The following is a 576,716-nucleotide window of genomic DNA, read 5'->3' as shown; positions in this document are numbered from 1 at the left end:
CAAGTCCATTAGAGCTCCCTGGGAAATAACTCGGATTCATGCTGGCAAACCTCGGAAATCGTTTTAAATTAAGTACCAAAACCCAATGCACTGCAAGACTCCCAGCATGTAATTCTGAACCCATTAGGAGATTTGTGCTAATTTTGAAAATAATCTTCCTATTTTAAATATTGCTTTGAATGTATTTTGAACTTGACTATTTGGCAGAAGCGGAGCAATTAAATCCAAGGGAAGATTATATTGTGTTACTTTAATTGTGATGGATTGAGTCATTTGCTGAAGGAAAATATCTACAAAGCATGTCTAAGTGCAGAAGCAAAACTGAAAACTGGTCTTGGCTGTTCCCTGTGATGAATATGTATTTATGTAATACATTCCTTCTCATACCTTGATAACCCCAGGGGCCCACAGTGATGAATGAACTCCACTGAGAGCTGCAGGGAGATTGTCTCTGAGCCTGTGCGAGCACGAGGCACCAACATCCAGGTCCTGCATGCATTCATTTGTGATTTACGGCTTTAAAGCTGCATTAGGGGGAGGAGGAACATCCCTGACTATGCATTGCACCGCTATCTATGCCATTTGGGGTCCAGAGGACTGTCCCATGGCTGTTGCCAGTGCTTGCTCCCGATGCCTGTGCCAAAGGCTGGCAAAGGAAGGTTGGGGCTTGTGGGATTTTGTGAGAGGCCTGCATTAGACAATGGGTTCCTCTTCAAGAGCAACTGGTGAACCCTGCCTGATTTCCACCTTCAGAAAATTAGGCAACAAATGGTAGACAAGTGATGGTTTTATTGAAACTGTCCTTTTTGGAGGTTTAAATTAAATGTAGTTATTAATCTGTGACAGTGTTCACAGGGGTCTCAGGTTGAGGGAAGAGATGAGGATCTGACTCCAAGTTTCAGAAGGCTTGATTTATTATTTTATTATATATATTACATTAAACTATACTAAAAGAATAGAAGAAAGGATTTCATCAGAAGGCTAGCTAAGAATAGAAGAGGAAAGAATGATAACAAAGGCTTGTGGCTCAGACAGAGTTCAAGCCAGCTGGGCTGTGATTGGCCATTAATAACAAACATCCAACACGGACCAATCAAAGTTCCACCTGTTGCATTCCACAGCAGCAGATAATCGTTGTTTACATTTTGTTCCTGAGGCCTCTCAGCTTCTCAGGAGGAAAAATCCTAAGGAAAGGATTTTCCGTAAAAGATGTGTGCCACAATTAATCCATACAGCAGACTGTGGTTTTGGTGGCTCGTGTTTGGTGAGTGCTGGGCACTCAGTGCTCCCAGTGCCAGCAGCAGCCAGCTGTGAGTGCTGGACACCTGGGGGACCAGCACAGGAGGAGCAGGGCCAGCTCGGAGGCTGTGTGACCTGTCTGATGCCACCACGCTCACTGAGCTGCCCTCAGGGCGTATCATCTGTCTGAGCCTTTCCCATTCCTATTTCTGCCCACAGGCTGCTGGCAGCTGCTGTCATTAGAGCTTCTAACTCGAGCAGAAATGGTGCTAAATGCTGCTGGGGACAGGGAATGGCTTGGGCCAAGCTGGGGGGAGTTTTGTCCAGCAAGTGATGTCTTGTCATGAAAGGATCCTATGTGCAAAATTACAGGAGCTTTTGCTTCTAATTAAGCTGCACCTGTGGAGCTCCTGGGGTTAAGGGAACAGAGCTGCACTAGAGGTTTTTAAATCTGTGTGCTGTGGTAATAAAGCCATCAGTATTTGAGGATGGTGTTGGCTGTTAGCTGTCCCTCTCTGACCCTTCCTTGGTTAATGAAAATAGCAGTTGGATAAAAAATGCAAAGATTTTGAGTTGTGAAAATGTGTGTTTGCACCACTAATCACTTGAAAAATCAATCTCCAGACCTTCATTTGTTAAGAGCAGCTGATTAGCTGCTCTCTATGCTTTTTCCCTTTTAATAAAACCCCTGAGTGGAACAACAGAAGGGCTATAATTAAGGAGCAGTTTTCCCCTTTCTGTGTGACATTCTGTCAAATGTTAGCCAGTGGGTAGCTGGCATACACAGGACAGAAATGCCTTTGCCCTGTTGGGGCTTCACCTGTGACAGGGAGATGGGGCTTTGCTCCTCTCTGCAAAGACAAACTTGGGGCTGGAATGTGGCTGTGCTGGGTTTGGCAGCACTCTCTGTCCCTTGCTCAGCTGCCCTGGTGGGGATGATCCTCCTTTGCCCCCAAACTGCGCCTTGGAGGGGACAAAAGGAGCTACAGCACACCCAGGCTCTTGGCTTCCATGTGCTTCTGTCTCAAGGGCCTAGGTTAGATGATGATGATGGTGACACAAAGATCTTTTGACATAGCAAAAGAAAATTCTAAGGTTAATACTCTGTCCTCCCTGTGTTTTACCCTGGAGAGTGATGGCTTTGGATGAAAAAGAATTATTCTGAATTGTAAAGATTTGTGTGTCTCTTAAATGACTTCCCTGCTCAAAGGCACACAGTACAATTTTTCTATCCAGGCTGCAGGTTAAAAGGAGCTCAGTGAACAAAGCTGAGGTCTTTGTTTTCTGACTGGTACCTTCTGGTTTCTAAATGGCCACATATCAGCCATCTGGCAACAGGAAGGGTTTAGTATGAAAAATTAATTAGATAGAATCTAAGCATAATTCTGCCTTGATTTTCTGCAACACAATAATAGTTTGTACCCATAAAAGACTAGTAGGAAATATGGTGATAAAATGACCACACCTCTTAAATTTATGTTGATTTGCTACTTTTTTTAAAAAAAGTGAAGAATTGTCCCAGCTGAAGATATGCCCTGTGCAGGTTCTTGCTGTGCTGCCCAACGCAGCTGTACTGCAGGTGTGCCCACCACAGCTGCTGCCTTGCCCAAACAAGGGTGGCAGATAACGACAATAATGACAATATATGGCAGTAATGACAGACTGTGCCATGATGGGTTTATGGCGTGGATGAGTAATTATTATGGACTGAAGCAATTCCACAAGCCTTGTGACTGAGGCTCCAGAGATAACAAGACAAAATGTCAATACAATAAAAGAGTGAGATGGGGAGAGACTTTTGGTTTTCTTCCTTCTTTTCAAGACTGAGCCAAGAAAAAAATCTGATTGTTGCATAAATTCAGGCTCTTCATATTAACATTGGGGCCACTAGGAGAAAAATACAATTTCAGCTTTACTCACATAATAATGAGCATGATGTGGAACTCAGCTCAGGGAGCTCAGGCACAAAGCTGGTCTGGATTCTCTCAGGGTTTTGTCTAAATGCAGCTGTATCAATTCGTTGATAATGCTCACTGTCTGTAGCAGTGTTGGTGTAAGGTGTGGCAATTTAGCAATCAGAGCTCTGGGTTTCTTGGGAAGCAGGGCTGGTGCAGGAAGAGCTGCAGGTACTCCAAGAAAATGCAGAAAGGGACTGCTGGGAGACAAAGCAGAATGAGCAAACCTGGGCAAGGATCTAGAGCTGAGTTTGTCCTGACCTTTGGTTACACTTAAAACGAGGGAGCTGATCTGCAAATGTGTGTTCTTTGTGATATCCAACACCTTCACATTTTGGAAGTGTTTAAAGAGCAAAATTCATGCATGGGGAGAGTTGTCTGACCACGTTGGCAGGACACTGATTTCGCTAGGAAAGTTCAAGCTGATGTTGAGCTGGAGATCCCAAGGATGCTGATGCAAACTTCCAGCTGGTGCAGTTGTGCTGACCCAGCCCCTGTGCCAGGGAATGTGGATGTGGGGTGTGCTGAACCTGTTGGTAATGGTGGGAGGGGAGATTCCTTGGCTTATGTGTGCCTCACCTCTGCAGAGGTGAATAGGGTAGAAAATGTCTTTTGAGGAATTCCTGTGCTGCACTGCAGGCCCAGTGTTTCTCGAGAGTGTCAGGTGTGCTGTGGAAAGCACAGCGCTGCCAAAATCTCTGGGAAGGAAAAGGATGAGTCTGGTATTTGGCTGTTTAGTGTGCAGGAATTCTGCTGCCAAAAATCCCATTACTTGCTTAATAGTGCCAAAAATTGATCTTTGATTCCTGATGCTTTGTACTAGTGATTTTTTAATTTTAAAAATTACCTAAGTGGATGGAAAAAGACTTTTTCATGTATACGTAATGGCCGGTACAAGTTCCAGAGTGTGTTGGTGCTTTGCTGTGGTTTTTGTCTGTGAGATTTATTATTGTGTTTTGTGTTTTTTTGGTTCTTGTTGTTGTGATTTTTTTTTGGTGGGTTTCATTGGGTTTTCTGTCATTGGGGATTTTTTTGTTTGTTTGTTTTTGTTTGGTTTGGGAGTTTTTGGGGATTTTTGGGTTTTTTGAGGGATTTTTGGTTGCCTTTGTTCCCCCTGCAAATCAAACCTTCAATTTTCACTGTCCTGATTGATATACCTGAATTACAGGTTGTAAAATCCTGGTGCTGCCTCCTTGTATCATGTAGATGTTCTTGCTAAATCCTGTGAGAAATATGATCTCTATTCTTTCCCAGTAAGCAAGGGAGTGGTAGAGAGAAGGGAGGGAAAGGGAAACTGAAAATCCAGGTAGAGCAAACTGAGCACTGGAGGATTCTAGAAATGTGATGAGCTTTGAGAAGGAGTAATCCATTTCTCATATACATTTCAGAATATATATATGCAGGAATACATATGTATATATGACTACATAGTATATGACTACATAGGTATATATATGAATACATGGGGGGATATATATATATATATATATATATATATATATATACGAAACATATATATATGTATTTTGGAAACTTAGCCCAGGAGAAACCTTCCTCTCTGTGTAACCATCCCAGATAATAACACATTTCCCACCTCTGGCACCAAAGTGGCTCATTTTTGATGTACTCAGTGCTGTGTGAGCCAGATTTCTGTCTTGGCTGTGGCTGGGGACATTTAAGAGGGTTCCTTGCTGTGTGAAGGAGAAATCCATTGTACCTCTGTCACCCCCTGGGAATTCTGGAGCCTTTCAAGGCTTTTTGATTAGGACTGCAAAGTGTTCATTTTTGCAGGAGGATGACTGCTGAGATGTTAAAACTAGATGGGAGATTAACCTAAATGCTGAACAGTAGGGTTAAAAGAATGGGTTTTATACAGCCTGAATCATTTGATTTGAGAGGAATGTTTGGTCTACCAAAAATTCTTTAGAACAATTTAGAAATGGATGCTCGTAGGGGAACGGTTATTTTATATTTAGTGCTGCCTAAAGCTGGCACTGGGATGTGGGCAACTTTTGATAAGAAGGAACTGTCAGTACCTGATTTTCCACCTGACTTTATGTGGAAGCTGTGCCCAGAGGGCTGGGCAGGGGCTGGGGAGCACAGGGTGGCCAGGTCTGCCTGTGCTGGCAGAATGAGCTGTTCGAGGAGTGAAGGACTCATTTCATTGCCTAGAGTATAAGTTAGCTTTCTTTCCATCTGGTTAAATAATGTCAGAGCCAAAGCAAATTTAAATCCAGACACACAGGTTTGCAAGAAGAGCAGGAGAGAAAGCAAAGTGGGTAAAAGTACGTCTGAGGACTTGGGTAAAGGAAGAGCAGGGAGTGTGAACCTGTGCTGTAATAGCACAGTGCTGATTCAACTACCTGCAAGGAAGGTTTATGGTGTGCTGAGCAGACATCTTGGCACCAAAGCCTTATTTCTAAATCTCTCCATCACAATCCCAATAGAGCTGGGAGCTAGAAATAGCGGAGGTGTAGCAGGAGCAGCATATGGTGAGCAAGGCCCTCTCCAAGACAGGGCTGGAGCTGGGGCCAGGCTGTGAGCTGTGTTCACATCTCATTTCCATGCTGAGCACCAGGCTCCAGCTTTTGGAGCAAACAGGTGCTGATCTGACTGTTAAAGGTGGCATGTGAGTAATGCCTGCCTCGGGGACCCGCTGATTGCTCTCCTGGTAAAGCAAGTGAAGTCAGTATAAAAGGTTGACAGATATTCATGGAGATCAAATTTGACAAGCATCCTCTAGATATATGTAATATAAAATGCAGATGGCAGTAATTTGCAGGATTTCTGGATTCTGCTTGTCTAAGGTGGTTCTGCTGGTGTCTGTTTCTCTATCGAAATATCAACTTCCAAACTCATCAGGATCCCAGAGATGAAGTGGGCAGGAAATGAATTTCTATTGATTTCAGTCCTGCTTTAGTCTCTTGCATGACAAAAAAAAAAAGGAAAACAAAATTATTTTTTTGCTTGGTACATCTGCCCAGATGTACCAAGCTCATTCCTCCTCCACCAGCAGCTCCTCTTCATGAATATCTGTTCACCTCTTACACTGATCTCTGCTCACCTCTGCCTTTGTGCTGGCAGCTGAAGTGGTCTCCACTGAGAGATTTTGGTTTTTCTGAGAGAATTCAGCTCCCAGTTTGTCAGCAACATGAACTGGGACAGAGGAAAAAACCCAATCCTTCAGAGTGGGGAGGCCCTGAACCAGAGCAGCACCAAACATCTGGTGGGGTCAGTGGTGGTTCAGCTACACCCACCCAGAGCAGCTTCCTGGTGAAGTTTTAATTATGTGAATTTATGATTATACTTCAGAAAAAGCATTTTATCTAACTGAGCATGGGGGTTAGATTAGATGATATCAAGAGGCCCCTTCACATCCTTAACAGTTCAGTCATTCTGCATATTTTAAAATTCTACTTAATTGTTAAACTAGCAGCTGACTTTTTTTAGCTTTTCCAAGAAAACAAGAGGCAGCTATTATTTCTTAGCAGCAGATGTACAGTAACCCTTGATTAAATTAATTTGACTGTTCATAGTTTTTCTTTGTTCATAATTTGTTTTTGCTCATAACTTGCTGCTGCTATTCTCAGATGCTTTTTGTACAGCTGCTGCAGATCCCCTCCATGCAGAAACACACTGAAAATATTTTAACACTCACCTCAGCCTTTTAGCATGGCTTGAGTACTCCTAAAATCTTAATACACTGTATTTTTCTTTAGAAAGAGGCAAGAGCTCAAAGCAAAAGCTAATCAACTCTGTAAATTGATAAGTCACCAAAGTAAATTAGGCTAACAAAAAAACCCCAAAATCAACTTTTCCCTTGAAATAGTTGATTTTTGTGTATCTCAATGAATAGTTTAACAGTATACTTGGACTTCCATGATTGTTGGGTTTTTCTTGCATAATGCCCTCAGTATGTCTCTGTCTGGTCTCTTTGCATGATGGGGATGGGAAGAAAGAAAGTTTTTGTTATCATTCATCAAAGGCTTTCTTTTTAAATTTAGTGTCAGAGCTTGGGTTTCCTGGAACATCAAGCAGCAATTATCCCCCTGTGTTTGCTGACCTTCCAGTCAACTCAGATTTTGCTTTTGGATTCAATGCTAATTCTGGGGCAAATTTTTAAAGGAGTCTCAAGTTCATCTTTAGTGGGAAGCCAGGAATCTTGTTCCCAGTCAGTCACAGGACTTCCCTTCCTTCAGCCAACGACTCAGTGCAGTATGCCAGTGGTTTTCTTTGAATGCCTAAGTGCAAGTGAAGTTTTAGCAGGTTTTAGTTGATAAAGAACATTTCAAAAAGATGGTTATGCCCTCAATGTGGGTCAGGTTTTGGGGGCTCTGTCTGCCAAGCGTTGGAGTTGTGGAGAAACTGTTCTGGGATCTCCTTTCTTCTATTTACACAAAGATTTTTGACTTTTGCCTAGGTTTACTTCTCACGTGTAAGGATTTATGCAACACGTGATTGCATTTGTCTGAAAAGCAAACAAAACCCCAATACAACTCCCACCCCCAAACCCAATAATCTGATGGGGACTGAACAGCTTCCACTGGCCAAATTTGGGGATTTGATCAGTCATGGGTTGGCTTTTAATAGTTTTCATTTTGGCAATTCCTGAGGTGGCTTCAAGGTAGAATTAACACATGGACTCATCTGACACAACTCTACCACCCAAATAAGTGCAGTCCTAAAATAAATAATTTTGTAACTTGTTAGTAGACAAGTCTGTTGGCCCTTACTGAGGACAGGAGAGATTTGGGTGCCCTGGGCAGTGCCGGGGTGCCCTGGGAGATCTGTGCCTCTGTACTGCAGGTCTGAGTCCATGCAATTAAACACTGCAGGAGTCTCCAACCAAAAATGGAGCTGCCAAGGGGGGTTGAGAGATTCTCTTTAGAAGGAACTCAAATTTTCAGAGTTTCTTGTGGCTCTAGTAGCCATTCCTGGCTGGAAGAACTAATTCATGGATTGTTACAACCCTGACACCTACGTGAATTAGCAGGTTTTCCTCACCAGGTGTGAGGGTGAAGTGAATTCTGCAGAGAGCAGCTCCACACGTGCCAATTCCATCACATTATGTAAATAGCCTGTGACTAATGGAGAAATCTATGAAATGAAATGAAAGAAATGAAATGAAGTGAAATGAAATGGAAATTAAATAAAAGGCATCAGTCAGTGCATTTGCATGGAAACCAAAGGAACCTTGTTTAAAAATGAGTGATAGTAGACAAGATAATTCTACAGTTGCCATTGTGGAATATTTCTAAGAGTCTTATTAGCATAGAATTGAAGGGACAATGTTGTTTATGGAGTCTGTGAGGTTCCACTCAGTTCTGCAGCTGTCTGACCCTTCCTTCATTGTGAGGTTTCTCAAAGCTTCGCTACAGATTCGTTCTCCTCTCATTTTTAAAATTGCTTTTCTGTGTCTACTTTTATCTATTTTTCTGTCCCTGTTCTCATTTTTTTTCTTCCTCTGCCTTGTACCTTTTAGCTTTTAAAAGTTTTCTTTCTGTCTCCTTTAATTGAGCTGGCTTTTCCTATTTTTTAGGGTTTTTTCTTATTTGTCACATACCCTGTTGCTTTTTAATTTTATTATGTGTCTTTTTTTTTTCCCCTCTTCTCTCATCCTGATGCTTTAGAGGATCACCTTAGCACACTGCTATCTCTGGAGTGTGCTTTGTACCCCTCTGGGTTTGTCAGGACATCTCTGGAGGTCACCCCTTCTCCTCAGAGCAGTCTTTGTGTCCTCTCCTCCTCCTCATTTGTCTCCTGTGGGTCAGCAGCTCCCTCACACACCTGAAGTGTGCTCTGGTCCCTTCCTGAGTACCTTTGTGCCCTCCAGGGCCATCCCTTTGATCTGCAGCAGACTCTGCTTCTTTCTTGGAACTCTGGATCTTCCTTTGGACCTTTTGGTGATTCTTGGTGCTCTGGTGCCCTGTTCGAATGAGAAATGTCCTACCCCAGTTACAGACAGTACAATTCACAATTCACCAGCTGGCCAGGGGGATGGTTTTGCACAGGGCAATATTTATTTGTCAGTCAATGGGAGAAATCAAAGTCTTTAAATCACACACAGCACTGGCACTGCCTTTGTCCACAGACAGGATTACAGTCAATAATCAACTGAGCTCTTTGCTCAATGGAATAATCTCCACAGTCAATGGCAGTTCCCAAGTATCTAACCCTAGTTATAAGGTTATAGGTGCTTAAAGTGAAACCAATCCACCATAAAATACAAAGACATATAAGGACACAGTTCATTTACAAAGATGTTTATAAATACATCGGTCTGGTGTGCATGACCAAACCACTCAAACAAAGCTCTGACACAGTTTTTATTTTTTAAAAAACAAAGACTTTCTATGCTGGAATAGCATTGGGAGTTCAGGCTCCCCCTCTAGGTTTCTGTAGTTAGCTCCAGGGTGCTGCTTCCCCAAGGCAGCTCACAGTTCTCCAGCTGGTTGCATCAGGGAACAACTTTCTGCTGAGAAATGTTGTTAGTATATTTTCTACTTGGCTATACCAATAAAACAAGGGAAAATAAAGTCATCAGCATTACCCAAGACAGGGCAACATTTGCCAGTTTAGCTTGAGCAATCTTTAGTATCAGGTATTGCAGTTCCATTTACTGCCGTCACACACCATGTTGGAGTCCATAACACTTATGCTTTAAAAACAAGTGATTCCTCTTTGTTCCTATTCCTGTCACAGTCAATTGGCTCCTCCTGACTTGCTTGGAAGCTCAGGACCAGGATGCAGAGGAAGGCAGTGGATGAGGGAGAGAATGTGCAGCACTGAGAGCGGCGTCTGGGACAGTGAGGATCCTCTGCTCTGTTAACAATGACTGCTGCAAGTGCAGCTCTGAGGAGAGATGCTTGATGATTGAATGCTCAGGACAGAAATGGAGCATCCATCAGCACTTGAGTCAAGTGAAATTGTGAGAAAGAAATGAGAAGGAGAAATCAAGGCACAAGTATTATTGTTCACTTTTGATTCTGAAGCAGTGTCATTGCTCAGAGAGCTCCCACCTGCTAATGAAGAACCCTCTTATGCCAAGCATTTCAGACTGGAAGGAAAAATTGAGTGCTTAACTCTGATCAGGATGTCAGGAGTAGACAATTGCTACTACAAAAAGTGATGGCAATCTCCTTTTTTTTTTGCCTGTCTAATACATACTGCCCAAGCGCTTCCATGGAGAGACAGCAGAGAGACCATCCATCAGCATCACATTATCTGAACCAGAATTCATTTCATGGCTGCTTTAAAACCACTTGGAACATGACACTGAAACCACCTCTGCTGTAAAAGTAAGCACACCTGGGCTTGGGGACGGGATGGGATGGGATGGGATGGGATGGGATGGGATGGGAGCCACTCAGGCCAAGCTCACACATGGGAATCTCAGCTGGGCCTGATTCAAACTTTAAATACTGTCTGAGACATTTGCCAATGAGAGTAATCTGAACTATCCTAGTATTAATAAATTAGAGTAAATTGTGAATGTCATGTGCTTGTAAAATGTTTTAAGCATGGGCCTTGAAGCTGTAAACAGTGGACTTAAATTTGAGGAAGATGGTGATAGACATTTGTGTTCCAAACCCAGGGAAATTGAGTTGATAGCCCAGCCTCTGGCAGGTGTGACACCAGCATTTGTTACAACACTGTTAGGAAATGACCTTCTGACAGGAGTAGATGGTTTTCAGTGCAGGCACTGGGATCCCCAGGAAAAGTGAAGTTCCTGGATCAGATTTGTTTTCAGTTTACCCAAGTGCAATGAAGATAGTGAATCACTTTGTTACCCAGGGGTCTCAGGGGTGAGAGCAGCAGCTCCATCCTCTCCCCTTGGCCAGAGCCCAGCTCCTCTGGCCATGCACAGCCCCAGGGTCACTGACTGCAAGTTGCTGCTCTTAACTCAATGAAATGCCTGTTGTGCTGAGCACACAGATGAAGAGTATCAGCAATAAAGGCAGCCCAGTGAGCTGGGTGGAAGTTCACAGGAATAGTCAATGCTGAGATACTCTCAGCAGTCAGATCACTGGGCTTTTTTAGTATTTAGCTGTCTCCTGGTTTCTTTTCTATGATGTTAAGGTTTGTGTAATCAATTCCAAATGCATGATATTTGATTTAATTAGAAAAACCCCCTAAATTATGCCAAAGCTAATCCATACCTATCACTCAGATACTTGATTACCATGTCACTGATTCTGCCAGCCTTGCTATTGTGATGGGGCTGCCCTTATGACTTCTAAGGGCTCAGACATGAAGAGATTTCACTGAGATCTTTTCCCTCAGTTTGGATCTGGGGGCACTTAACAAACCTGAGCATCTGCAGGAGCTGCTGGGGCTCTTGTGGCAGAGCTCCTGTGATGAGCAGGGTGGTGCAGACACTCTGAACTAATGCTGGAACAACAGAGCTGTGCCCAAACCCTTTAGGAACGTGATGCCTGTGGAAAGCAGTGTTTCCTCAGCTAGAGAACTTCACAGCCTTAAGGTGAGTTCCATCACAGCTGAGTCATCAAGGAGATCACTGAAATGTGAATGTGAATTTTTTTTGCTTAAGTGGGCATTCATAAATTGCTAAAGTTAGAGAATACTTCACAAGGGACCTTATGTACATGTGTTAGAACGAGGGGTTTTGAAACTCAGAAGAAAAAATAGAAGGGGCTTTAGCAGTAGAAGTAATTAATTATATTTAATTTGATCACGAGGAAGCATGGTGAGCTTTTGGACTAAAGTGTTCTAAGTACTGTGTTTAAACAGCTCAATATTAACTGATTATTTATGTTGTCACTATATCATGGATGAAGAAGAAGTTTGGCTACTTTTTTATGGCCACATTGGAAAGTGGTTTTTAAAATGTTTTAGTTTAAAAAGAGTTGTGTTCAGTATTATCCCTTTAGGCTTCTCTGCACTCTGTTACAAAAGAAAATGTTTTCAAATACAGAAATTGTGTTTCTGTGAACAGAAATGACCACATCTGCTCGAGTGTGCCCTCTTGCTACTGCAGAAATATGGGGGAAAATATTGCTGAAATTTAAATGCAAACTTAATTTTCTACTGAAAGAGAAATCTGAGTAAGTAGCTAGAATAAAATTGATTCTGAGTTCATAGTGAGTTGTTTTGGTAATGGAGATTCTAAAAGGTCTGTTGTGAGGAGCAGTGATGATGGTAAGAGAGAAAACAATGAATCTTTACTGGTGCTTTGGAGAATGCAATGCTTTTAGGAGAAATGCTAAATATATATTTTGTCTTGAACAACATCATTCTGAGTGAAACTTGCAGTACATCAAATGGGTTCTGTTTTAGTGTTCATTTAAAAAAAAAATCCAGCTCTTAGCTTTTCGCTTGTTAAAATACAATTTCTGGACTGAACTGGTACTGAGCCAAAGCAAACTGCATGAGGGGGCTGAAAGGAAGGTGGTGGAGTCTTAGGATAACTTCCAGGGCTTTCCTTACAGTGTGAACTGCCTCTAACTGCAGATTGGTGTAGGGCTGGAAAATAAAAATGCCAGAAAACTGTGTGTGAAAGGATGCTGAAATTAGGAAACATTTTTATTGGAGTTAAGGTAGCACACCAGTGACTTCAAAACTGGATTTAAAAAAGTAAGATGTTAATACTGTTTGTAATTTATTATGATTGATCTTTAGGGCTGTTGGAAGTGGTTTTACCAGCATTAATACTATCATAAAGTACCTGCTAAGACTGTGCCTATGGGAGCATAATCCTGGTTTTGCTGAACTAAATGGCAAAGACCTCCTCTAAACTTGGTGGCAACATGACCATGACCTGCAGAAAAAGGCCATCTGCAGCAAAATACAGAATTTTGGAAGCTGCAATTAGATTATTTTATATATCCACATGGGGATTATTTAACTTCAGAGATCCCTTAGATGCATCTGTTTGCAGGTTTGAAAGGGCAATATTTTCATATTCCTCTTGTGATGCTGAACACCTGCAGTGGTGAGCTAGCACTACCAAATCCTTCTGAAAGTTCCTGTTCAGAAATCCATAAAAGATGGGATTGATACATGTCGAGGTCATGGCCACAAGGTGGCAGATTGTAAATGCCAGGTTGTGATTACAGCTCATTAGTGCCTCGTAGTTCCAGTCAAAAACCACATTGAATATATTGAGAGGCAGCCAGCAAGCTGCAAAGGTCACCACGATTGACACCAGCATCATATTGATCCTTTTGTTTTCACTCAGCCTGTTCTCATTCTCTCTCATCCTGTCTATTTTACCCCTTCTCCTTCGAAGACACACGAATATCCTGAGATAGCAGACAAAAATAAAGCCCAGTGGGAAGCAGTACTGGAAAACCAGCAGGCTGGTGGTGAAAATCAGCCTCTCTGTAAGAGATGGCCATGCCTCGATGCAAGCCACCTTGTTCTTGTAGAAATCACTGTGGAAGGACAAATGTTTGAAGGGCTCATCTGTTATTTGGTGGAATACTAAAAAAGGAGTGGATATGATGAGGGAAAGCCCCCAGATGAAAAGAATTCCCCAATAAGCATGTGAAATATTGGGCTTCCAGCCACGGGGGTTCACAATTAACTGATATCTCTCAATAGCAATGAGTACAAGTGAGAAAATGGAGACTGAGACAGACAGGCTTTGTATGAAAGAGCCAATTTTACACATTGCCTCCCCAAATATCCAGTGGTCCATTAAGGTGTATGCCACTGTGACAGGAATGCACATGATACAGATCAGGACATCTGATAAAGAGAGGTTGGCAATCAAAATGTTGGTGACATTTTGAGCTTCTTTCCGTCTCTTTATTATAACAATTAAGCAAAGATTTCCAACAAGCCCCACCAGTGTAACCAGTGTGTAAGCTGTAATTAGCAAGAATTCTGCAAGGGAGGAAAGGTGGCATGTATCAAAGTTCAAGAACTGGGAGAGGCTAATGTTAGAGAAAGTTTGGTTCAGGATCTCGCTGGGGTGCTGAACAGCTTTATCCATCCTGAAGCATCTTCCAACCTATGGACAAAACCTTGCATTATTTAGAATGTAATGCATTTAAATTTTAAATGTATTTAAAATCACCTTTGCATGGAGATTTTCACAGCAGTGAGTACTGTGGGTCTATCATAGTCAGCGTCCTTAAAGTTTGGAGCAAATCTAACATGATTAATTAGAGAACTGGAAAAGCAGATGGTTATCAGTGGGTTTATGCATCCCTGTGGAAGGAGGTTGGTGCCACCTCTCTGAGGTTCTGCACTCTCAGTGCTACAGATCTATAACTGATGCACAAGAAACAGCTGTGATAGCAGCTCTGGCTGAACTTGAACAGACACTCTCCCACAAACCCTCTTTTACCAGCTGAGGATGAAGTTTGCTTTTCAGAATAAAGTATTCTAAGATCTGTCCCTGCTGAAGATTTAAGAAGGTTTAATGGATTCCAATGAGGATAATCTGTTGCTTTTGTATTACCAGAAAAGAAGAATTGGGTCCTGCCATCACTCTGCTAGCTTAGACATCACACTTAGATTTTCTTTAGAACTACAAAGCACTGTGAGTTAATACACTCAATCCTCCTGAATTAATCAAAGTTATGTGTGCTTGAGATCAAATGGCATTCAAAACCTCTATGAATGATAGCTAAAAGGGAGTTTCCTGTTCTACTGATGCATTGAAGATAGTATGTCCTTTTTCCTAGATCTGACCTGAGAAAAATGTAAACAAAATAAAGCTCACATTGTAGTTATACAGAAAATAACTCCTCTTTCAGCTCTAACTTAAACAGGAGTCAAGCAAAAAAATCTGGGATTAGAACAGTTCTGTGGTTTTAAAACTTATATTAATGGGAAGAGTTATATTCAACATAACATCTTGATGGGTTTGAATTTATCACTGAGTGCAAAACTTAATTTAAAGGCTCACCAGCTCTCTGGCCAGAAAGGGGTTATTTCCAACCCGAGAAAGGAAAAGCGTAGTATGAAAAGAGCTATTTTAAAATTTAAAAATAGGTAATTGATATATATTCCACACATATATCTTTCAAAACTCAAGTTTAACTCACCTTAATTCCCCTGTGAAATTACTGGAAAACTAGCTGGAAGGAGATCATTCTTCACTCCCAGTAATGGTGTTGAGAGCCTGTGGAGAAAGGAGAATGAAGAAGCAGTGGGAAGTTAGAGGATACACAAAAAGAAGGAGAGATGGGTGGATGTTTTATTATTACTAGAAAAAAATCTGCAGATTTGTCAGCCCTTTCACAGAAATGGTTGCCATTATTTAATCACTAAGGATTCTTAAAAGTTTGGTTGCCTGTTGCAAAATTAAACACTAAATCCAGGTTTAAACTGGAATTATGATTCTGTAGTTGTTTTCCCATCGACACTCAAAGAATATTCCAGCCAGAGTTATATCCCGGTTTGCTTTATCCTGATACTTTTCTTTGACATAAGTTTGGGTGCTTCAAATTAGGATCCTAAAAAAATCTCCAAAAAACACCATGCTCCCCTTTGGAGCATCTATTATCACTCTCATTCTGATTAAAATAATCTTTTCAATCAGCTTATTCAAGTGGGAAGTGGCTGTAGATAAATGTGACTGTGTGTGGCCCTGACATCCCAAAAATGACTTGAATTGTGGTCAGGGCTAGCACTAAGCCCTGTAGTCTCCCTACAGAATGTACTTGGCTTGGTTAAAGCTGTATTGGGGTACAGGAATGTGCTCTCTGTTCACAGAGTGACAAAAGTATCTTTTGTCTCCTTAAAAAGGAAAAAAGCTCAGAAGTAAAAAGACACCTCATAGGACTTTGGGGACTTCACTTTAAACTTAAGGATAGCCAATTGGACAGGGGCTAAAAAGTCTCACCTAAGCAATTTACTAGAAAAAGAAGAAAACCAAGAAACTAATTGCTTTTGTGAGGTGTTTTACAAGGAGCAAGAACCTCTTGCACCTGGCTCATTTTTTTTTCTTTTAAGAGTTTTGTTATTTTGCCTTTTATTAAAACTTTTCTGTTTCCAACACTACTACAGAAGCCATCCTGCTGATTTTCTGCATCCTAAGGTAGCTGAGCTGTCTCAGGTGTGATATAAATCTCCAAGAGCTTATAAGACCTGGCTTGAGGAGACCTTATATCATTGGGGAATGACATGGAAAACTGTACAATCCTACTGCAAAAACTACGGAATTCTGGAGGCTCTGATAGATTTTGCAGTCCCTTGCAGGTGTCCCTAGTTCAGTAGGGTCAGAACAAGAGCTGGGTACTCCACAGTGTGCCCACCAGGCTCCACAAACTGCTCTGCTCCTGAGGCCAGGAGAGAGGCCAGGGACTGTGACTGCCACGTGCAGAGCCTGATGGTGTGGCTGGGTATATATATATATACACATATATAAATAAATCACAAATAGACTGAAATACATGAGAAGCAGCCCCTTCAGGAGGGCACTGTCACCACCTTTCCCCGGGGCAGCTCTGGCTGCCTGGCTGGGGTTCTCACACCCGAGGCTGTTTGTGCTGGAAGGACAGAGGCACTCAGTGGCAGATTGGCAGCTGTTCCCCAATGGGATTTGCTGCCACTTCAGAAGGGTGAGGATCTAAAGCCTGGCTGCTTTGCCCAGGGGCGATCTGTCTCTGCAGTGCCCGTGGTGTCCACCTGGCTGGCACAGACCTGATCCTTCAAAGACAAACTCTGCTCTTCCCTGCTTTTTATGTGAGCAGGAGAAGCTGTGGGGGACTCAAAAGGCCACGAGGCTGAGCCAAGTTTGTAATATTTTATGCACTATTTGCTAGGCTTGTTTATTTCTCCATGGATGCACAACACAGTTTGATAGCAAATTCTGAGTGTCCTCTCCCAAGAATTCAGGACGGTAGAGCTTCTCTGGCATTTGGGAAAAGTCTCTGTACTGACCTAACCAGTTCACTTGCTGCATCAGTTTGAGGCACACTCTCCATCTACACTGTCCTTTTCTCAGGAAAATGTGCAATTTCTTTTCATTCTTTGGTTTGTGCTGGGAGTTAAAGAGTGCAGTCTTTAGTACACACCATTCTGTGAGGCAATTTAAACATTTCCTTGGCAATAAAACAAATCCACCTGTCTTGGTAAACATCTCATAGCATTAAAAAATAAGTTACTCGAATATTTACTACAGCATGTTGAACTATATTGTAATATATATTGGCATTTTTTAATCTAATAAATAAATGTTATTGGAATCAGCATCCTTGGATCACAGCTGATACCAGAATTGAAGTGTTTAACAAAAAGAATTAATTGCTTCAAGCCCTAATCCATGCATTTTGGAAAAGATTCTCTACCACAGTAAGAGTTTAACACTGTAAGATATTTTAAACCCCCAGTCTTGTTTCATTCCTCTGTCTACAGAAACATTACTGAAATGTTCATAAGCAAAAGAAAGGTTTAAAATAAAATGAGTTTTAGAAAGGCTTTCTTTCCTAAGTATTTTCTTACCTGTGTTAAAGATTAACAGTCCCATTCTTTCAAGGTGACCAACAAATGTTTCAATTACAAACCTTAAGTTCCTAAGTATTGCACAGATAAAATGTGGAGGAAAATTTACATTCAACTTTAAATATAGGTTATAGAGAATAAAATAATGCTTTATAAGATATTTCAGTAACTTTTGCCATAGTTCTATTGATTTTCTGACTTCTTACCTGATGAAAAATTCAAGTCATATCCACACTGCTTTAACAATTTTTCTTTTCCCCCAGAGCCAGCAAACACATCTTCTTTCTGTATGAAAGAGTCCAGAGCAAAGCCATGTCTCCTAAAGCCACACTTAAACTCTCCTTCCTTCTGTGTGTATCAAAGCCCAGATCCCCACTTTGCAGCAGTGCTGAGGCTGCCAGGCTGTGGGAAGGCAGCTGAGGAATAAAACCAGCTCTGGAATCCAAGAGGAGACGAACAGCAGTGAGCAGGGAGGAGGAAGGACCAGTAGTCATGGGGATGGATTTTCCTCCACTGTGCTGCTTCCCTCCACCCTGTCAAACACCTTATCATGCAATTTCATTTTCAATTATTTAATCTGTTCTCTAGTTCAAATGTTTTCCCTCTGCAGGGTTTCATACATAAACATCTGCAGATGGCATGTTGCTTTCTTAACTGATACAGCAATACAATGAGCTGCTTGGAAAGAGCATGCACATCCTATTAAGTGTATCATTTGCTTTATTGCAATTAAGATAATCAGATTTTTATTATAAATTGATATTTTAGCTTGCACTCCTCAGATAAAACCAGTATTCCTGAAAAGCAAGGCATGGCACCCTGCACTAGCACATGGTGAAAAGGGGCTTTATTTTTCTTAGTGTTTTTTCAGTAAGAGTCCATATGTTTTGTAGACATGTTTATAAAATAGGCATTCAGCTTACTCACTCAATATTTAGAATGAACATTTATGGAGTGGGAAAGGAACTGCTTTTCTTAGGATTTGCAGTCTGGGATGTTGCTCTGTAAACTTGCATTTTTACCTGGGTCCACTTAACTTTCAGTATTTCAGTCAGTTTTTTAAGAGAATGGTCTTTCAAAAAGCAGTAGGATTTTTGGGATGAGCAATACTGATGCTGTACTGAAGTGCCATTCAGAACTAATTATCTAAAATATAGTTGGTTGTCATTCTGTAGTATTTGAATAAAATAGGTGCAGGGGGGAAAGAGCCTTTGTGACCCTGTGACCAGATGAACATCCTGCTTTTCATGTATTTGAGTCTACTTGAGATATGTTTGTCCAGATTTTTTTTTAACTATCTGTGAGATCTTGGATTCAAGTGCCTAATTGACTGCTAGGAAGACTGCCTTAACACCTCCCCATAAAACTTCCTTCTCTGTAGTTTAACCCAGTGCTTTTTATTCTAGGGGTGGCTTGGGAATTCTGATATTTTCAGAAATGTGAATATATTTTTCTAAAGCATTTCTAGAGCTTGCTGGGTTTGATTATGTCAGTATTACTATAAAAACAAAGCTTTGCCAAACAATTTTAGAAATTCTGCTTCTGGTTTTAGTGTAACCCCAGGAAGTTAATCAGGACCTGAACATGCAATGTGATAGATAAGCATCAGAACAGGCCATAAAAATGCATATCTACTTATGAAGCAAATAAGTCAATAAAATTAAAAGATGTTCTGATTCTATTTCTAAATTTCAAAGGTCATTTTGCTTATTTACACATGCCTCTGTTTCCAATATAATTCTGCATGCAGTCCTTCATTTGTGGAAAAAGTGGAGTCTTTAACATATGATCCATTGCTTTTTACAGTTGTATCAGCCTGCTGCCTCGTGTGGACTTTATTGTGCTGTAAGTTGTTGTGAATTAGATCATATCCAGCATCAGAGGCTTGTGGGTGTAGCTGCTCCTGGTGTGTTTAATCCTGATGTCAAAGGTATGTGTGCTGAGTGGGACCCATGGCTCTGGAGGAGGGATCACAATGTGTTTTTTCAGCCAAATGCTGGAGTGTCTGTTTGCAAAAAAGGTTAATGGATAGCAGAATTGTATTTACTTTTTATCAATGGTCTTGTCATTTCTAAATTGCTCAGTATTAAGTGACAGGTGAAGTGCCATAATAGGTTTTTAAACTTAAAGTTTGTAAAATAACTTGTGTAGCATTGGCAATAACCTGTTGGTGGAAAATAACATTTAACTCCTCAAATAACATTCAACTCCTAAGTTCACCCTTTGCTCCGGCATTTACATGATTCCTTGGCCAGCAGGAATCTTTGCTGATGGTTGATCACTCTCAATTTTTGCTTTTGCTTAGTTGTTTCTCCTATGTACCTGTGCAGTCATCCTTGTTTCTGCCTGTTGCATTCTCCTTCTTCAGAAAGCAAGATTTAGTAGAGATGTACATGTACAATTTCTCTGCTTCCCACATGAAGGAATTCTTTAACAGCAGATTGGCCAAGAGGTGGTGCAGACACCTGTAACATCTCTGAAGGGTCATGGAATCACAGACTGGTTTGGGTTGGAAGGGACCTTAAAAATCACCCAGTTCCAATGGGCAGGACACCTCCCACTAGATAAGGCTGTTCCAAGATCCATCCAACCTGGCCTTGGACACTTCCAGGGATGGAAGTCACTTCCAGGACACTTTCAGGGATGAGGCAGCCACAGCTTCTCTGGGTGATTTCTTCCATTGACTCACCACCAATACAGTCAAGAATTTCTCCCCAAATCCCACCAGACTCTGCCCTCTGTCACTACAAAGCCATTCCCTCTTGTCCTGTCATTCCAGGCCCTTGTCCAAAGTCCCTCTCCAGCTCTCTTGGAGCCACTTTAGGCACTGGAAGGACTCTCTGAGGTACCCCTGGAGCCTTCCCTCGTCAGGCTGAGCACTCCCAGCTCCCCCAGCCTGGCTCCAGAGCAGAGCTGCTCCAGCCCTTGGATGCAGCACTGCAGGTGGGGTCTCAGAAGAGTGCAGCAGGGAGGGAGAGTCCCCTCTGTCATCCTGCTGGTCACACTGCTCCTGATGCAGCCCAGGACAAGGTCAGATTTTTCAAATGCACTTTGCTGGCTCGTGTTGAATTTCTTATCAATCAACACCTGCAAATCTCTCTCCTGGATTATTGCTTCCTAATAAATACTGTTCCTCATAGCACTTCAAAGAGGCATAGAAAAGTAAATAAGAATAATTGGAAATCTCATATGTTAGTGTTGGATGTGCTGGTTAATGCCATAAAAGTAAGATAATAAGCTGTGATGGAGGAAAAACACACTCCCCTCACATTTTCCTGTTCTGTGGAGAGATCAACAGCCCAGTAAGGGATTCTCAGTAAATAGCTCATAATGTGACCAAACTAGCAACAGCTAAGTATGCACTGGGACTTTTTCTCCATGGATGTACATGTGTAAGTTGAAGCCCTGCTCCATGACTCAGAGGTTTTTTCCTAATTGGAAATAATTGCCACAAAAATAATTCATGTTCACTACCTGGAGTTTAGGTTTCACTTCATTATACTGCATAGCTCTAAGGGACACCTTTGCAATATCCTTGATGCCTGGTCTCAATTTGAATTCTCAATTAGCTCATGACTAGAATGAAAAGTCAACTGTTTAAAAATCTGATATAACTATAAATGAGTTACTTATAATAACATATTAATTCTTAAAATTGTGTCATGCCATGAACTGTTGGCTAATTTCTGGAGCTTATTCAGTTGGCACAGAGCTGAGATGGAGAAGAATAAACTCCCTGGCTGAAAGGTTAGCATCTTAATTTTTTGGGTCAGCCAAGTTACTTTTCTCACTGAAAAAGAGATAAGATATATGAGTAATTGTAATAGGAGTGTGACTGCACAAATTCATATTTTATAATAGGTTCCACTTTCCAAACCCTGATTCAATTCTTTGTAGTTTTTTAGAACTTCTCCAACTCACTTTTACCAAAAGTCATCTCTGCCAAAAAATTATTTCAATAGCTCACAGATTTGAGGGGAATATGACAATTTGTATTTGTTCTTTCCCATTCTAGAGTCTTTTCATAACAACACTGTGAGCACAAAATCCCGCTGTTCTCATGGCATGGCCTCTTGCAGGGTCTTAATTGTTAATTAAGAAATACTTAAATAATCAAAAGGTTTTTCCCATTAATCTTAGTCTGTTTCAGTTTTCCAGCATGTTTCAAACTGTAACAAGCATTTTGATTTTCTGGATTAAAACCAGGAATTCTAGATTGCTATTTCTTGTCTAGAAAGTCTTACTTTACACCACCTCATTTAAGATTCCTTGAATAGCATGGATGTCTGTCAGCTAATTTCAGGCAGGTACTTACTGAGCTTCAGAGCTCAGCTCTTCCTGCTATGTTCAAACAAAGTTCAACATCAGTCATGCAAAAGCACCACAAACCCACCCCACAGAGGTTCTGTAGAATGAGAAAGAGTTGGAGTCTAGGAACAGCTAAGGGGAAAAAAATAAAAGCAAGTAGATTTTAATTTAATTGGAAAATACATAATGAAAAATTTGCAGGTGAAAAAGATCAGAGTGTGGCTGAGATTGTTGCTGGCTCCAGGTCTTCCTTTGGCAAAACCTAGGATTGGATCCTGGTGTGTCTCAGACTAAGATACAGTGAAAATTCTCCCCTCTCACATCTGTGACAGCATCACTACATTCTTTGATCCTTCACAAGAATCTTGACTTTTGAGACCGTATTTTGCTGCCTTGCTTTCATCCCATCACTTCAAATTATGGCCAGTTTTTATACACAATTTTAGGAAAGAGAAGAAAGGAAATAATGAATTATTAAAGAAGAGGGAAAAGATGAAAGAGGAAAAGAGAAATTGAACTTCAGAGGGAAGAGGAGGGAGGGCAGGGTTTAAGGAAGAATGGTAACTTAAATCCAAAGAAAAGGATGCAAATTCAATTCTCTGATGACTTTCCACTTCACCCTTCACAAAGGTGTGTTTCTTTCTTTAGCAAACTCCCCTTAAAAAAGGCTCCAAGAAGATTTTGTTTAACAGATAAACTTTGATACTACTTACTGAAGAAATAGTAGCTGTGGGTTATCCTGTTACCTTTTTATCTGTAGGTTATCTTCTTTTGCATTAAGCAAATACAAGAGAGGGGTAGTGTTTTATTCCCCATCTGAATTTACACAAGGCAGAGATTTTTATCCTGAGGAGTGTCATGTTCAGACTTTAGGGGGGTGAAAGTCTGTCTAATTGCCTCTCAGTATTTTTTAATCTTTTTCAACAAAAACCCCTCTCCTGGTCACTTCTAATTCATGAAAGTCTCCAAAGTAAGATCACAGGTTTGATGTTTATGCAGATGAAAGTGCAAACAGTAGTACAGAGTGAAAGAGAAACTTTCGCCAAAAAGGCAAGACTTCCCAAGGACAGCTGTACATCTTGCAGAAGTTTTTGCACCTGTAACTAAAGCAAAGTGCCAGGCTGGGAATGCTCATGGTGTTGCTGTATTTTTGCAATGCTCCCTGTGAACAACACAATTACACTCTGCCTGACGTGTTGGTTTGGGTAGGACTGAGCCTTCCAAAAGTCTAATAATTATCTCATTGAAATGATGAAAATAAAAATCTTTGCTTCTGTGTGTATCTCAGAGTGATGTGGGAATTTATGGTTGAATTCCTTGTATTCCCAACTGTTCCCACCTATATGGAGTTAGAAAAATCTGGGTGAAATGTTTGTGTAGCTAAGGTGATATTATTACAGTTTTCAATGTGAATGCAGAACTAATTCAGCAAACAGTCTGCATGAAACTTCAAAATGCTTTCTGTCTGCTGAAAGGTCAAACTAAACCTAAGTCTAGAGCCTTGTACTATACCAAAAAATTAGTTAAACTCATTAAAAATTCAAGTAATACACATAAATTGCTTAAAAAAAATCAGTGCCTGCCAAGAGTAGAAGCCAGAGATGTAACTAAAGATGTTGAAGCTAGTTAAAGAGATATGACTTTGCATTTATATGAGGGTTTAGATATTTATAACTTATGAACTACTTCTTACTTCATTATATTTTTCTATTGCCCTTCATGCTATTTTCCAAAACTTAATTATTCCTTTTCCATCCTGGCAGTTTGGACCCATTAAATAGAGTGAAAAAGTTATGTTTCTTGAATGACAAAAATTGATACAAAGAATTCCTTAATAGTTTATTCTGCATCAGCTTTTACTGAGAATATTTGGTAACACAGGAAATTATGTTGGAAAGCTCAGGTCTCTCTCTGGTTTTCAATCTCTTAAGCAGCAATGCCCTCCTGTGGACTCTGGGTAGAATAAGTTCTTCTGAATAACTAGAAAGGTATATGGATGAACATGATTTGGTTTTCCTTCTTCCTAACACATTAATTAAAAGGTCCCATGAAGACATTTTATTTGATTGGCATTATTTGGCCAATGTTTCTGGTTTGAGAAACACATTTCCTCTAGGTAATGATACAGGTGGAGCTTTTATCTGAAAAAGCAGCTACTTTAGAAACTTCAGCTGCTGATTTTTTTATTCTATAGGTTGCTATCAGAATTGAAAAAATGTCACGCTGCATCTGCGTTGTCAGAAAGTGAAAAGCATGTATTTCTTTGGCATGACACTTTCCTATGGATTTTTATATCCATAGGCTGATATTATGCATTTACTAGTTTAGAGCAAAAAGCAGTTTAAAATTCTGTGGGAAGCTGCTGTGGCTGCTGCAGTGTTTCTGGTTTACATCTCACACACATTGAGGCTCATCTTTGCCTCTGCACTCACACTGTGGCAGCACCTGGGTCTTGTGGGCTCATGTAGCTTGAAGGATGTCTGGGTTTTGGAAGGACAGGTTTCTGCGAAGGAAGGCATGAGCCTGTCCTGAAATGGAAAATGTAAACCTCCCCCCTCCAAATTGTTAAAAATTTGAAATGAAGGGTCTCTCAGACAAAAAGTATGGGAGCAGGAAATAACAGTTCTTTAATAGGGAAGAAAATAAAAAGATAAACAATGCAGTAAGCCAAAACAACAACTGACAGAGTCAGAACTCAACCTGACACCCTGTGGGTCAGGGTGCTGGTAGCAGTGCAATTGGAATTGTGGCTGCAGCCCTCCTGGAGTGTCAGGTGTGGTTCTGCTGGAGCAGGGATCCTGGAGAAAGATGCAGTCTCTTCCTCTGAAGATCCAGTGGAAGAGGCAGCTGCTGTTCCTGTGGGAAATCCAGTGGGGAAGCTGTGCTGGTGTTCCAGAATCTCAGATTATAACCAGGTAGGAATGCTTGGCTCCTCCCTCTGGGTGGAACATCGCCCAATGGGATGCTGTAGTTCTTATCAGCCATGCAGTGACAATCAATAGCCTGTTATCAGCTGATGTGGAAGAGATAAGGAAAACTGCCCACTTAACAGAACACAACTGCCATCCAGATGGCAAATAGAATACAATTTGCTTGGCAATCCAGGACAAAGGAAAAGCACATTCCAGGAGCACAGAAAGGCACCTAGCTCCTGGGAATGTGTGCACCAAGTGATGACTGGGTACCTCAGCAGGTGTGAATCCAGCAGAATTTGAAAGGACTGGCTGGAGCCTCCAGGCAGCTGGGGTGACCTGGAGGACTGCAGTGGGGTGTGCAGGAGAAGCTGGTGTCCATCTGGCTGTTCTGCCTGCCCCAGAGCCTGGGGGATGTGTCAGGGCACGTGGATGTGAGCAGGCTCTCAGCCCTGCCAGGCAGGGACTGAACTTGGAGCAGGATTTTGAGTGAAGGTGTGAATGAACATGAGCTCACTCTGGCAGCTCGGAAAGGCAGGGGCACGGCAGGACAGAAGGACACCAGGCCAAGTGCAGTCTGGCCTTTGTGCATTTCCAGAGGAGATGTTTCCACCTGCAGGACATGGATATGTATGTCTTAAAGTGTTTTCCTTTCATTTACCAACCAGTTAAAAGTGTGAATGAAGAGGAAGAATTTGGGCTACACCTGAATTGAGTCAGCAGCTGAGTTTTCCTACTGATTTGCTCACATCTTAAAGAGCCTCATCTGCTCCTGATGCAAGCTGTGGCTGTTTTCTTTGATCTGTTCTTGGCCTACTTGCCTGTCTTGCTTTCAGGGAGAGAAAGTGCCTGAACACAAGCTTTGTTTTCTTTGTTATCTCTTGAGGCCATAATTTATTTTTCAACCTTTTTGCTCTCAATTACTATAGGACCATAAAACTCTCATGGATTATTTTCCAAGTGACACATACTAATTTATCTTGGGAAGGGCCATACAGCTCTTATAATAACTAGTACACAAAATAGTTTTGTATTTCCTGTAATTTATGTGCAGCTTGCAGACAGCCTCTGGGAAGATTTTTATTTAATACAGTAGGATATGTTTGTTTATTTTAAAGCCACAAATATTTCAGTGGCATTATGGGATATTCTCTTTTCCTAAACTACATGAAATGATGGTGTCAGTTTATGCATGGAGATAAATGGATTTAAACAACTTTGCTTGTGACTGTCAAACACAGGCATTTAATAGGTTACTCTTACTATGCACATGGCTATAACATAAAAAAATCCAATCTGAGTAAAATCTGTATTTCTGTATTGCAAGTACCAATGCTACAGGCAATGATAATCATAGCCTGTGAGACAAAAGCACGTTCTGCTTCTCTGGATTTCCTCTGGGGCTGCGGTTAACCAACCTTCCAGCACAGCCAATGTTCCTCTTGTGTCTGTGTCTCCAAGGGAGCATTTCCAATTGATTCCCATCAAGGGGATGCTGCAGTTCTGCTTCCTCCCTCCTGCCAGCACCAGCAGGTCACATAAAAAAATGTTTCAGAAAGCTGGAGCAGCTGAAAACCAAGTCCTTTGTCGTGATAAAACCATTTATGCCTGTTTCAGTTCTCTTATGTGGATCGCTGTGTGTTTGCAGAAGCATCAAGGCTGGCACATGGGAAAAGGCAGGATCAGTTCAGGAAACTTGGAATATACATCCTGACAGTGCCTAATGCAAAACAGCAGCCATTCTTAGCTCCTGCTTAATTTTTAACATAAACCCTCGTGGCTGCAAACCAAAAAAAAAAAAAAATCTTTCTAATGAAAAATTCTCTTAAGTTGAAAGTAATGCTGCAGTCTTCATGACAGCAATGTTTAATGCACTATAAAAGTAAGAGGGGAAAAAAAGGAAAATTATTTCACTATTTGTCATTCCACAGAGCTTGCGCAGTCTTCAAAAGTTCTAATTGTTTTTCTGAGAATATGCCTCCTTTTCAGAACTAAGGAGAGATCTAAGGCTGAGTAGGCTGTGATAGGGCTGGAAAGAGAAAGGGAAAGCAGGGGAGGAATCGGTAGCAGGAATAGTGAGTGAGAAGGAATCACAGAAAGGTTTAGGTTGGAAAAGCCCTTCAAGATCATCGGATTCCTTCAGCACTGCCAAAGCCACCCCTGCACCGTGACCCAAGCGCTACATCCGCGCTGCCTTTTAAATCCCTGCGGAGACGCGACTCCACCACTGCCCTGGGCAGCTGCGCCAGGGCTGGACAGCGCTTTCCGTGAAGAATTCTTCCTTTATATCCAACCTAAACCTTCTCTGGCACACCTTGAGGCTGTTCCTGTCATCCTGCCCCGTTGGGAGCGGGCTGCCAAGGGGACGGGGGACACAGACGAGGAAAGAGCCGCGGCTGCCAGGAGCAGACAGCAGCAAGGCGGAGCGCAGGGTTAAACCCCGGGGAGGGCTGGGGAAGGCGAGGGCGCGGTGAGGTGTGGGCACGGGAGCGGAGGGTTAAACCCTGAGGAGGGCAGTCCGGAGGGTTAGGGAAGGCAAGGACAGGGTGAGCACAGCGGCGGCCCAGAGGTTTAAAGCCCGGGGAGGGCAGGGTGAGGTGTGGGCACCGGGGCGGAGGCGGAGCCCGGCCGGGGCCGTGTCCAGCGGGTACCAGCAGTGTCCGTGTCCCCGGGGCGGTGCCCAGCGGCGCTGGCCGAGCTCCGCCTCACGGTGCCAGCCACGGCAACACGAGGCAGCGGCAGAAATGGATGCACAGAGAGTTTCAATGAACGTGAGGAACCTCTTTAGCAGTGACGAGTCCTGGGACAGATGGGGTGTTGAGTCTGCCTCCCTGGGGACACCCCAGACCCGTCCGGCTGGGTCCATGTGCCGTGGCTGGAGCTCGGGCCAGCAGCGCCCCGGGGCTCTCGCCGCGCTCTGAGGGGAGGCCCCGAGCCCCTGGCGGGCTCCGCCATTGGGGGCGCGCGCGGGGACGCCCAACGGTCCCCGTGGTTCAAACGCTCCCGCGCGCCCCGCCCCCCGCTCGCTGCCCTGCCCCCCGGGGCGGGCCCAACCGGGAGGGAGCGCGCGCCGGGCCGGAGGCGGCGTCCTATTGGCTGCCGGCCGCGGGCCCGGCGCATTGACGCAGCACGCCCCGCCCCCCCGCCCGGCGCGCGCGGAACGCGTCCCGCGTCCCTATTGGCTGTCCGACGCGTCCGTCGTCGGCGAACGCCGGGACTTTTGCGGAGGTCGCGCCCTTTCATTGGTTGCTGCACACGTCCACCGCTGCTTAAACCACGCCCCTTAAAGGTGAGTGGCGCGCGCAGACGGCGCATCGCTCTCATTGGCTGCCACGGCGGGTGAGCAAGGCTCGGGGGGCGGGGCTCCCGGCGGCCCCTTTGTGTGGGCACCAGTCGCCGGCCGCGCTCCCGAGAAGCTGCTGCCGCCATTTTGTGCGCGCCTGTGTTCGCGCCCACCCCCGCCCGCCTTTCCGGGGGAGCGGCGGCACCGGGGACGGCCCGACTGTGCTGCCGGTCAGGTGAGGCGGAGCGGAGGCGCCGGGCCGCGCCGAAGCAGCTACCGCCGGCGGCCGCCGCAGCCGTGAGGTCGCGTTGCTCGCAGGGGGAAGAAGCGGCAAGACGGAGCAGGAGGGGAAAAAACCTCCGGAGCTGCCCCCGAACAGGAGGAGGAGTCTCGGCGCCAGGCCCAGGCGCGGCCCCGGAGGCAGCATGGAGAACTCGCAGCTGTGCAAGCTGTTCATCGGCGGGCTGAACGTGCAGACCACGGAGGCCGGGCTGCGGGAGCACTTCGCGGCCTACGGGACCCTCACCGACTGCGTGGTCGTGCTGAACCCGCAGACCAAGCGCTCCCGGTGCTTCGGCTTCGTCACCTACTCGGCGGTGGAGGAGGCGGACGCCGCCATGGCCGCGTCCCCCCACGCGGTGGACGGGAACGCGGTGGAGCTGAAGCGGGCCGTGTCCCGGGAGGACTCGGCCAAGCCCGGCGCTCACGCCAAGGTGAAGAAGCTCTTCGTGGGCGGCCTCAAAGGGGACGTGGGCGAAGGGGACCTGGTGCAGCACTTCAGCCAGTTCGGCCCCGTGGAGAAGGCCGAGATCATCGCCGACAAACAGAGCGGGAAAAAGCGCGGCTTCGGTTTCGTCTACTTCCAGAACCACGACGCCGCCGACAAGGCGGCCGTGGTCAAGTTCCACCCGATCCAGGGCCACCGAGTGGAGGTCAAGAAGGCCGTGCCCAAGGAGGACATCCAGGCGGGCGGGGGAGGCGGCGGCTCCTCCAGGCCCTCCCGGGGAGGTAGAGGAGGAAGGGGTCGGGGCGGCGGCGGCTCCGGCAACCGGGATCACAACGGGCTGTCCAAAGGAGGCGGCGGCTACAACAGCTACGGCGGCTACGGCGGGGGAGGAGGCGGCGGGTACGGCTCCTATGGCAGCGGTTCCTACGGCGGCGGCGGCGGAGGGGGAGGCGGAGACTACGGCAACGGGTACGGCGGGTTCGGCAGCTACAGCCAGCACCAGTCCTCCTACGGCCCCATGAAGAGCGGCGGAGGAGGTGGAGGAGGGGGCGGCAACTGGGGGGGCCGCAGTAACAGTGGACCGTACAGAGGAGGCTATGGTGGGGGAGGCTACGGGGGCGGCTCTTTCTGAGCTGGAGCGCCCATACCCATTGATGGGGGGGCGTGCAGAGCCCTCCCTTCGATACGGGGCAGCTTCCAAATGGTTTCTCCCCTCATTCGCCGAAGGGCAGCTCCTTTTAAATGCCTCCCTGCTGTGGGAGCGGCTCCTAAATGCCCCCTGAGGGTCGCCTCTGCTGCCTGTGCCACTTCGTTCTCTCTGAAGATGGACTGGGCCCCACATACACATATTTTGTGTTACAGTCATTGATGGACTCTATTTTTTTATTATTACTTGGACCTTGGTCGTTTTTATACTAGCAACGAAAAATGTCTTGTTTTAATTTGTTTTTTGGGGGGTGCGGGGTGGGAAGTGTCTTGCTGATCTGGAGTAAATACTGGGGAGGGTTGGGGGGAAGTACCTTTGTTGTAAGGACTCGATGCCTGGATACTACGTTTTTTTCTACAAAAGCTACTCGGATCCCATGACTGACTTTTAACATTTCTGTAAAGGAAGAAAAAATGGTTTTTACGTTTTTTATTTTTTAAATAAATCATTGTGTTCATTGACCTTTACACGTCTAATTTTTTTTCCTAGGATCAATTCCGTACGGTTTTAAGGCTTTTCTAGGTTTGAAGCAAGTGTTCCTCTGCTTTAAAATCTCTGTGTACTTAGAGTAGTAAATATTTTGTTGCCAGTAAAGGTCCTAACTGACTTTTTTGCTAGTGGCTTTCAAACACTCGACAGAGAAATTTTTGAAGTACTAATCCGTGGATGTGGTCTGTTTTTTAAATACTCACTCGTTCTCACTTTGGGAGTTTGTGTGCATCCACCATCTTGTACTAGGCAGTTTGACGTGCTGACATGGTTGGTCAATTTTTTCTATAGGACTTTTCCATCAACGTATGTACTGTGTAGTTTTGAAGAAATAGTTTGTGTTAAGCATGTGTTTCATTCATATAAAATGTTCAGAATTTCTTACTGCTTAGTTTTGAAGTCCTTGGTTTGTCTTGTGTGTGATTCCTTCCAGGAAAGGGTCGACATTTATCCCTTCTATTAAAGGCGTACTTGTTTTCCTAGCCCCGGGTTAACAGATTTCACTCAGAACTATTGTCCTTCCTGCAAGTTCCTGAGAACCCTCGCAGCTCCATCTGCTGTCAGCATGGCAGCCCCGTGCTGGGGCTTCCTTAAAGCAGGAGTAAAACTGGCTTGCTGACCATTGTACCAGACTTTGGAAAGTTATTTTATGCCGCTAGATGACTGGTGTAGAGTGCAGTGACATCTGCATGTGAATAAAGATGGAGTCCCTGACTGCTGGTTGGCTGGGAGGGGAAAGGAATGGATTTGCAATACCTGCCTCAGCACATAATTGAACAAACAATAATTGCAGTTTGCCCGTATTTCAGAAAGTGGTGATCTAAACTGGGCAAAGAGCTCTGAGAAGTGAGCCAGCAAGTGTACCACTAACATAGGTGCCAGTTGTAAACAAAGATATCTGTGTAGTCTGCTTGATTAAAAAATGTATATTTGTAGCCCTTTCACGCAATAGAATTCAAGTTTGTTGTTTATTAAAAAGCTTAATGTTTTAGGGGAAAACTGCCTTCCTGCATAGAAATATAGAATAGCAACGTTTATGGGTTTATGGATATCAAATAAAAGATTTGAATTCCTTATATGCTTGAGTGAGAGTATATATGGTGTAGGGCATGCATTTAAAAAGTACAAAGTTATGTTGACTTCAGGTTTCTAAGCTCTTAGAATGCTGATGTTTCATGGGGCTGTATCTTAAAAGCTGCTTTTTGCTTTCCTCCAGATATGCAAGATATTAGGCAAATAATTCCCACTGGTTCCAGTGCAAAGTTAAATGTGTAGGGCTTGGTGCTTCTGGGCTGAAGAATTTCGAATGAAATTTCAAGGTATTGTTACTATTTGTTACCAGTCTAACTTGATGATTTAAATTGAAATGAGCTTTGTTGTTATTATTAGTGAAACTGCATCACCTTAATTGCCTTTGTGAGCTTAAACAGGGCAACCTCTTGGTATCATCAGGATTTAAACTGAGCTGTTTCCTCCTGATTGTGGTTGTTTGTGGCTCTTATGGAGACTGGCTTTCTTTGGCTTAGCTGAGCTTTTATGAATGAATAGGTTCCAAATAACTTGCTGTTTGCAATTATACTGTAATTTTTCTATCTCAAAAGCCTCTTAGTCACTGTTGTGCACCAGCATCTCTTATACATTGTTGTAAGTCAAGTTTCAGAGTCTGAGTTTGTAAAACACTGCAAGTGCCAGCTCTTGCCTGTGCACACCTTCAGGTGGTTTTATATCATTGAAGGCTTTTTCTGTACCTTTGCACTTTACAACCATGTTGGACAGTCATCCTTGAACTTCATTTGAAGCACAGTTTTCATGTTCTTAGCCGAAATGAGCAGCAGAGTTCTAGGTTGTGTGTTAGTTCTAGTTTGGGGGTATGATTTAGTCCTTTGCAGTGTTGTTGCCTTAACCCTATGAAGGAACAGCCTGGCTTGCAGAGAAATAGTTAAATTCACTTTTGTGATGTGTCTTGTCATTTGATTTAGGAAGTTAAAGGTTTATGCACCAGCTGTAGCTTTATGGTATTTTCATGTTATGTGCTGTGACAGAATATGTTGATACTAGGAACAAGTAGGTTTTAAAAAAAGTGACTTTGTGAAATCTGAGGATTTGGGAAGTGCTGTGCTGAAATGTGCTGTTACCTGTGTGCAATAGTCCTCGTGGGACTAAAGTCTGCTGGGACAAAGAGCTGATCCCAAAAATCACACATGGATTAGGGAGTGGGCTGCCTAGTGTCACCCTCAGGAGATTGTCCCCTGTTTAACCATGTGGCTTGAGTAGGTGGCACCTGCTCTGTGACCCCTGGTGTCTTGGGAGTGAGAAGTTGTGACCCTGCAGGTGCCATTGGAGAGGATCCTGTGAGGGATCAGGGAAGGGGCAGCAATGCCAGGGTGTACCAGGAATACAGAACAGTGCAGATCTCTATTGGGTGGCATTAAAGACACTGTGACTTCAAGACTCTTGGAATATAAACCTGTTTCTAGGACAGTGATTTGTTGATAAAGCTTTGTTCATGTGTTTAAAGGTATTTAATGATTTTCTGAGCCCTGGGTCTGCATAGAGGTGCATAGGAAGAACTGAGCTGAAATGAGGTGTGTGGCTGGCATGTAAATAAGTTTGTGACTTCACAGTTGCTTTAGGAAGGTCACAAAGATAGAAAAAAAAGTAACTTTGCTTTCCTTAGTTTGTAGTTGAGTTCTTAAGTTCCTATGTCTGAAATAATCTTAATGGCCTTCTGTTCAGGATGAAATGCTCCATTGTTTTGATGTCACCTGTGAGAAATAGAAAATAAGAGCAATTAGTTTGCTTTCAGCATTTAATAAAGTAAAAACGTGGTAGTTTTCTTAAAACACAGATGTCCTTTTATTTTTGTAATCTTCATGACCAAAATGGAATTCCCAAAACCAAACTTTCCAGGCTACAGTGTCACTGAACTCTGTGCGTTGTGATGTACATACAGTTTTTTAATAGTAATGGGTGTTCATGTCTGCTCTAAAATATAATTTGTTCTTGACTTGTAAATTTTATTTGGCTAATAAAACTAGCCTAACTTAAACTTTCATAATACTGACTACTACTGCATTAAAAAGAAACATGCTAAACACCTGTACATGGAGTGCAGTGATACTTGCACAAGGCTGTGCAAGTACCTCCCACGTGTTTGCTGTAACATCAGATGCTGGAAAGGTGGTTTAGAGCAGTGCTGACAGCTCAGACAGCTTCCATGGCAGTAAATCTCTGTGGGTCACTGATGGAGTGACACACAAAATAAAAGCTGTATCGTGTCCTGCAGGCTCCTGTAGTGTAACAATCCTTACCCTCCAGAGCTGGGCAAGCTTTTGTGTTGAATTTACAGTAGCTGCAGTCCAGGCTCCAGTTCTGGCTCTGGCAGTCCCGTGCTGCTCCCAGGAGCTCTGCCCTGTGGGGAGGTGGCACTGACAGGAGGTGTGTCTGAACCCTACCAGATACTCTGCACATCTAGACTTAACGACCTGTGAAGCAGAAATACTTAAAATGGCTAAAAATGTAAAGTTCTCAAATGCTTTGTGGTGTCCTCCCCCCCCCCCCCACCCTCAGCTGAGATCTCTGTAAAACAAATTTTGCTTTCATTTGGCATTGGAAGGTCTAATTGGATGGTGTAGGTCAGAAAAGTGGTTTATTGCCCTGCTCTGCCAGCTGATACTGCCATCCCAGCATGGCATTGCCACTGCTGCCAGAAAGGCTCTGAGTGGTGCTGAGGACCTCAAGCTCCCATCTGAGTGTGAAAAGAGAGCAGCTTCCTTTCTCTGCATGCCTCAGAATGTTTATTCTGAAATGAAAAAGCTTGGTTTAAATCATTATATTGTTAATTAATCCCTAACAAATGGCCTGAAGGACACCCCTCTGATGTGCACACAGTGAACAAAACACGAGGTGTTCTGTGAGAATGGGGTTTTGCTCCTACAGTCTGTCACAGGGCTGGGTTCCTGATAGAAGGCAGTTTATTCAAACCTTTAGATTAGGATTGTTTGACCTGTTGTAGCTACTATGGATTAGTTTATCATGTAATCCAACAGTTTATACCACATTTATGTGGTTTACATTGTTACAGACCTTTACTTTCTGAGGTATTTGGAAAAAGGCATTTTCAGTGGATTTTTCAAACTCTATATGGGTAATACCTTGGATTAATATTAGGCGATTAAAAGTGTAACACCCAATTTTCAGTCTTTCACACTAGCCAGAGGCATACTTTACAAAACAATGGGTTATTTAACGTGTTTTGCATAACTGATTTTGTGATCTGGTGTATGTGTCCCTTAAAAAGGAGTTTTCTGGTTGTTATTTTTGTATTTCTTAATGAATAAAACAGTTGTATCCCTGATTCCCTTGAAAATGTATTTCACAATGCAAGCACACCAAAGGAGTTTTGAGCTAGCCTGAACAAGCACTATTTGCTTTTGTTGATGGGCATTTTTTTGGTCTCCTGTTGAAGCATTACTGCTCTGTTATTTCTGGAATGTGCATTTATACACACACACAGATGTTACCTCTACTTCCACTTACCTTTAATGAGTATTTATTTGTGCTGTAATGTAAGCAGTACTATTGATGAGTGTCAGATGTGTATTTCTCATTACAAGATGAAAGTCTTTCTGCTATGTATGTTTTCTTGGGAATTTTGTATATTTACCTGTATATGAGGACTTTTAAGGGGCTGATGACGTTGGGTGCTTTTCTTGTTGCTGTTCACTTTGACAAATCCTAGTCTTTTTACCTTCTCTGCTCCCAGAAGTCTCACCAATTTTTATTATATATAAATGGGTGGAAATAGTCACTTTTGAACTGATAGCTCTTGTTCATATGGCTCTCAGAGTGTTTTAATCCTATAAAATCTATATTCCCCTTAAAAACATCTCTCTGGGAAAATGGGTAGTGGGAACTCAGAAGGAACAGCAGCTGTAAAGCTGTAGTTCACTGCAGAAGAGAGACATTCTTCAGATTTTTCTGTTTCCTGTATTACCTGCTGGGTAGACTGAACAGTTAAAAAGATGGTACAGTTCAGGTCTAGGCTGTAGCAAAAAAAAAAAACCCAGCCAGCTTAAAACCCAAAATTCAAGTTCTGTTCTCCGTGGTTCAGCCTTTGCCAGTAGGAGTCCTAACCTAAAGCTGCAACAGCATTTTTTCAAGTACATTCTCAGTGTGGTTAATCTTGGTGTAACTTCTTTTTGCTAAAAGTCTTTGAGGCAAAGCTGCAATGTTGCCTGTTGTTGTTACAGTAAACTGAGGCTTAGAGCAGAGCTATTCTCAGATTGTCAGCCATCCAAGGAACCAAAGCTCCTTAACTTGGAAAACTAGATGTCAAGCCCAGGCAGACTAATAATGCCATCTGTCTGAGGCATCTGGATATTAACCCTCTTAGCATGATGCTTAGGGTTTCATTCCCAACTGCTTTTGCAGATGGAAAGTACACAGATTTGAAAGAATAGCTCTTCTTTTTTTAAAAAATTAAATTGGGCTCTGTTGAGCTGTGTACAATTTTGGTGCATATTATATTCATCAAACTACTATAAATACCTCTTTTCATGAGTAATGCAGTGAGGAATCTATGCCAATTTAGAAGGGAATTACATTTCTGGCTGGAAATATGTCAAGATGCACATTTGCTCACCACCATCAAAGTACCTATCACTGATTAACATTGCAGAAAAATTCCTTAGAAGCAAAATGAGCTGACGAATGTGAAAGTACATAATTTGTTCAAATGCTGCTTTGTACCTTGGAATTGCCAACTGGTTTGTCTCAGAGAAGCCCTGTTCTCCTGAGAATGCTCTTTGAATTTAAAGACATGCAAAGGCACACATATCTGAAAACACACTGTCAGTCTGTAATCTAGTCAATATAAAAGATGAGTACCATGTCAGTCTCTTCTGTCATTTCTGTAATTTTTGTTGCTTTCTGTAGCTTTACAATGGACTTTCCCTCTTTTGTTAGAAAATTTGCTTTCTACAGAACCCTGAGGGGAGGGAAGCATGAGTGCAGTCACTCATGTGACTGACAAAGTTCAGGAATGCTGACCCTGTTTGCAGCACAGGTGTGGATTAAAGCAGTGCTAGGTAAAATGCACAAGTAGTTTGGGACTGGAAGTTGATGTGCTTTTTACTTTTTCTCTGTGGATCAGTAATTGTTTTCTGTACTGCACACTAACCCAGCTGCAGTGGGAAGCCTCCCTCTCCCAACCACACACTCTGATGAACAAATTGCAGCATGGGCAGGGCATGGCCCTGGGGGAGGCTGTGCTTACCTTGTTATTGTATACAAGCACAGCACTATCAGCTGTGTTTTGAAATACTTTACTCCAATTTCATCCTCCAGATCCTCTCCCTCCTCAGAAGAGCTGTCCTCTGGTTTCAGGCTCACTGGCTCTCCCTGGGCTGGGTCACAGCATTGTGAAAGATTGCTGATGCTAAATCCCCAGTTCTCTCCTTGTGCTTATTTAGTACCTCTTTAAGTTTTAGTAATCTTTTAAGTTTACTGGGTAACAAATTTGGCCAAAGTCCTTCACTGTGAAATTTCATTTGGAGTTGTTTGTTTTCTTTCCACCACTGTAATAATGATGCTCTGTTTATTGGAAGGGGCTCCTTTGAGTCCTGATTGCAAGGTCAGGACTTCTCCCCCAAGACCACTGCTGGATGTTTGGAGTGGTCATTGCTCATGCCTCTTGCACAGGGTGGTTAGCAGCTGCATTCTGCAAGGGTAGTGCCACCTTTCTCCTGTTACTTTGATGGAAGAGTGTCCTCCTGAAAAAGAGAAATCCCCAGCAGCACAAGGAGCTGCAGCCCTTGCAGTCACTGTGCCTTTTCCCTCTAGGCCCATCCCTCCATTCCTTTCAGCAGTCTTAAATGCAGGCAAATTATTTTTTTCTCAAATGACATCATTTAGATGTTATGGGAATTTTCTTTTACTCACCCAGGACCAGTTAAAACCTCAACTTCCTCTGTGTGGTATCAATTTTACTTTTAAATCTTCGAGGCGTGAGCTTGGTGGTGAATCAGCACCAGTGTGTTTTGGAAATGTTAGAGTGGCTTGGGGTGTAGGTGGTGGCAATGGGGAGCTCTTGTTTTTCATATACTGGGGAGTCAGATGAGAGGGAGTTGGGAAACATCACCTTCAGAAGGAAGAGCTGGGCTTGTTTTATTGCTGGAGCTGCTCTGTGCCAAAAGTGTTGCAATGAGCTGATGCCACACACTCTCTAATGCCTTTCTAAAGTGTGGTTTTTTTCTTTCACAGGGTGCACTTCTGTGTGAATGAGAGGATGGGAAAGCTGAGCCCTGAAAAGCACACCACAAAAGTCGAGTAAGTGAACAGAAACCTGAGCTGAGCCCCTGACATACAGTTCCCACTCTGAATAAACTATGGAATATTGAACAGAAAAAGAGGTATGTCCAGAAAATACCAGGCAAGATAATGAAGGTCAGTTACCTGTGAGGAAGATATGCTGCCTGAAACAGGTTTTTCTGTTCTGGTAAAATAATGTGCCTGCAGAAACAATCCTGTCTAAACTTTTGTGTATGACATCTGTGGGTTTCACTCATTTGTGTTGATGTTGCAGCACATTATGTTACAATATGAGGGTGGTGGGCTGTGTTTCTTGGCTTTTGCAAAGAGCAAGAAATGAAATGTTTTAAAAAATTCCAAGAAGAGAGCAAGACAAATGAGTGTGCAGGGAATAAGAGTAACAAGAGACTTGGGTTATGGTGTTGAGATCCTAAATGGGAATGGCTTTGTTTATGCTGTTCTCTCTAAGTTATAGTATACAAATATTAATTAAGCCATACATCTTTATGAAGCATATGGATAATTTCCCCTTATTACAGAAGGTAATAAGGAAGCATTAAGGGTTGTATTTTAAAGATGAAGAATCACATTAAAATGATATCTAATTAAAAAAAAATGTTGGTAAAAATAATCCCACTTTTTGGTCCACAGCCTGAATTTTTCTCAAGTTCAGTCTTTTTCTGAAGAAAAAGTTTGTTAAGTTTGTTACTTTTTTCTGAGCCCGTGGCAAGAACTGTACACTCAGTAGGTGCAGACTCTAAGGAGACAGAGAGACTTGGTAGATTTAGGCAACCTTTGCCTTTGTTCCAGTGCCCACAAGAGTTGTTTTTACAGCCTTCTTCCTGATTTTCTTTTCATTTTGAGCACTAAATTCTAAACAATAAAATCAATCTGAAAATCTTCCTGCAAATTTCTGATAAATATGTAATGTGACTGCAGGGCAGGAAGTGTGTGCCTCTGACATAGGTGACTGCAGTGACATCCGTGACTGATGCTCCAGGAAAGAGTCAGGAGGGCAGCGGGGAGAACATTTTCAGCTGGTGGGTAACTGCTGGGTAGGTGAGCAGTGGAATGGCTCATGCCCCAGGAATCACAGATGGGGGTGAAGATGGTCTGGGGTCGTTGCCCTAAAGGTGGTAATGTTATTGTAAAATTGTTGCAATAAACCCACTGTTTGTAGGAATTGTGATTTGTACAAAAGAGTAAAGGAAAATAATGTTCTGAAGGCAGATTTTGCTGGTCTGCAGGAGCTCAGGAGTGGGATGTGTGCCAGCAGAGGGCAACAGCCCTGAGCGCCGCTGGACAGGCTGGTGCTGCTGCAGCATCCACCGGAATGCTCATCCCGGGGAGTGCTGGCATCCACCGGAATGCTCATCCTGAGGGAATGCTGGCATCCACAGGAATGCTCATCCCGGGGAGTGCTGGCATCCACAGGAATGTTCATCCTGAGGGAATGCTGGCATCCACAGGAATGCTCATCCCGGGAAGTGCTGGCATCCATAGGAATGCTCATCCTGAGGGAATGCTGGCCTGGCTGCTCCTGCCCTGCTCTCCCAGTCACACACTTCAGAACACAGCCCACCGGTGGGACTCTTTCACTGCCAGAGCATCCCTGGGTCCAGCCCTGGGAAGGTCCTTACCTAGGAGGTCTCCCAGAGCATCCTTGTGAGAACTTGTGTTCCTGTGAGCTGCTGCAGTAGGTAAATTGTAGCTGCTGATTTGGGTTTGTTACTGAATTCTAGCAGCAGCAGGGCAGCAGATAGATACCCTCAGGTCTCCTCTGCTGAGGCACCTCCATCTCCAGGTCCCTTGGGAGCCAGTACCTGAGTACCACCGCCAAGTGACTGCACTTTGTGCTACCAAGGCAGCTATTCCAGCAGATACCCTATATATTGCTTTTCTTACATTAATATTCTTAGAGAACCTTTTCCAAGAAAACATATGGTCTAAATACAGACCTATCTGAGTATCTACTTAATTAAGATGACAAAAGAAGTTTATTTAGAAGGGACTCCTGGAATTAGTCTGGTTCAAAGAACACTCAAAGCAGGACCAGCTTCAGGGTGAGATCAGTTTGGTCACTCAAAGATAAATATATAACTTAATATATATGCATTAAAAATAAATATGTTTATATATATATATATCAACATATATTTTAATCTAAATATCTGTATCTCTAAAAAACCAGAACGAAAAATAATTTAGGCTGCGAAGATGTAGCTTGAGAATCTTCTGTAAATGCAGTGTTATATTTACACCTTTCCCAGCTCTTCAATGCTGAAACCTTTTTTGGAGCAAGATTTTTGAAGAAGATTTCTGAAGGAAGTTGATGAATAATTTCAAGGAAGAGATTATGCAACTAAACAAGAGCTGCTAAAGATAGGAATTTCTCGATATAGGTCTCTGGAGCTTGAACATTGGTATATACCTGGAAACAGGTATGTGCAGGGGAGTAAAGTGTTCCTGAATTGTTGTTTGCACTGTATTCAGGCAGGATGATCCAGTGATTCACAACTCTTGCAGTTTGCCTTGCAGAACTAGAAGGATTTTTCCCAATTTGATGCCATTTGCTTTCTGCTGGGTTTTTGGGAGGTGAAGAGTGGCCTTTCAGGCTTCTGCAGAGACTGTGGAGATTGACAAGGTGCTGTCTGATTGTATTGGGGCTCTTCACAGAATTAAATTCTTGTAAGCACTCGGTGTCCTTTCCTTATAACCTCAGCATTAAACCAGCTGCTGGATTTTGGGCCAGGAGAGAGTTTTGGATCAGATTGGTAGTGACTGTTTTTATTCCCTCCTTTTGTGCCACTTTTATTGAAGAAATTCCTTGCTGCTGTGGAGACACTGGCAATGCTTTTCTCTCCCATCTCCCTGTGGTTCCTTGGAATTGGGGGCTTTGGTCTTTCACTGTAGATCTGACGATTGTCACAGGAATCTGTGAAGGTTTTGATGGGCTGAGGGATGGTGGGACTGGCTGGAACAGGTATTTGGGGACCTTTCTGCTCTGAGAATTGGTTATATGGTTGTCAGTGATTGAAGGTTGATTAGATGTAAGGTAATTTTTGGCTACTTGAGACTAGAAATTTTTGAAAGAGGCTAGAAAAATTCCACCCATCAGGTGTCACTAATTCCTTTCAGCTGAATGCTTTTTCATGCTACCAGTCTTTGCTTAAAAATAAACAAGAAGTTTTTGCCTTGGGGTTGTTACCAACATGATTATTTTGCAAGGCTGCTGTAAAGATAATCTCTGATTACTGGAACATGCTTTTGTTCCACTCCAGCAAGGACTATTCACTGTTTTGCTTGTCTGTCACTGAACCTTTCAGGATTTGTACACAAGCCTGTGGGGCAAAGCATGTAAGAAGGTATTGCTGGTTTGGTTCAATTTAGGTGCTTTGCTCGCAGGCTGACTGGAGTGAGATGTAAATTTTTAAGGTGAAAGCCTAATATTTTGTTGTTGAAAAACTTTGTGTTAATAAAAATACACAGGCACTTTGCAGCAGTTTAAGGACTTGCTCTTGTATCTGGACTTTTTGTGATTACTGAGGGATTTACTCAGAGGAAACAAGTTCTAGCCCTCATTTCCGAGGTAAATTCTACTATTTTTATATAGTTGCTTTTTCTCTGGTTTGAGCTTGTGTCTTGCAGTTTTGCATGTTGTGCATCAACAGTGTAAGACTGGACATGAGGAAAGTACTAAGGGATCTGGATGTTTTAAACTGATAGTTTAACAGGATTGTCTAGGGAAAACGAAGGAATTTTGCCTGAACTCTGTGTGAGGTTTGACTTCATGGCTTTATCTGTATTTCTTCTCTTTAGGGGTAGGCTGCCAAATGGTGTTTAAATAGCAGGACTCTCAATCCCCATGTGTCTTTGATAAAGTCCTTCAAGTTTCAGGTGTGTTAAGTTTTCTTACCTGAACAATTAGGGTGATGAGTAATTAAGATTCTCAACAAGCTTTTGAAACCCTCCTGTGGAAGGCACAATAGCATCTGTTCATCATTGCTGATAGGTTTTAAAAAGATGTATGAAACTTGGGCTGAGGACATGGCTTGAGGAGAAACATACAAGAGTGAGGTAATTTTATTTACAAAAGAGATGAAATGGCATCTTCAAAGAGAAATCTCTTGATACTTCTAGTTATCTCTTCCTTTTGCACAAGAACATTTTGTGAGTGGATGAGTAATGAAGAAGGCAAATGTTTCTTGTCTTTAATACAATTAACCTCTAAGGCCTCACTGGTGCAGAATAGAACAGAAAAATTCTTTTAATAAAATGAAGGGGGAAAAAAGATTTATGTAGAACTCTGTGCATTTGTATCAATTGGAATAAAAATGACAAATGTAATTTAGTGTAGTGCTTTAGGCTAAATAGCACCTGCAGTTGAGGACCCATATTGCCTGTGCAGGGTCTATCTATAACAAATCTATCTATTTGGCCTGATAGATTGCATAAAGGACAGGAAGGCTTTGATAAATTGGGGAACCGGAGGCAAGATCCTGCTTTCTGCCGTGGGAGTGGGGAGACTTTGGGGGACTGGGACCCCCTCCTTCCTCACCATCAGCGCTCCTCTCCTGCGGGCTTGCACTCGGCACGGGGGATGCTCAGCCACTAAACTCCTGTCCGGTCCGTAGATCGCAGGGACTGCAGCAGTTTGGGCCGCCCGGAGGACAAGTCCCGGGCAGCGGGGATGGATGCGGTGCCCGGGCGCTGCCCCGGCGGGTCCCGCTCGGCCCGGCCCGGCCCGGGGCTGTGCCTGACCGATGTCGCTGCGGCAGCGGGGCCGTGCCGGGCCCGGAGGGTGCGGAGGGCGGTGCGGGGCGGTGCTGGCGTTGCCCGGAGACGCTGGCCAGCCCCGCCGCGGAGGGGAGGGGGCTGGCGGCGCGGGGAGCGGCGGCGCTCGGAGCGGAGCGGAGCGGGGCGCGCCCGGCACGCAGCGCTCAGCGCTCCCGCAGGAAGCGGCCCGCGGCGGGGGCGGCCGCTCGCAGCCATGCCGGGCCCGGGGCGCTGAGCCGGCCCCGCCGCCGCCCCGCACAATGGAGGAGGAGAGGTGCGTACCGCCGGCAGGCAGGCAGGCAGGCAGCCTTTGTGTGCGCCCGGAGCGCGGCGGGATGGGGATGCCCTTGCCCGGGCTGTGCGCAGGAATGCGGGGCGCGGCTGCGGGAACCCCGGCGGGGATGGACGGAGCCCGCCGAGCCCCGGGGATGTTGCAATGTCATGGTGACAGAGGCGAAGCCGAGCAGCCGAGGGGCTTCCGTGCGATGTGCTTGGGGTGGAATTAAGGACGTGAGGGAGGCAGGTCGGGGGGTGTTCGCTAAAATGGAGGTGCGGGCCATGGGGCTGGGATGCCGGACAGTGGGCTGAGATGCCGGGCAAGGAGGAAGGGTGCTGGACAGAGGGGTGGAATGCCGAACACAGAGGTGGGATGCAGGACAGGGGTTTGGGGTGCAGGACAGGGGGGTGGGGTGCAGAACAGAGGGGTGGGATGCAGGACAGGGGGGTGGGTAAGCTGCCCCGCCGGCACAACGTGCTGGGTTTGTGTGTGCCCTGCCTGCGCCTGGAACCTCAGGCAGCCGACTTTGGCATTCTGCTCAAGACAGAGTCGCTGATATTCGCTGCTTTTCTGAGTCACGAGTGAAAATCCCTCACGCCCGTGGGTGCTTTGGGGTCGGTTTCCTGCCGGCGGTGTGCGGTGCTCGGGCAGTGCAGGGCATCCCGCGCCTCCCTCGCACCGGAGCTGGACTGTGTAGACTTTATTTCCTGCCAGGCAGATATTTTGCTCCAAAACCCGCGTGAAGAAGTGTTTACAGAGTCGACCTAATGTCCACTGAACCCATAAAAGATATTATTCTGCGCAGGGACCTCGTGCATGCCAGAGATGTTCAGTGTTTTGGCTCTGCCCTCATTGCTTCCCTCTGTCAGGTGCCTTTTGCACACCAGAAGCTACTTGTGCTTCTTCAAATGAAGCGTTAAACTGGTCTGGGGTTTTTACAATATTTTTTAAGAACAGGATATGCTGAGTGCTTCCTCTTGTGCTGGTGACCTTGCAGGGAGTGGGGGAACAGAGAGGGGGCTTGAGCTGCTGGTAGGACTAAATGTCAGGGCTTGACAGGAGTTTTGTTTGAATATGATACATTAGAAAATTAAGCTGGAGTCAACCCCCAAATTCTGGAAATTTTCCTTCTGTTGAGGGAAAACATTCACAGCAGCCTGTAGGAGTTGTTTTCCAAGCTCCAAAGGGCAGCTTTCTACCCTTCTGTGACTCAAGGGTTGCAATTGTTTGTGTATTTAATGTGCAAAACCTTTCATCCTGCCACGTTTCTCATTGCAGGGCTTCTGCTTTCCCTAATGGTGTGAACAGTCACCTCTGAATATTAATCCAAATAATAATTAATTTCAAGTGCCTTGAAATCTTAGTTTGTCACGCTAGATGCCAGCTCATGGAATGGGATTTCCTTTTCTTGTTTGTTTTTTTTCTTTTTTTCTCTTTATTTGAATAAATGAGCCTGTGTTTGAGGAAATGGAACAGAGCTGTTTTGATACCCCAGGCTGGGCTCATCCTTGGCACAGTTGTTTGTTAATTTTTTTTTTGATGGCTGCCAGCAATGGTCTCATTTTGACTGGGGGCCTTTTTCTGGGGATACAGTGGTGAAAAAGCCACTGGGAAAATACCTGGAGTGTTTTACCTTATCCTGTTTTTTCTAGACCATCTGTTTTTAGGGCATGAAGGGCTGTCCTCATCAGCATGTTCTCTGCCTCTGGAAGTGAGGAATGATTACCCAAATTGTTGCTTTCATTTCTAGTTTTTGGGAAGAGGAAGGCGGTCCTGAACTGGTTGTGGGCAGTAGTGATGTGGGGTTTGACTCTTGGCAAGAAAAGCTGGAAATATTCACCTGCTTTCTGGTTAAAAGGGCACAGTGTGTGGGGCTGTGCTGGAGCTGCTTTGGCTGCTCAGAGGAAGCTCTGGGAGGAGGTGCTCAGAAATGAGCTTGGTGCTGTGCCTTTACCCCCCATTTAAACTCAGATCTGTGTTGGGCAGACTGCTCCTCAAATTTTACACTTGGTGGCTTTCACTATGGCAGAGTTCCCCCTGGTTTTTAATATTATTGCATTTTCCCTTTTCGTGGTTGCTGAGGATCTGTGCTGTTGGTGCTCACTTCACCTCTGACTCTGGTCCTGAGCCTGGCCAGACTCAAATATCCTGTTAACTTGCACACCAGGACACTCAGTGGTATCATGTGCCCATGGCATTGCACCTGAGCAGAAGCACCTGAGGGCAAGGGAGATTTAACCTGAAACGTTCACATGAGGCAATAAAATATTTCAGAATCCTGCTTTCCTTTTACTGAGCTTATAGTAAAATGATGGCACTTCTACTTTATGGAGAAATTGTGTAAGGCTTGTAGTTAGGCGTGGTACTCTGGTTCTGAATTTGCAAGAGTTTGAATAGGAAAAAACCCTCTGGAATGCTAATTTTTGTTAAAATATTAAAACACCTGTGGTTTTATATTTAAGTGAAGGTAGTCTGTGGTATCTGAGAAATACAATACTTGTCTTTGAAGGCCAATGGTATTGTCATATTTGACTTATTTTGTGTTGTTTCCATTAGTGTCAGCAAAGACTTTTCTTCTCACTAGTTCCCAAAGTCTTCTTTCCCCCTGAGGTCTTGTTTGATATGAATACCCTTTTGGGGATCTGCTGTATGCCAATTGTGTGTTTTCCTAAGCTAATGTTTCCATGTTGATCTAGGCACTGAAAAAAATCAACAAAATACGAAAATAATATTGCTATTAAAAGAAAAATAATCCTTTCCATTACGCTGCCTCCCATATGTTTTAATGATAATGCATTTCTCTGAAATCCTCTCAAAACCCAGTTCAGTATGTGGATCCCTTCAGTCACAATTTTTTTAATGTCTTTGTATGTACCTAAAGACAAATTCAAAAATTGAGATTTTTATAAATATGCCATTACACTGACATGTTTTCCTTACTGTGTCTGCCTAAATACAGGCAGACACAGTAAGGAAAAGAGGAATAAAATACAGGAATAAAACTATTGGGCATAATGTATTTGTCCTGTGATTTGGGGTGCTGATTCTAAACAGAGAATTAGGCCAGTTAAAGTAAAATGATTTTTCATTGTGCTTAGACTAAAACTAACACTAATTCTGGTCTCCGTTGATCTTTGTAGAGGTATTCACGTTTTGAAGACTACTAAGTGCTACTGGGCATCTGTCAGGTTTTTAGGCCAGAGTGATGTCAAACCTCTCAGAAACTGTTGATTAACATTTTCTGGTGATGATTCTTACATATCCCCAAAGAAGCTCCACAGACTTTGGAAATTCATGGTTAGCAGGCACTTTTAAGTGAATCCAGGGCTATGAAGCTGCTACAGAGGTGCTGGATTGTCCGTGCAGGACTCTGAGCCTGGGTGCCCCAGCTTGTGGTGCTGAAGCTGTGCAGTGTTGGGGACCAGCCAGGAGAGCAGAGCTGAGCCTGTGCTGCTGAGGCAGGAGAGGAGAGCAGCTCCCAGGGATGCACAGTGGGATGGGGCTGGGCTGGACATGTCTGGTGTCCCATCCCCAGTGGGAGAGCCTGGTGGAGGGGGGCTCTGTGGTGTTCCTGTTGGGTTGGGAGCTGAGCCTGGAGGCTGTTCTCCCAGAAACATGAGCAGAACCTTGCCCCTCTGTGCTCTGAAGGAGACTGCATTTGAGATCTGCCCTTCCTCCAGGGTGAACTCCTGGCTCCCATAAAGCCGGTGTTAGAACTGGATTTGGCAGAGCTGGGATTTTTGTTCCTGGGATTTACCAGCTCTCTGCACGGCAATAATCTTGCCAGGGGACACTTTATCTCTAAGGAAGGCTTTTATTCTTTCACATAATCTACAAAGACATCTGTAATTATTGCTGGTAACTAAGGCAACCCAACTTTACAGTTGGTACGTGCGGGCAGCAGAACGGTGGGGTATGGCTTTTAAAATACCTTCCTGTCAGCTGGGTGGTGGCCACACTTGGGCTGGGAACCCTGGCAACCTGTGCCCAGCCCTGCTAGGGGGTCCTGGAGAGGAGGAACACGGTGTCAACAGGATGGTGATTAGCTTCACTGCCTTAATTGGGCACTCTCAAATAGGGGTTCATTTGTTCTACTTGGGGACATCACTGAAAGGCCACGCAGGAGGGGGCAGTGGGGCTGGCACTGTCTGAAACTAAGAGCCTCTCTGCTCATTTTAGGAGCATCCTGCTGTGCCTGTAAAGAGGATGTTCATCTGGCCCAGGGAAATTAAATCATTTGTCCATTCACTGAGTGCACGGCCTCGGATAGCCCAGGAATAGAACAAATTGCTCCTGGCAGCTGCTCACGAGTCCTGCTGCTGTGGTAGGACATCAGCTTGGCAAACGTGGGGACAATGTCCCTGTGCTCATGGGCTGCAGGGGCTCTGGCATCTCCAGTTGGTCTTGGCTGGCATCTTTGATCAGAGGACCCTATTCCTCCTTTGCTTTAATCCATTAAAATAACAGCAGTGTAATAAATGTAATAATTCTCAGCCTTGTGGGGGGACAAATCTCAGAAAAGGCTGTGAAATGTAATAGTTTGGTCTTCTCAGGAGCAGCTTTTGCTTTCTGTCAGGGTGCATTTGCTTGGAGCATTCAGGTTCTTGCATTTTTATGTTGGAAATGTGTCAGTGATCTCTGAGAGTATGTGCATGGGAGTGTAAAATATCTCTCCCAGATAAAATCATCCTCTCTCTGTTACTGGAACACAATTCTATCGGAGCTGAATCAGTCTTTGAGATGAGTTAAAGGCTCTAAGCCATTAATTCTTCAAATTTGGTTTTTTGATATGAGTCACTTGGAAAAAACTTTAAATAGCATATCTTGATCTTTTTTGAAATAAGTTTTCAACCAGACATTCTGCAGTATTTTCTCTTTGGCAAATTCTGAAATCTGCCCCTTTTAATTAAGCTGAGGGTGTCTCTTAGGATGATTTTTAAAAGCTTATCTTTCCTGCTTTTTAGGAAGAGCTGATTGATCTTCTTCCAAAATCCTGAAGCAAGTTTTTTTGCTTTTAAAATACACAGACAAATGTTGGTGCAGTTGAGGCTTTATGAAAGCTTGACATTTGACCTGACATTTACTTTGGTGTTCAGTGAAACTTGCTGTGTTCCTTGAACTGTATCTTTTGCCAGCAGAAAAGTTTGAACATCTTTGGTCCCTGGCACTGGAGAGCTAATAAACAAATCTCAGCAGTGTGCTTGTTCTTATTAAAGAGCCCCCATGGTTTCTGTGTGCATGGTTGGGTTTTGGGTCCCTGGGGTGTCTGTGAGGCTGCCCAGGGCAGTGTCCTGTGGTGATCCAGATGTCCTGCCCTGGAGCAATGGGAGTGGCTCTCCCTGATGCTTCTTTTGGTTTCACTTTCTTTTTATTTTTTATTTTTCCTTTTTTGTTTACTCTGCTTACTTCCTGTACGTGTTCCAGCTTTGGAGCCCGAAAGCTCCATGAAGTCACTTCCAGCACTTCCAGAGCCTTTTTTCCCCTTCTTGCCTCAGTGGTGCCACATGGGCAGGTTTAGCTGTTTAAAAATCAAGGTTTTATGCTGGGGTGTTGAAAGCTGTGGTCACCTGGCCTGAAGTCCCAATGAAGGTTTGTGACAGACCCTGCACTGAGGCTTAGCTGGGTTTGGCTGTGTCCCTGCAGCAAGGAGGATTCCTCACTGGAGTGTGCAGAGCTGGGGAAGAGCCAAGTGCCAGCACAGCTCCATGGCCAGGGACACCTCTGGCAGTTTGTGTGGCACAGAATGAGTTCAGTGTTCCTCAGGGACAGAAAAGCTGTTTGTGTTGTTGCCTGGTACCAGTCCCTTGAATGCTGAACATTGAACACGAGGAATTCTTTCTGATTTTTCCTCTTTTAACCCAGCCACACTAAGCTAATTGGATGATGAGTGTAACGGAGTTGGGAAGTTGTCTCCCTCCCTGGGACATGTGCTGAGGGATGTTCTGCTCAGCCTTGTGGCTTCACTTACGGCTGAGAATATTCCACTCGCTCAGCAAAGTGAAAGAATTGGCTGGTTTGTGGCATTAACCTTTGTCTCAGGCACAAAGCTGGAGGCTGCTCAGTATGCAGGCTGGATCTGAGCTGTGTGCAGCTTGGCTGCTGCTCAGCCTCTGGCCTCTGCAGGAAGGAGAGTGCAGCCCCCAAAGGCTGCTGGGGGGCAGAGAGCTTTGTGTGCTGTCAGGGGACATGGTGTGGTGACAGCCACTGGCCAGGAGCAGGCAGGGTGTAATGTTAGCCAGGGCTTCACACTGCAGGGGTTGTAAACAGTGAATGATGTGTTTTTCAAAGGGAAAGTCAGTGTGTGTAAGTGTGCTTGTGTATAGAGATATATGTGCATGCATGCACACCTTGACAGGAGCTGACAGGGTGTTGTGGGAAGGATCCTGCCACACTTCCCTGCTCTGTGCCCTCCTTCAGACATCACCCTCTGCTCACCAGAGAGCCAGGATGCTGGGCTCTCCAGACTGCTGGTTTAGCCCAATTCAGCCTTTTTTATCAAGCCAGCCCAACTAAGAAGGGTGGTGGGGAGGAGGGGACAAAGGTGAAGGAGACTGTCCCTTGGAAGGAAAAGCTCTGAGAAGGTCTCCAGTCAGGCACATGAGGCAATGAAGTTGTCTCCTGAGATCTACCATTCTCTTGGGGTTGGTTTTAGACAAGGACAGCCCTCCTTGGCTTGTCTTGTTTGCCTTTGCTGCCAGGGTTTGAGGGGTCAGCAGAACAGAGACCTGCCTCAAAGTGCTGCTCCCTTCTCAGGTGGGAGCCTTGAGCTCTGAGTGATTTCACAGGCTCTCAGACCAGGGAGGTGGAGATATTGACCTGCTGTCAGTTGTGTGTAAAGAGCCAGTGCTCCCAACAAAGTAATGAGGCCACGTGTGTGCCTTAGGCACCTGTTGGCCTGGTTAAACACAGCACAGAGCTGAGTGCCTCTGGTTTGACATTACCTATGGAGCTGGTGCTTCTGCTAGGAAGGTTTAATAATTCATTCCATATGTTTCAGTGGCAATAAATAGACTATTTCTGAAATGGAAAGCAGCTTCACTAAGGCTTTGAAAGCTGTGCAGGGAGATTTAATAGCCCTTTTCTACTTGCCTCTAAAGAAGATACAAGTAATGTATTGTGTGCTTGCCTTTTTCAGATGGGACATTGAAGGCTAAACTTCTTTTTCTCAGTATGAATGTTAAAAAAATCCATGGTACTCTTGTAGTTCCCAGTGTTGAAGTCCATTTCTATTCAGTGAGGCAATTATGTTCTGGCTTGAATTTCAACTTATACTGCTTTCCTGGCCTGAAGCCTGTTAAGACTGGGCTTTGTCCTCAGGTGTTTGGCACTTCTTTCTTTTCTTCCCTGCTGGCTGAAATGTGGGCTGAGTTGGCTTTCAGCATCCATGCAGAAGTAGCTGCATTTTTTGATGTGCTTCATGTGGGGAACCTAAACTGACTGACTGACTTGTGAGTAGCTCCATGCTTAAATACCCTGTGCTGCAGTTTTAGGATGCTTGTTTTTTAAAGTGCCATTGAATCAAACCTTCTGCTCCTTTTTTTTTTTTTTTTTTTGTCCCTGTTTTTAGCATTAAGCAGAGTTCCCGTTCCTCTGAGGCAGCTGAAGATGAAAAGGACCAGAGGACAGTGACAGTCAATCCCTCTCACATGAGAAAGGCTTTCAAGGTCATGAATGAATTACGGAGGTACACTTTTGACTTACTGGGCTCCCTCTCTGGTTTAGCAGAATTGTGCTGATTGAGGGACATAGAAAATAGTCTGTGCCATTTTTATTACAGCTAATGGTTGCATGTGGAGGATTAATCACAAATAATGATTAATCCTGAAAGTCCTTTTGTGGTGGGCTGCTCTCCCCAGTCTCAGACCCCTGTCTTCCCAAAAACGTTATCTGAGCCATGGTCTTCATTTATAGATGATAATTCATTTAGTTTTTCCATTACTTACAGCAAATTCAGATGTAAACTATGTCCTTAACTGAGATAAGGGTCTGAAACCCAATAATAGAACATTACAGACATTAAGACACCTACACATAATTACAGACCAAAGATTATTAATGTACTGTTCTTAGCCTCTTTAACTAGCAGCATCACTCAGTCTGGGCTCAGCACTCCAAAGTAAGGGGTGAAACAAAGCAAGTACTCAGGAAGAATGTCAGCTCTCTTCTTGCAAATTGAAAAATTCCCATATTAGTTAAAAGAGAACACCTTGGTCTTTACACAGCTGTGTGGGTACAGGGAGAACAGAGGCTGAAAAAAACATCTGTGAACACAGCCTTGAAAACTGCTGTCATCACATCAGCAAGGTGGTGGCAGTGGTTCAGCCTCAATTGTTTCTTGGTGGCTGTTATCCCGCTAACCAGACAGAAGTTCAGTGAGCATTTCTCTGACTAATTCATTAGACTTTTCACCTTTCTAGTTTTAAAAAGAATTCTTATGTAAAGTATGTGTGTCACACTCATGAATGTACGTGCTCCCTAAGTGCTGAGGGGATGTGATGAAAGCAGGTAACAAACACCCTCTGCTCTTCTGCACACTCCAAGTAATCAAAAGATGCTCTAATAGCTAACTCTCCATGGATTAAGTAGTTTCCTAATACACACTTCTCTAGTGTGGAGAGGGATTGGAAATGTTTCCTTCCTCAGATATCTGACAGCAATTCTCTGTTGCATAGGAACAAAATGGAAATATTGTAACTATTATATGAAGCAGGGTGTGTTTTTTTTTAACTTTTAACTGGCATCCTTCTGGTCCTTTCTTTGTACTGAAAGCAAAGGATCTGAAGCTTAAGTTTTGTGCATCTATATTCAGAAATCTATTGTGCTACTGTTATTCCTTTGTTAATTGAAGCAGAGTGGGAATAACTGGAGATAGACAATGTTTCTTAGTGCCTGTGGTTAGGTATCTTGTGCAATACTGAAAAGATAAAATATAGAATAAAATATAGAAGAATGAAAGCTGCCATTAAGCACCTGTATGAGTACTGGGTTGTTTTTTTTTTTTTTTTTTTTTTTTTTGTTTTTTTTGTTTTTTTTTTTTTTTTTTGTTTTTTTTTTTTTTTTTGTTGGCTCCTGTTGCTGTTGTGGAATATACAGTTTTCACATCTCTTGAATGTGCACTGAGCTTGGGATCTGTTAAGCTCTCAGCAATCAGTGTTAATAGATGCCTTGGATAATAGTTTCTCCCTTTACATGCATCCAGAAATCTCATTCAGAGGGTCTAGAAAAATCATGCTAAACCTTTAACCTATATACTATATAGAATCATGGAATTGTTTAGGTTGGAAACACCTCTAAGATCATTGAGTCCAACCCTTAACCCAGCACTGCCAAGGCCATCACTAAACCATGTCCCTTAGGCTTTTAGTTGGCAAATGTGGATGAAATTAATTTTATGAATGGTACTTTAGATTACTATAGCCCAAAATGGAATTGAGCAGAGCACCTTTTACATAAGCTAAAAGAAATGAGGAAGCTTCCATTAAGAGGCTTTTAAAGAGGTCCCATCATTGCCCCTCCCCTTTCCAAACTGGAATGAATGTAGGGTACAGACTGCCAGCTCCTACTTTCTTCTGTATTCCAACTATAACCCTCCATTTCACAGCTGTTTTTTCACATATTTCAATATATGGAGAAGAAGAGACATAGCTGGTCCATTAGAAGCTCTGTGTATGTTTATTTGATAATGCAGTTTCCTAAAGACAAAGTTCAGTGTGGAGATAAGTATTTCCAAAGAGAAGGCAGCATCTAGATTTACAGGACTGATCCTTTTTTTGGGCTTGACATTTGAAAAGAACACCCTTAGTTTGCATTTGTATGCTTAAGCATCTTAAACCAACTTATTGGGAGGCTGAGCACTTCTTGCTGTCGGCATCTGCGGAGCTCTGTGCAAACATTAACTAATGAATCCTCAAAGGACAGACGTGGGGCAGGCAGAAAAGGTCACTCCTTAATGAAGTGACTTTTCCAAAGCTCTACAATGAGTCAGTGGGGGAGCTTACAAGGTATTTTTTTTGGTTTCTCTCTGGAACCCCGTTCTTTATCCCAGTGATTCTTAATCCCAGACTAATTCATGAGGTAAATGAAGTCCTCAGGCCCATGGATAAACTCCAGTGATTGATACCTCTGCTCTGGCAGATCGCTGAGGCAGCCTCTGCACAATTATTTTATTTCTAATTTTTGGTCATATTTTGGTGGCCACTTTCCTTTGTGGCAAGCATGGAAGGGAGTACAGAAATCACTTCACTTTCCACTCCACCTTTTCCCTGTGGAAAGACAGAAGTGGTGCTGGTGTTCCCTTGCATGGCTATTTCTTGTCTTACAGATCTACTAGAGCCTGACCAAATCTTGTAGTCGGTAGTGCCCAAATCTTTAAGCTCTTCTGTGCCTCCTCCAAGCCCTGCTTGTTTGAGAGGGGAAGGAGCTGCTTGTCCTTTGTTCTTTGAGCAGCATGTATGCCTCATTTGGCTTCCAGGTTTTGTTCCCCTGAGGAAAGCAGAAGCACAGGCAGGGCTGCAGCCTCAGGAGGATTCAGGCTTTGCTGTGTAGGCAAACAGTGACAGGAGCTGGTACTGAAGCATTAGAGAGCCTTCCCCTGGGCTTTGGCAGAAGCTCAGGTGCTGTGTCTGTAATGGTGGGTCGTCCATTCTTTTGGGGCTGTGGTGATGTAGCTTTTAGCCTGACAGGGAGTTCTGAAATGATCTTTGTCCTCTCTGGTGTCTCCCCAGCAAGCGGCTCCTGTGCGATGTGGTGATTGTGGCCGAGACCGTGGAGATGGAAGCTCACCGGGTGGTGCTGGCAGCCTGCAGCCCCTATTTCTGTGCCATGTTTACAGGTACTGCTTGTGACACCAGACAGTGTGGGCTGAGCAGGCCGTTGGGCTGTGTCTCTGTCAGGAGCTGCAGCACAGGCTGCTGAAGTTTCCTTGAGAGAGAAGGGGCACGGATGGGTCTGCAGTTTGCTGTACTTGATGGGTGATGCTGGTCACCCTTGACTAATTCCTGTGGGGTGAGTAGATAGCATGTGGGGCACTGTAAGGTTACTGGAGAATTTGGCTCACTCCTTTGTGTGTTATTTTTTTTCCCCCCTAACAAGACCTTGGATCATGAAAACATTACCACTGAGCACGTGTTCAGTGCCCTAAATGTTCATGGTGCACATCAAAGAAGTTGCTGGCACAGGAGTTGTAGTTTCAAGGCTCAGTCCTGCCGATACTGATTTGGCAGTCACAGATGTTTAATCTCCCATGGCACTTTTTTCTGCTGCCTGAAGTAACACCGTTGTTCTCTTGATCCCAGTGTGTTTTAGCAGCCCAGCTTTTTAACAGGGTGAGTTGCTGCAGCCCAGTGTGTTTTGGTAATGACAGAAAGGAAGAAGAGGACAAAATTCCTGCTCTGATCACCTGATCCTTGAAGCAGGTGCCCTTCAAAGGCTGTGACCAGATGGGTCAGCAAAAAAACCCAAAGAAAGCTGGGTCAGTCCTGAAGAAGGGGAGTAAACAGCTTATTTAAGTCATTCTAGTAAAATTAGTGTGGTCAGAAACTCCTGAGCTTCATTCCCTTCTTTGCCCTCATTTTCAGGATAGGAACTGACAAATACAAAGAAAATTATTGTACACCCCAAGGAATGGTTTTTACTGCCCCTGAGCTCCAACATTAATAAGGTTCAGGGTTTTTTCCCTGTTTCATGTTCATTTGCTTGTGATCTGGGCCTTGTTTTTTCCTTTTAAAAGCCTTGAGATTAGACCTAGTTTAATTCATTTTTCTGGAAGCAGAATGCAGCATTTCTCAGGAAAGAGCTTGTTGTTAGTGAAGCTTTTTTCCTTTCTGTGATGGAGGTGGGGAGAAAACCTCAGGTGTGAGATGTGACACTGCCCATGGTGGCTTTATCAGTGTGGTGAGCTAAGGTGGGGAGCATTTGTGTTTTCTGGTACTGGCTGCATGGTGAGGCAGAGGAGCAAATGCTGCTCAGAAGCAGCTCTGTGTGTGGGCAACTTGTGGTGCTTGTTCCTGATGAAGATTTTAATAAAGAAAAACCCTTGGAAAAACCCTCTGATCCTTAGAGGTCATCTGAGTGGGAAGGTGGTTGTGCAGGGCTGCTCATGTTTCCATGCAGGAATTCTCTGGGCCGTGTAATCCCTCACTCTGTGAGTTAAACAGTAATCAGCTCACCCATCATGTGGCTGCCCTGGGCTGGGTGACAGCCTGGCAGCCGCCTGTCCCCTCCCCCTGACGAGTCCCCGGGGCCAGAGGGTCAGGCAAAGAGCAGCTCTGCCTTTGCTTTCAGTCTGCCTAGCCCAAATTCCCAAGGATGGCTCGTGTGACCACACAGAGTGTGTGATCTCCTTCCAGCTGCACGGGGACAGTTTAAAATCACACCTTCAGCACCAGCTGGGTGTTGTAATTTGGTTTTTTGCACTGTGCAGCAGTGATAGAGCCAAGGGCTCACGTTCAGCTGCTCTGTAGGGGTATTTGCAGGAGCTGCTTGTGCACACTGAATTCCCTCTGGAGGGTCCCCCAGCAGTGAGTGATCAGTGTGGAGCTGTGAGCACTGGGAACCACACTGGGACCCACAGCTCACCCACCTTCACCACTGCTTGCCCTGCAGGCTCTGACTGTCAGCTGGCCCTGATTTTGGAGCCATGAATGACCTTGTCATGATCCTGGGGTCTTTCCTAAGCCATGAGTGTCCTCTGGTTAGCCATTCCTCTCTGAAGTATTCCGGGAAAGTCTGAAATGGGGTAGGCACATTTTCCATTTGTATTTCCAGTGCTGAAGGAGAGATGGGACCAGCACTTCCTGAGTGTCCCTTTCCATGCTGGCTTTCTAGATCGTTGGGAGGTCCAATTCTAGAGCATTTGGTTGCTGGTCCTTATTGGCACTATGCTGTGGGGAGGATTTGGGACAGTGATGTCTGTCCATTTAGAAGAAAACAAAATCATTTCAGAAAGGGTGACAATTACTCCAGTGACACTGCTAGGACTGCTTCTGTCAGATACCTTAGGAATTTTGGAAGTGCAGAAGGAGGAAGCAGAAACCTCCCTTGCAGGTTTTATGTGCTGCTTCAAAGCACTCACCCCATGTGTGAGAAGCTGTGGTTTTGTTATCCAGTGCACTCATGCACTCACATCTGTGACTTAGGAAACAGCCAAAGCTGTGGCTTTGCCCTGGGAAATGCAATGTGTAGGAGCAGAGCAGGCTGCTGTGCTGGGTAAACACAGCACTGTGGGCTGCTGCAGTTTGGAGTGTGGTTCATCCTGTGACAAAACAGAGCTCTGCTCTCTTCTTGCCCTGATGAACAGAGGGGAGTGGAAAGGGCGCTGCTGGGGTGCAGGAAAGGAATGCCTCCAAGAGGGGCAGGTGTGTGCTGTCTGTCCCCTACAGAGGTCTGCTCAGAGCCACCCTGCCTGTTTTGCCTGCCTTTGCTCCCTCTCACCTCATCCCTGGTGTCTGCCTGGCTGCAGTGTGCAGGGATGGGGTCTGTGCAGTGCATCCTGTGAGGCGGCCCTTCCTCATGTGTGAGAGGTGCCAGTGATTGGAATTATTCTGTAATTAAGGTATCAGGTAGGGCTGGAGTCTGACTTATGAAAGACACCCTAGGAGTTGTGTTTTGTGGGGTTTAAGGTGTAGGGTTTTTTTCTGAAGAGATGTGAGATGAGATGCCCTCAATGATCCAGCACCCAGCTGCCCACAGGCTGCTCCCCAGGCTTGCCCTGGGTCTGTTGCCTGCTCCTGGTCTGCACCAACCCCTGCCTTGGTTCCCTTGTGGTGTCTCCAGGCTCTTTCCCATTCGCCAGCCCTGGAGACTTGTCCCCCTGTGACAGTGGGAGTGGCTGGATGGCTCTGGGTTGGGTCCTGTCCAAAGGTGGGCGCAGCACACGGGACCCTCCCGGGCTGGTCCTGCAGCAGAGCCAGGGGAGGCTGTTGGTATGCAGGGCTGGCAGCTTGCTGGTGGGTGGGGAAGCCCACACAGCTTTTATTTTTGTTGCTTGTGTCACATGGATGCCACCAGGAGAGATGATGTTATCAGATTGGTCCCTGCAGGCTATTTCTGCATTGATCTGTGTGTGTGTGTGGCTGAGCCCCTCCCCACACCGAGGGTCCTGCAGGGCTGGGGGTCTCACTCACCCTCCCCATGCAGGGGGTCACTGGTTGCTCCTCACAGGCACCTCCAGCACCACAGGGCTGATAGGGACTGCTCTGTCCTCAGAAGCACCCTTTCATGTTTGGGGATTTTTAGGGGGAGGAAGTATGTGAAGATGACATTTTGTCAATTAAAAAGTCCTACCTGCTTTGAAGGCCTCCCAAACGTAGGCCATTTATCCCTTTGTACTGGTACATTTGTATTCATGAGCTTCTCTGAATAACATTTCATTATTCAATTTTAAAAACTGAATTTGGGGCAAATATTATTTCAGTTCTCGGGATGTTGTTGACTGTTCTAACACTCATGGTCCCACCCCACTCCTATTATTCACCTCCTTATTCACATAGGGAAAGTCAGCAAAGTTCAATTAGCAGGATCCAGGTTCTGCTCAAGCTTGGGCCCTCTTTAGCATCTGACTGTGCTGTGCACTTACTGTGCCTGGCCACGTCCTGTGGAATGCTGCACAGAGATGTAGGCTGTAATTACTTCTATAGGCTGCAGGAAATATTTTTCCACTTAATCCCACAGCAGTACTGAGTCACCGGATTTCTGAGAGTAGTGATTATTCATGCCCAGGTTGAAGAATTGACATTTATTCGTGCTCTCCTTTGTTTAGCTTTGTTTTTCCACCTATCATTTTCTTTCCGCTTGGGAGTTTGTTCTTTCTTTTCTGTGGAGGTCCTGGTGATTAGCTCCTGGGTGAGGTCAGCATGTGTGGGGATGCTGAGAGGGCCTTGGGGAGTCCTTTCTCCTCCCCACTGGATGTTTTTGTTATTCTGATGTGCTCCTGTTGCACGGGGAGTGTGGAGGTGTGCATAAAGCTCTGGGTCATGAATAGGCTCTTACACAGCTATGGGGCTTTGCTTTGTGTATTCAGGGAGGAAATTATTGCTCTAGTTCCATGTACTTATGGGTTTGGGGAAGGGAAACAGTTTGCATCCAGAGGTGTGAGGTTGGGAAGGGGAGAGATGAGAACTGCATCTTTCAGAGTGGATGCTTTGCACAAGGTGTAAGTGATGGATAGCTTACAGCAGGGTAATTTAGGAGAGAAGCTTGCTGCATGCTGGGTGTAACTGCTGGTCTGTGTGCTTGTTTTTCCAAGCAGGTTTCAGCTTCTTTCTAAAGAAAGAGAATAACACTGCATTGCTTTTAATGTAGGGTATACAAAAAAAATGCTCTACTGTCGCTGTTATAACATATTCATTCATATTAATTCATATTCATTTATTTTCACTCATATTCTTTTAGCTTCTTTCTAAAGAAAGAGAATAACACTGCTTTGCTTTTAATATAGGGTATACAAAAAAAATACCCTAATGTTGCTGTTGTAACATATCAATTCATATTCATTCATGTTCATTCATGTTCATTCATATTAATTCTATCCATTTGTATATATATTACAAAACATTAATAAATAGATATAAAACTGTTTTTCTCAAAGGCCTTTGTAAGACACATCCACAGTCTCTTGGAGTCTGTCCCTGTTCTGAGACATGATTGAGGGACATACTGGGGGTTTATTTTTAGCTCTTATATTTGTTTGAACACAGGTGAACCATGGCAGGTTCTTTTCTGTCAAGAAACTGAGTTTTTTGCATTTATTGATTTATGTTTACACCAGTGTCCTCAATCTTGAGTTGTTTCTTAGGTGGCATTAGGAGGCTTCTGGGAATCTCACTGGTGGTTCCTCAATGGTGAGGGACAGTGCCAGCAGTCAGACAGCAGGAGAATGTGCTGGGTGTGTGGGGAGCAAGCTGTAACTGTCCTTCTGAACTGAATTCCAGGAGACATGTCTGAAAGCAAGGCCAAGAAGATTGAGATCAAGGACGTGGATGGGCAGACCCTGAGGAAGCTGATTGATTACATCTACACGGCGGAGATCGAGGTCACCGAGGAGAACGTGCAGGTGGGTCTGCTCCAGCAGCTCCTCTGCAGAGCTTGGAACTCAGAGGCACAGGTTCTTCAGGGGTGAGGGGTCTCCTCAGGCTGTGGAAAGTAGTTGAGCTTGAAAAGAGCTGCTTCCAGCCTGTGTTTAGTCTTGGGGCACTTTAGTGCTTTCCCCACGCTTCAGTCATGTTGCATTTGGCTTTTGTGTGGAGCTGTTGTAACAAGAGCAGGCATCTGCCTTCCAAGAAGCTGTGCTGACTTGTGGGTCAGTCTGTCGAAGGTCAGAATAGACTCAGACAAGCAGTGAGTCAAATGTTTTAAGGCCATGGCACAGGAATGTGGCTGTTAGTTTTGAAATTCTTCTGGGTAGTTTGAGTTGTTTCACAGAGCTTTGAGTGGAATACATTGTTCAAACGAGGACATTCTTCCTTTTTTTGTGTATGCGCTCTGTCTTGAATTTCTGAGAGGTAAATATTTGTTCACAAGTGGAAAGAGTAATTGAAAGGCAGCCTTCAAATAAAGCAGGGTGCTCAGGAAGAGTGTTTTGCTGTGTCACTTGGCTGTAGCTGCTGGTAGAGCTCTTTCTTTGACTCTGCTTGTATTTGTGGTAAGAAAAAGGCTCTGCACTTAGCCACTGATGTCTGGGAGGGATGCTGAGAGCTTGTGTGTGGACATGCTTTTCAGCTGGTCTGTTTTGTTTGCAAGTGGCAGTTTGAGCCTGTTGTCTTCCTCACTTTGCCTTGGACATTGCCAGGGGAGCAAGTCTGTGACAGTGATGTTGGGGAGAGTTTTGTTGACCTAATTAACATGGCAAAATTAGAGTGGTTCTGCTTGAAATGAGGTTCTTGCTGTGAGCTCTTCTGCTCCAACCCCTCAGGCAGAGTGCAGTTCTTGCTGCCCTGTCCAGGAGCTTGGCCAAACCCCTGAGCCAGTCCCATCCTTCATGACCTACATCTGTGGGGGCCTTTTCTTGCCCCTTCTGCCCTCTGGTTTCACAGATGTGACTGTTTGGTGTGCTCTCAGCCTGGCAGTGTCACCCTGGTTGGGGTGTGGAGCCTGACTGCCCGGCAGTGAGGAGACCTTCAAGGTGCATTATGGCAAAGGAGCTGAGACTCAAACCCAGCCCTGGGTGGCTTGGCCTGGCTGATGCTCTGTGACCCACGTCAGGGTCATCAGGAGCTGGCACAACATCACTCACTGGGGGACTGGGGTGGGGCTTCTTCCACCTCTGGGGTCTCCCATTGCTGGAGGAGAAATGACATTTACACACCCTCAGGCTGTAAATTTCCCTGTTTCTGTGAGGAGTATGCAGGCTGTATCCACGTGCTTTGTGAAAGGTTTCCTTTCCTCCCATGCTGCTGGGTCTTGGGTGCTCCAGAAGCTCCCACTTGGCATTTGGGATGTGCAGAGCTTGGGATCCCATCTGCTGAGCCTGCCTTGGATGGGGCTGGGGCAATGACCTCAGCTGCATTCCAGTTTTGGTGCTCCAGCTGCACTGGGGTGTGAGCAGTGCTGTGGGAGCAGCTCCATCCTGCCCAGAAGGTCTCTGAAAATCCAGGTGTTGCCTTTCCTGAGCAACTAGACAACCATATTTTTTAGTAAAACATAACCAATGCCTTCTGTGGCCCAGGGATTACAGGGAGTTAAAGCAGATCTCTGGCTACATTATGGCTTTCATCTCTCAGACAGTAAGTTAAGAAAATATAAGTTTTGAATACTAATTTTTTTTTCCAAGTCTAGTAAAGCAGGTCCTTTTACTGCAGGATTTATTTCAATGTCCACTCTGTATTAACTCTTCAAGCTAGAGGCAAATTAATTCATAGGAGCTAAGAAATGAAGCTGATCTACTGCAAGATTAACTGACTATTTTAAATTTTATTACATGTTTAAAGTGTTCATCCTGAAAATGTTTTATGGCATTTAATATAATTGTGTTATGAAACCAATAGAAAGAGAAATTTGTATCCTCTCCCTGGGTGTTTTACTCTGAACAAAATGCCATAAACAGGTTAATATTCACCTTTGGCCACAAGAAGAAAAGGTTACATAAGTGAATATTCTGTTATTTATTGGAAAGTTTCACATGAAGGCTAAAAACAACAAAAATTAACCTTCTTATAGTCTTTCATCTAAATTAGTAGTGTCAGTGTTAGAAAGAAGTGAGCAGGTTTGGTCCCTTGCATCTCCACATCCTCCTGCTGCACAGCTTTGGGTCATCCATCCATCCATCCATCCATCCATCCATCCATCTGGAAGGACACCTCAGCAGTGTCTCTCTGTGCTGTTTCAGCAATGTTTCTTTGCAGCCCTGCTTGGACACAGTGAGAATTTCTCTTTTCCCAGCAGGTATCTCCTGAGCTCTCCTGTTTCCTTGTCACATGTTCTGAATCTGTAGCTGGGCAAGGATGCTTTTTTAAAGGAGTTCTTCGGACTTCCTCAGTGGCTGGAAGAAGCAATTTCTGGGTACAGGTGCCAGGTGATGTCATTATAGAAATTATGAAAAGACAAAAAAACTGCTCAATGGCATTGACTGAGCAGGTGCAGCCAAGGTATCAAACCTTGTGAATAAATGAAAAGACACTGTCTTGTCAGTGAGAAAAATAAGATGAGAGCAGGATAGAAATGAGAAAAAGATGAACAGCAAAGGTAACATGGAGTGCAGAATGAATGTTTCTAGGCTTGTTTGAATGCTGAGCAGTGCCCAGCCCTTCACAACAAGAAGCCTTTTAACAACCTCTTTTGTTGTTTCTTTCCTAATGGAAACCTGTAATTTTTTTTTTTTTTTTTGCTTTTATAGGCCTGGTATGGGCTCAGGAAGTGAGACTCTTTTTCTAAGCACGTATTTCTGTAGCTATTGTGCAATGGAATGACACAGTGTCTTTTGTTTTGTTTTTTTATGGAAGGATAGATATGTGTACCAGGGGCCAAGCCTGTGTGGCCAGTTCCAGTCATCATCTATGTAGTGAGTTCCTGGGGGTGGCCATCCAATTCCTTCTCAGATTATGTCCCAAATGTGCAGGCAAAGGGGATTTTCAGCTCATCCTGAGCCCATGAGGAGGGAATACTCTCTTCTAACCCTGCAGGGGTACCTGGGTGAGAATTACCCCAGCAAATGCAATGTGCTTTATCTATTGGAGCTTCATTCTTGGAGTGGGATTTCAGGGCAGTAAAGGTGCAGCAGTAGGAGGGCTCAGGGCTGATGGATGATAGAGAAGTTTTACCTGTGAACATGTATTTGGGATTAAGCCTCCCACTTGTTTGGAAGGCATGGAGCAGAGACAGAATTTCTGTCTTTATTGCAGTCGTGTTGTACTTTCAGGAAAATCCATCCTGGGATTTCTACACCTGCTGCCTTCTGTTGTTCCTCCTCTGTTGCATCCCACATCAAGGTTGGTTGTAAATTTTGATATGCATGATATAAAGACCTCATTCATTTGAAGATGGAGTGTGATACATATATTTAGAAAGAAGTTGTATCATGCAGTTTCTGTAAAAGGAAGGAAAACTAAAGTGAGTGTCTCAGGGAAATTCAAAGATGCTCAGGTTCCTGGGCTGATCTCAATGGAAATCATAAACACACATCAGAACACAGGGTCTGCTGCTCCCTACATGTGTGGGGTAGCTGGTGATTTTAACACATTAATTACCTGAATTTTTCAATTAGGTCTTGATTTTGCAGCTGAAGTGGTTACGTTGCTGCCTGCTTTCCAACACTCATATCAAACTGCCAGCTCAGTGATGGAGAAGCTCTGCATGGTGTCCTTGAGCAGAGCTGAATGAAGAGATTTGGGAGCAGGCTCCTCCCTGTCCTGGGCAGGGAAAACACCTGCACCTCTGGCTCTGGACAGTGAATATCTTAGTGTATTCACTCCTCAGTGTGCCCCAACCAGCCTTACCTATGACACCTCATTACTGGTGGGCAACCTGAGAATTACCCTCCTGATTAAGAAAGTCATTATCATTGGGGTTGTAATGATTCCCTGGAAAAAGTCCTGATTAACCTGGTTTCACAATTAAGTTGTTAGGAATGATGTGCCGTGGACCACATGTGAGGTGTCCTTGTGCACTGCCACAGTTTGAGATATGGCTCACACAGAGAACAAATCTGAAATCAGCTGTCTGGAGGAGGTAGATATTGAACCTGTCAGCTTTTCAGGCATAGTAATTGTCATAAAAAATGTCTCAAGAAAAGAGGAAAAAATATTTGCTAGGAGCTGCAATATTCCTGTTTCAGAAGTGCTTCTGCACCTCAGCTTTTCCTGCACACTTAGGAGTTCAGAGCAAGGAAAGAGAGTTCTCTGGCAAGGGCAGTTTTGATGATAAAGGGTTTATAATGGATCAGTCCATCTCTCTTCCCCCTGTTCAGTCCCAAAGCTGCAGCTGTAGTAGGTGCAAGCCCAGGGTGGGGCAGAGCACCTTTCAGCAATAAATCAGGGCTGTTCCTCCCTGGAGCCAAAGCTCCTTGCTGTGCATCTCCCTGGGGTGCAGGGTCCCTGGGCCATTGCAGGGCTGACCCCTCTGGGCTGGGAGCCCTTCCTTAAACGCATAGAAGACTTTAAATTGGCTCAGCCTTATAGAAAGCTGAGGAGAAACTTGTGGATGTGGCACCAGAGCACTCTGTTGTGCCTGATGCATGTCTTCACTTTTTTGTTTCACTGTTTAACCAAGGCATGGTGTGTCTGAAGTTGGAGAAGGCAGCTCAGGAGGGAGGTTGCCTGTTGTTCCCCTGTTTTCTCTCTCATCTCTACATCCTTTGTCCATCTCCTGCTCCTGACAAGGTTTCTTGGCTCCCTGATGCTGTCACACCTTCCTCTGTCTGGGCTATTTCACCTCAGGTGGAGCATTTAAGTGGAAGCACAGTGATCAGCCCTGATGTGCTGCCTGGGAGCAGCTGGGCTGTAATAAAGCCTGATTGCCACCCTTGCACTCAGAAGCCACATTAAGCTAATGCCATTTTATCTCCACTATTTGTGCTGTTCAGAGCAGCTTGTTTAAAACTGAACATTTTACCTGCCTCGCAAGCACAAAATCCATTTGTTTCTCTGGGCAGGTGCCTGGGAGCTGTCTCCCTGTTTGGGCAGATGTGCAGTCCCAGCTGTGGCCCTGGATGTGCAGCTGAGGCTTACAGCCAGCACTTTTATTTGGCTCCAATTTGGTCAAATTGTCAAAGCTGCTTATGAGCTTTAATACATCCCCTGCCTGGGGGAAATGCTCCTTTCCCAGTTTTGCAGAGCAGGAATGATGTAAGTTGAGTTAACTTTTGGCCAAGGCTACCTGTAAGGCTCTGTCACAGTAGGGAATTAACCCCAGCCTCTGCAGTCCAGCATTAATGAATGAGCCTTATGTATACAGAGCACTTTTGGCTGAAAGATGTTTCTAGTTTAGAGACATCAAAGGTCTCTGGAAGTAATTGCCCAGGAAATGTTGTGTTAAACTTGAAATTTGTGTGGAGTCTGCAGAGCACAGCTGGTGAACTAGATGTTATATGTATATATAAATATATAAAAATATCTCTAGACACACACCCATAGATGAAGCTCTGGACATAAATTAGGCAAAGCAGTCAGTCTTAGTAGTGATAGCTGATAATTTTGGCATAGTTTCAAAAAATGAGTGGGTTTTGATTTGGAGGCAGATCTGGTAGAGAAGCCAGGTCTCACAAAATTGTTCATGGCTGTTGAATGCAGATATTAAGAGCCAAATCCAGACCCATGTGAGTGACTTGCCTGGATATTAATGGGGTTGCAGTTTGGTCCTGCTGCCTGTTTAGGCAGGGCATTTCCTCTTGTTATTTCTAAAGGAAACAGACTTTGTTCTCACGGAAATCCTTTGCTTGCTTTTTGCCTTCCCTGGTAAAAACATGAGGAGTGTTGAGACGTTCAGCTGGGAAGTAAGAAAGAGAAAAATCGCCTCATTTCTTGATAGGCTTTTTATATCCTATTTCTGAGAAGTGCTGTATGACAGTGCCCCTTTCTGAAGGCTGAAGTGGTGTCAGGCTTCTTCTGCACTGCTTCTCAAGCCAGCACAGGCCATGGCAGCAGCACTGGCTTGTCCAGGGGCTGGTGCATGTGGGGATGGTGGTGAGCCCACCTGGACTGGCAGGGATGCAGCCTGGATGGATGGGGGTGCACAGAGGAGGCTCTGGCTGTTCGGTACCCAGAGATGGCTTGCATGGAGGCTGACTGGGCTACCCAAAGCCTTTATGTAGCTCAGGTGTTCAGAAATGGTTCAGCTAGAAAGAAAGTGGTTCACAGCCAGGTTTAAAAATCCTAGAGCACTGCTATCTTGACTTAATCAAAGCCACAAACTAATCTGCTCCTGGCATCAAGAGGCTTGGGCCAAAACGGGCTCCTGGGTTAATTGACTTCTGTCTTTATTGTTGCCTGCTGGGGTGGCTGCTTGGCAGGCACTGTACAGCTGGGCTGGAGTGGAACACAGGAGTTCCTTAGAAAGACCTGGAGCAGGCTATGAGTGTCCTGCCCTGGTGTGAAATGGGGCTGTGGTGGCAGGGACAGGGAGGGAACCTCTTTATCCCTTTGCTGCCATCAGGATGCAGGGAGGTGAATGCTGTTAACCTATTTGTTTTGTTTAACAGCTGCTTTATTTTTTTGAGTTGGCAATAACTGTCCGGAAATGTGTGCTCAGATGGTGAGCACAGATGCCCAGTTGGAAGGACGTGTGAGAGGCAGCCAGAGCTATGGAAGAGCTGGAGTAAGACATGTCTGCAATTGCTGTTGGACATAAGAAAGGAAGTAGCTGATGTCACGGGCTGTAATGTCCTGATGGATTTTGTTTTCTACTTCCTGTCCTTCTCATTGGCCTCAAAGGTGGTTTTTTTTTCCCCAGTAGATGTCACATTCATCATCCATTTCTGTCTCCTTTTTTCTGTGCTTAATTTTGGAGGTACAAAGCAGTACCTCATTTTCAGATGCAGCCACGATCCACAAGTGTCCCCAGGATTTTGTGTAAGTGCAAATGAGAGCTGCTGATTTGAACAGTTGGACCTGTCTTTCCCAAGAGCCTTGCTGTCACCAAAACCTGCTTGAGCTTCTGGGAGCCCCCTCTCTTACATGACTGCTTGGGCACTCTCCTCACAAGCAATAAGCTTTTGTTGGAAGTAACCAAGTCCAGGATTTTGAGGACTGCTTGGCTGCTATGGGCTTTGAATCTGGTGGCAGCAAATAATACAAATCTGGCTTATAAATAATATAAAGCCCTTTGGGTGAAAAAAAAAATAAATCTTTGTGCAGGACCTACCTGCAGCAAAGCCAGAAATTCAGGAGCATCTGCAGTTGCTTCTACCTTGTCCTCACTTTGCCTTGAGGTCTTGTGGGGAGAAGCTGGGAGAAGCTGTGAGAAGAGTTCCACTTATAGCCCAGTGTAGGATAGCTGTTTTCATGTCTCAGAGCATGAACAGGGATCTTCTGCATATGGGTAAAGCCAAGACTTGAACCTTCCCTCTGATAACCCCACAGGGACGTGTCCCTGTCTGGAAGGGAATTGCCTCCGATCTGTGCAGGCTGTGAACCACCCCTCACTGCTCACTTTCATTCCCCTCTCGTGCCTTCGCAGGTTTTGCTGCCAGCTGCCAGTTTACTGCAACTGATGGACGTCAGAAAGAACTGCTGTGACTTCCTGCAGTCCCAGCTGCACCCCACCAACTGCCTTGGCATCCGCGCCTTTGCCGACGTGCACGCCTGCAGCGAGCTGCTGCAGCAGGCCAACGCCTACGCAGGTCAGGGCACACGGGGGAGAGACAGGGGGTCTGTGCAGCTCAGCCTGCCCCAGGCACTGCAGCTTGGGGCTCAGCATGTCCTGCTTGGGCCCTTCATGTTTCTGGTGTTGCAACAGGAAGGGAATGATTTGTTTAGTTCAGCGGTGCTGCGAGTTGTGAAATGCGGTTTGGTCACAGGGGAGGTAAAGAAGGAGGAGTTTAGGAGGTAAAAAGGTTTGATCCTCTGGATCTCAGCTCACAAAACAGTTCCTGAGTGTGGTGCTAGCAAGCCCTTGGTGTGCCTGTCGAGCAGCTCAGTGTTGGTGCTGGTTCCCTGCCCTGGGAGAGCAGCAGGCACTGCTGGGCGTTTCCACTGTGGGAATAAACAGCAATGGGCAAAGTCAAATCCTGGGGTGGGAGCTGGAACACTCAGCTGAAATTGCCATGCAGCCTGAGGCTCTGATCTGTGCAGCAATGGCCCCTTACCCCAAGGGAGCACAGATAGGCTCCTGTTTCTCTGGGAGTGGATGTGTTTGGTTGCAATAAGCAGGTGCAGGCAATGGCTTTCAGCATTTCTCCTCTACATCATTAATGTAAAGCTTTTTTTCAGCCAGCCCCAAGCTCTGATTTGTCCAGCACTTTCCAGTCTCCTCCAGCAGAGTTGCCCTTGACCTCTGCTTGGGAGAAGCTGATAGTTTTCTCCCAGTTTGTTTTTCTGTTTTCTGATAATTTGTATAGGGACACATACACCTGCTCTTTCCCAGAGCACCTGCTCTGTCCTGCAACATTTTCCTTTTTAACGGTTTTGCCCTTAATTGGACCATAAGTAGGCTCAGTGGAATAAAAATGTATCCACTGAGTCCTCCCCTATTCTCCTGCAAATAAAACTAAAACCTTTTCAGCTGCTCTGGCTGTATTATCCCCTGGAGAAAAAGGTACCCTGGAAGGAATGGTTAATTGTATAAAAGCTTGCTTGTAATATCTCATTATCCTTGTTTCCAGGCCCTGTTTAATCTTTAACCCAACAAGCAGTGCATTCACTGTATATTTATTTGGTTGTTTGGCAATTAGAAGGTCTGCTTTGTTGTTTTATTGGCCTTCATAGGTCCCAGTTAGTACAGCAGCCCATGTAATGTTAATGGAACTCCATTAATAAAAATGCCATTAAAATTCTTTTCACTATGTTGTTTATGTAACAGCCTTAAACCAAGACAGAAGTCCCCAAGCTCAAGAGTCCATGCATTCATGAGCTCAGTTACTTGAGAAATGCTCAGTTCTGGCCAATGGATAACTTTAGTAGGTGAAGGAGCCTTCTTGATGCAGGCACCAGTTCCTTTATTAAAATCAGTAAATGTTCTTCCCTGCTTCCAACTAATAATGAGAGATCAAATACCTTTCTGCTGCCAGATGCAAGTCCAGAATGAATGAATATCAGATTTGGCCCAGAAGTCAGAGTGCATCCAGCTTATTGTGTGGGGAGTGTTTCCTGCCTCTTAAATATTTAAGGCCTAAAGAGTTCATTAGATCATATGTATATTTCCAGTATTAAATTTTATCCACATGCTGCTATTTCTAATCAGAGCCTTTGCCTTAGCTGTGGGGTTTTGTCCTCAGTAGAGCAAGGAGGGTCTGGCACTGGGGAGTCCAAGTCCAGGGTCCAACTCTGCAGCAGCAGCTTTGGTGAGGGGGGCTCCAAAAATCTCCTCTCTGCAAGTTATGCTACCTCATGTCCCTGTGGACCTGCTTTTTGTCAGGAAAAGCACTTTGCAGATGTGAGAACTCGAGGCAGATTTTGCTGCAGAGAGAGCTTTTTGGATACAGGAGTCTGAGCTTCTCAAAGCTACAGAATTAGAACTTGAAAGAAGCTGCTTCAGATAAAGTGTCTGAGATTCATGTTTCTGTAATTCAGCCAAAGATAAACGGGGCTTAGCAAGTGACAGGTGAGATTAAATTGGCAGTATATGTAAGAAATTCTTGCAAAACTAAAATTGCTGCAGCTGGCTAATGACATATTTGACCTAGAAATTATTTTTTAGGAAGTGATTATTTTGTGTGCCTTTTGGCTAGATATCAAAGCTTGACAGATTTGATGATGCTCAGTCATTATTCTTCCAGATTGGGGTTATATTAATGCTTTTTGTTTCCAAGTGGCTCCCAGAGTTACAGTATGGAGGGATCTGGAGGTAAAAAAGGGAGAAATAGAAATTTGTATAATTAAGTGGAAAGGGGAAAACTACTGGGAAGGTGGATGCTCTGGTGGCCAGGTTATTCACTACTGTGGACATTGGCCCTTGTCTCAATTGCCACTTCTAACTGTGTCTGCCTCTGGAATATTCTCAGTGGCTTTTCAGAAAGTTTAGCAGCATTTATGAAAGCATTTCATGGGGCTGGTGCTGCTTGGAATAACATCAGGTTTCTCTATGCTGCTCTGGGGCTGGTTTGTGTCTGTGCTGCACTCACAGCTGCTGTGGGTCTGAATGCTCCTGCCACGTGCTGAAAACTTGGATTTCATTATAATTTTCTGTTCCCCCTTTTCGTTTGTTGAACAGAGCAGCATTTCCCTGAGGTGATGCTAGGAGAAGAATTTCTTAGCCTTAGTCTGGACCAGGTTTGCAGTTTAATATCAAGTGACAAGCTCACAGTCTCCTCTGAAGAAAAGGTACAGTAAATTGTATAGCAAGAGTGGATGTGAGAATGCTGGAATGTTTCTAGATCTTACACCAGGAACTGTTATCATGATATGCTCCTTTGGGGCCATTCTCCAACAGAGGTCATGTGGAAAGGAAAATTAAAATAATGTGAATCCTAAAAGCACATAAAAATGACCTTCACTTGGTTGTTCTTGCAGGAAGTTATGACCCTCAGATCCATATCAAGCTCAAAGCCCTGGGGCTCAGAACCAACTACTTTCCTTCTCTGGAAAACTAGGAAACTCCCGTCTGCTGTTGTGTAAAGCATTTAATACCTGCTGTAAAACCTCAAAAAAAAAGTGAATTTCATTAGGCGGGGGAGGAATATTGGTTTCTGTTACATGTTGGCTAGAAAAACAAAAGGAAGCCCAGAACCAAAAGGAAGGAAGGAAATATTTTTCTAGTATCTTCAGTGTTTTTATTAAAAAAGGGGAGAAAGGCCTGGTTGATACTGTTTTTGTGGTTGAAACGTTCAGCACATCTTGTGTAGTCTGGGCTCCTGGGGAGGAGGGTGAGCAGGGTTTGTGGTGCTTGGTGAGCTCAGCCCCATTCTCTGCTCCGAGTTTCTTGTGTGGCCTGCTGCAGGTTCTGGGGACAGGCACGTGCCTCCAGTCCTTCAGCTCATCTCCAGATTGTCACTGTGGGGAGATGGTAAAGTCACAGAATCAGTAAGGTTGGAAAAGACATTTGAGATCATTGAGTCCAACCACTAACACAGCACTGCCAGGTCCACCACTAAACCATGTTCCTAAATGTAAATGGTCACTTGTGAGAGGCTACAGAAGAGCTGGGGGGTTGTGTGGTTTGTAATTTGAGGGCTCCTAATGAATGCCTGCATTTGGGTGGGCTGGGGCTGGGCCTGGGTGTGGTGGTGCTGCACATCCTCATGGGTGCTCTGCTCCTGCTCAGCCCCTCTGGGCTGCAGACACACGAGTGCTCTTGGGCCCAGAGGGGCTGTGAAACTCTGCAGAAATCCTGCTGCATGTGAGGTGTGGCCTCAGGGGTGCTGCCTGCTGATCCTGAGCCAGCAAACCCAGAGGCTCCAGAGGCGTGGGGCTGCGAGGTGCCCCTGGGGCAGGGCCAGCAAGGGAAACAGCAAATGGCACAAACTCACAGCTCAATCCCTCTGCCTGAGCACGGCAGCCTGCAAAGGGAAGTGCAAGTTTAGTAACCAATTTTTTCCAGCCCTGTGCAGCATTGTTCAAAAGCTTTTATTGGCCTTGTGCCCAGGGGAATCAAAATGCTCCTTCCCTCATCTGAGCTTTACACAATCAAACCCAGTATTTCTTTAGCTGACTGTAAAAGAACTTGTAAAAGAAAAGATTGTTGAGAATGCAAGGCAGTGGAAGGAAATGTAAGCATAAGCTGCGCGTTCAAAACAACAGATCTGAATAACAGGAGAGAGGCAGAAAATGAGAATGGAACATAAACATGAAATGTGCTGGAGTTCAAAGAAGTGCTGGAAATTGAGGACAGACTTGGAGGCTGCTGTTTCATGTTAACTTCATGACAGACAAGCCATTTTCCTCACTTTTATTCTTCCTATCTGCTAATGTTTCAGTTATATATTATATAAAAGTCTATATGTGTGGATACCAGTCTATACATACACATGTATATCTCTGTGTATGCATGTTCAAAATATTTCAGAAATCTGGCAGCTTAATTGTCACAGCCAGATTTCACAAGGAGTTTTCTTGTTCCTCTCCTTGCTGTGTCTCATACCAGAGCATTGCCATCCCTGGATCAATGGGAAGTGTTGGATCCAAGTCCTGCCAGGATCAGGGAGGGAGAATTGCCCTTGGAATGCCTCAGAAATTTGTGTGTTCTCCCCTTCCTCTGCCACCCCACAACTAATACCAACTGGCCTAATAAAATATATCCTTATCTTCACCAATTTTGGTTTATTTATACCCCTAGGCCATCAGGAGGACAAAAATTCTCTGCTAGCACAGAAATCTATTTTAATTGTCAAGTGGTGACAGCATTTTCTCATCACTCATCTCCTTTCTCTTCTGTCACTCTTGTTGTACCAACCTCTGGAGTTACACAAGCCTTTTAAGAAAAGGGCAGAGGTTTGCTGTCCCTGCTTGCTCTTTTTGCTGTAGCCAGTACAGTACCTGGAAGACAGTTTTATTAATGTTTTCTGACCCAATTGGCTCATTTTACTGTTTGCAAGCTAAAAAAAAACATATAAAAATAATAATTATTTGTTATTTACTAAAGATGTATGAAGTGGAGGGACTTGACAATGGTCTCCTGCCAACTCAGAACAGTGGCTAAAGAAATTTTTTAGAGGGTTGGGATTTTTTGGATTGGGGATTCTACGCAGAGTCTGGTAATTGATTCATTGCCTCATGCTGCTGACATGCAGCAGAAGCTGATGCAAGGTTTGGCCCTCACTCTTGGGAGTCTCTAACAAATGGATTTTTGGCTGAAGAGACTGGGAAAACATCTGGGCTTGCTCTTTCTTTAGGCAGCATGCAGAGAGGGGATATTCCAGGCTTTTACCCTTCTCCTCCACAGAGTGGGAAATTTACTTCTCCCAAGCTCGGGACTGCTCCTGCAGCCAGGCAGGTGCCAGCTGCCACTTCAGCCCGTGCCCCAGCTCTAAATCAAGCTGTGTGGGCAGCTGCTGTGCCCATCCCAGCCTGGCAGCAGGTCCTGCATGGCTGCAGGGTCCCGGGGGAGCGGCAGCAGCTGCTCGGGGTCTGCAGCGGGCGCGGCAGGACTGCAAACAGATGTGGCCTTTAAATAGAGATATTGCTGTCTTGGATTAAAGCCTTTTTCCCTTCTCTGAAATTAGGAATCAGAGCCAATGGATGGTGCCAGAATATGAATTTTTTTTTTAAATAGTTATTTTTAGAGTAGGCACAGCAGGGAAGCATCAGTGCTTGCCTGACTCAGGAGTGGACGCCAGCACCGAGGAAGCAGCTTATTCCTGGTGCACATTCCTGGTGCACACTTGCCTCACCTTCCTTTACACTTGCTCACTGTCCTCCTGACCTGTAGCTGGGTATGCCTCAGCCTTGTAACCCATTTTGCAGCTCAGAACTTTCTGCACACTCTCTTTGTGCAGAAGAGGTTAATGAAAAGCCTGTTTGTCGGCTAAACATTTGCTTTATCCTCCTTCCACATTCATTTGCAATTAAAAAAAATCTCACAACAACCCAGTTTCTACTTTAAAGGCCTCATAGCCAAAGTTGAAATGTTTGTTTGCTTATTTATTTTAATTTTAAAGTACTGAAAGTCTCTACAGTATTTATTCTCCTCAGCATTTGCTGTGGTTTGATTACACCGCTCCCTGTTGGGTTGCTTAAATCCTCATTGCAGTGTCCTGAATTCCAAGCAGTTCAGCAGGAACTTTGTTGGCACAGGAAATGAGGCTGGTGCTTTACTGCATTTTAAAAGTATATAGCTTAGCCTAAGAGGAAGAAACCCCTTTCTGCTCTGCATCTCCTTCATGGCAGGATGTGTCTGCCAAGGCCCCCTGCAAGTACATTTACCAGCAAACAATTGGGGACTGAAAGATGGTGCCCTCATTTTTGGTTGATTTTGTCAAATTAGTGACCTTGGACCAAACAAAATGGTCTCTTGGGGAGTGATGGGCGGGATGGAAAGAAAGAAATAATTATCTGTGCAAATTGGCCTGACCATTTGGTGACCCTGGAAGGAAGCTGAAACCAAGGGTGCTTGCCTGGCATGCTGGAGGATGGGCCAGGGATGCCTTTGGGGAAAGCATGGACAGATGGAGTCTCTGCTCAGCCCCCGAGTGACTGGGCAGTGAGAGGGCTTGGGCAGTGGTGCCTGTAGATGTGGTTTATGTGTCAGAATTTAATTCTATCTCTGTGGGGATGCTCCACTGCAGTGATCCAGATCCTGCTGTGCAGCATCCGAGACTGCATCAGCCCCTCTTCCTGCCTTGCTGGCTGTTTCAGGAAGCCTTTCCCACTGCTGGTGACATTTTTAGGCCTTTCTTTTGTGAGAGAGGCTCCCAGTTACATAAGCACATGCATATTCATCCAGGAGCCCACATAGGAGGCTTCTCCTGGGCCAGGGCTCTGCCCATGGGGCTGTTTGTGAGCACTTTGTCACGGGCTCCAGCTCTGGATGCTTATCTCAACCAGCTGGATCTGGAAGTAAAACTAGATTTTGGTTCAGACCAGAAGCCCAGTGTGCCCTTGTTCCCCAGCTGGAATATCTGAGTATTTTTAGCAGGGAAATGCAGGCAGTGCAGAGGCCCCATGGCTGCAGGCAGGGCTTGCCCTGTGTGTGTGGGGAACTTGTCCTCAAGACTTTTTGCTTTCTGGGGGCTGGTGGAACTGCTGCAGTGATTAAATATGAGTGTAGTGACTTTACTGTGTGGCCAGGCTCCTGGAGGAGGGAGATCTCTGTTATCAGGAGTAATTGTTGTGGCTGATTTCATGAATAATGTCCAGTGCAAATGTCAGCAGGCTCATTAAGTTTCCTGGCTGCCTTCCAGTGCTCATGTCCAAGAGGTATATGATTGTTCTGGACATGCACTTAGCTCTGGGAGTGATACAGCACATCTAGATGTGAGGCTGCTTGTTAACATGCATGGTCAGCTCAGCTCTTTGCTACAGTGCTGCTTGTGCTCTGTGCAGCCACAGCTTTTTCATCTGTTTGATAGAGATCTTGCCCCCCCCTTCCTCTGATGCTCTAAAATCACTGTGCTGCTGATTTTGGGTGGGTGACTCTGCAAGGAAGCTGTCTCTTCCCCGTTTAATTGTATTTATCTGTGCAGGTGTTTGAAGCAGTTATCTCTTGGATCAATTATGAGAAGGAGTCTCGCTTGGAGCACATGGCTAAGCTGATGGAGCACGTTCGCCTGCCCCTCTTGCCCAGGGATTACCTGGTACAGGTCAGTCTGCAAAGAAGACATCAATGCTCGCACTTAAGCTGCTGGCTGCTCCTTAATCAGTGGCTGGGCTGTTTGTGTCTGAGATGGGTAATTTGGTCTGTTGCTGAGTCTGTAAACAGAAGAATAAAAGCAAACAACTGAGTGGACTCTGAAATCAATGTGTGCTTCAAAAACCTTCTTGAAAATGGGACTTGTGCTCTGCCAGGCACTGCTGAGAGCAGAGCTGCTGTCCCTCAAGGGGAAACATTGATAAGTGAATATCTTGTGATTTTTCACCCTGAAAATACTCAAGTGGTGGTGTTACAAGCTCGTGCAGCTTTTTTCTGTCATGCACAGGCAAAACATCATAATGGAAACACATAATGTGTGATAAGTTTGGTTTGAGATGTGTGCTGTGCATGCATATGGGTCTGTGTGGCTGGCAGGGGAGGCACTCTCTGACTCAGTCTGACTTGGAGATTGCTCTTCATAAATGAATTCCTGGCATCTGGGCCTACATAATGAGCTGAGAATTCCCAAAGAAGGGGTTGGCATTTGGGCTCTTAGCCTATGATGCTTTTATCATACATCTAAAAAAAAATCAATACAATTGGTATAAAATTGGTATTCACAAGACGAATCCATCATGGTTTTGCTTTTCTTTCATCTGTGTCTTCTAATGGAATAAAAGATACTGCCTCTCCTTAAAAATTCTGACTCAGATAAAAGAAATCACTTTGTATCCAGACTCCTGGTGAGTCAAGTGCATCAAGTGTTTGGCAGAGGGTGATAAAATACTCACTTCTTGTGAGTGATCTTGGGAAAAAGTGAGAAACTTGGATGTTACTGCATGTGCTTCTTTGGGAGGAGCTAGAAATCTGTATTTGTCTCCTGAATTTTTTTTTAATGTTGGTACATTTGAAGGGAAATTCCAGGTTACATGTTCTTTCCCCAAAGCTCCCTGTGACCTGTGCCAGTGTAAATGATCTTTGTTGTGTGTGCATGTTCTCAGACAGTCGAAGAAGAAGCTTTAATCAAGAATAACAACACCTGTAAAGACTTCCTTATTGAAGCCATGAAATATCATTTGCTTCCTCTGGATCAAAGGCAACTAATAAAGAATCCCAGGACAAAGCCAAGGACCCCTGTTAGCTTGCCAAAGGTAAGCTGAGCTTGTCACTTGGTGTCACCTCACCCCTGTGCCTGGTGCCATTTTCAGTCCTTTGACAGGAGATCCACAACTTGCTGAGTTACTCTTTACTGACTCAGTGGTTGTGCTTGGAAGTGTTTTACTCCCTCTTCTGGCACTGCCTGTGCCCAGCAAGGAGACATAATTAAGTTGAATAAGCTTAGATAAGCCCTTAGGGGAAGGGGTGTCTCTGCTCTTGAAGGGTTTTGTCGGCCACAAGTGGCTGCTGGAGTGCTGGGAGGGCTGCCTGAGGTGCTGCTGCCTGGTAAGGGCGTGTGGAGCCCTGCTGAGGAGGTCACAGTGGGTGTCTCTTCCTTTCCTGTATCCATAATCAGAAGCCAGGAAAGCAGGAAACAGCACCCAGCCCCGTGGGCAGGAAGTCTGAAGTGAATTTCAATGGACTCAAAGCAGCAACTGAATAAATAATCCTTGTTACTCCCCACGTTTATCCTGCAGGCGTGGGATGCTCCAGCACCACTTTATTAGTGAAGAAAAAAAACGACCACAGGAGCTTTTCTCTGTGCCCCAGAGATAAACACAGTGTGGCACAGTCTCTCAGCAGACTGCCACTGAAGGTGCTAGTAAGCAATTGGAGATTCCAGGACATCAAAAGCACAGTGTGTTATTTTTCCAAGCACAAACAATAATGAGGTTGCTTTGTGGGATGGTCTGTGAGATCTGTGCTGTTTCTGATGTTTGGATACTGGACTGTCCTTTGAGAAGTCATGGTTTTGCAGCATGTGGCAGTGTGTGTCAGTGTCCTATCTGCCTGCTGTGGCTGAGATGAAGTTGGTAGAGCACAGCTTTGGGGCTATCATGGAGGGCTGACCCTCATGGCCCTTGTTCAAGGACTAAAGTAGTTAAGGATAAAAGGAACAGCAAATCAGTGAGTTCAGAGGTTCTCAACATCTTTTATAGCATGACCTGTGAGTACAAACCCAAATCCTTCTGCAGGTTTCTCCTCCCTTCTTTTGAACTGTGAAGAAAGGGAAGGAGGTGATGATCTTTCAGCAATCCTGTTACTGAGAAACTTTCATCTGGCCTGTTGGTCCTGCTGATGAGGGATTATTGTCTGCTGTGGAATCCCTTAATTCTGTAATCGCATGAAGCCCTGTGGCTTCCATGGGAGACTGTTACACAACTATAGTCAGGCTGTTAATTTACACTTAATTTGGTTCCTAATATCATGTTCTCATCTTTGTAGATCAAACAGGCGACTATTTCCATGCTCTTCAAATTCTTTAAATTGCTGTCTAGCTCTCTACTTTTAAAGCAACCTTGCTTGGAGTTGAGTTTATCTGAGTGTCCCAAGTGACGATCTTATCCCCTCAGCTACTCCCGGCTGCCTTGCAGAGGCTAAAGCCAGTTTTCCAACCACTCTTTATCTATATTTGAAGGCCTATAATCTTGTTTCTAGCTCCTTGGCCTTGTAAAAATCAGATTGTCTTGGGTGATGTTTGATTTGCTGTGGTAAGGGGAGCCAATCCTCCCTCCTGATGGCTGTGGAGGGTTGAATGAAATGTTTGCTGAACCAAGTGCAGGTCCAGCTGCTTGCCAGTGCAGGTGTTGGTTTGCAGTGCCCAGCTGGGGCTCAGAGCCATGGGGCACCCTCGAGTGCAGAGCTGCAGGCTCCTGGCACCCGTATCCATGGGGAATTTGTCTTCTGGCAGCAGATAGGGCAGATTTGGGAAGGATCACACTGCATGCTGCCCAGATCTTCTGATCTTCTCACTTTCCCATCAGTGTCCACCCCTTGCTGTTGCTGGTAGTGGAGTCTGGGGCTGGATGAACCCTTAGCCTGACCCAGCAGTGTGGTTCTTCCACTCCTGAGGTTGCCCTTGACCACCTTGACATAGCCCTTCCCTACCTGTAAGGAATTCAGGGTTTAATTCCTGCATTTCCTGCAGTACCTGTGGCAGCCAAAAGCCTTAATGAAGCTGACAAATCACATCCTTCAGCAGCCCAGACCCCCCAGGTCGTGACAGTTGTGGTGATTTCCCCGAGTGTCGCCTTCCGCGCAGGTGGCACCGCAGCTGTCACGGTTTATTTGCTGAGTGGCATTGATTATTTTTAGCACCACCATGGAGATAATGACTAAACAGTGGGCTGCCAGTGGAAATTATGCTGGAATCTTCTTCACTTAAAAATACTTTTGCAGTGAGTCTTGGGTATGCTGTGGTGCCAAAAGGTTTTGTATTTCAAGGGGAAATTGGGCAAGTTGCCCACCTTGGACACAGTGAGGAAGGGTAAATGGGGTGGCATTTAGCATGCATTAAATTGGAGAGAAATTTAGCATGCATTCAATTGGAGAGAAATTTTTCCCCCTTGAAATATAATTGCCTGAAATAAGTGTCCCTGCAGAGGCTTCCAGCTGACCTTCAGCACGTTTTGGCAGCTGCTCTTGATCGGGTTGTGTGATGATTTCTCTGCAGAGACCAGCTGCCCAGGGTCATGTCTGAGGTTTTCTAGCTCTCCTCTTCCCCCTGCAGGTGATGATTGTGGTGGGTGGGCAAGCACCCAAAGCCATTCGCAGTGTGGAGTGCTATGACTTTGAGGAGGAGCGGTGGGATCAGGTCGCTGAGCTTCCCTCACGGAGATGCAGAGCAGGTAAAGGGAACTTTTGCTGCCACCTTCTTTGTTTCCCTAATGCAGCTCTTCAGCTCCGGATAAATGTCCTTAGTCCTCCCTTTAGCTTCCTATTTGCCTCTGGCCTCAAGCAGCTCTTTCTTTTTGCCATGCCTTCTTTTTTCCCTACAGCCATCTTTCCTTTCTTGTTTAGGTGGATGTCCTGCTGTCTAGTGGGGCTGCTCCTGCCTGTCAGCCCTCCCACTGTCTCCCCTTCCTCATCTCTCTCTCCTGGCTATTCCTCCATCAGTGTTTCCCCTCCTCCTCCCCTGTTGCTGTCTTGGCAGCCCACAGGGGTCCAGCTTTTCTTGCTGGTTTCCTAGTGAAAATCAAAGGAGCTGAGTCAGTCCCTCTTGGTGCGGAGGAGTGGGTGATGGAGAGCAGATCTTTAAGCTGAAAACATCTGACAGGGCTGTGAATGTGGCTCACCATTTGGTGTTCCCTCTGGCTCACAGAATTACTCACTCAGGTGTGAGCTCCATCTGTGCCTTGTGCTGCCATGTTTTCATGTGCATTCCACCTCCCACATGACACGCATGTTTTATCACGCTCGGCATTAACCGGCAGAAAACGCCGATTGACATCGACCCGCATTCCGCTCTCCCCCGCCGCCTTTCACACCCTGGTGGCAGCATGTGGGCAGCTCCAGAGGGCTTGCTGTGACCCCCTCTCCCCTTTCCAGGCGTGGTGTTCATGGCTGGCAGTGTCTATGCCGTGGGAGGTTTCAATGGCTCGCTGCGGGTGCGCACGGTGGACGTGTACGACGGCGCCAAGGACCAGTGGACGTCCATCGCCAGCATGCAGGAGCGGCGCAGCACGCTGGGCGCGGCCGTGCTCAACGACCTCCTCTACGCCGTGGGAGGCTTTGATGGCAGCACTGGTAGGTGCTGGGCAAGCACCAGGCACTGCCTGGCCTGGCAAAAGGGTTTTTGGAGGCCCTGCAGAGATTGTAGAGCCTTAGAGTGGTTCTTGTGCTCTTCCCCTGGGGTTCTGTAGAGAGGGAGCCAGAAATGGGGTTTGGTGTGTGTTGTAACTATCCATGTGCACGTTCTGACCTGTCAGTAGTTGCAGAGAATCTCACCCTTATTTTCTTTTCCTTATTGTTTTCCCTATTTCTCTGCAGTAAACCAAAATTATTATATTGCAGAGAATCGCACCCTTTATTATTTTCTTTCTTCTTATTTTTAGAACTGTGATACAGTTCTTTCAGCCTCATTCTCTGTGTGATTAAGCTTTTTCTGGGCTGAAAAGGGATTTTTTTCCTTGTTTCAGTTAAATTTTTCATAGCAACATGAATAAAATACTAGCAAGGAATCTTACAGGGATTTGTCTTGGCATGGCTGCGTGTTTAGATTCACACCTCTGCCTCTGCTGTAAAGCTCTGCCACTTGGTTAAGCCCTGAACTAACTATTGCAGCAGGGGCTGGGGGAATTTTTAAACCTTTGCATGGATGTTTTGGAATGCTTGAAAGGATGTGGGGCTTTTGGGCTTGGAATTTGGACTCTGCTCACCTTGGTGGCCTCAGCACATTGGAGGGGCAGCAGTCCCAGGACAGAGGTGATGGGGTAACAGTTTTCCCAGCCACTGAAGAAGTGGCATTGCCATGCTGGTCCCAGCCTGAAAGGCAGGGTGTTAGGAAGTGGGATTGCAGGAGCATGGTGGGAATTACGGGCTTGGGAGGAGGTGGAAGGCAGATGAAAGTGCAACACCAATCTTTTTTTCTTCTCTTTTTTTTTAATTAGAAAACCTGTGTATCCCCTTTTTAACTAGGTCTGGCATCAGTTGAGGCCTATAGCTATAAAACCAATGAGTGGTTTTTTGTGGCTCCCATGAACACAAGAAGAAGCAGTGTTGGAGTTGGAGTTGTGGAGGGTAAGAAAATGAGCAGCCATTTCCATCAAGCAAATGTTACTTGTCAAACAGAAGCCTGAATGGTTAAGTGCAGTAGGAGGGAATGGCAAGAACTGTTCCCTACCCCAGTTGGGAAAGATTGATTTTATATGATGTAATTGCTGCAACTTTTTCCATTCTCCTCTTTATCTTGGTGAAAAATCATGTGTAGCTTTCCAAGAGCCTCAGACCTGTATCAGAATAGCCCATGCCTCCTGTGAATGCAATCAGGTATGTGCAGGTTTCTTTGAATCCTAATTCTGCTGGGCTGGTTCTGGCTGGTGAGAGCCAGCACTGCTGTGTGCTGTGTGATGCTGCTGCTGCTGGCAGATGCTGCGTGGATGGAATACCCATCATGGAAAATCTGCTCAGCCAGAGCAACAGCAACAGAGTTTGTCCCACAGCCCCAGGCTGGTGGTTTGACAGGAATACTAAAACCTGTGTTTATTGACATCAGGCAGAGCTCTGCTGGGGTTCCTGAATGAGCAGGGGTGATGACAGCACAGGCTGTGGCAGCTCAGAGCAGGGTGGGAGGCTGGGCAGGAGGGTGGCAGCTGCTGGCACCTCTGGGTCAGCACCAAACTTGGGGCAGCTGGAGCTGAGCAGCTCGGTTTGGACTCTGGAGAATGAAAAGTTTAAGTAGGAATCATTTATTCCTTTACAAAATCTATTCTGAAGCAAGTGAAAGGCTCTATTTGAACTTGTCTTTAGTGTGGCATAGCACTTTCCTTAGTGCAGAGCAGCTTTGGCACAAGACTTATTATAAACCATATAAACCATGATTTACAGTGCTTTGGTTGGACCTGTTTGAGTGGGAAGTACATGGAATATGTTAGTGTACATGAAATATGTTTATGTGAGAAGAACAAGGGAGATAAAGTCAAAATAAATAGTGGTCAGTAACTTAAATTTGCATGTTTAAGAAGCACCTCCTTCAAAATTGGCCCATGCTTGGGAAGTGCTGGGCTGCTATCAGTCATTGGAATTTATTCAAGTGACTTGAATGCAGAAAAAGTATTAAATATGGACCTGAGAGATGCATTTTCTACTGGAGACTCATGAAATCCTTTTCCTTTCCTTTTTTTGAAAACACAAGTAAGTGTTGCATATGTTGGAGTCCATGATAAAAATAATAAGGGCATGTGATGGGCACAAGAGCTGATCACACTGGTGTGGGGAACAAGCTGCAGCCTGCAGTTAATCCACAGGGTTCATCTGAATGTGACAAAAATTGATCTGATGATCAATTATACACTGAAAGTACCTAATAACCTATGTCAGCCAGGGAAATTGATCTTGTCTTGCCTAGATTGGCACTCTTGTCTGATTCACTGACAAAACCCAGGCAGGACCAACAGCACAAGTAAGAGTTTGAAATGTTCCTAGAGACAGGAAGATGCAGAAAGAGGCCATGAGTGGGCCTGAGGGAGAAAGAAAAGAGCCAGCCTGTTCTTGGAGACTTGCAAACATCCAGAATCAGGAGGATGCAAAAGCCTGAGGCTGAAGATAACTGCTGGTGGGAGTCTTGTGCATGCAGAAAATTGCACAGCTCATTCATGGCCAGATTTTGCTGTCATTGATTGAGAATTTATATTATTTCTAGGTTTTGTGCAAAAATTTAGGTTAGAATTTTTCTACATGTTTGTCGAGCTTATTTTATGATATGACATTATATTAAAGAATACCATACTAAAACTTTACTAAAGAGTAGAGAAAGGATACAGACAGAAGGCTACAAAGAATAATGAAAACTCGTTACTGCTTCCAGAGTCCTGACCCAGCTGGCTGTGATTGGTCATAAAGTGAAAACAATTCACATGAAGCCAATCAAACACCTGTTGGATAAACAATCTCCAGACCACATTCCAAAGCAGCAAAACACGGCAGAAGCAAATGAGAAAATATTATTTTCATTTTTCTCCGAGGTTTCTAAGCTTCCCAGGAGAAGAAATCCTGGCAAAGGGATTTTTCAGAAAATATGACAGTGACAGGTTTAGACATGTCCCCTAGAACCACCTGAGGCAGGGCTGGCTGTGCCTGTGGGTGAGCCTGGCTGTGTAAGAATAGAGATGTGGGACTCCAGGCAGCTCTTCAAAATGCAGTTTATTACATCCAAGAGGTTACAGCAGATCAGGGTCATGGGTGACAGAGCCTGTGCCTACAGCTGTCAGCTCCAGCTGCAGGCAGGCCTGGAGCTATTTTTGGTTACCTTGCATTATATACTTTTCTTTCCTGAGCATCTTAATACAGTAGAACCAATCGATACCTTAACTTTTATCTATAGCCTATCATAACTGCTAAAATTACCATATTCATGTTACTGTTCTCCAACGGCTAAAAGTATGTCACAGTTCAAGCCAGAAGTTGTTTTTCAGTTTTCTCGCAGTGGAAAATTCTGAGACCATTTTTATACCTGCAACATTTGCTGACTTGTTTGTCTGTGCTATCTTTCTGCTTGGTGAAAACATCTTCTTGTTTATCCTTTGCTCTAAGTCCTAGAGGTGGGTTGATCCTTTGCTCTAAGTCATAGAGGTGGGTTTATCCTTTTCTCCAAGTCATAGAGGTGGGTTTATCTTTTTCTCTAAGCCATAAAAACCCTTCCTAACTAACACACTCTTTTCCTCCTTGGTTATCCGGTAAGACCGTCTCAGCAATTCTTTCCTTCTACATGAAAACTTGCTTCCATCTCTATTCCTCCATGAGACTCTACATTCAAAAGTCTTTCTGCCAGGCATATCTGTGGGACTTTGTCGCCACACGTGCACCCTTGCCAGCATGGGGAGCCGTCACCTTTCCCGTGTGTGTTGCAGGGAAGCTGTACGCGGTGGGCGGCTACGACGGCGCGTCGCGGCAGTGCCTGAGCACGGTGGAGCAGTACAACCCCGCCACCAACGAGTGGACCTACGTGGCTGACATGAGCACGCGGCGCAGCGGGGCAGGTACTGCTCGGCACGGGCTCCACTGTGGGCTTTGCAGGCAGCCCCGAGATGAGAATCTTGACTCTTTCAGGAGGCTGATTTATTATTTTATGTTATATATTATGTTAAAAGAAAGTGATATAGCAAAATGACAGTAAAAGAATAGAAGAAAGGATTTCATCAGGAAGGAATGGTAATAAAATCTTGTGACTGACCAGAGAGTCTGAGACAGCTGGACTGTGATTGGCTGTTAATTAAGAACAACTGTCGCAGACATCTTTTTATGAGAAATCTTTCCTTCTCCTGAGAAGCTGAGAGGCCTCAGGGACAAAATGTAAACATCGGTTATCTGCTGCTGTGGAATGCAACAGGTGCATCTGTGATTGGCCCATGTTGGATGTTTATAATTAATGGCCAATCACAGCCCAGCTGGCTTGGACACAGTGTTGGAGCTACAAACCTTTGTTATTCTTCTTTCCTTTCTATTCTTAGCTTAGCTAGCCTTCTGAGATGAAACCCTTTCTTCTATTCTTTTAGTACAGTTTTAATGTAATATATATCATAAAATAATGAATCAAGTCTTCTGAAATATGCAGTCAAATCCTTGTCTCTTCCTTCAACATAAGACCCCTGTGAACACCATCACAAACAACTACATGAGACCAATCACAGATGCACCTGTTGCATTCCACAGCAATAGATGATCATTGTTTACATTTCGTTTCTGAGGCCTCTCAGCTTCTCAGGAGAAAAGATCCTAGGAAAAGGATTTTTCATAAAATATGTCCGTGACACACCGCCTGCTCTGCTCACACACAGGGAGGGAAAGTGAGATTTTCCATTGCTGGGCTTGCAAGTGCCACCTCTTGTGTGCCCTGCTTCCCATGAGGGGTGAAAATGTAATGGCTTGGAATCTTTCAGCAGCTCTCGTGGCTTGTTGTATTGCAGTAAATAGTTATTTAGTTGTTTGCACTGGGTGTTTTGGTAGTTTGTGCTGTTCACATGATTTGTATCCTGTGACCTCGTGGTTTTCCCTTTTCCCCCTCATTTGCACAGTGTGTAGGATAATAAAAGTAATCTCAGATTTTCCCTTCTTAGCTAGTTTTTAGTTGATTTTTTGCAAGAGCTGGTGATCTGGAGTATTAGAGGAAAGGATCTGTTGTGAAATGATTGGATTCTAGTCTTGATGGTTTCTAATTTCCTACATGATCTTGGGCCAGGTAGTAATTTGTCTTCTTTGTGATTGTTCCTCTCTGAAAGGGAGAAGAGCTCTTATCCACTGCATTAAAATCATCTTCAGGAGAATGGGCATTTGTCATTGTTGATCTTAATGCTCAGTGTGTGCTGTGAGTCCTCCCTGATATTGAATTGTGCAGGAACCCACAGGAAAGCCTAGGGGCTGCCCTTTGGGGCTGAAATGGCCCTGCAGGTTACGCTGTGGTGGGAGTTCCCTTTTGAGCTGGGCAGGTTGAGGCTGCTCTCTACACCCTGTGTCTCTCTCCTCACTCCAGTATCTTTTCTGTAGCTCCAGGTGAGGTAAATATGGACACACTGTTGGTTTGAGTTCTGTGGAAAAGGTATGTGGTATCTGCTTGATGCTTAAACCTAGTCCAGTGCAGCCTTCCAGGAGAGCAGAATGAGTTTCTCCTATTGCTGGCAGTGTGTTGAAACAGCAAGAATTCTGTGGCTGTAGTGAGATGGGTTTTAGTGAGCTGTCTTTGTTGGAAACACTCTGAGTGCTGCTTTACAAGTGTTTCTCCATGTAGCCAAGTCCTTTGTTAGGAATGCTCATACTCCCCTGCCAAACTTGGCAGTTTTCTGTCCCCACCTGACAGCTGAGCTCCTCAGGCTCTGGTTGTCCTGCAGAGGCCCCTGCAGCAGGGATGGAGGGGACTGTCCAGTGCCACTGCCACCAGCAGTGCTGCAGCACAGTCTGCTGTCCAGCCCCAGCAATGACACCGTGCTCTGCTCTCCCTGTGCTGACATCTAGTGGGGCTGGGGACAGGTGTCCCCAAGTCCCTGGAGGCACTGGGGCTGAGGGGATCTGCAGGTTCTGCCCAGCTTTTGTAGAATCATAATTTTTTTTAGATTGGAAATGACCTTTAAGATCATCAGGTCCCACTGTTAACCCAGCACTGACATGTTCATGCTAAACCACATCCCCAGGTGCCACATCTGCACGTTTGTTGAACATTCCAGGGTTTGCTGGACCAGCTGTGTGGTTCACTTCCCCTGTCCCTGCATGCCCTGTCTCACTGCACAAGGAGGCAGTTTAATGGGAAAAAGCTTGAGCATTTCTGACTCTTTTATTCTCTTGCTGCTAAATTAGTTTACTCATTAAATTATTTCTTACAAGTATAAGATTTCCACTAACAGCTGAATATAATCAAATGCCAAGGTGCTGCACAGCCAGGCTGCTGGGCTCACATGCAGTTAAGTGATTTTCCATTTCCCAGTGACCTGGGAGACAGCTGCTCCAGCTCAGGAGCCAGGACACACATGTGGATGTGTTCTGCTCTTCCCAAGTCCTGCATGTTGGAGTACTTCAACCACACCAAGGATGTGGCCCAGTAATGTGGATATTTATGGCAGTTAGAGATTAATTGTATGTTTGCCAGAGGTGAACCATGAGTCCCAATGTCATATTAGGATTTCAGCACCTCCTGGTACAGTGCGAGATGGCTGGCCCAAAACCAAACCCAGCAGTAGCAGGCTAAGATAATTTGGAGACGGGAGAGGTGACGCTGTACCTGTGTACCTGTCCCCAGATGGGGATGCTCCTGATGGAGCTGCAGAGCCTCAGTGGTGCCTGTTCTCTGGCTCAGCAGCTGTTCCTGCCTTCTCCTTTCCTGACCAGGAGAGATCCTTGCACGGGGACACCAAGTCAAAAACCTGTTGCTATCAGCCTGGCAGGACCCCTCCCTGCACACTGGTTAATGCCCATGGTTGAAATGATGTGATTCAGATCTGTTTCTGTTTTACTAACATCCCACCTTGTTAATTTTAATAGAGGCCTTTGAACCTATTAACAAAGATATGTTGCTGAAAGTTTTAACTCTCATGGATTGGTGAACATTTTAATTAACTAATTTACTTAATATTAGGCAGAAGTAGCTTTAAGAACCCTATCATTCCCACAGTGGCCAGGGGCCTTCAAAAATGGCTGAGAAGGTGGCATTGGCGGCACCTTGTCTGTGCCACGTGCTGCCAGGTTTTGGGGTGGGAGTGGGAGGAGAGGAACCAGGTGGCAGCTTCAAGAGCTATAAATTGTTGAGGAGAGCAACATCATCCAAGGGATGAAGTTGTGTGTCACAATGGCAGCAGGAAAAACAAATGGCCTGGAAGGGGAATCAGGCTAAAAGCAGAGGGTCCCATGGTGGAAAATATGAGGCAGATGGAAACTAAGAGGGGTGGGAGGCAGAGAGGAAGTCAGTGCAAAGAGATGGAATAAGGGCAGAGGAGTGTCCTGGGACTAGACTGCTGGTCTCGGATAGCCTGACAGCTTCCTGGGAGGGGACATCTGCCAGGCACTACTGTGCAGGGTGCTGTGGTGCCACGGGGTGGGTGGGTGCAGAGCTGACCGTGTGATCTTGGTGCACATGTGGCCATGCTTTTGGAAGTGCCTTGGAGAGGCCAAGGCCATGCCCAGGGATGAAGCAGGGATGTGCAGCCCTGTCCCTGTGCTGTGGCTGACCTGGCTGTGCTTGGCAGGTGTTGGTGTGCTCAGTGGGCTGCTCTACGCCACCGGGGGCCACGATGGGCCCTTGGTGAGGAAGAGTGTGGAAGTCTACGACCCAGGGACAAACACCTGGAAGCAAGTAGCAGACATGAATATGTGCAGAAGAAATGCAGGTAACCATGATAAGCCTTTCTGTGGTGGTTGGCTCGGTTGTCTGTGTGTGGTTTTTGATGCAATTGGTGTGCTCGTGGTGTATGTGATCAGTGTTGTAGAAGATAAAAATGGGAGTTGAGGGATCTGCTTGGGGGTGAATCGGAATGTGGCAGCAGCTCGCTGTGGGGGATGAGTTGGCTCCTGTCTCACCATCTGTGCTCTGCTTTGAGGGGTGTGTGCTGTGAATGGTCTCCTCTACGTGGTGGGAGGCGATGATGGTTCCTGCAACCTGGCCTCGGTGGAGTACTACAACCCCAGCACAGACAAGTGGACGTTGTTGCCAACCAGCATGAGCACAGGGAGGAGTTATGCAGGTAAACAGGCAGTGGGAGAGTGGGCAGCAGTGGGGTCATCCCTAAACTTGAGGGCTGTGCCCCCAGAAGCTTTAATTGTACTTTTTTTGTATGTTTTACGTTGATTTCAGTAGGAGGAACTTTCACAGAAGTGGTAGACACCTCCTCATTGCTGGCCTTAGGCTTTGCAGGATGATTGTAGCCACGTGGCAACCCAGGAGCTGCTCCCACCATAACTGTGTCTGTCTGTTCTTACAACAGGTGTGGCTGTGATTCACAAACCCTTGTGACACACGATCAAGCCAATGTGAGGAGCAGAAGTGAAGTGGATCCAGCCAGGTGGTGTTGGGAAGATGACTGACCTCTGACTTGACCCATCTCATTGCTGTTAATGTCTTAGCATGACAAGTGATACGTTTCAAGCATCATCCACTCTGCAGTGGATTGCATAGCCAAGTGAAAATCCCTCTGGGGACGTGTTCCATGCTAGACACGAGGTGTTGCTTGTTATCTGTGGTGCAATCAGCTGTTCTTCTCGATGGCATGTGTCCTGAGATAAACACTGTGCTTGGACTGCAGGCACGGGATTTTTTGTGTGAAACAAAACTGCTACGTTTGGGCATGTGAGTAAAAACGAATGTTTCTGGATTTCTTCCCTACTGATGCTCCGTGCACATTGCTGGTTGAACTACTTACTCACTGTGCCTGGAGGGTGGACTTTAATACTGGCAGGGGAAACTCCTGAGTTCCAGCAGAGAAAAAACAGCAGAAATGGACTGGAACAGGGTGGTCTGGCTCGAGTGTGACGCTGTCTCAGCCGTACGTTTGTACATGCCACTGGACTGCTGTGTGTATCCCTGAAATGCTTGTGGAAATAAACACCATGTGGTTTTTCTACTTGCCATGGATGCTGTGTGCTGTGCGTGCCGGGACCTGCTGGGCAGTGCCTTCCCTGGGGCTGAGCTCTCTGCACCTGAGCCACACTGCACCCACAGCCCAACACTACACATGCTGCTCCCACGGGCTTTGTTGCTCCTGTGAAACCAGTGTTGCTTGAATAGAAAATGTTCCCAACCCACACTTTTCAGCTGTGCTGAAAGCTTCAGTTCTAGCTCTGTCCAGCATCTCAATGCCATTTCATAATAGAGCATTTAGATGTTAAAAAAAACCCCTATGGTGCCATTAATGTAGAGACATTCCGTGCAGTGAGAGCCCTCTGTCACCCAAGCAGGGATTAATGAGCCAAGTAAAATACCTGCAGTGTTTTAATGCTTCCAGAGCAGGGAGATTAACTAATCACTGTCACTGTAATTGCTATTTTAGTCTTGCCCTCACTAAAAGCATTCCTCTATTAGTATGAAGAACTCATAAGATTATTCCAAACAGACAAATCTAGATCCATATGTAAGAGACCTGTCTTGCTTATATACCAAATTCTTAAAGTTTCCTGTTTAAGAAGATGTTTGACTTTAAAATACCTTTTTGTGTCTCCCTATGGGCTCTGACATGCTTCTGCATACAGAGGTGAGCTCCAAAAAGCTCCTCAACTAAAGGGAACTAGTGAGGAAAAATATTTTCTCTACTCTTTTTCTTGTTGTTTGGGTTTGGTTTTTTTTCTGTTTTCCACTTGTAGATCAGCTGAGGCTTTTTGTTGTGGGCAGCTGTCCAGAGCTGTTATGCTGGTTTCTGTCTCCATAGATCTGCTCTGTGTGACCTTTGACAGTAGAAGAGAAAAATACTTAAAAATTTATTTCAGAGGGATCCAAGCTGCATCATCTTGTGCTGCTTTTGGAGAGGAGTGGGTTTCTTCTATAAATATGTGTTCTTTGGTGTTTACATGCTAGATGGGTGCCTGCTCACTGTGGAGAAACAGCCCCTGCCTGTGTTGTGTCACTGCCTGCAGAGGGGCTGGCATTCCCTTCATGGGGAATGTGAGGTAGCTCCCACTCCTCTTGGGATGTTCTTGTTCACAAACAAAGGCAAACTGTCTAAAGAAAATGCATTACTACTCTTTATGCTACCCTTCCACTGTATGTGAGCTGAGAGGTCTTGAAAATAATAATAAAAAAAAAAATTAGTCCTTTCCATAATACCCGTTAAACCTTTTGCTTTGAGTTTTACAACCTGCAGTGAAATGTGCCAAAACCAATACTGTGACATACTGCTCTCCTGTGAGATGTTGCTTACTGCAAAAGCCATTGAGGCTGGTAGGAATGTACCCTGGCAGGAATGTACATCCCAGTAGGAATGTACCCAGTAGGAATGTACATCCCAGTAGGAATGACCTGAGTAGGAATATTCCCCTGACTGCAGCTGCCTTGGGGTCAGAGTCCTGAGATGCACCTTTATGGTGGCATCATAAGGAAGGTGATGAGGCCTCAGCTGGGACAGAATTCCAATTCAATTCCAATTCACTGTCCCAAAAAGTGCTTCCCTTCCATGCAGCCTGGGAATAAAGGATAAAATGGGACAAACAAAGCATTTCAGTGCAAGGTAGCATCTGTTGTTAGGCAGAGGTGACTGGACAAGGCTGGACGAGCATTTGGGCACTTGTTACCTCTGGTACAGACATAAAGCTGAGTAAACTCCTCTATAAGCTACTGTGCAGCCCAGCTGCAGCTCAACAGTTGGGAACAGCTCCCAGCCAACATTCTCACACCTCTGGCTTCACTGGAGTAGAGGCCAATATTACCCAGAGACTATGAGTTTATGTGGGCTGGAGATAAAAATTGGTAGGTACTGCTAGAGAGGGGCAAGGCTGCAATTTGCTGTGTTTGTCAGGTGGGCAAAGTGGGTACAACTGGAGGTGGGATAATTTTATCCCCTGCTCTCCATCTGTTCACAGACCTTTCTTAATTACTAGGTTTTGGTGGTTCTCTGCTCTTGTAAAATGGCATTTCTGCCCAGTGCTGGCCCGGAGCTGGCATGCTGGACAGGGCTAGGACTCACAGCCCTTGCCGGGGGTGGGGGATGCTGTTCCCAGCCCAGCCAGTGCATCTCGTGCTGTTCCCTCCCTTCCTTCCCAAACGTTGCAGTGTTATGCAAGTCAAGTGACCTCGTTCTCCAGCTATGCAATACAAACAACGCGTGATGAACCAGCTGTGCCCCCCCACCCCCAAAATGCTTTTGGAATTTGTCTTTGATGTGTGGTTTCGTGTTTGTATTGTTCATTTTGAGCACCTGAGCCAGATCCTTTACAGATTGCCTTTTTCTAGGACTGAAAACGTAGCATTAGTACTAACAAATTTTATTGTAAATATTTTTATAAGACGATTTAAAATAATTTTTGGATTGCTTTTTATGGTCTTCAGTGACGTTTCTGGATCTAATTCGTGCACTCCAGTGTGGTTTCTGCTGGCTGTGGTGTAGGTGTGACTCTGTATGTTCTCTGCACAAGAAATGCCATGTTGTAAGGAAGATCTGGGGTAGCTGCTGTGTTGGTTTGAATGTTAGAAGGACAGCCTGGGTTCCACATTATGAGATAAATTCAGACCCATTACCTCAGTCACCAGTAGGCCCTTAGATTATTGGTTATTTTACAATGATTCCAATACCCTGATTTAATTTCCTCGTGCCATGAGTTTGGTTCCTGGGCAGTTTGGGGGACAAGCTGTCACTTGGTGGTTCTGTTTCTTGGCTCCTGCATGAGCTGCTTGAAGACAGAGATACTGCCCACAACAGCCTGGGCACAACCCCCAGAATGCCAAAATCAGACAAATCATTGCAGGAGTTTTAGTAAAAGCTTTACAGACCAAACTTTAACCTCTTCCTCATGTTGGTCCTTGGTGAATATGAACACTTTCCTCAGCTTCATTCTGTTGTAATCTCTTTTTGGGGTCACCCTGTGCTTGACTCCTGTGGGTTTCTGGCCCAGGGTTTCCTCAAGGGGATTTTGCTGCTGCAGAAAAGCCCCGAGGATGAGCCCCAGCCCCAAGAGCATCATGTGTGGTGCACACCCTGCTGGGCTTGCAGCAGATTTAACTCAAGCAAGCTGTTGTTTAAACAAGTCTGAACGAAGTCCATCTTTTCCATTGGTGCCTAATAGATAAATTGGGGGTGTTTAAAATAAATTTTCAGTTCATTCAGTTTATCCAAACAGTGTCTTTTTATGGATGTGTACAACAAGTAATTACCATAAATACACTTGGCAGTGTTTGCATGTCACCACCATGAAAGTTTAATACTCTTCTCTGGTTTACAGTGTTTGGAGACCAAAATCCTTAATATCCAGCGAGGTGTGGTGCCTGTTCATCAACCAATGATGGCTCAAAGGATAAATGCTGTATATCAGGCTACTGTGATGGTTCAACAGATGAATGCAGCTTGGTCTTAACCTTTGGGATTCATTATTTATATATTGTCAAAGCAGTTGCCCCCTTTGCCCACATCATGCCCAAAAATCACTTTCATGTGAGCATTGTTGCTCAAAGCTGCAGTGTTTGGGAGTGTACTAGATATTATGGTCTGAATATGGGCTCATCCACTTTTTTCATCCTCCTTTATCTTTGTTTATGGATTTATAAATTATTTTCCTCTTCAGTGATAATAAATAAATATTGATAATTTTAATTTGTATATTTTATGTATAAAGACCCTCAAGGGTAATGAATGATTGTGAAGTAATTTACTTGGGTGTGAAAAAATTTTGGTTTTGTAAACCAGACTACTTTGGTTCAGTAGCTGACAGTATACTCTAACAAGTTGGTTGACTGTTTAAGCTAATTTTTTAAATTAAAGATTTTTTTTTGCATGAGTGTGGAGGACAAAGGACTTTGCAAAGTAACTCTCTTGACAGCTGTCTTGTCCAGAGCGACGAACAACTCAACAAACATTCTTCACTGACATATTTCTATTATGAAAGAAAATCACACTGTAGTTCCCCATCATTTAATTTGAATAAAAACTGGACTAATGAAACTTTTCTGGGTCTGATTTGACTTTATTGACTTCTGACAATGAGGAGCAATCTCATCATTCCACATGGCTTTATTTGTCCCCTATTTAATCACAGCAGATGCCAGCCCTGGGTCACTCTGCCCCTTGCTGTGGGGTGGTGGCACTCACACGTGCTGATGCTGAGATGCTGCTCTGATGATCTGTCCCAGATTCTGCTCTGCTCCTTTTCCAAGGCAAGTTAAAAGCATTTCTCCTGGGGCTGGGGAAGCCCTTGGTTCAGGGCATGGCTGGTAGAAGACAGAAACTTTTAGGGAATGCAACTGGGAAGAGAGAAATGCAAAAAGTTTAGCACCAAGGGCTCAATATTTCTTAATAACACCATAAAATAACACATTAGCCAAGCCACCCAACTCATGCTGCTTTATGCTCACAAAAAGTCTCACTGAGCTCTTTGGTTTTCCAGAAATGCTCCTTGTGCCTCCCTTGTCTGTTAATACCAATGTACAACATCAAATCTACCATGTGGGATCCTGAAATTTAATTACCTGATACACAGATAATGAATGACATATTGTGGGTTGCTCTAGGCAGCTGGGGGACTTTGCAATTATTCCTGATTTCATTTCAAAATGACTTTTCTCTTGTGCAGCTGGCTCCTTTTTATTCATGTTTAAACTGATGAATCTATGAACCTGCAGCTAAAGAAAAGCCTTGGCAATCCAGGGAGAAATCTCACTACCTTGACTTTGCTGCCTGATTTTTTTTCTGCTATTATTGTTTCTTTTTTTCACCTTATATTATATATCACCAATCTTATATTTTCACCTTTGGGCATGTTTTCCACCCTACATTTCACCCTTGACAGGGCAGAAACTGTATAGCAGTAGCTGCCACCTTGCCTCATTCACCTCAGAAGGGTCAGGGTTTTGCAGTGAGGAAAGGAAAGAAAATGGGGAAGACTCCCCCAGAGAGGTTCTAAGGTCAGAGGAGCAGCTCCTCTCTTTGCTGTTGGGTGTCACACATGCTGGAATAACCCAGGGTGTGATGAAGCCTCCTCTGCTGCAGAAAGGTTTTGTGATTTGGTGCCTGAGTCATCTGGAACCGGAATCAGAGGTAGGGCAGGAAACTCCAACAACTTCAGCTATGGAAATTCCAACACCTGATCAAAGATGAACCTGTCCATTTGTGAATAAATGAGGCCAAAGATGAATCTGTCCGTTTGTGAATAAATAAGGCCAAAGAGGAATTCCCTGTGTCCCTGTCCCTGAGCTGCACTGATGATCTGAGTTGGAGGTGGGATGTGGCTGTGGAGGGTTCAGATGGCAAAATTGCCTCTGCTCTGGCTGGAATCTTGTTCTTTGGCTGTGCTAAGGGTGGATGGCAGAGAAAACTGCAGTTAAAAAATAACAGAATCTGTTGGATACTTTTGAAAAAGCCTCTAGGAGGCAAAGGACCACTACAGAAACATTGCTAAGAGCCACCCAGGGTTCCCAAAGCATCCCACAGTTGCTCAGTGACTGATGATATTGCCTCACAAAATGTTATTCTGCACTGCAAACAGGCTCAAAATCACTTAACTACTCAGTGACACGAAATATTCTAAGAAATTTGCCAAAGTGATTAATGTTAACGTTCTTGTTCAGCAAATTGAATGAGATTTAATTGGCACAGCTGCTGAGACTCAATGCATTTGATTTGGCCTTGATTTACAAAATATGTTATCATGAGCCTCCTCCTTCTTTCACTGCAAACCTCTACAGCCTCTGCTAAGCACATTGCTCAGTGAATTACTGGTCTTAAATGCTAGAGGGATTTTTTCCTCCATTTAGTAAGACTTCTGAAAGGGCCCTTTGAAGTATGAGTATCTGTCCCAACGGATCTGTTCTTCTTACCCAACCACAAGAGGTTTAAATGTTACTTTTCAATGTTTTTCTTATACTTTGTTACATTATATTCTTTCTACAATATTTTGTCACTTATTATAACTTATTATTCTTAAAATGCTCCTCATCTTTGACTTAGGATAGAGAAGATGCTGCAGGATACGTGGTGCACTATGGTCTAGTCTCAACCCATGGACAACCCAAGAAAAAGGGGCTTTAAAATCCTGCAAGAGCAAGGATTTATGTCTCAAAAATCAGTCGAGTTACTTGTTAAATAAGTTGTTTTTAATAGCTGTATCTTGAACATAAAACATGCTTTTATTTTTCAAAGCATATGTGACACTGGGAGTAGCTTGGCCTATCTAACACAAAATGAAACCAATATCTTTACAATCTTAGTTAAATAAAAAAAAAAGGTGGGAAGTCAGGTGGAAGCAAGTGACTTAAAGCAGGATCACCTGCTTGATGACTTAATGCCATCAATTGGTTGAAGCACAGGAGTTGGCTGCTCGCTTGTACCCATCCCTTCAGCCTGGGAAAGCAGGGAAGCTTTGATCCCTGTTCTGGGCTGTGTCCCATTATTCTCTGCAAGAAATACCTCAGACACCCAGCTGGTCCCAAAACCCTTGTCCCAGAAGGTGCAGTCAGGGGCTGGTTTCTGTGAGAGCTGCTGTGAGGTATAAATTCAGTTGGTCCCAAACCCCTTGTTCTAGCAGGGGATGGTTTCTGTGGAGCTGCTGTGCTGCACACACCCAGCTGGTCCCCAAACCCCTGTCCCAGCAGGTGCACACAAGTCTGGTTTCTGTGGAGCTGCTGTGGGAAGCTGTGCCCACTACGAGGAGGATTTGGCAGAGCAGGTTCCACAGGACATCGTACCCCAAACCAAAGGAGAGCAGGGTGGGTGAGGATGGAGCTGCAGCAGAAAGGGCAGCCACAAAGCAGGGGGAGCTCTCAGCCCCATGGGGGCTCCCTGGCACACATTGGGGTGTTTGGCAGGGTTGGTGGTGGCACCTGTGCCAGGTCACAGGGAATTCTTGTGTTCTCTCCTTTGTGCTTCGTCTCTGCATCTCTGATGGTCATGCCGTAGGATGAAAAAATTCTGGGATATTTTCCTAGAGGGAGATGATGCACTGAGGATACAGCACCACAGATTTCTCTTGGCTTCACCTGTGCTTGGAGATGGATATTTTCTTGAAAAGCTATTCTGTGTCTAATGAGTTCCAGCATTTGATATGTTTGTTTATGGACAAATATTGCAGCCTCAGGTGCTGGCTGCAGGAACGTGATGCTGGAATGTGATGGTCCCCAGTGCAATCCTGTGGCAGCAGGATGCACTGAGGGGCTGGATGCAGCCAGGGTGCTGGGCTGAGGCTGCAGGTTCAGGTGGGACTCCTGGCCTGGCTGTCCCAGCAGGGGTGATCCATCAGTGCCATCAGCCTGTTTGCTGATACAGGGCTCCTGGGGAGCCCTGGGTGATACATCAAGTGATAGCTCTCTCTGATTCCTTTCCAGGCTGTTATTTATTATGACTTTTTTTTCTTTCTCTCTTTCACACTTCAGCACTTTCCCTTTGTCCCCTGTGTGTGCACGGTGTCAATGTCACCAGTCCTGCAGCTGGTGTCCTCCGTGCTGGTGACAAAGGGGAGCCAGGGGGGTGTCCCTGCTCACAAATGTCTCTCAGCTGCTCGGTAGCTCAGGGCACAGTGTCAGCCTGAAGGGTGGTGCAGAGCCAGGCAGAGACTGGGGAGCACCAGAAGAAGAAAGATCCTGTCTTCACAGAAGGGTATCCTGAGACAAAAGAGATTAATCAGGTTGTCATTTGCAAGGGGGTAGACAGAAGATAATTCCCATCAGGGTTGTGAAAAATGCCCGTTACCTGAAGACAAACTAATTTTGTTTTTTCTAGACTGAAGGTCGCAATGAGCTTTAAAAGTTAAAAAATTGTGTAGGTATTTTAAACTTGCTTAGAAAGCAGCTGCAAACCTTCATCTCAAAGGAGACCTGAATTTGGGTAAAGAAAACTCTATGATTTTTCAGTGCTATGTGCAAGAGAAGGAAACTTCATTTATTGAAATAGGGTTCCTCTCAAAAAAAAAAAACAAAAAGTGAGCAATCACAGCTTTCAGTGTCCCCTTGTCCTGGGGAAATTTTAGTGTCTGTCATAGTGATTTTAACATTTTGACTGTGGTCTAAACATTTTCTCTTGTGCAGCAACTACCTAAGAATAAATTAATCCCTCTCTATTTTTTGTGTGTTTTTAATAATGTCTGGTTGCTATGTTTGATAGTTAATATGGCAAACAGTTTTTTCTGAAAAATGGAATTAGAAAGTCCTAAAAATGCATGTTAGAAAATGGTATCAGCTTTCTCTAGACTCAAGTAGCAGATATAAAGAATTCTTTCTGCCCCAGCAGGTGCTTATCTAGTGATAATTCAGGTTTTGCCAGATGTGTGGCTGGAGATATTAGATATAATCAGGCAGCTTCTCCACGAGATTCTCTATGTGCTTTATTATAAAGCCTATGTAATTTTTCCTCCCTTGATCTAGTTAATTCTGCAGTTTCAAATGCGTGCAGCAATTTGAGTCAGCGCGGGGTAAATGTCTGTTTTCTCTGCTGCTGGCAGGGTGCAATCATCCCCAGGCTGTGGGAACAATCACTCCAGAAAAACCCCTTTGAATCAGTGGCAGTGGGAGGAAAGAGGCTGAGGAGCCTGGAGGGATTTGGCTCAGGATGTGCCATGCAGAGCCCTGGACTCTGGGGGTCAGCACAGCCAAATAAATGAGCGTGAGCCTGGCTAGTGAGAGCCTTTGTGATTCATGGGGAATTCCTGAGAACAGTGTTTGGGGAAAAAAATATAAATATTTTCTTCTCAAGCAGTGCAACTGCACGATTCCAGCATCTGTGTTGTATTTTGCATGCAGATTGGGATGAAAAGTACTGAAAGTGACACAAATCCTTCCTGCTCTGTTCTTCAGTCATCACATCTGAGCCTCACATTAAAAATGAGCTGGAGTTTTTGAGGGTTGTTTCTTTTGAGCCATGTACTTTGTCATCTCTTTTCTGGTAGGAGGTGCCTGAAGCTGCAGTGAGCTGAGCAACAGCTGATGTGTGGGGCAGCATTTGATTGATCTTGGGGGCAAAATGTGTGCACTTGGAGCTGCAGCGTCAACCAAGCCTCAACATTGGCTGCCTGTGAGCTCTGAGGGGTGTCATGAACTGTTTTGTGAACTGAGCTGTGTAAAAGGCACTGGGGGGCTGGAGTGGGCCCAGAGAGGAGCAGGGCAAGGGTCTGGAGCACAAGTGTGATGAGGAGCAGCTGGGAAAGGGGCTCAGCCTGGAGCAGAGGAGGCTCGGGGGGACCTTGTGGCTCTGCACAGCTCCTGACAGGAGGGGACAGCCAGGGGGATTGGGCTGTGCTGCCAGGAACAGGGACAGGATGGCAGGAGCAGCTTCAGGGTGTGCCAGAGGAGGTTTAGGTTGGATATCAGGGAATAATTCTTCACAGAAAACCCTGCCCAGCCCTGGCACAGCTGCCCAGGGCAGTGGTGGGGTCACATCCCTGGAGGAATTTAAACGAAGTGCAGAGGTGGCACTTGGGGACGTGTTCTAGTGCTGGGGTAAAGTTGGACTTGATGATCTTGGAGGGCTTTTCCAACCTAAACAATGTCATGGCTTACCCCACTTCACAGTTTGATTCTCTGCTAATTCTCTTCCCCTCAAGAATCTCAAAGCAGAAACCATCCCTTACGCATGGAGATAAAGAGAAGGAGGTTTAGGGTCTCTCTCCAGCTGGGACATGCCAAAGATGCCTGGGAGAAATTTGGCTTTTTGCCTTCTGCATCATGATTGAATCCTGCCAAAGCTGCTGATCCTTGAGTGCAGGTGACAGGGAAGGATAAGAGGATGCTGCTCTCCAACAGCTGAGTTCTGGGATTCAAATCTAATGGAAGCAACATTTAAATTTCAAGTCTCAATGACATCACCTACAAGCTCCTCAGCTCTGTAAGTAGCATTTAGTAATTTCTGGATGCCACAGGATGATTTTGTTGAGCAGGTACAGTTGGTAGCAGGGCAAACAATTACTCTTGGTAGAAATCACAGCCCCTTATTTATTTCACTCTGCCTCCTGCCTCGAGGGCTTTTTTATTTGAAACTCATGAAATAAGGCCCCAGAGGTTATTAGCATCTCCCTTTTCTATCATAACCCAGAAGTGGGCACTGCCTAGGAAGGCACTGATTGCCTATGCTGTCACTGGCTTGTTGATGAACCAGAAAAGCTTCTATTAGTTTATGGAAATGAGACTGAGACTTACACAAAAGCTTGACACCATGCCATGTTTTTAATTAGTTTTTTTGAAAAGATATGCGAGTTGAGACACGCATACACTGCTGGTTCTTAATGTGGCTGCTAAGGAGCAGGTCCTTGCTTCTGAAATCTGTGTCTTTTTGCAGTGATCTCATTTTATAATTACCATTTAAACAAATCAGGCAGGTTCCTCTAATTCTGCCCTTTCTAGAAAATACCTCTTCAGTTGGCCTGCTTCTTTCAATGAGAGATTATCTGGATTTGTTCACAAGCAAATGTAAAAGCAAATGGTAAAATCAAGATCAGGTACTTGATTATTTGCATAGATAGTTTTAGTACTAACTGAGGCTTTTCAATTAAATGTTTTTCCTTGACATTTTTAATCTTATGCAGCTACAACAGATTCCTCAAATCTTGTGGTTTATGGATAGGATTATTAGTGGAACCTGGCCCTATTTGTGGCTTCTTGAAGGGATCACTAAAATTTTTAAGACTTTTTCTTTACTTTTGTGTCAGGAAGCAGCTTTACAAAGGCGAGTAAATGTGGAAAAAATCTAACAATACATTGCCTGATCACCTTAAAATATCCCCTAAACTGTTCAGTTTCAGATTGTGACAGATTAACAGATGACAGTTTGTTTCATCACCTTTGGTAAATCCAGCTTTAATTAACTGACATTTTAATGGGTCCTTAGTGGTCACAGGCTTCAGTATAACTGAATTTAATTTAATTTGTTGGGCATGATTCTGCACTGGGGAAGTGCACAGCCAAGCCTGTGTTCTGATCCCTGCTGCAGCAGTGCCAGCCCACAATCCATCACTCACAAGTGCCATTGAGAGCTGGTCCAGAGCCCAGCTAAGGGCTGGGTAGGGGCAGCAGGAGGCTTCCCCAGCTCTCCATGTGACTGCAAATTTGTAAATAGCTGGGAGGTCAGGGTGGTTTATTGTCGCACACATCTTTTTATGAAAAATCCTTTCCTTAGGATTTTTTCCTCCTGAGAAGTTGAGAAGCCTCAGGAACAAAATGTAAACAATGGTTATCTGCTGCTGTGGAATGCAACAGGTGCGTCTGTGATTGGTCTCATGTTGGTTGTTTCTAATTAATGGCCAACCACAGCCCAGCTGGCTCAGACAGAGAGTCCGAGCAACAAACCTTAGTTAGTCATTATTTTATATTCTTAGCTTAGCCAGCCTTCTGATGAAACCTTTTCTTCTATTCTTTTAGTATAGTTTTAATGTAATATATATCATAAAATAATAAATCAAGCCTTCTGAAATATGGAGTCAGATCCTCATCTCTTCCCTCACCTGAAAACCCCTGTGAACACCGTCACAGTTGATTTATTTATTTAAAAGAAAAGGCACATTCCCATTCCCTGCAGGAGTGGTGCCTGGCAGAGGATGTCACCTGGAGGTGACACTGAGGGTCCCTGCACAGCTCCCTCCTCCCCAGCTCAGTTCAACACCAACCCAGGCACAGAAACCTCCCAAGGACCCCAGAAGTTGCTGGTTTGTAACACTGCACATTTCTGAGGTAGCTTTTTAAAGGGATCTGGAGGAAAAGCAGCCCAGCCCAGTGGACACCTTTGAACTGCCAGATTCACATCATGTTGAGGTGACACTGAATTCTTCCTCTTGCAGAATTCAATATTTGAACAACCCTTCTTCTCCAAACCAGGTATTATAATCTTAGAATAATAACCATCTCTCTCTTTCACCAAATATATCTTCCATCCTGTGTCTGGGCTCCAGTGTCCAGAGAGACACTTCACCTGCTCTTCTAGTGCAACTCATATTTGTCCTCTTGAATGAAGCTGTCTGCTGCTTGAAAGTACACAGATGTGCAGAGCATAAGCTGTACAAATGTTAGCACTTGAGTTTGAAGGCCTCTATTAAATTGGCCTGCCTATATTTGCATGTGTATTTACTTAATTCATTTCTTTACCAAATATATTCAGCATGCCAGGGGAATATTTCTCTGTTTTACCTGCTGGCAGGGCATCTGTATCACTTCCCACCTGAAAGTGATGTTGCATCAATCTCTACCTCTTGCCAAAGATATTGATTTATTAAGAAGCTAAAATATTGTGTTTAGAGCACAAAATTTAATTTAGTAATCTTAAAAAAAAAAATTGCTGTACTTGATACCTTAGCTGCTCTGCTCCCTATGCCTCTAGCTGGAATATTTACAACTATTTTTATTAGCCATGTACTTGTTCTTCTCAGTGGTCACAGAGCACAGAAATGTTCTTTGTCACAGTGATCTGGTTTGGTGTGCTATGTTTATACAGGGCCTTTTTGTTCTGATGGTGCTGTATGGAAGCTTTTATAAAACTGACACAGATTGAGACTCTTCACTTTCATATTATTGAAATCATATAATATCATAATTCATATTATTCTTGAAGGGCATCTGGGAGGGTGTGAGAGGGTGGGGGAATCTCACCAAAACCATGCTCTGCAAGCAGGTACTGCCCAGAGTTTTAAAGATAAATGGTGTGACAGCCCATTTTACTAAACCACAGCTATAATGAAAGATGATTTGGTGATCTTGGCCTGGAAGGGTTGGACCTGCCAGCCCTGATGTGGTGGCTTTGCTGTGTCTGGATTCATCACCTACAGCACCTGGGGAGCTTCTCTGAGCTCATGACCTCGATGGCTCTGTCCATCCTTCACCTCCATCTGTCTGTCTGTCTGTCTGATCTCCTGGCCACTTCCAAAGGGGTTTATATGAAATGGAATTGGAATATGGGGGAATAATGCACAACTTGGCAATGCAAGGCACTGTCAAGAGCTGTGGAATGACAAAGACAATTTGGTTAGAGAGCCCTGGCTAACAGGAGAATTAACAAACTCAGCTGCTGCCAGAAGTGTTTTAGCCAGTGAAACTCATACCCCAGGGCCCAAGAAACCCCCATGGCAGCAGATCCCAGTTTCTCCAGGCATGCAGGAAGGACAATGCTCACCCAGCCACCCTCTGGCAAAGCTCTTTCATGATTCCTCTGAAGGCCATTCACTATGCCTAGCATGTACTGAAATTACAACTAAATAAGTAATAATATTAATTTAATTTAACTATTAGCTGAATATAGCAAGGATTTAAAGGAAAATTTAATTTCTTACTCTTCGTGGTGTAATATTGCTTCAGCAAACTCTTCAGCAGAGGATGGGGAACCCTGGCAAGACTAAATATTGCTAAATGCTGCCTTTAACCATGTCTCAGCACACAGAGGATGAAATTAATAAATCTGATGATAATGAAGGTATAACAACAAGATGAGTGTTGTGCCTACAGGTTAATTATCAAGTAATTCAAGGGAGGCTGCCTTTATAAGATTGATTTGTGTGATAACATTGTGTGTTGGTTTTGCATGGTCTGGTTTTTGGTAGTGGGAGGCCACAGAGGTGGCTTCTGTGACAAGCTGCTGGAAGATTCTGCCATGGCTCTGAGGATGGATATGCTGCTGGCCAGGGCTGGGCAATGAGAGAGGCTGGTAACACCTCTGTGATAACAGATTTGGGAAGAAAATCAAAACAAAGTGGGACACAGGTTTTTTTCCTAGCCGGAGAAGAGGAGGAGGTGAGAACATGTGAAGGAAACAGCCTGGAGACACCAAGGCCAGTGGGGAAGGAGGGGCAGGAGGTGCTCCAGGGGCCAGAGCTGGGATTCCTCTGCAGCCATGGTGAGAGCAGGGGAGACAGCTGTGCCCTGCAGCCCGTGGGGATCCAGAGGGGATGCAGAGATCCATGCCCAGCCCGTGAGTGTGACGTGCTCACAGGGCTTCTTGGATGAGGGAAGAGAGGAGGATCTGACTCCATGTTTCACAAGGCTTGATTTATTATTTTATGATATATATTATATTAAAACTATCCTAAATAATAGAAGAAAGGATTTAATCAGAAGGCTAGCTAAGAATAGAAAAAGAAAGAATGATAACAAAGGCTTGTGGCTCAGACTCTCTGTCCAAGCCAGCTGACTGTGATTGGCCATTAATTAGAAACAACCACATGAGGCCAATCACAGATGCACCTGTTGCATTCCACAGCAGTAGATAATCAATGTTTACATTTTGTTCCTGAGGCTTCTCAGGAGGAAAATTCCTAAGGAAAGGATTTTTCATAGAACTTGTCTGTGACATCTGGGGATCCACAGGGATGCAGAGATCCACTGTAGGGGGACAGAATATAAGAAAATAAAGGTGGTATAGAAAGTAATCTTACCCCTAAAGAGTTGCAGCTGGGCTAATTATCAAAGGTTGCAAACAGGCCTGACTTTAACAGGCCACAGCTGTAAGCAATGAGAAGAGTGCTATAAAAGAGTGGATTGGTTGGTTGAGGGGGTCCTGGAGTCATTTGGCTGCTATGAGATGAAGGAAGAGTCAGGGCTTAGAGGCGCTGTCCATGAGAAACACCAAGGAGGTATGGAACTCTTGCAATAATAATACAGCAACATGGAGCCCTTGTGATGTAATGACAACATCCACCCACAGCCCGTAGGGATCCATGGGGGATGTAGAAATCAGTATGTTGAAGACATAGTTTGGGAAAAACTGTGACAGTACAAAAAATGGGAAAAAACGTGAGTAAAGCATCTGTAAGTCAGTGAAACTCCGCCGGGTGATAAAAAGGAGAGGCACGGAGTGTTGTGAGCTGTAGTGGCATTGAAAGAAGCCAAAAGTAGGGCAGGAGTGCAGATGTCTGAAAATGATGATTTTGCAAGAGGAGGACTCAGCAAACGAAAGGAAATTGAGTTGTTTGCCATGAAAGATGGTGGTGCTGGGAGTAGCAGCCTTGGTTTGAGCTGTCCACGCAAAAGCTCTGGCTGCAGGGCTGGCAGCTGGCTCTGAATGAGGCAGAAATCTGCATGCAGTTTCAATATCTAAAAGCTCACACTTTGACTGATTTCAGTGCTGGAATAAGCATGTGGAGTTTAATAGAAATACAGTTCTGGAGGATGGGCCACCTGAGGAGACATTCCTGGTTTGGAATAAAGTCTCTGTTCCTGTGACACTGAGTTAGTCAAGGATTATTTTGGCCATTAAAGGAGACTGAAACCCTCAGGAAAAGGAGTTTTTTCCACCACAAGATGGCATTAGTTTTGCAGAGATAGGTTTGTAAAAGGACCTTAGGCTGGAGAAAAGAGTGGGTTTAAAATAAAAACAACATTTAAAAATTGATATCAGGTACGAACCAAGTATTTGTCTCACAAGTGTCCCTTGGAAAACTGTGTTACCTAATTTTGGGTGCATAAAATGAGGGTCCCACTGATCAGATTAGCCAGTGCAGCTGCTGATTGTGATCCTACTGGCATGAACCAAATTTTGCCTGCAAATGTTTTCTGCTGTTTGTGCACATCAGATCTAAGTGAGTTTATATTTCCCTCATAGGGGTCCTAAAGCCTTTCAGTTGTTTGCTGTAAGCTAGCAACAATATTTACCCTCATTTAAAGCTCATCTGATGTGTTCTAGAGGTCTTTATTGTGGTTTGCTTTACAGAAATCCTCATTTACATGTTTGATGCTTCACATGTGTATTTTCCAAGCCTTTTTCAGGACTCTATTTTGGCTCTGTGTGGCCTCATAAAGTTTTTTGAGGTAAAATCCCTCTAAATACTTGTGTTTCCTCATAAATCTGTGCATATCATCAGCTGGGATGCATTTTATATTAATTTAGATAATGTTGTAGTTATTATTGTAAATCCAGGAGTAATCTACTAGTAAATTCAGAATATATTGGTACTTCTTAGACTTCTCTGTTCAGAGTTTTGATTTTTTTTTTTTCATTTTATGCTATGAAAAATGTCCAAAATCCTGTTTTGTACCATAGTTCTGTGGTATTTTCTAAATAGAGGCTCTTTACAGCATTCCAGGATGGTCAAACTCCTCTAACAAAAGCTAAAAATAAAAAAATCTGATTACTTTTTTTTTCTTTCTATTTTTTTCTCCTTCATTTTGTCTTAAAAGCACTTCTCATAGTGTCACACTGGAGACTGTAACTCATGGTGTCACAGGGTTATGACAAGGAATTTGGAGATTTATCAAGTGCCACCACAGGTTCTGCTTTGCCATGTTTTACAATTTAGAGCTGCCAAAGGATTATTTCTTTCAACTGTTGTGTGTGTGTTGCTTTGGCTTCCGTAAAACTCTCAAGATTCATGCTTTGTTTTCCTGCTTTTAGAAAAAGTCACAGGTTTTGATGTGTGCTTGTGGTGGACAGTGAATTGTCTTGGAGCCCTTCCTCTACCAGCAATGCTGAATCTCCATTCACTGCACAATAACGTTCACCTTCCTTTGCTCCTCCTGCAGCTCTCTGGTTTTTCCTGAAGCATAACAGGGGGCTGCTGAAAGCATGATGGTTGTGTTTGATCTTGCATGTACTTCACACATGACATTCAATGGGTGTTTGCGCCAGCAGGCTCCCAAACTTGGCTTGGGAGTGCTGTTTGTTACAGCATGCAGTCCCTTAAAAACCAAACCCAAGAGTGTGGTGGTGTTCACAGGGGTTCCTGGATGAGGGGAGGGAAGAGATGAGGATCTGACTCCATGTTTCAGAAGGCTTGATTTATTATTTTATGATATATATTACATTAAAACTATACTAAAATAATAGAAGAAAGGATTTCATCAGAAGGCTAGCTAAGAATAGAAAAAGAAAGAATGATAACAAAGGCTCTGTCTCGGACTCTCTGTCTGAGCCAGCTAACTGTGATTGGCCTTTAATTAGAAACAACCACATGAGCCCAATCACAGATGCATTCCACAGCAGCAGATAACCATTGTTTACATTTTGTTCCTGAGGCTTCTCAGCGTCTCAGGAGGAAAAATCTTAAGGAAAGGACTTTTCATAAAGGATGTCCGTGACACAAGAGGTATTGCTTGACTTGATGTGTTTTTGACATGGCTGATCCTGGAAGGCTGAACAAGATTAGACTGAGGGACAGGGAGGAAGAAGGGCCTTTTCAAAACGATTACACCCTGACTCCACAATTAATTTTGTCTATTTTGTCAGATGGTCTGACAGAATTGCCAGGTTAGCACCTCAAACTAACCAGGAGGTGGTGGCGTCCACAGAGCAGCCCAGGGCTGCTAATCAAGGAGGAAATTACCTTTGCTCTGAGAGGCACTCCAGGGCTGAGGCCATTTCATGCTGGTCTCAAGGTGTTTCATCTCTTCACCATTTTGCACCAAAAACTGACAGAGCATCAAAGCAATGCCCATGTCTGTGCCCTGGAGGGTGCCAGCAGTGCCTGGTCCTTTTCCCAGGAGGATTTGCTCAGCTGGGGCCCAACAAACACCACAAAGGAGCAAAGGAGGCACCTGCACTTTCCTGTGCCCATCACTGACCCCTGGCCATGCTGGGCCAGTCCCAAACAGTGATGGCTTTGCCTCTCAGGGCAGGGCAGGACTGTGCCGTGCTGAGGAAAGCCAGGTTGTCCTAGCACAGGCTTGCCTGTCCAGTTTAATGTGGTTGGGGAGTCATTGCCTATTTCTCCCTTTTTGTGCAGAACTTGGGGATTACAGGTGTGGTGTCCCTCTGTTAACCTGGCAGTTGGGAGCCCTCCATGGTATCTCCTGCTGGAGCAGATTTGAGGGAAGAAAAGGTTCATTTCTGGTGTCAGTTACCCTCCTCCCTGCAAGCAGAAATGTTCCTTTTAACTTTTAACTCCCCAGGAGGCAGGGTTTTTGTCTTTTGATCTTTGGAATGTTTGACAACTCATGTTACCAGACTTTTGTTTGAAATGTGCTGGAAATAGGTCTATTATTTTTCCTTCAATACAACCTTTCTTTCATAGACCATTTCAACTACTTAATCATGTAGAGGTAGTGCATCATTATACCATTTTCCCTCTGCATGTCCACTTAATGGCTTTTTTACTCTTTTTAGTTCAAGGCACTTCTTAATTAATCCTTCATCAAAATATTTTAAATATTTCTTTCCTCTACATTTTAGAAAAGTAGATAAGAAAATAAAAAGGCAAATCATTTAATTGCAAGCCTTGTATTTTTGCTATCAAAGCTCTTTGACAGAAAACCTGCAGGACCCAAGATCCTGGTGTATGAGGGCAAAGTGTCCATCAACTCTGAACCTGTTTTAGACACATTTTGTGGTAGATTTTGCTTTATTTCTGCAGAAGCTCTGCCCTTCTCATTGGGCAGACTGTGCACAACCTTGTGTTTCATGGCATGGCAACTCACTTTGGTTTTGTATCAGTTCTTTATTGGTGGCTGTAGCAAGGACTGAGTGCAAAGGCTCCTTCTCATGGGCCTGTTCTTGGCTGTGAATTTTCCTCATGGCTAGGAGGCATCTGATGGAGAAAGTCTTTGAGAATTCTACCATTCCTTTTCTGACAGTATACAGTTTATATTGCCACCTGCCAATCTCCAGTGCTGCTCAATACGTGTTCACATTGACATCATAAATTTCCTGTGTTGGAACTGTGGTATGTGGCAGGGCAGGTAATTTGACTCTTCCCTCTCAACATTCAGTTTTTATTATTTTTTTTTTCTTTAACTCCATTTGGATAGCTGTACTCTCATACATAATGTATTCCTAAAAATGTATTCAAGTTTGAGCTGGCTGAACATGGTCCCCAGAGTCAGAGTCAGTGCTACTTACAGCCAAATAATCTGATGGGTTCCCCCTGTGTGGGAGACGCTGGGGGTATGGGAATGAACTTCCTCCTGGCTTGGAGAAGTGAAGCAACACTTCAAAAATAATGGAAGGGTTCCTGAAAGTTTTTCTGGGCTTCAGAGGAGGAAAAGAAGGGCTTCACCAAGGCTGAGCAATGCATGTGCAGCACAGTAATGGAGAAAGGAAAGAGGCCATGGGAGAGAGTCCAGGTGCTGAGCCCAAACAGGCTGGGAGCTCAGATGTGAAACAAGAGGGACTGGTGGAATTGCTTAGCTAGAAATGAAAGTAGTATTAAATTAGATGGAATTCAAGGGATTTGAACCCAAATGTACCTAGAAGTTCACCTGGATTTGGGTTCTGCAGGTGCTGTTTGCACTGCAATCCTGTGTGCAGTGACCTGCAGCTGCTGCTGTTACAGCATGAGCAGTCCCTGGAGAATTGTTAAGAATCAAGAAAGGCATGGGCCTCCTCTAAAGCCTGCACAGCCTGATGTTAAGCAGGTTTTGGGGAGGCACCATGTGGGTGTGATGACCATGCGTGGTGCTGGCTCCTTTGTCTCCAAGAAGCTCCCCTGGAGTGTCCCTGGGGAAATGCAGGAGAAGGACTGACAGATCCCTCTCTGTTCACCTCCCCCTGGGTGCTGGAGATGGGGCTGCTCTGCTGGAATTGTTGGGATGTTTTTCCCTGTTGTAAATGAGGGAGGAAAGCCATTTCATCCAAGGAAATGATCTTTCCATGTTAATCAGCAAGGGCCTTGGCCAGTCTCTGAATTCTTGGAACTGACTTTAAAGAGGGAGATATGCATATGTTTGTGATTATTGTACACCAGCATTATTTTGCAATGGGACTGTTGGCAGAAGCTGTTATTGGGAGTTTTCCCTGTCTTAATTTAAACTGAGACTCATCAAATTAAATTGAACCAGGCATTCTGAGTTCAATATCCTTCCTCTCCTTCCTCCTCCTCTGCTCCCAGTCCCACAGATAACGTGAGCCCCAGAGTCCCTTGGCCAGCAGCCCTGCTCCAGGCCTGACAGAGTTTTCTCTATTTGTGAGAACAAAAGCTGCAGTGAGCCTGGAGCAGTCCCCCCAGACTGGCAGCATGCACACAGAAGGCAACAGATGCTGGCATTTTTTGTAAACCCAAAACCTAATTATGCTTGGAGCAATCCCACAAGTCTGGGGGAAAAAACACCCCTCCAGATTTATGGATTCCAGTCATCACTGCTGGGTTTTAAAGCAGCAGAATATGATTTTCAGTGATGTTCCCTTTCCTCAACCTCAGTAAAAAGGCAGGAGTGAGTGGGGATGATGAGTTTGGTGCCTTCCCACTGTAGGGCTCTGTGTTGGGGCACTCCTGATTACCAGAGGAAGCTGAATTCTCACTGGGGCATGAAACAGGGAACCTGGCATTTAGCAGGCAGGTGTGACCCCCGCAGCTGCATTTAGTGGGTGTTTGGGGCTGATGAAACTGCTTCCAGAGTGCTTTTAAGGATATCTGTCATATTATGATGTCAAAATCCAGTGTGACTATTATTTTTGCTGTTTCAGAGTGGGTATTTCTTGTTTTCATCTATATTGAACGGACACTTTATTCTTATCACAGTATCTGCCCTGCAAGCATGGATAGCTGGAGAACCTTGACCCTTTTATGATCCAGGCTTCCAGAGACCCAGAGGCAAAAAATATGAAAACTGCCTTTCACAAAAATGTAAATTATAAACTGAATAGCAATTTTTTCCCCCATCAGGATAAAATTTGTGTATGCCTGAAGCAGGAGAAAAGCTGCCTAGAGGAGAGGGAAAGCATTTCCCAGAGCCTTGGAAAGACTAGCAGGCTCTGATATACCTCCGGTTCAACTGGACTAACAGCCCATGGCAGCTTTTGGACACCTTTTGTGTCTCTACAGATCTCATTTTAGGTGCAAAAGAAATGTTTTACCTGTGAAGACTAAAGAAAATATATATTCAGTGTGCTCTGCTTGTGGATGATGGGGAAATGCTGTAGTCAAGTTTCATTGGAATTGGACTTGCAAAACAGTTCAGCCACAAGCAGAAAGTAGAACAGTGGCTTTGGGGTGCAGAGGAGGTGAAGGGCTGTGGAAACTGGGCTTGAGGGACAGCTGAGAGGAGTCTGTGTGTGCTGGGGAGGGCTGAAATCCACCACGGCGCTGTGCTCCAGCACAGGCTGGCTCTGGAGATGGACAGACTGACAGACAACAGCTTCTGGCATGAGGACTTTTGGCACAATCATCCCCTCCTCCTTTGGGAGTTTCAGACCCCTGAAAGCTGATGTAACTGAGGCAGGGATGTGGACTTCAGAGGGTGTTGGTAGTTTGTAGAGGGCTGAGCTCTGACTGGAGCTGACACTGCACTGGTTGTGAACCTGCTCCCCAGGCTCCTGTTTGCCCAGGAGAGCTCTGTGCGTGTGGATTTGTCTGTGGTGGTGCTGTGGTTGGGGTGACAGGGCTCTGTTGAAGCAAATCCCATGGTTGTCCCACTTCTTGTGCCCTGGTTTGCATGGTAGAGCCATCTCTGAGTGCTCAGAGCAGGATCCCTTCAAATGAACCCAGCTGGGAACCGGGAATGTGCTCCAGTCCTCCAGTGCATCCAGAGAAGGGCTGCTGTGACACAAACCCCTGGGACATCTCTGGTTTACCATTCCCCAGCACCAGGGCTGCCACACTGCCCATCCCCTTGCCATCCCCTTGCCATCCCCTCTGATGCTGAGACAGCAGTTGGACAAAGCACCATCATTCTTTTTAGTACCCTGGCATGATTTGTTACAGCTGAGTCTTTCCAGCAAATCCTGAAGATTTTCAGCAGCTATAAGCTTTTATAGCAAATCAGATTTTTCCATCTGGCTGACCAGTTATAAACACACATTTCTCAAGTTGGCTTGTTGCACTGTGTTGGTATTAAAAAGAAAACCCATGATAAGCAGTGGAGTGTTCATCTGTGCCTGCTCCTGATGACTTGTGCCTCTTGCAAATGAACACAAATAACCAGGAAAATCAGTTTGCATGTGAAATCTCAAAGACAAAAACAAACAACAAAGAAACAAGTTGGTGTGGGGAAGTGTTGAAGGAGGCTGAGCCTGATTGCTGCTCTGAGAGAAGCATTCTAGAGCAATAAAGAGCTTATGGAATATTGATAGGGAGCTGCCTGGATTTCAGAAGTGCCACCATCCACCAGCCTTGTCAGGGTGATGAGACTGACTTTCAGCATCTGTGTTCAAAAGTATTGATCTGGACCTTCAGTGTGAGCCTTCACCCAGGGATAAGCTGCACTAATTAATTTTCCTCGTTTCTTCTGAATCTAGGTAATTTAAGAAATGTCTTATTGATTGTGATTTTGATATGTAAAATTTGTATTTTGTGTGCTGTGAACATAATGAGAAGGGTTTGCCATCGAGGGCTGCTGTGGGTGGCAGTGTGGTGTTATCAGGTGTGGGAAAAGAGGAATATTCCACTTAGTGCTCCCTCCCACTTGTTCTGACATTTTTATTGCTTTTGTGCCTGTTGTGGGCATTTTGGACGGATTCAATGATCACAACTAGAAAGGATGTGAAGTACTTTTGACACTAAAATCTAGCAGCATACCTACATTGCAGTCATAGCAGATTTAGGAGATCTCAACTCAAAAACAGATTTACAGCTAAGTCCCACAGTGTTCCATCAAACTCTGAATTTCTCCAGTTTAAGGTATGGAAAGGATACAGCTGGGGAACCTGGATTTAGTTTGCTGTGGCTTGGCTGGCCTAATTCCCAGTCTTTGGTGGTAGTTGATATTAACCTCTCCCCTAGCACGTGTTTGATTTTGCACCATTTGAAGTAGAGAACGTCTGAGGTTTTAATGCAATTTATTAGAAAAACATTATTTCCACAATGGACTGAAATCAATTGAATGAGCAATTCACTTTTAATCCTCTGTCCTCCCCACCCACCCTGTGCAAGAGGGAAGTCTGGAGGAATTAAAGCAGAATGTGGTCTGGCAGTGTGTGGCTTCTGGCTGGCCTCCAGCAGCCATGTGTTGGGCTCATCACCTGTAGGATGTGGAGTGCCAGGGAGAGTGGCTGCCACATCTAACTTGGAATCTTTGATGAGGGAATTCACTGTGCAGGAGACAACTCCTTCCATGGGGCCTTTCAGGCTGCTTGGCAGTTCTGAGCTTTTTATAGCGAGTCAAATTTCTTCACCCATCTGCTTGCCTGCTTATGAAAATGCATCCCTCTGGTGCACTTGTTACATTTCATTACTGTTAAATAAAATCAAAAGTCAACATACCTTGGCCACTGGCTTAGTCATCTGTGTCGGTTTTTGGTGAGGTGCAGCTCCCATCAAAAGCTCACAGATGCTCTGGACACAAACATCACCCCCTGTTACAGTTCCCAGGTCTCTAATCATGGAATCAGCTTCATTAATGATGAGTGTAAAGGTAATGCACACCAAAGAGCAGCTGCACTGGGAGCTTTCCAAGTGGAAACGTGATGGATACGTGATGCAGATGTTGTCTTTCATGAACAATTACATTTCCCTTGATTACAGCCTCTTGAGAAGGAAAACCAGAAAAGGAAGCAAATAGTAAACTTTTGTCCTGATTGCTCAAGTGCCCTTCGTGGAATAAGATGCAGTAAAAACATTTGGGGGGAAATGTTAGAGAGAAATTTCCTCAGGCCTCAGATATTCTGAACATCAAGTCAGTCTCATGCCTTAGCAATCATTTGCACTGCCTCTCCAGTCTTTCTGTCTTGCTCCACTTCTCATGGGGGAAAGAGGAGCACAACGCTCCTGATCTCTAGGGGCAGCCTAAATAGCCTCCTCCAATTTTGCCTTGTTATCTTTAAAGTCTTAAAAGTTAAGAATGCGTTTTATTGTGCTCTGTATAAACAGTCAGCTCCCAGTGGGAAAGTTAATTAAAATAGCCAATGCATCATATTACCAACCATCTGATAGTGCTCAGTGCTCTCTTTTTTATGGCCTCCTGCACATAATTCAGGTTGCACAGATGCAGGTGCATACAGCCAGAGATGTAAGATGCTCTTAGTTGTAGGTTCATCACCTGTTAAAACACAACTATTATTTATTGCAAAGACAAAAATGTCAGGTCTAGCCCAATACTGTGTGAAACAATAAGACACAACCAGTGAAACTGTGACTTAGATTAAATACTAAACCCCATTCCCTTTCCTTTTTCCTTTCTCTTTCCTTGTATTGAATTATTTTCAAGTTTCCAGGCCCACTTGCTTGCAATTCCATTCTGTTTTTCTTTCTGTATCTTTTCATCATCTTAATGGTTTTTCTTTTTATTTTGCTGGCATTTCTTTAGCTGGTTGGTGTCTAAAGTGGATTGTTCAGAACTAATAGGCACCAATATCCACTCCTGATGGCTTCAAATCCCATTTTGGGTGAGATGTTCTGCCTCCTTGTGCTTCCTTGCCATCTTCTTGGGAGCAGTGTCCTCTCCACCTCAGCTGGCTTGCAGCAATCTGGCTGCCTCTGGTGAAGCCATTCCTGAGGGTATTTAATTTGGAAAGCACAGTGCTTTTCCTCCAGGATGATGGGCAAATAGAAGGGATCCTGTGGGAAGGCAAGGTGGCACTGTGTATTCATCATATGGAAAAGCCTCTGTGCATGCTCCAGTCTTTCAGGTGCTGCTGATGGGACACCAAGCTTTATTTAGCTGGCTTTATAATAAAGTTGTTACCCAAGGCTGTGGGCAGCAGCTCACACCTTTAAATGAGACAGTGCCAAAAGTCAGTGCTGCAGTACAAAAATTTCCCCACCCTGCCCACCTAAATCTCAATTTTTCCTTTAAATAACATCCCATTTTACAATAATAATCAAACCTGAGGCCTCTTCATAATGCCACAGTGCTGTATTCTGGTACAGTCACTCTCTTTTTGCAGGGGGTATCTTAGCAGGCTATGACTGTGCTCTGTTTATTTATAGGCTCAGGATTAATGTAGTGTGGATGAAAAACATGTTTACTTATAGGATTGTGACTAATGTAGTGTGTGCGTTCTACATCAGTAAACATTAATGAATATTCCTCTGTGAGAGGCTGAATAAGCAAGTGGATTGTGTGATTCCCACACAGAAAGGCTGGAGCTGCAGCCCTGGCACGGGGGATTCTGTCTCCAGCACAGCAGGATGGGGCACTGGACCCATTAAAGAGGCCAGAAGCTGATGTTCCTTTAATGAATAATGACTTGGGGTGCTGAAATGTTTATTGAGGTTAGCCAGGGGTGACATTAAACCCGTGGGATGGCACCAGTAGCACAGAATCCATTTTCTCATGTAAGTACTACTCAGATTAAATAACTGCATATTGAGTATATTGACAAGTAACTGAGGTTGAGTGGTTGGGCACTGTGGCAGCAGCTATACCTGTCATCATGAAATGAGATGGGGAGCAGGGAAAGATCTGACAGAAAGCTCACAATCAGTGATAGCACAGCACCACCCCCAAGGTGCAACCCAGTCACTCCACCCCAGCCCAGCCCGTGCTGTATTTGCCCATTTGCAGCACATGCAGAGCTGCTTCTCCCAAGATTTGCAGCATCTTCCTTTTACACAGAAGCCTTGGCAATGCTGGGAAAAGAAATGATAGAGAGACCTGAATGGGAATTTGCATAAATCACCACAGAGCACAGCTGCATTTATTCCCTTGCAGCAGAGCCAGCAGCCACAATGAGACAGGAGGGTCTCATCTGAAATGTTCCTGCAGCTCAGCACCTCTGCTGTCTCTATGCAATGCAGATGCTGGCCATGATTGGCACCCTGTGACTTCCAGCCCCCAGCAAGAACTGCTGTCTGAGCTATTCTTCAGCTTTCTTTTCCCCTGACAGCTCTCCTCACAGCTTTCCAGCCAGTCCTACATGTTTGAATTCCTCAAGTAGGTTTGAGTGTGGTTCCTGCAAATTCATCTCAATGCAGGAGCATGGGCTGGTGCTGAATACCCAGGGCAGGTGCATGTGTTGATTTAAGAGATCAAACTGACATGTTTGTGCATCAAATATTGACTGGGGCAGCTCTCTACCTGAAAGGGAGAAGCATTTTTGGCTGCAGCTTGTATTTGCAGAGGGTCTGGCTGGCAGGCACAGCCTGGGATGGTATGTGCATCATTTCTGCATTCTCTTGAGGAGGCTTTAAGCCATACCCTGTTCTGGCGGCTCTTGCCTCTTCCTTCATCCCTCCCAACTTGTGCCCTCATTGCTAAACCCTCCCAGGTGTGAAATGAAGGAGCCTCCTCCTCGTTCTCCTGACACCACCTTGATTGGGAGCTGTAAAAGGAACAGAATATGTGGGTAAATACTTCCAGTCCCTGGTCACAATTTGGGAAAGAAGACAGAGAACTTCCTGCAGGCAGCTTTATTAGGTAACCTGCAAGAATAAAAGCTGCCAGCCAGGGACTGTGCTGCATTGGAGCCCCAAAAGGGTTCTTGGGATTCTGTGTGATGTCACCATGCTTCATTAGCCCCATTAATACTTTATCAAGCAGAAGAAGAAAGTTTTCCTTTGAAGTTATACATTAGGAAATCAGCTTATTATAGCATTAAAATAGTGACAGTTTTGCTTGGGGGAAAGGAAAGCAGGCAGCCCAGCTATAAATACTGCACGGGAGCGATTAATAACTTCAGGAATAAGCAAGTGTTACAAACTAGAAATTTGCTTGCTGTGGCCCCTAAAGCTGAACCTGCTACAGCTCTGATCTTGTTAGTTCATTCTTTCATCCTTTCTGAGCCCGATGCAAGCCCTTGGGGGAGCACTTCAGGCCTAGCTGGTGCCAAGTACTAAGGCACCATAAAAAGAACATTTTCAGAATGATGTGATGGACTAGTTGGGAATGGAGGCAGAAACATACTGGGCTTAGAGCTACCTTTTCTATCAATTACTGTAATATGGCAAAATGTGTATATATCTTTATTGTATGGTTACAGATTGTCTGGGAAAAAAATAAAAATCTCTTTGCTAGTGGACACAAAGGAAAGCACTTTGTCTGGTAAGTGTAATAAAAACTGACCAGCACACTGTGCTGTAAAGATGAAAAGTGCTGTAAACGTGTCACTACCTGTTATGTGGTTTATATGAGAGATTTGTAGCCATCGAGACAAGCTGCCCATAGGGAGGACACTGGGAATTTGGGAGAGGGGATTGTGCTTACAGGGGTATTGGACAGACAGATCCTGCTGTAATCCTTCCCATTAAGGACTTTTTTGAAATCTCTCTTATCAGAGGCAGGACAGTACAATCTAAATACAGACCCAATGGTCTACAGGGTTATCTCAAGTTCCAGGATCAAAATAGGTCTCAACAACAGCTCAGGTCTAATCACAGAGAGAAAACCCCATTTGCTCTTGGGTCAGTGCAAATGCTGTCGCTGAGACTGGGCAAGGCTTTGACATGTTTGCTGGAGTAAGGTGGAAAACATTTTAAAACCCTTTAATAAAAACTAGTTGTCCAAGAGATGCTTTGCAATGAAATCTGTTTTGATGCGTTTTGCTGAGAAGAAAACTTCATGCTGATCAGCTGATGGCAAGTTTAATTTAGTCTGGTGTTCCCTCAGGAGGCCTTGGCTGCCCCATTTTGTTAATCCTCTGTGATTTGTTCATTTGGGAAGGACATTTTTGTGGCTGCTTGTTTAACTGCATGTTTGCATAGCTGCTGGCATAACCCCGAGTGGATCTGTCAATAATGACTATTTCATACACTATTAACAAAGATGTGTCCTGTGCAGACATGGGGAAGTGCTTTGGTGTCTCAGACATGAAGCTTTGTCCTGCCAAAGCCTCCTGCCTCTTTTCCCAGCCCAGGACAGCCCCCTGCTCTTCCCTCCTGTCCCCAGCATTGTTCTAGGAAGAAAAAACAACATCTTTATGGGGATTTCATGCTTAACTTCAAAGGCCCTTAATGATTAGAGCTGAAATCATGGCCTGTCTTATCTCTTGTTATATCTAGCTAATGTGTTATCCCTAACAAAAATGAAGTGAACGAGGTAATCCTTTAAGTTAATAACTTCAGGAATCAATAATAATTCTAGATGCTGTGATTTGCTTTCTGCTTTCAAATTTAGATCAGTAAACTATGTCCCTTCAGCTCCTCTGATAGAAAATGGCCAGAAGATCCCCTTTGAAGTGATGGGCTTTTATGGCTTGTTATCTGTTAATAGTATTTATAATCTAATGGAAACAACTTTCCAAATCTGTTTGAAATATTTTGAAGCTGCTTATCATGATGTAGCATTATAATCCAGCACTAATTCACATTAGCCAAGGTTTGGATTTCAATTTACAGTTGCGGTATTAAAGTTTATTTAGCCAAACTATTGGAATTGATGTGGTGCTCACACAAACAAGGTGCAGTTACAGAGCTCTCTTCCACATTTCCCTCACAACTTTTGGGCAGATTTTCTAAGTTTTCTAAAGATGAGATTTTGGGGGTTTTAAAGTTTTTAAATCCAGAGGGTTCTGAAGAAAAACAAGGCACATATTTCCTTGGTATCAAATCTGCCTCTCTTGCTGTCTCCAACCCTGACAGAAAGAAGCAGCTCAACATCCCAGGCCTGCCTGGTGTGCTTGTGGCCAACCTTGCCCTGGTGGTAACAAACCCAGGCTGGGAAGAAGTGGCAATGTGCAGGTGCAGGAGGAGCATTTCCCCATGGCCATTGGGCTGAGTTCAAAGCAGTTCCTTTTACCATTTCATCCTCTAAATTACTTGAGCAGGATTCACTCATTCTCCTGGCATTTCTGTGCATATTGCACAAGTGCCCTGCAGTACAAAACGCAAATAAACATCAAAGCAGGGAAAATAATTTTACTTCCTCGTCTTTTTGGATGTGCCTTTTTAATTTTTTTATTTTATATATATAATTCCTGAAGTAGCCTGTGGCTGATATTAAAGTGCAAGCAGTTGAAATAAAGTGACAGTGAGTGAACTTCCCAGGAAAAAAGGAACCTTTTAGAGTGTGATCAGATCCTGAAATCTGAAAAACAATATAATAGAAGAGAGGAGGCTTCCTTTCAACAGAAAGAAACTGAACTAAAAATGAAAATTTTCCTGGTTTTACTATTTTTTTGTCAGCTTTGTGCTGTGGGGTGGGACCTTGACAGTATCCCTGGGGAGCAGATGGATGAGGAGAGTAAAGTGCCTGTAGCTGTTCTGCTGCTCTTGACCTGTCCATATTTTTGTTCTGTTCCTCTCCCAGACACTCTAATTTGGGTGGTATCTCTGTCCCACGAGCAGCTGCTGCAGCACCTGGGCAAGGCTCCTGATCTCAGGGTGTTCATGGCTTGGCAACTGGCAGCAATGGAATCCAAGGAAATATTTCTTCAAAGGGAGTGTTGGCAAGCAGCACTTCTGTGGGAATGGCTTCACGTAGACTCAGATTTATACAGTGCTTTAAAAATAAATCATAAATGGAAAGTGGAAAATTATGTTCCCTTCTGTGCTGGGAGGGCTTGGGCTATTCCAGCCTCCCCTCTCCCTGGGCTCACTGCCCACCAGCCTGTCTGCTCTTGCTCCTGACACCTTCTTTATTATTATTAAGAGGGTTTGGGATGCACAGGCGTGGTTATTGTGTCAAATCAGCTAATTGGGGAATTGCTGAGAAAAAATGGTCTTTTTGGAAACTTTCCTTCTGGGTGTTGACACTGCTGTTTCATACCTGTGAAGCTGGAAAAGAGCTGCTGAGGCTGCTTCTCAGCTTTGGGCACATTTGGCCTTTGTTTGCATTTCCTTGTCACCATTTGACTCCATGGATTTCACAGAATGGCTTGGGTTGGAAGGATCTTTGGAGATCAGCTGGCTCCAACTTCCCCTCCCCTGCTGAGGAGACCACCCTGGGTGCCTGAGGGCCCATCAAACCTGGCTAAATAATTTTATGGCCAGCTTTTCACTTTTGTTTTCTCTTCCAAGGTGGGAACCCCTCAGTGTCTGGGTACCCTGTGCCTGGTTCCTGCCACGCAGCTCTGGCTCCCTGTTAGCACACCCACCCCTCCTGCTCCTCGTGTGACCCCACAGCCTGTTCCAATGAAGCCTTTTCATGCACAGGGATGAACCTGGGAGAGGCCCCGAGCTCTGTTAGCACCTGAGTATGATGGTGTTCACGGGGGTCTGAGGATGAGGGAAGAGATGAAGATCTGACTCCATGTTTCAGAAGGCTTGTTTTATTATTTTATGATATATATTACATTAAAACTATACTAAAATAATAGAAGAAAGGATTTCATCAGAAGATTAGCTAAGAATAGAAAAGGAGGTAATGATAACAAATGCTTGTGGCTTGGGCTCTCTATCTGAGCCAGCTGACTGTGATTGGCCATTAATTAGAAACAACCACATGAGACCAATCACAGATGCACCTGTTGCATTCCACAGCAGCAGATAACCATTGTTTAAATTTTGTTCCTGAGGCTTCTCAGCTTCTCAGGAGAAAAAATCCTAAGGAAAGGATTTTCCATACAATGTGTCTGTGACACCTGAGCACAGATGGGGTGTGGCAGCCTGTCCTTCCCAGCTGGCCTGGGATGCTCTGGGGTGACAGGAGCAGGGAGCACAGCTCCTGCCCTCCTCACACAGCTTCTCCTCTCCTCACACAGCCCATGCTGTGGCACAAGTTGCTGTCTCAGCATCCCTCCATGCCTGGCTCCATCTGCTGCCCAGAGCTCTGCCTGTGCCCATCACTTGGTCACCAGTGGAATGGCCCCTCAGAAGTGTCCTGCTCTCCCACCAAGGCACTTGGTGGGAGCTCCTCACAAGCCCATTTACACTTGGTTATCCTCTGCTGTGCTTTGGGCTCTGTCCTGCTGCTGCAGACCTGGCCCCAGGCTCTGTATCTCTGCTGGCTCACTTGCATCACTCTCAATCCAGGCACAGCTCCCAGCAGCAGCAGCTTTGATATTTGCAGGCAAGGGTAGCACAGACTCATCTAACTTTAGGTGTTTCATTACTCCAATTGCACTGGGGAAATATAATGTTTAATGGCTTTGTGTCACTTGATCTAACAGGCCCCTCTTGGGCTGTGTAACATGACCTATAGAAATGGTGTTGAATTTCCAGCCTGTTAAAATTTTTCCTTGCCCTGCCAGGACTTGCTGCCTCCCACTGCTCACCAGTTTGCAGCAGGGTCCATGTGCTGCCCTGGATGGAGCCAATCTGGCAATATGAGCAATATGAGCTACTGGCTCTCTCCTCCTCCTCCTCCCTGACTGTCAGATGAGACAGAGTAGAAAATTACATATCTGCTTTCCACCAGCAGCTACAAGTCATTGAACTCCCATAAAAACCGGCTTGTGATACTCTGCTTTTTAGCTTGTCTTATTTGCTTGTTTACTCACTAATTTTTTTAGCTTCAGCGGCTTGTAATGGAATATTGGTTATTAGCAGGAATTAGCAGGATTTGGCTGCTTAGCTTTCCAGAGTAGACTCATTTGCTTCTGTGTATGTTATGTGCAAATACAAAATCTGAATTTAAACAACCAAAAGTTCATTAAAAATACTGGCAGCATATTCTAAGCATCAGGACCATTTTCCTTGTTCCTTCCCTCTGCTAGGTGCTTTGGAACCATTCCTCCTTTGAAACACCCCTGATTTAATTTACCATTCTTGCTCTAGGTGATCTTTGCTCCCTGTAATTAGTAGATGTCTTGAGCCCCTAACATTTGTGGGGGACACTGTCAGAAGGATCCTGTTTGGTGTGTGCTGATGGGCATTTCAAATGCCCAGTTTATTCTCTGTGCCCCCAGAGTTCTTGACTCCTGTGAAAGGCACTAATTAAGACTTGAGACCAGCTCCTGTTGGAGCCACAGAGCTGGGCAGGGAGATTCACCTGTACTGGGTGAGGATGGAGCAGTGTAAAGGTTCCTCTGTCCCTGTGGGTATTGCCTACCTGGGAAAGGCACTCCTCACAAAGGAGGGAGGTTCTGCCTCTCTGCACCCTTAGCCTGCAGTATCCTCCTTTTCTCTCCATAAATGTGTCCTCTTGTACCTTTTGGACAGGATGTGTGGCATTGCAGGTGCTCTGCAGCACAGGAATTTGGGTTCTGCCTCCATCCATAGCACAGGCACGTTTCCACACTCTTCAGTTTCCTTTTTACACTATTTGGAACATGTTTTTGATGTGAGCTTCTCCAAATGCACTGTAGAAACGATTTCAGGAACAGAAAACATGATGGGTGTGTTAATCCTCGTGCAATGCAGAATGCTGGTGGGTTCAGTTAGGAAAATTATGAAAACTGCAAAGAATGGTTCAGATAAAATGAAGGAATTCTCTTGGTAATGTTATGTATTCTTCATAGCTTTGTATGTTATTTATAGCAATATATTTGGCAATCCAGATTGAATACATTGTCCTTGCAACTTTCAGATTTGGAGCTGGTAAAACAGGGGGATCTGCATGTCTGTGTGCAGCTGCACTTGAGTGCTGAGATTGTATTTGTGTGGGGGGTTCTAGATCTTTTTTTAAGGAAAAAGCTTTTGGGTTTAGTTTGGCTTTGTGCATGTCAGAGATCCCATTTGTCTCTGACTTTGCAGTCTGTCAAACAGAGGTCTCATTTTGTTGCTTCTTTGGAACCACCACCTCTTGCTCTCTCCTCAGCTTTGCTCCTGGAGGTGTGTTCAGCTGAGCTGGGGCAAGAAAAGGCATTTTGCCTCTGACTGAGGCAAATGTGGCTCTGAGTGAGGGAGAATCTTTGCTGCCACTGCTGCTGCAATGTTTTCCACCTACTACAGACATTCTCCTCTGCCTCCTCTAATTCTGGCAGATTAAAGATTTCATGTGTTCTTAGGAGCACCTTTGCTATCAAAAGCAAAAGGGACTCATGGTTCAAAGTCATTTAGAAGTGTAGAAAAAATGCATCCTGAATCAGATCTTGATTTTTTTGAAGGTTGTGACAGTGGCATAAGTAAATAACAATGAAGAATTAGGAGAGACCAAAATGGGAAGAGGCTGTGCCAACACCTGTGGCTGTGCCAAACATCTGTGTGAAGCTAAGACAATCTCTTCTATATCATACATATCTTATCAAAAATTCCTACACATTTTCTTCTTTGATAATAATAAACCTTTTCACCCAATATATTTCTCAAGGCTATAAGCTTCAGACTTTATTGAGGTTCAAATCTGGGGCTGGGCTGCTCATCCAGTTTGCTGTCAGCCATCATTCAAGCCTCTGATTCCTCTCTTGAATCAAAAATGTGCAGTCCCCTCCTGCTTTCTTTTGGCATGCTCTGCACATTTCCTCTCATTTTCTGGCTCTCTAGAGCTTTAAGAGTATGCTGGGAAATAATAAGAGAGAAGATAAAGAGTTGATTTAATGCTTAGCAAATATTGGAAGGATGTTTGTACGTGTGATTAGAATTTATTTGTTCTGTTCTTAGGTAGCAGAGGAGGGTTTGATGTAATAGCTGAGAACATACATGGCAGAAGTTGCTGAGGAAGGCCTTTCAATGGTGACAGCTATGAATTTAAAATTACCAACTGCAATTCACACCTAAAGAATCCTTTATGGAGCGGAGAGGGGTTTCTCAGCAGTGTGGATCAATAGGCACAAATCCATTGCAGGTGGGTGCAAGGAATTTGAGGTGTGCCAGAAATTTCCAAGGAAAGGCAACAGTGAGAGAGGTTTGGGAAAGGGAGAAGAGATTATCTTGTATATTAAAAAGTTTCCTTCTTCTCTTATTTGGGCTGGGGAGCAGTGAGGGGTCACAGAGCCATAATGGTGAGTTCTGGTGTGGGCCAGTGGCTTCTGAAGGATCTCCTGGGCTCATGGGTGAGTGTGATACAGGAATCTGGAAATGCTGAGCTGCTCTGATGTCTGAGCTGTGCTCTGGGGGTGTTACAATAATGCTCTGAAGGAAAGACCTCATTGGTCTGCAATGAACAGAAGGGAAAGAAGAAAGGAAGGAAGTCAAAGGTGATGGGAACTGGAAAGAGAATAAAAACCTGGGTATGTAGGAGGAGAAGAGATCTCTGTTTGAACAGACAGTCTTGTAAGAAAGTGATGTAAAAATAAACCTAATTTGCTTCCTAACATGACATTGCAGCAACATAAGGTTGGAATAAATCCTGAAATGGTTTATTGCAGAGAATATAGAGTAAAAATCAAATCATTTGGGTATGAAGAATGAAGGAATATGTAGGAAAATGGAGTTGTATTGCAGAAAAAAGTCTGTTGCAGAAGGAAAATAGACATGTGGTTCCACTTCAGCAAAGGCTGTAAATGATGCTTTCATCTTTCTCTGCTGAACTTGAGGGGAGTTTGTAATGAGCAGGCAGCAAAGAAGGTGCAGAGTCAGAGCCCAGAGCAGCTGGAAACTGAGGAATTGAATAAAGGGAGTGGGGATGCCCAAGGGACACAGCCACCCCTTGCTGGCTTCCCTGGGCACAAAGGTGACCCCTGAGTCAGCTCCAGCCCCTTCCAGGATGAGCCCTTAGTGATTCCAAAGGGAAATGAGAGCAAATAACACTTCACAGTCCAACAAACCAAAAAATTGAAAACATACCTAAAATGGCTATCAAATAAGAACCTTAGTACCTTTTAAAAATGTTTTGTTGTTTCTGGTTTTGATGGCAGTGAGAGCAAAGAAATCAGAGAAATTAATGGAACACATTTGAAGTAGAGACATTGTTGGCAAAGTACAGTGGTTTTTTGGGGTTTTTTTTTGGTTTTTTTTTTTTTTTTTTAAGATTTATGGATGGTAGGGAAAAACCAAAAGAAAGAGAAAGCATAGAAAGCTAAATGAACTGTCAGAGCTAAAAAGTGTCGTCATTCTGGAACTAGCTGAAAAAAGTCAATAGAAGACAATTGACTTTAGATAAATTGTCAAAAAAATGTCAGCACTTGAGGCTCAGAGAAAGGCCTCTTGACAGTGGAAACTTATCATTTTCCTTGATAAAAGTCTGTTAAGATTATTAGAAATGCATTGATAAGAAGTTTATAGAGCAGCTTTGAAAATAAATGATGAAAGAAAGATGACAAAGAGCAGCTCTGCCAGAGGTAGGAGTGCAAGTGCTCTGTAGCAGAATGACCTCTGCTAGAGAGGGAAAAATGGAAAGCAAGGATATGAAATACATTTTCCTTGATCTATAATTTTTTATGATCTCAAAATACTTTGATATGGAATGCCAAAGACATTTCTTATAGAATTGTAATTCCCTAAACCATAGTGACCACTATGAAGGTTGAGATTGCCAAGTGACCGCTCTGGTAGCAAGATTGCTGTACCTCCAGAGGCTCATTGCATGCTCTCAATGGATGTTAACTCATGGGAATTGTCCATTTGGTCTCTTCCATCAAAAATGTGGGGAGAAAACCAGATTTTTACAATACTTTCATTCAAACAGCCTGGGGTGCTGCAAGACTGGAACCAGCAGGAGCAGCATGGAGAAACCCTGGGTGGGCCAGACTTGTGAGGCTGTGAGCTGGGACACACAACAAATCAGAGCCCTCTTTAACCCTTTGGGAATCACTTCTGGGGGATGCCCCTATGGATTCACTGCTCCTGCCCAGCAGTGCTGAAGGCAAGATGTCAGTGCTGAAATGGTCCAGACATTTCTGTGGATGCTGTGGACCCATTGGGCTGAGGGAGGAAGAGTTGAAACAACTGCTGTGCTTTGAAAAGAAAGTCCAGAATTATGGAAAGGGTATAATTAATCTTATCCCAGTGCCTGAGCTTGAGCAGCTGCAGGAAATCTCCTTACAGACAGGTTCTTCTGATGCCTTTTTTGAAATAGTAACTCCCAGAGTGCTGCCCTGGGGGACTGCCCATGTCCATCACCTGCTGCTTCCTGGGATCCACATTTCCTTGGGTTCCACTTCCCTGATGCCAATAAAGGGGGATGTGGAGTTTCCTCTGCACTCGTGTGAAGGAGATTTGCAGGCAGAGTGAAACTGTGGTTGAAGAACTCTATCTTGATGTGATTTATTTAACTCATGAAAAATGTAAGAAGACTGAATTATATTGGCACCATATATCACATTGCTGGGTGAAAAATTAAGATATATTAGTGGAATTTAAGTGACTAGTTTATCACTGAATTTGCATCATGATTAGCCCAGCTGTCTCTTCAGAGTGCTCTGCCCTGGGTGTGGGCAAGAAAGCAGCAGGCAGGATGTCCAGGTGCTTTAGGAACTTCAGACCACAATAAAGCACACAGAGGTGTGTGGCTATCATGGACTCATGTCTTAATCTGCATTTTGATGATATCAGACTTGAGAGAATTAAGGGGGAGGATTTGCACCGAGGAGGAGGCATTAGTGAAACTCAGAGGGTTTTGTTAAAGATTGAGGAACAAAAGTGAGTTAAATTGCAGGACAAAGGGAAATTTAAAGTGTGTTCTCTGAAATACTGTAATTTGTCAGTACCAGCAGGAGGAGAGACAGAATTCCAGTAATTAGCAAGAGAGGAATAATTTGTAAGAAACCATGAAGAATCCTGTTCATTCAAAGGTTTTTTGCTTATTAATAGAAATTAGGGAAGAAAAGCAAAGTAGTTAATGAAAATTGTAGATTAGATTATTTTATTATTTTATATTATTAAGATTAGATTATTTTCTAATCTTAATTTTCAGTTATATATTTATTTAACTCATGAAAAATGTAAGAAGATTGAATTATATTGGCACCATATATCACACTGTTGGGTGAAAAATTAAGATATATTAGTGGAATTTAAGTGACTTAAGGGTAATAATATAAAATAAAATAATCTGAAGAGAATTGCATTCTAGGAGTATTCAATACTTCTATATTATAATTTTTGAGAAACACAGATTTTAATTCTCAATTTGAACCTCCAAAACCAAATGAAATCTGTAATTTAACAGCACAGTTTATTATCTTTATTAATCTCTACTTTTGCCCTCATCCCTTCTGCCATGTTTGAGTCATTGGTTTCAATTTCAGGTTAAAAAGCAGAATAAAATGGTGTCTAAATGGTGCAGTGCCCATCCAAGCATGGCTGGATGGTGCTGGGCTTCCTCTCCTCACAGGTGCTCACACTGCACAGCACAGAGAGCTTCTGAAAATGTCATGTGAGAAGCAACTGCCCAAATTACCAATTCAAAGGTTATGGATGGAAAAGCGCTGTCCAAGGGAAAACGCCATCATGTTTAAAATCTAGACTGACTAAGTGGCTTAAGAGAGCAAAATTTAATTAAATGCCTGGAGCCAGCCTGAACTGTCGGGAATAAATCTAAATTAAATATGATTACAAAGTGATCTAATAGAATGAGATAAGTTATAAATAAATTAGACATTGCCTGTGCGACAGAAACAAATCAACAGAAAGTCCTTGGGTGTACATCAGTCCTGGTACATTTTTATGACACAAATCAAAATAAGATGAGAATTCCTGACTGTGCAGCAGAAAGGAGCCTGTAAACATGATTGACAAATCTGCCAACAAAAGTTGAGTCCGTGGGGGGTGGAGATGGATCATGCAGCAGTTTCTGTGTAACATGCTCCTGGTTGCTGAGAGGTTATGAATTATTACAAAAAAAGCCTGGGTTGCTGCTCTGCTTCTTTTAATAGCAGAAATGGTGGCAGATTTAAATGGAGAACTCTTGATACAGAAATTAAATGCCATTCCCAGAGCACACTTAATGGTTTTACCTTACTTTCTGCCAGTGAAACATGGCTTGTGACTGCAAAAATAAGCCAGGGAAATTGTCTCCTAAATTGGAATACTCTCTGTGGTTAATCCAGGTCACAATTAACAGAGTAATCCAAGGATTTGAATCTAGATAAAAAAAAACATGTGCTGCACAATTTTGTGTTGCAAAAAGCAAACTGTAATTAACTTGTAGCTGTTGCTTGAGATGAGCCAATAAATAAATTAAGATGAGGTTGGCCGCTTAGCAAATTGTATCAGCAAAAAGACAAACCAAATCAAAAGGCACCTCAACAGTGGCAAATATCAATGTTTTAACAGCTGGCAAGAGCCAGCTCTTCCCCAATTAAAACAGCTTCAAAGAGAATGCCTAGACTTCTGTTATGAAAGAAATAACCTTAGAGAAAGGAAACGTGTACAAACATGGCAAATCTTGTTGTTCAGCCTCTTGCCCTCTGAATATTTGTGTGTTAATTCTGATTTTGCCTGGCAGGATCAAGGGATAGAAGCATGTAAAGGGCACACTCAAGATAAAAAGAATGAGTGTAAACAAATGTTTGAAATCTGACTAAATCAATGGTTTTTTTAAGGAAAAATGTGACCAGAAGTGTCTGGAGACAGGTGAAGCTGCCTGTGGGACCAGGGAATGCAATGTCCCATTCTGGATGGCAAAATGACAGAGTTTGGTGGTATCAGATCGCTCTCTCCTGAACAGATGCCAGATCAAAACCACCCAGCCCTTTTGCTGAGCTCCTGCAGAAGGCTGTGAGGGTTTCCCAGGGCAGGGCAGCCTGGGGTGCTGTGTGCTTTAATCCATCCTGCCTTGCCACGAGTTGGGGGGCTCCGGGCTCCCTTTGGGGGTGCCACGTGTGCTGTGCAGTGCCAGAGAGGGTCTTGTTCTCTGCCTACAAAAGGAAATAAATGTCTTTCTGATATAAAGGCTGCATCTGTTTCAAAGCTAGAAGGAAGAGAACAACCCCATTTCTGGTCTGCAAGTGCCACATTGCTCATGGGGATGTTTACCATGGTCCCTGGGGCAGGGCAGGGTTGCCTGTTGTGTTCTTTCCACCCCAGCACTCACATTTGTGTGGCTGCTCAGCACAGACACAGCTCCACCCCACGTTTATCTCTGGATTCCAGTGTAAGAGAGGTCAGATTTCTTATGAAATTGTGGTTCCTCCAGCCTGAATTTCAGTAGTTGGTCACAGAACCTATTGCAGAGACTGATGATCAGCAAAATAAGACTGTCAACTCCCTCTAAGCTACCTCTTGCTTTTGGGTAAAAGCACAATGTTCCCTTTTATTTTCTAGTTCTTATCTTGCCTTTTTAGTACAGTGTGAACTGATGCTGGCATGGAAAAACATGACAGTTCCCTGAATCAGCAGACATAGGTTTTAGAATGAATAGGGCTTCTGTGGGAAATTTATTAGGTTTAGAGACAGAATTACAATGGTGCTGGATAAAGTAGAGAGGAATATAACCTTGAGGAAAAAATGAAGTCTACTTCCCAGTTCCCTGCCTATTTTTCAAGATGGCTCTGTACAAACTCAAACAACTATTTCCCAACCATTATTATATATTATTATTATTATTATTATTATTATCATTATCATTATTATCATCATTATCATTATAACTATTATTATTGAGATATTTCTGCATTTTGCTCTGCCTCCCCCATGCCCTCAGCAACAGGGTATGTTTATGGCAGTGTTACAGGAACAGTGTCTGTAGCTGTCTTTAGTGGAAGAGGGAAGTGAGATGAGTATTTTTAAATGGGAGATGTAACTTGGTGTCCTCTGCAGGAGGGGATGCAGGGGAGCAGACAATCAGCAATTGCTCTACTGCTTCCCTGCCCAGAATGGGACTCAAATCTCAGCAGGAAAAATGTCTTTTGAGAAAAGGCTTCACAAATCACACTCCTATCACATTAAGTATGTTGTAGCCCCAGGACCTGAATTTGTCCAGTGGGTGTGACTTGATCCACACTTTGCACAGCTGCTCCTATTTTAAACAGCAGTCTCAGCCCTGGGGAGGTCACAGCTGCTTTGCTGGGGTTGAGCTCAGGCCATGTGGCTGAACATGACAGTGGGACACACAGGATGTGCAGGTGGAGGCACCTGGGCACAGGTGGGACAGGCAGGACTGGCCCCAGGCACTGCTCCACAGGTGAAACCCTCCTGTGGATGCAGCCCTGAGGTGCTGAGCACAGCAAACACTTTCTGCCAGCTCCATTCCCTGGGAAATGCAGCCTCTTTCTCCATGGGAGTGTCCCTAACTGGGCTGCAGTTTGGGTTTACCCCATGGTTGTGGAGGACAGAAATTAGGAAAATAAAGACAGTGTAGAAAGCAGTCTCACACCTAAGGGGTTGCAGCTGGGCCGATTATCAAAGATTAGGAGCAGGCCTGATTTTAACAGGCCACAGCTGTGACCAGTGAGAAGCAGAGTGCTATAAAAGAGTGGGGTGGCTGGGTGAGAAGGGAACTGGAGTCAGTTGGCTGCTTTGTGAGAAAGAAAGAGTCAGTGCTCTGAGGAACTGCCCACGAGAAACACCAAGGAGGTTTGGAACTTTTGTGATAAGGAGACAACAGCATGGAACCCCTGTGATGAGATGACAACACCTGGTGGCTGTTTTGGGGGGCTCAGCTGGAAATGGGAGCTGTGCTCTGTGGGTGCTGGCACAGCCTCTGCTGTGCTGATCCTGGCTGGCTGTAGGAGCTGGGGGAGCACAATTGCAGGATTATTGGATTAAACCACATTTACATGAACACCTGAGGAGAGAAAATACGGAGCTGGCACAAATGCTGTCAATAGAAGCTATTGCGAACAAACTTTTGCCAAGCCACCACAGGGACCTTTTTATTGTTTTGGTATTGGAATCCTTTTGCCAGCCTTATTGTCAAGGGTATCTATACAGGAAAAATGCAGTGCAAATACTCTGAGGTACAGCTGACTTTGCTGCCCTGCTTCATCTGAGGATTTGTCCTTGTGCACTAAGGTAGAGGGGACTTGTTCCTGATCAAAAACTGGCAAAACACATTCATAATTAGATGTAAAATGAATTTACTTACAAGGCATTAGTCATGCTCACCATTTCAAGTAACTAATGCCATTGGTGAAGTTTACTCTCCTTAATTCACACACAGAGAAAAGCCAGGATAAGTAATTGTCTGTTGTTGGCATCTTAATTTTGGAGCTCAGTGCAATATATTTGGTTGCTTGTTTCATGGATCTAATCATTGCTTTATTTGATATCCCTACCCTAGCTGGTATTCATTCTAGAGTTTCATTAAAGAGCACAGGATATCAAGATAAATCAATCAGCCTTTTCTCTTCATCATGGGGCAAGTTTCCTCCTGCAGGGGAAGGAGCTCTTTGTCACTTGCTAAGCTTTGGCATCCCTTAGCTGCTGTTTCATTGCACCTTGGGTGCTGCTGAGCTGCCCTTGCATGGACTGGCTGGTCTTGGGTTTAGAAGCTTTGCAGAGCTGGTTTTATGAACTTGGTGATCTTAAAAGTCTTTTCCAATGGAAACAATTTCATGATTCTAAAGTGCTGCTGCATATGTTGTCAGAAAAAGCTGCAGCTGCTGCCCTGCTCCCCTAAAATCAGTGTTCTCCTCTAAAATAGTGTTCTCCCCTAAAAACAGTGTGCTCAGGTTGTGCCCTGGCTGGGTGAGCTCAGTGTGCCCAGGGCTGGAGGGAGGATGCTCAGCTCCTGCCATTGCCCAGCTCCTGGGGCCAGGCTGGGCTGGGCACGGCGCCCACATGGGCTGTGCCCACTCGCTGCTGGCCAGGGCTTGGCAGCAACTCCAGCTCTGGACCTGATTTCCATTTTTATTACTGCTGCACTTGGGGAAAATGAGGAAGTTAGTTATATCTGCGTTCACATTCACATCTCCATTGTTAGCCATGACCCAACAGCCACGTTCTGCTGCTGCAGCACCCAAGTGAAATTGCATTTCTTAATAGGGAAACTCGGCTACAGAGTCTGCAAGGGGCTCTGCAGAGATGTAATAACTGCTTGTTCACCTGTCAAAGTGGAAAGGAAGTTTGGTTGTTGCTTTGAGCATAATTTTTGCTGCTTCTGTGCCATGTTAGACTTGGATTCAATATTAAATAAATCAGAATTCATGAAAAAGGCTGCTCCTTTTCATGGCATTAAATGGATTTTGAATACTGCACTGAGCTGACAAAAATGGCACTGAAGGCAATGGTTGCACAGACTGCAGACCTTTAAACTACGCTTGAAAAGGACATAAATATTTTCTAAAATTTTCTTTCAAATATTTCTGTATTTTCTTACCTTTTCCTGCCCCACTCTCCCTCTCCCCCCAAAAATAATGAATGTGATTTCAAATATCCTGGGAAAGTTTCAGCATAAATATAGGTAAGTTTTAAACCTCTTTAGAGGGATATTGTCAAATGTGTTTCATTAATTAACTTCCAACATTTTTGTTTACTTCTCTTGTACAGTTTTTAAAAGCGCAGAAATAATCCTCCTTGACCCACTGAAGCCTCTTCCCATTTATCAAACATTGATTTTTGTGTTTTGTGCTACAGCTTGAAATTAGCAGAACTGTGCTGATAATTAAAATACAAATGATCATACCAGTACCCTTTGCATATGCAGATCACTTCATATAAACATCATCAAGATAGTGATCTGTAGCTGCTACGTATTGTTTGCATTTGCACATAAAAACAGAGGGGAAAATTGTTTAATGCAATAAAATGTTCATTTAGGGAAAACCCACCTCTCCTCTGCCTGGACAGAGATGAGGCTCCCCCTGGGATGGCCAGGCCCTGGCTGGCAGCAGTTTGGAGCTGGAGCTCCTGCTGTGTGCAGAGCAGGAAAACCCTTCACTGTGCAGGGAGAACGTTTGTACCTGCCTCGAGTCCTCCCTGCTCCTGGCAGCGCCAGAGACTCTGCCCTGCCCAGCTCTGCTGGTTTCTAAGGCAACCATCCCCAGCACATCCATCTGGACGCATTTCAGGAGGCAGAAGGAAATCAAACCCACACCCAAAACCTCCTGCTTGTCCAGGTGTGAATGGCAGAAAATCATGGAACAGTGTGGAGACCGACATCTCTGTCACTGAGCATCTTCAGCACATCTCACATGTGTGCAGCCCTGTCCTGAGGATGCTCAGAGCTGGAGGTGGAGGTAAATATGCTGCAAATGGGCATTATCAGATAAAAACCAAACCAAATAGGCATTATCAGATAAAAAAGAAACCAAACAAACCAAATATACATTATCAGATAAAAACCAAACCAAATAGGCATTATCAGATAAAAAAGAAACCAAACAAACCAAATATACATTATCAGATAAAAACCAAACCAAAATGAAGTTTTCAAGCACATGGACTCACGGATTGTTGCCATGCACTGGGTCACTGCTGTCATGTCTCTGTGAACGGAGACCAGCACCCTCTCTGTAACTGGAAAAAATCCATGGTGGGATGGGGGCCCAGAGCTGAGTTTTGTTGTTTGACTCCACTTTTTACAGGAGGCTGCAGATCTGGGAGCTCACACCCTGCATGTTGTGTGTGAGTTACACCATGAAGGGTGGTAGGAGATCATGGACTGTGTGAGATGGTGCAGTTTGAAATCAGTAGGTTGAAATTTGAAGAGTAAAGTTTGAGCAATGACTCTCACACTTGGACAGTAGAGGGTTTTAACTGAATTCAAGCTGAGGAGGTGTGTTCCCTGGACTGGCTACTGGAAACCTTATGTTGGAGCAGCAAACATTTTCTTGTTCTTTTATTCAGGGTGCAGCAGAGGTGTGAAACACAAAGAAGTGCAGATGGCATTGCTTTGCAGGATTCCTGCTGAAGATTTTAGGTGAGAGTCAGGTTGGGAATGATGTTCACTCTGCTTTGGCAGTGGACTGCAGTGAGAGGCATTTATGTTTTGTGAACAAAAGCTTCAATGACCCAAGGGCCCCATTAAAAATAAAAAGATTTTGGTTTAACAAAACAATCTTTATCCAAAATAGGTGAGCTAAGGTGACCTTCTGTCCTGGTATTTTGCTTCATTCCTTTAGGAAGAAAGTACTTGAGTGCCTTTCACAGTGGGAGGTGAGCATGCATAAAACTGTCCATAACTCTTAGAATAGCATGTCAGGGTGGAAAAAAAAGGAAAGAAAAATCAGTAGGGTGTGTGTGATGGTGTTCACAGGGGTCTCAGGTTGAGGGAAGAGATGAGGATCTGACTCCATGTTTCAGAAGGCTTGATTTATTATTTTATGATATATATTACATTAAAACTATACTAAAATAATAGAAGAAAGGATTTCCTCAGAAGGCTGGCTAAGAATAGAATAACCAGGAATGATAACAAAGGTTTGTGGCTCAGACTCTCTGTCTGAGCCAGCTGACTGTGATTGGCCATTAATTAGAAACAACCAACATGGGCCAATCACAGATGCACCTGTTGCATTCCACAGCAGCAGATAACCATTGTTTACATTTTGTTCCTGAGGCTTCTTAGCTTCTCAGGAGGAAAAATCCTAAGGAAAGGATTTTCCATAAAAGATGTCTGTGACAGGTGTGAGTGGTCTGTTGGTTCCTTAGGCAGGCAGAGAGTTCCTCGGGTGGCTGTAAGCAAGGAGCTTTCACCCTTTCCCAGGGTCGTTCTGCTGTGCCCTGAGGACACTGTTGGTGGCAGCTCTGCCCCGAGGCTGGGGCTGTGTCACTGGGAAGGTCACTGCCGCCTCACCCAGCATCGATTGTGCTGCTGCACCTTGAATAAAGGTTAAAGGAAAAGTTTTCTGCGTTATGAAGTGGGTATTGATTTCCTGAAGGCTACTGGGAATTGCACTATGGCTACACTTTCTTTTGCTGAAATAGTGTCACCTTTTTTCCCCTTTTCACTTTTATTAAGGGCCAGGATGTTGCTTTACTCAAGCTCTCTGCAGTCTTTAGTTGTTAAGTGGTTGGCTTTCTGGTTTTGTGAGGGACTGAAATGAGAGTATGATTTTAATGTTCCCTGTTATACCACCCACCAGTTCTGTGTCTATAAAATTTCATTAACTTTAATGATACAATAAAGAAACTCTTAAGAGCAATAATGCGGTGATGATAGAAGGGGAGTAACTCAGAGCACTCCTGTTGTTCATGCACTCCATATGAGGCGACATCTTCAGGAATTCAGAAAGCAAATTTGATTTGATTCATGTTGGAACCTCACAGACCAGCATCACAGGGTGTGTGTGCAAACCCCCCTGTGCAGGGGGAAATTTGGCTTTCACTTGCTGGGGTGCCAAGGCTCACCCCCTTCATTCCCAGCACTGATGCTTGTGATTCAAAACTTCTGCTTAACAGGGCACAACTGCTGACTTATTTTCCAATACACAGCTTATTCAGCAGTCCAAGGCAGGTACAAAATTATTGCATGCTCTCAAATTCCTCTTGCAGGGAAGGTTTTGTTGTTATAGAAATTTAACACTTGATACAGCCTTGCCTTGAAATTGTATGGCCCTGCCAAAAACCAGCCCAGCTGTCCTTTCACCATGACCACTCTGTAAAGAAGATGATTTGTAATTTATTTTTGCAGTGGAATTGCACTCACTATGAGTGGGGACTGCAATTTCGCAAGGCTGATTTAATTTGTTTTCTTGTTTCAAGGACAGATATAATCCCATATTTACAAAGTAATTACATAGTCTTTCATGTATGACTTAGACTGTGGAAGTTATTCATCATCTAATTAAATGAATGGTTATCCTTTAACATTTATTTAGGTAACAGGTAAAAAGTCCTCCAAATTTGTGCAGTACTAAATACAGCTTTACCTAAATTGCAGGTGCTGGTTAAAGTGACCAATAGTTTTGCTACTCTTTAGTTATGTATTCTTTCCATTGCTTTTCTTTGTAATTAATTCAGGAGCATGAGTATTTAACTAGAATTGTTTTTTTTTCTATTTACTGGTATGCTGAGGGGGGTTATATCTGAAACTGAGGATTAGAAAATAATAATTTTGCAACCAACTGAAGTGCCCATGTCACTCATATCTGTCCTGTAATGCCCAAAACCTTTGCCAAGCGTTTAGAGCATTCAAAATAATGATAACGATTTTTCTTTCATTTAGTAAAAGAGAGGGAGAAAATAGAGAAGAGAAACTGAAGTGACCTTTTATGGTAAGCAGAAATGTGCCAATATTGAAACACAATTATCTGAAGTGCCTGTGGGTACCAGCTTCCTGTTGATAACCCGTGGTGCTAATTACCTGCAAGAATTCAGGGCAGATATTTGTGACTTGAATTAATGGGCTCTCAGGAAAGACAGTGCCTGCAGAGGCTATACAGAGAAAAAAATACAAAATTTCAAGATGGAAAAGGTGCTTGTGGTGATGGTGGGGCCTTTTGGTTCTGCTTTCCAGCATTCTCCTCCATGCGTGTGGTTGTGCCTCAGCCAGTCTGTGAGATGTGATGTTTGATCACACCCCTTCAACCTTCCCAGTGATTAGAAATGTGATTTGGTAGCTTCTCCACCTCTTTGTCCCCCTATAGCCTTGGAAACCTGTGGGGCAGAAGCAAGCTGGCCACTTAATCAAAATACAATGTACTGAAAAGGTCAAAATAGTGGAGCAGACTCCCTATATTTTTCCTAGAATGGGAGGCATTAATATTCTGTGTCTTTATAGGCCACAGTGTAATGTCAAGGACTGCAACATCAGAGGAGAAAATAGATAAAAAGCAATAGATTCCCTTGACAAAGATTTTAATTAGAGTGAGTAATGACACAAAATTAACTAGTGGGTTTTTAGCATGTCTCATTTTGGAAGATACATGGAGCTCTGTGAAGTGGCTTGGAGGTTTTTCATTTTGCAAAAACCTGAGTGATTTGCACAGAGAATAAAGTCAGCAACTTTGCTTTTGGATAAAAATGTGCTGAAATGCCCTCTGATGGTAGTGAAGGTAGGACAGCATCACTTCTGGGGTATGAGGTGCCCGTGGCAATTCTCTGCCTAAGCCTCCCTGCTCATCTGCCATAGCTGAGTTAATTTGCACATATCCTGCTGGAGAAGTAAATTGGTGTTACATTTTAAAAAGGATTAGGTGGGATCAGGTTTTTCAAAGAGCTTGGTGCCCACCAGGGTGTTAAAAAGCCAGCAAACTTTTGTGAGGGCTTGAGTCCTGCTGCCTTGAGCATCTGGCTGTGGAGAGCCCCAGAAGATGATGCATAATCCAGGGAATTTTTGCAAAGTTAATCTTTACTGCCACACTGCAAAATGCAGCTTGGTTGCTTTCACATAGCTGCTGAGCCACTGAAGATGTGCTTTGAGCCTCAGAAATGCTCTGCTGCCCCCAGCCCAGCCCCTGGGAGGGCAGGTGAGTCCATACACAGTGACAGCAAAACGAGGGCACCTAATTAGGGACCTCCATCTGCTTGGTTAATGCAACCTGAGCATCTCCTGGTAGTCACACCCCACGCAAAGCCAGGGCTGGGCTGACACAGCTGTTCTGACCTGTGATGCCCCTATAAAGGTGTATTTTGGCCCCTGCTGCCCACTGAAGCCCTGTCCCCTCGCTGGGCACAGCTGGATGAGCAGCACTCAGGGACATTGACCTTTTCTTCTGCCCTGCTGACAGATGTTCCTCACAGACACGTCAAAATATGTTCTTTCTACTCCCTCTCTTCTTTTCAGAGTGTCTTTTTATTGATTAATCCGGGCAGGTAAATCTGAGCCTAAAGTAATTACCTTCTCTTTGTTTCATAAGGTCCCTGGGCCCGATATATTTTAATGACTTTCCTCCCCTTTAATGGATATCAAATGACTCTTCATGACATCCATCATTTCTCCTCAGTGACCCCGTTGGCTGGTTACAGCTGGTTCAGACAATTCTGGGCAAACAGGCCTTTTAAAGATAATTAACATTCAGAAAGGTCAGTTACCCTTGCAGGCCTGCATGCTGATGTTCAGCTGTGAGTTAGAGAGTTTAGCTACTCTTTATTACAAACACCCAATTGAACACCCTGAGCACAGCCAAATCCATTTGTAATAATCCCACACAGCTCTGGCTTTCGCCTCACAGCATATGAATATTGAGCTTTTAATTTTTTCCCAATTCCTGCTACCAGCAAAGGGCTCAGCTATATCAATTCCCATCAAATTGTTACAAATATCAGCTTCTCCCATTGCCTCCTGCCTGCCTACTCCAACACTTGCATCCTCAGAGAAATATTTGCACTTCTTCATTCCCCAACAGCATTGATGAATGATCTTAGAGCTGTAGGAGTTCTAACCTAAGAATTCACTCTCTGGTTTATCTCAGCCCACTTCCATGCTCCTTTCTCCAGGAAAAAACACTTTGGATCTGAACATTTATATCTATTTAGATTTATATATATTAACATAAATATATTTACATATATTTATCTAGATGTGCATATGAATATATAGGCATGAGGAGAAGCATTAGATCTGTAAGATGAGGGGTGCTCTCCTGAGCTGGAACCATCGCAAGAGGAGTTCTATGTGATCTGGTGATACAGAATGTCCAGCAGAACATGTTTAAGGATTGCAGGGCCTGGAGATGGTGATCAGCTGGCAGGGTAGTTTTGAGGACACTGTCTAATCAGGCTGAAGGAAATGGCTTGGTCTTTTTGCTTCTAAATGGGATCGAGACAGATAAGGATTTAACCCAAATTGCTGAGGTGAAAGAGTCTCGAGGCTGAGTGTTTGGAAAAAGCAGCTTTCCCAGAGAATAACTGCTTAAACAATTATACACGTGACTCAAGTAAAAGTTCCCATTATGACCTGCAAATGGAAGCACTTTCTGAATGCACATCCTCCTACAAACTGAAACTGAACTGGGATTTTTCCTTCTTGAGAAAGCTGTGTCTGAAAACAAATGCTTTTTTTTTTTCCTCTTGCTGCAAGAGTAGCTCATTAACACTGAGCTTCTGTGCTTTATTATTCCAGCATTACATGTTTATCTGCCAGGTACTTGTCAGATCAGGCTGCTCTGTGGACGAGACAAGCAAGGGGGAAATGTAATTGTTAGCAAGGGAGGTGGGTTATGGCCAGCACTCCAGTGTCAGCATGTCTGCTGTGTCTTGGATTTTCTTATTTTTTAGCTTTTTTTTGTTTGTTTGTATTTTTTGTTTTGTTTTGTTTAAAGAGAAGCCTATGCTTCTCTTTAAACAAAAAATTTTAGCTCTCATGATTCTCCGCCCAGGGCTTGCAGGGCTCAGCAGGAGCATCTTTGGAACAAGCAGATGTGGAGAGGTGGTGGCTGCACAAGGTCCAGGCAAGTTTGTGATGGCCACATGGTCATTATCATCATGGTCAATACCTGGGTTTCTGTTGGATGGTTAATGTGCAAGCTTACATGTGTATAAATGATAAAATGAAGGATTTAAAGGTTTTTGACCAAAACATGGCTTCTATCTCTTCTACTCTTATCACTTCTGAGTAGACCCAGTCTGGGCACTGACACTCCCAGCCCCAGCTGGATGTCCAGCATGGCTTTGGGAACTCTCCCAGTGATTTCTAAAGAAATTTTGTTTCTGCAGGAGCTGCTTGTCTGCTCAGGTCACCGGAGGGCTCAGGGGCTCTGATTTTGGGGCATTCAGAGGATCCCAGCTGTTCTGAGCACTGCAGTGAGGGCTGGTCATTTGAGAAAGAGATCTGGAATTTGCTTTATTTCTCAGACTGAACAAACCCACAAGAACATAAAATCTCAGCCTGTTTGTGCAGACTGTCTTTATTTAAACTACAGCTCCAGGTAATCAGTCAGAGCTGCTCCAATTGCACTGGTGGCTGCAGGGAAGTCTCTGCCAGCACCAGCCTGGGCACTGTTGGACAATATGTTAGAGCAGGAGTAGGTGTCAGTTCTCCTCTCCCATCCCTGCTGATGGTCATTACTGTGCTCTGGCACTCTCCCTCCCACTGATGGCTGATCAATGAGCTTGGCATGGCTCCAAAAGGACTCAGAGGTCAGTAGTAAAACTGCAGCCATTAGTAAGTTTGCCTTTTGTGCCAAGTATTGCAGAATATTTCCCTACCTCCTCCCCAAATAGTCTGCTTATTGAATTGTTACTTTTTTTTTACACTAACAGATGGTTCCTAGTGGCTGGCATCTGCAATATTTGGGAACAGATTGATAAAATTGATAATGACCAGTTTCTGCAACAGATGGCTTATAGACAGATTTGGGTGTAAACTGACAATGTTACATCTAAAGAGAAGTTTCCAATGAACCCACACATTACAGCTATGATTACAACATTATTTAGACCCTGAAAAATGAATCTAAGCTTAGCATGAGCATTATGCAGTGTCTAAGACAAAGGTTAAGAAAGATTGATTAGATAATTAGCATTGCTTTATTAGCCTTTCACCACATCTGCACGATGTTTTTACATAAACATTCCTAGCCTAAAATTAAAATGATGATGTTTTAATATTTATTATGTAGATAGTTGAGAACTCAATTTACTTTATAAAATAGAGTTGTCTCAGATTTGCAAACCCCCTCTGACAGAAAATGATACGTAGAAAACAATAAACTGGCAAGAGTGAGCCCCAGGCCTGGAGGGGTGGAAGAACAGTGACTGCACTTGTGGCTTTTCAAGCCTGCTCCCACTTTGAGCAGGGCACTCTGCAGTCTGGACAGGTCTGGAGGATGGCTGGGGATGCTGAATTGCATTTTTGTGTTGATCCTCTACAGGAACCTGCAGGGTTCTCCTCAACAGCTGTGGTGTGTGTCCCCCCATCTGGACAGCAAATGTAAGAATATCCTTGTGGTGTGTGCTGATACCACTTTGACAAGGGATTGTGTGGTTTCCATAGCATGAGAGGAGCCCAGGTTTGCAGCACTTGGCAGCTGAAGGTTCTGAGATGTCTCCTGGCTCCTGCTGAGCCCTCTGACAGCACAGGGCCAGGCTGGTGGTGTGCTGGGTTTGATGGTGTCACTGCATGTGCTGTGTCAGAGCAGAAGCTCTCAGGCTGTGGGCTCAGAGAGACCCCAGAGCAGGGTTCAGGGACCCCAGAGCAGGGTTCAGGGACCCCAGAGCAGGGTTCAGGGACCCCAGAGCAGGGTTCAGGGACCCCAGAGCAGGGTTCAGGGACCCCAGAGCAGGGCTGGGGGCAGAGCAGTGCTGCTGAGCTCAGAGCAGGGCTCCATGTGCTCGGGCTCTGAGCTCACCAGGGTGGGTCTGCAGTGCTTCCAGGGAGACATGCAGGAGAATGGGAATGCCCAGCACACCTTTACTTCTGTTGGGGACTGTTTTTCACTTCTGATGAATTGCTTTATTCTCCCCAAAACTGCTGAGGCCTTTGAAGTCCTCCCTGTGTGATGTTGCCAATCATTCCTACAAGCCACTGGGCCAGCACGTGCCACCTCCTGGAGATGCTCTACAGCAAGAGGCCACCTCTGTGGCTCTTCTCCAGAGCTGGAGCACTTTGGCTTCATCCCTCTTGGGTTTCTGTGCTTGAAATGACCCCTGAGGTATTAGAAAGTCTTTTCTTTCCCAGCCCCATGACCGAAGAAGTCGAGATTTGTTGGTTCTGCTTTTCAAGGCTGTTTATTGTCTCTTATCTGTTACATTCTTTCTCTGACCTGCTGAGATCTGTCCAGCAGGTGTGGTTGTGGCACACTGTCTGCCCTTGGGGTGGTGTTAGCTTTTTATACTAAGAACTATATGTACTTTATTTACAATAATTTTCCAATACCTATCACCTATGTTATACAGTCTATCTCTACTCTAAACCAATCCAGAAGTGCCACCATCCCAGCAGAAGATGGAGGACAAGAAGAAGGAGAAGGACAGGATATGCCCAGATTTATCCATCTTGCCCCTTGAACCCCCATTCTAAAAACCCCAAAAATCTACTTTTCCACCCTGTGACAAATTATCATTCTACTCAAACTCTTGTGGCTTGTAAATCTTCACACAAAGTTGGTAATTGTTTCCATGGGCTGAAATGGAAAGCACAGGTGTTTTTGACTCTGTGCCAAGGTCTCTGAGCCCCTTGCCAGGGTCTGGAATCACCCAGGGCAGCCAGAGGAATGTCCTGGGTCCCATCACATCCAGCACTAAAGGGTTGTTGTGGTCCCTCTCAGGGCATGAGGCAGTGTGTGGGTGCCCTTTGAGCTGGCAGAGTGTCTCTGGAGTAAAAGCTGCAGGTTCATCCATGCAGCCCCTCAGCCCATCAGGAGCCCCATGGTGTGAGGGACATTCAGCAAGTGCTGTGTGAGGACTTGGCCTTGCTTGGCTCTGGGTTTTCCTACCTCCATCTGGGACTCTTGACTCTGTGAAACAGATTATTCCAAGCTTGCCTGGACACCTGAATTTGTGCCCAAGTAAAACAAATTATTCAAATTATGTCTGGACACCTTAATTTGTGCCCAAGCTCTCAGAGGGGAGCTGTGCTGGAGCTGTGAGATGGGTGAGGATGATGTGTGGGGTGGACACTGCTGATAAATTCACCTGCCCAAAAGTGCCCTGCTGGGCTCAGCTGCCTGGGGCAGACAGTGCAGGGACAGCTCTGCAGAAGGAGTGCATTTCCATCCTTACTGGTACAGCTGTGGATTTCTGGGTTGTTTTTCTAGCAGTGAGAGAAGAGAGGTACCACAGAGGATAACACCACATGAGGAATCCAGATTTTTGTTGGTACAATTGGCACCATGGGACAGTTTTGTTTGTTCCCAGCAAAGGTATTTATAAATCCAGGTGCTCTTCCTGTAGGCAAAGCTGGAACAGTTTAACTAAAATTAGTGTAAAAACAAAGAAAACTGGAGCAAAACCCCTTAGGGAAGAGCAGTTTGACTGAAAATAGTTCTTTGCTTCTCTTAAACAAACAAACTTTAAAACTGGGCTGCATTAATTTAACCTGGAACTGCATGTTTTGTGGTGTCTTACAGTGCAGAAGTGCAGTTAGGTGAGCTCTCTGCAGTTAGGTGAGCTCTCTGCTCTGCAGAACTGCATGTCTCTACTATTTCTCTCAGTAGCTTTTTAAATTAAATTTAACTTTTAAATTTTATAAAAAAATAAATTTATTAAATTTAATTTTTAAATTTAATTTTTTCCTTCTTATTTTTCTTCCTTAAAAAAAAAAAAAAGAAAACTGGTTTGTTTTAAACAGCTGCAGGAGTACTGCTATGGACAGTCCCAGGGTCTCACAGGAGTAACAGCTTCAATCACCTTCACCTGTTTTTTCTGAGTGGCAATTTCTCAGAGCTTTTTGTAAAATATTCCAGCTCTGGTTCTGATTCAGACATTGTGATTGATGTGCAGTTTTCATTGGGTTTGAGTAAATGTGGCTTTTGGATATCAACCTGGAATTGCATTGGTAAACACGGAACTGAATTTGACTGTAACTATTTGCATCTAGTATCAGATTGTGGAAAATAGTGTCCACAAAATGGAAGTGAAATATTAAAATTCTTGAAGCTCTTTAATCCTTTTTGTTCAACACCCATGTGCAATACAAATGTATCCAAACAGTGAGGTTAGTTTATTTACATAAATGCTGCTTTCCCTGCCTTCCTGAGATTATTTTCAGTGCAAATCGCTGTTGTTCGAATGTGCAGTGCTTATAATGACTGAAAAGCTATTATGGCTTCTGCTCTGAGGGATGATCAGCTTCTGTAGCAATGCCCAGAGAAATGTTCTGCTTCCTAATTGTCGCTCAAGGCAGCTAATTTGCCTTTTTTCCCAGTGTCAGGTGAAATGAGGCATTCCTGCTTTGGTTTTTATTTATCTGGCTTGCCTGGAGCAGGCTGAGTAGGGAAGGGAAGGGACCTGGAGCCCTTCTCAGCCCAGGAATCTCCTCTGGCCCAGCCCTGGGGTGTCCCCTCCATGGGGACGAGGCTGGAGGCGTTTCTGCCTCTGGCACTGCCCAGATCCCAGCCTGGGTTTGGGCCCTGAGCCCCTCCAGGCCTGGTCCATGGGGAGCAAGGCTGGAGGCATTTCTGCCCCTGGCACTGCTCAGATCCCAGCCTGGGGAGGCTTTTCTGAGCCCATGGCACTGCTCAGGGCTCAGCCTGGGTTTGGGCCCTGAGCCTCTCCAGGCCTGGTCCATGGGGAGCAAGGCTGGAGGCATTTCTGCCTTTGGCACTGCTCAGATCCCAGCCTGGGTTTGGGCCCTGAGCCCCTCCAGGCCTGGCCCATCCTGAGAATGAGGAAGGTCCATCCTGGCACTGTTTGAGTTCAATCCTTTCATTTTGCTTTCCCAGGAGTTCTGACTTCCACACCCTCAGGGAAGGGCTCTCAGCACCCAACAACTCTGTCTGGAGCTGGCTGGGATCTGTTCCTGGCACTAAAGATAAATCTCTTCCCAATTTATAATTTTTTGATCAGGATTCAAGGAAGCCTTGATTTATCTCAGCTACCCCACATCTCCCTGTTATTGACCAGCACAGCCATTTTGGTGAGATATCCCACAAGATCACATTATGTGTATAATTGTGACACTGGTCACAGGGGTCTTATGTTGAAGGAAGAGACAAGAGACTTATGCCTATTTGTAAAGCACTGACTCCACATTTCAGAAGGCTTGATATATTATTTTATTATATATATTACATTAAAACTATACTAAAAGAATAGAAGGAAATGTTCTCCTCAGAAGGCTAGCTAAGCTAAGAATAGAAAGGAATGAATGATAACAAAGGTTTGTGGCTGGGACAGAGAGCCGAGCCAGCTGGGCTGTGGTTGGCCATTAATTATAAACATCCACATGACACAATCACAGATGCACCTGTTGCATTTCACAGCAGCAGATAATGTTTACATTTTGTTCCTGAGGCCTCTCAGCTTCTCAGGAGGAAAAAATGCTAAGGAAAGGATTTTTCATAAAGATGTCTGTGACACATTATTATTCTATTCTTATTCTCCAGTTTGATGAAAGAAAAACAATTGAACACAAGCATAAACTGAAAACCAGCTAAGACACTGAGTGTATTGTTTTTTTCACTTGTAAAAACTGAAGATATGTGAGGTTTTATGTGGTGTGTGAGACAATGATCAAATGTCATCTTTGCAGTGCAGGATTAAACACTGACTCAGGTGCTCTCTCCATATTCTAAGTCCCAGATTCTTCTTTCTGTCCTTATCAGATGACAGGCTCCCAAACTGGGAATTCATGCCCAGAGGCAATGGGAAACTTGGGTTGATTTTCAGGAAGAATGAGAGAACTTCTGTCAGTAATCACCTCCTGCTGTAGAAATAAAGCAAAAAAAAAAAAGGTTTGCCTGGGGCATAAGTGATGGTTGTAATGGTTTTGCACAGCTGGGCTTTTGAAAGAAAATATATAGAGGAAAAAAAGGCTCATTTCAGGAAAATGTCACAAATAGGATGTTGGCTGAAAACTATGGTTTATGCCCAGTGTTACTGAGCATTTTTTAGGTTGTCAGGTGGCCCCAGATGAACAGAAAATGGCACCAAGGTCCAACACTGAGAGATTCTGGTGAGGTTTTGGGTGGGTGCTCCCTCTCTCACATGCTCACACTCACATCCATGTTCATGCAGCTTTCAAGGAAGTTTGAACCACAGTGAAATATCAGCAAGAATGAGCATAAAGTCCGCCTGACACACAAGAAATTTGGGCTTAAATAAAAAAAATACTCGAGGCATGCTGCTGAAATGAATATTGAGTTGTGCCCTGGATTCCTAATAGACACCTTAAAAAAGGATATATTAAAAGGGCAGCCAGTTCCTATTACTTTTAGCAGATTTCATGGTCTGCTTTCAGGCTATTGCAATGAATAACAAAAATAAAATATTCATTCTATTTTCCTATTTGCTTTTTCTAACCTACAGGGTCCCCAGAGCACTGTGGAATTGAAGTGCATCTCTGATTGATAGCAGTGAGAAAGCAACTGTAAGTCAGTTTTAAATTGTTCTAAGTGCAAGATTTATAATTTAAGAAAAATATAGGTAAGGAGCATTGCTTCTTGTTAGTGAAGGAATTTACGGGTTTAATATGTAAATGGCAAGGATCAGCCCAGAGAAACAGAGCAGGTCTCCACAGAAAGTTCACTCAGGTTTGGCTGCAGCCCCCAGGCAGAGCTTGGTCAGGCTTGGTAAAGCCACACTGGAACTTGCAAAACCAGGGGTTTAGGGACACGTCTCTTTTGGGAAAAAATATGTATTTTATATTTAGTACAGTATATTTCACTGGGGCAGCTGCTGCAGCAGAAATTCAAGAGCCATTGCAAAGGAGCCAGCTTTTCTGTGTTTAGGACCATTACACTGCTTTCTTTCTACCTCTCTCTTGGTTAGGGCAGGTACCAGATATTCCCTGGTGCTTTTATTCCTGTAGAAAACGTGTTCACACCCAGAGTCATAAGGACTTAGGTAATAACAATTATTCTGGTAATTCTGATTTCTGGTTTCCTGACCCTGCTGGCTTGCAGCTCCTGAAGGGGCAAGGAAGAAAGGTTCCTCTCCCTCTCCGGTGCCTGTGACAAGCATAATCAATAAATGCTATTGGCTGCACTTCCTGAGGCTCAGAAAGGGATTTGCTTTAGATCTAGTAGGGCAGTGAAACTTAATTAGCAATTGATTATTAAAGGAGTTCACTGATGAATAACAGCAATTTTACAGGTGTAACTTTATCTAGATATAAAATGTGATTCACAAGCACTGGTGGATTTTTAAAGTCCTTGTTGGGACACAGAATAGTTTCCAGGGCTCTCCTTGCTGAGCATCCTGGTCTGTTTGCCAGTGGTGATGTGTGACATCCCAAGAGGGTGACAGGGACCTGGCAGGGACAGGTCCTGGCTGACAGGGTCACAGCAGGGCTCTGGGATGGGTTTTGTGGCAAGGGCTGCCCACGTGCCCTCACCAGCAGTGCAATCAGGGGCTTGGGGGGAGTGACCAAAGTGGCCATAAAAACTGCCTTTAGAGGTGGAGCAGTGCAAATGCTGTGCTTGGGACAGACAAATAAATTCTATGTTTGGGACAGATAAATAAAGCTTCCCTGGTGGCAGCTGAGCAGTGGCTGAGCTGTGTTTGTGCTCCACAAGGCTCAGTCCTCTCCATCCTCCCTCCGGCAGGATGGAAACACAGGGGAGACTGTCACAGACATCTTTTATGGAAAATCCTTTCCTTAGGATTTTTCCTCCTGAGAGGCCTCAGGAACAAAATGTAAACATTGATTATCTGCTGCTGTGGAATGCAACAGGTGCATCTGTGATTGGTCTCATGTGGTTGTTTCTAATTATTGGCCAATCAGCCCAGCTGGCTCAGACAGAGAGTCCAAGCCACAAACCTTTGTTATCATTCTTTCCTATTCTATTCTTAGCTAGCCTTCTGATGAAATCCTTTCTTCTATTCCTTTATTATAGTTTTAATGTAATATATATCATAAGATAATAAATCAAACCTCTGAAACATGGAGTCAGATCCTTGTCTCTTCCCTCAACCTGAGACCCCTGTGAACACCGTCACAGAGGGCCCCCAGGACCTGGTGCTCAGCGCCCACCCTTGTGAAGGTTGTGTGGGGTCATCCCCTGCTTTATCTTTTGTGCCCTTCATCTTCCTCTGCTCCCCATGTCCTGCATCTCCCTCTGGCCAAGGGCTGCTCTGTTCTGCCCCCCTTTTCTGCCTCCACTTGTGTCATGGGTTTCTTTGGTTTATGTATATATATTTTTTACTGGTTTGCCTCCATCATTTTGTCTCATAGGGACTGCATTTAGTACCATCTCACTACTTCCTTTTTATGCTTCCTACATCCAAATTGCTCAGTATATCACCAAATATCATCCTGTCACTCTCTCCCATACCCATTTACTGCTGCTGCTGTTTGAGGCTGCAGCTCTGTGTAAACAAGGAGGAGGATAAATTACCCAGAGGGTTCATGCTCACCTCCCATCACCCACTGGCCATCAGGCACATCACACTTTCCCTGGACACGAAATGGTCCTTTCCCATCATGGGCTGTGGGGTAATAAAATAGTTGCTTACAATAGAGTGGGCTTGAGGTGACAGCAAACCAGGAGTGATTTACCCGCTCTGTCTGCTTTTATTTATAACTTGTGGCTTCTCTTCTGAGGGGGAAAAAAAAGGTGTGTTTTGACTTTCCATTTCAGGATTATGGACCAGAGGGTCAAACCTGAGGTTTTGACTTGATGGTCCCATGACCTGAAATAATGTGACAAGAGGAGCAAAATGACAATTTGCCCTTTAAAATGTTTGCAGGTGTCACTGGGAGTAAATTGGGCACAGAAATTGATTTCATGGTATTTGCCTCCAATGTCGAGGTAAGAGCCTCAGCAACTTATTCAGATTTTCAGTAATTTGGGGCACCTACATTTCTTCCCAGACTTGCAAAGTGTATTTTGCATGCAACAGCCTGGGAACTAACATGCAGTTACTGCCTACAACCAGCAGCATTAGCAAAACATGACAAAAAATGGGTATTTACCATCCAGGCTTACAACTTGTATCACTGTGCACATTTTCAAAGAAATCAAAGATTTCAGGTCAGGTTGGATGGGGCCCTGAGCAACCTGTTCTTGCTGGAGATGTCCCTGCTCATTGCATTTGGACTTGATGACCCTAAAATGTTCCTTCCAACCCAAATCACCCTGTGATTCCATTCCTCATCTCACCATTCTAAAATCCACAGCAATTCCCAGTAGAAGGAGGCTCTGAACCAGCAAGCTCTCACTACAGGCTCATGGTGTTGTGCCTTCCTGAAGGAACATCGCCCATGGAGCAGGGTGATGGGACCATCTGCTCACTAAAGCCTCTTGTGCTCCTTTGGATGTGCTGCAGCAGCATCTCCTGGGATGTTCCTGTTTTACTGAAGGGGATTCTGCATTTCCATGTCCTGTATGGGCAGAGCCAAGCAATTTTCCCAGTGCTGATGACAATCCTGCCAGGTAACTGTGCTCCCACATCCCAAACAGCTCTGCATGGAGCAGGGAAAGAGCTGGAGCTGGGTCCCAGCAGGGATGGGTGAGGTGGGGAGCAGCTGAAGGGGGAATTGGAGATGAGGAGAGCAGGAAAAGGAGGAATTGGAGATGAGGAGAGCAGGGGAAGGAGGAATTGGAGATGAGGAGTGCAGCTGCATCACTGTGGGGGCTGCTAAGCCTGTGAGCCTTAGATAAACAAAACTAATACCTTCATTTCCAAAACTATGTATTTTCCCTCTTTTCATCTCAAAAGGATAAATATTTCAATTGATTCTGAGATCCTGGAAAACTGAAGTCATCCTCAATCACAGAGCTCCTCTTCTTGCCTACCCACCAGGTGAAATTGCAGAAAAGGACATCAGCACTTTGCTGTTTGGTGTCTCCAAGCAGGCTGATGTTTGTGCTGGGGTGGGATGGCAATTACAGCAGGGCAGCAACTTTAATTGCCAGCTCTTATGAAATGCAGCAGAGCTCTCTTTACAGAATTTGATTCTGTGGCAAATGTAGCTAGGAAAGAGATTTTCTTAAGTGGACAAAATAGGTCATATATTCTTAAGTGACAGAGGGTGTTTTCACTTGTTAAATAATGTTTTCAGTCATTTAAGTGGATTTTCATCACACAAAGTGGATCCTGAAAAAAACCCAGCACTCACATTATGAATTTATCTCTGCAACCATAAGAAAATCTTCATTTCTGCTCAGTTTAACACAGCAAGTTCAAGCAGCTATTTTGCTTGACAAGGACAAATTTTTGTTCACTATTCACAAAATGGGTCAACTGTGTTAAACAACACCTGTTCTAGTGTGACTTAATCACCAGACACTGAGTTTGTCCCCCAGACCTTTCTGGGAGGACAGGTAGGGTGTGCTAAAGGAGAAGTTGTGTCTGAAAGGATAAACCCCTTTCTGCTTGTGGCAGGGTCAGTCTTTGTGGAAGGAGAGACAATGAAGTCTCCACTCTGTGACACGAGAGCAATCGGCCAGACAACTTAGAGCAAAACCCAACCCAGCTCATGGGAACAGGAAATGTCATTTATTCTGGAGCCAAAGCCCCAGCAGAGTGCCCAGGGCAGCCAAGGCTCTGCTCCATCCCATCCCATTCCCATTCCCATTCCCATTCCCATTCCCATTCCCATTCCCATTCCATCCCATCCCTCTGCACCCAGGTGTGCTTTACCCTGCTGATAACCTTCCCCTGTCCCCAGCAGTGCCCAGGTTCTGCACTGGATGGCACAGAGGGATTTGGATCTGCAGGCTGGGCTTAGGACAAGGCTCTGGGCACTCACAGGGACCTGCTGAGGAAAATTTGGGAATTTGGCAATTCAGTTCCAGCAGTCTCCACAGTGGTGGGCATGCACAAACAGAGCTGATGGAGTTTCCTCTGCCTGCTAAAGGAAGCATGAAACAAATTATTTTGTGTCAAAAGTTTGTAGTAGAGCCATGAGGGACTTCTAATTAGAGAGCTAATGTGCACTTTCCCAGTGATTAGGTAAACATATTTTTTTGTTATTTATAATAGCTTCCATCACACAGATTCAACTAATTACAAAAACTTCCCTTGTAGAAACCATTTACAATTTTAATTCCAATTATTTTTTGATAATTCAGAAACATTTTTCCTATTACTCATCGGAAAGCAGAAAGTTAATCCATTCATTACCATGCTGAAAGGCTGATTTGAAACCAACCACGGATTACAAAGTCAGAGTGAAGGTGAAAATGCAGGAGTTTGCTGTGCAGAGAGTTGAAGGGGGTGGGAACAGCTGTAAAAAACCCCCAATAGCACAAGGCTGAGAAAAAGAAATATTTTGCAGAGCTGAAAAAGGAAATGTTTGCAGTGGTGAATTTACAGCCTGAGCTCTCCTATGTCCTGGGAGCTCCTCTGTTCTGCTCTGTGCCAGCCAGGGATGTGCAGGGCTGGAGCTGCTCCTGCTCCTCCCCTGCCAGAACTGAAATCCAGCTGTGTAAAATCCAGATCTCAGCTGGATCTGCACCAATTTCAAGGAAACCAGAGTGGGAGAGAGTCCTAAGGATGCTGGAAGGTGGAACTTGAGTTTGCATCCCCCAAATCCCACAGAGACATAACCCACAGCACTGTTGGGAACTGCAGGAGTCTTTCCTGTGGCAGCTTTGCCTTTAGAAAATACTTGTTTTACTCAAACCCTAAAAAAGGCCAAACATTCAAAGTGTCTTTCATAAGCACTGTGGGATGACAGTGAATCTCCTGGGATTCTTTTTGACTCAAAAAAATAGAGGTCAGGTCCTACCCATATCCCTCTTCTTAAATTAGATGCTTTCAGCGGAGCTGCACTGATTTACAGCCCTGGACAAAGAATGAATACATTTGTTTTAACTGAAATGACCTTTTTGTAATGTACCCAATCTGGAAATTAAACATCCCATCTGATGTCCCATTTGGAATTTCATTATATGAAGCTGTAAGACGTTTACAGCTTTTTTCTCTGAAAAGTGATTACGCTCTCTGTTACAAACTCCTATAAAATCCTACAAAATTTGCTTCTGCCTCCCCATTTTACATAACAAACTCCAAATTCAGAAGCCTATAAAACCACTTTATTGAATTCAGTGTGAAAAGCTTTGATTTCTGTACATAAATACTTTCAGAGTTGCATTCTTACTACCTCTTATCTTCTCCAAATATTTACTTAAATACACATTCTGAAAGACAGTTTCAACCTTGAGAAATGAATTGCTCACTAAAATGGGTTTGACAAGCCATGAATGCAGCATTCAGGTTAGAAAAAACAAAGTGTTTTAGTTTTGAAATGCATCTTGCAAAGCAGGTGTGTGTCTTTTGGAGGTGCATGCTCAAAGGTCCAGCTCAGCCCACGTTTCTTGGCCTGAGAAGGGATTTTTGGCAGCTGTCTGTCTGGGGATGGAGACACTTGGGAAGGGCTTTGCAGGCAGAGAGGAAAAGGAGGGACATGAAGAATGTCACATGTGAAAACAGTGGGGGCAGATTTGACCTTTCAGACCTTCCAAGACAATGTTCTCAGCTGGGAGGGTGCCAGACCCACCCAGCAACCTTCACCTCTCCAGACAGAAAAACAGCTCAATGGACACCCATTGTCTCACCATTCCACATCCCCTGTGCTCCTCCCCAGCCCTTTAGGGATCTTCTAAAAGTCTTTTTCAAAAACCAGCCTGGGGGTGAGAGCAGCACCTCTGGCCGCTGTACAGCAGTGCCCAGGTTGATTCCATCCAGCCTTTGCTGAGGAGCCTGGTTTGCTCTCACAGTGAGCTGTCTCACAGTGAGACTGTATCACCATAAATCCTCCCTCCAACATGGGCAGAATAAATTGGATCAAGGGAGGAAAACATTCTGAACAGTATGGGTTCAGTGAGAGAAACCATGCAGGAAAATGGGTCTGGGGCTGTGGCACAAACCACAGAGGAATTTCTGGTGCATACTGGGCCTCAGAAGAGCAGGGTGAAGGGATTTTCTCTGGGCCTGAGTCCCTGCTGAGCTGGCACTGCTGTGCACACTGTGACAGGTCCAGCAGAGTCCTCGCTCCCTTCCTGGTGTGCCATGGCTCTGAAAGTGAGCCTCTCACCCAAAACAGTCCTTTCTTCTTCCCTCACCTTCCTTTGGTCATGGGATGACCAAAACTGGGAGCATGGTTAGTGTTGTCACTGCTTGGAGCTGCAGAATGGTAAATTGAAGCTCAATATTGGTGAGTATTTCTGAGGATGCTGGAAGCACAGAGAGCTTGTGCTGGAGAGCCAGAGCTCAGCCTGGCTCATCTCTGGCAGCTGATGAGCATGGACGGGAGGCAAAAGGGATGGATCAGCTCTGCCAAAGTGTTTTCCAGCACATCCCTGCACTCAGCTGGCCTGAGGAGCTGCACAGGGCCATGGCTGTGGTAAAGTGCTGAGGTGGCAAGGGTGGCAGCTGACTGCACTTGCCAAGCTCTGGCCCTGGGATAGAGACCTCTTAGAGGGTAAATACCAGCAGATATGTTTGTCCTTGCCTCTTTGGAGAGGCAGCATTGCAGCAGAGGCCAGGCTGCCCCAGCCCATGGATGCAGGCAGGCAGTGAGGCCCAGAGAGGGAAGCACACGGGGCCTTCCTTGCAGGGTGCTGGGAGGGTCTGTGCCTTTTGCCTTTCACCTCCTGCCTTGCCAGCCTGTAAAGCTGTGAAAGCAAAAGCCTGACAGCAGGAACAACCCCTCACTGCTGTTAATAAGCAGAGGACTAACGAGGGTGAAGCTGAGTGCATTAAGAGCCCACCTGAGCACAGAGGCTCTTCCTGACAGCACTTTGCCAGAAAGGATCCATTTGCTTCCCCCAGTGATGGGCAGGCAGGCAGAGCCTGTCATCCTTGTCACTAAAGATTGCTCCAAAGGGAGCAAACACCATTTCTGAGACCTGCCAGGGCCAGCCAGGCTCAGCAGCCCTGCCAGCCCACTGCAGGTGCTTTAGCAGCCTCCAAAGTCACCAGAAATGCTGCCTGATGGGGCAGCAGCACTGAGAGAGCACTTAAAATTTCTAACACTGCCTGGGGAGGAGGGAAACTGAGCCAATGTGGAGCAGATGAGCAGGTCAGCAAAGGCTGCCAATGCCACGTGCATGCTGCACATGTAAGTACAACTCTTCAGAGCAAAAAGCTTCACAATTTTGTATTCTCTGCCCTAAAGTCATTGTCATCTTAAGATTCAATGCAAGGATGAAAACAAATCATACTGTCAAAAAATCATGCATTAGAAGCAAATTATTCTCTCTAAATGCATCTTGGCAATATAATTGATAAACGGTGAGTATGTGAAATAATTGAAAAAGCAGGGTGGGAACATACAGGATAAATGACTAAAATAAGAAAGTAATGAACACATGTAAATAAAAGCCACAATCAATAAATATAAATTACAGTGTGACAAACTGTAAATAATCAGAGCATTTCAGGCCTGGAATGTGATCCTTCTTCAGGGAAAACTTGTGTTAGCAAATCTGCAAAAGCCTTAAGAAGAAAACAAGAAGACGTGAGGTTATCAGGGCTGTTTGAAATGGCAGACACGATGGATTAGTCCCTGGATTCATTACTCAAAACCTTCACCAGCAGTGTGGAAGTAAGACATGATACCAGCCCACTTCCTTCCTCCACCCCAACATACAAATAATCCTGGCAGGAGTGATGCCCTCAGCCTTTCTCACACTGTTACAGACAGATTAAAAAAAGGGATAGCATTTTTCCTTCCTGATTTAGCCATTTAGAAGGGGCTTTTGAAGGCTAACTCTGGTCTCTTGATTGACTGCACTTTCTCCCTTCCCCCTCATCTCAGGCATCCTTGTGCTATTCAGAAATAAACACCCACTGCTCCCAGCTTCTGCAGATGCATGTATTGAGGCAGTTTTTTGTCCACCATGGAGGATTTTATCCCATCTCTGTTTCCAGGTCCTAAATCCTTTCCAGATCCTGGGGATTAAATTATCATCAAGACCAGACCATGCCAAGACCCTTCAGCATGAGTGGGCATGCAGCCTGCATCAGGGATGAGCTCAGCCACTGCTGCTGAGAGCATAAAGCAGCGAGAGATCAGCACTGAGAATGGACTGAAGAGATTTGGGATGGATGAGGGCTGGTGGATTTATACCCTGGCCTCCTGGCTGACTCCTGAAAATGCAGGTGAGGGATGACAGACCTTCATTTGCTGTTTCACAACATGGTTGCTTTGCCTCAGGACATCCTTCACTCATTGCCCAGAGCACAGCAGGAAGGTTTCTGCTCACCTGCCCACTGTGGGTGCCCTGAATCCCTGAATGTTTGGGGAATCATTGAAATACAGAATGGTTTGGGTGGGAAGGGTCCCTAAAGACCATCCAGTTCCACCCCCTGCCATGAGCAGGGACACCTTCCACTGTCCCAGGCTGCTCCAAGCCCTGTCCAGCCTGGCCTTGGACACTCCCAGGGATGGGGCAGCCACAGCTGCTCTGGGCAACCTGTGCCAGGGCTTCACCACCCTCACAGGGAAGAATTTTCTCCCAATACCTAATCCAGTCCTGCCCTGTCTCATTTTGAAGCCCTTTCCTCTTGTCCTGTCACTCCAGGCCTTTGTCCAAGTCCCTCTCCAGCTCTCTTGGAGCCCCTTTAGGCACTGGAAGAAACTCAAAGTTCTCCGCAGAGCCTTCTCCAGGCTGAACAGCCTCAGTTGCTGCAGGTTTATGTCACATTAAATGAAAGTGGGTTAGAACTGGAAAAAAAGTTTTCTTAGTGCACAGATTTGAAGGAAAGTATCTGCTGCTCTCCAAGACTGAAGCTCCTTTGGAAAGCACCCTCAGGAGCAATGTTTGGGCAAAGATTGCAACCTCCACCTTGCTGCTGGCTTGCAGACAATATTATGTGCTAAAAATACATCATGCTCTACATCTAGGAGTAATAAGAAGAAATGGCATTAAAATGCAAAGTATTGTCAGTGGTTATTTCCATGGAAAGTCCATTTCCATTTAATAGCAGAGAATCCATCACGTTCTGCCTTATTTCAGCTGTGATGGCTCCCAAGAAAAGATGTACGTCACAGCATGTTGAAGGCAGTGCCTTTGAGAGGAGCTCAAGGTGTAGTTTCCAGGTAGTTGAGGGGAAAGTTGCTTTGTCACTTTCCTTCACAGCCATGCTGGCACTCACCCTTCCCCAAAAGTGCCAGAAAATGTCACTAAATTTGCCTGTGGTGCAATGTGAGTGGGGGCTGAGGGAGCCTGCAAAGAGCTGCTGCAGGGGGTGTGGAAAGGAAAAATGGGCAGAAGGTTTGAAATTCTGGGTACAAGTGAAAGCAAGGCTCACTCAGTAATTCTGCATCTCTACAGGAGCCCAGCTGGGTCAATGCTGTGCCACAACTTGCACCAGAGTCTGGGGCAGACTGAGCAGCCAGAACGCCCTGATTTTAATGTAGCAATGGTTTGGGACTTACCCTTGTTCCACTATAGCAGAGGATTTAATGAGACTCAATTAGCAAGGTAATTAATTAATCAATTATGTAAAACAGATGAGCAATCCGATATCCTGTTCTACAATGATACAGCTCTTTGTTGAAACTTAATTAATACACAGGCTTGGGGACAAAATAAAAAAAAGGAAAAAAAAAAAATAAAACAACCCAAATCCTAGAGAAGAACCAGTTGGGGAGAATGATTCCAACAGAGGATGGAAACTGGGCTGGAGACCAGATGGGATGACAGTGGAGTTATTCTGGGTAGTTTAACAACCAGGCTGATGTTTGTCTCACCACTGCAGCCAGCTGAGCCAAATGGGGCTCTCCTGCCTGCCAAGACAAATCTGTGGTAATTCCTTCTGTGTGACTGCTCAGTGCCCACCTCCCCAAGCTGGCTGGTGCTGTACATGATGAGGGAGGTGTTCAGCAGATGTGTTTGTTGTTTCTGTGCCTCCCAGCTCCTCTTGCAGTACCAGGGGGGCTGCAGGGCTGAGCTGCAGCTTTAGGGTCTCTAACAACCACCAAAGCTCTGCAGGTGCAGGGTTCCTATGTGACCTGTACCAAAATCAAGGGAGGTATTGATCTTCTGTAACAGCTCTTTGTAACCCAAAGTATTTCAATAGCCTACATTAATCTGTGAAAACATATATCTTGTTACAGTCTCTGTTTTATTTAATTTTACTTTAGGCTAATAGTTATTTGGGTCAATTCTTTGCAGTTGTGATAAATTGACACATCATCTGTGATGGAGAAAAACTGTGTCAGGGCTTCTGCTTTCACAGACTCTTACTCCAACAGTTTTGCATTAACCAGATTTGTGATATTCAATACAGAAAAATCAGTGTCAAACCTGCAAGCCTCTCACACCCTCCAAATAGTTTTAGAGATAATGTGTTTCCAAAGCTCAAACCAATGTGCTTATGGGCATTTCCTTTAGCAATATGCTCTGGAGTCAATTTTCCCATGTTCAAGGGCCAGATTGCAAATGTGTTGGCTGGGAATGGAGCAGAGTCATGCTCCAGCAATGATTCTTATTGAGTAACTATGGATGAGAAAAGGCAGTTACTGCCTGGCAAAGACCCTGCATTTTAAGTTTTCTTTACAAACTCTCCCTCTGCCCAAGTCTTTAGTGTGGAATTGCAGGAATTTATAGCAATATGTAGAAGAAGCTGATGCTCAAGCGCAGTGGTTGCCAGGGACTGTATTTCTTCCTAAGGCTGCTGTCAGAGGGGTTTTTGCACAGCTACAGCTGGAGGGTGACTGCAGAGCCCCTGAGCGCTCACACCAGAGCCTCTCCCTCATTGCTGGGTTGGCAGAATGCTGCACCACCAGGATTTGCTCCTGGCCTTGCTCTTCCCTTCCTCCTGGAGTGCCACTGCGTGGTTTGTGTGTTTTAACCTTGTTTTCAGGGATTCACTTCAAGCAGTTACTGGCATTGCCCAGGCTGTAGCAGGAATCTGCCTCTGCCTCTTCCATGGGCTGACCCTGAGCTGCTCCAGGCACTGGGAATTCTCCACTGGGAAAAACTAGGTTCAGTCATGGAAGAAGTGGATTGGACTTCTCTGTCCATGCTCAGGGGATGCATCGTCCTCATTCACAGCTTACCTAAATCCGGTTTCACTGTTTTCCTTCTCTTTCCAAGATTACACAAAACCATCTCTTCACTCTGCCTCCTCACCCCCTCTAAAAGAGCTGGTCTCATTCCAAAAATGGGAGTGTTCAGAAAGTCAAAAGCTTATTAATAGCTCTCTGCCTCCTTTTAATCTATTCAAAAAGCTGTACAGTGTGCAAAGCTGTTGTGACATGATTTTTCTTTTTTAATATCTCACCCTTTGACTGTCAGTATTTAAGGAAAAATGAAACTAATCATCAGTGAAGGCTGTAATGCTACTGTTTTATAGCTGCTGGGGAGCTCAGAAGAAAATTTTGCAAGAGAAGATATAAAAGAGAGCAAGAGAGAGAGGAGGCGTGTGTGTAAGTGTATGCATGCAGCTCACATTAGAGGTTTCACAGAACAAACAAAAAGTATATTCATTGGCAAAGTAATATTAGTAAGATAAGGTAAGTATATATTGGAAAACAGTGAAAAAAGGGCAATTTTTGTAACTTTGTCCTGAGTGCTCCTTTCCATGCAGAGGAATGACCTCCATCTTCTATTGCCCAGCCTGGCAGAATTTACTGAAGATGCAAAGTACAGTATTTGGGTATGGATGAACTCTACTGTCCTCCAGGTAAGAGTTGTCCTTGATAACATTTTACTTTGAACCCCAAATGACCTTTTATTATTACTGGAGCAACATTTCAGTCACAGATACTCTTCAATATCAATGGGGAAGCACAGGATGTATCTCCTGGGAGGGAGCTCATGGAAATTACTCCAAGATTCTCCTCTGAAAATGGAGGACAGAGTCATGGAGAAGGTAAATATAAATCAGTGCAGCTTATCAGGACATGACAGGTGGGATATATTAATCTACTACAAGTATTTTAATGCATGAAACCAAAGTACAGCATTAAGCCCAGTACAGGAGGGAGTAGCAAAGCAGGGGTGATAAAACATGAGCTGAACATTATGTGAGGTGTAGAGGGAATTCCCAGAAGTGGATATCCCAAAATTCCAGTGGATATCCCATGCCCAGGGGGGTCTAAAGACATATATAAATACATACATACAAACATATTTATTTATTTATTTGTGCATGTATTATGTATCTATTTATATACACGTTTGTAATTAGAAGGGAGTGGTGTGTCTGTGTAGAGCTATGTATGTGTAATACAAAACAAAGCTTGAAAGTGCCAGTAATTTGAAAGCTAGAAGGAATATTAAAAGAAAAAAACAGAGCTCCAATCATCCACCCTTTCTGACAACTAAAATCTCATTTACAACTCACACACCTCTAAGCTCTGGATTTCTTTTGCTTTGCTCCCAGCACTCAGTGCCACACACAGCATCTGACATCTGGAACAGCTGAGACACTTCAGCACAGAAGATCAAACACTTCAAAGAGTCTCAGAGTGGCTTGGGAAAGGGAAAACCCAGTTGTTCTCAGAGTCAGGTAAGTGATGTACTGCAAGTGATGTGTGGTACCCACAGCAAAAATAAACTCATGAATGCAGGCACTTGAACTGAAATTTCAGGCAGGTTCTGACCCTTGATGGCCCAGCTTAGCCAATGGTTAGATATATTATCAGTGCATACCTGATGAGATGACAATTGTGAAAATGCCTGCAAATTGGTTTCTGTTTTCACCTGGTACTTTTAATATTCCACATACAGGAAAAAGGTGATGAAATAACATTTTTAACTCTGTAATTAGCACTGCAATAATGCTGGCTGTTTAAATTGGTTAATAATATTAAAGACAAGCTCTGATTTAATTATAGAGACACAAACCCAGGTATTTCTAAATGAGGATGGCTTTCCACCAATTGTATTTAATATAATTTTGCCTTCATTTATCATGTAGATAATGGCCATTGCAGAGTGTGGCTGTGTTTGTGGAATTGGCCTGGATATCTTCAGAAGAGACAGAAAAAGGTGACAATTTTCAATCTGGAGAGGAAATAAAAATGAAAGCTTCCCCCTCTGCCCTTGCTAGTTCCTCAAAAATCAATTTTAATATAATTTGAAAAGTTCTGATTTTGGTACAGTTATTCCATTCCGTTTGGTTTCATTTCTGCTTGTGAAATAGAGGTTTCTGGAGACCTTGCATTAACTCCACAGATTACAGCTGGCATTGAACAGAGGTATAAGTTATGAAGCAAATATAAAAGAGCATCCATTTCCATGTATGATTAAATGCTTACTCAAGGTAGTGCAGTATTTTTGATCCCCTAAGTTTAATAAAATTCAGGACAGGCAACAAGGAGTCGCAGACAAATTAAAATTTATTGAGACAGACAAAAATGCAACTATTTCAGACTACAGTTAAGCATTTACAGTTAACCAAAGGTAGCAAAATGCTCACATTCCACTTAACTCCTTATGGAAAAAGCATTCAGAATTTACTATGCAGTTCTACTTACTATGATAGTCTACATCCATCTACAGTAGGGACATCGAACTGAAACACGCAATATTTGGATTTCTCCTTACAGATCTACACATTGAACAGTAATAGACATCAACAGCATTGAGAAAAGTATAAAAAGACCAGAACCCACCTACTGTAGAAAGGGCTTTTTGATGTGTAGGAACTGTACAAGGCAGTCTGTGGGTGGCAGGGTGGGACACAGGAGGGGCTGCAGAGAAGCCAACAAATGGAGGGAGCGAAGCTCGAGCGACCTGGGCTGGGTCAGGTGCTGACCTTAGATCTACATCAGTTGCTGCTTGAGGGAGAAAAGGCTACAAAACTCCTAATATCAAAATATTCCCATGCCAGAAATGTACACTGAGACTAACAGACTAGGCTGGGGAGGCAAAGAGAAGCATTCACTAACAAACAGTGTTGTTTTAAATATAAACTTTACATCTTCAATATAAACTGTAGAATAAATATTAAATAAACAGTTCAAATGGTTAAAAATAATAGTACAGAATAGCTTAAAAAAAAGGCAAAGTAAATAAAGAGGATTCTTTGTGTTCACAGCAAAGGCCAGTAATGACCAAAAAAAAATCCAGCTGTGCTGAAATCTGAACTCAACATTTTGATTTAACTACACTAGTTAAAAGGAACATAAAGCAATGCCTAACAGTACCTCATAGACTGTAATTTGAAAAGAAAATGAGGTTAAAAATTGGTTTGTGTTTCTAAAAGAATGGGACAACTCAGATTCCATTTTTCACAATGAGAAAATGTTTGTAAGGTCAATGACTTGATTCAGATGGGAAGTAAGTCTTGCTTGGTAAAAAAAAAAAAGGAAAAGGAAAGAGAAAAAGAAAGGAATTGAATTAAATTAAGTTGGAAGCAAATTAATTCCTTTACAAAGCATGAAAAATGGAAGGGGCTTGATCTGGAGGAGCACTGGTTCTTGGTAGAATTGCTGGTTTCTTTATTACTATTTCATTAAATAGAAGATTTTCTTAATGCATCTCCCCAAACTGGACACACACACACACACACACACACACACACACACATATGCACACACATATTTGTGCATAAATGCATATCTACAGTCACACTGAGTTATACATGTGTATATATAGGCTCCAGGTCCCCACCATGGGAGGATGCCAGTGGATCACAAAAGGGCTTTGTTAAATATCTTTGCAGGATTTTGGAACTTGCTCTCAAAGCAATCCAGACTCTGAGCTGCCCTTCCAAGCATGCTCCTGCCTGCTGGACCCTGGGACTGGCCAGGGCTGCCCTGCCCAGCTGCCCCAGCCCATAAAGGGCACATTTCCCACTCTGGCTGGAGCCAGAAGAACACTTGCACGAGTCAAAGAGGTGACTGGAGAGTGTTGGGGGGGTGTGCCTGGATCCAGACCAGCATGCCTAGAACAGTTTGTGTGTGTCTGTGTGTGTTTCTGGGCTCTGGGGATGAGCTACCAGGGGCCACCCAAGCCAGCCAAAGCACCTGACCCTTCACCAGGCTGTGCTGGGCATGGAGCTGTTTCACTGGGGCTGTTTCACCACTCCATGTTTGAGCTGTTGAGTCTGACAGACAGTAATTGGTTTACAGTTAAATATAAAGCTCTGACTTATAATTCCAACTCTGATTTGGAAGTATCACATGTAAAAGATCACAGCCCGGAGACCACCAGTGGGTGGTGCTGCCATGTCTGCACATGTGAAGATGTTCACATTCCCTTTTAAAGGCTTATTAAACAGCTTTAATTTAACCATATTGCATGTTTACACGGGACACAGCCCCCTGCAGCCTCAGACCTGGTGCTGCCTGCAAGGGCTCAGAGTGCCAGGCTTTGCTCTGTGACCTTTGGTGGAAGGCACAGCCCAGGATAATCTGTGTTGTAGGGACACAGGACTGCCAAACTCCCCCCTGGCTCTGTGTGGAGAATGAGTCCAGCCAGGACAGGAGGATCAGCATAATCTGCTGATTGTGGAGCTCAGACTTATGGCAGAATGAAATGGCAGCTCTGCGCCTCAGGCAGGTCTTGCACAGGACAGCAGAGTCAGGCCCAGAGAGTGTGGGGTTAATTAAGAAAATACCAGAGGAAAACTAGACAGGATGTTTGAGAAGGAACCTACTGACAGTGTTCAATTGCTTCTCACAAAATCATATTTAGGGAGACAGAAATGCTGGGTTTTCTGCTCCTCCTGCAAGTTGGCAGGATTTCTGTGAAAGGCAAATAGAAAAAGTGTGCATATGTGTGTGTGTGTCTCTGTGTGTGGTGCAGCTCATGGAAAATGATTATTAAGTATATTTTTCTAAAGCTATGGGAAAACCAAAGAGATTTATTTGAGGCAGGGCAGATTGCAGGCCTTTTGCAAATGACTGTGATGGCAGATTTTTAGGAGGATGCAGGGGCGTGAAACAACAAATTCCTCATGGTTTTACACATCCTTCTGCATTAATAATGATTATGTAGGCTTGCTCTTTGTTCTCAGGTCATTGATCTGGATAAATAGGAAACAAAAGAGGAGAAAACAGGAGAGCCCCTGCAGCACATGGTACCTGAAAGTAATTCCACTTCTGATCACATCTGAAAGCAGAGGTCCTACCCAGAGGGCTGCCAGGCAGGCACTGGCTTTGGAGAGGGCTGAGAGCCAACATCCCCGGGCCAATGTACCTAAAAACTGACTTCTGCCAACCTGTGTGGCATTTTCCAGCTTTCAACTAACTATGTAGATAACCATGTTGTGACTCAATGCTGTCTCCACCTCTATATCCACCATTAACTCAGAAAAAAAATCTAATTAGTTTTTGTTATAAAAAACACATTTTTCATTCTGCAGAATAACTCACTGGCCAACCACAGGCTCTGCTAAAATATTTACACCTGCATCCTAATGCAAGAGTGGGGTTAAGGTTCCTCTTACTGCTTCACAAAACAGCAAAGACAATAAAATATCACCACAGCACATTACTGCATCTGAGAACTGCCATGGGAAAGGACACTGCAAATAATGTAATGTCAATATGCTCTGATACAAGAGCTTTGAATATATGGGAGGTATTGAGGGAATCACAGACTGGATTTTAATTCTATTCTCTTTCAGGAGTGTGCATTACAAGTGTGCAGCCACACTGAGCCAAGGGGTTTTGCTTTTGCAATATCACCACCTAAAGCTGCTTTTTTGAACAGGTATCTGTATCTGTATCTGTATCTGTATGAAATAAGGGACAGTTCCTTTTGAGGGCTGGTGTCTTGGGCAGCATTCTGGCTTTGGAAGGAGGGCTGCTCAGTGGAGAACAGAGAGCTCTGAGGTGTGTGAGCTGGGAGCAGAGCTGCCTGTGTGTTATCAGGGACCCTCCTGGTGCAAATGAGCAGCTGAGGAACAGCTCTGGGGGTGCTTATGGTGCAACAAATTCACCAAATGCTCTCCCCTTAAACACCCTTGGTCCAGGACAGCTGCAGCATCTCTTAAGATCAAGAAGGTCATGTTCCTTTATCAAATAAAGAGTGTCAGTGAGCTGATTGTGCCCTGGTGGGAGTTTTGCCTTCAGTGTGAGCTGGACTAAACCTGTTGACTCATGCTCAGAGAATGGAAGGAAGGGAAAGTCCTGCCAGTCCTGGGTTTTCCTCTGGATTGAACCCCTGGTACTGGGCAGCCACTGTCCAAAGATACTTACTCTTCACTGGGACATTATAAATATATACTGGAAAACGAGGCACGTACTTTTCCTTCTTCATGAAAGAAAAATCTTTTTTCTCATATGATCCAGGTAACAATTTATGACACAAATTCTCTGACATGAGAGGGGCTTCTTAGCCTTTTTATTGTTTTTTTTTTGAGCCCCTTCCAGGATTTCTTCACAAGATGGATTTCATAAGTGGTGCAAATGAGGATTAAGACACAAAATGGTTTTGAAACAAAACTCATTGCCCCTGTGGATAGAACAAAAATCCCCTAAACCAACTGAACAAAAGCTGTATTCCAAACAGTCCTTTGCTGGAAAAAAAGTTGTCATCCAAATTAAATTGGCTATACAAAATTAAACTCAGTAGAGAGGGAATTTTTGTGCCAGGTACTCTCAGATACAATTGCAGAGATATGATGTGAGTTGCAATATTGTGCAAAACGTGAGTCCTCATCATGATGGGCACTACCATATATAACCAATTTCATCATCCTTATCATCATCTTCATCTTCATCATCTTCATTAGCTGCTCTTACATGAATCTTCAGTTTCCCTTCTTTGTCTTTTTTTGTTGCTTCAGGTTCCTCTTCCAAATCATCCAACAATACAACAGATCCACCACTGCCAAAATCCCCTGAGGTTTCTTGCTCTTCTTCTGAAACAGGTGAGCAGGAAAGGTCATTTCCTCACAGAACACCAAATTCCACATTAATCACCATCCTTGTCATGCAAGCCACTGTCATTTGCAATGTTATTTTTTAAATTAATAGGTTCAGCTTTCATGAAACAACCTTAAAATTTCAATTTTCATTCTGAACTGGGAAAAATACATATCTATAGACTCTGCTATTTTTTTTTTTGCATAAAACACCCCCTTATGCATTGTCTTCCTCCTAGAGGCTTGACTGGAAAATTCCAGAACATGTGCATGCAGCCCAGAAAATCATTATTCCTTTGTAAATACTTTCATTCCATCACTGCTCTGTATACCATGCTAAAAAACCCAAAAAAGTGGTTTCATTTGAGTGAATAAACCTCACTCTGCAAATATAGTTATTGAAGCTAAGATCTGTGATGTTATTCTGGGCATCCTGGACCTTCTAGGTCTCTGTTCCTTCTCAAAAAGGAAAGCTGCACTGAAAACCATCCCTGAGGCACTCTGAAGGACTGTAGGTGACATCTTCCTTGTCTGGGCACAACAGCTAATTGGTGATTTCACTTACCTACACAATATTGTCCTGTCAGCAGTTGTATTGGGCTTGGTTGCTAATGCACACAATTTTACACATTTAGGCCTTCCCTTGTCTGGAAATTTCCAGTAGGTGTGCATTCCAGAGTATACAGAACAATATATTTAATAACCATGCAGAGCAACCCCAGTTCCTTAATTTTAATATCACTAACTGCACTTTCCAGGCTTGTAGCAAAAATACCTTAACAATGGTTATTGCCTGCTAACTTGTGCTGCACCCCTGCTGTCCAAAGGACCCATGAGGGTACCCATTTGTGTGTGAACAGGAAAACAGAGGAGCTACTTTGACCTGTGCTACTCGTGTTTTCCCTGTTGTCATCATCCTCGGTGGTGGCACAGCAATGGCAGGGTTACAGCAGTGTTAATTCCCCCATTGTCTGAGGAAAGCAGATCATTACTCACCACAGCTGACTGTGCCTTGCTTTCTGGAGCCAGCTATCTCATTGCCATACTTATCAACACACCAGCACTGCCCCGTGCTGCCATGGCACTGGGTGGCTTTGTAATAACCTTCCTCATTGCAGCGGGGGATAAAAGCACCTGAATAAAATATAAGGTGTGCTCAGTAATGCAATCCTCTGCAGGAGCAAACACACACACAGGGTATTATGAACTTAGCACTTATACACATGAAGATCTTGACAATGTTGGCAAGGAAATACGTGTGATTATCTGGTGCCTGAAAGGGCGAAGGAATTATTTCTGGTGAACTCTTTTCAGACAGCCTGGTCACAGAGTATAAATGTTTGTTCATATCCAGCACACAGAGGAGACTGTCACACAGCTCTAGAGAGAGCTTCAGTCTGCCCTGAATGATTGATATTCCCACAGAGCCTTTTCACATTTAACTCCTGATTTTAAAACTTTTCTTCCCAACTGGATTATTACCCCAACTTCATTAGTTCTGCATTTCCCTCCATTTGCACTCCTTCAGTGTTTATCACATGAGTCTTTCCACAACACTGTAATTATCCCTGGAAGGTATCTGCCATCTGCTTGCTATTCATACTCATCTCAGGCACATCCCCGGACTTACTGAGAGCTCCCATGTATAAAAGAAGAAATAATGCACAGGCTTTACAGAGAGGGACAACAGGATCTGAATCAGTAAGTCTTAGGATTTGAAGCCCAAGTTTTGTCTCACAATAAAACCAATATATTTCAGCCTTGTAGAGTGTGGTTCATTCTGGCTTCTGCAGAGAGGGAAACTCTCAGGAGAAACCTATGTTATTGTTCCCACCATTTTCAGCAGATACAGCAAATGTACTTCAGTATGAAAAGCCTCTTGTTCTTGGAGATGAGTTAGCTTTATTCCCACTGGAGGTCAGTACATTCATTTTTCCCTTCTTTGTCAATTGCTTCAATTTGAAACATGACATAAACACCCCCTTGCCCCCAAATTTCTTGTCTCAAATGATTTTTCTCCTTTGTCAAAGATACCAGTGATTTACTGGTGGTTCAGTAAAGTTTTTTAACTAGTTCCATGTGTAGCATCTATTCAGACAGCACATGTGTCAAAGGGGCCACTTCCACTACATTTCTCACAGGAAAAGATGAATGAGAAGGTGCTGCCCAAATGTCACCAGATTTCCTCTATAAAAGACATAAAAGTGGAAGTCAGTCAGTCTCATGCACACAGAGAGTGAATCTGAAATTCACACAAAGTGAATCTGAATATCCAAACTCATTGCTCTGCAGATCTTGTCTAAAGTTTGAGTGCTGCTAATACAGATCTGGCAGATGAGAAGAGAAACCTTTGAACATCTGCAGAAATCTTTGTTTATCAGATCAGTTTTGGAGACCACATCCATGAGTGGGAATATTTTAAATAATGTCAAAGCATGATCTTGTAGCAGGTTTGCTAATAGGAATCACCATTATGTTCATGTACAAATGTAAGCATGCTAGCAACTATCAAAGATTAATTTTCACTATTTATAAGGCAATATTTTTAATAAAAAATATATGTATTTGCCTTGGCAGTTTTTTGTAAGTTAGTAACCAGTGTTCAAAACTTCATTTCAATATAAATTAGGAAAGAATTTTTTTTCATATTTATGCTCATGTCCTGCTTCTGATAAGCACTGCAGGTGTTTATCAAGCCATACACAACCTTGGGAAAAGTGCTCACGTGCTGACTTGGAGCTGGTGTAAATCAGCACAGCTGTACGCACACCACTAGAGCTGCCCTTTTATATCTGATCAACACCTGGCTCCAGGGAAGGATCAAAGGGGCACCTCAGGGACATTATAGGGTGAGCAGAGAACAGCTTCTGCATTTTAAACTGTCTCATGCTTTCTCTTTTCCTAGGGCAATGCAACCTTTTTCTTCTTTCATACAGGCCTTTTTGCATAGTTTCACTGTTTCTTGTAAGGTATGAAAATGTTCCACGCTGCCTGTAAAAGCTTTAGAAGATTTAAAAATAAATTGTGGCCCAGGCTCAGTGCCAAGATAACTGTGTGTGGCATAGATTCACACTTTGGGTCACAGTGAAGAGTGGAAGGTGCTTTTCCTTCTGCGTGGGAAATTCGTGCCAATTTGTATGTAACACTGGAGCTTTAAATATTTATCTATGCATACTAATGTCCCAGTATTTGCCAACCCTCAGAGGGAGGATGCAGCATGTCCTGTCTGATGTGTCAGGTGCAGGTGATAATCTGGAGAGGATAGAGAGTGGCTGGGAACAAGTGTTGCACAACGTGATGATTCTCCCTGTGAACTGTACACAAATGTACACAAATCAGCCTCTCTGTTAGAAATGAGCTGGCTGCAAGCTCTGCTATCCTGGAGCATGGCACCCAGACAGGCCATTTGCTGGGTTTGGCATCAGGGAACATCTGGAGCTTTCCTCTCCAGAGGTTCCTGCACAGGCAGTGCTTCCCACAAGCCTGGACTCACCAAATGTGAGTCCCTCCCCACAAAGTGCCTCAAGCTACTGAATCCTGCCTCCCCATCTGCCTTTGTCCTGGGAAGGGTTTGGTTATTCCACACAAACTTGAACAGCACTGTTGCATCTGTATCCTCTATGGACTCAGACCTAGACCTCTTTTTTTTTTTTTTTTTTTTTTTTTGCATAATTTCCTTATCTATATAACACTCCCCTTCCTTAGAGAACAGGAGGAGAATAATTATATGCTAAAGATAGAGGTAAAAGCCTGTCAGAAGTAAGTACTAGCCAGCACACAGCTCCTGGTATTAGCTATTATATTAGCTAAATCCAAAGGGTTGATATAGGAGAAAACAGTGATGGGAGCAGAAATTTATTACTTTAGTGGAGTGGGAGAAGCATTATCAGCCTGCACAGTTGTATGCTCTAAAAGTACAGTCTCTGCAGTTAATTGTACTCCAGATAAATCTGGCAGGAAAAGATGAATAGTGCTGTTTACTTTTTAATTCAGTCTCCTGGGATGCTAGACTTCATTTGAAAGCCTCCAAATTCAACATATCTAATGGCAATGGCTTTGAAGTACTTTGTTCCAACTGTCATGTGTTTTGAAAAATATACAGAGAAGGAAATATCAAAAGTCATCATTTTTATCAATGGATAAGAGTTAACAAAAACATTCTTCATGCTGGTGCCCAAACTGTAAGTGCTGTGCTCTCTATGTCAGGGTCAGAGGAGGAAAGAGAATAATTAAATATTACTTTCTCTGAAAATACTCATCTCCCTTTTCCAACTTTACCATTGCTACCAGTTATGTGTATGTTTGAGCTTCCATTTCAATGATTTTTCAGACAGTGAAGAGAAAAGACAATGTTTTCTGCTGTATAAATAGCTCTGATATCAAATTAAAATCTCCATGACAGGTGTCATTATGCAGGAAGACTTTCAGGGTAGGTGAAGCAAAGAGTTCCTCTTTATATTATAGTTTTCTAGCTTGTGGAACAACCTGTGCCTGACACCTTGATTTGTTGAGCTTCACCACTTTCATTCTTCTTCTATTTTTTTTATTATTAATACAGTTGACTAGAAGTTATTTGTGCTAAGGGACCATTCCTACTGCTTTTACTTTGTCATTTTACTCCTGCTACTGTGCTCAGATCCAGTGACATGTGCATGACACCTGCATGTTGAACTACCTGCAACCCAGGCATCATTCTTCCCACACACCAGAACAAACTACTTATGTTCCAACCTAGATGACATTTATTGCACGTAGAAAATAACAGCAAAGCATAAAATAAATATGGGATAGTCAAAGCTATCTGTTAAGAACTGGGCTTCTTATTCTTTTAGGTGACTTTGAAAATCATGACGCCCATGAGACAGAGAACATTGTGACTTCCTTTGCCTCAACATTCCCTTGAACACAAATTCAGAATATTTACTGAATGGAGCACACACATCCCAAGTGATCAATTCTCCCTTGGCTCCCACAGCTAGGAACAGCAGGAGCTGTGACTCTGAAACATCCTAATCTTCATGTGAACTTGCTATGAAAGGACGATGGATCTAAACCACAGTCCCTGTGGCCTTTAGGAATGTTTATTCATTTAAACCAACGAATCCAGGTTGGGATTGTTCACCAGGCACCAGAACCTTGAGCCCAAATGGCTCTGGGAGAGGCAGGATTCGGCAGAGCTGAGCTTTGCAGGGTGTGCTGAGTGTGAGGAGCATCAGGCTGCAGTGTGGGAGGCACGAGCAGCCCTGCAGCAGAGCTGAGCACACCCTGGGCTGAAGCTGGGGATGCTCTGGGAGCCTGACATGCTCTCCATGATGGGGCTGACAGCTGGGCTGAGGTCAGCCACTCCTCAAGGGTGAAGTGCAGGGCTTGCATCTGTCCTGCTGTGCCTCAGGGGCTGGGCTCTGTGTGCACAATGTGCTGGGACACAAGTTTTGGTAAAACACCAGCACACAAACACCAGGCCACACATCACTGGGTGATTTTAGGGTAGGGAATTAGTCACTTGAATTTTTTTCAGTTCAGCAACCTGATTTTCCAGCAATTAATTGGGAAAATACCAGATGGGGATTTATTTAACCTAATTTTAGATATCCATCAGAGTAAGTCATGAATCAATTCAGGCTCCCAATAGGCATGAGAGAGAGGGACAGGCATGACCACATCTTACAGCATGAAGCATCCGGCAGGCTGCCTAAAACGAGGTGATATGAATTCCTGTTTTCATATACACACAATATACTGAAATATTTTAAAGAGTAATTAGCAAAATTGAACCCCAAGGAAAAGCCTGCATTGTACCATAACTGGAAGGAACATGAATGCATTGGCTATGCACCTTCAGTCACCCTTCAAAAATGGGAGCCTTGAGTATCAAGCAGCCTCCCAGTTCTTACTCTGACCTGTGAGGTGGTGAAGGCAGTATTAAGCTCTGTGCAGACAAGGCTTTGCATTTCTGGAGAGCTGTAAATTAGCTCTGAACCCGTTGCCATGCTAACACCTGTTCTGTGTGTTGCTATCTCATTATTTGTTTAATTTCATAGTGTCAGGCCTACGCTCCGTGCTGAATATTCCCGACTCAAAACATTAGTCTCTAATTGAAAAACCATTACTGCATATAAAGTTACAATAATCACAGAAGCTTTAATTAGTTGAGCAAATGAATAGCAAGTAATCGAACTTACCCAACAGACTCTTCCCTCTACTTAGCTTTTGAATTCTATTCATTTCATTCTGGCAAGGAAGACCTAAAATATAATGTATAAGAATCAGTTTCCAGATGGCACGGGACAAGCTCTGTAATGACTGGCTTCACTGCTGACATGAAATGTGGGCTACTGTACACCTGGGACTGAGAGAAGCCCATATGCTGGTACTGTACTGCAAAACAAATTTATGTCATTAGCTCCACTAATTAAAAAAAAAAAAAAAAAAGAAAAAAAGGCAACACACTGTAGTTGAGAGTAGTGTTTGGGGGCCATTTTAATTGTTAAACCATTCTACCTCTCTTTTCACCAAACTGACATCATGCCAGCTCCCTGATTTATGACTTGTTAATTGGCTAAATTCTGTGTTAATAAAAGAGTAAATTCTTGAGCTTTCTGTCAGCAACAGAGCTTATTTCTAGACTGTGTGCAGTGACACTTACTACTTTATTCGCTTTAATGATCAAGGGATGTTAACATAGGTCATCTATGACAATAAACATGGTTCCAGAATGCCCTTCACACTGGTGCTGAGCAAAAGGGCTTTCAACACACCTGCCTGCCAATGAGCAAACTCTACAGGCAGGCCCCGAGACACAGGGAGAGCCAAACAGCTCCTGTTTGCATTGCACATGGCCCAGCTCACCTCCTGGCTTCTGGAAGCAGTAGCACCACTCGTTGTTGGAAAGCTTCCCGTCCTTGAAGGAGTCGCAGGAGTTGAAGAGCGGTTTGACACACGGCTCGTACTTGTCCAGGTAAATGGCACTGATCTCCGAGGGATCCAGCAGCAGGTCATAGTTCATGTCAAGCTTGTTGAACATCCAGCCTAAGGAATCCTTACAGATTGGTAGGATGCTGGTGTCAAATCCTGTAAGAAGACAGGCAAATATTCCCCAGCTGAACCCCAGTGTGCCCCCAGCACAGGAACCACTCTAAGGTGAAGCCCTGCCAACTTTTATTTTGTGACTGGACTCTGAACTTTGAGCTGACTTGCCCAAAGCAGAACAAAATCCTATGACTGAACTCACTGTGTAAAGCTTAAACCCAAGCACAGCTACAAACCAGAGCACTACTCACACTCTGTGGGAGCTGTGAGGTAGAGAGGGCTGAGGTTCAGAACTGATTTCTGTAATTTAAAGTTATCTCTACTCAAAAAATTCTTGCTTTTTAATTTTCTTCAGTCCTCAGTCCAAGTGTCTTGGCCTGGTTCCAGGAAACTGAAATGTGATGAGAAAAGGCTGCATCCACCATATTTTCAACCTAGACTGTATCAGAATGCAATTTAAATCCTGTTTCCCAGACTCGTTTCTAGTTGCCTGATCACATTCTTTCCTGCTGTGCTCTTACCTTCTACCTCTCATCCTTGCTTTTCACTTTTCAAAGGCCTGTCTGTGGTTTGTGACAACAAACTGCTTTGATCTGGACTGTGAGCTGTCTGGGGGAGAGAAGAGGTGAAGTGTCTCTGTTCCTCACATCACTCTGAGGGCGGGCACAGCCTCAGCTGGAGCTGCCCATGCTCTCGTATGCTGTACCAGCACCTTCCTGCAGCAACACAGGATTCTGCTTCTCCAGCGCTTTGGAAACCATCACCATCATTCATTTTAATAGCCCAGATTCTTCAAAGACTGCAGCAGCAGCAGTGGTTATCACAGAAAGCCCAAGTCATGCATATAGATACCCACTGTGTATATGAGAGACACGTTCCAGGATCCTGCAGTCTCCAGAAAAAACAGTGGTGTGGGGCACTATAAATCCACTCTGTCATGGTATTTTTTCAATGCTTAGACTAAATTCCAAGTTATCTACAATGTAAGGAAGTATATTTGTAATATAGAGATAATAAATCTGATAACAAGGGTATTGGTTTCAACCAGGACTCAGAAACATGAATCCATTGGTTGGGGATTTGCAGGGACAGAGGGCTCCTGACACCCCTGGTGCTCACACTGCTCCAGCTGGGAGCAATAACCTGCCTGTGCACTCTCACTCTGCTTTGGGCCATGTAGAGAAGCCTGATGAGCTTTTTCCTTCAGCTGCAACTTTCACTGAAAGAGGTTAGGCTTAGCTTTATTTGCTGTATGTGTTCCTTTCAGGATGCTGCTTTGTTGAAGTGAAAGCTGAGATGTTGCTGGAATCATGCTGACAGTTTGCCCAAGCTCTGCACCCTACTTGCTATTTTAGGCATGAATCCAAAGGAGAGCAGGGCTTTTTGCTGGAAGCTGTGGTTTTTGTATGCAGCTGTGGCTGAAGGTTGTCAGTGACACAGAGGGACAATCAGAAGGGTTAACTAATGGGAAGGTTTGTGTCATTCATAATACATGTTTCTCTAAGGAAGGAAGAAGGTAAAACCATTTCCTCAGGGCTAGAGCAGCTCAGAAAGGGAAGAGAGAAATCATGCTGAACATTTCATCACATTTTTATGCTGTTATCTCCCATAACATTATCTAATCATGTTTGAGCACAGTGAAAAAGAACAAGGCTGTGTGAATAGATGTAGGGGAGAGCTGCTTGCCTTGCTGAAGCAATTAGAAATATTCACTTAAATAATTGAAGTCATCTAAAGAAGGCAAGCAGGATTTGGTCACTGTGCAATCTTCTGTCAAGTGAAAGGATTTAAGACTCCTCACCTTTGCCTTTACAGAGCAACAGGAGCAGGGCACCCAGTCCTGCCCTGTGCAGGTGTTTGGTGCCAGATTCCCCAACCCAGGGCACGTTAAAAGTAATCAAACAGGCTGGAGTGGATAATTCAGCTGCAGGGTGGAGCTGGGATCAGCTCCAGCTATCCCAGTTTATCAGTTTTCAGGAGAAAAAGAGTTAGTTTCCAATGTCTGCTCTTTTTCTGCAGAGAGATGCTCTCTCTGACAATGGATTTTACGTGCTGTGGTCACATTGCTGAAAAAGATGAGCAACTGCAAGGTGTGCTGTATCATCAGTTGAGTATGGTATGTGTTGCTCAGCCCTAATGGTCCCTAAAGTCATCTGTTAACTGGCAGGGACAAAAGCAGGGAGATCTGGAATGAGCATGCCCCTACAGTGCCTGTAGATTGTTTCTGAGACTTGTTGCCCTCCCTGTTGGGAAATCTCCACCTGTGTGTGCAATGGGGATTCACCACCAGCCCGTCCTCAGCATGGATCTGTCTGAGCAAATCACCAGCAGTGACTGCAGGGAGCACAAAGCTGCTCTGGGACCCACCAGCAGGGCTGGATGGGAGATACAGCTGGGAAAGGTCATTGAGAAGACAGTTAATTACAATAATTGAAGAGGTTTTGATTATAATTTCTTATTAAAAAGAGAGCTTTCACTGTTGTGACCTGAGTTCCAGATTAGATTCATTAAGAGGCTGGTTTACTAAACAGTGCTGGATTACCCGACAATGTGGCCTGGAAGTCCTTAAATATGGAAGTGGTAGGTGCGACAGAAAATCCTTACCTAGATGGTTATTATCAGTGGAAAGTTAATTCTTTCATTGTCCCCCAGTATGTTGTTCAAGGTAAACAGCAACTCCATATTGTCTCCTGGTAAAAGGTACTGCCCATAAATTGCATTGGCAGCCCAAACCTAACAACCCTGGATGTTCTCAGCACCCAGCACCAGGAGTGAAAGCCAAATGTCCCCTAAATGTCCAGCACAGGCTCTGATTCATGGCATAACCAGGGCAGCTGATGGAAAATGGCTTTTGGAGCTCACTTACCTTCATGTGCTCCCACCAGCCTGGTGAGGACAAGTTGACTGAATTAACTTATTTTTAAACTCTTTTGATATACTTATCTATAAATATGATGAAATTTTCTGGATGAAACAAACCCCATACTATAATCCTGTGAAGAATTCAGTGCTTGGTTAACAGGCTGGATTTCCAGCACAACAGACCCAGAATAAGCAACCTCAGTGAGAACTCTGCATTTTCTGTTCATCAGCTCAGTGCTGCAGTGCCTCTGGTGAGAAGCAGGAGGATGGTGCAGGCTCCACATCCCTGTTGGCTCCTTGGCAGAGGCTGCCCACACAAATGCCAATTAATGTCAGCTGAGGTGGTGGCTGCTCTCATTTGGACACCTGCTCACAAGGACCTGGACTAAGACCATCTTGTTCCTCTTTGCAACTGACAGCTGTTCAGCATCCTGACTACTTTCATTCACTACAGAGCTGGAAGGAAATCAAGCTGGTGACCTACATGTAAAAGTCTCTCATCCCATTAAGACAGAAAATGCTCCACCTCCTCTGAACTAAAATGGAATTAAATTTAAAAAAGTCTTTAGGTGAAAATCCTTATTAAAATAAACACACCTTCTGGCATGAAAGAATTATTTTCCCCCTTCAAGAGTTGACTTACATCAGCCATTTTTTATTTTATTAAAGCATACCACAATTAAATTAACAGGGGTATAATTAACCTAATTTCCCCCATCGCTTAAAATAAAAGAAGGAGAAGAAGAAATGTTCCCCAGAAAAAAATCCTTTATATTGCATAGACCTCTAGTAAAAGAAAAACAACACCCACTCCAACCAGGGAGACTATCTGGATACAATATGGGGATGTTATGAATTATCAACAGGCTCAGGAGCAATTTGAATCTGATCTTGCTACCTAATTAGTTCCATTATTTCCCTATGTCAAAACATGTCCCTGAGTTTCTTACATCACTTATTGAGGAGATTTTAATTGCACAAAGCCTTCAGAAGACAAAGTACCTGGCCCATAGTGCTTTGCTGGGATCAGAGAGCTCAGGGAAAGAAGGTTTGAAATCTAAACACAATGATCTTCCTCCTCCTTTTCCTTTCAAGAGACTTACAAAGAAAATAAGAAGGAGTGTACTTTTTTTTTCTTCACCTGGGGGTGAACATAATACACTCAAAATGCTTATTTACACTCACACTAACATCTTGAAAAATTAATGTAGCACAGAGAAATCTCTGCTGGAAAACCTTCTCTGGACAGCTGATGCGTCCGAGGCACTGGAGTCATGGCATCCCACCATCTGCTCCTTCCACTGCCACGGGGGCACATCCAAAATGGATTATTTGGGGATGTTCAGCCTTTTCAAACCCTGCAGGCACAACCAAACCAGCTCAGTTTAATGAAGGGAAGTGTGTGGTGAGGAGGGCAACACAGGCTGAGCCATAAAAAAGGGCAATGTGTACATCAGTGTGGGCGTCCTGTGTGCCAGGATTCACAGACATCCTTTTCCACAGCTTGGGTATGTGAACTTTGCTTTGAATTCTGAGCCCTGTTTAAGGTGTCTTTCCTTTTTACAAATGTTTGAAGTTGGAGAGAGCCAAATACTGCTGTCCTCACCCTGTTTGTATTTTCAGTGCCACCAGGGAGAATGTGAGCTGCAGAATTTGGCACATGCAGATTAATTCATGAATTCTGTTGCAAAACCTCAAAAAGAAAAACAAGCCCAAGTTTTGTGGTATTTAAAACTGGCTTAGGTATCTAAACTCATAAAGTTTCTTTCTTTCTTTTTAAATTGATATAGAAGAAAATAAGAAAATGTAGAAAATGTGCCAAACTAAGTCAACAGTCTAAAAACGAACATTGTTGAGATCAAGTGTTTAAAATCATCAAGCAGCCTTTCAAATAAAAGCTGCCAGGAATCAAACTAAACTAAAAAGAGATAACAGCTCCTCTGGGAATCAGCGCAAACACTGCAGAATTACCAGGAATATTTTTCTCACTGAAATTGCTTAAGGAGAAAAAACCCAAAAAACAACTACTCAACACCTTCAGGATTTGGTCTCTGGCAAGGTCACCATGAGGATGCCATGAATCATCTGCATGAAAACATCCTTTTGACAATCTGATAAAATGAGATTTCCTATGATTCTGTGCCTAAAGGACTTCAAATAAAGTTTAAAGCCTCTAAGGGTTTCTGTCATGGGGTTTGAAATGAATTCACATCTGGAAGCCATGATTAGCGGTACATCCAGTTGCTTTTTGCACTGTGGCTCGGATCCTCTGCATGAGAATATCTTTTTTTGGAGCACTGTTTCAGAAATAAGTAGGACATACAGTTTTAAAGACACTGACTTTGTTGTAAATACTGTGCAAAATAAGGGACACGTGAAAAAAGATCATTTACACAGAACATGACTTGTTTCAGCACAGAGTTTTAAGATGTGTGGGGGAATTACTGGGTTTGTCTGTAGTTTTGAGCAATACTGCCCATGGTATATTCTCTTTAGGAAGAGCTAATCTGCTGCTACCCCAGCTTAGATGTAGCAAAACATTGGGGCTGTGGAGACCTGGACCAACAGAAAATGCCCTCCCTGATGTGCTGGGTCTGCTCTGGTGTTCCTGTAGCCTCTGTGGTGTCATTCTACAGGGACATCAGCTGAAAAAAGCCATAAAAGCAGCAGCTGCTGGACCCTTCCAATTGTGGGTTTGGACCCTGGCTTTAGACAGCTCACCCCAGAGAATCAGTGAAGTGAAGTGAAGCACACACCTAGATAAAACTTGTGCATCCTGCTTTGCAGTCCAAGGGCCCACGTGTTTGGGGACACTGTTTGAAAGAATTAATGAGTCCTTACAGAAAGTGAATTTGCATCTTGTCTCTGATGAGCATGACCTCTTTAAATGCTGTTATCTGAATCCTTCCCCTCCCTGGTGGCTAAATGACATCAAAATCAGTCATGTTGGCTTAACCCACAGAGAGTAAATGTCCTCTAGACTGTTCGTATTCTTTCTTTCTTAAAAAAAATGCATCAAAGAAGGCAAAGATGGTGGTATTAAATACCCAGGACACAATGGGCTCCAGCTTTCTCCACCATTTAACTCTTCTAGCTACATGGCTCAGATGTGGATGTTTTGATTATTCTTTCCCTTACATAAACTGTTAGCAGGAATTTTTAAAGTAAAATCTAAGTGAGTTTTTTCCAACATTGGCATCATGTTCCCTATGCTTGTATGCCATATTTTCATCTTATGCCACTGACAATGTGTCAGAAAATACCTGGTGATAAAACTGGTGGTTAAGCAGTGACCAGAGTCCAACCCCAAGGAATGATTTGGATGCAGCCACGCTGAATTGGAAGGTGATGGAGTTTAACAGTACAGACACAAACTACACCACAATAATTAACCCCAGCTCTTGAGAGAACTCCCTGAGCAGTTTCAGTTCCTCATACAGGGGTGTTCTCCATGGCCTTCAGACATTTATTAGCCTGATTAACTTGTGAAAGTCTCTCTGCCTTTGACTGCCGGTTTCTAGGGCAGTTTGGGGCAGAGAGAGGGGACAGAACGACTGCAGCTCCTTCAGAAAACAGCAGGATCAGGACTCAGGTAGCTGCTTATTCACTGGCACCTGCCTGACAGGATGTTGCAGCGGTGCTCAGTTAAATTCTCAGGTTGGAAGCTCCTACAACACCCAGAGTTGAAGGGGAAAGGGTTTCTTACTGCCTTGTGCTGTCTCCGAGCTCGTGGGTTTGATGACACGATTGGCATCCTCGTGCAGGGCTCCAAACCAGTCCTTCAGCCTCGAGGCCAGACTCCTCAGCTCCTTGTCTGTGCAAGCTAGGAGAGAACAAAGCAGCAGGCTGAGTCAGGGCCACCAGGGAAAAGCCTCTCCCCAGAGAGTCCATTAGGAAAATTGTGTTTATGGTTGTAAAGTTCTCCTCATTAAGAGCTCTGAAGGAAAAAGAGAAGGTCAGGGAAAAGGATGCAAGATAAAAAGAAAATGTAAGTCATGCTGAATTTTAAATTGTGCTCAAGTACTTCCTTGAAAGCTGACATGAGTGGTGATGGAAGAAGTGCCATGCAGAGCTCCCTGCCAGTTGGCAATTAGAGCTATGTGACTATTTAACTTAAATGTTTTCACCTTTTAGGATTTCAGAGAAAAATACCAGTCAAACAGATGGGGAGGAGGGACATCCTTGCCTAGACATGCTACTCGAAAAAGATGCTAGGGATAATTTATAACTACATTTGGCTTTGTATAAGGCTATTATCACAGTAATAGAAAAAAATATATACTTATTTATATACAGAAAAAATTGTTATGTTGCTCTAGTTCTACTGCAAGTGAGATTCTACCACCTCTGAAGGTTGTCAATTCCATTTTGTTATCTTGGTAAAACATTTATTTTCTTATACATTTTACTGAGAAGTATCTAATTTTCCCAGAAATTTATTCCAAGAGATTAATGTTCAGCTGAAGCAAATATTTTTAGGGAAGAAAGCTGCCTTTGCAATGAATTTCTGTCAAAAAAAATTTCTTATTTCTGTATCATGTTTAGTGCTTAAAATTGACACGCTCAGGCAATTTTATTATTCCTACTGTGCACTCATTCTACATTTTAAATGACATTTCTTGAAATACAGAGCAAGATTTTATGCCATAGAGGCAGACATCCTTCACAGTCACAATAAGTCTTTTCCATCTCACTGCACATTATAATATTCCTCCTTCCACCTTATTGAAGAAAATTGAGTTCCACAGCTCTCCCAAGTTTAACTCACTGCTCCAATGACAAGGAACTTGCTGATATGTCACAGCTGTTCTGAGGATTTGTTTGTTCTCACACTTTAGTTTGGGACAGGAATAACTCTGAAGTTAAAAATAGAAATTATAGTATTTTCTAAATTTCAGGGGGAGAAAAAGAAAGATTTCTCCTTTTTTTTTTTCTGTAACACTGAAAGGGTTTGATAAATTTTCCTATGAAAGATAAAGATATGAAGATCAATATCCCTCTAAAGCTGAGTTCAGGTAAGGAAAAATCAGGTCTTAAACAAAAAATCCCATCAATGTAAAATAAATGGAGGACAACACAAAAATAATTGTAAAGTGGCCAACCTTGCTGAAAAAGCTACCACTTTATTTTCTCACTTGAATTAACATCACATTTTACTCATAGTAAACTATCTTATCTTTCCAAGTTGGGTGAAAAAAAAAAAGACAATTCATTCATCCAAGAAATGAATAATATAGTTTTACTGTGCAAACATGATACTTATTAAATAATCATGGTGGCACATGGAGGCCAAGGCTGGAACTCTGGGCCACAAACATCCATTCTTGTGCCTTCTGGACAGGTACACTGAGCTCACAGACAGTCAAGGCCCAGGAAAAAGAAATAATAATAAAGGAAAATACCTTCCAGATTTTATTTTCCTGATTCAGATTTGTGTACTTCCAAACACAAAGCCAACTCCAGACACCACAGCAACCCAAATTGAGCCAAATGCTGTGGGGGACACTGGATTTGCTCCCAAACTCCCCCTGTAGGAAGGCAGGAACAAGGAGCACAGCCTGTGCCCATCCTCAGCACCCTGCAGGATGCCCTCAGCAAATTAAGTCTCTAAAATAAGCTTCACAAAGTGGTCATTTGGTGTCAACTGACTGGGGTAATTGGAATCCATGCTTTTAAACTGCAATACAAACCAGGATTGAATGCACAGCATAGGTGGGACAGAAGTAGTTAATGAATGGTAAACAGAAGTAATTAATGGCAAATCAGACTTGGAACAACTTGTCTCTATAACTGAACCAATCAAACATGTCAGGGTCTGTAAAATGCCATTTCTAATGAAGCCGTTACAGATTTTTCATGTTTGGAACTTCAGCCATGTTGAGAAACAGCTTTTTTTGAGGGCAGTGTTTGAGAGTGAACCCTGGGTAAATTTATTGTTTTTGTTTTTGCTGACCACAAACCCTGCAGATTTCCTTTGGAATTTGATCTGAGGCATGATTGACAGCAAGTCCAGAACTGGAGTTTTCTGCATTCTGGATAGATTTTCTGTGAATAAATGAGATATTCCTTGAGTATGCTGCTTAAGGATGATTCCACAGTGAGTATGAGGTTGAGGTTCTCTCTTAGGACTGCAGTCTTTCTTCACTAGAATAAATACTGTTTCATGAGTCAAACAGCAGCCAACTTTGCTATTAATATGGAGTGAATAATAAATTTCTGGACAAGACTTCAAAAATTTAATGCAAAGTTCAGTTAATTTTCTATTCAAGTATTTAATGCCCTCAATCTTACTTTTGCCTATACATTAAAATAGAGGAAGCATTCTTTTATTTTACATTTCTTGCATTAAATTTTATTTTAATGCTACCATGTCTGGTTAAAAAAATCCTGCCTTTCTACCCAATGGAACTGCATTCCATTTTTATTTATTTCATTTGAATTTCATTTCATATTAATTTATTTAATTATCAGAGGCATATAATAATTCTGTATTTTTTTGGTTTGGGGCACATTTGGGACAGGAGTTTCATACAAACAAAATCAGTGCTCTGGCATCTAAGAACCAGAGCACTCAATGTTTTATTTCTGGTGGTAGGGCCCATTAGTTATATATCAAACAATTAGCTTGGAGGAGCCCCTCATCTGAGATCCTTACATATAAATTTACATTAGTAGAAGTTATAAAGCATTTTTAAGAACCCTCTTCATGAAAAATGCAGTGCAAATGTACCTCTCCACTATTAATAGAAGTTTCAAGTCACATTTCTCAGATAAGAAGCACAGGGCTGTAGGAGGAATGGATGTGATAATGGGTCTCTTGCTATTTGAAGATTTATAAGGAGAGAACACCGGGGTTGCAAACAATATGGATATTGACATGACTAGAAGCACTGATTTAAAAATCCAGCCTGAAGAGAATCACCAAGGGAGGAGACTCTGCACAGCCCCTCTCTCACAACTGGAACCTGTCCAGTCAACTGTCAGCAACCATTTAAAGCTCTGGTGCTGTGAAACAGACCCAAGTGCACACACATGTAAATAGGCATTTTCACTGGTGTGTGTCTTCTCTGAGATAAGAGACCTGGGCTTCAATTCATTTCCTGCCCCTCTTAAAGAGAAAACAACCCACACTTCCTCACCCTTGCTATTTTACTGATGTCAAATGCCTTAGCAGCCATCTGATATCAGCCCCTGTGTGGCATTAATTCCTGGATCCTCCCCTGCTGATGGCTGTGATGATCTGCTCAGAGCCCATGGCTTTCCTGAGAGCAGCAGGGTGGGATGGGAGCTACTGCAGCCAGGGATGAGGAGGAAGGCTAGGTAAGAGCTGGGAAAGAGCTGGGTAGGAACTGGGTAAGAGCTGGGTAAGAGCTGGGAAAGAGCTGGGTAGGAGTTGGGTAAGAGCTGGGTAAGAGCTGGGTAAGAGCTGGGTAAGAGCTGGGTAGGAGCTGGGTAGGAGCTGGGTAGGAGCTGGGTAAGAGCTGGGAAAGAGCTGGGTAAGAGCTGGGAAAGAGCTGGGTAAGAGCTGGGTAAGAGCTGGGTAAGAGCTGGGTAGGAGCTGGGTAGGAGCTGGGTAGGAGCTGGGTAGGAGCTGGGTAAGAGCTGGGAAAGAGCTGGGTAGGAGCTGGGTAGGAGCTGGGTAGGAGCTGGGTAGGAGCTGGGTAAGAGCTGGGTAAAGCTCCCAGCCTGAGCCCAGAGCACAGTCCCTGTCCTGGGGTGGCACTGGGACCTGGAGCAGGGCAGAATCTGCCCCTTCTCTGAGTCAGCAGTGAGAATGCAGGGGAGGATATGAGAGCTGCTGGACCCAACAACATCCTCAGACCTGCATCTGCTGATGTGACAAATTATCCTGCAGAAAGTGATTTATTAACAAGAAGCCAAAGTGCAGATTTATTCCCGAGGGTGAAGCACTTGGTCCAGCAGTTATTTATTCCTCACAAACTGAAAGCACTGTTGCTAAATACCTATTTTCACCAAGCAGAAAGCATTAATCTGACCTAATGGAAAGCCATTAGCATGCTGTAAAGGCTCAGGCTTTTATGGGCCTGCTTTTGTTATGGACTTTTGCAGCACTACAGATACCAATCTAAATACATTGGTGGTGAAAATTAGCAGTATAATATTTAATTTCACTCTTTCAGATAGGGACTTTCAATAGTACTTAGTGATAGAAATCAACATTAAAACTGAACTTACCTGTAGATTTACAAGATTAAATCAATACTGAATCACATCCCATTTCTACTCCAACCTAGCAAAGCAATATTGTAAAATCTCCATCCACTAACAACATAAAACCCCCAAACCTCACAACTCCTACTGCAGTGAATTCTAAACAAGACTTAATACATAGGAAGCCCATTCCTGCAGGATCATATTAATGTCTCACCTGTGCTGGAATATTCTGGCTAACAAGAAGTCCATATTGTCCAGGAACAAGTTACAGTGATATGTTACACTACTTCCCAACAAGCAAAGTGTGCAACCAGATTCACAGAATGTGTACAAAAGGTTTTGTGTCATTTGACTTTCCTGGCATCTCTCTGGCATCTGTCTGTTGCCTTCTCACTCCTACTGTTCTTATTCTAATAATAATTCTTACAAATACTACTACCAATTTCTTGTAGAGTAGTTTTACTAATAATTCCAATTCCTATTCGTACCAATTACTTGTAGAGACACTGGTTCATATTATTGTTATATAATACTAACTAGTCTGTTGGGTAGAGATTGAGGAGCCCTGAATGCCAAAGGGACACACCCCTGAAAGGTGGAACAGCTTCCACTGTTTCTGTACTGTAGAAGGAAAGAAACTGCAAATGCAGAGAAATAACAAAAATGAAAAAAAAAGAAAAGTTGGAACTTTAAAAAAATGAATATTTAGTTAGTTTAGTGAGGTTAGTGTTCTTCCCATGCAAATTAAATCTTCAGCTTGGGGACATGCCACTTCTTTTTAATAACCTGCTTAAGGATGCATATGTGCTGCATGGAGCAGAGTCAATGGGTTGTGGTTGAGGTGACCAGCCACAAAACATAAATAAAAAACAGAAACCTTTGCAAGAGAGCCCATGGACTGAGATACTTTTTATTCCCTGAGCACCAAGAAAGAGGCAGTGGATGCATTATTGGAGCCCAGCCCTGCCTGCTCACAAGCAGAACACAGCTCTGCTGGTAGCACATGTGATGGTAACAAACTGCCCACTCATTTGTCCTGTGAGCCTGGAGGACAAGTCTGTTTAGATTTGATTAAAATGTGATATAGCACAAACTTAAATGACATTGCCCAATAGTGATATATTCCTCCTCTTAGAAGTAGGACAGGCATTATTTCAGCAATTCAGAAGGGAAAAAAACCTCTCATTTTTTGCATTTTTGAAGACTAACTCAACAAAATTATATGGTAAAACATATTTGAAAACAATGTGGCAACACTTCTTAAAAAGGTTTGACATAAATGTACCTTAGCATGGAGGTTGACAGGAGTACTAATTTTTATATTATCTTTGATTTTTGCATGCTTTGTAAAAAGAAAATGCAGCAATTTTAACCACGCTGTCTCTGACAAACATCATTACACTTTCTTGCAGGTAAGTCAGCATCTTATTTCACCCTGATAGCAAGGTCCATACGTGTGTGGATTATTAAAAAAGGCAGTTAAAAAAATTGTAGCATCTTTTGGGCTAAGAGGGTGGATCTGTCCCAAAAATGCAGAATAGTGCTCTGCTGCTGCAGGAGCTGCTTTCAAAGTAAGCATCAAGATAAATTCAGGGCTGTGCTAGCCTTCCACTTCCAATCCAACCCCACACAGATGCATATAAACATACACACATCTGTGTGACTTGCAGATGACTCCCAAGTGTTTTATATGTGATATTTGGGTGATGCAACTCTGGCAATAATGGCCTCCACAAATATTTCACTGTTCGTGGTTGGAAGGAGTAATGCTCTAATTTGCTCTTTTCATTGAGGCCTCAGGCAGCTTCTTATAACAATAAAAAATGAAGTATTATGCCAATAATTTTATGAAGTAGAAAGGAATGGATTGTTTGCTGTTACTATAAGGAAAGGTTGTGCATGTCAAACATGCCTTTGCTAGTCCAATCAATGAACAGCTCACCTGTAAAACTGCTCCTGAGGTCACCAACACCTCATGACAGAGCTCTACATGGACATATTTGTCTCACTGCATTTTTGGCACTCACTGGCTATTCTTTCACAGGGTTGACACCTATGCTGATAACCACCTCTGATCCTGCTGTCACTTGTTTTGCCTTGGCTTACTTATATACACAGCAGCAGATGCCAAGATCCTGCAGTTCAGACTTTGAGATGATTACAGGAGCAGCTGAGTTATTGGGAAGATGAAATAGGCTTTGATCTGGAGCTCCTTTAAAAAGGCACATTTAAAACACAAAGCTCAGCTAGAACTGTGTGAAGCAAGATTGAGAGCCACAAAGCTTCCTCAGCACTGGAGGCAAAGTGTACATCTGCTTTCCTAGTGCTTACTGCTACTTCCTTTTGTGCTCACATTAATTGTGGGAACCCTGGAAAGTGCATCTTTGCCAGGTGATTAAGAAGCCTGGAGTTTTATTTTAAATACATCCAAACTATAATGATGGTGGGGGACTTTCAGAGCCAAGCAGGAAGCCTGTGGGAGTAATGTCCCTTTTGACATTCTGGCCATGTCAGGTACTATTTAAAATGTTATCTCCTGCATAGTTCTTAGCCTACCAAAATTCATTTGCCAGCTCACTCTAATGCCCTCATTCAACTCTCTCACAACAGCTGAAAGGTGGGATAGAGTTACATCAACTGAAAACTAAAGCAGAGCAAATAAAAATGTCTGACTGAGTGGACTTTTCAACAGTTCATGGAGCACTCTGGATAAAAAAAGGCTTTACAGAGTCATCATCTCCCTTCTTGCCTTCCTTCTTCCCTCCCTCTCTCCCTCTCTGTTTTTCACTCAACTCTGAACAGATGTCCCCAGCAGATCTCAAAGCACAGACTCCAGTTGGCTTTAGCCATGGCCTGACCAGCACTGGCCAATCTTTCCAAGAGGGATGAGTTATCAGAAAAACTGACCATTGCTCTGAGATTAAAGCAGTGTTTAAAGTAAACACACAGCTCCCATCTCATGGGAGGTTTTCACAGATACTTGACTTCACTGCTGACAGCTCAGTAGATATTGCACTCCAAGGCATTGGGAATAACAAATCAGCAAAGCTGGAAGAATAATTAAGAGTAGAAACAAATTTACTGTGATTAAAATGAAGGAATTATGGGACAGGTTATCACAGTGTGAATATTTGGGTTTTAAAAGGAATTGTTTCCCACAGACCTTCCAAAGCCACAGCTGAAAATGTTGGAGACAACCTGCTGAACTTCACATCCAGGAGGTCGTTTTGCTTCACTTGCTGAACAAAGAGAAATTTTAGATTCTGATCTTCAGTAAAAATGTTCTGAGTTACAGTAGTTGGAAATAACTTGAGCTGGTGATGTTAAGGGCAGCTGCTACTTTCCATAAAGAAAATGGCTTTGAGCTGGAAAGAGCAAAATTCAGGAAGTAAAATTAGTAAATTGAAAGTATTTGAGAAGAAATGGGCAGATCTATTTATGTCCAATTGAAGCGGGAAAGCAACATCCAAGAATAAAAATGAAGAGATTATATTTAGGGGAAAAAAGTGAAAACAGAGGGTGGTTTCACTGAATCTTATGTTGAAGAATAAGCTCATGCACCACCTCTCAAAAAGAAGTTGAAAATATTACTATATATGAAATGAGCTGTAAGAGACCTCTAATTTTTACAGTTCTTTGTGCAATCATAGATAGACCTAAACTGGTTAGGAGAAAACTCAATGGCAGTAGATAATTTTTGTAAGGTGTCATAGTAAAAAGAGATATTAATTATTATTTGATACCATTCTTTTAAAGCACATGAAAGTTGTTCATAGGATAAAACCACTTTTACACAAGTCTGTTCTTCTGACACTACTCCATCTCTTTAAGTTTGTTCAAATCTAAAATTAAGGAGCTCCCAGCTGATCATTGGGGGTTTTTTGTTTGCTTTAATGTGAAAAGGTATTATTTTTATGGGCAGCAAGATCCAAATGCTAGTGTGTGCTGGGTATGCTTGTTTTGGGGTAATGTTTGGGCTCTTCACCCTCCCAGTAATGGCCATTGCTCTACCTGAAGAAACAAACTGCAGAATATTGTAGAAAAAGACAAAAGCAAGACCCTCACTGTGCAGCCTGACTGGATCCAGCACAGGACATTTCCAGAGTGACAGTGAACACTAGGACTGAGCTGCTTTCTCATAGGAAAAAACTCCACCCCAAATTCTTCCCAAAATCCCTGCCAGGACACCAGATACTGCCTAAAACCTGCAAAGAAACCCAGGAATTGATTAGAAAGACTCTTTCTTCCAGGAACTGGTGCTCTATCAAACAGAAAAGAAAGGGGAAACCACTGACTAGATTCACTTAATTTTTACTGGAGCCCACTATCCTTACTCTCCTCCTGAGAGACCCTTGAAAAGGGACAGATAAATCCAATTTGCCTGTGCTTGAGCAGGATGGAGAGAGAGATACTCGTGAGTCAGCATATGCCAGCAGAAGCTGGTTTTCCCCCTCATTAACTTTTTTGCACATCAGCTGATTTTTACTTTATACCGAGTCTATCCCTGTGCTTATTTTCTCTGTTCCCTACAGAATGTCATCATATCTGATACCACCAGGGCTTCATTAATGTAAAATGTTGTCATGTGGTGAATTATTCTTAAATGAGAAAACACAGAAGAGAAAATGAGGAGTTGTCGGACGGCCTGTGGCTAGGAGCATTTGAAGGTGTCCCACAGGAATTCCTCCAGCAAATTGTTGGGAAACCTGATTGAAATTCAATAAGAAAGTGCAAATGAGACAACATAGCTCCCCTGTGGATTGCAAAGATCCCCTGACTATGGGCTTGCCTGTGATTTTCTAAGGTTCTGAATTTACATGGGTAGCTGAAAGTTCCAGGTGTCACACATTGAAAGAATTTTAGAATTATTTAGTCTTCATTTTAGTATTATTTTTAATCTTCCTCCAAAAGTTGCCTTATGCCTTTTAGATTTCACTATTTCTTTGGTGCTCTTTAAGAATACAGGGATATAATTTCACATTCCATACCTTTTATTTTTTTTAACTTTTAATTCACTATAGAGCTTGAAAATACTTTCCCCATTTTGCCACACCTTCCTGCACACTGAAGTATCTGCAGACGTCAGGACTTTAGTGCACCATTTACTATCCTTGTCACTGTCAGGAAAAGCAGTCATCCCACAAAGGCAACAATCTCATCATGTTATTGTGAGCTAATAACCACAGTGTGGTTATTATCTATGTGTGTCTCAGTGCTAAAGATCAAAAATTATTCCCTACTTCACTTGGTATGACTGATCATAGAAATGCACTTCTAATGTTAAGAAAATCTTGGAGAACTCATTGGAAATTTTGTTTTGGTCTTCCTGAAGCCTTCCCTGAAAGCAACAGGAGCCTGGATTTAAATATCTGTGTTCCAACATGTGGACACACATTCACTCTTGCTCACAGACTCTCAGAGCTGCCTCCATGCAAGTAATAATGCAAAAGAATCTTCCTCCTTCAACTGTTGTAAAGGCAGGCAGTAAAGAGAAAAAAATCACTCCTGGATTCATACCCTCTGTCTGTAAAAAGCCCTGCTGAAAGCCCAATTATTTTGACAGATACAGGGGAAAGCCAAAAAAATAAGGACTTAGGTAAATTACAATGTAAGAACTCAATGTATATCTAAAAGTAAATAATGCTTTCAAAGGAAATTGTAATCTTTCTGCATTGAAAGCTTCTGATCTTACCATCTTTACTTCAGATCATATTAGTACTGAGCATCATTACAAGAATGTGCTCTTTGAAGCATGTGTACTCTATTTTCCTTCTATTCATCATAAATACTCTCTCTGTGAAAGCATGCTCTGCCACTGTGCACACATTTTTCTTTCTAAGATTTAATTCATTTCCTAAAGAAACATCATGCTAAAAATCAATCTTGCCAGTTCAAGTTCACAAGGCCTGATTCATTTAACAGATGATTTATTGACAAGTGCGAGATAGAAAATAATGGAATGTTGTTACTAAGAGCAACATTACACATTCCCAGCAGAGTGTACAGGGATGGTACACACAGAGGGCATTAATGCTCCTTCATGGATGAGTGACACATTGCAAGAAGAAAGAAGAGAGCTGGCCATGGCTCAGGGTGCCTTCCAGCCTCTATTCCAGCTCCCCTTTGCACTCCCACCTAATGTTATTGCATAAATCCTGACCTTTGCTGTTGTTGGTTTGATTGAAAAGCAATAGTTTGTGGAGAGAGAGATAAGAAAGCAAGTGTCCTGTTACATAAGCAGTTCTGCAGAGAAAATGTGAAGGTTCCACCAAAACCGCACACGAAGGAGCAGACCACAACTGAGTGTGGTAGTTGACAGTTTGATACCTAATCTGTAAAGTGCTTGTCTAGGTAGTGTCACAGACAGGAATTAAAGACTTCTCTTCCTTTTCTCTTTCCTTCTTTCCCTACTTTTCACAGTGCCAAAGAAAGCAGAGTCTGCAGTTCTCCAGGTTGAATACACCTTGGATTTCTTAATATAGTGTATAGATCCTTTTTATCTTCTACTAAAAAAGACATGGTGAAAAGAACCATTTCCCTGCACCTCCCCTCTACCTATACATTCCACAAGTGTGGTGGGATCCTGGACTGTCTCATAAAAATAAAGAAGATTTCCCCTGAGCTGTCTTACGCTCTCATATTCATCACGACTCGAGTGATCGAATGTGACCTTCAGCAGGATAACTACTTTGCTGTCCCCAAGTCAGGCATTAAATCATCCAAATTCTAGTTCAATAGCTCTTGTAAAAGAGTCCAAGCCCTAATGTCAGGTGCTCATGCTCCTGATTCAAAGTACCTGCACACACCCTGGGCAGAGAGCATCTGGTCCCAGGCACAGAAATGGCTTTGACCTCTTGCTTGTCCCTGAGCACTGAGGAGCTGGGGCTGAGCTGGCAGAAAAATGCCCTGTGTGCTCCAGATCTCATGGCCAGAATCCTCATGGGGAACACAGCAAAAAGACCATTTAACTCCTAGAAAGCAGCAATGAAGCACGGCTGTGCTGCATTAGAAAGCAAGCAGTTCTGGGCACAGCCTGTCCCTCCAGATTGGTCCCTCAGAGATCTGACCCTTTGCCAGACTCCCAAATCCCAGCACTGCATAGCTGAGAAGTTGGTTTCTGTAAGTAACCCATCATGCTCAATGCTAGACAAGCATAGGAAATAACTTCTCATGCATGAAAGACTCTATGCTTTTTGGAAAAAATAAAAAAGTAAAGCAAACCCTTAATCCTTCTTTCTGAAAAATAGCAAGAAAAGATAGCAGGGAACTCCTACAGATTTCTAAAGTGCAAAAAGTGAGGGATGTTTGACATGCTTCATTAAATAGACAAAAATAGGAAATATTTTGAAAACACAGAGTTGAATACATCCATGGGACTCCATAGGAAAAAAAAAGAAGGAAAGATTTAAATCTGTTCCCAGAAAGATAATTTAAAACCAGAATGATACATTCCCTCCCTAGTAATCAGTCTTCAAATAGGATGATTTAACTGAGACACTCAAAATCTCTGTAACAGAAACTCAGGAAAACCCGATTAATTCAATTGTACTGTATTGCACTGTCAAAATTATAAAGTGAAAATGTTAACTCAGCCTACAAGGCCTTTTTACTGTGTAACAGGATTCAGCTGTAATTAAAAAAAAATCTCAAGCACCCACATTTCATGAAAACAAGTCTATATATTTTCCTGTGTCAGAGGAATGGGAAAGCCAGGAGGCAGAACTCAGGCACTGGTGTATTTGCAGGCAGCAGGCACAAGGGAGCAGCACAAAACACCAGTCCAAAGGATTTCCTGAAGATCCCACAGAGGTGCAGGTGACAGGACTCAGCTCTAAGTGTGCAGGAACACAACTTGTGGCAATTGAGTGCTTAGTGGGGAGGAAGTTCCGTGCCAGGGTAGCCTGTACCAACCTCTGAGCCAGCCAGCAAAAGCCCAATAAAAAACCTTTTTTTTCTGGATTTCCTTTAGGTGAGAGATGTGGAATGTGACCTGACATCAGGGCACAGGGAGAGTGGGGAGCAGAGGAGGTTTGGCAGGGTCATGAAGGGAAACCTTACATCTGACAGGGTCTCACAGCTTACAAATTGGCTGCTCAGTTCCTGAGCTGACTGCTTTCCAGCAAGAGCTGACTGTTTTCCCCTTTCAGTACCCTCTCTAGGCACTTTGAAAAGGAAAAGGATTCATATCAATTCTCCATATGTTAAGCTGTATATACAGCATGATGGAATATGTATGCATGCACAGTAACTGGGGATTTTCAAAAGTAAATCTGTATTCTAGGACATAAAAGTAGAGGTCAATAGGTCAACAAAGATTAATAAATTCATTCTTTAGCTCCTATAAGGGATGGAAGGACTCTCAGAAATGAACTGTGATCTGCAACAGAGTTGTAGCTGAATATTCACATATTTCTCAAGAGCTGGATTTTTTGGCTATTGATCTGCCAATCACTTTTCTGTCAGAGGAAATTCAGTTATCCACATCTCACTGAGCCTTTTTCACCTAGTTGCTTTTGTAGGAATTGTGTTTGTTGTATATCTGTATCTTTTATATTATCTCAGAATGAAAAGTTCAATAGCTGCTGTGTTGAATTCTAAAGATCATTATTCAGCTTGTTTAGAAAATGAAAATGACACCCACTTTTCTCTCCTCTTGCTCTCACCATCAGTTTACTTTCAAACAGCTTGGTATATTTTACTAAATTAAAAAAAATGTATCTTTTGTTATACTGGTATTGTCTGCACAAATGCTGCAGCTCTGGCATTGTCCCTGCCAATAGAATATATTTGTAAAACTGCTGAATAAAAGCTGTCCAGTGCAGGAATAGCTAAAGTGACTTCTCACTTTAAGAATGTTGCAATCATTCTCCTTTACAGTTCTACCATAAATCCCAGTGACCTCCCCATTGTCTGGGAACTCACTCAACCCCCTCTGGTGCCTTGGGTCCTGTTCCAAAGCACCACCAGAATTTCCTTCTCAGCTCAGCATCCCTTCTCTGCACACCACTACAGACAGACTCATCCATTCCAAAAAGAGCACGTCCAGCCAATGTTGCTGCCACCCCCTGTTCCTCCATTTCTTCAGCTCTCAGCTACCTTCAGGCCAGTTTCCTCAAGAATCTTTTTCTGCCAGGTTTCTGCTCCTACATTTTTCTGCCTGTCCCATTCCTGCTCTCTGCAGCAATCTGGGAGATGTCCTTGGTCCCCACTCTCCTTTTGTCCTCCACAAACACTAACTCAGTTCAGTTGGCAAGACACACGTGAAGGATGGATGGATTGACTTCTTCCCATCAAATTGAAATTTCTGTCTAAATTTCATACACCTCAAAAATGCCAGCTGGTCAGCCTACATTTTCCCACAGGCGGAGCTGAGCTCCTCATTGCTCCTCTCTAGTGTTTAGACCCCTTCACTGCAGATTTTCCCCCACCCTTCTGTATACTTTTAGTGGGGCTGCAGCCTTTCCTGGGACTGTCTCAAGCTTATCTCTGCCTAAATGTTGTGCAAAGTCAGTAAATGATACTTTAAAACACCATTTCCAATCCATTCTCACAGGTAAGGGAATGTATCAGTTCTCCTCCTGCCTGTTCTCATGCCCTTTCCTCTGGCCTTGCTGAGTTTCACCATCTTCCCTTCATTCCCTTCCAGAATGCTTCTGCAAAGACAGTTTTGCCAAGATAACACAGCCCAGCTCCTCATGCTGACCAGGCCATCTCTGCTCCCTGCATTTTCCCACTGCTCTCCCAGTCCCCACACACACGAGCTGTAAGTCTCACTTTTGAGCCCTTTACATTTCATGTCTGATCACACCTCCACTGAGCCACCCCTGACTCCTCTCTGTTAACTCTGACAGCCTTTATTACCCAGTCACTAAATTTTGAAACAAGTATCTTCAGCTTTTCTTGTCACACCTGTCAGAAACTCCCTGTAAACACCTGCAAAGTCATGTTCAGGGACTTCTGAAACTCGAATTTAACATGATGCCTACAAAAAACCCAGACAAATACATGACAATTCTTGTCTGAGGCACTGACTGTAAGACTGCACATACTGCTGACCCGTGCTGGCACATTTTTAATTAGCAGTGCTAGTGTTGTTCCTTCCCTTTGCTTTATGTGGGTTGTAAACTTTTTGCTTAGAAACCATATTTTTATTCTTTTTACATGAAATGGGCATAGCAAATATCTGACTACTTTATTAGCTAAGCAAGGAAATTGTTAAAAGGGAGGTGTCTATAAAATACAGAACTGTATAACCCCTTCCAGATGCATAAAATGTATCTTGCAAAGGAGATGAAGATGAATATAACAATTTGGCATTGTGTCAGAAAGAAAACCCAGTAATTGGGATGGATGATGATAAAGAGAAAATCAAAAATTCATGGCATGATTTAGTTCAATGTAAATCTGAAAAACACCCCAGCAGTGTCAGGGAAATTATTCTATATTTGTTTAAGCGAGAGGCTGCACAGGATGCAATTCAGCCATCTGTGCTTGGCCCATCTGTACTTTGAAAAGTACTGTAGGACTGAACTGCACCATTTCTGCTGTCAAACCTGGGAGACGTTACAAGAGATGCCAAGGAGCAAGAAGGGTGGGTGACAGCACATTGACTGAGAGCTCTTTTTCAAATTGTCTTCTCTCTAGTCTCTTACAGATGCATTTCAAATCAAAATCACTGACTAAGACTTCCTAAGAACTCCTTGAAATTACTTTTTTTTCCTAAATTGTCCAGCTATTTCTACTCTTCAATGGAAAGACAAAGTACCACCATCAGTTAATGATTATATATTAAAAAAAATAAATAGTGCTCTAAATAACAGAATTAACAGTCTGCTTTGCTAACAAAGTCAGATTTGTTTCCTATGTCCCCAATGGCTTTGAGCCCACAGAACTCTCTAAAATCACATGTGCCAAAGTCATGCCAAACTTCTTTCCCACAAAACTAAATTTCTAAGGAGCAGCTATGGGGACTTACCTGCTCTCTGCAGGACTGGGGTCAGGCCAGGGAACTGCCAAATCTTCCCCCTGGGCCTCCCTTTTCAGCCCATCTCTCAATTTTGTCCCAAACCAGAAGGAAATCACCACTTCCACCTCTCAGCTTGAGCTGATTTATAGGTTCAACAGGTGAGAAAGGCAGTTCAGCAAAGAAAGTTGCGCAGCTTTTGTTAAAAAAAAAAAAAAACTCAAATATATTTAAATGCAATAGAGGAAAATAGTTCTTGATTCAGATAATTCCTCTGCATGGGTTTATTTTAAAAGTGGGGAAAATTGTGTTAAAGCAATTAAAGTACTGATGTTGAGGCTTTTTCCCCCCACTCTTGACTGCTGTGAGGGAACAGCTCTGCTGCATTTTCCAGGGACACAGGGACAGCACTTGCACTCCCTGCCATCAGATGGGATCTCCTTTCAGTATTCCTTTCCTCTCAGATACAACAAAGGCAGCTGCCATGAATTCATATCTATATATTCAGAAAACACTGCAGTTAAGTGTGAGTGGGCTGATACAAAGCCTCACTAGCAGGGAACTATATCTGCTGCAAAGAAAGTGGTAAAATCCACTTAGCTGTGAATTCATACATCATGAACAACTGACAATAATTATTTTAGTCTAGTGCTGCTGACCTGCTTCAGCACTTCCTTCCTTTTTTTCTAATCATATATTTTAGATGGTTTTGCACTTGACTTCTTAACCACAAAGGCACTTAGTAGTTTGTGTTTTCCATTAATTCTCTATATAATAGTAAGTATTGCTTACCCCAAGAGAGAAGTGTAAATGACTGGCTCTTTTTTATTTTTATTTTTTGTATGATAAGAATGCAGACCTTGTGACTTAGGGCTCAGCAGAGCTCAACACATCTCATGGAGCTTTACTCTGATAAGACTTTGCTACAGAATGAGGGAATTCAGTCAAGTGTGGTCAGTGTAATTAAAATTGTGTTATGCTGTTGATCCACAGGAAGATAAATTCTATAAGAATTAAATGCATTGGTTTGTTAAAAAAATTGGCTGTTTGTTTCCTTGTAAAAAAACAACATCAATTTAAAGATGGTGAATCTATAAATCTGAAATGAATTACAGTAGTTCACAAGCTCTCAGAATAAACAGAGGGCTATTTTCTCCCCTACCAAGAGACTCCACATTCTATGAAGGGTGCAGTGAACCAGTTTAATAACAATTACAAACCAAAGGGATCTACATGCACAGATTGCTGCCTGCTGGCACATTAATCCACTTTTTTTCCAACCAGAGAATCAACTTAGCAGAAAATACTAAGATTTTCTGGGAGTGAAGGTCACAGGTTTAAATTGAAATGTTCTATTCGTAATTTTTTATTTGCCATTTGTTGAAACAAATATGATTAGGTGCAAATAAGCCTGGCATCAAATGTCATGATGTGGGCAGATCTCTTTGCTCTGAGTTGAAAAAAAATTCTGGTTATTTTCCTTGTGTATTAATGGCAATATTTCATCATCTTTAGGAGTTTAATCACAATATGTTCTATCTGGAATATTATAAATCAAGAGTTCTGCTTGCTTGTTATGTGGACCTGAAGTTTAAAGAGACTGGCCTTTTGGAAAAGTTAGCCTTTATCACATTTATCAGTCTGTAAAAATCAGAGTAAAAAGTCACCTGTTACAATCTTGTCTAACAAAATATTAATACATACTCTCTCATAGACAGCAGCAATTACTCACAGGGCTGTAGAGATAATGGGAAGAAACTAATTGAAATTACTTTGCACATGCAAGCAAATTCTTGAATTAAAATCAGATGAAAGTCAGATAAAATTGCATCAGGTTTGAAGCTGAAGCCATGTAAAAAAATTTTTAGTTAATGGGCATGCCTTCATTCTGAAAAGAACATTAGCTCATACTGGGAAGTAATCTGTTGCAGATTTATGTGTGAATATTTATAATAAAGTGAATAATATGTATTATATGATCTTTTCCTCAAGTTATTTATGGAGTTGAGATGAAGATAATGTACAATAAAGATTATACAAATAGGATGAAAGATCAGGGCTGAAGAGCAGGAGCAGCTCACACATAGAAGAGAAGCAGACAGACATTTTCTGGAAAGAATCAATTTCAAAAGCCTTGTGCTCATGAGAAGAGAGTTAGGGTCAAACAAAGGATGTGGGGCAGGAAAGAGCCATGTGCTCAGGCAGCTGGTGATGAAATGAAGTTTTTGGTGGCACACAACACATTCAGAAATGTCTTTTTTTGCCAGATCAGGTGGCACCAGAGCTGGGATAGCAACACAGGAGCTGGGAAAAGAGGACAGAGCAGGATGCTGACACACAGAGCTCCTGTAAGAGCAGGATGTTGACACACAGAGCTCCTGTAAGCCAGCCAAGGAGTGACTGAGTGTGAAAAGAAAGGGACTGAGGTGTGTTGGAAGACAGGAGAACACCTTAGGACAGAGGATGTAATAAGAGGGATGAGGAGATGCAGACTTTCCTTCTGCTGTTTCATTGTTATGCCACACATTGCCTCAAATCTTCTCATTTTATCATGATTTTCCAACTAAAATAATCATCTTTAAGGATAATGTCAATAGTTCTGGAGAGAATCAACTGAAGTTTGCCATTTCCCCTTTAATTTAGACTCTCAAAGTTCCAGTAGCTAACAGTGAGGAAAAAAGAAATCAAAAGATGAGGCCTGTGATTTGATTATATCAAAAAACTACATTTTTCACTTCCAAAGTTGTAACTCTGGTAATTTTTTTCTTTCTTTCACCCTTAAATAGGTATTTCTGAAATCTGATATATACCTACCTTGTTCCTTATCGTACTGTTTTTCATACAGGTGGTAAATCTCAGAGGGAACTTCTATTCACTGTGAGCTGTTGCCATTTATTTTTTTTCTAGCAGATGTATGTCAGTTCTTTAAGTATGTTATTTATTACTAAGCTTTTAAAAATCTCTTCTGCAAATCTGTGGGGGTTTTTTACTACATGTTCTCAGAATACTTGCAGGGTGTCAGTAAGGCTTATTTATGTATGAAGTTTTTTATAGACAGGAAACAACACATCTGCTTCCTTCAAGAATGATTCCATGTGCAGATAAACCCAATATTATATTCTCAAGGAATTCTCAGAAAGTTAATAATGGTTAGAAAGTGATTTAGGGAAAAGTATCTTGGTGTCTTGTTAGAATTAGGTTACAGTGACATTAATCTTTTCCTTCTTATCTAGGTGTGTATGCAACATCTGAAACACTAGTGAGCCTTTTTCTGGAAAAGATGTTTCAATATCCATCAACAACAGCAACAAAGGGTAAAATCCAGATCACTAGCAGCTTTAGGACAGCAGCTAGTTGCTTTGAACTACACTCTAACAACTGGTTTTTCAAAACTGTTGACAGCACTAGGTATCACACAGATATCACAAAGCTACTTGTGAAAGTGGGTTTGTGCTTATTCTGCTGAAATTAATCCCTTCTAGAGGCAGATGAAAACACAGCACTATCACTGCAGTATCTGCCTCACTTGTTCACTTGAAACTCCCCAGTTCTCCTGAGACAGTATCAGATCATCCACATCCCTGCACATTTCCTTCTCATCCCCAGAATCACATAAGGAGGGTGCCAGCATTCTTCTCCCAGAGGAGAATACAGTACTGAATAAGCAAAGTAGGTTATAGAGGTATGCAAATAACGCAGGCCTGAACCCAAACTGCATACATCTATATTTTATTCTAAAGCATGATCTAAGCTAAATTCAAAATTGTGTTTTCTTCAACTGCAAGATTGCATGGACACCAACAAGTTGCCCAGGGAGCCCAACATCTCGAGAAATTTCATTTTAATTTGCTTGGTTTTCACCTCCAAGCTCAGTTAGGAGCAGTTGTGCTGGTGATAGATTGGCTTACAGCGATGAAAATATTGGCTTGGCTTCCTTCAACTTACCCATTCAGGCTCTTTGTTCCCTCTGTAACTACAGGTGTGCCAAGCATGAGGTGAGATGAGTGCAGCTCCTACATGGGGAATGCTCAGTCCCCAGCCCAAGCCTGAACATGCTGGGAATGCTAAAACCTGGAGCAGCACAACACTGCAACACTGCAGCAGAAGGTTTAGTGTAAAAAGTAGTATTTGAATAATTTCTCATTCTTACTACAATCATTAATATAAAATCAATTTATGTTGTGACATTTTCAGTTCTCATTATGATCTCTGTCACAAGAGGGAGGTTTTTAATCCCCCATAAAGTCTTTAAGAGACAGCAGAATAATATGCACTAAGTGTATTATACAGTTTCTAATGTGACCTTTTCATGGTTCTGCAGTTTGACTGCCTGGTCACTGCTGTTTCTTGGCTGTCTTGGCAATTTGAGAGGAACAGGTGGAATGGTAAATAATCAAAATACTAAATCTTTAAAAGGTTAACTTCATACTGCAAGTGACTTGCAGGTTATATATACATTCTGTGCTCTTACTCTGCAGCCCAGAAAAAAGCAGGAAGAGAAGGAAATGACAGACAATAACTGTTCTTAAGTCAGTGACAAAAAGAATTTGGGAAAAGAGGAAGATGGGTATGTAATAGCCACTAATTTTATTCTGCTAGTAGTTCACATGTATTTATGCTGTGTGAAATAATCTACTCTTGATGGAGATGTGGAGGACTCTGGTCACCCTTCACCCTTAAAAGTATATTATGACCCAGTGCTAATTCTCTTCCTGCTACCACGGTTTTAGGGTTTTTCATTTTGTATGAAATTTAAAAGTAATCAAGAGTGAACCTAGCACTGAGTAAAGACGTGGCAGGTAATCATCTTCTCCTGTTATTGTTTTAAATGGGAGCATTTACTGCAAAGGGAGTCAGGGTCATGCAAGAAATGAGGGGACTGCAAGTGCTGAAAGAAAACAGGGTGAAGCCAACCTATCCAGCCAAGGAGAGCATGGACAAACAGGGGTGATATGACCCATCAAACAGGGGTGACATGACCCATCACCTGAATGGATTGCTCTAAACCAGAGCATCTCCTTTTCCCTCTTTGGGGCTGCCCTGAGTTACTGTCCCATAGCCAGGCACAAGAATTCTCCCAGGAAAAGGGATGGGGAGACAGGCTAAGAAAGTAGGTCAGTCTCTAGAATGAATTCTGTGTCAGGAGCAAAAAAAAGAAAGAAAAAATCATTCTAAGAAGGGCTGGACAAAGGGTACAAAATGTCACATGGAGTGATAATGTATCCCCACAATACCCTCACAGATATAGAGAAGGAAGGGAAGGGCAGTAGAGATGTCAAATGATTAATAAAAAATATGATGGTCACCATAGTACAAAGATATAAAATTTTCTATAGCGTGCTTTTCTTACAAGAGAGTGCTTAGAAATGAACAATAACAACAACAAAAACCTAAAAGGGAGAAAAGCCTCCTTTAATGAGATTTTAGAAGGAATCCCATTACAGAGAGAGAAGTGCAGCTCTGGCTGGAAGGGGCCTTTGTGAGGGCAGGGGAGAGGTCCTGCTCAGTCTGCCTGCAAAGCCTCTATGAAGCTCTAACTCCACATCCTATTTATTCATTCTAAGAATGCGGGAACAGAGTTTTTCAAGTATTCAAAACTCATAAGCAAGTTAACTTTCTGCTCTCTTGTCTGGGAAGACTTTCAGCAAGGGGAACAGCCACAACCACCGTGCAGAGCAGCTCCTCTCTATTCCCTCCTAAAGTGGCAATAATCTCTATTGCTTTGTAGCCTATAAAGCAATAAAGAGCTGCTAGGATTAATTAAACTCTGAAGAGAAACTGAAGTGTTTAATCAATCACCAGTGCTGTTTGCTGCTGCTATACCATTCATAGGGATTATTATATAGCAATGTGAATTACAAAGCAAAGCAAAAGCAATATAAGAAGGGCATTGCTAGTCAATGTTTGGATCTCTAGTTCCAGCTATTGAGGACTTGCTTTTCCATAGTATTTGAAAACTATTAACAGGTCCACACTGACCATTCCCTTCAGCTGTGAGTGCTCAGCACTTCTGCAAATCAGGCCTCAGGGTTTCAAATCAGGAAACTGGAAAATTAGAAGATGCAGCTAATGACCCTTTGTGAAGAATCTGGCTTAGCAAGATGGGCACCATTGCAAAGGAAATCAGAGGCAGGGACTGCACCAGAATGAAATTCTTCAGGAGAGCACACATCAACTACGTGATGCCTACGTGAGGTTTTTGCTTCATCCTTTGCAATTTTGCTGCCTCTTGGGCTGTGCAGCTTTGGAAAAATATGATGGAACTGTTGGCTTCTATACCCTGCAATGTGACATGGCCAAAACAACACTCTGTACTGAGTGAGAAAATTCTGCCATGGACCAAATGGTAGAAAATATGCAGTGAAAACCACATCATATTGCATACAGAAAAGAGTTGAATTAATCCTATCTAAAAGATGGACTTGGTAACCTTTCCCAATTTCAAGTGTACTTTCAAAACTAAACAATTATTTGACAATGATTTCAAATATCAGAGGTATTTAAAAACATATTCAGGAAGCTTCAAAATACACTTTTCTCAAAAAAAGTGAAAACATGGCCTTGCATAATTCCCAGGCTGGTGACATTGAGGTGTGAGATAAGAAGAGAATCATGGTAATAAGCCTTTGAATTCATGCACAAAGCCTGCATTTGTTAACAGTGTGTTTGCTCTTACATTACATGTTAACAGTGGTTAACATCTTTATTGTAGCTATGGGAACATATCAGCAAATTATACATAATTCTAATTTTTTAAGATCATTTACAGAACCCTAAACATGTATAATGGTGATGTAGATCCCTACAAATTGGTATGAACTGCTTTAAACTCTTGTTCTTACAGAGCTGGCTTTATTTCTGTTGAAAGGAAGAGGACATCAAAGCTCCAGGATGGGTCCCTCTGATACAAATCAGCCCTGACTTTAATGGAGCTCAGTGGATTTGCAGCAGGCAGAGATCTTGGCTATCTGATTTTCCAACTGACAACTCTTCTTTATGGAGAACTCCACAGAAAATAAGTATTCCCTACAACCTACAGACCTATGTGTATGGTACAAGCCACGAATACTGAGAAATCTAAAGTCTAGTTGAAATTAAACAGTTGTGAAAAGACAGAGAAAAATGAGTTTTCTGTAATGATAATAGCACTTACTGTATATTATATATGCTAAATACTCAAACCACTTTAGTGAAAAAAGCCATTCATTTCCTTTCATAATATGGTCAAGAGTAATTTCTGGCACAGAGATGTGAGAATCATCAGTGCAGCTTTGTGGAATTGATTACCATGTACTTCAACAGAGACCAGCAAATGCTATTTAAGGAGCAATTTGAATCACTGATGTGGTGATGCAGGAGCTGGTTATGTCTCCTTGATGTGGAAGGATAAGCTGTCACAACACTGACAATGCACAGAGCAACTATGAACTATCCTTAAATTACTCCAGTGCAGGACAGAAATGGAAGTTTGCTTTCCTGTCCTTGTGCTGGCTCCTTTCCAGCCCAGTGACAAGGACATCTGAGCACCATGTGAGCACGTTCCCCCTGAGCAGAACCAGGAAGGATTAATGGGCATCTCCTGAGACCCAGGGAAATGAACAAATGCCTGAGGGACAGGATGTTAAGGGATAAAAGAATATGGCATGGTCACACCAGGTTCATTTAGCCTAATGCACTGTGATGGTGAGAAAAAGTGCTGTTGTTATTCTCCAGAAATTTCTTTCAACTTCCCATGATTTTTTCACTATTTAGAGCTGAGATAGATCAAAAATATGAACAAGAAACTAAAATTCCGATGCAATGACAAAGTGTCTTTGAAGTACACCAGGAACTCAAAAGCCTACATGGTAAGCAGAGTTACATGCAAAATCATTGCTAAAAGAAAATAATGAGATGCTACTGCACTCCTTGGCAGAAAAGAATTATTATTATTATTATTATTATTATTATTATTATTATTATTATTATTATTATTATTATTATTATTATTATTATTATTATTATTATTATTATATGGTTTCTGTGCTGCAGAAAATGTAGTTAATTTAGTTTGAGATTATCAAAATAATTTACAAACTGGGATTGACAAGCTGAATCACCGCAATACTGACATTTATCTTGTTCATTTCAAAGTGATGTCTCTGCTTCAAAAACTGTCAGATTTCATTTTTTAAAGAGTTTTTCAAAAGGTCTTTTACTTTACCATGAAGAATTACCCCCTTAAATCCTGACTCTCCAGTCCAGTCAGTAGACTAAAAAATCAATTATTTGCAGAGTACTGGTTTTGGGGAAGAAGGCCAGAAGATGAGACAACCACATACAAAAGTCATTGCAGAATCAAATGGAGAGTGAAAGAGAACAAATATGGGATTTATCCATAGGGCAGACAGAGCCTTACAAGAAGCTGTCTTCTATTACTAAATTATATTTAGAAATGTATGGTGAAAGGTAGGAGAAGAAACTTTGCTGTGAGTGGAGAAGTTGGCAGTGTCACAGCCACGTGGAGAACCCAATACTCCAGCTTGGCAAGAGGGCAGATGGTCTCTGCAAACTATTTTAACACTTCTTGGCAGAAGACAGCCATTAGATAAAGTAAGGGAGAAGTTGGTCTTCAAAATCTGAAAAGAAATTAAAAGCATGTGCATGACACAACAGTGCCTGGAGCAAGGTAGGTGTCTACATAAAAAACTGGAAAAGAGCCCTCTGGAAATCCAACTGAAATGTTTCTCTGTGGAGGACAGTAATGTTGGGAATTTAGCTGCTAGAGAATGGAAAAGTACAAAGCCGTGGCTAATTCCAAATCCTACACCTGCTAGATAGTGTGTCCTTGGGCCTAGCTGTAGTATGATAACAAGTGGTGAAGGAGACATGAGAAAAGAGAGGTGTAACCCCTAAGGAATGAGGAAGAGTTCATGGTATAGTTTAACCAATAGATTGCTTGGATTACAGAATATTCATAAGCTTATTATTTGCTGTATAAGTGTTTGATGCTTTCTTCAATAAACTGGACCTGTGATGAACCAGCTGGTGTCCTGGTCCCCTTCCTATGACACAGTAATTCTTGTTTTGGAAATCAGATGAGTACAGCAGTTGAAGCTGGAGCTTTAAACCTCTGCTGGAGGTTTCCTGATGTGTGTGTGAGTCACAGGAGCTGGGTCTGCATTTGTTTACCTGTGCATTAATGTGAATCCCCAAGGCAATGTGAGGCTGAATCCATTAACATTAGCAAAGAGCATAAACAACTCAAGTAAAGGGGTTTGGTGGCACAAAGTGCTAAAGTGCCCACAACAAGAATGTTGGTTGGTATTTGACAACAGCAAGAGGAACTGAATTGAGAACATAGCCAAGCACCTAGACTGTGTTTAGTGATATTAAAATTATGCAATTTGTTTAGGACTTTCTGTAGCTAGGCCATGTGGCATCCTTCCAATTCCATTTCTTTATGCAAAACAAATAATTTCGCATAGATTTGCATGTTACTAACAGGAGAAGAGACTTATTAACAACATAAATTACAACTCACTTCTATTTAATTTATTATCTTGAATTAGCTGATGAGTGTCCTCGAGCCTTATCTCTGTGTTTAGACACTAACAGAGCACTTATCACTGAGGCATCAGTGCCACTCTTCAGCCTTGATACAGAGCCTGGGATATGGACTCAAAACAGTCAGCTGTGAAATAAAGCAAATTGAATTTTGCCTTGTATAAGGAGGACGATAAGTCATTTGCAGAGGTCCAGGGCATTCTGTTCTATTAAAATAAATTTCCTAAAAGTATTGAATCCTGTAACTGCTTTGCCCCAGAGGATTAAGAGGAGTATTTCCAGTAGAATGTGTGCACCCAGCTGCTTTGTAGGCACCAGTCTAAATCTGAAACCAGTCCTTTACAGCCAGTCTAACAAACTGCCCATAAAACCAGCCAGCTGGCTGGATCTCTTCTGGCTACTTTCTTCTCCTCTCATTCATTGTGACCTACAGCTAAGGATGTTTTTCACACTGCAGACCCATGGAAAAGGCTCTCATAATCTTGTTAAAGGCTGGCATACTTGACTCGCACTACAGAATCCTGCATTTGTCTCTCCAGGGAAATAAACATTTTAAAGAGTCTTTGGACTTCAAAAATGCCTTAGACAAATACAATGGCCACTCCAGTAATAAGTGAATCACTTTTCTGCTCCGCACAAAAATGTCTACAGCCAGGAATTTGGATTTTATGTGCCCTTATACAAACTCATCTACAGCTTGTTGTTTTTTTTGTTTTTTTTAATGCTCACATGTTCTCAAGGGAAAGCAATTTCTCTTTCAAGCAGCAGTGACTTTAGGAAGTCAAAGCATCCAATTGCTAGAGGACGGTTTACTTTACCTCTCATCACTGAAACCCTGCTGTGGAATACAATCTGTTTTCAGAAGAGCAGAGAGGTGAAGGACAAAAACAAATGGCAATTACTCAAAGCCTGTGAAGAGCTTAGAGACTGGTATTCTCTTGCATCAGAATAAGGGCAAGAAAATACACTGGTCAAAATGTTGCCAAGGATAATGCTCTAACATGAGCAGACTGAAATTTGTCTTGCTGTCATGGAGAATATTAAGCAATAATATAATACTATGTAACATTTGCATTTATGGCTGCTTTTTAAGAAAGACTGAACCAATTTGTTAACTTGCCTTTAGGACAGATGTTCGGCAAGGACATGATAAAATATTCACAGTTTGCACTACTAACTCTCATTCCATTATTTCATAATTAAAACATTTCTTGCTACTTTCAGAACCTTGCCATACCAGTGAAAAGAGCTTCTGAATTTGCCCCTTGACTATCTACTTGAAAAATAACTGCATTTCAGGCCAAATTCATGCAACACTTTTCTCAGAGATTCCACCAGTCCAAAATGTAACACATTTAATCCATATTAGGGTATTTGAAGCACCAGGAGAAATAAACCACAGTATTTTTCACTATCATAGTTGCTAGAGAAGCACTGTCTTTAGCATTAGTAAAAAAAAGTTGCTCTAACAATACTTTTATAAACACAGTGACTCTGCCACAGAGAACCTCAAACTCACATATATCTGCAAAATTTCCAATTACAGAAACTGAAACTCCAATGATAATTGCAACACTATTGGGAATTATTTACAAACTTAAGGCATAGGTATCTACAAATAGAAGCACTTCTTGTAACATCTGCTGATAAAAATGATGCCCAAGCAAAACGTGTTTGGATTCAACACAGAAATGTGTTTGGAACCAACCAGAAACGCGTTTGGAACCTGGTAGCAGTTTGCCATAAAATAAGAAAATAATCTCTTTGTATAGGAAGTTAAATGTAGGAGCAACTTTGTGGCCTTCACTAATTCTTAGAGTGTGACACACGAGTCCAGGCTTGTTTAAAACATAACCTGCATTAATGTAATTCAGTTTCCCAAGGTCAGGAGGAGTTTATTTCCAATGCCTTGCTCTTAACAGTGCTGTCGTACCACATGAAATAACAGCACCACATATCAGCAGCTCCTGAATTTCTTTTGAAACACAAAGTCCTGACAATGAATCTGCTTCTCAGGAGCTTAATATATTGTTTGCACTTGCATCTTCTTTATTGTAGCTCTTTTATACCTGTACTTCAATTGCACATGGCATCTTTCCTTTATTGAGGGCTGCAGTTAATCAGCTGGTTCCATAAAGCACCATATAAATTCTGTTTTATGAATTCTTTGTCACAAGAATGTAGCCAAATGCCTCATGTCCCAAGACTCAGCAGTAACACATCACCTTTGCACAGCCTTGCAAAACCATATGGAAATTACAGCAGCTCATGAACAGAAACACCTCAATCACCTTTACTGTGTTAGGGATGGTAAGGAAAAAATAGAAACCAGTGATGTTTAACAGACATGTCTTAAAAAAGAGTGAGGAAAAGAAAGACAGAGAAAGTCAGCCTGGGTATGAGTGGATAGACATTTGCAAGGTTGCCTTTCAATGCAAGAACGTTGGCAGTGTGAAGTGCTACCATGAGCTCCCATTTTCCAAAACCCTTACAAGTAGCAGATGTCTTTCCCCTTTCCTCATTCATCTCACACCCTAAGCTATATGACTACAAGAAAAAAAAATCTAAAAAAATTATGTGCAAAATTAATTCTTTTTCCACTTAATGCATACTGAGAGAATTGACTTAAAGCTGTATTTATATTATCATTTAAATACCTATACCAGGCTTCTTTCTCCCTTTAGCTTCTCCAAAGTAGCTCTAACAAATCTTTTCAGTAGTGCTGTAGAGTTAACTTTTAGGAGACAGGACTTTTTATGAGGTTTTTGTATCAAGAGCAAAGAAGTCTGTGACAGGAATGGCTCAGCTCTAGACTAAAGCAGTGAAAAACTCACTCAGTCTCTTATTTCATCTTGGAACTCTCTCTGATAGAGCATTGCTGATCTAAATATACAAAAAAGCCCCAGACAAAGCCTTACCAATGTCCTGTCAAGAATTTCCAGTATTTCTGGAGATGCCCCTCCTGACATCCCTGAGGTTTAAATGTCTTTTTCACAGCCCAGGGCTGCTCACAGTTATTCTGTGACCAGCAGCACAACTGAGGCCTCTCCTCCTCCAGACATTTCTAACCAAGGAGCACTTAGACAAAGCAGATGTTCACATTATTACACCCCAAGTGTATAATTATGCACTTTGTGCTAATGAACTTCTTCTCATTTCTATTGCACCAGCTCCCAAGGACATCCAATTGAAAATACAAAAAGGAACCTTTTTTTAAAAAAAGTGAAATACTGTCCAGTGTTTTTTGCAAACAACTCAATTTCTTGGCATAATGTAAACTGAACAGATAACAATTCCTTCCACTTGCTTGTTTATTGAAAAATCCATTTTAATCATTTATTGCCTTCAGGGTAACAGCATTCTCAAATGCATTTACTGTATTCACTATACAGCATAATCCTCATACAATTAAAAAAAAAATCAAAACAGTTAAAAGTTATATTTGCTGGTAAAAAAACTCTGAAAATTCTGATCTTGTATTTATTTTTTTGTTCAGAACTTCTTATTGCTCATGGGATTTTACTAAATTAAGGAAAATGATTAATATATAAGCCTCATGTACCAATCTCAAATGTACAATATCAAGATTTCTATGAAAGATTTTTTTATTTGTAATGTCCAGAATGCTGGTGTCAATATTTAAAATGAAAAGGAAGCATGATATATAGTTCATAACACTGGTTAGTTTTGTGCCTTTGGCAATTTCCCTCAAACTGAGTCTCCACTGCCCACCTAATAATCTAATTTAGAGATAAGAAACTTCATATATGAGATGCTTCTCCCAGTGCCTCTGCAGCCCACCAGGCTCAGAGGAAAGGACTGCAGATGTGGGAAGGATTTTTTTACCCAGGCCAATCTCATTGCACTTTGTCCCCATATCCCAGTGCTGAGGTATCACTCCAGCACATTTCCTGCCAAGAGCTTATGGAAAATACTGAATTCACAGGGATGGTTTGCAGACCTTGAGTTTTCCATGCATGAAACCCAAGGTTTGTTTGTTTTTGTTTGGTCCCATCCCGAAAACAGGAGATCCTGCAGTTCCAAAGTTATTTCTGGCGTTTTTGCTGGGTTTCATTTCAACCAAACAGCTCAGGCAGGAGCTAATTAATCCCTTTGTGAGAACAACAAACCAGAATGAGGCACCTTTTTCTTTATGTAACTATTTTTTTAGCCATACCTGAATGTTATTGTATAACATTACCAGAGGATGCAACACACTTGAGAAATACGTGGGCATTGCTTTTTCACAGCGAGTTATTACAGAGATAAACAACCATGAACCAGAAGTGTTGGGAAAATCATGATAAAGAGAGAAATATGGATATTTTGTTGTCACTTCACAGTCCCAAATGAAGCCTAATTCTAGTGGTCTCAACCAAGATTTTCAAAAGATGGTATCCCTTTTGCTTTTCCTTTTGCATCCTTAACTCTCCATGGACATCTGAAACCTTTTCAAGAACTGAGAGCTTAAATCTGAATTTCAGTCATGAATGATCAACGAGGTATTTGTAACATGCATCCTGCTGTCTGGAATGACAGTGACATGATTTTATTTTACCCAGTTTTCATTTTTCCTGCTGACAGGGATTCCCTGATAAGCAAGTACTTGCTGCTACAGACTATACTTAAAATTTGGACAATTTTTGACTGTTGTCTGTGCCTGATAACACCTGAACCCCAACTATCTTTGTAAACAAATAGAAAAATAGGTCACAGTGATAGTAAAATCACCTTCAGATAAGCAAGATGGAGCTAAGACTATAAATTATTCAATCCAAACACATAGTGATATCATTGTATAGTCTCATAAAAGAAAATGTTTCCCTATAAACACAGCCTTCTAAACTATTAATGAAATTGGAATACAATATTATAGAAATGTAGTTAAGACCAAGTTTGAAAATCAGCACAGAGTAAACAGATTGCTTAGACATAATCTTAACCACTCTGTATGTTATTATTAATTAGAAATATTATAAAAGCTTGTCTGAATGCTTGTAGGGTCAAAGAATTTATAATTCAGCTCCAAATTTGCGATTTGACTGTCCAAGCTAATGCCAAGGACTGCTCCAAAGAGGCTGCATCAGGAAACCTGCAGGGAAGGTCAAACTGCAATTTTGAGTGACCAATCCAGTTTCCAGAGTTTGACCCTGAATCTGAAAAAAATGTTGAAAGATTGATATTTTAATATTTGGGGCATAAAAATCTATGGTGGTTGCCTAGAAGCTTCTCCATCATTTATTTTTTTGTGTTGCAGGATATTTTAGTGTTTTTGTGTGCATGTTGGACTCCTATTTGACAGAGATGGGCCTGAGCCAAATCATTCAGATTTTAGTAATTTAGTAAAGATTCTCATTCTAGTCCACATCTAAGACAGCTACTTCAGAGAAAACAGATAACATTATTTTTTGATTTACATGCATTCCATTAAACTGAATTACAAAAAAATGCAATTCTTCAGAGGCAAATTAATGTAGAAAGGTCCCTGTTGGGTCAGTGGAAGCTATAAAATATGCAAGGATATATATTTGGAATGAGGTGGTGATATCACAAATGCCATCTTCCTTCTTCTGCATTAATAAAGAATTAGAAATTGAAAAAACCAAGAACTAATTTGCCACAATGCTGCATAAAAAGTTACAACCTGTCTGGAAAGATCAATTAATCTCTAGGCTATACTCATTTATACCTCTATAGACTCAGAATAACTTAACCCAAAGTAACTAGCTCAACACTGTTGATGGAACTATTCCAGATTTATACTGGAATCACTAAAGATGGAATTTAGTCCTCAAGACAGCAAAAGGAAAAAACCCAAACAACCCAGAAACTAGAAAAATATGTATTTGAAACATCCTAAGTCTTATTTTCCTCTGTGTTTTACTGAAAAGGTTTGGGGCTTTTTTTTTTCCCCTCACACTGGGATGTTTTACCTTTAACACCACAATGATAAGCACTATAATTTATTTCATTGTCAGGTTTCCAGAGATTTTTCAAACTTCTTCTTGGAATAAATGTTAGGGAAATATTCCCAACAATGCATAAATCAATATCCATGAGAAAAAGCTTTATGGAACCAGTCTTATTTATTTGATTTTGTTTATGATGAGAGAAATTTTAGTGCTCTAATTATCATTATCAGCACACAAACACCTGCTGTTACTAGATGGTGTTTCTATTAACACAGTGTGCCACTTCAATAGTTTTTTGTTGGCAATCCAAAATCAAATTACTTCTTGTCTGAAAATTATTGTTACTTGCTGACACAAAGTGTTTACTATGTCTGTCATTTTCTAACCTTTTATTTATGCCAGAAAAGGAAATCAATAGCCATTTAAACTTTTTTTTTTTTTTAATGCTGTTTATGAAACCAACAACCATTGAGCTGTCTCAGTGTGTTTTCTTTGGTTTTGTGGGTTTATGCATCCCAGTATCCTTTGGGATCCTGTATCCTTTGTGTGTCCAGGTAAGAAGTTGTCTGCAGGGTCAGTGATCCAGGTGATGTCCACACTGCCCTTGGGACCTGTGGCCATTTCAGATTTGGATTATGTATCAAATTTAATGTGGAACTGAGCAATCCACAGCTACTGGTTACATGGATGAGACCCACCAAATCAATTTTTTCAATATTGTTTCTATTTTAGCAGGTGACCACTCCAGGGGAAGGGGTGAAACCTGTATTTACTGCTAAGCCTGGGTAAATGAACTGCTATAAAAGCTTTAGAAAACATAAGACTTGACTCAGCCTCAGAGAGATGCCAGGGATTTAACACAGCCTTAAAAGTTCTCTCTGCAAAGATTTCAAAAGGATTGAAAAGAATACCCTACTGTTTTTAATATAATTACACCACAACACAGTTATTTTTATGCAGTTCCTGTCTCCTGCTGCCATCTGGGATTAGTCCTTATTTAGCAATGATGAGGAATTATGTCTCATGTCCTGGTTCAGCCTTGAAAATTGTGTCAGGAATTTTGGCCCAACGTGATTCTCTTGCCATGAGAGCCTGTTAAAGAGATGCATTTACCAAAAGGGCAAATCCTGCTGACAGGGATGTTGCTACTGCACTCAGCATCCTCTCAGCAAGCACCTGAGAGCAGCAAAGTGCTGCCTGCTCCTCCCTTCTGTCAGTGCTGCCTCTAAAGCAGATGTTGTCTGCTGTATTTTGGAGCCTGCTATAATTTGATCAAATCCATAGAAGATCATGCCAAAAAGTGACAGCTAGTCAATGGATGGTATCATCCTTAACTTGTTATCTGTCTGGGGCCTGCTGCAATCAATGCTTTTGTGCCAAGTTCCAAACCTTTAGAGCCAGATCAAAACACAACATTTCTACAGGGGACACTTCTGTCTCCTTTTCAAGTTCATGTCAAAGCAGCCTTCACAAAGCACCTGGATGCTTTCTGTGCATAAATGCTGAAAGCACAAAAAATATTTTAATTCATATTCCTTGGTAAAAAAGCATTAAGGCATCACAGATCCAAACCAAAATTTACTCTCAGGCCTAACCAAGTTTTTTTGGCTGATTTTCCTTTAGGACACAATTATGATGGAAAACACAGAAACCTGAAAATTTGCTTTTAATTTCCATTGTATGAATACTTTGTAAATACAATTCAGAACATCAGTATGGGAATATTGAATGGTGGTGAAAAATCCAATAGTATTTGCTCAAGTTGAAAAGTGATTTTAGATTTGATGTTTGAAATCTCTCTATATTCCTCTTTAACAGAGCTTTGAGCTCTTAAATCCTACCATTTTGGCTGTTTGTACCTACGTGCTCCAATATGCTGCTCATATACTGGTGCAAGAGAAATTTAGACTTGGTTATTCAATGATAAAGTTTGCAATTCACATTATGTGTTGTCCAATTATACACACAGTCAGTTGTATTTGGGAACAGGAATAAACACTACATTAATTCTATATCTGGCCTTTCCCCCATCAGCTCTTGCTTTTGTCCAGTGCACAAAAGGAGGATTCATGTGAGGTCAAGCAGCAGAACAGCCCTCAGCCATCACTGCTCTGCTCCTTCTTCTGATGCTTGCAAGAGCTGGATTTTTGACTGACTCAGTCTTGGAGCTATTGGCTTTTGCTTCCACGAGGAGTGGGTGACACCAACAGCCATCCAGGGGGAGCAGAGGGATCTGTCCTTGCCTGCTTCCTGACTTTCTTTAATCAAATATTAATTGGGTGCAGTCACTTACTTTGCTACTCACAAACAGTATCCTGAAGAGGTGAAAAAAAGTGAATCTTTCATGCTTTGGGGATGCTTTTCCATGCTTTTGGCATTAAGACCGATCTGCTTGTGTAAAAGCTTGCAAGCAAGGAAAATTGTATTGGTAATAGTAATTATTATTTACAGAAACTACATAGCTGAGATTTACTTGAGTAAGTTCATTTCATCATGTAACATTAAAAAACTGAATTGCAGTATTCACACAGAAAATTTTGGAGCAAAAATATCAGATCCTGCATAGTTTAGAGCTAACAAACCTACTATTTACTGATGAAGTCCAGAGGAAAAAACCCACCTGGTTTTCATGAGGTATACTAAAGCTTTGAAACCTTAATTTTGGAATGCTTTTCTTTTATCATTCCCAGAGTTTGCAACTCAAGTAAGTAACTTAGAAATCTACCTGGAAATTCAGTGTCAGAAGGAGCCTTTTTTCAAAGCTAAAGCCACAAAAGGAAACATTTCCTGACAAATCTGCACCAATTTCAAATCAACCATGTTCATGACTCATACTTCATTTTCATAAACTTTAAAATTATCTACTCTGCAATGATGAAAATCTGTGAACAGCAATTTGAAGCTGAAATATTTGCTGAAAGTGGATTTCAGGACTTTAAATTTTTTAGTTGTCAGTCATTCAGACACAAGAAGTAATACAACTCATTTGGGAAACAAGACTGTGGTTTCTTCCAATGAATGTCATGCACTGAGTGCTCTTTTTATATAGGAAAGGAACATTACACCTTCTCATCCATCACACCCAATAGGGCTGGTAGTTAAATGCTACAATTCATACCCTAAACAGTGTAGATTCTTGATCAAGCTTGCCAAGACCTATTCTGCAACTTAAAAATGTTCCCTTGATTCTCCTTAGAAATTTAAACAACACTTGGCATATTTGAATATATTTCCTTCTGCCTATTGACTTTATATTCCTCTTATCAAGATAATAAAATTTCCTCAGAAGTTGCCTTGGGCATTTCTGCAAGGTCAGAAGCACACAATGCACAGACAGGGATAAACCTACTTTAAATTACTGCATCCACTCATGCTCCAGTGGCTCTGCAACCCTGATGGCAACAAATGAAGTCTGGTGTGCTGGGAGCACAGCACTTTGAAAGCACAGAAAGGGTATGGTCAGACAGAGCCCTGACAGGCTGTTAAACATTTACCAGCCTGCCTGAGCACCTCCACCACTAACAGAGACCAAACAGCAGTCACAGAGCAATGGGAGAAGCTGACAGAACCATATTATTGCAACCACAAATTCACACCTGCCAAGACACAGCCCAGTCATTGCACTGCGTTGGTGTTTTGATAGAATGAACAGCACATTCAAGGCAAGAATCTCTCCACTTGCCAGGAGCTTCTGAAGAACTGAAACAGTTTGTTTCCTATCTGAACTTATTTAGGGTGGGTTTTTTGGAAGCTTCTTTTGATCTAAAAATAAGTTCTGCTTGATGAGGACTCAACTTTCTATCGCAAAGAGGTACCTGAGAACCACCAGCAGATAAGGTTCTGTGCCTTAAATAATTTCTGTCACTGAGAGACAGAAATCACTAGAGTTTCTAGTCCTTTACTTTTGTTGAAATTATAGCCTTATTCATTTTACAGTACTAAATCAGAGGGCATACACACTCTGGAAGGGCAGCTAACCTCAGGGCAGTTTACAGCTCAACCTCTGTCTCTGGGTAGCCAAGTTGAAAATCAGCAGCTATCATAAAAGCATATTGTAAATCTGGGATGCTGCTGTGACTTATGAAGCATATCAAGTGTTTGGATAAATCAAAGGAATCTAAATGGCTTAAAACAGCAAAAAGTAAAAGCATTAGGGCTTGTCTTCTTTGCCAAAATCTTCCATTAGTACCTTCACAGAGACCTGTTTTCTACCTCTCAGACACTGATTCAAAATTCCATTTACGAAAATGAAGAACATGATCCTGCCATCTCCTCAAAGATTTAACTTTATGGTAGAAAGATTTTATTGTTGTTAGTTGCCATTAAAGGTAATAATTCTGGTGTAGTTTTCTTTTGCTTGCATTCGTGCTATTTTATTAATGTCTCCATAGCAGCAGTTAGCATTGGAAAAGGAATTCCAATTTTTAACATGATTATTAGTCTTCATTTTCATCCTCAAAGCTGGGATGTTTTCGAAGCAGCTCAGGGAGGAGGAAGGAATAAGAGTCAAACACCACAGCCCATTGTTACCTCTGAGCACATACACTTACATTGCTTTCCTTTGATGCTGCTGCCAATTTTATTCACAAGCGTATAAAAAAAAGGTCATGACATTTAGAATTACACTACTTTGGAAATTAAATGTTCCTTTAAATTTTTAATTTCTGAAAGTAATTTATCATGGAATAATATTTGAATATGGTTCAATGAATGTGTAAAGATTAATGCAAACTTTCTTCAAACTGCAAGTTCACAACCACATATGTTTAACCTTGTTGTGTAATAGGCATAAAAATGTTGATATGTGAGCTTGAAGAACTGCATTTCCATTTTGCTGGAAGCATTTGCACTGTTATTCTCCTTAGTATTTTTCCATTGGCATGTCTGTATAAGGCATGAGGTTTAGCTCTCAATAATTTTCTACTTAAGATTACACTTCACAAACCTGGCAACTAAATAAGGAGCAAAAATGAATCCCAATGGTCTGCAGAGTTTTTTCAGAGTTTTATGTGAGAAATCAAACTACTGATCTTTAGGCTAATTCAGCAATATTAATGATATTATTGTAGCATATAAGAAAATAAAATAATTTTGTGTGAACACGTGAGAAAGCACTAAGATACCACACAACCAACATTAATAATAGTAATAATAATAATAGTAATAATAATAATAGTAATAATAATAATAGTAATAGTAATAATAATAATAATAATAATAATAATAATAATAACAATAATAATAATAATAATAACAATAGTAGTAGTAGTAGTATATCCTTGTCACCAGGGCAATGGCAGGAGCATTGCTAGTTCAAGTTTGGCCTCTTGAAAAGCCCTCAGGAAAGTTGCTCTGCAGATCACCCAATTCATTAAATTAATGCTTTGTTGGCTGGAGTTAAAGTTTGAGTCAGGCAAAACAAAAGCCTGGGTTTCAGAATACATATACCCTGTCAAATTGCATTTATCAAGATAAGGGTTATTAGAATCTTTTTTCTCTTGTGTGAATGAAATTGTAAGCTTGAAATGTCACTGAAGATTTATTAATCTGATACTCCTTCTGATAAGGGCAAAGAAATAGAAAGGGCAGAGAAAAAGAAATATTTCTTGTGGCCTGATAAGGACTACAAGAAATAGAAAATATGAATAAGGCAATTTATCAGTGGGCATTCTGTAACTAAAAGACTCAAGCCACACAAAGCGATAGTACAGTTATATATTGATTTCAGAACACTGCCATCTACAACACTTGGTCAAAGTTTGAGAGCTGTGCAGAAAAATGTCTGCAATTTTCGAAAAATGATACTAAACCTGAATTTTCAAACTGTAGGCTGGAGTAACACTTGTTCTAGAAAGTAAATGGAGGCCTGAAGTATATTTCCTTTTCTACTTTCTTTTACAATTTTTCAATATTTCCATTTGAAATATTTGCATTTAAAATATTTCATTTGATTAGCCAGGATTTAGTTTTCCTATGATACTCTCTCAAGTAGGAGTTAGCTTTGCAGCAATTAAAGTGTTTGAAAGCATACCTGTTTAAAAAATGATTAGTTGTACCATACCTTTTTCTCAGAATGCCTTACATAGAAAAGATGCCAGTTAAGAAAAGTCTTTCTTACATTTTTATAAGAACACAGCAGGAGCCAAATCATCTGCCATGATTTCATTAACAGTTCAACTTACCAGTTTTCTCTGTCTTGTGTTTTAAACTTTCAGGTCCTGGCAGGCAGGGGCAGGGCCCTTCACATCGAGCTGTGATGGCTTTGCCAGAAGTACAGGCATGGAATTCCATCTTGCACTACAAGCATAAAAAAAGAGCAAGGATACTATTTAGGACAAGATATAAAATAGCAGCTGTCGATTAAATGAGAAATTGTGTTATCAGTAATAACATTGGATAGATTGCAAAACTTCAGTCTCTACTGCAAATACTTGTATAAGATAACACTGACTATTCCTAGTCTTTCTTGTTTTCATTACCTACATTTTAGTTCTGACTTTCCCCAAGAGCTTTGTACCTGTGTAGTTGCCCTTTGCTCAGTGACTGCCCCATGGGTATTTCCCCATTCTGTGCCCAGCAGCACCAGTGGCTGGACACTGGACTAATGCAGTAATAAAATGAAGTGAAAGAAACACAAATGATCCCTTTGGCTTGATACCTAGGGAACCAAATTCAGCTCTATTTTTTGTCTTCCTCAAGTCATGCTTTTACAAGACCAGAATCCAAGGACTTTTGATACACAGGGGAGTGCTGCCTGTTGTGCCCAGGCTGGAACTCCTCCCTGCAGGGATTGCCCCCTGCCAAGGAAAATGGGAATTCAGGGCTGCAAAATCCCTTTGATCTGAGTTTTATTGAAGATTATGATTCATTTAAAAGCAGGCCAACATGCTTACACAGTGGGACAGGATGTGTTTTGACACAGCTGAAGGACACAGAGCCTGGACCATGGTGTTACCATGGAGGATGCAGTGGGCAACTGGAGCTCACTGGGCAGCAGCCACTGCTGAAACCCACAGCACCATCCTCTGCAATTCTGGTACAGGGGAGCCAAGAGAATGGATGTTGTCACAAGATAAATACCTCCTGCTTTGAAAGTACGGCAAATACCTTGGCTTTGCCAGGGTTTATTTTTGTTAGAAGGGCTCATGGTGGCCCAAGCTTTAATCTAGCAGCAGGGGACCATTATGCTGTGCCTACATCCCATTCTGTTGACATTATCCCCCCACCATCCTCACCTTCAATGCATCAGGGTGATTCTGTGCTCTCTGTGATGTCCTGCCCTTCTCATTTAGAAAATGCAGGGCCACACACAAGCTTGCAAGTGTGCAAGCTTAGCTTCTACTTTGCACCAATTTCTCCCAAGACTAAAGGGAATATATGTACTTATTTTTCAACTGTTTGCTCCATAAATACACTTTGCTCAGAGCACAAAGACAAGAGAGAGCACATCAGAAGGAAAGGAGAACAGGAGAAAGGACAACACTGAGTGCACTCCTGAAGGCAATGACTTTCTGCAGCATATTTTGATAGTCAATGTGTTACTATAAATCTTCTTCCTGCAGCTGGAGTTGATCATTTAATCCCTTACAGAACATCAATTACTTACATATTTTATTATGCATAATAAATGTAAATTATGTATCTAAGCATTAGCAATTATACTTCAAATACCAACCTTTAAGATGGCACCAGCCTATTTCAAGCCTGTGCAGTTAAGAAAGGAAGAACTTTATACTTAGAAACATCAAGGCAAGTTTTTCCTCAGCTATCCAGACAATTGATAAAAATGACACCCAAAAAGCTAAACACAAACCAAAAAAAGAAGCTGCTTAAATGGTTTGTATTGACTGAGGGCAAGGAGGAGAGCCCAGCCTGAAGATCACAATGCTGCAGTCATTAATCACATGTGAGTAAGATTACACACATGATTAACCACACGATACTCCCACCGTGCTTGTTTGGGATATTTGGTGTTGGGGGATGAAGATTAAAGAATTCCGTCATTTTAAATATTAAATTAGGATAATACTAACTACTTTTCAACACCTAATCACTGTATGTAGCTCTTTATTCCTTCCCTAAAGGAAAAGATGGAGATCTCTTACTTTGCATGTGATGGTGTGCTTACTCACTGTAACAACCTACACAAGTGGCTCAACTTTGGATTTAATGACTTTGCCTAAGCCTCACTAAGTGATATTCAGAGGCAGAGTGGCCACAGAGGATGTCTTGTGGAGCAATAATGACTTTTTGGATTATTCTGCCACTGGATCTACAGCATATAAGGAGCCTACTGGCTTTCTCCAGACCATGGACAATAAAATGATACACTGTGCTTGGAAACACTCTCAGTCTTTCACACCAAAGGGACATTATACATTTTGCAGACATGAGTCACAAAGCTCCTTGCAGTGATTGTGCACAGGATTCTGTGGGAGCAGCCCCACAGTTTGGGGCCAGTCCCTCTCATTTCAGGGGAATCATTTTGCCACTGATATGATTGGAAATGCTTCAACTCTCTGCTGAGCTGCTCTAGTAGAGCTCCCTAGGTTGTGCAAGCTTTGTATTTTTCTGCAGCCTCCCTGGTGTGTGAACTGCATTTGTTTACTCTGAACCCCAAGGCCCACATAAACATCTCTAAACTATTTTACTGCAAATGGAAAAGCAGCTCTGTTATTTGTTGCTAAATGTATATGGAGATCAATAAAGTATATGAGGGGAGAAATGGTTGAACATATTCATGGAAAATTCATAAATTAATTTATTCAACGAAGATGTGGGAAATTACTGCAGAGTGTGTTTTGGTTAAAGTGTTCCCCTGAGAATCCACTACTCGTATAATGATTCCCTCTTTATTGTCAGTGAATCTACAGCAATGTGTTTTGCATAAGCATTCACATTTGAGGGAGAAAGGAAATAGCTACATAAAATTTATTCCTAGCTATTTTATTCTTGTCTGTTAGTCTCCAGCCTCCAGTCCCTACTAGAGGAGAATCTAGATTTTTTTTTTTTAATGATATAATAAAACAGTGAATCTCTGCCTTTATTCTGGCTTTCAACTTCTGGCAGTCAGCTTTTCATCTAACCTGCAAGTAAGTAATCCTGTGGAATAAGTTCCTGTGATCTTATCTGCAAGGGTGTGTATTTGACTACTGAATGTGTTCATGGATAGCTTGTACAGCCCAGTGCATTAATGCTGTGAAGAGCTTTGCACCCCGACACAAGCAGCTCATGGATTTGCTTATAACACAGCCAGGTACAGCAGCACATCCCAGCCCTGATGGCACCTTTCAGTGGCAAAGCAGAGTGATTGAGATGTAACAGGATGGCCCAGGGGGCCTGGGACATTTTGTGTGATTGATTCACAAGCCAAAAATCAATAACTGAAAATTTCTTGTAGTCATGCTAACACAGGAGAAAGTGCTAGGTTCCAAACTTCTGTTGCTTCTATCGTTAATTTAATGTGAATTAACCAGGAGGGTATTAGGAATTAGCAGACAATATACATGACAAAGATAAACATGAAGTCTCATTTGAGGAAGAGTGAGCACTGAAACAGGAGGCTAAATTTTATAGTATACTAATTAGCATAAAACTCCTGTGATATTACATCATATTAATGGCAGTGTCTCTAAACTTGTTGTTGAACAGTGCTCTTGCCTGGAAGACACTGCATTTTTATCACCCTACAGCTTTTTACATTTTCACCAAGAATGATTTCAGGGCAGAGTTTGTTTTGTGGTGCATCTTTTGTTCACTCACAATATGTCTCTTTGAAACTACACATACAAATAACAAAAGCTCATTATTTTCTACCTTATCTTTTACCCAGTGGCTGCCACAGGCAGAAGCTAAAATTTCCTAAAATTATAGCATGTATATATTTTTAGTCCATAGTTTCTTGATATCAGTAGTGTTCCCTACCTATCTGTCTTAGCAGATAATTAGAATCCATTGGAATTCAGACACCCCTTTGAGAGGGGTTGTTTGTTTACAAGCTTTAGAGCTGTGCTTGCCATTGCTTCCTTAGCTGGGACTCTTATCACCATTTTCTTTATAAGCCTCTCCTTCCAGTTTTCATCAGATGGAAAACAAAATACAGTATTTGGAACACACTCAGATCAAGTGTGTTTTTTTAAAAAAACCTGTCACAATAAAATGGTTCAGTATCTCTTCTACAAATCCCAAAAGAAATGTCAGATGGTGCACTCCCATTGCTGAACATATACAATAAGTTTTAATGGGAATTCTCCAAACTTTTCAGGCTCTGTAAAACCTGAAATCCTGAAATAAGGATTGAGAGACAGCAGTCAATCACATGAATTCGTGTTCGTTAAAAAATCAGACACTAATGTGAAGTCTGGAGGTGAGTCTCAGATTCTGGGCTGAGGACAGGGCTGTGTGGTCCCTGAGCACTTCCCCTCCCTGCCCTGGGTTCTGCTGCCTTTTTGCTGCTCTGCAAACCAGAGCCCCCCTGTCCTGTGCCCTGGGACACAGCACCTCAGTGGGCACTGAAAATATGGGCCGAGCTCTGTCCCCAGGACTGGCCACTTGGGCAGCTGTCTGGTGCCATTAGGGGCTATTCCATGGCCAGACCAACACTTGGTGGCTGCTGCAGTCATCTCATTTCTCTGGGCACCCTTCTGCTCACAGAGCACAGCTCCCCACTGCCAGGCCCCCTGCCCTGCACAGACATTACTCCAGGATGGGATTGGCTTGTGCTGTTGCAACAAAAATTAAAGGGAGACTGGTGGAAAAATTAACTATAACAAAAACACCATTTTTTTCTTCTTACAACAGCTACCAGGCAAGCACACTTAATCTTTGCAATAAAAGCTGTACAAAGATATCTTAAAATCCTGGAGCTCTAATTAGGAGCTATGTTCTCCTTATGAGAATACATAGTTGGTGTTGATATTAATGGGAGTTATGCATGCATACCAGTGGTGGAATAAACTCTATTGTGTAAATACATATTAAAGGCTTTTAAAAATGTGTGCTAGCTCTAGCTTTGAAGCAGATGTTATAGCTGATGGGCTCAGAAATTCCCCTCTCTGCAAGGAGTGACATGAAGAACCTTGTTATGTCTCAGGTAAACAACAAATATTTGAGAATGTCTTTCACTGCACAAGTAGCTGACAGGCTGGTGGTTCATAATCTGCTAGAAAAAGAGAACAGCAACCAGGTGAGGGTCAAGAAGAGAGAGACCCAGGTGCAAGGCCACTGATATTAAAGGGGCTGAACAGATTTATGCAGCCAAATGCAGTAACACCAAAGGTCTCACAGAGCAAAGCTCCAAGGAGCAGAAATTGGTGCACACTGCACAGCTCTGCCCTCTGCAATCCTGCAGCTCTAATGAGGGACAGCTGCAGGACTTTGCCCTCTCAGGAAAATTACCAGGGAACAGAAGGAAAGCATGAGACCCCAGCAACCTTTAAATATCAGGGTAGGTCAGGGAGTCACATCAGCAACTTCTCCAAGCACATGGCTCAAGTCCTTAAGATTAGACTTCTCCAAGCACATGGCTCAAGTCTTTAAGATTAGAATTGCCAGGTTTAAGATTTTAAAATTAAACAATTTTTTAATTATTAAAATTTTTAGCAGCTATTTTTGTTAGATACAATCAGAAAGTGACATGTTTTTCATACTTTGTGTTTTAAACAATATTACAGCATAATATTGTTTAAACCACAAAGCACCATCTTCAGAGCAACAGGAAAGTCAGGAGATTAATTTTTCAAGAAGAAACAATTGATTCTTGGGCTTCAGAAAAGAACAAGCTGAGTTGCATTTGGCAGCAATCATGCAATTCAGGATGGCAATAATTGCATATTTTGTGGCTTTGCATTACAATTAGAACTGTACACACCTCTCTAAAAATAGCTTTCAGCTTCTCAGGAGGAGGAGAACAGAAGGAGCTCCTTCTTTTCATCAGCCAAAGACAGAATGACTTTAGAAAACACAGAGCTTGATTGCTCCATAGAGGGTCAGCTCTGCTCCTAAGCAGAGTCTATGATTTGATAAATAAATAAAGAAATAAAAAAAAAATTAATAAGATAAATATTAAAGACTTCATTAAAGAAAGAAAAAAGAACAGTTTTCCAACGTGACTGATGGCTGAGGAGTTAGTAGGATGACTGCTTGTAGGCATGTTGAACCATCCCAGTGTTTGACTGGCAGGGCAGCAAACTAAGCAAATGATCCTGTACTTGTGTTGCTGCAAACTGCCCTTACAGCCAGAGCAGAATCAGCTAATTTGGGGACTTCTGGACAGACCAATGAAGCACAAAATTCTGTTTTATAACAAGGCACATTGCCCCAAGAAACAAGTGGCAATCAGCTCAATGTGAAGCAGGAAATTCTAAAAAATGCAGTTGATGGCATGAGCTGGATGATATGGCATTCAGGCCACAAGACCATGTGGAGGTGAAGGACATTCAAGGGACCATTTATTAATGTAATGTGACAATGAAAACAAATGGTTTCCTATTCTGTGATCAAGCAAGAAAACAGTTCCAGGCACCAAAATCTACTGCATCATAAAGAAATTGAACTTGTTTTTACAAGTCATTTAGATGCCAGTTCTGGAAACACCTAGGTCAAGGGGTGTATGTGGGAATCTCTCAGTTGGTTTATCATCTTTTAAGAAATCTGGGTCCTTATTGGAGAAGTACAGACCAAACAGAGCCAGAACTTGACAGAGAAGAATCCATTCATAAGTTGAAACATTTGTGCCATGTTGATTTCAACTTTTCCTTCACTGGCTGATGAGACCCCAATGAGTTAAATGAGAAATGAAGACAAAGCACTTCTGTCCCTTATATAAATAAAGACACCCATCCTCCCTTCTCACTGAGATTTAACACAAAGCACCAGCCTGGCTTAGATCTGCAAACCACCCTGCTCTCCTCCCATTACATATAATGCAAAGGCTATGGCACTTTGATTTTGGTGACTATTTCAGAGTACCAAGGTCATCCTCACACTCTGGGCTGTACCAGATGGTTCTGTTTCATAGATGCAGGAGTTGAGGTGCTGAGGAGATGATGCACAGTCACCCAACCCCATATTCTACACTCTGTATTCAGTCACAAAATCTTTTTCTGCTAAATGTCCACTCTGCTGTCTCCCTGCAGATCTGCATGACAGGTCACTGATGATGAGCATTTCTGAGCTGCACTTGGGAGTTTGTGCTTTCCAGTACACTACTCTGCTGTATCTCAAGCCATGGACTTTTAAAAATCACTTTCCTCCTGCATTTGCTTTCCTTCATTTCTAGATTTATATTGTATTGCTTTTGCCTCTGTGAAATTATTCCCTATTCTAATGCCTCATAATCATGAGCTGAGAGTTCATAGCTAATAGCACTATTCAAAGTGGAATGAAGCTACAATTTTTTTCCCCTTTAATAGACCAAAGCCATCTTAGAATAAAAGTAAAGAAAATCACGGAAAAACAATTGGAGATTTGGAGTGATCGATGCTGCTTGAAATGTACTTGCCATGTAATTGAGATGCATTCTCATTCTCATTCTGCAGCCATTTACTGATCACATGAGAAGGATGATTTGTCATTTTTACTTGCTCCAAATTACTAAAGGCAATTTAATTTCTCTCATGGAGACGACACATCAGATAACGTGAACATAATCAAGGGGTAACGATCTGTGGCTCTGTGCACACACTGCTGCTCCTGTTACCAGCTAAACAACCACCTGCATATGGCAGAGGGGAGGCAACACCAGGCACTCAGATCCCCAAGCACAGGATCTCCACCCAGTCAATCACATTATAAACACAGCAATTTAGCTATGCCACTGACTACACTAATTTAGATTTCAGATGAGGCAATGCTCCATCTACAGTCATTCCCATACCCATCTGTCCATACCTGGACCAAAAGCAGCAGCTGGTGACCACTATAAAGGGTAGGCATGTTCCCTGAAGGCTCTCATGCAATTGGTATGGTGGCAATATCTTAGCATCCCAAAAATCTATCGGCTCTCCCTATCAATCAGTAATTACAAAGTGTTTAGTACTTTATTTGCAGTTACTTTTGGGATGTCTGATAACAACAGGATGTGACTGGGGATGGAATTCTGACCACTTATGGCTGTATGTACTGAATATCAGGAAAAGTCTGGATAAGTCCTGATATAATATCAGGATAGGCTCAACCCTCTCTCTGATGTATCTAAGTTTTCAAATTAAAGAAAAATTGCTACTATACCTGCTTCCCCTCTTGAAATGTTGGTGAATGAGTCTTGAATTTGTTCTATGCTGGCCATTTTTTCTCTTGACACAAATATTGAGTAACAGCTGGGGTCTTGTTTTGCTCATTTCTGTTCAAGGCCAGGTAGGATGTGGCTCTGGTCTAGTGACAGCTATCCCCACCCATGGAAGGGTTAGAACAAGATGCTCTTTAAATTCCCTTACAACCCAAATAATTCTATGATTTTTGTGGTCACAAAGTTTTGTGCTTCCCAGGGCCATTGTTATAAAATTATTGGGGAGAAGGAGGAAGTACATGGAACCATCTCATAATCCATGGAAAAGGTCTAGGGGGCTCCCAGGAGAGACAGAGCACAAGGGTCAGACCAAGTGCTGTACTCTGGGCAGCAGAGCTCATCCATCCTGCACTAGCAAGGATCTCTTAGAACTCACTGCATTTTTTTCCTAGAAAATGGTGGGAGGATAAGGCTGGAAATATTGCAAAAGAACACCCTGACTTGTTTGACAAGTTGGTGGTGCAGCAAGCAGCAAATCAGGAGTTCACTTGTGCTGCCAGCCATAGGCCAATCATATCACCAAGTCCTGAAGTCCCTCTGCAAAACTGGACACACCAGGTTTTCCAGCATGCATGCTTGGTTTTCAAATGTGTCATCTTTTTCTAACCAAACTTTGTCTTTGCATGCAAGAGGTGAAAGCCAGTCTGAGTTTTTCTGTTCCCAAGCAGCTCCTTGTTCTCTGATAACAGATTTCAGGAAGCCACGGGAATATTTATTCCTGCTCTCTAGAATAGTTATCCCATCCTAATCATTACATCTATTAGATGAACTAGTTCACAGTAGGATGGACAGATTTCACGGACCATGATGTGGCCCCAGCAGTGTTCATTCCTTGTTACAGATGTATGAAATGTACAGTATCCAGCAAACTTCCAGCTCTCAGAGACACTTTTTGTCTGTTGATTAGAGACAGAGCAAACCTGAAGTGTAAGTACAAATATAAAATACTCAGCATCCTGTAGTACCCCTGCTCTGCTTGCTTTTAGATTAGCAACAAGACTGAAGTCCTAAGAATGCCAGCATGCTTTTTAATTGACTTCTCAGAATTTTTATTTTGAAATCAAAACAAAAGCCAAACAATCTCCAATGCTAAGAACAAAACATATGACAGTTACTCGTAAAGAAGCTTTAGGAATGTCTTTTGGAGCATAGCAACCAAGGGAGAGTAAGCAGGCTTAAGCTTTGAAGTTAAAGCTTTCAGCAACATTTCTGATTTCTAAAGAACACAATAGAAACAACAAAAAATTAAAGAAAAAATAAAAAATGGAAAAACCAAACCCCAGGCCTAGTTCAGTGCTCACTGAATGGACTTGCTGTGAAAGACACCCATACAAAGAAAGCAGAATTAGCCTGTTTGCTTAGAAATCAAGTACCCACAGCTAATCCTTTTGCAGTATTATCCTGTTTTGGCCTTTAATAAATCTGCTTTAAATTAAAGATGTACCCAAGCCAAGAAACACCTCCTTTGATGTTTCAAATGGCTCAAATAAGCTGTTTGCTAGAAAAAGCTCAAAATATGAATTCTGCAACTGAAAAAATAAAAGTCCTTCTCCTTTGCTACAAGGCTTGCACCTCTCAGGAAGGTCAGAGACCATTTAAAACCACAAATCTGAAGCACCTCAGGCACTGGTCCCTCTCGAGTCCCTGCATTAGGAGGAAAAATCCTGAAATACGTCTCTTACAAGCCAGTTAGCCAAAAGCAGCTAATCGTGTTTTTTTTTACAACCATTACATCACATCACTGGAATACTGAAACAAGGAATTTTACAGGTTAACTGAATGCAGGCATAGAGCTTGGAAAAAGCTTGGAACAAGGTAACTAAATTACTGCAAATGATATTTGTATTTAAGCTTGTATAATGAGCTGCAAGCTGGTGCAATAAACTCTATGTTCTTGTTTCCTCTTCCACTCAAGAACACAACTTTCAGTACTTGAACTGTATCAGATGACTCATCATGTAAATAACAGTTTTCTCCTGTTTTGACCTTGACTGCAGAAAGAAGGATTTTAAAAATAATACTGGTTTTACCCACCAAATGTACAGCAGGCAAGTGGAACTAACACCAGCAGCAATCCTAAGGCTGTCCTTAGTGCAGGAGTTTACATAATTGATGGGTTTTTAAGTTCCGACCATCATATGCCAATTTGTTTGATTTGGCAGTCACAACTGTGATTCTAATCAAGTTAGAAAAGCAGACCTGTGATTACCATCATCAAGATTGGTAGCTTTCCCAAAAAGAACAAATTGTGTATTTGCAATCCTCACTTAGTGCTCACTTCCTTTCGAAGGGGGTGTTCTCGCCCAGAACTGTTCCTGGCACAGGGCAGGTCACCAGCCACAAGGACACAGAGCTGCTCAAACTTTCTGCTTCATGCTTTGATCATCTACTTCAGGGAAAATTGTTGCAGCTTTGGGGGCAGGCATGGGAACTTCTGGGAATTTTCCACAAGCCATACAAAAAATGCAGGTTCTGGAGGGGTCAGGGTTAAGTGCAAGGAAGCCAAATCCCTGTCCTGTGCCCCTTCTCAGTGTTCTAAGTAACTGGGCTGGCTAAACAAAGGTAGTGATGGGAGAAAAGAGCAGCCATAAACCAGCACCCACTCTCATCAGGATGTGACCTGTCCCTGCTGCCATTCTCAGCCATGAGACCTTGATCCCATGCAGTCTCATACAAGCAGATGCAGAAATCCTTTTCCCTTCCAAGCATGCAGGCTGAAAGACTCATCCTGAATATTTTTTGGCAAAATGGTTCATCCAGTGAGCACCCATCTTCTAGGTCTTCTGCACCATGAACCAAGAGATATTACCAAAGGAGGTAATATCCAGTACTGGATATTACCAAAGGAGGGAATTGCTCAACACATTTTTAATTTCATTCACTGCAGAGTTTGTGAACACCACTGTTTAAGACAAGCCAAATTACAACTTACTCTGGTTCCATGTAGTTTTCATCTATGTATTATTTTCCTTCTTGCTGCCTTCTGAATTCTCATTAACCTTTCTGTCAGAACTGCATTAAACATGTCCTGTTAATTCAACTTGTTTTTCAAGAAATCTGACATGGAGATGACAAATGCTCATGTAAATAAAACCCTCTAGTTAATGAAGTGCATAATAAGAAACACAAAATTCTAGTTTACAACACTTTTTATTTCAGCTTTGCTACTCCAGTGAGTTCAAAAGTGAGATTTTCTGAATAGCTTTAGCATCTGTCCCTATGGGAGCAGAAGAAAAGGTCATGGACTCTGAAGAAACCTAAAGACTTGAAGAACTTCCTCCAAAGCTTTAGCATTTTTGTTATTTTAATATGATATTCTATGGCATACATATTTCCTAAATAAAACCCTTTACATGCTACTCTTACCAGGGTAGTAAATTTCTCAAGAAAGTTTATAACTTTGTTGGCATTTCTAATGAGAAGATGCAACCTTGATGCAATAAACATTTGTATTCAAGTAAGTTTTGTGACAGAAATATCGCATGTTCTATAAACACCAGAAAATACTTGTTAATCCTTAAAAAAATCCCAAGGAAGTTTAATTGACTAGAATGATTAACTGCCTGATGTACTACATCTATTCTCCTAAATATTATTTTGAAAAATATTCAGTAAGACAATTATGCAATAAAATTACCATTTATATGACTCCTTTCATCCACAAAGGCATCAAAGTCCTATGTATGTATAAAGGTATAAATACCCAGTACTGCTCAAGTGCAGCCAATCCTGCAGCAGGAAATATCAAATGCTCTAAACCAGCAGAAAATATAATGGGATGTTCGAAGGGAGCAATGCTATTTAAATTCAGAGAGATGACAACACCCAATTAACCAGATAAGAGTACTAAACCTGCACTCAAACACAGGGCTTCTTTTCAGACTATTGTTTATTTCCCAGTTGCTGAAAATTAGGCTTCATAAAGCAGCTTTTCTTTTCTTACACACCTCTCTTGACCAAGCAAGGTAGTGCTCAGAGCCTGTGTCAGGAGCCCACAGATGCCCTTTCAGAATCCACTGCTTGCTTTAAACATAAATCAACAAGAATGTAAACATTTTCCACAAACCCATCATTTGCACACTACTAAATGGGTTCTTGGCAAGTCTCACACTTGTACCTGCATTAACTCAGCAGTGGCATTGAGTGGCACAAGGACTGGTAATAAAACCACAAAAGGAATGGTTGGAACCAAATGATTTCAAGTTGGAAAAGCCCATGAGCCACAAATTCTGTGAAAGCAACCCCTAAACCTTACAGCTGAATTGCTACAGGAGTTTGAGAAAAGTAAAACAGTGTTCCCCCTCCCTTCTGCTAACAGTTGCACATAATGAGCCACACAAATGGGTCAAAACTTCTCAGGTTTTCTCCATTTAACATACCAACTTAAAATCCAACAATTTTACTTTAGGAAAACCATAAAGTAGAACTGCAATGTGGCTCATAGTCTGGACATTAGCAAAATTACGAAATACTAGGGCTAATACAGTCTCAGTCTCCAGATGGCCACTGGGCAGATGAAGTTTGTGGCATAAATCTTCTCATTTGCCACTATAAATTCATCAAGCATGAGTGAAGCTTATTAGCAAAACTTAGATGTTATCTCCCACAGAACTCTAAGGCTCCAGAAGATTAAAAATGTTTTCCTGCCATGACAAGTACAATGACCTCATAAATATTAGTAGACCCTTTGGCACTGGAAAATGCCATCTATTCCTGCTTCTGTGTAATACAGGACTGAGCAAAAAAGAATACAAAGATGTTGCTGCTAAAGTTTACCCCCATAGAAGGCAGTCTGAAAACTGCAGTCTGAAGTCATATTTCTGTGCTTCAGAAGTCCATGAAAAACATTTGAAGAGTGCATTTACCCTTTTGAAGGGAATTCAGCCCATTAGACTAAGATCTTTTTTCTGAAATATAAATAGTTCAAGAAGCAAAAGATCTAGCTAGATAATAAATGAGTATTTTTCACATAGTATCAAACAGCCAGTTATACACCATTGATATTTGAACTGCTTTCGTCAGAAAGAGATTTATTTAAACTTCTTTTGAAAGAGCTATTTCCTAGAATAACACAGCAAAGCTCTCATGTCTAGTACTGTACAGTTTGTTGACCAGTTAGTTACTCATCTATTGGTACGTGCATTTATCCCCCATTTATGTGAATGTTCCATTTGTTCCAAATGGCTGAGCTCAAAGCTGGTTGCAGATGCTTGTGATGTTCCAGACAAACCCTTCCTTTTTTCCCCCTCACAGGTCTGCAGCATTCCTGAAATGTCCATAAATAGAACTCAGAAATTACACTTCTAAATGACAATTCATCACATCTCCTGCAGACTGTAACAGTATTTTAAATTCCTACTGAAGCCTCACCACATTCAAAGTCAAAGATGACTGCTTTTTTTTTGGAACCAGTTTTTTGAGCTCTTCTGTACTGAGCCTGGAAATTACTTCTTGCAGTAGAGAAAATCTGTGTGTGGCTTCTGCCACAGTACCCCAATTGTCCAGAGGATGCCACTTTTGATTTGTAAGGACTTGAGGCATCTTTGCCTCATTGAAACTCCAAGCTCAGCGTTGGTGCCTGCTCAGAGGACAGGCTGGAAATTGGGTCCTAGAGGCAGCATTGGCCAAGCACTGCAAAGTGCCTTGGACAGAAACTGCAGACTTGCCTTTCTTGTCTGGGTTTGGAAAGGGTCCAGCTCCCCAAAGAACGAATAAAAGTGAGGCCAGTCCAGCCAATAAGTGACTGCAGCTCAGAATTAATGCCACAGTGACTGATAACAAGTGCTCAAATGAATTTTGATATGCCCAACCTGCAGACATTTAGTGCCTGAAACAGACACTGAATTCTCAGGCTGGGTTTCTACATGATTCCCAAGCTTCAGACTTATTCTCTCATAGAGAAGAGTCTTGTCTCTCCTTGTCTCTCCTTTGCACTGGTGCCAGAAGGGCCAACTTCAGCATTTGAAGCTTCACCTGCCATTTTAGCAGTGATATTTTTCTCTTGAACATTATGGAGACTGAGTATTTTGATAGGTCAACATTGCTGAAGATAGAAGCACAAATTAACCTATTTTATCTGTTCACTGTCATATATGCACATATTGAAGAATTAATTGTATTAAAATATTTAAAATAATGCAAATACTTTGATTGACAGTATTTAGTACACTGGCTGAAGGTGCTATGAGAAGAATATCTGAAATAAAGAGTTGCTGTGTTGCTTTAAATCAATCACTTAATGACTGTGGAGTTCATTTTTGCAGCACCCAGTGGTTTGCCCTGGACAGCCTGGCAGGGGCTCTGAGCCCTTACTTCCATGGGGAAGCATTTAAAAAATCAGTGAGAATTGGCCTCCATCCTTCAGGAAAGGCCTCAGTCCCTCCTTATTCCCACCACAGGTTGGACAGCCTGATGGGTGAGAGCCTCATCACCCTTCCACGTTCTCCTGGTCTCTGGGTTGTCTCACCTCAGCTGGGAGGGCTCCCGTCATCAAGGTGCTGTGAAGGAGCCATGATCAGGATCATTTGGTTTAAAAATGAGATGAAAATGGGTGAACTGTGCTGTCAGAGTGATGCTGAAGGACGACAGCAGCATGCAGAAGGCTGCAGCCTGTACATGGCATCACCAAGGAAATCCATCCCCGAGCAATGCACGGGCTGATGGCTGGAAACTGAGGGGACGTGATGGATTTGCACTACTCCCTCAATAGAAAAAAACCATTTAATTTAGAAAGATTAGATTGTCACAATCGCCCCTGACAAGAGTGCCTGTCTAGCAAGGCCTTGAGCCTATATTTTGGGCTAGAAGTGTGCCTTAGCCAAGACCTTAGAAATATTCACAATACAGGCTGTCACCAGTGCTACATTTCCTTGTCACTCTTTAAGTGTGACTGATTTGCCAAGATCAAGACTAAATTCACAATCAGTGGCAAGGGCACCCAACATGAATTATAAAACTGCCTTTCCTTCCCAGCCTCCTGGATATGCTAAGGAAAATGCTTTCCCTGTATTCATTGTTGCTTTTTATATCCACAGCATATCCTCTGTGTAATGATGCAGGACTGCTTGGTTCATCCCACATCCTCCACCCTGCTCCCACAGCAAAGGTGATGCTCAGTAAGAGGGAAGCATTTAGCTATTAAATATAAAACCTGTATTAAAAAAATGTATTGATTTTATGGCCAAGTGTCTTGTGCTCTGAGATGAAATGGAAATAGAGGTGGTGGTAGAAGTGGAGACAATTTTTTTATAATTTTTAACACTGAGGGAAGTGCTGGTTGTTTAGTGCAGCTCCGAGGAGGCTGGGGCAGTGCCTGGGCAGACTCCGTTCACAGATTCAAAGCAAGTAGAGAAAATAAAACCCGAAATCATGAGGACCAGCTAGAGGGAGGAAGGAATAGGAAAGGACCGTTCCTTTCTCTTCACCTTCCCAAAATCATGCAAGCAGAGGTGAAACTCAAGTCACTAAACAGACAAACCATGCATCCAGAAGAACCTGTGAAGTCAAAGGATTAACTTTTAAAATTTCTAAAAGTGGCTTCCTGGATCTGAGCAGAAGCAGGGAAATTACTGCTGGTACAAAGGAAACAGGAGGCTTAGAGCACATCCGACTTTGGGTGGCAACTGATACTCTCCCAAACCCAGGATTCAGGCCAAAGCTAAAGTTGTAAAATAAGGGAGGCAGAGAAGAGCAATGAACAGAAAACCCTAGATAGTGCTCCCAGCTCCTACAGTGACAGATGATGTCTTGAGCATATTAAGAAAGCAATAAATCCCACAGAGTGATCTGCCACCCTTAAAGCACAGTGTATGCTTAGCCTTGAGGATTTTGCCCAAGGGAAGAAAATACTGGAGTTCCAGTGCCAGCTTAAATCTCAGATTCTCTTCCACAGGTAGCTCTAAGTGGGTCACAATTTATTGCTAGACTAAGATATAATGCTGAAGTTGCAGAGAGCCTTCTCTGCAGAAGAATTAAATGGTGACAGTTCAGGTACTGAGGAACTGGGTTTCACTAATCACAGCACTGTGGGTAATGAAGAAAGCTTTCTTCTAAGTCACTTTACAGAAGTTTGTAAGCTTCAGTGCTTTGAAAGTCACAAGACTTACTCCAAGCTTTCACATTCTGTGCTGTGGGCTCACTCACACAGATGACATGGAAAAGTTTATGATAGTACATCAAAAGAAAAACACTAATTAAAAAGGCTTCCCATTAAAGAAAATGGAAACAATGACAAAAACTAGATTTAGAGTAAATTTTTAGATTAGTCATAAGAAGGAGAAAAATTCCATAACGTTATAGTAACTGTCTACTTACAGAAAATAAAGGCTCCAAGTTAAACTAACAGAAAACCAGAATGAATGAGATTTAAGGTTGAAATACCAGGAAACTGTTGCTGACCATCATTCAAATGCTGTGTTGCATCAGCCTGTGAGGGTGTTCCACACTGACATAAATGAAGAATTCTTCTCATATCACTTTTCTAACCAATACAATTGCTGTTGTTTAGTCACAGACCAGCCTGGATGTTGCTCAGAATCATATCCTACTATTTTGCAGTTATGATTTAGGTCTGAAAACTTTTCTAATGGAATCAACAAACAGAAAGAGCTGAAATTTAGATAATAATGCCAAATTTATCACCACAGTAGGAATATGATTCACCTGTAAATCTTCAAGAGTTTTTCACCCTTCACTCCTGAATTACAGCTGTTGCCTCATCTAAAGCCCTGCATTACTCATACTTTATCATTGCAGTAATCTGACAAAGCTCACTAAAAACCTAACAAACTTCTAATCAACCTGTATTTCACCATCAATGAGCAAATCTATGTCAAATACCCCTGGGATCACAGCACTACCTTCACAGTGGTGCACTGGGCACTTCTGGAGTCTCAGTTCATGGCTCCAATCAATGGCCTTTGTGCCTCAAAAATCCTGACTGCCTTTCTTGCTAACTGCACAGAGCTAATGGAAAAATGGCAAAAGAACATCTCTGTTACTATATTTGTTGATGCTGTGAGCTCTTAGCCAGATGGAAGCTGTTTATTGCCGATTATTTTCAGGTATTCTTAATCCTAAGATCTTGTTGTAGCCATCAATTTATACATATTATTTTTACCAATCTAATATTTATCCAATATTTCACTGTATTTGACAGCAAAACCTATCTCTGTGTATGACCACATGAGCTCACAACATTCTTGGTCCATAAACACCCCTGAATTAATCTATACCTGCCTTATTTCCTATTTTCATTTCCCAAGGAACAGCTTCTTTTTATTTTTATAGACACTATATGGTCCAAAGAAACAGCTAAGTGAAAACATAACAGTTAACTGCCCTCAGCCTGCAGCCCATATCTTTTGGCATCACCAGGAACACTTAGAGCTGCAAGACTGGATTCAGGAGCTCCTAAAAGTAAAATTACTGCTGCAAAGAAAGTACACAAGCATCTCTGAAGACAGAAGTGTCCTCACCTGACCCCTTTCTTAAACACCAGCATCTACAGCTTTAACAAAAGCACTGGTAGCCCACAAAAACCAAACAAAACCTGCACACCAAAACCCTAAAGGTTGCTTGTGCCTCCTCTTGTGGATGGGTGCAGAGTCCCACTCCAGCTCTGGTGCACTGATGAAACGGGAATTCCAGGGTCTGGTTAAACTCTGTTGGATCAGTCCCATTGACACCTCCCAGCAGGGCAAAACACTGACCCTGCTGTGCCTGAAGGTGTAAGGGCTGACACCACTCACGGTGGTGCCTCCTGCAGGAGCCCAAGCCCTCACTCTGATCCCTGTTTCCCCCAATTCAGGTCTGGCTGGTGACATTCTTTGCCTCCCAGTGCCACCACCTGGGAGAGCTGCCTCACAGAAGGCAAAATGTGTTTCAAAATGTGAGTCTGAGTGCCTGCAGGTGATGTCACTCAGTCTGGAAATATGGGATCAGGCCTATCAGATAAGTGTTCAAACTAAATACAACAGGATTTAGAACATGCTTTTAGATTTAAGGAAAAGTGCAGTCTTTAAATTACTGCTCTAGAATTTACTGGCTTAAAAAGAAAGACCTTAAGGCATCCCATCAAAGAGTTATATAACTCAAAAGGGTTTTCCTTGCTCAGTGTTGCTTGTGCAAGATAGATTTAAGTAATAAAAAGTGCTTCTGGCACTAACCCCTCTATATGGGCTTTATGATGACAGATTTCAGATTTGAAAATAGAGGTCTCCATACAGGCTAGCATTCTTCTTCTGTGCCCTTACAGAAGCTTTGACTGGTCATTTTCTACTCTTTATTTATTGCTTTGAACTGAAAAACTTTTGCTACCAACTTCAGCAGGAATTGGTCATGATGTGGATCAGATGGTCCCAGGTTTTGTGCCCAGCTCAAACCAGACCCTACCCCAGCCTGGTGCAGCACAGCAGCTGAAAGAGCCTTTTATTTCAGTCTTGCTGCAATTTAAATTGGCTACATCTGATCTGTAAATATCTTCAAACTTCACACAGTTTGTAGCAGCAATCATCCCCTGGGTGGCAGATGCCTCTGACATATCTCTCTTGAGAACGTTAAACACAGAGACTTTAAAACTGGAATATCTAGCAAACAGCTTTGCATTGGCATGAAAGGCAAGAGAAAATACTTGAAATTCTGAAGTTATGAGGAAAAAAGTCCATTAACAAGTTGAAGACTTTATCTGTAGGAGGCTTTAAAAATTTTATCTAGTCTAATTGGTATTTAATAAGACAGGTTTTTTCAAACAGTGCATCCACAGTCCCCAGTAAGAATCCCTGTGAATGAAATTAATTATTTTGTACTTTCTGCAGATTTCAATTTTACATCTTTAGATATTCTGCTTGAAATGTGTAGATAGTCTGGTGCTGCTTTTGCCTGGCAATGATGTCATTTCCACAGATAATTAATCCCATTGATTAATTGGATTTGTTACTTTTAGAGGGGCAGCTAAAAGAAGTAGTCACAATTTGTGCCAGTTTTATTTGTGAACTTCCATTTACAAGTCTATTAGAGTTAGGTCAAAATCAAAAAGTGGCCCACAAAACCCAAGAACTGGCTGTTGATCATGATCTGTGTCAAGAAGTCTTGCAAGTTATTTATGCACTGAATCTTACCCAAAAGGTGGAAGCACAGTACACATATCAAAACAGGTTTGAGAACACCATTGGTTTGACAAGCTAAATAAGTGATTTCATACTTATCTGAGGTTTGAAATATGCTGGGACACAAACAGTTTTAACTTTTTCTTTTAATATTCTATTTATTTCACTGGTGTGGCCTCTCACTCCCATGTGCTGCTGTTGGCTATAAAAATATAAAGATCTCCATCCTTGGATATCCTCTCCCAGAAAAGCACTTGGCACCTGCACCTGCCCAAATTGAAGGTGCTGAGCAGTGCCCCAGCCCCCAAAGGGAGCTGCACCCCACACTCCAAGGAGGGGGGAAGCTTCAAGGATGTCATTTTTTTTGGATTTGCTACTGGAAATGCAACTAAGGGCTTCAAGTCTTCAAATCTCATCTCTACCTTAAGCTTGATAGAGAGAGAGCTCCTCCAGTACATTTACAGCCAAACCAGGTTTTTACAGACATTATGCTGTGTCATTCTAAGCCAGGGAGGTGTGAGAAAGATGTGCTTTACCACAGCTAGGAGAAGGACAGCTACTGACTTACTGAAAATAGCCAGATTCCTCCTCTCCAGTCAGCTGGGACTAACCCAACACTTCAGTTAGCCTGTGTACAAAAGAGAAAAAAGAAACCCCAAAGAGTCACCTAAAACCAAATAGTACATGGTGGCAGACAAGATGCATTACCTGGTGTGATTACATGTGTGCACAAAAAGGAATTCTGAGTCTCAACATAAAATATTAAGACTGCAGGCAAATTTTCAAGAACCATGTGTGGTGCACAGCTGCAGACAGATATGCAAGAATAGGACAAAAATATTCCCCTGCTGACTGAGCCCCATTAACAGTTTCAGCTCACCCCCAAGAGCTCAGGCAGGGGTGGATATAATTTGCAGGAGAGACAATCCAGCAGGGAGAATTTGTGTGCTGCTGCCATGTACTGCCCCAGGACACGAGAACTATTTGCAGAGGTCCTGCAGGGTTAACTCTGCCAGGCTGGGCAGAAATCCAGATTAGAGCTGCATCCTATGAGGGTTTCCTGTCTTTTCTAACCTATACAGGAATTGGAAGAGACAGCTTGAATAACTTTGCCATCTCCCCTCTGAAAGCCTCTGCTATTCTATTAATAATATCTTACATTTTACAGCTCATTCTCATCATGCAATGCAGATGAACCAGGGCTGTGCCTACGTCACTCACTGAAGAAAGCCACCCCCATCCCCATTCAACTGCTGAACTTTCCAAAGGCTCCTGACCCTGCCTGTGCTGCCTAAAGAAACTTCTCTTTAAAAGACATTTTGGTACTTTCTTTCCAGCATCTCAGTAGTTTTTAAAAAGTTGGGGTTTTTTATCAGACAGTGCGGGTTACCATAACTCTTTTGATATATCTGCTCTAGCCAGCTGCAGAAATTCATACTGAGATCTCACAACCAGCACTGCTGAAACCTGAACTTGGAAACTTCCATCTCTCCTTTATTTCCCTAGCTTTCCATCAAGACCTCCTGCAAGAAAAAGGGAGTACAGCCAGCTAGACCCAAAATGACCCTGACCCACTTCACTTTCTTTTCTCACTTTGAAAAGGTAAGAACAATGAAGGCATAACTTCCATTAATAAGAAAATATCTGCCACTCTCAAACACATGTAACAAAACATATACTTTTTTCTCCTAGGAAAAATTATAAAAGTATATTTGCAGCAGGAACTGCTTGTACTAAGATTACATTACATCAAACTACAAGGATCACATTAAAACATGCAACATTATTTCTCCTTACATACTTATTTCTATCTGTAACACATTAAAATGGGAAAATAAGAGTATAGGTCACTGGAGAACAATCCAGAGCATGTGGAAACAAAAATTAAAAAGTATGACTACATGTATTTTAAATTCTCTTCTCTGCTCTCCTCTAATTATGAGGAAAATATCCTGGATGAAGGGAATGCAACTAGTTGAGCTCTCTGATTCTGTTTTGTGTAGTACTACCTCTGGGAAGTAAACCCTCAGTGAATCAAAAAATTCCACTTGTATCATCTAATTGCCAGTGACTGGGCACAGGCCCAGTTTGTTCAAGGTTTTCTGCAAACAGTGAAATGGAGTCCAATTTTTCTATGGATTCATAGAAATGAATCCTGATGTCTTTCCTTTCCCCTATAATATTCTCAGCATTGTTTTTTCTCCTTCCCACAGATCCTCTCCTAATACCACCAGTCCAAAACCACCTTTGACATCCTCTGCAATGCTCTCAGGTCAGTCAAACCTCTCCTGACATTTCCTCTCCTTGGAAGGAATAAACACTTTAGAGCAGAGTACATGAGGTATAGGGAGGGGGAAATGGGGAAGGGGATTTGAACAGCCCTTGAAGGATAAGACAAAACCCTCTGGAAATGGCCCAATGCTTACAGCACTACCAAAAGGTAATCTGGATGACTCCATGTTCGCATGGTTTGGAGCACTCTGTCCCACCTCCACCACTTCACTCTAACAAAACCAAACCAAACAAACACACACATAGCTCATCACCCCCAACCTCCCCAAAGCCACTCCCTATCTCCTCAGGAAGAACTGTCAACATGCAAGTTATCATTGGGCAGGCTCTCAGCGGATTTCCAGCCCAGGGTACAACTATTTTGAGGGTGAAGAGACATTTCTCTCTGAATTATGCCTTAGATTCAGTGAAAGTTCAGGATACTGATTTTGATGAAAACTCTGGGATCTCAGACTGACATTATGCTATAAAATGCTTTCACTGGAAAATATGCACATCATTCTACTTGCAACAACTATCACAATATCTCCTCAATATTATGTGTATAATATCAATGTGATCTCTTTCTAACACCAACTGAACATATTTAATATGATAGAATTACTTTGTGCACAGCTATTTAAAAGCCACTTTAGTTGTGGATTTACACAGCACAGATTTTTTCAGCTATGAGGAATGTGTTCAGTTAAGCACCTCATGCCACACTGACAAATCACTGAGTAATGTCAACCCCAAGAAGTGTTTTCTAGTCCTGTTATACTACAGGGGCACATTTGAGCATAATGTAGAATATGAAGAAGATAATAATGAGATTTATGTGTGTAATGGAAACTATGTGCATTGCACCTCCCACACACTGTTTAAGAATTATGCCCCACAAAATCATTTAAAATAACTCATATTCTACACACTGTGAACATCTCATCTGAAAACTACTCCTCTGCCTGCTCTGTTATACAGGGCAGCTCACAAAGAACAAGCATTATGACTTCAGTCCCTTTGAGTTTCTAGGCTTTTCTTTTGAATGCTAAAAATGCAAACCAGCTGTATCACTCAAATAATCTGATTTTCCAAACCACCTACATTAACATACTGGCTGAAGCCAATTACAAATGCCTTAAGGCTTCTAGCCTCAGAAGCACAACCTGACAGGTCAAATTTTATTGTTTGCTCCATCCATCATTACTGACACAGTAACTCCAAGTACACAAGTCACAGTCAACTCACTGCTGCTTCTTTCTCCCTGTGCTCCTGCTGTAATTTTAATGCAGAGGCTTATTAATAAGGACATTGCCTTCTGTCACTCAGTGCTGGCTCCTTCCATACATGTGGAAAGAAAAAGCTCCAAGTTCTGCTTTTATTTTAACATCTAGTGCTCCTTGCTTTGGTGTAATGTGCCCAAGCAGTCATTGCTGCTGCTATGTTTCATCCAAAAATACTTCTTAGAAATCTAATGAAATGTTTTAATAAGAATTAAAAATATACCTCCCCCTGCCCCCCCAAAAAATCAGCCACATAATAACAAACACCAGGAAAAAATCATGCACTTTTGGAAAATCTAGAGAAATTATGTTCTAAACAAGATGTTCATTTACTGTGTAAAATACAGCTGACAGGCCTACATCTTCCAGCCTAAAACAGGCACAGAACTGCATTTTTCAAGATGCTAACAGGATTCATTCTTATTTAATTCAGTAAGACTTCAGCACATATATTTAAACACATTCCCTAGAAACCCCCTGTTTTTCTGGGTTTTTTTTGAATAATGAGCAGCCAGCAGCAGGAATGTTACATATTCAGACTTCTAATTATTGGCAGCACCTACCTGGGTGCCTAAATAAAAACATTGTCCTCAACACTGCAGAAGTTCATAAACAGGAAGGGGGAAAATCAGCAACATTCTAAACATTATTTCATCCTTCTGAATAAAACACATGTGGGGAAATCAGAAAAGCATGGGGACCAAGCTCTCTGCAAGAAGCTGCCCTTCTCCAGCATTAACCCTTGCATATAAAAAAAGGGAATGTGCAATTTCTCTCCCTTGAAAGGAATGAAAACCCCACAAAACACCAAAACCAGAAGGAAACATAAATCTGTATTAAGATTATTTTAGAATGCTAGAAATTGCCATAACAAAACCCCAAATTATTGTTGTTGGTGGATACCTTGGTCAAGATATTTTAGATATGTATAACTCAGCCCCACACACATCTTCCCAGTCCATTCCTCTTTTTTTTTTTAGTGTTTTTGTAACAACTGATTTGAAAATATGAGGAGCTGCATCATCATGCAGCAGGTTCTAGATACACTTGGTGGGTAAGCATGAATCTAATCTATTTAAGGAAGATAAATTTAAATGAATCCTATCAATGAAATCTGGTCAATCTAAATGAACACAATACAAAAAACCATAAAACTGCCAAAAGAGTAGATTTCTTCTTTTACAATTTATTTAGAGTTTATTGTGCTGTGTGAGCACTGGTGAAACTCAAAACAACCAGGCCAAAATCCTGCACTTCTGCAGCACTATAACATGAGCACACTCAGTTGCTTTAGAGAGCCCTGAGTATTTTCAAAGCCATTTGGGAAAATGGGCTTGTACAGAATTCAGGGGAGTCGGATGTGAGAGAAGCAGCCTTGTGTTCCTGAAGCTTCACCTCTGCCTGTGCCTCAGTGATGGGGGCTGTGGGCTGGAAACCTGAAGGTTGTTTTATTCTGCATAGGTTCTCATTCTGCCTTTCCCAGCATGGTATTTATACATCACTACTGCAGCTGTATATTGAGAAGGATTTTTTAGGGAGCTCAGAGCAGTTTTTCTCTATAGTGAAGTCACCAAAATAATATGAAGGAAGAGTTACCACTTGCAGCAACCCACCTAACAGAGGCATTTAATCATAATCTTCTCCAGAGTCTTTAGGCTTGACTTGATAATTAAAACATTCAACTCTGACAAGCCTTAATATGGCAAAATAACAGATTCAGGAATTAAAGAGAAAATATGGATTTAGAAAGTGACACAATATGTTAATCACAAAGAACCCAGTCTGTGCAAGGCTAAATTGTTGTGGACTGAGAAACGTTAGAATATGGAAAAACAAACTAAAAATATCTTTTCCCTGCTAGGCAAGGTTAGAGAAAGGAGATAAACATCAGCATACCCCAATTAGATCAGCCTGTTTAGCTCATAGTTGCTAAAACTTTGGCACACAACTTTGCATAAATTTTGAGTTCTGTCAGGGCCTTTTTGCTCACTGACCCCAGCACAAATTAAAGCAGTGAAAATTTTAAGTGATCTCTCTTAATAAATATTATAGCAAGGAAAAACAAAACCAGGTTGTGATCCATTTTAATCTATTCCCAGAATATCTCCAGTCTTTCTCTGTCTTGCCTTTATGCAAGAGCAGAGAGATCACCAGGCTCCAGCAGGACCAAAGCAATCCCCATCTCCTTCCCACACTGACCAGTGGCTTTAACAGAGCTTTAAGTAGCTAGTTTCCAACAAAAAGAATCTGTATGTTTGTAAGAGGTTCATTCAGGGAATTAAAAATGCCTTTTTTGTTGTTTTTCCTTTCTTTGTTCATTTTTTCTTTTCTTTACTTTCCTCCCCCAATCTGTTTTTGCAAAGCTGCTTTCATGAAGACTCCTCCAAAGACTAAGGGGATAGCAACAACCAGTCCCTGAAGGAACATCATGTCCTGGGCCACAGCAATTTCTCATTAATTCACAGAATCTCAAACCTGGCAATATGACAAAGCAGCCCTTACTCTGTAAAAATTGCCCAGAGCTCCCTGCTTTCCCCCTCTATCTGTTGAGTCACTGCAGAAGCCTCTGTTCTGGCTGTTCTCACAATTCATACTATGTCAGGTAAAAATCCTTGCAAACATGTATATATTCATGGGCTTTAGCTGGGGAGCTGTCACAGAAGCAGCTGCAGTGCACAGATGAGTGGTTATGCAGGGCTATTTTTTTCCTGGTTAGGATGTAAAATTGGTAGAGCATTGTTTGGGGTTTTGAATTTACTATCTGACACCACTGAAAAGCAAAAGCTTCTTCACTTCAACACAGAACTAAATGGGATTTGAAAGGAAGCTCAGGAATTTGCAGAACTGAATGATTATGTGAGCAGAGTTCAAAAGTGCTATTTCCCAGCTCCCTCAGAATTTAACAAAGGTTACCCCAGTCAGGGGGAAGCACAGATCTTTGTCCTGGATTGTTAATTTGTGGCCAAGACACTCTCATGAGGCATCACTGGCAAGACTGTAAGAGGCAGAAAACCATTTCTAAAGCATATTAATTTACCAAAAGAGAAATGCCATTCTTCAAGCATATGCAAAAATGCCCTTTACAGTTAACTACCTTAAGACACTGACATGGATTACAAGGTACAGAGAAATACAGATCTACCTTGTTCCCAATTTTCTGCTCATTTCTAGAGACCATGCAGAGAAGAACACCATATGAACAACAGGATGTCTTTAGGATACACAGCACTTGATCAAAAAACATTGCTCATCTCATGCTTCAAGCCAAATAAAACTGTGCAGCCCTGGATGTACAGCACAGAACTCTGCCTGTTTTGCCTTCTGAGAGACAAAATTTATTATTTAGGAGTTGATTATGCAATAACAGCTTCACACAGCTTTTGGATTACACAACTCAAGTCTCACAGGCCCAGAGCACAGGCTGAGGGAACATCTGCCTGTGGGAATGCAGGAGCCAGATGTGCCACAGTCAAAGGAGGGGATACACAAAGGTGCTCAACACCAGGCCAGCTCCAGCTCTCCCACAGTCCTCTGAGTCTCCCATTTGGGAGAATAAAGTCAGCAGTGCTAAAAGCCTCATGTCAGAGGTATTGCTGCAGTTAGGAACTCCCCTGCAACACATGGAATCAAACAACACATGGAGTCAAATATCCCTATTATCAAACAGGGATAATGCTGAAAATCTGCTGCTAGAATAAGGAAGTAGTTAAAATGCTGCAAAATCTTTTTCCTGTAGAAAGTTCATTCAGAATGGTTCACATCCCATAAAATCTATCAATTTTCACAAAGAGATATATGAAAGAATAATTTATTCTTGTACCTCCCACCAACAATCTTTAAAATGTATACAGGGAGCAGATGCATAAGGATGACTTGATTTTCTTGCCCTGGAATTCTTTAATCATATCCTGTTACATCTCACTTTCCTCTCCCCCACCTCCTCTCTTATTCCTTAGCTTTCACTTACAAAACCAGACCAAAGCTAAAAGTTAGCAGAGAATTTAACCTAACCCTTATTTAAGTGGGCACACAAGAAGTGTTAAGGCTTGCTGAGTCTTTGAGTATCTTGTTTTCCATCAGAAGAGGCCAAGCAATCCCTCAGACAAATGACAGAGAGGAAAGGCTGTGTAAACCACAGCTGAGGAGCAGCACCCCAGGGCTCCAGGACAGGCAGTGCAGCCAATAGATTGATTATGGAAAACCAAACCACATGGCACTAAATGCTCAACAGTTAGACACTTTAACAAGTCTTTGCTAATTGTGTTTCTGCATACAGACCCCTCCTAATTAAATGCAGCAGCCTTCACTTTGCACACATTTAACTAATAGTGGCTCATTATTTTGGTCGTTATTTTTTTCTTCTGTTTCACGATTGTTGGAAATTTTTTTTCTTGTACATCCCTTAATATCAAATTTATTACCTAATGTTATGACAACAGGACACGATTTTTACATTTTCAAACAGAAAGAGACATGATTATGGACTAAATTAGTTCACAATGATTTAATTAAAATTTGCAGAACAACAATGTACCTAATTAGAAACATAATAATTATGCCAATGTACCTTTCCATCTTTGAAGGGACCATTAGTCATTGAGGTGGTATGTTTTGTAATTTAAGATGATCCTAATTTTCATTTTCTGACTAGTTAAGTACAGTCATCGTCATGTTCATGTAATTGCTTTATTAACAAGCTTAATTAAAGTTCCTGTAAAACTGACATCTTCAAAGTTATTCTTCTTAATGTGTTGCTGACAAAAACATTAACTAATTACATTGAGCTCTTTACAGGGCTTACGTACCTCATAAGCTTAATTCATTAGTACTTTCAAGAGCTTTGAAAATCTGCCTGTAATAACCTATGGAAGTGCTTTGTATTGTCACAATATTAAATGAAGCTGTTACACCCAGGAAACTTCTTTGTACAAAGTTATTATGTGCGAGATGGAGTACATGTTAAAATACCTGCATTTCAAGCAGTAACTAGAAAAAAAAATCAGTGCAATCTTTGATAAACCTAAGCTTCTTAGAGTTCAAAGCCCACAGGGAAGAGTGATCATTTATCAAGTTTTCCAGAAAGACAAGCAAATTCTGCAAGTTCAAAAACCACTACTTTTTCAGTTGCTGTAAACAGTGTACAGGGACTGAGTACATACAGACCACATCTGTGTTCAAATTTTGTCATGCAGAAGTGCTGAATTATTGGTGCAACTGAAGAATTCCATTGCTTGGAAGAATTAGTTTTTCATCTGGAAAACAGAACTAGAATAATAAAAAACCCAACCACACAGCCTAATGAGGGGTCTTATCAATTTTCGTTTTAGCACTTACGGATAGCAGATGAAGAAATCCAGATCAAGTTCTCAAGATTTCAGAAAAAAACCCAGAAAGGTTTAATGCCTAAAAGCTGGTGAGATTTTTTAAGCAGTACAACTCCCAAACAGGAAGCTAAATCAACTTTAGAGCCATCAAAGTTCTCATTACCTTGTGTCTCCTATAGTTTAGGTGACACTTAAATCATTGTAGCACAAGATGTGGGCATGGCATTTTTATGATTTTTAGCATTCTATCATTTGTCTTTGTGCTAGAAATCAACACCTCTGAATATTTTCCAATGGAAGATTAAAAAGACAGGATTCCTTTGACTAGCCCTCAATAAATTAATTGTGGGGCTGAAGGCTTCCATGTCTTTGGTGGAATTCAACAAGGCTGAGTTAAACATCCTGAACTTCTGTCTACATCGACCAGTAAGCTCAAAAATTGAGGTTTAGTTTATCTTTTGTTATTTTTTCCCCTATAACCCTTGCATTATTGATTTGGTTGACTTTCCCCAATTTTGCCAAGAAATTCTTGCCTCTAGGTCTACTACATTTCCTGAGAAATAGCTGGAATTATTCCAGGATCAAATGGCTAAATGAGAGCTTGTGAGATGTATATTTAGTACATGTGCATTTTCTTGATGTGAATTACTGGGCATTTTTTGACACCCAAGTTTCACCTGCATTTAATCACCCAGTCATACTTGTGTCGTATCTTTTCCTTTTCATTCATTTTTTATCCTCAGATTAAAAAGTATGGGAAGGTCCATTGCTGCTGTAGGATGGCAGCCCCAGGTCATCACTGAAACACTTTGATGCTGCCCTGCCAGGCCAGGAGCCCAAATCCCTTTTCCCACCTGAGCTGTACCTGCAGGAGAGCCCAGACCCACCTGCAGCTGTGTCTGCCTGTCCCACCTGGCTGCCAGCAGCAGGAAAAGCCCAATGTGCACTTTCAGAAGATTTTTTTCCCCCCAAAACTTTGTGGCCTCTCTCCAAGTTTTGTTCACAAGCTCAGCAGGAACCTGCCCCTTTTCCCAGCTCATCACTGCCCATTTAGAGATGCAGAGCCAGGACCAGCAAACACATCCCTGCACAAAGCAGTGCCCACACTCCTGTCCCCCTGGGTGCCTTCTCACAGTCAGTGCTAGAACATGGCAGCACTGCAGGGCCAGAAATAATTCCTGCTAACAGCACTGGCATGGGAAAGAAAATTACGGAGAAAACTTTGATTTTAGTGACTTGAAGGCAAGAAAAAGGGATCACATAGTCTGGTGAATTCTAACAGTGAGTTTGAGGGAAGCAGTATGTTATTTTTGTAAAAGATACTAGATACTCATGATCATTCCTGATCACAAACACTAATACATACTATTATTACATACTATATTATTATTATTATTATATTATAGACTAATATTATATGTTGGGACACTAACATACACTATTTTATTTTAATTCTCTCCCCGAAGTATTTTCAGCTCATTTACTAAAATTAATCTTCTAAAAAAAAAAAAAATAAAAAATTGAATTTTGCTACAACGGGAGCAATTGATTGTAAAACATACAATAAATAAAGATGAAACTAAGCTGTTTCAGAATAAATCTTTAAAAAATCTCCTTTGAAAAAAACCCGAAACCCAAACAGGCAACTTCAGGGAGGTGTCTCTGACAGTCAAACATGTCAGCACCAGGAAATGTTTCATGTCTTCATTGTAGCTGTCAGGCTTATATCATAATGACAAAAGCTCAGTGAATTTATAACATTGGCAGTATGTTGATGAAAACCACTTAGATCTTATGGTGAGAAACAGAGTAGGCCAAAATCCCTTTTGGAGCTAACAGAGAGGCAGGTACAGTGTGTTTATACAGTGAGAGAGGCAGGTGAGATGCACAGAAATGAGTGCATAGATTGACAGAACATGAAATGAAATCTCTTTACTACAGAATGTCTTATGGACTCAAGAGTTCAGACAGAAAAAGTTGTTTTTAAAATGATCCCACCTTAACCATAAATACCAAAACTAAATTACTGCAATACACACTCCTAGAGAGAATTAAAGAATAACTTGTTTAACAGGCAAAATGTGGCCATTTTTCCTGCAGTCTGTGTGCACAGATGAGAGTTTCTGCTCTCATTTGCTCCTTCTGGCCATGCAAATCCTTCAGCCAGAACAGGAGAGAAGCTGAAATTACCAAGGCATGGCAGCATTTTAATATTTGTGTCCATTAATAAGTGGAGAATTCAAAATGCCCAGCTGAGAAAATAATGTAGCTGTCACAACACACCAAAGAAATTTTTTTTCCTGATAGCTTTATTTTCCTGTTTGTTTGTTGAGTTTTTTGGCTTTTTTTTTTTTTTTTGGAGAAGGCTATTTTTGGATTTTAAAAGGTAGTTTTACTGGCTGTTAAACATTAGTTTGTATGCATGAATTTAAGAGAACCTTAAGGGTATTCCCTAAAAAATGCTTTCCAGTGCCTGAAGTGCTGCTTTTGGGACATGTGTCCAAGGCATGGAAGGCTTTATTTGCTAATGGGAGATCTGGAATGCTGAATGGCTGTGAAGACATTTTCTTTTATTGAGTCAAGCCCTAAGGTGATCGTATTTTCAGTATAACAATGAGTCAATTTATCCCCACTGGGTTATGGGAATTTTTTTATGGTACCATATATGCTGCATCTGGCACACAGGCCTATTAAAGCCACAGGCTAAATGAATTGTAATATGTTACCCATGCAGTCTAGGAAAAAAGAGACAATTAAAAATAAATCTATCACTGAAGAATGATTCTGCTAAGTTACTTTATGATTTGGAGACCAAGTCTTAAAAAAACCCCAAACAAACTATCCCCAAATCCTCTTGTCTAAACAAGCCAATCTCATCAAATGATATTTCTTTTTCAGTTGCATCATCAATATTAAAATTGTTCTACTTCATTAAGAGAACAGGCTATTTAGAGAAACATGAATCAAGAAAGTCACAAGATTGCAATTTGGCATTCTGATTTGCTGTTTGTCAAATATGGAAAAGCCTACATTTATTAGCACTTTTTACATGAAAAAACATTCCTAGGGTAACAAAGAGTGTAATTCAATACTGCCTAACAGCAAGAGGCATTTCACCTTCACCCCACATCCCAGCTGAGTGCTGCTCAGGAGCTGGGGCTGCAGGCAGAGCTCACCTGGGTGCTGTGGGTGTGACCCCAGGCAGAGTTCACCTGTGTGCTGTGGGTGTGTCACCTTACCTGGATGCTGTGAGTGTGTGTCCTCACCTGGCTGCTGTAGGTGTGAGCTCACCTGGCTGCTGTAGGTGTGTGCTGTAGGTGTGTGTCACCTCACATGACTGCTGTAGGTATGTGTTGTAGGTGTGTCCTTACCTGGCTGCTGTAGGTGTGTGCTGTAGGTATGGCCTTACCTGGCTGCTGTGGGTGTGTGCTGTGGGTGTGTGTCACCTCACCTGACTGCTGTAGGTGTGTGTTGTAGGTGTGTCCTTACCTGGCTGCTGTAGGTGTGTGCTGTGGGTGTGAGCCCACCTGGCTGCTGTGGGTGTGTGCTGTGGGTGTGTCCTTACCTGGCTGCTGTAGGTGTGTGCTGTAGGTGTGTCCTTACCTGGCTGCTGTAGGTGTGTCCTTACCTGGCTGCTGTAGGTGTGTTCTGTGGGTGTGTGCTGTGGGTGTGTCCTTACCTGGCTGCTGTAGGTGTGTTCTGTAGGTGTGTCCTTACCTGGCTGCTGTAGGTGTGCCCGTCGGAGCCGCAGACAGCGCTGGCATGTGCCACAGGGCAGGGTTTGCACTTGGCCACGTTGGCTGCTCCAGCCCAGTGCTTCTGGGCCAAGTTGCCTTTCTTTTGTCGAAGGCTGTAAAATAAAGACACACCACGGTTTTTGAGTAGTTTGTATAAAACGGAAGAATTAGAGCTTCTCTGAATAAAGCTAGATTTTCAGAACAGCATTAATTTAGAATCATTTCAGTTGAAAAGACCTTTAAGATCATGGAGTCCAACCATTAACCCAGTGCTGCCAAGTCTACTAAACCATAATTTAAAGCAAGTCAATTAAATACAGCTCCTAACAATGCTTTTATAATATGGCATATTACAGCAGGCAATCTAAAAAGTCACAAATTGGTAGGCAGATCTAGATTTACAGCACTTGGTGGTTTAATTTAGATTTATAACTACAGATGATTTAACTTCAGAATATAGCATTTCTTGAGCCACACATCATTTCTGGTGATGCAGGCAACATTATACCAGGTTGTATTTAGAGACACTTTCACCAAGCCTTCTCAGAGCTGCCAAACTGGTGCTAAGGTAGCAATGATTTTAAAACAAAATCCTTCAGAAAACATTGCAATTTATACTGTGCTTATAGCAATATACAGAATCACACTTTTGTGTGTGATTCTGTATATTGCTATAATATAAAGAATATAATATACAGCCAGGAGCCCTTTTGACACACCAGCTACTGAATGATCAGCTGAGGTTCTCAGATCAATCACAGTCCCCCAGGAATGCCATAAAGTCACAGGGAGCATCTCCAAACCCACCAATGTGTGTCCCTGGGGAGTGACTGCACTTGTGTTCAAGTTATAGAATACTCAATTATTGCATTAAAAATGTCTATGAAGAAAGACATCTGCTCCAAAAACTTATTGCAAAACGTGCCATTGACTCTAACAGCTCATTTTCCTGTCATAATGAACTACTTGACTGATAGGACATTAAGTAATTATCACCAGCCTAATGCTGCAAGCTGATGAAAAGTTTGCTTTAGATACCCCAATCCAGTGTTACAATGCAGCTTCATTTTGGTGGTGTGTACTTGTCTTTCACTTGAAAGCATTTACAAGGGAAGGCAAAGCATTGCAGCAGCTTTGCTGGAGACTGGTAAGAAAAATAACTGCCATCTGTTCTTGTACCACAGGAAGAAAAAAGATATGATATAACAGTTCAGCTAGAAATGCATTTCAATGTGCTGCTGCTGAATGACTTTATCACAGTTTTAGGAAAATATATACAGATATTTTTTAAAGCAATTTCACTGCAGCTTGCAATTTGCTACACAATACCAACTCTGATGTAATGACACATCCAGCTGCTAAATAATATAAATTCTATTCTTTCATCTCAGTCCTAATTTCACTGAAGTCTAACCTTTGCCAGAGATGAATAGTACTATTAAGAAGATTGGGTCCACAAAAGGAATCCAATCATGATATAATAAACTGTGAAAATAGAAGCCAACTATTTAAGACTAAATTCCCTTGTAATTTTGAAGAAGTCTCCTTAATGCAGAGAGCAGCACTCCATGTTTCAGATGCATTCTGCCTACAAAGGAACCAATATACCAGGTGCTAAATGCTGTGGGTAAGGATGTTTATTGGCTCTGAACCCCCTGAAGCAGCTCTGTGGATCTGATGCTTAGTTATCAAAATGTAATGATTATCTTATTTTCTTGACCTCTTTGGATTACAGGCATGACTTTTAGTTTTTTTTTCAGCTTGACAGGAAAATTTCCTCATTTACTTTACTTACAGCCCTACACTTCTAGAAATGCACAAACTCAGAGTCAAAAATATGTTTGAATGTTGTACTGTAGATACTGATGGGCACAGTTAGGAGACAAATATGAAAGGAGCTGTGCCTTTCCTCTGGAGTCTGCAGAAGGTCAGAGCTTAAAGCAGATTTTTCACTGACTTTAACTCCTACAATTTCAAAAGATAGCTCCTTTGCTATACATAAAATTGTTAAGAAAAACATTTAGGATTAGTTATAGAAAAACAGCCAAGAAATGCTAAACTTGAAGTGTATGATTCAGTGCCATCATCATCAAAGCCATCAGCCACGAAGCGTGGAGGATGGAGAGGAGTGAGTGAACTAACGAGCACCTCATCAAAATTAAATATATTGCAGTTCTTAGCTAGACTGATGCCTAAAAAATCACAGGATCTGAGAGGGAAGTATAAACACATTGTACAGCATTTGTGGACCACACTACATCAGATATTCTGCATTATCACATTAAAAGAAAAGTCCACTCAGGACAGGGCTGCTTGTCCATCTCTGCACGGCCTTACACTCCCTTGCTCTCAATTTATTTAATCCTTTGATCCCTTCAAGATTCATATTGCAAAGCCAATTCCTACTGGAAAATTCCTCTGAAGCTGATGATGTTTTTCATTCTCCCATCATCACTTAAAAAAAAAAAAAGAAAGAAAAAAGTAATTAAATTTGATTGTTTCGAGCATTCCAGCAGCTCATTGAGCCTGGTGGCCCTTTCCATCACTTTACAGAGATGATAAAGAACATGCACAGCCTTAGGCCTGAGCTCTGTTCTCAGAGCAGCTGTCTGGAACACAACACCAAGCCTGGCATGTCCCCTCAGCTGGGGACCTCAGCAGGTTCACCTGAGCCCCATTTGCTGTGTTCTGCCTGCAGACACTGAAGGAAACATTTACTCTTCCTAACCCCCCCAGTTGTCTTCAGGATCTTCTTTTAATAATAAAGGGAAGTTTATTCTCTGAAAGAGTGATGTTTTATAACAAGAATTTACAGTGGAGTAGATCCCAAAGCATTCCATTAATATGAAATAAAGACTAAACAATTTTAGTAGGACTTCATATAATGTGTGCAATGAGGCAGAGAATGCTGCAAGGAATCTGAAGCTCCCTCATTCCTGCAGGTGCATGGAACTGGTAGCACAGCAGCCATTTCTGTGCAAGAAACAATCTGGCTTTCAAAACCTAATATATTCTTCTCAAGCTGCAAGTTTTTCCAAAATGAGAGTGCAAAGTGCCACTGTATTTGAAATAAGTCAAAGTAATTTTTTTCAGCTTGGCCAAGTGACCAGCAGCTGAAAGTTTTAACTGGATACCCAGGTACCCCAGCAAAACCACAGCTGAGAACATATCTTGTAAAAGGAACATCAATTTTCCAAACACAAACATGTATTTTTCTGCAGTAGTATTTTTGAGAGGCTAGATAGGACTTTTGGAAGCTTTTCAATCCTATAACTCCTAACAACACATCAAACATACAAACAAACAAATTAAAACCTAGACAAGAACATTGGCTGCCATAAGCAGCCAGCCAGCAAATCCCCTCTCAATGGAAGTGCATATTCACATACTCTGGGAATGCTCTGCTATGCTAATTACCTTGGTTTGGAACGAATGTGTCAGGAGCAAGCCAGGCCAAAGCAAATTAGGCTTTTTTTTCCTGACAACCAACTTTAATCCTGCTCTAAGATTCAGAGTTGAAAGGATCCACGACTATTTTCAGAAGCTGGAACACATGAATGTTTTGGTCAAGTATTAAGACTTACAGGCAAACCATGTCAGCTTTTGTTTTGCAGACTGGCGAACCAATGCACCAAAAGGAAAAAGAATTATGGAGTTAGTAAATTTTACAGTATTCAGCCTCTTTTATTTTGTTACATAAAGAAACGTCAGTGGTCTCAAGCATTCACAGTTGCACAGTGACTGAAGTTCATTACTCTTTACACAGACACACTGCTCACCACACACTGTGACAATCCTGGGAGCTGCCATCTGCTTGGCTTGCACAGGAGCAGGGACAGCGCCTGAGGCTCTGCAGATGCCACCAGCCAGATGCCAGGAGGGTGCAGGGCAGCTTGGGGCAGCCAGAGCACAGACAGCTGCACATCAGCACACAGTTCCAAGCACAGAGCCCCAGCCATGCAAAAAGGACCTTGAGGAAAAGTGGCTCCACTCAAGGTTTTATGGCTTCCAGGTGTGCCCAGGGGAGCCAGCTCAGCCCAGCTGGGTGCAGCTGGCAGCCCCAAGGATGGGAAGCACCTGGCCCCATCCAGCCTGGCAGGGAGCGTCAGTTCTGGGCACTGATGGGGAGTTTGAACTGTGCTTTTGAGTCAGCAAAAGTTTCTCAAACAAAACACCTTAAATTGACTCAGATTAAAAAAAAAAAACCAGCAATGAAACCCAAAAATATAAAGCCTTAATTCCTGACCAACCCCTGATTGCATGACAGGCTGAGCTATTTAGGGAATCTCTGTATTTTTCTGGTAACGTTTTCAGAAACAGTATAGAAACACATATATGGAAAAACCTCTGGCAAAGCCAAAATAAATGCACTTGCAGAGAAAAAAAAGATGTTTTGTTTCTTTACATCTGCAGTCTATTTACATTTAATTTTATATTTAACACATGTTCAGACTTTTCATTAAGATGAAAATGTACAATATTGAGAGTATGTTATTTGGCTTCAAGATCAGTTACTCCCAAATGCACATACAGTAAATTAGCAGATTAAGCATTGATGGGTTTAATGCAATTATAAATCAGGCTCCTTTGGCAGGCTACTGTTTTGAAAGTCCTGAAAAACTTTTAGGATGAAGCAGACAGTAAATAGAAATTTCTCCTTGGGACTTTAGAACTTATTCAGTAATTTTATTGGACAAGAAAAAGACACTTTACCCAAAGGAGTTTTTGTTAGGTGAGTTTTCAAAGGTGTGCTGCAAATAAGAGCAGAAAGTTTCTCAAAAACCCCAACAAATAAGTTACACAATGTCTTCTGACAGAAAGTATCAGGTAAACAAATTGTGAGATTGGTACTGTCTCTTCTTGTTCTTTAACTTGGTGTTTCAGTGATGTTACACAACCATAGAATTTGGCTCAATTCACGTTGTAAATTACTTACACCTATCTTGTTTTCTGGGCTTAAAATCATACAACTACTTTTTTCAGGTCCTATTGAACAGGACTGAGCTGGTTGGGATTTTTTTTTTTTTTTTTTTTGATAGAACAGGCCTTATGTACAAAATACGGACTTGACAAATCGAAATTATTTCATGGGGTAAACTGGTGTTACTGAACTTTTATTGACGTTGCCACTCCTAGCTGGGTTGGTTGCAGGAAAGGCCAACTCTTCCCAACAGTCTCTTCCAGAGATTTCTTCCCTGGAAGGCAGGTTTGAGTTAGGCACCCACAGGAGGGCCCACCCACTGCAAGGATTCTCCAGGTAAACCTGTCTTTGGACTCTGTGAGTTGTGTACTGCAGATTCAATTATAGCTCTCACAGACATATTCCTCAAGATTAGGATTAACTTCATCCATCCATCCTTCTTTCTTTTTGGATGTTAAAGCAAAGAAAAATTCCTAAGTCACATAAAACTATTTTAAGCTGTATTAAAACAGAATTGAAAAGTTCAGTGCACCAGAGCAGGTACCAGAAGCTGGAAGGAGCTCTGACAGTAAACTTGAATGGCTTCCTGAAGCTGGAACAATTCACAGTGAGAACAGTTTAAAATGTACTGTCTGTACCCTCTCCATGCCTCATGCATAGTTTGTTCATGTCCCCCTGAAGGAAGCTTATCACACTGAAGATAAAGCCAGCAGTGCCTGCCTGTTTTTATCTTTCCTTTGCATAAGTTGTTTCTCTTGTTCTCGAGGAAAAGAATGACAAACCTGAAATTTACCAGTATAAATGACAGTGTTCTCTTCTCTCTGTATCATTTTGGTATTCTGCTAGAGTTAAAAGCTTGGCCTCATTTCTAGAACCTTTCATATTTTTCACAAGAGCTGTGTGTACCTTGAGCCACTACCAGACAAGATTTGTGAAGAAAATAGTCTACACATATTACCTTGAAAAATAAAGGTACTATGCTATTGAATCTGATACAGACTCTTTATTTAATACAAACACTGTAAAATGAGAACAGACATATGATTACAGCAATTTCTCCACCTGGGTTTTACATTTTCAGAAACAAAGAATAACAACATGCAGCCTTGCATGTCAGCATCATCCCACTGTACTAAGTACCACTTTCCCTGATTTCAATATTCAAAGAAATAACTTCACCTAACTGGTTTTACTTTCTCTTGCTGCCTTCATATCTTCTCCCCAGCAGATCTGGCTTAAAAGAGCCATAAGAAATAACAAGACCACTGCTCACTGGTAGATGTGCAAAGGTTTTAATGGGGCTTGGTGATGGCTGGGGACCCTTCTGGCAGAATGGAACTCATTCAAGACTGGCCCCCACAGCAAATGGATACTGTACTTACTAGCTATTCTTTCAAACAATGACATTGATGAGATTATATTAGTAATTAAGTCTGTCCAAAGTGTTCCCAGAAAGCAACTGGTTACTCAGAAGACAGGGTTAGAGATGACAAATTTAGGGAAGAGTTAAAGCAAAAATCTCAAGTGCTGAAGAGAAAGTGTACCGGGTGTCATTCCAGTGAAATGAAAACATGGATTTCCAAGGGAATAGGAAGAGTTGAGCCTCCACTTCTTACCAACAGTAAGAAGACATTTTGAAATAAGCAAGAGGGAAAAACATTCCAGAAGGAACCTGTCAGCTGGATGTAAGGAAGGTTGAAAGATGTTGTACAGTGTATGTTTTGCAAGAACACCCCCTGACACATCTTGCAGGGAAAATGCCCTGAAGATTCCTGCATGGATCCCACTAGGTCCAGCTGGCAACCAGCTTTGAAAAGAGAACAAAGGGCCTAGGGACCCAGGGTCCTCAGGGTTATTGGTTCTGCAAGATGAAAGAATCTTGTTATTTTTTTACTTTCTCTGTGTTTTAAAGGAAGAAATGACTTGGAAAAGCTGACACAGATTCTGAGGGCCTGGAAGACCAGAAAAGCTCTAGTGAGTTTGATTGAGTTGAGGCAGCTGCTGCAGGTGACTTCTGAGATCCTGCAACACCAGTCAGGGAACCCCAAATGCAACCACTTGAGCAAAGCTACTCAGAAAGCAGCAAGGTCTGTGTCTAAACAGATATAATATGTAATTTCAATATGGATACTCTGAAACTGCCAGGACAGCTCTGCACAGTATCAGGGTTTCAGTACAAGTATCTTTCTGAGATGTTAGTTCTGGCTTTACTTATTCCTGGAGACTAAAAATGATAAGGTTGTTTATTAAGGCCATTGGAGAAGCGTAAGGATTTCTGCTTTTGAGCAGTCAATGCATAAAAATGGTGTTTGAAAGTTCCACTTACAGTCTTAGCTAACAGATTGTTGTGCTTATAGGCAATTCATTTTTTAATCTGAATTCTAAATGATTTTCAACTTTTAGACCTAATACATATGCTCAACAGCTGCACAGGTATGAAAACAGGCAATGTACACAAAACAAAAGAACAAAACCAAAAAATCCACACAAACATAAAATCCCAGTGTTCTTAAAAGTCATTGTGCTCTCCTGAATAAATAACACAGCTTCTAAACTCTGCCTGTTCTCATGAATTTTTATAAGAGAATTATTTTCCTTTTCATCGTTATTTTTCCACTAACATGAAAAGGAATCTCAGACACCAAACTATGTAAAAATAAAATGAAGTGCCTTGAATTTCAAAGGAGGAGGGCAGATAGCAGGAAGTTTGTAATTAAAGCTGAAACCTTATTCACCACTCATCAGTTTGCAGGATGAGTCCTGCATTTCATATGCTGGATGAGATGCAAGAACTTGGCACCAACCACATAACGGTGAAGGGTGCAGCACAAGTACTACCTTTATTTTGGCACTGGCCCTCTTTATTTCCTTCTAGGACAACTTATTGGTTTTTCCCCTATTACCAAAGAATACATTTTGAAAGGATAAAGGAAGCTTTTCTCTGCCCAGGATCTGATTACCCTGATATTAAAATAATGCGTTGATCAGGTCTGCCTCCTCCTGCTGGCAGAACTCGCCAAGATCTCCAAGGAGGCTGAATTGCTGATGGTGTGTGAGATTAATCTGAGCTGTCAGGTTGTTTGGGGAGGAAAGCTGATCCTCCCTCTCTATGCACTGTTTCATGAAATTAGACAGGTTCAAAATTGTTTTCACCAAACCTGGCAGAGCAGTCATTTCCCACCAGTTCCCTGCTCCAGCTCATATTTCTAGTTCCAGTGTTGAACCCTGCATATCCATGGCTGTGCAAACAGGTGCAGGTTACTTAGTGAGGCTAAAATTCAAGGCAGATTTCTTGGCAGCATTTAATAACATTTTAAAGCTCCAACCTGACTGATGAATCCCACAGAAGCTGAGGGTAGAACAGCTTTCAAGCCACCCTCAGTCTTGGCCAAATGCAGAGGTCTGTGAAGTTTAGCACCATCAAAGCTCTGATGTCTCCCCAGACATTCAGCAGTTTGGCAGAATGGAACTGATGGAACAAATGAATGGCCTGAAAGAGGTGACAGACTCACCCTGGGGTCTTGCTCAGCTCCATGTCCTTCAGTTCAGTTTATAACCCAGCCTTATTTATTCTGTCATGTGCAACACAATCCTTAATTCTACATTCCAAATGGCTCCACTACCCAAAGTATGAGAGTTTTTTTTTCTGAAGCAAAAAAGTTCAGAAATCTTATTGTCACGTTGCAACTCCAAGGGAAAAAAATCAATGCTGCCCCCCCAAAGCATCCTCAGACAGCTCAGCTGTGTTCTGCTTCATTATGTTGCTTTTGCTTATCCTAAGGCAAATAACATGCAATCCTCAGAAAAAAAAATTGACATTTTGCTGGTAGGGGATGGGAAAGTAAATGAATTTTAAAAATATTGTAAAAATTCTTGCCCTTCAGGCACTAAATCAAATGTTTCTGTTTAAAAATGACTACACAGTACTCCTGTTCTTGAATACTTGGTGCCATGGTTCAGACAATCAGTTACAAGCTGTGCTAGCAAAATATTTGCCCCTTCTGACACATTTTATTATGAGATAGGCTTATTAAATTCTCAAGAAAGCTACAGCAGATTAAGCTGCTGAGGATTTTTACAATTAGCATTGATTACCTAAGAATTCATGTGTGATTTCTGAACAGAATTGGCTTGTCAAACAACAGACAATTAAAAAAAAAATCAATCCCAAATCCACCTCCAGAGTGTAGTCAAAATCCACTATTCAAGGTAAGTTCAGGGAAATAATCAGAATGCAGTTTCCTATGTCAGAATAAAATGAATGTTAGTGAAGTGCATGCAAACTAAACCAGTTATAAATACTATAAGGAGCTGAGTAATTTTAAAATCCCATCCTTTTTAGCATCTAAATAGGCTAATGCCCCTGTTGCTTATTCAGCACTGCTGATTTATAGAGCTCAGTACTATGAATGTCTAAACATTCTGCTGAATTTCTCACACATTCAGTGCTGTCTGTCTGGTTATTGGATGCTGGAGATGGAGTTCATAATATCTATACCATTCCCAGCTTCTCAAATGAGGCCATCAGGAGCATTAACCCATCTTATATCAGGCTGTGTCTTAATGAAAGGTGACTACAGCTTCAGGAAGGGCCCAACTGATGGACAGCATTTACATAATCACATTAATTTATGACACAAACTGAATGCACATGGTCCAGTGCAGGGACAGCACACAGTGAAACACACCTTTGGGTAAAATTTGAAGATGAGTTCAATTGACATACTTGCAGAAACTGCAAGATATACATTTCATGAGGTACTTCCACGGAGTGTTTAAGGTCTCTCTTTGCTGTGACCTTGAATCTCAAAGCCCAGCACCTGTGCCTTACAAACCATCCCTTCTTCCCATATTCTTTCACCAAGTAGCTTCAGAGGCCCCTCTACCACAGAGATTAAGGTGGTCTTAAAAGGCAATGTATCTACTCATACTTTTGATATTGTCAGCATTTTATAGCTGCTTCCTCAAAAGTTTACTTTTGATTTTACTGTGTAAAAAAGAAAGACTCAATCAGCGGCATATTTAGATAGAAAGCATAACATTACCTGGGACTTTAGCAGGTTGTAAAAAAAAATTAAATACTTTGCTGCTGAGTTATTACACAGGAATCAGTTTCGGGTGTTGTTGGCTCAAGATGTGCCCCTTTGCTTTCCATCACTTCTTGCCACCCAAATTTCACTTCAGGTACTCACATTGATTCCTTGGACTCCATTCTTATTCTTTCCACAGTTTCTCTGCTGCTGTGGTAGAAACATAAGGACTGCACCAATTCTTTGTCACTGTAAATTAATGCTATTATTTTCCCCCAAATGTTGTTGCATTTCTTCAAAAAACACTTTTGTTTACTCAAATCCTACAGACTCTGGTCTATCTTCTGCCTGACCGGCTTGGCTGACTTTCTCCTCTAGCCCTATTTTCCCAAGATCTGGTCAGCTATTTTAAGGACAAATTTTATAAAATTGTGAAAAAATTGCAGTGTCCTTTCTTACTCACTGCTGTATTTAAACATTTTGATTTTAATCTTTCAGCCTGACTGCTTTGCCCTGACATCCTCCCCCTCAGTCTCCTTTTCCTCACACTTTTTCCCTCTTACTTCTGAAACTTTCTTCTGCTTTATTCAGCCTCAGAAATAAGGCCACTAGGAGAAGCAGTTATTTCTTCATCTACTCCTGACTGTTCTTTTCCTCTCTGCTAGGATGTATCATATTAAGTGTTATATTCTCTCTAAATTGTATCTCAATGTCATTTTGGTGCTTTACCTGTAATAGTTTAGTCATCTTTCTACACTTGAGTCCTTGGAAGTCTGAGAAACTTTATAGGAGTCCTCTCTGGCTTATCCTTCCATCTCTTTGCACTATTATTGCCATTTCCTCTCAGGAACATCTTGTCCACATTAGAAGCTCACTATGTCAAGACCAAATATCCTGTATTTCTTCCCACATCATCTTTTTCCTTTTTCAGCTGCTGTTTCCCTGTCACATTTATTTGGATTTATTCTTTAACCATATCCTCCCTTCCCCAGCTGCAAACCAGAGCACATTATCCTTCTGCTTTCCACAATGCCCAAGAGGCAATCATGATTTTAGCTATGTCCTATATCTTCCTAAAATTCTTTCAGATTATCTTAGCAATCATTCTCTCATTTCATTTGTTTACAATCTATTATTTTATTTTCTGTCTGCACATTACTCAGGGTACAAATGTACTTTTGGATTTAGGGCTAATTAGTAAGCAATACTTTTGGTGAGGGCAGAACATATTTGCAAAGGTAAAATACAAAATATGAATTTTTTCTTTCCAGAGCTGAAAACATGCACTGGGATGCTTTCTTCATAAGCCCATTTCCTTCCATCTAAAGGAAGGCAGAGGCTGGTTAAATCTTCCTCTGAGGGTTGCATGATAGCAGCTGTAAGGCTGTTTTTTGTATTGATAACTGTGCTTCAGATTCATGCTCTACTGATCCTCATTTTTTTTCCACCTTTTGGAATTTAGCAGAGGGCCCTCTAAACACTGAATATCTGCAGCACTGAAAATTCAGCTTGTATTTCCTGACAAGGCAGTTTATCTCATCCTGATGGTGATCCTGAGGTGTCAGTGTCAGAGCAGCTCTCTCCTGGGCTGGGAGGAGGGCAGGGTTTCCATTTCAGCACTCACATTTCTGGTGTGCTGCACAGGGCTGGGTGAAACCCTTTCTGAAATGAAAAACCTCTCATTGTGATTCATCCATAGGAGTTTCTAAAAGCACTATGAACCTGTTACACAGGCAGGCAGCTGGTTCAAAATGAAGCAAAAATTTCTGAACTAACGAAGGTACTAATTAGCAAAACCCCCAGATTTCTGGGCTAAGATAAAGTGTTGTTGCAAATGAAACATTTATGCACAGATAAAACATAGAGGCTCAAGAAATTAACTATGGATGAGGTGCTAAGCAGGGATGACCGTGGTGTAATTCAGCTTGGCAGTCCTGGGCTCAGGGTAAACTGGGGTAGCTAAAACCACAAAAATCTGTCAAGGGACTTGAAAGAGATTTAAAGCTACCCAGAATAATGGCACACACATTACAACATAGGGCAATGAATAATGGACAGAATAATTGATGCAACAAAACTATAAAGTGTCCTTTTTGTTCAACATGAACCATCTATTTAAATGCCAATAAGGTACAAATTCAGAATTTATAAAAAAGAGGAAAGAAGAAGCAGAGCATGTGTAAGTTTCCTGTGTTTCTGTCTGCTGAACTGCAAGGCAAGGGACTGGATGCAAGACTAGAGGAGCAGGTTTGGGTCTTCATTAATGTTTTCATCTCTTTTAACCAGCTCTGTTCACCTGAATTTTTAACTCATTACGCAAATGAACAAAAACCTCACATTATGTCTTACTACTAAGGTTAATTAATTTTCTACAGTTGAAGATCACTGATTGTAACAACCAATTAATCAGAATTATTTGGTTTGTTTCATAAAAGAAGATGGATTGCATGGTGACTAAAGCTAGAGGCCAGATAAATGAAGCAAAATTCCCTACTCTTACTCCCCATATATATTAAAGAATATTTTCCTAGATATTGTCATAATAAAGCTGACAGTAGCAGTTGCAATAAAATAAGAAGCAGAAGCTATTATTTCTTACTAATATTAGTAAGCAAAAAAAAAATTGAAAGGCTCAAAATATTTGCCAGTGAAAGGAGAAAAAAAAGGGGAAACAGAAGAAAAATTGACAAAAATGCAAGAGAATCTGAAGTTACAAGCTGCAATGTGCATTAGTGACAGGCTGAATGTTAATTCTGAACAAAATATGTTAAATTTGAATGCAAACAGTGTTAATAAAAAGTTTGTAAAGATTTCCTTGCAGAAGTGACATAACTTCAATACTTGAAATATGTTCAGCAAGATCTCTACAAAACTATTCTTTTCTAGTAGACCTGCTGCTTGAAAAATTTACAGATTAATGATTCAATCTGGGTCAGAACTGTGCCTGTAGTAGAAAACTCTTCTAATCCAAATCAAAACTGTTGTGACCGTCCTTCCATGACCCCCTTAAAAAAATCAGCTGCACAATCCTTTAGGTTTGAAGGACAAAAAAAATTACAGTGAAAATAATTGAGATTTCAATGAAATGCACAGCATGTTTTAGCCCTTGGATGTATTTTTCTTGTTTTCTTTTTTTCAAAACTTAACATAGTTTTGAAATTTGACACGGTTGTAAAAGAGCCTCTAGGTAAAAACTGTTCTTTATTTTAAAACTGCATGACATTGTATAGGAGAGTGTTCATTCAGATGTGTGAGATAACATAAGCCCTCACTAAGGGAAAAAATAATTTCAGAGTGAAGACCTAGAAAGGAGAAAGCACAGTGACAGAGAATGTTTATTTCATGACAAGTTTTGCTGCTGGAGTTAAAGTAAAATGTAAGCAAGACACTGCAGTAATTAGAGCGATCACATCACTAAGTGTTCACAAGATTTGTGAGCTTTTTCTCTTTCTGAATCCTGCAGGTGTAGTAGGAGGTCCTCAGAACACTGAAGCATCTGCTTTCCCTGGAAAACTCTGCAGAGAGGTAATGACAGAAATTGCCTATTCTCCCTAGGCACAGAACAAAGATAAGTTGAAGGCTATTGGGAAAGTATATTTTGCAATATTATTACTTATTAAAGATACTGTCCCAGGAAATGGAAAAGAAAGAAGACATGGGATGTTTTTTTGTAGCTGGCATTCATTAGAAACCAGTGAAGACCAAGGCAAAGGATTTCATCTTTCACAAATCATAATACAGTGTGTTTAATAACTATCATTTTAGAAATAAAATATGAAAGCACCAATGCTGGATCACTTCCAAATAATGAAAAGAAAAGAAAAAAATATCTCTAACACTTTTCCAGGAGCAAACTCATACTCTATCTCCAGAGATGATAATGAAAGATAATGTTTTATTTTCTCTAGGTGCAAATGATAATTGAATACTCGAGTCAGTTGGAGCTGTCTATATGCTACTGACTCTCTTCACAAGCTTAGCATGAAATAAATTTGTCACTCCACGAAGATGGGAGGTGATGACAGCACCATTCTAATTTGACTGACTTCTCAAAGGTGTGCTGGGAAGTTGTGGGAGTGGATTTTATTTCCAACAGCACTAGAGACTCAGTGAATCCTGAGTGCCAGCTGAGTGCCATAACCATCAGGCTGCTGGGTGAATTTGGCATAATTAATGAAGAGATCAATCTCTTCTCCAATTAACACCAAAGGAAAGGACTAAAACCTCCAGACTTTCAGGGAAAGAGAATTCAATAACTACTCAGAGAAGATCCAGAAGTCTATTCTACCTGAGTGACAAGGCTTGAACCTCTCTTTTTCACATTCTACATTCAAGGTCTCTTTGTCATCCTACTCACATTTGTGAGGTGAGAGACTTTCTTGTCAAGAACTATTCTTTAAATTGCTAGAAAATGTTTTGTTGAATTGACAGGAAAAGCAGTTTGTCAGAAGACTCCAGCACACATCTACTCAATGCTTAAAGCTGAAAGCTTGTTTTCATTTTGAGCTTATTTCTATTTCCACTTTCTCAAAATGTTCCAATGTTCAAAAAAAATCTCAGCAGGGAGTCAAGTCCAAACTGAGCAAATCTACAGAGATAATTTCATAAAGTTAAGAGCTAATCCAAGAACAATAAACCCCCCAGTTTTAAGTATTTTATCTAATTGCAATACTTGATTTCTTAGAGGTAGCAATTTTACACTGACTGCAGTGACTGCAGTGCAAGATTTCAGCTTTATTTTTTTTTACCACGAGTTGGAGTAGGAAATAACTCTATGGGATGTGTCAGAATTTTTTATTTTTTAAAATTGTAGTTACTGAACATTCTGTATTTGCTTGTAATGAATCTTTTAGGATTTCATTGTGAAAGTAGAGAACATAAATGCAATAAGAGATAACAAAATGAAGGCTTGTTAATTCTCTCTTAACTAATTTGAAAACTTGTTAATCTTCCTGCCCTTGCTATTTCACAAAGATTTAATAACACAGATCTGTAGAAATGTTTTGTGATAATTATGCTCCATTAATGTAATGGAATCTGTCATGATGTATTTCCTATTTATTTATTTAGACAGCTCTATGCTGTAGCTGGTTAAGCAGCTTAGAATGACTATACAGATCAAAGACACCATAGAATAGTTTCAGTTGGAAGGGACTTGTAAAACATCATCGAGTCCAACCCCCTGCAATGAGCAGGAACATTTTTCTTATGCCCGTGATTTTTCTGCCCTGCCTCTCAAGACGTAGAAGGTGCTCATAGGAATTAAATTCTCATATATTACAAGACTGCTTTAAACCTTGAGAGAGAACAAATATTCTTTCAAAAGTTCTCAGGTATTACTCTTTGTGCCTAAAAGGTGAATGGCTCAGCGTCACCTATCTATACATAATTTGGGAGTAGAACAGTGATACCTGAGCAAACACATTTAAAGAAGCAAAATACTCGAGGTTGATTTCTAATCATGTTTAGCACTGCCTACATACAAAGCTTTGAGCAGAATGTACTTTGGTGGCTCATGTCCATAAATAATCTCATCTGTGGTTCATTGGTTGAAGAAATCTGATACAAAATGACTAAATTGAAAATCTGTAGGTAGAACTCTTGATGAGCTCTGGCCAAGCACTAAGGAGGTAATCATAAGCTTGTTAATAAAAAGAGAATGATAGAAATTGAAATATTAAAGAAGCCGGAAGTAATAGATTAAAAGTTAATTTTGATAACATAACATGCACCAAATAAGAAAATGATTGATGCAAGAAGCTCCTTTTCATTGTTTTCATGTGCTATTTCTTTCAGAAGAATGCCATTAGATGGAACTGCATGGCTCTGAAAGGGATCAAACACCAAAGACTATCTTTTTCAATTTTCTACTTTAGCTGACATTCACGTCTTTGTTGTTAATCTAGTTTGGAACTGGCAAACCTCTGTGGAAATATCTTCACAGCGCAAGTTTTTTGCAAGCTTCAACTCAAAAATGAAAGCTCGTTGATGAATTCCTTAGGGCAGTCTTGGCTATGGTTTCATCATTTTTCCTAGTGAAGTTTTGTGCCTGAAATGAAGGATGTTGAAGGAGATGTGAAATTTAGCAGAACTCTGCTGGAAACCACTCTCAGCTTTGGTGGAGCCAAAGCTCTCCCCCAGCAGAGCCCTACATGTGGGTAGGAAGCTGTGAATACTCAAGGCAGGAGGTGTGGAAGAGTCTGACCCAGCTGATCAGAATTTTAGCCTTTGTTATTGGTGCCTTTCACTGCCAGGGAAAGGCTTCAGAAGCAATAACTGGCAAATCTCAGCAGTGCAAAGGTAAAATAAAATAAAAAAAATAAAAACAGTTTTGCAAACAATAAAGATCAGTTTTTGTTGGTTTAAAAGCTATGTGTGTTGAGTCTGCACCACATGGAAGACACACAGTTGGAAAAAGCAGTAAACTGGCCAGCATCAAATGAAATGCAATATTTTTAAGGCCTAATTTGCAAATTTCATACAAAGTATATTGTTTGTAATATTGACTGCAATTGGAATGTATAATGCCATTTACCAAAAGGCAGATTTAAATTTAAATGCTGCATGTCTAACATTTTTCCAATATAACAGGATGCTGGAAATTGAAGAAAAACTTCAATAAAATTCCTTTACTGTAAACATCAGTCCCAATCTTACAAAAGCATGGCTTTTATTAGCACTAAAAAGACTTCCACTGAACACATTTATGTCCTGAGGCTTCTACAGCAAAAACCAGCAATAAATTTAGAATCTCCACTAAACAGATTATTGTATAAACACAGGATAATTTTTTGGTGCATTGGAGGTAATTTGTGAACATTAAATAGTAATTTACAACGGACTGGATTACTCAACAGATTTAAGATAGGGATAAAAAGCAAAAATACAGGCCCATATTAAATATTATCACAAATTTGCTTCCAGCAATTCTATGGTTAAGATTTTTATAAAGAACACAAAGAAGGTGAATCAGGAAATACATCCTTAACTTACTGGGCTGTGATAAACCCGAAAATATTGCAGATTCCAAGTCATGTGAGGATTAATGTAGTCATAGAAGAAGTCAGACAACAGCAAAGCAAAACTACATCCATGTGACCACCAGGGCCAGTGGTGAAATGGAATGGTGCTGACAAGAATCCAATGTGGAACTGCCCTCCTGGACCCCACATCCTCTTACAACAACCTGTTTGTGTTTTCATGATAGTGATGATGATGTATGAAGATTGATTGAAAAAGCATTGACAATCCAAGAATTATGAGGCTACTCCATATGCAAAGCCTAACAGCTTCTTAGAGAATGAGGATTCACAGGCAGTGAATCCCTTCCAATTTTATTCATTTGTTCACTATTCATTTGTTGGCAGATCTCGTGACATTTGCCAAGCATATGACATTTATATCAATTACAGTTTTCATTTCTTGCTCACTTTAAAGTGAGCAAGAGGAGCTTTACAAACAACAAAAAAGCCAACATCCCTTATGCTATCAACAGCTCACAGTCCAAGTCAGGAACAGAGAAATGCCATGGAGGAGGTGACTGAACTTTTAACTCTGCCTCCTTCCAGTTATACTGAGGGAAACAGGAACTTTTGGATGCTAACTTAGCTTTGGATGGTGGCTCTTAACAAGCTGATAAGAGCTATGCCAAGGGGTTTATATATGACCAAGATATAGTCCCCAAAAGAACCCACTGAGACAGTAAAACCACTGAAGAACAAACATGATGTTGTCCTTGTTTTACCTTTCATATATTTGAGTTTTCCTGCTGGCTTGTGTTTCCCATGAATCTGCTGCACAAACTTACATTCACACAGTAACTTTCAGACATGCATATTCCATCATTATACATTAGCTTACATATTAGTCAGAGCTCAGAGCTCTAAACACTGCATTTTATATATGGTTTGTATGTAATGCTGAACTAGGTATGGCATTTACTTCAAACTCTTCCCCTGGCCTCCTTTTTGTTATCGTGTTAATAAAAAAATGTTTTACATTACAGAGAAAAGTAATTAGTGTGTGTTTCTAAGAAGGATGAAACAAATACAGAATATTATGCAGGAGTATTTAAAGCAGCAAACTGCTTTACTGCTTTATATATTTACAATATATATCAATTTAGAGATCACAAAGTGTCAAAGCCAGAGCTGTCCTCCAGAAAGCTCAGGTGAAAGCACAGCTGGAATAAAGACTTCCAAGCTGCACACATTCCAACAGGAGTGATGGAAGAATCATCAGAGGTTTAAAGCAGGCATGGATAGAACAGCCATTTTAAAAAGAGGATTAATTTCAGAAATAAAAATTAAGAATTAAAATCTTAACATCTTTTTTGATAACTCAGAGTCACTGCAAAACCAAAGATCTAAAAAGAATTTAAACAGCAAGAAGATGAAATGATAATTTTGGGTTTCTTTCTTTATTGATCTTAGCAGCCAAACCCAATGATCTCTGCTACAAAGGAAAACTGAAACAGGCAAGAGGAATGTCTTTGTAAGAGAGCTTGATTTATAAGAAAAGACTATGAACATTTGCCAAATCTAGCAAAACAATAGAAGGTAATTATTCCAAAATAAATATTGAGGAACCATTTAGAAAAACTCCAAAAGTTTTAGCTGGATTTGAATAGACTTAGGCTAGATATTAGCCAGTTTCCAACAAGAAAGGTTTGGATGTTCAGGATTCACCCAAATGGAGTAAAGGAGGCAAAAAACCTTATTATCTTTAAGATAGAACTTGATAGGCTTATGAAAAAGTTTATTTTATACTTTTGCAGAAAGATTAGACTTAATGATCCAAGAAGTCACTTCTAGTCCATTTTTATATACTGCTAAAAGCATACAACTAGAAATATTATAAGCGGGAATATTGCAAAGAGGTATTAAACTCATTCAGTAATAGTATCTTTAAACGCAAAAAACTATTTATCAATGCCAATTAAAGTGCAGAAAAAAAGAAATTATTTTCTCATTCTGTTCAACATGAAAGTGCTCTGATGATAGCAAAGGTACCCAGAAGTATTCAGGTGGTTTCAGTGAGTGCTCTGAAGCTGGTCTGAAAGGAACAACCAGCAGGAGATTGTCTCAATGCCCACTGTGCCTCCTTTGTGCTTGCAGCTCTCTCTGGGGAAAGCAGAGCACAGTGAGGCAGGAGCTGCAGGGTAGAAGCCAATCACCTCAGCAGTGAGATGTTCACCCAGCAGCCTGGAGCTTGGTGGCTGTGAGTAAAATACCCTGAATCCCCTGCTGACAGCAAGAACAACTTCATCTCCTGGCATGGCCAGCGCAGACAGGGATGAGGATGCTCTCTAAAGTCTGTTATTAGAGAGCTGTGCATTACCATATATTTAAAAAATTACTCATGTCTAGGAAGAGCCCATCACCGTGCACTACTCTAATGAGGCCTAAAGCTGCTGGAGTATGAAGCAGTTCTGTGGAGAGAGAAGCAGAGTGGCTACCTGGCCTTGGGATGCAGAAAGTCCAGGATGTTGGTGACAATCTTGTGCAATTCCCATGGGAGGTGTCTGTGCTCTGCCTGACCATGGTTTTTCATGTGTACATTTTTCTGTAGAAGTTTGGAAATTCATGGAAATACCAATATGCATGGTGTAAAATTTGAGCTCTTTTTTGCTTTGAGTCAGTAATCCAATATGAATTTAAAGATGACTGCAGTCATCTTTGACTTAAAGCCAAGGAAGGATCTTTCATAAGTTTGTGAATTGTTCAGGGGTCTTTGCCTCCGAGTTTTCAAATATACCAAAGTCAACAACATACCTAGAGCTTGGGAAAGCCAGAAAACAGCCTAAAAGGAACATGATTTCTCATCTGTTGAGAGGACAGACCATAGCCAGCTTCCTCCAGAAAGCAATCAGCCGGAGGGTGTTTGTGCAGAAACCCCTGGCAGCAAGTAGGTCACTGGAGGCTCAGAACTGAGTCAGCTCACATCAACGTGTGGGATGAAAGCCAGTCCCTTCACAGCCTCTCCACATGGTCTCTTCAGTTAAAAGCAATTTAATGCAGGCAGAGCTGAAACTGAGAAATGGACCACTTTGAGGGGGAGACCTACAGTTTACAAATGACCCTGGCTCAGTAGAGTAATATCTGCTTTTAACACCAGTGAGTGCTGTTCCAATATTCAAGCATCTTTGGACTGAATCCTGGGCAGTTACTGATGGAAAATCTCTTGGAGGAAAAGCTATTAACCTTTGGGAGTTCATGCTTAGATCATAATTTTCATAATCAAAATTTTAGAAATAATGTAATGGGGAATAAAGGATAGTGCCAGACTCGTATGCTGTTCTCTCTTAATAGTCATTCGTCCCCTCGAGCACTTATAGATTGATGGCACATCATGCCACGTGCTCTCTGTCTTATGAAAAGGCAACTTGGACTCCATAACAAAACAAACATTCCTTATTTCCATGTGTCTGTTACTTGCCTGTTGCAAAATCCCAAGCTCTTGTGCTGTAGTGGAGGCACCTTTGTGGTCAGGCAATCTGGAGATGAAATACTTTTAAAAGCTTTCAAGTTTCTTCCAAGGACTTGCACATATCACTTGCACACCCCTTGCACATCACATTATCTACTGCACTTGGCTGTGACCTCAAAGGCCCCTCTCTCCTTGATTTTTCTGCTTCTCATTTCTCTTTGTGGACAAACAGCATGAGCCACAGTTAAACTGTGCAATGTACCGTGAGGGATTGGATATTAGTAAGAATAACAGTCTTTACAGAGTAATGCACTGGAGTTAACAACTTACAAAAAATACCCCAAACAACAAACATTTACTCAATCCTGTTCATGTCTAGAACTTTCATTCACTGAGGATTAAAGTAACTCTCCAAGATTCTATCAGAGCTGCCCTTGGGAATAATATGTCTAAATTCTGGCAATTTCCCCAGTACAATGGCTTTGTTTGAAAGTAACTTAATGCAATCTATTTGGTCTTGTGGTTGCATGTTTCATCAAATATTTCAATGCTCTTTCTTCATAAGCAACAATTTATGCCAGTAGATTAATCAATACTCAGCACTAGAGGTAGATAAAATGTTTTTCATAAAAACATTCCTTTTCTTTTTTTCTGTTTATTTTTTTTCCTAGGAAAAGTCAGATTTAGAGAGTTCAAATCAGTTTGCAGATATGTGTAAATATTGTTGTATTGTTATTTGGGAAAAAATCCAACCTATTTGAAATGGCTTTCTTTTATAATAAAACAATGGTCAAAAGATTTTCTTTTGACTCTGAACTGTTCAGTTTTCTTCCCTCAATTCTGAAAACATTAATCAGCAAAAGAATTAATTGATGCTCATAAATAAATCTGCAGGTAAAAAATAACTCATAACTGTGAATTCATCCCAAAATTCACCAAGACCACTGGAGATACATAAAATAATTATGATATTTATGAAGTTTTGGTTGGATATTAGGAGAAGTTTGGGCACTGGAAGAGGCTCCCCAGGGCAGTGGTCACAACATGAAGCCTGACAGAGTTCAAGGAGTATTTGGACAATTCTCTCAGGCATGTGGGGGGATTCTTGGGGTGTCCTGGCAACTGGACTCTATGTTCATTGCCCAAGTTTGGTTCTCCTATGGATTTCTCACCTACTCAGGCTTTGAAAAACATTACCACATAAATCAGGCAGAATTAAATGAGCTGAGGACCAAGCCCTCCATGGCACCAGTCAGGGCACTGGGAATGTGGGAGCAGAATTTCAGCACAAGAAGCTGTAACCCCCAGAGGAGCCCTTGGTATTGTGCCAACCCTTCATTAGCATTAGCAATAGGACAAACAAGAAAAAACACAAGTCAGAGAGAACAGTAAAACAACAGGGTTGAGTTTTTAGGCCCTATTTTAGCAGCTTTTAAAAGGTGATTGTTGATGTAATCATAGGCATTGAGGAATAGCACTGTTTCAAATCCTTGCTTAGGTGCACAACTTTTCAGTAAATCCCTAAAAGTGCATTTGCTGTGGTCAGAGATTTTTCTGTAATGCTCCCAGCAGCTCTCCAAAGCAGGTGGGTCACTGATATCCTGGCAGTGATTGCTTTGACTTCCCCTTTTGGATACAATTTAAAGCACTCACTGGCAAACCAAAGCAATGCTATAAAAATGCTCTATTTCACATATGGGGATGTTTTACTTGACTTGTTTTGAACAGGGTCCTTCCTAACCAGAAATGGTGCATCAGCTGCAGGATTTGTAAAGAAAGAGAGGGAGATTTGTCTGCTCCTTGTGGGTAAGTGTAGTTGCCAACACTGGCATGCTGGTCAGACCAAGGCATTGACGTGTAATTTAGAAGAACAGATGTTTTATCTGGGAACTTGTCCAGATCTTAAAAAAAAAAGTGAGAAACTCAGTAGTAGACTCTTTTGTCAGCAGCATTATCCTTAAAAGTCCTGGAGAAATAGTGAGTAAGTAGCTGGATTTCTAAGACACAGCAGAGAAGCAGGGAAGATGTGTGACTATCTTTGTGAGTGACTTCCATTGCAGTGATGAATTAATTGGTCATTGCTGGCCAAATTGACTGAACAAAGCTGTAAACCCTGGACATGTTAGTATGGCCATTATTTTCACATCAATCCTCTCTTCTCACTCTGTTCTTTTGAAAAGAGCCCAAGAGTGACATCTTTCCTTCCCATCCGCTGCACTGTCAGCACCAGCAGCACAAATGGCTTAAAGTAAAGGGACTGAGAATGCATGAGATAACTTTGAGAGACATTAACTACTGCCTTTCATGCAAAACTGAGCTAATAAAGACTTCTCCTCATAGATGTCCAAATTGAAAGGGGTTTTAATCCACTCAAGATTTCATAAGACTCTATCACTAGTACAAGGACTATTAAGCATGTAAGGAGGCACCTCCAAATTTATCTTTTTCACACTCTTCAATTACAACTCAGTCTTGCCTTTTCTCTAATTGTACTGTCCAATTCATACTGTAAATAGTATGTGCTGAGAGGATGTGCTGACAAAACTCTATTATCTGTCTGAAGTACCTCTCAGACATCTTCTGCCTTAACTTCTGAAGTACTAACAGCTTACTAGAAAAATTAGTTGGTTAATGCCCATGGAGAAAGACAAAAAAAAAAAATAAACTACCCAGTGGTACTCCCCTGTTATTGTTTGGGTTCTCCCATCTTTCTGCTTGTGACAGGCTCTTCAAGAAAATACATACAAATAAAACACAAACAATTAACAGGGATAAATATACCAACAGGAATCCAAATGATGCTATTTTGCAAAATTCCCTTTGGGCTATGCCCTTTTCCCTGAATTGTACATAGTAATCAAATGAAAACCAATTATTTTCAGAATCAGTATGAAAAGGAACAAGAGACTGAAAAAAAAAAAATCTACAAACACAGCAAGGTTAATTGGGGAACCAACTGATAGTATCAGTAGATCCAAAGGGCAGAGGGTTGGAATTGGATGATCTTTAAGGTCCCTTCCAACCCAAACCATTCCATGATTCAAGACCCAGGGCTGCTCACGAGGTGACTGTGCAGGGGAGGAGGAGCAGGGAAGGAGGAGGCTGCAGATGCTGCACAGGAGAGGCCAGACTGCCCCTGGGGCAGGGTCTCAGTAGCTCAAATAACACATTTCCATGCAACTCAATTTTCTACACTGCTACTGAGCTCCTGCAGTGGTTTAAAAAGCAGGCATTCCAGCAGAAAGGAGATGAGATGGGAATGGTATCGTGCTGGCACTGGTGATTTCAGAGTTTGCAGCACACTGTGCCTGGAAAACCACAGCTCTCCAGCCAGGCAGGCACTGGGGGACACAAAGCAGCACAGCTCTGTCTGGGAGGCTCAGCAATAACAAAGGTGTTGCTCTCCATTACTTCTTGCTGAGCCAACATCCTGTGCAAAGCCACTGCAGCAAGTTGATAATGATGCATGAAATGGAAAATCCTCCTGAGCACACCCAAAAGCACCTTGGATGTGCAAAACAATCACAGCAGCACCGTGTTATTTGGTAATTGTTACTACATGTGCCCTCACTAATATATTCAGATTTTAGCTGGTTTTACATAGGTGCAACTCCACCCCTTTTAATGTGTTTACTCCTGATTAACACAGCATTTAATATGACTGGAGTCAGATGTACAGCAGTATTCAACTCAGGCACAGAAAAAACCAGAATGCTGTGGGACTGAAGATGAAAACCTTCAGGGGGTGTCACACCACTGATTCAAATCAACAGACAATTTGCCCTGGTTACTTCCCTCCTTGACCTGTGTACCCTCTGAGGCCAGGCTAGCAGGGTACATGGAGAATAAAATCACTGTAGGGTTATGTGTGCCATGGTCACATATCAGCAGTAGTTCTTTCAGCATTGCAAAACTTGCTGGAAATTGTTTGGAGAATTTTCAAACTAAGTTTTCAATACTTTTTGATTTATCTCCATAGTCACAGTGCTACTCAAAGGTTTGCTGAAACAGCTGCAGGCAGTGGAGGAATCATAGAGAGATCACATGAAACACAGCTTCCTTTCTGCAAAGAAAGGATATTCAGGTCCTCTGCACCATTCCTCTGAACATTTTGACTACTTTGGAGACGTTAAATACTGGAAATAGCTCAGAAAGCATTTGGCTCAACATCTGTGTCTATATATCACAAGGACTACTATATAATGCAACGATTTAAACCAGGTTTCAATCCATCCTCACTAGAAAATATAAGCTACATAATGTCAAAAATATCATTAGAGTGTGAGCACTGCACATAGCAGACTCCTAACTTCCTTCCAGGGATCATTCCATACTGAAAACCAAATACTGAACACACTGCCTCATGCACATTACACCATTAACTTTGGATTATCAATCAAGGACTAATTTTTCTTACAGGATTAGCTTCCTCAACCAGGTGACAGTGAGGAAAGATGAGATGTAGTACATGGGAATCAGATCATCCTGAATTCAGTTTGGCTTAAACTAAATTCAATGCAATATTGGCTGATAACAACATTTGGGGACCTGAGCTGTGTCACAGGCAAATTTTTTCTTCCATACTAAACAGAGAGAGAAACTGAATAGCAGTCCCCAGATTTATCACTCAAACACAATGAAAGCAAGACAATGTATTCTCCTTAAAGTGCAGACCAAGCATTCAGAGCTGCTCATTACAGCAGTACACGATTTATTCTGTTCTATATCTGCAGGCAGGTGGAGGGGCTGATAACTCCAGTTTAATTCTGGGTCTTGACTCATGCTCTGGAGATACTCAACTCTAATTTCCCTACTGCTTCTACTAGTTCTCCTTCCAAAATAGGGCAAAGTTACCTTTTTTTTCCTCAACATTTGTTTATAAATGTCTCAATTCTTGGTTGTAACATATCTCAACCCATGATCAGTAGGCTTTTCTTCTTCTATTTGTAGCTTCTCTCAGTGAAGTTCTGTGGTCTAATTTGAACATTTTGGCCTTGTCACATATTAGCTAGGCCATTTGCTCTTAATTCAGTCATTCAGCAATCTGATCTGCCGATTTCTCTAGTTATAAGACTTCTCAAGGAGTTGCTCTACAAAATTCCACCAACATTTTTCAGCTCTTTAGCAAATTTAGGCAGACGTTTGATACACTTAAAAAGAAATCCTTATTAATCTCCTGCTAATTACTTCTAATTAAGTTACCAGAAGTGTAGATATTTCTGGCACAGTGTTTTCATATTTCATGTTTTCAGTTTTTAAAATATGCATAATTACTTCTCTCTGGGGGGAGCAAATCCCTCCCAGAACTGGGAGAGAATTCTGCAATCCACACCACAGGATACAGCATGTTCTGGGTCATCTTTTTTAAATATCCTCAGCTATAAATACAAAACATCTGTCTTTTTTTTTTTTTTTTTAACCCAAATTAAAATTTAAAAAAAATGTTGCAAAATGATGGGGTTTTTAATATGAATTTTGGAGTTTTCTCATTTTCCTTCTTCTCCCACACTGGATGTCTGTGGCAGACACAGAAGCCTGGAGGAAGGGGAAGGTTCCTCACCTGTGCACCAGCTGCTTGCGGCTCACGCAAATCGCGGTCTCGTAGTCGTGGGTGACACACACTTTGTGTGGGCTGCACTTCACCTTCAGGCAGGGATCTTTGGATGGATCAAGGGCTATAAAAAATTAAAAATTATTATCACTAAATCATTAAATTATTAAATAATTTTAAAAAAGGTTTATCATTAAATTATAAAATCATTTAAAAAACAAAGTGAGAAATGCACACAGAAGGCTCTCCCGGCAGGTGACAACTGGTTAGAAGGAACATTCCCACACGTGAGTGAACAAATACTTTGATATTTTATAGTATGTGCTGCTGTTTTCAGACTGCATGGGAAGTAGAGAAGTTTACACAGAAAAGATAGATGGAGAGCTTAAAGACTCATTACTGAGCATTACTAATTGGTGTTCACATTAATATTAGACATGAGACTTTGGGATGAAGTTCTGGTTTAACAATCTATATCATGCTGTTTATTTCACAGAAAAGCTATGTCTGCATAAAATGTACTCAAATAATAAAATGACCAGTATTTTAGAAGCTAACTAATAACTGATATAATGCAGAGTGCTAATAAATTTAATTTCACAGCTGCTGTAAAACAGACATAATATTTTTAGAGATAATTTTTAATTTTTTACAGCTAAGCATCCCCTGTATTCAAAATGCTTGAGTAGAAAAGCTACAACAAAATAATCCTGGCTTTCATACAACAACCTGCAGCACCAGCATGCTGTCAGAGTTGGGATCAGACAGCACCATGACTTGCCATCTCAGAGCAAACATGTCCAGGCTCTTGTCCCATTTGAAAGGTATCTGTCTAAATTCATTCTTCTACAAAAGAAGGTTTCTAAAATTAGCAATAAGACATTTTCTGTCAAAATGAATTACAAGTATTCAAAATATGGTTATGTTAACATGTCAGAAGGAAAGTCTCTGCCATACCAGTCACACAGAGAAATTTCACTTTTGTTTGAGAAGTGATTTTTAGAGAAGCTCTTTTTGGACATTCTGTTGCCATGGATTTGACTTCTGTTCCTCTTCAATGTCTTTAAATCCCATTTTCCCTCTCCCATACCTCCTCACATCTTGGTCCATTCTTGGAAATGGGCAACTCTTGGTTTTATCTTGGGGATGGTATAAAGCTCTTTCTTGCCCTTTACAATAACCATTTCTGATTTCTACTGAATAATCAGAGAAACTTTCAAAGGAGACTATTTGAAATAGAAGAAGTTTCAGTTTGCTGTGTACCAGATTTCTCTGAGAGCAAATATATTTCCAACAAGCAGAGGATTCTTCTGTTTTCCTTTGGGTCTGAAGTGCTGCAGCTGTTCTGTGCTGGGTTAAACAGCCACAGCTACAAGCTCCTGCCACATTAACACCCATTACACATTTGTGATGGGCAATTAAGCTTCACTAGTGCATATGTATTTACTGGAATGCCTTTGGTGCAAGACAGGGGGAAACCGTAAAAACAAAGCAAAAGTGCTAAAAGCTTTTTCTTTTAAACCATTAAAACTGATAGAAGAGGTGAAGTGAGCAAGGAAGGAGAAAAGACCATCTGTTTCCTACACCATAAACAATAAGGCAGCAACATTCAATGTGTTGCCGTTAGGAAAATACATAGGCAGAGTTTGAGGAGACAGGGTCTATCCCACTGGAAAGACCAAAGGCTGTCAAGGCTCTTCAGGGATGTTTTGCTGTTGCCTTTTGGTGTCTTTTTTAAAGCCAGACAGATGAGAAGTATATGATTCCCTGCCCTTTACATTTCCAGAACACAAACAGTGAGAGACACCTTCTTAATCCTCTTACTTCACTCTCACTGGGGGCTGAGTTAAGGACTGAGGGAGATCTTCGACAGGGATTTAAATGGCAAACCACAGTTTCCTGTGCTGGCTGTCTACTTGGATGTTCTTGGACTGCAAACCAGTGAAACACCCTCCTTGTGCAAAGCCTGTAATGAGTGAGCACCACTTGGAGCGTGCATGGTCACCACATCATCGTTTCAGTGCCTGAGGTGGTCCAAAGGTCATATCCACACACAAATTAATGACCAGAACTTTTGCTCTCTTGCAGCTGGCCTTGCTCTGTTGCTGGAGCCCATGAACATTGTTTGCTTCTGCTGGCAACACATCCTTGATGCAAAATGCTGCATCGACAAAAATCGCTGTGCAAACTGGCTGGGAGCCCAGGGCTAAGAGCTGCCAGGAGCTCTGGGCTGCTGGTAAGCACAGCCTGGCCTTGTGCTCAGTGTTCCATCAGCCAAAACCTGAGGAGTGGGGATGTAGCTTTAGCCTGGAAAGTCAATACTAGTTTGGCATGAATAAGGAGCAAAATTTAGGCCCACATGGTCTATGAGACATCATGCACAGCTACAATACTTAGTGTTTTTTCACAGCAAAATTTACTCTAATCGGTGAATCCATTCCAGGAGCTATTTAGGTCTTCCAAGGCAATAAAAATGCATGCAGTTCTGAAATAACATCACACTATACATTACTGGTAAAAGGAACACAACTTTCAGTATTTTGCAATCTAAAAATTTTCTGTCCTAAAAGAAAAAACACTGTTGAATAATCATCAGGAAGGAAAGCAATGGGAAAAGATGTGGTTGGAAATCCTAGCCTCCATTTCCTTACAAATCTGGCCTCAAATTTCTATATCTTTGTGACTTGCTTCTAAAATCTGACAACAATAATAATGTTGACAATAAATCCTCCTGATTTCACCAAGTATTGAGAACTCTATAATTTCATCATCACTGTGCCCCAAGTGGCCTCCAAGCACAACATCTCCCACCAGCCCTCTCTATTTGCAAACAACAGGTCTAACATAGTCCCTCACTGAGACTGGTGGGCTCATCCACCAGCTGTGACAAAAAGTTGTCCTCCACACACTCTAAAAACTTCCTGGACTGCCTTTTTTCTGCTGCATTAAGTTCCCAGCAGATGTCTGGTAGGTTAAAATCACTGACAAGAACAAGGGCTGGTGATCCTGAAACATTCTCTAGCTGTTTATAGAATGAGTTGTCCACTCTTCCTCCTGGCTGGGTGGACAATGACAGACTCCCAGTAAGATGTCAGCCTTGTTGGCCTTCCCCTCAATTCTCACCCACAGGCATTGAATCTCATTGTCATTAGTTTCAACACCCATGGCATCAAAATCTTCCCTAATATAAAGGACCAATGGTGGAAAACCTCATGAAAACCCTTAAATGGAACACATAATAGAAACATCATTTATTATTCATTACAAACAGCCCTTACATGCAGTTCAAAACAGTAATTTATCAAATAAAAGCCAAAGCGTGGACTTTGTCAGAAGACAGCAAAACCCCATGATGTGGATTGTTATTTCTGGATATTTTTTCCCTTATGCAGAATACATGATCCATATGAACATAAAAGTTCAAAGCATGGATTTATAAGTCTACAAAGTTCCTCAACATGTTAAATCCATTTGGAAGGTTGTTCTACTGCTAAGCAACACAAGCCCTAAGGAGAGTTTGTAATAAGAAACAATTTCTGAAATATGCTAATCAAAGATCATGCTTTGTTAATCAGATTTCTACATGACTAGGAGCAGATGCTCATCACTGGGAGAAGAACACACCCTTGGGAATAAGACGAAACATAACAACCATATTTGTCATTACAGTTCTTTTTGTCCTAAAGCAATGAGTATGAACTCTTTGAAAATGAAGAGCTAAAAGTACAAATAAACAAAGTGACAAGAAGATGTTACTTTATCAGCTTGAAAGGAAAACTACAGCCATCCCTTCACTATGTCAGAGAGTCTGCACTCAGCTCTGGCTGCACAATAATAACAAAAATACCTTAAACCTGGCTTTGAGATGTGAACATTTTCCCAATTTTTCTTTAGGCTGAGTCTGAAGGTGAAACTGATATGATTAATTAATCTCACTTTAGAGTGGCTGAGCATTCATTCAACATTTATGTAGGGAGATATGTGTCCAGCCAGTACTGGAATTAAATGTTTCACTTGGACAAAAATTCTCTGATGAAAACCCCCTTCAGTCATCCTCCCTATCATTTTTTGAACCCAGGCTCCATGGTTTCCTGTTCTGAGAATTTTCCATGGATACTGGGTCTCCAAGGGAAGGATCCACCCCAGGAGGCAGCTGCCTGAAATATAGTACTGGACATCTCAGTATAATCATTTTCAGAAGATTTTTATCTTGGAAAGATGTAGGAAATTAGAAAAAATATCTTCTTGGCTTATAAATCTCACTCTTCCTCACTTCACACCCAGAAGTTTCTGTTGCTGACATTTACTTTCTGGGAAGCTGGCCTGGTAGTCAGAGCTGAGAAGTCTCTTCCTTTTTTATTTTTTTTTTTTTTTTTCTGGCCTAGCTTTTATTATGCAGGGCAACCTAAATTCCCCCTTAAAATGATAAATCTTCTATGGTAATATCAGAGACAGACCAAAGTAATCGGTAGATGATAAATACCAGGGATTGCAGGATTGCATCATTCTCTAAAAACCTCCTAATGATATGGTGACATTGCTTTCCAATACCAAAAGGGCTACAAACACCAACTGCATCCCAAATCTCTTTCTGTCCCAGCTCCACACAGCAGTCCAGAGAACTTTCCCCTATGGACTGAACACACTTTCCCTCTCCCCTCCTTGCACCATTCACCAGAGCTGTGGATTTGCAATATAAATCAACGTTGGACAAAGACCTACCAACAGTGTTTGAAATACTTTTCTATTACATTTCACATTTTTATTTATTACCACAATAAAAAAAGACTTATGACTTGCAGGAAATCTTAGTTCAGTCAATGGCAGTAGAGGGGGAAGTTGCTGTGTAAGGATGTAGTCCCATATGCTGTGCCAGTGGGTCACTGTGTTAATCACAACAGAGCCAATTTGCTTTTCACACATTTGACTTTAAAAGGGTGATAACAAATAAATACTTTCAGTGTCTCACAGCAATGGATGTGTAATCCTGCAGAAACTGTACAACTAGTTCACAACAAGATTTATGAGGTTGATTCTGTTTTTATGACCATTCCTTAGGGGGAAGAGAGTATTTTAAAAATGTAGCTGTTTAGTGAAGCTGAAATGAACTGCACAATAAAAAAGAGACAGTGCTATGTAAATATTGGGGGGTTTGTATTTAAAATTGCCTGCCAATAAGCACTATGATCATTCAGTGACAAAATAGTCCTGCATAATGCAATGTCAAGAGCAGTTGCTTTTATGCAATCCCCTTGAAACTGTTCTGACTATACAAGAAAAGAACATCTGCTGGGGAGGTATGATGAAATGGAAAATGAGACCTGCTGTTTTCAATACAAAGATCCTAGTGTGCATTTTAATACAAAAGAGATCGATAATAAAACGAAGTCAATTAATGATGCATTACATGATATGTGTGCATTTCAATATCTGTGTGCTACTTGATTCCAGCTATGCTTCACAAGCAGGCAGGAGAAGGAAAGCACAGTTCCTGGCTGTAGAGGCCAGGAGATGGGCAGGGAAGGGAAGGGCAGGAATGGGAAAGCTGCGAATGAACAGCTCTGGGCAGGCAGTGGACAGAAGGCTCTGACTCCTCCTGCCCTCTCAGCATGAAGCTGAAGTGACATCTAATGTCAACCTGCAGATCTAGGAGGGAAGGTTTCAAATCAGCATCATGTGTCCACTTCCAGCAGAGTGAGGACCAAAGAGAAAGTGACTGAGGCTGCTGAGTAGGGCCTTGGAGGAATTTTACTCTATGCTTCCATGAAAACCATCATGGAGCAAATGTGAGGGAGCCATTAAGCCAGCTGAAACATGTTAATAAAAATTCCTACAAGCTGCCTTGATTTTTGCTAGGGAAAGGACATATTTCCAACACATGCTGGCTAAGACCAGCTTTGGCTTTAACATTTTGGTTATTTGAAGTACACCACAGCCTTCCTATCAGAGTTAGAGCGTCATCAGTTTCATGGTGAATTTATGCTATTTTTTCTGAGGTGAAAATGGTAATACATATTAACGTAAAGAGCATTTCTCTGTGAAGGCATGGTAAGTTTCCAGCGCTCTAGTGGTAAACTGGAGCCAATCCATGAGCTGGGGTTAGACTGTCACTGGGGCTCCATCCAGGTGCAATGGGAATCCCCCTTGAATGGACAAGATGTCCCAGGAAGCCCCCGATGGAATTTCAGGCTTTTACAGATTCAGAAGAATTTGTTCTTTGTTGGAGCCAAGTGTAACATTTATTCTCAGAGTTGATACTGTTAATAATTCTGGTCTTACAAAGTGTTATTTAACAAAGGATTACAAGACCCACCCAGCATATAAATGTAAATAATACCAATGGTTTTATTCTGCTTCTGCAAATCTTGCCATAAATCATTCAGCTTCATTAGGGAGAAAATTTGTGTTAGCCCACCCCCAAGTTTAGGAGAGAACATGTCCTCCAACCACCAGCTCTGATATTTAAGTCTCTCTCTCTCTCTCTCTCCCCTCAGAGCAGTTTGGATACAGAAATCAATCCAGCTTAACATTAATTACTGAATGTTTCAAATACGTATATGAATTATTTTCAATAAATGGAATTTCCCAAGGCAGTTAGGCAATAACATCTCAAACTGTCAGCATTTGCTCCATCCCTGTGTAGTATTTTTGTACAGCTTTGTTTTGGAGCACTCTAACATCTGAGAGGCTGAAGATGCTGATACAGTGCACAGAAACATCTATTTTAATTTTTACAGACACTTTAAAAATCGCTTTTTATAACTGACATATAATTGGTTTTGACATTGCTGAGGGCCATCCAAGGCAGAAGATGCTTCAAAGGACTCTGCAGATTTCCTTTCTGAAGAAAAGGATAAGAACCCTTGGTATTTAAATTAATTTTTCTGATGAATATACAGAAATCCAATTCAGTGGAAAAATTAAAAAAAAAAAAACAACTGAAGAAAAGAGAAATAGGACAGGACTGGAAGTTAGGAAATGTGCTTCCACTGGTGGGTGTGATAATGAATCACAACCCTCAGTGCAGGGGCCCTTTTCACAAACAACTCTCCTGCCCTCCAGGCAAGGTTTCCCCTACGTGCAAGGATGGCTCACTGCCATCAGTGCAATGAGTACAATCCTGCAGCAGAGCCACGGTGCTCCCTCAGCTCCAGGCAATTCCACTGTTGGATAATTTGTGCTTGCACGTGTGCCCGAGGGTGTGTTTCTGCATATCTCACTGAAGGCAAAACAGACTTAAAAAAGGCCCCTGACAGAAACATATTGGTCAGATGTTACATTCAATTATTAATTCCAGGGAACAGTGGGGTTGTAAAAATCACCCCATTCTCTGGGACTCAGAGGGCTTTGGCAGATGTTTAATGACAGCAGCTCTACTGATTCTACTCTGGTTTAGAGTTCCCAAAACCCCCAGGTGGTCCAGCTTCAAACTTCCTGGGATGGAAGTGAGAGCTCCAAAACACTGCTCTATACTTTAGTTAGTGGAACGGGAGGAAATGCTGAACCCTCTGTGCCTGCCTTGCATGGAGGGCACAGTTCTGCAGGATGGGCTGGGAGAGACCCTCAGGACAGAAGCAGAGCTAAAGGTGACAATTTCCTACCACTGCTCAGCTCTGTGGCCTCTCACCAACACAGGGAGGACACAGTCCCCGTCCCCAGGCTCTCCAGGGATCTCCAGCACTCCAGCCTTTCCCTGCTCTGCCTCAGCAGAGAGAGAGACATTGGGAGAGCCATGGGGAGAGCCATGGGGAGAGCCATGGGGAGAGCCATGGGGAGAGCCATGGGGAGAGCCATTGGGGGAGAGCCATGGGGAGAGCCATGGGGAGAGCCATGGGGAGAGCCATGGGGAGAGGCATTGGGGGAGAGCCATGGGGAGAGGGCCATTGGGAGAGCCATGGGGAGAGCCATGGGGAGAGGCATTGGGGGAGAGCCATGGGGAGAGGGCCATTGGGAGAGCCATGGGGAGAGCCATGGGGAGAGGCATTGGGGGAGAGCCATGGGGAGAGGGCCATTGGGAGAGGGCCATTGGGAGAGCCATGGGGAGAGCCATTGGGAGAGGGCCATTGGGAGAAGCATTGCTGACCTGGTCCCCCTGGGTGCTCCAGGCCCTCATCCAGGATGGAACACCCTCCCTTGCACTTCCACTTTCAATTTCCTGGCAAATGAGTGTGAGGAAAAGAGAGACAGCCTGGGAGCTCTGCACTGGTAGATCAGGCTGGCTGGTAACACCTTGCCAAAGGATTCTAAGTCAAATTTAAGTTTTGTAAGAGGCTGAGGCTGCGTTTTGCATATCTGTCATTGAACTGGGTCCTGTGACACCACCTGATCCCCTTAAACCTTGAGATCCCAGCGCCAGAACAGAGCTCTGCTTCTTTCCAAATACCTGAAAGATTTTATTCTCTTTGCTGCTGGGAAAATACTGAGAATAAAAACTAAAAAGTTATAATAACATCAAAACCATACAAAAGACTCTATATCATCATAAATAAATTAAAAAGGAGAAAGTATATTTAACTTAACTTTGAGATTTCTGAATGCTTGGACCTAACAACCCTATGGTAAGTTTGAAGTACTGAATATAATTTCTCCTGTGAACTGACTTAGATTATTTCTGCTTTCTGTTACACTGGAGTGAATTATAATTTATTTAGTGGGATTTAATTTAATAAAAATTATGTTATTCCAAGGCCAATGAAAACAAACCAGGTTATACATTCTTGTGAAAATAATATTTGAAATTATTCATGCATAATTAAAAATATACCATTCCCATTTCAGATTAATGCAAATATATATTTTAACATACTCAGAGAGGATTTGCACTGCATGTTGTGAAACACTTCTGTAATACTCCTGAAGTTGTTGGAATTTATACTTCAACTGAACTAGTAATATAATAGGTAGAAAATTGCTATGATTTAATTCAGATAGCTAACTCATAAGACACTGAACCCTTTTACAACTCTGATTAAAAGCTATAATGAAGTTTAATACTATGAACTATGACTAGAAAAAAAAATGAAACAGTAACTCTTTTATATTTTTCACAGAGGAGAATATTTAACCAATCACATTTTATTATTCAATAGATTTTTTGTCATTAAATCTCATTTCAAAACATGAACAACACGTATATTTTTAATGCTTGTTTTTAGAGGTAAATGCAGAAGAAAAACTGCATCACTATTAATCCCGATTCCATCAGCAAATAGTAAAAAATAAGGACCAAACTGGTTTTACAAATCAGTATTTCAGTATGCATAATTACAACTCTTTTCTAACACAGCACTGTAGAGAGCTAAGCAAGCAATAAAAATTCTGGGTATGAGTTCTCTGAAAGGCTGACGAGGTTGCTCTATTTGTCGACTGAATGTCAATGTTGTTACAGTTACAGCAATTCCAGCTAGGCTGCTGCCTATCTCCACATGCCTGGATTTAAATGTGAGGGAAGACATTCTGCTCTGGAAATGAGAAAAAAATCTACTTTTCCCATTAAGTTCCTAAGCTTATTCTCTAGGATAAATGAAACAGAATTTGGCTGCAAACATTATCAGCTATTGCATATAAAGTTTATAAGCTTGTCCCAGGAAATGTTCAAGGCCAGGTTGGAGGGGGCTTGGAGCAAGCTGGTGTAGAGGAAGGTGTCCCTGCAAATGGCAGGGGGTTGGAACTGGATGATCTCCAAGTTTCCTGCCATCCCAAAACAGTCTATGCTACTGGGATTTTCTACTTCATGAATAAGCCAGAACACTGATAACATTCTTTAAAACAATATGTCAGGGAAGAATTCTCAAATTTGCACTTTTTCTTAGTGTTCTTAGCACCTTAGTGCACAGGCAGTGGCTGTCCTAGTCAATGGGGCAGCAAGAACACCCTTATACTGTTCTTGTTCTATTATTGCCTTTTTTATCCCTTGAGATAAATGAATTTGTCACTCTGTGCCTCAGTATCTTTCCCAGCATTTAAAATGGAGATAGCAAAACTCGTCTAGAAATCAGCCTGGGACTCTTGGGAAGCATCACAGAACACAAGCAAAGGAGCCTGAGAATGACTTGTAAGGGAATGGTTCCAGAACAGTCCAACTCTGCAGAACTAAGCCATTTAATGAGCATTTATGGCAGCCTGATTGTCTCCATGGAAACATGAGAAAAACACTTCATCTTGTTCACCGACAGAAGATTTATTTCCATATTACATTAGTTTTAGTGCACACTGAGCAAAACAAATACTAAAATAAAAGGCTCTTGAAAGAGTGATTTCATTATGAAAACAGCAGTTTCAGTCCTATGATGTGGAAGCACCTCCTGCCAAGGTGATACCACTGTGGAAAACCTTGCAGATGGGCAGTGGTCTGTGAACACCTCTGGAAATGGAAAAAATGGAAAAAAATCACAGAATTGTATGTTTGCAGGTAAAGAATTTATGGTCAGAAGAAACCACTAGAATCATTCAGTTATAGAGATTTTAGCCATCAGACAGAATCAAAAATACCCCGAATGATGAGTGCTGCTTCTGATGCTGCACATGGCTTGTACTTAATCCAGATAAAGGAAACACATCAGAAGTGGAAATTGGCTGGGGCTGACTGGTGTAATAGATTGTTGCCTAATGGAATTTTCATTGCTTCTGAGAGGAATTACCTAAGCAGGAAAAGATGAAGCTTCTCTATGGATAATCAATTAGTCATATAATTGATATCTGGAAGAGGTTTAAATGGGAAATAAATGAAAGGACAAACACCCAGCCTGCCTGGTTCTAAAGTATAGCGAACATAAATACAGCATAGAGAATTCCTTCTTCAAGCATGAGTTTAACAGAAACAAGTTCTGGGAAAACCAGTGTCTGATACCATTGCTCACTCCAAAATGCAAGAGAGAAACTCTAATGTGAAACAAATAAAGATGAAAACTCCTAAATTACAAAATCATTTTGTAAAAATTAACTCCACTCTGCTGGAATTGAACAGTAATTGCTGGAATTGTGTTAAAGGTAAGAATTTTGAGACTGGGCATCTCTAAAAGTAGGAGAACAGTGACTTTTCTGCACAGAATGAGATGAAAGGGTAAAATTAGCAGGTAACCTCAGGAGTGGAAAAAGCAGATTGTCAAATGGGCTGGAAGACAGAAAGTGGTCACAAGGAAGAGAATTGCCATTGCAGTTTAGAAGTGTTGAGTGGAATGACAGCAACGAAAAGATGAAGTCACAGGACTTGTACCACACTGCAGAATTTATGTACAGAAGGAAAAAAAACAAAAAACAAGCTTAGGTTCTTGCAATTTTTTTTCCTTGCTACAATTTAGTTGCTGGCATCTCATAATCCAATATTTAATTCACACAACCTGAAAGTACTATCTAGGTTTTGAGACTCCAAAATTAATTTTTAACAATGAAAGATCACCTCTAGAGAGCTGCTGCTAATCAAAGTTGTCTTTATATAGATCTTTGACAAATACTACAATTCTTGTCTCATTAATGCATTGCAGGGCATCATGATAGGTCTTTTGATAAGTGATAATTTTTAAACCCAATGTTTAGAAGACTTTCAAGGAATTCATAGTTTATTATGGAATTAATAGTTAATTAAAATGTTTTATGTTTTTAAAAAAATGCATTGATGAAGATCTCATCTGACAGAGGAGAAATGTTTTGTCTCTTGCCACTATTTAGGTAAAATAATTCTGAAAGAAGATCCTTCATGAAGAATTAAAGTTTGAACAGTTCCTTTTTCGAGTAACTGTGGAATAACTAAAATGTTGTTTTGTCCTTTTCCTACAGAGAAAGAGCTGAAGCTGCCTCAGGCAATACAACAGCAAACTCTGTAACCTTGCACTCAGCATGGTAGCTAAAATTGACTTCTACAACAGAGGAACAACTGTTCATAAGAGAATTGCTTGATTTCTGGAACACCTAGGCAAGAATTTCCTTGGAAAAGAGCAAGGTCCCTGAGTTATGAAGTCAGACTGAATTATTCAGGGTTCCTGATGTACATGATATTTTTTATTAGAACAAGATAAAACAGAGTTCTAATAAAAAGGAACCCTATGTATTAGTAAAGGTGAATAATTTAAACACAAAGTAGCAATGGAATTGGAAAGTGGGGTTTACTGAGTTTCAGGGAATATATATTATATTTCCAGAGTCAACTTGTCTGATCTGTCTCTAGACATATCTGGAGGCATTGCACCAAATACTTTTCAGTTCCAAAAAAGATCCTTATGGGAAAATGACAATTAGAAACGGCACAATTGACCTGAGTATTAAGGAGATTAAAAAAATGCCATTTATATAAATTTGATATTACGTTGAGAAAACATAAATTGCAGCATAATTTATCCATTCCACTGCTTCTCTTGCAGAATATATTTCTATTTGCTTTTAATCAGTAAATTGCCATTTTAATACTTCACTACAAAGAGGTCTTCTATACTTCCAGAAGAGGTTGGAGCAAGGTGTTCAGTAAGAAACTCTCAGTGAGGGCGTATCTCACATCTCTGCTCCTTTCTGATTCCTCCTCTCTACTTCATAGGGTTTGCAGTAAGCCCCTGTGATATTTGGGCTGACACTGAACTGGAAAATGAGTTTAGCTTGATTTTGCCATAGTCAAACATTAAAATCTGTTCAGAGAAAATGTGTTTGTCTGACATGAATACTGAATTTGCATTTATAATTTGGGCAAGATCATTTTCCAGCTGATGTCACAGCACTTTTCAGGATACAGATGCTGACAGAAAGCCTAACTCAAAATTTTTATCCACTCAAAACCACATCAGAACAAAGACTGAAGACAATCTGAGCATGCCAGGAGTGCAGAAGGGAAAAAATAACTGAGAGATTCATGTTCTGTGCTCTGACCCTTTTCCAACACTTGGGATATTAAAGAAAATTTCCTGAGATCCAGAGGTGGGGACAGCTGTACAAACTAATAAGCCTGAGCAGCAGTTGAATTCCAGTCCAGTCTTCTCCATCACAAGGAACACTGGCACATCACTTCAGCTGCTGCCTCAGTGCTGGGTACCATTAAGTTCATCAACAACAGAGTAAAAATGTAATTCTGCCCTTGCAATTCTCTTGAGAGCCTTTATGTTATACATCACAATTTAGATGCAGAGAGTCAGCATTTCAGTGCAGGGTATTCAATTCAGCTATTCACTTTAACTATCCCTTGATTAGACAGTACATATGGATTTTTAAAAAAAGTAAAGACATAAAGAAAATATAATTAAAAGAAATAACAGGATTTTAGTGTATTATTCCATGTGCATTCCTGGTACCAATGAGTTATGAGGAAATATCACAAAACCTCAGATTAAACTACAGTAACAGCTATTGTACTAATGTGCAAGACCTAATGAGGGAATTCCTTTCTCTCTTTCTCACACAGTATCAATTTCATGCCCTATAGATTTTTAAATGGCCCACAAATCTTCGTGATTTTTTTTTTGTTCTCTAAAGGAAGACTACCATAGGAGGTTTTTTAATGTGAGTTGAACAGTCAATAACAATCAAGATATTTATTAGGCATAATGGGCTCCTTGAACACGGCAGATTCTATGTGGGACGTGGCCATTAGTGCACATGTGTAGTAGCCCTTACTACTGGTCCCAGTCCGCTGAACTGGATGGTCCCACACTGACATTAATTTATATGTTGATTTTTTTCAAAGGCTTGCCAAACACTTCAGAACAGGAGGTGTCGAACTGCCAATGTCATTGTTTCCAAAGAAACATCCTTCTTTCCTCCTTCCAGTGGATTGTCTCAGTGGCTCCTCCTTAAAGTTTCCTATCAAGCTAATTAATTTAGCAGTCTTCCAGGCTGCAGGATGATTTGAAACTCAGCATATTCTCCTACTGATAATTTGCTAACATGTCTAAATTTCACATCATTAACTACGTTTCAGGTAGATTTCTGGATCATTTGGCTTTTGAAGGAAACAGGACAAAGCCAAAAGGCTGCAGCTAAAAGGCTTTACTGACCCTTCTTATTTCCTTGAAGCCTGAGAAATCAAACAGATGAAGAGGAAGCTTGGCAGGCTCATGATACAAATACAGAGAAGTGAAGTGTATTTTTACAGACAGTGGATTGTCAGGTTTTTGTAGTGAAATAAAATGAACATATAGTTGCTTCCTTCTGTGAGTAATCTGAAATAAGGTATTCATCCTGCTTAAAATCCCAGAGTGTTACAGTTGGAGTGCTGATCCTTTATAAAGCTGTTTATCCACAACTTCCTCTGCTGGCATTCACTGGCAATTAAAACTTGCTATAGAAATGTCATCATCCATGAAGAGCCATTACCTGCATGGGAAGTACTAAGTGCCTCCATCAGAAAATGTGCAAATTTGCAAATGGCCATATTTTTACAGATACTTATCTTTCAATGATGAAACACCAGACATTATCATAGACTGGTGGAAGATTTGCCTTCTTTGGGATGAGGATTTCACTTTCTGCTTTCAAATGGGCTTTGCTAAATGATTCATAAGATAGAACCAACAGGAAAGTAGGGAAATGCTTATCTACACAGTAGCCTTGGTCACTTACAGGACTAAAATACCTTATTGTACTGCTGGCACATTCGAGAAAAAAGTGCACACCAGAAAGTAACAAATCGAAATAGAATAACAGTAGACACAAACATTCCTGCCACCATGAAAAAGCTGTTAGCTGAGCAATACATATCACTGCTCCCACCATGTTTTAAAAGAAAAAAAGCAAATCAAACAGTAGGGACAGGTTGGGTCAATGACCCCATCTCTGCATGCTGTTATAGTGCCAATATCTTTGTCTCTCATGCTTGATAGAGCTGTCAAAAAGAGGAGACTGGAACAGCTAGAATCTTTCATTCTCCTGTAATGCATAATTCACAACTCTGGTATTTGCTTGAACTGCTGAATGCTGGGCCTTACAACCAGATAATTAAGTAATAAAGCATAGGGGATGTGTTGCATGGTTCACTTACCAGTTTCCACAAGTTCATGTAAAGATGACAACGCGCATTCCTACGTGTGCGTATACACAAGTAGTGTAGGTAGACGAAATATAAAAGCTTCACGTGACTGCTAACATCTAGGTAATGCACATAGCTTCCAAATGGTGCTCAAGATTGTCCTACACCCCAGTTGAGGATTTGCCATATAACACACCATTATACTGTCTGAAATGATCCCACATGGAGATGAGGAAACTCACAGTTGAACACACTGTTTACCAGAACAAGCTTTGGGCCCTCCCCAAGAAGAAGATCAGCTGGAAGCCCCTTTATTGCATTAGATTACACATTTAATTACATTATCCATCAACACCTAAGAGCTTCTAGATTCCTTTTACTATTTCCTTGGGATTAATTGTGCCTATTATCAACCGTCCTAGGTCAGATTGTAAGAATATGCAAATGCACAGTACAGCCTCAGATTTAGGGGGAAAGACAGAAAGTCCTTAACAGAGTATTGCTGCCCATTAATGACATCTCAAGCTGTGTCCACACTCCCATGTCAAGTTTCTTCCTCTCTAGGACCATGAATTTTCTGCATCCAGTATAAAACCAAGTAGTTATGCTTGTTTTATTAGAAAGGAAAGAGTGCATTTACTATTTTGGTAACATTTGAAAGAAATGTCCCAGATAAAATTTGTACATTGCAGAGAGAGGGAATTGGGCAGGAGGCCATCTGTCTTCTGCCTGAAACTGGTAAAAGCTTTCATGGGGGTACTCTGGGGATCTGGCTTAAGTGGGCTGGCAAGAGAAGGAAATAAATGAGAAACAGTTAATGAAGCAGAATGTGAGTGAGCATCAACCAGTGTGATGACTCTAAAATAAAGATACGTGCTCTTCTTGTAGATTTGCCTCAGACTCCTGAGGCAAATCTTTAGCTGAGAACTCCTACATGAACAGCCCCCGGGGAGCACTTAATGTTACGTGAAGAACAGAAGGCTTCATATACTGGCAACTGTGCATTTTCCAGTAGAAAAAAAGCCCCAGACCTAAAAAATATCAATCAGCTAATGCTCTTGGAAATGCATGAGAGAAGAGAGAGAGAGAAGTACTAAGAGACAGAAGTACCAGAGATTCTTTCTGTCACATCTTCTGTGGGCTCACTGACCCCACTCCTATCTCTAGCACACAGATTACTTGAGAGCTTGCAAAGGCAAATGAAGTCCCCCATAAATGCTGTTTCTCAGCATGTCAGTGTGTTTTGCTACTTTAACCACAGGCTGCCTGGTTGATGGCATAAAATAATCCTAATTTTCCCCTCTAGAGTTTTGCCCAGATCCCATTTGCTAATTCAACTTGCAGCCAGCATTTAATTTAACTCTAGGCTGTATCCTCTGCTTTGAGGCTTGCTCATCTCACTTAAAACAACTCAAAGGATTCAATATCCAATTAACTTTCTGAAAATCTAGTTGTTCCCCAGTTTTGCCAGTTGGAATGAGTAAGTGCTAAATTTACTTACCAACACAATCTTTTATTATAACTTGACATCCTATCTCATCAGCACTGCCTTGAAATATTGACCTGGGAAACGATGCTGATGTTTAATTGGGGTGGATGTGGTGGGAATGTGTGTGAGTGGAATTTCATTAAGTAGCACCTCTCCAAGAGGGAACAAACATAAATGATAATGCATTTCCTAGTTGGAAATGTCCTAGACATGAAAATATGGGAACAGGCAGCAATTAGAAGATGCCAGAATTTGGCTTTCAAGATCCCAAGCTATTGTAATGATTACACTTCATTAACAGGTAATAATTACCAAGGACAGTTGACTACATGTCCAATTCAAGCTCTTATCCAAAGTGTTTGGCTGAATGCCTGCTTTGAGAAATCTGTGATATGGAGAGCTATGACACAGAGCTTCTCTGTGCAGGGGCTGCTTGTGGTGAGGGGAATTGCCATTTCAATAACACACTTTCAAACTAAAACATTCTTTCTAGTAGCTGCAGCAATCTAAAGCACTTGGTGTCCATTTCATACAAGGGAGTGTAATCCCTTAATACATTCCGTTCCACATTTCCTTGCAGTCTGTATAATTCAAAGGGACAAAAGTGTGAGTTGCTCCATTTGAGAGACTAAAACAAGAAATGAAAACATTTATATCACTTAAATCTGACTCATTCACACTTCTATTTAAATCTGAAAAAATCAAAAGTTCTCCAGTGTTTGACAACTACCAGCTGGGAAATTATATTGATATGGAAATGTCAAGACATAAACATACCAGGTGGGAAGCCATCTCATTTAACATTAGAGTCCCACACTGTAGGCATCTAAAACCCAACCACTCTCCTGACTTGTTTTTTATCAGCAATCTGACTATGAGCTGAATTACACCCTGGAGTATCTATTGCCTGTACTGATGAGAAACAGAATCCAGACAATCAGATCCATAGTAACAAACACTGAAATGTAGACAGATGAATCTCTGCTGCTGTGATGATACACCCTAAGGATACTGCAACAATCCATACAGGGAAAAAAGAGAACTTTGGCAAGCTCCTATGTTACTGAGGTATTGCAATTAAAAATATTTAATTACTAACAACACTATCATGGAAATAAAAACAAACAACTCGACCAGAGGGAGTCTCATACAATTTGCTTGTGAAGAATTCACAAAATCCATCCTTTGGCTATTTCATACGGGCAATTTTTAAAGTGCTTTCCTTAGATAAGAAGAAAGAGAGGGCTATCTTATCTTCCATTATTCATCAAAAAAATTCAAAAAAGCATTTATGCTTTGAATTTAGTCAGCAGATATATCAACAGGTACTATAGCTATTTATTAAAGAAGCAGCATGTTCATCCCTGTACCTGAAATCAAGGACCTGTCTCTGAATGTATCTTTTGAGTGTTGAGGTTTATAAGCTTGGTAAGCAGGATTATGGATTCCCTGTTTAGACTACATGATTTACAGTGACTTTGTTAACCTGAGCTTTTATATTCCAGTTATCTATCAGAACTGGTAGCTTGTTCTGGTAGATACAGCCTAACACTATTAGCACCTTAGGAAGATTTTAAGTATCTTAAGTAATCCCTCAAGAATGTTTTAAAATTGCAGCAGTGGGCCACTTTAGCCTGTGGGGAAAATGAAAGCAAGTTTATCAGTTTTAGGCAAGGAAATATGGAGAAAAACAGGCAGAGCTGGACAGAGAATTCTGGTATCCCTGGCAGCCAGTTCTGTGCCAGTTCACTGAAATGTGCTTCTCTGTCATCATGATTTAGCCAAATTGTAGGCTGCACTCCGCATTTGCAAAAGTTGGATATTTCTGGATGCAACTGCATGTGAGAAAGACCTCAGTTACCAGGAGTGGCTTGTCCTGGCTGGCTGAAAGACTGGCAGTGTCAGGATTAAAGAGAGGATTATTTTATTTGTGCTGTAGACAAGAAAAACCCCTGTATATTCACAGAAATGTGAATATGACACAGTAAATCCTGGGGCAGATGCAGGCTCCATCCCAGAGCTCCCTGGTGAGGCTCTGCAGGGATGGACTGGGCAGCAATTCCTGAGTGCGCAGTGTCACACACGGGCAGCCACGCCAGGAGTGCTGTGCTGCCTCTCACACTGCACTGGGCTTGGGGGAAAAAGACAAGGACAGGAACATTTCCTGCAACTGCAAACTCTGCTGGTTTGGGGGAGAATTTCCCACCCCTCTGCAGAACTCACAAAGAGAACTGACACCCCTTATACACACAGTACACTCCCTACAAGGAAAAAGGGAAAGAACCAGTATCAATGGGAGAAAGAATTAGGAATAATAGGTAAACTAGAATTCACATGGCATTAATAAATCATGGCCAGATTTGAATACAATTAGCTTAATGGACATCAAGCACAGGAAGCAATAGAAAGTGAATTGTGTTGCCAATGCCATTAAAAAAACATTTGTGCTCTTGGGACTACTGTAGCTGGACATGTATTTCATATTAGGCTGACTGGCGCATTTCAAAACGAAGTTGCAAACTTGAGAAAAAATATTTTCCGCATCTCCAACTAAAATCAAATTCCAAATATTTTCTCTGTTATGAAATGCTGAGTTTTTAAGTAATGATCCCTTCAAAGTGTGTCAGACAGAGAAATGTGCCTTCTGACAACTTCTTGTGAGGGCAGAATTGGATCAGAAGATTTTAGGATTAGCAGAAGCATCCCCATATCCCCATGCCTAGTGGGAGGCTTTATCTCCAAGAATATCTTCTCAATAAGAAAGTTCATTATTTGTTGGTTGTTTCAATTATAGATAGAAAAAATTAAATAAAGATTTATTTATGCCCTGAATGCTGACTGTATAAATATTCATTCTTTCTCCTGTTGTCTTTTTATTTATGCACTTGCTTCACACCCTAAGAGTTTTTAAAGGCATGAACAGTCCCCTTTGGGAAAAGAATTTTATAAGCAAAAGGATTTTTAGTTTATTACACTAATAGCAACAAAAAATATGATTACTGCTGAAGGAGATTTGTGCCCCTCCAAATCCTTCAGGTATTTTTGGAAACACTCAAAATGGCAGTGTTTTTTCCCTCTGTGGAGGAAATCTTTCATACCCCAGTGTAAAAGCAGAGTGGATATTCCCACTGAGCAGGTTAAAGAGCTCATCGAGTTTGGTGTTAAACCAGGGGCATCTCAAGGAACAGAGTGTACACAGAAGGCAGATGGAAACAATTTCAAGTCCACTTGAAAATTCCCAAAGCAGTAAGGGGCACATATGTTTTTATTTCCCTAGGCACAGGCTAGGAGAGAACTGTTCCTGATGTGCCTATGGAAAATTTCAATTAGCATGAGGAACACCAAGATTTTGCTGAGGATGGGTTTGTGGCCACCCCAAGTGACACTGATTTTGGGAGACACTCTGTACCTCTGGATCTGAACTGCCTCAACTCCTTTGCCAGACCTTCCTACAGATTTATGAAGAGGCAAGCAATATGGTTTGTCATAAAGCAGTTTCACACTCTCTCTGTAAAGATTCCTGCTGCTTTATTTGGATTCTCAGGCACAGCTATCCTGCCTTCTTTCTGTACTGCTGCACAGTTCCATTCCATCTCCACAGTAATCTATAACAATTGAGTCTGAAGTGAGGCTATTAGGGAAAGACAAAAGCATCTTGCTTCAGGACTCTCTATAAATGAGAAACATATTCCTAATTTCATATTGGTATTTCATTTATTTTAGGCTTGTAAAGGGCTCATATTCTCTAATCATGCAAATGGATAGTGTATTTCCGTTTCCATCAAGCTTCTGATGTCAATTTTTTCTTCAGTGTTGGGGTAATGGAATTTTTTATTATTTTTTATATATTCCACTGTGGATATTTGGTCTTGATTTGTACATAAATAGAACAATAATGGAGGAGATAATTATTGCTTTTACAGAAAAAAGGCTGCCTAACTATGGAGTTGTCTTTCTAAGTATGCTGGATTCTACCAAAGAAAACCTTGGAAGGTTGTAATTGAAAGCGAGTGCACCCCTGGCAGACTTTACACTGATAAAAAAGGGCATGATAATTAATCACTTGCCTTATTAGAAAGAAATGATTCTACACAATGATTAAAAATTACTACAAGAGCTGATACCCTGTTACCTCCTCAGGAAGACAGCTTTGTGGATACAAGAGACAATAACTGCAATTTCTGTCAGTAACAGAACACAGACAAACTGCAAGGGACACAGTAAGGGCAGTGCTAACACCAAGGAAGAGATTATTAAAATACAATATAGCCTAAAACCATCTCCTGCTGAATGAAAGGAATGCTCTAATAACATATGTGATTAGCTGGAAGGAAAATCTCAATAGAAAACTTTCTCTAATTTTGTCTTCTCAATTATGTATTTTTTCCTTAAGCAATGAACCCACAGACCTTACCTATGGACTATTATCTGATTAAATAATGGTATATTTGGTTTCAAGATATACCACATCATACTCATCATCACCTTGGACATTGTCTCTAGAAACCATTTTATGCACATGACTCAAGCAAAATCTAAGACATCTGAAAATGGTCAGCAGCCTTGAAATTCTGTATAAAGCAAAAATAGTTTTGGCACTACTAAAAAAAAACCCAACAAAACCCAAACTCCCAAACAGAGACCACTTTGCTACCTCAAATGAAAACTGCAGAATTTTGCTGTGACCTGGTGACACCTTTCTGGTTGGTCATGACTGATAGGGATGCTAAATACTGAGTAATTTCTTTCCATGATTCTTACCTTCTCTTGATGAAACAACAGATGAGAGGAAAGAGGCTGAAGGGGAAGAGTGTGTTTGTGGGACTTGGTGCTATTACATAGGCTTAAATTTAAGATGAAGCTCAATAACCTTTTCAGCAGTTACAAAGTCTGAAAACAGAGTCAAATCAGCACTGAAATGAAGCTACCCTAAAAAAACACCCTTCCTTTGAATATTTCAGACTAAGGACAAAACCAACCATTTAAACCATTTAAACCTTATTTTGGAATCAGTCTGATATCTATGACCTTGAATTTTCAGAAATCAAGGCACTGTGATTTATCAATGGCACTGCTGTAACTGTCTGACAGACCACACAGGCAGATTAGAATTAACCTCTGGCTCTGAAAATGCATCTTTTCAGTGTCTTCTCTCATGCCTGGGGAATAAAAGCAACAGGAATATACTTGGGATATTAATGACAAAGAACTACAGCAGTTCACACTTTTTGCTGACTGTGACTCATTAGCCTTGTCTGCCCACCCATCCTTTATCTCCTCATAATTTCTTACTAATTATCTTCTACATCAAAGCTTTTGGGTGGTTCTAATACTGCAAAATCATCTAATGAAGCACCATACTTCAAATTACATTTTATGTAACAGCAGGTTGCCAGATGAGTAAAACATGGCAGGAAAAATGCCCAAGTTTCAAACCATTGGACTTTTCTTGTAGTCACAACCCTGGAAATAACAACTGAAATATTCAAGTACCCAACTCTGCATTCTGGAGGGACTGGGAAACATGCAAGTGTGGAAGGTGGTGGATGATACCTGCCACAAGTGAGTGTTAAGCCTTGATTCATTCAGTATGAAAACAACTATCACAACTGGGGAGCTGTCTCTTAAATCCTCTTTTCAATTCTGTCCCCAAAAGCTTAGGTATCTTGGTCAAGGCAGTGTCATAATAAATATGAAGAAATTACAAAAGCAATGGTTCACCAAAGCTGCTCATTGTCTGGAGCCTTTAATATGGAGCTCAGTAACCTCAAACAGACCTGAAAGAGGTGGGCATGCTGCCACCTCTCCTGCTATGGAAGCGATCCCTCTCCCAGCAGTGCTCCTCCTGCCCGAACACGGGATCCTGCTGCCTGACAGCACGGCCGGCTCGCACAGCCAGGCAGGCACAGGAACGACAGCGATGACATTAAAGCAGCATCTCTGCTGTCACTGGAAACAAAGGCCCCATTTGCTGTTTCCTCTGTTGAGGCAGGTGGTAAACAAGCACTGCAGAGAGCTCCCAGCACAACAGGGCACCGGCAGCACGGCAGATTTTCCATTGCCCTGTGTACTGGCTTTTGTAAGAAAGCTTTAGGGTTGAGGCTGGTATCAACACTTCTTGCTCTTCAGGCAAAACACAGGCAAGTCTTATTAAAACAGCAAGTAGAATTTTCCCCTGGGATGTTCAAACAAGCTGCCCTGGAGTGAAAAAAACCCAGTCCATTTATAGTTCCATGTGTGCAAGATGCCCTTCTTCAAACTTGACATTTGTGCACATGAACAGAAGCTCAAATATCAGGTAAACAGCAATTCTTTGCTCAGTTTCTCAGAATTCAAAACTTTGGCTGCTGTATGGAAATTCACAGATAAAAGGGCTTTTTTTTTCACACTGACCAGAACTGCAGCATCACTGTCACAGGAAAGTGATGAAGCTAATAACTTAACGAGGTCCCCAAAGGATTGAGCATTTATGCAGACAGCAAGAATACCTGGAATTATCATAATTAACCACACAAAGGATTTTAAAGCTTAACTATTTCAAGGCTTAATCTGGTATCTGTGAAAGCCCAGGAGAAGACCTAATGGGAAGAAGTGTGCAGCTGTGCTGGGTGGCTGTGACAGATGACTGTGACAGTGGCTGTGTGTGGCTCCTTTCTGGTTCACTTGCTCTCTGCACACACTGGCATCCCAAACCCCTCACTGGCACATTAAGAATCCACATATGATCTGGCTACAGAAGGTCCTCTTTTCTCTGCATCATTCCTGCTGGCCCTGCTGCCTGCAGCTATAGGGAATTTCTCTGCTTCTGAAGGTGTCTTTGAAGTGGCCTTCAAAGGACAGTGCTGTGTGTGAAGGAAATTCCTGCCTATTTGCTTATTGTTCAATTTTAACACACTTTTTTTTCTAATGCATCTGCCTCAATCCCCTGTGAAAAAGGGGACATTGGACTTGCTCATGTAATTTAGAAAAGAAATTCCCATTTTCCTCTGTTGTTTTTATCCAGCCAGCATGACAGACATTTGCAGACTTAAAATCCAAATAGGCTGTGCAGGTGGCTGACTTACTCAAAAGGCAAAACTGACCTCACAGAGAGAGAGAAACAATTTCACAGAGAAATTTCACTTTCACAGAGAGAGTGAAATAATAAAACAAATTAAAATTATAAGTTTCACTGCATTTATAATTATTCATAAGAACAACTGGAGAATCCAGGAAATGCCAACAATGCTGTGTCAAACATGCATGAAATGGGAAAAGAAGCTCTAGCCCTTCAATGTTTAGTTAAGACCAGCAACCACTGCCTCCCATCTGGGCCTAAAATTATTGAATAATTATTAGAGACATGCCAGTGCACTGGGATCTCAATGTTTCTGTGTCACAGCTGTGAGCCAGGAACCCAACAAGGAAAGCCCAAGACATGTGCAGTGGTTATTTGTAGCCATATGTGCATGGCAGCCAATCCATCTGGAGCCTGTTGTGCATGCCACATATTTTTGGGAGACTGGACTGGAAATGGGGCCTGTCAATATCCAGAGTTAATTAGTAACATTCTCTTTGCCTTTTATCTTCTCTGCCTTTCATCTGTGGATGTTTTGCTACATGAGATGCTGAGGTGCCCTTAGACAGAAGTAGTGTTACAGTGGCTTAAATATAATCCCCAAGTAGTTTTAAAACATACTGACATGTGGGGGGGGTCACCTCTTCCATGAAGTTAATATTGGTAGACAGGGTATTAAAACAAAATAGCTTCTTTTGATGTGCAGATTGGCAGATCAAGGAGTTGTAATCACTGAACTAAATCTCTCTGAAAGCTCTGCAGAATACATATGCTCATTAGAGCACAATATTGCTACTTAGCAATTCTCTGAGCAATATTTATAAAAGGAATAAATACAGTTAATGTGAACAGTTCCATGACTTCAATGCCTGGGCAATGCATTTGATGAGTTTTAAAGAGGAATAAGATATGCCTTAAGCCTTAATTTACCTCAATATAATTGACTCTTGACAACCTAGGCAACTGCTACAGATTGTGATCAGAAACAGTTTATTGTACGACTTGCTTGTCCTTAGTGTTTTACAAGATATATCTAATATTTCTCAAATTAAAAAAAAAAATAGAAACTCACTGTGAAACCTTAGTTATGATAAAAATCACAGGAAAAGTTTTAAGAAAGATGGTTTAATTAGTGTAATATTTAAGATAAACTCAAGCTCAGTAACACAAATTAACATGGAATTTGCTAATCAGTAAATCATGCCAAAAACTGAATCTCAAAATAAATAATTCCCCTTGCCTTTAGACTGCCAGGATTTTAAATATAAGATACTTCTATAATGCAATTTTTGATGTTTTACATTGCTGCTTCTGGGTTATCATGTTGGTGACATGAGAAAAAAAATCCTTCTCAGTAATTTGTTCATATTATACCCAAACCTTTATAGAGGATATAATTTTACTCATATTATATATATATTTATGTATCAATATAGTTGTAAATAACAAAGAAAAAAAATGCAACCCCTGTAACTAAGGAGTGGACAAATACAGGAAACACTATTCTAAATCTTCTCTTCCAAAGTATTTGGGAAACAAAGCACACATCTACTCAACTGAAAATGAAAAAAAAAAATGAACAGCTTGGGAGCTACAGACAGAATCCCCAAATACTCAGCAAAACTCACATGGAACTACAGAACCTGTGTGGCCTTTTGGCTCTCAGAGCTACAAGCAATGGATGATATTAAAAACCCATTATGGTTGAGGAGCTGCCTGGGCTCTCTGGAGCCTTTTGAGGTTGTTGACCACAAGCTCTCTCCCCTCTCAACTCCCTCTCTCTTCAGAGAGATGAAAGAGAGCTCAGATTTTTTTGCAACTGATGTGTTTCACGGGAAGATCATTTCTCCAATGTTCACTGCTAGAGAAGAGCAAACAGGAAGTGCTTCACCCACTGAGAAGAGTGAGAAATGAGTCCGGAAGAATTAGAAAGGAGTTGCTGCTCCATCCCCCATGGGGACATGCAGGTGAGGGAAGCCTTTTGTTTAACCAGCACCTTAAAATGCCACATTCAATCCCCCCAGCTGCTTACACACATTGCACTGATTGTACCAAAGGCTCAGAATGAGAGGTTTGTCTTTGCAAATAACCTGAAAGGCTGGTACCTGAGGTAAATTTGTATAAAGGAGGAAAAAACCTACCATTAAAATCTTGGAATTTAGTAATGGTCTGATGGCCCTAAACTATTTCATGTCTGTCATCCCCACTTGACCTCTGGCTTCCCTGTCCCACAGGGTCACAGTGATGACTCTCCATCCTCTGCAGTGCAAGGACCATCAATTTACTGCACACATGAATAACTCTCTTCCCAAATTGGTTTCTTCTGAGAGAAGCAATGAGACTAATTTTGCAGTTTTAAAGCATTATAAGGGCCCAAAGCTGCCAACAACCATTTAGATATGAAGCAGGGTTAAATTTCATGACACACAGCTGGCACAGCTTCATCAGATATTAGTGAGAAATTCGGTGATAATTGCTGCCCAAGATGACACTTTCTTGTTCACTTATGAAGTGTGAAGATCAAAAGCCCTGAGAATTTTTAAATAAAAATACCTGCAAATACATATTTCTATATACTAAAATATGCACATGTACAGCACAAGATAGCCTCTTTTGGTGACTAACACCATCTTTTACTTCCAATGAATTTCTGAGGTAGAAGGAATTATGTACTTGTTGCACTCCTAAACATTTTAAAATGTTCTCTGCTTCATGGTGCTGGAGAACATTTCCTCTTGTGTGATGTGACAAAGCAGCTCTAGAATGATGTAATGTTTGACAGTACTGTGCCATCCAAGGACCTACAGCAAAGGACACTTCTTTGCCCTATTCAAAGATGATGAAATGATGGTCTCAATACTCAATTACTTTAACTGATTGTCTCCTTTTAATCCATTAAATTGGAGTAGGTGGATTAATGCCATTTCAGGAGCAAGACGAAAAGACACCTACAACACAGGAACGTTATGGTAATTGGCACTTGCAAAAACAGAAGCAGTGCTTGAAACCTGTTCTCAGGAGTGACCTGATCCCTCAGGTGAATATAAAAAGCCTCAACTCTGCTTTGACTGAGTGTAGCAACAAAAGAGTTCTGAGGGCTCTTGTGAAGAGAACTGAACAAGAAGAGGGCTAAACAAGCCTCAACTCATCAGTGTCAGTGGACCTTATGGGGGACCTTGCATCCCCAAGGAGATATGCAGTAATTTGGAGAAGCAAAGCCTATAAAAATGTATTAATTATCACAACATACAATACTGGCCTAGCTGGCATACTGCATACTGTTGCCCTGTTGCATTCTCCTGTAAAAGATGATGTCTAAGATCTTGGAAATGACATATAAATCCTTAACAACTTCAAGAGAGGGGCTCAAGGACCTGTCCCAACCCGTCACCCCCAAGCTCTCCTGCCTCCACATTTACTAGAGCACTGTGCTGCATTGTGGGGATTCCACAGATAATCAAGGGTTGTGGCTCAACGTTTGTTGTAATTTTTAAAATAGCTCACTGAATTTCATTAAATGTCTCAGTAGAGGCTATTTCTGAGCATAGCTGTGAAAACAGATGTCTGGAGAGTGCTGTATTGCAAACCTTGAGTGAAATGACAGATCAATCTTTTTACAGAGATTCCTGGGGATATAAGAACTTGACTCTGTGCCAGCCAGGCAATGGCAGCTGCCCAATCGGGACAGAAAGAGGATAAAGCAAATCACTCATGCTGTACCCAGCCAGAGTCACCCCTTCCCTTGCCTTACCCTGGTGAGCTGGGGGTGTTTAGCCTGGAGAAAAGGAGACTCAGAGGTGACCTTATCACTCTCTACAACTCCCTGAAAGGTGGCTGTGCGCAGGTGGGATTGGTCTCTTTCTCCAGGCAGCAACTGACAGAGCCAGAGGACACAGTCTCAAACTGTGTCAAGGGAAATATAGGTTGGATACTAGAAAAAAGTTTTTTATTGAAAGGGTGATAAAGTTCTGGAATGGCCTGCCTGGAGAGGTGGTGGAGTCACCATCCCTGGATGTGTTTAAGAGAAGCCTGGATGTGGCGCTGGGTGCCAGGGATAGTTGAAGTGTTGGGGCTGGTTTTGACTTGATGATCTTGAAGGTCTCTTCCAACCTGGTCATTCTGTGAATTCCTCTGCAAGGGCAGAACAATATCAGAGAGCTGTGCCTGGAGCTGTGCTGACTGCCAGAGCTTCGGGTCAGCTTCATAAAGAGGCACCTGTCCCTGAGTGTGTAAAACCCATCCCTAAGCAGGGTGGGAGCCATTGCATTAACAGAATATGTGAAGATCCTAAAGCTGTTTTTCAACCCCCCCATTGATGCTGAAACAGTGATAACAACGATGTTCAATGCCATACAAGTACTATTCAGGAGGAAAGGAGAAAAGGTGGGAGGCAAAGACAAAAAAAAAGGAGGATCAAGATAGGTAGAATAAGATCAAAGATTTAAGGAAGGGCTTTCCTAAGAGAAGTTATCATAACTAGCATTGCAATAGTCAAGTAATCATTCTTCAGCTTCTGGAATCCCATTCCCTCCCAAATGTTTACACAATGCCATAGTGCTGGAATAACTTTCCTCAAAAGATTCCTCACAAATACAACAGCTATACATGGTGTCCTCTTAATTAACATAACATTTTTCAAGTAGGTCAAGTTTTTCCAATTCAAACACAGACTTCAGCCCTGCCAAGAGGTTCTACACACACTCAATATGTGTAAACCATCCCAACTGGAACAATAACAAATTATACTGGTATTTAAAACACAGAAGAGGTTTTTTTTAAATATAGTCTAGAATATGCTCAGTACTGCATTTTTTATTTATCTACAGATTCCTCTGAACTCAGAATGCCATGCGAAGGCTCACTGCAAACTCTACACACACCAGGGATATGCATGGTCTGGAGAGCACACTCATGAATACACCACAAAATTTGCCCCCAAAGGATCTTGGCATCACAGATGTTTAAGCAGCATCTGTAAATTCTGATCATGTTCAGCAGAGATTGGAAGAAAATACAAATGGTAGCTAGGAAACAAAGACACTTGAATAGGAGGAGGTACAATAAGTAAAAACACAGTATCCTTCACCCAGCTCCCAGACTTAGGCATATTTTCTTGATTTGTTTATTGACAACACACATAGGATAGAATAGTAATATACCTCAAGTGGCACTATCAGGAGAAAATTGGAATGCAGAGTAGCTTAAAAATCCTTTCCCAATGGAAACAATATTCAGTAGAAAACAACACATCTTCAGTTTCTTTTCTACAAGTGGTGTTTTGTTTTGTTTTGCTTTGCTACTTGAAAACAGCAATAATATATTATGGAAAACCAGGTGAGGGAAGGAAGGAGGGTTTTGTATTTCAGGCACTGGACTGTAGCCCCTGAAACTTGGGTTCTGTCCTGAGGAAGCTTCAGACCTATAGGTATGGTAACTGAACTTCACTTCTGCACAGGTCATATTACCATTCTTGCCTACTTCAAAAATATTTAATGTAAAAGTGTGAGACTGCAAAGAATTCATATATTACAGTGACAGGGACTGTAAAATCATCCCATTTTTTTAACCTGACAGAGCTGACAGGGAAAATTTGAGTTATTGCAGGATTCTCTCTTAGAACGACAGTAGGATATGATTCAGGTGAAACTCTCATTTAAAAAGAAAAAAAGTCTTATTTTCTCAAAAAAGTAAAATTAATCCAACAGATGATGGTTTCCTTGCCTAAAGTTGTTGAAATCCTTTCTCAGCCAGCAGTAATCTAAAAACTCTCTGCTACTTCTACAGGCCGTAGCATCAGTGTTTCTAAGCTGTTATTCTATGATATATTTTTTAAGCAACACCAAAGCAAAAATGAGCTATGAAAACAATTATTTTTTCTAAGTAAATATACTCTGTGGTAGTTTTGACTTTTTTTTTTAATAATGGTTCATGTTGGGCCTTTTAGAAATACCACAAATGTCTACAGTAACTGAGTTCTACATCCTGCAAAATTCACCTTACACTTTAAGCTATGATTGCATGGAAGAATCCCAAAAAAGTCTGTAACAGACAGCCACTGATTTGTGTTTGATAGGACAAATTAATTCTATTCTACAGGAGTAAGGAAACCATTACACAAGTCTTGAGCAGGCTGCTGCCTTACAAATGATCACACATTTTCCTCTCCATCAGCATCCTAATTCCCTGAAGACAACTTTGTTTTATCACTAACACACTGGGAGTCCACAGTTGAAATCTGCCTCTGAGATATGTGCTTTATTTTCACTGCTTTTATTGTTATTTTTTTCATGCTAATTAATTGTTAGATGAATCAAGATCCGCATGAACTGGCATCTCTGAAATCACCAGCTCTGATGTGCTGTCAACACTGAGCCCATGGGCTGCATTAAAATCCTGCATGGATTCATCTCCATTTATCCTCTAGGGTTGGGGTTCAGGTTTGCAAATGCTTTGTGAAACAAATTCTCTTGTAGAAACAAATGGTTTGTTCTGGACCAAACAGAATAGCCTGGAATGCATTTAAAACAGAAAATTGATTTATACAAGCTGCTTGAGAAGTTCTGTTGTTCTTCAGTCATGCCTGGACAACACTGAACGGGTGGATAAAAATGTAAACTGGAATATACAAGGTCATCACCCAACGCACATATTTTTTAAATGCATATTCCCTTGCATGAGCACCTCAACATCATCTGAATACACCTCTGGAACAAGCAGAAACATTTTCTGTTTTTACTTTTTACACCACAGAACATCATCACAAACCGAAGTGTGGCACAAGCCCTCAGGGATTCTGCAGCACCAAACCCATCTCATGGGGCTCTCCTTCCTTCCACATGGTTACACAGCTCCTGCAACACCTGCTCTGCTCCCTCTGGCCTCTGCTCAATGGGCCAAGCTTGTTCCATTTTCCATTTCTGCAGGGAGACATGCACTGCTCCCTCTGTGCACTGTGACTCTTCTCTAAATCAAATCTCATTTTGTTAGATGTTAAGATAACTTAAAATACCATAAGAGGCTAAACAGGAGGCAGCAGAATGCCAGAACTGAGGAAGGAATTATCCATAATGCAAACATTTCAGGAAGCTGAATACCAGAAGGTCCATAACATTTTCTGTTCTGAGCTTCCTTGCTTTGTAGATCTTTTTGACTAAGTGGCTGCATTCAGTGATAAGTATCTGAGCTGCTCATCTTTATGAATTTTGCAGCTGAAACAAATGCCACAAATCACAGTTACCTGACAGGGCACCATGGGGAAAAAGGGTTCAATTCATTCTCTGTGACTTCTGGAAGAAGCATTTATCATATAAACATTATTTTCTGAAATACTGAATTTGAAGTTAAGATAAGTAAAGCTGACATTTTTTAATGTTTGTTCTCCTAGGTGTACTAAAACTTGCTAAGAACTTTTTTTCTTAAGGGAAGCAAAAATCTCACTCACAGTGATTTCTTTCCTCAGGAATACTTTCAAATTCATTAATTTTAATAGTAATTTGGTACTTTCAGACCCTGTAGTATCAAGAAAAGAAAAACTTTGATTTCACGTTAGTCTGACACCATTAAACCAAACCAACCAAACGTTCCTCCTGAATTTATTTAACCTTTTCTTTTATCTGCAAGCTTTCATTATACAGGGCACCTGCACAGCAAATTCAAATTTCATTTATCATTCCTTTTTAATTTTTGTTGTTCCAATGTCTGCTGCATGCTCCTCTTCCCCTCATGTGCCAAAGCTGAACTCCCCGGTGAATGTGGGAGATGTCTTTGTCCCCACAGCTACTCTAACAATTTACCTATTTCTGTAATACTGTTGACATTTCCTCTAGAAGACAAAAACACAAAAAAAAGAGACAGAAATGTTTTTCCAGGTTGTTTTTCTTGGTGTATATTTCACAAAAATATCTCAGTAAAACATACCAGGAACAAAATATCCGTGAAATCTTACACAGCAATTACTGCCTACTCTACAATAAAACAGGTAATGGATAGAAACTCTCCTTCTTGGTATATATTACATGAACTCAGTGTTTTTCCAGTCTCAGAATAAAAACCCATTCAGCAAATAATTGAATCTACTCTAAAGGAAATAACAGGGCAGCCATGTTCTTCATCAGCTCAAGGATGAGCCCCCTGATTTCCCTGTGAGGCTCCAGGAAGCCTCCAGTGCTTCAGGGGTTTGTGGACAGAGACTCTGCTGCAACTCATCAAAGTTCCCCTCAAAGCAATGGAAAAAATCTGAAACACTGTGACAAATATCATTTAATATCAAATATTAAGAGGAAGATTTGTGACTCAGGCTAGAAACTTGTATGTTTTTCAAAGCACAGCAAGACGCACATGACTGTGTGGTGGTGCTGCCTTCGTGAATCTTACTGAAAATAACTTGTTCACCTTTAACTTATTCAGCAAACCAAGAGGCTTTTCATCAAAGCTGCAACTGTAATGAGTTCTGTAACCATAATATAGTTCTTTCTCAAAAGCACCAAATGAATGCACTAATCCTCTGAGGAGCCATCACTAACTGAATTCTTTCAGAATACATTAAAATTTACAGCATAACCAGAGCTTTTGTTTTTCCCAAGATGATAATGTGCTTCAAGGTTTCCGTTTTGAGCTTCTTGGTTCTTTTGGTTTATTATTTAACTATTTATTTTACCTACATATTCTTTATAAAGGTAAAATAAATAGTTATGTATTGTCATAAATACATAATAATTATTATTGCTGTTATTTAACAGTGTTGGTACATAATGGGAAAATATACTAAATTTTCAAATAAGCGAATGGACCACTCAGATTTAATGATGAAACACTTAGACTTTGTCAATTTTCTCCTCTCTCTAAGATGGCAAACCCCAACAACTTCAAAACATGACTGTCAATTTGTTTCTGTAGCTTTTTCAATGAAAAATCTATCCCCTCCTTGAAAAAATTCACTGCCAAATGAGGTTCTTGTGAATTTGGCAAGTCTTGAAACCTTTGGAGTGTCACTGGGGTATCTATTGGGCTTCTATCTATTACAATTGCTGACATAGGATTGCTTTTCCTCCCCTCCTCCGGGGTTTACTTGCATTGAAGTCAGGACTTAAATCTTCATGTAACTCTTTTATCAGCTTGTCACTTTGGTGTACAAAGGGCATTTCTGCTTGACAAGTGTGTTATAAGTGCTCAGAATTTAATGAACAAGACAACAAAATAGGAACCAACAGAATACTAATAATTTCATGGAAGAAGATAATGAATATTTGCAACTAAAACTTGAAATATTTCTACAGTTCTCATATACACACCCAAAAGAAAAGATGCTTGCTGTGAAGTCAGACATACTTATCTGCATTATATAACATTAATGAGGTTCCCTGCTGTTTCTGAATTAACTTTAAGTACTTTTGGTCTAATATTTGCTTACAAAAATATAACATTATAGTATTTCAATTTCCCTTTATGTGGATTTTAATATTTCTCTTGCAAATAATTTAGTTTCATTGAAAAAAGTCCCAGCAGCTGTATCATGATCTTATCTAAAACCTGCTGCCAAATTCAGATTTTATCATTTGAAATTAATTGGTGTTAAAATTAGATGTTGATAGTTGTGTAGCAGTGTGTAATGTTGATTGTGGCAGTACAACGCCCCAGCTAAATCAGATGGGTGAAAGAAGGACCAGGAGCTTCCATTCCTTGAAATACAGTCAGAATCTGTGAGACAGAAGCAGAAGTAAGGACCTACCATGACACAGTAACAGTGCTTACACTGAGGGAGCAGTTTCTGTTTTTGAAGCGCAGTAGAACATGTTAAAACCCTCCTAACTCAGCTATATGGAGGATATAATTAATCTCATTTTAGAGATGAAGGAAATGCAGCACAAGTAAGAGCCTTGGTAGGTACCAGACAGCTCTTTCAACATGAGACAAATAATTCTCCAGGTCAACATTTTCAAAGGCTGGCACCATTAGACATATCAGTGCTTAGGCTGGATTGCAACACTTTCCAGGGTGTCTGGAGATTTCAGAGCTGGCTGCCTTTGATTTTGAGTGAGAGAGGAGCAGGGAGGATGCAAAGGAAAGGAAAAGGGATGGGCAATGTCCCAGTGTCCCAATGCATCACCAATGTTCAGTGCACAGCAGCACTGAACGTGGTCAGACCCCCAAGACACTAATTAACCACACAAATCACCCAGAAGGCACAAACTGTGGCAGAAATTTCTGCAGTCCATATACCCAGGACACCTTTGATTTTAAAGAAAACACAGGTACCTATGAAAATACCATTCTGACCAACATTCATGGCTTTTCCTAAATGTGAGTTCCTGTTTAGGTACAGCTCTATTGAGAAGGGGATTGTAGAAACCTCACACATTAAAATGATTGTGTTGGAACATGTTGGAAACAAGAAAGGAAAATAAAATAAATTACACACTATTATCACAGACTGACTGTCAACAGCCACCTCCTATTTAGGTCCAGGAGCAGAACCAGGGATTTCATGTATAAATGCATGGACAAATGTATATTCATGAACTGCAAACCATTCCAATTTGCTGGACAAATGATTTGAAAGAAATCATCTACTGATCTGAGGATGCTGATTTAGGAATCTCATACATATTCAGTACCTAGGTGTTTCTTAATCAACTAATCAAAGCACTTGACTAATTGATTGCTTTCTGCAGTGGGGTGAAAGTCAGTTCTCCCTGACCTGGTCTGTGTTACTCCAAGAACTGATGATATCTGGTTTTTATTTGTTCAGAGAACTGATTAGAGCTGCTTTATAGCTGACTTATTCTTAACATCTGCATTTTCTCTGCTGAAAATTCCTTCCATTCTGCTTAGCACCTGTGTTTGAAGAAAAGTTGAGTAATCCTATCAGATTTCTTTCTAGTTTTCTTATCAATGTTTGATAACCTTCACTGGCATCCACATACATTTAAAAGTTCCCTGGCAGATTTCTATTTGTGCTCTAGCTGGAATGCTTTGCTGAAAACCTTGATGGATCACCAGGTGAAATCAAAGCTTTGGGACCTGATAATGAAATCTTTTTTCAGGAAAAACTGCTGCTGAGGTTGAGCTGAGCTTCCTGTTCCAGGAGTATATAAAAAATGAAATCAAGAGAAAAAACAGGCTCTATTCTGTGTCATACTCTGTAGAGAGGGGTTTCCTTAACCCCAGAATTTCTCTTAGTGGCTTTTCCAAGCATTGCTTTGAATTTTATTGTTTTCATGTTACAGGAGAAATACACTTTAAATAGAGTTTAAAAAGTAAATTATGAAAGTGGGTTTTTTCCATTTTAATGCATAAGACGTCTGAAAACATTTGAGTTAACATAAATGGTTTTGATAAAGCTTTTACACCAACAGTGAGATTTAATGGGAAACATCAATTGGAAAATATAAGTAAGAAAAAGAACCCATTTCACATGGTTCTGAGGAATCATCTTTATTCTTACACTCTTATTAAATTATTTAATCAAAGTGACAAGTTGGGAGAAAAAACAACCTGTGAGAAAGAAATTTGCAAAGATGCCTAAAGATATGGTATAATGATAGGTTTTAAAATTCAAGGGAAGTTATTTAAATATTCTGCAGATAATGCTGAAAGTGAGAGGTAAAATGAGAGGCTTTTCAACACCTGTTGCTTTTCAGTTCTGTTCTCCAGGAGAATCACTGTCAGAGTCTAGAAAGAAACTAAAGGCTCTTGTCACTTGGCAGCAAACGAAATTGCTCCTGGAACTTGCTTTTATTGTTTTGGCTAAATTTAAGAACCATAGAGATGATTAACTGGTCTCACAGCCTTGGAAACTGAGGTTATTTGTGGCTCCAGAAAAGAGAACTTACAAATTTAATGCAAAGAACCTGAATGCTTCTTGACATTTTCTCACTCAACCTCCCTAACCTAAAAGGCAATAAGGTTTCTATGTCCATTTTAACACAAGTCCAGAGACTTCCAAAAGTCCTAAGCAAAACCCAAAATTTTTATAATAGGAATATTTATTCACTGCAAACAGCATGTTTATATTCTTTAGCATATAACTTAATTTTCAGAGGGGGCACATGTAAAGAGAGGAGCATTAATCAATCTACCAGAAGATTTTGACTTGCTCAAGTCAAGCCTTGAAATCTTCTGCCATGTAAATAAAATCTTAGGAAAAGACTGTTCCCCTATAGGGAATGCAGGGAGTAATTTTAACATAAATGCAAACTTTCAAAGTTTCAGAATTAAAACATACCAAAAGTAAATATATTTTATAACAGCAGTGTATTTCCCTAATATATCTTTTCACACAGAACTAATGTACAATGCAATCACTTTGGTGCAGCAACAAATATACTCATTTGAGAAATTTTGAGTTCACAAGAAATAAGCCTAAAGGAAAAAGGAGAAATATTAATTCCTTCAATGAGATGCTCACAATCTGGAGGGAATTTTCTTCTGAGCAAGACCTTTACACTGTGAGGATGGAGTCACACATTCCTATCTAAACCTGCAGAGCTGGCAGCAGAATTTCCTGCTACCTTGGGATTGTAGTTTTACTATTGTATAAAATTTCAAGGACAGCTTTTTTATTTTTCCTTTACTTTTACTGTAAGAGCCAGGACTCTGTACATTCCAGTGTAAATTGAAAGCAAAGCCTTGAAACTGTGTAGCATTACTGTGGATTTACAGTTTTATAACTGAGAGCAGAAAAGTGTCCCTAAATATTCAAGGTTATTGTGGAACGATTTTACAGAAGAGAAAGATATTACTTTAAGGATAAAATAGGGAAATTAATCAAAAGGGATTAAAGTGAGAAAAATATGACAATTCCAATCACTTAAACAGCACAAGGATGAAATCAACTTGTCTTACCATAGCTATATTACACTAATCCCTTTTTTTTTTCCCTCAGGAGGAAGAAGTGTAAAGTAATTGCAGAACCAGCTAGATCCCAAGAGTATACTGCTGATTAAGAAAAATAATCCACTGAGAATTTTACCAAAGCTTTTAGAACAAACCTTACTTCTAGACAAAAACTGTTCTTTTGTAACACACTGGTGTCTGTATGGGTATTCTGGTGAGAACATGATTGTTCCTCAGCCTTTCTGCAAACATGGTCAGCAGTAGCATCAACATTTATTGTGTGAGGAGGGGAAGGAGCAGACATCAGGGTAAGAATATTGAGGTACCTCAGAGACCACAAAGACCAGAGGAGGAGCACAGCCTGAGCTGAATACACTGGGCTGACTTTCTCCCATCATATCAAGTGGGAGAAGGCAGTGAAAACTCATAAAGATTCCCAAATTCTCCCCTCTTCTGTTCCCAGCAAACCCATGGTGCTACAACGGGGCCAAAGGCCAAACACTGAGGTTAAAGCAAACTTCCCAAATGTTTCAAACATTTTTATCCTGCTGGCAAAACCCAAGAAGGCAGGCTGTCAGAAACCATCCATGCATCTCCCAATGATTTAACATTCACACGGGCAACACTTGAACCACTGACCTGAGTATTTATGGGTATGGAAGGAAGAAAAAAAAGGCTAAAAGAACCTGTTTATTAAACAGAGAGCAAGAATACAAATGTTCAGCATTTCAAAACCTTTTTGTGTCACCAGATCAATGCACTTCATCACTGACCAAGATGGCTCCCAAAAGTGTTCCATTAACCTTAGGAAAGTGTGACAAAATGTCATTATTATCAAAGTATACTAAAAAAAGAAAACATACTTCAGCAATACAGAGTATTTATTTTTGAACTTCTTTTAAACTTCTTTTATTCCTTCTAGATTTGTTGTATGCTTCATTTTTTTAAGCCAATGCTACCAAAGGCTGGGGAGGGGGGGTGGACCCAAACTATAAGCAGTACAAGTGGAGATGATTATTTTGAAATGTAAGGAAACACATTCTCTTTTGCATTTCCTCAAATTGATAGAGGAATACCCAATTTTCTTTCCAGAAGTAGCAAATGAAGACTGTTACTACAGGCAGGGGCTATTTTCATAACAATTTGTTAGGTAAATATCAGGAGACTTTTTATTCCTACCTGGGGAAGAAGATTACAAAATGTTACGTTTGATTGAACCTGACTAAACTTATATTACTTCATATAAAATGCCTTTGCAGAAATTAATGCTGAAGTCAGTTAAAGGAGATGCAAAAATAAATATTGTGAGAGATCAGCATTATCATGGAAGTAAGAAAATATAGATAACTTCCCTTAATCCATGTATTTGACAGTTTGTCTGTGCTACTAGAGAACAGCAAAGCTGTAATGCCATCAATTTTCATGTCTTTGATTTTCAGATGAACAAGAAAGCTCCACTGGGGAGGCAAACAAATTTAACTCTTTTAGCAGCAGGCTTACTATCTGGGGATCCCTTTTCCTAGCTCCTTTAAAGTAACCCATAAATTTCTGAGGTGTTTTGTGGACTACATAACTGAAAGCTACTGTTATAGAAATAAATCCTGCAAGCAGATCAGGATAGAAAAAGACTAAAAATGCAAAAACACTAATTGCAGAATGCAAACCAAAATGTTATATCCTTGATTTAGTGCTTTCATATTATGATTTCTGGTTTCATATTTCTGAAATGTTTGACTTTTTTCACCTGTTTCTCCCTGTAATCTGACCACAGAGTTTCTATGGTATATTGGTTTGATACATATTTTTCATTTTAGAACTTTAATCTGTGACAGCATCAGACAAAAACTATTATTATCTATAGTGACACAGTGTTCATGTTTCATTTTTCACCCATCATGATGTACTTAAGGAAAAACTAGTTTGTATGGGTACACAGTAGGACAAGGATCAAGGATTCCTTTTCCTTTTTTCCTAGAGTGGGAGAAGACACAAACTGGTTAACCACAAATATTTTACACATGAGTTTTTACTAGTAGACTCTCTAATGTCAATAATTAAGTCCAAGTAACTGTCAGAGCTGCTAAAATTCTTTGAAGCTTGGTATTTTGATGCTGCTCATGTACAAATATCCTCTTTCTATTCTACACCTGAAAACCTCTTTCCTGCAGTTTCCATTTTTGATATTCCTATGTTTTACTTGCTGCTTAAGGATATCAGCAAGTAATAATTATGTATTATATAATACATTGCTGGGAAGTTATCCCAAAACAACTTCTGTTGTGTTACCTAAAAAGCAATATCAAGCATGAATATCATACCCAGATTATTTATTCAGCACTTATTATACTGTTACTGCCATAACCCAGGTAAAAAGGTACTGATTATGACAAAGGTCCCCATATGATTATCTTCATTCTTATTTCAGACTGAAGCAATTTTCCACTAGGTTTTTTGGGGACCTACTTTCAAGTGTTCCCATTAGACAAAGCCTTGTGTATAAGCTACAAGCAATTTAATGCAATAATCTAGGAAAATCTTCCTTCAGATGATAACAGAATGTGTTAGAGTTGGCACTTTGGTGACAGTGTTCGGAGAGTCTGGTCTCTTTGCTGTGGATTCCTTTTGTGTCTTGCTAATTAAATCACACTGAAGTGCCTGCTTCAGTAGATAATTTTAGTTTCTGTTTCTAGTTCCTGAATGTATTAGTGGTTTTATGAGAAATGTGACCACTAGTTGACAGGTTAAATGGAAAAGCATCTTGGCCAGAAGTGCTGTCACTGGATGGCAACTGGGGCATCTCTGGAGCTCTGATGCACTCAGCAGCTGCATGCCAAGGATGTCTCTGCTCCTCACAGCTTGATCAAATCAGTTCATAACAATTAAATTCTCATTTGGCCTCCTCTGTGCTTGGCCACTCTATGCTGAAAGTCTCTTAGGAAGTTTAGAATCCACTGTCTTTCTACATCTTTGTACAACATTATACCATCAGTTCCACAGTCCCTTGCATGCTATTATTGTTATTATTTTTTGTTTTCAAAATTGATGTTTGTCCACCTGCCAGACTAATCTCAACTGACGTTCTCCAGCATCTGTATCTGTTGGCTGATGTCCAGTGTGTGAAAACTAAATTGCTAACATGTCTCTTCAACTTTCCCATCTACAAGTTTGCTTTGTTTTGCTGCCATTACAGCAAAAGTCCCCATGCAGGTTATTTTTCATTCTCATGTTATTTTCTGCCACTACCCATAGGTATTCAATTATTTTCATGACTAAGTGTATGCTTCTATTTTTGCATTTATTTTACTTCAATTCTTCTGTTTTCATTAATTCCCTAACTTAATGAATTATCTCTTCTCCTTTTATCCTGCATTCAGTGTAACCTAATGACTAGAATTTTTTAAATGTCTGGAGATCTTGATAGACTTAGGATAGATTCTCTGAATGCTCATTTGATCTCTCTCTTTGCTTGTATTACTGATCTATCAGGAATTAACTCATGTTTTGAGATTTGATAATTGCATGACTCAATCACTTGGCACAGCTCAGCTAAATAGTACTTTAGTGTTTATTCAGGTCCCTAACTGCACAGGCTTGAGTATCTTGTGACATTTTTGTGGTTTGCAAATACTCCTGCAGTGCTCCTGGAGCTCTGTGTGGATCCCTTTGTTTGCTGCTGGCTAATTGCTGCTGGTCTGTGTAACAGCACTTCTGCTCATGTTTTGTTTGTGTTTCTGCTCATGTTTTGAGCTTCTCATACAGCACCCACTGTGATCCAAAGAATATTCAACAGTAAATAAACCCTGTTTCATGTCCATCTGCCCACAGGCTGGGGCTTGGTACTTTTCCATTAGTGCTGTTTGATCTTTCTGGTTGGTTTGTTTATGTGTACCTGGAGGAGCAGCCTCACTGTTAACATCATGTTCTCTCCTCAGCATAAGAAGAAGGATCAAAACCACACAACAGTGAGGCTTTGTCTTTTCTCCCCATAGAGAATTTTTCTTTTTAACATTGGCAGGCATGTTATCCTACTCCCCACTGATTACTACCTCACATAATGCCCCCCTTTGAAAGAAGCAAATTGCTGCTACAGAAAACCCTTTTCCAACCTCCAGTGAGTTTCCTGTGGCACACAGAACCCAGATATTATGCCATGTTGTTAACCACCATCTGCAGGTTCTTTATCTGTTAATTAACTATTTACTCCTTGCAGCTCTCCTGTAATGCTTTGAATGAATGTTTCTCCAAACCTGAGGTTTGCACATACTGACAGAACATACACCACAGCCAAAAAAGTCCCTACACTTCATCTGTCACTGTCACAAAAGCAGCCAATTACAAATCATCTGGCAAAGCATCTTTAATCTAACCTATTTTTATTTTGCTTGCCATTAATTTGTTAGATCAAAACCATCAGCTATAGAAATGAGTTAGTTCACTCCCCAAATAAAATCAGGGAAGATAAGTAGCTCACAAAATCGTTTAAAATCTGTGGAAGCTGATAAAGCATATTTATACCTTTTTCTCTACAAGTGGTACAGTCTAACATAACTGTCAGGTTTCCCTGGGTCTGCTGATTGCTTATCTCCCAGTACATCACAAAGAACAGTCGGGATTCTGGGACATAAAGGCTGCCAGGCAGGGTTGATTGCATTAACTGGAGATCAATGCTACAAGTATGGAAATTACTACAAAGGTATATGGAACCTTCCAAAGAGAATCAGAGCATCCATTCCTGGATCCAGTTCATTCCTGGATCCATCCAGTCCAAAATTCAGAAATTTTTAGATAGTTGAATATACCAATGGTTACACAGGTGTGCAATCAGTTCAAAAGCCACATTTTAAAATATGTTTCCTTTCCAATGGTAGACTCTGGGTGATGAGTTACAGGAGTTACATTATGCTAATACTTGTTCACTCAACAAACCTTGCCTTCACCCAAAGAACAACAGTAACAAGAATTTGTTTTCAAAACTGGGTATGAACCAATAAGGAGCCTTCCTCTAAAAATTTGCAAAGTTATTTGCACTTAAGGAGACACAGAGTAAAGTGGGCATAAAAACTTGGTAACAAAGCCCAATTTCTTATGTCCATTTTGCACAGATACAGAAAACAGCCATCGCCCAGGAGGTGGAAATAAGGCCCATTGGTTTATGCCCAACACAATCAATAAAATCTCCATCATCTTCAGTCAAGCTTGATTTAGTCATGCAGAGAAGAGCTCCTATTGAATATTGCATCTCTGCCTATTGATATTCCTGTAGATTTCAGTGAGAGTGATCATCATTCAAGACTACAGATCACAGCATCCCACAAAATCAAGCACTTGAGTAACAATTTCTGCCCATGAAGAGTTTGAGGCTCTCAGGCATCTTCTGATGAGGCATAAAGTGTGAAAGCTCCATCCTTTTTAGCTTGGCTAAGATGATTGCATAAGTGTATGCTGAATCCTTTTATTACATATCAAAGACATTTACCATTTTGTATGAGACTTGAAAGAACAGTTTGAGGATTTGCCAGCAATAGCTTTTAAAAAAATGTTTACAAGGAAAACAGAAGAAATTACAGGGTTTTAGAACTATTAATATATGAGCCTAAAATTTTGGGACAGGCACCTCTGCATACCTGAGAACATCTACTGTGCTGAAGTATCAATTTCCATGAAAAATTTATTTAAGAAATCATAGGAGAAAGGTTTTTTTGCTTTCCATATAACCCAAAATTAATGTAACATAGCCTTAATGTACCTGAACTTCTGGAAAACCATTCTGACCCCTCCTGAAAACAGGTAGAATCATATAAGCACCTAAACTTGACTAATGAGCAAGGTGAAGGAAGAAGTGAACAGCATTTTCACGAGCTGATCTTTCACCTGTGCCAAGAGCTGACTCTGGGATTCCCTGAGCCCTGCTGGGCAAAGTTTTGCTCTCAGGAAGGAGAAAACTCAGGAAGAGCAGCTGTACCTCTGATCCACATCAGTGTGACTGCTGGGACAGATCCTGCACTTGGTCATCCTCACATCCTGCTCCCATTTAAGGCAGTTAAAATACACGAGTGTGCTGAGGGATATCAAAACACAGCCCTACCTCAGGCAGAGGCAAGTTCTGGAGCAGTCCTAGACCTTGCTGGGAAGGCTGTTTACATTGCAGACTACTGGCTGATAGTGATGGCCAAATCAGTTAAACAAAATAATTTCTCTCCTACTCTTCCAAGTGCCCCCAAGCCATTTAAAATTAATGGCAAATGAAGAAAATGGAATAAATCAATTTTCAGGTTTGCAAAATACTGCATCTTTTTCTGTAATGACATTTTTTGCCTCTGCCCATTCATGATTTTACAACTCATTAACAACTACTTTAATGCTGCTCAAGCTTCCACAACTTTCTCCAAGTGCCAAAAAACAACCACTAGAAAAAATTTTGTTCCATGAAACATGGAACCAACACAACTAACAGCGGCCAAAACGCAGATACCAGAATACATACATAATTTTTTTTCCCCAAAGTTATTATCATGGCTTCATGATAATAACTTGAATTTTACTGCCTCCCTGCTGAAATATTTGGTCTGCACATCTTCATCCTTAATGCACCTGAACAAACAGTTCCAGCAACACAGATGAATAAAATGTTGAACAGATGCAAATGGCTTCTATCTTATTCCTATTCTGACAATCAGCTCATGCAGTCATCTCAGGTCGCTCCTTATCTATCTACAAACAACTTGAAGTTTTCCATAATGTTTCTTTTCCCCCTCTACATTGCTTATATTGATGTTTCCTTTATTTTTCATTAATTCAACCAAATCTGAGGAGCAGCTTGATTAACGTTGCTCTTAAGCAATGGATTTATGGTTTGGAGATGATCTTCTGTCATGCCAAATGTATGATGTGCATTAACACTTCAATTCAGCAAAAGGCTGCTGCCAGAGCTCAATTATAAACAAAACTTTTAAAAATCAAGAGACTCCTTGTATTACTCATTTCACTGGCTGCCCTCCAGGTCAACTGCCATTATTTATGAATAATAAAAAATTCTTTTCACTATATCATGTAGTTTTAATGAAGAGAGTTCTTACTCCTATGGAATAAGGAACAAAAAACTCAGAAATCTTTCAGTGCAAAGGTTTGGACTTCTGGAGAATTATAAAAAAATGATGTGCCTGTCTTGCAGCAGATTTCAGTATAACATCAGCATCTTTTTTCTACCCAAGAAGAAATTCCAGATCAAATTTGTGACAATAGAATATTTTCCTCCTTTGGGAATGGAATGCACTTATTACTGCCACAGTAAATTGGGACCTGTTTGTTTTCCAGTCCTCAACCCTCTGCTTATCAGATCTTTGAATGACAAATTAATATTTCCTCATTTTTCATATCAGGGAAATAATTCTGACATATATCTCAAATGAAAAATACATTTGTGCAAAATGCACAAAAGGAACAAGAATGATGAACATTTCACACTGATTCCAATGAAGCATTTACAGCACATTCAGCACAAGACAAAAAGGGAAAACAAAAAGTGTATTTTCCAGGCTTGGTCAATACACCTGAACCAAACAGATCATCACACCTCCAATGTTGGGTTTTTTTCAGAATGCTTATCCAAGAAATGTTCCTCCCATTTTGTCCTGAGCTGTACTACACAGTACAGTATATACACAGTAAAATACACAGTATAGTATTTGAATGTGATAATTGGGCCCCAAGTTAGAAAAAATGCAAATACTGTTTCCCTGAGTGCCTTTTATTCATTTATTTTATTTTACCTGAAATTCTAAGAGCAATGAAAAAATTGCAAGCTTTGAATTTTCCCACATTCTGGCTGCCCTTGTTATATAGCAGGAAAAAAATCTGATGCTAAAGAATTAAAAGCTTATCTTCCTACAGCCCATTTCTGAAGCTCTGGCCACTAGAGGACACCAGGAAATACCCTTGGAGATGCTAATTTTTATTGCCCAGACCCATTTAAAGTGATGTATTTACATATTTATCACTTGATGAGCTGTATCTTGATAATACATTTAATACATGCAACTGAACTAGCCTGCCTGACCTCAGCTGTATCACTGGGAAAAAGATTCACTTCTCAAGTTTCTATTATAAAAAAAAAGAAAAAGGGAAAAAAAACCACAGCTATACTTATAAGACCTAGAAATGTAAACATCAAGCCATAATTCCTTTCACAAGGCAGCCCCACTTGAGCTATGCATGAGTTATATGGCATTTGAGATGACAGTCATATTTGGGGTGATTAAAGGATATTTGCATTCTTAATAATGTTTTTTGCAATTCAAATTCATATCTTATCCCAGGAGTGATTTATAAAAAAAAAAATCAGATTACTTCCAGCTTTTAGAAAAAGTGCCTTCCTTGAAATGAAAAGAATAGCCTTTAACCAAAGACAGAAAGAGCACAACTTATACAGATGAATGTGGAGAATTTGCATAGAAAAATAGAGCTGCATGACTAAGAACTACTTCTTTTAATATGATATCTATAATAAATGAGTCAAATACCTCATGCCAGTGCCTTGTTAGACCTTTGCACATCACTCACTACACAATCCCAAATGCTGCAATGCATAGGAAGCTCCTCAGTTGGTGTTAAAAAGTGCTAAACAGCTGTTCCTGCCAAATGCTGCATGAAATACTTCTGTCTCAATACTGCACCTACTTAATCCATGCTGCCATGCAATCACTTCTTCTCATGAAATATTTCTCTCTAATATTTTCTTTCCATTCCTTGCTGATTTTTGAATCCAATTTTGGCCTCATGCTCAAGAATATTTAAGCCAGAGACCAGTTTTCTACTTTTACTTGCCACACTCAGAAATGGGTTGAGTGAGTAAGTACCACAGGGCTTTTGAGTGGAAAACCAACCAGACAGAAGTTGTACATTCACTTGAAAGTTGAGGGAAAAAAATGAGTCAAGGCCTGCTGGATAAAGTCCAAGTGATCTGAAGGAATGCACAGGCAGGGTTGGGAGAGAGAACAGGGTTACACATATCTGGAATTAGAAAAGTTTGAGCTGCAGACCCAAAGTCTAAGTTATGTGCTGAGTTTTGGCAACCTAACTTAGGATGAATTAAATGAAGACACAAGTGAGCTGACCTGTAAAGTAGCTTTTATCTTTATCATTCCCAGAACAAAACAATGATGGATTAAGAAAGCAATAGTGAGTGTTTGGAAGGAAAACAGACACACAAACACAAGTGATGAGAGTAGAAGTACTTAGTAGGCTAAAAAAATATCAGTGCACTGAAGCAAAGCTAAACCAGGCATCTGGGGGCTCTAATAAAAATGCAAATCTTGACTCTGCATCACAAATAAAATTGAAAAAAAAAAAGGAAAGATGTCTCTTTAACAATGCAGAGAATTCTGTGAGAGCTGAGATCCTAGATATCTGAAGGGTTACTTGTGCATACCATCAAGCTGAATCATTTCACAAAAGCAATTAGCAATCTCTTTACTACACTTGCTGATGGCAAACTCAGGGAACCAGGGTGGTCGGGGCATTGCTTCACCCAGGGTCCTGAACTCACTAATGAAGAATTCTGCAAAGTGCCACACGAAGCTGATGGGCTGAACTGAGGTAACAGATAACTGAATTAGTTTTTAGTTATTAGTGTCCTGTGCATCTGGCCTCTGGTACTTCAAAGAAAGAGCTGCAAGTGAAATGTATTTTTACGTGATTTAAATCACAGTTAATCAGGAGTTTCATGTGCCACATCTCCAATGATCTGATTGCAAAGAATTAATGCACTTCTGTCTATTTTTGTCTTTTCCTTGCTCAGCTTTGTATAAGGAAATCTGTTGCAAGTTACTGTGGAGTACTAAAAGGATATGAAAAATCTATCGAGTTAAAATATTAAGATACTTCCCAACCCAAGAATGTTTTTTCTGCATAAGATGCAATTTTAACAAATCATGGCTAGGTGGTGGGTAGCAATATATAAAAGTTAACACAGCTTCTTCACTCTGAAGTTAAAGATGCTTTCTCAGTGAAATAGACTTCTAGAGATAGAGGACAGTCCCTTTTTTGTTGTAATATATCAGGGACTGAATAAGCTTTTTAAGTAAATTAAGAATGTTAATCACACTAAAAAGTGTGTCACAAAATCATTTATCTACTCAGGCAACTAAAAACCTCATTCTGATGTCAAGGCTGTGGATTTCAGCTAAGACCTATAGGACTGCAGAATATGAGAGAACTTGAGGTAAATGAGAATGAGGTAAAAATTTGGTGATTAGCAGAGTTTCTCAACATTTGGCAATCTCAACAATTTAGTTACAAATATGCAATTGGTACAAACACTTTGACCTCAAATTGGAGAACCTATAGGATACCTTGTAAAATACAATCTTAGGAGTAAAGAAAAATCCTTAATTCAATCTTACTTCCCGACAGTTGTAATTAATGACAGAAAAGTCACCAAGCTTGAGTAAGGCACGCTGAGTAATGAAAGCTGAGCAGGTCATTTCTGGCTCAATCACCTTTTTAAGGCTGATCCTTCTGTCTCTCCAAGCAGGAAACTCCTACTGCAGTCAACAGGAACTGTGCACTGAGAGGAAGAGGGATAATGATGCATAAGGCATTCCTGCACCTAACTAATGAGCAAACCCAGAGCTTTAAAAGTTAAGCAACTGAGGGAAGTTAATTTTTCTGGAGTTTGAATGGATTCACAACATGACTTTTACAAGCACACACACGTAGGATCTGAACCCAAGACCTCTGAAATCAATGGGAATCTGTTTTATGTCCATGCTTTTTTGATTAGACTCTCAGCAGTTCATTTAATACAAGATATGAAACAATTTACAAGGCTAATTTATGTCCATTTTTTCCAAAGTGTACATGCTTTGCAGTATATAATGCTGTAAAATAGAATGTGTTCATAATAGCCAGGCTAATTTGCAGCAGATTCTCAAAATCTTTTTGCAGAGGCAATATCAACTCCAGCGATACTCTGCATACCTAAGTTGTTGGATATTTCAGCTACTAGTAATGCTTCTAAAATTGAAATGAACTTTTAAAGTGCATCTAGTGTAACATTTATCTCCTGCTATCAATATGGGATGTTGTGAACTATTTTGCTAGATAGGGCTAATAACAGCAGCTGACTTTGCAGCACAGAGGTTATAGAATGAACCTTCTTTGCACCTTATCTGATTTCAGGTCAGTCAGCCCCTTTTGAGGAGAAAGAAACGCAGGTTTTCCTGCAAAGCTTCTCAAAATAAAATATTTAGTATTGTCCACAGGCTGAGGAGTGATAACAAAAGAAACACAGCTGGAATTAAAATTCTGCTCAAAAAGAATGAAAAGCAGCAGCACTGAGAATTTCTCAAACAAGCCTATCAGTAGCTGCACACATTTCTGTTCAATTATACTGCCTTTACTTCAGAGTTAATAAAAATCTACTACATAATGCTTCTTTATGGAGATTGATGGACATGTTTCATGCTAATTCCATCCTGAGTTAGTAAGCCTTTATTTGCCATGTCAAGGCAAAAATGATGGCAGGCCGCCTAGCAGAAATGCCAGCACATACTTTCAAATGTCATTAAGTTGCAAACCAAATTAAACTATTGACCAAATTAAAGTGTTTACCACACATGCCATCTACACCTCACTCTTGGTAAAGGCTGAGGTGACACCTCATGGGATCAAAGTGCATTTTACAGAACTGACACTCCTGGCTCCCAGGAGAGACTGCATGATAACATCTGTAAGGGGCACAGATGTGACTTCCCCATGCAAGGAGTAGGGAAAAAAAACCAAAAAAACACAACAACTGACAAATGCAAAGAAAAGCATCAAATATTGCTGGAAATATTATTTACTTCAGCAGAGCTGCATTACACTCTGAATTGTAAGTTTGCTGACATGGAGAAGCTCTAAGTCTGGAAAGATTGTCCCCAAGGGATATTCTTGTCCCTGCTGATACAGAAATGGAGGTTCCGGTGGTTCAGCTGCCAAGCCCAGCACAGCCACAGGCTGGTTCTGACTCCAACAATCACATTCAATCTGCCCACAGCTCCAGCCACAGCAGTTCTCCTGCAGGCAGCACGGACACTGGGGCAGTGGACAAAATTCACACTCCCAAATTTCTTTTGTGTACCAAGACAGGACTTGCAGCTCTTGCTCTATTCCTTTGCAGCTATCAGCCTCAGACAGCTGAGTTTCCCTGCATGAAATATCTAAGTGCTAAAAAGTTTTCAGCAGCTCACTTTCTGACTATGAAAAAAGACTCTGACAAAACCACCTTGACTTCTTGTTGTCACTTTGTCAGTACTTAGTGCCTGACGGCTTTGATTTAGGTTCAGACACTCTCAGCAGGAAGGATGCTCAGTTCCCAACAGTGAGAACAAGGCTCCTGGGCTTTGACCAGTTTGATAATGGCCTTGCCAAACAGAACAAACATTACCCTGGCTCAGCAAACTGCTCCTAGGGATGTGTGAAGCTGGTACATCTGTTCCTTCCCTCCGGGCTGCTGGGCAGGCTCAGCACCTCTGGAGGCTCAGCCCTCAGAGAATGTGGAATATCCAGGATAATTCAGAGCAGCTGCTAAACAGTCAGCATCCATCCTCACTCCCCAGACACCAACAGGCAAAACTGCCCAGCCAGCACAAAATGTGCTAAAATGAACACAGGCATCTGAGGAGTTGAGTTCATTTTTTTTCACATTATTCTGTCTTTACACAAGGGGTATTTTGCTAATTGGCATGATTCAGTTAAATGAGGAGGTATTTTGAGATTAAAAAACATAGCCCAAGTGTTGGGCTAATGGAATGGGGAGCAAGATCATAAGCCACAGAACTGAGGAAAGGAGCTGTCATGCTCTGGAGGTTACAGTTAAAAATGATCTTGGGAAATGAGAGGAATGAGTAAGGCAACAGTCAGTACACACAAAAACAAAGCAGCAGCATCACAAAGCAGAAATCAAAGTAATAAACACAAAATGGGGATTGACTAGGTAGAAATAATACAAAATGAGATCCCAGCATGTCAACAAACTGCAGGCTGAATAGGAATCAAAACTGTCAAGCTGCTGCAACAAAACTAAACTCTTTTAACTGAAGTGTATTATCAGGAAAGTCTTAACTAAAGCACAGGAGATGATTATTCTGCTCTATTAAGCATTGTTGATACCCTCAGTTGGCACATGTCTCTGTCTGAGTAAAACTATGAACAAGGTACACAGGATAAGAATGTAAAATGAGGATAAGAGTTCAGGGGGGGACAGTAAAACTGATAAAATTTTGAATATGACTTCAAAGAAAATGAGAATTCCCATTCAGATTCCAACATTGGGGAAGCAGTGGGAATTCATCCCCCACCTCCCTGGGAGAGAATATGGTGAGCAGAAAGCCAAGGCAAGAGCTTTGTTTCTGGTGAGATGGTTTCATGTTGGAGAGTTTTACAATTAGAAGAAAAGACTGAATTTCTGAATTCTGAAGAGACAGCTGGGTTACAGATTTTAAGTATAAGAGCACAATGAGGAATGTGCTGATTATCCTTGAGGAGTCCATAGAGTTTGAGCGTGAACATGACCCATCCTCATTTTCCTGGTCATCTTTAGACACTCAAAGTGTGAGACAGAAGTTCTGGGGAGTGCATGAGGGACATTTACGTGTAATTCCATGCAATCACTGTGTGGCAGTCATATTAGAAATAATTTTTCCTGTGATTGACTGTAGCAGCAAAAATTACTCCAAACTTTCAGGCAATATCTTACTTCTTTTAATTATCAAGTTTTGTTAAAATTGGTTATAATCCCATTACAATTTCAGTGGTACATTAAAGTAAAAACATGACCACATCTTAATATGACAAAAAATGTAAGCCAAATATCATTATATCTTTCCACAGCATACTGTAAATCTAGAGCACATTCATTTTAGATCATGTTTGGAGTGACCGTTAGGTGGAGAAGATAAAAAGAAATTTTGAGAGAAACCGTAAGGGCTGGATTTTGCAAGTGAAGGAAAAAACTAAAATAACATATTATTTTGGCTACTTTTCTATTTCTTTATGAGCAAATAAGGCAGATTGGAAAAATGATCATTCCCATCAGGAGGTTCTGAAAAGATAAAAAATAGATTAAACTGCTCTTGTCTTTTTGTTTGAATGTACAAGCAACAGAAAGCAATTTCAGTTCAGAGAGGCTGAAGGTAAACAACAGTAATCTTCAGTTTCATTTTCATTCTGGCAGGTCTCCTTGCTGATGCTTTGCCCTTAATTGCTTTTCTAGTTACCTGGTTGAGCATAACTGTGTGAGATCATATATAAACAAACTCACTTTGTTTTCTCAACTCCTGAAGAACCAACATTTTTTCCACCCTGGATTATGCAGTTCTGACTTCATTAAGTAAAAGGTTGACCTTTTAGAGGTTTTTTTTGTTTGGCTAGGATTTTTGGTTGTGTTTTTCTTTTAAACTTCACATTCTTAGCATTGCTATTTTCTGCCTCCATGTAGATATGCAATTTTTGACAGCAAGCCTTTCATTCATGATTCCCAGCTGCCCTACAGTCATGGAAGCATCTTGCTGCTCCCTGATCTTATCTTTCCCTTTCCCCTGATTATTTCTGATAGCAAAAACACCAGGTGTCCACAACTGGGGGCTGATCTGACCTTTCTGATCACACAGCAACTCCTACAAAAAGACACTGAAAAAGCATTAATGGGAGCAATCAACTCTGCTGATGGGGAACATATCAGCACTTCACAAGTGAGAGGGATCCATGCTGAAGCAGTAAGAAAACAGATAATAGCTGGAATGGAGAGAGTCAAAAGTAGTAGAATGAAAGAAAAGGCTGAAAAGGCAGAGAAAACAGCAAAGTTCACAGAAGCCAGAAGATACAGTACTGGAAAATGCAACAGAAATTCTGAAGGAAAATGAAGCCAAAAACAGACCCAATTAAAAAAAAGAATTAAAAATCAATGGATTTAAGAAAGTCTTATCCTGAGATTCAACAGGAACTTTCAGTCTCTGAAGAAGTTCAGATGAGCCAACCATTCTGCTTTATTGCATCCTGTCTTTTATCCCAAATAACTTCATCTCCCCTCTCATCCCCTAAAAGTCTCTATATGTAATTTTGAAGTAAATAGAACCAAAAAGAATGTAAGCATCTGGGTTGAAAATCTGCCTCCACTAGGATAAATGACTGATTTCCCATTGACTACAAAGAGAGTTGGTGTTTCATCCTCAGAACATATTGAGCATGTGAACTTTAGATCCTGCAAGATTACATAGAATCAACAGAGTCAAAAAGATATCATCACTTTTTTCTTATCAATTTACAGAAAATAGTATCTGAAGGGTACACAGAAGTGCAAGGTTTTTTTCATTTGAATGAAAAATTGGATAGAATTTGCATGAGCAAACTCAAAGCTTTTATAAAAGTTCACTTGGCCACATGGGACAGTGCAATGGCAAGAAGCTGGAAGAGCTGAAAGAACATTGGCAGTGAATAATGGTGAAGGCCCTAAAGGGATGTGGGGCCAACAGGAGGGTTTCATCCTCACTGGAAGCTTGTGGGTACTGATCAGTCCAGGGCAGGGTGAGCAGAAGGCTGAGGGAAGAAAGAAGGTGTTAAATGGCAATTGGCTTCTCAGTGCCTGTTCCACCCACACCTGGAGGGGCTCCTGCTCCTCCCTTTCTGTTAGCCCAGAACTGCCTCATTACTGATTAATGATCACTGAACCTTGATTCCTGATTTGGTACTTGGGACCATCAAGGTGGCAGAACCTGAGAAGGATGATGGACTTCCAGGGAAGAGAAAGGATGAGAATTTTGCAACTGTTTCTTTTTTTCCCCCTGAGTAGTTCTACTGAAATTAGGAGGGCAGTCCCAGTACAGAATAGCAGAGTACACAATTCATGGAAGTCACACACATGAACATTTAAACTAAGCAGGGGAGCAGAGGAAAAAGAAAATTTTATTATTCCAATTATATGCACATGGAGCTAAAACTCAGTTTATATGATCTCATCTCAGGTTCCCAAGAAGCTGACATCAGAGCTAGAAAACAAAACTTTATTTCAAGATTCTTAATCTAATTTCTAATGGAGTTAGGGAAGAAGCTCATTCAGAGATGTGAAGGATAGATTTAACCATTAGACCATCATGTCTCATGGTCTATGCACTGTTTAAGAAATTCCAGGAGTGGGGATTTAAATAATCTTCCATAACTTCCTGTGGTTGTTTTCTATTGGTAGTTAGAGACCAGTCTTGAGAACTTTCCAGCATGGCCAGAATGAGACAAAGAGGTTGTGCAGACTCCTCAATCACAGAAGTGCTGCCCTGAGTCAAGTTTAAGTAATAGTTATTCTTTGTCACATTGATATTTCACTTGTTCACAATGCAGAAAAAAACCTCAGTCCCTCCACATAGCAAAGAATTTTCACCTTCCTTTCTTTTATTTAAATTTATTTAGGAGACTATACTCAGACTGCACAAATCAAAGCACATAAACCAAATCATCAGGGGTGTCTCATGACTCAGGGAGAGAGGTGTGCACACTGAGAACACATAAATCACATGGGAGTGATATCCAGCATGCAAAAGGAATGATTTTGGGCATGCACAATATTTTAAAGATCAAATTGTCATTTAAAGATGCAAAACCTTTCATGGTAATTCTCATGGTTTTTGTGGGTTTTTTCCATATCTATATCTATTGTTATATTTTAAGGGAATTCTTCTCTAATAAAATTCGGTAATTTAATGCACTGATGGTAATGCTGATTCAATTTTCTGCTTGCATAAATATATTCTAAACCCATATTATAAAAAATACAAAATACCACTGGCTCTAGGTGTAAAAATCTGTACTTTTAATTATTTATGTAGCCAGAATTAATGATCCAGTAATAACTCTCATTTGATTAACTGATCAATCATACTCTATCTGCACTACTATAGCATAATATAGGCATCCACTAAGAAAACATTAAAAAATAAAAGATCAATTGGGTCTGAGCATGGATTAAAGGATTATTTGACCAGATGAACGCAATGAGGCTGAAATTATTTCAAACAATGTGGAAACACTATTTGTTTCAAACATCCTCTTCTGTGAGGAAGAACTCAGGGATCTGTGGTTAAGACAGCACTGAAAGGAAACATACCAAGTCTTCATATAAAGAAAAAGCCACTACATTTAAGGAAACATCCAGTTGTTTATCACTTCAATGGCACACAACATGAAAGTTTTCAATTCAAAGGCTTGAACTTCAGAAAAGGAAAGTTCAGGTGACAAATTTCCAGTGGTTAAGAATATCAGAATAAATTGCTGGGGAGACTGTGGACAGTGAGGAAACATCAGGAGTGATGCAGATAGGGTTGATGCTGCCTTGGGGGAAGAGGTGAATTACTTAATTCCTTAAGAGTGTCTTGAGATAATGACACCATGTCATTTCCCAAGCTTTGCAAGTTTAGTGGATTGAGGAAGTGATGAACTAATTATTTATATGAAAAGATTCTGATAGGATGATATATCTACTAAAGTAAGTTTTAGCTGGATTTATAGTTTGTTCCCTGCCATTTTCATCTCTAGCAGATGAGGTGTGAAATTGCTTCAGCAGAAGGACTCAGCACATAACAGCATCAGACAGCATTTAGAAGAACAGAACTGTCAGGCTTCAGGATCGTGCTGAGCTCATCACTCCCCTCTGCATCTGCAGTTTCCTTGTTTATGCCATATTTTCGAGGGAACTGTGGAAGCCAGATCTGGTCACATGCTTATTTTTTTCATGGTTGGACTACTGACACTTTTTCAGTCTCTGCAATGAAATTGTGCCCGAGAAAACAGCACTGAATGGCAAAATTACAAAATGGGGGAGGTGCACACAATCCCTCTGCTTCATCTGCTTTATTTACTTTGAGAATTCTTTCAAATCCATGACCTTATAAGCATTTGAAGAATGAGGTTGGATACCTCAGACACCACAATAAGAGAGAAGCAAGGAGCCCACAAGGTGCTGGCCACCCCTCAAACACCCTCAGCAGAGCTGATGGAGGGATCTGAGCACTGCTCTGGCTGTCGTGTGAAGGGAAGGCAGAAGATGAGAAAAGGCTTCTTAATCCCTCCAAAGTGTCAGACAATTCCACCAACATCATCAACACTGCTTTTGCACCTTAGTGCTTTTATCTGAGAGGGGAAATGGCCTAAATGCACAAGCTAAGCAATTAATCAAAGCTTAAGAAGCAGCCACATTTCCCCTACTATTGCCTTAATGATGCTTAAATGGACAGGAAAATGTAAATGATCCAAATGCCCAGTAGCCAGGTTTAGATCAGAATGACTGAAAAAGAGAAATACCCAATGAACATGTGTTTTCCATCCAAATTATGTAAGTCTCAGCCCAATTTAAATGACTGTAACTTCACCAAGGAGCCTGCACGTAGCTGAGGGCAGAATTTGACACTGATGGAATTCTGCCTTTGTGTTCTACCCCTCAGTAATCCATTTAAATCTATTTGTCATACACTCCATCCAGTTTCATAAGCTTAAAGGAATTTTTAGTACATCCTTTCCCAAAGAAAAAAGGATGCAAAGGAATTAATGAATTTAGAGTTAATGCCCAACTTTATTTGTTAAGACAGGAAAATTATATTATAATTCATTAAAATAAAATCCATTCACCACACATATCCAACCCTAGGCTCTTTATGTGTCAGAGATGTCACCTAAATTCACACCATTTGGTGGAAAATAAATGCTACTAAGTTTTATTAAAATACTTGTTAAACCACATCTACCCTAATTGAAATACAAGAAAAAACATTGTAATTACCTCCCTACTACAGACCCTACAAAGATTTTAATGAACTTTTTTATTTAGTCAGCATACCAAAAATTAATTTCTCAACTAAGTATTCTTATCATTTAGGAAATTGCTGATTTACATAATAATGGTCTCTCATAATTATTTAGTGTTTTAAAAAAACAAGCTTTTAAATAGTTCAGACTCTAGTTTTTAATAGTTTGCTTTTGAAACCTCTTGTGCCAATGTACTGGACAAACACATGGAGGGAAATAGTGAAATAGAATTTAACATAGACATCCCTAAAACAAATAAAATTGTTCACAAAAACCACCTTAGTTCCAGATATACGTTTAATTTTTCACTCCTTGCCTTCACCACACAAAAAGCTCTATTTCCATCTTGTACTACCTTGCTCCAGCAACCTCCTGAAACCACAACCCCCCTTTCCCTGAATACTAACTAAAGTGAGATAAAAACTTCATTATCCTAAAGGTGTAAAGAGTATGGATTCAATATTTTAATTAAAGAAAAAAATAAAAAAAATTGAAAACCTGTACAGAGATCACAGAATTCCTGTTATTTCAGAAAAGCAAGCAAAAGACTCTTTTCTCTCTACTAGATTAATGAAAAATACAGCACACTAACAGGCAGGCAAAAATCAGCCCTGCCAGGGGACTGCCACACAAAAAATCCATTATTAATCCACATGATCCTGTTTCAAAGCATTCAACATCATCTTCTGCATACTTTAGTTTTGCTTCTCTCAGCTTTCTCCTTCTTCCTCATCCTTTCCCAACTCAAAAAAAAAAAAAAAAAAAAAAAAAAAAACAGTAAAAGGGACACTAGCACAAATTTCCAGCTCCTGAAGCCTTTATATTCCAACACACCCTTTTTCCCACTGAAACTGGGGGTAATTTTCAAATACTCTGGCAGAGTATGACACAAGGGCTGAGGAGTGTGTTCCAGGAGAACCTTTCTGCTTAAGGGACACTTGTCATGGTTATTTAATTCCACACATTTCCTCCAAGGTCTTGTCTTCATTTGAAAGCCTGGCAGAATTAGTTGTTCTTTAATATTTCAGAAAATGTGGATAAAGCAATTTCCAAATATCTTACGTATAACTAACATGAGCTGTGTCCCAGTTGAGATCAGTGCCCAGAAGAGGCCCTGTGTGCATCTTGTCTGCACCTGGTCCCATCCAATTTTAGCCCACTGGAGGTTAATTAGGCTCAGCCAAACCTCAGAGTGGCTTCCTAATCTGAACCACAGACAAAAGGAACAACCACCTCCAGCTTTTGGGTAACTGTGCAGGTGAGAAAAGTTAAGCAACTACATCCTTTCTTTAAATCTGCAGCCTGTGAAGTTAACTTGTTGCATTTTTATAAAAGCCATAAATATAGCCCTGGAGTGCATTCCTCCTCCTGGGCTCTCTGCTTCCTCTAGACAGGTGGTCTCTCTCTCTCCTCTTTCATCTCCAACCTTTATTTCTTTTCCTGTCTTAAAAAATGAAGTACCTGACTGACTGACACGAACAGGCCTATTTCCAAATCATATCAACACCTCCATCTGCCAAAAAGTTCCTCTTCAATGCAATTTCCAAGGCAGAGCTCTCCACACCGGGCGCCTGCCACAGTTCCATACATCAAGCATCCTGCTCACAAATGCACCACATGACACTAACAGGGAACACAACTTCCCCTACAAAATCAAGGGAGAGCAAAGTAATAGAAACTGAAAGAAGATAAAATGTTTCGTAGGTAGTGGAACATCAGCGGATAGCAATTTCTCTTTCAAGCCACAGTATACTTAATTTATTTATAGGCATTGGGAAAAATGTTATTGCCACAGCTCTATGTAGGAAAATACACTACAAGTGCCACTTCATGAAAAAGCAGCTTAGAAGTAGAAACATAAGGAAAATGAATAATATTTCCCTAAATATCAAGTCCCATTTCTTGCAATGATGAAGCCAGGAGCTATGTCAGGCAATTAGGAGGGGGAACAATTAAGCACAGCCTATGGCCAGCACACAGCAATGTCATATTTAGGAGTTCTATTGATGAAGTATCTAAAGATGAAAAACATAACTCATTGTCTTTATGTCTAAACTATCACAACAAATACATTTATGTTTCTGACACTTGGATATAGCATTCACATTAACATCCTCCTGGTATTTTTCAAATAGACTTGTGCTTTTTGCGACTCTACTTGAACCTGGCTTTTCATGGTTTTGCTTTTATCTTCTTTGGGATAGCTAAACCTAATCTGGATTTTGAGGATAAATAAATCCATTGGGTTAGACTGAATTAACTATAACCATATGCTAGAGTTGAGAACAGGATTAACAAAACCATGGCTACTGGATTTCTTTTAGCTAACACTGAGTCCTTAGGCAGCTTTATGTCCACTGAGACAGAACCAGACATTTTTTGTTAGATGCCTGTGTTTAACACTATGATGTGCAGAGGTTCTTCCCTTTCAGTTTTGCAGCCTTCTGGTTATATCAGTAAGCTTTCACTGGATTTAAATTTGAAAGGTCATTCAAAAGGGCCCAATGAAGAGAGAAACAAGCCTCAATGCTGGAGCCTTTCCAGCAAAGATACATTTGTTCTTAGAGAATATGTGCCTCTTCTAAGGAATTTTAAACCCCAGCAGTTAAATAAAGGATAAACTCCATGAACACACAGATAGATCATATAAAAATAATTACAATGATGCTCACTTACACTGCATTAAAGGTGGCTGTAATGTGAAATGATCCCTAGGATTGCTCTACTGTACATCCAGTTACCACAGAGTTCTGTTTACTTGTTACAGATAAGATGGGAAGTGAGAGATTGATTTGATTGCTCAGTTTATAAATTAAAGCTATCCCAGGAGTAGAACATACTTATATTGCAGGTTTTATTGTACTGCTTTGCCTTGTGGTTAAAGTGAATCTAACACTTCCACATTTTGGGCAGTGCAAGGATGTACATCCATAAGGAAACAATGCTGCTACTGATCTTCCCTGGGTAAAGCAGAATAAACCCTCAAACAGACCTTCCAAGGAGAGCAGCAGAAATAAAATTTCAGTCTTCAGATTTCCTGTCCTTGCACTTTAAAGAAATATATGTAAATTTGACAAGCCTTTCAAAGCTGTTGGCAATAACTGCTAAACACAAACAGGTGTTGATGCTGAAGTCCATGGATATATTACAACCAGAGGACTCAGAGAGAAAAGACAGAATGAGATCAAATGACTAAACAACACTTGCCAAACTAACTTTCAACATAATATGCTTAAGGAATTTTTTAGCACAGAATAGCACCAGAATATATTTGAAAATTTCCTTTGTTCATCTTGCCATTGACTGCTTAACATCAGCAGTTTGGAGTTTAAAGTAACTTTCCAAATGACCAAGGCTGCAAAGCCAGAATGCAAACAATCATATTAGAGAAGGAATAATATTATTTCCTGCAAATATGTTTAATTTGAAGCAATGAGAAAAGGAAGTAAGATGGCTGTGATTCACTTAGGGTTTTGATGACCTGGGCACTTAGGTTTTCAGCAGAGGGAGACTTAATTCCGAAATACATAGGTATCATCACATCTTAGCTCATGAATTGAAAAAGAACAGGTAATGGATTTTTCACCCAGATCTTTAGCCTTAGGGTTAAATCACAACAAACAACTACTAACACCAAGTACTACATCCCTGGAAGTGCTCCAGACTGTGAGAAAGCAAGAGAGAGGGAGAAGCAGTCACAGAGAATGGGCCTCCTTTTGCCAGTCCCTGTTTACATTCACAGAGCTCTGCAAGCCCACGACAGCCATGCTTAGTGCCTATCTTGCACTTTATGAACATTACTCACTTCAAATAAAAACCTGCATTTTTGCAGGTGGTGCCAAAACATCTGTCAAGGATATTGGTTCATTTATTTTTTATTCTTTGCTTTGACTGGAAATTTATTTTAAGAAATACTTCCTTCAGCATTTCTTCTGCGATTTCAATGGAATTAGCTGGTTTTCATTAATCAAATACAATCACAGAGTCACAGTGCTGGAATGGCAGTTCTGGGAAGGATGCTGGTTCCATTCCCCCTCTCCATTGTAGACCAGCTACCCCTGGGTCACTATCTGCAAGACATTTGTCTAACATGTTCCAGAGCATCTTGAACAGTCTTGACATTCTCTTTAAAATATTTCTCCCAATACTTAAATATTGCTGCCACTATGAAGGCTAAAATTAATTTTCTTTGCTGCAGTGTAAAATTACTCTCCCTTGTTATATCCAAAATGGATGTAGAATCAGCCCTCCACCTGCAGTTAATTTTAAGTATTTGGAATCAGTATTTGTGCACTGTTTTGCTTTTTTGTGCTTTATTTTGGTTTGCCGTTTTGTTGGTTTGCTCCTCTCCTTCATTCCTTCTTCACAGAGGATATTTTCTGCAACTCTGATCATCCCTGTTACATTTCTCTGGGTCCTTTCCAGTTGATTCCCAGTACTCAAGAATCCTGGTACTCAAATGTGGGCAATGTATTCCAGCCAAGGTCTTACTGGCACTGCTTAGAGCTGAAGGATTACTCATGGTTACACATGCCAGTGCAACATTTGCCTTTTTTGGCAGCAGAATGACATTGTTGACTCATGTTCTATTTGTAATCCAGTATAATCCCCTAGCCCTTTGCTCCAAATTTATTACTCATTGGTTTTCATCCTTTTTTGTGCAGATGATTCTTCTTAGATAAGAACTTTGCATCTGCCTAGACTAAATTTACCCTTTGTTTTCAGAATATTTCTTAAATTTCTTAAGGTGACAGAATTTTATTTCTGTGCCACATTTAATAGGCAGCCTAATTTCAACATCTATAGTTTAATTAAAATGGTAAATAACAGTAAATGTTAAAAAGTGGGAAATAATACTGGACCCAAAAGACATCACAGAGACCTCTACTCAATTTATCCTCCTAGCCTGACACTGAACCAGTGACAGCTACTACCAGAATACAGCTTTCCAACTGATTTCGTATCCACCTAAGACTTATTTCTTTTAGACAGGACTTCTTTAACTTGCTTATAAGGCAGTAATGGAAACCAATGTCAAAAACCTTATAAAGTCAAGATATGTGATACTGCAAGCTTATTCCTGAGTCTCAAGGCCTGTAATTGTCACAGAAAAAAACCTGAGTTTAGTTTGGCATCCATGTCAGTTTTATTCACCCCCCTTATCTTATTGATACTAACAAATATTTGCTTAAATATTTATCCTAGTGTGTAAGTTTTTTTCCCAGGATTTTAGGTTTAACTCACAGGATACATTTTCCCATTTTCTTCCTTTCCTTAATGAAAAAAAAAAAAAACAATGTTGCTTGTCTGTTCCCAATCTTGTACAATTTCATAACTTTTCAAGGATAATTTTTAGCATCTCTAAAATTATTTCAGCTAAATCCCTTAAACCATAGATCAGTTCCAGCTGATTTTTAGATATCTAATTTACCCTAGCCTGTCCTTTCCCTCATCCAGAATCTTACATTCCAAATGAAGATATCAACCATTCCACCTGGTCTCAGCAGCCCTTTATGTGAAAGCCAGAGCAAAGCCAGGTGCCAAAGCTTTGGCCTTCTCAGCAGTGCCTGTACAAGAGCATCTCTCTCCACTGAGCCTCATTCTTCTTGATTTCCTTTTCTTGCTTCTAATAAACCTGTAAAAATTGTTATTTCTGAATTCTAGCTCATACATCTTGTTTTGTACTTGACTTTTTGGGTTGGGGCTACCATTCTTAAGAGTCTACTTATCTGTACTTTCTGTAGGCAACCTTTTGTCACTACAATCATTAAGGGTCTTGTCATTAGCCAGGTTCCTGCTTTTGGATAATTCACGTTTGTGCTTCCTACACTGAGCAAATGCTAATTATCCCTGTTTTTCTTCCTCTAATTCTTAGTTTACTTAAATCTATATTTGAAACAACTTGTCATTATTTTGATCTTTTTCCCTTTCTAAAAATTCTCCATTATGCATTTATATGGCTGTTGCCACTCTGCCTTCTACTTTTATTCTCCACAGGAGTTCCTGTTTTTCAGCTGAAACTAAATGACAGTAATCATCCATTAAGTGACAAGCATATAAACATGTTTAAATACTGTTCAAACTATTATTCTGACTGGATAGTGATTCAAGGGTCACTCTGGCATGCAGATGCTATACCATCCAAAATTAAAGTCAAATAAGATTTCAAAATTGGAGACTTTGCCCCTCATTGGTTTGGCCTTAAATCAGAATGCAAGCCAAAGCTGTTTGGATAATGCTCTGTGGTTTCTCTCACAGCAAATAAGGAAGGAAGATTTCCAGGCATGTATTTTACAAACATCATCTTTAAAGGTCTAGGTAGGTTACCAAAAATGAATTTCTGTATCCTGAAATGAAGCTCAGGGAAGGAGACCTCTGCTCCCTGAGAGATGCCAAAGAGAGCAGGGTTGGGTTCTGTGATATTCCTCCAAAATGCCCTTATTTCAATGGAAGCTGGCTGAGCATGGGGAGGGCATGAATTTCCCTTTGAAAATCATGTCTGCTTCACAGTCAATGAAGTAAGAGATATTAAAAGCAAGCCAGCACCATTATTGACAAAACTAACAAGTGCTCCCCAAGTGCTAATAAAATTCCAGCCAAGCAGCCTATTGATCACTGCCTCTGCTCAAAGCACATCAGCCATAATGCAATCACACACAAGGACCCCAGCCTGTCACTCCCTGTGCCATATTTAATGACAAAATTGGTTGCTCACAAGCTTATAAGGAATTTAATAATACACTTCTAGCATGCAGAAAGAACCATGTGCATCTGCCTGGAGATGAGCAGCCATATGTTCTTGAAATGCATTTGATGGGAGACAGTATATTTCATGTGCTGCATCTCAGCTATTGTTTTTGGTTGATTCAGTTAACATGTTCTAAAATTGGACTGATTTACTGAAGATTTGCAAACATAATTCATGTGCACTTGCACTATGAATAAGCCTCTAAAACTAATTCAAGCACAGTCAAAAAATAAATTGCAAAATAAGTTATTCAATTGAAATCTGCCATCTGAGGCACTGTAATAGAAAACATTTATTATAAAACTAACATATATTTGTGGCTTGAGATGTGTTCAGTACTAAACATCTCTTTGTGAGGAATTTATTCAGTCTTTTCTGAAAAAACATCTTAACTGGGCTAACAGAAAATTACATGTTCAAAAATAATTGCAGGTTCTATGATTTTCATCCTGCATCTCAGGCTTCCAATTTTCACTGCTTTTGTTTTAGAAGGCTTATGAATTTTAGGCAAACTTTTTTTTCTGCACAGCTGCAGAAGCCCATTTCTGGAGTCTAGATTTGTGATTTAAACACTGGAAAGACACAGGTTGGATGTGATGCACAAGGAGAGGAAGCACTGATACCAACACATTCATCTTGAAATGTAATGCTCTAAATTTGGTAAATTCACTTCACAGGGCTGCTGGGCTATGAAAGTCATAGGCTATGCTACACTGGAGGCCTCAGTCCACTCAAAAGCAATGTTTCCTCTTCAAAAGTGAGGGTATTTTGCTAGTTCAGCCTTCCATTAGTGCTCAAGGGGAGCTCTTTGAAATGAGAACATGTCTGTAATTAATAATGATAGTCAAGTCTAAATGAGTGTGTCTGACATTAGAGTCAGTCATTGATAGGTCCAATTCAGGCAGATAAAGGTTTTCACACAATACACTGGAATAAGGAGTCTGAATTTTTAATTTTTTTTTTGTATTCCCTCCTCTCCAAGGGCAGATAATGAAAGCCCTGAGAAGGAACATCCCTGTCCAGATTTCTCAGTTATTGGGGAAGAGGATTGGGAATAGAAGTGAAAAGAAAGACAAAGGCTGGAAGACAAGGGGGAAAGGTCAGACTGTTTCTAACCAAGAGCTTTTTTCTTGCCCTGAAGTTTGGAACATTTGGCATTGCTACCACCAGCAATGGGTAAAATTGTACCCTGTTTGCAGCCAGTCCTTGTGCCTCAGTGCTGAAGGCAGAGCTGAGGGAGGGGACTCAGGCCAGCTCCATCCACTGCAATCATCTGACTGTCACAATCCAAATGGGAAGGGGGAAACTTGCACCTCTTTGGACAGAAAATTACACAGTTCAGTGGATGGTTTTAAACACATATTTGGGGAAAAAAATCAGCAACACCACAGAATCACATTTTTACCCCTCTTACTGCATCCTTCTAGAGATGTGTTAATAATAATAATGGCAGCTGAATGTTTTAAAGGTGTTTTGATTCAGAGCTCATACATCTGCAATACAAAGTACACCCCATTACTTCCACAGTGTCTATGTTCTGGGCAAAGATGCTTTTAAAAAGTCATATGGAAAACTGGACACCATTCCAAACTGCTTCCAGCAATTTTAGGGGTGGCTTCTGGCCGAATTTTTTAGTAACTTAAACTTATTTTTTTTTATTTAACAGTTTTCAATTAACAGAATCCATAAAGTCTTAATGAGTTCATTTTCTGGCAAGTCTGAATAGGTGCTGAATATGAGACACATTTCAAAATATCTTACTTGAGTTATGCTAAAGCTTTCCCCTATTCCCTCTTTTCTTTCTCCAAAGTGGATGAAGAAGACTAGGAAAGTATGCCAGGTTAGCTGTCAAGCTACTTAAGAACTCTCAAATGACCTTGTCAGGAAAAAAACCCAACTCTTTGATTCATATTTCAAAATCTTGACTACCTGCCCCTTCTGCTTTTTTGCTTCTGTTACTGTGACAGAATCAAGTTCAATATTAATGACCAGCAATCATTTCCAGGCTGCAAACTCTGCTGCCTTCTGCAGTCCAAGTGCCTCGTTAGCTCAGCTCTGTCAGTAGATCCTTACTTTTGTATTGGTTTCTGCTGGGTTAAAGATGAATATAAAGCTGGGCTGGTAGCTCAGCTGAAAAAAAAACCCTCTGATCACTCAAGTGTCCTCTGAGTTGCAGTTTGAACCACTCAAGTTGACTTCCCTTGAACAGGTTTGTTATCAAACACACCTCATGTCACTCCCTAGAGGTTTCAGTGAAAGCCATGAATGCTTTTTTTACAAAACAAGGAATTTCTTTTCTTGAGACAAACACTCAGGTATTTCTCGCCACACTGTGAGCAGAAAGCAGACAGCTTGATTACACTGTTAATTGTTTTTCAATGCACAATTAAATAATTCATCCTGCTGAATAAAGCCAGCTTTTTGTTAGAAAAGAATACGGGATTGGTTGGATGCAGCAGACTTCTTTAAGAGATGTAAATGAAGTACAAGCCTGGAATCAGAACTCTGCTGATTTTCAAAAGCACTGATCACTGTTGGGTTTTAAATCTGTTAAACCTGTGGAATGCTCCACTACTTTTGTGAGATCCCTCTGGCAGGTACTTCCTGCCTTCAGTTACTTCCAACCCTGCCCTCCCAGCCCGGTTCTACACTCTGGCTCCACATAAAGACTTCACAATTAAAATATTCAAGCAGGATTTTAGATTTAGAATTGAGAAGTAGATTTTCAATATTAAAAACTCGTAAACCTGTCCCAGAAAGTTCGTGTTTGCAAAAAGATCTTTACCTTGGTAACACTACACTTGGAATTTCTATAAAACCCCAAATCTTTTTTCATTCATCTACTGGAGAAGTTTTTTTCTCTTCAGTAACTAGGAAGAATCTTGGTCCTGTGACGTTAAAAGAAGCCTTTGAGATATCTCTCAAAATAACAACTGTGTGGTGAGAATACAGACCTGCCAGTGAATTCACAGGAGCAAGCTAGGGCTCCTCACCACAGGATCTGCACAAATTCTCTGGATATCAGAATCACAAAAATATAAGATGAAAGCTTTTCTATCTTCAAAACCATACAAGAGCATAAGGGACATTTAAACTATCCAAAATGAAACAGAACAACATGGGAAAAAATACCAGGGCAGGGAGAATGGAAAAGAAAAACAGATTAAACAATTGTCTTGCAGCTCATGCGGCATAAAAGAGCTGGGACAAATTCTTCTGACTGTTCTTTTTCCTCTCTGTGGAAAATTACAGAAATTAAAGCTTTGGTGGGAACATCTGGGAAAGATAAAGCTTCCCTTCCTTCCTTCCTTCATCTCAGCAGTTTCTATTTTAATACAACTCCCTCTATATATACATAAATATATCATGTATACATTTACACCCATATACATACCTATATGCAAATATAAACTGAGGATTATTCTTGTCAGCATCTGACTCATAGGGCCCAAAGCAGCAGCATGTGACTTCTCTTCATTTTTTGGGTGACAACACTGGGATCAATGCCTAAAGACTCACATGCTCTGTGTATATGTAACTAAACTAATCAACAGTTTTCAAGCAATATTTTTTTTTAATAATAAATCTCTTTAGAAATGTTTGAGTGGCTATTTTTAACATTGTAGACAGGGCGAGTTTTGCCACAACCAAGAGTAGTGACCTCTGTCAAAAAGAATGATCTATTGGCCAAATAAAACCCATTTGTAAGATTTCAGTGAGAAGAAAGCAGTGCACAGTTCTTTGTGCAGGGCAGAGCATCCTGCTCAGACTGCACCCACAGTCTGCATTCTGTCTCCTGAGCAGAGACATCCACAGTGTCAGAGAAACTCTGCCCTGAAAAAGAAATGATCCTTTTCTTTACAAAGAGACAGAAATCTTAGCAGACATCCGACATATCCCTTCAAGGTATCCATGTGTGACTTTAGATTCTCTACAAGCATTCCTGCTTTTGCCCAGAGTCAGACATCTCAGTAACACAATATACAGGATAGTTTTAAAGCATGTCAATTCAAAATCTCCCTGCAATACTTTGCCAGGATTTACCTTTTTGTTTTTTCTCTTGGGAAAACAGAGGGTCACAAGGCCTCCGAAAGTGGTAGGAGCATAAGTTGTATTTGAAGTCAATAGGATTTGTAATCCTAAATCCCTCGAATGCCTTTGAAAACCTCTGTGGATATGTGTCTTGACAAAAGCATCAACTTTGCCTTTCCTTTGACACTGAAGTTTCATTTCCCTAAAGACAAAGAATCTACACTCCTAAGCTCTAACTCCAAAGATATTCCTGTGAGCTACAAACAATACAAGGAACATGCTTGGCAATGAAATATAGAAATAGACACAAAGTGAAATTTTCAAAAGCACCTTCAAAGACTTCAAGTAAGTATTTTCTTCTTAAACACTTGAGTAATTTTGAATTTCTTTTTCCTAGTATGGCTGTTGTATCCAGTGCTATCCTGGACACAATTAGAATGGGTTTTTTGGGGTATTTTTCCTCTCCTTTAGTGGCTGACCTTGAAATATTTGAGGTACTGCCATAACTTAAACACTCACCAAGACAAAGTGCAAAATATCGTTTACAAAGCCTGCATCTGAAAGAGCAGCATATACACAGCACCATTTCCCTTTTAAAATCAGCCCTGAAATCCATGCATTACAGCTGATTTCAAAGAATTGGCCCCTTGAGTGTTAGAAAATGCAGTGGCTACATTTACAACATTAATTTAGCAAAGCCTTTAACATGAAAGAAAATGAACGTGAAGATCCCTGTTTTAAATTGCATGTTAAACCAAGATTCATGGTTACAGAGAATCTCTCTGAGCACACATTTCATCATTGAACAGCAAGTGGAATGGATGGGGATTTAAAAACATGGTGAAAAAATAGCGAGATGAGTCAAACTCTTCTACATAAACCACCTCAAGCTGTGACTAAATTGGGAAGGAGATGTAAATATGAATATAGCTCTTCACTAATGCATGGGACAGACAGAGGAAGGGAGGTATAAAGCATATGGGGATATCACAAAATAGCAGAAGACAACCACAAAATGTGTACTGAGTTTACCTTGATCAAACGGCTTGTTTGGATTCCAGTTTCTGAAATAATCATCCTAAATAGGGATAAAAAAAGAAAAAAAAAAACAATTAGTATTTTCAGTACTATTTTACACAACTAAATGAATCAACTTTTTGATTCTAACAGATTTAGCTGCAATAAGATAACACTATCAACATGTTGTGTCCTAAAGAGTAGTAAATGCAGGTTGGAAATTAAAGAATAAAAGGTTCTTGGATTCAGCACCTTGAATTTTTCTTCTGGATTGTTTTTGAAAGCATGCCCACTATTAAATATTTTTTAATAACTCTGTATGATTTCATGTTAGCCTACAGTCTATGTAAAGAAAGAACACAGTGTTCAGGTAGTACAACATGATCCACACCATCCTGGTGTAGCGAAAGATCAGCAGAGTAAATTCAAAGATACATCCTCACATGTAAATAACATCATAGTGAACGTATAGAAATACAGGAGTAATACTGCAAACATTACATTTAAATAGTACAACAACTTCCAGGAGCACTTACAGTGAATATTTTTGTCACTGTTCCACTACTGAACTTTAAAAATTTTACAAAATCTGATGTAAAGAGATCATTGTGCTATGAGTGTTGTGGTTCTGTTTTACACAATTCTCACAGGATTTTACACTGGAGAAAGCAGGGACTGTCAGAGTGCTTGGACAAATAATGATTGTTGCAAACTAGCCTCTCTCCAGAAAGAATGGAAAACTGCATGTATTGGATCAATCTGTATTCTGTGTACTTAGCAAATATTTATCTGAAGGCAAAGTTTCCCTGCTTCAGGGAGCGCCATCAACCCTAGTGCTGAAGAACTGGGAGTTAAGCCCAGCTGATATATCAGTTTCAGCACACTCTGTGTATCTCACTTGTGTCCTCTTTCAGAGGACGTGATAACAACAGAATTATCTATTTGAGATAGGGAAGCATAGAAAATTTCTACAGCACTGTCATATTTTTCTGCATATTAATCTTTGTTTCCTTTTCAATATATCCAGTATTCTATATTCATTTCCTGAGGGATGCCACTAAAGAGATGTATTCATCAAGCAGTCCAGAATGACACTGAGATTTCTTTTTCCTGCCAGGATGGTAACTAAAAACCCATCTGTGTGAATAAGAGACCTAAATTATTTCTTCCATAGGGCTACATTTGCCATTTATCAAAGGTAAACTGAATTTCACACGCTCTCATGCTATCCAGCTCACCCTGACCTGGAATATTTTGGAGACCTGGAAGTCAGCATGACTTTATGGGGTCAGAGCAGGCTGTTACAGGAGTGAGGACTCCACAGCCTCAGTGAGCACCATGAGATGCACTCCATGTTCCTTCCAGAACACTGTGGACAGGATTGTTCTGGAGCAGGCAATCATGGCCAAATGCTGGGTTACATCAAATTATTCTGCATGACTAGGAGAAGGAAATGTATTTTTTTTTTTAACCAATATGCTCATGCTCAGTGTCATACTGACTTCATGGATAGGGATAATGTTCCTCAATAACAGCAAAGACTGTTACCCATAATTTATTTCAAATCCATCAAAAGTATCTTTTTTTTTTTCCTTCACAAGTACAGAGTTTGGCACCAGAAATAGAATCACAGGCTTGCCTTTGAATTTCACAGCTTTGCTAATACAAAACCCCCTCATGGTTATACAATGCTTTGTAACTGATGATGATGTACTGCTAAATTCACCAGGCATTAATCACTTTTCAGAATGTGTTGGATTTTCAGCTTTTATAGAGGAATTTTTTTCAGCAACGAAATATTCTTTTTTTGCCTTCTTAAATATTTTGCAAGGTGTTGCTTTGCTACTGGGTTTTCAGCATCAGAAACTGTTAAATAATTCAACTCCCAGCAAGGATTTCTTATGCTGGTGGCATATGGAACCAGTTTTGAAATAAGGATTGGAATGGGGGTTTATCTCAATTTCAGTGTCAAAGGAATATTTTACAAAAAAATGCACCTTCCTCAAAAAAAACCCTACAACACAGCAATCTCTTCTGTAGATCTATTATTCCTCCTCTTCTCCTTCATGCAGGCCTGTTTAGTATTCCATTTTGAAAATTGAAATTATGTTTATTTTAGAATGTGCCTGAAACCACAGTGTGATAACATAGAAAATACAGGGAAAAAACCCTAAAAGGTGGAATAGGGAAAACCTTTGAGATTTTCAATATATAAACCCCATTATTATTTATAGGAGTAAATAATGACTATACATACATTAGAGCAATACAGTCAAGAGCAGTTCAAAATAACTTCTGCAAGTTGGACAACTGTCCTGGTTTCAGCTGGGATAGAATTAATTTTCCTCTTAGCAGCTGGTACAGCACTGATTTGGGATGGGAATAATGTTGATAACACATTGATGTTTTCGTTGCTGCTGAGGAGTGTTTACTCCAAGCCAAAGACTTTCCAATTTCCCAGGTTTTTGCAGAGAGGAGCCAGGAGGAAGAATGGCCAGGATAAGTGCCCCAAACCGGCCAAAGGGATATTCCGCACCTTAAAGGCCAGAATAGAAACTGGGCTGAGTTGGCTGGGGAGAGATGGTCAGTACAGGGGGGCACTGCTCAGCAGGTGCTGAAAATTGTACTGGGCAGTACTTGTCTTTCTTATGGAATAATAGTAATAATAATAGTAATAATAGTAATAATAGTAATAATAGTAATAATAATAATAATAATAATAATAATAATAATAATAATAATAATAATAATAATAATAATGTTCTTATCACAACTCATGGGGTTTACCTTTTTCCTCCCAGTTCTCCTCCCTTTGCCACCTAGGTAATGGGGAGGGTGAGGGTGGTTGGTTGGTACCTGGATTAAACCACAACAACAGAAAATACAGAGCCTGGGCTTCACTTCAGACAAGAACTGAGACTGAAGGGTTGTGGCACCATAAAGGTGAAACTCACCCTGTGGATATGGGGAGCAGAAAATCTGTGTCACATTTAAATACACACCTCAAGCTCTGTCTCAGAAGCTGGCAGGGCTTTGTGCCAGTCCTCAGGAAGGGGTGAGATTTATAACAATATCCTCAAATGACTTTGTTAGAAGGTGGAACTCTGTCTCTGAAGGAATATCATCATTTCACTGTGACTTCTTCCAACAGAAAAGCAGCACATATATATATATATGTATCTATATCTCTATATATCTATATATATACAATCGACTTGATCTATGACATTTGAATTTCCATTCAGTAAAAGACCTTCCTGACATAAATCTATGCATTTCTAAGCATTCTACTAGAGTTGATACTAATGTTCTCAAAATTCCTTGCCTTCTGTAACAAATAAAACTTAAGCAATTTTCATATTAACATTTTAATTAATCAATATTAACACAATAGTTAACATGTATCAATGCATTTCATTTATAACAAAATCAACAGTTGATCAAGAGAATTTCAAATATAGAATGGATTATGATATATTGTAAATATTTTTATTCACTCTTATATTTACAAGTTAAAATTGAAAAACCTACCTCAACTTCCTGAACACGTAAGCATTACAAATGAGAAAAGAAAAAAAGAATGAAATAAAGCAATATAAAATTAGGTTAACATTCATCAGTTATCTCCTTAGTGGTCTTTTAAATGTGAAATCACTTATTTCAGATGACCTTCACCCCCAAATGAAACAATTTTCTCTCTTTCTTTTTTGCCCTTTCCACCTCTGCTGCCATGACCTACTTTTTATCTGCTGCGCTATTAGCCAAATGCCATTCTAGTAATGTGTTTCTTTCTTGTAGATCACCAAAAAAAGGCTTTTTCATTCCCTTTTGGCAGGTAAAACCACCAGAAAGTGTTTTCCATAGGCTCACCTGTACATACATGGTATGAGAGAGACATAATTTAATTTTTTTCCTAGCTGAATTTAAAGACTATTTATTGGATGGACTTTGAAGGGAATGCAAAACCAGGCACAGGGCCACTTCAATACAGCAGGTGACAGCAAGTGAGAAATATTTTTGATGAACAAATATTTAAAAATATCTTTCTTCTTCCACAAAATTCACACTTAGAAGGTTTTGCCCATGGTTCAGTGACTGCATATGACTAAGTCAATCTTTTAATTAACTGAAGGGACTGCACACCTAAAATCATGCATGAGAAGAGAAGAGCTGATACAGCAAGCCAAGGGTGGATCTTACTCCCTTAGCTAAATTCAGGGTTATAGAAGAGTGATGGGTTGGTTTGGCTGAGTCTCACATCACAGGTTAAATATTTCACTTCCAGTTTCAGGAAAAGAAATTCAACTCTTGTCAAACCAGGCCCAGTGCAATTCTTGAGGAAATCTAGAGTTGTATTCTCCTCTCACTAGGTGTGGGTTAAAGCCCCTGGTAAGATCCTTTTCTGCCCCCTGGATGAAGTCTGTTGCCTGCCTGAGGTGGGCATAGCAAGGCAGGGAGCCCAGGAGCTCTCACACTGAAGAAGGCTCTCCAGTGATTTCCACACCCCAATTAAATTGCAAGACTGGAGCCGCCTTTTCAGTTTTGCATCAGGGAACCCTTCTTTTAGATTTTACCCTCGGGATATCTTAGGAACCAATTGTGAACATAAATGGAAAAAAATATATAAAAGCAAATATAAATTGCTAGACTTGGGCCTCAGTTCTTCACAGCGTTTTTATTATGTTAGTTGGAGCAATTAAGAGATTGGAACAAACACATTTTCACAGAATCACAGAGCTGGAAGGGACTGACAAGGATCATCAAGTTCAACTCGTAAGCAAATTGCCCACATGGGGATCAAAACAGTGACCTTGGCATCACCAGCACCAAGTCCATTTTGCCACACCGTGCATAATAAATCCTTGTTTCTTAAGAAGACCAAAATGATCTTTTAGCATTCAGTATGTGGCTGTCAAATCCAGCCAACTTGATCGATGTGCCATCAACAACGTCAATCAAGAGAATAATCATATCTTAAACTAAGTATGCAAAGGGCATGATAAAAATATTTGTTTAACAGTTCACAAAAAGTTTGTATCAGAAATTTCAAAATTCTCCTTCATTAGAACCCTTAGATTCATCAGAATTCATAGACTGGGTTCTGATTTGCAAAAAATATCAAGCCTTGAAGTAGATCTGGGTCTAATACAATTTCCTATTAGTCACCTCAAAAAAGTCAGCAAATATAAATTGTCCCTAAGACCAGAACATTAATATGAGACTGTTCTTCTCTCCTATTGCCCCTCTCATCACTACAATAACAATACAGTTTAAAAAAAAAATGAAACTAATGGCAAAACAAAACACATTTATCCTCTTTTCCCCTGCCAGCTAAGAAAGCAAACAACAGCTTCTTGTTCTCCTGAAGTTTAAGTATTAAAGTTATTCCCACTAATCCTAGTGTTTTGTCACTTTGAATTTAGTTATTACCTAAGACTTGATGTTTTGGAAGAGTTAATGAAGCATGGATAATTTAACACACAAACACTCTCTACACTTTATTTACTTGTCAAAAAGAAGCTCTTGCAAGATGCTCTTATTTATCAATACAGCCAAACATTAGTTAAATGCCTTCATAAATATTTATATTTGTTGCATTAATTGAGCTTATAACTTATTTGTATGACTCAAGCAGAAATCAGATGCTGACTAAAAACATTCCCCTGATTTTGTACCTTTCAGAGGCAGCTCAGCTCAGTTTGCTTGCCCAAGCCTGGGAGCATCCCTCAGGACTGCAGCAGTCTCCAAGGTGCAGAATCATCAGGGAAGGCTCACAGGGCCCTCCTGAGGAACCTCCTACACCAAGGAGGAACCCCAGGACTCACAGAGACCCCTGAGGAAGCAATCTCCACTCCCAGCCCCTCCTAGCCAACATGAGTTTAAATTTCTACGTACCTCCAGGAGGGCAATTTATTAACACTGCTTTGCAGTCTGCTCACTATTTCCATCTCTCACCTTCCATCTATGAATAAACCCTTCACCCTCATAACGACCAGCTGGAAAAAGTGGTAATTACCAGCTCATTGCTTTTGTTAAAATTAGCTCCAGGAAGATGCAGCTGCATTTTCTGCCTCTCTACCTTCCAGTGCAGAAGATCATTTCAACACCAAGCAGTTTTAAAGCACCAGCTGCTGCTTGCTAAAGTCAATCCAACCTGTCATAAATATCCCCCCCAAGGCCTATTGCCTGTTTTAAGCAAATAGCTTGTGTCAGCAAATTACACATTATTTATTTATCTATTTATTCTTTTATTTGCTTAAGAGGAAGAGAATGTATTTTACCCACTGAGTACTCCAGTGAACAAAGCTCCCCAATGAGATCTCTATGTTAAGATATCTCTAACCAATTCCGTGCTCTCTCTCCCCTCCAGGAATCAGAGAACTGCATCCAAACAGGATGCTTTGGCTTAGTGAATTAGTAATGCTGCTGATGGAGATATTTAGTTTTAAATTTTGTATGAGAAAGCTTTAAGTTTAGGGAGAAATGTCCCAAAAAGGCCAGGAATATCCAGGTTTACTGAAGGAGCTCCCAACATTGAGTGGTGACACTGAGAATCCATGGTAGAAGAAGCAATGTCACATGTGATGAAAAGTCGGCAATATCAGGACCTGCCTAGAATGTTAAGTCATTAATAAAAATATAATGAATTGATAAAAGTATAACCATTCACATTAGATTCTTATATAATGGCAAGTACATTAACAGTGATTTATTAATAACAGTATAAAATTCATAAATAAATATCCTAATGAGGCCTCAGATGTGTATGGCATTGAAAAAATCCTTGACCATACATTACAGTCTCAGATTTCTCATCAGACTCTAATTCTTAGACTTTTGCCCAGATACCACTAATGTGCAGCACCAACTTCTTCTGCCCATATTAACAGCCCAGAATGTTACTGTGTTTCTTATTTTCAATAATTAAAAGGGTTTTTTTTTGGTTGGTTGGCTTTTTTTTCTGCTATATTAGGAAAGATTTGCCACTCCTGATTTGCGAAAAGACTTTTGCAGAAGTTTCCACGAGTAATAATGAGAAAAGTCTATGCTGAAAGTTTCACCTTTCTTAACCATACTCGCAATCATTCACTGGAGTGGCAGCAATTTTAAAAATTACAATATTTGGAAAAAAAAATTAAATATTAAAAATTAAATATTCCTTACCACTGAGCCCATATCCGCTAGAAAAAAAATTGTAATTTCTTACAACTCAGTCACATGGGCTTTTATATAGAAATCTTCCTGCTGCTCTCTTGGGTTTTGCAGTTGGTGGTTTTTGTTTCATATTTTATTTGGTTGGTTTGAGTTGTTATTTTTTGAGGGGTGGGTTTTTTTTAGCTGTTAGGGTGTTTTGTAAAAAGACAAATATAGTAAAAATTAAAAATATTTCTTCAAAAACTCCAAACCACTCTTTATTTATCCAAAAGCATGAAGCCAGAGTGCATGTCTCCAATGCTGAGGGCAAACAGATGCTGATTTTCAGTGCCTGTGCTCCAAGCAGGATGAATGAGGCCAGCTTGGAGCCACTGTGGCACAGCCCTGTGCCAGCACACATGCCTGACAGAGCTGATATATTTGGGTGGCTGGGACAATCACACAACTATCTGTGCTGGAAATATCTAAAACTGGGGGGCTGGCAGGGAAAAAGTGCCTTGGTTTTGTTATTCTTTGCTGTCCCTTTTGGCAGACTAACATCAGAACTACAAAGCACTTCTGCCTGAACTCCTCCTCTCATTAGCATGTGCTAAAATCCTGTTACCCCTGCCTGAATTAAAAAATTCTCCCTAACTTCATAAAGCTTTTCAGAGGTCAGAGCAGGTTGTGCTGCAGGCTGCACAGCTCTCACAAGGCCAGCAAGGCACAACTCCCAAGGGATGGGCTCTGATCCCTGCTGGGCTGCCAGAGCTGCCACAGCCCCAAGGCCAGACTGACCCCTGGAATGGGAACCATCAGCTCCCCCTTTCCCCAGCTGAGCAGCACCCACTCAGACAGGAAAGAAGCAGCAGAGCCAGAGATAACACAAATCTATTCCCTCTCCTTCCAGGTGTGACTCCTCAAAGCAGCATTGCTTCTGCTCTCTGAAATTCCCAGCTGGACTGCCAGGTGAACTCACTGCCTCTGGTGAGCCTCACAAGGTCCCAGCTAATGCACAAAAATAACAGAAGTGCTCACCATGTGACATGAAGATTCACAGGTCACAGCCTGGCCTAATGATGCTTTCTCACATGATCATTTGCTTGTTTTCCTCTTATCAAAACAACCATGCCTTGATCTCAGTTTATAATTGCAAATACTACTGGGGAATGGCCCCTGCAGGGTCTCTATGGAGAGACTTGTATTGTTAATAAATCATATTCTCAACAGGGGTAATACTGAAAACAAACCTTGAAAAGAGAGCTGCTGAACTCTTTCCACATCTTAATTTTCAGTCAAAAATTCAAATTACGTGCTTAGAAAGCAACTGGTTTTAGGCAGCTTGAAAGCCAAACACATTAACCTGAAGGTTATAAAGCCATTGGCAATGTGGCTGCACTCGCAGTACCCTTGTTGCTTTGACAATATTCTGCAGTAGCTGTTTTTGACACAATCACTGGTTCTTTTTAGCTGATCATTTATGGGGTTGTATCTGGAGAACAACACCCACATAAAAAAAAAATCTAATGCTACCACTGCTTTCACACATGGGAACTGCTTTACAGAGAAGAACAATTTGCATAATGATTAAATACATTGCTAGTTCTTGGTTTATTTTACAAGTTTTCAGAAATTTCTTCTGAGTCATGTAATTTTTTTTTAAATTTACCAAAATTGGAATAATCTTATTATGAAAAAAATGTGATAATTCTCCTAATATCGAAGTTATAAAATAGAAGTTATGCATAAAATATTGATGTTCCACTCAAATATACAAATCCCAATAGTCAAAACATACAAGGCAACAAACAGCAGTTGAATAAAATCAACTTATCTAACTTTGATATTTAGGGACAAAATTTTCTGTAGAGACAATTAAATTAGTTACAGTGTCCCAAGTCTTTCAAATACTTATTTAAATGCATAACTAATGATTGGAAGGAGACTGTATAAATTATACTGGATTATGAGCAATGCACTGTCCCTGGGAGCACATAGACTTTGTACTTCATTTGTAGCTTCAAAGAAAATCCAGCTCCAAGTATTGTTGAAGAAGTCTCTGCAAAAGGTGAAATCAAATGTGCTGCTGTTGAAAAGGACAACTTTGCAGCCCTTTAGTCAGTTTTAGCCGATATCTGAAATTTCTTAGAACTGCATCAGGAAGAAGCAGTCATGGGCAACCAGTCCATGACATAACCAGCTGCTGAGTATGGGAGAGGGTTGTGCACATTTTAGATCAGAAACCCTGTGAGCCATTACAAATGTGCAGCTTCCATTCCAGTTTATAACATCATTTTCTTAATTGTCTCTGACATTTTATCCATTCTAAAAAAAAAAATAAAAAAGAACACTACATCAAAAATCATTATGCAAAACTGAGGGCGGGTTAATGGGAGCAAACCAGTGAAAAACGTGCAGCAGTTCTGCAAACAGAAACGCTGCTCCCCTTCTGGTAAAGGCTCCTCACTCTGAAGTTGTCACCAACTTCAACACCCAGCAGGTTATTTTAGTATCTTGCTCAGTTTATAAAAATCATCATGTGATGGAAGTGTACATAATAGTTGGGGCTGGTTGATTCAGTCATCAGAGTCACAGAATGATTTGGGTTGGAAGGGGCCTTGAGGCTCATCCAGTTCCAAGCCATGATGACTCCCCCTACACCAGGTTGCTCAGGGCTCCATCCAACCTGGCTTTGAACACTTCCAGGGATGGGGCATCCACAAGTTAAGTCCCTTCATTCAGAAAAGTCCTTCATTATGCTCTTCTGTTACTGATAGACCTGTGTTATCTCTACCCATTTCCTGAAAAGTCATTGGAGATAGACAAATGCAACTTTTTTTAGTGACAGTTCCTCATTAATTTATTACTCTGATTAAATAAGATTTTATGAATATTAAGAAAATAATTTTCTGTGTCAGTTGTAAAGTAATAATGACAAGTTACCTTTCCTCAGTGACTGCTACTTGCCATCTGGCTGAAGCAATAGTATTTTTTAGAGAAGCAGGCTTTTTTGGAATGGTATTTCAAAGGATTTAGCTCAAGTAATCAATAACAATGATTAAAAAAAGTAAGCTAAAAAGGCCAAAGAAACAGAATATTCTGATTCAGGCATCAGATAGCTAAACTGCAGTAATGGTTCCAGTGGGATTCAAATGTCAAAGCTGTTGGTGTCCACAGCACAGATTTTCACTACCTTTGAGCCTACTTTATTTTAGCAGAAGAGAGCACCTGACTACTCAATTTGTGCATAATTTGCTTTTAAGAAGCTCACAGAACACTGTCCAAAGGCAACTTCTGATCCATGCCGAGCATTTTAAGCCACAGAAGTCTTGCATTTGCGATGAAGAAGGTGCTCTAATTTGCACACCTCTGCTAGGAGAACTCCTCAGCAGCAAAGGAACTCCAGCATTACTGGATGAAGATTTTACTCCATCTCAGCATCTTCCCCTCAAGGAGGGAGGGAGTCAGTGACCCCTCATACCCTAAGCACTGATTCCAGAACTGCTCACCCCAGAAGTACTGCTGCAAATCCTACATAATAATTTCAGCTGGAAGTCAATAACAAACTCCATTCTGTTAATATACTTGGATTCTTAGTTTCAGAATCATGTCAAACAAAGGAGCAGAAAGGTTCAAAGATAACTCACCGGTGTTACATGTTTTCAGAAACTTTGATCATTTTATTTATGCTTGCACTGGCACTTGGTTCGTCATCTAAGATTTGCAACTGTGTACATAGGGAATTTCACACAGTAAGCACTCCAGAAACCACACTCAGTTTCAATTACTTACATTCTGAGCTGCTTTAGAAAAGGTTAAATTATAAATAGGAAATATATATTGTATTAGGCTTCTACAGCTGTGATCACAATGATAAAGCAATATTCAAGCTAAGTTCAGATAAAACCAAGAAAACTAAGTGACCTTTCATTTCTTCCAGTAGCATGCACTGGGATCAAGGCCACACATCTGAAAGAACTCCTGCAGGAATATATAATGCACTCCTGAGGCTGCCAGAACATGAGCCTCTGCATCAGTGACAAAAGGTCAGCATGTAGTGTGGCATGGAGTGAACAATGACATGAGAAACAAAGACGTAGCAAAACTTTGTTTTCCAGTCTCAGGAACCTTCTAACCAAGTGCCTGTGGCTCAAGAGAATAGAGAGCTCCCAGATCTCAAAACTTTTGAACTGTTCAGCTGTAAATAGAAGCCTGCTCCTGATCTCTAGACATTATAGTTGCACACTCTTGAAGGGATTAAATCATAAAATGGGTCTAAAGAAAATCAAAACAGCATTTTAGCAAAGAACAGAACCTGAAAAATCCAGCATTGACAGACATCTGAAGGGTACAGAAGGTCATAGAGAATTCTTTAAGAAAAAGAACATTTGCATTTTGATCAGCTGTAATTTTACACCTGAGGTCTAGTACAACTAGCTATTTAATTCTAACAACTGAGAAAATAGTTCAAACTTGCAGTGCAACTAATCTCCAAACCTTAGAGATATAAAATCAAAGGAAATGTGTACTTAGAGAGCAGCTGCAACTACAGGATATGGAATTAAAGAAATGTGCTGAGGATCTCTGAAAACATTCACTACAAGATATAAAACACTAAATTACCTGGCAATTTAGAGAAACTCTGGCTGCCCCATCCCTAGAAGTGTTCAGTGCTAGGCTGGATGGGGCTTTGAACAACCTGTTCTGGTGGAAGGTGTCCCTGCCCATTACATGGGCTGGAATGAGATGATGATCCCCAAGGTCTCTTCCCACACAACCCATTCTCTGATTCTGTGATAATACAGTGCCATTAAAGTATTGATGGAATTAAGACTTGTTTTAGTAAGGCAGAGAAGATAATTTTCACATTAAAGCTTCATAGTCTATTTGTAGGTTCTCTCAGACAGCTCAAATTAGAAATTACACTTCAAACCCACTAAGATTCCATGCTCCACAAAATTAAATTCACCTCCACAAACACTATGAAACTTCTAATTCATGTATGTTTGGGATTTCTGAGAAACTAAATAACAGCAGCCCTTGCTCCAATGGAGTTTGAACAGATTAATAAAGCACCATTATTTACAGAATAATTTGAAATGTGTTAAATTTGTAGCAAGCTAACCATGAAATGTGAATTATAATCATGTGTTAATAGGGAAACACAACCCAAACTTTTCCAATTGCTATGAAACAAACATCTGGGGACTTGCCTCATTCTGCCTGAATTATAGAGAGTCAGGAATGTGACTGCTCAGCTGCAGCAACATTCATTCAGATTATTACCTTGCCTGGCATTGTCATTCCTGACACTGTATTTTGGCAGATTCCAAGAAGGCTGTCAAGCCATTTGTCAGCTCAGTCAAACATAATATGAGCTGGAGGAATATTTCAACAGAGTTGAACTCATTTTCACCCAAGTATTTCGAGAAATGTTTGTGAGGGAAACTGCAACAGGAATTCAAGAGAAAAAAATTCCAGATGAATGACAAATATCCTGGAGAATTTTAATATTGGCTGGAAGACTGGAAAAATCTGCCCTCTTCTAGATCTCCCAGTTTGTCTAGTCCTCAGAAAATAATGGTTTAACCACACTGAGACTGCTACAGTGGTTTAAAGGAAACAGCATGCACTTGTTTTCATGTTAGAATCCTGCAATCAGCTAATAAAATGCAAATTATGGCTTAGTGTATCACTTCTTAACAGAGGATTGAGAACATCTGATGTCTGAAAAGCACTTATGTGACAGAGGAAGGACCAGACCCTTCAGCAGTGGCAATTTGCACAAGCAGGCTTGCAGCTGTATCTCAAGGAAGGAAAGCAGATCCACAGAAAATGCTCCTGCAGTGCAGAGTCTGACACCTCCACCAACAAGGGCAGGCTGCCTGGGGACTGGATTTGCAGAATGGGATAATTCACACTGAGGATCCAACATCTGCTCTGCTCATTAATTCACACTTAGCTCCAGCCTGATCCTCTGCACTGATCTCTTGGCTGTTAGGTTCACATATCTCCAAACACATCTTGTTTTCTCCTTGCACCAATAAAGAATCCATTTGATGTGCCCTGCAGTGTGCAGTGACTGGAAACAAATGGGAGGTTTGTTTCTGAGGTAGACTGGGATGGAAACTAAAATGCTAATGAAGAAATGTCGTGTGCTCACTGCACATTGCTTCAAGACCTTCAAGGACTAAAATAGATCCTGATTAAATACAGGATGGCTAAATCTAGATCCTGTCAGCTGAACTGCTCTGGGATGAGCAATAATACTGACTGAAGAAAAACTGAGGGGAAAGTCTGACCCAGTGTGAGATGAATCCAGAAGGTGAAGTACAATGCAGCAGCAAAAGGGCAAGCAGGAACCACAAAAGCCATCTGCCAACAGACCATATTTTGCACTTTTTAATCATTCTTTTCTTTATAGCAGACCCTCTTCTGAGATTCCATCTATAGTTCACCTCTGAGACAGGCTGGCAGATCCTGAAATTTGCTGGAAGGCACCATTATACATGGGCAAATATCCTTTCAAAAATCAAGTGTCATTAATCATGACAAGAGCCATGAAGAGCTTGAAGAAAATGCCTACAATGAATCTCACATCTGCTCAGAAGGATGAATAAACACACACTCCACACCAATGTCCCTGCAGGAAACAGCACCGCTTTATTTGGCTGTGTTTTGGCTCAGTAGAATCCCTTCTGCTCTATATCTATAAATGGGGTAAAAAATGGAGCCTTGATTTTTGAAAAACCCACACTAAATCCATACACTTGGAACTTAAAATAACCATATTTAATATTCTGTGTGACTTTCTCACTGTAAGGTGACCCTGTAGTGTGCTTTCCTGGCTACCATATCTGTACAATTACACTCTCAACTGCAGCCCTTTGCCTCTCTTAAGACTCTTAGCACTGTCTGATTTACAGCTTATTGTATCAAGTTCTGTATGCTTAATTTCACATTCCTGCCTCAAAAAAATTATCAACATTTCAAAATAAGATGGGGAAGCAAAAATTCATTGATCAAAAATTTTCATAATTCCGGATTTTAAGACCTTCAGAGTGCCCCTTCAGTTGTACAGTTTTTTCCTACAGGTTTGCATTGACATTAAAGAGAACTGCGCAATTACCTGTACATCTTTTATTTCTTTATGCAAGGTTCAGTGGTTCTGTGGTTTACAAACACTGCAAAGATTTTTCTGTGACTGCTGACAACTCCAGCAACAAAAGGAATGTTTACTGAAGATTGTTAGCTGCTTTTGTTCTGAGCTTATTGCTTCAACTTTAGTATGCAACTACCTAAAAGATTTCTTATTGCATCTCTTTACCTTGGCTCAGATTTTCTTAGTTTTCCATTCAATCAGGCTAAACCTCCTTTGCTCTCACTGGTCTGTTAAATTTCTCCCAACTTCATACTGGCTTTCAGCCATCCATGTTAACATTTCTTTGTAAAAGACAGTTTACAGTTAACCCTGTTCTGTCCCTTTCCTTTTTTCACTCAAGCATCTTTAATTTGTTCTTCAAGCTATGCCCCCAATTCTTTATTTCCTCTTATTATGAGCTTAGCCTGGCTGTTTGGCTTTCTGCAATCCACACCTCCAATGTATTCTCACTATCTTTCACTCTGGCAATTCTTTATGTCAGAAAAACAACTCCTATTCTGACTTCTATTTCACTTCTGGCTGTCATGGAGATACCATGATTTTTCACCATCTGTCCCAATGCATTTGATGGATTGTCACTAGAGTTTCTCTCTCCTAAATGTCCTTGATATCTTTAATTACCTATTTCTCTCTGTTTACTTTGCACTCACTGGGACAGATTATATAAATCAGGAGTACGTGAACTGAAATTAACAGATTTGTACAGATGTAAAAGTGACAGAAATGAGAGCAGAATAGTGACTAAAGAAATAACATCTAATTTCTTTCCATATATACATCTAATGGAAAATCATGGCTGAGAATTTACAACACTTCTTCCTATGCTTAGCATAACAAATTCCTTTCTGTCATCTGCAGCAACAGCACTGGCAAAGCCAGCAATTCATGACTTGCTTATGCTGTAGAGTAAAACAAAGTCACATGTCTATTTCTTATCTGCCTTTTATAATATAAGGAAATTTGATGGAATTTCCTGAAAATTTATTATTTACTGAGTGCTCACACAAACTTGCCTTTCTTCACCATCCTGCCACTTGCAGATTCTGATGGTGTTCTGATGAACACTGCTTATTTGTACCTGTAGTACTCATCAACTAGACGATTGATTGCTTCCTACTTTGAATTTCAAAGCCAGACAACATCAGTTTCCAGAGAAAGCCAAACTAGATTGTAGTTTATTTGTCTGAAGTTTTAATCTTCCAGTGGTTCTGTGAAAGCTGAGCCAAAGAATTTATCCCTAGAAAGCTGGACACAATACATCCCCTGGACCCACCTCAACAACTTACTGTCAGTAAGCTCAAAACATAATAACCTTCTCAATTTATTACAATTCCAGCATTTTCACACTGATTATACCTGATTCTACTTTCAGTCCATTCTAGCCAGGCAATAACATTGTATATTTTTTCATTTAATGGATTAAAATTCCACTTCACTAAGAAGAAACCCTCCAAGTACTTCTAATCCACCATCACTTCCCAATTGTGATTTAAACACTGATTCCTCTTTGATGGTGAGGATTGCAAAGGAGCTTTGCAGAAATCAGTTCAGATGTGGACACAGACACACAGCCCTGCCCCAGGGCACATCTCCAGGCCTCCTGGGCAGCTTGGGCTGGGCTCTGCTGGCCCCAGGGGCAGGTGCAGTGGGAACACTGAGGAATGCAATGAAGGAGAAAAGTCTCTGATCCCTTACCCAAGTTTTTTTGGCTACATGGTTTTAGGGGCTGCTCGCACAACTCTGATCTACAGACTTACTTTTCCACAGACAGCATGGTGAGATTTGAAGGTAGCTTGGCCACAGTTAAAATTGTTAATTTTCCCAAAAAGGCAGCAGCTGGCCTTTGTTCATTCCCAAACTCTACATGGGCTGTGCTGTGCCTGCTCCTCTGTCTGATGTGCTTGACTGTTCTCCACACATGGCTAACCAGACCATTCTCTTTACCACACCAACAACTTTCTTGCACTTGCAGTCACTTTCTCAGTTCTCTCCTCAAGCAGTTAAAATATCTCCTCCTTTCCCAGGCTTGCATTGGCAAACAGCCCTTCAGGAGCAGCTAACCTCTCCAAAAGTGACCTAGTCAAGTTTTAGCAGCTAAGACTATGAAATCCAAATGTTGATAAATCATAATACCCCAAAATACCCTTCAAATAACAGAGATGAGCCTTGGTTTTTTCTCAATATAGCTCTTCAAATGTCAGAACTTGCTTGGCTCTTTGGAGTGCAGTGCTCTGAGCCACCTCTGAGCACTGAGCTAACTACAGGTATTGCTGCTGTTCAGCAGATTGATAGCTGAAATATTTGTTTTATTTATATACATGATATATATTCTCCTGGCTGTCATAGAGTATGCTTAGCTCTTCTGAAATGCATACCAAAAAAAAAAATAAATCCTGAGATGGAAGATGGATAGAGCAGGGTTGGATGTACAACCAACAGAAAAGTCCTTCCAAAGCAAGAATCATGTTATACTTGCTGCCTTATATATCAGTGTTATTTATTTTAGCCCATCACTCAAAGTAATTTCAAAGAGAACCTGAGGGATGTTCTGGGGACCTCTCATCTCCTGTGTCAAATTCATATAAATACACAAAATACTCAATTCTACTTAAAACCATTTTCTTCCATTTGAAGTGTGATGACCTACACTTTTGTATGCTAAACAAGCTCTTAACATTGCTTGTTTACTGCAATATTCCCTTTAGCAACTGGAGCTGTGGAGTGGCATGATGATTGATTCTGCTCTTGAAAGTGATTTACAGATGAAAAAAATATATTTTTTATGTTCAACTGTATTCTAAATTGAGTTGCTGTAATGTAAAGAAGTCTGATTAGGTAAGGTCTGCACATTTTTTAATGGGTACTTGTTTTTTGCAATAAGCAATTTTTGCCTTAAAGAACGACCAAAAATTACACAGTACAATTCCTTTCACTCTAAAACATCCAAGGGTTCTAATATGTGTGCTTGCTGGTGCTGGTTACTCCCACAAAGTGCCTCTGACTGCTCAAGCTCCAAAAAGACTTCTCATTGCAGTGCATTTCCAAGCCTACAGAAAGCCACGGTCCAGCCTCTCCATCCCATCAGACACTCCACTGGCATGGGGCTGATTGCCTGCTCCCCTGCTGCTGCAGGAGAATGCTGCAGAGTGGCTGATGGATCTGCACAGGGTGAGAATGGAGACAGCCTCTGCAGCCATCCATAAACCCCACTCATTTCAGCTGCTTGCTGTCTGCTACTGAGAGGAACACTGGGAAAAGGGAAGGAAAAGGGCTTTTATGTTTACTTTTTTAAACATACAAATTTCCCTTTATCAGCTGGTATGGCAATGTGAATGACTGGATCCTAACACAACCCTGAGTATCATATCTGATAAAAACTAAGACATATATTTCCCCCAAAAAAGAACGTGACAGCATCATGTTCCCTTTCCTCTGGAGCATCCACTCCTGATCAACAAACATCAGGGATCATTTCTGATGATGACTAGCCTATCATAGGCAAGAAAAGGAATTTGTTTAAAATAAATAAACCAGGACAGAACAGTGAATATATTGCACTGCAGTGCTCAAGAAGCAGCTAAATTTTCCTGCAGAACAGATTTGCTGAAATTCTGACATCCAGATAAGGAGAGGTGACTAAACCTTGAAAGCAGGTGAATTGAGGCTGGTTTTATGCACTGACTCTGAGATGTTTGAGTTCACCGTGAAGCAGTGCAAAAGTATTTTTTCAGGAACAATTTTTTTCCTTTAGAAAAAAGCCAAAAAGAAAGAAAAAATAGGCAAGCAGATTATATTTCCCAGGTATGTACCTTTGATATGTTCTGCATTTTTTCTAGTTTTGTTATTTGAAACATTATATATATTTACTTTTTGAGTAAAACTAGACATGAAAAACAGAGCAGATAAAAATCTGTGTCCGTGGGGGTAGTTTTATTGGAAAAAAAAGATAACAAAAGGGCATCTTTTGATAAAATGAAAATGTACCTATGACATGTATTGGTCAAGGAAAATGCCTTTTTTTTGGTGGAAATATTTGAGAGAAACTAAGCCCTCACCTGTATGCAACACTGGCAGTTTGGGCTGGCACAGCTTGTGGCACTGGGAGGGCATTTTGGAGCAGGCAGCACAATCAGCTTTGACGGGGGAGCCCTCTGGAGCAAGGACATGAGCACAGCCCAGGGCTCTGGAGAGTCACTGCTCTGCTGCAGCCTGGGCCTGAATCTGTTTGTGAAAAGCTTTTCCAAATGGCTCCTCCATTCTCTTTGAAATGGTTTTCAAGCTGAGGCCTCTTCAGTTTTCCTTGTTATTTGAGTTCTGTTATGATTCACACACAGCTTTATTTTGCTTTCAGACTCATGCCAGATTCAAGTTGGACATGGGGAGAGGGATGACTGCTAATAGAGGGAAGATCATGTTCTGGGGCAGCAACTGACGTATAATTTAAACCATTCCAACAAACCTGCACAAATAACAACTACCTGGATAACCTAATATATCTTGGCTTGAGACATAAAACTTTGCTATTTTGAGAAAAGACCAGTTATTGTTTCCTCAAATATTTACAAAAGCACCTTTGCAGCTGTCTGTCAATTGAATTGAAGTCCTGCCTGAATACAACAACTAATTGTTCTGGAAAACCTGTTATCATCTTATTGCAAAGCTCCCATACCTTCTCATGATTTCTCATGTGCATCTCCTCACAGCACTGACTCCTTCTTCCTCACAGCACAGCCAACAAACTCCAACAACTCTCCCCTCACCCAGCTACCCCACTCTTTTATAGCACTCATCCTTACTGGACACAGCTGTGCCTGTTAAGGGCAGGCCTGTTCCTAATCTTTGGTAATCAGTGCAGCTGTAACTCCTCAGGTGTGAGATCACCTTCTGCACCATCTTTATTTTCTTACATTCTATCCCCCCCACAAAAACCCACCCAGCTGTTCTTGCTAGAATAACCTACCTCAGAGGTTTTGGGATGTTCTTACAGAACATCAACTTCCCCTATAAATAATCACTTTGTAGAAGAAAGAAAAGCCCCAACAGGAGCAGAAGTCTCAGTTTGCTGTGGAAGCACTGCCACACAGGCACAAGAACATTTCCAGTTCTCCCAGGACAGAACATGTCCCAGATATGTCCTGAAGTGAAGCCCATAACTCCAGAAGTGAAAAGTGAATTCTGCTTCAAAATCTAGGCTATCTAAGCAAATTCTTATGTAAACTGTTGCCACAACACAGCAGGAGAGAGACATGATGAATTAAAGTATAGAGAAAAAAGCCTCTTCATCCCAATAACCACCCATTTAATTCTCAGGATTTACTCTTAATTAGTAACATTAAGTTGTAGACTTAATGAAATGAAACAAACCCAGAGAAGGTTTTTCAGTCACACTCATGCTGTCTAGTTAACACTGCAGGGTAGTAACATCCCCAAAAGTAGAATTTGATCCATTTTTCTAGATAATAGTTGTTTTTAGATCAAATACAAATTGCAGAGGCTTATCCTTCCCATTATGTAATTTAATTGTCAGCCTCTCCCTTCTCTACACAGAAAAAAGATAAATGCCTTTTTGGCTTCCAAATTCGTACCCTTGAGACAGACAAAGCGTGGATGAACATATTAAACACCAGAGCTGTTGTGTCCTGGTGAGAATGAGGGGATAATTTTCTTTGCATCTTCTGACCTGCTATAGAAATCTATAGCACATTAATCATTCCTAAACTCAATCTCAGTGTGAGGTGGGAGCAGGGTAATTTACTGTGTCTGCATCAGATTTTTCTTTCATCAGACTTTTATACAGCTCAGTGGAAGAAACTAATACTTAAAAGCTTAACAGGAATGTATTTCTGGTGAGGAAATGTTACTGTTACCCAAATGTAGAAATGAATAATTAAGTCTCTCTTAAGTAAGCATCCACTGTATAATAATTCCTGAACTCATTCATGCCATAAACTGAACTAATTAAATTAGAGATGTTTCTTCACCAATATGCAACAGATATGTAAGCACTGAGACAGCAGAATGATGCTCATAATATAAATACCTCCATAGATTAGCCAAAACTGACAGCCTAATTCCTGGATAACATCAGAGGTGAAATGGATCAACCATATGCTGTAACTTTTGGAATAAATCCTCTATCTTCTTTATTCATGAGGCTTTGTGCTTCTGAAAGCCGTATGCTAGAGCCTTGCTGCTCTATTCTGTTTGCTCCCTTCAGACCTGGGGGTCCTGTCTAAGGTCCAAATAATGGAGCTGAGGACACTGCAAGACAACACCACATTGGGAAAGAAGAATCGCTTCCTTACTGGAGGAATACATTTTCACAGCTGCCTGAACCTGACATGGGCTGGAAAAGACCAGCCCCACCCTCTTTGTCATTATTTTTCCCTGTACCAGTTCTCCACTGTCTCAGCACAACCACTCACACAACTGAGTACTCCTGGGTAAGGAACTGCACTGATTAGAGTTTTGGGTGGGATAACTCTGCTCCCTGCCTGCTCTTCTTATCCATCAACTGGATCTCCTTTGAGGATGCTGAAAATCACTCAAGCCCAGGTGGCACTGAGCAGTACTCAGCTACTCTCAGCTACTCTCAGTACTTTTCAAGGCACAGATATACTTCAGTAATTTGCTACAAGGATACACCCAAGGGGTGATCTCAGAGCCCTCTGCAAAACCTCTGAGAAAGAAGGACAAAGAGAAGAACCCAGCTCCCACTCCATATAAAAGGACTGAAATCACAGCAGTGTTTCCTTTGTTTAAAACTATGTTTTGGCTTAGAATGAATAAAAATTCACTACTGCTTAGAAAATAGCACCCAGCACAATACTTCTATATACTTAAAGGACCAAACTCATCAGAACAGTCTGGCTGTTCAAACTCTACAAAGCATCTGTAAACTACAGTTCCTGGCCAGAAGACACAGAGGAAGGTGATCCTCTGCATTTCTCTCTAATTCTCCTTAACACATCATGAATTCAAACTGCTCAGAATTTACATATGTATTATGACCCTTCTCTGCACATTGGATTCTACTCATGCCTCAGTGCTGCAGGGAACACACTGGAGTGACCATGCAGACTCTGGAAAGTGTTCCTGAACAGGGATCCTCATGTTCTCACTCTGTTTGGCTACTGAGCAGCAGTTATCAGCATCTATTGGAATTTCCTTATACTCATGGCAGAAAGGGATACAGTATCATTGTTCTACATTTAGAGCTATATGATGTACAGAAAATTACCAGAGATGTGGCATTCCTTGAATCCCTGCCACTTGTCACATTCACAACTTTTTATTTTGCTTAGTGTTTATAATGGTTTGTTCAGCGCTTGCTGAGAGAGGGTGTGTAATGATGCTGTAAAGGGCCAAGTCCTCATTAGACTCCTAAAATTATTTAAGATTCCAGCCAGAAACCCTGGAAAGGGATCTCATGAGTGCCTATTCTTATCTTGTCCTCCCTGAAGCCATCAGGACAATTTTTATGTCAAGATTCAAAGTTAGAAATGTTCCTGTCCAAAAAAACCCCAAACAAAAATGCTTGAAGTATTTCCAAAGGAGGATTTCTGCATATATCGCCTTCTCCTACAAATCAAACCCAGATATCTGGGGGTGGGAGGAAGGTTGGGCAGAGACCAAGCATAAAAGCAGTGCAGTTTGATTTAACTGTCAGAAAGCTCTGAAGGTAGAGGAGTGGGCTGGACTGGAAAGATTACAGCTTCAGCTCCATATACCCTCCTTGATATACACAACCCATTTATTTCTCCTAATCCACCCTTTCCATAAAGAGGCAGGACAACTATTTCTGTACTTGTATTAATATTGTCATTGATGCCTTTGCAATCCAGGAGGTACCAGTGAGTATTAGCATTAAGACATCAACATTCCATCACTGACACTGGCACAAATTCAGAAAAGGAACAACACTGAACTTCTAAAACACTATGGAAATCACCAGGCTTTCTGTGTCCATATTCATTGCACACACCTTGGAGTGTAACAGACTCACATGACTTAATCATCAGCTCTAAACACTTTTTTCTACTGCTGCTTCCCCACTTTAGCAATTTTCTGTTATTTAAAATGCAGAATGCAAGTGAAATAAATGCATGCATGAGCAAAAAAAACACAATGCCTCTTCCAGCCATCAATACACACTGGCAAACACACAACTGCAATAATGGGCCCATTGTATATTCCTAATGTTTCTCATTAATCAAATCTTGTTTGTATTAGAAGAAGGAAATAACTGTATCCAAATTAACTTGCCAATATGATAGCCATTAATAACACCAGAGTGAAGACTCATGGAATGCAATTATGGTAGCAAAGTAATAGTGGTACAAACATAAAACATGATATAGTTGATACAAAGAATGGAACAACATGCATTGTCAGCTGCATATATAAAGGTGCTTTTGCATGTTCTTATTCCTCTAATTCCTTGAAACTGAAGCCACTCTCAGTCCACTCAACAGCTCAGACAGCTGTAAGATACCATTTGCAGAAAGTGGCTGGAGGTCATTCTGCAGGATGCAGAGAAGACAGCAAATGTGTGGGAAACAAAGGTTCTTGAGCTGTGGCAGAACTTCATTACTATAAACTAAGATGGAAGATCAACTTGTAGGTAGGGCCATTATTTCTGGGGAAACGCTAGAAAGGAGTTGAAATCACAGCTTGAGATAGGTGGACTCAAGATAGGATCACCATCCTGTGATCTGAGACTCCATGCAGCCACTGCAGATCTCCCATTCTACAACACTTTGACATGGAACAGAATCAGGGAATCAAAGCTCCCTAAAATCATGAAGTCCAACTGTTAACCCAGCACTGACAAGGCCACCGTTAAACCATGTCCCCAAATGTCACATCTACACAGTGTCTTGGGAAACTTCTTCCAATGTTTGACAGTCCTTTCAGTGAAGACTTCTCTCTGATAAACAATCTAAACTTCCCTCATTTCTCATAGCTACACTAAGTTTTTAGTATATTTTCCTAAGGATTATGGTATTTAAACACTCTTTCTGTGTTGGGGTTTGTGCACAAGTGACCAAGCTCTGAATACACAGACTGATTTTAAATCAGTGTGGTGAAAGAGCAGGGGGCTTCACATGTAACTATATCCCAATAGGAGAAATGGATGAAAAGAGAGCTTTTCCAACTGTCTCTGCTAGAATAATAAGGCTGTGGTAAGAACACATATATTATTCATGTGCCTGATGCTCTATGAAAGCTGGAAAAGCTTTCACATGGCACAAATCTGTAGGAAACCAAGCCTCATTAATTTGCTGCTCAGTGAATATTTACTGATTCCAATCTAGCTATCAGTGCAGATACTGTAGACTTATCTGTTTTCTACAATTCCTAACCTGTGAGTCTAAGATTTTGGCATTTGGCCCACAGCTGACAAGGGATGCAAGCAAGATGAACAAGCCTGATAGAATTGTAGAACTTTTTCTCACTCTGTGACCAATTAGTTCACTTGACAGAGTTTAAAAAAAAAGACAAAACAGTAGCAAGCTTCTAGGAAGCCCAAATATCCTAAAAATACTTAAAATTTTCCCAAGTATTTTAGGGTTTAATTCCAACTACTCACATGGCCCTCACTGGAGTCACTGCAGCATTTTTGTTACACTTCAGGAAGAAGATAATTTACTCTGCAGATATTCTCTGAAGAAAACATGATTATCACAGCTGGGGAAAAGCCAAGCTAAGTGTCCTGCGCTACCCTGACACATGGTAATCAGTGTCTCACACACCTGTGAAGGAGTATTCCACAGGTCAATACTCAAAACACTCAGGCAGGGAAGAATCTTGACCAAGTGATGCTAAGATTTCTCTGAAGGCAAAGGTTCTCACTTGACAGGCCTGTTATGTGTGTGCATTTCTCATTCATGCTGCCACAATGGCAAGTGAGGAATGGCTGTGATGACACAGAAATACTGCATCAGTCCTAGACACTGCCACTGAGGTGCTGCAGGTACTGACAGCAGCACAGATCAGCAGTGTCAAAACTGCTCTGAAAAATTATTTCATTATAGGAAAGGAAGATGTGATTTTAAAATTGTCTTACTTGGGTCTATGAACTGAATTCTTGCTATTGAGCAGTCAATAAGCTGTGTTGTTTAGGAATTCTTGAAGACAGAAGAAACTATGAACATAATATTTTGGGATTTTCAGGTTTTTCTTTTAAAAAATACAAAATTAAAAAAGGAGACAACATTTCAAAGCAGCTACTAAGAGATGGATTTTCCCATCTTTTCACATCCCAGAATTACTCCAAAAGCAAAACAAAATTAACCCTGAACAAAATTCCAGTTTAAAAAATCAAACCAAAACAAACTCCTAAACTACATCATTATATTTATGCCACTAAGACTGCAGGAGGCTCGAGCTTTTCTGCAGGGTTGGTGCAGCAAAGATAAGGGATCAGTACACAAGAGCAGCTGTATTCCCACTGAGGGTTAAAGGAGCACTCTGACTAGCTGCATATCCCTGCTTTGCCTTGGAATTGTTTCTTTTCCTGTTGAAAATTTTCCATTTTGCATAAGATACTTAAATATTGATTAATCCAAAAGGCCAGGCAGATGCTTTTTTTGCCAGGCAGACAGATAAGTTGGCAGACAGCCCAAATGGACTGTAACATGGGCATTCATTAATATTTACACAATTTTGTTGGAAGTTTAAGAGTCTTAACCAAGGAGTCAGAGAGCACACAGCATAAAATACATCACAAGACATCTCCTCACCATCTGGGGATATGAAGGTTAAATGTCCATAGCTAGGTGAAAGATTTTAGCAGGGCACAGCAAATCTTTGCCTAAGCGCATTCTCTGCTTTTAAACACTACCCCAGAAAATATTTGATTTCTCATTAAATAGTCTGGTTTTTCCTGGAAGATATGAAAACACTGCTGCATAAAATATTTGCCCAAAACACAGTGCAGAAACACACAGTTCTATGATTAGCAAGACAGAGAAATCACCCTGCTGAACAGTTTGCTGTTCATCTGTGCAGTTCATAGACAATGAGGGTAAAAATGTGATGGAACAGAAAAACAGTACTTAATACACAGTATCAGACAATACTCACACAATCTATATTTCAGAACAGGCTATTTCTGTCTTAAAAATTGATTTATTTCTTCCACCATACCTTGCAATACCCATAGATGACATCTAATCAAAATTAATAGGGTCATCCAGAGTTTTAAGTAATAGAGGAAGAGGAAGAACTGCTTCTAGTTATTGTTATCCTGGCTAATACAATTTAATATATTAATGTGCTAAATGTATTAATGATAAATGTAATACATAACTAATGTATTAAGGGATGTGCTAAAGTTAATATTTTATTGTGTTAGACCCCCTGCATTTATAAAACTCTTCATCTCTCAGTCTGTGAACAGAGCCCACACTGACAACTCACAAGTACAGTGAATATAGAAATAGCTCTGAGACTATTCCACAGCTTTTAAGTTAGTAGTTGAAATGCTAAATCAAAGGGTCCAAAAATGTTGAAAACTTCAATAAAATCTTTTTCTTCAGTAATGAGGATATTCCTCCCAAGAGACAGTAACAAAGGACTGGTTAAAGAAATTTAAAGTTTTAATTTTATTTGTCTTGGCCACTACATCCTTACCTTGAATTCATGAGTAGCTACTGGTTTCAAGAGAACCCATCTATCTCACTCAGCTCCTGCAGCTCTGGGATGAAAATGGGAGACTAGAGCAGAAAAAAGTTTTCCTCATACTTTTAGACAAATAAATAAAAACTCCTTCAAAATCTGGGTTTAGATATTAGAATTGAAGCACTTAGCTACTCATGTGACATGACACACTTGCAGTTGCACATCTTGCTTGTTTTTGTGGGGGATCTGATCAAAAAACCTCAGTGCACAGTCTTGGGTCCTAGATGTATAATGAAAGGGTTAATGCCAATGTTGTCTGAAATACCCAAATGAAGGCTTCCTGCAAATTTCACTCTCTGCTGTGCCCTCACACAAAACAAACAAAACCTGGGTTGAGTCAGTGGGAGTCTCCCTGTGCTAGAGCATCCCACTGTCCTTGTTTGGGTCAGGAGCACAGAGCCCTGCCCTGGTGGGCTGAAACATCTTCAGGATTATATTTGCTTCAGGATGTGTAGATGTGCCTATTACACTCCTAAATCTCAATCTTCTCCCAAAGGCCCGAGCACAGGGACACACCAGGATGTGTCACATCAGTGTCACACAGACACAAATGGTGATTTCCCACCCCACATCCTGCCCTGGGCACGTGGGCAGGAGCTCTCCTGGGCACATTCACTGCTTTTCCTTGGTCATCTTTCTAGAAAATATGCTCATCTTCTCCTACAGAGGCTGGGATTTATGGCCTCTCCTGCCCACTTCGATATTTTTGCTTCGATCAATTCTGAATTATACAGCAGGAGAGCTCCAAGAGAACAACTCCCAACCACAATCAGACAGTAAATACAGGGATGGCTTTGAGCCCCTTCTAGGTCAGCACAGAAGGGAATGTTTCATTCTCTTCCCAGATTCAAACCCTCAAGAATTCAAACATGAATATAGAGCATCTTGTCCAATTCTGTTGCTACATCTCCTTTTCAAGAGCTTTAAAATTAAATGTAAATTTAAATTATTTAAAGTAATGACCTTTAATCTTGTGAAACGGGATTGAAGGGTTGAACAGAATTTTCCCCATTAGGAATTACACATGGGGACCTCTGGCCCTCTCTGCTGCTGATTACAGTGGATTTGCCTCATGTCCTTCCCAAAGTCCAGCCTTTCAGCTGTCTCTTGGGAGCTGTAGACTGAGGATATCCCACAGTGCATTTATTTCCCATGTTAGATCTCCTCTTGGACCAAATTTGAAGATCAGCTTCAACACAGCACCATTCCAAGGGCCCAGCTTCCAACATTTTTGTGTTAGAGGGTTTGGAACATTAAATGGAGTTTCCCAAGACAAAACCCTAATGAATTATATTTAAATTATTTTTTAATAATTCCAATAGGAAAAATGTAAAATGAAAAGCCTTGAACTGAATTCTAAAAGTCCCCTCTATAAAGTTACATTCCCTGGGGGTAAAAGTGTCATGCACAGGAAACAATTCTTAGAGAAAGTAACCTGCCTCACCAGAGCCTCCCATAGACTATTTTAAATTCTCCAAGGCTTTTACTTTGGAAAATTATTTTACAGCTCAAAGAACAATCCTTTTGTCTTGAAGTCCACTCTTACTGATACACCCCTTTTCTCACAGAAAATAAAATCCAATCCTGTATATGACTTTGTTTAAATGAACAGAGATTTCACACGGATGATTTATCATCCTTCAGCAGAAGGCAGCACCAATCTTATCAGCATACTTTGAGTGTCAAGAGTTCAATTAGAACAGTTTGTAGCTGGCTGTCTTATTGAAGCCAGGGGACCTGAGGTCAGCATTGATGGTATATTTTATTGATGGGGATCTTTCCTTGACAGTTGTTTAGAGAAACACGAAAATACGAAACAGAGCTTTGAGAATAACCTCTAAAAATGCTGCAAAATGAGCAATTACTTATCATACCTCATCCCCTCTCAGGATGCTTTTGGGCCTTGGAATCTCTCCCAAAAACAGTGTCTGCTGATCAAATTCTCCATTAATGCCAGCCAAGGTATAGGGATTGTACATCCTTTGCTATCTTAAAGCTTCCCAACATTAAAAGTTTCAAATGTTGTCCACAGATTCCAGTACTGGAAGGATTGCTTTAAAATTGTGCTACTTCAATACTAAGAGCACAACAAAATTAATTATAGTTTTCTTGACTCAGCCTGATGTGTTTCTTACACATAAGGAATAAAAATATGTTCAGAGCTCTTGTGAATTTCAAGATCAGTGATCTACTCAGAAGCTTCAGAGTGACAATGCAACCAACACATTACAAATGCCCTGTGCTTCTAAAGCAATTCTAGATCTAAGGAAAACTTCAAAATTTCATTCACACAAAGAAAAAAAAAAGGTCCTATCAAAATGAAAACTTCATTTTATGGTCTAAGAAATCATTTTATAAAAATAAGTGGTTTTACTCAGATATCTCCTGAAAAACATGGAACAACTCATTAAGTGGAAGGTGCCACAATCCATGGCAGGGTTTGGAACTAGATGATCTTTAAGGTCCCTTTCAGCCCAAACCATTCCATGATTCTATGATTTGGAGCAAAGCCATAACTTTGTTAGACACCCATTTTTAAAATTTGTTATTATCTTTGATTTACAGGCAGTCAAGATTTCAGTGCAAATAACTATGCAAGAAACCTTTCAATGTATTACGACTCCATCATTTATGGAAAACAAAATAGCCTCAAAATACTTTTTCTTGAAATGTAAAACAGTTTTCAGAAACAAGGTGCTCTTCTCAGTGGTTTCTGATCTCTCCTTCTTCCCAAAACATTTTCTCTGAATCAAGTCAGGTATTCTTAATAACAAAAATTAAAAATCAGATGCCTGCCTGAAGCATCACCTGGAGAGAACAATTCTTCTCATATTAAATATACTGCAGTAAATACATAACAGGCCATCAATGCTCCCAAGATAAATGCAAGCATTCCAACCCCAAAAAGTCTTCATTTTGCCAATTAAAAAAATAATAGTTAATGGAAGCCTATTCCACCACAGGCACAGTAGTAGGGAGATATGGAATAAGCACATGGATATATGGTTATATAGATAGATAACTGCATTATGGATACAACAAGGTTTTTAGGGAATTGTTAGATATCCTGTTTCAGTTTGCATAGTCAAAGAACACATTCCCAGCTCAAGGGATTCAATGGAGAGAAAGCACAATCATAACCCTTAACCCCAGTGTTTGAGTCCTCTGGTGGAATTTTCCTTTTTTAACAGATGCTTGGAAACTAAAATGTCTTTAGCTTAAATGATTTGGGTGGATAATTAATTGTCTGTTGCTCCCACAAAGTGAGAATGCATCAACATAGAATATAGACCTATTTTGAAGGACAACAGAGCAAATAATGTTTAAATCTTTCTTGAAAGCAAATAACTCTGACTTGTCCAATTGATAAGAGCAGTGATTTCAATACAATTGAATCAAAATAAAGCAGTTAAGCATTTAAGACTTCAGTAACCTTCCTAAAAATCAATCTTTCTGTTAAACTAGCCTCTCTGCCATTCCTTAGCTTTCACAGCTTTAAAGAACCAAAAGTGCTATAAAACACCTGTGTGGTGAATGTTTTTTTTTTAAGAAATCATGTTTGGGAAACACTCTAAATAAATTTAACAAAATCACCAAAACCTCCACACCCCAAACCAGATGCTTCTCTGGGAAACTGGGTGCCCCACATGATTGCTGCTTGCATGCATATGTGTGACTGTGAGAGAGTGACTGATTGCCTCATCTCATGGTGAAGATCAATAGTTGCTTTAAAAGGAGACAGATTCATGGAAGCTATTGAATCCAAATAGTTTATTGCTTTGTGCTCATCCTTTTGTTTAATGGCAGCTCTCAGAGTCACCTCAGCAATTACTCTTTAGGTTGACTTTCAAGTAACTTCCTTGCACATCACATGGCCTTTTAAAGGTTGTGTTGAAAAGCAGCATCTCCCCCTCCCAAAGTGTTTAAAATAGAGGTGGTGTCACATTCTTCAGCATCAGATGGTGGCACTTAGTAGGAGGTATATACTAAGAAAACATTGCAATTTACTTTCAGCCTCTGGAGCAATCTTTGATCTCTGGAATTAACTACTTGTCAGAAATGTCAGATTTGTGTTGCTAATTTTGAAGCCAAAGGAGTTGGTAACCTATTGCACTTCAGATAAACATCCAAACACCTGTGGGCTCATCTCGAGGTACCTGACCTACCCAAATCTCTGAGTTTCCTACAGCGCTCTGGAAATCCATTTACTTCTATTATTATTACATCATAATCCAATGAGTCAGCAGGTTTCATTATTCCATAGTTTGTGTATTATTAAAATACAGATTTCTTTTTTCATTATTGTCATAGCTGTATTTTTCAGCTTCTGGCCAATCAAGTTATTCTCTCTACAGCACTGTAAGTCTCTGCCTGCCCTCACCTCCCTCCGTTTTGTAGGAAAAGAAATAATCTTTGAATAGAACATTTAATTATAAGAAATCTGAAGGAAGAAAACTGAACCTTTCATCCAAAATCATGAAAAAAGAAATCTGGTAACTCAGGTAACTGAAAGCCAGATTGCTTTCCTCCTCAAGAGGTGATGTTGTGAGGATGACAGGCTGTACCTATGGCAGCAGACTGGCCTGAGCTCCAGTCTCAGTGAGCTGGTGTCACATCAGGGTGCAGACTGCAGCCTCCTGTGCCTTTACTAGGAGCACTCACACAGGGGGACCTGTCAGTTGGGATTTGGGGGTCCCTTGGAGCAACACCAGTGTGGGATTCACCCCGTGATGCCAGAGCACTCCCCAGGCTTAGACACAGGCACTGTGCTCTTCCCCACCAAATTATTTGTCATGTCTATCAGTGGCCAAAACCAATAAAGCCTTGAAGTGACTTCTTCACAAACTTTATTCACATCTATAATCATGTCTCAGAAATGCAGAATATACAATCACAATTACAACCAAGCTAGAATTAAACACAGCATCAGAGGCTTGTCAAAGATTTTTAGCTGGGAGGATTCAGCTATCATGACTTGAAGCCATGGTGGCGGCATGACAGACAAGCCTGGACTTTCTTGGGAGGACAGAAATGGGTAAATCTAAAACACAGTACCTTACATGATCTAGTTGTGGAAATAGTATAGAAAAAGCAGAAAATATCTTGCAACTTAAAAAAAAAACCCATCAAAATTTAAAAAGCAGCAGTAATTCCCAGCCAGCCTTTCTTTCTCCTTATCTGCTTAGGAGCCAGGCTCACCTCCTGTTGGTGCCACATTACACTCCCTGCATCAATCATTGCTCTGAAACTCTCACTTTTTCTACCCAGTGACTTGTTTCACACACCACTAAGAGCAAACCCAAGTTAAGGCCACACCACTAGGTCAGAAAAGCAAAATGCTCACATATCTGATCAGTGCTTTATGACAAAACACCACTGTGGAGGCTGCAGCAATCAGACAAGCTTTATGCACTGCTCCAAGGAGGGAAGACACATCAAACTGGGTACCAGATATTCAAAAACTGCTCTCCCCCATGGTCTGTGCACAATCCAGAGCACACACACCATGGAGCTGTAGGGAAGCTCCTGTCAAAGCCCCAGATTTCAGCAAAAATCCCCTCTCATCCTGCATATCCCAAGGGGCTCCTGTCCTCATTTCACTGAAGCATTCCAGTCCTGCTTCCTCCCACATTCAACCTCCCATCATCTATTTATTTCTCCTCATCCATACTGGGGACTGTGGATCTCAAGGTTGCCTAGAACAAGTTGAGCTCCATAGGCTCCAGATAAAACATTGTGTCTATTTGCACTTCTTTAGAAGATTTACAATCTCATTCTACACTAAATCCCAAGTAAAGCCACCAAATGTAATGGTGTGTGTTATTACATGGGTAAAACAGAGCTCAGATTGCTGGCTTTGCCCTGCTTATGTCATCAGGATAGCAGCTATTCCCTTATGCCAACTAAATACCACAGATTAGGCTAAATTCCTTGCTCAAGCTATGTTTACTTGGTCACTCTAATTCAACATGAATCTCTGTTGCCACAGAAATAGAAAACAGGGATTTTGTGTCTGTATGAGGCTGAAAACTCATCTCTTTTTTTCAGTCAGCTTGGTTCCTAGACAGAAGCTACAGAAGCATCTGGGTTTATATTTATAATTAGGCTTCACAGTAAGCATAATACACAGAATAAAGGACATGCCATTTCCAGAGGTTAGATTTAAAGATGAAGACTTGATTTCAATGCTATTCACCTCATATTAATATTCCACTCGGCAAGAAAGCCATGCTAATCTTCAGGGTATTTTTCTTTTGTTATATTTTTTCCCTTTTGAAATCCTATGAGAAATCTAAAATCAAAATTAGTATGATAATTTTTTCACTTTTTTTTTCATTTGTATTTTGTTTATACTTCATCAGTATAATTAAACAGCATATCCCCAGAGAAATAAGTGCTTTGGCTTCTTCAAAGTGAATCAAACAGGCTTGGTTGTCCATCAATATATAACTGTAAGTGGCACATTGGCACCACTGTCAGGGGCCCTTCCTGTGCCTGGAACAAATGCCTCTCCCATCAGATAAAAGCAGTTCACTTCAACACAGGGGAAATATGCAATGTTTATTAAAATAGTGTCAAGTATTCTGGACCAACTGCCAGTGAACAGCTTTATCATCTGAGTGACAAATATTGCCAACAGCTGCAAGGGAAAACCAGTCAGATATTCTCCAAGGAATGCACCTTCTATCAATCTGTCCACTCTTGTTATAAAAACTGTTTCAGATATTTATATACAGGACATGACTTTTCCTTCCAAATAAAAAAGGTTAAAAAAAGGGTAGGAAAATAATGGGAAGGAAGACAATGGGTTCTGGAATCTATCTACTATCTGCTTTCTTGACATTTATTCAATAAAATATTTCGGAACAAACATGCTAAAATACATTTTGTACAATTCCTTTTGTTCCACTTTATGGCCTCAGAATGCTTTGCTTTCAGTTCTGCCCCTCAGTTTCTTGCCTCTAAGCATTGCATCAGAAATCTGTTTTATTTGGACCCAATATTTAAAATGAATGTTAGGTGCTAAGAGATGCATACATTTAATTATTACAATCCAGAAAGAGAACAACACTGCCAAACTTGTATCAATTTCTTAAATAAAAATGAATTAATGGACTGGAGTTAATAAATGGGTAGGGAACTGGAAGCAGATGGAGAAAGCTTCTGGGACTGTTTGGAAATATAGGTTGAGTTTTGAAATCCTGATAGGTGTTTGTCTATGTATGTTGGCACCTAAGTTGCAGATCCAGACCTTTACTAAAAATAAGTGGTGACTGTTGTCTAGGCAATTTGCAAACTGGGACACATCTAGCATCATTTGTCTTAAAAAAAAAAGAAAAAACAATCAGATTTTCTCACCCACAACTGTTGGGCAAAGAAAATGCCAGCAGGACACAGGTCAAGGCCCCAGGAGCACTGAGCTACCTGGGCAGCAGCAGGACAGGGTGTTCCAGCCCTAGACAGCAACTGCAGGGCAAGTGAAGCTGTTAAAGCTGCACAGATAAGGAAACCAAGGTACAAAGTTGGGAACAGTTTTGACAAGGTCACCCAGCAGGACCAAAACCACAGCTGAGGAAACAACCCACACATCCCAGTCCTGTGCTCCCATTAGGCTGTTTACCCAGAATATGCATCTCCCATGGAAGCATTCTCCTACACCCTCTTCCTCCTATATAATTTTGTTTAACAGCCTGCAGAAGTTACAGCTTATGTAATTCTCTCTAATATTTACAACCTCTGGTTAAAACAATTGCAACCTATTAAAGTGTGTTATAACCTCACAAAAAATAACCTTGTACAAAAATCCTCCACAGCTCTGTATCCCTAAATCTTAACAAGGTAATTGTTAGCAGTAGATTTCCATCTCTGCAAAGCATAAAAGAGTCAAACAGCAGACAGCTACATTTCAGAATGCAGACACACCAAGGCAGAGAGAGACTCCTGTACATCACGGCAACATGAGTAAGATGAGGGCCAGGGACCCCAAACATACCTGAAACACAGAGCCAGAAAATACACAGAGCACAGGGAGATACATCAACCCAGCAAAGGGAGAAGAGGATTTCTCCTGTATCCACTGAGTCATGTGGTTGCCACCCCAGCAGTATCTGCTTTGTTACTCTTTCAGAAACTTGTCATCATTAGGTACCAGTCATAAGGATTTGATTCTGATTACTCTGAAAATCCTGAAGGACAATGCACTGCGTGATTCAGTGCACACAATTCAAGGAAGGACCATATAATATGCCCTTAGATGGGAAAATGTTTAAGAAGTAGAATTTAATTCACTATGGAAGATGGGTAAACCAGAAACCAACTTAGTCAGAGCAACCCCATGTACACTGTAATTATGGAGTTATATCTAACCTTGAAATTCCAAATCTGTTACTCTGCATTTCTTCTGCTTCACTTGTTTCCCACTGCCATCACTGTGTCTGATCTAATAACCTGCCTGTGTTTCTTGAATTGCTTTTTCCACACATACTGGCTGGATGTTTATAGAAGGCTCTCCATTTGTTATTTTCTATATGATTTTACTTTCTCAGTTTCTATTGACTGTTGACAGCCTTAGTTGTATACCCATTTTCTCCTGCTCAGTCTTGCCTATGCATTTCATTAATATGCTTTTTACTTATTTGTTGGTCTTTTACTAATCTGGGTTTAGTCCCATTCTCTGAAGCTCCCCATCTCACCTCCCCACTCCATCTTCAGGAAATATTCTTGCTCAATTTAATGGGTTTTGCTAATGAGAGATGGCAAAATCCTAAATAAAAAAACATCATGAAACGTATCTGTCTGCCAAAAGGTGACTTTTTATGCATTCATCCTATGACAAGGACAAGGGGCTGCCAGTTTAGGGCTCTGTCTTGTGTCCTGGTAAGAAGCTGCAGGTACATAAACCCATCTCAGAGATTTGATTACACTGGGGGAGAAACTTTGCTTTGCTATTTCATAACCTCCCTTCTTGCAGGAAGGTCAGAGTATGAAGATGAGCCTCCCACTGTGCTCTTAGCTTAATTACAGAGAGTGAAGAACAACTTGATGGACGACCTTCTTGCAAAATCACTCATCCCTTGGCCTCCATGAGCTTTCATAATGGAGCTGAAAAAACTGTAGCAAATGATAAGAGGAGGGTATTAAGAATTTTCTGAAGAGCAAAAATGGCTGCAAAACCTTGTGACAGAATTTCAGAACTTTAAAGCCTGTTTTTATTCCTAAAGGTCCAAAGCTGACCTGGTTTTTTTCAACACTGATTTTCTTCCTTTGACATTTCTAGTTAATAACTAAATAGTTTCTATTTCCAACAAAAGCCCACATTAAATAGGACTTTGACAAAATGAGAAGAGAAAGAAAACATTTCTATATTCATATTAAGTATTTCTGTACTCACATTAAAATTCACTAGAATCAAATGGCTAGAGGAAGAATACATTTAGACATAGGTGAAAATCATCAGTCCATCTTTGAGAGCCATTCTCCCTTGACAAGCTCTGAGACAAAGGGGACCAAATTTAGGAAGCAGTTTATTTCCGCAAGGGCAGCAGCATTGGGTTCAGTTTTTGCAAGAAGAAATATATTTGGCATTTAGGGTCTAATTTAAGAGAGGTTTCTTTCTGTGGCAATGTTTGCTTGGGCAGCTCTGCTCCTCCAGCCCCACCTGTTCTCCCCCCTGAACCACATGCAGCTGTTGAGAGGACAAACATCTTGACTGGAACATCACCACAGCCTGGTGGGCTGCAGAGGCAGATTTACAAACACACAAAATAAAAATCATGGAACTGCCTAGACTTGAACTTCCACTGAGAAGGTTCTGGTGAAACAGCCTGAATCCTTCACATAATGAGTCAGAGGAAGGACTGCAGGCAGACATGAAATATCTGAGCTGATACCAATCATTGCTCTTCTCTCACCTGTCTTCCTCAACACAGCTTGAGATGAAATCCCATCCTGTTCTGATAACAGTGCCATGGAAACAGATACCCTCCCATGAGAAGGTTTTGGATTAAATTTACTTGTGGTTTTCAAGAGGAAAATGTAAAAAAAAAACCCTAAGATAAAGTTTAGAAAGGCTATTACTTATAAGAGGAGTTAAAACCTGATTTTTTCCCCCTCATTTTCTGAAGCCTCTAGCTTTTTCCATTATTAGGAAAAGGCAAGACAATTTCCCATTTAATCACTTGGATTCAATCTCTGATGTAAGCCTTTTCTATTTATATATGCAGCAAATTTTGATGGCAAAATTTTTATAGAAGACATTTGAGCTGCTAGCAAAACCAGAAAGAATTCTGTATATTGACCCATATGAAAAATAATCCTTTTTCTTACCTAACATTAAAACCCATAATAAGATATGTTTTAGTTAATACACTCCCTATACACATGCTATACCGATAAGAGAAATGAAATGTGTAACCTAATGTTGGAAATCTTCACCAAACTGTCTTTCCTTTGTACTCTTTAGATTAGAATGATTTTTTTCCCTAATAGCCTTTCAACTTCTCAACACACATTCTCTCTTCCCCCCCCTACAGTATGTTTTTATGTTGTAGCTGAATTTATCTGCAAGTGATGAAAAGGGTTTCCTTCCATTTGCTTCCTACAGACACCCACCAATAAGAATGTGTTATGCCTCTGCAGATCTTTTTCAAGAAAATTTGCCAGGGTAGATCAAGCATTTAAAACACATTTTTCCTTTATCTCCTACCTCCTATCTAGCTCCCTTGAACTCCAGTTTAATAGGCACTCATTATTACCACAGAAAGAACTAAATTACCTCAAAGTCCACGGAACAGGAAAATACAGGATTGCTTTTTCAGGTATTGATTCTGGAACTGTATTCAGAAAAAATTCTCTCACCAGCCAGTTGGTCTCAAAGGAAGGTTACAGAAACTTAACTCACACAAGAGTCTTCAGTAAGATATAAATAAGGAATACTTGTTGGGGAAATGGTGTTTAAAATGAACATTCTCATTATTAGGTGAGCACATAACTCTATGGAAGCTGGCCCCACTAGGTCCATTTCAGAAAGATGTGGTTGTCCATCCTCTTTTTCTCAGCCACATCAGGACCTGAGTTGCAAAGGAAGAGACACATACCCTGTAACTCTTCAAAAATGGTGGGGGAGTAGGGGAAAAGTGAGAAGAATTAAAACAGACCAAGTGAAGTACATGTAGGCGGTTTACATTAACACTTTTTGACATATCAATAGCTTCTATTTTTGGTAGTGGTGGGGTTTGCTTTTTATTCTATAAAATAGCACTGAATAGCATGACTGTCTTAGAGGTTTTAAAATTCAGAACAGCTGGAACAGAGCTTGAAAAAAGAGTTGGCTTTTCAGAGGGGCCTTGAGGACTATTTTGTGGAAGGTGCTGGGTATCTCATTTCTTCCTCAGAGGGAACACATTTGCACAAGAACAAATCTTCCCAAAAGTAACATCACACCCAAACTTGCACTGAAATGTTAACAGGAAATTAAAAAAAAAACCCAAACTAAACACCTTCCTACTGTTTAGCAAGTGGAAATTATATATAACAGCAGGCCCACAGGAGGAACACGATTCTCAGAATCCCACATCAGCTGTTCCCAAGCCTTTATGATGTTTGTTACTCTGAAAATGCAACTTCCCCCACACTACCCCAAGGAAAAAAGGGACAAAGAAACCAGCATCTGCCATCTTGCCATTGATTCTCTCTAAGAAACTCTGCACTTTATTTATCTCTGTCAAGCATTTGGAAGCAGACATTCATACATCCCAACAATTGAATCCAACTCCACAGGCAGTGCCAATTCTCCTCCAATGCAAGGGTGACATGCCACACTGCTCATAGGTCATCTAATCAGCAGTGAAATAAAGAACTGCCAGACCTCATAACATTTAAGCTGTCCACAGAATGAAGTGTGCTGCACGTACCCCCGGGAACTGGCGTACCAAACACACACTGCAACATTGAGAAGCCTGACTCAAAACTCATTCCAATTTAAAGTTTCCATTTTAATTAACTTCTTCTGTTACATTTTGCTTTGCCATCATAGCATAGGATGGGAAAATACAGCAAGCTAAGCAAAGGTTTATAGTCATGCAATTTAATGTAAGAATTTTAAAAAAAAGCAAAATACAAAGCTTTATTTGCCCTTAGATATATATGTACAACTGCCAGCTTGTAATAAGGGATTTTTTTTTCTTAAGACAATGTATATTTTTAAATCAGGAAAGGGCAGAAAGTGGGTCAGAGTCATAATTGGGTAAATGCAAACAACCAGAAATTAACTCAGATCTCCTCATGTTTTACAGAGCAGGCAGGGAAGGTACAGTTCTGCTAACAGAGGGCAGAGGAGGCCTTTAGGAAGAGAACCAGCACCTGAAGAACTGCCAACACCATCCATAACCTGTAAAGAGTGGCTGTAAAGAGACCTGGAGCCACCTGAGTGGCTCTGAGAAACCTGCTGGCAGCTCCTTCCTGCACTGAGGAAGGGAACACACCTCAAAAGGAAGGCAGACTTATTTCCAATATGCATTTTTCTTCACAGTCCTCCTGCCTCAGCACAGCCACAGGTCAAAGCCTTCAGCAGGCGACGATTAAAAAGCAGAAGCTTTTGTCTCTTCAATAGCCTTAGAGTGAATGATTTTATTTGGGAGCAATCTGTGATGCAGGGAAAGGATTTAACTGCAGCTGCACCAGCAGCTACAGATTCTCTCTTTAACCTGATTCTTTTTTTTATTAGTTCTTCTTTATCTGTTTATTGGCCCAGGGAGTACAAGGGTGGAATTGAATGAGAAACCCAAGGGAGCTTCAGTCTCAGTCAATGCAATTTTCCTCTCTTTAGAGGCTAAGCACAAAGCCAATTGCTCTCCAGAGTTCCTTAAACTCTCATCCATCTATGAAACCACATTCATCATCCTCATCCCTACATTCTTCTCCCCTAACACAGTGGCCCTTCAAGTCCTACAGACTTTTTTCCCCAAAATTCATTGAGACTTAAGAAACTTCAGTACTGTCTTTTCTTTCATTTTTTTAAATGCAGCAGAACACCTAGAAACAGTTTTTACATAAATTTCCCATTTATTCTGCACATCAAAACGATATGGGGAACACAATTAAGAGGCAGTTTTAAGTGGAAGGAAATTTAAGTGAACCAGAAACACTAACTTGTTCATGGACACTGAATTCTTCAATGGCCCTTTGAAATTGCCCCAGGAGTGAAAGCTGGGGAATAGAACAGTGTCATGGGAACAGGCACTAAAGGAACAGCAGTGAGAGAAACTCACAGTGACTCTGGAAATGGAGAAAATTGGATACTGTGCCCTCTCAACCTTTAACACATGCAGTCTGCAGGTAAGATAAGGAACAGTCCCCAAAAGATTAATGCAGAAGGAAGTGTCTATTCTTTATATTCTTGTAAATAGGAAAAGAAGCAATCACATCAAATTCCAGCAGAAATATTCTGACTAGAGACTAGAAAATCTTATTTAAGTCAAGAGGAACAAAGCTCATGTGCAAGCTGTGGAACAACAGGCAGTAGGAATATTTAGTGTTTTAACAGACGCAATAAATATTTGCTGGGAAAAGCACAGGTATTGGAGCAAAAGGGTCAGCCAAATAACTTAAAGGTCTTGCCAGCCTATTGTACTTCGATTTAAAACCTCTTCATAAAATAGTTTATCTAAGCACAACCTACATTTTAGCTGCACAAAACCTGTTCATCCTAGTCTGTGTCATCAGCTCAGGTTAGAAATCTGTTCAGTGACATCTGCAACTGCCTTTTCTTCAGCAACAGGGTATTCCCTCCTCACTCTCTTCAAATGTCTGCTTAATCAGAACACTTAGTCAAAATACATGAGATTTTAAGTTTATTAATGTAAAAATGTCTCTAGAGCTCAATTTATATCCCATTATAATTTACTGCATTTTAAGCATATGCAACAACTATTATTCATGCAATCAGAAATGTTTTCCTGATTGCATTTATGCAGTTTTCAAACATGTATTATAACTGACCTTATTAAATATGCTGAAGCACCACTTACACAAAATCATACAAAGGCACAGTTCCTCAACTGAACTCTCAAGTAGCACTTACAAGCATGAATCAGTGCTAATTGCTTTACATTTATCATCTCTGAAATTAGAGTATGGGCAAAAGTTCTCAAACAAACAGCTGTGTAGGTCACAGCTTGGCAACAGCTTGCTAAGCAAGTTATTTGCTCCCCCTTCACCCTAGGCTTGTTTTTTAACCCCATCTTCAGCCAAATAATCTGAGAAAACATGTTCTTTCTCATCACCTATGAATGTCTACTCTAAATTTATAAATATTCCATCAAATACAGTCAAGTAAAATCATTGGTTTAAAATGAAATCTGAAGCTCAGGTTCTAAACAGTGCCATGTACTTCACAAGCAGAAATTCTGAGACTGTCTGCATTCTTGGTAATTTGTTTTATGCCAAATAGTCTTCTGTTATGTTTTTATGTGTGTTTGTTCCAAAATAAAATTATTCCTTTAAAGTTTGTATGTTAAATAAAAATCAAAACAATGAGAAGTCAAAAACTTCTGTAGAAACATATGCCCTTTTTCTTCAGTAGGCAGAAACAAATTACAGAACTTGATTGCCCACAACTTTCATCCTTGTACAGTCAATGACCCTTTCAAAAGATTTGCCACAAACATCCTTCAAATTCAAGTGGAGAGTGTTTTAAAAGTGCCTTTACAAAAGTGTCTAGTGGTTCCATGTAATTGTGTCTCCCAACCTCCAGCTATTAAGTTTACCCCATGTTGACTCCCAGCAGAAATATTCTGAATTATATGTTTTCTGAGTGACATCAGTTTACATCAGGAAAAGATCTGATCCACAGTTGTGGATTTGTTTGTTTTTAACCAGCATTCATAGAGCACTTGAGTATTACTTATGGAATGAATGCTTGGCAACTTGGGCACATTTACTCGAGCACATAATCAACAGTTACACTTTGGGAATCAAGATGTGCAGAAACACCATGGTGTTAAAAGCTGGAAAGAAAACAGAAATAAATAATAACCATTCTAGACATAACCTTTCAGAGCACATAGGACCATAGAGACTTTTTTGCCTGGAGGCTGTACACGAATCTGAGGAAACCAAGGTGTGGATGTCAGTGTGATGTGCAAAGACCTCGGTTTAAGCAAGATGGGGCACCTGCTTCTCCTGTTCCCATTAAATGGCCCCCAGGAGCAGAAGTGCTTGTACTAATCACACCCCACAGTACAAAAACCCTCTCCCTCCTCCTCGATGGAGACAGCCTGATAGGTTTGGATAAAACTAAAGGACTTGTATGAGAGCTTGGCAAGACAGAGAGGGGATCTCTAAGGCACTCCTCCCTCTCTTTGCCAAGAGGCAAATGAAAAAAAGTTACACCCCACATTATCATGATAGGCTGACCACAGCACCCCAGATCTCTCCATGGAAATCTTCATGGCTTTTACAGTGTGGAATGAACTGAGAGAAATCAAAATTGTGAGTATGTTTATGGAACATATTTCAACTACTTGCGTCCCCTGTACCAGTCACACACACCTGAGTTGGACTGGGCACCAAACCATTACAGATGCATGAGGACAGCACCAGAGGGAGGATGAACCTGCATCTCTTTAGGGACTGAAACTGTAGGGTGGCAATTAGGATATTAAATCTGAGATACTTAACCCAACTATTATTGCCTGTGAGAGTCCATCCCAGCCTCAGCCCATCCTAAGAGGTAAAATTTACCTTCACCTTAAAAAGGGTCCTTTCTTTGATGCCAAACCAAAGAGCTGGCACATGTCACAGCTGCCATCAGCATCACTGCACAAGGTGTCAATGTCTTCTTTGCTCCCAAAGAGGTTTATTCATCTCAACAACACCAGCTTCCTTCACAGAATCCTTTGCAATTCAAGGGCAAGGCCAGAAAGGCTTTGGAATTATTTCAGGCTAAATTTCTTTTCAGAGTAGAATAAGGCCCCTGCATATATTCACGAGCCCTGTGACTCATTTGTGGCAGTGAAGCAAAAGCCATTTGTCCCATATCTCTGCAGTCAAAAGGACAGAATGAGAGATGACCATGACTGTGGTGTGAGCCCAAGAGAAGATTCCTGTCTTAATGAAAACACTTTTAAACAAAGAGCTACAATCACAAGCAAAGTCTAATGGCATCAGGGAAGAAGCTGAACAAGGCTCAGACAGTTAATTTTACTTTTGCTTCAGTTTTTCCTGATTTAAAAAATAGGAATAATACAGTGAAAGGCACTTTGGAATGGATTGGTGAGCAATATTATTTTAAAACTGGGGATTACTACTCTGCTTTAAGATTAGAGGTAAAACATGGCTTGAAATGAAACATTAAGTTGACTGACAGAGTTATTAATATTCTCACACTTCTTTGACTTACATAATGTGATATGCAGCCCTTTTTGAAAGCTAGGAAAATGATGCACACCTGATTTGTCTTCATAAATCATTTTATTTTTACCTATAACAGCAAGACAAACTCCCTAAGAGTAATGGAACAAGGCCTGAATGATACTGAATTTTCACTTTTAAGACAATCTGATAATCAGATGCAAGCCTTTAAGTTTTTCCTCAGTTGCTTAAATGGCAATAAGCATTGCTTAACTAACATGGCTATAAAAGAAACAGGAAAGCAAAAGATGAGGTCTAAGAATGACAAAGCAATATCAGGGTGAGGACGAATGAACCAAGTGGTAAGAAAATATTTTAAGAAAATTGAGAAGGAAGAATTCTACTCCAAAATGTTGGCTCTGCTCAATGGCACTTACTGAATACGCCAGAATAATATGCTGCAGTAATAAAGACACCAAGGTTCAGATCATGCATCTTTTTTGGCATTTTGCTGAAATGCTGAAGTCACCAGTGCATTGAGAGGCTTCAAATGAGTGATCCCATCCTTCTCAGTCGTGCACACACCTCTTATGTTCTTTTCAGTAATAATGAAATTCCTCTCATAATAGTTTTTCCTCACTCTTGAGAGCATAATTTCTGTCTATGAAATGTTTCCCTGAAGAAACAAAGCTAATAGACTTTTGCCTTAGTTGCTTTTGTCAGTGTTTTTACCCTGGTAATTTCCTAGGAAGGAATTTTTGATTAAATTAATGACAAACAGTTGTCAAATGGAAACATGGCAAGGATATAATAAGCTGCCTCAAAGTTTGGGTAAGCTCTTTCCCCTCAAATCCAAACTGTAATCACTGACATGCATGAGGTGATGCATTGTTAGACTAGTTGAAGATTTTCTATAAAAACACACTTTGATTGAAAGTAACATTTTTTATAAAATGCTGTTTCTTGGAGATGACATCTGCTGTCCTTAAAAAAATGTGAATGTTTTGGTGTGCCAGAACACTTGGAAGAAATCTTTATATTCACAGTCAGAGATGACTTAAGAAAAAAATTTTAGTCTTCCCACAAAGAAAGAGAAGAGTATAATCCACTTGGTTCTAAAAATTAATGAAAAGAAGATTTAATGGTCAGAAAGATCAGAAGAAGGTGGAAATTCTATTGAAACTTTACTGAAACAAGAGGTCCTTATCATATAAGGAGATTTCCAGGTATATCAATTACCAGAGCTCACAAAAGGGATTTCATCACTATGGTATACCATGGATTTTTTTCAGCAGTCTGTAAATCAAGTTATATTCAGAGATTTAAACACAAAACTCTTTATGTAACTCCAACAGGACAAGGAGAAAGAAAAACGTAAACTCCAACAGCTGAAAATAAATAAATCAATTAATTAATATGTAGGCAGCACAGGACCTCAGAACTTTACAACTTCTATCACAAAATCATGTTTTGAGTCCCTGTGTAGAAAGATACAATAAATAAGCATGTCTAAGTGAACCCCATCACTCCAAAGAACACCAAAAATTGCTGCAGCCCAACATGGCAAGGAAGAACCTTCCTAACCCAATCTAAGTCCAGCAGATGCCTCTGAGCTCTGTTAAATCCAAGAGCTCTGGTTTTGCAGATCTCAGCAGGAAGCTAACATCAGCCCTTTCATGACAACAAAGATGCTCTGTGCATTTGAAATGGTTTTCATTATCCTGAATATATGTTAATATCCTTAAACATGAAATAGATCAAAAAGGCACAGATTCAGCCTTACCTCAAAGACAGAGAATTCCCAGACTATAAGGGAAAGTGATGAGGTTTTAATGTACAAGAAGAGAGACTTATTGTTCAAAAGATGCTGCTAAAATGGCAATGTCTTTTTATGCTTACTTTTCATGGAGCTGTTTGCAGGGCAAAAAGCTTTCTTTGAAACGGTTTCTAGCAGATGTAGGATGTCTCAGAATTTTTTAACCCTGCAATAACACAGGAAGGAAGGAAATTATTTTTGATTTTTTTTATTCAGCTACTTACTTTCCTCATCCTATTAATAATCTCTTATGTAAAACACTCCTGCAGAAGCCCTATTTCAGAAAGTCAAATTAAGCCAAATAATTTTGGCAGACAGAGATATCAGTCATATGTGCCTGACACATTTCAAATGGCTTGGTTTCTTTCAAGTTTTGCTCCCTCAGAGGATTCAGCAAATGAGCATGTTTTCAAAAACTATTTGGAGATCCTTAACAGTACTTGAATGAGCCAAAACAAATACTATCATCTTACTACTTAATGTTGTGTATCATTTTATTTGTTCATTCATAATCTGGATACAACTTTGATATCTATACAAAGTCTCAAGTCATGTTAAATCACTTTCAAGGAAGCATTAATCATTACTGCTAAAAAAGAGTAACTGTCCATCATATGGCAGAGTCACTTGTGCCTCCAAATTCCCACACCGGTCCAGGAAGACTTTTCCTGGACTGGTACTTATGCACAAATTAAATTTACTTTTGTTTACGTCAAAAGGAAGTAAGAAGGTCTCACTGCTGTGAATAACAGAGAATGAGGCATGGCTCAGCTCCTCCAGGAAAGCCAGCATGAAGTCAAGGTTCAGGGAAACCAAGTGCTCTCCAAGTATGAAAGGGTAAATGACACACTGCCCTCAGTAGGAAAAAATTGCAACTGATGACTCTGTGGCAAGGGAAAGGGAGATCCTTTCCTTCCTGAAGCTCAATGAAACCATAGATCAAAGGTACAACTCAACAGAAGGTAAGAAATTCAGGTAGGAAGAGTCTTTACTTCATTGGGAGCTGAAGTTGCAAGTTTAAACACTGAAATGCCTTGAAATTGCCCATTGCCATAAGATATCTAGGTACAGATATAGATACAGATACAGGACATAGAGCCTGCTTTCCTTCATTGCTCTATTTGTATATGTGAACACAAAGAAGAAATCAGTTTTATTGCTCATGTGGCAATTTCCTGAGTGAAAAGGTGTATGGAAAAGAAAATCCTGAAGTTCTGCAAGAGAAGGAAATCTGAAAGGTCCTTACAAGTGTTAGACAAGAATCCCTGGATATGTTAACTCCTGATGTCGAGAGGCCGCTGCCTTCTCTGTATTTCTGAAACATCCTCAGATCTACTGTTCTGCCCTGTTCTGGGAGCAGCCCACATCCCATGGAGCTTGCAGCAATATGCTGATACTCAACTTGCAGCTTTCTAAATTGCCCCTTGAACAACACACACTAAGGTTGTTTTATGGTTTGCATGTAGCACAGGCTGCAGCTACATCAACATTTCAAGTTTAATTGCAAGCCACCATAAATACACTTTTAGAAGTTATGCGACACATTCTACTGGAAAAACATGCAAATTATTTTAGCTTTCTTGATGGGCTCTAACAAGATTTTACTTTTTAAAAGCTACTTTATATATATATACATATATATACACCCCTCCTAGGTATTTTTACAATGACTTGGTAATTATTCAGCTGCAGCTTCCATTCTCAGTTCCATCAGAGGAAGATTTAAGAGGGACTGTAATGATGATCTGTAGGAATGAGACTGGACTGCTAAGTCACTTTTCAAGAGCTGCCACTGAATTCTGGAAATTAGTTGAGAACAGATCCTTGAATTGCCTCTAGCCCCATTGAAATACACACAGTGAGACAGAACAGCTTGTCCATTTTACTGCATCAGCTAAATTGTGCACTTAGCATATTAACTGCAGAAATACCCCAAGCAAATTTCACTTACAAATGGCTACAGGCCACTTACAAACAGAAAATACAGTTAATTATATTACTCTGTAATTCTATGTTAATACTGTTCATCTGTTATCAGAGATGTTTATTTGGTCATAAATGATCTAATTCTGTTTTTCCAGGAACCATTCTAACAAATTGCTTTGGTAGAGATCCCTTCCTCTTCAGTCAATAGTCAAGTTAGCAGGAACATTTTGCACTGAATTTATGATGTACTTCTTGTGCTTTCTTAACACTATTTTTGCAAGTTATTTTAAAATGCATTTTTGCCTTGCACAACTTTAATATCAGATAAAACAATCCTATTTCATCCCGTTTTAACCAAACCACAAATTCATGGAAATTTTCAACCTTTGTGCTTTTAAATAATATTCCAGTAGTTCCAGGCAGAATTTTCATTCAGATATTTTTTTTAAAATCATAACCCAAAACCCCCTTTTGCACTTATTGTGATGTTAATATGATCAGCATACAATTAGGGATACGTAAAAAAAAAAAATTGATACTTTCTCATATCCTACCAGCCAAATGTAGGCCAGAAGCAATAAATGGAGGGAAAAAAAAAAAAAGATTAGACTGTAATAATCTTAGGGTTATTATTATTTCACTTCATAGGCAGCCAGTCTTCCAAGCCTACCATTTGCCAGCCTGGCTGTACATGAATGAATTGCCTGAACAACTGGTTGAACTTCAGCACCAGAGAACATGAAGGCTCCATTCTAAAGGTTGTTAGAGAAGATATTCCTGTGGTGCTGAGCTGAAGCTAGACAAGATGAGCATCCTCATGGTCAGAACATTTATGGAGTTCAGTAGAAAATGTATCCCTGGCATTAATTCTCTCCCTCCTTCTGACAAGCTGTAAAATTCATCAGAGCATACCAACAAAGCAAAAAAACACCAAAAAACAAAAACCACCAAAAAAACCCCGAAAAACAAACCAAAAAAACCCAAAAAAACAAAGAAAGCACCTTTTCACATAAAAATTGAAATAGTGTTCACTCAGTTTTTAATTTACTATGTGTATAGACTTTCTAAAACATAAAACAATGCTCCCTACCAGGTTTTGGGTTCACTAAAACTGATTTCCCCTCTTCAAATATAGAAACTGAACTAAGAAATCCCCTTCTACTCAGTAAACTGACCCTGAGAAGTATTTACGATTATTCTGCTTTTTTTTAAAGATTGAACATTATGGAAGATGTAAGGGCAGTAACTGTTCACAAGAGAAGTGGAGTCAGTTACAGGTTCAGTCAACTCTTCTGACCAAAACTTGAGCAAATCTAGAGCGTAGCTGGTGTCTGAACTCCTAATTGTGAACTGGGATTGATGATTTTGTAACTCAAATCAGAAATCCATCACTTACAGCTGTTCAGATGGTGCAACAAAAATAGAACACAAGACAGAAGTCTTCTAAAGTCCTCAAACCAGACCTGTCAGCAAACACTTCACTCCCTTCTCATTTTCATCATATCCACATCTGGTGACTATGACTAACTTACTCATTCTGTTTGGCTCCCCAATAAGGTTGGGATTTCTGCCTTAGAAGAATTCAATATCCTCAGAACTGTAGGGTTTCTAAAGTTCTGAAATTGTCCCTCTGCAGACATCATTCTTGTCCTGCTGGAGCTGCTCTAGGACACCACCATGGCTCCATAGGAGTGGCTGAGCACCAAGCACAGAACTCTCAACGTGTCTGACCTGTTATAAGGCTACTTTTTGATCTCCACATTACTATAAAGTAAAGTAGTTAAACTATTAATTCTCTTGGCCACAATCCAATTTTATTTAAACAGAGAGAGTGAGAGAACACGAGAGAGCCAAACAGCTCTATTTGTTGATGACACAACCAAAGGTTTGCATCCGTTATGCTGGAAAAAAAGGCTAGGTTGTGATGGACTGCCCTTACTCACTGGTTATACTTAACTTGTCATTACACACAGCACTTTTAAAAAAAATTTAAATTCATACAATTTCAGCAGGCAAGAAAATAGGAAATCAGACACAGCTTTTGGAGACATTCAAAGGCTACTTAAGATGGTGAAGAACTCCACAGAAGCAATTGGAATGTTTTTTGCAAGTACTTTCTGGGTTTTTTTATCCATTATATTCCGCATTAAGTAATCAGCTGGCAGCTTTAGTAAGACTGCTCACAGGGGTAAGGATGCTACTTTTGTGACTTGAAGAGTCTGTTGAAGCAAATCTCTTGAATGTAGAGAAGAGAAAATAATCCACAGGAATACTTCAGTGTGGTATGATGCAGTTAATAATCCAAAATGCAGAATCATTAAATTAATGCCATCTAATGTACTCTTTTAAATAGTACTTATAAATATTTTGATGAAAAAATCAAAATTCTGAGAGAAGTTTCACACATCTATATTCTGTCTGGTTTACAGTAGCTATCAGATATACAGTGTTGGGACACATTTAGAACAGTCACTGCAGCTAAAGACAAAAGAGTAGAGCAGGAAGCTTCCAACTGTGGACCAGATGGTTCCCTAAGTAGGGAAGCCTCCTCCTCAAATTTTCCTCCAAGTCATTCTGTCCATTTAGAATGAGGTTTTCCTGTCAGAATAACAGAATTTGGAAACATGCATTGTGAGATAAGTAGAAAACTCCTAGAGATACAAAAAATGTCCTTTGTCTCCAGGGAATTCCCTTCCCACCTGGTATAGCAGCCTCAGTCTGTTAATGGTCCTATTGAAGCTTTTTTTTTCAGATTATGTAATTTCCAACTCTCCCTCTCAGCTACTGGGCTGTGAGTTTAAAAATTTAACAGCAACATGACATTACTCCCCACCTGGCTCCCTTTGCATTTGATATTAAGGAGAGCGCAACAAACTTTTTCAAAGCAGTTTTGTCCCAAACATGCTCTGATTGTCAGTACAAGGAGCATCCACCAAGACTTTTGCAAAAGGTTTCCAAATTTTCATTGCTTTGCTTCCTGATGCTACATGCAATATAACAGACAGAGCAGTCCCACTGTCTCATGGAAAATCTTATGTGCCAGCAGAGAGAACTTTAAGCATTAATAACTCCAAACATTCAGAGAATAAGTGAGTAGCTGCTACCAAATAAAAAAGTGATTCACAAAAAAAAAAATTAAATTCCTGATAATTGTATTTAGAAAAATAAATATGTAAGCCTAGCAGCTACTGACTTGTGGCTTCCTAACTTTTTCTACACAGTCTTGAAACACATAAAAGATGACAGTGAAATGTAACTAACTGTAGGACTAGGACATTAAAAAAAAATATTGACCTGAAAGGCAGGATCCCTTCTGCAAGCATCTGGTAATGTCACACACATATTGTGTCTTCAGGCACTCAAGCTGACTCCGAGCCAATAAGAAATATTGGCTCTTACCTCCAGAAATACTTTTAGATAGTTATGCTAGTTCTGAGGCATTGAACAAGCCTCAAAGACAAAACAGCTAACCTGTACACCCACTGATTTGGTCAGATTTTACTTTGGAATCTCTAAGTGTCCTTGGTTGTGTGGTAGAACGTGTTCAGTTGAGCATTTTTGTACCAGCACACTGCTCTGTGCTAATGCGTTGCTGGCCTTCTCCAGAAGAAAAACTTCTCAATAGCTATTTCTGATTAATTGTTCAATCTAATTTACATTAGAACACTAGCAAATTACTTTTGCATTTAATATTATTTTAAACAAACATATAACCAGACATTCAGAAAAAACTGAGAGTGGAATGCACTAGAACAAGGATTCTAGTCAAAAATATTCTAGGGTATTACTGTTAAAGTGTGTTGGTTTTTTCAGGTGGCATTTGAAATGGTGAAATAATTTGTTAAAGAGCATGTAATGTCCTAAGTAGAGTTTAGCTACTTTTTAAATGCCACCCTGCACATTAGAACTCCAAATATCTGAAATTCTCAGCAGGAATTGCATATAGTGTATTATGGAACTGTACTTATTAGACAAATGGGGGACAGTCAAAGCTCACTTTCAAGTTCCTTATGTCAGAAAACTGCTCTTCCTGAAGCATTTAAAGCAAACTTCTGATTCACTGATGAAAATAAGAAAAAAACTTTTGCTCTGAAAGTTTTACTCTCCAGATGGTGCAGAAATATGGAACATAACCATAGAACTTCATGTTTACAAAGCACGTGAACAGAAAGATTATAACATTAATGAATTCTACTTTTCACCATCATTTTCATTTTAAAGTATATTTTTCTAACCCAGCTTCTCATTGCTAATCTATTCTTTTAATTCTGCAATAATCCATGAAAACACCAAAGATTCTTTTTTCCCCAAATGGCATTACCATATAAATGAGGAAAAGCCAGCAGGTATAGTCTTTAATTTTACAGCCACTTTGCTTTTTGAATAAAATGCAGGATTATCTGAACAAAGCTGTTACCTGATGTGTCCCAGAAGTAGCTTGACCACAGACAACACCTTCAAATCAGCAAAACAGGAGAGAACTGACAGTGAAAAAGGTGCAGATCTGAAGTTTCATATTCAGATCCCAACTGGATGATCTTTCCCCTCAAGGGTAAGGCTGCGTCCTGCCCTCCCCATCCATGCTCTCTTTGGAGCAGCACTTTGGGTCTGCAATGTGACATTATGTCCCCTTGTCCTGCCATCTCAGCTCTGGACTTTGAGGCTCACCCTGCCTTCTCCACACATGCAGGGTCTTTTGCTCTGCAGTTCCTGGGCATTCTCAGATTTGCTCCTCTGTTTCAGTCACACCATGGAAAGAGTGACTGCACCCCCTCTGAGCTGCAGATAACTTATCAGCTGGCAGTACTCACAGCAGCTCATCAACAGGTGAGCCCCACACCTGATAGAATGTCATTTCCCTCTGTGCTCTAGAGTGGAAAATTAAGTCCATTTTTACATGCCAAGTTTCTGTGTATATCTGTATCAGAAAACTCATGGGTCACTAGGGCATAACAGAGGAGAAAATGTTTTATTTCTGTTCCCTTCCCAATATATTTCCTTCTGTGGCCTACTTGTTAAGAATATCCTATTACTGTAAAGAGAAGGCCACATTCTTTCACTTTTCCCTCTGGAGTTGTACATTGCTTTGTCCCCTTTTGCAAAATAAGTAAATTATTTATGTTTCCAAGAGAAAATCACTGCAGCATATTAAATACAAGATTTATTAGAATTATAACTTGGCACTAGGCTCTTCCATGCTGCTGACTGCCTTGAGTACCCCAGCTGCACTCATTTACATTCTATAACATCTACAGGTAAGTTAAAAACTCTGCAGCCCAAAGGTACTGACTTGGTAAGATTTAGTGTCATTTTCATAAGGAAACTCATATTCCATTCAGAACTATGTGTTGATTGAGCTTTAAGTATAGAGAGATTCTGCATCAGGAGACACCTGAATATCAACCTGAAAGGCAGGATCCCTCTGAGCTGGTGTCTGGGTTTCCTTTAGCCAGGAAGCTGAGGCAGACTCCATTCATCTCATGCTAACACAGCTATCCAAATTAGGTCAGATGAACCACATCCGAAATTAATTGTCCGTTTCACTCCAGTGGCTGCAAAACAAGTGTAACCACTTGGCTGAAGTACAACTATAGTGCAGCCTGCTCAGGTTAGATCAGATGAATTGCATTTAAAGTGTATCTTTTGCTCTATTAAAGCCTGAAAGATCACCAGCCTGGCAGAATTCTGAAATGAAAAAATCAAGACTGAAACATGATTGTGCTGCTTGCCTAGCAGTATGGACACTGATGCCAGTTCCCTTAGAGAGGGATTTTCACCACCCTCACATACAAGTTGCTTCCTGAAAATAAGGTCTGTCCTCACCATCAAAAAAAAAAAAAAATTAAATAGTTTATAGGTGACTTTGCCCTGCTGAGCCAACATATGGCTCTTCAGTTAATCCCTGCAGGTGTTCCTGCTGGAACCACAATTGTTTCAGCTAACTATGGAATGATAAACAGGGAACACTGGAATAATGAGAAGCAAGTATGGAAAGGAAAGGTCAGGGAAAAGTCCTAGCACTTTTAATATGTGATATTTTAGCTTATGGAAAAACTGAATTCTCCAGAGAATTAGAGTCAATAACAGCCTGAGGAAACCATTTCCTAAAGCACTTTAAGTACTAAGAACCTCCTAGGTCCATCTAAGGTACTTGTGGGGCCAAGGCATGGTGACCATTGCAAGCCACACAAATGCCACTTTATGGTCTGTACACCCTTCCAGGCAAATGCCAACTCCAAGGGTGTTTGCCTAGGAAGATGGGATATTCTGTAATTCAGTGGCTTTGGTCATACAGGAAACCTGAGAGGGTGTAAATAGAAAACAAGTTTTCTAGATCCCTGCCTTGCACCTCCTTGATGGAGCCACACCTCCTCTGTGAGTTGAGTCATGACTGAAATACCTGCATGTTTGCCTTCTTTGGGAAATCACCCCCTCAACAGGTCCAAAACAGCCAAGAGAGTAGAATAAAACTTGTATCTATACACATGTGATGGATGGCTTGAACACAGCACAAGTCACACTTCAAGCCTGCAGTTGCTACTCCAATCATTAGATAAAAACTAGGATATTCTTCAGTCCAGTCATGGGTTAGGGTGGCATGTTTTAGTTACAGCCTGGTTTCAGTTTTGTGTACAGGCTGATTAATCAGGCTGTACATGGCAGAAACTGATTTTACTTATATGGTAAAGTCAGTAACACAGTAGCAGCTGTGTTGTACATCAAACAGCATGACTAGAAATGCATTTATGGGCACATGACAGCATGTGACCCTTTAGCTTGCACTATACAAATCAAACCAAGTCATCCAATGATATGACTAATATTACAATAAGCTACTTACGTTTATTTATTTGAAATGCTATAATAAGGTATTCTAAACAAAAAGCAGTGCACTGCACTCTGAGAGACAGAACAACTCAAAGTCCAGAATTTCAATGAATTCAAGTATTTCCTTATGTCAATTAAATTATTTTTTTTTTATTTTTTTAAGGTCTTTTACCCCATCAGACATACTGAAACAATACAGACCATTACTGCTGAGTGAAGGCAGAGCAGGTTCCATTCCTGCACTGACTCAAATCTGAAGGCAGATGAGGATCTCATATCTCTGTACACATGCATGGTAATGTGGCAACTTATTCCTCTGCCCTTTCCTGGTTTCTGCCCTGCCTATCTGAAATTTTACAGCTGTTCCATTTTCCCCATTTGCAAAAACATTTAGCAATTCTCATACTCCTAATTCACAGACTTGAGAGAAATATCCTCAATGGGACCATTCATTTTACTGCAACCACATAGAACCTGCAAACCTTCAAGGAGCCTGTGATCAGGGTTTGAAATTACTGTTATCTTCCTATACAGGTGCATTTCCCACTAAATAGAACAAAACGTTATAGAACACTATTTCAGAATAACACAATGTAGTTCATCTAATCTGAGGCTTCTCTGTCACCCAGTAAAGCTATAGAACAATTTTAATTTATACTCTTTTAGGAAATTCAGTGCTCCTGAGGCAGACTGCTCACAGAGAGCAGATCTCTTGTCTGTCAGGGTTCACACCATTGCCTCTGCCCAATGAACTGTGATGGAAAGCATTATTTTGCCTTCCTCTCCCCTTCAATCCCATCACTCACCCAAACAGCCCATGCAAGCTCTCTGCCGTGAGAATGCTGCTGTTTGATGGCTAAACTCAACAACACCAGAGGAGCTGTGATCAGGGTATTAGAGCAGGGCCCCCACCTGCCTGCCCTAACAGCCTGACTCAGCCCTTCAGCATCCCAACACAGCAAACACTGGACACGTGAGTGATACCAGGGCTGACCACTGGCAGACAATCTCCTGACAATACCCCTGACTTTCCCTTCAGAGAAATAACTTTAAAGAAAAACCTCAACCAACTTGAAATTGTTACATAAAGATGACAAACCATCAGCTGAAAGAACTGCACTACTATCATACAAAGAAGAAAAAAAAAATAAAAACCCACCCTAATATTTAAAAGCCATACTTTACATAAGCATTAAGCTTAGAAATTGACAGCCACATGCACTGAAAAAGATCACCATGTCTCAACTCCCACAGAGCACAGCTCAGCAGGAGTCACAGGCATCACAACTGCTCGTGCAGCCACTCAGCAATGACAACAAATTTCAGCTATAAGGAATCATCAATAGTTCATGAAGCCCCTGGCTCTTGTCTCTCCCCTCCTCCATCTCACCAGAAACAAGAAGAAATTCTGTCCGAGGGTCCTCTAGGTGTCTGGCTTTTCCAGAGCCACCGTCTGTAAGAGAAAACCTAAGTTCTCATTAGTCATAAATTGCCAGTACATAATCCACTATAATTCTCACACTATCTGACTCAATTTGGCAGTTGTAAAACACAGTAAAAACAGGAAAAAAAAAAAAAACAACAAAACCATCCCCTATCCTTTTGGTTGAACACTTCTATATCAGGACATGAATCATGGAATCACCACATCATTCAGGTGGGGCAGGCAAAGCACAGATACACAACTCTTCACATATGTGAATTATTAATGCCCAATATATACAGAAATAAGCAATAGACATTTGTCAGATGAGTCTGTGATGTGCAACAAATTTCTGGGACTGCCCTCATGGCCCATTACTTCCAAGAATGTGCCTTGCAAGCATTTGCCTGGACATCTGGGCTCAATCATCTCAGCAACTGCTCCCTACAGGAGTCAGGAACTGCTACTTTAAGAGATGTTTGCCCCAGTTCCAAAAAACTGGATCTCTTCTGGCTTCTTAGATGCAAAGGTGCTATTGCCCAACTGCATACAAACCAAATATCTTCTGAAATACACAGTACAATGGCACTGGCTGGTCAGAAGACAGCACTGTGTTTCCACAGCACTACTGGGAATTCCCATATCACAAGCTTCCTTTCTATGCAAGCTTATCCATATAATTGATTTTCTAATATTAAAGACAGGCTATCTGAGACAACTCCTCTATCAATCAGCCCATCATGCTTATAAATTAACGTTATTGCAAACATGGGCTTTGTTCAGGTGCAGCACAATGAATTACTTCACCAAGAGAATAACATTTATTTCTAATGCTTTTATCGATCTTCATTTTTGTTATTTCCCTGAATGCTGCTAAAACCATGGTATAAGCAAACCAGCCTAAAGCCTAGAACATGCCAAAAGTCTTAATATACTACATTACATCATCCATGCTGATCAATACTTTCCTTTAAGGCACTGCTGGAAAAACATGCAGTTACCTTTCAATAACTTCTGTAACAATTCATTAGGATTAAGAGATATAGGCTGAACTGTTATGGATGTTCTTTTCATGCCAGTGAACATCAGCTTTTTCTGTACATTCAAAGGCTTTCATATTATTGCTCAAGTGCTGCTACTTGTCAGGTGACACTCACATGAAGATGCATGATGTTCTTTCTAACAGAGATCCCATATTAATAATGAACAATCTGTGTGATTCCAGAAAATTCAGAAATATGCAGCAATAATAAAGTATATTACAATTTCAGGAAAACACAGTCTTGGAGTCTTTTGAGCTCCTGAAAAATACCTGGTTTACTTCATTCTGCAAATGCAGGATTATTGGAGTTTTATCAGCAGATTTTTGGATAATAGCCAAGCCAAATTCAACAGAACAGCATTTTAGTATTTTTCTTTGGGTTTTTATTAATCTTGTTATTTCAGCAAAGTTACACTGACTTAAAAACAATGAGAATGAGCTAGGCTGAGAGTATTTTAATTCCTCCTGTATACTGCATTGAATAGAATTGTGAGCAATAGAAAAAGAGAGAGTCAGAACCTGAACTTCTTACATACAGAATAAAAAAAATACTACAAAGATAAACCTGAAAATCATTAAGTGCCATAAGAGGAAAGAAGGAAAATTACACTTAAGAAGCACCCTGAAACATAATAGTTTATTTCCAACAAAAGCCACTATTCAATGGATAGACAAACTTACTCATTGTATTCCAAACAATCCAGTCTTTGTCAGCTCCATAAATCACAATAAATCATATGCAACATATTTAAAATAAACAATGAAAGAATAAAATGACCCCTCAAAAGACAAATAATGCCTGGTTCAGAAATGTTTTGGAAACTAATAACTTGTATATGCCTGATTCCACTCAATTCCCAGTGGTAATAATAGATTAATGCTAAATTCATTAATCACTGCAAAAGACAGAACTGCTACAAAAGAACCATGTTGGGACTGCTGCACTAATGCTCCCCATGGTGTGAGATTAATGTGTGGCCTATACAATAGGAACCAACGCAGTGATATTGCCATTTATAAAACTGTCTTAACCTTTTTATTCAACAGCCTGCCCTGGAAATCAAAGCTATTGAGCACATTGGTGTTTTTGATCTCACTGCACCTTTGTTTTGCTCCCCAGTCATGAAACTGCAGAATCCAGTGCCAAGTTTCTATATTACAACCAGTATCTTGCCAAGGTAGCAGTGTCTTATCAGCTTTGATCAGCTGGACACTCAGTCTCCCCCACACACTGGAACTGCCTTCCAAGTGTTCAGCGGCAATTCTCAGGAGCTGGTCAGCATTTCCTCACCTACACTAGGGAAACTTCACAGAATCACAGAAGTTCAAGACTGGAAGAGACCTATAAGATCATCAAGTCCAGCCGATGTTCTAACTGTTCAACTAGATCATGGCAGCAAGTGCCACATCCAGTCTTTTTTTGAATTCTTCAAGGGATGATGACTCCACCACCTCACTGGGTAAACTTGTATCATTCCTTCTTTTACACCTATTCAGCATGTTCCCCATGCTTCTTAATTTTCCATTATAGCAAGCAATTTCTAATAAACACTCAATAAATGCAACATTTCCCACAGGTAGCACTGCAAATCTTCCATTGCTTGACAGAATTGTCATTTAACAAGGATGCAAGTGCAGAGGCTTTCATTAACTGAAAGAAAAATGCGTTAATTGCAGTTGCATCAAGAACACATACAAGTAAATTCAAATTTGTCTGTCCCCAAATTTGCTAGCAGCTGGGTCAGCAAAGCCTCTATAACAGCAGGCTCAAGTAGAGAGCAGGATCACACTGCAGAGACCTGAATTCTATTTGTGGCTCTGCCCTTCACCCAGTAAAATGTCAAACCCAAAAGTTATATCATCACTCTGCTTCTGATTCCCAAAGTAGAAACACCCTTTGTGACTTCAGAGAAAGCACGAGGTGTAAGAGTAATGCCTGCCAGTACTCCACCCTCATTAAGGGTGTTGACTACATTGTCAGTTCTGTGGACATGTTAAGACACCTCAAGAACAGTGAGAAAGCTTTGTGGTCCTCTCCAAGAACGGGATCAAAATGCCTGATCTCAATGACTCACTTTAAGGGCAGAGGCAACACCTGAAGTGCCGTGTCAGTGTAAAGGAAAATCTGGTCCCAATTTTTAAATTTCATGTAGTGGCTTCATTAGAAAGATCTCTAAACCCCACTTGAACCGGATTATTTGAGAAACTTAAGAATATGAGGTGTGGGTGCAAAGAAACTGAAGAGGAAGTCTGCCATCAAAAGAACCTCCCCTTTTTATTTCTGGGACAACTCCTAAGGCAAGAAAAATTCTTTTGCAGTCAAGTTCGTAAAATATGCACCACAGAAGTCATAGTGTTGTGGCAGAGATATTCTGAGATTAAGGAAAGTATTCAATTTTTCATCCTTATATGTTGAATCAATGTGTAAACAATTTGTTGATTTGCAACGTATTTTCACACTGTAATACATTAAAGATTGATTCCCATTTTATTTAGAGGTCATGAATTCCTTTAAAAACAATGCATGGATCAGCAAATTCTTGTTTTACTTGTAGGCTACCATCTGTAAGTCTTACTGGATCTATTTAATTAGATTTCCATGCAGCATCTGTAGCAGTGGAAGATGCAAACAATTAAGCTTCATGATTTCTTGTGTATTATAAATGTCACACAACTAGTTGCTACAGAGCAGATAATTCCTTTTGTAATTGGAATTTCCGTCATGAGTTGCTCCGTCATTTATAGCAATTAGAACTTTGTAAATAATTTCATATAATTGGGTTCACTTTGAATTACCTTTTCCTATAGGATACTTATTCACACACTACAGCTGTAATGAATAAACAGAAATTCACAACAACCTTGCAAAAATCAGTACACTGTGATGAAACAGAATTTTACATGAAAGTCAAAAGGTAACAGGGGGGTGCCTTCTTGTAAGATTTTGAAAATTGTCATTGTTGCCATGAAAAGCACAGCTCAGGAAAAACCTTACTATATTTCCTAGACTCCCTTTCTAAAGAATTCACAGTCCATCAGAATTTTCTGAGGGGTTCTTTTGTGTGCAGATAGATTGATAAACAAACAATACACTGTATTAACTCTGAACTAGAGCCCCTATAATCTTCCAAATGCTTGAACTCAATATGTTCTCTAGAAAACCAGCGAACTTTGCACCTTCCTCTGGATGCACCCAGTGATAGTGCACATCACTTACCAAGGAAAAATATACCTAGAACGTGTGATTTAAATTTACAATTTAAAACATGAGGCTTAAGAAATAAAAGAAAATAAATCCCCACAATACAACCCAAACAGAACAAATAAGACCTAAAACAAGAAAGGAAGGAAAAATAGGCAAGGGTGGATGATGGCTTGCAGATTTCAGCCCTTGAATTACAGGGGTCATTGCCTGAACAGCTCCAAACACCATCAGAGCATTCAGGGTTGAATGCAAACTGAATATTCATCCTCTCACTTCTGAATGCATGTGTAAAATGCTGCCACTTACCCAAACTCCTCACAAAATTAAAGTAACTTTGTGGGTCCTTGTAGTTTCATTTATTGAGCCCTTGGGCTCAGAGTTGTGTCTTGCCAATCTGTCTCTGATTAAAAAAAATGATTACAGCTTTACTGCTCTCCTCTTGCAGCTCCATAACCTTGCAAAACACTTGCTGCTGTGGCAATCACAGTTCTATTTCTCTTCAGCTATCAGTTGTTGCAAATGATTTTAAATGTTGCTTCTTATGCTTTGAATTTGCATTTTTGATACATTTGATTTGCTGCCATAATACATGATGCCACAAGCAGTTTGTTGGTAGCAGTTTGGATCCTCTCTAGTGATTCCTAGGTGATGTATTCATTTTAACTGATATTTTCTTCATTTGGTGCCTCTAATTTAAAAACACTGTATGTCTTGAGTATAGCTAGATATTTATCTGGCCAAAGTTTGTTGCTCAGGATGCAATCTCTTGGATAAATTCTTCCATCTCACAATCTTCAGCCACAGAACATTCAAGAGAAGGGATACAGTGAGACTCTTATAACCCATACATCTCCAGTCTGGTTCAGAACTCTGCTGGACTAGAACAGGGCATTCATTATAGGGGGCAGAAACCTCAACCCTGCTGACCTTGCACAGAATTGCCTCATAATCAGGGACCCACAAAGAATGTTTTTAAGCCTTTATACTGCAACTTGCGCTAAGCAATACTTAGATCTTGCTTCTGCTCCATTTACTGCTGCTCCTTTCATTATCTTCATTAAAGCTGGCTCTAATTAAGTGGCTGGTATATATTTCCAGCTGCATGGCAATAAAGGCAAAATACGATCCTAGATCAATTACTTGTGACATGCTCTGCAAAACTAGAAAATACAGTGTATTAATCAGCATTAAGTTAAGATTCCTGAGCATTAAAAAACGTTTAGCAGATGAGCCTGGATTCTTCTCAAGGGTTTACTGTGTTATCAAAGGCAAAATTCCTTAGACTATGGACAGTAAGAGTTAAATTTTACTGATGTGTTCCATTTGTTGTTGCAGGTCATTCACAAGGACAGACATGAAAGGGCATCTCTTCTGAGCCTTGTAGAAAGCCTTGCCAATGACACAATCAGCCACCTAAAGCAGCAGCATCCATGCATGATGTGACAATCTGATCAGGCCTCAAAGCAGAAGCAAAATGTGTATGAAAAAATCCCTCCCAGGGAAAAGTTTTCAGTAAGAATCTCCATTAAAAAAAAGAACTCTTCTATTTCCTCTGAAGGTCAGCAAGTACTCAGCATGTCAGACTAAAAGTGACAAACTTTGCAATGAGCTCTCACTGAAAGCAGCCAGCTACACATCCCTTCTCCTTTTTTACTGAGAAGTCTTTCTGCACCAATTGCAGCACCCTGAGTCTCTCAGGTAACCAGTCAGTAAGTCACTGACTCAGACAGCAACTCCCACTCACATATAACAAAATCCTACCTCCAGCAGCCCTAACTGCAACAGGGGAACTTGCTGGGAGAGTTATTGTCCCCTGGAAATGCTCAGGAAACACCCATCACTTTTGACAAGAATGTCCTATGGGAAAAGCAACAGTTCCTTCTATCTTAGGTCATCAGTGAGTTCTCCTTGCAAACCTCAGTGGCTTTGCAAAAGAATTGCAAAATGGGAAGAATCTGATTTTACTGTGCAATAATGAGGCATTTCCCTTCCACTACCTCCTTCTAGAGCTGCATCCATCCAGGTCCTGCCTCCTGCCAGGATTCACTTCACACCCTCCTCTCCAGGACTGACAAACATGCCAGCTGCCCTGGGGACAGGCTCCTCACCATCGATTGATGTGGAGAAGCATGCTAATTGTCATTAGTATTGTCAACAAATACCACAAAAGAATTTCTGTAACAAAAGAAAATCCATTGGAGGATCCTTTCCAATGCAGGAAACGTTTCCCAGTAACTGACAGCAGGAGCTGTATAATGGGAAGTGTCACTCATGCTCTCTTATCTGATGTTTAAGGGTTATCTATTTACACCAAGGACGAGTGTATAACAAATCAATAGCCACCTTAAATCAAAGAGTAATTACATGGAAAGGAAGGAAAAAAAAGGAAAAAATTAACAAGTCAGGTGTTTCAAAATACTGTAGCATCATTCATTAAGATCAATGCCAATATTTAATTGGAAAATCTTTCATAGATTACTTAGTAACTACTTCAAAATAAAAACCTAATCTACAGCAAGTGTGATGTGGCCTATGGAGGTAGATCTAGTTAAGATCAATAAATGAGGAACAGTTATTCTGTCCATTTTCTTAACATGATCCTCTCCCTCCCTAGGGCTCCCAGTCTCTCAGTGACATCCAAGTGCTGTTATTTGGAGCCATCCACCAGGCAGTGCTGCACAGCCCAAAACCTGAGTGCATTGATTCCACATTGACAGTGACACACTGAGTAGAGAGGGAACAACATCCAGCTGTTTCTTTTTTGATGTCCAGTAAAGTGACTGAATTCATGTTTTCTGACCATAAACCTTTCACCACTATGTTATTTTGCTCAACTGTTGAAATCAAAAGTAGCTCCCTTGGTCCAGCATAACAATTTCAGTCACACTGGCAAGCTCCTGTCACTGGCAACATCTTGCTCTTGGGAATAAGAATTCACATAAAGCAGAAAAAGGAAAATCAAAATTCCTTGCTCAAGTTAAGTCCTCACATGACATGAATTTCCAGAAGACACAAGACTGAAAAGCTTTTTACTTTACAGTTCTTTTTTACATTACTTTCCAGTCATACCTCCAACAAGATTAAAAAAAACAGTGTATTTGCACATTTCTCACAGTTAAAGTTCAAAAGAATAATTCTTTATATGAATCAGTGACATTACAAAATTATTCTTGTGGAATATGCCCTACTCATCTGAATGTATATACATTTACTTTTAAGAGGATTAGAAAGATAAATTTGTATTGTATATACCTGAGTATAACACAAGGAAGCCTGGATGTAAAGCTTCAAATTTCCCATGCCAACCTTTTCCAAGGGAAGTATGGGAGCTGACCATGAAGAATACCAATAGTTCAATCAAGCTCTGGCTTTAATACTCTAATTCAGTTTGGATGCAAACCAAAGCAGGGCAAAGTACTTTATTTGGGGCACATTCAGTGGGCTATCAGATGAAATGCTAGCAGGAAAAATTGCCATATCAAATGCAGTATCACAGGGAATAAAATCAATAGAGAAGACTGCCTGTATCTGAAATCTGAACAGACACACAGAGTGATTGAGCAGAAATACCAGTAAAATCCTTTAGATCAGACCTGCAAATTTAAACAGATTTAAACTGCTAAATCATAATCCTCACATATCCTTATGCAGTTAGCACATATTATAAACTATAAACAAAGCGAGACATTAAGATAGCTCAAGGTTTGAATTTTTTTTTTCTCCCTCTCTTCTGTTTAGAAGCTGTTACTATTTCCATTACTTTTTGGATTATATTGTAACAGTATTGGACATGACATATGAGTGTATGCTTTGGGACTCTATTACCTGAATTGTGCTAGTGAACAAATTCTAAAGGCCACTTGCAACAGCTTTCTTGTGTTCTGACTTGAAATGATATTTTTTTGGCCTATACCTCTTTATGTTTGCTTGAGGCTACTGACTTAAAAAGCAAAGTACAGACGTGTTTCAGAAAAATAGGCTTCTTCTGATAGGATTGTTTTCTTGTCTTTTAAGAGAAAGAAGCTTTAAATTATTGTGTAGTATTTAGTACCTTCATGTGGAAAGCATGACCCCACTAGAGGTAAATTTAACTGACTTGAGTGGGACCACAATTTCAACTTTAAACAACAGGCACTCAAAAATTACAAATAACTAACATCTGTAAGTGGGTAGAAATTGAAAAACACTGGGAGAGGTTCAAGTTCAGGAATAAACACTTGATTTGATTTTGATCAGCAGCTGAGGACAGAGAGCTGCACATCAGCTACAGAAGTGCTCAACAATGAAACAAGAGCTAAGACAACCACTAAGGTGGGTTTAGTTTTGTTTAAAGTGAAGGCTTCAGAGCACCAATATGTCACCAGACTGCTTGAAAATAATGGCAAATCTGTCCTAGTGACTAATCTTTGAGCCCTGCCAGCACTCAGAATTTAACAACACCGAAATGGGGAAAGAAAATAATGTCACCTTGTCATTCTGAAATGGTCCTATAATCAAAACCCTTGAAGTGGGTTCATACAGAAGTATCAACCCCACTAAAACAGAAGGCAAGCTCAGCTTGAAAAGAATAAAATACATTTTGTGATCTCACAAAATACAAAATGGCACATTCCATATCTCCCGCAACACTTAGTCATTTATTTGGAATTGTCAGTAATTTATACTGCTTATTTGCAGGTCTGCCTGCAGCCTTACAGCCTCCCACTGTGATTTTGTCAGATTCCAAGCCTAGCAGGGTCAGGCTGGGTTAACTCTTGTGTGTAAGACCAGCTGCTACATTTTACCCTGCAGACAGCTGCCTTTCAAAGGCAGGTAAAGCATTCCACAATTTTATGAATTCTAAGCAATAAATCAGTCACTAGAAGATTTTCCTTAATACTCTTTGCAGGATTCAAACACACCTATTCTTTTGTGTAACGTATTTGTAGATTTTATGGCATCTACATACATCCACCACACCGACCACAGCATTTCTGGTTGCTTATTACCAAAGTCCTCTTATCAGGACTGAGTGATGTAATTACTTTTGCAAAAAAATAGCTTTCCAGTGAAGGCAAACAGACTTTGAAACTTGTAACTATGCAGCTACATATTTGGGCTCCAAATTCAACCATAAACTAATGAAATGCATCATAAAACAGAAATCCTACAAACAGCTATGGAAAACTCTAATTTGGAGAAGGCAAACCAGCCCACTGAACTCATCGTTATTCTTTAAAGTTGAACACCTACTAAAATATTTGCAGATTTGGCAACTCTAAGCATTATGTCTGCATATTTAACAGAACTGATAGTTAACATACTTGTTACAGCTACCAGAATTCAGTATTCTTTATTTTAAACTCCTTTGAAAGGAAGGCATTCTCCTCACCTCCTTCCCAAAGCAAGCCTTTTCTCCTGTAATTTTCCTATTTACTCACATCAAAAAAAGCACCATGCAGAAAGAAATATGGGTAAGTAGATGTATTTGAAGAGACTGCTGCAAGGAATCTGGTTATAAAACTTCAGTTGATGTCACAGATCGCTACACCTTATTGTATCATACATAAGAATCATAAGCAAAATTGTCAGAAGGCAACTGAATGGAAAGATAACTTGTACGCAGCTGGATGATAAAACCAGTAAAAAGAAAGGAAAGGTTATATATTTCTTTTACTTCAAAGTATGAGGAGGCCAATTGCTTGAAGAGCTTATTGGGGTCTGCAAAAACTCTGCTGGTTGCACTGGGGCTAAGCTCAAATGTGAAAATAAAGATTCATTGAAATTATTGGAAATATGACTGACTTTCATTCCTGTGGTTACACAGTATGTGTGCAGGCAAAATGGAAGGATGCAACCAATTTCAGTAGATCTTTCAGAAAATGGAGAGGGGCTCAGAGAGGCAGTGATTTTCCTCACACTTAATTTTCTCAGGCTCTCTGGGAAACTGCTTTGACACACACAAGGGATCAGATAAGTAGAAACCATGGTTTGTCATGAAGATAAGAGAAGCAGGTGGGAGGTTATTCTGCATTTCTGAAATATGCTGAAGCAATATCTTCAATCTGACCATGATAAAGCTTTATCATGGTGAGGACTTCACAACTTCATTAAAACAACAATTTATTCAAATCTTCCAGCAAGGTATCAAAACCATAGCATAGCCATGCTGTCTGCTTAGTGCTGCCGGCCAGAGAAATTAGCTAACCATTATATTGACTCAATCAAAATAATGCAATTTAATTCCATGGTATTTTACATAATAATGGTCAGGCTACCATTTTCCTGAAAGACAGCATGACATTTACAAACTAAATTAATTTCTCTAGCACCTATAAAATGGTAAATACTCAATATAAAACATTAACCTCAGGTTTCAAATAGCTCTTTCACATAATGCAACTTGCTTTATACAATACCTTTATTTCCCATGTTAAATGACTATATCTGCTTTACATTAGTGTTTATCCCTTATTGGTGTTTCAAGGGGCTCTGTTCAATTTATTTGCAGGACAGACAAAATTACACTTGTTAATGATCTCCTGTCTACCAGAAAATTTAATGTTCTTAGCTAGGCTTTAGGCTTGCAGGAAAGATTGCACTGATCTGGTAGCTATCCACCGCTTTCTCAGGAATCCAAAATCTTTCTAATCTGGTATCTCTAAATGACTTCCCTTGAAATCCAACACATTCCAAAACAAAAGAAGCATTCAAAACATACAACCCAACTTTGGAGAGAGATACATCTCAGAAAAGAAGCTTGCCCTGATTAGGGGAAAATGAGGAAAAAATATGATAGTGCTGCCTGCAAGTCACAGTGGAGAGTGTGGTACTTGGGCTTAGCCTCAAAGCTTAAGAGACATAAACTCCATCTTCCAGAGTATAAAGAAATGATCCTGTAGTGCTACAGAAGCAGAAATATCACTGTTCACTTCTTTTAATATTTTGAGATCAACTGTAATAGATTACAAAATTATTACACTTCAAAGAGACTCTTTGCTTTCATGTGGGTCCTAGAAAAAAAACATTAAGAGCACAAAACCTGGACAGCTAAGTCCTCCAGTTCATGTGAGATTTGCATTAGATTCCTTAGGTAAGAAATGTATTAAGCCCATTACTTGTTTCAGGGATATTGAAATAATAATTGTCCTTTAGTCAGTAGTGTTAGTTTTATGGTAGACACAGCAATGAAGAGAATCTGCATCTTCATCTCCTATCTAGTCTCTTGAACTGGAAGTAGAGATTTTCTTCCAGCTAGACAGATTTGAAAAACTCCACGTTTTGGTGAAACTGTGCTTAGGGAGCTTAAATAAATGCTAGCATTTACAAGCTAGACAGACTGCTAGAGAAATTAGGACTCAGAATTAGCCTCTGCACTTCTGCCAAGGTTATATCATTTTTCAGCACTGGTTCACTCTTTCAAGTCCTGTAGTCCCAGATGGCAGGGACTGCTGGGCAGGCATAAGGACCAGTTTTCAGTGTGCCAGGTTTAAGATGAAAATCAGACTGATCACATCATCATTAGTTTGAATAAAACAGCTCTGCTATGACTTACTGACTAACAATATTTAGCAGCAAACTCACAGAACTTAGAAGAACTTGGATTTGAAGGAATATTAAAAAAAACTATTATGACCTTATTGCAAAAGTCCCATACATTCTTGGAGATTTCTCATGGACATCTCCTTACAGCACTGATTCCTTCTTCCTCACAGCACAGCCAACAAACTCCAACTGCCTCCCCACCCAGCTACCCCACTCTTTTATAGCACTCATCCTTATTGGACACAGCTGTGCCTGTTAAGGGCAGGCCTGCTCCTAGCCTTTGGTAATCAGTGCAGTTGCAACTCCTCAGGTGTGAGATCACCTTCTGCACCATCTTTATTTTCTTACATTCTATCCCCCCACAGATATCTAATATAAAAAGAGGGGAGAAAGATTAACACTAGGAAAAAAGAAAGATGATGGACAATGGAGATGACAGAGTAAAGAAAGAGTAGAAGGTGCTACAGAGTCAACTACAAGAGATAGAGCAAGATAAACCAAGAGAGAATGAGAGATGGAGGTGGGAAAGTGAAAGCAAAAGCAAAACCACATGAACCTGAGAATCAACATCAGGGGGAGAGCATGGACAGTCCAGAGATGAGTGAATCATCTCAGGCAGCACCCAGCTGGGCAGAAGGTGTTTGCACAAACCCTTTGAAAGAAGGGTCCGTTTGCACAGGGCCTCGCAGAGCTTGGGTACAACTTTAAAAAAGCCACACTTTCAGACTGACAGATGCTCTGAGGTGGAAGATTTCTGTAAGGCTCTTTTAGTAGCAGAGTTTATAGTTATTACAATGACAAACGGCTTCATTGTAATTTTCCATGTAAAAGGAGGCAAAAAGATTAAAAAACAAAACTAACAAAAATTCTCCCCTTCACTAGCTAAGTGAGTCAAGTATAAAAATATTCTCAAGCAAATGACAGCTTTTTAGTTCATCTTTACATCAAACAATGACAGCAGTTTGCATGACTCAGGCAGATGATTTGGCTGTTGTCCTCTCAGATCACTCCAGAAGGGAGGGAAGGAGAGAAGCAGTTTATTTTTAAGCATGCCTTACTAGCAAGATTATTATGAGAAACCCATTAAAATGTTTTCTTTCCTTGAGAGCTGAGTTCTTGCTTAAAATCAACTTCAGAGATAAATAAGAGTAGGAGGGTTCGTGGGAACCTGAAGACAAAGCAGGAAGCCTTAAAGAACAGAAAGAACCTATTTTGAAAATCTGAGATGCTTTAATTCTACTAAGATCTCTTTATCCAAGACATGAACCAAAATATTTTATAACTAAATCTCTTTCAGGAAGCACATCACCTATCCCTATATTGTTGATGAATATGTCAAATACAGGATTTTAAATGTCAGTGCAGAGTTTCCAAAGGGAGAGAGCACTGCCTGAAGGATAATCTATACTAGTAACAGCCCTTTCAGAAATACTGACTTAACCTTGTGTGAGGCAGGAAGATATTCTATCTGGTTTTCAGGGACTTAGCCTGAGGCTAAAATAGTCACCAAATGGATAAAAGTCAGAAAACTGGTCACCAGAAGGAAAAAATGAAGGGCACTTAATTATTTTTACTTTCTCTACACGACACTTCAAAATGGAGATAAGGAAACATCATTTTTTTCTTTCTCAAAGACTCTTTTCAGCTCTAGTATCACATTAAAATTCATAACTCCAGAAATCATGAAAGTTTGGCCTCTGTTATCACAGTCTATTATTTCCATGGGAGAGTTCAACATGTTTTAAGGGAATCCTACACAGCTTAACTCACTGCAAAATACAGCAGAAGAGCAGATGGAATATCAGCTATTTCTGAACAGAACTATAACAACATCATAGAATCACAGAACATTTCTACTCTAGTTGATAGCAAGGAGAACAGTAAAAAGCTGCCTCTTTGCTTATGAATATATCTTTGTTGACAAAGAAGCTCTTATAAAACAAGGTAAATTCATTCTATAGATGACTTCTTTATAAAATGTGCATACAGGTTTGGCAGAAAATGCTTCAGATTTTTCTCTGAGAATAAACAGTAAAACGTATCTAAACAGGTTTGTATTTAGGCATAAAACTGTGAATCTTAAACAATACTTTGTGTAATTGTAAATAAGTGTGTGAACAATTTTCATACAAACAAACTGCCAGAGACAGTTTTAATCTGGGTTGGGTGATTTTTAATTTTTTCTTAAACTCAGCCTTTTTTGCCCTCAGAATCTCAGTAATAGGGACATCAGTGCTTCATGGTGCCAGAACATCTCAAAATGCTAGTGGATCCCTTCCACAGAGATCTCAAGCACATTAGGATTCCTCTTCCAGAGCAGTCATCCTGCTTGCTGCAGACTCACAGAAATCTCAGGGCTCTCTTGGCATAAAATTGCCACAAGTGCCAAATGATTGAGTGGCCTCTCCCACTTATGGGCAGCCCTACCCTGGCCAATTATCAACACTCTCCCAGGCACCAATCTAGGAGCCCTGCCAGTGCTACAGGGATAAAAGCAGAGCCTGTGGATATTGGATATTCTTTTTAACTCTGGCTGGTAGTTTGTCATTTCATTTGTAAAGTGAGGTTGGACATGACTTTTAGTTTGGCATTTTCTTATTGTTTTTATTTTCCAAATTACAGTGACAGCTCCTACTGCTTCACTTTTGGGAATTTGTCATGAAAATGTGAAGCATGATCCAAGGTCTATCTCTGAAAAACAGACTTATTTTTCTCCTATTCAGTAGGGTAAAAACAAGACTGTAGAGATTAAAAATCCATATATGTTGCTTTGCTTTTCAGAAAGTGGAAGCTGAAAATAAAAATAAAACCATTTATGTAACAGAAGTGATGAAGCTGAAATGAAGGAGGAGCTATTCCCACAGCGTTCCAGCATTTGCTATTTGTGTACTGTGAAAGCAAAGGATAAAAGAAGTGCTCTTAACTAAGCACAGAAGTGAAATCAGTGTCAGATTTACAAGGAGTGATGAACTGGAAGACATGGAGGGGTAGTTGCTGTGTTCAATGCAGGAATACAAAGGAAGTCACCAACCATCTCCTCCCTCTGTGGGCTCTGTGTACAGGCCCAGCAAAAAGGATTTGCAGTGCTCAGGAAGGGTGGGCAGGCAAAGGCTGAGCACGGCTGCTGACATATGGAAAGGAGGAGGGAGGAGAAGGAGCTGCATGATCACAGCAGGGTGCAAATCTTCCATGGCTTGATTTAACACTGCACTTGTTAGAAAGTTCAGAAAGGCAGGAGTGCCCCCAAATCAGGAATTCACTCTATAAACAGTGTTTTGGACAAAAGTGAGCAACAACTTGCATTCTGCCTTTCCCCAGAAAGAAACACTCCATAGGCAGCAAATTAAAATTTGTTTTATGAAATTCCTTTTGTGTTTTCCCTCCTGTCACTCCTCCCAGTTGTTAACAAGATGTTTACTCCCTGTTGTTGGATTTCGCAGATTTTCACCATACCAAGCACATTTTTCATGTTGTGTTGCTGAGCAGTCACTTAATGATCTTTTTCAAAACAAAAGTCTTCTCCCACTCTCTGTACATTCCTGAGGTACATCCCCCACACTTTCTCAAACCATCCACTCAACTCACAGCCCTAAGTACTGCTGTAGCTGCTGGTGGCACTAGGGGAGGGGATTAGGTGGCCTGAATTTCCTCCTCAGCTTTTTGCACAGTCATGTTAGTGCAAGTTCCAGTCTGAGCTGTGAGGAACAATTCCCAGCCCAGCAGGTAGCTGTAAGCCCTGTCATTATGGGGAACACCATGTAATTCCTCAGCTCCTGAAGGCAGCTGGAGTTTGGAGCAGCACAGCTGCAGTCACTTCAGACCCTGGGTGATGGATATGGCATTTTATCTATTCTATACTTTCAGCAATTAAGCATCTTCTGAAGCTATGAACATGCAACTAAGAGCCATTGAGCTGGTGGTTCAGCAATCACTATGAGGAATGGCATCTTAAAAAATCCACTGAAAGCTTCAAAAACAAGGGAGAAAGCAGAACTCTTCTGGGCAAAGTTCCTACAACTCATGGGCCTGTTGGCTCAAGTGGCTGTAATAAGCCAATAGATTCTGGAAATTCTTGGTGAAAGAACCATTTCTGACTAAAGTTACAAACAGGTTGGGCTTAATTCTGCTACGGGGCAACTGAAATTATATTGCTTTTGTAGCTCTTGTAACTGAATGCTAAGATGTTGTGACTATTTTGGTAATCCCTAAAGAGAAAATACTTCAGCTAACTTAGAAAAAGCTATTTCTGAACCTGAACTGGTTTTATGGGATGTGCAGAAGAAAAGAGAGTCCCAGGAACAGTCAAATCCTGTGACAGTGCTGCTCTTTCAATAAACTTAGCTGAAATTTGTCTATAGTCTGAGCAAACTACTCTTAACAAGAGCAGAACACTGAGAAGGCAGAGAGATTTTCAACACAAAAAGACCCCATATTGACATGGTTGTTTTAATTCAGTTCTACTACTGACCACGTCAATTGGAGATAAAGATTAATTATTTGTATTATAAAATTTATACTGGTCAGCAGTACTTGGAAAGATGAGAGGCCCCAGTGAACTCTCAGCTTTTGCACAATCATCTATAGACAAACACAAAACTACCATATTCTGTGAACTATTTTCTGTGAGGAGATATAGGGAGTTCACAAAAGAAAAAGAAAACACAGCTCAAAAGATATTTAAATTTACAGCTCAGCATCTGGAGAAAAATAGGAGCTATCAAAGATCATTTCATTGGCTATTACAGATATTCTCCAAAATATTACATACATAGAGGGAATGGCACTACTGTTCTCACAGAAATATTTTTATCTGCATCCATAGAGTCTCCAGGGAGAAAGAGTGATAGAGTTTCACAGAGAAAGAGAATATCCAGTTCATTGTGACTTGAAGGTAGATACAGGTCATCTCATAGAGATAAATATCTCAACATGGGTTCATTTATCTTTTTTTAAGAAAAGATAAAAGCAAAAAAGAAAATGTGATCTCGACTAGATTGGATGGTTGCAATAATCCATTCAGCTCCTTTGGGATGGAGAATCCCATATTTCTACTTTATCAATGAAAAACAGATTTAACTTATTTTTCTCTTCAGCAAGCTTCTCCTTGCTCCTACCTCTCCTTAAAATCAAATATTTCTAAGTTTTGAATTTAGAACATGGAATCACGCAACTAATCAATCAGCCTTTACATCCAGAATCTCATCATTTCCAACATTACCTCACACATATCTCAGTGATTGTGCCTGCCGGGCTACCACTGCCTTCTAGAAAGATTACATGGACCAAAAGAAACCACTTTGTTTTGCCCTCTGGCTTTCTAAGTGAAACAAGTGTCATGGTGAAATGCTGACAAAATTTTCTCATGTTTTCCAGCTTTGAAAAATTGCAGCACCATGTTCATGTTGGAAGCACACAAGTGAAATATATATCCAGGGTTTTTTGATTTGTTTTGTTGGGGGTGTTTTTTGATTAAGGTACAGTACAAAAGTTACTGGAATTTGAGCACAGAACAACTAAATTGTTCCCTGCTGTGCAGATATAGGACAGGGAAAGGGGGAGATCTTAGGGACATTTTGCTGTACTTCCCCTACACATAAATTCACACATAACAGATTTCAGGTTTGCAGAACAGTAAAGGTTGAAATTATCCTTTTGAAGCACAGGACATGACCATCCAGGAGATATTTTATAAGTTAATATGTTTTCCATGTCCTACACACTAAATTACACCAACTGTTAGAAATTATCTTCCTACTTTACTCCTGCACCACTGTATTGGAGCATCATCTAACAGAGCAAACTTCTTCCAAAATAAGCTTGCAGCAGCACATGATCACTCAATGGATGCTCTGTTTTAAACCAAGCTTTTACCATCTGTTCCTCGGCTAATTATGAATGCTACAAATACCCACAACTACATTGCAAGGAAAAAAAAGTGATTAAAGTGCATATATTCTTTCTGCTATGCATCTTCATTGTTCATCTCAAATGAAAAGCAATACCACCCACCACACACGTCCCACAGCAGGAAGACCACAGAAAGGCAGATGTTCAGAGCTCCTCATCTGGCAATCAGCCATTGGTGATTACTCAGAGTCCAAAATGTATTGTGTACAGTCATCAAGACAAGCTTAAAACTGTGCAGAATCACACACACATCTGAAATGGGGCTTGCCAGCAGCTTTGCTCACAAGAACTCTTTGCTGCCTAAGTCAGGGTCACCAGGATGCTGCTCAATAGGTAAACAATTCTCAGCTGCATCCTTCCTTAATCCCTCCTGTTCTCCTCTCCCTCTAACCCTAACACCATCATCAAAGTGTCATTTTGGAATTCCTTGGAATGAAGTGAAACATGGTTTTCCTCATCTACCTTTTTCCCATTCTCTCTGTGTTTATAGATTCATTACCTGCTATACATACAGATACATGTCATGTTCTCATTTCCACTTTCTGCCAATTATTTTCCATGAGGAGAAATCACTGGGCTTTAGTAAAGATTGTTCCAGACATGGTTTCTCACCTAATGGACCATGTCTCCATTTCAGTCATGACTCCTCTCTCTGGATCCACTAAATCATGCAGCATTCATTTGCCTCTGACACAGATTGTATGCTTTGAGACTTTGGGATTTTTTTTTTTGTATTAGGAGGCCTTTTGTTTGGTTTCTTTTTTTTTTTTTTTTATTTTATTTATTTCCTTGCACTTATAGAAATAACTGAAAAAAGCACATTTATTCCATCATCGCTGTTTCAGTAATTCCTAATTTCAGAGAGCTTCAGCTTTAAAATCAGCCATGCCTTAAGGATCTTATGGCATCTTATTTTATATCCACATCTCTCCTTAGTGAGTTCAGATTTTATAGACAACTTTGTGTCATTCTGGAGGGAACACATCAGCTGCACCATCCCTGATAGATCAGTAATGGGTTTGCAATTATGGTGGCAGGTTTCAAAATTGCTTCCTATTTGCAGCTTCTTTTTTTGCTAATGGAAACTGCAGCACATGCCACATCTGTCTGTATTTGTGCATTGCCCTGCTGTAATAGAATATTGCTCGTTCTTGATTACACAGGGACATAGTCTGCCATTAAAATGTGGATGCACTATCTCAACAGAAACTGATGCTAAGGTTGTGAAGTTACTTTAAAAAATACTGATAGCAAAATATGGCCCATAAGAAGTTGTTTGGATTTCTTTTTCCTTTACATACTGAGATAGGACTATTTGTGATGCCATATGTTACTTTACAAGGGGAAGTTTCAATATATTTTATCACGGTTCTAAATTTGTTTATAGTAGCTTTTTGTGAATGCTCAAAAATTGTTGATCTATATCCATTAAAGTTCCTTGTACTCGTGTTCAGTCTTCTTTTCTCTTTTGCAGGCAGTGCACACGGATAGGAAATGCTTGCTCACAATCTGCAACAGCACTGTCTCCAGGGGAAAAGGATTACATTTCATCTCAGGTTATAAGTTCATTACAAGTCACAAAACCTTTGCTCTGCTGAGCTTTTTAACTTATTAAGATAAGACACATGCATAAGAAAGAAAGCACTTCATCAGAAGAGACAAAGGCTTTATAAAAAGGAGACTAAATATAAAACCAGACATTTGTGTCACAGAAGAATCCTCATTTCAGTCCATCTTGCCTCATATTCCAATGAAAACAAACCCTTAAGTGTCTTGTTATATTAAACTTAACTTTGTTATATAAGCATGAAGAGACTAATAAATCTGTGGTCACTGATGTGAATCACCATATCCTTCCTTATGAGCAAATATATCTGGTTTACCAGCTTCCTTCATGCTGCATAACTGCAGTTCTACACATAATTGACAGTATGCAGCATTTTAGCAGTTTATATTTACTCTAATTAAATGTGGCATAATTTCCTTTTGGATGCTGCTGTCCTGAGTGAACCATAATGTAGAGATTCATGGTTATGCTTAAGGAATACTGCAGACAATTCTGTATTTAAACCACTGATTATCATATGTTTATAGATATCCCCACTGAATGCAGCACTCCAGTGTACTTTTATTAAAACAGGGTTTTTTTTAGACAAGTTTTAAAAAGATCAGTAGATGTAAAAGACCTGAGCCTCAAGAGTTTCACTAGATGTAGTTTAATATAAAAATTAGGTAAACACAGGAAATCCACTCTGCCTAATACCTCTGCTTTAACAGGAAATACCTAGTCCCTCTCCAATATGCTATTCACCTAGTGTTAAATAAATAATAAACAACATTTAGCTAACATAAAAGATTGCTTACCCTGACTTTACTATTAAAAAAAAAGGGAACAAAATTTATCCCTTATATACCTTGAGTGAAGTTAATGTTATCAAACAAGAAATGAATCTGGGCAAATTAACACTGCTATCAGATAGTGGCACATATATCCACACAGACCTGTTAAGCTTTGTCTTTCTGTATTCCAGCACAGTTCATCGCTCTGCAGAAGAGCACTGTCCTGGGACTTGCACAACATAAATATTGTTGTTATATCTGGCATTAGCTTGATGGATAACTCTGAACCAGCTTTATCCTCTGCTTTCACATCTGTCTAATCTAGAATACATCCCCACGTGCTTAACCATGTCAGAAAAGTGCTTTCCCATGTAGTACGGGATGACACAAAAAGATTCAGGATTTTCAAGTGAGAGGAAGGGTCCCCAACTCGCACTGCCCAGCTTGGTCCTCTGAGCGGCTCCAGCACTGGAGAGCTCCGGGCAGCACAGCCAGCTCATTGAGCTGCTCCAGCACCAGACAGCTCCGGGCAGCACGGCCTGTTCATTGAGATGCTCCAGCACCGGGCAGCACAGCCAGCTCATTGAGCTGCTCCAGCACCAGACAGCACAGCCTGTTCATTGAGCTGCTCCAGCACCAGACAGCTCCGGGCAGCACGGCCTGTTCATTGAGATGCTCCAGGCCTGGACAGGCACAGCCGGGCTCTGAGCGGCTCCAGCACTGGACAGCTCCGGGCAGCACAGCCAGCTCATTGAGATGCTCCAGCACCAGACAGCACAGCCTGTTCATTGAGATGCTCCAGCACCAGACAGCACAGCCTGTTCATTGAGATGCTCCAGCACCAGACAGCACAGCCAGCTCATTGAGATGCTCCAGCACCAGACAGCACAGCCTGTTCATTGAGATGCTCCAGTACCGGACAGCTCCGGGCAGCACGGCCGGGCCCCGGAGATGCTCCAGGCCTGGACAGGCACGGCCGGTTCATTGAGATGCTCCAGGCCTGGACAGGCACGGCCGGGCTCTGAGCGGCTCCAGCCCTGGCTGCCTCTGCTGGACCCTCGGCAAACCCTGCAAGAGGCAGAGCTGCACTCTGCTCCGGCAGCAGAGCGGGCACTGGCACACGTACACAGACAGAAGGACTGACAGAGCTGTTCTAGAAATAAAGTGTTCAAAGTGCAACACTGTTGTTATTCACCAAGAAATGCCAGGGAATTCTGAATTCTCTCAAAATTATTTTTATAAATATTTACCAGTTGTAATCAAATTCTGCCAAGAACTTCAACACCCCTAGTACACACAGAAACACTATTCTACAAGCAATGTTTTCTACTCCCTTGAAGAAACAACTTAGCCTAATTTCTTCTTAATCATACAAGTATAATTTTCAGCCTCTCTACCATTCTCTAACATTTAAGCATCCCCCCTACTGAGTTCCAATGACTGCAGCTACTTTTCCCTTTCTACCTCAATCTTTTGTCCAGGTTCAAGTTCTCTAACTGCTGCCACTTGAAGAGAAAGCCAGAAGGGCCAAACACTAGAAGATAGTACACAACACTAGAAGACAGTGCTGGAATAAACTTCTGAAGGGACAACGGAATGCAGGGAAAGAAGGATGAAGACTGATGTCCAAGCTAAAAACCACACAAAATTTATGCTGTGCAATTTCAAATGAAATTGTGTACACTGCTGAATTTCCTGATTAGACAATTTCAAAGCAACCCGCAGAGACAGACAAGTATCACTTACCTCTGTCAATCCCTGTGCTAGTCAGAACTCAACTGTAAGCCGTGATATATTGAAACCTTTTTCAAAAACTAATCTGAAAAGAGTTACTCTGACAGTAAATTTTAATAAACTATTTTTCTATCTACCTGGGAGAAAGCAATCAGTGAAGTAAATTTATGACACAAAGTTCATTAAGAGGACAGCTGAGATCACAGAATTAATTGAAGTCCCCATGTACCTATTTAATGAGAATGATTTTCTGTTACCCAGGACTACAAGCCAAGTCACAGAAGTGACAGATAAAGACCAATCTACTCCCTGCCAAAGCCACTATTGAGTAGCTTAGCAATTTATCTGTAAACTGAATTTTGAATCATATCTTAGCCTTGAAAGTCATTAGACATTAGCTGCTCAGTCCAAACATGTAATTCAATTTTCACTGCCAACCTGCTACAGCAAATCCCCCAAAGATAACTGCTGGAGTTATCTAGCTGATAACAGACTGCTTACTCAGAGTTAGCACTTGGTAACTCCACAGCAACAAGTCCCTTTCTAAAGCTGGAAGAGTTAAGTGGTGGAAGTACAGAAAATCACACTGGAGGCAGCAGCACCACCTTAATTTTACTCTGTGTCAATTCTGCTTTGTTGTTTTGGTTGAAATCTATAAAATGTGTACTTTGTAGACTACAGATCTTTGATTTTCAGATAGTTTGATTCTTCCAGGGACTTTGAGGGAGCTTCTTCTATTTACCAGCCAGACACCTGATCTTTCAGGCTTTTCCAATTCCACAATGTCCTCCAAAAGGCAAAGAGAACTGTTTAATCTAACTGGTCTGTTATGTACTGTGGATCTTTGTCCAAGAGAACAGGAAGATAAGCAATACAAGAATCAAACTCAAGCTTCACTAAAATCTTTGACAATTTGGCAATTTTTGACAACTAGCTTCAACATAACCAAGGGTTCACTACAGCTCCTTTGGACAAATCTCAGTTTTGGTTACATAAGGAAAGGAATAATCAAACTGTCCTTGCATAAGCAGATGTTATCTAAAAGAAATAGGTTTTCACACCCCAGATGTAATATTTGAGCTCCACTTTCCTCATGAAATCCTACTTCTTGTAAAAGCAGCTCAGCTGCTCCACCCTAAATTCAGACAGGCTTGCATTTTACCCTCAAAACACACACACAATAAAGACACACTGACTGGAATTCCATATCTCTAGCCTCATGGTTAAAATTATAAGTATAAAGCAAATAGTTAAAATTTATGAGAAACCCCATCCCATCCCCTTATCTCCCCTACCCCCCCAAAAAAGAGGTGACAGTATCCTTGATGGTCAAAACAGGGTATCATAAATACCCTTTTGGCCCTTGAGAATAATGGACTTTTTTTTCTGGACCCTAACCCTGGACAATTTATCTAAAATAAAAGTAGTATCATTTACCCACAGACACCTGAGCTTGATAGCAGCTCTTACACTAACCAACATCAGAACTCAGCCTCCTATAATGATTTTCAATCCACCCATTTGATATTACACTGAGACATGGCTCATTTTTGTGGCATTTTTTCCTTTTTCCCTTTTGTGAATTTCTCAGGAATCTGACAAAATTACATTTTGAATTTGGAATAAAACAAGCCCCTGTAGAAAAGAAATCCACCAGGAGGTGGGGGTGAGGACAGGACAGGGGCAAGCAATATAATACAAGAATGGTTACTCTAAAAATGCATAAAACATGTTGGAGAAAACGTTAAAAGCACAGAATTTCATGGTAGGGATATGATTTGTGACTGCAGTCTGCAGAACCCTTCTGTCAGTGAGGAAACTATTAAAGTTATAATTTGAAACATAATACAGAAACTAACACCCTAGTTTTGTACTGACCTACTTAACTTTAGAGTCTTAGGTAATTCCTAGGGAAGCTGGATAAATGTCAGTTAATTAGAAAAAGCTGGCTCTCTGTACCTTCCTTAAGTTAATTATTCTGACATAAATGCCATTATTTTTCCCCTTGTCCACTGCAAAAGGAAAGTGTCAAGTTAGAGAAGGGCTTTTTGAAAAAGCATATCTCCTCTGTTGTAAGAAGCTGATTATGCATTACACTTGCACAGATTCAGTTTCATGTTTTCCTATTCTTTTAAATTTCATGCAAATACATCTCAGCTGTACTTTTTGATCACATTTATATTCCAGCCTTGTCCCCCTGTTGAGTAAGAATTGCTCCAAGAGAACCTATGCTAGAAGTGCCTGGGTAGACTTATAAATCACATTTCAACTCTGTTGTACTGCAGATCCACTGGAATACACACACACACAGTCTTCACCTTCAATTAAATCTCAAGGTGGGCTTGCAATGACAATCTCCTGGGAAGCCAGCCTGAGGTACCTGTGCCCTGTCACAATCCAGCCACTTGGTACATCCATTACCCAGCCAGGAAATATTCTTCAAGAGTACTGTAACCTTCCTTATGACTAAATTCACTACAAATAATTAGCAGGACCTGAATGGATTCTCCAGGAATGTATGTATTGAATGTACCAATAACTGCTTCACAGAAACACTTGTGCTTATATTTGAGGTAAAAAAGAAAAAAAGATATGTTCTGTTGATCAAGTTATCGGCAGAAAAATACTTAATTCTTCCTGTAGACCTAAATAAAATATTAAAAAAAATAGAAAATGCAATATCAAATCTGGTAGTGAGACCCATTGAAGGCAGGTGTTTGCAGGGAAGGAACAGCAGAAAGAACCCAGTCTACAGAAATGACCTCTTATCTCAAAAATCCCACCAGAGCAGGAGATATTTGGGCATCATAGATAAGATTCCACCACACTACATGGATAAGGAGCAAGCCAACATCCAGCGAGGGGCTTTAAATCTCATGATCTAAAAATCCAAGACCTTTAGAATCTTGACACAATGCTGGATTTTGTGTCTTTTTCTCAATAAACATTCTGAAGAAAATAAACTTCTTTGTAATGACTTTTGTTTGAGTAAATGAATGTATTATATTATTTCAAAACAGGGTCTTTTCTCCTATGATGCTGGAAGGCCTTTGGATCAACAACTCCATAAAAATCTTTCATTAATTTTACTGATCAGAAGAGCTCACAATATTCATAATTAAGTGGTCCCTTCTATACATTGTACATTTTTATGTCTTCAATAGAAGCAGAAATCTTTCATTTTCTGCATTCCTACAATATATTTGCTCTCCTCAGAGTAGCATTACTTTTGCAACTTAGAATAACTCTGCAAATCAATGAAAGTACACAGGCTTTCCCTCTCATCTATTTCAAGCTGAGCTGCCAGGACCCAGAATAAATTTGTGTTAGCTCTCAATTCCATGACCTTCCACTTTGTACTTTTAAATTTCATTTCATTTCTATTACCTGAGTTCCCAAGGTCTTCCAATTCTGCCTGCTTGGTATTCCAACCCTTCTCAGTACTGGTCATGTTCTCCAACTCCCTGCTATCAAGTTTCACTACCACACTTCTAATTTGGGGCTAAAAAAATCAGAAAATGGTAAGAGCCAACAAGTGGAAACGCAGTGAAGAAGTGTGAAGAGCCAGCCCAAATGACAAAAATCAGTGGCAAAGCTGGAACAATACAAATCCCCCAGTTCCTAATCCTGTATTTGTTTTGTCCCCTAACACTGCACTTCTGATCAGATGTGAGGAGGAATTTGCAGGCTCAGAAAGGTGATGTACATTAATACCTGACAAAATTGTCCCTTCAGTGGTTTGTGTCAGAAGTCTAATATCTGTCTAACCTGTTGATAGCCATCCTCAGCAGGAATAGTGTAACTATTTATCCCCAGCAAGTCTGAGCAACGTGTACACACAGATGATGACATTTCATTCCTTGCTTCTTAGCTTGCACAGTCTCAAAGCATCTCCAGGCATAAAACACATGGAGGTTTTAACATGATAGCCTGAACTGAAACTCTGTAAGCAATAAAATTTAGAGAAACAGCTTAGTTCATGTTCAGAACGTGGTCTGGCAGCCTGCCATGCATAAACATGCACTGAAACCAGAGTTCATGCCAAGATTCTTAGCTTTCAACTTCATAGAAATTCCTTGTGGGGTTTATACTAGATCCTCTTAGTTCATTTAACTTTTTTCTTCCTTTTTGCAGTTTAATCCATGGCTAGTTGAACTCATTACCTTTTTATATATAAGCATTAATAATGTAATAGACATAACTCCAAGCAGAAGTAATAGAATTAGTCTGTTCGCATAATTTTGATTAAAGACAGATCTAACACTAAAATGACATTTATTCTGTGCCTTCTGTGCCAAGCCTCTATGAGCACAATGAGATGCTGCAGTGTGACCTGTTACAACAACATGTATGTTTATTCCATAACAATAAGGGAATATTCTTACATCCCAGGGCTTGGAAGAATTCATTCAGCAACCAAATCTATTCTGAAGCTCCTCTCAAGCCAAAGGATCCCTCTCCACAGGTTTGATCAAAAGATTGAGGCCTTCATATTTGGGTTCTTGGTATCAGAAGGTCTAATTTGACTTTCATAATCCTCATGTCTGCTTTTCCAAGCCTCAGATCTGCACAAGGGAAATAGCTGGAGGTCCTCCCCAGAGAGTGCATCTTGCTTACTTTTTTCTTTTTCCAGTAATAATTACATTGATTTACTTCTTATTTTTAAGAAACTTACTAGTCAGTTACTTAAGTATGTACCAAGCCACATTCAATATATGGATTAGGTGAATAATAAATTCCATATTACCACAGATTCTGAGCTCTGTCCTTTCTTATTTACAGCTTAAACATATAGTTGTGAGGAAGAAAAATACTATTATCCCCAGCTGTAAAATGAAACTTAAGATTTTGTCATGTATCACACAAAGTCCATGGCAGACAAGGAAAAAGGGGTGAAAGACAGACTGGAGTAGCAAGTTTAGATTGCACTGAAAACTTATTAATCCCACAGACATTACACTGTTATTGATGCTGGGAAGATGTAAAATATAGAAGATTTTCAACAGCAAATGTTTCACAACAGATCAGTCACACTGGTCTCACAAAGCTGTTTTTTTTTTTTTTAATGGAGAACTTAACCAAGAAATTGTGTTCAAATCACATGAAAAGATTGTGTTGTAAACTGTTGTTTTAGACACATCCCTTGAGGCCTTTGGAAAATGATGACACATTTCACACTATTGAATTCAGTCACATTTAAAAACTTAACATGATTCTGTAGCTGTAATGCAGATTTCAAATTAGGTGTACTTCTGTGCCTTCTTTTCACACAAAAGTAGTGACTGCTGAGACAATAAGTGCAACTACCATTCTGCCTTTGCCCAAAAGAAATATGGGTCACACACAAAAAAAAAAAAAATCAATAATTTCTCCTCAAATTAGGCCATATTGGCCCATAGCTCAATAAGGCTGACCAACCAATTAATTTTGAAAATAACTGAAAATGTTGAGAAATGCTTAATTTAAAATTTTATATTCAATTCACATCATCTGGGTAAACAACCCTCCCAGTACTGCAACATTATGACAGATTTATATGCACATCTGTGTGTGCAGATGTTTCTGCTGATGCACATAAAGTGGCCACACCCACTGAGAGCTTCAAGCATCAAATCTCAGCTCCACACCTTCAGTGTTTTTCCTCACCATCCAGAAGGGCACATTCATGTAAATATTTGTGCAAATATGTTTATATAACATGACATAAATTTCAGAGAGCAGCTAAGGGTAATTGTGCTAATTACTGCAACCTTGCCTCTGCTGATTTACGAGGTACAAGGCTTCTGCCCTGGAGTGACTGCAGTGTCAGATCCCAGAAAGTTTAACAGCAACACCATTTCTGCACTCCAGCCTCCTGTGCAAAGCCTACACTGAGAACCTCATGTAGACATGATGTCTATAAAATTCATTTATTAGTTTGGCAAAGAGGGGAAGAAGGAAGATAATTTTCCTAGAAATAACACATATCCACAAAATGCTGGTCTAGTCCATCCACAGCAACTAATACTCTTATGATGCATCTCATTGGGCAGCCTTTTAAGAAATGTTTTAATAAATATTTTTAAAAACTACCCCCAACAGCACAGCCATTAAGTAAGGACCAGATTTCTTCTAACCACATTTCTTCATGCAAGAATTGTGCTGTCATTGTTGTACTGCTATGCTGGCAGCAACTCTACCTATGCATGTCTTCACCTGTGGGCACAGAAGCTCTGATGGAATATTATGATCCAGTAAATCAATCTGGTTGAAGACAAGTAATTAAGAGCTTAATTATTACATATGTAAGCCTTTTATGTTTTTTTTTTTGGAAAAGGCTTAGTAAGAGATGATTACTAGTCTCTGTTAATTTGCTCCATAAAAGGTTTCATGAATAATCATATGTAAAATGCTAGTTTTGAAGTAATACAATAGAACCATTAAGATGGACAGATAGAAAGATACCCAAGCTTTGCATTAACTTTGTATTACTGCTTTTGCTTGGCAGACCACTGGTTAAGGTTGGTTTTACTTTTCCATAGAATGATTCTTCCTACATTAAAGAGTTCTGAGGTTTATGAGGTTTTTTAGCATTTTCAGAAGGTCTAAAAAAGCATTCTTAGCTGTGAAATCTTAAAATATGAGAGGTATTAATGAATATTTTCCACAAGAAGAGGAATAGTTTCTCTGGACTCATGAGACTGTGTCTTCGGAAAAGGGGCAAGAAAAGAAGTTGCAAGGACTCCAGTTTTAAAGAGAAAAGAAAGAGGGAAGCAGAAAACAAAAATTACATCAATTTAAATAAAACCTTTAAGCCTTGTGATTAACATGAGGCCACCATTTGGAAGGAGACTGTTGAAAGCTTGCTTGCTACAAATCTGTCTCTACTTAGAAGTGTTGTCAGATTAATGTGTCAATTTCATTCAATTTACCATTTTCAAATGCTAGTCAATTCTCACGTCAAGTGGGATGTAGAAATTAACAAGTGAAATCCTCAACCTCTGTTCCCCAGAAGACTAAACCAGATATTTACAAAGATTCCCTTGAAGTCTGGTAAATCTAAGAATCCATTTTTACTGTGGAATGCCTTTTTCTGTACGAGAACTCAGCAGTCCCAGCAGGCGGATGTGATCAGTGACTGCAAGTGAAGACACACTCCAAGACAGCTGTTAATTGATACCATTGCTAAGGCCACACTCTGTTATGCTGAGATTCTGAGCAGCATTTCTCACACAGAGTTGACCAAAACTACAGAAAAACACACGGAGAATAAGCTAAGCAGGGACACACCACATTTAACTGCAATACTTTGACTTCCCCTTTGCAAAGTCAGATCCAATTTTAGGATCGCAGAGACAAAAGCAGAGCATAAAAGTTGGACTTGTTAATATCCTATAAAAGATCAGGATTCCTAAATAAATAAATTCTTAAAGAAGGGCACTACCAGAACTGCTAGCCAGCTCTAGTCTTCCCTTTCCTAGAATCTCACTGTGGCAACGGTGCACAAATCCCAGAAAATAAAGAACATTTAACCTCTCTGTGCTCATGATCAACACAATCAGTAAAGCTTCCATCACACAATCTTGGGCAGACTGAAGCAGGGTTTTCTGTGTGCTCCAAAAAAGCTTCTTCAGTGTACAGACAGCAGAAGTAAGAGGAACTACTTAAATATTACTTCTATTAAAAAAGTTGTATTTCCCTTTCTGCTGTTATTGACTTAATACATGATTGTATTCAAACTAGGGGAAGTCTAGAATTAATTCTGAGCTTAAGAAATTAATTTGTTCTATACAGATAACACATCTTGAAAATATCCTTTTTTTCCAGACTAAAGGGAAAAAAAAAAAGAGCTAAAGCATTGCTTTCTTCAACACTACACCAGCCTCAAAGATCTCTACAGGCAGAATTGACAATAAAATCCTTTCCACAAAAGCTGCAGGCACAAAAAGCTTCGCTGTTTACCACCTTGTGGCTTGAACTGGTAAGTATTCCTTCTTACACACACACCATTCTATCATTTTTCAGTTAAGCAGACTCTTAAGCAGTAAGCACTGAACAAGAAACTTCACTCAAAGTTCCTCAGAGGAAAATCGAAGACCATAAGAACAGCGAGACGGACACCGAGCCCAGGCTGCCCCAATCGATGGGGTAAATCAAGAATGCCACGACTGTGTGTCCAGCTCCCAAACTGCCCTGAGCATCCTTCACACAGGCAGCAACCGGTTGCCCAAGCTGCATTTCTCTTCTTCCCACAGCTCTCGGCAGCCAGCAGCCCCCTGGAAGGATGCTACGGTCAACAACGGAACGAGAAACATGCGGTAAAGCGACAAGTACTCACATCCCGGAATTTGTTCCAGTACTTGTCTTTATCGTACTGCGAGACGGTGCTCAGCCATTTGTCGTTGTCCAGGAAATTGCCATGATTGCTGTTACTCGTGATGATCTCAGGATGCCGGCTCTCCACTTGCAGGAAGCACCAGGCAGCGATCACCAGCACCCCCGACATCTGCAACGAGAGGAGCGGAACGAGGAGCGCCGGGGGCAGCGGGGCAGCCCCGGCTCCTCGGGCACCCAACTTCTGAGGGGACCCAACTCGGGGCCACTCGCCCCTCACGGCCCTCGCCAACTTCTGCCTGCGGAGCTGCCGGCTCCGCCGAGACCCGCCGAACCCCGGCCCAGCCCGGAGGGGCGGGGAACAGCATCAGTAACAACAGTAATAATAACAACAATAATAACAACAATAAAAACAAACCGGGCCGCTGGGGCCGGGCGGGGAGCAGCCAGGGGACAGCAGCGGTTCGGAACCGCAGCCAAGCCCCCCGCGGGCGCAGCCAGCGCTGGCTCCGCGAAGTTTGGCTGCCAGGGCGGAGAGGCAGCTCCTACCTCCGGGCAGTGCCGCCGGCCGGGCTCCAGCACCGTGCGCCGCTCGTCCTCCTCCCGCTGCCGGTGCCGCGCTGCGCCCGAGCCCGGCGCGGTGCCGCTGAGCTGCGTGCGGTGCCGCGGTGCCGCTGCGCTCTGTGTCTGTGTCTGTGCTGTGGCGGTGCCGCTGTCTGTCTCTCTGTCTGTCTGTGTGTGTGTCTGTCTGTGTGCCTGTGTGTCGGAGCCCGCGCGGAGCCGCTGCCCGTGGCGCGTCCCGAGCCCGCCGTGTCCGTGTTGCGGGTGCGCGCGGAGCGGGCGCGGCCGCGGCCTGGCTCCCCCTGGCGGGCGCGGGGCGCGCTGCAGCGCAGGGGCGGAGCGCGGGCAGCGCCGCCGCAGGGCCGGGCCGGGCCGCGGGGCCCGTGAGGTGCGGGGGGCGTTAAACACAAACAAGAGAGTCAGCGTTTAAATACCGCAAAGCAAGAGGCGGATGGTGGATTCTTTTCGGTGGTGCCCAGAGACAAGACAAGGCGCAATGGCCATAGATTAAACGCAAGTTTCACCTGAACATGAAGAAGACCTTCAGGTGGAGGGTGCTTGGAACGGGCTGCCCAGGGAGGGCGTGCAGTGCCCCTGTATGGAGACATTAAAAACCCATCTGGACACGGTCCTGTGTCATCTGCTCCAGGTGACCCTGCTGCCCCGGCATTGGAGTTGGGCTGGGTGATCTCCAGAGGTCACTTCCAATCCAAACAATTCGGTGATTCAGTGAAACCTGGGGAAGGGTGACTGTGAGGATACCTGGAGAGGAGAGCTGTAAGCAACCCTGAGAAGGAGATCTGTAAGGAATCTTGGGAAGGAGATCTGTTAGCAATCTTAGGGAGAATGCTCTGTGAGGATACCTGGAGAGGAGGGCTTTAAGCAATCCTGGGAAGAAGATCTGTAAGGAATCTTGGGGAGAATCCTCTTTGAGGATACCTGGTGAGGGTGCCCGTGATCATGTCTGGGGATGATCCCTTGGGAGAAATCCTCAGTCAAGTCTTCACTACCGCTGCAGTCTGAAGAGACATAAAAGTGGCCTTAAAAACATAAAATCCTATCAAACCGCAGCTTTCATAAGCTGGAAGGGATGACTGTCTTGAGTCAATGGTTTTACAATTTACGGGAGCAGTGACATTTCCAAAGCTCAGAGGTCATCCCAGGTTTGTTCGGGAAGGCGCTCCCTCCCTGGGCCACCACGTCCCACATTGTGAAAAGGTTTTGCTCCTGTGCTGGGGAATGACCTCACACCCTGCCTGGGAGGTCAGAAGGGTGCAGTGAGAACAGCTCCTGTTGTTAAAAATGGGGAGGAACGTACAAGGGGAACTGCATTGGTCTGGGAACTGGGCTGAAAGGAGGAGACCTTCTCCATTCTCAGTGGAGGAGGTGAGAGGGAGAGGCTGGCTGCTTTCCTACATCAGGGAACTCATCCCCTGATATATCATATGATGCCCTAAAATGAGGATATACACTTTTGATGGTCATTTTCAATACAGCTGTGACTACTGTTCCATGTGATATTTTTCAAATACGGTTCATTAAATGTCTTGTAAATAATGCTTTTTCTCTCCAAAAAGCAGTCAACAAGGTTAATTCCACATTTTCTGACAGACACAGTAGGCATTTCTTAAGTAATACAGAACAGGGTCACGTTTATTTATTTTTTTACTGCTGCATCTGAGCACTGAATGCAGGACACAGATCTATTCCTAAATCTGATTTTAAATACACTTCTCAAATGTGATGTTACCTCAATAAAATCCTACGGGATTAAAAAAAACAGTGAAGTTTTATTAATTTTAACAGCAGAGAACAAACACATGCACAGAAGTGCCCCGCATTGAATCCTCCCCTTGGTGCACATAGAATCTAATGAAAAGTACATGCCTGCAGGAGGGCAAAATATAACCCAATAAAAGCAACAAATAGAAGAAATCCAAACTGAAGCCCTGCAGATTTGGATGTAAATCCTTACCTAAAAGCCTTGCTCTGCCCTCCTTTGTACAATGGACTGTACTGTTTTGCTGAAGGTGGCCCAGGGCACATATTCCTCTCAAATCTCACTCTGTTGTGCACAGACCATCCTATAAACTGTTCATTTCTGTGGGAGATAAGGTTTATATAACTTCCACCTGGCAGGGTCAACACAGGCTCCCTCCCTTCTTACTTAGATTAACGGGATACTGCTCAGTTTACTCTGTATGGGCCTTTTCTGTAAGGCTTTTAACAATAGAGAGTTTGTCTCTTCTGCACAGACATTAAAGATCTTTCACCATTTTAAATCTGATGGTTAAGAGATTTTTCCCTGTCACCTTACAGAAATCCGTGGCCATTCAGCTTTACACAGTTCCATTTGACTCGTGTTTCACCCCAGACACCACTGCATTTCAGCACCACCAGGCACAAACCCTATTACCTGCTAAATACTGGAGGACTTTTATGCACCATGACAGTTGTGCAGAGATGCACTAATTACTGCTTTCTTCATTCCACTGGAGATCCAACAAACTCAATTCTCCCTTCACCAATTCTTCAACTCATGAATTCCTAGGCTTGGCTTGGTAAAAAGCAGCAGAACATTGTTTCCCCCCAAACTTGCAGGAGTTCTACCTGTTATATATTTATAGGAGCAGTTAGTTCACCCCTGTAAAACACACTTGTTAGCACAGTGAACCAGGCTCAGTCCTTTGGTGACCTCAGTACTGTTGACTTCACTGAGTATGAAATAGGCTGCTCTGCATGCCAGTTAAAGAGCTGAATGATAAATTACAGAAACATTGTCTATAAAGTGAGTAATTACTTTCTTACATGTAGAATTTGTGTCAGAAATGTGTCTTCATTTATTTAATTACTTCATAATCCCATATTCAACACATGGCTAATCTTTCTTGATCCTGTAAAACACAGCCTTCCTGTTTAATCCTGATAGCAATCTCTATCACTCAGCAGCTGCTGCATTTCACCTCCACACTGTTTATCATCCACGACTAGAATTGAAACACCCTTGTCGGCTGGTTTTTATCTTGGGATGGTGCTATAATTGCTTCTAATTCTCCTCCAAAAATACAGTATTGCAGATCTCCCTGTTGTGGATGACTTAAGTATTTGGTATTTGGATGTAAACAGCTTCTTTGTTCCAAATTAGAAGAAATACTGAAGAGGTAAAAACCTTTCTTTTATTTTTGGGGGTTTTTCTCTTTTTTTTCTTACAGCTGTAAAAAGTGCCACAGTATTGAATTTGGATATTATTTGATAATTCAGCTATACAAATCTTTTGATCAGAAGTTGTATTAATAGCCATACCCTGCCAGTTCTCCGTGCTGTGGCCTGTCCAGGTTTGCTCTGGAAGCAGAACCCTCTGGTGCAGAAAGAATTTCACACATACACACACAAGAATCAAGGGACAGATCTCAACTAAGACCAAGCTCCCCGTGCACAGGAATGAATGTCTTTGTTATCTTAATAGCGCACTTTGGAACTCTCAGGTAACGACAGAGCCTTCAGCATCAACCTTGCCAGCAGCAGAAACACAAACCAAGGATGACAGGAAAACCAAGGCAGGCACTCCTGCTTTCCCTGAAGCTCCCCTCACCTGGCCTCCCAGCAGAGCCCATAGCCAGAGGCTGTGTACCCAGCAAGGTTAAGTCCATAGCAACAGCTCAGAAGCATGTGCAGGATTTTACTTCCCCCATTTATATTTGGCAGCAAGATTCACTTTTTCACCACCTTGATTGCTTCCATAGTTCTTGAGGCAGAGGCTGCAGCCTTTGTAGTGGCACCTCAAAGCTTCTGTGGACTTTTATTCATGGCTTTCCTCCTTCTCTTGTGAGCCACAATTCCTCTCATTCATTTTTTTTTAACATTCACTAAGGAAAGAAAATCTTTACAGTGACCAATGTTTAAAGCGAATTTCTTTACTGTACCAGAGTCCTTCATGACTGGATTAGAAAAATTCAGGTCTGGTAATTTAAACAGATTTAAAAATATATCACTATAAAGGTGCATGCAGCTGGATAGACCTTTATTTAACGACCCTTTGTATCTTCCATATACTGTCGTATCCTTTTAATAGACAGGAGTTTTATTTCCTCCTGTGAGTCTCAGAACTGCAGATTCAGCTTTGTTAGCTCTGCTGGCCAATTGTGCAGAAAAAAAACCTAGTTTAACCTGTGCAATAAGTGATTGGTGGCTTATACAAAGTTCCTGAGACATTTGTTCATTTTACAACAGGCCATAATTCTGCTTTAAAAATACTGCAAATACAGGTTCTGATTTGACCTCTTTATTTGCCTCTGCTCCTGGCCTCTGCTCCCTGTGCCAGCCACATTTTATTGCAACAGTGCCTGGAATTTTGCAAGAATTTGCTAAATTCTTGCCACCAGAAGTGCTGTGAGTATGTCCCATGGCAGGAGAGTTATGGGTTTCCAGCAGGCAGTGTCCCCATTTACTTTGGTGACATTGCAGTTGGTGCAATCCCCCATGTTCTCATCCTTCTGAACCACTTAACCCCTTAATGTGATAAATTAAATCACTTAATGTCAGTGATTTCAGTGAAAGAGAAAACATCCAATGGCCAGAAAGGTTATCATGTTCTGCAATCTATTTGCTAGTTGTAATTACCCAGATTAAAGTGAGTTGAAATACTGGCAAGTCCTGGACAAATTAAAAGCTGAACACAGATTATGGTAAAGAGCAGTAGAAACAAAATAATTCAAGTAAAAGAACAGTAAGAAATTAAAAAGTAAAATTATTTATCACATAAAAAAGTGCAAGGTGGTTTTCTAGGTAAATCTTTCTCAAGTTGCAAAGCTGTCTTACCCATGTCTGTCTAGAAGTGAGAAGAGAAAAATACATTTAAAATTGAAAAGACTCATGTTCACATAAAATGTATAATCAAGTTCAAGGTTACACTTAAACTGAAAAATGAGATTGAGGCAGGTATTCACAATGTTTAACTTGTGTCTTTTGAGGCTAATCCTCAATTTCCTTTGTCATGAGCAAAAAGAAACAATTCTTTCTGAATGATGCCTTAGGGCTGATGGCTGTCCTAGCCACTGTGGATTGTTTTGTGAAGGATGTTATAAAGTCCAGAAAGAGCCTACAAAACCAGAGGCACACTAGGTGTAAGGTAGGCTTGTGATTGGTGTCCTTAGGACCTGCAGAGTAACATTAAAAAATAACTTAACTGACATGAATCAGTCTTTTTGGGTCACATCAGAACATTCATCAATTTAAACACTAAGTATTTAATGGGAAGTTAATCCCTGCATATTTGACAAATGGTTTCAATTTTTTATCTTTCTAGTGGGTCTGGTGATCATGACAAAAGTAATTTTATAGTATTTCACAAAGTATCTTGTAAAATGGCAACCATATTTTATAGTGGCTTTTATTACTACTGGAACTTTTACTAGGAATTACATCACAAAAATCGGTTAACATAAATATTGCAGTGAAGAGCTTTCACCATTTAATGCCAGAGTTAACTCTGCCAATGTAGCCTTCTTTTTCAGATGGAAAAGGTCATTAGAATTAAATTTGTTCTCAGACTTTTTACTTAGCTGGGATGAAACACTGGTATGAAGTTTTGTAGTTCTCTTCAACCTGGAAAATATCATGCCATGAGCTGTTACTGTCAAGCTGTCTTACAGGGTTGCCTTAAGCCTCTCTATAATATATGAACAGAAGCAGAGATTTGGAGATTAACAAGTGGAATATAAAATGGGTTTGTTCAATATTTACCACAGTAAGATCTGTTTTGAACATCTGCCAGGCACCACAGCAGAAAACAATAATAAATAGCACCACTTACATTAACAGTCAGCTTTCAGAAATTAAATTTGCATGGAAGATGGAGCATCATTAATGGTATAACTACATACATTAAATTTACATTCATGTAAATGTGAAAGAAGACTCAAGTATCCTTGTACTTTCTTTTCTTCTCCTTCAACTTTCTCATATTTCCCCATTTTTGCTGCAATTTTTCTTTGATCTTTAACACAACCTTATACAGCCTTCACATTGTGAGCCCTTTATGGTTCTGCACGATAATTTCTTCCATTCTTCCCTTTCTCCTTTTGTTTACTTCACTCTTCCCTTCCCCCTTTTCCCTTGTTCATACATACGAAAATTCTGACAAAAGCAGCAGCTTTCCTGCAGCTCATGGAGCCAGTGCTGCCTAATGGACAAGGAGTCCCAGAACATCTTGCAGCTCGAGGCCAGGCTTGGCATCAGCCCAGCTGCATATGGTTATCATCAGCTTGGAATCTGCTGAGTAATGTGGAAACAACTGGAACTCGGGATTTATTGTACCAAATATTCTGGCTCTCACTAAACCTTCTTTTCATTAAAGAAAATAAAATACAAGTATTGATGTCTATAGATGAGGACAATAAAGATGAGCCACAGCTGAGCCATAATGGTTTGCACACTCATAAACCCTCCTCAGTTTTTGTGGCTTCAGTGCTTTCCTTTGGGGATAATGTGAAGATATGCTGGAATTAAATACTCTCAGATAATGCAGGGAAACAATTTTCTTTCTGCCTGTCACTACATTTTAGGTGTGAAGCTTAAACTCTCTAGGGAAGCTTACAATTCTCTTTGCCAATAACTTGGACCCTTCTGGAAAGCCAAATGCTGTTTCACACAACCACCAAATCCCTTGAAGCCCAAGTGCTTGAGATGAAGAGTTTGGGAAGGGAGGCACTGGTTGTGGCAATGGCTGGAAAAGGGGAAGAGGTGCAGGTAGGATTGACCTCAGAGTCTGCTGGGAGCCAGGGGAGCTCTCAGGAATCTGAGGATTGTGGACCTGATGTCCCAGGTGTGGCATGAGGGTTCTGAAAGTCTGATTCTCACAGGCAGCTTCAGGGGTGGGAAAAGGAAAAGAAGGAAAAGGAGACTGGTCAGTTCTCATACTCTGGAGACCATTATGTCTGCAGAAACATAACAATAATTTTCCAGTAGAAAAACAATTTTTTAATCTCAAGCAGAGTAAACACTTTTCTTAAGTGTTTTGCCAGCTCAAACTAAATATGGAAAATTTATACCATTGCCAGAGGACCTGAAAAATAATCTTTTGTGATTGTTTTTGCTCATCTACAAGTGCAGAGCTGTTGGTTACATACACACACTCCAGAATATTGTACAAAAGTGCAACAGAATAAATGGTTCTGCTTGATTATGTATGCTTTTCTGAATCCAGTTCATAAAACCAGCCTGTCTAACCTGAGTTGAAGTAAAAACTGCAAATTCCAAATATTCATCTGAGTTCCCCTGAAGAAAAAAAAACTAATACTATTAGCAGAAGTCAGCTCTGCATGTTCCTGGCCCATATACTTTTAAAAATGAGAGTATTAAATTGTTAAAGAGGCAAAGATAGTGACTCCCCAAGGCTTCATAGAAAAATTTATGAAGATATACACAAAGGTGACTTTAGACATTAAAAACTCTAAGAAAAGGTCTGAAGTCTTGCCTCAAATGAAGCATGTGCTATTAAATATTGTCACCTAGGCCAGCAAGAGAGACCACACTGAGTGAAAGAGCACATTAGGAGATAATCACCAGCACACTGATGCAACATAGAAAGAATTGCCTGTCCTCTGCTGTCCTCTCCAACCAGAGAATTTAAAAACAATGTCTAGAAACAGATATATAACAGTTATATTATTCTGTCCCTCTCAGCAGCATTCTTGCAAGAAACTACAATTAAATAGGCAATCCTGTGTCTCAGTTTATTTTTCTACATATGTAAATACTGACAAGCTCAATAAACTGCTTGGTGTATGTGGCTTCAGTTTAAGCCATTAGTTTGAAATGTGGCTTCAGATTCCTGCCCAGTATTCCTCATCATTCATAGTCCAAAGGGTTGCTGGGAGAAAGTGTCAAAAGAACAAAGAGCCTGCCCAGACAGACTGGACTTGTTTCCAGACTTCATATTAAAATTTAAAAAATAAATTTAATTAGTTTAATCACTTGCTGATGTTTTATTCAACAGAAGACAGAAAACCTGTTGAATGCTCAAAATCTAAAGCTGCACTCATTAGGGGACACAGAGCTACACAAGAAAGTGAAAAAGCAGCAGCATGGTTTGGGTCCCAGGTGCATCCCACAGCTCTCACCTGAGGCTTCCCTGCCCCTGAAACCCAGACAGAAGGACAGAAGGACCCCAAATGTGACAGCTTCCCTCTTCCTTCTTAGAGGTAAATCCAAACTCTTGTGCTCCCTGCAAAGTACAAGGACTCTACAAATCCGGGTTTGTGCCTAGTAAATACTCAGTGACAGGGAAGCATATGGGATACAATACAGCAAAAGCAAAATGCTTTTTATGATCTTATGGGAAAGCACTGAGTAATGAATTGTTCTGAACTGCACAGAAAAAATATAATTCCCTCCCTCCTTAAGTCACAGCATAAAGTTTTACATTGATGAAGACAAATTTTAAAAAAAGCCTAACCTCCAGACAAGAACATGGAGTGTTTTGGTTAATTTTACCAAAAATCTCTTGGGCAAATGATACATAACTTATATTCTGTACTCATTTAAACAACTCATACACTTCCTAAATGCAAAGTACAGATTCTTGGAAGAGCCTTTGATTAAAGCTCCTCACATCAGTCCCAGGTGTTCCAGGTGGATACTGGACACTTTGATGAAGACTGAGATAGCAAAAGCAAAAATAATAAGATGTGTCAGTAAATTAACCCTGTGTCTGGATCCTGTTGAGGATTATATTTCAGATTTAGTTCCTATTGAATGATGAGTGAGATAATTAATATGAATCAATTCTCTAGGGCTCAACTTTTAGAGTTTTAAGGCAGCTAATAATTCCATGGAAGTGGAGTCATACATATTTATCCCAACCCTACGCCTTCGGTAATCACTTCTTGCACTCTCTCTTGCACTGGTGTAGCAGGGGCTTGGGAGGATAGAGACAGGAAGGACTCTGGCTTAATAAATGCAGGATGGATACAAATAAGCACTGTCTAGCACTAATAGGCTGTGCAGAGAACTCCCAAAGGAGGCATTGCTTGAGACTCTTAAGAAGAGGATGATTAAGGCATTGGTGAAAATACTCTGGGGAACTATCCTGCAGTGGCTGAGAAATGGGCTAGTAGACAAAACAGGTAGTTTCTAGCAACTTCAAGGCATGGAATTCTATCCCCAGCAGCCATTCAGACACCTCCAGAGAGGCAAGGTTATTTCCTATGTACATAAAATTCATGTATGGGAATCACAAACTCCTCTATTCAACATATAAATGCACACAGTTGTGTAATCTTAATACAGAATATAAATAAACAGTGATAGAGATGCTTAAGATACACACACAAAAACTGACAAGGTATTGCCCTGGATGTGTCAGAATGCAAAATGGGATACGGCTGCTCTGTATTACACTACATTCCACTTATAAGTTTTTCCATATTCTTCAAGGGTTGAACAATTTTTTGCAATTTATTTACTCTTAGCATTAAAGAGTACTAACAGTGAATTTGCATCCAATACTTAATCCAAATGGACTTTCCCAGCAATTAAAATCTGTATTTAAAATGCAGTTTTAATATTGTGACATTCAAAAAGCAACCAAAGGTTTTCTCTGATTTTAAGTAGAAAGAGGAAATAATGTATTATTCAAGCTCCAGAGCTTGCTTAATGCAAGATCAATTTTGTTAAGTGTTGCTTAGCAATGGATTATGAGTGCAGATCCTGAATATTAATGCAGGACTGGTATGGAAGCAATTTTTGTGAAAGTACACTTTAAAAGGAAAGGATTTTCCTGGTGAACCACAAACAAATAAATAAATACCTCCAGAGTTCCATACACAAAAGGAGGTCATATCTTCTTCATTTCTTGCATCATTTATTGGCCACTAAGCCAAACAGGAGAAACTTTTGGATGATCTTTGGTGCTTTCCAGATATGTACCGAAAATGCTGAGAGTCTGCTCCCAAACTCTGAGGCAGAGCCAAACTTTATAGGAGCACAGGATGAAGTCAGAGAATTGGAATAAAAGTCTGGGTCACAGTTTTCATAGTGTATATTTTATATCTGTAATCCAACATATTGAGTTGTTTAATTAGATAGATATAGATATAGATATAGATATAGATATAGATATAGATATAGATATAGATATAGATATAGATATAGATATAGATAGATATATGTAAGACTTGTCATGGACAGTGGTGATATAGCTCTCCCTTAGAGCAAAGATCTTTGGCATTTAGCTTTGGTATAAAAGAAAGTTCCCATCACCTCACACAGTACAATCCTATTTTATCCTGTATGTTATTTTTATATGGTCTGTAGAAGAGAGAACACGTGGGCCATGATGTGCTGGAACAATAATGGACCACAAAGCCATGCAAGAGTTGCAGCTGAGATGGAAGTTCCAAGGTGGGTTTGCTTAGATTGAGATTTCCTGCACAAACTGTGCCTGCCCCATCCCTCTGCAAACAGCCTGCTCTGATTGCACTTTCTGACAACTTTGCTCTAAATATAGACCTCTCTCCTTCAAAGTTGCAGTAGAGTTGGTCATGAGGATTGCAACATCTAAGCACAGCTTTGGCAAACCCTAAAGATGGCAGAATGTCTTTTTGACCTTTTACATGGCTCACATTCTCCGTTGTTTTTATAGCATTCATTACTTGAATTTTGTAATATTTATTTTATTAAACTGAAACAACTTAGAGATTTTTGTCTTATTCCATCCTTAAATATTCCTACATCTATATTCTACCTTGCCCTTTTTAGCTAAAATTTTTCTGTTATTTCATGGGCTTCATCATACAAGGTGAAGTCTGAAGCACACTAAGATCATTGTTCTAGAAGCTTTCCTTGCATCTGTCTACATGAGCCTTTTGGGACCTTCATGTTAATTTACTAAGTCTATCTTTGTTAAAGATAGGAATTTATAACAAAGTACTTATTTGACTCTCATTGATTAGTGTCTAATTTGTGTGAACAGATCCTGCCTAATAAAAGAATAACTTTTTTGAGTATATTTGTTCCTAATTCTCCACTTTCCATGCAACTTGGGAAATCCTACTTGTGTGTTTTTCTCCCCTCAGACTCAGCTTTATTTATGAGATCTAATTTTCTTTAAATGTAGATTTAAATGAAGTGCAGATTCGGTTTTATGCATTTCTTTGGGGAACTGTGGAGAACAATGTATGTGTATGCAGATGTGTGACTGCTGATCCTCAGACCACTTTCAGCTCCTAATTAGATTGTAAACTTTTCAGGACAAGGGCAGCCTCATAGTCTGCATCCAGTAGCTGACTGCTATCTTCAGCCTTAATATTAAAAATAATTACTGGTGTTTATATTATAACATCAACCAGGGGTTTCAGAATTCATACATAAAATATGAGACAGTCCTTGCCAGAGCCCTAATAGCAGAAGTTATTTCAGCAAAGCACTTAAACATAGATGTGACCTTGTGGATAAACTTAGAGGAAACTTCAGGGATTTTCTCTTGCTTCTTTTTTTTCTTTCCCTGTTTGTTTTTTTTCTTCATCCCCTCCCACTGTGGCAGGATATTTAAGAGAAGCAGTGCAGTAAAAGAAACTCAGGAAACACAACCATCTTCCATCTTTGTAGCAACTTTGTTCCTTAGCAGGAGGGAGAATTACTTGCCTTTTTATTTTGAAAATGTAATGCTAAGGCTGAATATCAAAGAAGCATGATACACTATCTCAGCCCAACCATTAGTGACTTCCTTCTTCCAGATTCTGCAGCACAGCTAAAATTTTAGGTGAGTCAAGCTCAGAAATTCAGTAAAGATCTTCAGAGATATCTTCAGAAGAACCTTACTGCTTGAATTGGTTAGCTTGACTGCTTAGGGCTCAGATAAGCAGCAGAAATGCTGATGGCCTGTTTTTTCATGCTCTTTTCTTGAAACCCTAGATAGCATTTATTTACTCTTCCCCTCTCATGAGATAACATATGAGGCATTTTATTTGCTTAGGTTTGCTTTCAGGAAGGTGCATTAATTTCCTGTTACTTTGGACAGGAATGTTCTTGCATTGCAGTTCTTGTTTAGGTGCCATTTTCCTGGTGTCTCATCCCAGGGGAAGGAAGTGGGACCCACTGTCAGTCTGCAAGGTGAGGGTAATTTTGCTGAGGAATTCCAGTGGGTCTGTTCAGGGTTCTCTACTGACCAAGTTAGGTGTGCTCAGCTGTGTCCAAGGCTTGCCAAGGCAGGCAGTGAATAATTTTTTATGGAAGGTTCTGCCTCAGGAAGCGTGGTCCACAGAACCAGTTTTCTGTAACAGGAGCCCAGGTTTCCTGGTTTTGAGTTCTCCCTTCCACGTGTAAAGAACAGGAGTTTTCACCTCAAAGTATCCTGTGACTTTCTTTGTCACAGCATCACTGCATTAATTCCCTGCACACATCTGGACATTCTTGCAGTGCTCAGCAGGCACCTCCACATCCATCCAGCTGTGCATCCCTCCCACTCACACTGACTTGTTGAATGGCAAAGCTGCTCTGTGAAATCAACATCTGCCTAAACACAGGTCCTGTCTTCAAAATTCAGCTCTGCTGCAGAGTTTAGTATTCACCATCTCCTGTCTTCAGCCCCAGCAGTAATTGCTGTGATGCAGCTACGTATGATAAATTTAATAAACCTGGGTCAAAGCAAGTGCTGAATATCATTATGGACAGGACTGTGCATTTACAAAAATTGCCAGTCAGGTCTAATTCCAGAATTCATATTTACAGTGAACAATCTTACTCATGAAAACAGTCTCCCTGAAGTCATTGTTTATACTCTTTTCAGTCAACATTGCTCTGCAAATATGAATATGAAAAGAAGTTTTAAAATGGTGTGATTGTTCTCCTAGATAAAATTTTCTTCAAAATGTATCTGAGTAGCTGAGTTAGGGTGGGAAAAAAAATCAATCTCTGAAACTAGGAAATGCTGCTGTGACCTTTAATTACACATTTCAAATTAGGACTATGTCACATTGAATTTGCACATAATCAGACCGGATTGCAGAATTTAACTTATTATTCAGTCTATAGTCTATAACAATTAGGCTCAGAATTTGATCCCAGTATAAGGGGTACACATATTTCATGGCAGGCATTGACCAGAGAATAGAACACAGCTTTCACTTCATTATAGAGTGGTGCCAATGTAAGTACTCCCTCATCTTACTCTCACTTTTCATCACTTTCAGTCTTCTCTGTATCCCAGGGTGTACAAACTGCTTTAAGAATTGACTTAAGGAAGTGGCAGTTCAACTCTTCTTTGCTTTCATGGGAGGGAAACCAAGTTCTCTTTTCTTTTAGTCATTCTGTCTATGAGCTGTGTTTGAAGAAAAGAGTTTTATTTTCATTTGTTTCTTTTGTTTATTTCAATCAGGACTATAAGTTGTTTGTAATTGCCATCTCTAACTGTAAAAACAATTTTAGCTGGTGAATTTTGCTATCACTTATGTTGCTGTATCAAGTGTCCTTCCTCTAGCATAAAAGCATTTAACTTAACTGGATTTTTGGTTTTTTTTTCCCTTTTTGTCTTTTCAGATGGAGAATCATGCCAATGTTTTTTGGTAATTAGTTGTTTTCAACTTTTCTGTATGCTTTTGTGTGTTAGTTCCTATGTGTAAATATCAGATTTAGCAACCAAATCAGGTATATTTTACACAGCAACTAAAGAAGATTTTGACTCTTTTTCTGGAGAACACAATTCCTGTCTCAGGCTGGGTGATGAGAAAGAGTGTCTAATTAACACATAAATCTCATAAAATATACTGGCATGCTTGTCTTCTGTCAGAGCAGGGATTTAGAACCAGCCTTTTACTCAATCATGTCCAAATCCACAGTGTTTCTTTACCATTAAGGAAGAAATATTAAGCATTATTGCATCAAGTCCTCATCTCTTCATCATGCCTTGAAGAGAAGAGACCAAACTAAATCCCAGAGACACTGAAAAAAGCAGAAAGGCTTTTACTTTATCTGGGAGGCTCAGATCCACCACTGTGTGAACACAGATTTGGCAGCTTATGACTGTATCTTGAACCAGGGAAGGTTAATTCTGGAAGAAGCTCTCCTGTATGACAAGAACACCTCTTCTGTTAAAGGATGAGATTTAGAAAACTCTTGTTAACCCTGTGCAATGTTGCTGTTGGAAAAAATGGTGCAAGAAACACAGCTGGATGCTTCTAGGGAGAAAACAATATGCCTCCTTCCTTGAAATGCACAAGGCATCTATTGTACTGTAATTTCAGGGTGGATCATCTGCCGGTATAAGAAGACACTGCACATAATTAAAATCAATAGTGATGTGTTGATTTATGCCTGCTGGAGATCTAGTTCTCTACTTCAAGCATCCAAACCCAAGAAGGAACTTGGAGGCAATTTAGATAAGAAACACCAACTTCGGTGGGAGCCAACAGAACTGATTTCTGAGCAAAGGTATGCAGAGCATTCCTAAAGAATGGATCACAGCATATTAAGGTGCAGGATGATAGAAAGACCTTATTGCTTATAGGATTGTGTTTTGTTAGAAAGGAAGTACATCCAGAGGGAGGGACAGGATGTAACTTAGTGATGGACAAAATCCAGAAGGGTAAAATTAAAATGAGAACCAGCAAACATCTTCAGTGGCTTTGGTAATAGAACATGTCAGAGTTTTATTAAGGATAATGATAAAGATATGCAGCTATGATGCCATGAAAGTAGAGGCAGATAAGTCTCTAAAAACATTTCATGCACACTCAGCTTTAATGGGATTTTTTTCACCTTTTATCATCTGAAAGTTTTGTGTGATACAGCATTTTATTTATATTGCTTTATTCTACCCAGTAAGAGCAGATGATAATCTGTTGAAAGAGCATTTATCTGTTTTTCCTTGGATTCCTTTGCAGGCCAGCCCTCTGGGTGCTAGAGAGAGGACACACAGACAAGCATCACCTAATGCCCATTAATCTCCCTTTGTGGAGCTGCTTCATCATCATTGTTAGACAAAGAAAAAATACTTAGAAGGTGAGCAGGGCACATGGTATTGAACAAAAGGAAAGAGTGTAAGCCCACTCCAGGATCCTTCCAGCAGACATCCATAATGCTGAACTCTATTTGTTAGAAAGCTTGACCAGAAGAACAATGTCTGATTTTTTGATGTAGGGTGCAAGTGCTGAAGACAGGAAAGGAAAAGTAGAAATTTGTCCATGTGCCTCCCACAGCTCCCTACCATTCAGAGCCAGAAAACAGAGAAAGAAGTGTGAAATATCACCTCAGTTCTGTTGTTCCCCACTGTTACTTCCCCTCAGAATTAAATCTGGGTTAGATTGATAAAAAACAGGATAGAAAGTCCCAGGAGCACTGTAACTAAACAATTTAAATAGCAACACACAAACAGCAGTAGCAACTGAATTTTCACAATTTCATGATGGCAAGCATGGAGTTAAACATAGAAGCCCAATTATAAAGCGAGATGGACAAAAGCCAGAAAGCAAAAATTTTAAAACCATGAATTGAGATTGTGCTACAAGTGGTGAGATAAAAGCAAGAGGAGCACCTGGCTCTATAAATGCAGTAGTTACTTGAAAGAGAATGCCTGAGAGTGTTTTATTAAAATTGGGCTTTTATTATAAAAGCAGGGGCTTATTTAATAAGTATTCCTCCTAAAGACTTAAAGTGTCCTCTGTCCATGCAGTCTGCATTCCAAGGTTATCAGAAGAACTGTTGCTATGGGCTGAACTCAATTTAGCACATGCTTTTTTGTGTGGTGAGTGGATGTGAAAAGGATTCAGCAACACAAATCTGTCTGTGTTCTGAATGAGAAATGAACTTCTGTTAAAGATCTTGCAAACCTCAACTACAGCTGCACAATGCTGATACCGCCAGGCAAGAGAGGATGACCTAATTGTGTCTGTCTGAACTTTGTATTCATCTTTTGATCACAAGCAGTGAAACCTGAGGCAATACACCAAACAGGAGAATGTAAGGAAGTGAGAATTGTGTATTTAATTGTCCTTATATGCTGTTTAACTTCAGATTTTAATCTAAGATTTTCCTCTTATAAAATCTCTTAACATCCAAAAATACTGTATGCTTGGGAGATTTTTAATCATTACTATGAGCAAGGAAAGTTGGAACACTGCAGGCAGAAGGTTAGAAAGGCCATGTATTGTAATGTAAATTTCATTGTTAGGATCCACAGAAATATATTTCATTTTTCTAAAGAGAGAAAAAAACCCAAACCCCAACTCATCATTATCTGGATCCATGGCACAACAGAATGAAATAAGACATTTTGCAAAAAGACCTATCATCTCCCCTCCCCAAGTATTTGTGCCCTACAGCATTGGTACACAATTCCTTGTCAGGAGATAAACCTGTTCTATTGCCTTATGTGCAGATTATTCAAGAACTAGAGAATAAAGAGAATGTTTATTGAAATGCTATGATATGGTCACCACAATCTAGCAGTATCTAATGATACCCTTGCTCCAGTTCAGACCTCTACCCCACAGACAAGTTCTGAGACCCATCATCCCTGGCATCATTTCAACCAAGACAGGGGAGAAGAGGATGTTTTCTCTGGCCCAAATACATAACGCACCCCATATGAAACACTCTGGGGTTTAAAATATGTTCCTCTCTTTTTGCAGTCTGTCATTAGCAAAGCAAAGAACTCTGCTAAAAAAAAAAAAAATAAAAAAAAAAAAAAAAAAAAAGAAAAGAAAGGTAGAAGTTAAAATTTATTTTAAAAATATTAAAAAAATATTTCTGCCATTCAGATTTCTTATTCATACTTCCAGGTATTTTCAACAGTGTTCAGTCCTCTGCTCCCATACAGCAACTCTCAGAACACAGAGTGTGTCTTTAATTTGCCTGAAAATGTAAAGGGAGAGATGGACACAGTTCACCTAACTAGGCAGCAAAAGATAGTCTGGAGCTGTTAGCTCATCTCACAACTCTGGTTATTATTTACTTAGACCAGTGGGGTCTGGAGATTATTACCATTACAGTCTCTTGTTCACCTCAGGCACACATTCTTATCAACTCTTGTTATGGTCAAATAAGTGGCTTGAGACAGTTCCCCCAAAATTCATTGCTTTCAAATCAGTGTCTGTATAATCAGAGCTCCTGCATGAGCCCTCACAGGATTGCTGCAGCAGCCAGGCTGTTATTTTGCTGGTTGTGTGTCAGAATTCCAGGTCTCCCAGTGGGCACGGAGTGACCGTGTGGGACGCCACGGGCACAGCTGAGCTGTTCACTTGGCACATCCAGCCCCAGTGCCACTCCTGAGCCTGCCCCTCACTTTAGGGCTACTGGGTAATATTCTCCAGCCTCTACCTTGACCAAACACTCCTGCCCAATTACACAAAACAGTTGGAATGAGCCTTGAAGAGCACAACATAGCACAATACCTGGAGTCAACAAGGATCAACATCTCAGTGTGTGAGCTAAGCCCTGCATGTGCTGCATAAACGATGGCAAGAGGTGCCTCTTTTCCTCTCCAGGCAGAGCAGAGCAGAGATCCTTTCCCCTGTGGGCTCTCTAGCTCACTCTTTTAATAGCTTTGTTTTGTGCCAAGTCCTATAAAACACAGCCCAGACTCACTGCAGTGTGTGAGGCAAGCTGTGTACATAAGTCACACAGCAGCTCATAAGTATTTTTGTTAGCTGTGTAGAGAATGCCATGTTATTACAAGGTAGGCACATTCATGATCATTAAAACAGTTCCCTGTAATGGCCATAATTACATTGTGATATTCTGTTCCACTTCTGAGCACACACCCATCTCAGAGTTAACATGCCTGAAGATATTTTCTGTAAGGCGGGTACACCTCAATGTTTAGATCAATAAAAGGACTCTTAAATTTGGTACTTGTGCCTTTTTATGCATGAAATTGTACTGAGTTTCTCTCTCAATATATGTATAACCAAGAGAGCTAATGCAGTTGCTGGAATTTTAAGTACTGCATTCACTGAAGTTAACTTATGGAAGTCAAAACTATGCAGCACCAGGGGGAAAAAAATTCAAATTCTGAGAATCTCAAATCATAAGATCCTTGTATTAAGATTCTGCTAGAAAAATACAGTTGTGAAAACAGAATGAAGCTCCTTCCTGAGAAAACAAATGGCACAAAGGAGTAGGAATATTTAGTGAGATAATTCTGTCTCCAACTCAGGAGTAGCCTGTTACTGGAGTCACAATGTTTCACTGTAAATAATAAGGAACAGCCTAGATGCCAACTGTCCACATTAAATAGAAATGCAAGGGCATGAGATAATGATGTGAAGGTGGGGAAGTCAAATCCCCGAGAACAGGCAGGAGACTGGACTCAATTACAGGAAAAGTGGAGCAGCACAGTGAGAGGAGTAGGAAAGGCTGGCTTTGACCCTCCCAACTAAAGGGAGAACACATAAGAGAGGAAATAAATCTTGCAAATGACATGCAGGGAAATCATTCATTCAAAGCAGTGTTTGTTTTTGTGTAACACAGTGCCCACATAAGCAAGGTGGTTTAAAGGAAAAGCTGGGGTGATTAGTGGGAATGAACATCAGAAAGGAAACTGACAGTTTGTAACCCCTCTGATTTGGCTTTCCTGGCTTGCCTGACTCACCTTTCCCAAATACAATAATTCAGAGCCAGTTGAACATGCCAGGAGAAGACTTTGGACTTCCCTCCCAACCATGACTGGTGTCACACTGCAGAATTGTTCTTTTTGTCTCTTTGAGCTCAAGATCAATCCAGGAAGCTTAAATCACCTGTCATTTAAGCAGCCCTTTCTTACTTAAGGTTACTGTGAGCCACCCACAAGTCTGAGTGAGGGGTAGTGCCAGGAGGGAGCTTGCAGCTCCCCAGGCACCCAGACTCCAAATTCCCCAAAGGCTCTGGCCCACTCTGACTCCAAAAGCCACATACTGAAACAATATGATATGAAATGAACAATATGATCTTGTAACCAAAGGGTGAAAGGGGATAAATGTGAGGATAAGTGAGGACAAAAGCCTGAAGGAAAATGTAGAGGGGAGGTTTATCCTTTCATGTCTCAGCTTTGTTTCACCCTGTATGTAGCATGGAAATAATCATGTCTGTGACAGGCAAAGCTGCTGGGAGGATGCACATTCTGCTCCATGGCAGCTTTCAATATTTGACAGTTTTATATCACAGTGAGCAGGAAAGGGTCCAAAGCCCTGTGAGACCAATCATGAAAAAAGCAGTGTCAAAGCATTCAGTTGCTGATCACAACTTGAACATTTCAGCTCTGGACCATGTAAAACCACAGTCTTCCTGTAGGGCTTGCCTTTCCTGTAGGAGCCTGAGAATTAAATTCCTGGCCTCTTTATTCACAGTAAAGCTTCTTTTTTTTTCCCCTATAGTGTACAATAATCTGTCAGAAGAGGAACCCAAATCTTTTTCTTGGCATCCCATGGTAACCTAGCAAGTTCTTCTTTGAGCTGTTTTCCCTTCCCCTTAGCACAGGTTTCCCTCCATTGTGTACTGCTCAGGGTTTCTGTCATGTTTAGCTGATGTTATTTGTACAAGAGTCTCAGAACAGAGCCTTGTACATAGGGATTGGTTTGGGGATTGACATAGGGACAGGTTTCTCAGCACCCATGTGCATTTCCTTTTCCATTTTGTCTGTGCCTCTGGCAGTCGGTGCAGAGGCAGAATATCCTGGCCATGGGGTAGCAGCACTGCTTTGAAACAGGAATCACACCCACAGGCTCACAGTGGGAATTGACCTCTCAGCTGCTGGAAACCTTGAAGTCTTTTTGTGTCCACTTTGCAGCAAAGGAGTGAGTTACAAAGTCTCAGCAGTGGAAGCAACACAGCTGATTCCTCAGAAATGTGCAAGTCTTGATTAGGAAATTAAAAACTTAAATAATGCACTCAAAGTTAATGCACTTAGGCTACTTGACAAATTATAAATATTCTTGGAGAGTCGTCAGCATCTTTCAAAAGCAAAAGAAGTTTTGCTTTGTTAGGATTGCTGTTGCACACATATTGCAAAGCATCAAAAAGAAAGTAACCTGGCATGGTTTCTTAGAGCTGAATTATTTACATGAAAGGCTTGTGAAATTAGATCCTTTCTCCATAATCAAAAGACTTTTTACAATGATATGAAACAAAATGCTTTCATGGAGAGTATAAGTCATTCCTGTGTTTTATCTTTATACCCCATTCCTTTAATCTCATGGCATGATGTGGACCTCAGTTGAATCTAGAAGCCTTTTAGCTCTGCAGAAACACTGCCTGGAAAAAGTATATATCTGTGATGTTGTGCACATAAGAAAAAGAAAGAGATATACTGGTTTAGAACTCTCCACTCTTTTGACCATTTTCTTTGTTTCACTACCATTTTGTCTCAATTTCTAGACATTACTAGTGGTGTAACACAGTACAGAAATATAACTTGAACCTTTGTTAGTTGAAATAAAAACTTGAGTTTATTATCTGTAATCCCTTGGTATAATTCCAAAATTATAGCACTGAGTAGATGTACAGCTAAAGGTAAATGGTTGTCATTATTAGAGCACCCTTTTGATCATCATTTGATCTCAGTCCAAATAATGTATAAAAAAATGTAGCAAACAGTAAAGAATAACAACCTAGAGCATTTGGTTTTCTATGAATTAACATGGTCATTCCAGAGAAAGGTTCCTATAACTAAACTTTCAGTCCTTCATTTATTCTCATTTGTATCAGATTTGTAGGACTTTGGATCAACTTGGTTTGCATTTTTTAGTACTTTCCTCCTCCTTACACACCTTTGCCAGTTGCTGTCTTATTGTTCAATACTCCTGGTGCTGCTTAGCTCCCAGGCAATCTGAATGGGAGCAAGTTCAACCCATAAACTGGAAAAAGCAATTTGACCATCAAAACACTGAACTTTCTAAAGTGAAATCTCTTCAGAAGAAGAGGGCAGTGGATGCCCAGAACATTCCATTTTTCCAGGCACAGGCTGCAGTGGTTTTAAACAGAGACTGCACATGGATGTAGTGATGTGGCCTTCAAAAGGCAATGCATGATGCAGTCTGTGCTTTGGAGAATTTTCCACTGCTGTGCAGTGTCTAAAAGTTTATTGTGTGGCTACTCAGAACTAGAGCAAGATTGTTCTCTTTTTAAATGTAGTTTAATAATATATTGAAGTTTTTCTGAATCTTGGAAGCCGTCAGAAAAACTCTTCGTGCTTGGTCAAGCAAAACATTTTACGTAGAATAGCTAAGATCTGTAGTATGATTATTCAGAAGTTTTGCTTTTATTTTAGTCTTTAGTCACAAGATCTGACAATTTACTACAGAAGATTTAGCTGAGAATTAAACAGATACATTTGTGGTGACAAACAGTTTATGAAAGCTTTTGTTAAACTGGGACATCCCTGTGCTGGAGTGTTGTGGTTTGGGAATTTTAAAATCATTTTTGGAACTTTCTAAAGAGCAGGAAAGTCTGCTTTGTTCATATTCTGCAGATTCATCAGAGTTGCACATATAGTTTGCACATTTGTCATCTTATTTATGACAACTTCAAACATTTTTTTAACATGTATTGAATCATATGGTGAGTTATGGCTCTGGTGAATTACCTGGAAGTCATGCCTCTGAATATATAAAAGATCAGGATGGAATGTCTTCTGTCTAATATGTTTCCAAGGGCAATTGCTCATTAGCTGGTTTCAGATCTGGTCTGCAGGTATTTGCATTTTAAGAAAGTGAGCAGTCTTTTCAATGGGCCACCATCAGTCTTCATGTCAGCTGCAGCAGGCAACATTCCCTGCATTGTTTTGTGGTGATAACTAAAGGGAACACTTGGGACTGCATTGATTTAAAATTGTATTATTTCTGAAAGAATGATGGCAACTGGCTTGGGTGCAGCCTGCCCAGCTTTATGATGCTCAGAATGTTCAAAATTTCATTCACATTGCTGTAATGGAGAATGTTTGGTAGAACAGAAAGAGGGTGTTATATTCTCTGTAAGCAAAGGTGAAGGCACTAAAAAAAATTCCCTGGTGCATAAGACAGTGATGGGTGTTCAACCAAAGGCAATTATAAACCTTCCCTCAAGAATGGCTCTTCAAGTGCTGGGATATTTCTGCCCACTCTCTTTACTGTGGATGAAATATCCCCTGAGCAGCTGAACCATGGACTGATTACTAACAAAGGAAAGTAATTTTCCCATCCTAGCACTTTCACAGGTATAAAAGTAGTTTCTAAATGTTTCTGTTCATTTTCCACGTAATTTTCTTCTGTCAGAAACAGAAGCTCAACACAGTTTGAAATTTCAACATTTAATTCAACCTGTTTTGAAAAGCTGTTATCACCTGTTTAATGGGTTTTACTACAGAAGGTCTCTTAAACAGGCAAAGAGGGACTATTAACACTGAACATAAAGATTGCTTTTCATTCCCCCAGTAGTAAGATTCACTTCAACCTCCTATTTTTGACTCCCTGACACAGCATTTCATATGTTGGTTTATCTTCTAGGATTAGAAGATACTTAATGGTTACTAAGCTTCCCTTCAAGGAGAATAAAAAAATTAATTGGGGCTGAGCTAAAATATAAAGACATTTGTATTTAAAGAGCCCAATTTAGTCTTAAGACTCCAATAGTGACTAATTAATCCTCAGTTAGAGGCAATTGTTAACAGGGAGTTTTGTCTTACATTCTCCACACAAAGGAAAACTTTCAGTACTTATATATTGACAATCAGCTCCTATTGTGCTCCAAAATAACACATTTTTGTTGAAATTTTGCTTGCTATTCTCAGAATAATCCATGGTTACAGCCCAGGAGGAGTATGTGCAGAGTGGCAATTTGGTCACTGGGTGATGAGGGTCCTAAACCAGGCTCAGTGTCAGTGGGCTTAAGGTCAGCACCAAAGTACTGGAATTTATCAGTGAGTATTTCATGTGCCATTAACGCTGTGTTGGATGCAATTAAAGGTCAGGTCCCAAAGCAGCCAATAATTAAGCAACTGAAACACTAATATGTGCTTCAACACATCAGCTCTAGTACCAGTGGGGGAATTACAGTTCACTTAAGTGTGAAGGGAACAGGATCCCACCTTCTCCTTCAGTAACCCACCTTGCTGAGAGAGAGAGCAGTTAACAAACTGGGGACTTGCTGCATTTCAGTCTCTTTTGAAATTTGATAAAACTACTTTTTCCTTGGCACAGTGTCATGCCATGTCTCATCTGAACCCATGTCTCATCCTGTGTTTTTGTGAGACCTAAGAGGGGCTGATGTGGCCTTGTGGCCTCAGAGCAGGTGTCTTGTGGCAGACAGGCAGCTGGAACCTGGCAGCTGCAGCTCACCTGGTACCTACTTCAGGGGGCATCATTTGCACTGATTTGAATTAAGTTTTTACACTCCTCACTGAAGTGGTGCAATGATAGTTACATCAATTATCATTGCTTCTGCTATTGCAGATCTAATTTTCTATAAATTTATTTTCATACCCTTTGTTAATCCAAACACTTAAAACAGTAATTGTGAATGCTACAACATGGACAGAACATCTAAAGCCCCTTAACAGCCACTGTGATATCTTTGGCTGAGTCAAGCACATTCTTGACAGAAGCATCAACTCTACCTTCTCTTCCCTATTAAAAGAAAAATAAAATAGTTTTAGCAGTGGAGGCACATTCAGAGATTAAACTCAAACTCTTGTGTTTACTTGAGATGTCTCAGTGAATTAATCATCTCACTTTGTTAATTAACCTTGCTAGTACCATTAAATAACAATGTGGTTTCTGTTCATCCATGGAACCAAGGCTGCTTGGTACTTATTTGACTACAAAGGCTCCTGCAATGACTCCCCAGAGCTGTTTTATAAGAGGGACTGTGAAAGAGCCTAATCTTAGCAAGGTGATTTATATCGGTCTGTTTACCATTGCTAATTTCAAGGTCAATAAAGCAAAGCAAAGAAACTTGAGTCTGGACTCAGAAAACAGATTAGGAAAACAAAGAGCTAAACCTTCTTGTGCTCTTGAAGCATTTTTTCCCTAGTTTAGTGACACTCAAGTACTCTTGTGAGCTCTTTTGTTCTCAGCAACATATGAAAACACTAAATTGTGAAATATTGCTCTTCCTTCCCTGTTCAGCTCCTTCTTACAAACCCAGAAAAAAGGCATAATTAATCAAGTACCAGCTTTTTTACCCAGAACTCATTATTTTTATGAATAATTGCTCTCCTATAAGTTATTTTTTAGGTATCAGAATATCCTGGGTAGGACTCAAACAAGGGGAGTGGTTTTCCCTTTAAATTCACAGCCTCAGACAAAAGGAATGCCTAAGCCCACCTGCTTTGAACCAAAGCTTTCCAAGGAGCATCCTTGGGTGCAGGCTCAGGAGGATGCCCAGGTTTCCATCTTTAGCAGTTTTGGGACTGGGATGCCAGGAGAAGTCAGGTGTCACAGTGGAAATGTCTGCAAGCTGTTACACTACTTCAGTCTCCACAAAAATAGGAAAACAATCCCTGCTCTTTATTGGGAAACTCTTGCTACTCTCAAACACAGCATTGATCCCAGCATCAATGGCCCTGCTGATATCTTGCCTTTCAACCAAATATTGGAGCTGCAGCTCAGATCAAGCCACAAACAAGCTCCAGCTTGCTTGGGTGGGACTGTGCCCATCCTGAAAGGGCAGCATCCTGATTAGGTCTGGAATTTTGTGTCATCTTCCTCCTCAAGAAGAAACCATGGCATTTGTATCAAATTTTCTGTTTTGCACCTTTCTGTGTTTTCAAGATAAGGCTTATTACCAATGGTTTTGCATTTCGCTGTTGAAGATTTAGGTTTTTAGATTTTCTTCATTTTCACATGGCTGGAAAGCCTCTAACTAATTATTTTTGAAAGAAGCTTTTCTGCTTCACCTGATTTAAATGGACTTTTTTAGCAAAAAGAAAAAGAATATAAAAATAAGAGAGCAAATAGTGGGGATCCAGTCTGTCTCATTTTTAAAACAGGCCAGAGGAGGCAGTAATACTTACATCTGTACCCCTTCCTCCCTGACAAAATCAGCTGAAAACCACAGAAAAAGAAAGGAAAAAAAAGGAATGATTGGTAGGAAATCCATTAATCTATTCTAAGAGAGGAAAAGATTGGGTAACATTGAATAGTCAACAAAACAAAAGTCAAATTGAAACGATTCTCTTGAGGTTCTATTGAGAAGTTTGCTCGGGATAATCCTCCCCAAAGACTCATCTCACTCTGCAAACACAGGGAGGTTTCCTCTCCTCCTGTATCAGTGCGATGCATCTACAGCTGTCACAGCCCTGACTGCCACAATTCCTTGGCCTTGCTCTGTGTTAGTGCCAGGGGATTCAGGTGCTGGTAGAATCCAGCAGAGAGAAGAGGGCAGGATGCTCAATTCTCAAATAATCTCTGCTGAAGGAACAGCAACAAGGTCATTTCAATAAGCTAGAAGAGCCATTAATATCCTGGCACCATAATATTTCCTAGCAAGTCAGAAGGCGAGCTTAAAGTAGGGATTATCTGGAACCAGTTGAACTGAAACTGTGTCTTTTTATTACCTCCACGACAGGACTTCCTGCTCGGCACAGATGGCTTTGTCAGTCCCTCTCTAACAGAGCTTTTCTTCCAGCTCTGCAGCAGCCCATCTGCCAGGGTTATTATTCTTTTGTCACAAAGGAAATAATGTTTCTTTCCCAGGCACAGCCACGGATAACTATTTTTTAAAGCCAGCTCCTCATTTTTAATTACAATACATTTCCCAACCTAACACCCCAGAAAGGCTGCAAGAGTAATGAAAGATAATGCAGCTTTATACACAGTGGTTGTAAATACACATTATTCATTCAGTCTGAAGAAGCAAACAAAAGTCTAAAACGTTACCTTGAATAGCAAACAATGGCTCTTTTTAATAAATAGATCTCTTCTTCAGCAAGGAATATTATGTTTATTAGAAAATCATAGTTCTTGAGTAGAAAAGAACATCTCCAGCAATTATTTTCCTTCCACATTTTACCTGTATTACAGACTCATAAGAAAATATTTGAATAATTTAATGAGAATTTTTTCACATGATGTACTTAGATCTCAAAAAGAGCATCAAATAATATAGCAGCAAAGTCAAAATAACATCATACAGCACCATCTGGAACATCAAATTACTGTATTTGAAAGCTTTGACTAAAACTATTTGCTACCTGCTGCAATCTGCAGAAAATACCACAAAAAATGATCCAGCTAGAGGAAGGTCATCACACAGACCTCATTCTAGGGATAAGCCTGCTGCAGTTTAGAAATGCACATTTCTGCTTCCTACTGAAAAAGGCATCCTGTTGGGAAGCTAGAGGAAGATAAAATAGGTACAGCTATTTGTTTGAACAATCTTGAGCTGGGGAGCTATAGAAAGTACATATTTGCTCTGCCACCATGAAGCCTGGAGTAGAAATCACATCAGCTCCTTCCCCAGCCTGGCTCTTTGCCCACACACAGCCTGCCCTGGAGCCAGCTTCAGCCAGGGACACCATGGAACTGGAGCAGTGCCCAGGGGCAAACCCAACTTTTAGTCATTCACAAATACTTATATTGTATAATAAGTTTTCTTCCTGATTAGAGAGTGGTCATGGACTAAAGGTTGTGGAGTTGGATAATCCCAAACCCAGCCCTCTCTAGTCCTTTACTATCAGGATCCTTTCTGCCAGCAACAGGAAATGGAGACACTTTCCAATGAGGTCCAGCATCCAAATATCTACATTGATTAACTCCCTAAAGCAAGAGTACAGAGAAAAAATCCAATCTAATAGTGCACTGGGAAACAAGAAAGCCCATGGTAAATAAAACTCATTTCTTTAAGTCTGGTACACAAGCAGGAAACCACAACATTCCAAATATCTTTCCAGTTGCTTAAATTTTCCATAAAGATATTTTAATTCATAGGAATTAAGCCATAAACTTTCTAACTTTGAAAATCTCAGCTGAAACCTGTCCCTTGGGTAGGATGAAAGAATAACCATGACCTAGTATTTTCTGCAGCAAGCAATTCTGCCTGGTGTTATCTGCTGCTCAAGCACTGTCCTCATTGGAAATGTCCCTTCAGATCCCAGCTATACATCAAACATCTCTGAGGGCAGCTTGCTCACTTGGATGGAAAATGGATCATGACCTGAACACTCCCTTGGAGTGCATTTCCCCTGTACAGCAGAGCAGAGCTCCACAGGACCCCAGTGCTGCCAAGGGGAGCTGGGGAACACATTACTCTTGAAAATGGAAGCAATCTCTAGTGGTCCAGTCAGCTTTATCTGGCTATTTATAAACTAACTTAATAAAACAGTTAAAACATTGATATAAAATATTTTGCAATGGCTCCAAGTGTTTTGGATCAACAAGGGTAAATCTCCATGACAAAAAAGGCCATCCTTGCTGGAATCTGTACTTCTACTTCATCCCATTTGCCACATCTTGTGACTTGTCTTCCTAGAACAGTTACATGAGCTAAAATCTCACTGTTTGTGGGAGCAAATACCAAGTTCCTCATACTAGAGAGTTTTATAAATAAAGACATTGCAGCCTTGTGCAACACTATGATATCTACTCTGTGTGAAAACTGTATGTCTTCATCTCCTGCTTTTGAATATTATATTGTAATTCAAAATTCTATTTGAATCAGAGCTTAATCAGACTATGATACTTGTATCAGCATGCTCTCCCTTATGAACTCTTCTGCAATCCCTGGTTTATTACATTGGTTGAGCTCCTTATTTTTTAATATGTTTGAGGAGGGCAGGACTCTAAAGACAAGGTAAGACTGAGAGTGAGTGAGACCCTGGGAGTCACTATTAAAGTGTTTGCATTTGCCAAGAGAGGTGCTTGGTAGGGATTTTCACAAGTATTTAACAAAGTCCTTTCATTCCCAGTGGATTTAGAATCCATTTCTTTAGAGACGTGATGTGAGCCCTCTCTTCCCCCAGGCCAGCAAGCCCTGAGGAGGTCGGGCAGGTCTGAGCAGAGCACTGAGCTCCTGCTGAAGCCACCATGGATCTGCTCAGGCTCACCAGACAGCTCGTTATGGGAGCTCAGAGTATTTGGGTCTGTCTAAAGCCTTCCTTGGGAGATGCTCCCTAAATCTTTATCACTGAGCCAGCCTCTAACTCGGAATTCACAAGCGAGGCTGTCACTGCTGAAAACCCAGAGAAATTCATGTAGACTGCAACATGTGTAGAATAACTTGACCCTTGGGTCTTCTACCTCTAAGTAGTAGCAAGACCTTAATGTGCCAGAGTGTCTTAATGTCAGATTTTAGTGATCTATTAAAAAAAGGGGAAATACATTTTGCAAAATTGAAATCCACATTTAGACATGGTTCTTATGTACAGTGTCTCATGACCTGGGTGAAGACCTTTCCTCTAACCCAGCTATTGAAACAACACAGCTGACTTCAGAAAATTACTAATTTATTTCACTCTAATAATTTAGAGCAATACCTTTTTATGTTTTTTTTTTTTTTTTTCACATTTGCACAGTTTATTCTGCTAAAGTTTTCCCATGGAGAAGGTGGGGTGTTCTCTGACATTACAATTCAACCTCTTGCACCTGCCTGCTCAGTCCTTTCTTCTTTTGTCACACAGGGACAGCTGAACAGACCAAGAAACCTGTCCCTTAAGAGCAGGGTGACCCTTCAATTGGCTGGTGGAGCTGAAGGTTCCAAAAGCAGAGACCTGTTCTCCTGGGGGAGTTTATTATGTGAAAGAAAGGTTATGCATGGTAAATTCCACCAGCAGAGAAAGAGCCCTTTGCACACACAAAGGGAGCCAGTCTTTGGAAATGTATAGCTCCATTTAAAAATAAATTAAAAAAAGCTCTTAGAGATATCGAGTACTCTGTGTGTGGAGATAAAGGTATTAACTTTCTGGACTATTTTTTGACAAAGGAGGAGTTCTACTTTTGTCTTTGCAGAGACACTCTATCCCTCAGAGACTCAGGAAAAAAATGAGTGTGACAAGCAGTGGAACTTTTTTCCTTTTTTTCCTTCTGATGAAGTCTTCAGGGATTCACAACAGAGATTCAAACAAAAAGTGCTGAGAGCTTCCTGTGGGATGGCCAAACAGAAAACTGAGTGAGGCTGCTCAGCACTTTGCTGCTTCCCAGGAGCTTTTCTCTCTTCAGGCCACCACATTGTTTTACTAAAAGCCCATCCTATTAAAGTGAGGGATTGTGCACATACACACCCACAGATCCCTCTGCACCAAGGAGGGAGACAGGAATCTCCTTGAATTTGCAATTGCACAAACACAAATTAATGTCTGCAACTGCTGCTCTGCAACTTTTGGTTTCCTTACATCCTAAAGAACAATCAGGTCTTTCAACCTTCAAATCTCTTCAGTTTTCAAAAGAAGGAATCAAATTTAACAACATCCTTAACAATTCTTGGCACAACTGGAATTCTGATGCCTCATCAAAACCCTTGATTCCATTTGCCACTGATGGATGTGAAATTACATTAACCTTTCTGGATTTACTATTTACCTGCATTGTGATTTAGGATGCAAAGATGTATTTTAGCATTTAATTTACCTGCTGGTGCTACAGTCCAGTTTGCTCTGTAATGACATCTCTTCTTCTTTCCCTACACATAGGAACAGTTACAATGCTTATTTTTGTTACTACAGAAAAAAACCCAACTCATATTTCAAACAGAACAGCACAGGAAGTTATTTTGTCTCAGCATGCAACAGCTTCTGTAGCCATCTATTCAGCACTGATTTTTTGTTCAAATCCTTACTGTTATTGAAAATAAAGACCACACCAAATGATCAGAGGTTGGTCCCTTTTCAAGCAATATTTTCCTGTCTTTGTCACACATGTGCCCACGGAAGAGGCATGAGTCACAGAGAGGGATGAGTCAATCAGACTCACTGCTGACCTGCAGCTAAAGCCTTCAGAGTCCTCTAAAGGGCACCTGGAAAACAGCACAGAATAAAAGCCCAGCAGACTTCTCAGTGGGAAGAGAGCTTTGGGAGTATGAGAAACCTTTATTGGAAATTATCAGTGTGAGCAGACACTGGTTGCCAAGGTTCCAGTTTACCCTTAGGCTGATTTCTTAGAATCACAGAATGATTTGTGAGGGAAGGGACCTTGAAGATCACTTAGATCCAAGCTCCTGCCCTGGACAGGGACAACTTTCACCAGATAAAGTTGTTCCAACCCCATCCAACCTGGCTGTGAACACTTCCAGGGATGGAGCAGCCACAGCTTCTCTGGGCAACCTGTGCCAGGCCCTCACCACCCTCATAGAGAAGAATTTCTTCCTAACACCTAATCTAACCCTGCCCTTTGTCAGTCTGAAGGCATTTTTTCTTCTATCACTCCATGCCCTTGTCTCAGGCTGCCTTTGTTTCGTGTCTGTGCTGCTGTACAGGGTGACCTCAAGGTGAATGAGTCACCTGCAGCCTCCCAAGGAGCTGTGGTGGATGGGATGTGTGGGGGAGAGAGAAGAGGACTCTTCATTTGCAGCCAGCTGTTTAGGAATACTCGGGTGTTAATCTAAAGCACAGTTTGGCCTCTGAGAGTAAGACACAAATATCTTCAGAAAAGAAAAAGCAGCTTTGCAGAGCCTCTCAGAAAAGCACAGTATAGTTTTCAAATTCTCAGTTCTTAAAACATTTCTTATGCTTCAAAGTACTTTCCTTTAAAGATTCTCAACTCCCCCGAGAATCTTAGCTGTCATTATTTTTAAATGCAAATTTCTATCTTCTAAACTACTTAGATTCCCTGAACCCCATACCAGTAATTTCTAATACCTCAGAAAACCAAAAAGCAACCCAATTGAAACTAATTTTAATGGTTTTTTTAATCTCCAAATATCTCGCTGTTCTGAGGAGCTTGATTCTCAAACTATTTCAGAAACTATTTTTTGTATGGCTTAGCCCATAACAAGGACAAGGGGAGAGAGATATTCAGAATAAGAAGGAGAGGTGCTGGACTGAAGGAGGGCAAGGAGCATCCTCATGGCAGCCTGGATGAAGAAGCTGGGGCAGGGAACTGAAATGACCTTTCTGCTATGCAAGAGACAATTGTCAGCCTCATTAACAGAGTCCCCAAGTCTGGTCCCCTCTCTAATCATCCCCGTGGCTTCCTCTAGAATACTCCCTACAGGAAAATATTCCAGTAGCACTCAGGGCCTCACAGGATAAAAATCTTTTCTCTTGAACCCTATTACGTAGCATTAATCTTCAGAGGAAAGCAGATGATTAGAAGAAGTTGTTGATAATTCTGGCATTACAAATTAAAGGGCAGTGGCAGGGAGATAACCCACATGTTTATTTTTTCCTTACATCAGCTCCCAATTGATGCAGGTACTTTAACACCAACAGAGCTACTCCTGGTTTGCTCCAGTGCAGCTGAGCAAGAGCCCCCCATAACCTTGACTTTCTTAGACCTGTAATACCATTTTTGGGATCTTGGCTGTAGAACTTCTGGGTGGAAATAGCCTCTGGTCATTATAAGATCATGAAATTAAACCTGAGGAAGCTTTGTGATGCCTCCAGCTGACAACCCTTCAGAAGGTGTTTTACTGAAGGCAGCTGAGGAGTCTGCATTTTAAAAACAAAAAAGTTTAAAAAAGAAAACTAATGGGACAAGTAATGGATGTACTTTCAATTTAAGTATTACAAGGACTTTCTAGGAGGTCCAAACTCTATTTGAGAAAAATGGGTTTGAAATTGTTAACATTTCAGGGAAGATGTGGCTGCAGGACAGCTTTCAACACAGGGGATCTGTCTCAACAGATTTATCTCCTTGTTTTGAAAAAGGATTTGGGGATGTAGGGCTGGGAACTCCGAGGCTTATTTATGAATTTGAAATAAATAATCAGTTTTCTTGTTACCATGCTGAATCAGAATGCTGCATGTCTGATTGTCTGTACGAGAAGCCACACTGGTGCTACTGCTGATGTAAGTAGGAATTGGTCATTGTAAGCAGTCAGAAGCCAAAACAGTGAGGAAAATAATCTATCTCTTTCTTTGTCACACAAAATTATAAGATTATGTATTACAAGGGGTGATATTTCAATGTTTAGAAGTGGTTTCTTTAGAAAAAGTCATAATATAAATCCAGCAGTGTGGAGCATTTGTGTTGACAGAGTATTCTACAACTTTTGAAGTGCTTTTCAACTTGGATTCCATTATCCTGCATCATTCATGAAGTGCTTTGAAGTGCTGGCTTACAGAAAAGACCACACATACCTGCAGAGGACCAAGTCTTCCAAGCTGACTAAATTTTTTGTATCCATGACTTCTGCTGAAGAAAAAATTAGTTTTCAGTCTAGAGAAGTATAATTTGGAAAGACATTATAAGGCTGTAAAATAACAGCAGCAACCTTTAAATGCTAAATATTTGCAGAACTCCTAGCAAATATACTCTTCTGGCTACAGTGATTACCTGCCTACTGAAATGTTTGCATACTTGCCTGTATTTAGTATCACCCTCTGCTCAGTGTAATACAGTGTTAAATAATTTTTTAGTGTAATCTTGTAAAAGACAATTGCTGTTTGAGCCACAGCAGCTAAACCCAAGATTAATTACAGAAACCAAAAAAATGGTAGGGCAGCCCAGGAAATAACTTGATGGGAAGTTGGCCATAATAGTGACTGTCTGTTGTCACTGTCATCTGATTGCAACAGTTCCATACTTTCTTGGTGATTTCTTATGGGCATTTCCTCACAGCACTAACTCCTTCCTCACAACACAACCAACAAATTCCAGTTCCCTTCTCACCCAGCTACCCCACTCTTTTATAGCCCTCATCCTCACTGGATACAGCTGTGGCCTGTTAAGGGCAGGCCTGTTCCTAATCTTTGGTGATTAGTACAGCTGTAACTCCTCAGGGGTGAGATTGCCTTCTGCACTTTATTTATTTTCTTACATTCTATCCCCCCACGAGTGTCACATTTGTAACTGTGAGGGGCTGCAAGGTTGGCTTCAAGGTGAGACCCTCCCATTCCAAAGAGGAGGGTGAGGAGGGTCCTGCCTGCAGCTGGACAGGGCTTGGTGCAGCATCCAGGTGTCAGCACCACCCCAGGAGTGAAATGGTCGACATGGGAGGAGGGCAAGAATATCTGCACACACATCCACTCCTTTAGAGAGCTGTGCAAGCATTGGTTTGTATGTTAATTTGTGTAAATTGTCCCAAATCCAGCTTTAATTTAAAGCCTGTTTTCTTCAGGGGGTTACACTGAGTAGCTGCAGAACCAGCACCCTCCAGCACTTTCCAGAGCTGTTCTTAAAAGGAAAAGGAGCCCTGTGAAGCTTTCTGCAGTGAATTTTCTGTTCTATCAGCTGTATGTACACTTTGAAGAGTGGGTTAAATGACAGAGTCCCACTTCTCAAACCCTATTTACTTGACAGGTATTGACTAAAAAATTTTGAATCTTTTCTCCTTGGATGCAGCTCTGATTATGCCTTTTGGGTCTCAGATTGGTGGACAATAACATTCTGGTGACAAGATGATAAATTTGACATTCTTGGAGTACAGTTTACTGTGCAAATTACTGCACTATAACATACTGTGCCAGATGAAATAAATGGACCATGCTTCCCATTTTTTGAATGTTGTACAGTTGTTAACACTTATGCAAAGTGGGTATTAAATGTCATTTCTTTTTTGACATCCAAATCACTTCATAAAGTCTCTCAAATGTAGAAGCTTCTGCCTCCAATACTGGTGTATTAGGAGTTTTCATGCACATTTATTCTGTTAAAACATTTTTAACATCCTTTATGTGCAAGTTCCTTTCCCTCTTCAGCCTCCCTTTCTCATTACAACTGCTGACATGCATTTTTCTTCCACTCATCAAATGCAATTTCAGGACACAGGCTCTTTATCTGTTACGCCTTGCAGATGGGGAATTAGAAATTAATAATGATATTGGAGCTTTTTTGATTCCTAATTCAACACACCTTTTGGCTCATGACCACATGGATGTCTTAAAACATTATGCACTTATGAAATGTTCAGGGGCAAATGTTGTGGAATAAATGTTGACTGAATTCCCATCAGGTGATCTCGTTGTATTTTAGAAGTAATACAATTTTACCTTCATTTAAAAATCCATCTTTATCCAAAACCTGCACATAGAGGGTTTCAGTGTTACTGCCCTCAGAGAAATTGTCCCTGATGCTGTTTTTTCCATCCATGATTTATAGCAGCCTATGTCACAGATGTCTTATTCAGGAGACAGATATGCCAGAAGAAAAGTGTCAAACAAGTTCTGAAGCAGTGATGAAATACACCCTCTGAAGATGCATAATCTACATCAAAATAAATGACTTTATAAATAACAGAATAGCCCCAAACTATGAAGATTTAAAGAAATTAAATGTGTGGCTTGGTGGACAGGCAGCAGACAGACATGCTTATCAGCAAGAACAGATACAGGCTACTGGAAACAGAAGTTACCTACTTAATATTTAATTATTGCAATTTTGCCTTATATTTAGCTTGGTTTTCCAGTACCAGGGCAGCTCTCAAACAGCAGAAATGACATTAACTGCTTTCTCTTCTCCCTTTTGTTTCCCTTATACCAGTGTAGTGTTTTTCTGCACAAACACCTCATCACTGAGGGAATCTTAGAGGGAATTTTCAAATGCATCTGTGCTGGGAGCAGCATGCAGGTGGTTCTCAGGGGCTGGAAATGGTGCTGGTGATGCACCTCACATTACCCTTGTTCTGAGAATACTTCAACTCCAAGTTTGTTCTGAGCATTAAATTGGCCTTGAGATGAAGCAGCTGTCTGAGCTCCCTTGGAAGGAGGCCAGCTGGCTGTTAAGGCAGGCACTGGATATCCTAAGCAATGTTCCTGATCTTGTCCTTTCATCTGGTGTCCCCTGACACACAGTGATCTCTTTCTGGGAGCTGTCTTGCAGCTCATGAATGTATTAGAGGTGCTGGTTGAGCAAGTTCTCCTCTTTCCCCCAGCTCAATAGTCCTCTGATTTTTAAAGTAATTTGGAAAGCCACCCAATAACATCAATATCAAGCAAAGGCTTTAGCTTAGGATTTTACAGATATCACATTCTGAGTACCAACATGATCTAATACTGCCTTAATTAAAAAAAAGGGGGGGCAAAAAGCCTGTAGGTAATTAGGAACCAGGTGTACTGGAGGAGCTTTGTGCTCTCACATCAGCTGTGGGAGCAAGGTGAGCATTTGCTGATTGTTCCCAGTGCCAGGTGCCAGCACCTTGTCCCACTCACTGCACTCCTCAGTCTCACCACAGCTGGGCCATTTCCCCTGGATTTCTATTAAAAATAAAACCCACAAGTTCAAAAACGTCATGAAATATAATACTTCCCTTTTTTGCTGGAGCAAAAGATACAAATGTGTGAGTATTCCTTCAGAAATTTTGACCTTTTCTGCTTTTCTTTGGATCCACAGTAAAATCCCATTTCATACGATTGCCATCCTGAATGCGACAGAACTGCTGTCCCCTTCACAGCTCCCTGCAGCTGACTCAACAAGTCACTGTTGTGTGTGATGGCAGCATTTTGGAAAAAAGGCAGGTTGAAACACTGTGATACTTCTCTCATCATAATGGAATCATTCCCGATTAAAAAACACTCTTTTCACAAGTGCAGTAGTTTAGTGTTTATTAAAACCTAGAGATCAATAGGCTTTCTTAATATGTAATGCCTCTGGGTATCACATGCCACCATAAAATAGAAGAATTCCTACAAGCTGTGTGCTTGATACTCAAATGAATATTTTAACCTTTCAGGAGAAAAAAAACCACCCCAGTTCCCCCCACACCAGCTTCCCTCAAGAATCCACTTAATCATATTTTGAAATTTAATAAGGTTTTAGGAGTGATAACAGTGTGCTAGGTTACAGCAATGGAAGGGAATGGATTATTCTAACCTTTAACAAGAGCAAATGTGAAGGGCGATTAATTTGGGAGGTTTTCTGAGGTTGGAAACAACATCTGAGCTCCTTGAAGCTATTGTTTCACCTTCTGTTGAGGTTGCACAGCCATCTCCTGTTTAACCTCCCCCAGTGAGCAGCCTGGAGTTATGGCACCACCAAACAAGCTGGCCCCACACATGGAAATTAAACTAATGCATCTCAGGTAGGAGGAGAGAGCTAAAGCAGAACAGGGGAAGGCTCCTGTGCTGAGTCCTGCCACAGATCAGAGCAGATTATCACCATGGTTCTTCTGGGCTTAGACACAGCCCACGAACACAGGAATCCACTCATCTCCCAGTCCCAGAGGGTGAGACTGCAAGAGCTATTGAGTAACAACAAAACAAATAATATGCAAATAACTACTTTGAAACCTAGTTCTGATCTGTGTTTTCATTCTCACCAAAGGGCACTTCTCAATAGAGAGGCTTTGATCAAGCAGGCTTTGGTGGTAACTTTGATAATTCTTAGTAAATTATCCTGTTGTTGGTAGTAGTCTGCAATTGCCTGCACTCACTTGGTTGAAAGTTTCCATGAGTTCAGGGTGTGAGTCACACAACATCTCTGACCTGAGCCGGGAAGAGGCAGGAGGGAAAGGGATGGGGAGCAGAGGCTGGTTTGAAGTGTGTTCCTTCCTTCTGCATTTCAGCAGCAGAGGAAGGTGCAGATCTACAGAAAACTCAAATCACTCTTAAACCATGAATTTTCAGAAACTGAATTGAGGGTGCCATTTTTAACAAACACTGTGTGCTATTTTCTGGTGTATTGTTGACTACAGTCCACAACAGATACCTTTATTTTTTTTCTTTTAAATAGCACAATTATGCAAGAAGCTCTTGATATTTATCCTACTCAAGTCACTAGAAATGTATGGCAGACTTAGAAAGCAACAGTGTGAGCCCTTGATTATAGATACAGAGAACTTTCACCACCTCTGCCTGCTGAGAGAGCCCCTGGAATAAATGTGTTTGTCTCTCTGTTTCAGATATACCTTTTACCTCTGCATCTCATTTGGATCCACCCCGTGGTGCCTGGGTTAAAACCCTGTGGCATCAGCTTTGAATTACATTCTTTACAAGCCAGAATTGTCAGGTGTTTTAAGAGCACGAAGAAGATAGAGCAAAACTATATAAAAAGCTTGGAAATTTTTTTCTGAAAAATTCTAATGCAAAGGGGATGTAGCACACAAAGAAACACTGGGGAGGGAGAAATGCAAGGGATGGACTGTGTTAAATCAGCATGGATAAACTTTCTCACTGAAGCTCACACATGACACTGTAATCATTCTGCACACATTTTACCAGTAACCAAGGCATCATAGCAACCTGTATATCAGCTATACCCATGTAAGCAAGCCCACAGTTGTTTTTCTTTTTATTTTCTTTTTAAAGCTGACTACATTTAAGTGTTTAGGCTCATTGTAGGTTGCATTCAATTTTTTTTAATATTTAATTTAAAATGTATTTAACTTTTTGGTGATATTAAAATGTTCAAATCAAAAACACCTCATGTGATGAGTCCAGCTGCAATTCTGTTTTTCAGTCCAGCAAACCTGTAGTTTGAGAAACATCCCTATAGATCCCTATAGAATATCACAGCAGACTGAAATGGCTTCAGGCCTTTCTTTGTCCCCTGCAAACAGTAACAGTGACCAAAGAGCCACGGGACAGGAGGATGCAAATGTGTCAAATATTCATCTTGCCAGATACCAGCCATTTCTTTAGGTTTTTGCTTGGGTTGACTGGATCCCAAGATCCCATCTGGGAACCATCAGACTTCAGGACTGTGAAATTTGGCTTTTGTAGCTTCAATGACAGAATGACCTAACACATTGCCCATGAAGTGCTCTCTCCCTGGATTTAATATAGATTTGCAAAATGATTCTGCATCGATGGGAGATGAGGTGTGGTGAGCAGGAGAGCACAAGAGGCAATGCACGAGGCACGAGGCACTGCTGCTGCTCACTGAGGACAGCTCTGCTGCCTCATTAATTCTTAGCCTGTTGTTAATCTCAGATGCTCACTTGATTTTGTGACCCTGCCAGGTTTCCATTTAACACAGCCCTCTCTGTAATGTTCCTTTTTCCTGCTGGTTTTCTCTTCCTGGAACTCTGCTGCTCTCTAGCTTTCAAAACTCCTTATGTCCTCCAATTTTCTCTCATACACTTTACTGCTTTCCTGTCTAAATTAAGCTGAAAACATATTATTCATGTCCTAGGCAAAGATATCATGTTTTTTCTGCATGTTTTTAAAAGGCAGGAGCAGAAATTACTCACCTCTAAAAGGAAGGTCAGCAAAAGCAATCTATCTCCCAGGAACAAAGGTACAGTGGAAGGACAAATATTTACAGCACATGTGAGACATGAAGTTTCTTGTGGACAAGGTGCCCTGCAAAGCTGGAAGTGTATGTACAGGCAAAAATCATGGATGAAGTCACACATAAATGCCCTTTACCACTCACAGATTCATTCAGCACCATGTGGGCAAGGGAGGGACTGATGAGACTTGTGAGCAGTGAATTGTTTTTACCATTTCTCTTCTTTCCTTTTATATAAGCAGAAAAAGAACAATCAGAAAAAGAATTTAACCTGCACAAGAAGATGCTGCTGTGTAGAAGAAGCTCTGGTAGATGTGGATGGCCCTGGGAAGGAGCCTTTGGCTGTGTGTGGGAAATTCCAGGTGCTGCTGGAATTCCATGCTGTGACATCCTCAGAGAGCCCAGGATGGCAGGGCCAGGGGATTCCTGGTGTGTTGAGGGTGTTTGTGTCACAGGCAAGCAGGGCAAAGGAAACAGCAGCAGCAGGAAATCAGTGCTGTTGGAAGAGGTGAGGGTTGTAGCAGAAATCTGGCATGACTAAACACTCTCATCATCTCCAACCGGTGTTGGGATTTTATCTGAAGATAAAGGTACAGCCTCTAGTAAATCACCCTAAGGTAACATCTGCATTAGAAAAGTCTGAAACTTGATCACCTCATTACAGGAGCATTTCAGCAGGGCTCTGGCTATGCCTTATGATTTAGCTTTTATATTTTTTATATATTTGTAATCCTGTAATTCTTTAGAGTATAACCAAACTCCCTATACAGTGTTAGCTACTGTTCTCCCATTTTGGTCAGACAAAACAATTCCTCTCTAGGCCTGGGAATCAAGAACACCTCACTGTCTCAGGGTCCAAGAAGTGTACACAAAAATGAGTTGGGGGGAGCAAATTGGGGTAAATGACTTCATTACCTGAAGCTGTAATTGGAACATTAACCTCCAACATGCAAATAGACCAAATTTATAAAAGTATAATACTCCATGACCTGTCATTGATTTTTGGGTGTAGCCCCAGGGGGATTTTGTCTGCCTGAAATGCACCTGAAGGCCCTACAATAAATATAAGCACTTTTTATTCCCTTAATTTTGTCTGGCCTCTGTTTTTAGGTAGTCCCAAAAAGGCATCAGCTCTGGCACTGACTGGCCTGCCAAGAGAGATGCACAACTCCCCCCTGCAAACCTAAGAAAATTCTGCCATTCACTTCTACCTGCTCAAAGTTAAGGTGATGACCTGGAAATCACTGTGATCTAAAGGCATATGATCAATAAACTGCCTTTGATTTCACACTTCTAAAGACAACTTCAGAAGCCTGAACTTGGGAGAGAGGGGCTGTCCTTTGTGCAACCAGATTTGTCAGCAAGGGAGAGCTCTTTGATCTGGGTCTTTTGCAAAGGCTTCTCCTGACCCTTCCTCCCACACACTGGCATCTCTTGGGACACACATCCAGCCAAGCCTTTGAATTGAATTCATATTCTTTGAGATTTCTTGTGTGTTCGTCCTGTATTTCAATGATTAATCTGAGAGCAAAATTCATCTTTGCTTAAAAACTTCCTGTGAGAAGAAGGGTTTGGTTTTGTATTTGGTATCTGGCTGCTGTTTCCTTTAGACACAAAGAAGAATTTATTTAGGAATATTAAGAGTGGGCACTGTGCTGTGCAGCCCTCAGCTCACCTGTGTTTGGGACAGCTCTGGGCAGAACTCCAAGGTAAAGGAGGGAGGTCCTGGGACCTCAGTGGCTGTGTGACCATTCACACCCACCCCTGAGTTTTGTAGCACAAAAATTGCAGTGAAAAGATTCATGAAACTGGGACCAAAGTGCTTACTTGGCCAGTGACCCCCTGCTTTAGTAATTTCAAGCAGGCAGAGCATTAGCTGGGGTCCTGCTTGCTCACCAGGGTTTGGGAACAGAAGGGCTCCGAGTTTAGGAGGCAGATGTGTTTATGTTTGCAGAGATATGTTTATCACTGACTAGAACTGACTTAACCAGGAGCACTTTTATTAATTGTTACAGCAACGTGTAAATGCTACTGGGCAAAGACTGCCTTTAATTACCTGGCCAAATGTAAGGAGGGTCTTCCTGTAGGGGCAGACTTGGAATGAATAGGATTGAATAGAAAAAGCTCTTTGCAACTTGAAGCCTTAAGGAAGCCAACAGTGCCCTCTTCGGGGTTCTTGCTGAATTCCTTCAGTAAAGCAGGAATTTACAAACTGCTGGCTGTAAAACTCGTGCTTTGCCTTTACTTTACTCCTCTTTGTATTCTAACACATATGATGTGTGCAACACTAAGCACCAGTGGAAAACAAACCCATTCTGAAATCGTTTTTCTAATTGTTATTTTCAATATTAGATACTGACAGATGTCAGGCTGTCAGGCAGAGTACTTGGTCTCTGAATCATGGTCCAGCATGCTTAGACTTACTTTTAGCCTATATCAAGACAAAGAAAAATTTCCAACTAGAAATAAATTACAGAATGAACTCACCAGGTGCCAGTTTAGGTGCTAAAACATTCAAAACTTGGGTCCAGGTGCAATATCATAAACCAGAAATTGTCCAGACTTGAATGAAAGTCTGAAAATTCCCCTTTGCCCCTCGTGTATCATCACAGACACAAGACCCCTGTGAGCCATGAGTGAATCCAGCTTCATGCCCACCCTGCCTCCCCTCAGAGAAGCTCCTACTCCCCCATCACCACCTAGAAAAGTATTTCAGGAGCCCTGAACCACTACTTTTTAATATACATCACTTAAACTACAGTTCAAATTACCTAGTTTGGCTCTTTGCCACTTAAGCCTGTGCTATCCCAATTCTCCTTTACATTGGGAAGTCTCAAGAGAGTTTCCTTAGGTTTTTCTGAGCAACTCTGCAAAATTCCTCTGAGGTTCCCCTTTAGGTTGTGTTAAAACAACTATAAATCTCAAGTTTGTAACTCAGACCTTAGTTCTAAAAGTTTTCAAAGCTTAATTAATCACAACAGCAATAGACAGCCTTTTCAGCAGCTGCCCAGCAGCTGCATTGATCCTACATGTGTACTCAGCATCACTGAAACACCAGCAAAATAATTTATGGCCAGTGGCAGAATAGCTGCTACCAACAAATTACAACCAGGAATAAACAGATAATGCAGAGTTATGAAAGATAAAATAAAGTTAGATGGGCCCAACTGAAGTCTAGGGAGGAATAATCACAAATTCACACACCTAGTTTAAAAGCCCTGGGGCAATACAAAAATACAAAAGCCCTGGAGCAATAGGAATGGTGTTTTAGCCATGACTGCAGACAACTGCAGGAATCAATCTGAGGGAGGGCAGAGGCTAATAAAGAGATGAAGGAAAAGCAAGGAAACATCTGAACAGGTACGATTGCTTGAGATAAAAGAATTAAGGGGCTTGGTTGCTTTTCCTTCAGGTTTTGGAAATCAAGATGAAATGGAAACTCAGGGGTTTTGCTTTGTGTGAAGAGAAATAAGAAAAACAAACACAGAACTACTGCAGCACCAAGGATTACTGATCTCTCTGTAATAATGCAGATGGTCTAGAAGACACAGAAACATTATGAAACACAGCCAGAGTATTTAATCTGCAAAGAATCAGAATAAAGGCTTATTTACTTTCAAGGCTGTGATGCTGTAGCTCAAGCAGGCTGGATAGAGCCACAGAAATGCAGTTTGCTGTGGCAGAGGAGTCACTGCCTGTGTGCTGGGGGTGCCTGAGGAGGTGTGAGAAGCACCTGCTGCTCCGCACTGCACTGCTGTGTTTGGTTACATTCTGATTTGCCCCTTTTCCAGCATCTTCTTGAATTCCCTGCTTCAGACCAAAGAGTTAATTGCCGTTTTTTCTTCTCCAAGGCTGCCTGGAGATGACTGCTCTGGCTCCTGAGGAGCCTGACAAGCAAAAGGTTCCTGTGCCGGCAGAGGCAGTGGTCTGTGCTGGTAAATCCATTCAGACTCTTATTTCCCAAAGTTTTGTGAAAAAGCACAAATTACTGCACTCACACAACAGTTGCTCATTGTCAAAAGCAAATAATGCCCATCTCTAGCAAAAACATCACTCTATAAAAGCAAGTGGTGCAGTCAGACCAAATTACAGATTATGGAGAGCTCTTGCAGCTGCCTTTGCTTTAGAAGAATGAATCCAATCTCTCTTCAGCAAGGGAGGAGACATCACCCTGTCCCAGGGTGAGCTCTCAGCTCCACTGAGGCCCAGGCTTTGTATCACTTCATGAAAGGAGAATAAAGAAAAGTTCAGTGGTAAAGAAGTTTCACAGTTACATTTTCTTCTGAATTTTCCAGTATTGTGTACATCCTTTCCTGTATTATCTCCTGGAAATCTATCCAACTGCAAATGCATCCAAGATACCCCTGGCATGGACTAGACAGAAGGAAAAAAAATGTATAGCTTAGGCCTAATGACAAAAGGCATTTCTACCCCTGTCACAAATACTTTCATGTGATACTGCACTTCTTTCTCTTTTTTTTTCCCTACTGTTTTGAATACAAAGGTTATACATAAACACTGCTTTTGCCACATAAACACAGACCCTATCAACAGAAGCTAGGCAATGAAGTATCTTTTAAAGATCTAGCTATATACATTTTTTGTTTTCATGTTTTGCTTTGGAGTCTTGTAAAGAGCCACAAGACTAAACCATCCATCAAAGTCAGCAGCCAGTGGTGGCCAATGTGCCCAATCTCCTGAGCATCACTGGGAGCAGCTTGCAGGATGAAATGCTGCTGAGAGACCTGACATACAACATTACATCTGGTGATTGCAAAGTTAAACGTGCCGGTGCTTCTGCACCAAGCAGCTGAAAGTAGGAGGGGGAGTTATTTTTAGCCCCAGGTATTCTATGAGACATGAAATGCTGATGTTGGAGGGGACAGTGCATGATTAGCTGAAAGCCAGACAGGAGTGTTCTGGCAATGACAGCACTCGTACTGAGTGTCACTTGCAAATGGGAATGTGGCTAAAAATATACAGCAATGGGATAAAAATACACTGTGCAAAAATTACAGAGCTAATGGAACACCCCAAAATTATGGAAAGACACTGGAATCTTTCTACAGCAGCACAGAATTCCCTTAATTAGACTGTAAAATGTCATTCCCTTCAATGGAGTCCTCAGAGGTGGCTTTAACACTGTGTAACCGGGAGAGCAGGGTGGCATCACAGCTCCAGGACATTTCTTGGGAACCAGCTGCTTTTAGCTTGACTACACCCAACAGGTTTGTCTGTGGCCTGTGGCAATGAGCATGACCAAGACACAGCTTGCCAGGACCAAATGCAGACTCTCAAATCCTGTTTGCACTCAGACACTGACCCTGCACAGCTGCTGAGGCAGACACACCTCCGTCCTAAGGGGCTGGGGCATCTCCAGAAAGGGCAGCAGAGCTGGGGAGGGTCTGCAGGAGGGACTGAGGGAGCTGAGGGTGTTTAGCCTGGAGAAAGGAGGCTCAGGGGGCACTTTCTCAACCTCTAAAAATCCCTGACAGGAGCTATAGCCAGGTGGGGTTGGGATCCTCTCACAGATAACAAGTGACAGGATGAGAGGAAACAGCCTCAGGTTGTGTCAGGGGAGGTTTAGGTTGGGTATTGAAAGGGCTGTGGAGCATTGGGAAAGGCTGCTCAGGTCAGTGGTTGAGTCACTGTTCCTGGAGAGATGTCAAAGGTGTGGATGTGGTCCATGGGGACATGGTGTAGTGGTGGCCTTGGAAGTGATGGGGTAAAAGTTGGACTTAATGACCTTAGAAGGCTTTTCCAAACTTAGCAATTCTGTGATTCTATGATGTGGGGGTTTTGGATGTACAGCAGAGACTGCAACACCCCAGCCAGGTAGTAATGTCCAAACCCCTACACAACAGTCAAACCAGTCAGTAACACAATAGTTTTTAATTTACTGGGGATATTTTTTTCCCAATAATAAAAACTCTTTGTTGGAGAAATTCAGAGGAGCTAAGTTTTGTTAAGTTTTTCTCAACTACTAAGGACATATTCCTTGCCAGAATAGTTTGTTTCTGTCCCATGAGGTTTAGCAGGGGAGAGGTGCCTCTGAGTAAATGTCTCAGAATTCAGACACAGCAGTGGTGGGCAGAGCAGTAGATGGCACCAGCATCCTGCCAGACAAAACAGAACAGCAGCAGAAATCCCTCCCGATGGGTTTTTCAGTATGCAAAAAAAAAGTATTGCAAAAGGAACAGTGATATTAAAAATTGAAATTCCAGTTCAACTGGCAGTAATACCTCTTGATTTACACATGCCTAACCCACAGCCAGTGGCCTGGGATGCACCTTGTGTCAGAGGGATGGAAGGCAGAGATTAACAAGGTCCCAAATACAGCAGGTGTTTAGGGGGGCTGCCCACAGATCTTTCTGTCTGTGCTTTGGTGTTTTGAGCAGGGCAATAATTCCCTCAGCTCTGGAAGGCCTTCATAACAAACACAGAATAGTGCCAGCAAGAGGCTGGCAGAGATGTAGATTTGATCATTTGGGCAGAGATGTATATTTGATCATTTTTTAGCACCTGGAGAATGGGCCTGCAGGGAATCTGTCACTGTTCCTTACTAGACATCACAAGTGCTGGAAATGCTGTGCTTCCCTGCTAAGTGACATTTCCTTCATCACTCAAACACCCAGTTCTGCCATCTCCTGAGCTTATTCCACCCAAAAAATTATCCCTCAGATCTGACCCTTTCCTGCACCAGAGATAAATGAGAAAGCACAGCCATCCTCTGCTGGTACTTTGTGCTTCCCTGTCCTTCCCTTGGGCCCATCTGCTCCCTGCCTTTGGCTGCACAGCCCACAGTGAGGTGGCTGTCCCCTTGCTGTGCACTCATGGGGCACCCAGGGAGGCTTTCAAGGTGCTCTGCTATTACCAGAAATTATTGCATTGCACTGAACCAAGTAAAGGGCAGGAGAAAACCTGACAAGTCCTGGGAGAGCCAAGGCTATTAACAGTGTCACAGTGGCAGTGATCTTATTAATGAGTGACCTTCCAGAGCATTCCCTGGAGATGGAGAGCAGCCAGCCCCTGCCCTTTGCTCCTCCAAGAGCTCTCTGAGCAGCAGGGGATGGGTCCTGGTCAGCACAGAGCTGCTGTGACCCTCCCCAGGGCTCCATCCACCTGATCCAGAGGGCAGAGCAGGATGCTGGCATGCTGCCTCTGGTGCTTTCCAAATATCCAATTCACTCAGTGAGCTTTTCCAGCCCAGAGTGCAGCCCTTTCTCAGGGCAAATGTGAGAAGTAATCACTTCTAAGCCGTGCACCTTCTCTATTCTCCTCCAGGCAAGAACTTCTTGCCCCCTCTTTGTGTGCCACTGAGAGCAGGAATTCCTCAAAGAGGAGATAACCCAGATGTGCTGTCACATTACAGTTAGAATAGCCCAGACTAGCACATCTGGGTTATCTCCTCTTTATGGGAAAAAAAAAAGTAGGGTTAATTAATTATACAGATCTTAAATTGCTCACAATCAAATAAGTGACAGTTATTTCAGTTATTTAATCAGAAATCAAATGAATTGATGAATTTCCATTGAACTAAAGAAATCATTTAAATGTGTTTCAGAAGAACAACTTGCTGTCAGTTTACACAGAATCAGCTGAAACCAGATGCTGCTGCCACCTGGAACAGAGGGCAGAAACAGTGACCTTTACCTAATTATTTAAATTAGTTTGAAGTATGTGAAACTAAGAGATAAGAAATTCCATTATTATCAAAACTGTTCTGCTTCCTTCTATTCATTAAATATTCTACTTCAGCACCAAACACAGTTAATATTCTCCTTCTGAATTTGAGGATTTTTAATAATGTATTAAATTATTCCTTGGGGTTAACTGAAGCTTCATAGCATACACAATGGTTTTCTCCAATGCTTATACACACAAAGCAGCTGGTTGGTTACCCAGGAAGTGTCTGACTGACACCCTTTACATCTTTACAGATTAAAATTTTGCATTTAATGGCCAGCAGTCACACTATGATTGTAATTGCAGTGGGCAGTGCATCTCTCTCTGGAGCCTCTTCCCTGGGCACAATCAAAATGACTCTTTAAGTGCTGGGTACATGTTTGGAAAATTAATTCCTTATTGTAAACAATATCTCAACTAAAATGCTCTCTCTTTCCTTTTATAAAGGATCCAGGTGTGATGGGAGGGGTGACTGGGCAGCACACCTGGGCATGTGCCCCTGGGCCACTCTTACCCTGTTGTCTGACCTCAATTTCATACAAAAGCCTTTCAAGCCATACCAAAAAATTATTGTTTAATAACAAAAAACCCTCTTTGAATGCCCATGACCATACTGCAGTTAAGCAAAGTCCTGTGAGTATGTATAAAGCATTGATAATGTGTCACAGACATCTTTTATGAAAAATCCTTTCCTTAGGATTTTTTCTCCTGAGAAGATGAGAGGCCTCAGGAACAAAATGTAAACATTGATTATCTGCTGCTGTGGAATGCAACAGGTGCATCTGTGATTGGTCTCATGTTGGATGTTTCTAATTAATGGCCAATCACAATCAGCTGGCTCGGGCAGAGAGTCTGAGACAGAGCCTTTGTTATCATTCTTTCCTATTCTATTCTTAGCTTCATCTAGCCTTCTGATGAAATCCTTTCTACTACTCTTTTAGTATAGTTTTATTATAATATATATCATAAAATAATAAATCAAACCTTCTGAAACATGGAGTCAGATCCTCGTCTCTTCCCTCAACCTAAGACCCCTGTGAACATGGTCACATAATGATTCTGGGTTCCACAATTATGCCTGAGACTAAAGTTTAAACTGGTTTTGAACCCTGGATAAGTGGGTTCCTGGCAGAATATCCCTGAATCAATTTTTCTGTATCTCACTGTTTTTGGCACACACTAATACTGCCAGCAAGAGAATCTTTCAATTTTTGGATATAAATGTCCCTCCTGTCTCAGGCCTGGAAGGGGCAGTGACAAAACTGTGTGAGATGCTTTAGTTAATTGCTTCCTCTTGCCAGTGAATATGAAACTGGTGACCCCACAGTTGTTAGTAAAGATCATGAAGGCAAGACAATGTGTTCTGCTTGGCTTTTTCTACCCCCTTGCCCTCTTTTCAGGAGAAGTTGGACTATAGTACCCTTTTTCCTCCTTTTTCTGGATTCTGCAGTAACAAAATGCCCTCTGCCCTGTTCCAAAAGGGGTCTGTCATTCAGGAAATAAAACCTTCGTGGTTTCAGGTCCAGAACAGATAATTTATATTGACTCTCCAATTCTGCTGGGTGAAGCCAGAATTGATCTGGGGCCTCTCTGAGACTGCACAGTTACAGCAGCACTGTGCCAAGGGCAGGGAGCCTGGGGCCAGAAGGGTTTTAGGTCAAACTGCAGCAGTTTGGGTACAGCAATTTCTGCTGCACAGATGAACTCTGGTTTTCCCTTTGGGGCAGGTCCCTCAGACAGGGATAAGCTGGAAATGTTCATCTCCTGCCAGGGCTCTCCAGAGCTTTCTGGGACAGAACTGCTTGGGAGATGGGGAGCTGTGTGATAAAGAAAATCCCTATTTTGCTGAAGGAGCAGGAATGCCTTGAGATGCAGGACTGGCATCCAGAAAGGCAGAGGATGCTGCCTTTGTGTGCTCACATGGGCCTCAGGATCTCACATATGTGTTTCAGCCTGGAAATCCACAGTGCTGCTTTGTTTGTGCAATATTTTATCTGGGAGTGCCACACAGAAATGTTGCCATCTTTGCACAGACTCTGGAGTTGGCAGGAAGGGAAAGCATAGCTGCACCTTCCCTTGGGTTTCTAGAAAATCAGACAGCAAATCTATTTATATCCCAGCTCTGAGCCTGCCTGTACACATCTTCCCAAACTTCCCAACTTCATTCCAGCTTTGAGCTCCCCTTTCATTTCATTGCCTTCTTTTATCCTCATGAGACTTCTCAGATTTATGGGATTGTCAAGGATATTTGCTTTTGCTCAGTTATAATTATTGCCTCTCCTGTATTTTTAGTACAGGTGGCTCTGCTGTGTGTCAGCCATGCTAAAAAGGGGCAAGTAGGTTGTTTGTAAGCCACACTGTGGGGATGTCTCATTAAAGTGAATTTTAGGTTTAACAGAGCACCAGAGAAAAATATTAATGTTATAACCTGATGCTGTCCCACATTACACTGAAGATCTGGGAAAGATGAGCAACACTTCCAAAGGGACAGTCCCCATTAAAGGGAAAAGACATAGAAACTTGCATAGATTACACTAAATTTTAAATGCATTCTATTCCACCGGCCTGCCTTTTCTTGGGTGTCAAAGTTACAAATAAACTTCTGCACAGAGATCACCATATTGGTTACAATAATCATGCAATATAACAAAATTAATAACAAAAGAATTCAAAGTATAAAATTTAAACCAGAAACCTTTCTAATTTTACATATGTAGTTTACTTCTTGATGAGAATTTCCTTCTTCTCCAAGGTTCCCAAATCTCATGAAAGCTTTGAATACCAAGATCTTCTCAGATACAGCATGTGACATTTCACTTGGTACCTTTTGAGGACAAGGCTTGCTGAGATTGTGAATTAAAGCTGCTCAGCTTTGGAGGAACAGAGTATTTAAGGAACTAGAAGACTAAGAGAAACATGAAAAATAGAGTAATTTGGGAGGTTTTTTGTTCTCTTATAAGAAAAATCGTACCTAGAGAGTACAACTTGTCTTTAAGTCTATCCTAATTTCTCTGTCATTTATCAAAAAGTCAGTCTTGTCTTCTATTAATAAAATTGAAGCTCTGTATTCTTAGAAAGTTCATCTGTAATTTCTGTCATTGTGATGCTTGGACCAATTTTTGTTGTCGCTGGCATTAATTAACCGTGAATATTTTTTTTTTAATAAGCCCACAAAATCCAAATAGATCTTTTCAGTACATGAAATCCTGTCCATAGTTCACTTTTTAATGCCTTTTAGCCTTAATGCTTTGCTTCTTTCTCCCTCAGATGAATGATGTGTGACAAAGGCATTGCTATCCCAGAGAGAAGACGTCTCTGCCAACTCTGTGCAAATGGACAGCCAAGAAGAGAAGAGACTTTAATGCCTCTGCTATGGAATTACTGCAGCAGGAACAACCCTTCTTGGGGATCAGAAAGCCCAAATGAGAGGCTGGAAAACACCCAAATACTGAGACAGTCAGCCATCCCTGTTGAAGCTTTTGTGAGAGAGCTCACTGCTTGGGCATGGGCAGCGTCTGTTTTCTGTGGAAAGTGTCTCTGATACCTAAAGAGGGGCTGAAATGATGTAAAGCTTTATTTAAATCATGCTAAGAAGAAAAGATTGGTCTGCCTGTGTCTGGAGCCCTCCCTGCTCAGCAATCAGTAGCTCACCTGAGGGAAAGTTCCTGAGCACAGACATTCCCCGTACTCTGATCACCCAGGGCTGTCTCCTTGGCACAGCTAGGGCATCCATCACCACTAAAGAGAGGGAGCATCCACTTCTGAGCTTCAGGAAGAAAATTTCAGGTTTTCAAAACTGAGTAATTGTCCTCCAGGTCTTATCTGAGCCCCTCACCGCTGCCCCCCTGTACAGCCACGAGCCCAGCTGGATGTACCTGGAGAGAGAGCAGTGAGCTGCAACTGAAAATGTTCCCTTTGTGAAGTGTTTCAATGCTGGCAGTCATGGGAAGTTATTCCACACAGCTCAGGTTCAAATTCTGTGGGCTCTGTAAGAGATCTGAGTCTGCAGAGGATTAGTCTAGAGGAACTCTCTCTCCAGCTGATTTGCAGAGGGGTGGGGTGGCCTATGAGTCCTGTTCTTGTTCATGCTCTCTTTTGGGAAGAGTATTGCAAAGCTGGGAATTCCTGCATTTCACCACCTGAAACTGACCTACAAGAGCTGCCTCTCACTCCATGGCAGCAGGGAGCAGCACATTTCTGCTTCTCTGCACACCTGAGTTATTTCTCAAACTCGTCTCTGGCAGAGAAAACTTCCCAGGGTAAGCTGTCAGAAACAGAGGATAAGAGGGCAAGACCTGAGAGAATTTGATACACTTGCCCTAAGGAGCAAGAGCACTTACTCATGTCAACCTTACATCAATTCCAGGGCAAAAAGAGCTTACAAAGCTGTCTTGCCTTTTACTAGGTTTGACAGCACTAAGCAGTGAACTCTCAGAGCAGATTTCAGATTCCAAGGTATGTTTTAATTCCTGAGAAATAAAAGAACATAACCTATAATGAAGAATCAGGGACATGTCCATTTACTTCAGTACTGGAAACTGATAAAGATATCCAAGGCTTTGCTCCTGTGACAGGCTCAGAGGTGTCAGAAGACACACTTATTACTGCTCTTTGTTCATTAGATACTCTTTTGGTTTGATGCTTTGAGCAGCATCTGCTTTTTCTGACAGGATACCATGTCCTCATTACCCCAATCACAGATATGGTTTTGCAATGCTCATGTAAGCAAGCAGAGAACAAGGAGGCAAAGATGAGAAACCTTGCCAATGCTCATAACACATCCCTGCTCTTTCATCAAATTTCTAGTCTGGAGAACTGCCAGAGTATTGAAAGGAGACAGAGAGACATGCAAGGAGTGAGGAGGAAAAAAGGGAATTGTCACAAAGCTGATTGTATTGGATTTTCACCAGCCTCACTGTCTGCCTCAGCAGATGCACAGGCAGAATATGCACCAAGAGAAACAGCAAATCTGACAATCTGACATCACATTTCATCCCCACCCCAGGAATGGATGTCTATCTCCTAGAATAAAGCAGCTGGTTTTCCTTTAAAAAGGCAAGTTCCATATGAAATCACAGAAAGAAAGGGGTGGAAGCGACCTCTGAAACACTCTGTCTGAGGTCAGCTCTCCTGAACCCCTCCTGGGGGAGGCTCAGGGGGAGCTGATGGGGGCAGCCTGCAGCCCCAGGCACAGGACCTGGGCCATTTGCTTTGAGCACTTTGATAACAGAGTCACCCCTGCTGCTATCCAAACTCCTTATTTCCACACCTGTACCATTTCCTGGCTCAGCAGAAGTTCCTATAAGCTAGAATTGACCTGTGGCTATAACTGTTTAAAGCCAAAGCACCATGGTGAAAATTAATTCTGACATGTCCACTCTTCAGTCTCTGCTTGCTGCTTCCCTTCCTTCAAATGACCATGAGAAAATTACTTCTTAGTACACACTGTGTCACATCATGATGGAATATAAAGTCTACTGGTCAGGTAGTACAAATTAAATTAATTTCATTCATGGTTTTTAATTTACTTCCTACAGAGAGATTTTTTGCATCCCAGCAAGTTAATGCCAAAGTCAATAATGACTGCCACCATAATTTCAACCTTTCAGTTCAGTTCCCTGAGATACATCTGTAAATGGAATCAGTTCTTGCTGTGAAATGCATGTGCTGTTTATTTGATTAGCTCTCTGTATAGGCCCTGTCGTTCCCTACCACAGAAATAATTGCAGCTATAACCTGTTAAACCAAAGTTTGACTCTCCAAGTCCCTGTGCTAGAGGCTGCACAGCTTTCTGTTGCTTTCCAAGCCATCCCTGACCTCATCTCCACCCCGGGTTCTGTGCCTGATGCATCAGCCCAGCAGGTCTTTACAGAGCTCTTGTCCAAATGCTTGTGTACAGCTGAGGGTATCAGAGAATCCCAGAATTGTTTAGGTTGGAAAAGCCCTCTGAGATCATGGAGTCCAGCTGTTCCCCCAGCACTGCCAAAGCCACCACTAATGTCCCAAGTGCCACATTTACACATCTGTTGTGCAGATCACCATCCAGATGGTGATTCCAGCGCTGCCCTGGGCAGTCTGTGCCAATGCTTAATGACCCTTTCAGTGAAGAAATCTTTTGAATTATCCAGTCTAAACTTCTCCTGGCACAGCCTGAGACAATTTCCTCCTGTCATGTGTCTTGGGAGAAAGACTAACCCCCACCTGGCTTTCAAGGAGTTGGAGACATCAAGAAGGTTCCCCTTGAGCCTCCTCTCCTCCACCTGAGCATGGAATTGAGCCAAGGGAGAGGCTTGTTGGCATAAATGATGATCTAGAAAAGATGAAGCATTTTTAAAGGAATTGCTGTTTGCAAATAACACATAAAGCTAACAAAGACATTGCTGGTGATTTTCCTGCAAATGATATGTACAGCTGCCAGTGAAATAAAACCAAGTTTTACTCATTTTTCAAGTGTTCAACATGTCTTCTCCCACTTGAGACATTCTGGCTAAAGAAGCATAGTACAGATCCTTCAATTTGAATTGTCCTGACTAACGTGATGTCTTCTGGCATCTCTAGGTCTGGTGGCAAATATAAATTATAGTCAGGGTCTGTACACTTTGTTCTCTGGTACAGTCAAAGACACATTTGCTGGCATGGAAACCTCTCCTCCCTTCCTCTGCATTCTTTACCAGGCAGCACACCACTGCTGTGTATCAACTCACAAAATGTTTCAGCACTTAAAATTGATTCCTGTTCAAATTTCCTAAAACCTAAGAAAGAACATTGCCAGGTTGTAACAGGCACATTCAAGATTCTCATCTCTGCTTGCCAGTTGTTTTGCAAGCCTTTAAAATTTATAAATAGGACAGCAGCAGAGGAAACTGCCATTTGCTCCAAACCAGGCTGCTTTGCTTAAAAAGCATTAAAGGTTAATCAGGGCATGGCTATAAGGATTTTATTTGTGGTTCAGTAACATTGTTTGTTTCTCTGAAAAATGTAACCTGCATTTTCTCGTGGCAGGCCTTTTTATTAATAGATCAAAGTAAATAAATGATACAACACTCCCCTTTTTCCTATGCTGTAGAAAAAGCTGCCAGGAACCACTGCAGCGCATTTGTGTTACAGGCTAAGTTCTAGACTCCCTGACCCCCTTTTGACATCAGAATGGTTAATATTATATTCTTGAATTACAATCAGGTAACAATATCCGCATTTCAAGGGTATTGCTACTTTTGCTTTCCTGCATAGGACCAAGTACACATTGCCCTTAAAACCTCTACAGTTGTGATTAAAATCTGTGACAAATATCTCTTCTGTGATTTTTTTTTTTAAATCTCATAAGGAATACCTATTACAGCCCTTAAAAAGCTGTGTCTATGCATGCCTTCACCCTGGTGAACAGCACAGCTACATCTAAAAAGATGACAAAAGAAACATCACCAACTCCTGCTTTTCATTTTGGCAGGTACAACGTTCTGCTGTAGGGAGATTCTGAAATAACTTCATGGCACTGCTCATTTTCAGAGCTCAGTGCATAAAAGCACAAATCATAAAACTCAGCTGCATTTAGCTAAAACATTTTCTAGGGCTCTTGAACTTTTCAAGCAATCCAGGCCTGATTTACAGCTTCCTATAAAAGTCAAGCAGCATTTCAAGGTTTCGTGTGTGTCACCAGTGAAATGATCCCATTTTGACTGCAGTTTGCTTCTCTTTTGTCACCTTTGAACCCTGATTATAAAAATACTCATTTGTGTTAACTAGTTGAAATGTGATGAGAATCAAATGAAACCTTCAACCAAATCTCTCTGCAGCTCTGCTGCTTTCATTTTCAGTGTTCCTTAACTTTCAGCCTTCCTTCACTTATGGTGCTGTACCATGATGCATTCCTGCTGTGACCTCTCCATGCAAGGCAGACACAAAACGCCCACTCTGACAGTGAAAACCCTGAGCTTTTCTCATCCTTGCCCCAGGGGCCACATTTCCTCAGCATTTATGCAATTAGCACTGCTGACTCCATTGGAGCCACTTTCAAGTTGCACTGATGTTGTTTCTTATTCTGATCTGTAGATTTACAGATTAATGATTAAAGGAACAAAAAAAAACCCTCATATTGCCAAATAGCAGATGGCAATATTAATTGTTATCTCCCCATTTGTTTTTCCCAGATGAATCCTAGACTTTTCACTCCTTTCACAACATATTTAGACTCCTTCAAAACTGAGTAGTGAAGGTTCTAATTTCCCTTCACTTTGGCAGCAGAAGATGGCATTAATAGATTAGCTACCAAAATATTTACCTTTTGTCATATAATGGTTTGGTAAAGAGTTGAAGTGATGTAGACAAAACCCTGATGGTATTAACAACCTCAGCATGTTGTTCCAGGAGCTGATGGTGCACACTGATAAAAACACCCATCACATTTCTACATTGGTTTGTTCAGTTTCAGGTTCCAATCACTGGCTCTTACCCTTTTCTCCTCAATTAAGAGTTTTTGTTACAGAAGCAACTTTGTCTGGTGATCACATCCTCTCTCAACTGGCTGTATTAATGGAAAGAGCCTTTGTAGAAGTTTTGTGTAAAATGTCTTGATCTTGAAACTCTTACCCTTGACCACTGTTCAGTCATTCTATTTACAATGTGGACAGCAGTACTGCCATCCACTGCAGTCAAAATCTACCTTAATTAATGTAGTTTGCACACTATAAGTCTTAATTCACACTTATACCTAAATGTTTTCTCCTAATGAAGTGAAGCTATGATTTTCCACCGTGCCTTAGTAGTGAGTGTTTGTGAAACCCTGAAAGTACATACAGATATTAAGATTTACCTTAATTTTTAAATTTTTACTATAAACACATGTTTATTTCCATGTTAACATCATTGCCACCAATTTCCCCTCCTATGGATAGTTTATTATCACAAGAAAGTCTAAAACTTTCCTTATGGTGACAATTTACTGTGTCAGAAAATGCATCACGGTGAAGGTTCTGAAAACCACAAAGCCCAGAGCTCCAGGCACACTGCAGCTGCAAAAGGCATCCCAAGGGGCACACAGAACTGGCACAGCATGGCCCCACCCCTTTATTCCTTTTATGCCCTCACCTGGGGTTAGGCTTGCACCTAGATTTAGGGTTTTGAAAACCACATCATCCAGTACTCCAGGCACACTGGATTGAAATAAGGTAGTGGCAAAGGTGCTCTGGGTGGTCGAACAAACAGCAGGTTAAGTTGTTGGAGTGGAAGCATATATTTAAAATTTATTTAAAGCATCATAGCTGTCATGGATGGATAACTGTTCATAGTGACTTCCCTTTCAGAAGTCAATTCTTGCTGCTCTCTCACAGCATGCAACCTGTGCTTCTTTCTCTGTTGTGATTCCCTAGGCAGCACTCTGGCAGGTCTGGGCTAGAGTTTTATCTTTCACTTGCAAGTAAAAATGTCTTAATTATTTCCTGGGTCTGCATAGGCTGGAATTGATATTTAAAAAAATTTGGCATGTTCCAAAGCAGCAGATGAGGTGTGCAGTGCTGCAGACTGCTGGGTCTCTTGTGCTGCTGTATTTTAGAACAGGCCACAATGTGTTTGAGGTGACATCAGGTCAGGGATCACAGATGTGCTTTAAGTGTTCTTAGACTGGGTTGTTTCACTATTCAGACACATCCAGTTCTGTGACAGCTACTCCCTGGAATACAACACAGCCTTATTTTCTAAACTGTGAAGCAAACTGTTAGAGTTTGGGTTCCTCCTACCCTTCCAATCACAGCACATATTGTATTAGTTCAGGCATGATTCACACCCTGAATGTTTATGAGCTCCCTCTGAGTGTGTTTTACTGAAACAAGCTTTGACAGTTGCTAAAGATTTTCAATGGTAAAAATATAATCTTTGTGATTCAGGCTGTCCCCAGACTGATTAGAACAGCAGAGCAATATGTGTGTCTTGAGATATCCTGGGCAAGAGGTGCTTTCCTCTGAAGAAACAACTCAATCTGCTAAAACTTCTTTTAGAGAAATACCCAACCAATTAATATGTTTGTTTATTACTGTAAATCCCACAGGAAACAGGACCAAGAGGCTTTATTTCACTTAGTTACTGCTGTGGAAATGCTAAATGAAAGCAAAACTCTGACTCAGACCTGAAGGTTGAGATTAAAGCTCTCTGAATCCTGGGAACCCAGAGCAAAGTTTGCTCTTGTTTGGGAAACTGTCCAGGCAGAAGGCTTCTAGCCTAATTGAAGGACTTGTTTTCATGTGCCCATTTTCTTTTGGTCCCTCTGTCAGGAACTTCTGTATTTGCTACTGTTTTATGTCTGGCCCCAGGTGGAACTGGCCAGGCCATCTGGAAAGCATCTTCAGTTTCACATTTCATTTTAATAGTAAAATGTGAAGGGATTGCAATTCACATAATTCTTGTGCCCAAATTCTGTTTGTGAATATCTCTGTATAAAAAATCCACAGCAGTACATGGCACCTTCTGGTGTATGTTTGAACCTGCTTTGGTAAGAAATAATTTGTGAAATGATTGGTGTTGGCTGCACAAACATTGCTTGAGCTGCTCCGCTCCGAGTCCTTCACAAACTGCTCCCCAGTGCTCCTCTGGCTCTGTTGTTCCCCTTCAGAGCTGAGTCACCCTGTTATTCCCCTGAAGGAAGGTGTTCACTGCTCAGGAAAACAGAGACTGTTGGAGGGATGATGCAGATCTCTGTACTCTGCAGAGTCTGTGCTGTGTCTGGGGACTGCAGTAGCTGCTCTTCCTCAGGGAGAGCTGTAACCACCAGCGCCAGTGTTGCCCTGAAGATGTGGGTGTTATGAAGCAGAGGACATTGCATTTGCACCTTATTTTGGGGTGTGATGGAGAGTGAGGAAGTATCTTCTGTTCTTTCAGTTCAGTGTATCTTCTTTTCCTTGTGTGAACTTACAGAATATTCTGCACTGACTTCTAAGCCTTGTCCTTTCTTGGCTTTCTCCAGCTGGAAATGTCCTTAGTCATAAAAGAGAAAAGCTTCTCTGAAATACATTAAACTATTCAAACCTTATAACATGCCTGTTTTCATCCCTCTAGCAGGAGATTTTTAGTACTGAATTTACAAAGCATCACTGCGTGTAGAACTGTAGACTCTTGCTGGTAGCAGGAATGAGTTGAATTGTCTTTCCTTGGTAAAGTGAGATAAAAACAGGACACCTAAAGGCCCAGCCCAGAGTGAGTATGCTGTGCTAACAGACTCGCTGATTTCACAGAATCACAGAATCACAGAAGTTCAAGACTGGAAGAGACCTATAAGATCATCAAGTCCAGTCGATGTTCTAACTGTTCACTAGATCATGGCAGCAAGTGCCACATCCAGTCTTTTTTTGAATTCTTCAAGGGATGATGACTCCACCACCTCACTGGGTAAATGATTCCAGTATCTGACCACTCTTACTGTGAAATATTTGCTTCTTAATTCTAACTTACATCTCGCTTGACGCAACTTGAGACTGTGTCCTCTTGTTCTATCTGTTATCGCCCGGAGAAAGAGACTGACCCCCAGCTCTTCATGAAAACAAGAATTATTTCTGTGTATATAACAAAAACTGATCAATGCCAAAGAAGATTCTGCACTTCTCAGTGATAATGTCTCCCCTGAGAGGTCTGTGTGCTTTGCTGGCTATTCCCTGGGTGATTCAAGCCTTGAGACAAGCACACCCTGGTGAAAATCCCATGTCTTTCAGAGCAGCACTCAGTGCAGCACATTGTCACAGCTCCCCTGCCAGCACAGGACGGGTCCCATGTGCTTCCCACACAAGCAGGATGCCCACAACGACGAGGGCACACAGCAAACAACACCACTGGGAATTTGTCTAATGAGTCCTTCTGGTCTTCTGCTGGCCTAAAAAGTCATGGTGCCAAAAGAGTGGTACAGTCAGGAGAATTGTCCTGGGTGGAAGAACATGCTGTTCAATAGAAATGTTCCTGCATGAGAAAGCAGAGAGAAGAAATGAGCCCAGTGTGTACAAAGGATTGGAAGGAACTCCCTGTTAAAGATCAGTGCAGTAGAGGCACGGAGAGCAATTCCTTTCTGCCCAGGTACATGAGAACAAGTGCATGCTACCCTGAGCAGCTCAACAGCAAATAAACAACCCACCCCAATTTAAAAAAACCAAAACAACAAGCCAACCCCCCCCCAAAAAAAAAAAAAACCAACAACTATTCACACTGCTCAGGAGCTCTCACTCCTCTGGCAGACCACAGGTTGGTTTCATCCCTTGCCATCCAATGTTAGCCTGCTCTCCTGGAAGGCCCACATGTATCCTGGTGAACTGTTCTTATTAAATAAAATGTAATTTTTGCTGAGTTTCTTCTTTATGCCCTAGTTTCCACTTAAGAGTACCAGCTATTCAGAAGGAAAAGCCTCTGTATTTTTCTCCCTTGAAGGTCACATCTTTATATCAAATATTTTGTGGTCTTTGACATTTTTAATGAGTAATGCTTGAAAAGGCTGCTGGCTCTGGCTATTGTGTGAAGCAGTATCTGAGACTGACATTAGCAAAAAGCTCTCAGTCCAGCTCAGGAGTGATATTGCTGATGTGCCTTTCACATAAGGTGTTTTATCCCTTATTCTTACATTCAGATTGATGGATTTGCTGGGATTATTCCCTCTGGGCTAATAGCTACAATTTCTTTGTACATAGAAAATTTAAAAGGAGTAGTACATTTGATTGATTTGTTCAGGAACTAGGTGTGATTTTTGGGAATACATTTGAAGTGTCAGATGTTGAAAGCTAATTGTGTATTTAACTGCTCAGCTTCACTGAGGTTTAACTTCAGGACTGAGGGCCAGATGAGTCACTAGGTTCACATGACTTGCTAAATGCTAACAAAGCAATTCAGCCCTGTTTGTTCAGCTTCCACCTGATTTTGGTTCATGGCTGCATTTTTACCTTCCTCCTGCTACCAGAATTTCCTCCTTGTGAAGAACCTTACTAACAGCTCAAAGTGAACTTTGAGATTAACAAAGTTGTCTTGAGAAACTGTGCCTGCCCCATCTCTGGAAGTGTTCAGGGTCAAGATGGATGGTCCAGTGGAAGATGTCCCTGCCCATGATCAGAAGAGTTGGGATAGGTGATCCTTGACGATCCTTTACAACCCAAACCAACCTCTGAGCCCATGCAAGTTAATATTTTAAAGAAAAGTTATCTCCCCAGACACTCTCCTGCCTGGCCTATTGCCTGTATAAAAGTCTTGGTAAGAATTTCATTTTGGTAGAAATTTAGTTTTGGTAAGCTTATCGGTGAGGGGGACGGCACAGCTTCCGTCCCACAGGTGTGTGGAGGCAAGGGGCTCAAGGTTGATTTACTCTTGCTGAGATCTGGCCTTGCATTATTTCCTCACCTGCATGCCTTCCCATCTTTTCATGGCAGCCTGTCTGTTCCCTGCTCAGTTTTCTCTCTAATTTTTTTCCCTGGGTTATTTTGCATTGTTGTTTTTCTCACTTAACCTGAATGTTAAAGGAAAGACTTTCAAGGAATGATGTAGTATTCTTGGCTGTGTCTTGGGACAGGAGAATAGGCTAAATATAGTTTTAGAAATACTTTCTTGCCCCATCTTTCATCATTCCATGAGTTTAAGAAAAAATTTCAGTGAGACTCTTCATGGGTCAATGAAAAATGAATTCCCCATCTTCCCCTGCAAGAATAAGCATTAAGCTGTGAAATGTCACATCCTTATTAGAATACCAAGACCATGACTGTCTGTTTCAATATTTTTGTGAAAGACAGACACGGAGTAATTATTTTTCAGAACAAATACTTGTTACAAAAACACCCCTTATCCTTAAACCAAAGAAACCTGCAGCAAGTCACTGAGTTACTAGTGACTTTTAAATAATTCTCAGTTATATTCCAACACCACCGAATGTTGGATTTGGTGATGCTGGAATATCTTTCATATGTGAGGAAAGTGAAAGAGGCATTGCAAGAGAAGATGGACCAAGAAATTTTCCAGTTTTTGTGGCAAATCTGTAGCTGGGGACATAAGTGTGGCTATGTGCCTCTACACATGTCATGTCATTAAAATATTACATTGTTTAGTATATCCAGTATTGCTTATAAATCTGCAATTAAGCACATTCTGTTTCATGTAGTTACTTATCTGTCCTTTGTTACAGGCACATTATGCCTATATCCCATATTTTTAGCTTTTATATAACCCATTTAATGTATGGAATGCCAGAATAGATTAGGAGCTGCAGAGCTGTGCAGAAGGGCCAAGTGCAGAACCAAAACCATGGCAGATTTCTGCAGTTTTCTGGCAGTCACTGCCATGTTTCTGTCCTGACACTTCTCTTTCGGGGTTGTACCACATCAGCCTGTCTTGAGGAATCTGTTTTATTTTTATTCCTGTCCATAATTGCTATAACTTGAGCTGAATGTGACCAGTACTCTCAGGCAATTGTCCTATAACAGATTTTTAGTGCTCTTTCTTGATTTTTTTGTCCTTTATTTGCTTTCTGAATTAAAACCAGTTTAAACACCCATGCTTCAACTAGTTGTGATTTAGCAGTCAGATTCACTTTAACTTTTGCAAATCTTTTTACTTCTCCTTTGAAGCACTTACCTTCAATTCTAGTCTCCTACAGTATCAATCTCTCACACAAGGCAGTGCCTCTCTTCCTGAAAGGAATGCCTGTTTTCACTCCAAGAATCCAGCTGGGGAGATGAAAAGAGGATTTGGCAATTTTTGGCAAGAAGTCTTGAGTGCATCCAGCTAAGAACAGCTAAGGCAGGCTCATCTGACAGTGTTGTGGGGAGCAGGGCAGAGGAGGGAGAGGAGGAACCTCCTCCTCCAGGCTGGCTGCTGCTCCAGCTGCTCAGACACGGAGCTGTCTGAGCTGCAGACAATCAAACACATTCACATTCACAGCACTGGTTAACATGAAGAAAAGGCTGTTTCAAGAATCAGTCCTGTCTGCCACCTACATTTGCTCTCTCCAAATTCCAGGAAATAGATAAATTCAAACTTTGCTGATAGGCAGCAAGAGCCAAGCCTGTGTTATGACACATGGAACGGGGGAGCAGATGCCATCTTCCCATTTATGGCAAGGAGAAGAATGAAAGAAGCATCCCTACAAATTAAAAAATGTGGAAGGAAAACCATACCCAACACAAGCTCCTCTGATGCAGAGCACAAGAGCTGTGGGTAGAGAGGTTTGTCCTCTTGCTGGGGATCCCCACAGAGATCAGGGAGGGAGCTGCAGGGCTGTCTGCAGGTGACATTCCCCAGGGGATCAGTATGACAGCACCAGAGCACTCCCCTTGTGAGTTGCATCCCATCCCCTCTATGCAAGGAGTAACATTTCAGCTCTGGGTTGCGGAATTTTTCCCTCTTATTATGTAAGAAAAACTGGACCCAAAATTTTTCTACTCAGGCAGTCGCTTTCCGCAGCCCATCTTCCTTCAGGGGCACCCTGGCCATGGAAAACAGAATTGATGCTGAGCCCATAGCAATGAGCTGTGATTGCTGCTGCTTGTCCTCTTGCCTTGTGCTGGCTCTCCAACTCGTTGTGCATCTTGACTGTCATTCATGAGCTTTCCTTCTGTTTTCTTGGCAATCATTATGATAATTATTCATCTCTTTCATGCACATTGCACACATTCCTAAACTCTCAAAATAAGGCACCTCAGTGATATGAATAGGAGGCACGTAGGTAGGTCCTGTTCTGCATCATGCTCCTGAATATTTACAAGGTAATTTCAAAATGAAAAATAAGTGCAGCTTACTAATGAGCTATAGCTCAATGTTTCCTCATGGAAAAATACTTATAGGTACATATTCTGCCTGTTGATCACTAAGAAAACATGTGCAGGGAGGATCAGCACAGCAAGATTGAAATGTAAAGAAAGGTAACTGTTAAGAATCTTTATTTATTTATAAGCAAATAGAAGCAAAACTTCTCATTAGGAAAAAAAAAACGAAACCAAGGAACGAAATAAAGCCACACCAAACATTCTTTTCCCTAGTGATGAGATTTCTTTCTAGTTTGAAGCTTTTCTGATAGAAAAATAAAATAAGAGGGAAGATTTTGTAGCCATTACTCTCTCCAGGGGAGAGCGGTTCAGAGTAGTTTTACCAGAATGATCTACTAATGAGACTTTTACCTCAAATTCCCTTTCTCCTCCCCTGAAGAGACTTTATTCTCTCGTCCTGAACCCTATGAAATAGGACAAAACACAATCACAAATAAAAGATAAAAATCACAGCATTAATAACCCAGGAACTGCCTCAGTAATGGCAGAACTCCTGCTGGCAGATGCAGAGTGACTTCAGTGACCTCCTGAGCCCTGTGTGCATTGAAGGTGGGTGGGAGCTGCTCCTTCATTATGGAGCACATCAGAGAGATGATCTGAGAAACTCCCCAGCAGCAGCTGTCTGCTGAAAGAGCAGGAGATGAAGTGAGAGCTGTCTGGCCTGGATCTTCCCTTTCAGACCTCTCAGTGGTGCTGAATTCAGTGCTCTGGAAAAGCTCTGGGCACCCTTTACTGTGCATTACGTTTCTTGTCGCAGAGCTCCTTGATCTGCAGCCCTGTCAGGATTGGTGAGGTGGCCCTGGGGCTGTGCCAGCTGCCCACTGAGGCCACCCTGCCATGGAGCAGCTGAGGTGACACACCTTGGGCAGAAATGTGTGCTCACCTTGAGCAGAAATGTGTGCTCACCTTGGGCAGAAATGTGTCCTCACCTTGGGCAGAAATGTGTGCTCACCTTGACAGAAATGTGTGCTCACCTAGGGCAGAAATGTGTGCTCACCTTGGGCAGAAATGTGTGCTCACCTAAGGCAGAAATGTGTGCTCACCTTGGGCAGAAATGTGTGCTCACCTTGGGCAGAAATGTGTGCTCACTTAGGGCAGAAATGTGTGCTCACCTAGGGCAGAAATGTGTGCTCACCTTGGGCAGAAATGTGTGCTCACCTTGGGCAGAAATGTGTTCTCTCTGCCCCTGGCATTGCCATGGAGCAGCACCAGGGGCTGGCACATTTGGGAGGATATTCCTGCTCACCTACCCAACTTTTGCCAAGGATAACTGTGAAGGGTGTGTGGTTTTGGTAAAGAGCAGAGAGGATTCAGGGTCCAAATTAAAGGTGAGCTAAAGGCCAGCTGGTCCTGTCCACAGAGCAGCCCGACACTGAGTGGGCTGAGCTTGTTTGAAGCTGCATCTGCCAGTCCATGGGCAGCTCCCTGTGCCAAGGCAGTCCCGTCCTTCCTGGGCAGGGATGTGTTTGGGCAGTGCTCAAGGACCCTGCAAAATGAACCACTCACTGCTGTGAGAGGCTTTTGGGCACTGAATCAGCCTTGTGAAGAACTGTCCAAAGGTGGAGTGGGAATCCTTTGTCTGGAAATAGCCATCTCTGCTCTCCAGGACCAATTTGTTTCAAATTCCAGGGATTTGGCTTTCCCAGTGACTCAGCCACTCCCTCACTCCTGGTACTCCTTGTGTTTTTTCATGGCTCTGTTCTTTCCCTCTAATAGAGAAAGAGACCACCTCCCTAAGATGATAAACAAATAAATAAATTTCTTGTGCACTCTACCTGTGTAGCAGCAGCAGCACTGTTGGAGATGTTATTTACATGAATTTCATTAATATTTATAATCACATTTATAGAGTTGTTCAGCAGGAGGCTTGATCAAGTCAATAGTATGTCTGGAGATCAGCCTTGGGTATACTACTTTTAATGAGAATAATTTGCATTTAATAAAGTGCCTGAGGTAGCAAGTTTCAATGCAGATTTGATTTTTCTTGGTGTTTGGGGAAATATTTGGATTACTGGTTTGATTCCACATCCATTTTCACTTGCAGTGACAGAATGAAAACAGACATCCAAATCCAAAGAATCAGGCTGACAGGAGCAACATGAGAATATGCCAAGAAATAAAAGGGGTATTTTCCTTGTAATCTCTATAACATGGGTAATGCAGAATTAGATTTGGACCCTGATTGCTTTGAGTATCAGTCTTTCTCTTTGTCTTAATCCCTGGAGATAACTAGGAGGGATAGTTGGAAAAACCTGGGGTCTTCCTCTGATGCATTTTAAATAAGTTTTACCTGTTAAACCCACTTTTCCCTCCCCACAAATATGCAGGCTGGTCTGGTCTCTCAATGTTCTAATTTCACCTGCCTCTGTTTGTGTGACTTCATGGAGACACAGTCCAGAACCAGGCAGTTTTCAGGACCAGCCTTCAAAGGATCCTTCTGCCACTGCAAAAAGCACCACATTCACTTGGCTGTAGTTATTTATAGGCCCAGGCCTCTCCACAAAAAGTTGAAAGGCCAAGGAGATAATAGATGCAGAGTGACTTCAGCTGAAGATGGTGAGCAGAAATAGATCCAGGAAAAAAGCACATCAGAAACCTCTCTCACTCCTCCTGACCCCTGGATAATTTGAGGGAAGGGCTTTATAATCTTTTTGTTCTCTTCTATTGGCAAAGACATAGAAATATGCTGTATCTAGTTATATTCCCCACTGTTTCTCATTATTTCGTAGTTTTGTGATTTATTTTAGCCTCAAAATACTTGAGGCTTAAATACTTAAATAAAATTTTTCGCATTCTACCAGCAACAGTTTTTGACATGGGCAGGTGGTTTGGCCAGGCCATGTCTGCAGTGGGATGACCCTGGTGGTGACTGTTATTTCTTGGGAGCATCAGTGTGACCTTTGGAAGTGGTGTTACTGAGGAATTACCAACCCTGTGTTACCAGCAGCACCAATCTCTGCTCACCTGGAATCCTTTGTGGCACCTGTGGCTCCTGGGTATCATTTGAATGTTGTGTGGCACATCCCACAGAGCAACCTGCTGGCACAGGAGGTGCCCAGGTTCCAGCTCTTGCTTTGGCTACATCAGTTCATTTTTTGAGTTTTGAGCCAGCTGCTTTGCCATTGTCTTGGTTGGGACATACAGGAGTTTGCTAAGGAAGACAGGAGCCTCTCCTGAAATGGAGAATGTAAACTTTCTCTACTTTTCTGAATTGCTATAAATTTTAAATGAAGGGGCTCTCAGGCAAAAATATGGGAGCAGGAAATAACAATTCTCTAAGAGGGAAGAGTAAAAAAGTTAAAAGGATAAAATAAACAATGCAGTACACTAGAACAACTCTGACAGAATCAGAACCCAACCTGACACCCTGTGGGGTGTTGGTAGCAGTGCAATTGGAATTGTGGCTGCAGCCCTCCTGGAGTGTCAGGGGTGGTTCTGTTGGAGCAAGGGGGATCTGTAGAGAAGGATGTATTCTTCCTCTGAAGATCCAGTGGAAGAAGAGGCAGCTGCTGTTCCTCTGGGGAATCCTGTGCAGAAGCCGTGCTGGTGTCTCAAAAACCTCTGGATTATATCCGGGTAGGAATGCTTGGCTCCTCCCTCTGGGCGGAGCATCTCCCAATGGCATGCTGTAGTTCTTATCAGCCATGCAGTGACATTCAATAGTCTGTTATCAGCTGATGTCCCCTTCCAAGGGAGGTGTGATTGTGGTCACTCAAAGAGAGAGATAAGGCAAACTGCCCCCTTGACAAAGATAATCTGCTGTACAGATGGTAATGGAAAACATCTTGCATTGCATTTTTCAACAGCCATATTGTAGGATATGACAAGGCATTGCATGTTTTCTTATACTTAGTGTGAGCCATAAGCTTTGGGATGTAGAGTTACCTCCAGCCATTCTCAGGTGGTTGCTGAGCTGCCATCTCATAGCAGAAATGTTACAATAGCTTTACTAACAAAATTACAGCCAAATTCAGTGTGTATGCTTGTGGTTTTAATGTTCTTGACCCGAAAATCATGGAGATAAGGATTATGTTGTTGTTTCTATAACCTGGTCTTTTGGAATGTGTGTCAGCCTGTGGCAGGGGCATTGGAATTAAATGATCTTTAATTTCCTTCCCACCCAAATCATTCTAGGGTTCTGTGATATTGTAGAAACTGGAATAATTTTATGCAGCCATTACAATAATTTTTTTCTCGATAGGCATTTTCTGTTCAGCTTATTTGTACATTTTGCAGTCATTTCAGCAATCATTCAGCAAACAATAAATGAAGGACTCATTGAGGGCTGACCTTGCAGAGATAAAAGGAGAAGGAATAAACAGAGGATCTGTGCCTGTAGGTGCTTGCAAACACAGAAACCTTGACCAAGGATGATTTAGAGCCTGAGCAGGGTTTATGTAAATGGTACAATTCTTTTGCATTCATACCTCAGTGCTTTTCCAGTTCCTCAGGAAGATATTTTTGTGTCCGAGATCATTAATCTCCCCACACAGTGTACTCTAGTGCTTGAGATTTGTTAATACATTTGGCAGTCTTGCTTGTTGTTCTTAAGCATATATTGAATTTTTACACAGCAGCTATTTGTGTAATTCCTGTAACCTGCCAGAACAGCTTCCAGTTAGTGTCCATAATTTTCTGACTGTCTGGAAGAATTTTTTAAAAAGAAGGAAAAATTTAAAAGATCTTACCAAAACATTATCTACAATTTCATTCTCTCTTGCATTGGAATTTATCCCCTTGCTATTACAGCAGCTACTAATGTACTTATTAAGAAATAATCTTCATGATTTGGATAGTTTATTTTGAAGTTTGGGGTCTGACTGTTGGATATATTGCAGTAAAATCGAGACAGTAATTTTAATGACACTCTGGATAATAATTTAAAAATATATTATTGTTTTTAAAGGCTTTGTAGTTAAAAATGGTTCAAAATAAGGTATAGTACCTTCTGCATGCTTCATTCAACAGCTGCAGGATTAATGTCACCACAGCTGAGAAAGCATTTAACATGCTTCCATCTACAGGAACCCAGTGCACCCAGAGTCTCCCTGGGGAGCATTTTTGACTGTTCAGGAGAAAAGGTTCCATGGGATAACAGCACTTTTCATCTCAGCAAAAACCTTTACCTGCATGCAATAGATTATTTTAGCACCTGTGAGCCTACCTGAGCCTGTCAGTCAAATCACAGCAGAAAGAATTAGAAATAAAGTATTTGGTAAAACATAAAGTGTATTGTGGAGTGAATTCAGCATGGCAGCCAAGCTGAATGTTAGTTTTCCTGATCACAAAACCAACAGACAAATCCACTCCAAGCAGGGGTTTCACTCATTCCTTCATTTCAATGCTTGCAGTGATGTCAGTGGTTTTGTACATATGGCAAAAGCAAATTTGGCTCTAAATATGAATTTAAAAAGCTTTCTCAGAAAAATCAGTGATGGCAAAAACCACAGCAGAGCTTTTCATATATTTTTAAGCTAAGACAAAGGTGGTGAAGATAACAATATTTACTTAGCTGCTCTCTCTGCTGATTAAACCAAACACTAAACAAGGACACATCCATTGCAGATAATGTTTTCAGCACTCACTGCTGAGGCCATTTAATTAATTGTTCTCCTGGGGTCAATATCAAGTTATGTCAATAAACATTTGAGCTCATCCAGCACCAATAGCTGAATCTGTTTGTTTGATCTAGCAGTTTCATCTTGTGAACGTGGCTCTTGCTGCAGAGTCTAACCACAAAAACACCTCAGGTTTATAGAAGGATTGCATCCATGGAAGTTGAAAACCACTGTTGTTCTTCTTTTAAACAGTGATGGAGCTCCCTTTAAATAAAAAAGATCTGGTGGGGAAGAAAAGAGATTTTGATGTATTAATAGCTTTTTTCTATCTGAAGTAAGGATAGTCCACAAGATTTTGTCTTCCTCTTTGCAGAGAAATGTTCCAAAAGCAGATTTCTCCCTCCACTCTTAAAGGCATATATATATATTCAAGAGAAAAAAACCCTGAGTCTAGCAAATCTGAAGCCTTTCTGTGAATTATTATAAGAAAATAAAGTGGTCGATTATCTGTCATTAGGCCTAGAACAAAAACCACCTGAATTTAAACACACAATTTTGACATTGAAGATACCATTTTCAGGAAGGAGCTCTCATTTCTTTTGGTGCCAGATTTTATTTTTTTTCCCTGAGACAGCAGCCAGCACTGCATCTGATCAACACACCTCACAGCACACAGAAAACCCTTCCTGCTCAGGCACTGTGCAGGCAAGCTTGGCTTAGTGCTCCTGGAAATTGGCCACATGAAATGTCATTTCAATGTGGAACAAGTCCAATGAACTGGAAGTTATAACAAATCCTTTCATAGTGAGGATTATTTTCTTATTTTATTCATAGAGATTGGGCCACACCATGGGAACTGGACACTCTTCAGGCTGCACCAATTAGCCCCCAGTTGCTGCTGCTTTGGTTTTCTGGTGTTTTCCAGGGAAAAAGCAACACAGGAGCATAAAGCAGGAAGGCTGGCTGGAACAGAACAGCTTTAAGTGCTAAAAGTAGAACAAAAAGCACAGCAATCAGCCATTTTAAACACTTTGCATACCAAACCTTCCCTCTGGCATCACCAGACAATTTCACCCATGTGTGCCCTGTGTGCATCATCAGAGTGCTCAGGAATCAGGAAAAGGTGAAGACACCAGAAAATATGAAAGTATCCAGGGAAGCAAAAGGTTATAGGTGAGTGCATAAGCTCAGTGAGAAAGCAAGCACAAGTTGCCTGCCCTTGTTTTTACTGAAAAATCACCAGTCTAAACAAGAATGAGTATTTTTGGGATAAGTGGGCTTCTTACTTTATAGCTCTTTCCTACTCTATGTGGTCCATTCTAATTTTGGTATAGGATACCACTAAGTGAAGGATAACAAGATCACTTGCCTTTATCAAATGAGCTGAGTCCTCCCAAGGGAGGCACATGCTTTAAATTCCCCAACCATTGCTGCCAAGGTAGGTGTCACCAGCCTGGAATACATTACACAGCTGACAGGAGCCCAAAAAGAGCTGAGCTTTCCAGATATCCTGGTGTTTTTTCAGCATGAGCAAAGATCTTTTTCAATGAGAGATGTCAGGCACCAAAATCAAGCAATTACTGGTTATAAAACTATTAGTCTGGAAAAGTGGACAGTCTGTGTGTAACTTGCTGTTAAATGACCCACTCTGGGTACATCGTTCATCATTGTACAGAAAATGATCTTTGTTACTTGAAGCAAAGCTTAGACTTTTAGTATTCATCAGGGACAAAACCATTCCATGAAAGAAAAAGCATTTTAATTTTGAAGCACTAGGTTATGTGGTTTTCAAGCACATCATACAATGCACTGGGAAACCCTGTATGTGGGAACATTTTTCTATTAATTTACAATAATCTCTTAATAAGGGAGGAGATGGATCTTGCTCCTCAGATCTATTTACATCTCACTCCATTGGACTGAAAAGACTTATAGAACAGAAACTTTCTGCCAATACCATGAATTATTTAGCTGTTGGGGTGTAACACTTAGTAGATTGTAATAGGTTTGGTTTTGCCAAAAGGAAGCTGTTTGTCACTACCATCTCTGCATTAGCACAACATTTATGGCACTGGAGTGCCTTAAAGAAAACCACATCTGTTTTGAACTGCTGTTCTTCTGCTTTGATTTAATGGTTCTTGAAGCAATAAGAGCTGCATGGTCCCACCAACTGCTGATCTCTACAGAAATAATAAATACTGCATTGAATTCTATTAAGGAGTACTAAATATTCAGTGTGACAATAGAATTTCCCTACAACATCCAGATGGATTTACACTTCCACTAAGGAAACAGAAGTAAACATCAGGCAATTTTCTTTTCAGGATTCACTGCTGGTACAAAGTGATTTCAGCCACAAGCAGGGTACTAATGAGCTCTGGGCACTGATGACCACAAGAGCAAGAAAGTTGTATTACATGATACTGAAAATAACAAACTCAGGAATAATATCTGTTGGACTGGCTAAGAGTCCGTTTTCTTCATCATCATCTGAGCTGTGCAGCTTACAAAGTAAGCAGAAAAATTGCCACTTTGTCTTTGTATTTTTGGTGGGGTGTATACACTCACATATGGAATACATGCAGGACATCTCTGAAGATCATAAAATAGACATGAAAGCTGTTCAGAACCCTCAATTTTATTTTTCTACTGCACTATTTTAAATTGTAAAATGTCTTTTCAGATGATTACAGCATGTTGCTCGCTCGTATTCCAGAATGTTCATTTTCTTTTCACATTTAATATACTGGAATATGTGCACAATCATGCTGAGCAGGGTAATTGAAAATTAAACAGAGAATTACTCACAGCAGCAATATTTTAAATTCAAATAAGTTTCACAACATATGGCCCTTATAACATAGTCTAACAAAAATTTTGTAGCTGCTTAGATGAAGCAGGTGCTTTCTTTTTGTACTGCTGGATCTACACCTGTATTGTCTGAGGCACAACTCCAGACTGCTGCTACGTCAGGGCCTGGACAAACAGATTTCACAGCCAAATACTTCATCAATAGCCCTATCCCTTTGATAGACTCTCCAATCCATCTTAGATGCCCAAAAATTTTAAAGTCCCTTTTTACAGGAAAGCTGACATCTCCAAAGCCAAGTGTTCTCTGAAATTACACCAGCTGACAGGATCTTCACACCTGCATCTGTTTAAGCATTCGATCAAGGTGGATCAAGGCTGGTACAGCTCAAGAAGATGTATGAGTGACCCATCAGACCACACTTCCCTTTTTCCTTGCAGTGCAGCACCTCTTGGGCATTTCTGAGTGAGATCCACTGTTGGCAGAGAGCTTAAACTCCAAATATTCAGCACAGAAAACACTTCTACTGTCCAATACACATGCTACAGCTTGGACTGAGTTCTTTTACCCTGCACAAAGTTTTTGGAGGTCTTGGGGAAGCCCATCCCTTTCCAGCTCCTGACCCAGGGACCAGCCCAGCTGATGCAAACATTCTGCCCTCAGACATCACCAAGGGAGGGGTGTGGGACATCCCAGTCACCTTCAATGGCTGCAAAGCTCATGTCAGGGTTGAGACAGCAGGGCAGCCTCCTCCACAGAGCAGCACAGTACTCTCTCATTGTGAGCTGTAACCTCCCCAAAAAGGAAACTCAAAGAAATTATTATTAGAGAGCTCCCTATTTCATTTCCCTGTTTCCTCTTACTTTTCCCTGCAATATCAGAAGGAGAAATATCTATGTAAGAAACAGAAGGTTTGCACCAAATAATGCACAGTGTAAGTAATGATTTAATCTTTCCTTATTTGCTTACTCCAGAGATTATTCAGAGTTCTTATAATTAAGATGCAATGAACATGTGTACGTGCACACCATGAATATTTTAAAGGAGGTATTAGTAAAAGTCTCTACCTTCACACAGATAACCAAAGATTACTTCAAGATCTCTTTCATATGTCACACAACCATAAGTTTCCTCTGTATTAAGAGGAACCCTATCAAGTAATCCAATTATTAACAGTATCACCCAGTACTTGGGTGCACAGCTGTCTGATCTCTAATTACACACACACCAACACAGCCAGGACCACTGAGGGAAGTACCCTGATTTTAGATCCCTGCACTTCATGGGCATGAGGGAATCAAGCTAAAGAGCATTAATTACTTTCCTCTTTAATGACAGGTAGCATTCCTCTGTCATTGCTGCTCTCTATTCAATTACCTGTTTGTGGGAACCTCCATAGCACCAATGCTCTTTGGCTGGGAAACAACGAGATGTAAAGTAGAAAACTGATGCTCTTCATTACAGTAATTTTCAACCTGTCTGACAGCAATAGGAATTCAATTAAAGTCCTCCAGTGGCAATAAGCTCTGTGCACTAGATCTGAATTGTTCAACCATCAGGTTGCAATTTGCATTTGTAGTATGGTGACAGCTGACTGTTTCCATCAGTAGCAGGCATTTATATTCATGAAAAAATAAATATATTGTACATCTAGCTCAGCAAGAAAACTTTCTATAATGAAGGAGCCAGCCTGTTTACTTAAATGGTTGCAATGTTTTCCTGCTCTAGAGTCTGACATAGAGCTTTTCCTTGGTATTGCTAACTAGAGGCACAACTGTGCCCTCTGAAGGATGGTTATATTTAGTAACCATGCAGATCACCTTTCAGTCCCCCCTTCCTTAAAGAAATCAAGTTTTATAGGAAAGGTTTCCAGTATAAATGGGTATGTCCTGAACACTGCATTTTCAAAGCCTGTATGCTGTACATTTGCACATGTATAAACAGAGATATGTGAATATTTGGGAGGGTGCAAACAAACCCTTTATCTTGTACAGCTAAGCTATAAAAAAACACTTAAAAATTGCTCAAGCTTTGCTGGAACAGTGATGTATGTACAGGGGAAGCTGTATGAACATCTTCTTCCCTCCAAGAAGCTTATGGAAATGAGGAATTTTTGGGGCATCCAGGAGGGTGCTCTTGTCAAACCCTAAGCAGGGCAGAACTAGGGAAGTGCCACCCATGTGGGGACTGCCCATCACTGACCACAGCCAGGGCATGGTGGGTTTCCACTGATGGCTGCAGTCAGGAATTCCTGTGCAAAGAGGAGCTTGGCAGCAAAGTATTGACCCAGTCAGCTCATGGCTGTCAGCCCCTGGGTGTTTGTTATCTCAAGTTTGAAATCACTGCCAAACATTGAGGTGAGAAGGCAGGACTGTGTCACTAATGCCCATCACAGGTATGGGCTGGCAGTGTCAAAGAACCCTGTGCTGCAATAACAGAAATTCATGAGTGGGAAAGCAAAGGGCCAGGATTGAAATTCAGTAACTGAACAACCTGACACAATTAGGCAAAATACCTGCTTTTACATCACCTTGATTTGACAGCTGGTATCATTCTTCATCACTTTTTTAAAAACAAAAACATGTTTTTAAGAGCTGGGAAAACAATAGCAGCTCAATGCTGTGTCCCACAGGCAGCTCCTGCCCTGATGAATTACTGCTGCCTCTCACCACACACCACTGCAGGGCCCAGGGAATGAGAGAAGCATTTTTGTGAGAGGAGGTATCAGAGATTTCCATCCACAGCTAAAAATCCTTTGCCTTTCATGCAGATAGCACAGCCTGGGACTGGCAGCCTTGGGATGTTGTCCTGCTCAAGCCTCTCAGCATAAAGGTGCCAGGAGCTTTACCAAGCTCTAAGGACTTATTCTGCATAAGTGTGCTCAGGACTGGCTGTAACAGCCTTTCAGGAGTTTCCACTTCATGATGGATTTCCCTGATGTGGGCACTCTTCTCCTTCTTGCTGTTTGTGTCAGATACATTCTCTGGCATCCTAAATCTAGGTAGCAATTTGTTAGTGACAGTTTTAATTTAATGGAAAAAATTGTACCTGCAATAGTGGGAAAAAAAAAAAAACAGAGAAATTTTTGACTGATTTTTTCCTTTGTCACTCTTAGAATACATAACCCTCCATTATATTGATTCAAGGCACTCTAAATCAACCTGACTTCATTTTCCAAGCTGAATAAAGCCAGAGCTTTAAACCAGAACAAAGAAGAGTTGAACCCATACTCCAGAAGTTATAGAGTTCAGATACTTTTTATATATTTATAAATATATAGTATATGTTTTATTTTATAATTATTTATGTATTATACAAAGATATATTATTTATATTAGAGTTTTAAATATGTATCTGTTTTCCTTCAAAGGCCAGACAACTCACAGCACCAGACCAACACAGATGTCTAGGACACAAACTCTTTTGATTTATCAGGCTATCCCTATCTTAACGTATATTTTCTTGTTAATTAGGTCGCAATAACTCAGTTCAGTCCTCCAGTGTGCTGATTGAAGTGGTAGCTGTACTTCCAGGGAAACTTTTTTCTTATAAAAAAGAAGAGGTTCAGCTCAATTTCCAAGTAGATCATAATCCAGATCCTGTTGTTATAGAAAAATAAGTCAATCACTGTCCAGAAGGAAAAACCCAGACCCTGCTGGTATTTACCTGGGTGCAGGATAAACAAACATCCAGGTAACTGGTTTAGCTTGGAAATTATACTCTAAAAGGTTCTTGGCAATACTAATTTTATTATCAACCTCCCCACTACTCCTTTCTTACAAAAGCAGCACAGATGTGAACCTTTATGCCTGGAACAAGCTGCCTTTCAGATGAGCACTGAGATACTGTACAAATGTTATATTAGAGCACTGCAAGAGAATTCCAAAAAGAAAAAAGTGCTGGTTTGATCTACATAATCACGTTGGAAAGGGTAAATCTCTCTCAAGCTGGGGTTTGCAGCTTCAGATGTTATTGTCAGCTCACAGCTGCCTGCTCCGAGCCTGATAACAGCCAGGAGTTGTAATGACTGTGCTGCAGAAATATTACAAGCAGTAAGCTCTGAAAATCAATGAAGCATGTACCCTTCAAGCCAGCCTGGTGTAAGCCACATCAAGTGATATTTCAGGTGTTATTACAGCTTTGTATGCAATGTTTACTTGGGCTGATTTTGTAAGACAAGCCTTTTCCCAACCCCAAAATATAAAATCAGTGTTATTGAATGTGAACACAAACCCCGCTTTGTGTTCCTTAAAAGTCCTACCTCTTTTCTCCCTCCTGTTATTAAAAACAAACAGCCAATTAAAATGTCTTACCTTAGGATTATCTTTAAAGACAGAAACTGTTGTATCTGCATTTTCTGCTTTGCATTAACAGAGCTCTGCTTGACTATGCATCAAGTATTTATTCCAGGGAGCTTTGTCTGCAGAAGACACTACCATGATTCATCGTGCATGTATGCTTACTAAATTTTATAAATACTGGAAAATAGGCCATAAATGCTGTTTTATGTTTTGAATCACTGTTTTGTCTAGCCAAAATGTCTTGAGAGTAGTAGTGCTAGGAATTCAGATAATGAAAATTAAATGGGCATGTGCTTTGCCTTCATACAACAAAATCACACTGATATAGAAGTAAATCTCTAAAATGATATGGGTTAAAAAAAAGTTATAGTATGATGCAAACTGCAGGAAAAGAGACAGATTCCATAACTTTATCCTGAGCTGAGCTCTGCTGTGCAGAGCATCGCTCAAAGGCTCGCAGGCTGCCTTTCCCAGACCAGGAGGGCCAAAAGAAGATCAGCCAGACTTTATTTAAATTAACTGTAATTCAACAGTAAAATATTTTTTAAACATGAACTCTGCTTCAGCTGCTGTGCTGCGGTGCCAGAGCAGCTGAGGCTGTGCTGCAGGCAGGGTCCTGCCCAGCGCAGAGCTGTGCGGGATCCACAGGCAGCTGCCGGCTCCTTCCAGGCACCTCGCCAGCCCAGCAGGGCTCAGCAGGAGCACACTGTGCAGAATGCCAGAAGAGCTTCACAGGATTATATTTTTCCCCCTCTCCCCTTTAAAAAAAAAAAAAATATATATATATTTTAGTATATAGTACATCAAAGGTGACTCTGACGAAGGGGAGACAATTGCTTCTGACCTTATTGATTTCAGAAGGTTAATTAATTACTTTATTATATTATTCTATACATTTGAAACTGAATTTGTTAAGCACTTAACTCTGCACACAACTGCACACACTCTGCACTGAATCTCGTGACTGTCACTCGACAATCTACACACACACACACACACACACACACACACACACACACACACTCTCTTGGCCCTGATAAGCCAAGGAGACAAGACATTTTCACTTTGGGTAAATAATCTCTATATTGCATTCCACTTTGGTACAACACAGGCACAGCAAGTGATAAGAATTGTGTTTTCTCTTCCTCTGAGGTTCAGAGAATTTGAATATCAGAAATCCTTGGGAAGAATTGTGCTTTGCTTTTCTCTGTGAAGAGAAATGTGGCAAGGTATATATATGGGCACATCCACAAGGCTTCGGTGTGAACTGTGAGAGTTCAGAGGGGGATGTCAGGATTTTTCAGCATCCAGGTAGTTTCATTTTCCCTTAGAATTTTTAATGAATTTTGTGGGTTGCAGAGCACTGCTGTCTCACTCTCTTACCAGGGCTGGCGTGCTGATGGAGCCACCACAGCACAGGCACCCAGCACAGACCATGGCAGGGAATTCTGTGGCCACCAGCCAGACCTGCACCCTGAGACTGAACTGTCCCAGCTCAAGAGAAGGGGTTCAACTAAACTGCATCAAGAACAAGCTCATTTAACATCTACATATGACCATGAATGCCTCGGTTGAAAGGGATCTTAAAGAATATCTCCCCCCAACCATGGGCAGGGAGACCTTCCTCTAGACCAGGCTGCTCAAACCTCATCCAGCCTGGCCTTGAACCCTTATTCTTCCAAGCTCACTCAAAACATGCTATGGAAAATATCATGGCCATCAATACATACAACATAATGGAGACTTTAACAAACTCCTGGAAGCTGCTGGTGAATAGCCTGCCAAATCCCAAATATGAGACAAGCAAGGAAGTAGTTTTAAATAGTGTAACTAAAATTTTGCCAGTGGCAAAATGAAACCACTCTTCTTCACTTACTGAAATTTCATTTTCTTCCCTAGGAAAATTGTGTAGGTTCAGGCACAATCAAAGATCTCCTGAGCTCCAAAGGACTGTAAGGACTTATCTTTCCTTCTGGCTGGCTTCCCAATTAATTATTAAGTTAAACTTAATCTGTTGGTCCTCTCTATCTTGCAGGTGCCTCTAGGACTGGGCTCTAGAGTACATTAAAAAAAGTGCCTAATGCTTCAAGAGACACTTGATTATCAGTCAGTGAGAATTATCAGTTCTCTCACCTCAGATCTACACAACTAACACACATTTTGTGTCTGTGAGCTCCCCACTTGTCTCCTCCTCACAGTCCTTTCGTGGTCCAGTACAGCCCATCACAAAGGGTCATGTCAGGAATCAGGGAAAGAGTTTGGGTGGTAGTTCCACCTCATTAACAGGAGATGGACACACTGGGGGTACTGAGAGCAGCATAAAATGATGCAGATGGAAGTGGACTGACTTATTAGAAAAGATTAAAAGAGTAAAATCTATGTAGCTGGGTCCAGTGACAGACAATGACTATAAAAACTTCTAGGGCATAAAAATTAAAAATGGACTTTAGACCCTAAAAAGAATGTGTGGAACTAGACCTAATAAAAGGGAAAAACAGACACTCAAGAAATGGCTTTATCAGTGTGAGTTAGTTTGTGCAAAACAAGGTTTGCATTTACTACAGATATTTTTTGCCAGTACACTGATGAATTTGGCCTTCAGAAAAGCTCCAGTGAAGGACAATTTTAACATGCATGAAAGGCATATTTTTATGTTAATTATTAAAATAGTAGCTGAAGGTGGAAATACAGACCTCTTTTCCAGGCAAAGAAAACAGTATTATTATGTATATATAATTGGGCTTTCATCCTAAAGAAATTTCTGTTTTCCTGGCAGATCCAACACTTTACCTCACACCAGAAGTTTGGTTTAGTGCCTTCCTGTCTACTTCTATTTTTTTATTTCAGTGACTGAGCTGATAATTAAAAAATCCAAAAAAACCCAAATAAATTATAACTGGCTCCATTCCAAGAACTTCCTGTACAATATGCAAAGGTTTTAAGGAAAAGGAGAAGTTTGTGTTTCTTGGTGAGCTTGAGTTAGGCTATAAGGCCATTTTTTACATCTAATTTAACAATCTGGGGTGACTGCCTGTCATTTACCTGTTGATCTTTACTCTGCAGGTCAGGACACTTCCATTTTAACATTAAAATCTCGGGCAAATTATTCTGAAGTGATTACAAGAAGTCAGCCTTTAGAAATTATCTCAGATTCATGGAAAGCCTGTCATAATCAGGGGAGGCATTTTTGCTGCATCTGTTATATTTAAGAATATGACCACTCATTCAGTTCACTGATCTTTTCCACAGAAAGGTTGCCTGCTTTGCCACCTATAAATTGAAGCCATTTATTGAACTTTTAGCAAACTTTGGGCATTAAAATGTAGCATATATGATATATCATAAAATGGGTGATCAAAGGAGCCCAGCTCCTACTAAGTTTTCTTTTCTAATCTTCCCTCCTCAGGCAAAACCTGGATGAATAGCTAAGTCAGTCCCATGAGGTGGATGAGACTTTTTGATAATAAAGCTTATGCTACTTACACTGATTCTCGTTCAGTTTTCTGAAATCCATTTACACAACGTGATTAAAGAAACAAGACTTGGCTTTCCTCTAACATTCAGGTACATTTTGTTCACAAAATAAATGCAAGATCACACCCTGTGTGTTTTTGGAAAGTTGGAAAAACCTCAATGCTATCTCCTGTAATTACAAAGGAAAAGATGTAGAGGTAGGGAAAAGTCTTTCAGACTGTGCAGAAGTTAAGCCAGTAAAATACAGCAAGGCAGTCCAGGATAATAATTTTAATATATTTTAATATGTATCTAAAAATCAATGAAAATTGTTCATAAAGAGCCTCTGATGCACTTAAATTATACATCTCCCAATGTGGCCTTGTTGCAGCTCCCCAAGTAATAAGAAATTAATATTCTAGGTACTTCTTTGCATCCTTCTGATCTTAAAAAGACTTAAAAACTAGTCCAGAAACCGTAATGACATATTTTTTGACAATTTAACTTTTAAAGATGGAGGCACAAGGGACAGAATCTTTGAACCCAAAATCCCTGCCAGCAGTTTTAATGAGTAAATAAACACGTGCATTTTTGCTGTTACCATACCAACCTGAGCCAACGTATCCTTTCCTTCTACACAGATATGCAGAAAACACCCATTTACAAAATAAATTAAATTAGCCTTTCACTAAATAGGTGTAAATAATCTCCAATTGCCTCACAAGTGTACAAAGTTTTGGTTGAAGAGGAGTTTTTTGAAGGGAGTGGGAAGGTTGGGAAGTTGGTAGTTTTGGGTTTTTTGGTTGTTTTCGTCTCTGCACTCTGCAAGCTCCACAAGTGCACTGTGACCTTCTGGGACTGAGAAAATTTCTGCCAAAGTTTTCAGTGCTTCTCTGGCTCAGCAGGTTTGTTCTTTAAGGTCTCATCTATGCTATTTCTGTATTCTTTGCTGCACATCACCAGGCAGGTAGAGAGGTTTTTCTTTGTGAAAGATTTGGCCTCAGCACAGATCGTGCAAATTTGTGGTTTTTACTGTGCCAGACCTTTTCCTGACACAAGCTTCAGAAAAGCCAGGTGTGGTCAAGTATCTGAAACCCTGCTCAGGTGATAAAGTAAAAGAGTTCTTATGAAGAGGGAAAAAAAGAAAGATGAATAAAGGCCCTGTTGATGCCCCCCAAGGGCTGTTTGTCATCAGCTTCAGCTTGGACCCATCAAATTCCAGCAATTCCTTTATCCAAGGAGTGATGTTTTGAGAAACCAAAACCCAAACTGTTCCTTCCAGGCTCAGATTATCTTGTTGCAAGGAGAGCTGCCTTTATAAGAGGATTTGCACTAATTACATAAAGTATGTTATAAAACAGTGCTCAGGAAATAATAGACTAGAAAGCCAGAAGGTTAATAAGCAAAGTGATCCTGTCCCCCTCCCTGTCCTGAATTCCCACAGAGGAAATGCAGTCAGGATGCTTAGTAAAGACACAAACACAATTACTTTATGGAAATTATTTCTCAGCAGTGCAACACCCAAGAGTTCCCTTCCACACTCATTTAAACGACTGGTGAAGCAACTAGCAAAATCAATAGCCACAAAACTCAGGCTCATTTTTGCAATTAAACCCCCGAGAGAGAATCCATCCATAGCATGCTGCTGGCAGTCACAGGGGTGATTGCAGCCTGCCTGAACACCTCATTCCCATGCAGGAGATGTAAGGGAATATTTCCTACACACAATTCCATTTAACCTGCTGGAGTGGGGGCTCTGCAAATGCCCTACATTCATTTACACAGCCCCCTAATTCCTCAGCTCAGTGCACACACATTAATTACTGGAATTGGAAACAGGTTCAAGCAAAGGGGATGATTTAGTGGAAATTTGCCAGTCTCAGGTAAATGCACCCCGTGGTGGGGACACACATTGCTGTGGTGGCAGAGTGTGGCCATGTGTGATTTTATAGCTCTGTGTAACAGCCAGCCGTGAGAAGAAACTGCATCCCTGAGGGGATGTGCAGGGTCAAGAAGAGATGTGATAAAAGCCTGCTCCTTTTACAAGAGGCTGAGAAAAACCATTTTAGACATTGCAGCAAAGGAAAAAGTGTTCCCTTTACCAGCAGGGGCTTGGGATGCGAGTGCACGGAGACAGGCTTGACTGCACCAGATCCCTCTCAGCCCCAGCAGCAAAACAAGTGGAATTAGTTTAGTCTGTGCAAGGGAACCTCGGATTTGATGCATTTTAAAAAAATAAAACCCCAAACACTGAAATAGCAGCAATAAATTTAAATCTCCAATTTTCAGCACATAAAACGTATGTGTATAAAATCTTATCATACAGATTTGCTGAACTTATGCTCTCACACAACTTGAAAAATACTAGAAATTACATGTTTTGATAATGTCAAGTTAAAGCACACAAGAAAAATGAGAACATTTCTGCAAAACCTCCTGTTTTCACCAACACAACTGTTTTGGAAATCAGAAGAAGATGCTCATCAGAAATTTTAAATAAATTTGACAAGTACCTCCTATGCTATGTATATATACCACTTCTCTCACATGAGCATGTTATCCTTCCTTCTTCATTCTGTGGAGAAGCAGGACAAATTACTGAAGTATTGATCCTGCTGAAACAATGGGAGTTTTGCCATCTGACTCTACTGCAGTCCCTTTTGTTCCCTTGCTTCAAAATTTACTAGGCTTACACAGAGCTCATTTTCCTAATGGGTCTTTCCCACAGGCAGGGTTTGTGGAGTAACACTGATGCTGTTGCAGGGATCCACTCCCTCAACAAAATTAAGGAAAAGGAAAGTCACTCAAATATTTACATTATTCCACTGAGGCACAAATGAACACCTATGTAGTTCAGGGAGGCATTGGGGGATTTTTTCCACTTCTTTTCATTTTGACTATTTGTCCTCAAATAATGCATGAGAAATTAAATATTTCCCACAGGAATAAAAGCTCCTTGGATAATGTTCATTAGTGATTAGGAAAGTGGGAGAGGAAAACAAGTCCAAAAGGCTCAGCAGCTTCCCCCACCTGCTGTTATTGGTGGTTTATTGTTCAAAGTACAGACAAAATGTACAGCAAAATACACATATTATAACAAAAGGAACCGTATTCCAGCTTTGTTCTGCACTGCCTCATGAGAGAGGAGTTCCATTCCATGGAACTTTGGGGCCAAATTGTCTCAGCTAGAGGGGTCTCCTACTGCTGGGTTGTACCCACATGAGGTGTTCTCATGCCCAGGCTGGATCTGAAACCCAGGGCAGCAAACAAATCTGAGCAGAGTCTGTGTCCTTAAGGAACAGGGCAAACAAATATTTTTAGGATGGAGTCCAAACCGCACTGTCATTTTAATCTTGTTTTGAAATGTGTTCCATGTAATATTTTAAATTTAAACCAATCTGGAAAGGCATCACGCAACTATAAAGCTAACCATGGAGGCAGAGGAGCAGGACTAACAAGGCAGATGCTTTATGAGTTTGGCCAGCTTCCTGCTTGCAGATAAAAACTGCCAGATGCCTCAGTGAGGAGAATTCCTTCCTGGGAATGCTGATTCCAGAGTTGCAGGCCACAATATTGATTAGACAGGAAGACCAGAAATTAAAGGCAAGAGGAAAACTCACAGCACTGCTTCTCCAAATCCCAAACATCCCTGCCATGGCCACTCTGCTAAGTGTATGTCACAGTGTGTAATTTGACAAATGTGTCCTTGCTACCATAAACTCCCACTTTGGAGCTATTGACACAGAACCTCCATACTTGATCAAGAGCCCACTGCAGGAAGTATATGGAAATTAAAAAAAAAAAAAGGGTAAAAAGGAGAATTTGTTTCCTTGCAACAGAAGTTATCACTGAACAACATATGCAATTGACTCTGCATGATTGACCCTTGTAGCTTAATAAAAACTGGAGTTTGAACAGCTGGGTGTTCATAGGACAGGAGGACACAGCCCCATGTTGCACCAGGGGAGGTTTAGGGGTCACCATTCCTGGAGGATTTAAGAACAAGCAGATTTTGTGCTTAGGGACATGGGTTAGTGCTGTACCTAGCAGTGTTAGGTTAATGGTTGGACTGGACCATCTTACAGATCTTTTCCAACCTAAACAATTCCATGGCTATGAGTGTAATGGGCAAGGAATTGCCAGGGAAATTCATTTATGTGAAGGAACTTTCCCTCAACACCAGGAAAACCCCATGGGGAAAGCAGCATGTACCACAGGCAAGCAATGAGAATCACACTTTGCTTACAGCTGCTTAAGGATATTATTTTATAGTGGCTATCTACGGTTTGGGGTTCAATCTCATTGCCAATAACAAATCCAACAATGTAAAATGAAACAGAACCTGTCTCGTTGCAAAGAAAAATCCAGGACAGACAGAATGAAGGATAGATAGACACAAGGGGTTAGGTTTTTGATAACTTTGGAATAACAAGTAACCTGCCTTGCTTGGCTGCAAGGAATAAAACCATTAGAATATAAATACCAAGTGAGAAAAAGACTGGAAAATGGCTTTTAAGAGTTATGGACCAGCCTGTGTGGACTCACATCCACTGCACTTGATGAACACTTAAGAAGTCACATTTTTCATTGATGGGACAGCTGTAAGGAAGCAGAAGGAGACTGCTTGGGGGTCTCATAAATGGTACTGAATGTACAATCAGAAAAAAATATTTCTTCTTAAAAAGAGTGAGAGGAAAAAAAAGAAAATAGAAAAGTCATTTTAACAGTGTACCCTTCCTAATGCCAGCCTGTCCAATTGGTAAATTGGTAGCAGCTGTGCCCCTTTAGGCTGTTTTGCATAAAATAAAGAAAAAAAAAACCAACCAAAAAACCCCAACAACAACAAAAAAAAAAAAAACCCACAAAAACAAAAGCAAAAAATACTCCACACCAGTAATGGAAAAGAAGCATTCTTCCAACAACGCATCCTATAACCATCCCTACCTATTTTCCTTGTTCTAACTACAAAATATTTACAAGACATTTCTGGAAAATACATCTGAAAGGTTATTTTAAAACTTTAACTGTAAGAGCCCTGTTAACACCACAAAAGCAAGTTTCTCACATGTTTTGTCTCTTCCAGCCACAGACAAGTCCCTGCACTTATGAAGGATGAGTGTTTTTGTTAAAGTGTACTTTATTGATTAGCCACTTTATTCAAGAGCATCATCATAAACTCATCTGCTTATTAATTTCAGCTTTATCTGAACACTCTTCCCTAGACACTACTACTTCCTCAGGCATATCTGTCACTCCTGTCAAGAGTGCTTCCAATTTAGTGGCAAGAGGACCTGGGATGTTCTGACTGTGGAAATGTGACATTGGCGTGGATTTGTGAATTGCAGTCGAGATAGAGAAAATAAAGAACAGCAAACCAGAGGTAAATTGGTGTTCCTTGCACCAGGCTGTATCAGCACGCGCACAAGTCTACAAAACATTAGCTGCAGCAATGAGAGAAAACATTGAAAAGAAACATGGTGTTAACAGAATGCAAAATTAGGCTGAAAGACTCCTACACACACCCTGACAGGGAGGGCAGAGTGTTGCTATTAGGCAGTGTCAACTAAGCAGAGAAACAGCACCAGGGTTTATCTGTTCTGGGAGCAGAAAATATGGGTTTTTTTTATCTGTTTTATACAGTTGCAACAAACAGAATGAACAGCTCTTTAAACACAGTGTTATAAAATACATGCAGGGCCACACAGATTTGTTCAAATCCATTCCCAGCTGAACCACAGGCACTGATCCTGCAGCCAGGTCAATGCTAATACACTCAGGAGTATTTACCAGAGTTTCAGGCTGAAGTCAATTATAAGGGCTGACCATAAGCCAAAGTTCAATGTTTATCCCAGCATTCCAGCTCCTGTGAACATGAGGCTAAGCCACAGAAGGCTGAAAGGCTGGGTGGAGCCTGTGCACATTGGCATGAACATCATCACCTCAGTGAGCCAGGATGGGCTGGGATCAACCTCCTGCTCTCTTCATTTCCAGCCAGGGGTCCCAATAAACAGTGGCAGAGATCCAGCACATCCCAGACAAAAATCAGCACAAAGCTGAGGAATGCAGTGGCAATAGCATTTAACTTGCACTACACACTTATTCCCAATCCAGCTCATGTTCCTGCAGCTAATTCATGTTTGGAAATGCCATCCAGACTCATGGCAAGAGCTTCAAAATGCCAGAGCAGAGATCAGCCCTGCTCCTGCTGCCTTGGCTCTGCTTCATCTCTGTCTTTGGAAGGTGCAGAGAACAGCTCAGTGCAAGGCAACATCTGGCTTTTAGTACCCATTTTCCTCTTAAAACATGAATCCAAGTTACCCTTACTTCATGAATATTTACTATCAAGGAAGTCAGTAAGTTCAATGAATATTTGGCAGACCTCACTCAAATATTATGGCTGTTAGACTTCCCATATTGAATCATCCAAATACTTCAATACAACTAAAAAAACACTTGCAAGAGTAATCAAAACTGCCTTAGGACTGTTCCCTGATTGCTATAGAAGTATTTGCAGGTTAACTGAACATCACAAGCTATGGGAGATAAAACAAGTTTTTGAATCTTTAGTCTGATCTTTCTAGATTTGTGATTAACTGCAAAAAGTATTATTTTAATGAAAGTAGTTATACACCCTTAAAAGTACACCTTTCAGAGATAAGCTTTGAGAAGATAAAACAGGAAGACTTTAATGACAGAAACAGCAGGAAAAATTAAAAAGTACATTTTATATGCCTGTGGCCTTACTCTTAACTCTGAACAATCTGATCCTGAGTATTGGAATAGCTGGAAATGAGGGAACAACCAATCTCTCTGCAGAGCTATTGTTGCAAATACACACAAGATTTATTGTAAGAACTGTGATAAAATCCATAAAAGCAAGAGCAAGGAACAAAACCCAAGAAAAGAATGGGAGATTTTACTACTCAGGGGAACTCTTTAGCCAGGAAATGCTCTTCTTTGTGCATCGGTGTAGTTGGGGTAGAAAGATCTATTGAATTTTTCAATTTTCAAGATCACACTAGGGAGATCAAGAGGGTTTTTTGGCATACAGATAATTCATATTTGCATAAAACGGACCTAGGATGTCACAGCTATGTGGCTTAAATTACAGCAGTGTAGGAAGGTGCCCCTTTAAAGCACTTGATGGATGAAAACATGTAAGACAGTTGACAGCTGGATAACAATCTTTTTCTTGTGCAGCATCATTGTATCATCACCAGCTGCTTTGAGAAGTAGCTTTTAGAACCAGCTATGCATTGCAAATGCTGTAACACTTCTCAGGCTGTTAACCCTGTGATTTACTTACTCATCTGAGCACCATCAATGAATGATAAAATATTACAATATTACTTTGATGATTTTATAAATTAGTCGATGATTATGAATAATTCCCCAACTGATCCCAGAAAGTCAGTAAAAAAGAAAGCAAACAATGGGTTTTGTAACTCTCATTTTCCATGAGCCTGTTAAAATAGGCGAGTACAAGAATACTATTCTGTTTCATTGTTTCCCTATTTTGCTGTAGCCAGGATCTTTCATTGCCCTGCGCCTGGAAAAAACAACATGGGAGCCCAGGACCCAGTGGTGCCTCCTGAAATCCAGGCCTCAGCAGCCAACTTGTGTTACTGCTTCTATAAATTAAACTTACATTAAAATTCCTGTTGGAGAGCCTGATTCCAGAACCTCATTCCCCAAAACCTATTTCTTCTTTCAAAAACCCCAAATTCCCTCTAGGTTATCAACAATCGGCAGCATTGTCCTCCAGAATTTTCCTCCTTCTCACTGCTCCAGCCCTTCAAGTCAAAGCTGGTGCTGATTTTGAGCCTTCAAACCCCTGCTTGTTCAGCAGCAGCTTCCAAATGCCCAAGCACAGAGGTGCAGCTCTGCAGGTGCCTTTGCTGCCCTGCTCTTCCCTAACACTATTCTTTGTTTCTTTAAAATTACATTTTAGTAAAAGAAACAGAAAACCTGAAAATTAAGGTTTCATCTTTCAGTTCTTCATTTCCTCCCTTAAGAAACTCAAACATTCACACAGACTAAATATGATAAAGTTTGATAAACCTCCTTTTTAATAACTAATCAGTATTCCTAGTTAGGGTTAAAAACATGCATCCACCTTGGAAATTTGCATTAATTTGTTGCAGTTTTCAGCAATACTATCATCTCCAAATGACAGGAAAAGGACAAAGTACCAACCAAAGTAAATATTTTTTTGCATGAAAATTCCTTTTGTTCTCCTGTTGGCACCTGCAATAATTCAGAAACATTGCAGTCCTACAGCATACAGTACATAAACACCCTTGAGAACCTGCAGAGTTAAGAATTTTTTTATTTAGTTTGAAAATTTGTCAGATTACAGGATCACATTACCTACTGTCCTCCCACAAAATTTTCAATCAGGTTCAGTAATTTAGAATCAGCACTCACTCAATCACTGTTTCCTGATGGGAGCAGACCCCAGGCCAGCACTCTGCCTTGTGCAGCAGCAGCTCCCTGCAGAGATCAACATTCTCTCACACTAAATCAAGGATTTATTACAGTTCAAATCAGGATAATTCACTTTTTAAGTAGAGGAAACTCAAGATGTCTAAATCAGAAGTAAAAGGGCTCCCAACCAACCTCATCCATGCAAGCAGGTCGGTGCCTCCAGGCTTTGTTCCATGCTGAGCATCCATACTGAGCCCAGTGCCACCCTGAGCCACCTAAAGCATCATCACAGAGCTGCCTCAAACCAGAAAAACACCCACAAGCCCTCCCCAGGACACCTGCCCTGCCAGAATTAATCACAGGTGTTTCTTAACAGCCAATGGACATTTTCTGACTCTTTTTTGTGGGCTTTATTTTTTTCCCTGTTGTTAATTTTGTTGGTTTTTTTCCCTTTTAAAACTTCTGATTCAGAATATTAAAAAGCATATTGCAGTATTATGCTTTCTGCAATATATTTATGTTGATTTTAGTGTTTTTTTTGGTTGGTTTTTGTCCTGCAGGTGATTGGTGTTTTGTAGATTGTTTCTTGCTAGATGAGCTTTATGGAAATGCTTGCAAGCTGTATGTGGTATATTCAAAGAAATGCTGAAAGTTGCCTTGGGAATTGTTGAAACCACATCTTGGCAGTACCTGTGCCATGTGTGGAGGATCCAGCTCTGCTTCTCAGTCTGCTCACGCTGAGGCTTCTCAGGGTTTGTCAGGCAGAAATCCTTCTGAAGAGTGGTTATTTTGAAAAAGAAAAGTGCTCTTTCAAGGGTAAAAGAAACCCCCAAACTGTTGAATATTGGACAGTTTTCTCCTCCCTTTCCCTTGTACTGGAGCTGCAGTAGGGTCAAGGAACACAGGAAAACCCACAGGTACTCTCAGAGCTGGTTAAAACCCAAATAATCTGCAGAAGGGCTGGTGCTTTAAGGGATACTTACAAAAAACATTAGAGCATATAAATTTGTAATAGAAATTGCACTGTTTAACTTTAGAAACTCCATGGCACAATGTTTGAAATAGAAACACCTCCATGTTGACAATGACTACTCCAAAGCTGAAATTTCTGATATTGTTTCTACGGTTCCTTAAGGCTGATAAGGAAAATTTAAATCCAAAGGCAAACCCTTGTAATTTATGTTTATTAGTGGAAGAGGGCCCTGGGGCAGGAAAAGCTATTTGGGGGCTGGAATGTGAGTCAGAGGCATTTTCCAAGCTGCAGCAGCTGCAGCTGGCAGGGAATCAAACCCTGATGTGCTCTGAGGAACCTGTGTAGCAGCTTGGCTGTTCACAAGGCTGTGGGGAAGACAATGATAGCTGAAATTTGGTCTGGAAAGTGACATTCTGCTTTATGGTGCAATTGAACAAAGCATTTAAAGAAATATTTAACTCCCAATAGTCCTTGTTTTAATTAAGCATGTGCTTAAGGATGCTGTTGTCTAATTTGGGATGCCTGACTCCACCCCTCTAAAAACACAACGTCTAGAATATGTGGGATTTGTTATAGGTTTGGTTTGGCTTTTATTGGGGTAGAGGGAGGTTTAGAGAAGCTGCAATAAAACCATATAAATGAATAATTGCATTAACCTTTCCATACCTCCTGGGAAATCATCAGAAAGGTTTTTCCCACTGAGTTTATGGCATGTTTAGAGTCCTTAATACTGACTTCTCCTTCCCTACTAACTGAAGCCAGGCAGGATATTCAGTTCTGGGCTGTTTCACAGTGTGTCCCTCCAGCCCTGCCAGCACAGCAGAGCTCAAATGGCACAGGCAGAGCACAAAGCCTGAGCCCACTCTGTGATGCAGGGAACCTGAGGGGTCACTGTTCCCCTGATGTACCATTAGAGCCAGCAGGCTGCAAACAGATGGCTGTGCCATGGTAAATGTGCTAGAATAAGATGTAAACAACTTCCATCCAAGCTAAGTTTTGCTTCTGTGCGCAGGAGCAAAAGGAAAAACTGGAATATTGCAAAATCAGGCTCGTTTGCAGAGTTTTCACGCATTTTCTGGTTGTGATTGCACCCAGGTTATCACCCTGAGGCAGCTACAGGTAATCCACCCAGCCCTGTTTCTGGGCAGGGGAGTAATTCTTTCTCCTAAATTAAAAACAATTCTAAGCTGAGAGAGCAGTTAGTTTTGCTTTTCTCACATTGCCTTTAAGATGAACTCAACCAAATTTATGGTTTTAGTAACAAAACTGTCAAATTATTACCAAGAAAGGTACAAGATATGGAAATAGGATTCTAACTTATTCTCTTAACCCCAATTCACTATGGAAATTCTTGTCTAACTTGTAATGGAATATGAAGTATATTACAGCAAGTAATATAATGGAATATTACAAGTAATATAATGGAATATTACAAGTAATATAACTTGTAATGGAATATGAAGTATATTACATTTATGCTTAAATACTACTCCCTGACTGATCAAACAGGAGCTGTATCAAGAGAGAAAATGTATGAAATACCCCAGCACACAGGAATGTCATCAATCATGAACATAACTGCTTGCATTTTGAAAAGCTTTCAACTTGGTCATCTCCTGATCGGTGTTTCTTTAATTGCTTTAATTGGGCTCTTTCCTCTGGTGTAAATTGGTGTTTTTCCTGGCTGCCAAGCAAAGTACAGCTTGCCATCTCCCTGGGAACAAATGTTTATCTTGTCCTGCCCCAGAGCACTTTGGTTTGTCTAGTTATCATTTTCCTTTTACTTGATGATTGGTCTCCATGTGCTTGATTATTTTCTGATTTTCATTTCCACATGAGGTATGGTGGAACAAGCCAGTATTTTAGGTCTTCATAAAAATACGGCAAAAAATTCCCTTAAATTGAACCAAAGGTCCAAAATGCCCTCTGGATTAACACCATTTTTAAATTTTGTTTTTTGTAGAGGTATGTCTTGAATATAAGAGGACAGTTGCAAGGTAGTTTCTACAGCTAAGAATTTTTCAGATGAAATATTAAATACTAGTGGCTTTAATATGCAATCAGTGCAGTTTCAGGAATAGAAAAATATATCTTTTCCAGCTTGAAGAACACACATTAATCTCTTCCAAACCTCTGCTATAGCAGAATGGTCACCACAGGCTTTGAAAATAAATACTTGCAAAACAGTAATAGAACCTGCTGCCCCAAGGTGCTCTGTGTCCTGATCCTGGCAGCTGCTTAAATCCCTCAATCACAGCAGGGCTGGAGCTGGAAGGGACCTGTGCAGAGCCTCCAGCCCAGTCCCTCTGCTAAAGCAGCTTCACCTGCCACAGGGTGCCCAGGACCTTCTCCATGTGGCTTTTGAATATCTACAGGGAAGGAAACTCCACAATCGCTGCTCAGTCTCTTCCAGTGCTCTGTCACCCTCACAGAAAAGATTTTTCTTCTATTCAGATGGAACTCATTGTATGTCAGCTCCCAGGTTCACTTGCTCTGTGGAAGCCACTGAGCTTCTGGTGGGGGGCCCTGCCTGGAAAATGCAAATTTGAAGGTTTAGAAGGGAGGGAGATGCCTCTGGGCCAAAGATGTTGGCCATCCTTCTTTCTGTGCTGTTTATAAAGATTTGAAATCAGAAGGTAATGTAATTTTCTTCTTGCTTAAGGTCTTGATTTAATATTCATTTACAGAAGCCATTTTTCTTTCCACAATGGGATGGGCAGAACATTAATGGATTTTTCTACTCTGACCTATTGTATTTTGCTGAAGTCTGCCAGAGGCTTCCAATCCCTAGAAACTTTTCTGGGACATCTCCAAATCTGTAAGCATGTGGAGAAACTAATTAATGTAAAAGCTTTGCTTTCAAAGGCAGGGCTACTAAAAATCTGTATTGATACATTTTTTAATATTTTTTTAGATCTTTTAACTAGATGAAGTTATAGAGTTTCTATTTTACTAGACACTGAGGTATTTGGCTCCATGTCAAGCAGAAGTAGAAAAAAAAAGGTAATTTTCCAAAAAATAACTTCTACTAAGTAGGGTTAATTTCTAACTTGTGGTATATGAAGATGTGTTGTGTCTTACCAGTGTTCTCAACTTCTTAATAGCAGAGAGCCTCAAGAGAAGTTAAAAATTCACAGTTTTCTGGATGTGAGGAGCTGTCTCACTGCTGCAGCCACCGAGATCAAGCCTCACCTTCATCCCCCTCACTTCAGCCTCACCCCTGCTCTTGCTCTGTCTCCAATCCTCACTGACCCATCACCAGGGGCAGCTCCTGCCCACCCTGGATCACCAGGGGCTGCCATGGCCAAGGCCAGATTCCAAATTCCATCAGCAGTTACAGACAAAGCCAGGCAGCTGCAGACCTGTACCTTCCACTCATCCCTTACATCTGCAGCAAATTTTCATCAACCAGGCACTTGATTCGCTGTCACCTTTTACAGGAAAGAGATGTTTTAAGTAGGCATTTCTTTTACTACCCTCTCAAAATCAAACTTTCTTTGTCAGAAATTCTCCTCTATAGACCTTCTCTTTTTTTTTGTACTTGTGTGTGTGTGACTTCGAGACCAATCTTCACAGTTTTCCTCAATTTCATCAACTCTCCTTGATCAGCTGTGTTAGATTTGAAGCAGTCAGCTGTTACCCAACACTGGGATTTTCTCATTTTTCAGAAGCTGTTAAAACATTATTTTAGCATAAATATTTATTGTGTTTATTGATGACTTAAAAAAGAAAAGGATGCTCACTGAATATGTCTGCTATTTTTTTATCTCCTGCTCTCTCCTGGCACGTATCCAGCCAAGCCTTTCACACAGCAGAGCCCTGGGAATCAGTCCCTGTGATGAATCACTCTGCTTGAAAGTCCTCTGTACCATTAAATCAGGCTGATGATCCAGATTTTGATGTGTGATTCTGTGCTTCAGACGAAAATTGGTGAAGTCAGTGGAGCTGTCCTGGTCCTACACAAACGTGATATGTCCTGGAGGTGAAGCCTGACAATGTGCTCTTCCCTAGAATCAGAGAGTGGTTTAGGTTAGAAAAAACCTTAAAAAATTATCCAGATCCAATCCCTGCCATGGCAGGGACACCTTCCACTATCCCAGGTTGCTCCAAACCCCATCCAGCCTGGCCTTGGACACCTCAGGGATGGGGCAGCCACAGCTCCTCTCTGTGCCAGCGCCTCACCACCCTCACAAGGAAGAAGTTTTTCTTAATGTCTGATCTAAATCTCTAGTCTTTCAATTGAAAGCCTTGCCCAATCGCTTTCCTTGTAAAAAATGTAATTTTTCTTTTAACTTTTCAAAATAGAAATGAAAGTATAAAGAATGAATCTGAGCAATTAGGAGTTACAGTAAGATCAAACACGGATGTGGAAATGAAATTGCTCAGATTTGTATCTCTGAGTAAATGTTTGGAAGGTTTCTAATTTTTATCTTACAACCTCTGTGAGTGTGCAGAATACCTTGAGGGGCTGCTTTTAGTGTGGCATTGCTCAGAGACACTTTGGTATCTGGGTTTATTCTTCTTGTGACTCAAATTGCAGAAGAATAAACAGCCTTGTTTGAGTTCAGTGATACCGGCACCCGAACAAATGGAATTACTGCTGAGAAAAAAGCAAACTTCTGCATGAAGGAGAAAATAAAAGATGTATTTTTAAATAAAACAGAGATTCTTGAAGTTCACATGAAAGTAATCATTGAGCAGCAGTAGGCCAGGCAGCCTATTGTGCAGAAATAAGAAATCAGTTGATTTGCAATTTTAGCTCTTCCAAAAACCAGCCTGTACAGGAGTTTAAAAGACGAATATGCATTTTCTGTGAGTAATTTATTTTTTCTGCTACTTACAATTCTCATACTTTAAAGCAGAATATTTACTTCAACACCACGTGCATATTTGTGTGTGAGAACTCTTTACTGTTTTGCTTGTAGATTTGAAGGCACAGTGTGAAGCGTGGTTGAGAGATCTCCAATATTGAACTGGAATCATTATATGACATAAAATGTTAATATTGCTCTGACTTAATTTTCTCAAGTTTCCCAAATAATAACTTAAAACGAGAGGTTTCCACCTGCCAAAACCACAGGTGAGCATCATTTCTGGTGAGTGTGCAGGCCCCTCTCTGCTCCTGAGAAGGTCACAGGCTATAGGCTGGATGGAACTTGGAGAAACCTGGTCTAGTGCAAAGTGTCCCTGCCCATGGCAAGGGGTTGGAACCAGATGCTCTTCAAAGTCCCTTCCAACCCAAACCATTCTGTGATTCTGTGTCTCAGGGAAATGTTGTGTCTATTCTTTTCTGTTTGCATTAACAGAAATAAAATTAGAGCTAAAAAGTAGCTGGGATTTATTTTATGTTCATTCTAAAATTAATCTCTGAGCTGGTCAGTTTTGTTGTTTCTTTTATGACTTATCTTTAAGTGTCATTGAGCAAAGCACATCACTGCTGGAACTTCTGAGGGAATTGTTTTCAAGAATTAAGAAAAAGGGGCAGGTGAAGGAATTAGCAATTAAAAGACGACTTCTGAAGAGGAATGTACTAATTAAAAATCTGAGGAATTATTTCAGCTGAAGTGCTTTTCTTTCCAGAGACACAAGTATTCTCTTGAGGGAACTGATGATGAGCTTTTAGAAAGAAATACAGTTCATCTTATTTTGTGATGTTTTCATTTGTAATATGATCCTTTTCCAAGCAATTTTCAGAAGCTTTTACATTTTATAGGAAAAATATATAAATTGAAAGGGGCAGAATGATAAGAAATGGTAAAAAGTCTAGAAGGGGGTTATTTTATGATTTTGATATACACATGAAATACAAACAGAGAATACTCAGTGTTTTTGAGCAGGCTGTGTCCTTCCAAAGAATACATCATCTTCTTTATCCTCATAGCCCTTTCTCAGAGACAGGAATTTGTTCTCACAAATAAACTAAAATAAACAACACCAAATCAATGGGGTTTCCAGCTTTTTTGCCCTTTTAAAAATTGAATTTCATTGTTTCACTTTGTATACATGACAAAATGAATGGCAAAAATAAAAATAGAGAAGGAAAGGAGTGATCCAGAGTGGGCAGACTTGATGCTGAAAAATTAATTAAGGCTTTGTATTATCTGTGCCTGCTGAATCTCGGTGAGGTTTAATAAACTTTTTATTTAATATGGAAACACTGTAGATGAAATAAAATTATTTTCCCTTTCACACTGATTAGAGGGGATAGTATGAAAAATGTTTCATCTGACACAGCTTTGTGGAAGCCTGAGGCCAGTTGATTGACAGGACTGGGCACTGGAAATAGAAATTACATCCTGCAAATGAGGTTTTTGCCTGGCTCCACATATCACTGAGGCAGATATTCTTTGAATTAAACAAAATAATCCTGGAGTTTGGGCATGGGGACCAAGAGGAAATGGAACAGACAAACCTGTGAGCAGTTTAAGCAGAATAACAAATAGTTGTGAAAACAGATGGGTAAAATCCATTGCAGCTCTTTCCAGCTGAGCTCTGCAGATCTCCTTAGAGTAAGGATTGATATACAGGCAACATTTTCCAGCTGGATCAAACTGAATAAAACCAGACCAAACCAGTTCAAACCAGATCCAGCTGCAGCCAACCAGACAAAGACAGCTCAAACCAGTACAAATCAGATCTAAAAGGATCAAACTGCACTGAAATCACCTCTTAAACATGAAAACAATGAGGGTCGCTGGCAACCGAACAAACTGGAAATTACAGTCCAGAGAAATGCTAAAATAGGTGAGTGCCAAGGCACTTAGCTCCCTGCTCTCCAAAGAAATCCCATTCTCTGGCCATTCTTTATTTATGATCCAGATGACAAAAGGAGTAAACATGCTTACAGGTTCTTTTCAGGTATTCATGCATTTTAAATGAAAAGATGGCCTTTCAGCACCTGTGATCTGTGTCCTGGGTGTCCTGGCACTGCTGGACTCTGCTGTGCTGGCCATGCTGGCCAAGGGTGCTCAGGGTGCCAGGGCAGCTCTGCTCCTCACACAGCTCTGGGGTCCCAATAACGATAATTAGCCACAATTACAATATTTCTCCACTGTATCTTCAGTGAGGAAGAGGAGAGTATGGAGAAAAACACAATAAAGCAGGATTGCAAATATACTCATTTTTTATGACTAAGTGGGGTAACAGGAGAAAAAAGCCACTATTTTCCTAAGAGATTATGATAGAGAAGGGACTTTTAAAATTTCCTGTGACTGGGAATAGGAGCTGAAGGTCTCATGCTGGTTCTGAGTCTCTGCTTGTCACAGTGGGCATTCACAGGGGATTCTAGAGTTTCCCAGGGAAGTTATTTTTTCAGGAGAAAAAAAGAGAAAATTGTTAAAAATGAGGCGTTACATAAGCCTACTTTCAGATTAATTTACAGCCTCTTTAGAGGGTGAAAATATTACTTGTTAATAAAGAGCAGTAATGAACAATATCAGCCATGGATGGTTGGACATGGACATACAGAGCAACTTCTCATTTTTAAAATTCTCTTCTCTTCTCTTCTCTTCTCTTCTCTTCTCTTCTCTTCTCTTCTCTTCTCTTCTCTTCTCTTCTCTTCTCTTCTCTTCTCTTCTCTTCTCTTTCTTCCTTTGCTTTACTGAGAATTTTAGGAGCTATTAATGAACAGTTAAAACACGACCATGACAAGTGTTTGTCACTAGAGGTGAACTGCTGCATGCTGAGGTTCTTAAACATGAAAAAAACAAGTTTCAGGTGATGCAAACCTGACTGTCTCAGGGTTGAATCTTTAAAAATTCTTCTATTTTCTTTGTAAGAAATGCTCATATGTTCTCCAGTTATAGTTATGGGAGCTCCTGGCCAGGGCAGTTCAGCCTGGGACTTTCTGTCAGGTACTGTGAGATGCTGGTACCAGCAGTGGGGAAATGCCAGCAGGTGCTCACTTCGGCAGATCTTTAATCTGAGAACTCTGATTTAAGGTTTGAGTGGCAGATTTAAGTGACTGAAAGAGACTCAGGCTGTGGCACTGCTGACACTGACACACTGTGTGCTCATTAATTCAGGATAAAATATAAATTACAATTTTGCCAGTGGGGTACTGCTGTGATCATCTCTGTTATTTACCTGCAGAGAACCTAAGAGAGGCTCTTTGTGCTCATGAATTAAGTTTATGTGATTCTGGCTCACTTTTCACTGCCTTTCATTCATGTTATTCCTCTTTCGTGCTGTGCTCCTTGACCACCTACTTTCCAGTCTTTCTGGAGATTTTGGGAAGTTTTCCCTTTATGTTCCCCCTTTCTTCTCCTTACCCATTCCATGGTGCAGACTGTACTTCATTAATAATTATTCCACACAATGTCCTCCTTTCCAGCCTCTTCCCACATAGAAAATGCCTATTAATCAGTCTGTCTGTCATACTCATTATTCATAAATAGACACATGCCACAGCACTGAAAACAGACTATCTGTCTTACTTAGGAGCATCCTAGATCTTAAATAAAAGAGACATAACACTGCAAAACATTCAGGACTTTGACAAACCAGGGAAAGAGTGGAAAACAGGATCATCTCATGAACTAGGGATTTTCCATTCAGAAGCCTCATCCCAAGGCTGGCAGTGAAAAATAAGCAATAGTCAGAAGGGAGAAGAAAAATAATCCTATTTCTTTCTTTTGAAATCATCTCATGTTCCAATATTCAAGCCCATTTCACTTTGGAATTTACTTGCCATGCTGTCAGCTGTCTCAGAGCACAGTTAAGACAAAAACTTTCACATTATTGTGCAGAATGTGATAAAGTGGGAGTGGAAAGCTGAGAAAAACACAAACAGAGGATGCAGCTATTGTACCCATAGAAAATTAAAAGGAAATGAAGGCTGCATGGAGGCTTTGTACCAATAGCTCATTTTCTCCATCTTTCATTTGTTTCCTAATCTCATTTTACTACATCTATATTCATGTAAGTAAGTCTAGAACTTATATAGACAATATATATATGCTCATTATATAAACGATATGCTCCAGAACTATTAATGCTTGAGTTCTACAGAAGAAACTGGAAAAGAGTTATTTACTCAGAAAGGGGCTTCCACTATCAGAAAAGGATAATTTCTTAAGGAGAGCTTCAAATTAAAGGCTCTCAGTATCCATTTTTGGAATGTGAATTTGGTTAGTTTCATTTTAAAAAAGAGGCTACCCTGAGTTTTGCCCTGTTTCTCACCAAGGGGAAAAAACCCCTAGATTTTGGGGCAAGCTCTCCTATCTTCAGATCTCAATGTGTTTGAACCATAAAACAAATGCTCAATGACTGATCTAAAAGGCAAATCTGAATCACCTGGAAGGTGTGGGGTGGCTGACAGCCCTGGTGAGGCGAGCCTGGATGAGCTTTGATCTCCCAGGATCTCAGGTGGAATCTGGGGTTCAGCCACCCCTGTTCCTGCCAGGTTCTGCCCCCAGCCATGGCATGAGGAGCTCTCTGCTGGGCCACAAACACCTGCAGGGGCAGGAGATGGGGCTCTCCCAGGTAAATATCTGTAAATATCTGCTTTTGGGGGTTCAGGAGCACCTGGCCTCTGTCTGAAGGGTGATGGGAGTATTGAAGTGCAATATGGATGGTTTGGTCTGATGTTGTTTATCACTAAATGTAAATGAACACTCAGTTCCAGTAACTGAATTAACTTTCTTATTTCAAACTCATTTATTTTACTTAGAAGGCGTGGGATATGTATGGATTCTTATTTTGCTAGAGTGATGGATGAAAAGAGGAAAAATCTTACAGTAAAGTGGATTAGGCTGAAGTTCTAATTTTTGCATATGTGCAGACATTAATTGAATAACTGGAACAAAATTATGTTTAACACAGTGAGTTGCGTGACCTTTTTAGTGAGGAAAAAGAAGTGCTTGGTAATGGTGGTGCTGAATAATCAATCTGAAAATTGAAAAAAAACCTTATTACCAAATTAATCTACTTTATTACCTGTCTGTATTTGCTCTGCTATTGTAAAATACTACATTAAGAATCCAGCTTGACTAAAGTAGTAACAAAGAGCAACAAGATAATGATAGAAAATTCCAAAGGACTTAATATTATATGATTTTCAGCCTTGGGTTACAAACTGTGACCTTAGGTGAAGTGCAGTACTTTATATATTTAAGAGTTCTTACTTTTGCAGTAATCTTGCCATTGTAAATTAATCTGGAAAAAAAAAAAATTCTTCATTTATTTGAACTCCATGTGTCACTGTGCTGCTAGACAACCTTATAATTATATTAATTTGTGCTGGTTGTTGTTTAATTATTATGCCTCACAAGTGCTTAATGTTTTCAAATAAAGAACTATCCATTGCTATCCTTGAAACAATTTGATAATTCAATGAGTTTTCAGAAATTATGTTTGTAATGAGCCATTTCTTCTAAAACAATCAGGTGTTTTCATCTCAATTCCCTTGTTCTTGGTCAATTTTCATTGGGATTTTCTCCACCTAAATCCATGTTACTGTTGCTGTATTGCCTTCTCATATAAAAACTTCTCCAGTGATTACAAGAAAATCTCTGGGTCTCATGTGACTTTCATCCATTTTATGGTAACACTTTTTTCTTAAAAAAAAGCTTTGAAAAGTGAATTTTATTTTCCCTGGAAATATGGTATTTGACCTTCTGGTATTCAGCTCAATTGTTCTTTGTGTTAAAAACCACAAAACTGTATAGGTTGTTTTCATGGGCAAAGTTAGGGTTCCTTTCCTCTTCATTGTTCTCCCTATTTTTCTGCTGAAATAAACTAATAAAACATCTCACTGTTCCTTCCAGTAATCTCTCCTCTCCAAAAGAAACTTGTTGGAATACGTTTTCCAGGTATTAATCTATTTTTCTAGCTTTATTCTGCTGCAATCCTGAATATACTTATGAGATTAAAAGCTTTCCTCTTTTCCTTGTAAAAATTATACTTATTATTGTTATATTTCCTTCTGTATCTAAAAATCAAAAGCAAAAAATAAGTCGTCAGGATTAATTCAATCAGTATTCCCAGTTTCAGTTTTTGATTGTTTCCACAGCCATGGCTCTGTAGCAGGTCACAGGACTGGCAGCTGCACTCTCATTTTTTATGCTGCTTCACCCAGTTTGCAAAGTCAAAAAACTTAGAAGCATCTCTGATCTGCAGGGACAAGAAGAGGGAGACTCAATTAGATGGATTGAGAGAGGATTTTCCAGGGTTTTAACCAGTCTGGTGGCAGCCAATCTCTAGTTTGACATAGTATTAAGTATAGCTTTAAATAAAATTAAGAAACATGCCGTTAGTTCATCCAGTTTAGGACCTGATAGCAGGAGGGAGTAAAGAAAGTATAAATAGGAATGAAACTCTTTATGAAACTGAGGAATTACCTTGATTTCAGGCTGAAAAGTACATTTTCTCAGTAATTCTTGCGCACAGATTACAAATCACTGAATACATTTTATGTGTATATATTTTATATTTGAAGAAAAGCAAGGAGGCTCAGGCAAAACTTCAGATCATTTCTTTGAAATATTTTCCAAGCTGCCTTTGGGTCTGCACTGATCTCCTGACTGCTTTCCATGGAGTGTATTGATGGGGAATTGAGAGCAGCCCTCAGTGAGAGCTGCTGGAGCAGAAAGGAACCTTCTCCTTGTGCCGTTCCAGAGCAAATCTGCTTAGCACAGAGAGCTGAAAATGAGTTGTGAGCTGAGAGAATTTGATTGAAATGTCAGAGTACTCAGAGCCCTGTGGAGCTCCCACAGAAGAGACTTGTGCAGCAGAGGATTGTTTCGACAAAGGAGTCCTGCTGTGTGAAATTTGCAGCTACACCCTGTGATGAGTAACCACACACTCCACTGAGAAAATTCCTGTCACTACTTGGATCATGAGACATTAGCAGGGAATATTGCTCCAAAGGCAAAGTCTTCTTCCCAAATACAAGTGTGCTCTTAAAATCAATATATTTATGTGCAAGGATTGGCCTGCTTTGTGAGCTTTGAAGTCCATTCGGGGAAATGAGCGCCACATTTCTGAACTTAAAATAAGAAATTCAAATGCAGAATGAAGTAGCACATCCAGCAGAAGCCAGAGGCATTATATGCAGCAGAAAGAAAAGCAAACTGAGCTGAGGTCTCTCTGGGACCTGTGGTGCAGCTAATAAAACTAAAGATCTGCTAATGCACCGTGTCTGCTTTCTGAGAGGGTGACGAGCACAGCTGGTACCCTGAATTTGTGGCAGTGACCATGAAGGATGTAATCAATTGGGAGTTTGATCTTCTCACTGAATCTGTGCTTGGCACTGAATTTTAAAAATGCATTTTCTTGGTTTCTTTTGAAATAAAAAAAAAAAAAATAGAAGCAATCTTGACACTGATCAAACAAGAAATACTAACATGCATATGTATTTTCTTGCATGGTGGCTGGTTGAGATTTGGAGCCAAGAAATAGTTTGTTATATCTGCACTGAGAAGATGGAAGCACACTTAGCATTCATCTTCTCTTTGATTTACAGAAAATGATACACTCAGTACTTCATGGAGAGCATGGTAAATTAATTCATTCCATTTTTTATTTGTTCATAGCTTTTCTCCCTCTGTTTATTGAGGCACCAGCAGGCAGCTCTGCTTCCACCAGGAACAGGCAGCAAGGTCTCTGTTTGAAGCTGTGTCCTTTCTGCTCAGAAGGAAGGCATCCTCCCTGAGGAGAGGAAGCAGTTTTGGGGGTCTGGAAAGTAGGGCACACATCACATTGCAGGCCAGGTGTTTTGGGGATCTGGGGACCAGCTGAAGGCTACAGGAACATCTTGCCAGCCCTTCACGTGTCCCTGGCCAGGCACCAGGCAGAGCAGCGAGATGAAGCTGCTGGAAGCTCCTCTCCTGTGTGCCCCTGGCCTTTCTGATGGACCTGGGCTCTCAGAGGTGCTGCTGAAGGAGGGCTCTGTGTGTCTGACCATGACATGAAGTGAGGCATGAAAGGAGCATGTTTCCATATTTTGTTCTGGCCGGCAGAGAAATAACCAGGGTTCTAAATGCTTACAAAAAACTGGAAGGGCTTCACAACAACCAAAGATAGGCCGAACTTGTAGTTTTCTCCCAGCTCATCTCTCAGGTCTTCAATATCATTCCAGCTCCAGGAAAATCCATTACTTCCCTGACTGCTCAGGCTGCAAGCTCTCACCACAATGAATTTCTCTTCACTTGACACCTTGGCTAGAAGTCTTCTGGAGGAATGAACTATTATTTTTGTCTGGTTTCAATTTGGCACTCAAGGAAAACCTGATAACAAGATAATATCCAACTTGCTGAAGGAAAGGCTCTGTCACTGGAATGAAAATGTGAATTACTGATACAAAGCCTGAGTCTAGATTTCCAACTTTTCTCTTGTTAAAAAAGCCTTTCCTATGCTTTGGTATCATGTCAGGAACTTGGAGTCCACCCTTTCCTGGGGTAAAATGGAGAAAACAGCAATTATTCTTCTTTTGCATGTAGAAACATATCCTGTCCAGAGTAGAGATCCCAGTTCCCCATCTTCAAACCCTACCAAAATTAATTTTGCCCACAGTAATGTTGTTACGTGCCAAGGAGTGTGGATTTTAGTAATGTTTGAAGGCTTGAATTGGAAAACAATTGGTCAATCTTATATTTCAGGATCTCTTTGTTTTTATTATCTCTGCTCTGCCTGCCTTCAAAGGTTTCTAATGAACCACAGAAAATATTTGGCCATCTTTTTCTTTCTCAAATCACATCTTGTTGCAGTCAAATTTCTCCAGGGTTTGGTGTTAGCTTGGCTATGAGATATGCCTCAGTTTGGATGCTGTTCTGAAGTCATCAAAACATAGTGGATCAGCCAAAATTTGCTTGAGAACTCTTGAAAACAGGCTGTCTCTTGAGCTTTCTAATGTTTTTGGCTTCCAGTCAGACTGGAAATGCTATGGAAACAACACTTATGACAGTCCAACTCCCAGCTGCTCCCAGAGCTCATCGTTTGGGAAGTAAGGAAAAATCACAAATTAAATGAAAACAAACTGTTCGAAACTCAGCAAAGATTCAAGCATGGGTTTAGGTAAATTCCAGAAGTTCCACATCCAGTCACACCTGGTTTATCTGAATCTTTTTACTTTAGGGACTGGTGACCACATAGAGCTCTTCTACTTCAGGTTTGGATTTTCAAAGGTGTTCAGTTCTGGCCTAAATCTATTTTCTTTAAAGCTAGTGGGTAGAGTTTGGATTTCAGTGGGAGTTGAATATTTTGAAAATCCTACTCTGGCTGCATTTTTGATCAAAGGCACTTCCACCTCATGTTCCTAAAGCAATGTGCATGGATGGTAATCAAGTTTCTCTGCACTGCCTGTGAGATGGGCACATTAGTGGGGTAGGCTCTGCAGAAATCAAGTACCTCTGGCTACCTAAACCCTTTTGCCTCCTATTGGCATCAAAGACAGAGGAAATCAAGGCACTGATACTGCCTCAAACCTCTTGAAAATCTTCAAGTTGAGCTAAAATTCATCAAACTGTAGGTTTCTTTTTCAGAACTTGAGAATGCAACCAGGACACACATAAATGTAGATTGTGGAAGTTTTAAAGCATCTGGGTGTTCAAATAAAAGCAAAGTGATGAGCAATCTCTTTAATAAGTGTTGTGAGACACATTCAATCAATATGGAAGTTGCTCATTTCTCCACTAGAGCTTTCTCCTTCCCACATGCTTTGCAGGGATCTTGGTAGGATGGAGCTGGCACAGGCATTAAGCAGATCAGTGTATTTTGCACCTAGCTGGGAAATTTTTAATCTCTTCAGGCATGAGGATGGAGGGATTTAAAGAGGAACACTATCCTTACAAAACCAAACCAGAACCAAACAAAAAAGCCACAAGCAAAACAAAAACAAACCAAAAGCCCACCAGGGCATGCTCCAGTGGGACAGCAGGTAATCAGAAGCAGGGCAGGGCTCGGTGTGGGATCTTCAGGTGCCTCAGCAGCAGTGGAAGTGGTGTGAGGTCTCCCATCTCCCCTGGCTTCAGAGGGATTGCTCTGCTTTGCAACAACTGTGAGCCCTTAGACTGAGGAATACCTGTTATTTCATGGAGAATGAGACTCTTATGGCTTTTAGCGGAGGCTGTTTTGGTGGGGAACTGGGAAGCAGGAGCTGGGGTAAAGCAAATATTTGTGGTGTGTGGTTCCAGCAGTGTTTGGGCAGGATCTGGGTGCTGTAAATGAGAGCAAATTTGCTTCATTCAGAATTTGGGTGCCTTAATGGAAACCTTTGCTGTACAGTGAATTTACATATCTTTGTCTTGTTGCTTGTGTTGCCTGTGCTCATGGTATGTAAGACCTGAGTTTCAGGTAGGGTAAAGTAGAGAATTGAAAATTGCATTCCAAATGTAATTTTGATTATACAATTTTAACAGAGGGGTTTTCTTTTTTTCTTTCCTTGGGGTCATGTTTTCCAGAAAAAATATACTTCCTGGGAAAATGTGAATTCATTTTCTCAATGTAATAAAAAAGTCTTAGAAACATTTGTATGTAAATTTCACTGGGAGAGGTCATGACAGCTTGTCAAAATAAACAACTCTCAGCTTGCATTTTTTCTTCTTTCACTTTTTTTTTTTTTAATCAGATAGATATCATGTGTTAGGGAAAAGAGAAATGAAGCATCCATTGTATGCTATAATGAATCATTAATTTATGATGTGGTGTTAACCTGAATTTTGGAACTGATCTCTTAGACCAGTACATTTCAGTCTTCAAAATTAAAATATGCTGTACCAGGCAAAATGCTGCTTGGCAGTGTTGCAGGCATCATCTGTCTTGCAGATTTGTGCACATATGCTGCTGCAGAAGTAAAAAATTCTTTGAATACAACATTTGTCAATAATTCAGGAATTTAAATAAACATAGAAATGAATTTTAATTGAAGAAATTCTGAGGTGTCCAAGCTGAAAAATTATACACTCTATATCCTAGAAAATTTAGGCTGATTTTTGTGCCATTAAAAATCTGAGAACTGCTAAAAAATTATGATCACTGCTTTAGGGCTGTTTTTAACAACAATTTGAGCTAGTACTGCTGAAGTGCATAACAATTCTGTAATCTCATTCCAATCCACCTCACTTCCTGAGCCACCTGTTTGGGGAAAGTGAGACTGAACTCTGACTGTTTATCTGCTGAACCCTGAGGCTGTGGAATGCTGATTTATGGCCAACACTCAGCACCTCGAGGGACCAAGCCCTTCATCCCAGGGATATCTACAGCATGGAATTGCAAATATACTCAACTGTGGCTTTTTTCTTGGTTTTTTTGCTTTTTCTTAGAAACTTTGGTATTCACAAAATGTCTAGTTTGGAAGATTTTTCAATACTTTCAAGCTCTCTTCTGCATTTTTTTGGGAAGGTGATTAATTATAGCGAGTGGAAAGGGCATGAAGATTTATTCAGGCATAGTTTTAAGAAGCGCAAATGTCAAAAAAGAAGTTGAAGAAATTAAATACAAGAGCAATCCAAAACAGAGCCGCCATGGTGACAAGTTTACAGTAAGATGTAAAGATATTTTGTATTCTGCAAACACTGTCCTGTGTGGTGATACCTCCTGAATCTGTGTGGATCCACAAGCTGCTTTCTCTGTAGCTGTGTTGCAGATGAAATCTGTACTGCAGAATGTATTGAGGGAAATGTCTTGGCTCAGTTTGCACGATAGCTGATGAGTGAGATGGAATTTAATTTTAATTTTATTAATTTAAATTTTAATCAGTTCTTGAAATTAAGTATTTGGGAGATTCACACCAAAGTGAATGGACAGAATTAAAAAGCCACAGATCCATATTTGAAAGCTCACATTTCAGGTTGCTATCAACAGAAGCATGAGGCTGCTCAGCCTTGCTGAACAACTTTTGAAAAGAACATTAATTTGAGTAAGGTATGAGAGATACTGTGAGATCAAGCTCTTTGCTGTTGGGTCTTAAGCACAACTTTCCTATAATTGGTACACACAAGACATAAGCCATGTTGTCTTCAAAAAATGGAACTTGGCAAAAAATCACACTGTTTAGTTCTGTAATTGTTTTAGTTAAATAGAAAGGTTTTTTTTTCTTTAGAACATATTTAGCCATTTTACAGACAGATTGTCTGGTTAATTGTTGGCAAACTCAGTGTATGGTGGGTGGGTGGGTGTTTCTGAAAAGAGAAATCTTGTCTTAAACATTAAATTCCAAGGCAGTTTTTACAGGAGGAAAGCAAATAGTCCATAAGGAGATTAATTCACAGCCTTAGTAATTGGGCTCAGCTGAACTGTGGATACTGAGAAGTTGAACTAATAATGTGTTTCTGAAGGACAAAGTTCCTTATTAGCAATGCTGAGCAGAGTCATATTGTGCATTTTGGAGACTCTTTTTTTGCAGATTTCCTTAGTGTGGTCTAGCACTGCAGCTCCCCAACTCCTTCCTCTGGTCCAGACCAAAAGCTTCCCTGCTCACACGGCTTGCTGCATCTTCCATCTCACATTAACTGTAAAGTGTTTCTTTAAAATTATTTCAAAGTCCTTCCAAGCTCTCCCTGCTTAGGATGTTCACTGCCAAGCTTGCCATAGCTCTGTATTGTCAGCAGAAATGGTTGGATGCCTTTGGGGAAGAAACAGGTTGATCCTTAGGAAGGAAATCCAGCTCGTTGTGCCTCCTGTTTATTATTCCCACCACTATTCACAGCCTGACAAACAGGAGGGCAGGCAGGGGGTGGACATTTTCCATCACTGATTTAACATAGAAAATTTCATCTGTGTAGCACCACTTTTGTGTTCCTCAGATTTCCAAGAATCTTCTCTTTGAGTTATCAAGTCTTTAGACTTTATAGCTTGGAGAACATTAGGGAGAGTCCTGAGAGCACCCTTTAAAAGTCAGTTGAAAATAGGATTTCAGGCCGAACAACAGAAAATAATTTCAAATACACTGATAGATGCAGTTTGGGATTATTTTTTCGTGAAAAGTGTCTTTGATGCTTTTATGTAGCTGCTGAAAAAGTACAAGTTAAGCTCAAGTGACAAGAAGTATCTTTCAATCCTTTCAACATTACTCTTATTTCAGTAATGCTTGAGTTAGGGGGAAGTGAATCCACAAGTCCCTCTGCAGTCTCAAGACAGGAAGAATCTCCAAAAATCATCCTATCTTGTGTTCAGAATGGCAGTGAAAGATCAAATTACCAGATGCTGATTAATTATTGTGGATTTCATTGTATTGCACTGTCCTCCTGCAGTGTTAATGGCTGGGTGTTGAGCAATGATTGCAAATGAAGTTCTTGTCTTTGTGTCATCACATTGTATTGGGTGCATCAATGAATCTGTGGTGGGTTTTTCTGTATTTAAAATATACTGGGAAGGAGGTTTGTATCTAGCAAATTAAGGAGGAAAAATAGAGGAAGGGAGGAAGGGAAGAGGCCCTGCAGCAAATAGAAGCAAAATCACACACAGGTTTGAGAGAGCTGTTAACTCGTTCGTGGGCTCATGGTTTTGTTCCTTTAGGTTTGGAAAGGACTTGATATCTATCTCCTGACAGGTGTGTGTGTGTTTTCTGGAAGATATTGCTACCCAGGGTTGGTAAATATATTTAATTGATTTATTTTTGCAAATAATTTCAATGCTGAGGGTTGTACTGCAGTTTGGAATAGGTCATGCCATTGTATTTGGTTGGAGATATCACTCCTTACAGTTCCACTGCTTCTGAATTCTTCTTCCCAAAAAGAGCAGAAGAAGCCTTAGGAAAATAATAGCACAAACTAATTTTTTGCAAGATTAAAAGCAAAAAGCAGGAGTTGAGACCAGAGGGACACTTAGGATGGGTAATACAATTTATAACTTGTTCACTCAGCTTTGCTTCTCGCTAATTTGGTTTAAGACATTTCCTGATCCTGCCACTGAGATTTACCATGCAGTTCCCCTTTCAGACAAAAAGGAATTTTCCACTGCTGCTGGAGCAGTGGGAGAGCAGATGGCAGAGCTCTGGGAAAGGCAGAGACTCCCTGGTGCAGCAGGGGAGAAGGTGGCATGGGACAGGGTCCCCAGAGCCAGAACCCCATGGGGTGGCACACACTGGGGAGCTGCTTCACTAATGCTCAACAAATAGCTCCAGTCACAGTGGGAATGGCACTGGGATGAAGGGAAGCACAGCAGCTTAGTGCTAATCCTGTAAAATATCAGATTCTGGGGCTCAGCACAGGATCTCAGCAATGAAGTGCACTTCTGAACGTACCTCCTGGTCCTCTGCCTTGATGGAAAGCCCTTCATTAAGATTTCCCTCAAATAATGCATAAAATGAGCTACATGAGGGTGCTGTAATTTCACTCTACTTTAACACTCACATTCCCTTGATTATCCAGGTCCTGCAGTACAGTATGGCAGTGGATAATGTTTTAAGAAGTGTTTTAGAGCTGACAAGACAGAGATTTATTAGAGGATAGACTTTTTTCTGTCTTGGCATCAGTGTGTGTCCCTGACAAAAGTGATGGGATTTCTTGGCTCTGCTGTGTCCTTCTGCTTCTCACCCATCCCCACCTCATACCCTCTCCCTTCCAGGGCACGCCAGTGCGCCAGTTCAGATGCCAAATGAAAAAGTGGGTGCAAGAGGAAAGTAAAAACAGAAAAATTGCTTGAGTTTGGTAGACAAAAATAACCTCTTGCCAATCTATGGGTTTTTTAAATTGGGAAATCGGGTTATACTGAAATTACTTTTTACATTAAATTATAGATCTCCAGTTCCATGCTCAGCAGAGCTCTCCCCAGAAGGTATGAGAGCTCTCACTTCAACACATTGAATTTATCAGATAGTTCTTTCAGAAAGCCAGCATTGAAAGTGTTTCCCTGGGTGTGAATTGCACTTTCTGGGTGTAAGTGTAGTGCACAAGAGCCTGGTAATCCCTTCTCCTTTTTCCTAATGAAAGTGCAGGTTATTGGGGTTTTTTCTTTTCCCATATATATTTTTTTTAATACAGCAGCACATGTTAGAACTGCAAATTCTGGCCTTTGGGGCTCTTCTGAAGGCCTAGCTATGCAATTCAGTATTCATATTGTGCAATGAACTGTACTTCTGAGAGAAAAATACACATTTCAAACATCATAATTCATAGAAAATTGTATGTTTTTTATTATAAATGAAACCATTCTCTTCATATTTGCAATTTTGATCTTAACATAACAATGATAACTTCAACAAAAGCAACAAAAATGTCTCTTTACTCCATACTAAAGGAAATACAAAGTTAAGAGGATGAAACAAAAACTCTCTTGGCCAATCTCACACCAGAACAAATTGTAGAGCTGAAAGGAAATGAGTGAATTACAACTTTTATTACAATTTCCCCTCAGACTTTGCCCACATGATTAAAACCTAAACAGTCTTCTCAAGAAGACTGAAGAATGAAGAAATGTCTTTTTCCGAGAGATGGCAAGGATTCATGTGGTGAAAAGGACAATTGGCCACTGAAGTAAGAGATTTCTGTTGGTATTAGAAATAAGGTTTTTTGCCTTCTTATTGCAAACTTCTGCTTGTTTGTGTCAGTTAAATGGTCATTTAGTAGCATTTGAAGAATCTATTTGTAGTTCTATCTGATGTACCAAATAAAATCCAGCTTTGTTCTGGGTTTTATGCAGAAAAACTGTGCCATCTCCATCAGCTTTCACAGCCCCTCTGAGATTAAACCACATCCCCAAACCTCTTGCTTGCCTGTGCTTAAAGGATAGAATTTATTTCATCAGGTGAACAATGATCAGTTTAATTTTATAACTGAATTTTCTCAAATGCATTATTTATCCTCATTACCTCATGAAAATCAGTGGGAGTTCACCTCCAATAAGCTGAACAGATGAATATTACAGTTTTTGAAATGCTCTGCAACACTTAGGACCTGCACTAAAAGCAAAATAAAGAGCTGATATTTTCCATTTTATTTGAAGTGCCCACGGAAGCAGAGAGGAATTATTGGGATTTGTTATTCGCATGCCTTAAATCTGAAATAATAGTCATGTCTTTGCAGAAAAGACTTTGGATTATAATACAGTAGTTTAATAATATTGTACATACAACATTTACATGAGTATTTATTTTTTTGAAGGGCTTTCATCACTTACCCATATAATAAAGCAGAACATTCAGCTGCATGAAAGGATAAGGCAATATAGATGATCTGAGTGATAATGAAAGATGGGGATCAGCAGTTTATGTCTTCAGCAGCAGTCCATGGGGAGGTACAGAAACCATCTGCACCCTAACCATGTAATACAACTCTGCACATCAGTTATTTACTGCAAGCTCTTCTTTGATCCTGTGTGTGTTATTGCCATTGATCAGAAACTCAAGCTCAGCTCAGCAAGTATTGGATGTCTCACTTTCTTCAAAATCAGCCTGGAAACCTTCCCAGGGATGCATCTGCTCCTTTAATTTGCCACAGAGCTGAAGAATTTGTGAAGAAAATTAAAGCTGGAATAAACATCTAGCATCCTAAATCTTCATGCTGTGGTGGTAGAAAATGTGTGTAAAGCAAGTGGAAAAAGCTTCAACAGATGTTCTGCTTTTAACCCTAAACTGTAACTGATGCCGTGCAAAGGGGACCAGTCCATATGGCAGAAATAATCCCCTGTATCAATGATTTGTTTGTGATAGAATTGTTCTTCCATGAGGGCTACTGGAAGATTTTCATTTACATTAAATGGGAAAGTATTTACCTATGCAAAGGAAGGTTTCTTCACTTTACTGGTTTTATATATTCCTTTCTATTCTTTGCATTATATCCAGAGGCAAATTGTCTGGGCTCTCAGAGGCTCTGCTGCTTAGGGTAGCCAGGGATGCTCAGCAGCAGCCCAAGAGAGTGCAGTACAAAAAAATAATTGGGTGTGGTCCAATACTGAAGGAATATTTTACTTTTTTACTTGCCTGTGTATTACAGCGACCTGAGTGGGTCGCTGGGGTGAGAGAGACGAGAATCTTGTTTCTTGGTCAGAAGGCTGGATTTATTGATATATGATATATAATACATTATAACTATACTAATAGGAATAAAGAGAGAAGTTGCAGAGGCTTGCTAAGCTAAGCTAAGAATAAGAATAGAATCTAAAAACAAAAGAATTCTCTGTCCCTGTGTTCCAGAGAGCTTGCCCTGTGATTGGCTCTTAATGGTACACATGGAACATGAACCAATCACAGGTGCACCCTATTGCATTCCACAGCAGCTGATAACAATTGTTTACATTCTCTTTCTGGGGCCTTAGCTTCCCAGAAGATGGACAAATCTGAAAGAAAGATTTCTATGAAAAAATGTCTGCGACACCTGTGATTTTCTTAAAATCCTTTCCACTGTTCCCTTTGTCCCACAATTATAGATATAGATATAGATGATATAGATATAGATGATATAGATATAGATATAGATAGATGATATAGATGTAGATGTAGATATAGATATAGATATAGATATAGATATAGATATAGATATAGATATAGATATAGATAGAGATAGAGATATACATAGAGATATACATAGAGATATACATAGAGATATAGATATACATATACATATATACATATTTTAACCATAATATGTCTTTATTTAGGAAGAGTTCTGTTTAGGTGCCTCCAATGTGACCTCTACAGGTCCAGCCCACCCTCTGTTCTTCCAAGGAAAGTTCATCATGCAATCACAGACCAGCTTGGGTTGGAAGTGACCTCACCTGGACCAATCCCCCTGAAAAGAGCAGGGACATCTCCTACTCAGCTTGGGGGCTCAGATCCATGTCCAGCCTGACCTTGAATGTTTCCAGGGATGCAGCCCCACCACCTCCCTGGGTGCCAGTGTTTTACCACCCTCACTATGAAAAATTCTTCCTTCTATTTAATATAAATCAATATGGGTTTAAACCATTACCCCTTCTCTTATTCCCTCCCAGGCTTTTGCAGCACAGTGCAAAAAGTACTTAAATGAGCTCTGCTTTTGCTCCAGGTTCAGAGCTTGCTCTCCTGCTCCTGCTGCTGCTATCCATCTTATTTTTGCAAAGTACCTCATGGCACTGCCAGCTGGGGTGGCCTGGTGGCAGCTCTGTGATGGGGACAATAAGTCATAATCAGCTCACTTGAACATTAAATCTGGCTGCAGTCTGGGCTGAAAACTTTCCATAAGAAGCAGGAGAAATGCTCCAGTGGGAGCCTGCAGAGAGTTTTTTAGGCTTTCTGCCAAGGTGTCATTTGAACCTGTGCTGCTGTTCTCCTCCTCTGGAGTCACTTGCTCCAGGCTGTGAAGGGAGCTTGAGATCAAACTGAGGCCAGAAATTTATATTGCCCTGAGGTCTTGTTGCTTCACTCTGACAAGGTCTTTTCCCACTGGTGCACAGGAGACCACACAGGCTGAGATTCTGTCTGTTCCCACTGTTCTGTTTTCCTCTTCTTACCTTTTATTTTCTCTGTCCCAAAGTCCTCAACACATTCCTTATTTCCATTCCCTGGAAGGGCCTTACTGCTGCTCACCTGTAAATCACCAGAAATCATTTCCTCTGGTTCTCCTTTCAGCTTAGCAGGTGCCATGCACTTGCGTTGAGTACATGAAATGTGGACTTCAGGCAACATTATGGCTTATTTGGGGTTTTTTTTTGGGGGGAGAGGGGTTTTTTGGTAGTTAATGGCATTGAACTAGGATTATTGCAAATAAATCCTACAGCCTTGTTGCTTATTACTTGCCTGTAACAAGTACAGAGTGAATGCTTCTCACTCTGAGCACAGAGTGAATGTTTTTCACTTTTTTTTTCTGTGGCATCATATACAAGATATTCACAAAAAATCAGGGTAAGATTTAAGATGCTTTATTGAATATAAAAGGGAAGAAAAAAAAGGTGGCTTCTGTAAGTTATTCCTTTTTCTTTTCCTTCCAACCCAAAAAGAAGAGCCTTAAAATCAGTTTACTCAAACTGATCATGATGCTGAGCTGTAAGTCCATAGACTGGTCTGGAGTGACTGTCCTGGGAAAGGGACAGATTGTAAATGCAGCTGCTGTTGTCTAATTTAATGAAATCTTGAAGGAAATTTAGTGAAAACCTGGGATTTTTAAATACAAACCATATTTTCTCATAGCATTATGCAGTTGTTAGAAATAGGAAGATTGAATCCCTCTCTCATGGCTCAGACTCTGTGTGTGTTGAAAGGAAACAGCATTGCAAGTCAAGTGAGTGGCATGACCAGCTACAAACCCATAATAAAACCCAAACACATTGGGGTAGTCTATGCTTTTTCCACCTCAGTGACCCCAAGAACCAGTTCAGGTTGAACCTTTTTAGGGCTTTTTGACAGAAGAGATCCATTATAGCTGAACATCCTGAGAAAATTTTAGAGCTAGGTGAATCATAAAACAGCCCCAACATTTCTCTGTAACAGATTTTGGGAGTGGACTAAATATTTCATGGAAGTCAGCTATACTTGGGGCACCAGTACTCCACATACACCAGAGTCTGATTCTGCATTTTTAGGAATTTATCCAAAAATGATACCTTGCTGCTTTTTCTGGGAGCAGCTCTTGCAGCTGTGCCCACAGCTGGAGCCCTGAATGAAAAACAGATCAAACACATCCCCCTTCTTGTTTCTGCAACAAAGAGAGAGGATGCACAGAAATGCTTTTATCCAAATTGTCATGTTCAGAGAACTTGCTTTTTATTATTTTCTTGACTTGATGTGTTACTTCCATTTTCACTTTTCTGCTTGACTGAGAAGATGACTGGTGTGAAGGTGAGCAATGGTGGAACAAGGACTGACATCCTGGAAAAAGAGCTGCTCTGTGCCCATTCTGCTGAAGAGAAGACTTTCAAACACAATTTCATTATAGGGAAGCAGACATATAAATGTCATAAAATGTTTACATTGGTCTCCTAAATCTTGGGTCTTGCCCATGGTTTGATAATGTTATGCTAGTGAATAAATGCTTTATTTAACAGGAATTTTTCACTCAAATTTACTATGTTTAAGTCTGGTTCTTGTGGGGTGCAGTGTAGATTTCATGGAAAGTAAATAAGAAAAGAGTAAAGGCTGGCTCTAAACAAACCTTTCTTGCTGTAGGACTTGTTTAAAGTAGAAGTTATTTCTACTACAAATAAATTACTCACCATGAAGTTTCTTGAACAAAAAAAAAGCATCTGAAAAATATGGGTGGAGAAAAATAACACAGATTTTTCTTTTCTATAACAACTGTAAATCTAAAACCACCCTTCAAAGCTCTCTGTGCTTATTCTGGTTTTACAGGTGCACATGGGACACCATGTTCTTGCACTGAAAGACAGAATCCAGGGCAAATTATTTTTCTAGGGAACCCCATATCCTACAGATGGGCAGGGAAGATGTGTCCTCACCTGGTTCACAGCCAGCTGGCTTCGTTAATTAGGGCTCCCTGTTGTTTAATTCATATTTTCCTTGGTGCAGTCCTGGTTCTTCTCTTATTATTATGATCTTTTCTCCAGGTTGTGGTTGGTTCCTGATTTATGCCTAATGTCCTTGATATCTGGAAAGTACAGAAGCTCTTCAGACTCCATCTCTTTCCCTTTTAAAGGTTTTAAAGGTTTGAGTTTCATTTTATGCCTGTGGGTTGTTACACGGGAAAAAACCATTGGAGGATCCTTAGAAATAACATTAATCTTACTCAGTGTCATTCACTTCAGAACTCCATTTTCAAGACATCCTTTCCCTGTTTCTCCCTCCCTGTCCTGCTCTGTTTTACAGTTATTTAACTCCAGGTGTCCACTTTTCACTGGTTCCTAAATTTCTCTTTTACTTTAACTCTGTCATTTAAGAGTGGATAAACCAGGAGGATAACGAGTCTCTGGCACAGAAATGAAAGTTATAAGGAAGAGCCAGCTTGGTGCTGACTTGTTTTCTAGAGCCCATGGGAGTTCCTAAGAGCGGAGCAAATGCATGGCTTTGCCTCATCCAAGCACTCAAAGCCTGCCTGTACCAGGCTGATAAAGCCAGAGCTGGTGTCTGGTGCCCTGTGTGGGGCTCTGAGGCCTGGGCAGCTCTGGGAGGGAAAATCTTTGGGTTTAAGGGCTCTCAGCCTCTCAGCACATCCCTCCTGCTCCTTGGCAAGGAAAGGGCTTTGCCTCTGGAGACCTTGCACCACCACTGCTGCAGCTCAGAAGGGCAAAGCCAGCACAGAAAACAGCAGAAGGCTGCAAACCCCCCTAATCCCTGGCTCTGGGAGCAGTGTCCAGGCAGCAAACCAAAATTTCACTCATGCTGCCTGGGTAATCCATGGGTGGATTATGATCTACTTCTGGAAAATCCATGCCATAGACATGTTTAGTATCTTGTCCTTTAAATAAGTTATGAGGTGGTAAGAAAAAGATACTTCTATTCTTTAATTTCCTTACTTTCCTTTAGTTTCTTTAGTTTCTCTCTCATACCTCATTAGGCTCAGCAGCTCTGCCATGAAATATTATTTACATCTGTGCTCCTACTATTTCAAAAATAACGTGTGGGTAGACCAAGTTGGAAAAACACTACACAAAGAAAGCAGGATAGCCTTAATTAAACAAATTAGTGTTTGTCTAGTCAGTGTGATTAACTTTTGTCCCTGCAACACCCTGAAATGATAGCACTAATATTGCAAGGCATTTTAAAATTAAATTAAATGCTCCTTTGATTGCATTAAAGATAATGCATTTTAAATCTAGTCCTTCAGGAGCTGTTGCTCTCCAGTGACAGCACTGATCAATTTGCCTTGACTTTCCCTGCAGAAGTAATCTTTGAGTCTCCTTGAGTCATCATTTGATCAAAGGGCATTTGCAGCTGGGCTATTTGAGCAGTCTGAGTCGTCATCTTAATGTAAAGGTCCCAGGGGAAAGGAAAACCAGAGTGAATGTGTTTATGCATGGGGTAATAAATTGATCTGAGTATGTGGATAATTATACACAGGTAGGAAAAAGCAAAAGGTTTGGAGGAAAAAAGCCTTGTTCTTTACAGCCTTGATAAGGAGCTGTTTGAGTTGTTATTTTTCCAAGAAAACCAAATCAACAGCTACCAATTATTGCTGTCTGCAGGGGAAAAACAATTCCTGGATTACACATGCAGGACAGAGAAGTCTGGTGCCTCATTTCTTGCACAAGAAAAAGGTGTGCACTGAGTATGCTCTTAGCAGGGAAATGAAAGCTGTAAGGAAAGGACATCTCCTGGATGAACTAAAATATACCATTAAAAATGTTGACATAAATATACATGAATTTACTAATACATATATACCAGTTTTAACTTAGAAGGACTTTCAGTATTTCTAAAATAAATCATGGAGAGCATATTTCAAAATTATTTATAAATCTTGATATTCTGTCTTGGACTTGTCTTCTTTTCTTTCCCTGAAATGCCAGGGGCACATGGTTATTTTGAAAGTGTTCAACCCAGCTTGGGATTTTTTTTCTTTTAAGCAAGCAAACTGTGGTGACTTTTTCCAATGAAAAAAGTGCTATGATTAAAAGCTTATAAGTCAAAGAGCAATTTCCTGGGTAATGGGATATTTGAAAATGTATGCTGCAGTGGCTTCAGATATTGTGGTCATACAGAGCAGGAGCTGGGTTGCTGCAGATCTGTTTTCTTGTTTAGACATTGACCCTCTTGAAATTCAATTACACAGATGCAAAATTCTCATTCTAACAGCAAGTACAGATAACACAGGGATAAAGTATTAGTGTACACACACACACTGCCTTCTTGAGAGAAAACTAATATACTATGTTGTTTAGAGAAAACTAATATATCCATGTTGTTTATGCAATTCCAGTGCCAGCTGCAGGGACAGGAATTTGCTGTCTCTAAACAAACCATGTACCCCTCAATCCCTGGCATGAAATCACAGTCCTGCAATCTGAAGCAGGTGATGCTTCCCCTGATAAATGAGACAACAGAGGAATTAAAATCTCCAAACAGCCCTTTTCAGAGGGAAAATAATCTGGTCATCCCAATTTCTACATGAAAGAAAACTATGAAATGTCCACACCACTCCACCACAAAAAGAAATAAAAACCTTTTTTGGGAAAAGTAAGGCAGGTTGGTCTGATATGAGGTGCAATATTACTTTGAAACACAAAGGACTTCCCAGAAATCCAGTATGTTGAACAGAACACCAGAATGGAATTTAGGATGCAAAATAAAAGCCTATAATCACACTTCATAGCTTCATTTTGATTTTGGAGACTGTATTAGGGATGAAGTTTAGCATTAAAGCTGTAGCTTGACATATCCCAAGGATTTGAAGCCTAGAGCTTGCAGTTCTCATTTATCTTTCTATTAAGCTCTCTGACAAGTTTCAGAAAACCAGGCAGTTGAATCTGCAGTTATTTGTGCTACCTTATAGTAGCTAATAAAGCTGTCCTAATTCCTCAGAGGTATGTAAAAATGTAAATTGTTTTGAGACTTTGTTCATTTACTGATGTATATTTTCCTTTTGCATATTTTCTAAATGAGTACCATGGCCTGAAGGGAGGGGGAAAGTCCTGTAAAATCCCACACTGCTATATATATTGAGATTTACTTTCTGGCTGCAATTCTACCTAATTATTACTGCTTTCTAAAATTGTTCAGTATAATGCCCAAGAGTCCCAAGACTGGAAAAAAATTGCATATTGTGAACAAGCAAAACTTGCTCATTAAATTTAGTTTCCTCATGCTATGAGACATTTAAACAAATAACAAGCTTTAAACATCTGAGTAATTTTCTTGAAATCCTGATTTTTTGATAAATACTTAAGAAAAACTTTTCATTGAAAGAGAAAACCATGAGTTTTTTAAAACTATGCATTCTTCTTTATGTATATGTAATGGCTCATTAAGTCATCGCCTGACTTGCCAGCTATAGCACAGATGATATTTTGATTATCAGATGCTGCCTTATGACAAGAAATTGCAAATTCTCCCCCAGACACTTTGCTGTGGTGCAGGAAGGCTGAAAGAGCTGGGACTGAAGAGGAATTGCAGAAATTACTCAGCCTCCTTGAACATCACAGTGTGGCATTGGATGATGGAGAGGGATGCATTAAACATTCCTGTGGGTAAAATAGCTGTAAAAAGAGTATTCTTTGTGAGTTACAACATCTCACATATTTCTTTGGCCTCTTCCACACAGGATATGATTTCATCATTGTTACCTGGACAAAAGGAACATAGAGATTGCTCCCACAGTATTTCACTGAATTTCAATTTTAATACTGAAATTTTCCAGTTACTCGTGGGATTTTCCTGATGGGATTGAGTCACATAGTTCCTGTTAAATTCTAAAGTGAGTCCCCAAAGTCAGACTCTCAAAATCACAGGCTTGATGCTGTAACGTCAGTGATGATTTCACTCAATTGGGTACAGCAGCTCCCCATAGAACACATATTTTTATTATCTGGAAAAGTCAAACCAGGTTTGCTTTCCACTGTGGGCTGGATTTTAGGAGGCAGATTTGTCTCACAAGAAAGGACAGGACACATTGGAAAAGCTTGAGTATGGAAAACAGTAAACTAAATAAACAGGACAGGCAGCTGGGTTTTGATCTGGGGTTTGCATTCCCTGTTCCTAAAGCAATCCTGACACATAAATCAGGAGGTAATTGCATGCTGTGGGGGTCACAGCCCTTTCTCAATGTCTGTTTCTAAGGTTTTATTCCCCCTCCCTGTGTTCAAGTGGTCAGTTTTCATCCCTCTGTGCACAGGGATCCTCCCCAGCAGCATTCATGGAGGGAAGACTTTAGACAGGGCCAATAAATACAAGCAGAAACCAAAACTCTTGTTTTGTTAAAGCAGCTCAGTCCCTCACCCCAGTGCTTTCCCCTCGTTGCTGCATGAGTAGCTTGATGCTGTATACAGAAACTCTAAATATTTTATTACATTTGTACTCTGAGGAGGGGTGGATTTTGTTGACAGTCAGCTTTTACTATGAAAGGCTAGTACATGCTTCCAACCTTGCAGTGCATTTTTCTTGGATAAAATAGAGTGAGGGTCTTTTTAAGAACAAAATGTGCAGCTCAGCTTTCAAAGAGTAAAAATTGAAAATAATCCATTGAAGTGCATTCTTAAAAAAAGTAATTTTTTTCCTGGTTAAATTCAGAAAAAAGGAGAAATAAGACAAACAAATTTGTAGTTATCCCCTTGCAGAGGAGTAGGTATTTTTAGTGTTCATTATCTATTTTGATGAGAATTGCAAAATTCAGATTAACATTCAGGTTTTATTCATATATTCATGCAGTTCAAGGCAGTTTTGAGTAGATGCTGTTTCCAGGTGGTTTGTGGCTTCTGTTAGAGGGTTTAACACCAGTAAATTGATGTGTTTTATTGCCTCCTCTTACCTGAATTATCCCCATTGGTTTTACTGGATTAGCTCACAAGTGTCAGGGGACAAAAAAGAGCAATATTCTGGCAATGCACACCCAACTACGGGAATGCAAAAAATTACAGCTGATTGGGGAAAATTAACAAAAAATTTAAAATATCAAGCATTTTCCTTTTTTATACAGTTCTGCTGAACACTGCAAAGCCACTTTCAATTTATATTTATAGATTTAATTCAAATAGTAAAAATCTCACAGACTATGGACAATATTGTTGCATTTATGCAGCACCATGAATTTTTGGGTTGGATGTCTTATGATGCAAAGCAATTCATTCTTCGTTATTCATGAAATTAATTTATACAAGCAGTGCCTAAACTTGCTCTCATAGAAACTGGAGAAGTATTCTCCTTGCCTTCAGAGCAGGAAAGGACAAGCAACTGCAATATTATACATCTGGGAGCATAGACATTTCTGGAAAACCTTTTATTTCTCTATACAATGGGGTAAATGAAAGACTATGTTCAAACTTAAATAAAAAAACTGTAGAGAAATATCAATTCAGTTGTCTAAGAAGTGAGTAGTATTTTTTGCAAAGGATCAGTAAGCAGAATAAATGGAATAAGAGCTGAATAAATAAGGTTTGTATAGAAAAGAACTCCATGAGGGTATCATGCAGCATTGAAGACGTGCTCTGCCAAGCAGCTCTGTGGGGAAATAAATGTATACTAAAGGGAGCCAAAGAAAGGTTGACTGAATACAAAATAATGTCAGTTTTGTGTCCTTACAGACTGAATAAACCATCCCAAAGCCCCCTTCCTGTCCTTACTTCAGATAAATCTGCTGTGTCCTTAGTGTATTACAGCTGCAGATGCCAACTCACCTGGGCTGGATGGCACAAGCCCCACCTGGGGAAACCTCTGTCACAGTGCTGCCTACCATGAAATGCTGCACAATTCCAGAGGAAATACTTATTTAAATGTTAAACCTCTCCATCACTGGTCAGTCTGCCTGGGCTGTGAATGTGGCTTGTCTTCTTCCCGGGCTCAGGATATATTTTTCAAACTTTTAGAGCTTGGAGATTTTAAATGGAACTTAACAAAAAAAATTCAACAAAGTCTTTCCTTGGATCAGTTATTGATCCAATAACAGACCAAAGCAGCTTCATTACATCATTTTCTGGATGCCTGAAGTCAGATGGAGAAAAAGTTGCTTTCCAGCATTGTGGAATTACAATACCTTCATATATTCCCTCACCAGAAAGTCATCTATTCTCTCATCCTGCAATTAATCTTGCAAAAGAGCAAACAATGACATAGAATTAATCAACCACTGTGACAAAAAAATTGTGATGGAAAGATGAACCCAGCTAAAATTAATTTTTTGAGCGACAGCTTGAAGCTCAAACAAGTGGAAAACATGGTGCAAATTGTACCTAGCTTCAAGAAAGGGATTTTAATGAGAAATGCAATGGCACAGCAATACTAATCAGTTATAAAAACACAGTCCACCTTGGGCTGCTGAGTGAGTCTCATATCCTTTCCTGCATTTTCTCTTTCCTGTGCAGCACACTGAGGGAACAAAGATTGCCCTGCATCCATCACCCAGGCTGAGGGAAATGCTGGTGCAGCTGAGTGGGTTTGTGCTCATGAGCAAATGTCTGTGACAATGTCCTCTGGCAAATGCTGCATGAAAATATTGCTGTTACTGAAAGCAGGAGGTGATGGATCTTCCCATGAATGCTGTGTTATTTACCAGAAATCAGATACCCAGGAAGGGCCCTGGGGGCTGATTGATGCCTGTCACACACTGACAGCTGCCAGGTAAGGACAGGGAGGTTGGGATCCTGATGCAGGCATCACTCTGCAGCTGCAGACAGGGCAATCAGCAGGGAAGTTCCATGAGCTGGGGCATCAAGCCTTGGTTCGTGCCTGAAATATAGCAGACACTATCACCTTCTTATATTTAGGGATCTTCAGCTTTGTATGTTTTGTTTCTTTGGTTTCTTGGGTATTTCAGAGCAGAGAAATCTTCTGCCTTTCTTATTGACGCTTCAGAGAAAATCAGGCAACCTGTCCCTCCCAAAATGCTTTTGTGCATTGATGGAAGTGGAGGAGGAGCCTGGTTAGTCCTCCCATGGATTCCTGGCTCCAGGTAAATTAATTCTCCCCTACTTTAATTGAACTTCACCTCAGTGAACACAAGAGGTGTGTAGAGCCCAGCTACTTCTCAGATTCTCATTAACTATTACTTAGCTGCCTTTACCTGTGCTAGTATTTTCTAAGTAACTGGAAAGGTGCTGATTTCATAGCAATGAAATTTTATCTTTACTTTCCTTTGCAAGTGTTTTGAAAATATCACTGTAGCCTTTTTTGTTCCAGATTTTAGGAGCTCAACTGGCATGTGCAAGAGTGCAGGTTTTATTCAAGGTAACTTCCTAAATTTTCCATTTTGGAGCTAAAAAGATTGGTTCATTTACAGTTTATTTGTTCCTTTGGGTTATTTTTACAAGTGGAAGTATAAAGCTACTGAATCTTTCTGTAGTTGCAGTTGTGATAGTAACTCAGCTTCTCTTGCTGTTTTTAAACAACAAAACCAAGATCACAGATTTCCTAGCAGTAAGCTGTCACCTTATTTAAGTTTTGCTGTTACATTCATTCATTGAAAGAATACTTGAGAAAAAATACTATGAAATGCAAGAGTTTAAAACTGTAGGAAAACAAAGTACTTTACTGATAAATTGATAACATATGATTGCTTGGCTTGAAGAAGGCTTCTTGTACATCTGTCTCAAATGGAATATGTACTTTCAGTTGATTAATGATCATGTATTTCTCTATGATTTCTTAGAATGGCAAACAATGCACTGAAAATGTACCTTTATATGGAGGTGAAGATGCCCAGATGTGCTTGAAATACAGAATAACAGTGAATATATTGAATCTGTCTCCTTTTTTGCTTCCCTCTTTCAAGTCCTTTCTAAAAATGATGGAAATTGAATAGATAACAAAAACATAGTGACATATTGAGTGATAGGCCTGATTCCCATGCAACACCCTGCTTATGTTGGGAGATTTTGCTCACTTCTAAAGAGGAACCATTGGATACCAATGGAACAGGGCTCACAATAATCTCTGGGCTTCTGCATCTTATTCCCTTCATTTCTCAACATTCCATTGCTTCCATTGCATCTTTGCAGCCTTTTTGAGTGATGTTTCATACATATAATTAAGTGACAAAATCTATCCCTTCCCCACCTAAAGTGAGGTGAGCCGTTAGGAAATAATTTCCAAACAAATGTGTCACCATTGTGCTATATGCAGCTTCTGATTCTTAAACTTTGGGAGGAAATGAGATACAATTAATCACTTTCCTCCCCTTTTCCCTCCCAAATGGTAGTTTTCTTATTTTAATAAAAGTCACTGCAATCATACAGAAAAAAAAATGTTTGTCAAAACAACACATACATTATGGCTGTGGAGCATGTCATGGTGGATAATTTGCTTTCTTTATCTTAGAGCTATTATTGTTTTCTTTCAAGTCTCTTATATTCAAGGCTAGATGATTTCAATTACTTCAGATCTGCTGTAGGTCATGTTTTCTGCTCCTACAGTCACCCACCCTTTTCATTTTAATTTTAAAGAACTGAGATAAATGAAACAATAATTTTCAAACAACTGCAACTTTAACTCCTGGTTAAAACTGGGTGAAATGGAATGGTCATTTCTTTTTTCTGCTAAGGAAAAAGATTGTTATGTTTGTTGATCATTTCTGCAAACAGCTCTCAGAATTATATTTCAGGTTTTTATTGAAGCTGTATCTTTTCAGAGCTATCTAGAATTCATCAATAATCATACAGGGGCATGTGTGCAGTCTGGGCTCACAGCTCAGGACAGGCTCTGCAAATGCATCCATTCCTGCTGGAAGCTGTAAGGGCTCCAGCTGGCTCAGGAATGCCCAGCACCTTCCAGAGAACCCTGACAGTGTCAGCAGCCTTGGCAGAACACAACTGGAGGAAAGGATGATCAGAATGAGTGACCTACTGAGTCTGGAGGAAAAAGTCAATGAATGCTGATTGCCCAAACCACAGGACCACATGCAGCTGTAGACGGCTGTCGCTCCAGCAGTGTCAGTGCTTTGGAAGGGAGGAGAGAAAGAAGGACAGGGAGGTCCCACAGGAGCAGGAGAAACATCTGCTGCTCCTGTCCCCTGTGACCCTGGCATATGGACCCCCTGGGAACTGGACTTTCTGGTCTGCTGTTTAACACTTATCTGAGACCCTGGGGGTCTCCTTGCTCCAGAGTGCTGCAGACACCCAGCTGTTCTTGTCTTCTGCAGCAGATGTGCTCGGCAGATGTCCCTGAGGCTCAGAAGTACATGTGGAGCAGCATCCAGCTTTGCTCAGCTCCAGGGGAAGAAGGGGTTGAAAAAACCAAAACTATGCTGCAGGAGTTTGAGCTGGTGCTGGCTTCAACTCATTGTTCTCCTGCTGTCATTGGAACACTCTGGAAGGTACTGCCAAGGGAGAGACTTTGCATTGTCTTTAAAAGCCTAACACATCCTATGCACTGATCACCTGTGCTAGTGCAAGCTGGAGGCCTCAGAGCTGAGAGCTAGCTATAGAGCTAGTTATGGGCTGATGGACAGTGATCGAGCACCTCATAACCCTTCAGTCCTTGTTGATGTACCCCCAGAAGTATTTCTGAGGGAAATTTTCTAAGGGTTTATCATATATAGAACTATGAAAGGGTAATTTGGCCTCCTAAATGAAGATATTCCTTGGCAAGCCTTTTGAAATCTGTGGTGAATCCATCTAAACATTCATTTATTAGTAAAAAAGCAAACTCAGCTTGACTGGAGTCAGTGCAGGGTCAGCTCCCCAGGCAGCAGACTGCAGCCCCTCTACCTGGTGTGTAATTCTGAGTTTGCTGCTGCTGCACTGCACCCAAACTCTTCTTGAAGAGGCTTTTCCAGAGCCTCTTGTCCAATCTGTTGATATTAGCACCTCCTGGCCATGTCTGACTCCTTTGGTTTATTTTGTCACCTATTTCCCATCTCTTTTACTCAGTGCTCTTCTACCCACCACACTCTGTTCTGTATGCATGCAGAATATAAATGTTTTGAGGATAGGAATAATTGAGTAGAGAAAGAATAATGATAATTAATGGGGGGCTTTGGGTGACATTTATTGCCTCTTTTCCAATCAATATATTCATAGTTGGTGAACAACGCAATAGAATAATTAATAAAGCAAATAGCATATGTCCTTTCTCACTAGGCAAGGAACTTAATCATGCATCATTTTTCTACATCTGTCATGACACCTTTGAGTTGTTAGATATTTTGCTCTGTAATTTGTTGAGTATGAAAGCATCCCTCAGCAAAAAAATATTAATCTAAAACATTGTTCTTGGACTTTAACCTACAAATTCTTATAAACATATTCCTGAATAAGGCAACATTCAAGAAATAATAAATGCTAATCCCAAGCATATCTTCATTTTTATTGTCTTTTTTACATTCCCCTAACTTCTTTTCTTTTAAGAACAAATAAACTTGATTCTATGAGCAGTAATAGACAAAAGATAAGAGAGGAAAAACCACCACACAACCAACATAACTCAGAATGTCTGCACTACAAACAGACAGAGGATGGGTGAAGCAAGGAACTGGCTGATTCTTTTTTATTTTTTGGATGCAATTTCACACGAGATGACCTACATTCCTGATGTGTCTAAATGCACCAATAGTTAAAACAAAATACAAACAAAGGAAACACAGTTCTAGCCCAGAAAGAGGAGTGGAGTAATTTTGATTTATGATTGCTACTTTATTTTTCATTGTTGTAAGTCTCCATCAGCCAATATGACCAATCCTTCTCCTGGACCGTTTTTCTTGTCAATCATCTGCTAAGAATTTCAGACTCCCATTTTAAGCAGTGAGTCTTTTGTTATCAGAAATCAGCTTTATCTTGAAAACAGTTATCTCTTAAATTACCATCATGGGAGGGGTGGACTGGAGAAGGTTTATTTTCCAATTTTTTCCCCAAGAGCTTTCCTTTTATGCACAAAGCCCGTGGAAGAAAAAGCATCGTTAGCACAGCATCAAAGAATCCAAAGAAAGGATAACCTTTTCTCAAAGCAGGGGCAACCATTAAATGAACAATTCATTTAATTTTTAGTCACCTTCTCCTTTCAAATGAAAAGCAATAGAAACACATGTCAAAGAAACCAATCATGGTAAAATCTCTGTGCAATAGGCAGACTCTAATAGAAAGAGATGATGGTACAAAGGAATGGGAAAAAGCAGCTCCTCTTTCTTCTTCTCTCTTTTGTTGTGAACACAAAGATAAGTGCTTGCAATCAGATGATTTTAATGAGCAATCCAGTTGTTTGGTCTGGATGGTATATTTCCAGATGCAATCTATAGAGGTGTTGGAATATGAACTGGTTCCTTCCTAAATGCTCACTCACCTGGCGGGACCTGGCAGGGCAGCCCTGTTGCAGTGGATGTGCTTTCTCCAGAGAGAGCAGGCAAAGGGGAGGGACAGAGCCCTTGCAGGAAAAATGGTTTTCAGTGCTTTCCCCCACACACACACTGTGCAAGGGCTCTGTTCTATTATTTTCTATTGGTTGTGCAGGACCTGTCTGGTTTAAGTGAGAAGTTCCATCTGCACTGAATAGAGTACCTGTGATGGCTGTAAAATCCCCAAGCTCTGGAGCTAAACATTCTGCTGTGTGCAATCAGACTAATACACAAATATGAAGGCACAATGTGATCATCTTTGTTGCACTGATTAGCTTGTTTTGGGAATGTCTGTGTGGGAGGCCTGATGCTGAAGTGGGAGACAGAAGATCACTGGTAGGAGTAATTGAGCATCATGTTACCAAGAGATTCATCTGGTAAGTACACAGAAATATTCAGTGAAACTGTCTGGTAGTAAGATGCTTGGAGAAGTCATATGAACATATTGACAGGCCTCTTAAAATTCCAGATAAGTTTTGAGCAAATCAGGATTTGTGGACAGCATATGCTCCTAGTCATGGGCCTCTTTCCCTGCACATTTTGTTACCACAATCTTTTTGATGATATATTTAAAAAATCAGGCTTCAAGCTGTGCTTATTCCCAGGAGTGCCTACCTTTTTCTGCTTTCCATCTCTTCAAAATCCAAACAAGTATTTGCAACACCTGAATGTTACATTTATGCAATCAAGTCAATATTTTCTCAAAAGCAAAGTATCAAAAGTATCTCTCTTTGTAGAGAAGTTGAGATGACTCCAGTGTGTGAAGAACACCAATATTGTAAACAATAATTACAATGTTCCTTTTCTCCCACTAATGGTTCTATTACTTTTATTATTACTTCCTTTCTTATAAAATGAATTATGTCCCTGGAGCTATGTGAAGGGATTCATATCTACTATCTAGGCCTGGGGAGGAGAAGAAAAATTCATATTCACTTAAAACATCTCATAGTGAAGTATGGAAATAATAACTAGTTGTAAAATTAAAGTGATTTCCATGGTTAGTAATTTGTGTGTAGTTTTGACGGTAACTACTAAGGGCTCATGTTGGATCTAAATATATAGCTTTATGTTTAAATTAAAAAGGGGCTATTAGGCAGTTGTGCTTAGTTATCATGTACTGAAAAAAAATATATTTTCAGTGCTTGCTTTCAGTAATTTAGTACTGAGTGTGCCTTTCTCTGCTGGACCTCCATGAAGAGCACAAAGAGCCCTCTAAATCCCATTAAGTGAGAGTTTCTCACTCTCACTGGCTGTATGGAGGGATTGTGTTTGGAAAGAAGTGGCATCTCACTGTGGCTTTGCACTGCCCAAGACTACAATGCACAGGTTCAGTTCTGCAGCCTGTACCTGATGGTGACCTCCTGTGAGTTTACAGAGATAGAAAATGTTCCATCCTAGGATGTTCTAGGAAATGTCTCCTAGGAAATTGCTGCTAAAGGACGCTCACCTTTATATTATTATTTCTGTTCTTTTGAGAATACATACTTACCTGCCCCCTTAACAATCACGGTCCTTGTTTGACTGTTTTTCTTCAGTGTGAACCTTGAACAGAGCATAATGCAGCAAATGTGGATTTCAATTGTTTGCCTTTAGAGATACACCCTCAGATTTCTAGCTGGAAGCCTCTAGGGATTGATGTATGACATTTTCTTGAGATAGTAATCCAAAGTAATTAAAAAACACAAGTCACGAATAAAATCATAACTTGAACAAAGCCCAGAATTAAAATACATATTTTATCCCTTTTATCTAGCCTTCTAATCAAAATGATAATGCTTTGTCTAGCTTGAAATGTTAATTGCATGCTATAGGTAAAGGATCAAGGGAAAAGAGGACATGAAACTGTACCTTTGCAGGTTATGTATTTCTTGGTTATGTATTTCTTGTATTTCTATGTATTTTTTGCAGGATCTGTATTTCCCTGCTGTGAGTGGCACTGGGCCAGCATGGGACTTCCTGGAACAAGAGCAATCCTTGCCCCTCAGCTCTAAACTGACCCTGTTCCTCCACCTTCCACAGAATCCCAGGATGGTTTGGGTTGGAATGGACTGGAAGCTCATCCAGTTCCACCCCCCTGCCATGGGCAGGAGCACCTTCCTCTAGAGCAGGTTGCTCCAAGCCCTGTCCACCTTGGCCAACTGGGTTTTTTTCAGCCTAAATAAATGCATTTTGCTTTCAGATGATAAAATAAATCAATATTTAACATAAATAATTTTGCAATTTTTACTGCATTTTCTTATCCCTGTTTCTGTAGTCCTCAGTTGAGAAAATCCTGCATTAAAGCTCCTTGGTCCCTTTCCTAATGAGAGAAATTAAATTCAACTTTTGTGACCTGCTGTGAACTCACCCAGCTCTTTTGGGAAGGGGGAGAACACCTAAAATTCACAGCTGTGCTGGTCTCTTGAACAGAAAAAGACAATACCTGCTGAGAAATATAATATTCCAAGAATATGAGTGCTGGATATGATGGATGTTGACAGATAGATGAGAGTAAACAAGGCAATAGGAAGATATTTGTCAGTTTGACAGGGGCTGATCTTCGCATGCCCGAAGGCAGATTCCTATCAAGAGCACGACATCTTAAATGTCTGTGAGTGGTAAAAATGGGAGGGTTGAAAATAAACAATGAGGTGATCTAGAAAAAGTTTTGGGGAGCTCCGTAAGGAAGAAGGATGGTAAGAAAGATGGTGATATGTCTTTAGCAATGTGGCATGCAGATGGGGCAGGGTCTGGGGATGGGTCAGAGCTGTGCCAAGGGCTCTGTGCCAAGGGATGAGCTGGCCTGGGAAGGACCAGGAAGGGCTGGACACTCAATTTACACCAGCAGGGTGGGGAAGGCAGCAAAATATGGAAATAGAGATTTCACACCAACAGGCCATGCAAGGAAAATGATCTTTCAGCAGAATTCAGAGTGAAGAAAGGGAAAAAAAACACCTGTGGTGAAGAGATGAAAAGTTTAAAAAGAAGTTTTTGTCTCAGGAAATCTAGGAAAAGTTCTATTTTCTGGAAAACTTTTATTTTTGGAATTAAGGTGCATAAAAATCTGTGTGACCTAGAAGGGGAAATGAAGGTATGGCCTGGGAAGTAGGACTGTATGACTGTTGTCTACAGTGAGAGAAAAGAAGATTTGGGAGGATTATGGAAATTCCTGTGTTTAGCTATACTGGCCTTGAAACAGAGGATAAAAGCCATCAAAGGAACAATCCATAAAGGTCACTATGATGTTTTAAAGAAATAGCAATTAGTTAAATAGCTAAAATTTCTCATTTTTTGGAACTGGATCAACTTTCTGTCTACGAGTTCCTATTTCATATGTACAAGGTACTGCCTTTCTCAATGAACAGGAAAATACATTTGTGTTACTGTTTTAAGTACCTAAAATTTATTTTAAATTTCTGTTGCTATTAAAAGCTAATTTTTTCTGTGTATATAAATGGCAAACCTATGAAAAACTTCTGCTTTTTTGTCCTTTGATTCCCCTGTTCAACTACTCTCTCTTCTTTAATTCCATGCTCCTTTCTCTCCCTACATTCACCTGTGCAGAATAATTTCCAAAACTATTCAAACTCTCTAGGTTATTTAAGGCTACTGCCTACAAGCCATCCCAAGAGTTTTCTCTTTCAGTGTAGAACAATGTGTGCATGTCCCTGTCCCAAAACATCATCACCAGGCTCTGCAGCATGGATCTGATGGTGTTAGAGAAGGGATGAGAAATGAATAATAACTTATTCACTCTGCTTTTGTTTTTCATAGAATGAACTCTTTGTTTCCAGCTCAATAAGAGATTCTGTGCTTACATTAAGAGGTGTACAAGGACAGAGCTCTTGCTGAGGACTCAAGACATGCACTTCAAATTGTTCAGGAGCTGGAAGCTTTGAGGAGGACCAGCTCAGTCAGCTACAGGAAACTCTTCTAATGTGGGGATTATGTGTTAAATGTGACTGTCACAGACATCTTTTATGGAAAATCCTTTCCTTAGGATTTTTTCTCCTGAGAAGCTGAGAGGCCTCAGGAACAGAATGTAAACAATGGTTATCTGCTGCTGTGGAATGCAACAGGTGCATCTGTGATTGGTGTGGTTGTTTTTAATTAATGGCCAATCACAGTCCAGCTGTCTCGGACTCTTGGTCAGACACAAGCTTTTGTTATCATTTCCATTCCTTTCCTTGCAAGCCTTCTGATGAAATCCTTTCTTCTATTATTTAGTATAGTTTTAATAAAATATATGTAATAAAATAATAAATAAAGCCCTCTGAAACTTGGAGTCAGATCCCCATCTCTTCCCTCATCCTGGGACCCCCGTGAACACTGTCACATGTGACTTTTATTTCTACCTCTGCCAGAGTTGGGTTGTGGTTTGGGGAGTGTCTCTTTATTGGTCAAATGTCAAAAATACTTCAAGTAACATTTTGTACTAATAAAAGTATTAAAGAAAGAGGAATGTGTTTGATATCTTAAACATTCAGAAATGCATTATAGGTGGGGACTGCACAACACTGTGATGTTCTCCCTTGTGTGGTATAGAGCTGTTCTTACATCAGTGCTTTGGATGAGTCAGTCTTATATTTGTCTCTCAGGGACTGGAACCTTTTGTTTTGGATTTAGACGCCGTCATTTAGCAATGTTTATATAGTGAGATTTTCTATTTTAAGACAGTTTCTATTTCCTTCCTGGCTATATTTAAAGAATATTTATTACTACAGACCATTTCCCCAGAGTAACTAGATGAATATAGCTTTTTTAACATTCCATAAATTAGAATTTTTTCTTTATTACTTAGTGCAGCAGTTCCATTTATTACCTTTTGTTAGAGACAAAAAATACTTTGGATCTTTCATTTTGCAAGTAATTTACTGCAGGTTGGTTTGTTTTATTGTATTCAGTGTTAGCTTCCAATATGGCACTAGAAAGACTTAAAAATTTAAAGAGACACATTTTGGCATTGCATAAAAATACTGGGTTTTGCTTGGCTCCTAATTGCAGTTTCAGCTCTTGCTGTTGCTGCTGACTGAAACCAGAACAGAATTGTCAGAATTTCTTCTGTATTAGAGGTCACAGACAGGGTAAACAAATGCTGCTGTATTTCTAAATCATAAAGTTTCCCTAAAAAGGGTAATCATGCAGGCCTAATTTGATCAAAATATAAGCAGTGTCCTTGTAGCCAATCTCTGAGGTCATTTGAGACACCTTGGGAGAACTGAGAGATGCCCTGTGCCTTTTCTGCCTCTGATTGCCAGCACTAAGCAGGAGAGCAGAAATATGACAGAGCCTCATGCTTTACATAAGGTCAACTCATTTTGCACAGGGGCCAAGTCCTTCTGAAAATAACAGCAATAACTTTTAACTTATTCTAACATCTCCAAATATTTGTCTAAATGATCTTGGTTTCTGTCCTCCTGCTGGGGTTCCAGCAGGGACAGAGGCAGCCAGGGGCAGCTCTTGTCTTTCATCCCTCTCCCAGGGTTTCACTCCCACCTTGGCTCTTCCAGACAGCTGCTCCTCCTGTGCCCTTTGCAGGACATTCTACTGAGCCAAATAGCAGGGATAGATACTTGGAACAGAATTTTCTGGATCATCACTGTGGTCTGGAGTCCCAAGTCCCAAATCATTGCTGCCACCTGCTCCTTCAGCTCTCATGCAGTGATGGATTGGAACTGGAGTCCAAAGCAGAGGCTGAATTTATTGAGTCAAGAAAGGTCTTTTGCCGGCTTGATTAGAGCTTGAACTTCATCTTTTCTTATGGAGCCAATGAATATCTGTCTGGGCCACACATGCTAAGAAGTTTAAGCCTTTTTCTCTTTGAAAAACAAAGGGGCAGGAATGCTGAACTTCCACGCTGAGAACATTTGGTTGCAAAGTCAAGCAACAAGTTTAGTAAATGCCACAAGACAAAGCCACATTCTGTGCAAGCCCAGGGATATTTGAGGGACGCCAGTCTCCTTTCAGGTACAAATTGAATAGCAATGGAGGCAGAAATGTTTAAAGCAGGAGACCCAAGCCTTGTCTCAGGATTCAGGGGCTGGGATCAGAGCCCCCAGGGCTGTTCCTGTGCTGGTGTGTCAGGGCAGCACTGGGGGCTGCAGGAGTGTCTGAGCCTGCCAAGGCTGCAGTGAGGTTGCAGGAACAGCTCCTTGCAACTCTTTGGCATGTCTGCCTTTAAATAAAGCATTTCTGTGTGCAATTTCCTCTATTGGTTTATAAGGAACAGTTTTCATGTCTGCTCCACTACAAACTCCTCCATCTATCTGTGACTCATCTGGTAGCACAGCACAAGGAAACAGCCCAGATTAAAAATGCTTTCATACGTGGAGCTGATGGAGATTTGTCAATGTCTGAAACTTTTTTCTCTTTTCTTTGGCTGCCACTGGCTTGTATTATCATTCCTAATCTTTTAAGACTCAGTAAAAAAAAAAAAAAAAAGATAATTAAAAATATTTTAGTGTAAAAGGAATGAAGGAAAATTACCATCCCAGTCTGTCTTAGATGGCTGCTTGATTTTCCTGATCCTTAAACAATATGAATTGGACCCATAGTTTGATTCCTTTCCATAGACTCATTTGGGGCTGTTATCTGTTTCACAAGGAAAAGCCATCAATTCTGACTTAATTTAATTTACTTTTATTGGAATACAATTGTAGAAACAGATGCTTATGTGTGGATTTGATTATACAGAAAATAAATCTTTTTAATGCTTTCAATAAATATGAATGGTTGCCCAATACTTCTCATTTTATTGCTGCATTTTTCAAGCTCCCTTTGAAATTAGTTGAATTTTGAGATTTATCTCAAAGTGACAAGAAAGCCTGAAAATCTTCTGGGGTTATTTTGTTCTTTTGCTTAAGCATGGCTATAGGAGTCTCAGACTGTAGTTAACACAGAATCCACAAACTTATAGATAATTTCTTAAAGAAGTACAGTTCTATTGTGTACATCCAATTACCATGGAAATCAAACCCCTGTTGTTAGAACCTTTCACAGTTCATTTTTCAACTTAATACACTATGAACTCTTCTTCCTCAAGTGTTATTAAATTGTCTCTTTAAAACTTCTCTGCAGTGATCACACAGAAACACAGAATGACAGAGTACCCTGAGCTGAAAGGGACCCTCAGGGATCCCTGAATCCCAGCTCCTGGATGGGAACCTGCACAGGAACACCCCAAGAATCACACCATGTGCCTGAGAGTTCATAACAGCAGAAGATCAGTATTATTACTAAACTGGAAAGTAACTGGTCACTCTGCAAAGTGTGAAAAGTGTAAAGCCACCTCCTACAACTATAATTACTCCTTCTACAGTAATTATAGCTAATTTCTTCCAGAGTCTCATTGACTATGTACAGGGTATTAAAACTGCCCTGTTGTGGACATCAGGTGTGGACATTTCTGTTTGCCAGGGGACAGCTGCCACTCACCTCTATTCTAATCAAACCATGACCAGAAAACCTAAATTTCAAAGTGGTTAATGCATTTTTAAGTAGAAATACTATGCTTAGAGGCCATAGATATTTGTTCTTTTTGTTCTGTGTTCCCTCTGCAAAGGATAGTTGAGGTTACACAATGACTTTTTAGAAACTTTTGTTTTAGCACAGGAAGCACCCCTGGGTTTTCCACTGTGACCTGTTTCAGCTGTTATGACAGCCTGAGGATCCTGCAGTTCCACTGGGTGTGACAGCCCTCTGTGAAGCCCCAAATGTCACCAGAGCAGGCTCTAAAGCTTCAGCCTGCTTTTCTGGGTGTATTTAGCACTGTGACTAGACTGACACCCAGCAGACAGTGGGGCTGGGGCACTCTGCTGTCACTGAATGGCAAAATGAGCATTGCTCATGGTTTGCAGAAGTCTGTGGGAGGCAGGAGCAGCATAAATGGCACATCAAGTCTTTTAAAGCAGCAGCTGAGTCTATGGCAAACTGTAGTTAAATCCTGACAGGGAGAGGCTTTGTAAATTACAATGCCAGGTGTTTGTCTCTTTCAACATGCTAAAATGTCTATGGATGGTGAATTTTGGGTAGGATTCAGCAGGAATCAGGCTGTTTGTCCTTTCACATCCTCAGAGAACCCCCCAGAAATCAGACAAGCACTGTAATGATCATGTAGCCTTGTGACAGAAGGGTGTCATCTTCTGTCTGTTATCAGCCAGAGCCTGCAGGACCTCAGCCCACAGGGGAGGGATCAGCTGGGAGAAAACCTCCTACAAAATCCCAAACTTCTTCCAGAGATGCATCAATTTTGACAGGAATTTCCTTGGAAATTTTCTCAAAATGAGGAGATGTGGCTAACAGTTGCCTACAATAATCCTCTGGAGGCGTGAGAGATTCAGACTCTTGGGGTTGGATCTGTGACCTGATGAGATGCTGACCCCCAGCCCTTTCCTCAGCAGCACCCAAATCCCAACACAGCCTGGCATGGGTCTAACAGGAGGTTCATCCCCTCTTCCTTGCCCCTTAGAAACTGGGGATAATAGGAAATAATCCCTGGTGGTTTGGGAAAAGACAAGGAAATTACTAATCTCCTTTCTATCATGATATTCACTACAAACTTCCCTTCTGCAAGAAGAATTTTAATAAGGCAACTTTTAAGTCCATCAGAGAAATTAAATAACACTAGAAAATATAGAGAGTTCAAACCTTCCTAAAGGTTTAGATGTGATATGTGGTATTAATTCACTAATTACTAAATTAATTACTGCATGCAAAAGCCACACGATAACAACAACAAACAAAAAGGTCAAAAAATATCCCTTAGTTCAGAAATTGCTTAGGTTTTTCTGTTTGTTGGTTGGGGGATTTTAATAGCAAAAATCTGCAATGAAGGATTCTTTTGAATATTCCCATTGCTCTGGTGGTGCTCAACATGATGGGGAAATTGTTTGATAGGAAATGAAATGCTAATTGTACCTAAAAAAGGCAGCATCTCTTCCATCTGCATAACCTGGCTTGTAGGGCTGTCAATAACACATCAAACCTCTAAACAGACAAGCCTCGTGTTTATGAAAACAATCTTGCCTTGAAATTTTTAATAGAGCAGAGCTTTTTTGGTTCTGGACAGATTTTTTACCTTGAAGCAGCTGATCCATTTGCTGGGAGCCAGGACAGAAGTGGGGCTGGCACTGCTTAAATGAGATTGGGAAAGGAAAAAAAAACCTCTGTTAGTCACTAAGAAGTGTGTATTGCACTGGAAACTGTGCAAACTTCATCTAACATAAAGGGTATTGTCAATTACAGATAATCCTTGGTAATTAAGTATTGATCTCATTTGCTTTTTATGTCTGGCAGCAGGAACAAAGCCTGTCCCCAAGTAGCTGCTCCAGCTTCGTTTGGCACTTTAAATGGCCCAGTCCATTTGAGCAGCACTCCCCATGTGTCGGTCGGGTGGATGCAGCTCCCTGTGGGTCAGTTCTACCTCTGCAGCTGTAAATGTAGGTCAGTGCCTGCCAAGAGGCTGCTCCTTATCTCTGAAAGCACAAATCCTCACACGCAGCATCCCAGCGTGCTGCGTTTGTCTGTCCTGTGAGAGAGCTCATTTTTCCAGAGCAGAGAGCTGATTTTGTGCCATTAGCAGTGCTACCAGCCTCCCTCTATCTGTCCTGGCCCACCTCTGCCACCAGCCCCCTGTGGCACAGCACTGCCAGCATCCTGCTGCTGTGGCACAGCCAGGATGTCCTCAAGGCCAGTGCCCATCCTCTGTGCTGCATCGCTGTCATGGGGATGTTTTCTTCCACCATTCAAAAGAGAACCATGAACTTACAATAAGCCCCCAAAATAACTCCCAAAAAAAGCCAAAATATGCAAGCAAAATAAAATCCTACCAACTGGTAATGCTGGAGAGGCAAATTAAGTGACTGTGGCACCGGTTTAAAGGAAGCAGTTCAGCAAAAGTTAAAAGCGAATTAAAAGCAGTAGCTCCTACCCACTACCCAATTTTAAATCTGTGTGTAGGACTTGTGGTTGAGATTTACAGGTGTGAAAATTCAGTTCTGGAAGGGAAGTGCATGGTGAGCTGATTGAAGGTAACATATCACACCACTGGAATTAAAGACATGTCCAGTGCCAAACCATCTACAAGGGCTGGTAATGCACAAGGAAATGAATTTTTGCTGTGAAAGTGACTGAGCACTGGCACAGGTTGCAGAGAGAAGCTGGGGGCTCTGCACCCTTTGAGAAACTGGGAAGATGTCTGGACACAGTCCTGGGCACAGCTGGCTCTGGGTGGCCTTGCGTGAATTGGGGCTTGGACCAAATCAGCTCCAGATGTCCTTTCTAACCTCTGTGAATTCAAAATGTGTGACCTAAAATGAGCACAGGCACAGCAGTCCTTGTTAAAATTTCTTTCATTAATCGCGCAGCTGTTGTGACCAGACTCTCTTTCTTGAGTTTGTGTCTTGCCTCATTTTCTGTTCAGCCAAGAAATTCCTTTACTTTCCACCACTTTCAGGCTGGTGCTGAACTGTTTCTGTGAGTTCCCTGCCCTGAGCTACCTCAGGGTTCTCAAACCTGAAGCCAGCTTGGTTTTGTCCTCAGCATGACTGTGCCTGACTCGTGCACTTCTGGCTGCCTCCAGAGCAGACTGTGGGGAGCATGTCCTAGAAGGAACCCTCCTGTCACTCTAATCACACTTAAAAGGAATCTGATCTTCACATTCTTTCCAATCCCTGCATGTTTTCAAAAGGATTTTTTTTTTTTATTTTGTTGTTGCTTTTTTTTTTCTTAGTTTCAAGCACCATTAAGAAGCCCCCTGCAGTTTTACCTCATCTCTCTGTGTCTACTGCTGTTGGTTTATAGGAAAAATATGATCCATGTATTTATCTAGTGAAACATGGTTATTTTCTCTCTTAAAGCATTCATGGCTATTTTTCTCTTAAAGGACTCAAGTTTTCCCCTTAAGAAATCCATTGACTCTCATATATCACTCTAAATACCTCTTTAATAGGCATATTGCTTTCTCGTTCATTAAATAACTACTTCACCATCTCCAAAATACCTGTTTTGATATTAAAAAAAGTCCAGATTTCCTATCCATACCAGAAGGGTCTGAACTAGGTGATCTATAAGGTCCCTTCTAACCCAAAATGATCTATGATTCCATGAAATTAATTTGGCATATTTTCTTGCTCCTGTATACAAACCCTTGTGTAGCTTCCTCTGCCCAGTTTTCTCTGTTCTGATTATTTTGCCTCAATAGAAATCCACCAGCAGTACTTAAGTTCAAAACAAAATATGCTCTAGGAGGGAAACAGTTTTCTTTTTCTTAGGCAACACATAATTATCCACTCCTCAGTTCCTATGGAACTTGTTTTCCTATTAGGCTTACAAGGGGCTGCAGCTGTATTTTTCCCTTCAATCTCCCCCCAAAAAACCCTCATGTTGGATTTGTTTCCTGGTCATTTTAGAAAACCAGTTCAAAGCAAAATATCACCAAGTTGCCATATCTGGAAACTGCATTCCAGTGTTTATGTGCCTGCACAGGGTTCGCTCCAGTCTTGTGGCAAATACTCTGGTTTTGGGATGCCTTAACATTTTAGCTTTTATATTTTTCAAATCCTGTACTGCATTAGTGCATAACTCTAATCTCCATATAGAGTGTCAGCTGCTGTCTTCACATTTTGGGCAGACAAAACAATCCCTCTAGGCCTGAAATTCAAGGATACCCTACTGCCTTAGGCCCTGAAAAGTATAAACAAAAGTGAGTTGGGAGGAAGCAAACTGGGGGAATATAACTGGACTTCACTACCGAAAGCTGTAATTGGAGGATTAACCCCTGATATGTAAATGGACCAAACTAAAAATTGTCTGAAAAACTCATGACCATTGTCCATCTTGGGTGTAGCTCCTCTCAGAGACTGCCCAAGGTGAACCTATTGAAGGCCTTTAAATACCTACCCGCTTTATTCTCTTAACCTTGTCTAGCCTCTGTTCTAGGCAGCCTCCCCAAGGCATCCCTTGCTATGGTGGAAAAGAGGGCTCTGTACCCAACAGGATGAGCACTGCAGTGCTCTGATCTTGGCCGCAGGAATCATGAAACTGCAGCAGTGATGTGCTGGATTCCCTGCTCTGTGTAACAAGGTGAAGCACACACACAAGCTGCTCAGGATGTTTGCTCAGGATTTCTGCTCAAAGACCAGAACTGGCTTTGAGTTTACAAATAGACTCAGATTTGATCTTACAAAGATTTTGCCCATGCTGCAAAAACATTTTGCTTTGAAACGTTTTTTATTTTAGGTTTTGACAGACTTAAACAATCTTATAGTCTCTGCATTTTTATAAGGAAAAATTACTCTTCTGTTCTTTATTTCTGCTGTCCAAACAGTAATATTTGAAAGACTTATTGTAAACAAAGAAGGGAGATTTTCCTTTTTAATTTAGTATTCAAAGTAAGTAGAGACAAAAGATTTGAACCTTTCTCATAGTAAAAGCAGCAGACTGGAGAGGCAGGTGGTGTGCACAGTTTCTCAAAACTGAAATAAATCTGAAAGCATAAAGTGGTCACAGTGACCTCTGTCTGTACAAATTACTCAGGTTGGTTTAGCTAAAAATACTCCTATTTCCTGAAAGAAAACACAGTAGAAAAGGGTTTTGAAAAGGCATTTCCTCAGTGTGAGCCTGAGCAGGACCGTCAGTGCTACCTTCTAAATCCTTCCATGGAAACCTCTCAGCAGGGGAAGCATTAGGCTCTGAGCATGGTTAGCCTTTTTCAAAATAAGCGTGAAAAAACATTAAAAGAATATTGTGCTTGTCATAAATGTGAACCAAAATACATAAACCTGTCTCCAGTTATCAACTCAGCATCTTTATTTGTAGGAAAAAATGGGCAGGAAAGCTTCAGGAGGAGCATCACTCACAATATCTGGATGTGCTCAAGGGAAGCCCTGTGAACTCAGTGCTCTTTCTGCTTACTGGGTTCAGTTTTACTTTAGACCTTTGGTCATTTACTGGTGCCACTGAGCCAGAGATTCTGTTAAACAGCCCCCAGGTTCCTGTTTACTGCGTGCACTGCTCAGACGGACAAACCCACCAGTCATCCCTTGAGTATTCTCTTAAAATCCTGAACTGGTGGAGGAAATGATGCTGGATTTCCATTAGAACTGTGAAAAAGAAAGATTTCTCTCCTCTTCCATTATCACCCTGATAAATCTCTGTGAGGTGCACCTCCTCACCTTTCCAAGCTTCCCTGAAGAACAGCATAAGGCAAATGGCTTTCATGAATCATCTCTTATTGACAAGACTGCCTACCTGTGTTTTGGGGAGATAAGGGCTTTTTATCTGGCTGTCAAAGGTGATTGTGGATAGAATGCATGTGGCAAAAATTTACAGAACATTCTTTTTCCACTGCTTTAAGATGCACAGATTCTAACAAATAAAACTGATCATAGAAAGATGATTTATTTGCACTCATAAAATTTATTATGAGCCTTGGCCATGAGCTTTGTCTTAGTACAGTGAAGCATCTCCTAAAGACTGAGATGAGTTGAAAATTGCACCACTGATGAAACCAGCATTTTGTAGTGGTGTTGCTGATATGGTTAATGCTTCCTTCCAGTGGTGGTTCAGTCCAGGTCTGTGAAGATGACTCCAGGAGTGACACAGATTCATTTTGTTTCCCCCAGGAAGCATTGGCTTTTGTCTGTATTGTGGCATGTTAGGCTGTACCAGGCTGAAGCCTCTGTTGCACCATCAGGTTATAGGTGCCACCCCAAAAATGTTCACTTGGTGTCTGATTATCAGAAGACACAAAAAACTGATCTGGCTTAATTTGAAATTTTACTGAATCTCCAGGATTTTGTCACAAAACTCCTGCTGATTCCAGACAAAGCACAAAGCCTTGTAATGATCAAGAAGATCTGACCTACCTATTTGCTTAAATGACCATTATAAAAAGGATTTTCATTCCACAACCTTTATTCCAATCAGCACTGTGAAATCATGATAATAGATAAAGAATCAGCCACCATGTGTTATTCATTAAGCTGTGCAAACTAAACTGCAAGTGCAGAATCCACAGTAATTACATTTGGGTCATTTTTTCAGGAAATATTTTTGCGCAGACATCTACCCAGACAATTTATTTGCAAAATACTGACTTGTGCTGGTTGGCATAAAAGGAGAGTTAGGACTATCAGGTTTCATGCTCACACAGTTTGGTCTCACTTTTCTAGAGCTGAGACTGCAATTTTTACTGAGTTTGAGAGAAGGATTTAAAAGTGATGGGTCATTGACTGGTGGCTCCAAGGAAAAGGAGTGGAATCAGTTTGAGGTTTAAAGTGCAGTATCAAGACAGAGAAGGATTTAGGGTGATAGTATTTGAAGGAAAGTCTTCTAAACAAATATAAAGTTTTGGAACAAAAGCCAAGGCAAAAAGGAGCTGTCAGGCTTGTCAGGGTCAAGAAGACAACAGGCTAGGTAGACTGTAAGTTTTCTAGCTCTTTTTTTTTAAAAAAGAAATTGAGAAATTAAGCAAAACCCCTAAATATTGTGTTCTGAAGTTAAGGAAGATGAAAGATGTCCTCATCTGGTGAATTAATTTACTTCTAAAGTTAGTCAATTGTTACCTCTCCAAATTCAGGATTATTTGGTTGAATGGATGCATGCAGGACAATCATCTTGTGGCAAGTGCTCAGTCTGAGCCTCATCCACTGCAGGTACTATTTTATAAGTAGTGACTTGGCTCTTTCAAAGTGGGATTTGTCCTTTTCGACTGAGATGTCTGTAACTGTACCTTAAATCATTGTCTACATTAGTGTCTTGTCAGTAGGAGAAGAGGTATGCTGGGAATAGATCTAAGGCATCTAAACAAAGCACTTCTCACCCTGGGAGTGCTCAATTCTTTCCTTTGACAGCTAAGAGAGGCTGTATGTCCAGTCCAGAGTGCCATTGCCTCCTCTCTCTGTAAACCCCTGTCAGGTGAGATGAATCCCACACCCAGGAGGTACAGAAAGGAGGCAGGGATTGCCACAGCCACAAGCTTCTCATGTAGCAGGAGTGCCGTGGAAAAGCAAAGCTCAGGCTGAGGTGTGGAGGGTCAATGGGAGCTCCCTTCCCGGGGTGGAAATGGCAGAAGGAAGGATGACCTGCTGCAGGTGAATAATTGCTGGGTAATTCCTGGGGGATCTCAGTTAATGGAGCTGCAGCTTAATTAAACCTCATCATTCATAGCTTCCCTTGATTGCTTCTCTTTAAGAGTAAATAGAGGAGGGAGGCAAACAGTACAGACTGTGACAGGTAAGTGGGCTGTTCACATTAATGAGTGTGCATTGTGCAGTCAGCAGTGGCACCAGGCTGGGGAGGAAAGGGGATTCTTACCACAACTGTCCTCCCCAGTGATTAGGAAAGCTCTTCAAGAGAGCTTTTGTGTTTAAGCACAAAGTGAAGACAAAAAATTATGCCTAAAATGTTATCTGAAGGGTTTTGAAAATAATACACAGCATAAGAGTTTCCCAGGCTGGCAAACTGAGGTTTGGGAAGAGCACTGTGCATATGAAGTAGGTGGGATGCTATTTATTCCACTCTTTGAGCTTTGCTTTAATTTGGGGAGAAATTAAATCCTGGGGTCTAATGAGAAGGCTCATATATAATCAAAACAATTTAGGTTAGAGTAATATAAGACAAACTGGCTAAAAGCAATGACTGACATTTAAAAAAAACCCCATAATTTCAAAAGTTTTCACTGAAAAACTGGTTCAGACTTCCTCAGACTGTCATCTCCCCAACCTGTGTTTGAGTAAAAGGAATCTTATTTCACTTTTTCCTGCTCTTACCACATGTGGATCCATTCTCTAACCTCCTTGGGTAGTTGTGGCACTGTTTGAAGAATAAATAATCTGATCCCTGAGTCCAAGCTGAACAGCATGAGAAAGGAGAAAAGAGTGAACCTACTTTCCACCACTATTTCAATGATCAGATTTTTTCCTCCCAAGTAAGTTTCTAATCAAAAAAAGAAGAGAATGTTCTCCTACCAATGTCCTTTAGCCAGTACTACCCCTTTCTGAAGGGCAGCGAAGGTTATGTGAAGCAGAGATATTAAATAATTATTTAATTAATAATAAATAAATAACAGATGTGTTCCAGAAAGAAACTGGCTCTGAGGGGTCAGTGCATACTATTTTATATTGTCTTATATGCAGAATGCAATACATTTCAGTAATGATGTTTGAAAAAAAAATTAGTGGCATAGTTAATCCTCTTTTGCTCAAATATTTGTCTATTTGTTATCTATCAACAATGAAGACCAAAACTCAAAACTCAGTCAATGAAAAATTCTTAAATATGACCACCGATTATTACATAGATTAAAATAAACATGAGGAGGTATTTATCATACCAGTTAGATTCACAAAGATTTGACATGAAATTCAGGATGTAAAATGCAGGAGAGATTTCCAAGTCTTTCAACATTGTTTGAAAGGTATGTTAAGTTTTTACTGCTTTCTTGTGATAATGTATCATGTATCTATTGTTCTTAAATCCTGTTTTCTTGCAACCTTCTTTGCAAAATAGGAGCATGTCAAGTGTAACTTTAAATGACTTACAGATGTACTCAACAAGGTGGAATGAAAGCCCTATTTCCCTGCCTTTCAAAGATGACACTATTGACATTTTGTTTTCATCATGAAACAAGTATGTGGTTTCCAGAATGATCAAATGCTGCTGCCTTTAAAATGAAGTGCATATCAAATGCTCTGAGGGAGTAATTCAAAAAACTCATTTTCCAGTATAGTAAAGAGCAAGAATTTTGTGCTCTAGGCACATGAAGAAAACAAAGTAGATCAGGGGTAGTTTTAATGCAATGGAATTGTATTTGAAGACAATCGGCACACGCTGATTTACAGCAATAGTACATGGGTTACATCTGTCACTTTTTGAACTGCTGTTGAAGAAATTTGCAGAGTTGAACCCCTCAGTTGCAAAGTTGCTAAATAGATGCTGAGGGGCTGATATGCCTTTGATTTGCTTGGGTACCCAGCAGCAATCCCAGTGAAAATACCTGTGTGGAGCTGATCCTGACTCTTTAGAACTGTAAAATGCCACACCTAATACTCCTGACTGGAGAAGTTCCACCAGAGAGTTTCTGAACTGTTACATTATGGCTGAGATAAATAACTTAATTCTTTCCTTTGCTGAGTCTGACACCTCCCATCCCTGTGCCACACTGGGATTTGTGCTCCAAGCTCAGCCTGCACCCTGCCTGTGCTGAATCCCCCAGTGATGGGAACTGGAGATGGTGACACCAGCACTGCAGGGTGTGACACTGCTGGGTGCAGGCCTGCCCTGCAAGGGATGGAGGAAAGATGCTCTGATTAAGACTGCAACTTGTTAATCCAAATATCAAAACTCACTTGTCAGCTTAAAAGTCCTATCTCTGAGCTCACTTCATTTGCCAGGGGCTGCACTGAGAGTGATAAGAGAAATCTCATATAATTGAAGTATTGGTGTACAGTACGAAACATGAGGTAAAGGAATAAAAGCTCTATTTTTCTCTTGAGTTTTTCTTATCCAAGAGGAAGCCAAGGCAGTGGCCAAACTGGTAATAGGCATTTAAGGCAAGTAATTGACTGCTAGCCTTCAAAAAGGATCTGATGTGGGTTTATTATCTGTCTCGTTCTTCTTACAGCATATAATAGAATTTAAGGTTGGAAGCCAGGTATCACATATCAACTACTGATAACTATTTCAATTAGTCTCCAGATGAATGTTTATGGAATACCTTCATTCTGTGGATATTTTTTTGAAGAGATATGAACAAATAAGCTTGTCCTCAGAAGAAAAACAGACTTGGCTGAATTACAGAGTATGTCCAGAAAGATTCCTATCTATTTAACATGTTGCTCAGGCTGGTTTTGTTATCACTGAGAGTAAGGACTTTGTAAGGCACATCTGAAGCTCACAGCCTGGCTGGCATGACATGGATATTCTTTATTAAAGCATTTCTGAAGGCTTAACAATTGTCTGTTTTCTGTAAACCATTTCTGACCATTGGTTACTTGGAAGACACTCAGAGAACTTTGTTGGGATTCATCCACAGGCAGGTTCCACTTTGGAATCTGTTTCCGACTATTATGCTCATTTAATGGAAGCATCAAATTGGGGCACTTTGAAATGCTGTTAAGATTTAGTTTCTTGTATTTTTTTATTCTAATTCTACTATGCCAATCATATTTCATAGCACAACAAAGATGACATTAACACAAATTTTGCTAAAAGGCACTAAATCACACACACATAAAAAAAAATTGTCTCAGATATTTTTTCTTCATCTTCTCTTCTGTGCTGAAAATGCACAGAAGAATATGAGGTACCCACAAATCTAAGCTTCATGCTGAGCACAATGTTATGCAGAATAGCCTTTATCTTGTGGATTTTATTTAAGGAAAGAAAAACTGTTAGGGATTAAAGTGTTTGGGATGGAAGATCAAAGAAGGACCAAATTGAATAAATGCAGTGTGTGGAGTCTCTTGATTTCATTCAATGTCCTGTGGACAAGGAATTTACCAGTGGTTTTGTGAACTAAGCTGTCATCTCTGCTAATTTTCTCTTTTGCTCAATCAGTGTGTAGACATATTATGTCAAACAAATGCATGGGATTCCTCCAGGCTAAACTTGGTGCAGTTAATAAACCTTTCACTCATCAGCTTTCAGTGGTTAATCTGGATTGCCTCACCTCCTCCTGCTGATTCTAGAGGCTGCTGAGAGGCACTTTATTCTCCTGCATGAAATTTTAAATTATTTCAAGGCTTGTTTCTTTCAGATAGAGAGATTGATCCATGCTTGAGCCAATCCTTCATTTCTGTCACTCTTTCAAAGCCAGAAGAAATGCCATTGTGTGGTCGTACTGTCCAATGCTGCTGATCACACTGTGCTATTTCCAAAAGCAACTGCTTGTGAATGGTTTCTAACAACTTTTTTTGGCTTTGAAATATCTCAAATGTCTGGTTCTGATTTTTTTTAAATTTTGAGATTTTAAGTTTTTTAAGTACTGCAGGAAAGTTCACCTTCAGCCAGTTTGCTTTAGCTGATAACTCCAAGAGCACTGGCAGCACATCAGCATCCCTAAGAGGATGGGCTTTAGCTTGGTCTGGTGATAACACTGTTTACAAAACCGCTTCAGAGATGAGGAAAGGCCAAAACCAAGCCAGATTCAGAACAATGTTTTGAGATGCTGACTTTCAGAACACATATCAGGATGCTTTAGGACAGGCTGCTAACTACAAAAATTCACAGCAGTGGTGCTGTCAATGTTGCTGTCACCAGCACAGTCTGAACTCTCCATGTCTGCAAGGACTCAAGTGTAAATTTAATGGAAACCCTGATTTCAAAGGCTAAGCTTTTCATTTTGTAGCTTGTGCTTCAGGCTCTTCTCAAGGAGAGAGAAATTGAATGAAGCAGGTCATCATCTGTCCCATGTTATATATGGTTTCCAGAGTACAAACATTTAGGTAGAAATCCTTCTTTTAGACACAGTTAACCTGGGTTCCTTCTTTTAGACACAGTTAATCTGGGTTCTGCTTCTTGGCTTCTTCAAATGCTTGAAGGAATTGAAAAGTTATCCTGAAGTTGATTTTTCTGCTGTGAATGAGAGGAGTTGGGAAGCGTAGCTGGGCTTTTGGGACCTTGTTGATGGCTAAGAGGCTCAGCAGGAGCACACCTGCCTTGGAGAAGGTCCCCATGGGGGTTCAGAGCTACCCTCGAGTTCCCCACAGCACTAAACTGCCCTAAATTATCCCTGATGAAAACTGGGAGAGAGAACAGCAGCGTTGATACTCTCACTGATAATATTATTATTCTGGTTGTTTTGGAAACCTATGGGATAAGCATGGCCAAGCTGAGGGCTTGTACTGGCATTGGTAGAGTTTGTGTTCATTCCCTAATAGGTATCAAAAATACAGTTTTGAAAGGGCCTGGAACAGTGCATATTTCTGGGGAGTGAAAAGTGAAAAAGATTTTTGTGCTTAAAATTTGTACTAGAACTGAGAACTTAGTGTTAACGTAAGATTTTCATTAAATGGCCATTTCTCTAATATGTGGTTAAACACTTGCTTTAAAAACATACTAAAGCATCAATATTTTGCATTTTTTTACTTTAGAATGATGCCATGTTTACAGATTATACTCTAGAATCAGATAGTGAAAAAAGGTATCAAATATCTTACTTTGGAAAAGCAAAAATATCTCTTTGACTTATAACTAAGGTAATGTAAAAATCATTTGTGATTTTGCAATTTTCCAGGTTTGTTTTGCTCCCCCCCCAAAAAAAAAAATCCAACAAGAGAATTTATCATTCTGATCCTTACATGGAATATTTTGGTTTATTTTATGTCTTTCCCACATTCTCAAGTATTGATTGCATAAATATTTTTTGATTCCAAACAACAAAAAACATATTCATCTTTTTTGGGGCTCTTGTTTCTGGTGTTCATGTTTATTGATTTCCATGGAAATTAATTACTTTATGTTGTTTTTTCTTTATGTACAATATTTTAGTGAAGAGTTTTATCAATAATTTTGTTCTTGGGAATACTTTTAAAGAAATGGAAATATTGAACAATCACAATTCTGTGGATCCTCTCTAGTAATCACACAATTGTATGCAATTTTGTACCTTGTGGGTTTCTTTTTCCCTTAAGCAGTTATTTCATTTCATCATAGAGGAAGATTTGGCACTAACAGATGTAAATGTTCTGTACTATGCAATTAGAATAAAATTCCTTTTCCTTGAAATTCTGCCAATTTACAATATTGTGAACAGAGGAACAAAAAAAATGAGCTGAACATTATAAAAAATCCTGAGCAGGTCTGAGAGAGAAAAAAATGAATGAAACACATAATAAGCTCTACCTATACATGGAACATTTTTTTTAAATTCTGGTGAGAGATATCATATATATATTCTATGATGCTTCTGGAGGGAGTAATATTTAATTGAAATATAAATAATTCAGACCACATCAGTAGAACTCTTGAGAGTGGATGGAGAGCACCATGAGAGCAATACCTATACTCTGACATCTAAATGCAATTAGAGTGGGATCCAGAAAGTGAAAATATCACGGGGGGAAATGGCCATGGGGTCTGCAACCAAACGTGTTTGGGAAGCGTGCAGGAAGTGTTGCATAAAATCTGATTACAAAAAACAGCAGAGGGAAAGGATTCAGAAGGGAAATGGGAAGAGTTTAGGGCTAATTATTATATGCTCAAGTGTGAGCGTGGCCATCTGGCAACTCGTCCCCAACCTGTACCCTCAGGAGAAAGGAAACTGTGATGAGGAGAAAAGATGAGCAAAAATAATTAAACACTTGAAAGAGAAAAATGGGACAAAGAAAATTATAAAAGCTCTAGAAAGATTTGGCAAGGGTTGTAGAGAAGCAGTAAAACTGGAGGAGAGCAGAGAAGCTACCTGAAGCTTTAAAAGAAATAAATCTGAGGTTGGCAAAGGTTCATCATCCTACTATTTGGGGGGAAACAGCAGCAAAACCTCAAACACCTGCACATGAACTTCTGTAAACAGCAAAGAATACACAGCCAGTAAGGTCTCACACAGAAAATAAAGAATTGTCACTTCTGTTAAAATGTGCATCAAAAATATATTTACAATGGCCTCTGCAGCCAAGAAATGTACAGAAGACATGATTAGAAACATCACTGTCTTGTGCCCTGACAAAAACTACTCACCAATTTTATAAGGAAAGCAGTCTTTAATATCAGGAAGGAAATAGTTATATGTATTAAAAGAAAGGAGTAGAATTTCTCTTTCAAATTTAAAGTTCTCCCGTATTTTAATTTGTAAATATTTTTCCTGTATTTGTATCTTTATAACGGCAATGAGGTTCAACAGGAAATTAAACACTTGTATTCCAGAGTTTCTTCTGATTCAACTCTTAACTGTCCAATTTATTAATAGAAGAATTTTTATATATGTAAGGATCATGCCTTTATAATGAGAAATAATTGCACCAGTTCTGATTACCATATAAATTGTTCTTGAGGTAAAATGGGTTAAAAGATCTTGTCAGACCAATCATATCACTGATAGGACCTTAAATGAACCCATTTGTTCTCTTGATGCTTCTTTTATTGGAGGATTATCACTTTTTTATGATCAATTTTTTTCGTTGTTGGGGGTAGACAGCTGCTAGTCTTAGTAAAGTTATCCTGAAGCTTTTAGGTCAGTAAAAGAAGTTTCAAGAGAAAAAAAGGCACTAAAGTGAATAAAACTGTCTTCCATATAAAGGTTCACAACTAGACAGACAGTGAGTAATAAAAATATATTCTGCTTATTATGTTTTCTAATGTGAGGAGACTTTGGCATTTATTTCAATTTTTTAATGTGGAAGGATATTAGATGAGATTGTACAGCCAACAGGGTTACTATTCATAAATACCCTTGTAAGCTGCCAGTCATCCCAGCCAGTAGCTCTGGAGAATGGAAAATTCATGAGATGCTGGAAGTAATACAAAGACATAAAGCAATATTTTGCCCTTCAACCCCGGGTCAAAGCTGATTCAGGTGGGTACCATTTCAGGAATAATTAGGATTGCATGTCATATAGGTTGGAATTATCTTCTTGAATTTTAAAGTATTATGCAAGCTAGGCCTATGTACTAATATTTAAAGGAGCATTAGTAGTAGGATGTTGGTACAGCTGGTTCTGTGGGGGCTTGGAAGGAAATTCAGTGTGCTTTTTGTTGCCTGTGTCTTTAATGAGTTAAAAGTACTGATGAGTTTGAGCCCTTCCTCCTCCTCCTCCTCCTCCTTTCTTCATTGGCTTCTCCAAAAGCTCAGCACAACTCTGCTGCTTCTCTCCTGCTCCTTTGGTTGTTTTTCCAGGTCAGGAGCAGTGCAAAAAGAACGGGGAAAAAGAGATGGAATCATACCAACCTTCTTCTTAATGTTCTTTTCTTTATTGTTTATATTTTAGCTGAAGTGTTTTGAAATGTTGGTGATAAATGCATGTGTTTGAAGGAAGGACCAAATCAAGTTTTTTTCAGTGACTAAACAATACAGAAGTGTCTGGACAAAATGGTTTATCAATGGTAATGACAAAATGTTTATCAACAGAAGCAAAAGTTCTTCCAAAAAATCCTTGAACTTCCATTTGTCCTCTTGTTTTGTCCGGTTGTGACAGCAATTAAGTGGTGGAAATCATTAAGAGACAAGAGAAATTACTCTGATGAGTAACTGGGCAATTAACTACTCCTACATCAATAAAAAGTTTAATATCACAATTTGTAAACTTTTTTTTCCCATTTGATTTAATCCTTCTCCCCAAAAATCTTTCTTTAGTCTTTTAGTCTTTATTGGTGGTGCATGTATAACTGCTTGAAACTCCAGATATAAGCAAAAAAAAATAGACTTTTGTTTAACATGAATATGTTAAGAAGTTGATATTCTCTTTCTTCGATATGTCTGGGAATACAATAATATTTGAGGATAAAGAATAATGAACCAAATAAAAACTGAAGAACTTTCAAAACTACAAACCTCGAGAGAAAATGTGAAGTCTCAATATTCATTCAATGTCATGACATAACCATACAATTCCATGACTTATAAAATTGCTTAATTGTTTCCATCTTTTGATTCTGCAGAGAAATGTGCACTTGCTTGGTTTTTGTAGGATGTAACAACTACCATGTGTTTCCTTTAGTTAAAGGCACAGGTGAGATGGAAAAAGTAACAACTTGATTCTTTAATAAAAGAATCTTGCCAGTGAGGCAAAAACATTTTTGGTACACTCTACAAGAGTGCAAATATTTGATGATTTTGGGGAAAAAAACCCACAAGTTTTCTATGGTTTCTTACTCAATACAACTTTAGTCAGAAGTGTTTTGTATAATATTAGAAATAGATTTCTCAGCACACTCTTTTCATATGAAACTGTTGCAATAGCAAAATGCAAAGTTAATCATGATGAAAGGCAAAAAGTTCAGAACCTTCTGAAAAATGCCTTTTAAAAGAACCAAGTGTAAGATTTCTTGGTTCTGAAGCTGTGGGTTTCCACTGGTTCTGAGCTGTGCTTAACCAGAAACCTACAACAATACTTTGTACACATTTAATGTGCATTGATAATAACAGACTAGAGACATCCCCAGTCCCCTTTTTCCCTCTCATTTTCTTTTTGCTTTGCATGTTAATCTGGCATAATTAATTGCAATTGGGAGTGCTGTCAGTATTTTATCAGCTGCAGATTTATGGAGTGGATAAGATGTTGATTATTAAGATTATTAAGAAGGTCCTCCTGATAACTGAGTGCTAGATATTGCTGGGGCTTTAGGGGTTTATGGCTGGGCTTTACGTTTTTTAAATAAAGGTGGGAAAAAGATAAGAACACAGAAATAGAAATTGTGAATATTTTCCAGTGAAGTTACAACTCAAAAGGGTCAGGAGATGTAATTGCAACCGTACAGATACATGGAGCAGAAATGTAGTACATGCATTTCAAAACTATCTCAACAGCAAAAGTGAGTAGGTAGCTGTGGAGTCTTTCTTTTGTTTTCTTTCATTTTATTTTCCTATCTGCACAGGTTATCTTTTCCTACACAATGCTGTTCTCCCACGAGCCTGGTAACATCCACATCCTTCTCATATTTGCCAATACGAGACATGATTAATTTCAAAGTGAACTTCAAGAGTCCCTAAATGGGGCGAGACCAAAGCCATGGGTGCATTTTACAGAAAAGGAGGTGCTGACAGTGTCAAAACAGAGTGCAATGAATCCTGCAGAGCTGGCTGCTGCCCTTGATCCTTAGAGGTTAATACTGTCTCCCCCAAATTCAAGACAAAAACTCTCAGTAGGAAAAGACTTCCCCTGCTCACAGCTCAGGCTGGTAAAACTAACTTCATTGCCCAAAGATGTGGGTTGAAAGTCCTGCATCAGGCACCTTTAAATGTTTCTGAAAGGCATCATCTGGGATGCTTAGAAAAGAGAGAAGCAGAAGCCACAGCAAGCTCTCTGTGGTCCTTGCCAAAATGGTCAGTGCCCTCAGGTGTTTCAATCAAATAACATCCTCAGCTGATTGCACAGGTTTGAGACTGAAAGATGGTGAAAAATCTTCTCCTAATCAGTGCTCCCACTTCTTGCAGTGCTTGAGGGGGTGGCAGAGGGAGAACTTGGGGCAAATCGTCCCTGTGCCATCCTCCCATGTGTGCTGTTCAGAGAGCCCTGGCCTGCCTCCCACCAAGCTGAGGGGTTCCTCCAGGCTTAAACTCCCAGAGGCATGGCAGGGGAGGCAGGGTGGCATTATTTGGTAATTGCATGAGTAGGTGGGGATCCCTGCATCCAGGTAAGGCAAAGGAGGGGAGTTGCACCAGTGGGGAAGGACATGGAAGGTCATGGACCTGGAGAGCCCTGGGTGACTGGAGCTGTGTGGGAGGCACAGGGAGCATCCCAGGGGGATGACTGGGGGAGGAACATCTGCTGTTACCTCTCGGAATGGAGGGCAGGATGACACCCCTGTGCTCCTGGATGCAGCTTCAAGTTTCTCTGGCAGCTCTCCTCTGCCACGCAAGGGAGGGGAGTGATTGAACTGAGTGATAATTTTGCATGCTGGTTTCACTCTCCTTTCCCTCCTCTCCTGGCACACGCATACACACAGCCCTTCTTCCTAAAAGACTCCTAGGTCTCCTAGGTACGGGATCAAACACTCCCAGCCCGGGCATGGCAGAGGGGGAGAAGCGGCTCCAGCCACTCCCGGAGCGGGGCGGCACAGCGGGGTGAGCAGAGCCCGGCATTCGAGGGGAAAGCCCCCACGGAGCCCCCAGGCAGCCCTGCCCTCCCCGGCAAGGCTCCCTCGCCCCGCCTGCTCCGGGGCAGCCCCTGCCAGCGCTCCGGGCTTGACAAGGGGGCGCGCCCACGGCAGCATCGAATCCACACCCCCGGCAGGACAGCGGCGTGCCAACAGGGGGAGGGAAGGCGGGCAGGACAGCGCCACTCTCATGCCAACCTCGCAGCCGGCTCTTCCTGCAGGAGGCGAATCGCAGGCGCTCCCGGGGAGCCGTGCCCCGGCGGAGCCGAGGCTGGGATGAGGATGAGCGGCTTGGGCGGCGGCTGCAGCACCGCGGACAGCGGCAGCACCGAGCGGCACCGCGGACAGCGCCCCGCGGCCACGGCCGCCCGCTGAACGGAGCCCGCCCGACGCGCTCATGTAAGAGGCTGGCCGGGGATGGAGGGACGGGTGGGTGGATGGATGGTGCCCCTGCCCCTCTCCTCTCTGCTCCTGGCTCCGATGCTGCTCCTCACTTAGGGACTGGGAAGTTTTGTGGGGTTTGAAGCAGTCTCCGGGTGACTCGGTCTCCTGCGAGCCTGAGGATGGGCTGGTGGGAGTGGGGAGGGTTGGTTGCGTGTGATAGAATTGATTTTAATATCAATCAGTTTGGTTTGTCTTTTCATGAGTGTTTTGGCTTTTCATGAGTGTTTTGCCTTTTCACCCTTGGAATTTGTGCTTGCTGTCAGTGTAACGCAAAGGGTTTGTTGTTTGCTAGCAGCCACATGGTTTGAAGGCACGCTGTTTTCTTCTTTGGTAGCTGGGCGAAACGGTTCAGGGTTTGATTTTCGTTAAAGCAGTTCGGGCAAGGTGAAATATAAAAAGAAAAAGTGAAAGGGGACGCTGTATGCTGCGTGTATCATGCCTGTTGCAGCTTGCAAGGGCTAATGGTTGTCAGGGGTCCTTCTCTGCACGTTGTTTCCTGTCTTGAGATAACTATGAAGTGAGCATTGAAAAGGGTGCATCAGCAGGGGAAAATGACATGCATCCAGAACAGAGATTACTAGTTCTTTTCAAAGCTTTTCTTGCTCTTTTTAATGGAACTGCTTGTTGAAAATCAGCGTTACACTGCCCCCTGCTTGAACAATTAGAGATTTTTCGTTTCTCTCATCACTAGTAAAAATTTATGAATGAACAGGTATATCTCTGTTGTGTTCTCTAGTATGATCCAAGCCTGAGTTTTGAAGCGCTTCAACAGTGAGAGTGAATTATTCCTAGTTCCTAAAGCCAGATTTAAAATAAAAAGTAGAACTCGTTCTTCTTGTGACAGTTCATTTGGTGGTCAAAGATATTAATGAAGGAACAATGGGAGAGAATGTAAAAATAGCCTTAATTTTGGTACATCTATATCAGGTGTTCTGTGATAAATTTGTAATAATTAGCCAACTTCACAACCAGAGATTAAGGGGAAACAAGGAAGGAAGGGGTATAAAGTAACCTAGTACTTGTTTTATAACACAAGAAGAATTTGAATAAAAGAGAAAAGATCCTTATTTGTCAGTCTCTTCTGCTGTAAAAGTCTTGTATTGGTGCACAACATTTCTATGGGATGGGGAAGAAAATGCTGATGATTAGTTTATAAGAAAGAGGAGGGTGAGACAGCTGAAAAGCAGCGGATGTTTTTTTTCTGCAAGATAGCTGGTAGAAAACCAAATTCCATTTCCTTCTTGTTTTTCCAAACCACAAGACAGAGCTGCCTCCTTTCTAACAGAGAACAGGGAGGATTTGAAAATGTAGATGCTGTTAAAGGTTTGGTGGTCCATCCTTAATGTTGCTAGGCTATTTTCCTCAGACCTTTTGCTTCACGTCACAAAGATGTTAAAAGTGTTCATGTGTGTCATTGATCAGCAGTTTTTAATGGCACCAGAGGCCTGGTTTGTCTTCCTGAACATTCTCGTGCTGCCATTCCTTAAAAAGATTTGGAAAGGTGTGGTTTTGCTGACTGCTCCATTAGGAGAGAGACCTCTTTCCAAATTTTACTTTTATTTGTATGAGCAGTGGGAATGATGGGGAGGGGATATCACTTTCTGCATCTGGTTTGTAGAGCTACTCTGCAAATGAATTAATATCTGCCTGCATGGCCTAAACATTTCGAATAATTACATCAAAAAAATCTATTAATTAAAAATCTAATAATACATCCTGGACATGTACTCAACTTTACATGTAGGAGAACGACCACATTGCTGACAGTATTGAACTGGGGATTTCAATGTTGGTCACAATCCAAGAATAAATAAAGTGTCACTTCAGCTTTTCAAAGCATAGAAAACTTCAGAATAAACTGCTGACAATCAAGGCAACCATCTCAAATTTTACTGAGTCTGTTTACATAGTAAGTCAGCAATATGTGAAAAAGGATACTTAAAATTCTTGTCTTACATGAGAAAAAGCTTGACTTAAGGTGAGATTTAGAAGGCTGATTAATATTTTGGATAAGAAGGGAGTGTCAGAGGACTCTGGGAAAATGAATCTGTGCCGGATTTGGAATTCCAGAGTAGCCTGTTGTATACAGCATAATAAATGTATGCAGTTGTGCTCAGTCTGTGTTCCTTGACTGAAGTCTGGAGTATACTTCAAAATAAGTTGCAATTTTTAATTGAAAGATTAACAGTCCACTATTTTTGCTCTGAAAAACTTGAATTATTATTTTAAATTGATTGATTTCTATCTCAGTTTTTGTTTGCTTTTAGAGCCCAATTTCCTTCTATTTTGTTCATGTTTATAGCATGTCTTAGCTAGCCAGGTTTTCTGTGTGGAACCAAGGGTTAACAGAGAAAAATGGTCCTTTGATATATAAGAGCTGTGTCAATTCCAAAGAGGCCTCAGGGAGTCTGGAGCCTTTATGTGCCCTGATTCTTTTCAGAAGTATTGATGTAAGTAGAAAGAAAAATAATAAGTAAAGTGTCAATTTGACAGTTTCTGAGGCTCTGTAGGAACTGAGGGCAGTACTTTCAAAATGGCTTTCAGAAACTGAAATTTTCTTTTCAACAAGGCAGAGTTAACGTCTCATCAAAGCCTGCTCTGATGGGTGCTTACAGAGCTTATAGGGCACAGTAATGGTTACAAATCCAAAGTCTCTTCTGTAGTTTCTGGACAAAGGGGGCCATTGAAAGGGCACAGGGACACTCCTGCCAACCTCTCCCCACTTAGTGAAGGCAAACCCAAAGTGTAGGCAGAGACCAAGTGTCCCTAAAGCTGCCTTTGTAAATGTCCTGCTCAATTTCTAGGCTTAAAGACAGGTAAAGGTTGACATCACCTGAGAATTCCAGAATTGCTGCAGTTCCTAATACCTATTGATTTCAATACACAGACTTTGGATGTTTTAAAATCTCAAGCAGGTACTATTCAGCCTCTCCCACACTTTTAAGGCTCTGGTTCAAAGCCATGTGTAAAAACTTCAATTCAGCCTTTTAAGGCACTTGAGTCTTTGAACATTTTCTCCAAGCCCCAGCTCCAGGTGGTGGCCCGACCCTCCCATAGGTTTTTCTGTGGGATTAGAGAGGCAGCACAAGGTGTTGAATGGCAGAGTCTGGAGCCCTGTGGAAAGGAAGGTCAAGGAGAGACCATTTGCTGGAATAAGCTCCATGTGGAGCAGCTCAGCTCCTTTGTTATGTCCACCCTGTCCTTCCCTGTCAGCACTCAGATCAGTTAAGAGAGTGTGGCTGCAAAAAAAAAAAAAGGAGATTTTCAGCTTCAGTGTGTTTCTAATGCATCCACATTAAGAACGAATCTCATGTTATGCCATGTTCCCCTCTCAGACACTGTCTCAGCACCGTCAGAGCCAATTGCAAGGACCTGCTCTCAGTCGCTTTAATTAGAAACTGAATGCTCCCAGAAGAAGATTTGTTACCAGCTAAATCACCTTTCAGAAAGAGCTATTCTTCTCCACTCCCCACAGGAGTCCAGACATCTTGTGGCTCCCTCAGCCATGGAAAGCTGGATGTGCTTTGCTGCAAGCAGTACTCAGGCTCTGAAATTTTTAATTTTCTTTTCCTGGACCATTTTGTCTCCAAGAGCACTGCATGCATTGGCATCCTTTCCTAGAAAAACACAGTATTTAACTGCAGTGCCTGATGAGTTTGATCACTAGCTGTCTCAATAAAATATGCAAATACAGAGTCATTTCAATCCAAAGCACCTTTGAAGAAAAATGATAAGACAAATGCAATCAAGTCACAATTACTTTTATTAAGTGAGCACATTACACAGGCTCAGTAAATATGATTAGTTCTAAATGTGCCTGCACACAGCTGAAAAGCAGAACAGAACAAGGTGTTGAGTACAGTCGTGACATTGCAGGAGGGTTCAGCTTCCAAGAGCTTCAGCTATTGCATCCTTTGCTCTTTGCACTACTGCTTCTCTTGTCATGATTCAGTGCTCAGGTCAAGCATAATTATAACTTTTTTTCAGAAGGGGGTTTGGCAGCTGAGCATGTCTAATGAAATTATTCAAAGTTAAAAGTGTAATTTTTTATTCATCTCTACTTCTCTATAAAGATGATAAAGTGTGATAGCTGAGACATTGATCTTCTCTGCTGATGAGCAAGGGGGTGGGGGGGTCATAATTCATGTGAGGTGAAGCCCTCTGGATGATGGTGCTCTTGCCCTTAGCTGCAGGGAGTGGAGATCAGCTCTGTGCTGTAGGGACATCCCTGCAGAACCTTTATGGCAAGATAAATATTGGATGGTCATTATCTCTGCGAAGAGCAGGTGTTCTTTCCTGTTTCCTCTTTTTCTGATGCAATTTCTGTTGTTAGAAACTGTGTATGAAACCAGTGTTCTCTCTGAATTGAAGAAAGTGAAATGAAGGTCCTCTTTTTCTGGCATGTTTTCACATATACAACAAACAGGTGTGAATTAGCTCTAGGCCAAACTCTAACCTCTTTTTCATGCAAAAATCTTAACTAGGCCAACAATAATATTTTGTGTGTTTATGTTTACTTTGGGTGTGATTATAAGACTATCTGTCCCATCTATCTGGGTTGTCCTTTAGAGGCAAAAACATACTTGAAGAGAAAAACTTTTCTAACAAAAAAATTGTAAAGTATCAAGAACTGTACTTCTACAGCAGGAAAAATATCTAATAGATTTCTCACTGTTGGAAATTATAGATATTTCTGAGTTGCTTCCAGTACTGATACTTAATATAACAACAAATATAAGGTTGCCAAATGTCTTACCTTACATGGGTTTTGAATATCAAAGAAGCCAAGTGGAATTCCTTCAGCTTGAAACAGCTAATAAAATTAACTGTCCTAAAATATTCCAGCCTGTTCAATCCTGCTGCACTCATGGGTGATCACTGAGCACCTGCCTGGGCTGGACTGGTTTCCCCTTGATCCCAGCAATGATGGCTTAAATCATCACTAGCTCATCCTTTCAAGTTGCTTAACATTTTAAGAGATTTAATTCAACACTCAGGAACTCCCAAGGCTGTAAATTTTTAAAAAGTGCTTTCTAGTTCTATAACTCCCCACTTAACAAAGTCACAACTCAGAAGTGTTTCTTGGCATGTGCCGTCCTTGCTTGAACTCAGCAAGGTTCCACTACATGTTCAAAATGTAAATGCTGTCCTGAATAGCTAAGGACAGGAGCTCCAGTTTAAAAAAGCATTTGTGCATGTGGTTAAACACTTCTTTTCAACCACATGTTACTCGTCCTGGCCTT

The 576,716-nt window shown here is 41.0% G+C and overlaps 4 protein-coding genes across 5 annotated transcripts; 2 read left to right on the top strand and 2 right to left on the bottom strand.

Moving 5' to 3' along the window:
- Positions 1-13,032: 13,032 nt before the first annotated feature.
- On the bottom strand, positions 13,033-18,025 carry LOC132080563 (neuropeptide Y receptor type 6-like). Its single transcript, XM_059483787.1, has 3 exons — positions 17,819-18,025; positions 15,212-15,288; positions 13,033-14,169 (listed from the first exon to the last, which is right to left on the bottom strand). The coding sequence occupies exon 3, from the start codon at positions 14,149-14,151 to the stop codon at positions 13,033-13,035; it is 1,119 nt and encodes a 372-aa protein (XP_059339770.1). The 5' UTR covers positions 14,152-14,169; positions 15,212-15,288; positions 17,819-18,025.
- Positions 18,026-28,232: 10,207 nt separating this feature from the next.
- On the top strand, positions 28,233-32,880 carry HNRNPA0 (heterogeneous nuclear ribonucleoprotein A0). Its single transcript, XM_059483809.1, has one exon. The coding sequence runs from the start codon at positions 28,541-28,543 to the stop codon at positions 29,471-29,473; it is 933 nt and encodes a 310-aa protein (XP_059339792.1). The 5' UTR covers positions 28,233-28,540; the 3' UTR covers positions 29,474-32,880.
- Positions 32,881-42,226: 9,346 nt separating this feature from the next.
- On the top strand, positions 42,227-91,423 carry KLHL3 (kelch like family member 3). Of its 2 annotated transcripts, XM_059483388.1 has the most exons (15): positions 42,227-42,398; positions 49,969-50,085; positions 53,126-53,232; positions 58,331-58,452; positions 66,006-66,168; positions 68,697-68,806; positions 73,603-73,719; positions 74,711-74,860; positions 77,377-77,494; positions 78,195-78,392; positions 79,284-79,385; positions 82,214-82,342; positions 86,033-86,173; positions 86,384-86,527; positions 86,768-91,423. In XM_059483388.1, the coding sequence occupies exons 1-15, from the start codon at positions 42,385-42,387 to the stop codon at positions 86,794-86,796; spliced, it is 1,761 nt and encodes a 586-aa protein (XP_059339371.1). In that variant the 5' UTR covers positions 42,227-42,384; the 3' UTR covers positions 86,797-91,423. The 2 variants fall into 2 exon arrangements, with proteins under 2 accessions (XP_059339371.1, XP_059339372.1); XM_059483389.1 differs by lacking the exons at positions 42,227-42,398; positions 49,969-50,085; positions 53,126-53,232; positions 58,331-58,452 and adding an exon at positions 61,756-61,822.
- A 65,102-nt stretch (positions 91,424-156,525) lies between these two features.
- On the bottom strand, positions 156,526-421,579 carry SPOCK1 (SPARC (osteonectin), cwcv and kazal like domains proteoglycan 1). Its single transcript, XM_059483545.1, has 11 exons — positions 421,333-421,579; positions 420,788-420,955; positions 336,410-336,455; positions 269,455-269,569; positions 243,496-243,628; positions 211,691-211,805; positions 174,619-174,735; positions 167,871-168,092; positions 167,204-167,266; positions 162,018-162,155; positions 156,526-161,018 (listed from the first exon to the last, which is right to left on the bottom strand). The coding sequence occupies exons 2-11, from the start codon at positions 420,953-420,955 to the stop codon at positions 160,828-160,830; spliced, it is 1,308 nt and encodes a 435-aa protein (XP_059339528.1). The 5' UTR covers positions 421,333-421,579; the 3' UTR covers positions 156,526-160,827.
- Positions 421,580-576,716: the final 155,137 nt, after the last annotated feature.

This window comes from Ammospiza nelsoni, chromosome 16 (genome assembly GCF_027579445.1).
Source record: "Ammospiza nelsoni isolate bAmmNel1 chromosome 16, bAmmNel1.pri, whole genome shotgun sequence".
NCBI lineage: Eukaryota > Metazoa > Chordata > Aves > Passeriformes > Passerellidae > Ammospiza > Ammospiza nelsoni.
Note: the sequence above shows the minus strand (reverse complement) of the source record. Positions and strands in the feature narration are given on the sequence as shown.

Bases quoted from the DNA above. Each gene is read 5' to 3' on its own strand.
- HNRNPA0 (XM_059483809.1), top strand. From the start codon at position 28,541: ATGGAGAACTCGCAGCTGTGCAAGCTGTTCATCGGCGGGCTGAACGTG.
- KLHL3 (XM_059483388.1), top strand. The intron at 58,453-66,005 runs GTGGGTCTGCTC...GTGCCTTCGCAG, and splicing joins TCACCGAGGAGAACGTGCAG to GTTTTGCTGCCAGCTGCCAG. The intron at 78,393-79,283 runs GTAGGTGCTGGG...CTTTTTAACTAG, and splicing joins AGGCTTTGATGGCAGCACTG to GTCTGGCATCAGTTGAGGCC.
- SPOCK1 (XM_059483545.1), bottom strand. From the start codon at position 420,955: ATGTCGGGGGTGCTGGTGATCGCTGCCTGGTGCTTCCTGCAAGTGGAG. The intron at 269,570-336,409 runs GTAAACTCAGTA...AATTTTTTATAG, and splicing joins AAACAAGCCGTTTGATCAAG to CCCTTGATCCATCCAAAGAT. The intron at 168,093-174,618 runs GTAAGAAACCCT...GTCTTCTTACAG, and splicing joins CTCGGAGACAGCACAAGGCA to GATTTGACACCAGCATCCTA.
- LOC132080563 (XM_059483787.1), bottom strand. From the start codon at position 14,151: ATGGATAAAGCTGTTCAGCACCCCAGCGAGATCCTGAACCAAACTTTC.